Source organism: Uloborus diversus, chromosome 5, assembly GCF_026930045.1.
Source record: "Uloborus diversus isolate 005 chromosome 5, Udiv.v.3.1, whole genome shotgun sequence".
NCBI classification, from domain to species: Eukaryota; Metazoa; Arthropoda; class Arachnida; order Araneae; family Uloboridae; genus Uloborus; species Uloborus diversus.
This window is the reverse complement of record NC_072735.1, coordinates 59,404,923-59,907,657: the sequence shown is the minus strand read 5'-3', so window position 1 is coordinate 59,907,657 and position 502,735 is coordinate 59,404,923. Positions and strand designations below refer to the sequence as shown.

Sequence of the window (502,735 nt, the reverse complement as noted above, 5' to 3'; positions counted from 1 at the left end):
GCGTCCAGGAGATACCTACATACTTGAAATTCTGTACAAAATTACTTCAAGCTTCTGTGATTTGCACATGGGATTTTGTTTTTATGAAATTTGAAATTAGTTTTTTGTAATTAATTTTTTTATGCTCAAGTTTCACGTAAATTGTTTATTACAGGGATGAAAGATTCTAAACCCCTTAATATTCTATGTCGTTCAAAAGAGATTTTGTTTCTGCATCAAATAAAGCTTGTTCCAATTCTCTCAATTAATTAGAACAGCAGATATAAGGGTTTCTATTTTAGCAAAAAGTCCTAGACTGAACTCAATTTAAGCCCGAAGATATATTACTAGAGACCACGAATTTGAAAGTGACTTTTCAAACATACAAAACAACCGTTCTGCTATGTTCAGGAGGCCCTTAAACTGTGAAATTTGATACAAGTTAGTTTTCACCCTGGGGAAAGGGTGTTCTTTGAAGCTTTTTCTTGTGAAAATTTTGTTGTACATATTTCTTATGCATATACTTTTTGTCTCCGGATTGGAGTGGGATTTTAGTATTTTTATATGTTTTATGAGTGTTTACTAAAACTCTATTTTCTATAGAAAGGGGAGCGTGATTTTTATTTTGTTCTAATGGTACTGCATATTGTAACTGATTCTTCTTAACAGGCACTTTAAATCTTTGTGAACAAAATAAGATTGAGAAGCAATCTTGGGGGGTTGGTGAGCGACAGCTAGCAGGGAGCGGAGTCCCCTAAGTAAGAAAAGAAAGTAAAGTAAAGAAAAAAATTCATCTTGGATCAAATTAACGTTTTACAATCTACTGCTTTGAAGATTTTAAAAGAATATACAGTCAACTCTTCATAACTCGGAAGTCCTAAGGCACCAGCTAAAACCTTCGAGTAATTGGAAGTTCCTTTCCCAGCCGTCTCAAGAATGGTGCATAGTAGTTAGATTGTAACATTTATATCTTGGATAAAATTAAGTATTATTACGTACTATATGAGATGATGCTTAACGACATTAGGCGGACTAGGTGACCATGAATCCACAAAGAGTTACTGTTTGGTTTTGTGCGGTTTTTGGGCTACAGTGTTATCATTGGTCCGTGCTTTTTTTGAAAATAAAGTTGCTGAGGCTGTCAACGTTAAGCGCTGAAGAACAATGACAACCGATTTTTTTGGCCAGACAGTGGACACCATGATGATGATTGATTTGAGATAATGATTCTCTCTCATAGAGATGTTGTGAATTGGCCACAAAGGTTGTACAATTTGACCTAACTATACTTTTTCTTGTATAGTTTCCTGTAGTCATATGTCTATGCAAATAAGCAGCAATCTATTGATGCCCTTAAAGCCAGCACAACCAAGGTCATCGCTCAAATTCTGCCGGTTACATGCAGTAGAGTCATTGAAAGGTGGACCATTTAGATCCCTGTCACCATGAGATGCTGCGCTAGATAATTACTCAATGTTATATGCTATACAAAATGGCCTGTATGGACCTTTTAAACAAAGAAAGAACCTTGTTAATACCTCACACACAGCTTGTTTTATTCCACTTCAACATCTACCTGCCCTCATTGAAATACCCTATACAGAAAAATACCTTTACAGGGAAGATACTACAAAAAAGGAAGTTATTTTTTACTGCTTACTCTTTTTAAAAATCACATTAGCTTGTAAACACAATCTGACCTGTCACGTTTTCGGGATTTTTCATGTACTGCAGTAAGATCTTTGCAAAATCTACCTCCCAGAAAAAGTGTTTAAAAATGATCCCATTCGTCAGTCCTTCAATCTTCGTTATCATTGCTGTTTATGAAACCACAGCTCTTAAATAAGTTTTATCTATTGTTTCTGTCGTCAAAACATGATTGTTTGAGTAATCCAGAAAATAAAAGACTTCTTTTTTAATTTTTGACAAAACTTTTAGTCTCTCAATGGTTAGTCAGCAATGAAGTTATAGGTCTTCAGTCAAGGCAAAAATTGGCTCATCTGCGACTTTTCCCTCAAATTTGCAACACTATGCACATTTAGGAGCACTATTGCAAATCAATTATTCCATCACACAAGCTGATAGACAAAGCAATGGGTTAAAGGTGGAAAAAACTTTTTTTCTTGTTATGGCTGAATTTTTATGCCCAAAATGAAACTTTCATTAATACTTCGACTTAAAAGGAGTACATTTGAGATATAAAGAACTTTGTACTGAAAACACTAAATTACTTTGGGACTGAATAAAAACTTTGATCTAACGGAATATTTGAGCTATGAGTTATCGAGAGTCGACTTTAGATGGATCGCCCAATCAAAAAGTAATCAATGTAAATAAGATGTAAAGCTAGTTAATAGTCTTTGAGATGAAAGAAAATTAAAGTAAATTGTCCGAAGAAAAGTCCAAAGTTTTAAAAAATGCCTCTTACATAAGTGTTGGAAAGAATTAGTAGTTATTGTGTTCCAGCAAGCTAAGTACTGTACAAGGCTTGTACAGTGGCAAAGCTACGCTCGCCACTGTACAAGCCCAAACAGTCACACAAAAACACCACCCATGAAATGAGTCTTTACCACACAAATTCAAAAGGCAGAATAACCAAGGCGGAAAACGATTCAGGCAATCAGAGTGGAGGGGGCAAAGGCATGTCATACGAAACAGAGAACTTGGTTCAGCTTTGTGGCAGTGATAAAGCCTGAGGGCTGCTTGTGCCCTCCCTAAAACTGCTAAGTTGAATGTTTTTCAAAAATATTCCTCATCCCTGAAAACCAAGTTTTTTAAATAACTAAAAAAAAAACTGACAAGGTTGGGAGAAAATTTCTTTCAAAAAAAAAATTTTTTTTTAATAGTTTCCAACCATTGGTCTGCTAAATACGTCCCATCTCTTTTATTTATTTCATTTTTTCCTCTGTTCTTTTTTCCTACTTTGTTTCAAAATAAGTCTTAAGAAGGCTATGCCTCTAATGCCCCCTCCCACAGCCAAAACCATAACAGAACATAACAAATCTCGTTTCTAAGGTTTCAATTTCAAAAATTTCCTAGTTGAGAGCTCCTAAACACATTGCCCTTTTACAAAGTCAAAAGTCAATTAAGATTGCAATTTGGGAACTTCAGTTTTAAAAAATTTCAAAGTCCATAATGTTATCAAATATGATCTAGAATCGCATTTTTAGTTTTTCAATTTTAGAAAAAATTTGGGGCATGGACGCTCGAACCGCCTCTTTGTAATATTATCCAAGATCTTAAAAAATTGGGTTTTTAAAACAAAAATTTAGAAAAATTAAAGTTGGGGGCAGGGCTGTAGCCTGGGGCGACATTAGAGGGGCAATGCCCCCTTTTATTGAGGCTCTACTTTTAAAATTGGAAACAAAACAAGGAAAATTTCTGAGGAAAAAAAAGGGAAAATATCAACAAAGATTTACTAAAATTGTGTTTTATGAACTTCAGTGTCTAAACATCTCTGGAGGCCAGTACTGAACTCCATTCCTCCCCATGGTCAAAATGAACAGGAATTTCAACTTTCTTTTTCCATCTCTAAACTTAAAAAGTCTAGTTTTATCGTTTCACACGTTTTAGCTTGAAAACCAACCGTCTGTCCTTAAAGTGGGCAATATGCTCTGAAAAAATGTAAAGAATCTAAACTCTGGGGTAAGCACTGAGATAAAAAAAAAGCCTACAGTACCTTACCGAATCTGCTATCCTTCAAATTTCCGAGAAAAAATCCAGCAAAAGTATCCGGAAGTGATTCTACCAACAAAAATCGGCAAGGAATAATAGCAATTGAAACTTGTTTCTGTGCAAAAATTTTGACATATTAAGGATTTCAAAAAACAAATGGAACATGGAGGGGTTTTTTTTTTTTGGCATCAAAGGTTTTGAGATAAGGGGGTTTGAGATATCAAGGTTTGACTGTAGTCATGATAACAACAAATCTTGACTTGTAATTTTCTCTCCCATGTTATAAAATTTTCTCGACACATTGTATGGCCTGTGAGATTTGTCTTAATATGATGTGCTGAACTGTGTTAAAAAAGGTTGGGTGTTAGTTATATTTCATTTGAGGACAGCTTAAAAAAAACAAAAACATACTATACTATTAAAATCTATGCACATCTCTGTGTGTGTGTATGTGTCTAACTTTATTTCTTTCGCACTGTCAAGGTCTACCTGGTCAACACTGGTATCATTGGATACAGGTCATCCAGAGAAAGTCGTTCCGCCCTGTTTGACCACTTTAAATCTTACAGGACCAGAGATGTTAAGGGTCATTCCATAGTGACTAACGTAACATTCGCAGCTGTTTTTCAAACTCCTTTTACGTACAACGGGAGTAAAAATAAATGTGTTTTGGTTTAATATGCAGATTTAAAATGTACAAGATGAATATTTTTCATTTCTACTAAGAATTTGAAGCAAAATGAGTGCTGGCAGGTATTTTTTCACCAAAAAAGGCATCGTGACTAACGTAACATTTTTGCAACCCTGAGAAACAATGCTTATGTTACGAGACAAATTTTTCTGAAACTTACGCAGGCATTTAAAATTGGCCGATATATTTGTAAGAGGTAAACAATCTATTTTAAAAATGTACTACAGATTTGTTACAGATGAATCTTTTTTGTCCCTAAATGGTACTTCTCCGAAAAACTGTGTGTGACTAACATAACTTGACTAACGTAACCATCGAATAACAAGCAACGAATACATATAAAAAACTTTTTATAATTAATTTTCTTGCTCTTATATTACTTTTGCACTTCTTAGAAACCTTCTTTGTGTTGTATTATGGTTCTTTCTTTACTTTTTTTCTATATTAGTGTAAGAAATTGAATGGAAAGATTCAGTTCAATTAACTAGATTTGAATGTGTGAAAAAAAATTAACAAATAAAAAAAACTGCTTTTACAAACTGAATAACATCATTCTTCTAATTAACTAATTAAATCCTAAATATCTCTCTTGTAAAAATTAACTTTATGCAAGGTGATAGTTTCATCGAAATCTAGTATTCTGCCGATATACTAGTTATCGTTATGAGAAACTCCGTAGTACTTTTCAATGGCATACTATTTTTTAAGGTTTACTGATTCATCGAACGAATAGTGTTGTGCATCCTTTTGAATTTAAATGTAATATCGAAAAAAAAATATTCGAACGTTTTTGCAGAATGCATTTTAATTCCAGATATCACCGCAAATGTTTGAATTTCTAAATGATCATTCGTGCATTTTCTGAAATATATGGCAGCAGCGCTTATTGTCACTGTATCATGTAACATCTTCAAATGTTTTCCAACGAGCAGCCATTACTTCATTTTAATAATAGGTCAAGATGTATTTTCTAAAAATTAGAGACGTTCTCCTTTGTTGAGACTGTATTTCTATTATCTTAATTCTTAAGCTTCGATTCTTGTGTTGAATGCACATTCAGCAGAGTACTCATTTTGCTTTACTCACCTTTTTTCCTTTTTAAATAATTCTTTAAATTGGAAGTATCTTTATAAAGACCTTTAAAAAAGTATTTTTCTAAGTAAACAGAAGGTCTACAATGTAATATTACTGGTATTTTTCACCCTTTATATTTTCAATCAATATAGAATGCCTACATATTTAAAATTGTTCATGAAAATGTACATTAAACTAAATAAGTTTTAAATATTAGCAGTCATTTTTAAAATGTTACATTAGTCACATGCTAACTGTTACGTTAGTCACAGCTGAAATGTTACGTTAGTCACACTAATTATTTTATATCTACTGATACTAAAATAAATATTTTGCACTTTTAAAGTAGATATGACACAGATGTAAGAAAATAAAAAGTGCTGTTTGGTTCAATCATCTGGTTTAGTAAAAGCAGAAAATAGTTCATTTTCGTGACTAACGTAAATATTTTCAGTGAAATAACCAAACTAATTAAAATACTTATCTTATAATGTGTGCAAAAAGAACCATCAATTTTATTAGGCCAGCATCCAATCATTTAAAATAAACATAGTTCTTTTAAAAAATTGCAAAATTTTTTACATTACACAAGAAAACGTAGACGCATGTTTTTTGCACATGCTAAGCCTTTTCTACAACCTCGCACGTTTAGAGCCAGAAGAAAAACACCGAATGAAATTTTTGCATACTGTTACTGGATTTATGTACTAGAAAATATGCTGAATGAAATGATAGGTCACAATCAAGGCTTTGTGGTAAAAAAAAACTTCTGAGGTTGAGGTTGACATTTCTATGGAATGACCCTTAATTGATAAAAGTATCATTAAAGTCATATACTGTCCCTTGCCGCTGATGGCAAAAGTTGGTTAGTGAGTGAAACAAGCATGGACCAGAGCCCCCTAGTTATCATAAACCCTTGGTTGACATTTTAAATTTTGTATAAACAATAAATGATATAATTTATACCTTAAATACAAACTAGTTCTCTATTAAGCTTAGAATGCAAAAACGCCACATTCAGAACTGAAAGGCTTTTAACTATTTTCAGTAAGTTACCGCCCTATAGCTAGCGCTAAGGCAGAAATACATAAAATACACCGCCAGCTCAGTCATTCCATCCAGGATGGAATGACTGAACTGGCAGTGTATTTTATGCTTTTAACTAACTCGTAGAAAATTGATGTGTGTATGAATGAAACAATATCCAGCAAAGAAAATTTATTCGTTGCAAACTTTCTTAATTTTTAATTATTGAAGTAGCATATACAAACATGAATGTTAAACATAAATAAGACAATGACATAAAGAGGTATCAGTCACATAAACATAAATAAGGCACAACAACCCAGTACCTTGCAGTCTGCTTCATAACCGTGACTTACGAGAGGGGAAAAAACTCGGATCTTGTGACAAGTTAACAGTTCACTCAACACAACTCTCAATTTTGATGACGAAAGGAATAGATCCACTTGGCACTTCAGCAGTACAGAACAATCCAATCCTTTTTTTTTCAACGTCGAAGTGTTTTATTTTTAGGAATGTCTAGACATTCAGATTTGATCGGTTATTGTGATCTACTATTAAATTTATAACTCTAAGTTAGAAAGGAGGTAAAGCAAACAGATTTACAGAGAGTCGGTAGAAAATTATGGTCAAGGAAAATGTGTTATTAGCATTTATGTTTGCTACAGTGCATAGATTTCTAGTTTAGAAAATATGAATAACAGAATTTTTAACTTTTACTGTAGTACAATATTTATAGTTGGAAGGGAACAGTACACATACGCGCACACACACATTTTTAGTAAGATATATTCAGCTTTTCACTCCTTTATTATGTACAGAGAGAGAAAAAAATCTCTCAATACATGGACAGACACCTAAGTAGGTGACAAATTAAAAACTGCCCATGCACACACGCTAGATGCACAAGTATTGTAGAAACGTACTTTCACTCTTTGAAGATAAGGAGGGGGAAATGTTATTTGCAAGCTTTTAAAAGTTCTCACTTTGAACGGGATGGACTTGCATAGAAAATATATAAACTTCAAGATTAGAAAAGGACTATGCTACGAATTCAATGAGTAGAATGTCGAATTTTCCCTTGATCCAGCATGACCAGATGCAAGATTTCTACCAAAAAAACGTGCATATTTCTTTTTGGCGGTAAAAGCTAATAAATTATCTCAAAACACTTCATCTTCTGTAAAACCTTTTTACATGCATTGTTCTATGATATAATAACAATGCGTTATGTTTGGATGTTTGCATCAGTTCCTTTGCTAAACCTTCACCCCACGTATTACAAAAATTATGTGTTAGAAACTGATACTATGTACATTGTTACTTTCGCTTGCATATTCTTCCCAAAATATGAACCATTTTTCAGAAAAATGACCTAGTTTCAAATCCCACATTGGCAAATTGTAAGTTCTTTAAGTCAAGTGAACCTTGAAAAAAAAATATGATAAAATCAAAAGCTTTCGTTTCCAATAGATAGTTGATTATTGTCTCTCTTGTAAAAAATGCAGTTTTCTTTCCCTATATTTTTTTATATTGTTGCATAGCATTTATGTGTACAACTAAATAAAGTGATTACGGTGTTTATGGTATGAATTTACAGAAATCCTTTGAAAAACAATTTTTGTCTCCTGAAAAGTCCTTGATTTTTTTTCTCGCCAAAAAGTAAGAACCCTGCTTCAATGTATTCAACATAACTGACTGCAAAATTATATTAAATGTTTGGAAACAATTTGATTTTGCTAAATTTAAAGCATCAATAGTTGTATTTTCTCAAATCTTAACATTGATATTTTTACTGGCTTCTTCTTCATCAAAAAAAAAAATCTACTTTTGAATTAATTCATTATTTTTGTGCTTTAAAAAATGTTCCCAGTTTTCTAAAAATAGTATAAAAAATTTTGAAACAAAATGAATAAATTAGTTATTTGCTTTTCTTATTCTTTTATTTCTTCTTCTCAGTGCTTTGCGCAATTAGATAGGTGATATGGAATGAATATTCCTTCCACCCTGTTACATATAACATATCAACACAAACAAGAAGAGCACACTGAGCGAAGGACCCAACAGCCCTCTAGACACAACCACAGAAAATCCCCAACACAGCTTTTCTGTTTTACTTTTATTTTCCAGAACATTTGCATTTGTACTGTTGAACTTACTCATGGAATTACAGATACAACTGGAAACATTGTCGAAATGTTATATTATTATAAAACTGGTAGAAAAAGCATTCAATACTTCAAAAATATTTTACGTACATTTTTAGACCTCTTAAAAACGCAATGATTTATGAAAGTATTTATTATTTATTTTATTATATGTATAAATATGTAATAAGAGGGAGGGGAAAAAAAGAAAAAAAAATAATGGCCATGGACGGTGGCCATTTCAAAACCAGGACAATGAATATCAGCCGCTTCCTCAATTTTGAGCTGATTAAGAACCAATAATTTTCCAAAACCATACCTATCCTTCACAATTTAATTTACAAGGGCTATTTGTAAAAAAAATCGTCATAAATACGTAATGTAAATTAAAAGCTTGTTCTAAACAAAGGACTTTTCTTTTACTACAAACATTTTAAGAAGAATATACCACAACATTATTTTTTAATTTCTGATTAACATGCAGTCATCCAAACAAAATATTTATAATGCATTGCATATTGATGTAGAAATGATTTTTGGGAGTTAGCATCTGGTCATCCAAAGAACAATAGCATTTTTTCTAACACTCAACAGATGGTCAACTTAGTTTAATGAAAAATATCTCAGGAAGATATATTAATCTCATTTACAGGAATACTTAGAATTGTGATTTATATACACACAGATGTACACACAAAAGAGGTTTACACTTTCACCTAATACCTGAGGTGGTTAAGAGTGAAGACATCACTCAAAGAGTGCATGTTGGCAATTTATTGCAAAAACGATTTACCAATGTTGTGAATACACAGTTAAGGTATAAAAAGGACTTTATTAACCTGGACTTGCAACCTTTGGGTGAGAAACGTCGGCATTCAAGGGAGGCTATGAACTTTTCATTTAGATTTATCTGCATTATTCTTTCCAAACATAATTCGTAATAAGAATAAAATAAATATCTTAGTGCAGAAAAGTAAAAGATAACAATGCAGCATTGATGTGCTCAAAATTTGCAGGAAATTGTAGACACGTTTTTGGGGCTACAAGTTACAAAGAATTTTTTTTTAAATACAGTGGAAGTGAGCTTATGGTTCAAAAGGCTTTTGATGGAGGTCTTTTCATCCATAAGCTCATTTCTGTTGCATTAAAAAAAGGGGTTCTTGTAACCTCGAAACATGTGTCTGCAGTTTCCTGCAAATTTTATGAATAATAACATTGTATTACTATCTTTTATAAATCTTAATATTCATAGCCATCATTTATATTTATCAACCTACTAAATATACATCTCTAATTTAAATTTTGAATGTGACTGTTTCAATTGAAAAGGCCAAGAGCTAAATAAGAAATCAGGGGTCTAATTCCAAGTTTTCTTTAGGTCCCTTTTTTTTTACAAAAAACTATATCTGAATTTTGTGAAGGGTTCGTTTTTAAAGGAAGAATTTTTAAGAAGGTTTCTTTTAAAGAATTCAGAATTTTGCCGATGGTCTACAAAAAGGCACAATTTCCTTTTAAATGAACACCTGTAAATAATTTAGTGCTAGTAAATTCATATTTAATAATGAGTATATATATATATGTGTGTATGTACAGTAAAACCTGTCTACAACAATACTGTTGGGACCTAAAAAAATATTGTTTTCGACAGGTTATCGTTATAGATAGTTTGATTATTTATGCTGACATTTTGCTGGGACCAGGGAAAATATCACTTATAGACAGGTTTATTGTTATAAACAGTATTGTTATATACAGGTTTCTCTGTATTGGGTGAACATACGTCCTCATTTTTGAGGACACATCTGCATTTCCATATAGATTTTTTTTTAATTTTGGTTTTAGCCTGATTTTTGAAGGAAGCACATGTTTCAATTTTTCCACTGTGCTTTTTTAATAATTAGTTGTATGTAGCCACGTAATCACAAGAACTTAGTTAAAAATGAAAAGGTGTGAAGCAGAATCAACCTCCGTTAAAATATGTCAGGCAAATCTCAGTTATATTTGGGTGATACACAGTATGCATTTTCAGAGCAGTCAAGTAAGACAAAAACAAAGAATTAAAAATATTGTGTTATTATAACTATTAAAATTAACTTCGCTAGTTTTAATTATGTTAAATAATAAAGAACAAATCTCTTGTTTTCAACATTATGCTCATCATATTCCTGTTAAGAAAAAATATTCTTTTTCACTTTTTTTTAAATGGAAAACTTCTTGTCACTATCATGATTTTAGAATGTCTAAAAGCAGGGCTTTAAAAAAAAACCAGAATTTTTGAGTTAATTCTATATTTTTACTCTTTAGTCTTGTTATTCGCAACTACTCTGAAATTATCATGTATAACTCTATAGACATTAAATTCAGAATATATATTTACATTATTTTTAAATTTTTTTTTATGGATTAAAGAGTGTAACACATCATATATATCTACGATATAGTAACTCTGTCTTTATATATATATATACCTATACATAAACTTTAAGATATTTTTAAAATGTAAGCAACCTACAATAAAATATAGAAAAATGTTCCTATTCAACTTGCATCATGATGAAAAATTTATTATTTTCAGAATATTTATAATAATTAATTACAATGTTTAATTTTTTTTTTAAATTTTTTCCCTTCAAAATGATTTTTTGTCACCTCAGTAGGATAACAATAGGATATCTTACTATTTCTCTGATGCTGCAGTATTCCAGAGATTGGAAAAATGTTCTATTGTATAAGTACAAAGTATTGTATACTTCCTACAAAGAATTTGATTTACTTTTACTAATTTAAAATTAGATTCCTATGCGACAGATTAACCTATGACAAGTCCAGATTTATAGGGTCCTTTTTTACATGAGTTCAATAACAAATATATACCAATTATATTCTTGTTACATGGCCCATAAACAAGCCTGATTATTCTGAGTACTTGGAGCAATTTTATAGTTGGAATTAACACTAAAAACAATTAAATTTGCAACAATTAACTTCATTAGAGATCTGTAAACTTCATATTAAATTTTGCATTTCAAGTAACGATTTACTAAATTCTTAGCTGAAGTATATTGAATAATGTTGAAAGCAACATATATAATATATAGTAGGCAAGCTCATGAAAAAATAATTATTAGATTTTAAAAGGATTTCTCTCGAATAGTACTATTTGTATATAATTATTGGCATCAACACTTTCAAATATAACATATATTCAATGCATCTTTTTTTTCTTCTGCTCAATAGGTGAATGAATTTTTACAACTAAGCTATTTTACAAAACACTATCGTGATTTTTACTAATATATAGTAAGAATTAGATTCACAGGAAATAATTCTGTCTGATGGGAAATGTGATTAAAGTTTTCCTATATTCAATTCATTAAATTTTCTCAAGGAAAATGCATTTTAGAGGTAATATACAGATATATAGAAATCTCTCAATTGTTTGAAATCTCTCTTTAGTTTTTGCTAAACGTACACCTCGCAACTTTCCAGTCTGGCATTTTGTATCTATTCTTAAAAGCTACATCAAACTATTGTTAGAGAATAACATCAGGTAAACTAGATCGAGTGCTTTTCTCTAACTTATAAAGTGCAAAAAATATCTTGCAGCTTGTGCAAGGAGTGTTTGAGTGGCAAATTTCTTGCATCACAGCATTAGACTGCAAAAATGGCAAGATCATTATTTAACATTTTTATAAGTATAAAAAATACAACACTGCTCACCCCATGTGAAGCTATGGGAACATGGTAGGAAATATCAAGTTTTTTGCTAAAGCAAATTCTCATATGTTTATTATATATATGTGTGTATAATATACAGGATGGTTAAAACAAGACTTGATAGCCTAGTGTGCAGGCTTGCAAAATGGATTATAGCCATCATTGGCCACCGCTAATTGTTCCTTCGCTTGACAGTCGAGTCTTGTTTGAATCTTCCCGTGTCTCTGTATGATATACATACATATATATATATGTATGCATACGTACAATAACCAAATAATATTTGTGATAAAAACACATTCTGTTACACAGTTGAATCTCTTTTTTCATTTTCAACTTTTTTCTTTAAAAAATGACAATTTTCAAAGCTTTTTAGCACATTGCAAACCAATTTCTATGAAGCCTAAACTTGGCCATTTGTTACAGATTAAGTTGAGTATAGCAGATTTTAAGTAAAGACTTGGACCGTAATTTTTATTTGCAAGTATTAAACTATCCAGAAACTAAATTTGTGTGTAAAAACTTGTGAGATACTAATTACAATTACACTGTATTCTCATGTTTTTGAGTTATGAGGAACAACCCCTTTTCCAATTCAAAAAAGTTTTTGATGGTACACAATGATAGAAATTACAGTATAGGCCATTGTGACCACTACTTAGAGAGTAAAAATAGTGTGAAAAAACATGTTCTGAACTTAACGAAAAATTTCCTTAAAGAGCATGCATGATCTATTTAAAAAAAAGAGTATTAAATACAGAATATATATATGCAGTTGAACCTTGTTAACATGAACTCGCTTAGCACGAAATGAATGCAATTCCCCATCAAATAAAGCTACAAATTAGTGTTAAATCAATCGCTTAACACGAAGGAGATTTAGATGAAATCCCACATAAGACAAAGACAGTTTTAAGGTCTTGAAGAAAAGAGAAAATCCCCATACTTTTACATGAAATTACTTTCGAAAGTCGAAAAAAATTCCTCTCCTTGGGTAGGAAAATCGAGAAAACCACGTTGCTTCAAGAAAGTAGGAACTTTAGCTGTAGACTATGCTTACAGTAAAAAAGCTTGGATGAACATGAAATCTTCACTAAGTGGCTGACAAACCTAAACTTAAAATTTCATCATAAAAAAAAAAGTCCAATCCTGGACACCTGCTTTGCCCATGTAGAGGTTTAAAGTCAAGCGATAATGTGCTTTTTTACCCATCAACACTGCAGGGAAAATCCAGTCTTGCAATCAAGGAAAAATCAGATATTTGAAAATGCATTGTCATAGAGAAATGATCTGAAAATAGTCGTTGTCTGTTTCGAATCACTCGTGTTTCTTACTTAAACTATAAATTTTGATGCTTGGGTGTACATTTTTGTACAAATGTACTTTGGTTCCTATATTTTCTGAGACACAAAAAAAAAAAAAAAAGAAGAAGAAAAAAATAACTTGCCTGCTTGCACATAATGCCGTAAACTTCGAAATCGAATAACACAAAATTTGGTTAACACGAAATATTTGCTGCTGGGCCCAGAGCCTGTTGCTGGTCGTCACTTTTGTATTTGTATTTGTATTTTCATGTCCCTGACAAGTTCGCGTTAACGAGGTTTCACTGTATATACATAGAGATTTTGAGAATATTATCTATCATTTTGATATTTTCTTTCATGAATATTGTTTCCAATTTTTAAATTACTATTTGAACAAAATCACAAATCATCTAAATTTTCTGGAATTTTAGAAATGAAAATCACCTCTAAGCTGCTTGTGTAAAAAGCTCAAAATGTTTTTGCATTGAAAAAAGGATTACTTGTAATCCCAAAGCGAGCAAAATGTGTATGAAACATTTGCAATTTATGCATCACAAGAGAATCTGCTCATACTTAGTTTCAAGGTACTGAAGTGAAAAAATAAATAAATAAATAAAATAAAAATAAAGATCTGTATGATGAAAATGGCAATTTTGAGTTTCCATTCAGATTATCTAGACTCCACTTCTTCCCAATTTTCTTCTAATGGAAAGAAGTGGTACATATCTACTTAGCAAATTAGCTGATATAGGAATAGGAGGGAAAATTTTCATTTGAGTAAAATACTGGCTGACCAGAAGGAAACAAAGGGTAGTTGTAAGGGGAAGTTATTCTAAATGGAGTCAGGTTTTAAGCGGGGTTCCTCAGGGGTCAGTGTGTGTGTAGGTCCTGTTTTGTTCATTGTTTTTATGAACGATATTCATAAAAACATTTCTGGGAACATGAATTGTTTTGTTGATGATGGCAGAGTTATGGGGATTGTAGAAAATGAAGAACAAGCAAATCAGCTGCAAGAGAATATAGATCATATTACAAAGTGGCTGATAAATGGGGTATGGCTGTTAATGTTGGGGTATGGAAATAAGTGTACAAGTTATTATTTGCAAGGTTCAGTCCAGTGGCGTAGCTAGACCCGACTTTCGGGGGGGGGGTTACTTCTTATATATATATATATATATATATATATATATATATGTATGTATAATCGCTTGGAATTTTTTCCTTTTCTTCCTTTTTTTTTCTTTCTCTTCTCTTTCGGGGGGGGGGGGGGGGTTTGTCCCCAACCCCCCCCCTAGCTACGCCCCTGGTTCAGTCATTAGTAAGGCAGAAAAAGTTACTGATCTGGGCATCTTAAAAGTCAGGATTTAAAGTTTAGTCAACACAGTGCAGCATAGCTAGTAACAAAGCCAATAAGATGCTTGGGTTTATCAATAGATCTATTTCAAACAAATCTAAAGAAGTTCTTCTGCCCTTATATAGAAGTTTGGTAAGACCTCATTTGGAGTATGCTGTTCAGTTTTGGTCTCCTTATCTTAAGAAAGACATTAATGTATTGGAAAGGGTTCAGAGGCAAGCTACAAGGCTAATAAATGAACTTTCTCAATTAGACTACGATTCCAGGCTTAGAATGCTAAAAATGTGCAGTCTTGAGCAAAGAAAAGGCTAAGGGGACATGATTCAGTTGTTTAAATTTATTAAAATGAAAGATGTTACGGGCTAAAGTTTAGCACTGAAAACAGGACAAGGGGTTATTGTTTTAAGCTATTTAAATCTCAGGCTAACATGGATATTAGGAAAAATTATTATTTTAGCAGGGTAGTGGAACCTTGGAACAGCTTACCGGAAGAGTTGGTAATGAGCAAGGGACTAGATAGTTTTAAGAGGGCCATTGATCTTCACTGGGGATTGTAAATTGATTAGGACCAGCCTAGCTGGGCCCAGAGCCTGTTGCTGGTCATCACTTTTGTATTTGTATATGGCAGTTTACATGTAGGTTACATGTATGGCAGTTTACATGTTACATGCCTGCATGTTAGGTTTGTGTATTGTGAATGTCTCGCATCATGTCCTATTTGCAAATGATACAATATTCTGAGATTAAAAGTAAAACTAATAAAATCTTCCTTCTGATCAACTTATTTTAAAGAATCTAATTTACTAGTAGAAATTGATTTCTACCACAGTTTTTTTTTTTGAAGAAACTTAGCTTAATAAAAATATTTTTTTTTTTATAAATGGCACATATATTTTTTTACTTATGTACTTACAACTACGGTACAAGATTTTTTCTAAATGGCCTCAAAACAAGGGCAAAGCAAGGCAAAGTCAATTTAAATTGGAGACAGACTACCACTCAAGTGAACTCCCCCCCCCCCGGTAAGATTAAGTACAGGATATGATTAAATACAAATTAATTAGAACATAGATTTGCATATGTTATGAGCAAAACAGTAATACAAATTTTTGATTCGTGGAATCAGCCAGCTTCACAGTGAAAAAAAAAATTAGCACTGAAGAGCAACATATTCCCTCTCCTCCCATGTCAAATTGCAGTAAATGCATTAAAATCTCATAGAAATGCAATCTTATTTTTGAATCTGGCATGCTATTACATTCAATGAATAATTTAAAAAAAAAATCTGGTGTGCTTTGCATTTCTAATAAATGCAAGAGTTTTAAGTATTTTCCCTTAATGTAGTACCTATGTGTATATTTATTGTAGTTGAATCTTTTGTACTATTCCGGGTAGCTGAAAATGTGTCACAGATTCTTAAATAAGTCTGCCCGCTATTTCTTAGTTGGAGAAGAAAAACTGAACATTTTTAAATAGAAATACAATAAAATTTCAACAAATGAAAATGTGTACTGTATCTCTATTTCTAGTATATAATCCACAGGTAGCATGTACTTGTGGTTTTTAAATTAGCATCTCATTTTTAAACTGTGTGCTGATTTAAATTTTACAACTAATATAATGTCTGTTTATCTTGTTGGCTATTTTTTACTTTCTACTATATCTAATATATAGAAGAAAGTGTACAAATTTTCAAATTTTAACGGATTTGAACGTTTTGAGGTGTGCTGAGTCCATTTCGACCATTTTTGGAAAATGTGTCTGTCTGTGTTTGTGTCACCGTATGTGTGTGACCAGTTTTTTGTGGTCGCTCTACAGCAAATACTACCGCATGAAATCAAACAAAATTTGGTACACATATGTGCCCCTATGTGAACTTGTGCTCATTGGTTTTTGGCGCGAATTCCTCTGAGGGGGGTAGGGCAATGAGACGTTTCTTGAGTTATGCGTGCCTGCTATTCCCTAAGAACTAACTGGCGGAATCAAACAAAATTTAGTCCATATGTTAACCCTAACAGGTACAGGTGCTGATTTAATTTTGGTGTCCATAGCTCAAACAGGGGTTGAGCTATAGAACCTTTTTTTGTCGTCAATTGTGACTGCTGTATCTCAAGAAATAATGAACGAACCAAACAAAAATTTATCGACAAGTAGACCTTATAGGGTATAAGAGCTGATTCTATTTTGGCGTCAACAGCTGAAAAGGGGGTGGCACAATCGAACTTTCTTTTTTGTCTATTATGAGTGCCATATCTCAAGAAGTAATGCTACGTTCTGGATGAAATTTGGAATAAATGTGAATCCATATGTAAGCAGGCGTTGGTTCAAGTTTGGCCCCAATCGCTCCATTGGAGGCTGATTTTTTTTTTTTTTTTGTGTGAATAAAAATAGCTTTATAATTGCAACATTAAGAAAGATAAATTGTAATAGACTGTTGTCTGCGTATTTCGAGAGATTTTAATTGTTGGAAAAATGACCAGAAAATCACGATGATTTGACTTTTTAACTGTTGCCATCTTGTGTTTGTTAACAAATAAATGTTTGTGATTATTTTAAGCAAGGCTTTAAAAATAATATTCAATTTTCATCCTTTGCTTTGCTTTTGAGATAAATCGGGAATTGGGTTTGCTTCCTCGTCAAGCATGGGGAGGGATCAGAATTATAAGAAAGATATAGAAGAAAGTTTCATGATGGCCACAACATACTAGTTAAATTTGTATCACAGACAGCTGAAAAAAGATAGTATTGAGATGAAATAGAGAATCAGAGAAAAATGAAAATAAAACTGAGCTGGCTCAAAGTGTACTCTTCTAATTTAAACTCTGCTGGTCTGGTTTATGTTTTGCGATCTTAGAGCAATGGAACAGCATTAATTTCAAGCCCTGATAAGTTAAATACTTTGGTAGTATATAAGTTGAGTATTTCAGAAGTCTAATAGTATTTTATCAGTACTAGAATGTTCTTCAATAGTAAATCCGACTATTACCTTGATTTCAAAATCTTTGTTTTTATTTTTAACCCCCGACACACAAAGGAAGGGGGTTATAAGTTTGAAGTGTCTGTGTATCTGTCTGTGGCACTGTAGCGCCTAAATGGATTTTGAAAAGAAAATTGTTCAAAAGGAGAGTTGACTGAGAGTGTTCTTAGCTAAGTTAAGTCTTCGGATGGCATTAATTAACGAAGATATTAATTAAAAACCTCTAAAAGGTTTTTTTGCAAATTTTGCAGTGAAAATATAATTAAAAATTTTACTGCCACAGATTGGTACTAAATATTTCTCAGAAATATCCCAAACTATTGCCAGTTTAGCTTCTTACACCCATCAGTTGGGAAAAGTGAAAGAGTAACAACCATTCTAAAAGAATTAACTAAACTTAACCAGGGGTCAATCCAGGATATTTTTCTCGCTACCTATTTTTGTGAAAGTTTTTTTTTTTTATCAGCATTGTTTTTGTGAACTTTTAGAGGCATCCTAATTTTTGTAAAAGAGAAGTAGAACAAGTGAAATTTTAGTTTGAAAAGTGTTAATGTCATCTAGTATTATTTTTAACAGGTTTTGTTTTTTGGAGGGGGGGGGAGGAGCTAAAAACCTAAGAAGTACCAAAAATACCATTGTAATTTCAGCTTAATGGGCTATGTACTGCGTACAATATTGGAAATTATGAGAAAAACGGTTCCCCAAAACATGTTAAAAGATTGCGATAATATTGCATAAATACACTTTGGCGTGAAACATCTAAAAATTAGTTAAAATACCACAAAAAGGTTGCTATTTAAGCGATTGTTAATATAAACCTGCTTAGAATTTTATGTTATAAGTAAATTTTGTTTTAAGTTTTAGAAAAAAATTTTACATTTTAAAATGCGAATTTTTGTGAAATTTTTGATGTTTTTGTGAAGCTACCTGATTTGTGAAAGTACCTATTTCAAAAAAAAAAGATTTTTGTGAAGGTACCGAAAAACGGTATCAAAATCAGCCTATATTGGGCCCAGTTAACATGTATAATCATTGCCTCTAAAAGTAGCAATAAACATAAAACAAGCACATCTTGATTTTTTAGAACAGTTTTCATCAAGAAAAGTATTGCATGCAATAAAGAAACTGTTTACGTTTCAGTATATCTCCAAAAGTTGGGTACAAAATACATTGGATCCAATGTAATAATGGTTGAGGAATTTGAATGTATCTATTATAAGCAAGGTCCACCAACTCAAAAACATTTTTGCATTAAACTATGAAGTATTGCATCTCTGAGAGAAGTTCATGATCAGAAATTGGTTCTCAGTGGCATAAATAATAAAAAAAAATATATATAAAGAGATTCAACTATATAGATATCATTAAAAACTAAAAATAAATTTAAATTAAAAAAAATTAATCTACAAATTTCATTATTATTATAAATGAGTTTTTGTTTGTCAATACTGAATTAATTATTTGTTTTTATCATGCATTCATTTTAACTTTACATTTTTTTCCTTCATAATTTTGATTATTGTTCTAAAGCATCTGTAATTAAAATTTACAATTGAAAAGACAAGTCTGAACTGGTAATGTAAAATATAATAAAAGTGCTGTGTTCAAAAGAGCATTTATATTTTCATTTTAAAAAGAAAACTCATAAACGTAAACATTTAAACTAACTAATTAAGGGTACATTAAAATTCATTCACTTGAAGTCACAAACATTTGTTTAAAAATAGTTGTATGCATAAATAAATTATTGTAAATTCCAATAAAATATACATGGTAGAAAATTAAAAAAGATTTTAAAAGAAACATTTACAGAAATTTATGAATAATTTATTAAAAGATGATTAAGAAGGCCTAATGTGCTTATTGATATCCAGCATTTTTGTAGCATTTTACATTTTCCAGTCTCAAGAACAAAAATATATAAATATTATAATGCAGTGAATATGATTTCAGTTAAGAATGTACTTTGGCATTAACAGTTTGAAAAAAAAATTAAGAGTTTTCACTTAATGATTTAAAAATAAATAAAATAAATAACTACAAAGTTAGCACATCAAGATGAAGTTTGGCAAATTATTGATAGACGTAAAAAAATATGAACTTGCAAAATTGCCATCACAATGGTTAATAGCATCATTAACACTATAAAGCAACAAAACATTGTCAATAAAAAAAAAAATAAAAAAAAAAACAATCATTAAATTCACAATAATTTGCATCTAACTTTTATTCAGATTATTTTCTTTTATTTTGGTGCTCAAGCCTTTGAATGGTTCATAAGTTTTAAAAGGCACAAGACAATGCATAATTTAAAAACTGCGTTTACCAAACAACATTTATGCATCATTATTTTTCCATTAATACTTTCAGATAAATGTAATAGCATTTTTCAATTCAATTTTATTTTCAGTGATTTTAAGTTCTCAGATTTAAATTCTCTTAAGAAGGACAGAAGTACAAAGATATAAGTTATTTCATAAAGTTACAATACTAGCTAAATCTGAACATACTCAATGTGGCAGTGTATAGGAATGGGATTCGGAGATAAATATTCATTTGCCTGAGAATTGAGCAAAAAAGCTATACTCGGGTAAACTTTAAGCACAGTGGACAATTCATAAAAGTGATACATCCCTTTAGGTTTCGTTGTAGTGTAGTGCAACAATGAATCAACAAAGCTAGCATCTTCTTTCTAAAGAAAAATAGATACATTTGTGTGGCAATATAACATCCTTGATTAAATACTTTTAACTTCAGTTGTAAGCTAGGCATTCCTCTTTTCATAGTAGAAATTTTTTTTGACTTTTTTTTCACGAAATTAATAAAAATATAAGTAAAAAAAAAAGACAAAAAGTTTTTTTTTTTAGCTTTAACAAAAAAAAAAAAAAAAAAGCTAAGTATAATATAAAACTGAAAAATATAGCATAAAATTGGCCAAAACAAAAAATTAATAACTATCATCAACAAAAAACAAAAGTTTCATAACTATCATAAATTTTAAGACTGAAAAAATATTTTACTCTTCTTCAAAGATAAAAAACAAGAGAAGAACTAAAATGTCTCTTATTAGCTTTCCTTAAAAAGGTTTAAAAATTTAGACAAAAATGTTTTAAATTATTAAATATTTTTTAGTAGTCATGTTATTGTATAACCTTGTAATGAGTCTGCTGAGCTGAAAATTAAAAATTATAAAAAACTTCAAGCAGTAAAACTGCTTCCACTTTGAGGGAGAAGAAAATAAAAAGTAAAAATGAATGGAGCTTGAAACGATTCCTTTGTTCGTAGCCTTCAAATGATAAGGTTTTATGGAATTGAGAATTATATTTCAATCTTGTATCAATAGTTTGCCAATTTCAAAATTTGCAAAAGCTTCAGTATATTAACAATAAATTTCAACAACATATATATTATTTCAGATTTAAAAAAAAACAGTGACCCTTCGTTATATCACACATAGATTTACTAGTCATTTGGATACATCATGTTTTTTCCGGGAAGAAAAATTTTAGTTATATTTTTTCATACATAAATACAGTGAAAAATTTGCATACATCAAAATCACATTGCAAGTAGCACATTTTTGTTCATTGATTTCAAATGGATCACAACTTTTGATGAATAAAAGGTAGCAGGTAACTTTTGATAGGATTTTTGAATTCGAAAAAAACAAACTGTTCTTAGATCTTTTAAAATTGATAGGGAAATTAATAACAAGTAAGTCTAAAATTCTTTCTCGTAAGTCTCGACTTTAAAAATGAAGGTACTGTCAGCCCCGTTTAATCGGGTAACGGATAAACGAATACCTCGCTTACACAAATAAAATCGACCAGAACGGAATATTTCCGCCGGATAATCAAATAATATTGATCAGCTTTCGGGACTTTGCTAAGAAAAAGTTTGAATTTATTAGAAATAAATTTAATAAAACAATTATTGACGTAAAAATATAAAATAATAGTTTTTGCCGATAATGGGCGAGAAAAACAACATTCTTATTCCATCAAAACATTTCCACTATGCTATCAAATTTATTTTGTCTTTGCCACAAAAATAAAAACAAAACAATAGATAGTACAGTCGACAATTAATTTAGGTAATTCAAAAAAATATACACGCTTTAGAGGGTAATAAATTAATGAATATTAAAGATAAAATACTATAGATGAGGAGGGAAAAAAGGGAGTCAGAAAATGTGTTCCCAAAAGACTTTGAGCAAGCAATCCCCTATTATGGAATTTTTCAAAAAATAATGTACTGATAAAAAAGGGCTAAAACAAAGGTTTCATTACTCAAGTTGTAAGTTACTTTTTATGATTTTCATACCTTAAACTATTTTAATGTTTATTTAGCTCAATTGAAATTTTTTTTATCAATAACATTAATTATACCCCTTGTAGCTATTGATTTATTATTACTACGTCTTAAGACAAATGTTGTCTACCAGGAAAGGTAAATAAAATTTCCCTGCTTAATTAAATGCTCCCCTAATCGAATAATATTTCTTGAACCCGACAATATTTGATTAAGGGGGCGGACAGTATATTAATAGAATGAATAATTTACTTGTGTGCTATTCTCTTAAATGACCTTGGTGTCATTATGCTTTTTTGTTCTTGTAATGTGTGATACAACAAAGGGCTATGATGTTAATGCAATCAGCTTCCATGCAAGTGAATAGAAAGATACATTGGAAATTTGTTTGAAAATACACATGCATGATTTTTTTCTTAAAGCTTTCTCTAGCAAATTTAACAATTTTAAAATTAGTCTTCATTAACAGGAGAATAATGTAAATTTTTATATCAATTTACTAACAAAGCAAACCTTTATTCATCTATTTATTTTTCCAGAAGAGGAAAATTGTCCAAGAAATATACTTTGCATTTAATTAATTTTTTACAATATAGTTTCATTTACAACACATTTAATTATTTGAGTGATTCAACTGGATATATTTATTTATTCTATCATATAACACATTTCTAAAATTGTGTTCTTAAACTTAGATACCAATCTCGAGTAGGTTTTATAATTAATGTGTTAAGAACACTTCTATTTTTCATACAATAAAAGTAAAAAATAGTTGTTATATTCCAAAACAGGTTCCCATAATTTTGAGTATTTTTGAAGAAGGTGATGAAAAGCAGTTCTTTTAATCTAGCATTTTTTAAACTTCATAATCTTGCTTTTGTCAAATATCTTAACATTATCCAAAGGTTCACATCGTTTTCAATTGAAAAAGGGTTTCTTGTAACCTTGAAACACATGTCTGCAATGTTTGTAAATTTGTGAATTATAAAAGTTGTTGATTATGCATCTAATCATGGGTTTGTTGACAAGAATATAATAAAGCTGGAAAACATAATTGTTTGCGTAAAATAAAAAGTTGTTTGCTTTTTTAAGACCTATCAATGAGATCCATGCAATAAGTTGTAAAATTAAAATCATAACCCATTTCCAAAAAAAAAAAAAAACATTACCTTAGATATTTCAACTGTTAAGTGAAATAGACAAACATTTTGCACTAGATAAATGGCATTTTATGTATTCCATTACCTCAAGAGTAGAAATATATTTCAATAACAAGGAAGAACCACTTATACAATACAACAGGGAAATATCAGAGTACCTGCTAGAAGAAAATGGAGGCAATAAATATATACAACCCTTTTAATCTTTGCCTAATTATATTTAATTATTTTTCTGTCGCATGGAATTTACCTTTGCTCAGAGTTCGTTTACAGGTGAAAAGCTGCCGTTGTGAATTAAAAGTTTATAAACTCATCAACTCCTAATGCAATCAGGAAGTAAAAATTTAATTTTTGTCTTTTTTATTCAATATACTTCTCAGCTTCTTCAGAGTGTTCTTATATGACAACCCCGAATATATATATATTAATAGCATTAATATTAATAAATTTATTTTATCTCGCAATTTTTATCTTTAGATAAATTTTGCATACATTCATTACATTCTTGAGCATTTGCAAAAACTAACATTCTTCAAACATTTACTAGATGCTTGAAAGAAAACAGGAACATTTGAAGAGAAAGCTTAAAGACATATTATTTAGTTGTTTTAACAGCATGGAAGGATTTATTTCTTTAGGTATAGTTATTGTAAGTTTCTTATGCTAATAAAGAAACTTTCAAAAATGGCAAGAAACAAGAATATAGTTAACATTTTAAATCTCATCACATCTGAAATATACCGAGATTCTACAACAGAACGGCAGAATGGTGCTTTAGTATTAGGTATCATGATTGCAAAAAGCATTGAAAGGCTTCGTACGGCATTCTGGCAAACCCCAAAGAGAAACTTTTTGGGCTTGGTGATCTCGTTAATATTTTATTAGCTATTCACATTTACCAGAAATGAATACATCATATGATTGGCATAAAAACAAAATGAGACTAAACTCACTTCTCACTTTATAAACCAATCAAATTAAATATAGAAAAATAAATGCATTTCACAATTAAAAATCAACTGCAATACTATGCCCCTACAGGTATCATCCTCCTTTTTACATTTTGGCAAAAGTTGAACTCTTAAATAAAATATGATTCATCAAACAATAAAATACTACTTACCATGAACTATACTTGGATGGTTTGAATCTTAGTTTTTTTTTTTTTTTTTAGCTAAAAAATAGCAACAATATGTACAAAAGAAATTCATGTTTTGGCATATATGACTTTTTTAAGAGCAAGATGATAGAGTTTGATTAGGTAGCAATGAAGTGCACTACTGGATGGTTTTTCGACATTTGAAATGGATGTATTATCTAGGAAAATTGGTGGCAGTATAAAAACATATTTTAGACATATAAACTTTGCAGTGGGCAAACATTTTATGCAATTCAATAATACTGAATAAAAATTTAAAAACCACATTAATTTTCAAGAAAATTAGAGGCAACATAAACATTTTTTTCATAATACATGTATGCAGTTGAAATATTCTATTTAACAAGATCAAGATCAAGAGCAGTTTTTCAAAATTGTTGGTTGGGATTTTTTAAATATTTTTTTCTTTGAATTTATGAAAAAAGATAAGGATAAAAATAAGCAAATAAATAAAACTTAACTATAATTCATTAAAATTATTTTTACACTAGATTTAGGAAGAGGATACTTTTATATTTATTAATAGTTAATTTTTAAATCTGTAACAGTCTGCTAGGGAATTGAAAACTCTCATTCTGCTTCTGAGAACAACTACAGATTTAACTTAAAACTCTTCATAGTGTACAATATAATAGCTAGTTTAAACACTACACGTAAGTTTTTGTCGTAGCTTTTTATTCTATGATTATGTAAGGAATAAACTGAAACTCTTTAGTTTTTAGTAGCACTTAATTAAATTTGGGAAATATATTCAGGTTCTCCTAGCCGGCTTTAAACCATTCTCCTTTCAACAGAAAATATCCCAATAGGTGACAGAATGTAAAGTTCAATTTTTCTTTCTTTTCCTTTCGTTAAGTTCTCTAGGAAAAATAAATTTCTCTGCCTGATCATGCTCGTTGATAAACTATACCAGTTATACATTTGGATGGTCTTATGCCAGAGTAAACCATTATCAATCTTAAATTTAGGGAAATTTTCTCAATAGAGATTTAAATAAACAATGTATATAGATAGAAATATGAAAGATAATGACTATTGAAATTTTGTGCTATGAAATCAACTCAAGCTTGTTTCAAATATTTTATTCTTGATCTACAGGAACACATGTTGGCCTAAAAGGCATAGGTGATTATACAGATTGAGTCAGCTATAGTCAACTCGCATTCTTACTGTTTCATCATGATATGTGGGTTATGCTGTACCACTTTAGTAGTTGGAAATTCTTTTTCCGGAGAAACAATGCTTAAGTGGGGGCAATTTGTTCAATGCAAAGATGAAAGGGCCATTTACTATAATCAAGCTATTGAAAATCACAATCTGGAGGATTTCATCTCCAAAGTGAACAAGAGCTGGTCAGTAAAGATGAGTTCAAGCTATAGAATTCACAACAAGAATTCGATAGAAGGAATGACTCTCTGATCTTTCTGGGGACAGTATCAGAAACAATCCCCTTTGCTTTTCTTTTTGAAAAATTCAATGCAGTCCTCACGATAAGTACTTGATATCTGAATTCTAATCCTCTGATCCATAAAAATGAAACACAATGGGAACATACCTAAATGAAAATGGTGTACAATAAACTAGTAAACCCTATCAGAGTTATAGCCTGTAGCTCAAGTATAGCTGTTTCAAATACATTAATACTGGCAGTGACATCATGATGAAAATCATCAAAAAGATGCAACATGTATGCATTAAAAAAAAGGAATGATACAAAATCAGGACTGTTTACTACACAGATTATACAGTAAAACATAACTTATTTCTTAAAAGAACTCGGAAATTTTCGAATAAAAAGAAAAAAACTTTAAAAAATAATTTAAAAATAAACCATTTTGAAAAATTGAGGTGTAAATACTGCGTTTTAGCTCACTAAATACTAATTATTTTCTTTCCTATGATGGAAAAAGGCAGCATAACACATATGAGCAAGAACACAAAAAAAAGCAAAGTTTGTAATTTAAACCAAAAAATTGAACCAAGTAGAAATATCACATGAAATATATGCATCATGTCTCTGCCCACTCCTCTCCTCTTCCTCACAAAGAGAAATTTTTTATTTAATAGATCAGAAGTAATGTTACACAGTCCTAAATGAATTTAATTATAATACTAATATAGATTTGAATGTTCAAAGGGATTATATATATATTTTTTTTTATATTTGTCACTGGGAAAGTATGTTTATATAGTATTGCTCATATTAGTTAAGGGATTAGTAGGTGGTTTGCCAAATTTCGTCTATGATATCAGCATATCGGACAAAATCTCCCCTGCTTACTTTTTAAAAATTTTATTTTACTTGTTATTTTCATTTTAATGTACTCTTTCTTATAGTATGAAGTTTCAACTGTTTCTTCATTGTCTACATACATGTACTGTATTTAGTGCATTACATATCTCACTTGTAATGCCCCAATGAGCTTTATCTTGTACTCTTAGTATTTTTTAAGAGACTTCTAACTGTAATGAATCCAGTCTCATTGGGGGAAAAAAAAACTATTTCTAATTTCTTTTTGAATTATTTATATTTTTCTACATTTTAGTTTATTTTTTCACTTTACTCTAAGATCGTATATGCTTACACCCTTACGTGGTTTTATTTAGTTTATTACTGCATATTATTCTATTTGATACCTTAGTTTAACAATCAGCTAAATCATATTGTAAGTTGAGGAAGTACAAAACATGTGTATACCAGGTACTTGTTTAAGACAGCTTGTTTCAAAAACACATTTATGTTACCTCTAATTAGACATACTAGAGTATAAAAACAATATTAGAGGCTCTGTTGGTACTGAACACAGAAATGAGAACAAAATCTCAAATTGAAGCCGTGTTATCACAGCATTCTTAGCATGAAAGACCAAATGGGTTGATACTAGACGATATGATCAGAAATAGGTTTAGCTCTAAAAAAGCAACTATTTACCTAGGGCCTGATAATGGCAATCACAATTTGAAATAGATTTAACATTTATTTACACGTCATGGTCACAAAATGAGATCATGTGATGAGAAGATTTTTTTTAGTTCTGTGTTCAAGTGTTCCTGGCTAGAGCAAACCTAAACTCCTACATTTTGAAATGCTATAATAAGATTGGTTAACACCAATCATCATCATCGGAGTCGCTTCGCCTTAGTCCCACGTGACCTGTCCGTAATCCAAGCATGGGTGAATCTCGGTGTAACATTCTCTCTCTTTGGCCCGGTTTATAACCATTAGGAAGAGGTGATGGAAGTTGCCGTGATCCTCTAGCTATGCTGGCAGCGACTTCAAAGCTTAGAGGTTCATCATGTCCTAAATGCTGGTTATGGTACGATAGAGTGGGATACAAATACAGATCCCGTTCCCTCAGGCCAGGTGGTCTTCCCGGTAAGCTACCACTCTGCCGTTCCGTCCTTATTAAAGGTGGACACTGTGTTCCCAAGTATGTTGACGTCCTATCCCGCCATAGAGGTGGCATTTGAAGCTTTGGCAAGTGAGAGGGTGAAGGGTTCAAGCGGGGGAAATTCATGACGCTCAGCACCCCACGGTGTTGAGGCATGGGCGGGGAATGAATCTGAGATGGAAAATTAATCCTCTCCATGGAGTGAACGTCGAACCTCAGCCTGGATGGCTGGTTGGGGGTGGGGGGTAGACGTCTACCCCCAGGACGCCTCTGTAGTGGAAGGCTGTGGGCGGAGGATGGGCTTGGGCTGCGTGAGCGAAGCTCCTGTTGGGCGATGCCCATGCGATAGTGGTAGTCACTATGGGTGGGCGTGTGTTTCGGGCTTGGGCTGCGGGATCTTCTGTCAAGGCACGAAGAATGGTATTCGGGGCTGTTGTTCCGGCTCCATCTCGGAGGAGACCCAGCTTGCCAAGCTGACTTGTTCGGCCACTGATCAGGGGATCTCCCTCTAGTAGGCGAATCATGAGGATGGACTAAGTACTCATCCCCCCGAAGCTTAGCTATAATAGAGGAAGAATATGAAATACCTACAATACATTAGTATTACAAATCGTTCTGAAGTTTTTTGTTTATGCAGAAAACAACAAAATATTTTACTATCAGAAAAGAAAAGTACTAAAATACATAACATATAACAGAAAAGAGTCAAATTAAATTTCAAACAATTCAAAGTAGAATGTTTAATATACGGCCTCCCCCCCCCCCGGAAAAAAAAAGCACTACACAGTCTAGTTTTATTACTAACTATTTTGAAAAAAACATTTTAAACATTAAACAGCTTTAAATTTTAAGTAACTATCTTTGTACAAACTAAAAAGCGGATGAAATCCAATGAAGTAACACACAGATTTTAAATAAAAATTATTTGTATGGGGTTATAGATTTACAGGGAACTTGTCCCGATTTTTTAAAAATGTTTTCAATGTGTAAGGGTTAGTAGGACCTTGATAGATTGAATTACAGTTAGAAGAAACTCTCAGTTAACCAAAGTTGATTTTTAAGCAGGGTTTTCTATTCATCCTCCGTTTTTTATTTGAAAAGTTCCATTAACTAAAATTCATTTTTGATTACTTTTTCCCTCTTTAGTCTGTGTTGACCAAACATGCATTTCATTTTTTTCTTCATCTGAGATACCTCCATAACTGCATGAAATTCTAATCTGGAACAGTAGTACAGTTTTTTACTCTAGCAGTGTTTGCACTCAACTATCTGTAAACTGGGTCTCAGGGATCCATTAATGAAAAAGATTTGGATCCTACGGTAAAAAAAAACAAGAATTCGGTGGAGTCCCCTAAATTTTAAACAGAAAATTTTACAATTCAAATGAATAATATATCAGATGTAATATTTGTATACCTGGGGATAGGGTGGGGGGGGGGGGACGCACTGCATAATGATTTTAAAAAAAAATGAAATAAAATTAGCTGGATATTTTTTACCCTTATTTATTGTGATTATCATTGTAAAATTATTTTTAAATAATACAGCTATGTGACAAAACAGTACAAAATTAGTTATGTGGAAAACTAATTGGTCAGTTACAAAGAGATTATAACACTCAAAAGTGACTTTCAAGTAGGATTCTACCATGATATACCAAACAAGTGCCTCTGATTGATTAAGCAGAAAGCACCCCTTTAACCCTTTAATTTCCCGGTATCTAATTTAAGGGAAAATACCGGCTAAAACTATAAGACCTGACTACAAGAGGTCTTGAAAAAAAGCATTTGGCCTAGCCCCCCTGATATCTTAATCGGGCCCTGACTGGTTGTCACATTTGTATTAGTATTATTTTTGGACTTAAAAAAATAAGTAAGTACAAGTCTTTAAGTAATCCTTACCTCGTGTCCTTCCTCTTCGGGTTGTATCAACTTTGACCAGGTCTACTACGTCACTAACTGCGTCCGAGAATCCTATGTCATGCCTACGAGGAGAGGGGGACCTGCCAATGGGAGTGGGTGACCTTGCTCTTAACCTTGTTGGTGTTGGAGAGCGTCCTCGACCAGGAGATCTAGACCGTGAACGCCGAGCTAGGCCAAACCCATTTGGCCTCAAGTGATCAGCTCCATTCTGAACCATAAAAATATCAAATTAATATGAACTCAATTTAAAAAATGAAAACTGTAGCAGATGCTAAAGGATTATCCAACTAAATGTTAATTTAATAAAAATAACAACTAATATGAGGATTTTTTATAAATGTTAGAAGACTTTTGTGAAGTAAAATTTTTGGTACACTTTGATTACTGATATCAAAAATAAAGTTTTACTTTAATCTTTTAAAAATATAGTTGCATGCAAAAATTTTGTCTAGCAGCTTTCATTACCAACAGCATTATGGATAGGCATAAAAAATATCAACTCAGGAAAATTCGAATTAAAATGTTACTAGTGCAAAAAATCCGCTTGGCGTCGGATGCATCAGTTTTTCGGAATTTGTTGCCTGTGCCAGTGAAGCGGATAAGTACCAATTATTGCTATTATTTCTTCATAGTAACTTCAAAACAGTCTATTTTGAAAATTGGGAAGGTGCAGTTGTCCAATTTTTAGGGTCTCGCCATTTTCTGTGCATCTTGTATTTGTTATTAGATGTACTGTCCGACCATCACAAGAAAAGCCAAGGCCAAAATGTCTGTGCCTGTCTACTGCTATAGCAACTAGGAGCGTCTCATTTTTCCAAGGGAAGCTTAATGTTGGAAAAACCCGTACGACTGCAGAAAGGCGAGCAGACAAGTGGCAAAATGGTGTCAAAAAGAATTCCTGCTAACACTTGCAGAAAATGAACAAAGTCCATTTCTATGGCAGTAGATGGGCCCAGAATTGACGCTGGGATCTTTTCTCGTGAAAGCCAGACAGTAACAATGCCAAGCTCCAACGGTTAGAAAGAGAGCACCATCTGTTGTTTAACTAAGTAGCAATGATGGAAAGCAGCTTTATAACTACATCACATGATTGAAATTGCCAAATGCTTCAATTTTTCATTCTATTATATGTTAAATACTAGCAGAAATAAATATTTCAAGCTTGTGTGACGGCCTTGTGTGAGTACCTTAGATTTTTTGATGATCTACCATATGTAAGTGACAAATTCAAGAACTTCGACTGGCAATAATTCATAAACTATAGGTACAAATAGAATGAAATTCACAAATATAGCTAGTTATAGTATGTCCTCTAAGTTACAAAAAAAAAAAAAAAAAAAATCAGGTCTTTAGTTTTCCCTACAATGAAGTTTCAGGGGGGTCTGAAGTGCCCTGGTTGGTTTCGAGAAGAAGATGATTCCAGCTGCTCTTTTGTTTGACTCAGCTTGGCACCTTGTTTTGCACTCTTTTGTTTGACTCAGCTAATTTAACTTGGTTTGCTTTTGCTCGATTTGGCAGGGCACTGCCATGTCGAGCACAGATGATAGAGCACAGATCTTACTATTTAAATGCTCATTCTAAACTAGTTTTAATTAATGGATGGAGACATAACTCATTAAAAACTATAAGTGTAAGAACACTTTTGGGAGCCATTGTATAAATATAGTCCCACCCATTCATCAGAAAGTTGAAGGGACCAAATAAAAATTCTTATAAAAATTTAACTACAGAATAAAATGTGAAATGGAGTGAAAGCTGTTTCGTTATGGCCATTAATTCCAACAAACAATTTTGCAATGAACAGGTTCTTGACTGTATTAAACATTATTATTTTCAAAGCAAAATTGCAGTTTAAGAAATTTTTGAAGCATTTTAACACCGTGTGGGAATACTAGCTAAGACTGAAATAATTATTTACTATAAATGTCATTTTGGGTGGTTTGCAACCTACATCTGAAAAACTTATGCAGCATTGGAAGTTCTCACTAAAGACATACAAATTACATTTGAAATTTTAAGTGAACAAAATAAATATACCAAGACATTTCATTGCAAATAGGGATATTAAAAACAAGATTACAGTACAACCTTGATATCTCGAATCTCTTGGAATGGGGGCAAAATTCGAGATATCGAGTTTTTGAGTTATCAAGGTTAAAAAAAAATTACATTAGTAGTTCTTACAATTACACACACCTACGCTATATGCATTTATATATGTACTATAGGACCACTTTGATTTACGATCAATAAAGTAGTTTTCAATATTTTACTAGATTTGAAATTTTAAAATTGTCGAAAGAGCACAGGATGAGATTTTGAAATAACAATAATTTCAACTTGGTTTTTTCACCTAAAAATTTAAAAATTCTAATTTTATCTTCAACCAGTAGCTCCCCACATTCAAAAAGTTTTCAGCAGTCATTTTCTAGGAGTTAAAAAAGCAGAATGATGAGCGCATTTTACATTTTCGCTTGAAAACTGATGGACTTTCCTCAAAGTGGACAACATTTTCGAGAGAAATGCAAACATTCTAAACTCTGTTGAAAGCACAGCACCCCCTCATACCAACACTCCCCTATTATCTTGCCTAAATCTCCTATTCAAAAAATTTCCAAGAAAAGAGGAAAAACATCAAGCAATTGTCCCTGAAACTGGTTTTACTACAAAAATTGCCAAAGAAAAACGACTATCGAAACTTGCTTCTGAGCAAAAATTTCGACATATCAAGGGTTTTGAAAAATAAATTTCGAGATAACTATGGAAAACACATAGAAGTTTTTATAGAAAATGCAGGGGGAAATTTTTTGTTCGAGACATCAAGGGTTTTGAGATAAGAAGGTTTGATATATCAAGGTTTGACTATATCTGAAAAACGCCTCTTTATAATTTTGTTTAATGCAACTGTTTTTTCCTATTTATGAGGAAAGTTTCAATATCTGTCACTTACGTTTGTTCTATTTGGTGAACGTAGACTAATGGCAGATGGTCGCCTAGAATTACTTATACCAAGTAGCTCCATTCCAGTCTATAAATAAAAAACAGAAAACCATTAGTTTTAGTAGCAAAATATATTATAAATGTTAGTTGTTTGGCAGTTGCAGGAAGTATGTTTTTTTTAAAAAAAGAAATGTTTTAAAATGATAATTTTTATAAATTAAAATCCTATAAAGCCTTATTTTCAACATACTTAGTTGAACTTTAAATTATAATAATCAAGTCATGTTATGACACTATTCAACATCCTTAACATTCACATACCATTCTCATCATTCAACATCCTCTACAATACTTTATTTAGCTTATATAATTGATTATACACAGAAGATAAAAATATTGAAAATAAATATGTTTCTGAATCTTTTTATTTTGATTAATAGTGCATCAATTTCTATCAATCATTTAAATGATTTCCCAATGTAGTCTCATATTTTGCACAACTCAAATACTCAGAACAAAGCACCTGGAACAAGTGATGATAATAAATGTTATTAAATGCTTTTTTTTTTTTCTTTTTCATCATGACTTTTTTGAAACTAAATCACCTTAAACTAGAAAGTTAGCATGAAATAAAGTGAAAACACACACACAAACACACACGTTTTTGCACATTTAAACTTATTGCAACACAGAATAAATACTGTGAGAGGAAATTTTTTAAAGAAAAATTTAGTATAAAAGCAAACAGATAAAAATCAATGCATGTAAATTGTATAGCAAGTTTTTTTTTATATACAAATTTAATAGTTATGAGTAAATTATTTTGCCAAAAGAGATGTATGCTGAAAACTGCTGGTTCTCTGGTAAATGCAAGTTTTATGATATTTTTTAAAAACCGCTGAAACAAAATGAAGAAAAATTTACGAATTTGACTTTTCAAACATTAATATGCATGAATATAATATTTTTTTACACTGACTTGTTTTAAAATGCTTTTAAATCAGTAACTGAGCATCTTAATCAACCTTACAGTTTTATTTTTATAGCTTTGGGCTTGTATTATGCATTTTTCAATATTCTATACATGTGTTTGAGTGCTGGGAAATTTTATTCCAAACAAGTAAATTACAAAATAGCCAAAAATTATCTAGTATTAATTCTGAAGTTTGGCAATATGGAAGCATTAAAAATATATAAAAGTGATTATAACAACCATCACTTAACTCACACAAAATGAAAAGCAAAACAAATCAAAGATTTGAAAGGATTGCTTCAATTGTAGCTTTTCTTAACTAATAGAGTTTAATTCTTAAACTTCCAGTTTTATGAATGATTGTCGATCATGTTATTATTTTAAAACAGATTTAGTAAAACTAAATTGAGAGGGCACCAGTAACTCTCGATGATTGACATTTCGTACACATATAATGTAAATTTGTAAGAAACATGAACATAAGCTTGTATTAAGCACCAAGTACAATAATGTTCATTTAGACATATAATGATTTATAACATCAAAATTACCGGCACATAAGCACATAAAAATATTTGATTTCAGGAAATCTTGAAAATCAAAGAAAAATGAATGAAAACACTGCCCATTTCATAACATTCTATTTTTTATAAACTACTTCTAAGTTTGTTTATTGAAACAATCTCTGTAATAAAAATAAATTAAAAAAACATTTTTTTAGGCAAACAATAGAGTATTTAAAAAAAAATTATAAAGTGAATGAACGAACTATTGGTGCTTTAAAGAGAATTCTGAAAGCACTTTAGCAATATTTTTGGAATTAACAATTTAAAGAAATAAAATCACACAAAAGTGGATTTAATTACAAAATATTATGGATTACAGTAACATTCTTTTATCAACGAAGAATACAAGTAGAAATATTACAACTAAATTGCAAATTACATATTTATAAGACAAATAACATTCACTGTTGAAACTAAAAGTATTGAAAAATAAAATGTAATGCAAATTGTGTAACAAAGAAATGTTTATATTTATGATAGTTTTTAATATTAGAATACACCATTTGACTCCAACTTCTTAAAATAAAACACAATGATATTTAGTATTTAGCAACACATTTCATTTTCTTGTTCTGTAAGCTTGGTTCTATTTTCATGCATTTTTTTAGCATAAAAATTTCCTTGTGAGTAAACTTACACATTTAACTATCAGTTTTATTCACAAACCTCAAATTAATATCATAATCAAATCGTTTCTCAAATGCGATTATTTCAATAAGCATTACTTTGGTGTTAAATGAAATGCATTCTGTAAACAGCAAATAAGAAAAATAGCATTAATTTAGAAACAGGTAAACAAGAAATTAGGCCACTCATTTTGACCAATATTTATTTAATGTTCCACATTCTCTATACTTCTGATATTGTTAAACCAACAAAAGAATGATTAATACTTGATTACCTGCTTTTAAATTTGCTATACATTTATGATTTTTTATAGGGACTAAAAACAAATTCAGACATATCCACTAAGAATTCCTTGCTTTTTATGATTTCTCTTAGTCTTCAGACAGTGCAGTAGAATTCTTTTTTAAATGCATATTTATGTTTCAAAGAGAGTGCTCAAAAGTTATTTTGTTCTTCTGGAAGTATGCAGAAAGTCCTTTTTTTTGGGCATTAATTTTGAAAGCAATGACAGCTGTTCTCTTCACTTATAGTACAGTAAAAATAGGGGTCGGACCCAAACATCCAAAAAAAAAAAAAAAAAAAAGCTAAACCTGGTGCAAATTGTTTATTACCCTCCCAATAAGAACAGGTAAAAAGTCCCACCCCATTGTGCGTCGGGTTTTGGAATGGGAAGCATCTAAAAATTGCTTTTTTGGGCATTTTTCCAGAATTTTTAGAGTAAATTTAAAGTGAGAATATTATGTTATACTAAATTTAAAAGCATGAAATTAAAGGTGTTTGATCCCAAAGAGGGATGACATAACCCGTCAATGCTACAAAGCCCCCCTATCCCCGTAAAACGAAGCAGTACCCCCGAACCCCCCCCCTCCATACATTTCATATAGAAACATTATTTTATGCTACGTTAAAGTTATAAATCAAGTGTGTCCATCCTCCAAGAGCGATGGTGCATCTCCTCTCAAAGCTACAGCAACCCCCCCCCTCCGCCAAATAAAATAAACACCCCCCCCCCCCACTTTTATTTCAAGTCGAAGTATTATTTCATGCAAATCTAAAATGCATTAAATCAGGACTGTCCACCCCATAAGAACAGTAGCTCACCTCCAAAACGAAATTATATACTAAAATATTATCCTTCCCCCCCACCCCCTCTGATGGTGCACATTTGATTCAATGGCCCGAAAAATTACGCTGAACTATTTTTTGCTTTCAAATGATTTCTCCTAAGCTTGTAACAAAAAGTCTTCGTTATCAAAATATTTTTTGGAATCTAGATTCTCAGCAAAATCGTTATTGTTGCAGCTATGTCTAGCACAGTTTGTGCATATAGTTGCACACCTCAGTCCACTTTCAGACTTTTCAAACACTCACTATATCCAATGAACCCCTCAGAGCAAGCACAAGATTTGAGGTGCAGAAAGTCTTCTAGAGCTTGACTGTTGTAATAAGACGCAGATTATATTTCTGTGGTGCTTTCTTTGCACCCATCAAAAATGACACTAGCTTTCTCATACTTACAAGTGACCTATACACTGCATTACTGGCATATTTCCTTGAAGCTTACAGAACCAAAAATATGATCAAGCAGGTATTTTCCATCTATTGCATATGATGCAGTGAGAAGCAAAGGGATGTCAGTGGCAAAATTAAAAATTTGGAGATAACCAGTACAAATGGTTAGTGAACCTCTCCTCTATCTTGGGGCAGGAGATGGTACTAGTAGACGTGGTAGTTGCTTCTATACAGCATGATTTAGAAAAGAAAATCAATGAAAGCCTACCTAGGATGTTATCTTTAAACGTGTTTTATTCAAAACTTGAAAATGTCCACTTACATCCCTTTGCTTCTCACTGCCTCATATATGACACCAGCTGTTCGTTCTGTGATGGTAGATGAACCTTTTGCTTCAGATAATAGCACTTTAACGATACAGTATTTCTTTCCTTCTGAAACCAGATTCATCGAATACTGATGGAGGATCAGCGCATAACTCGTACCAGAAGTTTTTAGCAATTTGTTATTCCATCTTTACTGTTCATACCATTAAGTATAAAAGATGGTTTGGGCTTACACATCTTTACAGATAATAACTACTCTCATAACAGAAGCTGAAGACATAGCTGCTTACCTCCTTTACAAAGAAATGCCACAAAATTGTTTGCCATCAATATCCTTTGATGTTACTACACGAACGTTAAAGGTCTCATTGCAACTCACTTTATCATCAGCGAGCAATACTACTACCAACTTGAGAGGGAAGAAACTTCTGGGGGCTTTAGAAACAGATTGTAATTTCCAAATTGAGAGACAAAAAGGTGTAAATATTTAGCATTCTATTGTTGTATTGCTCATTGTTCTCAGCAAGACTTGTTCCATCGCTGAATCACTACAGGTTCTAGACCACCTGAATTTGTCACTGCATTAGATAGCTGGATAGCTGATGTTTTAGCTGATGTTTAATGTGATCAAATTTTTTTATCGCATAATGTACTCAAAAGTTTCAGATAGTGTTGCAAGTATATGTTCGCAAATTTAGCATAATTCGCATAACCAGCTGCGTAAAAGAGAGGTAGCTCGGTGTTTGCAAATGAGAACCCCCACCGACTTAGAGGGTGCAGAATTGCAGCATTGCCCATCTCACTATTCGCAATTTCGGTTTGTCCCCCCTTACGGTGATGGCAAAAGATTGTAGAAAAGTTGAAGTAAGTTAATCAAGAAGAAGTAGGGAAACTTTGGTCAATTTGGACTTTTTTTATGCTGCACAGGAATTTGGTTTTCCAGCGCTCTAAACAGTTTAATAACTCCAGTCACAAATAATTTGGTTACTGAGCTCGCTTAGATCTTTTAGAATTATTAGTCTGATATTACCATATCATTGTGTGACATTTTGTACTTCGGAAAAGTTTAAATCAGGGAAATTTTTTCGTGAACTTCACTGCAATAGTTGATTTTAGAATATAAATTCAGGGTCCTCCCCCTTCCCCCCCCAAAAAAAAATAGCAATGTCGCACCCCTCAAGTGTGACGGAGTACCCATCCAGAATAAAAGCCCTCAAAAAAGAAAGAAATAATCCTTGAAAAAACTGCCTTAAAAATTCAAATGACCCAAAGCTGCTCCATGGCCTCCCCCCAATCCCCGCCTCCGCCTGTCCACCCCTGCTAATTAGAATTTTTTCTCTGAGAGTTTATTATTTTACTATTATAGAGTGGTTTCTGCGAAGTTTGAGAATTTTTTTTAAGTAATAGAAATTATTTTTATTTAAATAGAAGATTATTTCATCCCCCCCCCTTTCCCCCCAAAACCCGACGCGCAAAGTGCTGGGACTTTTTACCTCTTCTTGCTGGAAGGGTCAGAAGTTTTTGGAAGTTTGGGTTTGGCCATTTTTTGGCCTAATTTTACTGTACTATTAGTCATATTGAATTATATGTAACATGATGGCTATTGAGAGAACAGCAACGAACGATAAATTTGGAAATACATGCCTGAATCATAAAGCTTTTCAAAATTTATAGCAAGAGCATAGATATTTTTTTAACCTTACTCCATGTATATTTATCAAAGATCACAGGTTCACATTAACACTTAATTATAAAGTTTGAAATATATATATATATATATATATATATATATATATATATATATATATATATATATATATATATATATATATATATATATATATATATATATATTTGTGACTCTTTGCAACAGCTAATTGGAAATACAAAACCCATATTATGAATATCTCTACATGTTTTTGAACACACAAAAAGATAACTGGAAATTTTTAAAAATGAATTTGGAAAATAATCTTAAAAGTCAACTATTTGTTTTTAGACATATTTGAGTTTTAAATTACAGTAATTTTCATTCCAGTTACCTTTTGAAATTATCAACATAAATTCCTTTTTGTAAAAAACATATAAATATTTTTTACACATAAAACTCACAATATTTTGATAAGACTTATTGATTGATGAAAATAAAGGGGAAAAGGCCAAAAAAATTAGTAACTGTTTGACATGTTAGATTCAAAACACAGGTCCAATATATTTAATGCAATAAAAAAAAAAAATCCATTTACTACTTTGGGACAAATGCAATGGTAGGGATACAGACACAGCAACACACGAGTCAAGCAATCACATAAACTTGGGCAAGCAGAAAACATAGGTATAGTGCAACACTGGGTATAATGGCTTTATTTTGTTCAATACTTTCAGTACAATAAATAGGTAGTGCACAACAAATGGTAACAGGTAAAGGACCCATGCAAAGGAATGCTGTGAATCCAGAACAATGCACACAGTAACATTGCATGTTTCATGCACCACACCTGTTGGGTGTTTCCAAAATGTTTCTTTCGATATTTGCTGCTACCCGCGACGTAAAAAACTAAAAGAACGTTGCCAAGTTCTGTCTTCTTCATGCATTTTATCTAAGCTGAAAAATGAAATAACATTATATGTTTGACTCTTCATAGAGTGACATTTGGAAAATAGTTTTAATGCAAAAAACATTTTAAAATGCACAAAGCATATAATTTGAGTATTTCATCAATAAAAAAGAATAAAGGTCATGATGATATATCATAAAGGATGAGAATTTTTGAATTTGGCCTAACAATGCTTTCTGCACCTATCTAACCTACACCTGACAATACTTTCAGATAAGTTTTTTTCTCTTTAATTGTATCTGTTCATATAGTCAATAGCTACAATTTTCAAAAAAAAAAAAAAATCTTAGTAATTGAGAAATTACACTGATAAATGAAGAAAAGCAGCAACTTTGTTTTCAAAAAGAGTTTGAAATAAAAATGTTTAAGGATTTTCATTTAAAAAAAAAAATTACATCTAATAATAATTACAATTTTTAAGTTGAGTTTTATTCTAATAATAAAATTTTTTTAAAAATAAAGGATATTTTCTAAATAGTTTTAATTAAAAAAAACCTGTACCGAAAAAGTTGTAGTGAAAGTTAAGGTGAGACAACAAAAAGACACTCAGGCATATTTAAATATCTACTAAGTAGAGCCCAGATTATATTTGAATGCATATGCAATTGCATACTATTACTTCTTCTGAAGATAATGTATACAAATATGTAAGAATTTCATCTTTTAAAAGTTAAATGTGCATTACTGATATCTTTTAAGTTTTTTGAATTATTTCCCTAAAATAAACTAAAATCATATTTTGTTATTTTGGAAAGTGAATAATTCGACAACCAATGGAAAGTTATTTCATGGGAATGGATACTGCCCTTTTCAATCGTTAATAAGCAAAGAATAAAGTTTTCTAAAAGAAGAGGGAGGTTGGGTGTGATCTTGTTTAGAAAATGTCTAACGGGTCTCATGACAGATTTTTTAGTTGCAAAATCACTATGATATTCTTTTATTCCGATTTCACCAAATATGATTCAAGTAGCTTTCTGTGCTTGCAAAAAGTTTGATTTCTTATCATAGAAAAGATTTCAGTACAGGTGGAAATGTTAAAAAAAAAAAAAAAAAAAGAAAGAAAAAAAAAAGAAAGTTTCAATTTTGTCCAATGATCTCTAGAAGATGAAAGGATACTTTTGTGAAAAGACAGAAAGCAATTTCTAACTGGAGAAAACTTTGAAAAGTAATTTATTGAAATGCAAAAATAGAAAGGCTAATCGTTTTTTTTTTCATTCAGATGGGACAACTTTTCACTATTTAAGCAAAAACAATAGAGTATGTTTAATAATTTTTAGTGCATATTTTAAGTGTTTCGTGCATATTTTCATTCATAGTTTTAAATTTTTTTAGTGTGTACTGGGCTCTACTAATAAGGAACCACAAAAATAATTAGTTTTCAAATCATAAATAGTATGTAACAGCTGCAATACTTGTTTTCTCTACTACTTTCAAAATTATTTTCAAATGTTATTAATTATTAAATTACTTGCATGACATTAATTATTGGATTTCCACTCAGATCTCTTTTTTTTTTGCTGAAAACTAGGCAATCCAAGTTAAAGTTATGGCACAAAGCACACTATTAACAAGTGGTACACCACTGATTTTGTCAAAAAATCTTTTTTAAATTTTTATGCTTAGCACTTACACAAAAGTACAAGATGAAAGTACTTTTTTAAGGCATTTAATTTTTTACTTATTAAAAGTAATTTTCTCCTGTTACGGTTGTGATATTTTCTGGATTGGCCCTATACAGGGGCGCCGACTAGCAAAAATCATTGGGGGGGCTGACCCAGTCATCACCGGGGGTTTAGGGGGTTATGTAATCCCATGGAGGTTCCCCCCCCAAATAAAGGTCGATTGTTGTGCCTTGAAAATGCCAATTTACATATTTTCTGGTGTGTATAATTTAAAAAACAAACAGTATACAGTATAACAGTTGACACTAACAAGACACAAGCTATTATACAGCTTGAGGATTTTGTATTTTCCAGGGAGGAGGTTTTATTTCATTTGAAAAAGATTAAAGCAACTAAAGCTCCGGGACCAGATAATATTTATCCAAAAATTTTAGTTGAATGTGCAGAGGAATTAGTGGATGTTATTTTGAATATTTTCAATGCTTCTTATAACTCGGGGACGGTGCCAGAGGACTGGAAGCTGGCTAACATAACGCCACTCTTCAAGAAGGGGTCTAAAGGTATTGCTGGGAATTATAGACCTGTAAGTTTGACTTCGGTGATTTGTAAGATTTCATGATGTTCTTAGAGACTAATAGTCTGTTGACTAGTTTGCAGTATGGTTTCAGGAAAGGTAAATCCTGTACTACTAATTTATTGCATTTCTACGACAAGGTTACCTCAGCTTTAGATAACAAAAAATGTGTGGATGTTGTTTATATTGAATTTCAAAAAGCTTTTGACAAGGTACCGCATGTTGCTCTTCTCAGCAAGTTAGCTGACATTGGAATAGGAGGAAAAACTTTACTTTGGGTTAGAAATTGGCTTACTGGTAGGAAGCAAAGAGTAGTTGTGAGAGGAAATCATTCTAATTGGAGTGATGTTTTAAGTGGGGTTCCTCAGGGATCAGTTTTAGGGCCTCTTTTGTTTATTATATTTATGAATGACATCAATGAAAATATTTCTGGAAGCATGAATTGTTTTGCTGACGATGTAAAAGTTATGGGGATTGTCGAAAATGAAGAACAAGTAAAACAGCTGCAAGAGGATTTAGATCATATTACTAAGTGGGCAGATAAATGGGGTATGGCAGTTAATGTAGGGAAATGTCAAGTGCTACACTTAGGTCATGGAAATAAGCGTATGAGATATCGTTTACAGGGTTCAGTCATAAATCAGGCAGATAATGTTATGGATCTGGGTGTCTTTATAAATCAGGACTTCAAGTTTAGTCAACAGTGCAGTATTGCTAGTAACAAAGCCAACAAAATGCTTGGGTTCATCAATAGATCTATTTCAAACAAATCTAAGAAAGTTCTTCTGCCTTTATATAGGAGTTTAGTAAGACCTCATTTGGAGTATGCTGTTCAGTTTTGGTCGCCTTATCTGAAGAAAGATATTTTTGTATTGGAAAGGGTTCAAAGAAGGGTAACTAAATTAGTAAGGGGACTCTCAGATTTAGATTATGATACCAGACTTAATAGGCTTAACATGTATAGCCTGGAGCAAAGGAGAGTCAGAGGGGACATGATTCAGTTATTTAAATTTATCAAAATGAAAGATGTAAATGGATTAAATTTTTGCGGGGAAAGCAGGACAAGGGGTCATTGTTTTAAGCTATTTAAATCTCAGGCTAACTTGGAAATCAGGAAAAACTACTACTTTAGCAGGGTTGTGGGCACTTGGAATAGCTTACCGGAAGAGGCGGTAATGAGCAAGGGAGTGGATAGCTTTAAGAGGGCCATTGATCTTCATTGGGGACTAATTAATTGACTAGGACCAGCCTAGCTGGGCCCAGTGCCTGTTGCTGGTCGTCACATTTGTATTTGTATTTGTATTTGTATGTGGCATGGAGTTTTCAAAGTAAAACAATCCAAAAATTGGTATACAAATTTTTCTGGTTCAACTAGATCATGTCACTTGTCTTAGTAAGAGACATTTTTTTGTTCTATTTTATGGGGAGTCATGCAGTGCCATAGCTAGGCATGGAAAAGGTAGGGCGCTTGACTTGCATTGAAGGGCACTGCCAGAGACGCCGACTTAAAAAATATCGGGGGAAAGGGGGCATGCCGCAGAAAATTTTCTAAATTTGAGATGAAAAATAGTGAGTTTTAAAGTTTTTTTAAAATCATATAATCAACATTAGAACCTTGAAAACTCGACAAGCCCGACACATATTTTTTGGCTTCGAAAAACGGAAGAAATAAATGCAAACACACACACAGTATTTTTGTAAAAAGGAAATTTAATTTACGCATGCTTTTTAAGACCAGTTGTTTTTACATTAGTGATATCGGCTAACATATTCAAGTGTAAACGCAGTCTCTCAATGTCTAGGTTATTTTTGAAAAACTCAGTTGATTTTTCAAAATGTTCTCTTCTCTTTCACCTCTGTTTAATAAAAGCAAGCACTCTTGTTCAACTGCAATGACCTGTGTGCGTCCAGTTGATGTAAATCGCCCAATAATGCAAAATTGCACCATTTTACAAACCTCAATGTATATTGCCTTGTAGTACAGTCAACTCCCGTCTTACGCGAGGGATGCATTCCAAGACCTCTCGCGTAGGTCGAATTTTCGCGTTGTGGAAAAGGGTATGTGTAAATTTTTTTATAAACGTACCCAATTATTTTAGGCACTTGTAAACACCCCCTCAAAGTGTTAAAAACCATCTCTTAACTAACTGTACATTACTGTCTCTGACATAAAGAACTGAATGTTTACTTGTATTTAAAAAAAAAACGTTTTATTCAACATAAAATACTGCTACGATGTACAAAATCAATGATTAATGGGAAAGAAAGAAAAACCGGTATACGGTAGACACAGTATATAGTAAGAAAAGCAAATGCATCTTTAGTTGTACTGTACAGTCGATCAATTAATGATATTCGTGCACAATACATGAGCAGTTTCCATTTTCATAAATTTTTGCAAGACACTACTCGGTGAATTTTTACGGATTTCCTTTTCTTGACTTGTAATTGTATGTACGAAAGAATCACTCATACCTAATTCTCGTGCTACCTTCAACGCATTTTTTAGTTGACCATCAGCTTTTCAAGAAGCTCTAGCTTTTCTTTAATTGTCATGAAACTTTCTCTTTTTATCTTCACAAACTTTAGAGGAAATAGCGCTCTTAGGTGTCATTGTATTTCATTAACTTTTGCATTTAAAATGAAAAGGGAACTTCTACTCTCAGCGATGCTAAAAGGATAAAGATCCATTCATGGAAAAAAAATTTTTAGTAGCCAATAACAAAGCTGATACGAACACACCATGATTCCCTTCCGAGAATTTTCGTGTTGCGGTGAGGAATTCGCGTTAGGTCTGAATAATGGAGAAAAAATCGTGTTATAGCTATTTCGCATAAGTAGCGCGAGTCAAATGTTTTCCTTTGGGATTTTGAGTGTGCGGTAAGCTGCCTTCATTGTTTTCATACTTCTTTGGTACACGTCGATTCCGATTAAGGGAAGGATCATCATTTTGTGAAGGTTTTCTTTTAAACACGATTCCCAAAAGTATTCAAAACTATCACGTCTCCCATTTTATATGCAAATCAAACTCTCATATATATTTTTCCAGATCAGCAACACTTAGGTGAGCGCGCCGCAGCGCTGCCCACCGGCAACAGACTTGACCCGTAAGTTCGCGCACTGGGACAAATTTTTACAGTACTCGCAGCACTGTAACACTATCATCATTCGCACCTGCTTACACAACCGTAATAATTATTTGTTTTAACTCATTACTGAATATATTTTACAAGGTAAACTATCTTCAAAACAAGGAAAATAAAAGATAACTTTATGAGTTTAGAAAGCATAATGCAACTTATAATTTTCTTGATTTATTGGGGGGGCTCTGCCCCCTCAAAAATATTTTTGAGGGGGCTCGGGCCCCCTCAAGCCCCATGGAGTCGGCGCCACTGGCCCTATAATGACATATTGTTTGTGCTATGTCACTAGGGAAAAATTTAAATCTATTGCTTGACCATTAGGTGGGCCGAAAAAACTTTTTTTGGAAATCTGTTTTTGGATAGTGCGGAAAAGTTGCTATATGGACCCGTTATTACCCATAAAAAATTTCGCTAAATTTGTTTAATATTTAGCCGGCGCTATTTGACTTTGAAAAACTGAAAAAAGGACAAAAATGCACTTTTTTCAAAAAAAAAAAAAAAAAAAAGGGGGGGGGGGGCAAAAATAAAAGTTTGAAGCTAGTTTCAACAAACATTAGAAGTATCTGTCAGTGCATTAGTTGAAATCCTCAAAGATTTTTATACAATTCGTAGAATATTTAGCTACGCTCCTTTAAGACTGAAACATTGGAAAAATGAAAAAAAAAAAAAAAAAAAAATTAAAAGTAGTTTTGAAATAAGTAAGTACTGAAATTTTATGCAATACGTTACCTAGAAAAAACAGTGAAAATTCAATCAATTTTATGCGACATTTGTACGCCAATTTTAAAAAATGCACACACTCAAATAAAAAATAGTTACATAAGATGCTAATTTTTTAATCTTTGGTTCCAGTAGTTTCTTCGGGATAATAAACGGCGCTCAACTACTTCTATTATTCCTAAGATTATTTTATAGCTATTTTATATATATTTGACAAATAGAGCCCTTGAGTATTAAAAAAATATGAATCCTCTGAAGTCCTTTAAACTGATTAATGAATTGAACGCAAGTATTCTTCTTTAAGAAATGCTGTAATTCTACACTTCCACAGCTGGGAGTTAAGCAATTAAAGGGGTCCTCTCTTGCATCCAATGTCCACAATGAGATGCCACTGAGGCATCTTATACTGGAATTTGACGGTTGAACAAAGTGGCCACATTCATATTCTGGAGCTATCAAACAACTTCTTAGAGATTGTAAAAAAATCCGGTGGTCAAATTTGATAAAATTGACTGCAATCTTCTGGTTTTGGACATGGGAGATATAAAAAATTTAAGTATTGAACAACAATATTTGAATAGAATCTGTCTTGCCGTAAAAGATGGTCAGTTGTCCTTCAAGCGTGGCTGACAGTAGCCCAGGGAAACTCAGTCAGTCGTGCGCGATGGCTGACAACTGCAAACCATTTGTTACGCTTGTATATAGGCACTCCAACTCCATCAGAAAATCTTACAATACTTGTAAAGTATGTAATGTTAGTTTATGCTCCAATGTGGTTTGAAATAAAAATAAAACCGAACTGCCAGTACGGCGCCAAACATTTTTGGAAAATGATTTCTCTTGGAAGGCAGTTTTCAGACAACGTTAAGGAGATAATTTTCAAAGTTCTCTCAAGTAATGCATATTTCGCTCATCCTGAACAGCTACTGTTGACAATGTTGTTTGACTCAAGAAAATACATTCGGGAATTAGCTGTTAGGCACATTCTGAACTCTAGAAATATGAAGAAGAAGAGCTCGGATGGTGTACGATTTTTTGAGCGTCCTAAACTTAATTTTGAAGCCGTTAATTATGTTGATTTAGTTGGTTCTGTTACAACACAGTTTGCCCAATCAACTCTTACAATGCATCTAAAAGACCAACAATGGAAAGAAATGTGCAAGGAACATTCTACAGAGTTTACTTTCGAGAAATTTCCCTGTCACACGCAAGCTGTGAAACGTTGTGTGAAACTAATAACCGAAGCTGCAATAAAAGTTCGTGGTGAAACTGCACGAGATGGATACATTCGTGCAAAACTTCATGCTAGGAAAGAACTTCCATCATTTGATAACAAGGGACAATATTATTCCAAAAAATAATATTCATTATACATGAGGTATTATAAATCAAATTTGAAGATTTCTTTTTTAAATTTTATCTATATATGTAATTCCAGAAAATGTATGATACATTTGCGTGATAATAATTACTATGATTAATAGTGCTATTTAATTAATAAGTCTATGATTTAATTTTGAAAAATAATTTTCACATTGGTTTTTAAAGAAATTCAATATTTTTTTCATTTTTCTCCAATTTTTGATGTTGGAAAGGAGCGGTTAAATGCTCATTAAAATCAATGAAACATTTTATGGGCTCGAACTGGCTTATTATATAACATTTTCGGTGCATTCCAGCAAAATATTTGGAATTTAGTTTTTTTAAAAAAATTTCGACAAAAATTTATTTTTCTCTTTTTTTACGGTTTTTCAATGTCAAATAGCGCCGGCTAGATATTTTTTAATATCCAAGAAATTTTTTGTGAGTGCTAACTAGCTCACTACACAACTTTTGCGCGCTATCCAAAAATTGATTTCGAAAAAAAAAAAACTTTCGGCTTATTTCGGCTATTGACCATTTTTATAATAGTTGGTTTGAAAAGCTTAAATTATGTCCAAAATAATCTTGCATGGGATAGAGAGCCTTCGCTGTATGCTTCCAGTAGTTTGTTTTTCAAATCTGCATGTAAAAAGCTATCTAAGCACTTGCAGCTTTAGAGCAAAAGTAGCAAAAAATGCAAGTTCCATTTAGAAAAACCTTGAAAATATGAGCCATTAATCAGGTGGTTTGATCCATTTAACAATTGTAATTGTCATACAAAAGGATCATTCAGTTCCATACAGTTCAATAAAAAAAAAAGATTCAATGAAAGAGCGATCTGAATAACAGGTTATCACTATGTTTAGTTATAAAATGTTGTTTTACCAAGATTAGAAGTATTGGAAATTATATAATTTCTTTTCATATTTTCACTTTGTAACTGTGTTTTACGAATACTGTTTTAAGAACTTTTTTCAAAATTAAAAAAATGCTTTGTAGGTTTGTAAGTTTTTAATAAAATCAAAATCTTATTTTGATTCACTTTTCTATAATTCAGTACAGAGAAGAGAATAGTACCTGTAATTTGACTGTAGAATCGATCCTCTTGGTGAACGTGAAAACTGACTCTTATCATCATCATAATATTCATCCACATTATAGCTGATGTGGCTGTTCCGAGAATTTGAATTACGCACGGCTCCCATTAGGCGACAAAGTAATGACGGCCTCTGAACATACGTAACATTGTTATGAAACAAGGCATTTTTACTTTCCACATTTTTAGGATAGAATGATTGAGTCAACATTTCATGCACTAATGTCCCATGCACTTTAATTTCACAGCAAATATGAGATTCACGAAATAAAATTTTAAACTAAATGTCATAACAAAATCAAACAGATTAACAGTTATATCAAGATTGCCTTATAATGTTACATGTGCAATGGTTAAGCATTTAAATAGCTGGGACCCACTTTCTGAAATTATTCTAAGTAATGAAATAAAAGCAAAGAAGCCAGTCTAAAGTAAATTCTTCAGTAATAAAGAAAAAGAAGAAAATACATAAACTGGATGAAAAGCCTTGTCTTAAAAAGTTTTCATAAGCAGCCTATTCAGCTTTTAAATATGATGCTTCTGTGGAACTAAAATTAGACAGTTATATACGACAATTAAAAGTCTAACAATAATTACCGACAAGTTTCAAATAAGTTTGTTTGATGCAAATACATTTTTCTGAAACCTAATTTAACAATGCTGCTTTGGGAAAAAAATAATTTGCTACCTCAAAAACTTGAACTGACTGATAAAAAAACAATATTCTATAAACCTGCTTCTTGATTGATGTAGCTTTCTATGTTGAATGAACTAAAAAATATCACTTTGTGTATTCTTAAAACTGAAATATTTCACACAAAACTAGCTAACAGAAAAATGTTGCAGCTATCAAAGTTGAACATGTGTAGCAGAATTATACAAGAGATCCTCAATTCACAAAATCTATCTATTCCGCCTTTTTTGAAGTCTGTCTGCATATAGATGTTCATACAAATCAAATTTTGAGGTTTGACAACAAATAAATAAGTATGATGAAATGACAATAATAATTTTGAAGCAAATCAGGTCATATCAAATGTTTTGAGGCATTCAATGACTAATAATGCAAAATATCCGAGTAAGAACAAAATAGAAAAATAGAATGAAGATTACAGAATCAGCATAATATATTTGAAACATATACACATTCATGTTTCAAACAGTTTTATTATTATTCATACATTATATTTATGTATTGTGTCATCATATTTAATATTCCATCATAATGTATCTCTGTAGTTTACATTCCAACATGAAATTCTCAAAATGAAGACTGACTGTAGTCTTTAAAAGACTTTTTGTTGTACATTATTTCCATAATAATTAAAAATATGAGGGTCAAAGAAAAAAATGAGAATGAATAAAATGGAGCAAAGATTGGAATGCGTATTAAATATAAATCATACACAAGTTTAACCTAGTAAGAACACCAGCATATTTTTGAAGCATTGAAATAATGATAAGAGTAAAATATGCAATAACGCAATTGTTATGAATGGTGAAAACATTATTAATTGGCAAAAACACAGCAAAATATCAATTGAGAAAACTGCAGGGAAAATAAGAAGGTAAACAACTTTTGTTAGAAGACTAAAAATATTCTATGCACAAATATAAATTTAAAAAAATGGGAATTGCTATTTTAGACTTCTACAAAAAATTTATTAAATATTCATGTTTCACGATATAAAACTGTTTCAAATTTCTGTACATTTAATTTTTGCAGAAAATAAAGTTCACTAGTAAAGATACATATTGATTTGTATTCAAAAACATTTATTTTAAACATTAGAAGCTTATATAAATACAAATATTACTACAGAAGGTGCATAAGAGAAAATAGTGACTTCACTAATTTATCTAATATGTGACTTCAATTGCAAAGTTATAAAAATATGGAACTTGCAAATGAGTTTAGAAACATGCTTAGAAAACCATGCAAAGTACACCACTTATTAGACAATGAAACAGGATACACAACACATAATCCAAAAGTCTTGAATAAAAATACTGCAGAAAATAAGGAGTAGCTGATTATCGCAACAAAAAATGTTTGATTTTAGGCATTTGACACCTCAAAAGTGAAACCTGTTAGTGACGTGGTTTCCTGTCCGCTACAAAAACCTCAAAATAAGTATAGAATCTTTTGATAAGATTTGAATGTGCTTACATTGGGAACATCTGACCTCATCATTTATAATACCCTCACATTATTATTGCAATATTTTGACGCATTTCAAATTTCTTCAAAGTAAAACAATGTGCTAAAAGCTCACTTTAAAGGAAAAAAATTGTTGGGGGAATCTGCAGGAAAATAAGTAGGATTTTTAGTATAAAATGAAACCATACAGTTTTGTAAGACACAAAAAAATATGCAACAAAACAGGATGTTTTGGCATGTTTTTAAAACATGCAGGACAACTTTTAGCCCAAGGGTTGGACAAGTAATTTTGGTTTGGGTCCGGATACTTTTCAACTTTTCATTGAGGCCCAGAAAAAAAATCTGGACCTCCATTTTATGCACTGAGCATCGAAAACTTAAATTTGTCACGCAATTACTTTCAAAATGCTAGAAAAAGTGATAAAAATGGAGCCTAAGACATAGTTGCTCCCATAAAAATATTTTAAAACAATTTATATATGCAATTTTTATAGTCAAAACACTTTTGGTGGTCCAGTTTTTGACCTTCCGTGGTTTGGATCTAGTCTGCCAGTTGCTGACTGCTGTTTTAGCTGTTTGTTATGAAATTATAAATATTCACCAACACCAAAATTTGAGTATTATTTCTTTAAAAATGTTATTGCAAGAATTTTCTTTGTGATAAAATACTTAAATGTTTTGAAAATAAAACATAATAAAGGTATTTATGTCAGTTAATCTGAATATTCAAAAAAATTAAAAAGTGAAAAAAAAAAAAAAAAAAAACCCATGAAGCAGATACTAAACCAAAATGAAATTCGCACCGAACAGATTAAGATGCAAAAAATTATACTTTGTTATAGTATCATTGGCTTTTGATTAAACATTTAATGTTACTTGTTTTCATGAATATTATAAAATCATAAACTATGGCTTGGGAAAAAAATGTGAAAAAACAAACTTTGGCAGATTACAATTTAGAGAATTGATCAAACAAGGCTTTAACCAGAGGGTCTTCGGGATTCAACCTCCCCAACTCAGGGGCATGCACAGAGGGGGGGGGGACACCTGTTGGCCCGGGCCCGAGCCTGAAGGGGGCCCAATATTTTTAAAACTAGGTGTGAAATATAGGTTTAAACAACATGAGGAGGGGAGGGGGCTCGGAACACACTTTACAAGATGCCATAACCATTTAACCAATGATGAAAATATGGCAATAATATTCAACATGATATGAAATTAAAATTTTAACTTAAAGTATTAGGCGTTCATCTTCTTCAAAACATTTATCGTGAAGTCTGTAAATATACAGGATATTTCACATCATACAATAAACGATGAATTCAATTAACTTGCAAAAAATGTGCAGGGCTGAAAAAAAAAAAAAAAAAAAAAAAAAAAAAAAGAAAAAGAAAGAAAGAAAAAAAGAATGATAATTATTTCTGACTATGCCTTTTAATGGTTCGTATAACAAATTATCAAATGTTCTCTCGTCTACTACGGTTTTATAGTAAAAAAAAATTGAGGTAATACAATATCTAACTATGTTAATCTATAATATTAAATATATGACATCTGAAGGGAGTAAAAAATTTTATGACTGTTGAAAATTGCAATTTCTCTTGTTAAAACCTTTTCTTAGTCACATAAGCGATGATGCATTCAGCATGAGATGAAGTAAAAGATGCAGCAAACTTTGAGAAAAACATGCTGATGTATAAAATGCAAAACTGATGAATTAAGTGCAAACTGCACCTTCATTATTGACCAATATTGGTTCACTACATCCTATGATGCAAAGCTACTCTAAAATAAGTGATATTAATACCTAAGTGATTAATAGAATTTTAAAGGGGATAAAACAATAGCTAGAATTAAGAAATAAATTTTACATGCACAGGGATTTATAACTACTATACGAATAAAAACTAAAACAAAATTACAAAAACCATACTCAGTGAAGATTAAAAAGTGATACATAAAAGAGAAAAGATAAAGTGAAATGAGAAAAAAATATAGTGAAGATTAAGATGTAAAGAAAAAAAAGGACAGAGAATGGCTACACTACCGGAGAATCAGGTGGAGGCGTAGGAGTCTTTTCCTGAAATAAATAAAAAATCTTTCAAAACTTCTGCAACAGTCTATGTAACCAAACAGTTTCCATTAGTAGATACTCTTCTCATTTTTATGTAGGAAAAAGTGTTTATCACCTATTCATTTCATTAATTATTTAAAGAAAAACACTATAAAGAAAATTGTGAGTATTTTAAAAAATAAACTGCAAGTAGATATTTGTTCCTCAGAACTAAAACAAAATTGAAAAAAGAATTTTATAAATACAGTGTTAACTGTATGGCTTTATCAAAATATGTGTACTTAAATTAGAATATGAATCATTTATTGGGAATACCTGCCTTGTACTACTTTATATTCAATGACATTTGAAGCATTAAAGACCATTTATAAAGAATACATATAAGTTCTTTTTTCATAAGACTTTGACTCAAGTTTTTAAATTTTTTACTGCCTCATGATTAAAATTCAATTCAATAACAATTATACTTCACAACACAAAAAATTTGGAAAGTCACAGTTTCTATAATAACAGTACTACTGAACAAAATAGGAAATAATTCGTATTATTAGATTTTTACAAGAAACCAATCCTAACACCATTAATTTAGATGGCATCAAGACACAATGTACAAAGGCAAGTCAGTAAATAGCTCCCAAATATAATAGGTATCATGTATAAAGTACCTCATGTACAAGATATGTATGTGTATATAGGCATCATGTTATATAAATCCCAAATTTTATTCTAGTAGGTATCAGCATCATTCAATTACAAGATGCTTATTTTTAATTCATGAGACAATGTTATACAAGATGAGCAGCTGCATTTGAAAATGGTGACTGCTTGAAGAAGTTATACTAGTCTCCTTATCTCAGGAAAGATATTTCTGTTTTGGAAAGAGTTCAAAGAAGGGTTACTAGTAAGGGGACTTTTAGATTTAGACTATTATAAGACTTAATAGGCTTAATATGTATAGCCAGGAGCAAAGGCGAGTCAGAGGGGACATGATTCAGTTGTTTACATTTATCAAAATGAAAGATGTTAACGGGTTAAATTTTTGCACAAAAAGCAGGATGAAGGGTCATTGTTTTAAGTTATTCAAATCTCAAGCTAACCTGGAAATTAGGAAAAATTACTTCTTTAATAGGGTTGTGAGCATTTGAAACGGCTTACCGGAAAAGGGGTGAATAGTTTTAAAAAGGCCATCAATCTTCATTAAGGACTTATAAAATGATTAGGACCAGCCTAGCTGGGCCCAGAGCCTGTTGCTGGTCGTCACATTTGTATTTGTAAAAACTGCAAAGTATTGTAGAAGTGATGGGCCTTGTGTGCAAAAGTATTCTGGCAGAAGAAATTGTCATAACATGTTTTAACAACAAGAAACATGAGAGAGAAAAGGTTGCCAGAGTGGAGAAAGACATTGAGAGATAGGATCAAATGGAGAGCCTGATTATATTACTAGCTTTCTCCAGGACCACCGAGAGCCAAGGCCCTAGAGGGCCCTTCACCCCCTATAAAAATTATAATACTCTGATTCCAAGCTCCACCATTAGTTTCAGAGAAGGCTGAGATGGTCTCTCGTCGCCCTGGCTTTTTCAACAAATGTCAATGTATGGCCAGCCAAGAGAAAACAAAGGGTCATCTCTGCTGCTCATGTTGTGCTTCTCCTGGGAATCTCTAGTTTCTAAATAAGATCTAAATTTCTAAAGTTGAATGTCGGAGGAAATTGCAATAAAATTCTAAACAGCCGATTTTAGTTGGAATTTTTCTAAAGGTGGTTTAGAAGTTACTGATGAAGATTGAAGTGTTCATCCCATCAAGAGTGTGTCAGAAGAAACAGTGCAGAAAGTTAAACTCAAGACTTAGTTCCAAGTAAATATCACCTGTCCAGTTTGCTGAAACTGCATCTAGGTGTTTTGCGACTGATGCATATCCTCTCCTCAGGGCAACAGTAAGATATCTAATCCCAGAAATAACAGTAAGATTTCTTACTGTTGCTCTGATCAGGGCCCGATTAAGATATTGAGGGGCCCTAGGCCAAATATTTTTTTAGTTGTCAAAAACTTTTATGGCAGTTATTGAAAAACCCATAAAGAGATGGGACAGTTCAGTTTATGAGTATAAAGTGATGTTTATGGGATAAATAAACATGTTTTCCAGGAATGTATCTTGCCTTCCCTTTAAAAAAAAAAAAAAAAAAAAAAAAAAAAAAAAAAAACCTTTTGCAACCTACTTACTGACTTACCAAAGTAAGTTATAACAAAATCAAAAATATTACTTTTTTTCACTTAAAGACAGGCAAAAGGAGTTTTATGACACATATAAAAACAGTATGATTGACAATTCAGTTTCTCCGGAGCCATAATATGATGTGTATTATGCCATAATACATTGAATAAAAGCTTTTGAAAATCAAATTAGATTATAAGTCTATGTAGGAAAATATTATTTTGAAACATGTTTTTGACTTTATGACTAATCCAGTATGTTGCACACATAGTATTGATTATTTCAGTTAACATTACAGCATACATGTAAAAAATAAAGTTTTTACTTAATATGTTTAGCAAATATGAATATTTTACATATTTATTATAACATACAAAATTTGCTTTTTCACAATAACAATATCATCAGTGAAAGTGAAGAAGCAGTTTTTATTTAAAAATATTTATACACAATGGTACACAAAAGAAAAACATTATCCCTAATTCTGATATTCTTTTAGCATGTACACTATATCTAAAATCCAAAAAAAAAAAAAAAAATCAACTTAATGCATTTTTAATCTGTATGTTTTAACTTCCTATACTTATTTTTTGTTTCTTTCTTTCTTTATATCATTCAAAAAGAAACAATAAAGGTACACTTTATCTAGAAAATGATAACAATACACTGTGAAATATTTAAGTAAAAACACTTTTAATCTACTTACTGTTGGCCTTTGTCCAGTATTCAGTTTTCCAAAACGTGATGTTCTCCAATTATCCAGTATCAGCAATGCACAATAAATTTTCCCAACTGTTATTTTAATTCCTTGTAAATCTATGGAAAGTAATTAAGCAATAAAATGAAATTTGTAAAAGTAAAATTGGGAGAACATAAAACTTCAGTTTGGGAAAGAATGATTTAATATTTTTTTTAAAAAGTTGCTTAAAAAAACTGTAGTATTATTTTTACAACATACTCATGCTTTAATATTTATTTTGTAGCTATACATATTACTTGAAAATATGAAATTATTTGAACATTGATGCATTTTTTAAATATTTAAAAGAGAAAATTAAATTAATTTTTTTAATTGCCTTATTTTTTTAATGAAGCAGTGTAAAATTGTGAAAATTCTTTAAAACTTTGGGTGGAACAAATTCTAAATACACTGGGAAGAAATAATACCTCACTTGAGTGTCTTTAATTGAATACTAACTTACAAATTTTTGAATGAAACTGTTTTGAAAATACCTTTCTAAAATCACCCTTCACAATTTATTTAGAGTAATAATACAGGGATGCCCATACACTCCAGCATCCTTAACTCTGAATTTCTCTCATCCTCAACTTTCTACCCCATCCCCTCCCCTAAAAATTTCAATAGGAAACTGTCTCCATGTGGACACTCATGAGAGCATATAGACAGTACATGGAAGGTAATTTTATCACTACTTTTTTTTTTTTGAAGGCTGTGGCTGTTTCATAACAATAATTATCAATTGGATCTTGTAGCTTTCCAGGTAAAGAAAAAGCAAAAGGCCATGTTTTTGTCAAATTCTTAAATTTTTTTACATGAAATGGTGGTTTTCTCTAGATTTTGATACCATTAGAATTCATTTGACTTATTCATACAAACTCTATTTTTTTACCATTTCTTGATAATACTTCGTATTCTAGAGAATAAATATTTGAGTTTTTCAGAGTACTCAAGTTAACTAGTAATTAAACATAATTCATTCAAATTCTGATAGAAAATTATAACAAATATTCAGAGATTTTTAATTAATAAGTATGGAACACAAGATTCTGAACTATATCAAGTTTGAAACACTTTAGCTTTTATCACTCTATAGGCTATTTGCACTGATCTAAAAGCTGGCTCAATGCAGGTTGATAGGAAAAAATTCCTGTGGAAGAAAATTTTCATCTTCTTAACAAGCAAAAGCTTGTTGAATAAGCTTGAAAGCGATTGGTCTTCCCTTATTTAACAATTTGAGCCAGATCATTGCATTTCCTTTGTAAACATGCTTTAAATTATTTTTAATTATTTCTATTTTAAATTATGCTGGAAATCAATAGATTTATAAAATATGTGCAGCCCAAATTTCCAACACGTCATATTCAATATTTGAATTGTACCACAACATTACCGTCTTCAGGGGGAAGCAGTTTATCAATAGCTTTCTTTGCTTGCAAAGGCCATAATTTTCGTATCGTTTCTTTCAGTTCTCTGTCAGCTTGATCCATTTCATCAACTTTTGGGGATAAAACAATTTCATTAATCCACCAATGTAAAATTTAAAAAAAAGCATTTATAATAAAATATAATTTTTACACAATATGGTGCAGATTGAAAGAAATATGTGCAAATATAAATCAAGCATAAAGCATCATCAAATAAAACCCAAAAAGACATGTTATGAATTATTGAAACTGCAAATCCACTACTATAAACATAAAATATATATTTTTATATTGTATTCTTACAAAACAAAAATAATAAATAAAACAATAATTCTAGACCTTAAAGTAAAAACTATAATGCTAAATTTAAATTATAAGGCTTTTGAAAAAATGTAGTGTGTATTTCAAAGCAAAAAAAAAAAAACAAAAAAAACCATACATTTATAAAATTAAAATTGATTTTCTTTTAAAAAAGGGTACGCATTTTCATAAAAATACATTATTAAAGCTTAATTATATACACATAAAACAAGATAAAAAGTATCTTACTTGGTCTTATTTTAATACTGAGATTCTCCCTTATCAAGGCAAATAAGGTTGTAGTAAAGTTAACTTTTAGATCTTGAGAAAGAGGCATATTCATTCTGATAAGTTTCTGGAAAATTGTGGAAAATACAAACAAATTATACAAAGGCTTTGAAAGGGGAGAAAAACTAATTTTTAAATATCTTGAAAGAAAAAAAAAAAAAAAAAAAAAACACATGCACACACACACGCACACAAGACTTCCATATAATGTGCTTCCTTGCACTGTTAGTTCATGTAACAAGGTCAAAAATTTGTGACTAAAATACAGACAGCACAATAAACTGTTTTATATAACATGTGAGATAAATTTTATGTTTTCATGGTTTCAGATTCTATGTTTAGGAAAGCAAAGACAGTTTGTACATGGTGATATCAAAATAAAAAGGTAAAGGAGATACCTTTACTGTCAGTATTTTAAAATAATAGGTAACAATTACTACAAATTTATTTTGCCACACCAAGTCAAAGCAAGTTCCAGTGCCTTTGCTTATGCATGACCAGTAAAGCCAATAAAGCCCAGTAACTTAGTGGTAGCACTTCCATGCTTCAGATCCAGGTTCAATTCCTGGGTTGGGCACAGTCGACTCAGCCTTTCATCCCAGCAGGTTGATAAAATGAGCACAAATTAGCTTTGGAACTAAACTCTGGAGGTTCTGCGTTCGGCTGACCACCCCACCGGAACACCTGCTTTGTGCCCCAGAGCCCCGGTCATAAAAACTAAAATGGGCACAGTAGGTCTCGTCATCCACTAGGCTGTTGCCCCACTAAGTTTAGTTAAGTAAAGCCAAGAGTTCAGAGGAGATAAACAATAAATACTCATTTGAAAATATAAAAGCAAAAATAAATTATTTTTCATTATATTAAAAAAATGATATTAATTCATCGTTAGAAGTATTGACAAAGCAGTTACAATCAATGCTGTATATCCGGGGAGGGGGGGGGAACAAATATTTGGTTTATTATTGTGAAAATAATACAAATTTAATGTTTATTAGTTCAAATCAACCTCAAAGAAAATTAAGTAAAATTCATTTCTACTTTTTGCATTGAAGGTGGTATAAGCAGTTCAAACTAAAAGCATTTCTGGCCCAACAAAATTTTGTCAACCAGGACATCTACCCCGAAAATGGTGTGTCCTTCCAAGCATTTTTATAGGAGGGATAATGCGAGTAGTTACCTTGCACAGAAATTAGAAGGCATTTTTTTTTTAATTTTAACAATACGACTACTGTACGTTTGAGTCAACTTTTTGTATAATACAAGTTCTTAAAAAGCACGATAGAAGGATTAATAGTTTTAATAAATTATAAATGCAGCAAAGAAAAAAATGTCAACAATATATTAATTGTTTCAACATAAACTGAAAAGTAGAAAATTTGAAGATAAGGTTCAACTTCCTTGCCTAATAACTTTTGAGGTCATCATCATATTTGAATCAAACAGTTTTTATGATTGCAAGGCTTCGAGGAAAACACCATAACTTCATGTTTAATTTTTTTATTGAAAAAAAAAATCTTTTGACGAAATTTTTTGCCCAATTTAAGCAGTCAAGTAGATTTAAAATTAGATCCAGAAGTGGAAAGATCTTTCGATGTAGAAAGTGTACAACGAGGGATTTTTTTAAAAATTTGTTTATTTATTTTTTTTTAATTCAAAGAATGTTTTTCACATTTATTGAATATGGGGAAAATAAAAATCATCTCCTTTTCAAAATTATGGGAGAAATCAATTTTTACTCTTAAAACTTCCAACATTTATTCCATTATCAGAAGCAGTTTCAAACAAGAATAACAGTTGAGCTAAGTAGAAGTACAAAACATGTGGTAAAAGCATAGAAAACACATAAAAACTAGAAGGCTTTTCAAATCCGTAGGAACTATAGTGAAGTGATCTCTGTGTTGACTATTTTTTGAAGGTTCTCAATTTTTTTCCCCAAATAATTTCAAGAGCTTTCCCAAGCTTCTAATTTGTAGTTTCAATATAATTCAGGATTTTTTTTTTTCAATTAGGGCATGAGAAGTATAAATCTGATTGCTTTATGAGATTAAAAAAAAAAAAAACTTTGAATTTGTAAATAAGAATATTTTGTACAAGGAAAACCATAAGAATAATTCAATCAAAATGTTGAATAAAGAATCACCTTATATGCTAAACGATAAGGACACTTGTTTCCGAACCCCAGCGGTGGATCCATGTTGCGCAACATATCATACATTTCTGTATAATGAATTTGACCTCTAGAATAACAAAACAAGCATAAGTTAGCAGTAGAATGAAACATGCAATGAAATGCATGGATTTTAAATTCAAAGGGTAAAGTTGTTTATCTCATTATACAGTAAAACCCCTCCTAACGGACACCTTTCAAACCCTGACACCCCTCTTGGTTCTAGGAAAAAACGTCCCCGGAAGAAAAGTCCCTGGAAGTAACGTCCCCCATGAAGAAATGTCCCCCATGAGAAAACGTCCCCCATGAAAAAACGTACCGTATAAACAAAATTTAGATGCTAAGTTTTTTTATCATTTTATGCAATTTATTAAAATAATAGGCTGAGGAGATTGAAGTTGCTTTGTACTCTATGAAGCTGGAATTGTTGCTTTTTAGTTTCTAAAACTTTGAACGCATTTTTTTCTCAAAACCACTTTTTCAAAGTCTGTGTTCACTCCCATTTAAAAAGAATTGACCGATTCATTTCAAATTTAGTTCACACATTCTGCATATAAAAAAAACCTCCCCTCAACGTTGAGTTTGAGATTTTTTTTATTGGTTTTTTACAAACAAAAAAGCGGAATTTTTCGTGAAAAATGGCATTTTTAACTTCAAATACCCGCCAAACATTTTAAAGCCAAACAAAAAAATATCTGAGAACGTGGGGAGGGGGGAGGATTAATTAATACTTTGACTAAATTCAAATAGAATTTGATTTCAGATAAATGTCAGCTGAGATACACAGTAAACACCGCAAATCATCTTTCTCCAACGGTGCTCTGGGAAAAGGTCTGTCACCGGCTTGTCTGCGGATATTTTTTGATCCAAAATTTATAAAATATTCTTAAAACCAGACATAATAATGCACAAAAAATAAGGTTTTAACAAATTTTATTTCCTACACGTTAATATTTTTACGTTACTTTTGTAAGAAGAAGAACTTTGAGCGAGGAATAAAAATTTGAACAATTCCTTGCTTTGGCTAGGACGTTTTTAAAAAGACTTTTTTGCTTTTTTTTAAAAATCTAGTTGTTAAAATACTCACAAATTAATCCGACATTAATTTTACAAGTCAATGTTATAAATCTGTACCTCAAAGCCCAACTAATGCAATTCACACAATTGCTACTTTACAGGAGATGGGAAAATCATTTGTCTGAAACATGCAAAGTGTAGGACGCACGCTCTTTTAACACTGGTAAGTAATTACAGAAGCTTAACGTTAGCATGTGACTGAGATTCTACATACAATGCATTAATAAACAGAAAACCACAATATTTGAACTTACAACGGTCTGGCTCTGAGATACAGAAATGATTAATTACATTTAGACTTCCTTGGTCATCTGTAATCAAATTTTACGGGAGGTGAAATAAACCGACCGGCACTGTCCAGAGCAAACCGGGACGTCTGGCAAGCCTATTTATACGTAATAATGTTTGTAACAAATAATTATTGTAGAAATCAAAGAAAGATAGCTAATGTGATTTTTAACATTTATTTCGACATTTTCAAAATTATTTTACTTAATTATTGATTTTTCAACTTATTATATATTTGTGGTAAACACGAGTCATACAAAATCAAATTTATTGAGTTCCAAAAAAGTGTCATTAGTACAATTAGCTACTGATAAAACATAAACTTAAATACAACTTTTTAGAATAAAAATTAAATAATGAACTTTCATAAAAGATTAACCGCAAATAGCATCACTACAGAGACAAGCCATATAAAATTAAAAATTAATAAAAAAATTCAGTCGGAACTGTAGAATCAAGAGGGAAAATTGAAAATCCATTTAAAAGCCTTATACTATTAAAAATCAATTTCAATTATTTTATTTGCTAACAAATAAAAACTGGCAAAAGATAAAAATTTTAAATCATTGCGTTTAATTCATAGACTAATAATAAGAATAGACCGAGCTATGGCAACCCTTTTGCTGCTCATAAACTAAACCATGTGACTGGTGGATATCCTAGCAACAGTGAGCGTTGATCGTCATGGACAATCAACGCCTGCGAGAAATAAAATAAATAGAATTGTTGAAACACGGAAGAATGATCTTTTATGGAGTCCGATTTGTAAATTTGTTATTCTAAGTTGTAAATATTTTGTTAATATAGTGAGTTTTTCGTTTAGATAGTATTGTGCATTTTCTTTATTCAATTTCAATAACTCTCTAAGCAATTAAAGATATAAGCGCCCAAAAAGAATCGGCAAACGATAAGATTTTTACCTACAATCTCAATTTAAGATACCGATTAGTACATTTTTGCGTTAACGCAAAACGTTTACGCCATTACGTTCACGCCAATGCTGACGTAGCAGTTCCAAATGAAATGAAAGTTACTGAAAACTGTAATCAAAAACTAAATTACTAATGTCAAAATAATGCTTAACTAAAAGAAAAACAGTTCAATCTCTGCACCTGGAAAAAAAATTATAATGAAAACACATTACGTCTTAAAATACATGTCGAGTGCCAAACTATAGATAATGTTGCCATCTAGCAACCATGCTGCCAAAGTTTTCACCAAGCCTCCCACCAGTCACATGATGTATCCATGAACCAATTTTTTAATCAGCAAGGCTGGGAAAGCTCGGTCTACTCTTACTATTAGTCTATGGTTTAATTTCCTTGTCGGCCAACAATGAATTCGGTGATCAATCGCGTGAATAAAGGCTTAGCCGTTATTAAAATCTGCTTTAAAAAATGTTGTAGGTCGAGTTCTATGTAACTTGGAAGTTCCAAACACATTCCATCAGACGCGGAAATTTTTTTTCTTTATTTTGGAATGAAATTAAAAATTTTTTAAATATGTTTTCCCTGAAAAAATCACGAAAAACCTTTTAGAGGTTTTAAATTAAAATCTTCGTTAGTTAATGTCATCCAAAGACGCAAATTAAGATCATGATGTTCTTAGAGACTAATAGTCTGTTGACTAGTTTGCAGTATGGTTTCAGGAAAGGTAAATCCTGTACTACTAATCTATTGCATTTCTATGACAAGGTTACCTCAGCTTTAGATAACAAAAAATGTGTGGATGTTGTTTATATTGATTTTCAAAAAGCTTTTGACAAGGTACCGCATGTTGCTCTTCTCAGCAAGTTAGCTGACATTGGAATAGGAGGAAAAACTTTACTTTGGGTAAGAAATTGGCTTACTGGTAGGAAGCAAAGAGTAGTTGTGAGAGGAAATCACTCTAATTGGAGTGATGTTTTAAGTGGGGTTCCTCAGGGATCAGTTTTAGGGCCTCTTTTGTTTATTATATTTATGAATGACATCAATGAAAATATTTCTGGAAGAATGAATTGTTTTGCTGACGATGTAAAAGTTATGGGGATTGTCGAAAATGAAGAACAAGTAAAACAGCTGCAAGAGGATTTAGATCATATTACTAAGTGGGCAGATAAATGGGGTATGGCAGTTAATGTAGGGAAATGTCAAGTGCTACACTTAGGTCATGGAAATAAGCGTATGAGATATCGTTTACAGGGTTCAGTCATAAATCAGGCAGAAAATGTTATGGATCTGGGTGTCTTTATAAATCAGGACTTCAAGTTTAGTCAACAGTGCAGTATTGCTAGTAACAAAGCCAACAAAATGCTTGGGTTCATCAATAGATCTATTTCAAACAAATCTAAGAAAGTTCTTCTGCCTTTATATAGGAGTTTAGTAAGACCTCATTTGGAGTATGCTGTGCAATTCTGGTCGCCTTATCCGAAGAAAGATATTTTTGTATTGGAAAGGGTTCAAAGAAGGGTAACTAAATTAGTAAGGGGACTCTCAGATTTAGATTATGATACCAGACTTAATAGGCTTAACATGTATAGCCTAGAGCAAAGGAGAGTCAGAGGGGACATGATTCAGTTATTTAAATTTATCAAAATGAAAGATGTAAATGGATTAAATTTTTGCGGGGAAAGCAGGACAAGGGGTCATTGTTTTAAGCTATTTAAATCTCAGGCTAACTTGGAAATCAGGAAAAACTACTACTTTAGCAGGGTCGTGGGCACTTGGAATAGCTTACCGGAAGAGGCGGTAATGAACAAGGGTGTGGATAGCTTTAAGAGGGCCATTGATCTTCATTGGGGACTAATTAATTGACCAGGACCAGCCTAGCTGGGCCCAGAGCCTGTTGCTGGTCGTCACATTTGTATTTGTATTTGTATTTGTATAACCTAGCTAAGAACAGTCTCGATCACTCTCCTTTCGAACATTTTTTTCTTTTCAAAATCGGTCCATCTGTTAAGGCCAGGGACTGATTTATGGCGGGGCATTCGGGGCCCGGGGCACCAAAGGAAAGGGGGCACCAAATTTCTGTCATCATTTTTTTTTTGGAGCAAAAAGACAGAAAAAACTCCAAAACAGTTTTATGATGGACAATGTGAAGAAGTCATATTAGACTCTAAACAAAGTTTCAAGGTTTCCTGTTTTTATGTAATCTGTGATAACTTCATTACAAAACTAAAATTCAGGACCTCAGCCTATGATGGCATATTAAAGAAATTTTCTTGCTTGTTTGAATGCGACAAGCAAAATATTCGAGAAAACGCAAAAGATCTTTAAAAACCTTAATCCTGTGATTTGGAGGAATCTTTTCCTGATAAATTTATTCATATTAGTTCAATCATCGGAAAAGAAAGTTTAATCACCGAAAAGTTAAAAAAAATCCATAAACTTGGTAAATGGATACTTTTGCCAATGTAGATACAGCCCTGAAATTGTTTTTGACTTTGCCAATCTCCGATTGCAGTGGAGATTGGCAAAGTCTATTGATCCTATTGAAGTGAACTAAGTGTCCTTTGCATAATAGTAAATTATCTTCATTAGCTCTATTATCAATAGAAGGAAGTTTGACCGCAAAACTTAGTTATAAGGACATTATAGATGATTTTATTACAAGAAAACAAAGGAACGCAGAAAGCACATTATGATTTACCTTAACCATCATAGTTTCTCCATCTGCAACTGTAAAAAAAATTTCTTGCCTGAAAATCAGGAATTTATTTTCGAGTTTTCTTTCTATCAGAATAATATCCAAAAATTACCTTCATATCTTTCTTTTTTTTAGGGGGGGGGGCACCATATTTGTCAGTGCCCCGGGGCACTCAAGTGTGTAAATCGGTTCCTGTTTAAAGCGCTAGAGTGCCACAGACAGATACACAAACACACAGACACGTCAAACTTATAACCCCCTTCCTTTATTTGTCGGGGGTTAAAAATGAAATCGATGCTTTTTTTCTCCTGTAAAAGTTTTCAAACTGTGCAATAGAGTAATACACCGACTTAGGTCAACCCGAATTACACGAACTTGGAGTTTCGTGGTTTCTTACTTTTTATCACATGGCCAAGACAGAATTTGTTCCACCAATGTTTTAGCGGCTTTCTTTAGCTTTAATAAACAAAAAATATTTTTTTTAAATATAGTCTCAAATAGCCACCAGTAAAATTTGCTTACCAGAGATTAAAAGTATATATGTAATACAAGGTGGAGTCCTGAACATCAAAAGCTACCAGTTTTTTAAATGTGATTAATATATATTTATTCTATTTGCTTGAACACTCGTGGTATTAATTCTTCCTGTAATCTATATCGAGAACATTCGTTTTCGTTTTGATGGTACAATGTAATGACTGTTTACATGCTAGTGTTCACGCACATTGATGCTTTAAATGACTATAAAACAGTGTTTAAACAAATACTGAACAAATTGCAATTCGTTAGTGGAAATGGTAAAACACTTTGCATCTCAATTTTGTTTATACGGTACGCATTTTCATCAGGGACGTTTTTTCCTAAGGGACGAATTTTCCTAGGGGACGTTTTTTCCGGGGATGTTTCATCCGGGGGACTTTATTTCCGGGGACGTTTTTTCCTGTCACCATCCATCTTATGCGGACAATTTTTAATTCCCCGGTTTCAAGGCAAATAACATTATTAAACCCCTGTCCTGCGGACAAAAAAATGTGTCCCGTTAGTGTCTGCATGAGTGGAATTTTATTGTATTTTTAAATAGAAATTGATTTATTTAAGCTTGCTTATAAGATTAACTAAATAAGAAACTTAAATATTTGAACATTTTTTGAGTAAATACTTTTATGCTGAAAAGTAAAATAAGAAATAACAACGCCAAAAAGCACATACGTTGTAAAGCTGCTGTAATCTGCAATTTGCATTTTGATGTTGTTACTTCTTATTTTACCCAATAGTATGTTGAATAGATATCCACATTCTATGAAATCATGGGTGTACACCATAGGCGTACACAAGGGGGTTACCAGGAGTACCGTGGTACCCACATTAGCACATAGAAATGAAAATTAATACGAAAGTGGCAAAAATTTTATATTTTTAGGTTCATTAATTTCTTGCCTCATGAGCTTTAAAAATTCTTTTTTACTCACAATATTTGAAAATTTTCCTTAAGCGAGCAAGTATGGGAGCCTTTCTAAGAGCAATTTCAACCTTCTGGTACAGTGGTAACCCCATTTCTGAAGTACTGCGCAAATCTATGGTGTACACTGTGCAATTGAAGTTTTGAATAAAAAGCGATAGGCCTTTCAATTTTTGCATTTAGTTATAAACACAATATACATAATTATAAACATTAAAACAAGTATTCACATAGAAAATGATATGCACATTAGTTACTTTTATTGTAATAAATCATAATAAGTTCATGAGTGGCGTACTTAGCATGGGTGACACACCGGGAGGTAATTTGTGGTGTCACCCCCCTCCTCCAAACGAAAAAAAAAAGTTTTAATACTTTGTGTAAACATGAAATTCATACAATTTTCAGAAACATCTGTATTTGTGTAAAACAAAATTTTAAGTGGGATAATGTAGAAAAGACAATGAAGGATTGTCTTGAGTTTTTGGGAAAATTTATTCCAGATAAGCATGGCGAAAAATATTGAATTTATACTATAAATGCAAGGAAAATAAAAAAATTCGACATACAATGGTTTTCGAAGTTATCAGGTTTGACTGTGATATATATGCACTCGCAAACTCGCATACAATCTGTACTTTATTCATAACAAAGAAAATTTCGACTTTATGGGAAAAATCCTTTTTTCAAAAATTTATATCATAATGCCTTTTTTTTTTTGTTTTTAAAAGATTTCCCATTTATATATCAAAACCAAATAGAATAAAATTTTAAATTCTAATTCAATGAGAAAAAGGAATTTTACAAGCACAACAACAATATTTATATGAATAATATGACTTGATACTACAAGTAATAAAACTGTTGCATAATGCTTACGTAGCACTAGGATCATATTCTGCCCACATTCTAATGAATTCATCTAAATGATGAGCCCCAAGAATAGAAGAATCTCGGGTTAAATAATCAAAATTATCCATAATTACAGCAACAAAAAGATTTAACATCTGTAAAATAAATTACTATTATTAGTATAGATTAATACTATTTTTCTGATTCAGAAAAATGTGAAAGAGGTTAAGCACAAAGGAATTGTAGTTTCAAGAATTTCAGCTAACTAAAAGATCATGTGATTAAAAAAAATAGATAAGAATAAATAATCTTGAGATCAAAATAATTAATATTTCATTTTTCAGCAACAAAATAATTCTTGAAAATTTTTATTCACTGTGTAGAAAAAATATGGGTTTGTTTATCAATTACTAGAGGCCCGTCCCCACCTAGTTTGGGTTAAAAAAAACTATCTATATTAAATAAATATCATAAAGGTACTATTTAATTTGAAAATTTATAGTCAGAAATATTTTTTTCTTTCACTTTTGTGAGGTTTGAAACAAATTGATTTACCTCATTTTCAGATCAAAAAAGACCAACATATTATTCCCGCTGAATAATACAATCTTACTGTATGTAACATTGCACTACGTATCATATAAATGTATGTTTGATGATGGTTATGGCATAAGAAATTTTCATTGGATATTGTAATCACTTAAATTGAAAAAGAAAATATACGGGGACTATGGGGATGCCAATTATGAGTTAATTGATACGCTGCTGGTGCTGTAAGAACAATACTTGAAATCATATTATTCCATAGTGAATTTCATTGGGGTTGAATTCCACTGAACAGAATAGACAAATTAAATTTGCGCAATAAAATTATCAGGATATCGCCTTTAATTTTAGAAGCATGAAGAGAAGTCCAGAGAAATACCCTATTAAAGCTGCCGCTAGAGGGCGCTAGAGTTGCGGGGGAGTGTTTTTGCTGCTCCTGAGATAAGTGATTTTTTACTGTAATTGTTTATTTTACTGCTTTAGTTTCAGTATTTTTATTGTATTTTATCATATAACTAGCATTCCCGTACCCGGCATTGCTCGGGTAATGGAATTAGCTGGGGTTAACAGTGCTTGGTGCACCTAGTTTCGAAAACCCCCTGTAATAATAATTACCTATCTTAATATATAAAAATATTCTGTGCGGACGTTTGTCACCATAAGGCTTTTAAACGGCTGGACCAATTTTGATCAAATTTTTTCTGTGCAAGCATGGTTTCGAAGCGCGATGGATCGAATCGGAAACGTTTTTGTTAATTAATTAATTAATTTAAACATTGGATGGTTATACCTCCCAAATGATTAATATTTATTTTAACCTATTGTTGAGCGAGAACTGAAATAAATATTTAACCTGTTGCCAAAGGACAATAAGAAAGTCAGTTCTGCTTTTTGTAATGAAATTTCCTACTGTGATATGTCAATTGAGAATAGATAAAACGTAGAGAGAGAATGAAGCCTTCCATTTCTTAAAAGCAACCATTTTAGGTCCCGTGATATATTTTAAAGTAAAGCACTGGAAGGTTCACGCAAAACGTGTGTTCTGTCGTCGTAGCTGAACCATGTGACTGGATCGGTGCTTTAGATTTTCCTAACCAAATGATCAGAAAGTACCGCCTGTACTTAGCAATATTTGTTTCTCGGCTGAAATCCATCTGAGTTTTGGCACCAATGTCAAGAATACGTTAAGGATTATCTAACTAATCAGTACATTATTAAAGGAAAAGATGATGAAATTCAGAGACGAAACAAATTTTATTTTCGTCCAGATAAATTACAACAGGGTAGTTCTGTACACACAAGATCAGTGCAGTGGGAGATCTTTATCTTTGGTGGAAAGAACAAATTAGGCAATATATGAAGTTTAAAAAGTTTTCGTTCAAAAGATCGGAGCGCTAATGGGTGGGAGTTGGCTTCGCTCACTGATCGGCCGGATTACAGTAACGTGGTGGCTTGGCGACTTTGGCTGTAAACAATAGAGTTGTGTGATCATTTGCTTACATTTTAAAGCTAATGTTAATGTAATTTATTGTATATTTTGTTTATTTGGCGAATTATTTCCAATTGCAAAGAGTTGCTTTTCGTTTTTAAAGAGTTTTTAGTCATTTTAGTTGAAGAGTGCGTTTATTTTACATCGGGAGGGGGGGGGGGGAGGGATGAGTGATTTTCATTTATTCAGAGAACTGTTTTTACCTTTATCATTTTTTTAAACGATATCTTTTTCATTGTTTTATTCTTTTTCATATGGGGGATGTTGCAACGGGATTTCCCGTTTGTTCTAGATGGGTAGTTAGTTTTTTACACTTAATATCTGAGGACGCTTTTTATCCTTTGGGTATGGCTGAAAGAACAAACCATCAAGTACGGGAGAAAAAATAGTTAATAAAACAACTGCTCAGTGGGCATTAGATAAATCAAGTTGTAATAAATATACGCATTTTGACACCAAGCAGCTTAAAACCTTTTCTTTTTACTTATTTTTTTCAACAAAACGGTTCAAACATTTGATAGTTTATTGAAATTTTTTTACTTTTCAATTTACAAAGTTTGAACAAAACAACGTCTGTCGGGTCCTCTAGTTACCTACATTTTTTCCTAATTTTGGGAGGATCCCGGGGCCCTTGGACTTCTTATATATATGCCCTTGTCCTTAACTGATCTTTAACTGTTATTAACGATCCTTTTAAAGTATTGATTATCTTTGCAAACACAGGCCATCCACATTTTATTGTTATACCTATGTTTAGGCAAGAACTTCTTTGTATACAACATTTTTAGTTTTTTTTCTGGTGCTAAAATTATTAAGCTGCTTGATGAACTGACTTTGGAGCAAGCTACATAACATTGGCCGTGTGAAAAAAAGTCTTCTCTTAAATCGATCCCTGCTACTTTTAATGTCTGTCCTTGTGACTTATTAATGGTTATTGCAAAGCAAACTTTAACAGGAAACTGCACTCTTCTAACTTCAAAAGGATAGTCCGCCTGTGATGATGTTCTTAAAAACTTTGTTTCTAGTTGTGAAAAAATGAAAGCAAAAGATAGAAACATTATTATTTGACTTGAGAAAAGCCTGGAAGAATCAGGTGAGAAGCAAAAACAATATCAAATTTATAGTTCGCTATCGACCAAAAGTTGAGATGAAAGTACTGAATAATGATTTGAATGGAGGAAAGCCTTCGAAAATAAGGGATTTGAATTTCAATGACAGGTTTTAATTTCGCAGAAATTTAAGGGTTTTAATTAATTTTTCCCAAACTAATTGAGATTTCGAAAAATCCTTTCTTAGTGGTTACTTTCGTAATCATGCGGACATGCCTGCCAAATTTGAGACTTGATGTTTTGTTAAGACAGTTGTTATCATTTGTTGGAATGGTTTGTGGATCATCAGTTTTGATGGATATCATGCTCTATGTAGCATTTTCTGGCATAAAGTGACCAACTACACTAAAAGTACTTATTCAAAAAGAAAATCTCGATTGGGATAAATCGTAAAACGCATCATAGTATGAAAGGATGTATTCCGTTAAAAACCGATTTCACCACAGCAAAACTGGCTCCAAGGGCAAAATATTTTAATTACTGACAAGAAAATTGTGTTGTGGAAACAAATGTGACAGATAGTTTTGATAAATTTTACATAATCTAATGACTTTAAGTAACATATTAAGGTTATGTATCTACTTAGCAGAGTTAACTGTGAAATATAAAGATGTAAAGACGAAGATATTATTAGCGAAACTTTATTCCAACCTACTAGATGATCGCCATTTTAAAACTTCAAAAACTACTTAGTGTTGCTAAACAATAATAAAGAAATGTATATAAATACAAATACAAATACAAAAGTGACGACCAGCAACAGGCTCTGGGCCCAGCTAGACTGGTCCTAGTCAATTTACAATCCCCAGTGAAGATCAATGGCCCTCTTAAAACTGTCTACTCCATTGCTCATTACCACCTCTTCCGGTAAGCTGTTCCAAGGTTCCACTACCCTGCTAAAATAATAATTTTTCCTAATATCCATGTTAGCCTGAGATTTAAATAGCTTAAAACAATGACCCCTTGTCCTGTTTTCAGTGCTAAACTTTAGCCCCGTAACATCTTTCGTTTTAATAAATTTAAACAACTGAATCATGTCCCCTCGGTCTCTTCTTTGCTCAAGACTGTACATTTTTAGCCTTCTAAGCCTGGAATCATACAACTTTAACACTTTCTCTTATTATTGTTTAGTGCTCCTGACTTTTATTTGGCAGTTCTTAATTCTAAATCAGTCCTACTTTGCTGCACAGATTTAGAATCCTAGGACCGTAAAGTGGCTTAGTAAAAAGGTCAGCTAACTGTAGTTCAGTAGGAACTCGCTTTACAGTAATTTCTTCACTCGTTACCATTTCTCTCACAAAGAAATGTCTTATCCGAATGTGTTTTGTTCTCTTATGGAATTCTTCTTGATTCTGAGATAATTTGACTGCTGCCTCGATATCCACTTTAAGTTCTGGTACCTGTTTTAAATTTGTTACTTCCTTGAACAATCTCTTAAGCCAAACTAATTCTCTGGCTGCTTCACTAGCTGCAACTATCTCCGCTTCTGTAGTGGAAATTGCTACAGTAGACTGCCTTTGACTGCACCATGATATTGCTCCACCAGCATAAATACAAACAACACCTGTTGTTGAACGCCCTGTTGTGGTGTCCCCTCCACAGCAGCATCACAATAGCTTTCTAGAATGCCTTTCTTGTATCCTGATTTGTAAACAAATCCTTTGTCTAAAGTTCCTTTCAAGTATCTGAATATTCTTTTGACTCTTTGCCAATCTTCTTTACTTGGTCTTTCTAAAGCTCTGGAAGCTACTCCTACTGCATAAGCTATGTCAGGTCGAGTTCCTGTCATGATATACATTAGTGCTCTTACGGCTTGTCTATAGGGAAATTTTGTCTCAGTACTCTCTACTTTTCCTGATTGAATACTGTCTTTGATAATTGGTGTAGACACGGGATTGCAAGCACTCATGCCGAATCTTTCAAGAACTTTCTTCGTGTAGGCTGTTTGAGATAATTTAATAGAATCATCTTCTTGACGATGAATCTCAAACCCTAAGTAGTATTCAGCAGGTTTTGTTGTCAAATTCTTTCTTCAGATCTCCAAGAAAATTTTCTAAGTGTTCTTTACTTGTTGACGCAACTAAACCATCATCAACATACAGAACTAATATAAGTAATTCCCTATTGCATCTTTTAATAAACAAGCATGGATCTGCTTCACTTCTTACAAAACCAATTTTACGCAAATATTCCCCAAAACATTGGTTCCAGTACCTTGGCGCTTGTTTCAGACCATAAAGACTTTTCTTTAAGTGGCATACTCTGTCAGTGCCTTCTTCATAGCCTTCAGGTTGACACATGAAAATATCTTCTTCTAACTTGCCATACAAAAAAGCTGTTGAGACATCAAATTGTACTAAACTCATATTTTCATTTGCTGCGATACTAAGTAAAATTCTTATGGTGCTTGTTCTTGCAACTGGAGCTGAAGGTCTCTTGAAAGTGAATTCCTTTCTGTTGAGCGTAGCCTTTTATAACTAACCTTGCTTTGTATTTATCAATACTAGCATCTGGGATTTCTTTTTATTCTGTAAACCCACTTGCATGGTATCGGTTTGACTCTTTTAGGTAATTTGCATAACTTCCATGTCTGATTATCTTTCAGAGAAGTCATTTCACTGTCCATGGCCTTTTTCCAGTTGTTCACTTCAGAACTTTCTATAGTTTCTCGATATGTTTCTGGATATTTTTCATCATAGACGAAGGATTCAATTTCCATGATGTATTCTTCAAATCGCTTTGGTTTCTTTATCTGAGAACGATCTCTTAGATTCATACCATGTGAAGACTTAAGTTCATCCTCTTCATCTGTACTTTCAACTTCGGTATCAGACATGTTAATACTTTCCTCTCTTAATTCTTCTTCCTTCTCTTCACATGTTTCTTGATCTGGTGGATGATTTATTGAATCTGAATTTTCCTGTAAGATTCTAATATGTTTTTCACTCTTTCATTTTCTCATGAAAAATCACATCTCTTGACAGGATTACTTTTCTTTCTTCTTCTATCCAAATTCTATAGCGTTCATCCCTATTATAGCCAATGAGAAAACCTTTAACTGCTTTCCGATCCATTTCCTTTCTTTTCTGTACTGGCACATGAGCATAACAAAGTGAACCGATTAGCGCATGTGTTTTATTCTTGGCCTTTTTCCAAACCATAATTCATGTGGACTAGCGGTTTCCACGGATGAAGTTCCAGTTCTGTTTAAAATGTATGCAGCTGTATTAACAAGCTCTGCCCATAAAAATGCTGGAAATTCGATTTCTTGGTTGGAATACTTGAGCGTTCTGGCCATTTCTACGATTATTCTGTTTTCTCTTTCGCTCGTTCCATTTTGTTCTGGTGTATATGGTGCTGTGAATCTCTGAATAATTCCTTTCATCTGAAGAAATTCTCGAACTTCTTGGTTGTCAAACTCACCACCATTGTCACTAAGGATTTCTCTAATTGAATGTCCCAAATTTTCTGCATGAGCTATGAACGATTTTAGAGAAAACACGACATCCCACTTATGTTTCAGAAAGAAAACATACCGGTACTTAGAATAATGATCTTTGAACACAAGAAAATATTTATACTTTCTGTGTGACTCTTCAAATGGTCCACAGATGTCAGTCGACACAAGTTCTCCAACTCTTGTAGTTTTGGGTTTAGGGCCAAACTTTAAACAATGCATTTTGCCGAATATGCAAGGCTCGCATGGCTCTTTATCAACATTCACTTTGATAGTAAATTCATTTTTGAGCATATTCCTAACATGACGCTCGTCTTGATGCCCCCATCTACTGTGATACAATTGCAGTAAGGAACTTTTACCGCTATACGTATCTGCAATTAGAACTTCTATTTCTTTATCTGGAAGAATTGGCTCTAGAGCAGCTCTGTAGAGAGTTCCACATATACTTCGAGTGCCATACAGTTTCACTTCATTGTTGATCTTCAACCAGCATTCAGTAGGAGTAGAAGTAAACTCACTATTCTGATTTCTATCCTGAGCAGCTAACACTGAAAACAAATTTCTGCTAATTCCAGGAACATACCAGACATCTTTCAACTCAATTACTTCTGTATTTCTTCCAACTGAAGCTTTGATTAGAATGCTTCCTTTCCATAAAGCTGTCAACACTTCTTTTCCTGCCGCTTTGATAGTATGGGTGCCCGAAGAAGGAAATGTCTCAAAATTCCTAAAATAAATAAATGTGTTCGTAACATGCCTTGTCGCTCCGTTATCTATCCAAAATGTGCTTGTTTCCCCTTCTGATAGGAAACTTTCTTCACAATAGATTTGGCCAATCATTGCCGTACTTGGCGATGAAATATTCACTTGATTATTACAGGACTTATTCTGGAAGCTCGAGCTTGGCTTAGGAGGTCGACCATCTGCAATCCATTTGGAACATGACTTGACCCAACTTGGCATCCAACGGCTTTACAATAATTACAAATATTTTTGTTGCTTAACTTGTTCTTGGCTTGAAATTTCTTCGCATGCGCTTTATTTTTAGACTTGGCGACAACAAGAGCTTCTGCAGCTCTTTCACTTCTTTCATTGTTGTCGGCAAAATTTCGCTCAAACGTACTTAGCTGAGCAGCCAAATCTTTAAAAGGTTTTTCTTCATCTTTTGCAAGAAGCATCCAACTTGATTTGAATGATTTGAAGTTACTTGGCAAAATATGTAGAATTTTGCATACCAGCAACATTTCTGGAAGTATATTTTCCCCTTTTGCTATGAGCCCGCTGTTCAACTCATTCCACAAACTACTTAATTGTGCAACATGGGTTGAAATGTTATTTCCAGAAATCCAACCAAACTTAAAAAATTCATTGCAGATTTTGAACAGTTGATCCTTTGATGAAGCTTCAAACAACGTCTTCAAAGCTTTCCAAGCTTCAAAAGCTGTCTCTTTGTCCATAATCTTTTGATAAACGGAATCTGTTACTGTACTTGCGATCATACTCTTGGCATAACTGTTGGCTTTTTGATATACATTGGCGCATTTTTCATACTTTTTGACTTCTGTAGCATCTGCTGTACTTGGAACTTCTTCTGGTTTCTTTAATTTCCCATCAATTACGTCCAATGCACCTTCGTGATAATCTAATATATCTCTCATCTTCCGTTTCCACATTGGAAAATCTGCTTCTCCAAAAAACGGCTTAACAGTTCTTGATAAATCCATCTTTGAACTATTTCTTTTTTGGATTTAACTAGTCTCCGCTTTTAATCTTTTAAAAACGCAATGAGCTTGCTGGCGCCCATAACCTGATAAATTTTACATAACCAAATGACTTTAAGTAACATATTAAGGTTATGTATCTACTTAGCAGAGTTAACTGTGAAATATAAAGATGAAAAGACGAAGATATTATTAGCGAAACTTTATTCCAACCTACTAGATGATCGCCATTTTAAAACTTCAAAAACTACTTAGTGTTGCCAAACAATAATAAAGAAATATATATAAACAATAATACAACTTTAACAAGTTTAAAGCAAAATGTTGATTTAATTACATTCAGAATCTTCTTTGTTTGGTACTTTAGTGTTATAAGAAGGTCAAGTGCTTAATATTTCGTTAACGTGAAGCTTTTCAAGCATATTTGGAAAAGTATTGAACCTTAGAAAAACACGAACTGACAAAAAATAATTCTTTTAAAGTTGAGCGAGGCTCGGTCGTCCAGGTACTACTGTCAAAAATAACATAAAAAGCAGGCAAAATTAATTTTTTCTTACATTGGCAAAACTTTTATCGTGAAATATATGAAACATTTAAAATTTGTACATATGATCAAATCTCCGAATAATTGTATAATATAATCTAATCTAAATTTGTACACTGTATCAAAGAATAGAACAAGTTGGCAGTTTTGTAATAGTTTTAAATACAGTTAAAATCTGTTAATGCGATCATCGTTAATACGAAATCACAGCTAAAATGAACACTTCGTTAATTAAATCTGGTTTACTATTTAATTACATTTAACAAGTCATGGATATTGCACAAAAATGAAAGTTTCAGTTAAGACAAACAAAACTTTTGATCTCTTCTTGGAAAAAAATTGCTATTGAGTGCTTCAGTTTCCTTTTTCAGCAACTTTGTGTCACTATAGAAAGCTCCCCACGTATTCCGTAATCCTGCGAGTAACTTTCAATCCTTTTCTTTTAGTCATTAAGTAGTGACAGCTATTCTACCTTTTCCAGGCTCAATCAGGACCGGCTCAATGGCCTAAGTTTCCGGGAGGTACTGAAGATTTTAAGGGAAAGTGAAACTGCTTTCAGCTCGGGCCTTATCCCCTAATTGCACGTTAAATCACCTGCCTCTTAATCTTGAACACACACTCCAAATTCATACTTATTTGCTCTCTAGGGGGTGGAAAATATTCTCGGCTGCATTGAGCTATTGTGGGTAGCCAAGGTCTCTGCTATTCTGAAAGAGCTAAAGCTCATTACACCTGTTTACATTTGGATGGATCAGTCTGCTTGGGGATAAAACCATCTATCTTTTCATTTCAGTATTACCATCTGATCCCCATTACCACTTTTCTTTGAACTGGTTCTTCAGTTATCGCTAAAAAAAATTTTACACAGTAAAAATTACTCTCTCACTATTTCCAGCCCTTCTATTTAGTCTCTTCTAGAACATAATAAAGTTATTTCATGATGTAAACAAGCTTAGCTTTTACTGGTTCATGCAAGAAAAATTTCGTAGTAGGTACCTATCCTGCTTGGCAGTTCAATATTTCTTATAAAATGAATGTTGCTTTATTTAGTAGCCCATTAAAAGCTAAAGATGGCAAGCTTAAAAGAAAAGCATTATCAATTCATGAAAAGATAGACATTGTCAATGAGTTGAAAAGCAATTCTGTTTTAAATTTACATAAGAATTTTTTATCTTTCCCCATAATATTTATTCACGGTTGTTACAAATAACGGTTAATACGAACAAATTCTTGAATTTTTGGTATTTAGTATTAACAGAGTTCAACTGTATTCTCATAGAAAGTATCAATAGAAAAATTCTATTATTTTTGATAAAGTGCCTGTTCACATTTGTACATAAATTTTTTTTATAACACTTAAAAATTCTTAGTTAAAAAGGATTATAAAGTATCATAGCTGAACATTAAAACAATAACATACATACCAAAAACGAACAAAAAAAGATGAAGCTCACAAAATAAGCATATGCTAAATTGCTTCCACATTCAAATGGACCTTTCTTTGAGCGTTCATCACACGGTGACCCTTTTATGCATGATAGCATAATGGCTTGCCAAGCTTCCCCTGTGGCACACCTACAAAAAGGATTTAACTGTCACATGTACAAAAGTGCAAAAGATATCAATGGAAACTAAGAGCAGATATGGCATTAAAATAAAATGTTGCAAAAAATTTTTTTGAAGAATTTTATTTTCTTATTTCCAAAAGGACAAGTTTTATAAAGAATTATTTTACAGTATAATACCATATCTGCACTCAAAGAAAAAAAAGTACATGCACTTAACTACTTCATGCAACTTGCAAAATATATCATGCATATTATACTTTAAAATGCAGAGGTTCATGCTTGTGCATTATGCAGGTAAATAATGGGTCAGCGCTTGCCGTTCCACACGAGGAAACAGGGTAAGATCAAAACTTCATTATTTCAAGTGCATAAAAATGCTCATCAGCATAAACTTTTAACTATAATGTGAGAAATAAATAAGAATTGCTTTAATTTTTGACAGATGTGACATGGCAGTTGTGACTGGTGAAAGTTTCAACTGCAGCAAATATATAATTCTGAAGGCAAACTTCACTTCTAACAGCCTCAGAATATTACAACACACAGTATAATTGCTTTATTAACTACAATCAAAACTTATTATTTGTTTAGGTTGAATAAATCAAAATATTCAAAAGCTTTTTCAGTTAACCAGACAGCAGTAACCCTTTGAGGCACCGTGGCTTTGTTTGAGACCGACAATTATTTTGTTCTATTTTTGTTTGTTGTAAGCCAGTTGAAGTTACTATGACAGTTGGCAGCAAATTAGAAAGAAAGTGGCTTCAAACAAGTCACTTTTTTTTTTAATGTGCCTCAAAGGGAATTCCCTGCATCAAAGGGAATCTATTATATACACAACACGCTCTAAAAAGATATTGTCTTATAAATTTGAATACCCAAAAGCAGCTGTAAAATTTTTAGAATTCATAGCACCTATAATAATTAAACTATTCAGGTAACCGCAGAATCATAAATGACACTAGAATTTTATTTTAAGTGACTCAATTACACTTTAAGTGAAAAAGACGTGTCACAAAAAAAAATACATAATTTTTGCTTATACTAAGGTTCTTCCATTCACAAGCAACTGTTCAGTTTTCAGCAAGTAACTTCATGGAAAAAGTTAGAAATATTAGAAACAGTTATAGATTTTATAAATTACATGTATTCAAATTACAGTCAATTCACGATAACTCAAAGTGCAATAACTGAAATCTTACCATAACTCAAAGTTTTTATCAAGTCCTGACCACTTTGTCTTTAATTCCATACTAATTATTCTCAATATCTCAAAGCGTCTTTTAACTCAAAGTTTTTTCAAAGATGACTGAAATTTATTTCGAAGGAACGAAAAAAAAAAAAAAGAAAAGAAAGAAACAAGCGACTATGAGAGAAAAATTAATTCACCTTCACTTGCAATTCCTGCACAATATACCTCTAGAGCAAGAAGAGCATCTGTTGACCCAATGTGTGATAAAGGAGTTACACGTGCGAAAATGAGTTAGCTTGTTTTCTTTTGCTGTACTGTACTGTTTACACTTTGACACGTTGCTGGACTACAAATTTGCTTTCAAGGTGTCAAGCCAACTGATTGTACCTTAATTCAAAGGCTGACCTAAGTTAAGATGCATTCATTCCCTTTCATTCTTTAGTTTGATCATTTGGTGATAAGTTCCTGAGAGACAGAGAGAGTTTTCTTTACAATTGAAGATGTCTAAGCAAGAACTCTGTCAATGATATTAAAAGAAAAAGAGAAACTTCTAAAGCGGTAGAGCCCATGAGTTCGAATTTGAAACAAATGAAAATGTGCACCTTTCCTGAAGTAGAATGAGCTCTATTCAAGTGGTTCCAGCACTATCGAAATCAAAACCATGCTTTTGATTTTTTTTCTCTTAATATTTTTGATTAAACTGTGCATATTGTGCTTAAAAACTTTTTTCTGTAATTTTGTCTGTTATATGTTCAGATTAAATATTCGATAATTTTTAATATTAAAATGTCGAAAACCGAAACTAGCGGTAAGTCGAACTTTCGATAAGTCGAAATTTTTCTTCGGTCCCTTTAGATTCAAGTTATTGCGAATTGACTGTAGTTTGAGAAAAAGCCACACACAAGACAAATATAATGTGCCCGAAAAAGTTCCCCACCTCTCTCATAATATTTTTTTAAAAGTTCCAAATAAGACTTAAATAAATTTGCAAGTAATACTTTAAACACCGAATTCTTTATTATTGTTACTATTAGGGTAAGACTAAAAGTAATTATTTTAAGCGTTTGGAAAGAGATTTTTCTCATTTTTCACTATTAATTGAGATAAGATTTTTCGTTTTAAATTGAACAGTCAAGAAATCTTTATATGCACAAAATTGAATGCACACAATTACACACACATAAACATTAATAGTGAATTTTCATTAACATTAGTGGTAATTGAATTTTTTAAATATATTAAGCATTTATTAAAAAAAATTCAAGTAAACTTGCATTAGAAAGGTTTTAATAACAAAATGAAAAAATATTAAAAGTGTCATTTCATGAAAATAAGCAAAAAGTTAATTTCTTCGTTTGAAAGTAGCAATTCTAATGCTAATTATGGGAATTAATAAAATGAAATGTTCTCTCAAAAACACTGGCACCTACCCACAGGAAGTAAATGAATAAATTAATAAGAAAGATTAAGAAAAAAAAATCTTAATACTTTTGTTTGAAATATAAATACTACTACATTTTTGTTTTGGGAAACACACTGGAGAATTAGCAGAGATAGGAGGGGTCTCACAACAGCCCTCAATTCTGCGTGCCAGCATGCTAATGACGAAAAATTTCCAAAAAAGGAAAAACTATTTTTATTTAAATAAAACTGATATTTCAGAACCTGATTCACACACACGTACATTAAACATAAAAAAAAAAAAAAAAAAAAAAAAAAAAAAATCAGGATGCAATGCTGTATGCTGTCTCTAAAAACTTGCAAGAACTGATGCCTTCCAATTTGTATTCCACACTTTTAGCTTAAAAAAAAAAATGTTTTACAAATGCTTTTGCTTTGTTTTCAAAAACTAACAGCGCTCCCTTGTTTCAAACAAAAATGGTTGATAAAAGAGCATCAGGCAAACTAAGCAAGAAGGCAGTGTTGATATTGCTCCATAACCAACTAAAGGCAGCCTGACCCATATCACATGACGAATTAATCGACAGAACAATTACAGCAAAAATTACGAACGCCAGATGCATGCACACAACATTTAAGAAAAGCAAATTCCTTTAAAAGACAAAAACCCATAAGAGATGGGTCAACACATGAAGCAGACATGCATTGAAGTATGCCTTTGATAAAAGTTAGAATATTATTTATGGATACGTGAAAGTTAAGCCCATGCATGCTTTATAAATATATATTTTTTGATATAGTGCAATTTGCTTAGTGGATACTTCCCTGACCTGGAGCATTGTACTACTGAATTAGTTTCAAAAGAAATTTAATTTGAGTAAAAGTGACTTGTTTATTTTTGACTAGCAGTGAAAAAAATCTATGAAAAATGACGCACTTTTGAAAATTGATGAAGTATTAAGGAAGTTAGGGCGTTCCCGCGAAAACAACCATTGAGAACTAATAAATGTAAATATTGTGATTTAATATGTTAACATAACGTTTTTTTTCTTTTTTATTATAATTTTAATGCAACAATACAACTGTAAGATAAATAAATACCTTTGTGCTGATCAGTAAAGTAAGACAAACAACGTTAGAAAAAGCACAAATTTGCCAACAACAGCAGACACGTGTTTCGGCGTTACAGGGAACGTCTTTTTCAATGCAAAAAATAATGAGCTTCGGATGTCTTTTCATCCATAAGCTCATTATTCTTTGCATTGAAAAAGGGGTTCCCTGTAATGCCGGAACACGTGTCTGCTGTTATTGGCAAATTTGTGCTTTTTCTAACGTTGTTTGTCTTACTTTAATACAACTGTAGTTTAGAATCCTGCTTCAATGAGTTATGATTATGCATTTATTTGAAATTTGGATCAGAATTCAGCCAAGAAAAATTAGTCATTCAAAAACAATTTTCAGGCCCATAGGAGGATTGATCCCATGACCTTCTTGTTATTAGCAGACCGATTTACCAACAGAGCTAATGGACTTCCATCTCGACATGCTATACACTAAGGCAATGCTTTAGATTGATGCCTCTGTTTTGTTCAAATACTATAAAAAGGTTATACTGCAATTTACTATAATAAAGTTAATATCTTGTATCTGGATTTTAATAACAATGGAACTGTAGTTCAGAATTCTGCAATAAGTTTAAATCATATATTCATGAGAATTTTGATCAGAATTCTGCTGAAGAAAATAACACATTAAAACGATATTTTTTAACCCGTGGGGAATCGACTCACGACTACCACATTATTAGTCTCTAGCCAACAGAGCTAATTGACCTCCTTAAGGATGTTAAGCACTAAAGCAATGTGTAATACAGAACACAATAAACCCACAAAACAACCAAAATGTGTATTGTCTCTTTTTTGCTGAAAGAGGTGAAAATAATCTTTAAAATGATACTCTACTTATACAGTTTGGTGAAGTATTGTAGAAGTTACTGCTTTCCCACAACAAAAAGACCTTTGAGAAATGATATAATGCTTAGGGTTAACTACTTCTACAAACATCCATTTAAAAAGCAGTTAACAACAAAACTGTTCAGAGTGTAAGCATACAATCTGTCAAAACCACATCACACTCAAAATCAAATTACCCTCAAGAAAATTAGCTAAAATAAATATTTCATATATGAATAAGTAGTTCGAAACAAAATATTAAGCCAAGTACTAGCAAAAACAACTAAAAACTGTAAAACTGTTCATTGCAGCCTCTATTTACATTGACAACTTCTCTCATTTTTGTCACCTTCTTACTAAATATATTGGGGGTTATAATATACTACATTTTTGGCAAACTAGAAGATTTTTTTTTACATATTTTAAATTGGTTATACCAGAACATAATTACTATAGCTCCCCTAAGTTAATTTTGTATAAAGTCATAACTTGACTATTCACTGACAGATCAAATATGCAGTTAAGTTAAATTACAATAATGTAGCTAAGAGCATGTTTTGAAATCAGGCATTCACATGCCCTAAAATCATACATTGGTATAGTCAGTGAAGGAAGACATTTAGCAATAACCCTCTCCTCCCCAAATGAAAACTTACTCAAGAATTGAATCTTAGAAATTAAATGAAAACTTAGATTATTAGATAAAAATTTGCATTTTGGACACACAATTTGAGGACATCCTGCTTTCATGTTTTAAAATGAAACACAAATGTAACAATTATACATCAAAAAATCAAAAGCCAATTAAACTAATGCTGATACAAAACAATTGGTGTAAAATTTCAAACCATAACTACTGGGTAACTATGAATTCTGAACATCTAGAAAGCAGTAAAGATTCAGAATAATTATTTATAAAATTTAAGCTAACAAAAAAATATTAAGCAAATGGTTGAATAACTCAGAGCATTTTTCTCCATATTTCAGCACTGAATACAAGAGGGACTTAAAGACTCTATGTGATTTAACATACAACAAATTTACGTTTTTTGTTTCTTAAGAGAATAATCTTAGAGCAGGAATTAGTAAATGGAGGGAGTAAGTCAATCATTGGCTTAGCAAAAGCTACGGCTAAGACCTCAAGTCATGTGACAAGGGCCAGCTCTAGTAGATCTGCTGCCTTAGGAAATATTTACAAGTGCCGCCCTCTTTCCTCTACTGAATAATAATAAAATAAAATAATAATATATTAATAAATAAAAAGAATAGTCAAGTGCTTAAAATTAAAGGGAGTTTCTAGTTAAATTCCAAACTGGGTTTTGCATATCCAAGCACTGGTGCACACATCTTTTTTAACATCAAAGTAGTGCATCTCATGGCACTGAAACATATATTAATATTTTCAAAAGACTTTTAAATGACGAAATTTGTCGCCTTTAAAATTAAACTGAATTTCTAGTTAAATTCCAAAATATGTTTTGCATATCCAAGCACTGGTACACACTCTAAATTATATATTTTTTAGTATTGAAACAGTGAATCTTATGGCGCTGAAACAGATATTCACACTTAAAAATGTTTCAACTTCGAAATTTGCTGCCCTAGGCAGCTGCCTCGATCGGCTACTCCAGAAGCCGGACCTGCCCGTAACTCTACAAAAACGAATGGTTGGCACGTTTTGCGTGAAACTAGCGAGAAAATCTAATTTCTTCCAATGCTTTGCTTCAAAATCTATCACGTGACTTGGGGTCTTAGCTTCATGAATGAAAATCTTCACTCCCTCCATTTTAACTCTTTTCAATGGGAATATAAAGAACATTAGTATGAGATTAATAAGCATACAACTTTTATAAATAAGACATTATTACTTTTCTAAACATAAAACTCACAAGAAAATTAAAGGAAATAAGTTCAGAAATAAGTCTTTCCTAAGCATTTAGTTGCTTTTATAGAATATCATCAATAATTTTCAAAATGGCTTTAAATACAGCAGAGTTCTGAGTTTCCGTGAAAGTCGTTCAAGTCTGGTATCATCAGCACATTTTGCATTTCATTTAATGATGCTACCAATGAATGAAATTAGATATCAATATTTTCTGAACTAAATCTAATAACCTGATATACATTATAGCGAATGATTAAGTAATGCTCCTGACGTCATCAACAATGAAACTCGTGCCACGGCATGATAATTTGATATTTTTTGGTAATGTTTGACATGCTGGGCAATCCTTTATTTTGACAAGGCTGAACTGGATCCGGTCACTTAACTGTTTTACTGGTAAGACTAAGGCCTCTATATAACTGAGTCGGCGCATCAGCTAAAGATTAGCCATTTTGGATCGGAGCATGTTTTGAGTAGTTGTCTTTTCTGGCGAGTTGTCACATTTGGTCAATGTTCACTGTGAGCAATAATTGGCGGAACATGAATTGTTTATTAAATAAAATATTAACTTTGCTGAAAGAAACTTTGCTGTGGTAACATTAGCAGTGCAATAATGAAAAAATCTGATCCAAAATGGCTAAACTTAAGCTGATGCGCCGGCCTATTTATATAGAGGCTCCAGGTAAGACTATCCTTTTAGGAGAGTGAAGAAACAAAAAAGTTGTCAACTATTAAGGCTACGAAATGTAGTTAAGGGTTAATCCACTGGAGTTAGGGTTACAATTTCAACTATCAAAATATCACCAAACAGGCAGTTGCTTCGTTAAATTGTAGAAGACTAGAAGCAATTTTCACCCATTATATCTTGACAGGCAACTGTCTAGTTTTAAATAGGAAGCTAAAGAATGGTTTTTGAAACAATCAAATGCTCCAGGTCATGGTCATTTCGGACAGATCAATTCTGAATAGACAATGTTGTGCAAATTGCAGTGCAGCTGCCAATGATGTTCCACACCAATTACAACATGAAAGAGTTCTGTGAGACATCAACTTGCCTGAAAAGTAGCATTAGTCCTTGAAAGAATGTACGGAAGTTATTATGGCGAGTAATTTGCTGTTCAGGGTTGAGAGCAATATTACCAAATACCTGGGTATGCAGAGGGAGAATTTGTTAAAGGCATCTTTTTTTGAATTCCCCAACAAAACAGAAAATAAATTACACTGTATAAAAGCACTTATTTTTCATAAGGAAGGGAAGGGATTTCGCACTGACCCACTAAAATTATAATTGTTTCATTCCAATCTACTTGAAAATTTCTAATAAAAGATTAAAACAGAAATGCAAGTAACAAGAATAATGAAATTCTACTAGTAATGCAATCTAATGGCTACTCTACGATAAGAAAAAAGTTTAATGCTAAATGATCTACACTAAAATAAATACTTTGTTGCCATGATTGGAATCTACTCAGAGTTTTAATGCTAAGAGTAAACATGCAAAATAGCTGTTAAAGCATGATTCTTTCCAAGCAAGTATTGATTGCAGGACAGTGTTTGGATTCAACTGAACACTGCACTACAAGTTTGACTAAACTAAAACAAACCATGCAAACATTTATGCATGATTAAATTAACTTAATATTTCAATTAATTTAAAATTTGACTATTATTTACTACAAGAATATAGTTCATTCAACTTTGAATTGAAAGCATCAAAGGTCTTAATGATAAAATACTCAACTTGGATAAAATACTCAACTTGAAGTATAAGTGTTTACTTTTTTTCCAGCATATTTTCTTAACAAGAGTTTTTACAAATATATACCCAGGACATTTTTAAAATCATTAAGTACTGGTGCATTAAATACTGTTTTAAAAGAATCTTTTGAAAAAAAATATTCATGGATAAGTAGTTAATTGGCATAATTTTAGTATTATTGAACTAAAAAGAAAAAAAAACTTTTTTTTAATAAATATATGTTCATATATGTATTTGTTTTATATATATTCTAGTGTTCAAGGGAAGAAGTTGAGGCTATTTTAGAATGGTTTAACTCAGAAAACGAAGCAAGAATGTATTTTCGTTTAGAATTTAGAATAATCAGCTCATGCTAAAAATAAATGCTTGTTTAAATTTATTAAAATGAAAGATGTTACGGGGCTGAAGTTTAGCACTGAAAACAGGACAAGGGGTCATTGTTTTAAGCTATTTAAATCTCAGGCTAACATAGATGTTAGGAAAAATTATTATTTTAGCAGGGTAGTGGAACCTTGGAAGTTTACCGGAAGAGGTGGTAATGAGCAAGGGAGTAGATAGATTTAAGAGGGCCATTGATCTTCACTGGGGATTGTAAATTGGCCAGGACCAGTCTAGCTGGGTCCAGAGCTTGTTGCTGGTCGTCACTTTTGTATTTGTATAACATTAATAACTCAACTTTTTGTTTTGTGTTTTAAATATATAAAATGTTTCTATAGTATTAACACATTGCAGGCAGAACACGAGAATCTTCAACATTTTCTCATTTTATCAAATTACAGTTCAGGAAAATAACCAGGTTTTGCATATTGGTAACTCATAAGAAAACATTACATTTTTGCGAACTTCTTACTTAATTCTAAAGATTTTTAGTCGTGACTGAATATTTTTAGAATATTTCTACCACTGTTTCATTACACAATGCATGTAAATGAAGGCAATTTAAGCTTGTTCTAGAAAGTTATGTATTTAACACAATCACTAATAGTTATCAAGGAAAATAGGTGGTTTTACTAATATCATGTTCAGTGTTTAATATTAAGCATGAAATGAAGACCTTTGATGATATGAGCTTTCTACAAGCATATTTAAAGTATTAAATAAATTGAAAGCAATTTTTGCTATTAGAACCAAAGTTATTTGAATTTTGTATACACCATTCATGCCAAATTAGAATATATTTACCTAAAAATCAACATTAAGAATTTAAGAAACAACGTATAATAAGGTCCGTTACAAGAATATTCGGAAAAGCAAACAGTTCAGCACTAAGTTTAAAATTAAAGCATTTTCAAACTAAACGAAAATTTATATTCTTTTTCTCTAAAAATTATTACAAATTATTTTTCAAGTGAACTATTGGAAACTACCGTTTTCATGGACATGATAGCAGTTACCAATTCATGACAACAAAGGTGGTTGGGTGTTTCAGCCGTAGCTGACTCACCTAAACAAGAGCATGAGGGACTGTATGAAGGTATGGAAGTTGTTGTGGCGATTCATTTCTGTATCTGGATCAAACTGGATATTTCCAAAAACCTGCGTGTTGGTTTGAAGGATAAGGGATGAAGACAGACAGCAACACAAGGGAGAATAGGTTAAGATAAGAACACACAACAGAACAGTAGATGGAAGAATTTGAAGCAGAAAGGTTGCAACAGAAAGAATTATTTAAGCTCACTAAATTGAATAAAATTTGGTTAATTGTCGATGATATTTTTACCAACAAGGAAAGAAAAAACAACTTTAACGTTTTCAATTACATTCATTAAAAAGAAAAAGAGGGTTATATTTGCAAAATTGACTAAAAACAAAGTTGAAATTTGAATTCATTATTTTATTCAACTTAGTGTGGCATTTGGAATTCATAAAAGGTAATGTTTCGAAGTTTTATTTACTTCTTGGGCAACAGAAAAAAAAAAGCTGAAAAGCAAATAAGTAATGACAGGGAACGAAATCAAGATAAAGGAAAATTAGAAAGTTTTCTGAAGGTGTGAATAATTTGTATCAGGTCTTGAACAAGATGATTTGATAAGAAATAGAGAAATTTTCTGAAGCCATTAAGTTAATGTAACAGTTTTAGGAAGAAAACATAATACTCAATAGATGAAGGCAGAAAGAAAAAGAAAACAAATGAAGATTTTAGGTAAATTTGAACTTCCAGAATATATACATGGTAGTTGATATGAACTTCTTGTTCATACGAACTACCTGAATTTAGAATTGCACAAAAACATGTTATAGAAAAACCCAAGATTCAGCATAACTAATATTTTATACAATTTGGAAGAAAAAAGTAGTAAAGGAAATCTTCTAGAATTTGAAATTTAGAGAACTAAAATTATAAACATGTAACCATTTTACAAAAAAATCATTCATCACAATTTAAATCGAAAAAAAAAAAAAAATCAACCCCTTTACTTATGTAACGATTTATCTTTCTAGGGGCATTCAAACATCAAGTTCAACATATTACAAGACAAAAATATTTGCAGCTAGAACCAATAAACCCTGATACATTTAATTAAAAAAAAGTATAGAAAATGAAAATTGACTTTACATTTTATTATCATAAATATGTTTTGAAAATAAATATGGAAAAGCGACAGCAGTTTTAAAGTAAAAAATAATGTAAGTAGTAGTATTTGGGACTACAGTAGAAAGTCAAAAATCTGAACATAAAAAATCCGAACACACTACCATGAAGAAAAACCCATTTTAAACTACTCATCAACTGCTAAGGAACAGATACATTTCATAAAATAAATAATAACATACAATAATTAAAGAAATGAAACTAAGTATCTATGTAATAGAGGAGAAGCATTATTGTTACCATCAAAAGGGTACAGATTTCTCCACATGAGAAATCAGATTAAGCAGGGCCGGATTTGGAAGTGTGGAGGCCCCAGGGCAACGAGAGGGTGGAGGCCCCTAATCAGGGTTCGAAAAGATCATCATATTTTCGAAAATATCGGATACTTTGATATATATCTGAATATTTTGATATATATGTATATATCCGATATTTTCAATCCGTGAAAGTTAGGATATTTTGTAAAAATTTTACTGTGGGGGGCCCCTTTATTTTGGAGGCCCCGGGGCAGTAGCCCCGCCTGCCCTCCCCTAAATCTGGCCCTGAGATTAAACGAAAAATAAAGGAAGTTCGACAGTGAAAATTTTTCATCACGAAAAAAAATAAAATGTTTTTTCCAGGTGAAGCGATGGAGACATCAGTCTTTCAATAAGGAAATTCAGACGAGCAGTGCATTTTGCATCAATTCAATTTTGCTAGTGGGAAGTCTGGTACTTTTTAAGAGGTTCATTCAATTTTCATTGTTTAATTACTATAAAATAGTTCTTCACAGAGTACATGCAGCACTGTAAATATTTTCCCTTTATATTCATTAAGCAATGAGAACTAACTTTCATTAAAGAATGTAATTACATACTGTAGCATTACGTAATGTATTTAAGGTTACGTACATACATATTTTATAAGCACCTTACTCGATTAAATATAATACTATTTTTCTAAACAATATTTTCTTACATGACATACACCTCCAGCTCAGTCAATTGCAGCTGAGGACTGAAGTTTTGTGCTGATTATCACTCATCAGCCCAGCATAGGAGTGACTGAGCTGGAGGTGGAAAACCTCTTAAGGAAGCAAAGACTGCCAAACAAACTGGTAGCTAATACAGAATTAGCACTGACCAGATGAGTGACCGAAGCAATGGTTTGGTTCAACTCGAAGATTGAAGGCAAGGCAGGTATATTCAGTAAGTATTACTGAAAATATTTTCTTAGTTATTTTTGAAAATCTGAACAATTTGAAAACCTAAGCTTGCTATAGTCCCAATTAGTTCGGATTTTTGACATTCTACTGTATGTATTGTAATGAAAAAAAAAAAACATTAAAATGCTTTGTTAAATATCAATACACAACAATTAACACAGTATATGAGGAACATGTTAGTTTCTAATATTATATTTGTTGTAATTTTCTGACAAATATTAATGCTGCTTAATGTCTTAAACATTTTTATTTAATTTTAAACATGAAAATTTCAACATTTATGCACAATTTTTAAATTGTAATTTATAGGAAAAATTAAACTTTAAATAATTTATAAGCAGGAATCAAATTTTGATACTGAAAAGAAAATAAATGTTGTGTATTTCTTCCAAGGACCCGCATTATATTATTGCAGTCATTAATTTAAAATGTAGAATCTGACTTATTAATTATAAAACAGTATTTAGAATTAGTAAACTGGTTCTTATTAAAATATTATAATTTACTAAAGCATTGGAACATAAGCTATTCCCAAATTTTAGTCATTTTAATACAGAATGTCCTTATGTTTACATAGTGAACTACAAAATGTTTACAAGATTAAGACACAAAGCCGCCCCAAGCTATTATAATATAAAAATTAAAAATGTAGCAGAGAATTTATGGTACATTATGTTTACAAACTTTAAAAAATATGATCAGTCGAAGTTATTTTCAATGTTTTATATGCACTGGACCAGTGGCGCACATGGCACTCCTTCCATGGCACTTGAGTTTTTTTAATTGACTATAATCCTATCAATGTAATATGTAAAATAATTCCAAGCAAAGGTAACAATAATTTCAGATTTAATCAATGAAAAAAATATAATTTATTTTCTCTCTTTCTTCCCGTACAAATCGGACTGTTTGTGAACATATTGTTCTAGAATGATGATTTTGCTTTGCTGTTTATATTTTTAACTATGAGACAATTAAATACATTCACTCTCGTGCTTTCTAGTATTTTAAATAAGTATTTGTTGATTTATAATAATTTATAATTTGTTAATAAATTTATTTTATTAACAAATGGTAAGTAATTATTCAATACCTGTATATATAAAGTAGTTTGTCCTGACTGACAATCAACGCACAGCCAAATCTACTAAGGCTAGAAAGCTGAAATTTGGAATATATGTTCATTTTATGACGTAAGCGCGTGATAAGAAAGGATTTTTTGAAATTTCGATTTAAAGGGGTGAAATGGGATGGGAATTTTCTGCACTCATATGCAAAATTCTCAAGAATGGGCTCGAGTTCAGGGTTCAACCAGGTATTAAAAAATTTGAAATTTTACGAGGGTTACGAATATTTCAGCTTCATCCACGTAGGATGCTAATTAATGGAGATATTAATTAAAAACTCAATTTTATGTCCACTTGAACATACGTCTATGCCAAAAAATGGTCCGATTTTTTCGGTTTTTGTATTGTTGGAAAGCTTGTAAAAAATAATCATTTCGAAAATATCCGCAAGGACTAGAACCGCGGACATCGAAAAATGACTTCAAAAAAAGTTATAAACGTTTGAAGTAAAAATTAACTTATTTCAAAAAGAAATTTCTTCCTCCATTTTTTGCGCGAGATTAATTTTAGCTTGAAGAAAAGCTGAGCAATATTATTTGTTGCCATTTCTTGCTTGAGCATCTAGAAGTAAAATTTCTTGTATTCAGTTTTTAATGCATTGAGGCTTTGTGTATAGCAGGTCATTTAAAATATATTTCCCTTTTGATTAGGTTTCCGCAAGTCGATGCTTTCATGTAGGATTTTAATGGATGTGTAGTTTTTTAAAAAATCTGGCTCTTACTGGTTTTGTTAAAGTCATTTTTAAATGTGAATGATATGTTTTCTTTAATGGTGATATTGAGGAATATTTCTCTTATTTGAAAGGGTGTTTTGTATGCTATTAGACCCATTTCAATGAATATTTTCAAAACTATTCCAGACAAGTATTTTAAAGAGCCGTCGACCTTTTTAAAAATCATTACCTTCATTTTTTCGGAGAAATGTTTTTTTTTTTCGTTTTAGGTACTTTAGGGCACATTATTGGCGATTAATCAGTCGGAGTTCGCTTCGCTCGCTAATTGGGTGGTTACTGTAGCGCGGTTGCTTGGCGAGTTTGGCAGTAAACAATAAAGTTGCAGGATTATTTTTCAGTTTAAAAGCTACTATGTAATTTTGATGTATTTTTTGTTTATTTGGCGAAATATTTAATTTGCAAATAATTATTTTTAGGTATTTAAAGGGTGTTTACTCATTTTAGTAAGGGAAGATTTTGATAATTGGGAATCTGGCGATCTTTCTTCATTGGCATCAATTTTTGACTCCAGCTCCTGCACGAGAGGTATTTTTCATTGCAAAGCCAAACAAAGAGAAAAGAAACATCTATTCACATAGGGTTACTAGAAATCAGCAGGGTTACCAAAATAAAATTATTTATGCCAAAAATAAGATGACCGCACCAGATTCCCAAACATCGAAGCATCCCCTTTAGTAAAATAAATTGATTATATTTTACATCAGAGGGGGGAGGGAGGATTCCTTTCAATCAAGGAATTTTGTTTTCTTTGATCAGATTGCTAATCAATCGGAGTTTGCTTCACTCGCTAATCGGCTGGGTTATGGCAGCGGGATCACTTGGCAAGTTTGGCGATAAACAATAAATTTGCGGAATATTTTACTTTTGAAACCTACCGTTAATGTAATTTGACGCCTTTTTTGCTTATTTGGTAAAACCTCTTTAATTGCAAATAAAAATACATCCACTTCACTGGCAAAAGGGCTGGGTACCGGTAGCGTGGTCACATGCGCGAGTTAGATAGTAACAATAGTTGGAGGATTATTTTAAGTTTTAAAGCAACTATAAATGTAATTCAATGTTTTGGCGAATTGCTTTGCATTCTAAAGAAACTTTTGATTTGTTTTCAGCCGAAAGATATATACGACTTCTTCTTTTTTAATCTGACGACGATTTTCGAATGTCCGGCGGGATTTCTTTTCTTTTTCCGTTAGATAGATGGGTTAGCTAATAAATCGGAGTTTGCTTCGCTTGCTAAGAGCCGAGTAATGGTAGCGTGGTCGCTTGCTGAGTTTAGTGACAAACAATACAGTTGCGGAATTATTTCGCATTTGAAAGATACTATTTGATGTCTTTTTTGGTTACTTATTGAAACATTTCAAATTGCAGATAAAAAAACTCTTCATTCGCCAAAGGACAGGGTTACAGTAAAGTGGTTGCTTGGTGCATTAAGCGATGAACTGAACAATTGGACGATTATTTTGAGTTTCAAAGCTACTGTAAATCTTTTGATATGTTTTGGCGAATAGTTTAGAATTCCAAAGAGACTTGAAAATTTTTTTTTTTTTTCAAAATGATCCTTTCACATCAGGGGGGGAGGAGGGGGGGGGGCGTGGATATTTTTATTCAACGGACTTCCCTTAAATTCTTGGCATAGGCATCGCCGTACGGGTACTGCTAGTATATATATATTTAATGATTTTTGTTCCCAACAATCGATAAAATCAAAAGAATATGTTTGGATGCTTGTTGGAGTAGTATATGAGAATGGTGGACCCCTTTGATCCTGGAACCCCCCTTTGAGAAATTCCTGTGTGCGCCACTGCACGGGACCGGCACCCCTAAGTACATTATAGAAGTAATATGAGATAAATGTAGGAGAGACGGGGGCTTGCTGTATGTGAGGAAATGCGAGATAATTTTCCTGTTCTTGATTTGAAAGCTCTTAGTTACATAATCAAGTCATGATAAAAAAATCATATATATTTACATAATTATATATTAAAAGTTAAGCAATCTGCACATACTTGCATTCCAATTATTGCATAAATAAAAAACAGCATGGCAATAAGCAAACAGACATATGGAAGAGCCTGTAATAAACCAAACTGTTTGTTAGTATCAAGGTTATGCAAAACTAATTGAGACAACATAAATACTGCATCTTGAAAAACATGTGATGGATGTATCATCACTAACAAATGCGCTAAAAATGAATACTCATTCAATGGCAAAATAATTGCATGCATACAAAAGAAAAAATGACAAACAAAAGAAATTTTTTTGAAGATAATTGTCATATTTCAATCATTATTTTTTTTGTTCAGTCCTTAAGAAAACAATTTGGAACTGAAAAGGTGAACTTTGAATAAAATTAGCATGAAAGATAAAATATAAAGGAAAACACACACACACACACACACACACACAATTTATTATTTATTATTTTGACTTTTTGTCTTATTTAATTAGCTGTTAGTTACAAAATATTTGGAATGGGGTATGCATTAAACTAAAGATAATTCCAAAAATTGTTTACTAAACATAAGTTCCATAACAAATATAAGTAAACCACATCAACCTCAATAGTAAAATTACACCTTTGAAACTTGTTTACATTAGGCTGCTCAATTGAATCAATAAATAATGCACATTAACATTTTTGAAGAAAGAGAGAGAAATAATATCCTCAATCAAAGAGAATCTCATTCATATATTCTATTTTTTTACAAGTAGCTGTTTATTTTTTGTATGCTCTGTAAAACTTTATAACAATCCTCTTCATCAAAAAGTATAAACAAGAAAAAATCGATAAATCCCATTTTAAATGCGAAAAATCATAACATTTTTTGAAAGTGATATAAACTTCTATAAAATATTATTCATTCACTGAACAGGGACAATGTGGAAATAGTTTACTATAAATTAACTGTAGAAATATGTGTAGTAGAAATCATCTGAAACACAAGGGTAAGTGATTAAGTAAGCCATCACAGATAGTAAAAAAAAAAAATTATCATGAGAATAACTTTGGAACAATTTTTTTCCACATAATCTCCTACAACGTTGATGTGCTTATTCCATTGCTTTATCAGAGCACCAATTCCAGTTGCATAAAATTCTTTGGGTTCTGTCTTATACAGAGTAAGACCTTATGTTAGACATTGTTGTCATCTATTCAAGATAACTCCAGTACTACAACATCCACCTTACAGCCCAGACTTAGCCTATCTTTCTGTTTGGTCAACTGAAATATTATGATGAAGGCAACAATTTGCAGATAATGACAATGTTCAATATGAGTACTTTGGATGAGAAAACCTAAAGAATTTTATGCAGATTGAATTGGGGGCTCTGATAAAATGATGGAATAGGTGCATCAATGTTGCAGGACATTATGGCTGTGGGGAAAAATAAAAACTGTTTCCAAGAGATTATCATTTTAAATTATATTTTATTAATATTTGTAACTTACTTAATGACTTTTCTTCATATTATTTTCTCTTATTTAAGAGCTAAGGTGGCTAATAATTCTGAATTTCGATAAAAACATTAAATACATGACATTTATGATGCCATTAGGTTGAAACATATAATAATAACGTTCTATTGTCATACAAATCTAGGCAAGTGAGGCGTTAATAAGACTCTTACAGGCCCCATTTCATTAACTTTACATTTTGATAAACTTTTTCAGTAACAACACATACTTTTTGAATAGTAATATATGAAATTGGAAAATTTTCAAAATCAGAAACCTGACTTCAATGCTCCTGCAAAAGTAACTCTGATACTACTAAAACAGTTTTAAAATCTTTGGTACATACTAAAACTGGTACAACAAAAACGAGTCATTATTCAATTACTGCCAACTGTATCTCACTCAACGTCATGCAGGACTATTTAAGGCAATGGTGCACAGCAAGTATTGCATGGAAATTAATAGCAAACATGTAGGTCTCTATACAGAATGAATCAATGATTATATACTAGCACTTCAGTACTTAAGGGTAACTTTGGACCATGCCCTGTGAACTTTGCTTTAATTCAAACCTATTAGTATGTTTGACTCTGAAAAAAACTTGAAGATCCAATGCCATATTTTCCCAGCAAGGTTATGAAATAAGTTTTCTACTCTATATTTTACACAAAAAAAAAAAAAAAGCTAGTAATATTGTACACAGCTGGTTGCACCATTCAATAATGTTGAAGTTACTGTTTGGAAGGTATTTTTGAAACTGTTGAAAACACTCTTGCAATGTTCCATGCAATACTATAAATGGTAAAAATCTTGTGATGCGATCAAGTAAAAAAGAAGAGTTTTTTAACATTTAGAAATTTCATTTTGCTGTATTAAAGTTGAACTACTTTTATTGAAAAAAGTAATTTTGTTTCCCATTTCTGTTGTAGCTTAAAGGTACCCTGAATAATTGGATAGTATTGAACTTTGATGCATTTAGGGAGAATTGACATTGGAAGTAAACAAAGGTTGCTGTTTGGTGCCAACATTTGCCACTGTCATGAATTACGGATTAGATTGGCAATTCCTCTCAGGAACATTTTGCTTATCTGATTGGCACTGATTTCGCCTTTCCATCGCTAATCAGACAACAGTACCGCCAAATGTTATGTTGCTTTGTTTATGTCCACTACCAGTTTTTGCTGAATTCATTATAGGTGTTCAAATAATAATTCACTTTAGGATCAAATAATAATGATGGATTTAATAATCATTATGTCTTAATTTTGGATAGCTACACAAAAATTTAGGAGTGTTTCTTCCGTTTTTTCAAACAAATACCACACAAATTAAAAAATATGAGTGCAGTAGTTTAAAGTAGAGAAACTGGAGCTCAAAGTTACCCATAAAACTTTTTATTGAACTATTAACAAACACAAGATTTATCTATAATGTGCATGACTGTTACTACAGTCATGCTCCAACACTCCTTCCTCCAGGAAATACAAATACAAAAGTGACGACCAGCAACAGGCTCTGGGCCCAGCTAGACTGGTCTTAGTCAATTTACAATCCCCAGTGAAGATCAATAGCCCTCTTAAAACTATCTACTCCCTTGCTCATTACCACTTCTTCCGGTAAACTGTTCCAAGGTTCCACTACCCTGCTAAAATAATAATTTTTACTAACATTCATGTTAGCCTGAGATTTAAATAGCTTAAAACAATGACCCCTTGTCCTGTTTTCAGTGCTAAACTTCAGCCCCGTAACATCTTTCATTTTAATAAATTTGAACAACTGAATCATGTCCCATCGGTCTCTTCTTTGCTCAAGACTGTACATTTTTAGCCTTCTAAGCCCTGGAATCATAGTCTAAGTGAGAAAGTCCATTTATTAGCCTTGTAGCTCGCCTTTGAACCCTTTCCAGTACAATAATGTCTTTCTTAAGATAAGGAGTTGGTTCCTTGTTTTTAATTTAGTGCTTATCTCGCCATTATGTGATTTTATCCTTTTCTTATTTTTCAAGGTTTATTATCAAGATATTATTTTATCTATTTTTTCTAAATTTATACTTTGTTTAAATGTTGTTAATGTTTACATATTTTTTACGACTTTATAGTTCAAACTAAAAGAAGTTTTATACCTTTTACTTTAAAATACGCTTACTTTTATCATTTCCTAACTTTACATTTGAATGAAAAATAAAGTCTTGAAATAAAGAATCGTTTGGCACAGTATAGCCCTCAAGGGCTCTTGTGCCATTAAAATCAAATAAATAAAAAACAAATAAAGTCACATGGCTACAGTATAACCTATCTACAACAATATTGTTAGGATCTAAAAAAATATTGCTATGGACAGGTTATCCCTATAGACAGTTTGACTATTAAATGCTGACATCTTGCTGGGACCAAGTAAAATATCGTTATAGACAGGTTTATTGTTATACACAGTATTGTTACAGATAGGTTTCAGTGTATAATGAATGGCAAAACAGCACCAGTTCACTAGTTGTGTATTGCATAGTTTTGTAGAAAAATGTAAATAAAATTAATAAATAAAAGCCATACATACCTTAAACGATTGTATAAAAGTCCAAAGCAAAATTCTTATGGTATAACCTTGTCTCAAAAGCTTGATTAGACGAGCAGCTCGAAACAATCTCAAAAATCCAACATTGAAAAAGTTGATCTGTGTTGAGAGAAGTGTCTGTATAGAAACATTAAAAAACACAAAAATTAATGAATCCCAAACCATATTCTCTTTAGTTGAAACATGGCAGTGCATCATGGAACAATATCTAAAAGCAGAAATAGAAGCAATATCAAAAATAGATAGATACATACTCTAAAAGTCTGAGTGCATAATCATGCAGCTACATGAGCTAAATGTTTCAAAAACTCTAGTTATCTACAATGCAAGATTTAAAATTCATGCTCAATACATTATAACCCATCTAAGTTTTAAAATTAAATTAAAATTCACTCAGTGACATTTACACTTAGTAGTTATTATAAGTAATTAATGCTCCAATTTATCACTTTTTTTCATTTGATGAATTAAGAATTAAAACTTCAATATTTTTTCATAAATATATTTTCTTCCAATTGATTAATTAGTATAACACATAAATCTAAGACATTAATGGCATCAAAAAAGTTTCAAATTATCTTTAACTTCAAATTCCCCAGGAGTATTTAATGGAGGTGTCAAAAGGTAAGGAAATTACTATCTTTGAATCAAAAGTAATAGCATCATAGAAAAAAGAGAACTTTGATATGGGAGGGGTGGGGGGGGGGGGGAGGGAGTAATTTCTTATCTACAACAAAACTTCATTAAGTAAACTATTTCGGGAAGAAAAATAACTTTAAAATATAAAATTGAACATTTTAACCAAAAGTAAGAATTAGTAAACAGAAACAAGCAGTTCAAAACATAGCTCAAAAAAATGCTTATTTTCTGCAACTATTCTAAACAAAATGCAGAACTACTATTTGCATCTAATTATTGTATAAACTATACATGAGTAACTTTCCAAAGTAGCACAAAAATATTTTTTTTCTACTTATGAAACACTACTTTGTATTAATAATAAAAATGCACCTGAAAACTTTGAAAAAAAATCATAAGCATTGCAAAAAGTTAAAAAGAGTGTATTTACATTCCGCTTAAAAAGTCAAAACAGTATTGTAAGATTTCTTTATGATTACATTAAATGGAAACATAAAAATGTCTTTTATGACATGAAATTGAGAATGTTTTATCATTGCAAATAATAAGATTCAAATGATGTCATAAGAGATATTGTACAGTATATTGAAGAGAAATAACATCTTAATGGTGAATTTATTTGTCTTGATTTCAAACGAAATAAAAAAGACAAAACTACTTTTTAACTGAAATGAAATGCATGAGAATGATTTCGTCTATAATATATGTTAATTACTTAGTGTATTTTCTGTATTGTACTTTTAAATATTGAAGTTATGTTTATCTGTATTAACATTGTTTTGCTCTAATTTGCAGTATTCAAGCTTATTGTTTCTGAAGTACAAAATGAGGCAAAAGTGCAGTGTTTTAAGCAATGAGTTATTATTGACATTATGCATATATATGTATATAAAATCTTTATAGCAAAGTTTTGAAGCAAACTTTAATCATTGCAGCGATCATGCCCTGCTAACTAGCTTGAAAGAAATATGCTAAGCAGCAAAGGCATAATAAAGCAGAAATGCTAGACATAAGTGACTTTTCAGCATGAAAACTGCCATGTTCTTACCTTTAAATTTAGTCACGGTTTAGATGATTTGGGTTTCATTCCTCAGACAATAACATTTTAACACAATAAAAAATAATAATAGGGGAAATACGATCTTGTTCTTTTCCTGAATCCAAGGTTTCTGCCCAAAATAATTAATGTATTTTTCTGAGATGCAGAAAGAAAATAATTCAGGCAAATCAAAATGCCTTAACTGTATTCATCAGTGATTTGAAAGTGAAATTTACAGAGTAAAGTCAATGACTAAGTAGAAACTCTTTAAAGCCCTTTTTCTATTCATTTAACAGTTAGGAACTATTATTAATGAAGATAGGATGTGTCACACATCAACAAGTGCAAACAAATGATGTATCTGATATCAAAGATGACATACTAACATCATTTAACCACAATGAAAGCTTTGCAAGCGCAACATAGCTAAAGAATAAAACATCAAGTAACATATTCAGATCGTAAAAGATATGTATGCATCATTGCTACACATACACAAGTACAGATTAGCCACTGATAGTAACAGTAGAACAACATTGAAAAGCCTTGCTAGCACAATGAATAAAGTCAAAATTAAATACATAAGCGGCAAAAAATGTGTTTTAAATAGTCATAATATAGTATAGGAAGAGAGAGTGGTAGAGCAATCTGCAAGGAAGAACAATAACAAAAGGAATAAATGATTAATGTCCTGAATAAAAGTGAAAGGTTATTGCAAATTAAGACATAAAACAACATTCATTTTTTTATTTATAATTCAGTGTTCCGCAAATGAATGTAATATACCCCATTTTTCATTCTGTCACAGTTTAAAGTTTTCCAGTCATTAGGATGTCATGAATACAATTAAAATATTGTGTTAAAGCCTATTAAAACATAGGATGTACTTTTTAACTAATCTAACTTCATACATATTAACTGATAACTTGTTTCAGGGAACTTTGCTCATCAGTTTTTTGTATGACGAGTCAAGAGGAGGATCATCATTTTAACCCAAGAGAGATCGCGCACCCAACAATAACGAAAGAGATTGTGCAGGATGACCGAGTCCAATCAGTTTTATCTAAAATTTTCTATAAATCATCATTTTCTATCTTTTTATAATCCATAATTTTAAGTTTGCACGCCATTATTCAGAGCACAAACAATACAAATAAATGCAAAGAGAGAGAGAGAGAGAGCTAGAGAACGCGTAACTACGCTGCTTGGAATAAGAAATTCCCCTTCCCCCCTTAGGAGGATACTGAAAGGGTAATTGATTACAGATAAATATTTACCCAGCGACAGGTGATAGGATAAGAGCACGGTGGCTGTGTGCCCGGTGCAATATCTCTCGGGTTTACAAGGGACTATGCCCAAATGGTTTTCAGATACCTGTTTAACATATGTTTAAAGCTACACATTTGTCTATGTATTTTTTTTTTTGAGTAAAATATGTATTTAATCTAAACCTTTTGCTTCCCTTCTCAGGATAGATAGAAATACCAAATCTGCCCCAGAGTATTACCACCAGAAAATTTTGAAAGCTTCTGAAACTATTGCGTCAACAAAAATGGTACTTCCCCCCCTCCCAACAGTTACTATAGGTAGTCCATGTGTGCATAGTATTTAATAGAAAGAAAGCAATTTTAATTTTTATGATGTTCATTAATAAAAAAAACTTGTTGGTAAAATAAGGAGATTCACATACATATTTTGCAGCCAACTTCTTAAACTAATCCCTTTAGCATAAGACATCATTAACATCAGTTTCTTGATACATTTAGTTCTCAATGCTTTTTATGCATTAATTCTTTTTTTTTTCATTAGGGTTAATTTTCGAATGTTTAATTACTATTAAATTAATTTCAAATTATATTTCTTTCCCTAAAGTTCACCAGAGTGCACATCTCATGAATGCAGTGTAAACAGAAACCAACACAGAGTGATTGTCTAGGATTTTATGGCAGAAAACTAAAACAGATAACATATTGTTCTTACCACAGACAGTTAAAGTTTGTAAGTCATCAGTTACTTAAAATCAAGCATATTGAAATATTCATTTTTAGTTAAAAATTGATCCTACAACAAGAATAACATTTTTTATAATTTATCGCAGTGGTAGATGACAATACATTAATGATCAATATTCAGCTTAGGTACAATTAAAAGTTTCATTGTTTACAACTATGCAAGTTTCACATCGCTTGCATAATGCACTGTGAGCTTTAAAAAATTGCAGGTATTTGGTCAGGGGATTTTTGACAGTCGATTGTATATAAATTTAATTTTATAAATCAGATGAAAACAGCATACTTAATATTGACATATCTTTTGAAATCAGGACACTAAAATAATTTAGCTAGGATGAAGCATATGCTGCAAGTGATCATAAATGTCAATTCAAAAAGCTAAGTGGCCAAAATTCATGGAAACAGAAGTTTAACATATTTATCATACATGGAAATCATCCTCTTATAATAAAAATTTCCACTGGAGCACTCTGAAGAGATTTCTGGTGTTAATGACAGTTCATCGGTCTGGTTATCAGTCAATAAGTAGCTGAAGATTATAACCCTAAGGCGTTACCAATGGGATTAGTAATCTGAAAATTTTCTATGGATGAAGAAGAATAAAATTCGAGGATTAATTTGGATTAGGGAACACAGAATCAGGTTAGGCCACTATAAATGTATGAAAACTGAAAAATATTATTTCATGTTCAAATTTTTTGAAACATTTTTCTATCCTAGATTAGTTGTAAAGTTAATAGATAAATAAATAATAAATAAATAAAAAGCAAATATGCACAACTAATGTCTTGAATTTCAATTTGGAATCCTAATGTTTCTTTTTCTGCATAAATAAAACTTAAAATTAAAACTTAGTAGAAAAACTCAGTAGTTAAGAAAACTTTCAGTAAAATCTGCAAAGATTTTTTAATGTAAGTGAACTCACTCGTAATAATAAAAAACTGATTAAACTTTTGCATATTCTTATAAAGAAGCAGAAGTTTAACATTTAAAATAAAGTATACAAGAACGAAAGACTTATTTTAACTAAGACTGTATGAAGTTATATTACAGAGCAACTTATCTTCTCTGCATCATATACATAATAGATATATAAAAATAATTAAATTTTCTATTTTAATCACTGAATCCATGTGGTTTAAAGCATTACTTACTCAAAAATGTTTTAATAGAAAGACTAAGAAAAAATACATTAATGAAAGCATTTAAGAAGTGAATTTATTCCTTTCATAAGCTGCAAAGATAGAACATCATACAACTTGATGCTTATACAATAAAAAACTTTTGAGCAAAGAAAAAAAATCATTGTTTGTCAGTTTCAAATCTAAAAATATTTAAAACACAAAGCATCTTCAACCTGCATGAAAAAGGCGATGCCCAGCAAGAAAAATTTCACAACCCTGGTAAATTTATATTAATGCAATCAAAATAATTGAAGTAAAATTAACAGTATTAGTCCATTATAACTAAATTCAAAAAGTTATAATGTTATTAATGTACATTAAAAAATATTTACACAACAATATATATATATATATATATATATATATATATATATATATATATATATATATATATATATATATATATATATATATATATATAAAACATTACTTACCCCTAATTCCATTACCATGACATCTATAACACTTCCAACTACAGTGATAAAATCAAATGTGTTCCATGGGTCTCTAAAAAAATTCTTTTAAGACAAAAGCATAAAATTAATAATAAAAGAATGATATCAGTAAAATGAAAAAAGGTCAATAAAATATAACTGTCAACTTGATTCAAAAAATTTAAAAAAGTGTTCTCATTAACCTTCTATGTAGGTTATGACAAATTTTAAGAGTTAAACAAAAAAAAAAGGGGGGGGGGGCAGTTATTTATCTAAAGAGCAGAAATTGTTAAGTTATTATTTCATTGTTGCCACTATTTTTTTTAATAATATGTGTAACACAACTTATATGAGCGCAAAAGAACTGTGTTTTCATACATAGAAGGTTAATAGAAAACATACAACATTGTATACTAAAATACAAATAGGAGAGCTTGAACGGAATAACTTTGCAAATGCATAAGATAAAATTATTTCAATGGTAAAATTAGGGGGGAAATCTAAAACATGTTTTTGAATGTACTGATCCAGAAAATAAAATTTCAAATATAAACTACAGTACTATTTTTTTGGGTTTATATTTTAAGAAAGAAAATTACCAAAATGCATTTCCAAAACGAATAATATTTAACTAAAATATGAGATAAAATTTCTTCAGAAATAAATTATTAGTATACTATTTTCATGAAAATTGAAAGTATACAGGCAGGGGAGCTCTGATGAGGATGAGAAATAAACCTTATACATCAAGTTTTGTCTGAGGATTCGGCAAACTTGGACACAGTACTACAATTCTACTATTTACTTATTAGTTTTTTTTAATGAATGATGCCTAATGTTCTTTTCATTAGATGCAGGTATGTATACCTACCCATATTTTATCATTTAGTAAAATTGCAAGTTTCATTCAATGAGAATTCAAGAATTTAAGTTCGGGGCACCCCAGCATAAAAGTAAGGAACTCCGGTGTGTTAATTTTCAAAACAACCTTCAACAAAGTATTTTATAAAGGACAGTATTTGATTCCTTTTTAAAGTTAAAATCTTAGCAAAAACATATCAAAAACATTTTTATAACAGAAAAATAACAGGATATAAGAAATTTTTGGATTTTTTAATTTTGAAATTTGGGGGACAAAATGCTAGCAATTGTATAACTTATGAAATTACAAATTAAATTATATTTTAATATACAGTATTACTCATACTAATAACAATTAATGTTCTTTATTAATTCTCATAATATTAATGAAATTTTGAAAAACATTTGCAAAAAATATTACCAGTGTTTCTAATTTGTTCTTTCTTATAAACTATAATTGGCATAATTCTGCTGCATGTGGTTAAACATATGAAAATTTGTAAAACATAATTCTGAATCACAAATTGCCAAAGTATAGTTCATTTTTATAGAGAAAGAAGAACATTTAAATTACTAAATTTTCATCGGAAGAATTCATTTTGTCTAAATTTGAAAGGAAAAATATACATTGGGACAACTTTATTGCTGCACAGCTTTTTTTTTTCTTCTTTCAAAATAAGTAAAAATAAAACTTAATCCTGATGCTGTATTTGATTACTACTCTAAATACTATGAACTAAACTACTCTGCTAAACATATGATTATTTTATATCCAATATACAATAAAGACAATCTCAGACTAATGACCACAATTGAAAATCTTATTTTTACTTGTTTTCTCATTTATTGCAGCATTTTCACTCCTGATGCAAGTAGTATTTAATTTTTACAATGATAATCCATACTTAAAACAGGATTTAGTTTTCCATTTCTAATAAAATATATTTTTTTAAATTTATTTATTAAATTTTGAAGTCACTTATAGTCTGGATTGCATTTGTTGTCTAGCATGCCTTATATGATTTAGCCAGCTTGTCAACTTTGGGAAATGGGAATCAATAAAACTTATATGTGAATGCTACTAATTTGAGAATTTATTAAGGATTTCAAAAATATTACAGAACGCTAAAAGAGTTAAATGATTTTTATTTGTTTCTCACATATCAATTTAAGAAAAATAAGTATATATATATATATATATATATAAAACAAAAAACAAAAACTAAAACATCCCAAATTTACTTTTTTAAAACACATTTTACTTTAAAAAAATTTCTTAAATTTAAGTTAAACACTGATGAAAATTAATAAAATTTCAGGAGTGGCATTGGTTTGAATTAACTTGGATACTAAAGGATTGAAGTTTTCGAGTGTGTGGAAATTTTTTACAACAAAACGTGAAATAAATGAAAGGTTAAAAACCATGGATAAACAAAATTAGCCATGTTCTAAGAGCAGAATCATACAGTACACAAAAATGAGAATTTCATAGAAACAGATGTAATTGGATTTTAAATTCAGGAAAAATAAGAGGTGAAGCATAAAATAAATTTGAAATGTGTAACTTTTAAGCCTAATCTGTACAAGTTGGCACGTATGGTTAAGTTACTTTTACTTTGGTGATTTGATATTTGAGCACTCTTCTTTTCCTATGATACTTTCTCACTGAAGTCTAGTCTCATTACTGAAGAAACTAAAGATATACTGAATTTTCGCTTAGCATTCAGTATGCTGCTTATTCGGCAGGCAAACTGATTATATTTGGTTCAACCAAATACTTTAATGTTTGACAATGGAATAGTAAACAAATTTAAATATTTGACAATTGGCAAACAAATATGTATCTTTTTATTCAATGAATGAAAGTTAAATCATAATACCATGGCACAAAATTAATTCAAAATATTACTTAATAATCTTATTGCATTCAAAGTAATTTTAATATGAGAAAAACACTCAGATGTTAAATTTAAAGTTTGTTGCTTTTCAACTTAAATCTTATGACACATTACATAACCTACTAATTCATTTAAATATAAAGCAGTAACCAGACCCCCCCCCCCCCCGCCTAATAATATTAAATGTTCATGAATATGCAAATAAACTCCTTTCTTTTAAAAATAAAATAATCAGCTAAAAAAATCACTATTTCACAAAAGGGAAAATGAAGGTCTTGAATATTAAATTTTGCAGTATTTTAATTCCTAAGTTGTACACTTAAAGTTTGTTGCTTTTCAACTTAAATCTTATGACACATTACATAACCTACTCATTCATTTAAATATAAAGCAGTAACCAGAACCCCCCCCCCCCCTCCCGCCTAATAGTATTAAACATTCATGAATATGCAAATAAACTCCTTTCATTTAAAAATAAAATGAGCAGCTAAAAAAATCACTATTTCACAAAAAGGAAAAGGAAGGTCTTGAATATTAAATTTTGCAGTATTTTAATTCCTAAGTTGTACACTAAAAGCAGTATAAAATATTGTTTAAAAACAAACAAGGGTTTTGCAATACATTTTAATAAAATTTTAAGCAACTTGGGTTTGCATTTCTATGTAATGTAAATGCTTCTTTTTTATAACATAACGTCATACCATAATTATCAGTTATCAAACTTAATATCGGGAAAGAAATTAACTATAAATTTATGAAGAAGTGCAGATAAACAGAAATGAAATTAGTTAATTAGAATACTATTTTGTTTTTGAAATGATTTATTTTCATTCATTTTAGATAAAAAATTATACTTAATGCAGATAAATTTAGGCGTTAAATGGAAATGCAGTCACATTTACAAAATACACAAAATAGGTAAACATTTTCTGTTTTAAATTGGCATAAAATAAAAATGAATACTAGGGTTCAAAAATTTTAATCAAATATTAGGTCTTAGGCAGGGGTCAAAGTGGTGAGTTCAACAATTTTAGGACACAATTTTGACGAAATTTTAGTACAGTTTTAGAACAACAAAATATCAAGTTTTGATAACTTAAATGTAATTTATAAGCTTGATTTTTGTATAAAATGATCAATGCTGCAATTTTGATTAAAATTGAAAGAATTTGTTAAATTATTAGTAATAATTATCAATATCTCACTCAAACTTACACCCATCAATTATTTCATACATACAGTCAAATCTTGTTATCACAATACAGGGCTTTGTATAAAATGAGGCAGTGAGAAACAAATGGATGTAAGTGATAAAGTTGAAAATTTAAAGATAGCCAGTACAAATAGTGAGTGAACTTCTCCTTTGTTTTGGGGAAATATATAGTACCAGTAACCCTGGTAGGTACTGCTGCACAGCATGATTTAGAAAAACTTTTCAATGAAAGCCTACTCAGAGACGGAACTCTAAACGGGTTTTACTCAAAACTTGAAAATGTCCACTTACATCCCTTTGCTTCTCACAGTCTCAAATGTCATCTTAGTGGAGTGGTGTCTCAACTGAAAATACTTTAAAACACACAATCAAAGAGCAAGATATAATGTAATAAGCAGATTCAAAAATATGAAATTCCAGTCCATGATGTAGGTGGGAGATGGCACCATAAAGATAATGGCTTTAGCTCTTGAACAGGAGAGTTTGTTTTGGACTTCGTCGTGCGAAGGAGGTTCGAACTGCTTTTACGTTTGAATTTCTATCCATATAAATACTTTCATTTACCATTTAAAAGAAAGATCTTAAACCATTAATTAAGAGGACAGAATTTAGTTTCATACTTAATCATCCTTCTCTTTCTTTCTCCCCCCCCCCCCCCACACATTTATTATCACACCAATTATAAGAAGTCCTTAAATACAAATGAGCATTTAATAAATATGTCTACAAGAAGATATTATATTTCAGATGATTGATCAGGTCATATTCTCTCTACTTTTATAATTGCACTTGAAGCAAAAGTAGCACATGAAAAAGAAAATTAAATGTATTCAATACCAGCGGTATGCATACGGCTTTGCTCGTAGTAGAAAATTAAAAGTTCATTTAGTTTTCCTGTATATTTGCAGTTAAAGTCTCTCTCTACTATACATTAAGAAATTTTTTCCCCCCCAAGATCTCTTCATATTTTTGGGAGATTTGAAAACTTAGCAATGTGACTACCAGTTGATTAGTTGCTATTATGACAACAACTGTAGTTTTAGCCTACTTTCCCAGTAAAAGTCAGAAAAAGAAGAAAAAAGCATGAAAGAAGGTTTAATGCATCTTAAAAATATCACGAAAAACAAAAAAAAAGTCAAAAATAAATAAAATAATTAAATAAATATCGAAAACATTAAAATTTGGAAAGTAGGGTATTGAGATGGGGGAAAATGTCTGTCGGTCTGTCTGTCTGTCAACCCCCCCCCCTCCAATAACTTTTGAATGAATAGTCCAATTTGAACAGACTATTTTTTGTTCGAAAGATCTTGGCGAGGACACCTCATTCCCATATTTCACTTTTTGATTTGAACTATTTTTTGTTCAATTTTGAACAGTTCAAAAAAACTTAACATTAGCACCTACGGGGAAATTCAAGGCGATTCTGAACTGTGAGGCGAATTTGCTTCAAACAAACTTTGTAGGAAAAAGTTTTTGGTGAAAAACTTGTATATAAACTATCTATTTGATTCGAACAATTTTCTGTTCAATTTTGAACAGTTCAAATCCCTTAACATTAGCGCCTACGGGGAAACTGAAAGTCAATGTAGATTCTGTACTTGAAAGAGGATTTACTTCAAACAAATTTTTTTGGAAATAGCTCTTGACGCCAAACTCCAGACTTCGATTCCAACAATTTAGGGGCACCTGAATCCGACAATTAATCAGAGTTCGACTCCCCGACTTCAACTCTGACTTCGTAGCTTTGGCAAAAATTTACACACGGAGGACAGATGAGTGACTCCGATTCTTGGATATTCGACTCCGACTCCTTTATCTCAAAATGAGATTGACTCCGACTCCGCAGCTATGGTTTTAACTCTGAAATAATTATTGTTGATAGGACTTGTTTTTATTTTCACGCTAAAGTTTTAATTTAGGTGTTCAGTTTTCGGTGAATAAACTCGAAGTCATTTATGTTTCGACATAAAGATATGCGCAGATGATTTTTTTTTTGTTTTTTGACAATGAAAATTATTTCTTTAAGTTGACATTTTATTGTTTTTATTTATTTTGGTAAGTGCATTAATTAACTTAAAAAAATATTTTTGGCAACAGGGGAAAAATAAACAATTTTTTTTTTTTTTTTTGATATGTATTTATTTTAATGAGCTTATGAATTTTAATTATTATTTTTTCGTTTTGAAAGCTGTTAAAGATTTTTTTAATGAAAAAATGTATTAGCTGCTTTGTTTAAAAGGTGCTGCTATTTTATTTGTTCGTTTTCATTTTTTTAAATTTTTTTATTATTTATTTTTTTTTTATGCATCTAATTTTTTTAGATGAGGGAGGAATATTTTATTCCAAGAAACCAGCTTAAAATATTTAAAAAATATGTTTGAAAAAATTTGTGATTTTAGCTATTTTTGAGAACATTGATCAGTACTAGAAAATAATATGGGAATACAGGAAAGTAGGCTCGTTTAGTTCTAGACAGAACTTCTTGTTTTAGATAAAAAAAATGTCAAAAAAGTCAAAAACATGGTTGCACATGCTGAAGTACGTAGTAAGCTAGTCACTGAATTTGGCGCATCATTTTTTGCTATGTAATGCAAAATAAGACATTTTTCTGTAATTAAACACTATAGAAAGAACATTGCAATAGCGATACTTTAATATTCACTGAACATAATTTCATAAAACTAAGAAAATAAAAGCAGATGACTTCTTCTTAACAGTTAAAGTATTTCAATTTAAATCCTTTTGAATTAAAGAAAAGGATTTGGATCCTTAAAATATGTACGTTTTTAAAAATGCTTAAAAAAAGTAATGAAACAATCAAAGGGAGTAAAAAATATTACTATGGTAACATACAAATTTAATTTCTGTTTCAAAAACAAATTCCATTTATCTTTAATTTTTGATTTTCTTCTTGAGCTTAAGCATTAGGAATCGTTTGCCTTTCTTCAAGTAAATCTTCGAAGTTTGGTTTTCTTAAAACGATTCCTACAGCTCTTCCAGTTGTTGTATAAACTTTGAACAAACTTTATCTTATGCAAAAAATTCCAAGCTTTCAAATGACATAAAACTTAAAATGTGCATAAAATATTTCCCTCTGCTATTATTAAATTTATGTGATAAATGAGCTTAAAATTGGAAGAAAAAAGAACAAAATCGAATTTTTAAAAAATCGCTTCTAGGTACACACCCCTCATGCTGCAAACTAATTTTGTGCCAAATTTCATGAAAATCAGCCATACCAACTAGGTGCCATGTTTGTCAGAGATCCAGACATCCTGAGAAATTTTCAACTTTATTGTAAGTAAAGATATAAAGGTCTTGAGAAGTCACTCTGTTATGTCAATATGGGTCTTTAACTAAAGGGGACAAAGGATTTGCAATTTGCAAAAGAAATAATGGAATTTTTTTTCCTGATGCATGTGAATGTTAGTTAGCTCTAGATGAGCATGATGAAGGGTGAGTTCCACAAAAAGAAAAAAAAAGTCACAAAAGATCTCATGATGTACATGAGAATTATGAATGTAAGTAGGGCTTATTTAGCTGCAACTTCTAAACTTCAAGATCTCTATTTATGCAAATAAAACCAATTATATCCTATCTAAAATGTAACTCAAGAAAAGTTATTAATATAGAGATGTTTTGAAATAACAAGGAGAAAATATGAAGAAATGCATTATTTTGAATATACAAGGGAAATATAAATGAATATATATAGAAATTTAAAAGGTAACACAAAAATAACATGATATTGTGAACATTAATAGCTAGACGGGTGGAAAAAAATCTTAAACAGAAAAGAATATTTTTAATAGTTCATAATGACATTAATTGATTCAAAACAACCCTTCTGTTGAACAAGAAATCTTTATCATTTTGACTAAAAAGAATATTTTCAAAAGTGATTTAAATTTGTTTAGCAGTGCAGCAATAAAATTATCTGAGTTGAGCATCAATGTTAAATGCAATGGGGATCCAAACGAAAAATGGCTTCTTCGGTAAATTTAAAAGTTCAGATTCTGCATTGAAATTTAAAAAAAAATATTTTGCATTGACTGCACCTAAGATTTAGCTGAAGAAGCAGACAGTTACAAAAAAGAATGACAGTTGCCACAAGTTAAATTTTATTAAAAGAAGTTTCAAACTTATTTAAAAAAAATTAAAAGTTTACACAATAAATTCAAAAAAGTAAAGTGGCAACTCTGATTATCTCATCTTTAAAAAAATGGTGAGTGTTAAAAATTACAGGAAATCTTCAAACCTTGCATCCAAAAGCCACAAGCTTCAGTATACATTCTAGCAGGAACATAGATGTGAAAACCTCGTTCAAGTAGCTTAAAATGTCTAGGTACAAAATGCTTGCGTTGTGGTACTACAGGCGCAGGAAGGGTGTGGGAAGAAAGAGAAAAATAATAAAATAGGGCAGCAGGAATAACAAAATTTGACAAAGTATCACATAGGTAGGGGTCAAGGTATTAACTGCAAACACATAAAACCAAGCAACTATGTGATTTTTGCAACCAAATCACCAACTGGAATGTATATAATTAGTATATACTTCAAACAATTATATAAAATTAAAAACAAAAACAAAATTTTCTAAATCAGATGATAGTTTTTCATATTTTAATACATTGAATTTTATAACTTTATATTTTAAAATTCATGTTTTCTACATATCAAGATTCCAAAAATGCAATATATTATCAAAGTAAGTAAACTCATGCATTACATTCTCACAAACTGAGATAACAGCTAAATTATTTCATGCCCTACACTTTTCTCCGTTACGTGAAGACAAAAGTGCTTGTTAATGCCAGTGCTTGCTCGGCTTTAGTGTGAGCAGAGATGCAGAGCATGCAACCAAATGCAACCAGGCAAGGACCAAACAGAAAACTACAGGAGGCATGTAAGCAAGATTTAATGCAAAATGGAACATTGTTTTCACTTAAAATTTTTCACAGGGCAAATTTTGAGTATGCATATTACAAAAACATTTAATGAAGAATGTCAGTACGAATTTTTTGCACTTTCCAGCAATTTGAAATCAATGAAGAGATTATTAATGTAGAAGAAAATTAAGCAGGTTTTTGGCTTCCACAAATGTGCTGCGCAGCGAAAAAAAAATCCTTCAAAATGCTGCTGACATCATTCTTACTGATACTTGCCTAAAATGATCCCCAGAAGCCAAATATGACCACAGTTTTCCCCATCATTTTCACGTTGTAAAAAAAAGAAAAAGAAAAATTAATTTGAATTTTGACAGCTTGAATTCAAATTATGTTTTTCGCAATCACAAATGTGTGTATATAGGCGTGTGTTTGTGTGTGGGGGAATGTGTTTGTGTGTAGGGGTATGTGTATGTGTGTGTAGGCATGTGTGTTTGTCTGTGTGCTGGCATAAGTGATAGTTGTGTATATGAATGTGTGTATGTGTGTATGGGGGGGGGGGTATGTGTATGTGGACATATGTGTTTGTGTCAGTGTGTAGGCATGAATGTGTGGGTAGTTGTGTGTATGTGTGTGTGCGTGCGTGTGTGTAGCTGCGTATGTATGCGCGTGTGTGTAGGACATGGATGCAACCTAGAGACGGCTTTCGCTATAGGAGCAGCATCGTGAGGAGCCGGTCGACGGTGACAGGGTGCAGAGGGTGGCGGTGGGAAAATAAAAAGATAGGACATCCAAACAGTCAAATGAGAACAATAAGCAATCGTGATTGCTCAAAAAAAAATTGAAAGCACTGCTTATCAATTATAGCATTAACGTAAATTTGTATTTCCGGGGATGCACGCCCTCCCATCCCCCAGTGTTTTTCACTATATTAAGAAGTGATAAACAATGGGGCAGTGCATATCTCCAGAAATAAAAATTCATACATTAATGCTGCATCATAGCATATCTAAGTTAATTTTTAATCTTAATTACATCTGTGAATTAAGTTGAATAATATGGGTAGGCTCTTTACTGAAGATCTGGAATGCACTGCAACATGCGGTGTTTCCAATTTTTTAAAATTCTTTTTTTACAACTTGAAATTTTTTTCGTACATGGGGCTCACAGGAGTGAGTCGGACACTGTGATTTTATGGCAAAAAATAAGCGGAAAAAATGTAAAACAATCCAATAAAAAAAGATCAGTTTTGAAGATTTTTTGAATATTTCAGGTGGGAATACCCCCATGAGTCTCCTAACTTGCTTTAAACATTCATGCTTTTGAACTTTGCACCACTCTAGCCCTTCAGAAGAATGCTAATGGTTAGTATAATGCTAACTCCTCCCCCTCCAATAAAAGCAATGGCTATCAAACGGTCGAAACCTGAAAAAAGTGAAGTATGGGGGGGGGGGGGCACCATTTCAAAAAAGTGGGACTTGATGGGGGGAAAACGGAGGTCATATTTGGATTTAGGGGGGCATTTTTCATAAGATTTAGTAAGAATGGTATCGAAAGCATGTTGAAGACTTATTTTTTGCACAGTAGTGTTATTAATTAAGGAAGTGTTTGGATGCATTCAGAAAAAAATTGTTACCGATAAAAAATGTATTCTCTATCAACATGTTTTTTTTTTTACAAGAGAGACAGTATAAAATTGAAAGAACATTTGAAGTCTTTTTTAAGGGTTTGGAAACAATATTACTAATTATGTCCAGTTTTATGCACTTACATTAGTTCAACCATTTGAAAAATACTGCAAACGTCTTAAATTTGTATGCAATATAAAATTTAAAGAGATTATGAAAATACTTAATAAGATGGAAAAAGGAATGAAACTTACATGCAAAAGTAGAGATATTTCAGATCTATATATATTGTAAGACTTACCATACGGATTGCTAAAAGTCTGAAGATCAAAATACAATTTTTAAAGAAAATAAAATTATAAATAATGTTCCAAGAACCCTTAAAAAAGATATTAGTATTTTTTACTAATGCTGTTGGAATTCTTACAGAAAAGTTGATAGGTATGTATTTGATTCCTCTGTATTAATGGTGTTTAAAATTTATTAAAACACGAGAGGATTACATTTTGGCACAAATGACTTAATCGAAAGTCTTTGTAGTATTATTTAAAAAGGTTTGCTGGAAAGGTTAAAAAATTTTTTAAATCATAGTGCATTACAAGCTAGTGAGTCAAGGTACAAGATAGAGCAATCACTGAAATTAATGATGCATAGATAGAGATTACACAGTTCTATATGCATTTGTAAATGCTGCTAAACAAGATGCCAGCAGCACATAAATAACTGTATCATTCATTTTCCAATATGCATATCACATGCAGCAAAATTGCGCTTTGATTACCTTCAAGTTGAGGATAGGGATTATGTGGAAGAGTAAAATACCACTGAAGATTATTATTAGTGGAATTTTTCTCAAGTTTACTTCTAGAACAGGAAACATAAGTAGAAGGAAAACTACTAAATATTTTAACTAACAAAGGGCCCATATTTTATGAACTAAATGGTCAAGTACGCTATAAACTACTTTATCCCTTTGAAATAACAGCTGTCAAAAGGCAAAAATATTCCTGGGATTCTTAAATTATGAAAGCATTTGAAATGCATGAACAAAGCCTTTTCCCATTTTAGACAAAAATCCAAACATTCTCTTCTCTGTTATGAATAGCAAAACAATAATAAATAAATTTAAAAAATAAAATAAAAACATATAGAAAGTACAAAATAATTTTGCAATTGCAACAACAACAAATGTAAATATCTATGTTTTCTGCAAAAAAAAAAAAAAATAAAAATAAAAAAATAAATAAATAAATAAATAAATAAATAAATAAAAAATAAAAAAAAATAAATAAATAAAAAAATAAATAAAAATAAAAAATATATATATAAATAAATAAATAAAAAATTAAACATTTCATACATTGTTGTCACTGAGCAAAAACTTATCATGTAACCACCCAGGCTTAGTAAAAAAGATTTAATTGTTAAATTACGGTGGGGCAAGGTACTTTAATAGTTAAAAAGCATATTACGATTTTTTAAATAACATATGCATTTAAATTAATATTTTTGTTTAAAAAAGTTAAGAAAATTAAAATAAGAATTTTAATGAACTGAAAATGTTATTTTCATTTGCTAAACTGTATCCTCATGATAAAAAATGTGGCTATTAGTTCAAAGGGTTAAAGAGTAAATCTAAGTATCCCCGCCTCTTACCCTGGCTCCATATGCCACGATCTTGAGCAAACATTCAAGGGAGAATAGTGAAGTGAAGGTCATATTCATATACTTCAAGGTATTCGTAAAGACACTGCTTTGACCGTCATGCTACAGTGAGTCACAAACAAAGATAAAAACATTTAAAGGGACAGAACTATTAATGCACAAACACCATTTTATCCACAGAGGGATTTCCTTCAAGTGAGCAGAGAAAACAAAAAGCATAAAATAAATCAAAGATAAATAGACTGCAAGAAAAATGTAAACTTTAAAATGATCTATACTATTATGAACAAAAACCAGTTGTAAATAAATTTATACAGTCAAAAGAAAAAGTAGAAACAAAAAATAAATAATACTTGTTGAAGAAATAACAATCCCCTTAGAAATCTGCAAGATATAAAGTTGGATTATGAGAGTTTCAGTAGATCCCTACATTTGAATTTATTTATCCAAACTGGCTTGCTATTTTGATGTTTCATCATGAGCAAAACGTATTTAGTTCCTCTGCAAAAGTTTTTAATAATGATTTTAACTCTGCAAATATTGAAGAAATATTATGCGATTTGAATATTTACATCTGTTCTTCAAAGCATAAAACTTTGCTTCATTTTAATTGACCTTAAAACTGCTTGATGAGATTAACTGGGACTCACTTAAAATAGCAATTTGGTCATTTTTTAATATACTAACACTTTTTTTATTAAAAATCAAACTACATTAACATATTTTTGAACTCAAAAATAATAATTATTAAAGAAATATATATTGCAGATGAAGAAGGTAAAGCATATGCAATTAAAGCTGCGTAGTTGAGAACAAGTGGACAACAGAAATTTCCATGCATTAATACTTATAAATTTCCTGGAATTTCAAATTCAACCTCCATATTTCTTAAGCTTACAACTTGTTCAGTGCCTTGGCTAGAAACAATGTATATTAAGCTTGGAATGACAATTTAAGTCAAAACGGTCATTTACTAGTCCAAAATTTTGAGTTGCTCTTTTAGACATGTTCCAGTTTTAGCAGGCCCTGACATCATGACAATTACAAATTTGTTCCATATGCTTGTGCTAGGAGATTTTTAACCAAATACGCAACAAGCACTTAGAAGCGGGTCGGGTCAAGGTTCTGTAGGTAACGCACCACCTGACCGGTAAGGCAAATCCCACACAGTAGGGATGGGCTGCTGAAGCCTGGTTAGGAAAAGGCGGGAATTGTGGCAAAGGGTCCAAGCAATTTCGTATTCAAATTTTCACTTAGTTGTTCAAGATTTTGCCCCAAAACTAATAAACTGTCCAAAAGTATTTATTATTATTATTGTTGTTAAAAAAATAAAGATAACTATAAAGAACTTTGTTATACTAACTGTAATAAGCAAAAGACTGATGAAGATGAAAATGTGCTAGATAGCTCACAAGTGCTTATTCACATTATATATGCGTTTCTTCTTTAGTATTTTTAGCTCAATTAAGCCTTTATGCTTTAATATTAACTAAACAGTCAAAATATTTTTAAAAATATATTAAATAATAATAATGAGATTGATATGATTTGGCTGGTGTTGATGAGCAATAAGGGCAAAAAACTACGTTTAGGGAACATTTATAGGCCACCCAACTTAAGCGAGGGTCAAGATGAACAGATGTTTAGTTTTATTAGTGACATTTCAAGCAAGGGGTCAGTCATCATAATGGGAGATTTTAATTTTCCAGGAATTGATTGGAATAATTTTTGCCATAGTAATAGCAGAGAAGAGGAAATTTTGAAAGTAATTGGTGATTGCTTCTTAGATCAAATTGTGACTCAGGGTACTCAACAAGACAGGATTTTGGATCTAGTTTTCTGCAACATGGAAGGTTCTGTTCTAGGGTTATTTGTAGGGGAACACATTGGAGATAGTGACCACAACAGTATTAGGTTTGGGATTAAATTTGATGTGCACATAGTAGAGAATTTCAAATTCGTGCCCAATTTCAGAAATACTGATTTTGTGGCACTCAGGCAGAGTTTGAAAGCAGTTTTTTTTCCCGGATTGGATAATAGCGATGTGAATCTTCAGTGAGCAGAGTTTAAGGAAAATCTAGCAAAAACGGTTACGGACCATGTTCCCTTTAGGAGAAAGAGTGTCAACACTAAAAACTTGGCCGATGTGGTTCTCCAGGGAAACTAAAGACACTCTAAATTACAAGCAAGCCGCTTTTCATAGGTTTAAAGAAACTGGTCACAGTGCAGATAGGCTCCAATATTGTAAGGCAAGGCGTAAATTTAAGTACACTCAAAATACCTCTGAAGAAGAAGCAGAAGACTTACTTGTGCTGTGAAGAAGCCCAAGTAAAACATGTCAGACCTAAACACTAGCCAGAAATATCCTGAGTAGAACATGACCTACAATCTCGAAATATAGCTACAACTTTGACTCCGGCCTTTTTTTATATTCTTATGCAAAAAATATAAAAAGCTTTCTTAACTTTAAAAGATATTGTCGATATTGAATTTACCTGCCTGGTGCTTCTGGAGACTATTTTTCATAACGAACTATTTACAGTTTTTAATGAAAAATAATTTGACAGGTAGAACATAGCCCAGTGGTATTAATAAGTGAATATTTATATTATTATGTAGTATAAAATCTATTTAAAATGCATGCACATTATTTTAATATATTTCAAAGCAAAACAAAGATACTTAAGGACAAAAACACTGCACAGCATTTAAAGAAAAAAAAGCATGCAAAAAATAAATATAAATATCAAATTACCTTAAATCTGAAATATTTATCAAATACAAAAAAATCAAAGATCTTTTAAATATATACTCTACTAATTACTGTGCAAAGTTAAAACTAATTTAAAACCTTCTAAATGTTTTGTAAGAACATAAGCCAGTGTAACAAAAATAATATCAGGTAATACAATCAAGGAATCCTAATTATTAAACACTATTTTTTGAATCACATGTACTCTAATACATATCTTAGCTAAAAAACAAAATGTACAAAAGAAAAAAAAAATCATTTTTCTTCCCTAAATTAAAGTTCCAGTAAATCTCATCATGTAGTTCGGTTTAGAGCAGTGCATTGAATAACCGTTTGGAGCAAGCATTTTTGCAATTTGATGGGCAAAAGAGTGAATTGACAAGTGAGCATAACATTGATTCAAACACTACAGCCATGCTTTTTTCAATGATGTTGTACGCATGCTACTTATGCACAAAACTAACAATTTCATGGCAATCAAATTCTCTATTTCACAGCCATTTCTATTTCCCTACATAAATAAAACAATGTAAATTGAAAAATTCTGAATTACTATAGTAAATATAATAAATAAATTTAAAAAACTTAAATTTGTCTATAATCAAAAATTTTTCAGAGAGAAAACATTTTATTAATTTTAAAGTTTCTGGACGAAATATGAAAGTATTCCCCCCCCCCCCCCTAGTGTTTCAGATGCAAAATAAAAAAGAAAAAATATGCAGCAAGCAAAAACTTATGGATGTCTCTGAAACTTTTTTCAGGATTACTAGTTTAGAATTTTCTTGCTACATTTTCAAAAGAGTTTTACTGACCAGACAACAAATATCAGTTGTTTGGTACAGTATTATTAGTGTTGTTATTATTATTATTATTATTACTATTTAAAAGATAAATGACTGTGGAGAATTTTTCTTTTATTGCGACTGTATGAAAGTTCTATAATGTCCAAGCATGCATTTATTTCTCTGATATAAAAGCTATTTATTCTCAAATATTTACTATTCAGTAAAAAACTAATGCATTACAAAAGTTTTTGAAAATAGACAGTCACATATTCTATAAGCATGCCAAAACAAGTTGCAACATATTTAGCAATGTCAAGAAAAAAGTAATTCTCATATATTATGATTATACAATTTTCAAGAAAAGCATACACATCATACATATGAACAGTCAATATTGAACAAATTTGATTTTCAAACTAAATACATAAGCCTTATATTGAAAATAGTAATAAATAAAACTAAAACGTTTCACTAAGTTGAAGACTAATCTATAAGAAAAAATCTCTTACTGTTACTACAATAGAACCTCGTTTACTCGGAATAACAGGGACCAAAGGCAATCCGGATAGTCGAAAATCCGGATAGTATGGGTAATAAACAAAGCAAATCCTTAAATTAGGAAACTTACAATTTATTACAAGAGAAAAACATATTTTGTAACAAAATTACATATAATTGTTTAGAAGATATGAAAAGAAATCAAAACAATTTTTCACGTAATTTCTAAACAAAGAATTAGTTCACTGTCTTATAGTTCAAACACCTGTGACGTTTGAATAAAGTATGGTCACAAAAACACTGTTTTAATAAATCAAAATAAAAAGCAAATGTTTAGGGTGCTTAGAGATACTTTCTTGTTGTCATAATTTAAAGTGATCTATGTTAACGTAAGATTCTTTTTAAAAGGCTACAAGGTGTATCCAGATAATTTGGGGAGCCGGATAAGCAAGACCTGGATGAACAAGGTTCTACTGTTCCACAAAAATTACAAATGAAAAAGTAAATTCACATATGCTGTTAAGCAGATATAGATTGGAATTATCAGTAACATGTGACACAAGCTGAAATAGAAAATAAAATGCTTTTATAAAAGCACTGCAATAAGGTTTTCCACATATTCAGACAGTCCAAGTTGCAAGCCCCCATCCAGAATAATGTTTAGATTTTTGAACTTTCTGAATTTGATAATAATTATCCAAGATATGATTTAAAAAAAAATCAAGCTGGGAAAACCTTAACCAATGAGCTTTTACTAAAACCCTACCCAATGAGCTTCTGCTTTCATCAGAGATGAAAAGCTATGAAATTAGTCAAAAAAAGCTTTTTATGTGTGATAACTGAGTCATCTTCCTGATATTTGTGATACTTTAAATTGTAATCATGCTGAAAATATTTACAGCATTTCCCCTGTATTTTACATATAAGCAAGATTTAATATGTTTTAAAGTTTAATATTTCAATATTGCTTGAACTTTCAGTGCTCACTCTTTTCGTCAATAAGGTTCATATTACTAGACATTAATCATATTTACGGTTTGTGCTAATCCACACCTATCATGCAGTAACTAAATAGTTAAAAGCTATGTACAAACGACAATTTAAAGCAGATATGTTTACAAGTCATAAAAACCCCCCTTTTTTAATTGTAAAGTCAGTTTGTTTCTGAGTAAAGGTCTAATGTTCACTACTTTTTAAACAGTCAAATTGTAGCGCAAAGAACTGTTGATATATTTTCATTAAGATATTCAATTGTTTAAAATATGTATGTGTTCATATATACTTCTAATTGTTTTTTTCCCACTATTGAGCATTTTACATTACTTTTAGCAAAACATAAAAGTGCTGTTTGATAATTATCTAAAACTACACAACACAATCTAAAAAATAGCTAGAAGTTTTCAAGTGAAATTCAATCGGCGAAACAACTGTTAACAGTATTCAGATTTAGTCTGAGCAAGTTATGGTAACCTTACTATAATGCAGACAAAGAGAATTTCACAACTCACACTAATAGACCAAATAATCATTAACACTTGAAATTTGTCATTTAAACTGATTTTAACAAAAGAAAAAAGCATAAATTAAAGTAAACCAATAAAATTAAGTAAAACTAGTGTATGGTAGCTGTCTGAAAAGAAAAGGATACAAATATTTTCTTGAACACGTATTGTATTCTCAATAAATAATGAAGAACAAAAAAAGAAATTTAAGATGTTGTTCCTATCCAAGTATTTACAATGTTTTTAGCACTTAGTAATTTTAGGAAATTTTTGATTTTGCTTATTGTTGCATCTTTATGAAAATTTAAAACTCTAGAAGCAGTACTTATGGTGGTGGTTATGGCTTGAATTATAGAACAACCTATATTTTATACATAATGTTTCCAAAGTTTATGCTTATATTTGAAATGATTTTTAAATAAAATTCACTTCTTATGCTTGAAATAAATTTTAAGTAGAAATGAAACTGTGTATGCAAATTATACTAATATTTTATTTTTTCTACACAAAACACTCTCTAAACTGTCAGTCTTAAAATCCGAAGCATGCGAAAGAATCAGTCTTGTTCATTTTTCTGATGTGTTGAGAGGTCAATTTTGGCAAAAAATTAATGAAATGCAGGGGAAAAAAAAAAAAAAAACACTTGGGAAAATGTGAAGGAAAAATGTATTGCACTATGCACCTCAATGATTCTAACAAATATGTGACTCAAATTTAAGCGTTTGCAGTTCTATGTGTAACTTGTACTTTCAGTGACCATCGAACGAATTTAGGGTCAGTTAGTCTATGGATTAAATTTGGAGTTTTAAAATATATTTCTTTGATTAACTTTCCTCATTTTTTGTATTTGTAAAAACACTCCCCCCCCCCCCCCCTCCACTACTAATAGCATTGAGAGTGTTATTCTTCGTAAGTTCCTTTAATGTTAATCGACTATTCAAACTACAAGTACTTCTTTTCCTTAAGTGATCCTACTTCACGAAAGATTCCACAATTAATTCATTTTGAACTTTAAAAATGTAACTACTATTCAACATAACATTCAAGTAATCTGTAAAAGAGTTGCATGCATTGAGCTGCTTTGGTTACACATTTTTTCTGCATTAATTAAAAAAATCCTATAAAACTACTACAGTATAAATGTAAAAACTATATTCAATAACCATAACCATATTATATTCCATATTATATTCAATAACCATAAACCATATTCAATATTAACTACAAAAAGAAAAGAAAATAAATTGTCAAACTACAGACAAGTCTCACTAATCTGAGCTCAGCCAGCAAATAGATAAGTTAGTAATGTATTTTTTTCTCCTTTTCTTGCAAGTGGTTAAAATTTTCTCACTTGCATATTGAGCAGGCAGTTCACTTTTTTTTAAATTTTTTTTTCTCCACTTGCCATTCTGGTTTGCGTTAGTTTACTTGGCTTCAAAGCGAAGTTATTTATAATACATTTTTAAAAAATCTGTACTGAAAAATATGTGTGCTTGTTATATTTTTCCTATATGATGTCCCTATTTTTTAGTTGTATGCAAAACTGAAATTTTCACATTGATTTTGTATATAGTCCACATAATCCGAGTTTTTTGCTTTGCCGAGTTTGTGTTGGCGATCAACTCATAGTATTGGGACTCTACTGTATTTTGGTAACAATAAATTAAAATGCACGGTAACACACTTAGAAGAAAAGTAAAATTTTACACTTCATTTTATCTATGTACATAAGTACTCAAAATAAATTATAAATTAATTAAAAGAAATGCTTTTTCAGGAAAAGAGTAGCAGTATTGTAAGAATAAGTATATTCTTGCCAAATAATCAACTCTCTTACCTTCATCATGAGCAAAAGAGTATTGCATACAATTAGTATCATGATGAAATATTCAAAAGGTGTTGACACTACCATCTTCCAAATGCGATACTTCACACCCTCTTTGTCAGGCGGCATATATCTCTCCAAAGGTTTTGCGTGTATGGCAAAATCAATGCAAGACTTCTATCATGGCAGAAAAACATTTGAAAATTCATTGCTGATGGATATTTTCACACACACACATAAATAGTTCTGTTTTTTTTAACTACAAATAAGGATTTTAATTTCACATCATGCATTTAAGAAACTAATTTATTAATCTTTTAAATTAATAGATTTCTTAATCTATGCACAAAATTCACAACAATCAAATTTTCTCTAAAAAAATCTAAGCTTTTTGAATGGCTATATACATTTAACTGACTATCTTTGGGCAACAAAATTTTTGTCAAAATCGATATATTCCTACTTAAAAACTTGTTCAGTATAATTAAGTGCAATAGAACAGAAATTTCAAAAGAAGAGTTGCATCCAACACGCAAAACAAACCTTTTGAAATTAAAGATACATGTTAAAACTAAGTACTACGTTTCCCACAGTTAAAATACAAAAGCAAAGTGTCAAGGCTGAAGTTCCTATTTGTTCCACCTCAGTCAGCCCAAAACAAGCTTTCTTTGAGTTTACCCAGAGCTGCCAACTGCTACGAAAAGATCATAGTTTCTACGAACTACAGCTTTAACCTACGACACTACGAAAATGGGCCCAAAACCTACGTTTTTTTTTTGTTATCACAGGAAATTTTTCAATCATTACAGATAATATTGTCTTTTTTGATAAAATTCTATGTGTCTGTTGAAAAGTAAGAAAGAGAAATTTACCACAATTAATGTTACAAAAAAAAAAAAAAACTAAATTTCCATTATTAGTACTTTTTCCAGACTAAAATGTTACTTGCCTTACAGTAAATTTTCACGTTCACTATTCATTGCGTCTGTTGCATTCATAATTAAATTTTCTGTTTTGCCCCCCCTCCCCACATGAAAATCTACTATTAATTAATTTTTTCAAAAGTTGGCAGCTATGAGTTTACCTAACATGTATTTCTTCATTGCTCAAAATAACATTCTGTACTGATCTAACTAACAAACCTTATTTTTTTTTCTTTTCCATTGATTCCTTAATTTTTTTGACACAGCTCACAGGGCTTTATTTTATGTGGCATATCAGAAAAAATGAGCTTCTTAGACAGTCAGCTGCTTTCCTCAACAAACCATGCAATGCAGGACTATTATAGCAGCATTCTCAGATTTCACATTATTTTATAGACGAGTTAACTAAAAACATGTATAAAGTTACACTGAGTGATAAGGTTTGCAGATTTTTTTTCCAACTTAATACATAAACACAAAGCAACTATCCCTAATAAGTGGACATGACAGTTGATGGTACATTTTCAACAGTACAACAATCAAAATGTGATGCAGAAAATGTCAACATAGCATTTTAATGCTTGGGTGTTATTAATAAATTGAGCTATCAAAAAAATTGAATAACTTCAGCCTTTCATACATAAACTTTAAAATAAATTGCAATATACATAAATATGATTCAAGTAAAAAGTTTAAATAATATCTCATAAAAACTAAATAGTTTTTGAAAATGTTTGTTCTAAAATTAACAGCATTAACTGACTCCTTTAGTACAAGTACATTAAATTAATTAATTTATTTTTTGACTAAACAACTATTTGTAAGTCATATCTATAAAAGCTCGTTATAGATTTTTTTTAAATACAAAAACTTAATTTACCTGATTCTTATCCAAATCACCTTCTTCCAATTCTTTCTCTCCTTGTTCTTGGAAGGTGATGATAATTAAGGCCACGAATATGTTAACAAAGAAAAATGGAAACACGATGAAAAACACAATATAAAATATAGCCATTTCTACGCGAAACCTAGGAAGAGGACCCTCATTTTCATATGTTGAATCCATGGAGTGTTGAAGCACCCTAAAAGCAAAATATATTACATTAAGTTGAGACTGAACTTGAAATTGCAAGAATATTTCCAAGTTATTTTAAAACTGAAAAATGCAATCATGTGTTTTAAATCAAAACACTTACGAAGGCCACCCTTCCCCAGTCTGTACAGCAAACAATGTTAGCATGGCTGCAGCTACATCATCGTAATGAAAATCTCGCTTAGCCCAAACACGCTTTTCAACCTCTGGTGGTTTATCACTACTACTGAATATAAAATATTCACCTCTAGAAAAGAAGAAAAAAATCAATAGCTACCTAAATGAAAAATACTTTATTTGATACAAAGGTAGGGAGTAACTTAGTCACTGAGCTTTAGGCACCTGGTAGATTTACTTAGCACAATACTGCAGTAAACAAAATTTAATGAGTTTTATGGAAATGTTGGAAAATGAATTTTGAAATCTTAAAGTCTTAGTTTTATAGAGGAACAAGGTTTTTATATTTTAGGGAATAAATGTTACAAGCTTTCCCAGGTTTCATTGTACTTTTCAAGATTAGTTTGTCAAACCTTTTAGCATTGTAATAATAATAATAATTTGCAAGAAGCAAGTACACTTTAAATTTTATTTTTATGTCTCAACCCTTCGAGGCATGGTAGCTTCACTTGAGGCCATCTACTTTGTTTTAAAAAAAATTTGTACTAAACTGCTGAAGCCACTGTGTCAGTTGATAGAAAAAAAAATTAAAAAATGGAGCCTTGAATGGTTAAGTATTATACTGAACTTGAAATCCAGAATGAATACACAGATAAAAAATATTTTCTTAATAGTGAATGCAAGAAGAAAATAAAATATGCAGCATATATTCCTGAAGAGCTTGAAACGCACATTTTCCATTTGTATCAAAATAGTTCTAGTCATTATCCATTATCTTCTAATTAAATCTATGCACCCTTGACAAAACAGAGTAACTTTTTGTTTAATGAAATTGTAAGGATTCCGGTCTGTATCAAAAAGCAGAGTGTCTTCAAGGCTCCACCCGACTGGCTAAATTAGGTGTAGTAGTGGATACAGGAGATACTGGAATGTACAGTAGTGTAGTGTAGTAGTACCTCAGATTTTAAAAGATTAGCAGGCCACTTAGAAAATTCAAGAAGGTAACATGCACTCTTACTGCAGCAAGTTCATTCCTGACACAGAAATATCTGAAGTCAATCAAGCAAAAATATACAGAAATAGATTTCTGTCTGTACCTTTGTAATTAAACATCTAAAAAAAAATTACAAAACTTTCATTGTTAAGAAAAGAGAAAAGAAGCTGAATATTTACTGGCATGTTTCTTCATTGAGCTTTGACTGATCTGTACAATAAAAAAATTTCCCGTTGAACAACTGAACAGCTATCACAGCAAAGATGAATTGAAACAGAATATAAACAATGAGGATATTGAAGACATTTTTTAATGAAGTTACAACACAATCAAACACAGCCTGTAAAATAAAATGAATATAACTGTCAATAATGAGTCAAATAATTTAAATTTCATCATCTATAGATTCTCATAATTAAATATAATTAAGTTTTATTATTTTAAATTATGTTTTACAACATGCACTGAAGGAAAACAAGTTATTTAGTACTAAGCATATAAATACATAAACATGTAAGGAATTCATTCTTCCTTATTTACTGAGCGAATTAGCAAAATTTAAAAGCTTTTAGGAACAAAACTAAGAGCTTAAGAGCAGTTTGATGCATAACATTTGTTGTAAATTAAAAATGATTTGAAAATTTGTAAAAACATTACAATATTAAGGGGCAAATCAAGTATTAATATAAATGTTTCATAAATAATTTTTTAAAACATTGTTTTGAAAATCCCATTAGATTCTTAGTTCAATGTACAGAGGATTACTTTATAATCCTAAGTTGTTGGAGCCAGACCATTTTTGAATTTGGCACTAACATCTTAAAATACCATTACATTATACAGTAACATATGATTACAAAACTAATATTATACATATAACACGTGATTACAGTTTATATTACAGAAACAGTCTAAACCTAGCCAACATAATTTGCATTGCTGTCCTCCCTCACAGATAGCCATAGGGCCATTACTGTTAGTTTCAGCTTAGCACTCGTGTTCTTTATTCTACCAAGTCTATACCAAGTCCTACTTTTTAAAAAGTTGTACTGTGTTCTAATTTGATTCTGGGAATGTAGTTAAATTGCTTTGAAACAGAAATACTTTGTACTCATTAAAAAAGCAGTTTTGAAAAATTAGATAATTGTGACATTATGTAACAACTGGCAGTTTGAGTTTGTAATGAGGAATTCAATGAACATCGCCAAATTTCAAAGAAATGTAGTTAAGTACTCATTAGTTCAGTAATATAGTCTAACTTTGAAAATTTTTGTTAATTTCCAGAAATGTTCATTATTTTACATAGCATCACTGTGGTTTTGGTGCAAACTTACCTTCTTTTTAACTTCAAAAAATATCTAATTTGATTTTAAATTCGGCGGGCTTTCAGATTACTAAATTTCCAATTCTTGAGACTTCCATGTGTTATCAAATCAAGTAACATATTATAATTATGCTTGAAGGAATTTGAAGTAGAATGTGAAGGAAAACGTTTTTTATCATGAGCCAGATACAAATATGATACAGTATAATTGTGTCAAAACTCCTTTTTTTAAATATTTCCTTTGTTTAAATATTACAAGGATTGAAAGAAGGTTCAATTTATGTTATAAAATTTAAAACAATTGAATTAATTTCATTGATAGAAAAGTTGACTAGACTGTGTGAAGAAATGAGAAGTTCTGTTCAATCACAAATGAAATCCACTTAGTTACCAAGGTTGTAAATGCATTCATTTGTACATTATACTGAACTATAGTAGCTGAAGTTCCTTAGAGGGATTAATTTCAGGATACATATTTAACTAACACAACATAAGTCACACTTCATACTTAAAACAATCACAGTATTTTTACAGAACACAGTTGAGCATGAGGGTGATCATACCACTTATCTACTTCATAGTACCAAATCTAATACACCTAGCGAGTGAGGGTGTAATGTAGCCAGCTTACATCGTATTCTCCAGCACCCTCTTGAAATGAAAATGGGAAGGTTGCAAATAGTTTTGTTACCAATTTAAATAAAATACAACACAAAAGGGTGTCTTTTTTAAATGGAAAATCAGCGTTTACTTCTATTTTTTTCTCTTTGCATTAAAAGACATTATCTACATTGACATTTCAGACAAGTACAAAATATACATTTATTTAAGTACAATTTAAATTTATGATAAACAGTGAAACAAACCTTTAGTTTAGGTACTCTCTTGATGGTCTTGAGCGGTCTGAGAACTCTAAGAACCCTCAGAGATTTAATGGTGCTAAGATTTTGACCAGTACTACTCCCACTAAACAAAAAAGTACAAAACAATATTTAATTTCACTACAAAATTTGCAGTTATTGAATTTACTATTCAATTCCAAATAAGAGATATTTTTAATCATAGCAATGTTTGAGTTTTACAAACATGTTGGTTCATAAGAATTTAACTAACTAAATTAAAAAAACAAATACAAGCATGATAAATACTTTTGTGCTTGAAAATTAAATGAATAATCTAAAAAAAAAAAAAAAAAACTACTTCCCTCAAAGGTACCTGTACTTCACTCTTAAACAAAAAAGCTGCACCACATATTTTTCTCAAAGCACTTCTGTTTCATCTAAGGGTAATTTATAACACAGCTATACAGATAGGGACTAGCTATGGTCCCCAAGCAGGAAAATTTCACAGCTATAAAAATGCAATTTTTAAGTTCTAACAACAGGAGTATTAGTTTTTTCCCTGCGCTAGAACTGCAATGCTACAGTTAAGCAACAATCGAAATTACATTAAAAAAAAACCCCTTAACTATGTCTATAAAATTAGTCATTTACCCTATTACAGTTATGATATGTCTTCAAATATACACTACAAAAATTTTAAAAAGAAAAAAAATGTAACTTTAAAAATAAAACACACAACTTTCAATTTTCACTTAAAAGATCATTATTAAACTTACACAAAGGCAAAGGCAACAAGAGCACAAATAACAACAATTGCATCCAGAATGTTCCATAAATCTCGGCAATAGGAACCTCGGTGAAGGACGACACCTTGATCTACAACCTATTAATAGAAATAGAAAATTTTACATGCAAAAAATAGAAAGTCAAAAACATTTGATAACAAAATTAATGTTCTGGATGGAAGTAATTTATTTTTTGATCATAAATATCAATGTAAGTATTAATTGTACAGAAGTCCCTTTTGATTTGTGTAACAGTTAGTCATATTTATTCTTTATAGTGATAGGGTTAAGGTTATAAAACCAAATACAGTAGAACCTCTCTTATCCGAACCTCTGTTAACCGAAACTCTCCGTTAACCGAAGTCGGTTTCAATTCTCTTTTTTTTTTCCTATTATTATCTAAAATTTTCTCTAAACGAACATCCATTTTTAAATTTTTTCTCCCCACATTTCTTTTGCATGTCAGTCGTTTTTTCCAAACTACGAGTGCAGATAAATAGTTTGGAATTCCTTCTCACTAGCTCAATTCTTGGTATGAGTATACTCTCCCCTACTTTCAAGCGTTCCTGTTCTAAACAAAAACACATGTCATTTCGAAATTTGGAAGGTCATACTGCCGAGGCCCAGATCAATCAAATGTTATTGCATCGTCTGATTGTAAGCAAGTGCAAAGAATCACCTCTTTTGTAATCTCAAGAGCAGAGAAGTTTTCTTTGCAGCAGAATTTGAAAAGGGGGAGGTCACTCTGTGTCACTTATCCTTTGTGAACCTATTCTAGGAAAAGGGAAAAGGAAAACCCGTTTGCTGTTCTCTGTCGCGTTGGGCTGGGCAGCTGGCCAGAATTCGAAATTTCCTGGAAATTTCGTGCTAATCTGTGGGTTCTCTTTTTCTGCTCCTACATTTTTGATCAGAATTTTCTTGAGTGCTATCAGTGAAGTTGGTAGTTTTGACCTGCCGGGGGATCTGATAGAACTAACGCATTGTTTTTCTTATTTTTGAAACTCATGTTTTCTTCTTTATGATGGCTTCCATTAAGAGAAAAAGAATCGTATTAACCATACAGGAAAAATATGATATTGTAACGAGACTAGAATCTGGTGAAGCTGTTACAAAACTTGCGAAAGAGTTTCACGTTGGTTTGTCAACGGTGAGCAAAATGAAAAGAAACTCGGAAAAAATTAAAAAGTGTTTTGCTGAGTTTGATATCACGAAAGGTGCCAAATTCCGAAAAACAATGAAATTAGCCGATCATACAGATTTAGATGCGACTTTGTACAAATGGTTTGTGCAGAAAAGATGTGAAGGAATACCCCTATCTGGACCAATGATTCAAGAAAAAGCTTTGTTTCTCAATTCGAAGCTTGGTGGTTCTGATGACTTCAAAGCCAGTAGTGGCTGGTTAGAGAAATTCAAAATTCGCCATGGTATAAGGCAACTCAATATCAAGGGGGAAAAATTGTCTGGAAATGTCGCAGCAGTTGATTCATTTGTTACAAAGATTGAAGATTTGATAAGAGATAAGAATTTATCCCCAGATCAAATTTACAACTGCGATGAAACCGGACTGTATTGGAAGGTCCCTCCTGAAAAAACTTTAGCTGCGGTAAATGAAACTTCTGCTCCCGGAAGGAAACGAATGAAAGATAGGGTCACTGGTTTAGCCTGCTCCAACGCATCGGGTTCCCACAAGCTTGAACTAGCTGTCGTTGGGAACAGTAAGAATCCGAGATGTTTTAAGAATGCAAACAGATCTGCTCTTCCTGTACACTATTTAAATCAAAAAAAATGCTTGGATGGATTCCAATTTGTTTTCCAAGTGGTTTTTTGATATTTTCGTGCCTGCAGTGAAATCTTGGCAAGAAAAAAAAACATTTGAATGGAGCGCTTCTGTTATTCGACAACTGTCCAGCTCATTCGGAACATAACTCTTTAAAATCTGGTAACATCCGGTGTTTATTTTTGCCCCCCAATACAACATCTCTGCTGCAGCCTATGGATCAGGGAGTCTTAGAATCTTTAAAACGACGTTACCGAAAGCAGTTTATCAGAAAATTACTTTTTGAAGGAGATTCTGAATCTGGTGCAGTTTCAATAGTTGAGTTTTGGAAAACTATCAACATCAAAGACTGCATTTATATGATCAGTGACGCGTGGGAATCTTTGCCGCAATCGACACTAAGACGAAGTTGGAGAAAACTTTTGCCGAATTTTTCAAGTGGTACAGATGAAAATGCTACTGACATTGCGAAAGATATTGTTACTGAGTTTTCAAGCGTTTTCAGCACAATGAAAGGCTTTGAAAATTGAGGTGATAGAGAAATTACAGATTGGTTGAATTGTGACATGGAAGATGCAGGCTTCCAGTTGCTCAATGATGAGGACTTAATAGCAGAAGTCCGGAATTCTCCAAAAGAAGATGATGATGATGATGAAGATGAGTGATTCTGGAGCAAATAAGATAAGTAACAATGATGCATTTGAGAGTTTTGCAAAAGGTCTTGCTTGGTTGGAACAACAGGAACAGTGTGATTCCTCTGAACTCATGATTTTAAGAAAACTTCGGGATAGAGCTGCACGGCAAAGGACGGCGAAATTGCACCAGATGAAACTTCCATTTAAACCATTGTAAATTTTATTCCAGAAATAAATTAATTTTCATTTATAATTTTAATTTCTTTAACAGTAAAAATAGCCATAACAGTTGAACGACGACTCTACATATTAAACTAGATGATTATAGATGAATTCTCGATTATCCGAAGTTTTCGATTATCCGAAGTAGGTTCGGTCCCAATTACTTCGGATAATCGAGGTTCTACTGTATTTCATCTGAAGCACAAATTTGTAAAGAAAACTTCATTCACACATATTTTGATAGAAGAAAAAAACTAATAACAAGGACAAACATCAACAAAGTTTTGCATGTTAATAAATATTTCTCTGCACACTAACCAATATCTTTGTTCAAATGAACAATGTTCATGTTCTTTACTTACAACAAGAAACATAAGCAGGATACTTTCACAAAAGTGTCAATGTAATCAATCGGCAGCATTCAATATAACTCTATTGTGCATTGAAATATTTAGTTGTGTTTGGCTTAAATGTGGAATTTGTGATGTATTTATCCTTTGAGATGGAGTGGGCATGTGTGTATTTGCACATAGCAGAGGCGAGGCATAATTTATTACGGCACAATACTTTTATTACACATTATTCACATCACGAACACACATACACAACTATATACATCACGAACAAGAACTAGAACTGAAACTTCACGCACAAAGATAACAGTTGCGGTTACCGCTAACCGGTTACATATCGATATATGACATCCCTTCCCCTTTACAAATCCAGTCTCTGTGGAGCTTTTCTAGACCTTGTGGATCTGCGCAGAGGAGGCGGATCTGCTGTTGACGACACAGGACTGGCTGCGGTGGTGTTGCCATCCGTAGCTGGTTCAGCCTGGTTGGTGTTGGCCGGCAAGACGACTGGTTCAGCTGGTGGCTCTGCTGAACTCCCATTTGTTGTAGCATCCGCTGCTGTTGTCGTAGTAGAACAGTGGGCCCTGGAAGCAAGATTTGGAGCCTTGCCGATTCGTTCCCATTCCTGGTTCTCCAGATTGCCACCGTCCCTCATTTGGTCAACGTGGCGCCGCCACAGTTGCCCATTGACGTTGATGGTATAGTGGAGTTGTCCGTCTTTACTGACTACTTTCCCGAACTTCCACCTTTTATCACCGTGACGGTAGTTGCGCACTGCCACGTTGTCCCCTATGTGAAAGACACGATCCGAGAACTGAAAGTTATCCTTCCTAATCCTGTCTTGGACCCTGGCGTGTAGATCCGGTTTCACCAGGTCGATGCGTGTCCGGATCTCACGCTTCATCAGCAGCATTGCCGGGCTGTGGAGGGTGGTCATGTTCGGAGCCTTCCTATACTGCATCAGGAAGGTGCTGAGCTTTTGCTGGATGGTGCCGGGGTACTCCTTCATGGCGCGAAGAGATTGCTTGACGGTAAACACATACCTTTCAGCTTGACCATTGCTGGAAGGCTTGAATGGAGCTGAAGGTCTGTGCTTAATCCCGTTCCGGCTCAGGAAGATCTTAAATTCATCGGACTTGAACTGAGGCCCGTTGTCACTAACTATCATCAGTGGAAGTCCAAACCTCGCGAAGCAGTCCCTAAGACACTCGATCGTCTTCAATGCTGTTGTATTCTTCATTGGATACGCTTCCAGCCATTTAGAATGTGCATCCACGATGATCAGATACATATAACCGAACAATGGCCCAGCAAAATCAACATGTAGCCTCTCCCAAGGTTTGCTTGGGTACTCCCAGTGGTGGACTTTGGCTTTTTGGGGATCTGTTTTAATTTGCGCGCAGTGGACACAATTCTTTACTGCTTCTTCTATATCCTTGTCTATGTTCTTCCAAAACACGAACGATCTTGCTATCGCTTTCATCTTTACAATCCCTAAATGCCCTTCGTGTAACTCCTGTAGCACCCGGCTCTGGAATTGTTTTGGAACCATGACTCTAGATCCGTACATGATGCAACCATCTTGGAGACTGTATTCCGCTTCCTTCCCCTTTAGACCCTCTCCACTTCGAAGTGCCTGCAACAGTGGTCTGCTTTCTTCATCTTCCTCTGTTCCTTTGGCTAATTCCCTGGCAGTGACTGGAAGTGTCTCAATCTGTTGCAGTTGGAAGAGCGTAACATCATCTCGGACTTCCAGTTCTTCTGACTGAGTCGGTAACCTTGAGAGAAAATCAGCATTCCCATGGTCCTTGGTGTTACGGTAGAAGATGTCGAATTGGAAGGATTGAAGAGTCAAAGCATAGTGAAGAAGTCGTGTTGCTGCCAAAATTGGTAGACCTTTCTTCGATCCAAAAATTGCAACTAATGGCTTGTGATCAGTTATAAGAATGAATCTTCGTCCCTTTAGGTATAGGTAGAATCTCTTAACTGCCCACACAATTGCAAGGGCTTCCTTATCAATTTGTGAATATTTTTTCTCTGCGTTGTTAAGAGTTCTTGATGCAAAAGCTATAGGTCTTTCTGTTCCGTCGGACATTTTGTGGGATAGCACCGCGCCTAACCCTACTGGACTCGCGTCGGTTGCCAATGTTACTGGAAGTGCAGGGTCATAGTGCACCAGAATTTGTGGGGAACAAATCACCTTTTTAATGTTATGGAATGACTGTTCACAGTCCTTCGACCAGATGAACTTTGTTTCTTTTTTCATTAAATTATTCAACGGATTAGCAATTGTGGCCAAATTTGGACAAAACTTTCCATAAAATTGTACTAACCCCAGAAAACTTTGAACTTCTTGCACATTTTTTGGTTTAGGGGCACTCACTATTGCACAGACTTTTTCATCTGTTTTATGCAAACCCTTGGAGTCAATCTTGTGACCCAAAAAATTAATCTCTTCCTCAAAAAATTTACTTTTCCTCAAATTTAGTTTTAATCCGTGCTCTTTGCATTTTTGAAAAAAAGTTTGCAGTGCCTCAAAATGTGCATCTTGAGTAGGTCCTGTTATACGAACATCGTCCATAAACACTTTAACCCCTGCCATTCCCTGGAACAGACCGTCAACATAGCGCTGCCAAATAGCTGGAGCCGCGTTTAGCCCATACATAAGCCTTTTGCATTTGTACAATCCTTTAGTTGTGTTAATTGTTAAGAGTTTTTGGCTATTTTCGTGAACCTTTAGTTGTAAATAAGCGTGTTTAAAATCTAATTTCGAGAATTCTTTTCCCCCATTTAGACAAGAAAATATCTCCTCCAACCTTGGTAAAGGGTGTTGTTGTACCATTATACTAGGATTAAGGGTTACCGAGTAGTCTGCACACAGACGTATTGATCCATCTGATTTTACGACTGGTACTACTGGCGTTGCCCATTCAGATGTTTCCACCTTTTCTATAATTCCTTCCCTTTCTAATCTGTCGATTTCTTGTTCAACACGATCTTTTAAGGCGAACGGAACAGGCCTTGATCGGCAAAATTTCGGTGTAACGTCTGATTTAAGTTCCAATTTTACCTCATAATTGTTTATTTCCCCTAATTTATCATCAAACAATTCTTTAAACTCATTAAGTAGTTTACTCAGATCATATTTCCCATGTGCACGAATTGATTTAATTGAATTCCAATTTATTTTGATTTTGAAAATCCATTCCCTACCTAAAATGGTGTCTAAGTCTTCCCTAACAATGTATAAATTTAATTTCAATTTTTGATTGTTATATTCAACATTTACATTTACTACTCCCATTGGTACAACTTCCCCCCCATTATACGTAGTGAAAACCAGGTTAGTCTTTTGCAAAGGCTTCTTAGAAATTTCCCTGAACTTCTTTATATTCATCACAGAAACCGCTCCACCAGTATCTAACTCCATCACTATAGGGCTGCCCTCAACTGTAATCGTCAGCATTATTGGAGGTCTTTTTCCAGCTGTGATGTATTTATCCTTTGAGATGGAGTGGGCATGTGTGTATTTGCACATAGCAGAGGCGAGGCATAATTTATTACGGCACAATACTTTTATTACACATTATTCACATCACGAACACACATACACAACTATATACATCACGAACAAGAACTAGAACTGAAACTTCACGCACAAAGATAACAGTTGCGGTTACCGCTAACCGGTTACATATCGATATATGACAGAATTTTTACTGCAAAATTTAAATCATTAACTTAGTATTTGCAGTCACAATAAAAATAATCACTTCAACAAATGTAGTAACTTACAATCATTGGTCATTTGTAAACTAAAAAAAAAAAAGAAAAATTGCAGGCTTTTTTTTTTTCTTTTCTTTTTTTTTTTTTAAAGCTGAAAGCATTTTTGCATTCACTTCCTTACCTCCTTGATGATTGCTACAATAGAGCTTGTTTAAAAGGGAAATTGAATAAATAAACTTAAATCCGGAAATAAGGGAAAACAATTATAACCCATTTCATGTTCCACCTTCTAAGAAATAGGTTGAAAATTTCCCTGCATAGGGACTTATTCGAAAGCGATATTTAGCCTCTAAGACTGAGAAGAAGCAAGATACTTGCAAAATACTTCCACAAGCTTTACAGTTATGGTGATATTTACAGCTGCATATTTTTGTAACTGGACAAATAGGCACAGACTAAAGAGACCTTTCTCTTGTATTCACTCGATGAACCTTTTGAACCAGGATGTTGAAGGGCACTCCTTGAGGTCAATCATTAATCCCCAGGAGGGATTGCCTAGAGTCCACTTTAGACCTGAACTTGGAATGCAAGTGAATAAAAACAAAGACTTGCCTGAATATCTACGCCAACTCGCTCTTGAGATCATCAACAAAATTCCAGCATCTGCTATTCAAATTTATACTGATGGCAAAACAGAAATGAACAAAATTTTTGTGGTAGTGGTGTCCTGATAAAGGCTCCTGATTTTACAAATAAAATTAGGATTAGGAACCCTGATTTCTGCTCTGTATTCAAATCGGAGCAAATTGCTATTGATGTAGCTCTTAAAGCCATCATTCCTGTAACTTCTTCTGCAGACATATGGATCTTATCAGATAGCCGCAGTGCCATCCAGCACTTAAGCAACTGGTCAGGAGTTGGCGATACAACCTCTGTCTCAATCCTTTTTTTTCTCTTAAAGAGCAACGGCACGAGATATTCTTTCAATGGATCCCATCTCACATTGATATATATGGTAATGAAATTGCAGATACTTTGGCCAAAGAAGGTGCCTCTGAAGTGCCAGTGACAAGTTGTACTTAGACCTTCACAGAGATCTGCTCCAAAATAAAAAACTCAAATCAGCACCTGTGGAAGATCCCTCCGACTCACTCATGGTATACTAGGCAGGCTCCGGATGGTGCTTTTAACATCAAGGTGGATAGAGCTACCCAGTCTGCTATTAGTAGACTTGCAAGTGGTCATATCAAGAGCCTTTCTTTTGATAAGGGGCAAAAATTATATTTGATTTGTCCTAAATGTAACTTACAACAGGCCTCTCCAGAACATTTGTTGAACTCTGCGGGCCTTATCAGAGAGGACATTTATTCTAGTCCTCTTCTGGTGTTTGACTTTTTGAAGGTTTTTGGAATCGTGGACCTGGTCTAGCCTAGCGACTAGATCAGGAGGAATAAGACAACAACAATTATGGCTATCACACATATCAAAAAGATAGATCCACATTAAATAACATACCTGCCATTTTGCAAGAAAGACAAGCAGTAGATTTTATTTCGAAAAACAAGAGGAAAACAAGTAGATTTTTAAATCAGAAAACAAGAGAAAAAAACAGAAGGATAAACATTTAAAAAAATACTTTAAAATTAACTTTTTTTAATTAAATGTTGTGTGGTTCAACCTTAAACTTGTAACATTTAAAAACTTGCACTCGAAATGATCACAGAATTTTGATTAAACATTTCAGAACTGGTGTTTCAATGAAAATAAACAATTTTAATACCAAGTATTTTAACAAAACTTAAATAATAAACAAAAATTGAAAAAAAAAAAAAAAAAAAACATAGATGCAAAAATATTGAGATCATCAACTGTATGAAATAAGTTTAAAATGAAATGAAAAATTATGGACACGCTATAATCGTGTCTATAATTTTTCATCCAATCGAGTCTATAATTTTTCATTAATTTTCAAACGTCAGAAAATTTTGGGAAAATTAAAAAAGAATGAATCTGATTTGGGGTGGTTTTTGCAAATTTTTATAATTTTTTCTCGAGTTTGATCTCAAGGGTTTTCAGGTTTGTAGCAGTTCTTAAAAATAATTTTAAACTGTTCAGCAAGTTTTGTCAAGTCAAAAAAAACTTTCAGGTATAAATAAAAAAAAACATTTTAGGGAAGAAAACTTAAGAAATTTGGCGGCTTGGCGATTGAAAGTTATAGTTTTACCCTATTATTTTGAGAAATTTATAAAATACCCTGATATATAATTCCCTGATTTTCAGAGGTTGTGTTAACATCCTCTAAATACAACATTTTATGGTCATTTGTCAGTGGGAAATATTTTTAAAAATATTCTGAAAACATTGCATCCTAATCAAACACATGGAAGCACTATACTTTATACGGCAATTTCTCTTTTTGAGCTCCGCTGCAGATACGACTTTTGCTCTTAGCACAGCAGTGTACTATTCAGCAAGCAAAGAAATGCAAGGAGAAATTTAAATACCATTAGAAAGTATGAAAACACAGGAACTTAAAATTCAAAAGAAAGGCAAAGCTTTGGGCTAAACGCTAGTCTAGTTCCAGACACATGAGAAAAGGGGAATTGAATAGAAAATATGCTTGGCATACATAACATGAAATACAAACTCTTAAAAAATACTGTTACCTTTAAAACCATCTCTATTGCAAAAAATCCAGTGAAAGCGTAATCGAAGTAATTCAAAATTGTATTACTAGGAGAGTCTTCATCAACTGGATCTTCTGCTGCTAGTGCTATACTACTTAAAGTGATGATGATCATGATGAACAAATCAAAATAACGAAGATTTACAATGTAATGAGCTAAAACACGGATCCTGAAAAGGAAAATGAAGATAAAAAAATTAATCAAACTTTGAAAAAACAATGTAAAAAAAAGCTTTAAAATTTTCAGGTACAGTCGCGTCCCGACTTACGCGACGGATGCGTTCCAAGACTCCTCGCATGAGTCAAAATTCCACGTTGTAGAAAAATGTATGTATGCAATTTTTTTAGAAACATACCAAATTCCTTTAGACACTGTTAAACACCCCTTAAACTGGTTTAAAACATTCCTCAACTACAGACTACAGTTTCTTACATAATGAACTGAACTTTTACTGCAGGGTTCATACTCATTTTTAAAAGTAAAAATTAAGGACTTTTTAAGGACTCTCTCAAAAAAAAGGACTTAGCGGGGAAATGATTAGATAGCTTTACGTATACCATTTAAAAGTTTTCCAGGGGGGGGGGGGGGCGAAGTACATGATACATATATATATATATACATGCACAAATGCATCACTGTTTCCAAAAAGCAGGAAGAGGCGTAATCGACTGGGATGTCCTATTATCAGTGAATAAAATTTTGAAATTTCACATCATAGGGATGAGAGTGATCAAAGAGCAAAAAGGAGGACCCCCCCCCACACACACACAAAAAAAGAGTTCTTAAAATCAAGCAGAAAAGAGATGAGTTCAAAATAGCCCTTTGAGTCCATGACATTCCAAAATTCAACAAAAAATGGCGAATTAACCAGTTTCAAACATAATACGAAAGTTTTTCCCTATTAATTATGCTTGAAATGATTGTGTAGTAATTAATACAATAGATGGCACATATTGTTCTTAAAACATAGCATTAAGTTATCAAATTTCAGTCATAAAAAAAAAAAAGATTAGGAAAATGGGGATAGCTGTAGAAAATTAGTTGTATATTAAAGCATTATTTTTTTAGCATACATGATTGGAGTGAGAGGCAAATTGAAGGAAAATAACTAAAATCTCTTTTCTTCAAGATATTTAAACTAGTGTTTTGTTATTATTGCTTTTGATCTGTTATTGTTACTAAAATCCTATTTTGAACAAATTTGTCATATCGTACTATTTCTCGCAAGTTAGTTTATTTCTATATAAAGTTAAATTTTGAAAGAGAGAAAGCAATTTCTAACTCCTGAGTCCTTGAATAAAGGGGTTGATGGAGCCAGAGTTCAATCTTAGCTGTATCACCCACTAATATCAATATTTTTCATATACATATATTTTGAAAGGGGGGGGGGAATACGTCTTTTACAAAAAAAAAAAAAATTGAATATATATATATATATATATACCGTATTTTCGGGAATAAGCGCCGCGGCGCATACAAGAAAAAAGCAAAAATAATGCCTGTGCGGCGCATATAATGGGTGCGGCGGGTACAGTGTGGTTTTTATTTTTTTCAAGTAAAGAAAAAAAAAATCTGAGTTTTTGTCAAAAAGTTGAAAATGCTACCAATAGATGGCACCACATCGATTCCTTTTATTTTGCGAAATCCTTTGCCTTTCGACCTAAGGCGACAAGGTCCAAACGGGGAGGGAGAGAAGGTGAGTCAGCGATTGCACGTGTTTCACTGAGGAGAGAAACGCAGAATCACGTGGGCGAGCAAGCACCATCGGAGCGAAGGGGGGACAGTGGGTCAGGGGAGGAGCATTGTTAGCAAAAGATCTATTACGGGAGGGGGGTAGCCGTTCCAGTTCTCTAAAGGGGATTTACCCTTGTCACAAAAGTGGGTTGCTCGGAGTGGTCAAGCGACCTAATTGGAAACTTGTTTCTCCGTCTCCTAGCTATAATTTTAGTCACTCACATCGTCGCTTCTTTTGCTGTCGTTCGTGCGTTTCTTGCTTATCTTTTTTTCACCGAGTTACTTTGAAATGGCTCCTAAACGACCGAGAAGCTATACTGCAGCCTTCAAGTTAGAAGTAGTTTCGAAGGCAGAATCAATAGGAAATCGTCCTGCGGCCAGAGAATTTGGAATCAAAGAGAGATGCGTTCGCCGTCGGAGGACAGAAAAGTCCACTATCGAAGCAATGCCGACGGCAAAACGTGCTAGACGGGGACGAGCAGCTCACTGGCCGAAGTTGGAGCAAGACTTCAAAAAGTGGATCTTGGAGCAGCGTTCAAAAGGACTCTCCGTTTCAACTGTTCGGGTCTGAATTCAGGCCCGGAACATCGCTGCGAATATGAGCATCGCCAATTTCAAAGGCAATGCGAATTGGTGCTTCCGCTTCATGAAGAGAAACAAATTGTCTGTCAGGTTCCGGACAACTGTGGGGCAAAGCCTTCCGGCCGATTGGGAGGAAAAGAAGCAGAAGTTGATGGGCTATAATTCTCCAGCATAAAGCAAGAAAGAGAATAGCCCAAGTTTTGCAAAGAATAATGATAATTCAAAGCTATTAAATTAGCAAAGTGTAATACGCGATTGGAGTAGTCAAACTATTAAATAGAAATTTATCTTCTGCTGCATGAAGAATCTTATATTAAGTGACGAAAAGTCATTCTTTAAAAATATCAACGATTTATTAAACAATTAACAATTGTAAAAGATAAAATGAGAAAATAATAAAGTAACTTGAAGAATCAATAACTCAAAGCCATACGCAAAATTAAAGTATAATCATGAACTTTGTAGACCTATTATATCTATTTCCTAATTCTATTAAGTATTACCGAATATTCCATTGAAGAGGTTTTCATGACCTCTATTCATAGATCTCTAATACTAACATTCCAATAATGCATCACGAACACTAAGTTCGGCGAGTTCTAGTAGAATCTATTAGATCACATCTAACTACCGATCAGAAAAACTAACTTCCTATTAATCCATTCCAAAAACTGTGAATGGCTATCTCGATGGCTGAAAAGCCAAGAGCCGAAAACCCCCAACTGCAACCTGCAAGTTGGCAAACTAAAACATCTATCGTAGATGCGAGGAGTGAAAAAGAGAAAGAGTCATATCACACGAGCGTATAAATACTGCTTTCCCAATTAGCATAACGCGTCATCTCAAGTTCGACACGTGCGGAAAAGACGTGTGCAAAAAAGCTTCTAGAATGGCTGAGAACGAGTGACGTCATCTGACCTTCAATTCGCCGGGAAACGAAAACAGATTCACTCATTGTTTACGTTTTCATCTGAAGTTGAAGTACGCGGGAAGAATCGCTTGTCAAAGCGAAAAGGATATTACAACGCGAACATGCTAACATGCATAGTAAGTTTACAATTAAATAGCTTTAATTTGTAAATGATGAGATACATATAATTAAATAATAACATTGTGCTTAGGATAAACTTAGTGTTTATCAGAAGTTTCTGGCCTACGTCGAAAGGCTGAAGATTGAAAAGAACTACCAGCCACTTGGGAACATGGATGAAGTCCCCTTGACATTCGACTGCCCGCCGACAAGAACAGTAACTTCTGCCGCCGAAAGGAGCGTCCCCATTACGACCACAGGAAACGAAAAGACTTCGTTTACCTGTGTTTTAGCATGTATGGCCAGCGGGGAGAAGTTAAAACCTATGCTTATCTTTAAGCGAAAAACGCTCCCCAAGGACACCTTCCCATCGACCCTTGTTATACGCTGCAACGAGAAGGGCTGGATGAATGAGCCTCTGATGCTGGACTGGCTCAACGAAGTTTGGCGCAAGAGAAAAGTCTCTTTCTTCCAGCCGAGTGGCATGCTAATTTTCGACTCCATGGCGGCGCACAAGACCGATGCTGTGAAGGAGGGTGCTCAGACATGTTCGGCTTCCCTAGCCGTCATCCCGGGTGGGCTGACAACGAAATTGCAGCCGTTGGATTTGGCTCCCAATCATGCCTTCAAGTGCCACATGAGGCAACAATGGGAGTCATGGAAGGCAAACGGTCTTCACAACTACACGAAGGGCGGCAACCTCAGGAAAGCGTCGTTTGGAGAAGTGGCCAAGAGGGTGGATGCAGTTTGGAATGCTGTGAAGCCTAGCACCATCATTTCCGGCTTTGCGCAGGCAGGAATAATTCCCCCAGCCCCTGATGTAGTGGAGGAAGATGGCGATTCCGACGATGGAGAAAATAGTCCGGAGTTAGATGAAGGCTTCTTGGGGCTGTTTGCGTCGGACAGCGAGGAGAGTGAATTTGACGGATTCTGAATCGCCGATCCGTAGTGGATGCGACCCACTAATCAAAGCGGGCCTATAGTGGATGCGACTCACTGATCAAAACGTACCTATAGTGGATGCGAGCCACTGATCAAAGCGTGCCTATAGTGGCGCCAACCACTTAAAAAAAACCTGGAGCGCTATGAGGAGAAGGGTCCGCGTTCCGCGCTCTGGATAACCAACCAATGTCTCCTCCCCAGGTATTTAGATTATATTAATAGTAAAAATTTCTATTGTTAGGTTAATTAAAAATATTTCTTTTATTTACATTTCATTCCAGCCTTTTTTTACTACTAACTGTGCTTTTAAGTTGTTTAATGGCGGGAGTGGCGCTTATACCGGGTGCGGCACTTACATTAAATTATTTTTTTGGGTAGAAAATATTATGATGCGGCGCATACACCGGGTGCGGCGCTTATTCCCGAAAATACGGTATATATATATAATTGATTATCCTTTTTCCTTGCATTGGACCTCATAATTTGGTTTAAAAAACTTCATAATATTAATTCAGGATTTAAAAAAAAAACTAAAGTTGCTTCATTTAATCTTGAAGTTCCAAAAAATTTTACAGGCTGCAAAGCCTAACCAAAACCATTAGAGATTCACCATAAATATATTGAAAGCTTTTTTAAATACATAAAAATAGAAACCATGACAAGTTTAAATACAATCAGAGAGTGTGGGAATAGGACCACATTTTTTCGATAGTCTTTTGCATTTTTTCTAAAATAAATTTTAAGAAATAAAAATATTATCAAAATAATGAAAAAATAAACAGATATAAAGTAGTATATGATAAAAAAAACCTTCCAACATTTAAAAAGATTGAAATATTTGCAGGATACAAAAAGATTGATCAAACAAGCCAAACAATTTTCGGCAAAGCACATGTTTAACGTGGTTGGCATGTCTGCAAAACATACGTTTTCGGCAGATATCGGGAAGGATAAAGATTTGAAGGGGTAAAAAAGAAAAAAAAAGAAGAAAAAGGGAATCAAACTTGATACAGTGTTTAAAACATTAAGGAAATTTTCAGAAAATTAAGGACTTTTTAAGGGTTTTTTAGGGACTTTAATTTTGCTTGATGAAATTAAGGGTTTCTTAAGGGTTTTTTAAGGAAGTACGAACCTTGTACTGTTTAAAAAAATGTTTTACTCAACATAAAATACTTTTACGATGCACAAAATTGAATGATCAATGGGAGAAAAAGACATAAAATAAAACAACACGGCACACACAGAATGTAGTAATAATAAAATGCTGCACTATAATAATACTGTGCAGTAGATACAGTAATAATATTCATGAGCTGAAAAATAAAGATGGTGATGATTTATGCTCCATGATCAGATTGTTATTCTCTTTTAATGCACCTTTAAATACAATTGCTTCGCCTTTTCTTTTTTACGTTTCCATTTATGGCAACAGCCTCTCTTCCGAATCTTTTTAATCCACAGTACATTAGCAGCTTCCATTTTTGTAATACATGTTTACTTTGCTTAGACACTACTCTGCAAGCTTCAATATTGAAACTAAGTTCTGAGCTTTTATGGACATCTTTGTGTTTTGACTTTTGATTGTATGTATGGAAGATTCACATGCTTTTGCTTGTGTTGTGCTACTGTTGACGTTTCATAGTTGTTCAAGCATATCGAGAATCTTAAGCTTTTTTTTTGGCAGAAACTTTCCTTTTTTTTCCCATCTTCAAAGTTTGGATGAAACAGCGCAATAAGGTACATTATATTTCATCAACTTTAATAATTAGAATGAAAAAAAAAAGAAAACGAAAGATGATGTGTGGCTATTTGATGCACTAACAACACGATACGTAGACTAGGTTGGTATGAGAACTTTCGCTGTCAGTGATGCTAAAGGGATATAATAACATTCATGAAATCAATATTTAGTAGCCAATAACGAAGCAAAATACTTCCTTCCAAAGAAACTCGTGTTGTCGATGAGGAATTCACGTCAGCTCTAAAATTCGTTACTCGTGAAAAATTCACGTTATAGCCCTTTCACGTAAGTCGAATCATGTTGTAGCAGGAGTCGACTGTATTCATTTAGGATATTTTTCTTCTCTTTATTTGGGGATTACTCTTGTGGCAGAATTATAACAGAATTAGAGGTGGGAACTGAGAAAAAATCAGAAATTCTAGGGGGGGGGGGGGGGGCATTTTTTTGAAGGGGTTTTTTTTACTTGGAAAAAAAAAAATTTAAATTTTGATATTTCTGGCACAAAATCATGCATTCAGAAATTTACAATATTTACATTCCAATGCGTTTTCTGTTTAAAAAGTTTTTCATGCTCAGTATCCCTCATGAAAACACTCACTTTGATAATGCAAGCTGTACGATAATTTAATTTCCCATTATACCAAAGTAATATTGAAAGTTTTTTTCACCAGAACTGTTAGGACAAAATTAGTACATCAATATTATTAATTGGTGGAAACGTTTAAGTGAAAATTTTAAAACATTGTCATTTAATGGGTGTGTGTGTGTCACACATATATATATCTTTATACATAAAGGGCTAATCTCTGTCCGGATGTCCGGGGTTAACTTCAAAACTACTGGAGGGATTTTAACCATTTTTTCACCATAGATAGCTACATAATCGGGGAACAACTTAGGCTATAATTTATCGCTAAAATACTTAGTCTAAAAACGTCGTGATTGAAAACAGTAAATGTCATGTAATTTCCACATCAAATGATTAAAGATTAAACCCATTTTTATTCATTAAACCCATTGTTTCGAAAATTCGTTGCCTAACAACAGCAATATTAAAAGTAATCATAATGTAAATTTTGAAGCAAGGCCTCTCTGGAGCAAGCATGACATTGCTTTCTAAGGAATTGCATCCTCATCTTTATACATAAAGGGCTACTTCTGTCCGGATGTCCGGGGTAAACTTCAAAACTACTGGACGGATTTTAACCATTTTTTCCACATAGATAGCTACATTATCAGGGAACAACTTAGGCTATAATTTGTTCCTTAGAAACTTAGTTTTAAAAAGTTATGGTGGAAAACAGTAAATTTCATGTAGTTTCCACATAAAATGATTAAATATAAAATCCATTGTTAGGAAAATTCGTTGCCTAACAACAGCAATATTAAAAGTAATCATAATGTAAATTTTGAATCAAGGCCTCTCTGGAGCAAGCATGACATTTATTGCTTTCTTAGGAATTGCATCCTCATCTTTATACATAAAGGGCTAATTCTGCCCGGATGTCCGGGGTAAACTTCAAAACTACTGGTCGGATTTTAACCATTTTTTCACCATAGATAGTTACATCACCATATATAGAGTAAAGAAATATATAGAGAGAGGCCCTGTTTATGGTAAAAAGGAAAAAAGGAGATGAAATTGAGGCCGGAATTGTGGGGTACAGCGGTGCAATGTTTAGTGGGGTTATGATAACGTGATCGCTTCGCGAGTATAATTTTCACCAACCTCGCAAAAAAGCCGTATAAAGTAGCTGGTGGATTGGTTTCCATTTTAATTCATGTATTAATGCAATTTCAAAAATTTGCTCCATAAACTTGCAACAATATCTAAGTTTAAATTAACAACCAATTGAGATTCAGTAATGGAATGTTTAAAATCAAAATGTATCATAAAGTACTTAGCAAGAAGCTAAGGATCTTTGGATACAGCGGTGCAACTTCCGGCTTCAATTTCTTAGTATAGCAGGGACTCTCTATGAAATTTCTTTACTCTATGTGATTAAACATAAAACCCATTGTTACAAAAATTTGTTGCCTAACAACAGCAATATTAAAAGTAATCATAATGAAAATTTTGAATCATGGCTTCTCCGGAGCAAACATGAGTTTAAAGTCATTTAAACATTTGGAAACTCTACTTTTCGCACCCTGAGGGTAGAGAGCTTTAGTTCAGAGTTAAAGCTTATAGTAGAGAGCTTTTTTTTTTCTTTTTGAGTATGTGTGTATTACTTAATTAAATGAAGCACGCACACGGTTTTTTTAGTGATCTTTGTTTTTGTTAGTTCATATTTTGGAAATTCTTCAAAATTTTAATATGCTTAAATTCGTGCTTTCGCTTCTAAATGAATATTCATTGGTTCTTTACACTTATTGCTATTTTACTTTTATGGGTAAGGAAAAAGCTCGATTTTTAATCATGCCAAAGCGGTATGTTTTGAGTTCTTTCAGTTAAAACAGAAAACGAAAGAAAGTAGCGATTGTTTCTTACAATTATTACTGACCCAGGCAACGCCGGGTACATTTGCTAGTATATATATAAATGCATGTAACTCAAAAATAAAATTTGAAGAACTTTTGGCTTAAATTCTTACAATTCACAAAAAAAAAAAAAAAAAAAAAAAAACTGTCAAAACAGTTCAAATTTTTAACAAAAACCACATCTCATTCAAAATTAAGGGTTGAATGATAAGTAGAATAATTTGGATACTTTTTGGTGTTTTGAACAAAGAAAGTTGTGTACATTTTTCTTTTTTTAAATATGTTTAAAAGCTTGGTGTGTCAGGGCTCAATGCAAGCTGATTTTACTACTGTTTTTTGGTACCTTCACAAAAATCTTATTTTAAAATCGGTATTTCACAAATTTCATCAAATTGTATTTATGCAATTTTTTAGATCAGTTTTGGGAGAAGATGATTTCCTGCATTATACACAGTACAAAGCCTATTGAGCTGAGATACAATGGTATTCCCCCCCCCCCAAAAAAAAAGTTAGGAATAATAGTAAATGACATTTGCACATTTCTAACTAATGTTTAACTCTTCTAATTTTCTTTAAAAAATTAAAATGTGGCTTTAAAATGTCGCAAAATCAATGCTGATAAATAAAACTTTCACAAAAATCGAATATTGATACAATACTTTCACAAAAATAGGCAGTGATAAAAAAATTCTGGATTTGCCCCTGTATGTGTTTCTGTTTTTTTAAATAATAATAACAATAATATGAATTGCATATATAATTTAAAATATTTAACATTTTTTATGTTTTCTAAGATAAGCAGTGATGTTCCCATTTATTTTTATTAGGGTATACTCCCAGTAATTCATTTCGCTAAATATGTGTATGCGATCATATACGTAATTTGTCACTATATGAAAATTTTTGAAGCTTAAGGGTATATGCTATATGTCTAAAAAATGTTGAGAGTATACGTCCTATATGGAGTATACCCTATGGAAACAACACTGAATATAAGTAGTTAACTACATTTTAATTCGAAAAAATCTCTTTTTTTTTAAAATCCAGTTTTTCCAAAAAACTGGGGGGGGGGGGACTTTTCTTCCATGGTTTCAAAATTTCTGAAAATTTTGCCTCTTTAGATCGAAGTCAAAAAGAAAGGGGAACAAAAACAATTTCATCATCCCTCACATAATTTTAAATCTTCCTAACAAGAACAGATTTTTTTCCCCACAAATGGCACGAATATTGCAACAGCGTAGGTTTTTTGAGTCTGCTTACGGATTTCTAAAGACATTTCCCTCTCTTTTCCTGGCTTCATACATTGTAGATTTGCATCGATTCTTTGAAAATTCTTTTTGATAATCAGAAGAAAATGGAATGTGTTTATTAAAAATGACATAATTTAAAGTGGGGAAAAAAAAAAATTAAACTCTGCTCTAAGAACTTGTATCCCTACTTACAAAAAGAGAGCATTGAGATAAATTGCAGGACTCCTTTTTGATTTAAAGAAGCTGAATTAAATAAACTGTTTAAGTCAATTTTCTTATTTAATACAAAAAAAAAAAAAAAAAAAAACTCTTAGCAAATTTCACAAAGAATTTATTAAGAAAGCTAACATACTAAAACAATAAAATACATGAAAACAAACTTACGGATTTGTGGGTGAAAGGATGAACATGGAAGAATAGGGCAAAATTGGTTTCGGTCCCGGTCTCGCTTCTCCTTCTTCTGAAAACATAATTTAATTTTAATCAAGTTACAACAAATGAAAAAAAGGCAGATTTTTGAACAAAAGCAATCACAACAGATATTGAAAAGAAATCTTCTATACGTAAAAACAATGCAGTAATAAACGTTCTTTACAATGCTTTGACTGAACGTAAATTATGTTTGCTTCAGGGGAGGGAAGGTTCAATCTAAGATGCTTTAAAAATAAACAAGGTACTGTATTACCCTGCATTAGCCGTCATGCCACAAAATTCGGGGGTCACCAGATTTTCAGTAACACTTACCTGGTCCTTTTTGGCATGTCGAAAAAATCAAGGTTAGGAGAAAAAAAATACTATAAATGATATATGTTCAGATTAAAAATGAATATAAGTTCTATACATATCTTATTAGTAGGGGTAAGTGGTGTACCTCGGACATATGTGTACCTTGGACCTAGGCTGATTATAGCTCTGCTTATTAAAATATTTGAATAGCAACATGTGTAGTTAAAGTATTTGCCACTAGACGTCTCATTGCATACCTTTCTGTTTTGTTGAAAGCTCATCTGATGGAAGTATTATTAAAAAAAGAAATATACCATTCAAAAGTAAGTTTTTCCAGATACTTTTAGGTATTTTTTATAATGAAACAAATATTGTTTATTCTGAAATGAAGGTCATTCATTATACAGTCATGTTCTAGCTATAACGCCATGTGATTAAAACAAAGTTAGGCCTAACTGTAACATGACGGTCAGCAGTTTTGTTTTTTATAACAAAGTAGTGTACCTCGAACCCAATACAAGAAGTGTACCTTGGACTGGTCCAAGGTACACTCTTATGCATAGTTATTTCAACTCCTAAAATTTCATGTTCTTCAGTTTGTTGGAATAGTTGGACGAGCATTCCCACAGGCCTTCATATTATCAAATATAATCAATGGCTTTAAGGTCACAGGCTTACATATACTGAATGAAAATATTTCTCAAGATTTTGATTTCCTCCTATCAAATGTCACTGATCTTTCAATGTAAAAGTAACAAGAAAATAACACACAAAATGATTTTACTGGTGTGTCAACGTCAGAAGCTAGTACTTCTTTGCCAAGCCTTGTCACTCCTGAAGAAATAAGGTCATATCCAAAGGAACTACCGAGAAAACAATTTCATAGGAGGAGACCTAAAAGAAAGTCTTGTATTTTGACTGACACACCCGAGAAAGAGAGTCTTGAAATAGAAAAGTAAAGCAAACTAAAACAGTAAAACTACAGACTTAAGAGGATCCAGACGGGACACTGCAGCATAATCCTATGCTATTTTTCTCGGAGAAGATTGGTTACGAACATTATGACAAAAAAGCCAACATTTAGGAGAAGATTGGCGTGGAAATTTTGGCGAAAGTCATGTTTAGGCTGTCGTAGAGGCAATACGTCGCCAATACGGAAGTGCTGCTCTTTTCGCTACGCTGTGTCGTCCGCGTCTTTGGAGGTGGTGAAAGTAATTAAGCCTCAAGCCGTTTTTCGGAAGGAGGGTCGCCAGCGGGGGTGTCGTCAAGCACAAGAGAGTAGCTGTTTGTAAAATAAGATTCCGAAAATATCTACTGTCTCATCTGTTCGCAAATGTGAAAAAGCTATAAACTAAAAGCCTTAGATGCTTAAAAATATTAATTTTTGAAATAAAACAGCGAATTCGGTTGCTATAATTTGCTATTAGTGCGTTATTTTTATTACAATGTGCTGCTTAAAGTTTGAAAAGCTGCAACTAATTTAACGCATTTCAAGTTTGACTTACAATGAGATTTTATCACAGATTGACATTATCATAAACTTATTACTTTTTTATTCTGAACAACAGGGGTGCCCACCGGGGGTTTGGGGGGGGGGATTATGGCGCGAATTCCGCCATGAAAATTTTTTTTTCGGGGGGGGGGGGGGGGGGGAGATTCCTACATTTATTTCTTCAAATAGATAAATTTAAAAAATCCCTGATTTTTTTTTATTTGAAATATTTACTTTTATTTTATTCAGTTTACATTTTATTTCATTTATTTAATCAGTTTGTGTGTGTGTGTATGTGGTCTGTCATTGGAACAGAACTTTTCTAGTAAAATAATAATAACTATTAAAAATAAATAAATAAATAAAAAACATTAATAAATAAATAAACTAAAAAAAAAAACGCTTAAAAATAAAAAAAACGGAAAGAGGGTTGGGAAATTTTGATAAATTTCGGAAATTTAGAGGTGTTTTGTTGTCAAAATGTTTTTTTTTTTTTTTTTTTTTTTGGAAAAATGGAAAATTTGAATATTTACAAATTAAAATGCAGTTAGCTCGTTTTCTTAGAAAACATCAAAAATATATGTGCCATTCATATTATTCTTCCTTTTTAACAGAAACATATGCCAAATGTTTCTGTTTAAAATATTATCACGTACCTTTCTTTGTTCAAAGCTTCAAAAATTACCCATTTTATTCTAATCACTAGCTGCGTGCCCGACGTTGCACGGGCTACTTAAAAAATGAAAAAGATGTCCAATTGATGTTTTTGTATTACTCTGACATCAGTTTCTAAAGCGCTAAGGAGTAAATAAATACGCGTAATGCAAGGTTTGAAAAACACCAGTAGAACATATTTTTGTCAAAAATCTCTTTAACGATAATCATAGTTATCAATGACACAAGTTATGAGTATTTTCAATTAGCACAAAAGATGAAAATATATGCATTATCAACTATAATCTGTGCTCACGTTAAAATGAATTACATCTGATAGACTATATCTGAACTATTTATGTACAATTACAATTAGCTTTTTACATAAAATGGCACACACTTTTTGATTGATTACATGAAACTAAAGCACCAAAACTAAACAACTACCAATAGGCATTAATTTAATACTAAGTCATCAGATTCGAATTAAGCTTTAGTTAAAATAATTAAAAACAATATTTTTGTTCAACTCTGTTTCACTTAAAGAAATCCAAACAATCTTAATTTAACATGTTCTTTTAACGATACAAACTGTATTTCAAAAATAGAAACAGGAAGGAAAAAGAGAGTTATTACAATTCGAAAACTCACCCATGTGACGGGAAAAGGTCCAACAAAATAAACATAATTAGTCACATCTCCTAAATGTACCAAAATATGAAGCCAGCGAATGATAAACTTACACTACAATCAATAAAGATAGCTAAAGGAACAACTTTCCTATGCTGAAAAAAGTTAAGAACGTTGAATGCAAAAATTAAAAAAAAGACAGACGATAAAATAAAGGCTATGTCCGAATAGTGCAACCAATTTTAAACTAATTTAAAATAAAAATTCTAGATGGAAACGTTGTTTTAAGATTTGGACAGCAGCCAAAAAATATCTTTTAAAAGAATTATTAGAATTTTACTTGCTCACCAATATGCAAAATGGCAACAGGAAAGAAATAAAAATTCCTGAATAACGTTATGTTAATTAACGTTTTAATTAATATCTCCGCTAATTAAAGTCTCACAATTACGAGATTGGTCCTATTGTTTTCTTTGGAAATTTTCGAATTGATCGGTACCTCATTTGACTCTCGATTCGCAGCGGTTCTCGAGAAGATAGATCTTCAGACAGACAGACGCGAACAGATTTTAATATTATAGTGGATAATTCATCCGTTAGTTTTGAATGAAATGTGAAATTATAAAAGCAAAGTTCTACATTCTACAGTACTAAGCATCGAGTCTGCTGCTGATTCATTTTAAGTGCAATTTATGAAGAGTTAATTGAAAGTGCCCATATAAAACAAGAAATCAATGAAACGGAATCTAAGGACTAAAATGTTCAGCGAATTTTTGCTGTTCGGAAGGACTTTATTAATTTCGTATTTTTCCCCCATTCTTCACTGTTTTTCTACTGCATGTACGAAACCTACAAATCAGCTTATCACAAACATTAAATTAAAAATTATATATTACCATAAAATCTGATTTCAAAGAATCAAAATAGAAAGATCTTGAGATAAAACCGTTCATTTCATATACTTATGCATTCGATATCGTGTTTGTACACTAATATCTTTGTCTTGTTAAATTATTTTTTTATTTCATTCATTTATTTATTTATTTTTTTTTCCAAATTAATTTTTTAGGTCGAGAAGTAGCGGGTAAAAAAGAAAAAGACAGTGTGAGAGAGATAAAATTGAATATTATAAGCAAAAGAGTTTAAAATTTCAAATACTCAAGACTCTTTTAAACCTATTGCTGATTGAATGCTAATCACAATCAACTGAAAGCACTACATCATAACTTACTCATTTTTAATCATTATTGAGCAGAAAAGAATCTGTTCAATAAATAAAAAATATTTTAATGCACACTTTCTCCTTCACGCAATAATTCTAACTTTAAAAGATAGAAGAGCAAAATAAAGAACATAAGAGAAGCAGAAGAAAATCATCTTGCCTGCCCCTGCACGTTGCTTTCTTCGCCACAAACGGGTAACTCAAATTGTAACTAACCAGAGAGGTTCCAAAGCTCTTTCTGTGGATCGCTATCCGATGTTTTCCGTTTTTCTCGGACACCCTACCAAGTTTGTAATAAGTAAAGAGTAAAATAAATCAGGTAATTTAATACTTTCATTTGAATGTTCCAAAACAGAGTGAATCAAATGGTTAAATTTTACTGAAAGCGTTCTAAGATTTAAGGAAAATGTCACGGGAATGAAGATTTTAGCAGTCTTAAAATATTGATTTTAAAACATTAAATAACGACAAAGAAAATCTTTATTATTGGCTAATTTTTATGATTGACTCAGTTCGATAGGCTTAACTCCATTAGAAACAATTTAAAGTGGTGGGATATTTTATTCATGCTCTAATTAATTTAAGCGTTACGAAATGCAAATCTGGTAAATTCACAGTCTTTAATAATGAAAATAAATGTAATGTTTTAATTGGAAGGGCAAATTTGTTGTTTTGACAATATTTTTCTGTTTGGTTTCGAATTTTTCATTATTAAGTAGTTGCATTAGCATTACCTCCAAAACTATTTAAAAACTTAAATGATGTTTTGTAATCTTTGTGTTCATTTTATACACATTTATTTAGCGATCAATAATTTAAATACTAATAACAGTATTAAGCAGAAGTACTGCATTAATAACAATGTCCACTTTTATTACAAAATTCAAAATGGTGGTGGGGTAAGGGGGGAGTCTTAACACTCTTTTATTTTGTACATTACTTCAAAATGTTTCTCGCTAAACGACCACAGTAATCGCCTCTGGAAATTTCAGTAGTCATCAACTTGAGTCAAGCAAATGTTTCATGTATGAACATGCTCTAAACATTTTAGTACTTAATTAAATTCCTAATTTATACCTTATTACATTTACTATAATTAGAAAAATTAACTTCTTACAAATCAAATGCAGTTTATTTTTCTTACAAAACATCAAAAATATTAAACATTCAAAAATATAATGCAATCCATATTATTCTTTCTGTTTCACAAAATCATATGCGAAATGTTTCTATCTGTTTAAAAAATTAGCACGTAGCTTTCTTTGTTCAACGTTTCGAAAATTACCCAAATTATTCTACTCATCATTCATCCGTTAGTTTTGAATGGAATGTGATTTCTGAAAAAGTTCAATTCATTTTTATTATTATTATGATTTCTTATATTTGGAAATTTTTAGACTTTCAACCCAACTGCCTAAGAAGTTGAAACGAAAAATTGAAAAAAAAAAAAGGAAAGAGAAACCTATGGGAAAGGGCCCTACAGACTTTGTTGTAGGGGGGCCCAAAACTTATATATCCGGACCTGGTTTCTTTTATGAAGTTTCTCTCAACGTAACTATAGGACTACAAGCAAATAATGGTGGAATAATTTCTCTTCAACTACATATTGAGCTAATAATCAAAATATTTGAGGAGAATCTCCTAAGATTGCTGTTCTAAATTTAGATTATTTTTTCATTGCGTATTTCTTACTTACAACATAAATGATTCCTTAGGCATTCCTTAGACAATGATTCCTTAGGCGAGAGAGATTCGTTATGTCATTTTAATTGAAGTAACTATTGGGCTACAAGAAAATAATGGTTAAAGAATTCTGGAACTACATATTGAGCCAATAATCAAAATTAATCTTATCTCAGTTCGTATTCATATGAATGTACTTTAAATAAAGTTTTAACATAAATCACTTTTGTGAGAATCAAGATTTTTGTTCAAAAGCATATGAGTAAAATCCTTTTATTATGGAGAATTATATACCAGGAATTTTTATGGTATACATTTGGATATGGCGTTAAGGAATACTACCGCTCAATTTATATAAAAGGAAAGTTCTTCATTCTACAATATTGGGCATAGGATCTGCTGCTAGATTCATTTCAATTGCAATTTTAATTAAAAGTGCCCATATACAACAAGAAATTAATGAAACGGACTCCAATGACTAAAATGTTCAGCGGCTATTTGCTGTTCGGAAGGAATTGTGACTTTAAATATATATATATATATATATATATATATATATATATTCATTCTTCACGTGTTTTTCAACTGCATGTACACAAAAATTCAAAAATTGAATTAAAAATTATAATTTACCATAAAAATAGTTTACGAAAACGAGATAAAAACAGCTTGGGATAAAAAAAATGTCCATTCGGGGGATGTGGAAACATTTTTGTTTGCAAACAACTCCTTGTTTCATGAAATTAATTTAGTTTTATTTATCTTAAATTAAATTTTTAGGTTGAGAAGTTAGGGAAGCAAAATAGTATATTATAAGCATAAGAGCCAATTAAACCGACAACTGCTTGAATATTGATCAGAACCAACTGAAAGCACAACATTGTAACTTGCTCATTTTCAATCATTATAGAAAAGAAAATTACACCTGCAATTGTGAATGAAGTACGGTAAATCGCAAACACCTGTCCGTCTGAATCAAGTTGGCTCCACAGAAACCACAGAGAGGGGTCATTTACTACGAGTGCTTTTCTTTTGCTCGCCCAAAAGGACCCCCCCCCCCCCCCCCATTCCCACATTGATGTCCAATCGGCCGATCGGCCGGTAATTCATAGGAAAATTTGCGAGTTGCTAGGGCAGAACTGCGATCCGTAGGAAATACGAAATAAAGTATCAAAAAACGAAAGCGCGAAAAAACAAACATCAAGATTTTTTTTTTCGGAAAAAAAAAAAAAAAGAATTACCCATGGCGTAGCCAGAAATTAATTGTTTGTTTGTGCCAGGGGAGAAATTGGAAAGTGAAATTTAAGTGTTTGGAATAAGTTTTAAGAAATCTCGTAAGAAATTTATAAAAATAATTAAACTCACTTGTTCCTGGCTGATAGTGTTACAAAACGTTTTATAAATAAGCTAGCCAGCTAGTTGCCAATACTAAAGTTTTTATATACTTTCAGGCAAATATATGCAAGATACAAGTAATAAAACCAACTGGCTGGCAAAATTTGAAAAAAAAAAAAAAAATGTTAAGAAATGTAGTCAAAAATAAGAAGAGCATTCCCGGAGTTGGAGTAGGACTGCTTTTTTTCATTAATTTATTTTTATTTTTATGCAACTGCTAATGGGAAGGAAAAGTTAAAGATAATTGTACTTGCAGCAGGAAAGAATTTCGATACTGTCTCAAATGTTTTAAAAAGTTGATGTGTAAAGAAGAAAATCATCACCTTTTGAGACCACCTAAATTTTTTTTTGTTTTTTGCAAAATGCGCAATTACTAGGGGACTTACCCTGCCTTCGGATAAATACCCCGCAAAAAAAATATTTACCTTCCCACCCTACATCACTAATTGCGTGTATTAAAAATAGTTTGAATAAAGTTTCATCATGAAGTACCGGGGAGCAAATGCAAATGAGCAAGGCAACAGAAAACAATATTTTGATTTTTTTTTTTTTTTTTTGCTTAGTTATCACTTAAACACCAATAAAATAAATAAATATTCTTAACTTCTCAGTTTATTCTTCCAAACATCCCTCATGCTTCCTTTTTTTTTTTTTTTTCATTTTGGATATGACTAACCTAGATTGCGAGCTTTAAATCCTGAATCATTGAATTGCTTATACTTCTCCAATTATGACATTGAAAAGAAAGAGTCTTTGGTTCACGATATGTTTCTTTCATAATTTCATCAAGTCTTTTAATAAAAAAAATACTATAAACTGTGTATCAGTTTTACCAATTATTTCATATTTAGATTATGAGAAAAAAAAATCCCGTTCACTTTTTGCATTTTTTTTTTTTTTTTGTAATATACCCAGTTTTTGGCTATTTACCCAGGCCTTGGGTAAATACCCGGGTAAATACCCCAAAAATATGTACCTACCCGCTGGGTATTTAGCCGATCCAGTTCACTACACATTTTATATTTTATTTCCTTTTTAATTTTTTAGTTACTATTGTAAACTTAGTTTTGGTAATTACTAAAATATTGCAAGTTGCAAATTTAAGGAATAAAATAAAATATTCATTTAAAAAAATTTCAACACACACACACAAGACAAAGCTGAATAAAAGTCAACTTTTGCTGTTCACCAGTAGTTGCATAGTTTTTACTGACTGTTTGCAGCTTCTTTTACTTTTGAAAACCATTTTGTAATTGAAATTACTTTTCAATTATGTTTATTGATTGAAAGATTATTATGTATCACGTCAGTTTGTTTGAGAAAAAACTTCTTTTTTTCATGTAAATTTTTACCTATTTATAAATTTTGTATGATTTGTTGGAATTCAAAATCTATTTTTTTTTGTAATTAGATTTTAAAATGTATGTCCTCGGCAACAAATTATTAAAGTTAAAACTCTGCAATTATTTCCTGTGTATCACTAGTCATTGTTGTATTAATCTTTTTCTTTAATTTATAGTAGTTTCTCAGCTCGTTATGTTTCGCTTTAATTTGAATTTTCACAAACACTAATGCAAAAAGTTGATCAGATGGTTGCAATTTAATTTCCCTAATTCAGATATTCTTGTGACATTTGCATTCCGTGAGTCGTTTTTTTTTTTTTTTTTTTGTTATTATATTATTTCTTTCAATTCATCTCATCAGAAACAAGCACTCGCTTTGTCATGACTATAAATAATAAAATACTGGAAAAAGTCATAGTTTCTGCGTCAGCTTTATGTTTTAGTTTTGGGAACGCTTCTTTTACAGGCATTAAAGTGAGCAGATGGGAGTCAAATTCATCAACTTAAAAGTTACAGCATGCATTGCACAACGGTTAAGTAAGGGCTAAGGGGGGGAGGTGAATGTGCTTTCACAACCATCCGATAAAAATGTTGAAAAATTAAATATGTTTATTTTTTGGACTATTTATGTATAATATTAGAAGAAAAGATAGAAGTGAAATATGCTTGTGAGTAAAAAGTCCATCAATTCCGCAAGTGTACTTTTCTTCCAAACGTAATTTAACTACACAGTTGGATTTCAACAAAACAAATGCCCGCTGCACACATCTGGCATCCATTCTTCAGAAAAAAAAGCCAGGAATAAAGAACGATCACAAACTATCTTGCTATCATTGATAGGACATCGGGGTGGTAATTAGTATCCCGTGGTGTCTGTGGTCATGTGTTCCCCTCAACAAATCTTGCGCCCCTCTTTTTTCTTGGAATTCCGAGTCAAAAGCTATAGCAACCCAAGCAACTTCTGAGCCAATTCCGAGAAACTCCAATTCAACATTGGCGCCAAACGCGTGCTCACTTTCCCTGTATATTAGCTTTTGTGTCACACCATCATTATTAGAAGTCGTTGTTTTCTCGGCAATACACTCACGCAGTGTCCAATCTTCTTACTTTTACTATCTTTGGTAAAACCCCCTACCAAGCCAGGTAAAAAAACTTTATTATTCCTCAGAGTCTGAACTTGAAAATATCAAAAGATTTATATGAGGATACCGATATTTCAAATCATCATTTTAATGAGCTGGAAGATCCACATAAAGTCAATATTTAGATTGGTGTTTTTGTATTGGTTAAATTGTCTGGCAAGAAAACTATCAAATGTTTTCATGCAGAGATTATTTCTACTGCTGATGATGGATATGAAGTGTAATATCTGAAAAAGGATCCAAACTGTCAGAAGTTCACCAGAGAAGATCCTACCCTTTATGAAGTTGACAAAAAGGATATCATATTCAAGCTACCACACCCAATATTAACTGGTGGATCTGAAAGGCGGCTCGAAAAGTTAACATTTGGAATTGACTTATCCGATTACAATCTTAGCTAGAAATAAGTGAAACTTAAAAAAATAATCTTTAGTATGGTTTTCAGATACTAGAGCGCCTTGTTATTTTATTAAAAAAGTAAACCGTAATAAGATAATAAGATCTAAATTTTTATTTATCTTTGAAACAAATAAAAAATGTGTTTCTAAAATTATGTGTGGTTTACTGATTGATAAATAGTGATGTTCTTACTGAAAATCACGTTTTCTTTACTTGTTAATCATTGGTCCAAGGTACACCATTCCAAGACCCAAGGTACTTCACCGGTGGTGTACCTCGGTACTAACTGCATTCTTCTGTTTTTTCTTAAAAATGTAACTGAAATAAGTTAAATAAATATTTAAGAAATTTATATGTTGTGTAAAAAATCATAAAGTTTTAACTAAAGGTATTTGTGTTTGGATTTGGTAAATAATCATGAAATTAAAAATGGAAAAGTGAAAATTGGTCCGAGGTACCCCATCTTCCCCTATTAATAAACATTTTAATTTTGTAAAAATATTTACTAACAATGTCATTTGTTATTTTAATACGAAAAATAGTGTTTAATAGTGAATAATTTTATACAAGTTAAATTAAAACTAAGTAAGCAAGCACTTAAGCAGTAATTTACTGCCCGCTAAAGAATTTGCCATAGCTATTCAATAACTAAAAAATAAACTTACCTCTCTAAAAGGAACCTAAAATAATTTATTTAAAAAAAATTATGAATGAACTGCAGTGACGATGATTGCTTCTGAATCGATTACTTTACTGGCATATAATTAAATTCATTCATAATGACCTACCATAAATAACCAGCACATATTATAGGCGATGCAGTTTTTTTTTTTTTTTTTGAAAAAAGGTTACTTTTGGGATTCAATTATTTTTTTCCTTACAGTGATTTGCTTTCTGATTGGAACTGAATGGGGTAATTTACTTTTGTTTGTTGCATAATAAATTTCGAGAAATCCGGCATGCCAGAAAATTCAAATTTCCCGGCATGAAGGTGAACCTCGCCTTTTTTCGGCATGCCGGTTAATGCGAAGTAATACGGTATAATACATCACACCACAGATTCTAGTTTTGGAGATGAACATTATTAGAAAGAGAGGTCAAAATGCAATATTCAGTGCCTAATTATAGAAGATTTGCTTATATGAACAATAAATGAAAATATACCTCCATCAGGGTTATTTTCTTTCTCTTCATCTCCCTCTGATTTATCAATTTTCTCATTGCTTCCTTTTTCACTGAAATTGAGAAAATAAGCAAGTGAACATGACTGGAATAAATAAGATAGAAAGTAATAGTTTTTCATGAGCAGTGTATCTCTGAGCTGGCTCTAACTCCTTGACCACAACAAATGATTTCTTGCAAGCAAAGGGCAGGGCTTCACTATCAGTTTGGTTACTGGCTACTAAATATTAGATTTGTGCATGAAAGCGGATGTTCCCATGCCATACCAGTCTAAACCTTGCTTTGTTAGTATGTTCAATGTTAGTATGTACGGGATGAGTGGGTACAGGGAGACAAGGAGAACAACGAGTAAACAAATTTATTTTCGGTTTGAATATTTCCAGACTGCTAAAATTTTTGGAAAGTCAAGTTGACATACTGTGTTCAAAAATACGATGTATTTTCTAGAACAGTATTTTTGAAAAGAAGTTGCTTTCAAATCTGGTGCATCAAAAAGTAACTATGTCATCATAATTTGACCCCATCAAAATAAATTATCTGCACTGTTTCTAAACTATTAGAAAAGCTTTAAAGACTGATATTTTAAATCTTATATTAGCCTATTATTTAACATTCTTTTAGCAGTAGAATGATTTTTTTTTTTTTGTCTGGAAAAGGCACCGAGTTTATGTATTTCAGTATGATGGAACAGTAAGACACCATTACTTTGTGAATCCATGCATGAGCATTTGTTGTGTTTAGTTGTAGTACAACTAAATACAACAAATAACTATAGGAGCATTGCTCCTATAGAATTTTTATACTAAAAGTGGAGTAATTATATATTGAATTTAATTTAATTACGACTATTCAATTGATGCAATAATAAATTAAGTTTGAAAGCCCTGCACAAAGAAAAAAAAAAAAGGAAGCTTGAATGGAATTATGACTATTATAGCTTAGAAATATGACAAATATTTCCATTTTTCACTAATTCAATTTAAATTTCCACACAGGATACAGTGAAAGCATTGCATCCTCATAAATTGCTACATCACAAATTGACACTTTTAACCAATTTTCCAATCCTGAATCATCTAAATCATTCTTTATCAGTCTCAAACACATATGTGGTAAATGTCACTACTGTGTGTCAATATTACATAAAACTTACCTTGCCTTACAGTAGCAATTATTTATGCTTTTCCAGGTAAATTTAGATTCTTTCAAAGTTTGCTAACTCGAAGAATATATGTCTCACTGCTCCCACTTACTGGGGGAAGAGTGAAACACATAAATAATTGCTTGATGGTTATTTTGATAATGAAAAAACGTTTTTATCTGGTTTACAGAAACAAGTTTCTAAATATTTGACCGCAAAATTGAAACATTTTGACAAACCGCCTGTATCTGAGGAACCCTGAATTCGGGAAAGAGTGGAAAAGTTCAGTGGGGGTTAAATGGCGAAATGATCTGTATGAGTGAAACTCTTCAGGGGTTGCAGCCGGATTCTATACGACGGCTATGAAGTCTTTTCGAGAAGTTTCAGAAAGTAGTTTTTCATTCATGAAATTAAATTAAGAGACGAGCCACATACTGACCAAGGGCAGTAGGTTCGGCACCCCTGACCTAAATAATAAGTTATTAATAGTAATTCAATAAATCAGCAATTGATCTAGGGCATTTATGAAGTTAAATAAAATGCCTTTTATTCTAAAGTTTTAGTTTAAATGGCAGCAGTAAGTTTCTTTGCGAAATTTTCAAAATATAGATTTGAGAAATTATCAATTTTTAGATATTGAGTTAAAAATACACTAACTCTCATTTGAAAAATGTGAAAGCATTTAAAATAATATTCATCAAGTGTTGAATTGATGGTGATGAAGAGAGGTGAGAACAGAAACAATATATCAAAAACAATTTAAACGAACAAAGAACTGAAGGGTTTGAAAAATATACTTACGGGTTAAAATTTTTCCCCTTTTCTGCATTGTTCATGGGAGATGGAGGGCAGATATTGACCTGAGGAGGATCACTTGACATTTGCAAATCTTTCAGTTCTTTGTCTAACTCTTCTTTAGCTCTCTATAATGAAAGACGTAATATAACGTAATGTACCGTAATACAACGTAAATAATGATGTTATCAGATTGAATTGCAGTTAAATATTTTAATTGAGCAAACAGCAACACAACCTTGTCCATAAAAATATGAAAAATGCCTAAATGGCAAACTCTCTTTCTCTTTCTTTTTAAGAAAATAGTCTGTGATAAATAGAATAATTTTTTTAGAGCATGAGAACGAACATCATCTTTTGTGATCAAAATAAATAAAATAATTTTTCATAAACACATCACTTTTTAAATAAGTGATGTAGACCACCTGCTGATAGTCTTTCAGCTACCGAGTGAGCAAATGCTAATTTTCTTATATAGCAAAATAAAAATACCTCTTTATCTTCTTCGGCTTCTTCCGCTTCTGCGGCTGTAAGTTCTTGTGCATTTGCTAAATTATCAACGGCGATAGCCAAGAACACATTCAGTAGAGTATCTTGATGAGTTAAGGAATATCATCCAAATATTACGTATACTCAGAATAATTTTAGCATGTAGATACAATACAAATTTTTTAAAAAAAAATGAACAATAAAAGAAACCATTATTTTTTATTACTTTAACTACATATTTCATTAAGAAGTTGACATTAAAATAGGAATGAAAACAGCCCAAAGTCAAAAAAGAGGAAAATTGCGCTGTTTAAAATTTGAATCCTTTTTTTTTAAATATTACACGTGAAACTATACATAGAAATTGATATTATGCTGTCTTATGACATTATATCAGTGTTGCCAACCTTGGAGAAACAATTTGAGGAACACCTGTGAAGATTTTGAGAAGCATTTTGTGTAGAGCAGCTGGGTACATTGTATAAAAATCAATAAAAAAAAAAACTGAAACCAATGTAAAACTGTTTGTGAGCTTTGATGGTCATTTTAAGCATTAGCATAAAAATAATCACTTTAAAATTAATAAAACAGCTTTAAACACTATGTTATGCTTAGAGAGTATATGCATCTTTAATTTCCTGTATTTACATGTATATCATAATAAAATAGCACAATATATTTAAAATATTAGAATTCAGTAAAATCTTCAAGAGCTATATGTCTGGTAAGTATTAAAACTAAATTTGACAAATGATGTTGGCTTGAATGGGCATGGCAGTCTTCAGGAAATATATATATATAAGAAGGGTTGAAAATAATAGTCTACAAAAAGGTATTAATGTCTAAGCAGTAGAATGGCATAGCAGATAAAAATGAGAGAGTGTTAAAGAAGCTGATGCAATCAGATTTCAAAAGCTACATCTAACTATTGCACCGTCACTCTCCAGCATTTCCCCACCAGCAGCAAGTTACTTCCTTCTTTCTACCCAAGAAAGAACGATTGCCTCAGCAAAAATCCTGATGGGAAGGTCGGGGAAGAAGGGAGGTGAAGGGGTATTTGTGCGAGCGCAAGCGTACAAGTTTTCAGCAAAAAATAAAATAAAATACAAGAAGGGTGTGGAATTATGGAAGTGGATGCGATCAGATTTCAAAAATGCGTAAACGCTAACGATTGCTAGATCATTCTCAAGCCTTTCCCTCTCCCCACTCAGGAAACTAAGTTCTTCTTCTCCTTCTACCTTAGAAAGAACACATGAGTCAGCAAAAATCATGGTGGGGGGTGGGGGCAGATCAATCACTTGAAGACCCTCGGCCAGGAAATGGAAAAAAAAAGGAAAATCGTGGGAAGGGCGAAGATTTTCATCCCTGGTACCGACGACGTAAACAATACTGAGCCATTATTGTTTAACACCGAGATTTCGCGGCATTGTGACGATATCATATGTACGCGACATTATAACGATTCTTGCTTTTGTATCATAAACGACATCGTATCCTCATCGTTTAGCCGACAGTTCTGATATCTCCCTTTTTCATTTCACGTCGTCTCACCGATGATGCGACCGATATATGCAGTCTTTGAAAATTGGTTTATAAAACCTAAAAACCGCGGAAATAAAAGAAAAATACAAAAAGCGGAAAATCACTGATCAGCGGAAGATTTTCATCCCTGATTAAAAAGAGAGTTTAAGTGTAAAACCTCGAAAAGTGATTTGAAGGAGACTTGTTCATTGCTACATTTAGGACATGGAAAATCTATTTACAGGATCCAGTCAGATTAATTAGTCACTAGTAAGGCAGAAAAAGTTATTACCTGGGTGTCTCAATAAATCAAGACTAGCCTTAGCAAGTAACAAAGCCAATAGATGCTTGGTTTTATCCTTAGATCTATTCTAAACAATTCAAAGAAGGTTCTTATGCCTTTATACAGGAGTCTGTTAATATCTCATTTGGAGTATGCTGTTCAGTTTTGGCCTCATCTCAAGAAAGATACTTCTTTATTAGAAAGGGTTTAAAGGAGGTCTTATAACCTAGTAATGGGCTTTTAATTATGATATCAGACAAAATATTTTATTTCCAATTCGAATCATGACAATGCAATTTCTTTTTTTAATTCGAGTTTCAGATAATTTAATTTTTTTTCTGTTATCTTTTGAGTTCAAATTATTAAGAGTCAGTTGTATTTTTTTTTTAGTATTTTTTTTTTCCTTTAACACACATTTCAAAGCCTTATGAAATCTCTTTGAACCAATTTCTTGTAACTTAAAGAAAAATGTATAATTTTAGACTGGAATTCTTGCTTTTATTTCAGAACATTTTTTAAATTTTTAAGGAATTTTCTTCCAATTTTTAAGACATTTAAAAAAAAAATTTTTTTTGGGTATTTTGCAGGATATTTATATCATAAAAACTTAGGCTCTAATAATAAAATAATATTCTATTCCAATTTATTCAATAAATTATCAACTTTATACTGTATATTGGGACGATTAGTAAAATTTATGGATGTAATTTATGAATAATTGAGAAAGTATTTTCTGCTCTTAAGGTTAATAATGGTTTGAAAGGATACAGTTACCAAACAGCACTAAAATTATAAAATATAAGCTGTACTTCATCCCACCATTCGCAATACCATTCTGCGACTCTATACCTTTGTACATGACATCATTCCAATCTTCACCTGTTAGAATCTATACAATAATAAAGAAAAACAATTACCAACAATTCAGTTTGGAGCTTAATTTTTATTACATTCCAAAAATAAAATAAGTAATTAATTTCAGCTTAATTATGTGCACAGAGAATTGCAACACAAGAAATTTTTCAAGAGACAATCTCTCATTTATTTTATGTTCTTTTAAAAATATAACTTAGATTTTCATGCATTTTTAAAAATCAAATAGAAGGAGAATATGTACCTGAAATACTGTAAGCAAGGCAATAGGAAATGTGTTAAAATTTGCTGGAGGTGTACCTTCAGGAAAATTGAACCTAAAATAATAAATCATTATTATAAAAAGGTAATTAGGTCATTGTAACTATAATTATCAGTTTTTGTTTTTTTCATCCATTTTAAATTAAAAAAAGAATTATGTGAGCACAACACAAACCATTTATACAAATCAATATTACAAAGAAGAATAACATAAGGGAATACTTACGCTCCTCCAAACAGTTGCATACCAAGAAGGGCAAATATAAGTATAAAAAGGAAGAGTAGAAACAATAAACTGATGATCGATCTCATACTGTTGAGCAATGATATAACTAAATTACGAAGGGATGACCAATACCTGTTTAAAATTGTGAAAGAAACTGATAAATACAATGATACAAAATATACTAAAGATTTTTTGAAATAATGAAGTGAAGAAGAACCTTTTATGAAAATGCAACATCATAAATAAACAATAATATAGTTATCACGAAAAAGGCTAGAAAATAGGAATTAAGATACAATTTACAACACATTTATACTAGGACGATTTTGTTTTTCATTAATCACAAATTGAATAACCACAATAATAAATGATAAAACATACAACTAGCAAGAAAAAAAAATTGGCTAATAACATAAATATACAAAAATAATTTAAAAATCATACTTTTTTTTCATCTCTATTAAGGTTTCAAGTCTTTAAAAGAAATCTATATAATGCTCAGTAATAAAATTAATTTTTTTCATTGTAACACAGGGATTCCCAAACTGAGTGCCGTAGAAGGGGCGAGTTGTGCTGCAAAGATTCCATGACATGGAATGTGTATCTGTTCGTATATATATCTATATGTATTAGCTGGACTAGGGTGCCATGAGAAAATTCTAACTCTTCAAAGGGTGCCGCAGATCAAAAAAGTTTGGGAACCCGTTACAATATACAGCATAGGCGGCTCGTATGCGGGGGTGGGGGGGGGGGGGGGTCACTACATTCAAAAACCCCAACCCCCTACTTTCAAAAGTAAAGAGGTCTTGCCCCCTCACTCTTCACAGAAAAAAACTAAAGGTCGATCGAAAAATGATTTTTATAGGGTGGACTGATTTATTTCACAAAAGTAAAACTAAAATTTCCAAATCAATCCACTTTTCTCATTTAATTTCATAAAAATGGAACTTTGAATCGGAAGGGGAAAGTCTATGGTGGTAACCCATCCCGATTTTTAAGGCATACTCTAAATTATTTAGAGATCATAGAATCAGTAATGTTGAAAGCCTTTAACAGAGCCCAATTTTACAAAAAAAAAAAAAAACCTCAGGGGCTATGCCTCCTAATGCCACACACTTCTTCTGACCTCCCACATTTTTGGTGCACCAGCCGCCTATGACATACAGACCGGAATGTAAAAAAAAATTTTAAAATGTAGATCTAAAGCATTACTTCAAATCAGTATTAAGGTAATAAAAATAAAACCCATTACTAACATTATTAATTAAAAAGTTTTAGTAGGCAACAATTAAAATCAAAACCTTAAGCTATTAAAAATACATGTAAATAAATAAAACCAATAAGATTGCTTACTTTGTGACTTTAAAAATTCTGAGCAACCTCAATGCTCTAAGAACAGAGAGACCAAAAGATCCCCCTCTAACACTGGACCATACAACTTCAAATATACTACCAGAGATAACCTAGGTGAGAGAATAATTTAAACAACAAAAAACAAGTTGTTCATAACAGCTGAGACCCTCACATTCTATTTGGAAAAGAAAATATAATCCACCACTTTTCAATGTTTTAAAACGAAATAAAATGAAGGGAAGGACAAACAATAAGTTTTTGAACCTAAATGTGCGATTTTTCTGCTATAATGTATAAAAGAATTCGCCTTCATGATTGCTTTTTTAAAATATTTTTTGTAAAGGTTTTGTGTTTGCGATTACGGTAGTTATTGATAACTAATGTACTTCGTTAATATCAGCAGAAATTTGGTTTATAGTCCATGCAGCCTTATTAGTCTTACATTTAATAGATTTCTAGATTTCGCGATCAACTTACTATCCAGAAAATTCATGAATCTGGTTTTCAGCATTTCCCACACTTTAGCAACATCACTTACATGAAACACCTTTAATTAGAGGCCATTCAATAAAATACTGCATTAGAATGCGACAATATTCATTTCCTTAGCTTTCAGTTAGAATAAAACAAGGAAATTTCAGACTTACGAATGTACTTTTTAATTCAAGAAAATGTTTTGGAAATTTTGCCCCGCATAAAGGATAACTATTTGAAGTAAGTGTTTGAAACATTTTCCTGAGTTTTTCGTGAGTAACATGGTGCTTATTAAGAAATCGTTCATTTTCTTTTTGGTATTTCAGAAAAAATGCTCAGTTTTTCAAAAATTGCCAAAATGGCGTATTTTAAAAAAATGGCGAGAAAAGTTGCTGGTTTTATGGTTTCCCGGTTTTTTGGTTCCTGAATAAAAGGTTCTGCACTGTATTAAATGTTAGACTGGGGGGAAGGGGGGGGGGGGAGAATTCGGTTTTAGGAAGGAATACCTAATAAGTAGTTAATATCTTCAGTATTAAAAGCAACGAAAATAATAAAATTCGTTAAGTTGTAAGACAAAAAATGTGCATTTGAATAATAAGGAGAAAACAAAAGCAATAAAATGACAGAAATCTTGAGGGATGAAAATTTGAAGAACTTTAATAAAGCTGATCTCCGATTATCATCTGTGAAAGCTAGAACATGCTTTTTTACAAAAGTGATGAAATACCAAATTATTTTTCGATTTACAAGTGTTTATTTTCTTGCAATATAATATGCTAATAAGGCTCATTAAGTTACATTTACGCACATTACTAAGTTATTTTGATTAACTAATTTCATAGAAAAATTTGTCAAAATCGAGGCTCTGGGAAATACAAAGTAGCAATTAACAGATCTAATATGAAATAACAAAAATCAATCACATCAAAATTTGAAATACTTTAATTTCAATAATTTTTATTGTTTTATTTTTAATCCCCTAATTTATTTAATCAAGTTGAGTTCAAAACAAGCACAATGGTAAGCACCAATGTAGACATGGGTGCCAACTTAAATTTTCTAGTACCGGAATGTCAATGAGAAATAACTGAACCCCTGAGATGACAACCAAACTGCTAAACCTGGTTCATTTTCAAAGGTTCAGGGTTAGGCTGATGAATAGGTCAATCATATAGGTTAACTCCATTTTGCAAAAAAGTATTTATTTAACTAAAGTGCTTTATCAGCATGCAATATTCAACAGTTTCTAATAAGCATATCTACAGTGGCTCCCAAAAGTGATAATACACTTTGAAATTTTTTAGTAAAACTAAAATAATGCGAAACTGAATTCGAATATGAAGTCCAATATTTTTTCACATCATTCCTATGTTATTCTAAATAAAACCCTTTTTGAAATGAGTCAAAAAACATAGAGACAGAAATAATACACCACAAAAGTCATCTTACACCCAAATATTTTCGAATAAATTCATGTTTAAATTTATCATATGCTGTTTTTTTTAAAAATATTTTTGCATTGTGTTGACCCTTAAAAATTATTTGGCTTTAATTTTTTGTTTATTTATTCCTTAATATTGTGCTTATTACTTTAAAATGGCGTAAAAAAAACCACAAATACCATTCAAAATTGATTTTTTTTTCCTCACAGAAGCATTAAATTGGTTTGAAATGTCTCTAAATTAGTTAATTTAGTCCATTCTATAGTAAAGTGCTTGATAAAATGCTTTTAATAAAAGAATCAAACCGAAAACAAAGTAAGAAAAGGACAACCGGCAAAGTTTACAAAGTGTGATCAGAGATTTACAGTTAAAATATTTATGAAAAATACACATTTGAGTGCTGTAAAAGTTTCTGCAGAGTTAAATGAAAAATTTTACATCTAATTTTCACCTAAAATTGTTCGCGAAGTTCTCTGATTAGCTGGATTAAATGGGACTTCTTCCCGCAGAAATTTTCTTAGCCGTGCGAAAAACAGAAAGCTTACGCTTTTTGTTGTAAAATCAATGATAAATAAGCTCAAAACGTTTTGGAATTACGCCTTACTTACAGATAAAAATAAATTCAACATTTTTGGTTAAATTGTTCTATAATTTTAAATAGAAGAAAATATTAGGAACTTAATCTTAAGAACTTAGTAGGACCAGTTAATCAGGACGGTGAAGGTGTTCTCGTGTGAGGATGCATATCAGGATCAGGACTTGGTAGTTTGGAATTTTTTGATGAAAAAATTAATCATGCTGTTCATTTAAATATTTTAAAAACCAATTTTAAACTCTTAGCGAAAAGTTTGGTTATTGGAAAGAATTTTGTTTTTTCTCAAGATAATGATAAGAAGCACAATACGGTTTTCAATGTTTGTGTCTAGTGCCTCAAAAATTGTTTTCAAGTTAAGAAAATACCCCTTCAATCTCCAGATTTGAAATTTTTGTAACATATTAAGAGATATCTGAAGGCTAGATTAGGAAAATACAGCTTTGAAACGGAAATAGAGCTAGAAACAGCAAGACTCGGAGTATGGTTGAACACTTACTCAGAAATTAAGCAAAAAACAGAAAGAAAAAAGAATGAAATCTATTCCCAGACGTTTAAAAGGTGTTGTTGATACTGCATGATATTTTACTAAATAATAACTTAGTAAAAAGTTCGATTATTCAATAATATATAGAGATTTTTTAAAGTGTACAAAGACTTTTGTGACATAAAATTTCCGGCTTTTTTGGCTTTCGATTTTTAAAAAAAATTTTGTGACATAAAATTTCCGGCTTTTTTTGGCATTCGATTTTTAAAAAATTTTTTGTGACATAAAATTTCCGGCTTTTTTTGGCTTTCGATTTTTAAAAAATTAAGTTTTAATACTTTTTAAAAATGTTTCATGTAGTTTTGTTGAAAATCAATTATAGATCTTATAACTAAATACCTATACCGAAATAATAATTTCAACCAATGGATAGGGCCTTATTTCATTTAAAGTCGTAGGTGTACGAACAACTTTTGGGAGGTACTGTATAACCATGCAAATAGAAGATGTATCGAGTGCACAGTTAATTCCGTTGATGAAACAATCTTCTTCATCAGTCTCCTTTATTTGTCTCCAAAATCAACAGATTTCATACGAAAATAGTTGCTATAAGAAAATCACAATAATTTTTGTTTGATTTCTGTAGGCTGTAAAAATCTGTTTTTTAGCACCAGGACTGAATATTTCACTTACAGACAGATGATGTTAAAAGCTTCTGCTTCTATTAGACTATTCCCTGAATTATTGGCCAAATGATTATTAAATAAATAAAAGAAAACTTAATACTTATATATAGCATAAAAAATAAAATTCAGAGAAAAATTAAATTGAAAGGAATTATATGAGGTATTCAAAAGCAAAGGGATACAAGTGACAAAATTAAAAATTTGGAGATAACCAGTACAAATGGTAGGTGAACCTCTCCTCTGTCTTGGGGCAAGAGATTGTACTAGTAGCCCTGGTAGGTGCTGCTGTACAGCATGACATAGAATCTATTTTAAATGAATGCCTATCTAGGATCTGACCTTTAAATGCATTTTACTCAAAACTAAAATAGTCTACTTGCATCCCTTTGCTTCTCACTGCCTCATATGTGATAAGAAAATGTTTTACTAAAAATGCAATATAGGAAAAATGATCTACAGTCAAGGGACTACAACTGGCAACACATTCTAGCATCAATAGACCCCCGAAAGCAGAAAGAGGTGGCATAAATTTAAATACATACATTTTATTTCATTACAGTCAAAACTGTCTATCTTGAATTTCACAGGACAGAAGAAAATATTCGAGATATGAAGGTTTCCAAATACAGAGGATTTGATAAAAAATATAAAAATAAGCATCTGGAACAAAGTCAACAACTAATCGATTGGTTTTGCATAGTTTTTTCAAACATTTAACAGCATGAAACGTTTTACTAATTTTAATGATTATGAGTAGCAAGTTAATGCATACCTTTTAGAACAAAAATTACGTTTCAAAGTTTGTCGTAAAATAACTTAAATTCTCCATCAAAATAATATAAAAAATAGAAGAGCAAAAAGCTAGCAGATTGTTCCTAATCTTATCACTAGAAAAAAGTGTTCTTAATGACTCAAAAGTAAAAAACTCAAGGAGCTTTTCCGCTGTACAACATAGCCCCCCCCCCCCCTCTCAGTTTCCAAATGGATACTATTTCCAAAAAACTTGCTTTATTTACATGTAGTGTCCCTTGCGCTACATGCCTCACAAGACATGAAGGGCTATATGGATGCTGATATGTAAAAAAGGAAAAAAAAACCCTTTTACTTTTAAGTTGTGCTATTGATAAAGAGAGCTAGCTGGGACCATATTCAAAAAGAAGACAGTGTAATCAGAATTTGAGATCTAGAGGTTTTGGGAGAAATTTATTCAAGATCAAGATGGGGAAAAACATTGACTTATACTATTATAAAAGCAGGGAAATTTTCAAGTTAAAGAGGTTTTTGAAAAAAAGAGGTTCAACTGTACAGTCGGACCTCCATATATCGAAGTAGCAAATTTCCGGAAAAAATTCGATATATAGAAGCAATCTTATTTTATCCTAAAAATCTCCTAAAACATTAAAATTAAAGCTAATTTTCATGTACGAAACCCAATTTCTAATTTATACGAGCATCAGATTAAATGAAAGTTAATAATTAAAAATATAACAGAAATTACATTTTTGTGCCTTCATAATTCTTCATTCTTTGGAAATTCAACTTGATCCGCAACAATAGGGGATTTTCGTCTTGACAATGTAATTGAGAGAAAAGTAAAAAATCAATCTACTTAAATTGAATGATTTTTACTGAAGCTAAAAAGACTAGGAATGATAATCAACAGACAAAAGGGATAACTTGAAACTGATTTTACAGTGTTACTGGTTACAACTATTATTTGAAATAAACATGAGGGAATTATGGAACTACAGAACGAAACAACGACCTATCTACACACCCCTCACCCCCACACACCCCCAGATTAATTACGAGTTTCCTTTAGTAAACATAATTTTCTCCCCAAACCTTCATTTTTCATGAGACAAACAGTCTAAAGTGGAAAAAAAATCTACGAATGTCTCGAAATTTTTTTCGATATATAGAGATTTTTTTCATATATAGAAACAATTTTTCTATGTAATGAACATAGAAATTTGCTGAGATTTCTATGTATAGAAAATTTCGATATGTGGAAGTTCGATATATGGAGGTTTGACTGCATTTTATTTTGACAAAAGCAGAAATAAAAAAGAGCATTTAACTCTTAAGCATAAATTTTTATACTTACAACACAGTCGAAACGATTAAAGGCAGATTCAAAATAAATGCGTGCTCCCAGGGCATAAACTTTTAAAAGCATTTCAGAAATGAAAAGACCCAAAAATACATATTCTGCATAGTCTGTAAAAGAAATTGAAGAAAACAAACTTTAAAAGTCAGAAAAACTCAGTAAAGAAACTTGTGAATGAAAAATATAAATAATTTTCAACATTTTTTTAAAACAATATGTTACAAATTTTGACATTGTTATGTTAGAATATACATCACTTCGTTTTTGTATTGTATTTAGATTTTTAAAAAAAGATAATCAAACTCTGAGATTCCTTCAAAAAAGAAAATAAATAAATAAAATATATATTATATTATATATATATATATGTGTGTGTGTGTAGTGGACGCTGGTTTATTGAATCAACTGCTTTAATGAAACAGATCGCCAAACACAGAATAATATCCAGCTTTATGGAATCATAATTGTGCAGAACAAACTTGATTCATATAAGCAGCGATCACTGTACATGTATATAATAAATACAAAAGGGTCAAATATGTTTAGAGCTCAAATATAATTAAAATAAAAAAAAACAATTTGAATAAAGAACAAGTTTCGAAAATACAATATATAGCTCTTTCAAGGCTACAAGGAGCATTTTAATCAGCGTAAAAAGCTCCGTAGTTGGGAAAACAAAACTCAAGGAATATCAAGAGTTGAAAACCTGAGCAAATACGAATGAGCGTAAAAAAAGAAAAACTAAAATACCAAACCTGAATGCATAGAAAAAGGTATCCCATGAGCATACTTTGTAATCATTTGCGCTACCTTCTGAATACTTTTTATTTTTAATCACAACAAAATTAGTGGTTGTCATTATAGATTAATGTCACAAACACACACAGGGTGGCGACAGGAACTGTGAAAAAAAAGTTCCCTGACTTTTCCCTGATTTCCCTGATTAAATTCACCAAATTTCCCTGATTTACATTACCAATGATAATGGTTTTCTTTCTTTACTCTACTTGAAATCCATTGTATGTTTGCATAAAATGCAGTATTTTAAACGTTTTAAGTTGTGTAAAGTTGTTGAACTAAAGATATATTTTTAAAAAATGCTACTTTTTTAGTAAAATGGTTGGAAAAAAAACATATCAAGTTAATTTTTTTTGGAAAAAAAAACTACAAAACAGTATATTAAATTTTTCTACATGAAAAGATAATAGAAAATTTAAAAAAGAAAAAAAAACTTTAGTTCCAGAAACCACGTAACATAAGAATTTTAAGAAATGATTAAAATCACTCTTAAAAACATATGTGTATGTATGATAGAACAAAAAAGTAATTGAAATTATTTCAAACTAAATTTTCAAACAGTATAATAATTGTTGCAATAGTAACAAGTAATAGTGAACGAATAGAAGTAATGTAGTTATTCTTATATAACTAATTGACATATTTATGCAAAACAGATGAAACCATTTGACATCCATTCATAGGGAGCTTTTCTCTAATCAAGAACATAGGTTTTAATGAATGAATACATCATTTTAACAATTAAAAATAAAGATATTTACTTAAGTACACAAATTAACTCTATTTCAAATGATTTCAGTATGTAACGAAAAAAAAACTTTGGTTGCTTTGTAACAAACAACTTTGAAATGCAAGAAAAAAAAGCAATTAGTTAATTTCAAAATTTATAAAACAAGAATACAACTTGGTTACAAAATAAAAGAATCATTTAAGTCTGAAGAAAACCTTTATAATCTGCAGCGACAACAAATAGTATAACGGCAAAAAACAAAGTTTTTTTAATTGAAAGTTCATTTTTGCAATTAAATTAAAAGCGCGAAGAAGTAATAACTTTTATCAGTATTAATTCAAAAACCAAGATTTTTCTTGAAATCGTGATTACAGTACGCTAATTACTTAGAAACAATGGAATAAAAGCAAAGAAGCTAAGGCATTAATGAAAGCTTCCTTTTTACCTCTACGGTTGTTTATTTTACGTAGCATTGAAAGTGTAAAAGGAAATTTCAAGCCTAGGTAAAATAAACAACCTAACAGACACAGAAACAATCTTAGAAAGATCATCCTGTGGTTAATAAGTAAGATTCAATACTTTGACGTTAAGGAAAAAAGTTGCACAAATATGTAGCAGTGTATAATCGCACCTCCTTAAATTTACTTTTTTTTTTGAACAGATAATTGGCAGAAAATGCTTAGGGAATCAGAGTACTTAATTTTGTAAAGCAAAAAAACAATTTTTTTTTCTTCATAAAATCAATTTTCCCTGATTTTTTGTAATTTTTTCGAAATTCCCTGATATTTCCCTGACTTTTCCCTGATTAATAAAGTTCCCTGACTTTTCCCTGATCTCCCTGATCTGTCGCCACCCTGACACAGTTTTAAGTTAGTACAAAGAGACTTACATAAAAAATCATCCAGCCATTGAGGTTGGTTGTAGTGTTCTACAGCTACACACACAGTATTCAAAAATACAAGGACAATAACAACCCAATAAAATGTTTGTGATTTGGATACATGGCGAATAGTGAACCTAAAGCAATAAAAGAAAAATAAGAATTAATAAAAATCAAAACTATCTATTATTAATTAGTACTAATGTGATTACAATTGAAGGGCTTGAGGCCAGGCCCGGATTACCCAATAGGCCACCCTAGGCCCTGGCCTAGGGGCGCACATCACGGTGGGAAAAAAAAATTAACAGATTGTTGGGGGGGGGGGGGGGGGGAATGTGGCGCGATAGTATATATGAAGAAACAAAATTCTAGTATAAAGATTGCAATCAGCCTGTTAGGCAGAAAAAAAAGCAATTAAAGGATAGGGAAGGGGCGTAATGAGTCGAGTTCCTTTTCTGGTCAAAGTTTCAAATGATGGGGTAAAATCACAGAATTTGATTAAGCAATAAATTAAATCTCTTGTAACGACAGAAAAACAGTCTAGAGAAATAATATTTAAGATGTTCAATGATGTTATAAGGGTGTTCGGGAATTCTTTCCGGAAATATTAGCAGAATTCAAACCCTAAATGGGAAATTGTGGAGTCTTTGGTGATATTAGAGGTAAGAAAGGTTCGGGGACCATCAAAATTTTCCAGAAGTCCTAAAAACAGAATTTTAGACAATCTTTAATTATGGGGCAGGCTGTTTTTCGAGGGTTTGAGCTGGGGCGCACTCCTAGAAGTTTTTTGACATCAAAGTTTTTAAGTAATTGTAGGCCATCTTTAAGGGAGATAAAAGAAGAGATGGGGTTCGGATACTTTATCAAAGTTTCAAAATCGCTGATCTATAGGCTAAGTTTGATGGCGTAAAATAAAGGGATAGAGTTCAGGATCTCTCTCCCTCCCCTTTTTATTTGTCAATGTCACTATCATTTTTATTTGATTAAATTATTGATAAAAATGTTCTGAAAAACTCTCCATAGTTTTTCTTTTCCAAAACTATTTCAGTGCTTTGGTTTTTCCACAAAGAAATTTTCAATTTCCAGCCTTATATTTTTTATTTGTTTGAAATACAAGTGTTTGCGACTCCCATCAAAAAAAAAAAAAAAAACTTTCAGCATTTAACTTATATGCTACTGTTAACACTTATCTCAGTTTTTTACACTTTATTTTGTTTTAAATGTTGCTATGAAATCTTCTGAATGTTGCTATGAAATTTTTGTTTAATTTCACCATTTATATTTAAACACTTAGAACTTAGTGGTGTGACTAGTCATGACATTTTTAAAATCTCGTCTTATTCTGTTTCAACTTTTTCTCTAATTAAAACGTATTTTGGTGGCACATATACTTTTCTCCACTTAACCTCAATTTTCTTGATCATATTTTTACGAAAAAAAAAAGGAAAAAAGATAGAAATTTAAAAATGCTGGCAGCCCCTATGAAATTTTGTTTATTTACCTATTAATTTTTTACTTGACTGACGCTTGTCATAGATTTGTACTATACACTGAATACTTTCTTTTCATTAAAAAATGTTCGAAACATTCCAGCATCCCTCAGCTAGGTAAATCATAATGCAGAACCTTGGATGTTCCTAAATAATATTCAAAAATTGCATTTACTTTCAAAATTTCGCCAAAAAGAGCCCTTTTTGACACTTTTCTTCTATTTGTTCACTTATTATTTCTATTCAATGTTCTTAAGATCGCAAAGGTTTCCTTTCTGCTTATTTTTTTCCCATCACTAAAATGAAATTGGTGGGCGCATTTCTGAAAAACAGGGAGGTGGGGGGGGGGTAGTAAACTTTTCTTGCCGACCGCCCATGTGACCCCCCCCCCCCCAATGTTATGCCTCTGATGTAAAATGAGGGTTATGAAATTTAATTTTTAAACACAAAATGCAATGAACAGACATAAAGAAGAAATCAAGAGGATATGAACACAAGAAATCGTAAGAAAGTTTCTGTTCCTATCCAACTGGTATTTTATTTATTTATTTATTTATTTTTTAATGATTAACCATGATTTTACAACAAAGCTGCCAAACACCCTTTTAATGCTGTGAAATACAAAAATTTCAAAGCTGAATAACTTGAAGGATCAATTAAAAATGCCAAAAAAGCAAATATGTATAAAATATATAACACAGAAATCAATATCAAACCTAAGTCTTTTTTCTGCTCGCCAAAACTTTTTACATTTCCCTCTATCTCTCATTGGCGTTTTCAAATAGGAAGACCTCGCAATGCCTGTGAAACAGAAAAAACAAGTATAAGGGAATTTTTTCTCTGTTCAGTCAAGTAAGCAAACCTAGGAAACTAAAATAATAAATTAGTCTGCAATTATCTATTCACAGAAAATTATCATAAAAACAAATACAGCAGGACAACAGAGAAAGGAAGTATTATTGCATGCATACGGGCTCAACATTATTAACATTTAATGTCTTTTGCATTATTCATATTTTCCAATTTTTTATAAAAAGTAATGAAAGATAAAACATCAATTAAAATGGAGTAGAACCAAGTTTACCAAGATTGAATTTGAATTTTTTTTTAAATGGCATGTTCACATGCTAAACATTAGTTTATTTTGATTTATGAATGATAAATTGTTTATGTGACCCAATTTCATTTCAACATAACTCATGTTTGAAAGTTTTTCTTTTTACTTCCTTTTACAAAAAAGGAAGTATTGTATTCGCGAAAAAATTTTCACTCAAAAATCGCCCTTAATTTCCATTTTGCTCACCCCCAAATGAATGTTGAGTTTTTTTTTCGATTCGACCACATGCGGAAAAGTGCCTAAGAATGTATAGACACGCGAAATATCCATTTTGACCATCACCGAGGTAATTACAACGACTTTTCTCGTGACGTCTGTATGTATGTGCGTATGTGTGTATGTGCGTATGTGCGTATGTATCTCGCATAACTCAAAAATGGTATGTCCTAGAAAGTTGAAATTTGGTACATAGACTCGTAGTGGGGTCTAGTTGTGCACCTCCCCTTTTGGTTGCTTTCGGATGTTCCTAAGGGGGTCTTTTGCACCTTTTTGGGGGGAAATCATTGTTAATATCAATGCAAACTTAAGTGGTGTTATAATTTGGTAAACACTTGGTGACGTATCGCCAAGCTTTTGGTCGCCAAGTTTTTTCGCCAACTTGGCGACGATTTTTTTTTTTTTTTTAAATAACTTGGTATTAACTTGGCCACCGATGGAAATATTTAGAGAGTTAATCATTGAATCACATTATTTTTATTTATTTTTGAAAGTACAGTAATTCATTTTCAAAATTATTTTTTGGCAACAGGGGAAAAACAAACGATTTCTTTTTTCTTACTTTTTTTTTTTTACTTAAGTATTATTTTCCCGAAAGAATTTTCACTCAAAAATCAACCTTAATTTCCATTTTGCTCACCCCCGAATGAATGTTGAGTTTTTTTTTTTTTTTTTTTTTCAAATCGACCACATGGATAAGTGCCTAAGAACGTATAGACACCCGAAATATTCATTTTGACGATTCCCGAGTTAGTTACAACGAATTTTTTCGTGACGTCTGTACGTACGTATGTATGTATGTGCGTATGTACGTATGTGCGGATGTGTGTATGTGCGTATGTATGTCGCATAACTCAAGAACGGTATGTCCTAGAAAGTTGAAATTTTGTACGTAGACTCCTAGTGGGATCTAGTTGTGCACCTCCCCTTTTGGTTGCATTCAGATGTTCTTAAGGGGGTCTTTTGCCCTCTTTTGGGGGAAATCATTGATAATTTTGATGTAAACTCAAGTGGTGTTATAATTTGGCGAACACTTGGCGATATATCGCCAGTCTTTTGATCGCCAAGTTTTGTCGCTAACTTGGTGACAAATTTGGCGATTTTTTTTAAGTTTTAAATCTGGTTTCAATTTGGCCACTGTAGGAAATATTTACAGAGTAAACTATTAAATCACATTAAAATTACCAATAATGGGAAAATGACATGAAATTGGAGTAAAAGGAAGTCATGTGATTCACACATCAGCTCGTTTTTCTTTCGAAAGCAATGTTCTGATTTTTTTAAACTGTTTCTTAATGCCATGTATACAGTTATACATAATGTTGTTACAAAACATGTTTTTTAAATCAAAATAAATTAATAATTCCTCCTATTTAAGCATCCATTTTGCTTAGTATTCATATCATTCAGATTTTCAATTCTCTGGATTGCCTTTGGTTCCAGTTGGTGGGGATAAACAAGATTGAATTATATATATTAGTTTTACAAAATTGAATAAATAAATAAGGAAATAAAAAAAATACATAAATGTATTTTTAAAAAAAGGGATTTATTAAATGAAAAAAAAAAGATAAATATGTTACATTTTGTTTCAAATTTAACATATTTATTTATTTTTGTGATCAAACACTATTTAATCTTATAAGTATTACTTATTTATCATATATTTCAAAAATACTCAGAAGAATCTTGGCACTAAGGAATACCTCATTTTGGATCTGAAAATATCATATTCTACAAAATCACTGAGGAATTTAAGAAAATTTTGGAGCACAATACAAGAAAATAAAGCTATAATGAGAAAAATGGGATCCCTTGCCAGATAGCTGAGTATTGAAAAAGAAAAAACAAAATATCACTTAACATCAAACTAAATGCCCTTTTTTTTAAAGTGAAGAGTAAAAAAAAATATCTAATGACATTTAACCGATTCAGCTGCTACAAAAATTAAAATCAAAACTATGATTAAAGTTCATAATAAAAAAGAGAGGTTTTTTTATTCCAAAGAAATAAATAGATTGACCTTTTCAAAAATAAAAATTTCTTATCCTAACCAGATTTAAATGAATGCATAATCACTAATGGAAAGATTGCTGAGATGCTTAAGAGCTACATCAAAGATAAAAATAGAGAAAACATGATTTTTATTTAAAAATATCATAAAAAATAAAATTAAGTTGCAAAATACTAATTCAGAATAATAATGTAGCTCCCTTCCTGTCACAGAGCATTTTAGTACCTAGCACTATGACAAAGTGATCACCTAACATCAGATGAGGTATTATCAGCTAAATATTATATTTAATGAAGAAGACATAATAAAAATAGCAACAAACTCATATGCATTAAGCCAGGAAAAATTTATACCTTAGTTCATGTTTTAACACTAATTAAAATTCAGACAAATCTATCCTTCAACACAAAAACTTTAGATTAAAACAATTTATATTGAAATAATTTACTTAATTGTGTCACATCAAGTAATTTAGGTTAACAAAGTAATGGAAATAAGGAACATTCACATTAAAGGCAGTTACCTGTAATTACGGGTAAACATTGTGCAGAAAAAGAGCAGTTAAAATATTTAAAAATAACATTTTAAGACTATCAACTTTTTCAAAGCAGTCCTTTGTCCCATCAGGTATGACAGGATCCATAAAATTAAAAATGAATTTATAGCTGGCAGAAAATTGGTGCTTTTATAGTTAAGGTGAAATATTTAAGAAACACCTTGCTGCAAAAATTATTATTGAATTTTTTTTTAAAAACAAACAGGTTATGACAAAACAACAAAACAAACAATAGATAATTAATATCACTTACGGCTGAATGTGCTTTTACAAAAATCAATATGAATAAAAATAACTCCCCGAGAAAATCAACAATCGTGCAAATGACATTAGTATACAAAGACTGATCACAAATGTGCACACCAATTTATACATACAAAAAGTGCAAAGCAAAAAGAATAAGAACAATAATTTAGTATGTATTAGGAAAACTTTTAATTCCGAAATCTGTGTATTCTCAACATTTGACGAAAAAACTTTAATAGTACTTAAATATTAAGAGCTTTATCCACACACAACAAACATGCAAAGAATGTACTTAGATGCTTGAAAACAAATGTTGCAGAAATATATCTGAAGTGGAAACAATCACACAATTCTTGTTTGGGAAATACAAGTATTTGTGGAAAATCATGCAATAAATGTTTATGTATTTGACACAAATTACATACAGAGAGAATAAAAAAAAATTTGATAGTACATTTTTTTGTGACATTTTTAAACGTAATGAATTTTGCAGTCTTTGGCGGGAGGGATAAAGCTAGTGCTGGTAAGCAAAAGTGCATTCAACAAATGAAAAACATATAAAATGAAATTATTTTGTGTGAAATCAAAGGGATCAAAGAGTTGAAATAATGACTATCTAATTTGATGAAAAATTAAACAAAAAAAAATAATTAATTTGACAAACTTACTACTAATTCTTTATCTTGTTTAGACAAAGAATTAAATAAGATCTTCAACCTCTTAGTTTTAAACTACTGATTATTTTTTGACATTAAAATATATTCTCTGAAAAGTAAAACCATTAATGCAAAATACATTACAGATATTCACAATGATTACTTAATCATATCACTAAAACTATTATGGATTTTAATTTTTGAAAACTCTTTGAAAAACACCTTTAGAGTATAAAAATCTAAGCTAGACAATGAATTAATTTCCGATAAAAATCCCGTCAATTTTAATTCCTATACCTTTGATCTTAAACTTTGTAGTAGTTGGTGCTGTGGGATTAAGTGCCACGTGGAGGGCAAAGCAGGTGAAGCACATGCAAGAAAAGAAAATGTTATTAGTGGTTCACACATAAATTATTACAACTCCGTTAAAAGAGAAAATAGATTTTAGTATACTATGACAGTAGAACATTCTGTATACTTGTGATGGTGAATAATTTTCAGTAAGTCAAGTTGTCTGAAATTCATTATTACATGCAAAACAAACAAAAAATCTTATGAAAACTGTAGATACTAAATTATTACTATGAGCAGAAACTTTCGGACAACACCATCCAGGGCCGGATTTGGAAGTGTGGAGGCCCCAATCAGGGTTCGAAAAGATCATCATATTTTCGAAAATATCCGATACTTTTATATGTATCCGAATATTTTGATATATATGTATGTTTCCGATATTTTCGATTAGCACTTTAATAGTAAATACATATTGAAGTTACTGCTATTTCTTTTTTTATATTATTATTATTATTATTTATAGGGGGGAAAAAACGTAAAATTTGCTGACCCGTGAAAGTTAGGATATTTTATAAAATTTTTATTGTGGGGGCCCCTTTGTTTTGGAGGCCCCAGGGCAGTAGCCCCGCCTGCCCTCCCCTAAATCCGGCCCTGATACCATCTTTTTAAAGAAGTTAATTCAAAATCTTAAAACAAGTAAAAATTATTTTCTTCATGCAAATTAGAGTATCACAAAATGTTTATATATATATGATGTAAAAAATTAGACTTTTTGAGCCATAAGCAAAATTATATTAACAGAAAACAATATATCTACTAATACATAGCTATTCTTTAAAAGTACATTCATAAAGCTTTTTCACAAAAACTGCAAAGGTAAATATACTAATACAGTAGTAACATTGAATGCTAAGAGTAATTCTAACTGTGGATGTATAAACGAACTAGTTATGTAGTAAGACAGCATTTGCTATAACACTAAATTACTGAAGTATTTATTCGTGCGAATAGGTAGAAGAAAGATTCATGATGATCATAACTACTAGGATATTTATTGTTGTTCTATTCTCAAATTTAAAAAACGTTAAACACAAAGAATTTTTTTTTACATTTAAAACTTATCAAACATAACTAAGTTCATTACAGTACCCCCCCCCCTTTTTTTTTATTCACCATCACTGATATTGCTAGGCATACTTAAATTTCCAAGTTCATTTTAAAGAACAAACAGAGAACAAAACGTGATTAACAAATGAATCAAAAATTGGATAAGTTATAGTTAAGCAAAAAAGGTTTGGCATTGTCTAGTAAAAACTGAACAATTATAAAGGCATTTAGTGTACTTAGGCAGACAAATAACACAACGAACCAACGGTACAAATTTCAAAAAATTGTTTCGTTTGAGTGAAAGAAAGCTCTTGTGACATTATGTAAAACACTTGATACATGGATATTTTTTATGAACACAAGCACATTTGTACTAAACTAGCTAAAATACCCCGCGTTGCCTGGGTTAGCAATAATTATGAGAGACAATCGTTACTTGCATTTGTTTTCTGTTTTAAGTGAAAGAATTTAAAACACACCTTTTTCACGTCATATAAAATCTAGCTTCTTCCTTACTCATAAAACTAAAATATCAGTAAGTAAAAAGAGCAAAATAGTATTCATTTAGAAACTAAAACACGACATTTAAGCATATATAAATTTGAAGATTTTTCAAAATATGAAATTAAACTTCACATGTTTAAAAAGATTTATCAGTTAATACTTATTTTTTTTTACATGGAGTCTTACCTTCTCTGTATGTCTATTGAAGTACGAACTGTTTAAAAAAATGTAGCTGCGTGCCCTAATCCCCTTCTACTTGCTTTAGTTATTGTAGAAAAATTTCAATTATTGTAGGTTCTTGGTGTGATTTAAAATGTTACCGAATTTGAGGGAATCGTTTTGGGATACCTTGGATAATGCTCCCCCTCCTTACTTTATAAAATGGTATGTTACTAATTTTTGTTAAAGAGATATTGTCACCAGATGCTGAGATACTTTTGGTCACCATAAAATGGCAGTAAACAATTTCATTTGAAATGTTTCCAAAATAAGTAGTAAAATTTGGCGATGGTTTGAATTTGTGCACAATGTCACATTAATGGAAGTTTTTGTGCTGTTTATGGATTTGTATAATTTAGTTGCTGGATTATTTTACAGTAAAAAAAGTTTTTAAAGATTCTTTGATTGGCAATATTGTGTTTACATGGTGAAAGCTGACAAACATTATTACGTAGTCTTTGGCTTCAAAAACCGCGACAGTTGAAAAAACTGCCAAAGGCATCCGCTACTGAAATCTTTCTGCATGAATTTTGGCGAGGTTTCTGCTGTTAGATGGGATAATGATTAAGTGTCCAATCAGCGCAAATAATAATAAAAAAAAAACATTAATTACACTAAAGTTCTGTTTAAATGGAAAATAATCAGCAAAATCTAGTTATTATTAGCCAATCTTGGGGGAAAAATGTTACTTTAAGATTTGACTTGAGAAAAGCCTCAAACAGTCAGACCAAACACAAAAATATTCATACAGCTATGAACTGGGAGTTGAGATGATACACTAAATAATGAATTGTACTGAGATATTACAGGGGGCGCGCCCTTACCCTTAGGGGGCGGCATCCCTGGATAATAAACATTACTTGCAACAAGTAAAAATTTAGAAAGTTTGGAGAAAATTTGGGAACATTTTGCTGCATTTTTTAGGGAAATAAGTCTTGAATGTAAGACTAGAGAAAGGGAATGTAATAAACCTGTTTCAAAAATTGTAATCATTTAGCTGAAGGAATGCTCCCAAAAATTCTAATCAGAGACTTGTGTTGCTTTGATGAAAATTCGGGAGATATTTACTTCATTAGGGCGTTCAGGAGAAGGCAAGGAAAATCACGAGTCTCCTGAACAAATCGAGAGGTGTTGGCAGCAATGATACAGGTTACTGTGATAAACAGGGGCATGAACGAGGGGGGTGGGGGTGGAGAAGATACATCTGTTGGCCCGGGCCCAAGATTTTTAAAATAAGGGATGAAATATATGTAGGGATGCAGGGGTAAACAATATGGGGGAACGGGCAAAAAAAGTTGTGACAGGCCCCAAAGCTTCTGTGTGCCCCTGGTGATTAACATAACTCTATACTAGGTCACATTGATCATTGTTGACTAAAAAAATATCTACTTTGCGGACAGATTCCTGTCATAAACTAAATTTAGTTAAAATCTGACATTGGTTATTCTTACTTCAAATTACAGATTTACATATTTAAATTAAACCACACAATCAATAGTACCATTGCCTACCCTGGTGAGGCTGGTATTAGACACATCAAAATTTAAAGAAATTTGTAGCATGAGTTCTTGTTTTTTCCTTGAATGTGAGGGGGGGGGGGAGAATGCTTCATTTCAATTGAGCATAAGTTTTTTTTACGTCAACCCTTATGTATAAAATACTTGGAAACATTTTAATTACTTTATGTATATACCAGAAGAATTAATAAGCATGCAAAACATTGCTCAGGAATGTTGCTTTTGGTTCAGAATTAAATGTTAAATACATATATAAAATATATTAGAAACAATCAAAATTGAAATAACAGGCAAAAATTTCATGCAAAATTTTGAATTTTACATGCAGTCATATACATTTCCCACAGTATAATGCTTACATGTAAAACTTCGAGAAAATACTCATGAAATCAATCACACCAACAACATGCAATACACTAGAATGAAATGGAAAAACATACATATTATCAAAAAATCACCGACTACAAAAGCTACCTTCATCATCACCTTCTTCCTCTTCTTCAGTGCTTCTACTGTGCATGTTTTTTAATTTTTTTCGTTTAGCTGCAGCTTTACGTCTTGCTATAATGTAAAAAAAAAGAAGTATAAATTTTTTTGTAATATAGTGAGTAAACATTTTATACTTATGTACTTTTGCATACTGTAAAATTTGTAAATATATTTAATAAATAATTTCCTGCTGAACCTTTCTCTGTGATCAAGGGCCACACCTCATGTTAAAATCATTTTCACGGACCAGAACACACACACACAAAAATTCTTTTTAAATAACATAAGAAAGTATAGAAAATTAATATTCTAAACCAATGATTGTAGATATCATTGCTTGATGCTTATTTTATTACATGCATCTCTATTCCAGAAATTAATTTTGGAATATTTGTTTCCAAATTTACGACATTTTCACTAATTGTGCTTTTGATTAGTAACATGAACTTGGGTTTATCAATAGATCTACTAGGATCAGCCTAGCTGGGCCCAGAGCCTGTTGCTGGTTGTCACATTTGTATTTGTAAAATGGACCACACAGATCAGTTTAGGGGCCGTAGGTTGGACACCATTGACCTAAACAAATAGGGGGCATAAAAGAATTTTTAGTTTTAACTTGCAAGTTTAAAAATCATAAACAGTAAAATAAGTTAGTGCATCAATATTTTTCCTTAAGACTGAGACATCATTTGGGCAAAATTACTGTAAAAATAGAAAATTTTTAATAAAAGTTTTTTAATCGCAACAAACGGGAAAGAAAAACTTCATCAGGCAATGAAAAAAATATGGATATTCCAGTTCCATTATCAATAATATAAAATCTCAAGACCAAACCACATAAAGGGGTTAAAAATAGCTTGAAACTGTTTTGAGGACTTAAATATCAAAAAAATGAATCCCAGACTCCTATTTGTGTCCAAATACTACTTATGACCCCTTTCCTTATGGAATTATGCTCCATAGATTTGTATGTTAAAGATTAATATAATCATTTTAAAAATGAGAAAGTCAACGTTTCAAAGCATGTTGCATGTAAAGCCATGCTTTTTACGTCCCGAATCCTTTTACAATGATATGAAATATTTAAAACATAAAATCTCTCTGCTAACTACATTTTTTTTTCATTCCCCAAAAACAAATTTAGAACATTAATAAAAACTTCTATTTCCAAACATATTACAATTCATTTGACAGAAAATGCTGTAATGCATAAGATCCCTTCCTTGAATGATATTTTCGAAACTCTGGGAAAAAAACTTAAATGTATAATTAATATTTAAATTAAAATCAACATTAAGTGCAAGATTAATTTTGAAATTTGAAACTAATAGTATATTTTGAAATAATGAGAAGAAAAATTTCTAAATTAACTTTTATTATGTCTAATTCAATCAAATACAACTACATTCACGTAATGAAAAAGTAGATGGAATTCTTCAACATACACTGAAAAAAAATATCAACAAATAATATATTTCTAACAGTACACTAGTTGTCAAATGAATTTGAATGGACTGCACAATTCACAATATACATTTTTGCCATAAGCCAGATAACATCTTACACTCTAATATTAAATTCTTATTAATAGATTGAATTAATCTGGAAAACAGATAACATATGTTGTCAATGGTAAGAAAACATAGCGATTAATTTTCAACCAATGCCCATAAAAATCAAAATGCATGAATAACAAATTTACACATGTTTGTTGATGGCAGATTTCTTCAATCATTTAATGTTCTGCAAGAAGCTATTAGGTCCCATCAAAAAAAGGACATGATTCAACAACTGGAAGGCATTTCTGATAATTGAGACCAAATGGGAGCTAAATATTAGTACAATTATTATGTTCTCACAATTATGCTATTTATTGAAACTTTTTACCTAATACTAAATACTTTAAATGGCATCTGGGAAAGTTGAAAAGAATTGCAATTTTTGTACTTTTCAAAATGTTGCTTGTTGCAATTCAAAATAAATAATTGCTCTAACAATTTATTTGTCATTGCATCTGAATTTCCGATTACTTTATTTATTATCCCCAAAATCACTTCAGTTGAAAGTTTAGTCTGCTCATGATTACAAAACCCAAATTGATTGTCAGAGACTTAATTAGTGCCTGAAAGGCATAATGTACAGTTGGCTCTCTGTTTAATAACTTTCAAGGGACCACAAAAAATGGTCTTTAAATAGAATGCTTTTAACACTGTAGTGAACCATCTGGGACCGTGAAAAGCAGTCGTTAAATACAGCGTCATTAAACAGAGAGCCAACTGTATTTGCTAAAAAGACGTTAATCACACACAGCGAAATGATTAGCTAAAAAATCCGTGCCGCAAAAAAGTGGCCGCTCGGAAAGGTTTTACTGTAACCAGTGTGAAAAAATTACTTTAAAAACATTTACTGAATAACCAAAATTTATTCACTATACAATTTATTAAATAAAATAAGCATTGATAGAAAACACTACAAATTAGGAAATTTTATATCAGTGCAAATGGAAACACACAACACAAATATTCAAGACAATGAATGTGCAAAGTTATAGTGATCGAGATTAAAACAACTCGTGACAAAAACCTTCATTTAGACATCAATTACTTATCTCGGACAAAACTTTTCGCTTCAAAGGAATTTTGAAACCACGTAATTTATTATTATTTGGTATAATAGCACCATATTTCAACAAGAATTCTGTTCCTGGTGCACTAGAAGTTGGAACATTTTCTTTAACAGCTACAACATTATTTTCCCCCTTGACTTGGCTTTTAACCTGAGACTTAATTAAGCCAAAATCTTTGTTTGGCTTAGTATCAAGCACAAGTGTTTTGTTTTTCATAGAACTCTTATTACTTTGGACAACCTTTATATTTGATTTAACCCTATCCTTCACTTTCATTGAAACAGAATCTACAGCATCAAGATGGCTGAAAGAACCATTAATATTTTCTTTAGTTGTGGCTTTAAGTAAGCAATTGCTAGCATTGTCATTTGATTTTAAAAGTCCTGTCGGTTTAACACCTTTAGCTAAAAGGCCTTTATTGAAAAGTTGTTTTGCGCTCTTGTTTTGAAGCATGTTATCATTATTAGCAGTTGGGCTTCTTGGAGAATTTGAAACACTTTTGCAACAAAGGTTAACATCAGCACCACTCTTATCCACCGCATGAAATTTTCCTCCAATAATAGATTTCACTAAACAATCAATGCTGTTGTCTTTTGACTTCGATACTTTCCCAGGAACTTCAGCACTATCTTTAGCCGAGTTGCCATTGATGCTAAATTGTCCAGGATGTTGGTTTTGGAGTACCTCCTTGTTTGTTGGTGAAAAATTGCTTCTAGAATTAAAAACAGCTCCAAGTTTAGGATAAAATGCAATACTAGAGGAATTTTGATTCATAACATTGAAGTTTCCCCCAACTGCTTTCAAGGGAACTACTGCATCATCTTTGGGTAAAGCAACAAATTTAATGTGATGTTTTTGGTCCTGGAGTTTTGTATTATTAATAGTCTGCAAATCTGAAGAACCATGGCAAACTTTTTCAGCTACTTGAAGCCCAGAGTTGACGGATGTATCACTGTCATAAACATCATTCCACCTGTCCACCTTTCCATTCATATCGGAACTTTCTGAAATAATTTTAGCATCATTCTTCTTACTCTCAGACAAATTAGGGGTAGAACCATCAACAGCTGCTTTAGTTTGTTTATCGAAATATGTATCAATTGTTTGTCTGAGAGACAATCTTTTTCGAACATTTTTTACAGCATAGCACAAATATTTTTTGCATTGTCCACTACTTGTAGCTTTACTAACGATCACTTTTGTGGAACGGAGTGGAGCAAAGGCGTTAGATTTCTCACACTTACTCGATTCAGGAACACTTTTGGACCATTTTCGTTTACTTCGCAACGCTACACTTGATTTCGAGCAAACATCCTGAGAAAAAAATTCTTCCATTTCTTCATCCTCCGAGTATTCTAATCCTAAAGTAGCATAGTACCAAGCATAATTTCTTTCGAGTACCTGATCACCCTTATTTTTCTTTGAAGTTGAAAGTTCATTTTCTCGAGATTCTTTTTTTGCAAATGTAAAAGCATAATATTCGGATAAATTATTATAAGTTTTTGAGTTTGGATAGGGTAAACTAATACGATTAGATGAGAGCGCTTTACGAGGACTAAATGATTCTGATGTGAAATCGAGATGCGGTGCGACAATAACCATAATGGTAAAAAAAATTCTCAATACAATGTAAATATTTCCTAATAAGAACAAAACTGCAAAATAAGTTGTCCCGCACAACACAGCTGACAAGCAACGATTCAACCAAAACGCGCGCGAGTCATCAAAAGACAAGCGGAAGTAGAAGTAGAAGTTCATAAACTCTGTAATGCAAAGGTTGCGTTCGACGAACCTCACCGGGTAAGTAACCAGTTACTAACCGCGGCGTTCTATTATCAACCGGTTACCGCTGCGGTTACAATTCTAAGCAGTTGATTGGTTGTTTGGAGCACGTGATCACTAGTTGTTACGTGATTAACTAACCGGTCACTCTCGGTCGTGCTCGTCGAACGCAACTAAAGTAAGACTTCGTTCGACGAGCTCAACCGGTCGCTAGCGGTTATCCGATCACGTGACAGCTACTGATCACGTGTTTTAATCAACCAATCAACAGCTTACAATGGTAACCGGTGATGTGATTGGTAGATGACAGAACGCTGCGGTTAGTAATCGGTTACTCATCGGTCGATCGGTGAGGTTAGTCGAACGCAAGCTAAGAAAAATCAACGTCAAAAAAGCACAAATTGCAGATTACAGCAGACACGTGTTTCGGCGTTACATGGAACGCCTTTTTCAATGTAAAAGTATTGAGCTCTTGGATGAAAAGACATCCAAAAAAAGCCAATGTAATGTGTCTGTTGCAATGAGCAACATTACAGTGGCGTATATATGTTTTTATTTTGCAGGGGGCCCATATAACCAAGATTAGCTCCCTCCCCCCTTTTTTGTAATTTCATTTTTGGAGGGGGGGGGGGGGGTAAGAGAGCCTTAATCTTCTCCTTTTTTTTCGAGGTGGGGCAACGACTTCATACTGTTACCCAGTGGCGCAGCCAAAAAAAAGTTTTAGGAGGGGCACTCTTAAAAAATTCTCGCTTCTGATTGGGGGAAAAGGGGAACCGGGGGTTCTCCCCCGCAAATTTTTTGGATTTTTAGTCCATAGAACGCAGCTTTAGACGGTCTCTGGTGATGCTAGGGAGTGGAAAAATTCGGGAAGGGGGGGGGGGGGCTTCAGCAAAATTTTTGGGAATTGAAATTTTAAACACGTCATTATAGGCTATATTTGTTTACGTTAGTGTAATGAAAGGAATGGGACTTTTTAAAGCTGCCCTCGACAGATTTTTTCTTAAAAATTGAAGGAAATCCATCACTCTCACCCAATTTTTCGAAATTGAAGTCCGATAAACACAGTTTCAGACTAACTTCGATGATGTAACGGGCACGGCGGTTCTGGGGCTCTCCCCAAAAACTATTTCGAAATTGAAGTCCAAAAAAACGAAGTTTTAAAGAGATATTCAGTGATACTAGGTGGAGTGATTTAAACGTTATCCGCCTTAATTTTTTCAAAATTGTAGTTTTTTTCATTTTCAGATTTCATGCGGGAGCAGTCAACCAGCTTCGCGCGACTGGTGACCATGTTTGGTAACACTAGAGGTTCGACCATTTTTCAAAATTGAAGCTCCATAAAAGCATTTTTAACGATTTTCGATGCTTTTGATTTCAGAAGGCAAGGGCGTTTGGTAATTATCCCCAAGAAACTTTTCGAGACTGAAACCTTGAAAACGAGGTATGAGAAGCTCTTTAATGGTTTTAGTGGGGGGGGGGGGGGTTGCGAAGTGCAGCATTTTGATAACTTTCTTATTTTTAGACCGACTAGGAAAAAGAAGAAAAAAATGGGGCAGGGGGGGGGGGGTAAAAGAAATATGAGGTGTTGAACGTAATTACCTGATCAATAGTCAGCGATTTTTTTTTTAAATTATTATTTTAAGGTTCCTTTCAAAAGCAATTCAGATTTTTTCCCCGACATTAGGCAATCTTTGGAAAGGAAGAGTTCGATAATTCTCACATAAAAGGTAAAACGCAATTTCAGGTTAACTTTTTGGAGACGTTAAGAGGTAAGGAGCGGTTTTAGGGATCTTCCTCCGAAAATTTTCAAAATTGAAATCTTAAAAGGCACAATTTCATACTATTTTTGGTAGTAACCTTAGTGAAAGGGTGTTGGTTCTGGAGCCCCCAGAAATGTTTTAAAATTGATGTCCGAAAAACGCCTAAATAAATGCGTTCTCAGGATATCAATTTCCATTATTACTGCAATCGAATAAATAAAACTTATTTTTTGCAGGAGCGAGAGTTAAAGAGAGAAACATTTTGAAGACCCTTCTTTTCAGACTGACTAGAAAGAAAAAATAAGGGGGGGGGGGTGAAAGAAAGAAAGGGGAACCTTAACCTAATTTACTAAGCAACAATAAGCTGCATCTGTTAAACATTTTAAATTTAAAAATTTCTTTTTTGAAGAATTGAGATTCCCCCCCCCCCCCTTCCCCCAACATTATTTGCTTTTCTTTCTGTTAAAATAACTTCGCTTTCCCAAGACACGTTCTTTTCTTGAGTAAGGGGTACGGACCCCTGACCCCTTCAAAACACCATGGCCTGGTGCCTTCTTCTAACGCTGTGTTTCCAAACTCTAACGACTAGCGGCACCCTTTGAAGAATTAGAATTTTCTCACGGCTTCCTAAGTTTTATATACAAATTATTGTTACCATATGGACCCTTCGCGGCACCTCTCACCTCTTCCTGCGGCACCCAGTTCGGAAATCACTGATCTAACGTATTATAATTATTATTAACACTGTAATATTTATTTATTTTTATTATTATTATTTTTTTTGCAACAAAAAGTTTGGAAATTATTTGTGAACAACTAAAACCAAAAATAACTACCTTCATTTCATTTTTTTTACAGATTTTGGAGGGGACCCGGGTCCCCTTAGCCCCCTCCTCAGCCTTGTAACATTATAGTGCCTAGAAAGAGTAGTGTGCCGACCGGCGCTTTTTTCCCCCGCGATTCTTGAAGACAAATTGTATGAAAACCACTAGAGAGCAGTGCAAGTCGAGATGCACGTTCAATTTCGCGGTGTTTACATTAGTAGACGCGGGATTTTGTTACAATTTAGTTCCGCGTTTCTCTTTCTTACCTTTATTTCGTGAATATTTCATGAAACAGCGTTTAAGGCTTTTAATGGAGGCATCAAAGTTGAACATTAGAAGAAATAAAGCTTCATCTTGTTTTCGTACCAGGGTGCAAAAGGGGATACAAAACATTCAAGGAAAAAAGTTACGCTTTTTTAAAGCTCCAGCAGATGAAGAAAAAACTAAAGCGGAATTCGTTAATTCCCAGCTGGGAATTAACGAATTCCACTTTAGTTTTTGATAAATATTGCTCATTTTATGCTCTGCATTTCGAAAAACATTTTATTGAAACGCATTTTAAGCATATTATAAATGGTGAGGGAAGTTTTGATTCCTCGGGAAAAACCTTTTTTGAAAGATGAGGCAATTCCGACAATTTCCCCAAATCTGCCAACATACTTTACTAAAAAATTACCAAAGGAAAGTTCCATCAGGAATTATGCAGTTAAAAAAAAATGTTCCCTGTTTGAAAAAAAATAAAACTTGATCTTTCCGCAGGTGAAACTGAAATAACCACGTATAAATCTATTATAAATGTAATTGTTCATATTAATTTGCCCTAAAGAATATTGGGTTTCTATGAAATTTAAAAGGTCTCCAAATATTGTAGTTTTTGTATACAGTAAAAATTATGTGGAAAATAATATTGACGATAAAAAAGATCATTACTGAAGTAGACACAAAAGACAAGGATGTTTTCAAAACAAAATTTTACACAATTGACTCTGAAAATTTGATACTTATATTTTAAGGCAAATGTATTACCAATCGAGATGGCTTTAGAGCGCAGTTTGTTGTTGTTTTTAATGCCACTTGGGGAGACTCAAGCCCCATTCATGTAGCCAGCATGAGTTTTAAAGCAGAAAGGAGCTACTCCTGAGTCAATGAGGCCCCTAAATGAGAAAGAGTCCGATTTGGGCACGGTATATGGTAGCACCACCTCTACGGCTTATGGGGTCTGGAGAATAGATTGGAAATCTTCAGCAATGCTACGCCTGGTTACTGTTAGCGACCGACTATAAGACTTTCGGACAAACGGAATCAACGAGCGCGTAAGCTATATTTTTTTTAAAAAAAAGCTTTTTTTTTCTTGAATTTCAGCCTTTTAAAATCCTGTACAAAATTGATAATTATTATTGTTATCATCCCTCGTTATCGAGATAAAAGGTATTTAAGTCTCCCGAAATTTTAAGAAAAGTGGCAAATTTAAACACTTGGCGAGGGATTGAAGGTACCAATTTCTCACAGACGATTTCTTCATCTGCATGGAGCAGGACATCCATATCTACAGAGCGTGAGAAAGATGTCTATCCTCATCGAAACTCGCTAAGTTTGGAACAACGAGACTCGCTTTTCTTAAAATTCCCATAGGCTTTAAAATCTCATATATCGACAACGGGAAAATAATTTTTGCGTCCAAAATCATGTATCACAATGTTCTTTTGACCGCTACTTATTTAGATTTTTTAATTGTAACACTGTCATGTTGTTTCCTGATTAAGGGGTAGGGGAGATTCAGAAGCTGCGCTTCTTTTTAAAAGAACATTTTAAAGCTATCATAAGCAATGTTAGACAAAGGAGAGGGACGAGGAGGTTCCCCATTTGTTTTTAGTTTTTAAGGAAACATGACTTTCGCTGTTTTAAGTATGAGATAAAAGATAAAAATACATAAATACTTTTTTTTTGACAGTGAAAACGGCAGATTCAATAACTACTTCTATTTCGATAATTATCGACAACAAAACCATTTGCTGACAGGTTCTAAAGAACGTTGTAAAAATAAGCAAACTAGAAGTTTGACGTTGATGAGTATTACCAAAAATTCAACAAATAATCAAGCCAGCTGTTTGCCAATTGCAGTTATTTGCAAATTAGTATGTAGTTATATATGTGATCGGAGCAAGTGGCCCTATTATTTTTTTTTAATGTAAGGAAAGTCCTTGAAAATGTAAAAAAAAAAAAAAAAAAAACAGGTCGGAGTCGGTAGTTTTTCAAGCGACTCCGACTGAGAAGCCCTGATAATTTTTAATTAGCTTCAAGAATTTAGTAGCAGTTTTATTTTGAAACTAGCGGTACCCGCACGACTTTGCCCGAAGGAGAAAATTAAAAGGTCATTTGATTAGCCTGTATATTTACAAATAATGGATGATGATTTTTCGCCCATTGGCTATGTTCATTCGCTCTTCTCATGTTACGATTCCACGTCATGATAATTTACTAATTTACTCGTCCATCTAATGATAATTTTGCTTTGGAAACTGTTCTTAAAATTGAAATAAACAAAGAACAATATCGAATTTTCGAAAAATCGCGTCGAGGTGCACACCCCCATGGTACAAACTAACTTTGTACTAAATTTCATGAAAATCGGCCGAACGGTATAGGCGCTGTGCGCGTCACAGAGATCCAGACAGAAATCCGGACAGAAATCCAGACCAGAGAGACTTTCAGCTTTATTATTAGTAGAGAAATAAGAGACGCGGGGGTTATTGAATACTTAGGGGCCATTCATTAATTATGTAAGGATGCTTTTAGCAATTTTTGACCCCCTCCCCCATCTTTTTCACCCCACCCCCTATTTTTACGTAAGATTCCATTTCGTTTTTCAAAATGATAAAATAACAATTCTTGGAATCGTTTACATCACTGGAATCGTTATTAAATTCACGTTATTAAATTAAATCTTTTGCGTAAAGAAATAGTTATTGAAAAGTTAGAATCTAAACTAAATGTTTTTTTCGACATTTTTTTTTTTTTTTTGATGTAATATTAATTACAAATAAAACATGCCATACACAATGCGACTCTTTTATTATATTTTACACTATAAATTCTTTGTAAAACAAATAAAAAAACATTTTTACCGTAACACGTTTTCTTACCTTCCAGACGCAAATGGAATATAATCTCTGCCAAATCACTTGACCGCGCAATTTCTAATGTGAAATACCAACTTGGAAAATATTACGTAAGAATGAATTTGACCCCCCCCCCCCCAAGTAAGGGTACGTAGAGGCTTTTCCAACCCCCCCTCGGGACCCTTACGTATTTAATGAATGGCCCCTTATAGTCTACTATTTTCATTGAAGATAAATTAGCATAAGGTAATTTTATATGCTTCAAAAAATAAATGAACACCCATGTAACAATTACCACTCATTACAGAATTTGTCTTTTGCACAGAAGTAAGTTCAATCCGAAAAACGGGGCTTTTTAAACTGCGAAATCAGCATGCAATCGCTGATTTAAAACGAGTCTGATTGAGGAGCATAACGTACTCCTCGAGCGCAGCGCCATCTGGCTTTTCCTCAGATCTGACCTCACTTTTCTCCCGTCAATCGGCACACTACTCTTTCTAGGCACTATAGTAGTCCTTGTATCGAACGGGAGTGCAGTCTGTCTTCATCTATCTTCAGTGATACATCTGCAATCACTTGACTGCAGGAATTAAATGTCAGTAGAGTTTTGCAGCACATGAAATTACCATTCTCCGGCGCCTTGTCCGTCCGAATTCGTATTTTTTTAAAATTTCTATTGTTCAACTTCTCAGCAATTTTCACACAATGATGAGTTTGTATACACCCTACATATCTTCATGATGTGTAAAATAAAATAATTGTGTATCGTAAAGACACACAATAGAAGTGAATCTTTGATTTTATCTTTTTTTTTTACATTCTGAACGGTGGCGCTGCCAGAAACATTTTCTAAGAAGTTTTTTTTTAATCAAAAATTGTTGCTTTCTTTCACATTCATTTATAATGCAAAAATATTCAACTTGCAACTCCAGAGCTCGAATACGCTATCTTGCGGTGATTAACAATATATTGTGGAAAAAGGTAAAACATTCCATTCCACGTGTTTTCTTTGGGGTAAATTACAGGCTTTAGACAGTTTGTGGTGTGATGCGATTTTAGAAGAAAAGAAAAGAAAGCTTCCTACAAACACGACAAAAAATTTCTCTCATTCACTAATCTTCAAAGCAAGTTATAAGCTAAGGTATTTGTTTGTTTTACCTTTTCATCCGCCATTAGACAGTTGCTGCAACGCCCCCTATAGTTTATTGGAGTTGCGAATAGGGTCTGGTGCTGATAGTAGTCAATGGGGTAAAGTAAGACCCCTACATATAGGAGCCGGCGCATCAGCTTAAGATCACGTGAATTGTTTATTAAATAAAGTATTATTTTCGGCAAATTTGCCAAAACCCGAAACTTTGCTGTGGTAACCTAAGCAGCAAAACAATGAATATCGAGCATTTATATGAAAAAATAAGGTGAAGTTTCGTGATGGTAAAATTATTCTATTTCTGAAATACACTTACACTAAAAAGAATAAAATAACAGAATTTTTTAAAAAATACTAAGCACTTTTCATAATGCACTCAAAAGGACAAAATTACTTTTCTGGGTCAGAAAGGACAATTTAAGAATTCCTGTAGTTTTCGAAAATTCTAAGAAAATGACACCACAAACGAAATCCCCAAAGAAAAGTGCGATTCTAGTCATTTCAAACCAAACTTTCCCAATAAGAAAAATATGCATGTTTACACACTCAAATTTATGATTGAAAGCTAGATATTGATAAGAAATTCTCTTCATGACTTGAGCGGATCAATCCAGCGGTTCCCAACCGGTGGTTCCGGGTCCGCGGGGGGGGGGGGGGGGGGGCAAGAGGTTTTTGTGGGGTTCACGAAAAAAATATTGTAATGGCGGAGTTTTAACATGTCTGTTTCTGATGAAGTTTCATGGTCAAGCGGTTTCAATTAAATTTTGCTCCTTTTTTGTTCATTTGGCTCTCACACATCATTTGATACTCTTAGCTTGAAAATATTTGCATACTTTCTGCATATTTTACATTTAAATAATTAAGTCTGTCATTGCAAAGTGCCGGTTTTAACGCTCCCATCATTGACAATGATTGGTGAAAGCCCTGAAGCCATGCTGAAAAAGATCTACTTATGAATACGCAATGTCCTCAGATGAAAGAATTTGAAAGCGTTCGTTTCCTCAGAAGCTTTTGATCGGAAAGATTAATTAAACTTGATGAAAACATTACATGGAGCATATATGAGCGTCTTAAAAATTTTAGTGTTTAAATTCTGAACCATTTGAGTCTGACGAAGAGCTATCGCTCTTCTCCTTGTCTTGAGTCAAAAATGCATGGAAGTGTCGGTGTGATCATGCTGTTGTTTGTTGCTATAATTTTCACACTACATTGACTGCAATTTACTTCGAGCTTTATTGTCGAAAAAGCGAAAGAATGGCTATTAGCAACCCAAAAATATAACAGGAAGTATCAGAAATTAATTACTATAGAAAATTTTCGTGGGTTGAAAGTTTCGCAGTGTGAGGTTTACGCAGAAAAAAAGAAGGAAAAAAAAAAAAAAAAAAAAAACAACGGAATTTAATGATGCAACTTAATTTGCGCTATATGTAAATAAGGTTTGTGTAGAAAATTTCTCTTGTAGTGAGTGAACTTAACAATATTTGTTTTCTCAAAAATTACCTTTTGTGTTAAAATTAGAGTTAATGCGTTTATTGAAAATAGAAGCTTCTATTATTTTTCAATATACGCAATTTACTCCGCATTACAGCATGATTACAAGAAACTTTTTCAGCAATCAAACGATTAATGTAAGCAGTAAATCTTTATCAAACAGCTAGGCTCGTAGTCCTTTTCAAGAAGACTTAAACCTAGATCTTTCTCATTTTACTGTAAGAAAAAAGCTCATTCAAGATCATTCTTTAATTGACTTCTGATTTAGTGATAATAGAGATAAATGTACCCTAGGGTCAGAAAAAATTTCAGCCAAACTTTTTTTTAAGCCTCTTTTTTCCGCAAATATCCCATTTTCATAATATTTTCAAAGTTGATTGAAGCTCAACACAGAATAATCACTGTGTTTATTTTTTGGTGAATTTATTTTGCATTCATTTTTTAGCGATTATTTTAGTTCGTAGCAATATTTGTAATTCTATATTTGGCAATTATGTTTTCGTTCTTGTTATAAACTATGCAGCAGCATCAAACTAAAAAAAAATCTCACAAATTTTATTGCCTTTGCGTGGTATGTTCGCACGTGCAACCCCTAGTACCCAAGGGGTTTGCCAACTTCTTTCGGAGTTTGGAAGGGGTTTGCAAGGTGGAAAAGGTTGGGAACCGCTGTAGTATTCTAATGCTTTTAGAATTTTCTTTACTTAAACATGTGATTGCATTGCAGCTTTAGTCTATTGTAATCAGCGGCCCCCAAACTTAAATTTTCGGAAGGGCGGAAATTCTCAATTTGCGGAACGGAACTTCAAATTTTTCCGAATGATGATAATTTTGCTGAATGGAATTCCAAATTTCGCCGAATGATGATAGTTTTATCGCATGAAACTACTAGGGAAGTTGCAACCTATTAAATGTTCATATTTTGACTATTGGATATTGTTAATTGACCCTCAAAACTAAAAAATTCACCATCGCCGAATTTTAAAACACCGTGGTTGATTTTTAATGAATTTTTAAAAATCCACGCGCAAAAGTGCGCTCTTCTGAAACGTCATGAGCCTACGTCACAGAGCGCGAATGGGCAGCCTTCCGCCGAAGATCCCTTGTTTTCGCTAGGGACATTTTGAGCGCGCTGATATTTATATTTTTTAGAAATTCAATAATCCTTTTGACCACACTATGGAGACCGGATTCGTTAGAGCACAATCTAAATAATCTTCCTCATGTAACATCAATGATGATATTCGAATATATCCGAGAGGATGAGAGGTTTAATATTCCAGAAACGCGAGGAGTTAAATGCGAGGAGATAAGCCTTTTACGTTTCGTCTTCGAAGTCGAATGCGTGACCTTCGGCTTCTCTCCTATCGGAAGAGCGCATGATGTCACTTCCTATGCCATTTGATGTCACAAGCGCTTGAGCTTTAAAAATTAATTAAAAAAACTACTTATCGTATCGCAAAATTTTTTTCACCTATGATGTTCATACATGTTACTCTATCATATAAAAATAAAATTGAAAAACCGAAAACTTCCCTATTACGTCGAATCGTCAGACAAAATTTGCTGAATAAGGACACAGAAAGCTAACGGTGTTTTCCCGTGACCAAAAGGAGTACAGTTTGACTTGATGGATACACACGTAGATATTTTTTTTATGTGATCTCCTCATTGTATATCATATTGAATCAGTGGCGCACATAGGAATTTTTCTAAGGAGAGTGGGGGGGGGGGGGGGCAGATCAAAGGTTCACCACTCTCATATTATACGAACATTCCTTGATTTTATCGAATGTTTGGAATAAAAAACATTAAATATATATTAGGGTGGGCCGAAATAAGCCGAAAAAAAAAAAATTCGAAATCAATTTTTGGATAGCGCGCAAAAGTTGCGTAGTGAGCTAGTTAGCACTCACAAAAAATTTCTTGGATATTAAAAAATATCTAGCCGGCGCTTTTTGACACTGAAAAACCGAAAAAAAAGAGAAAAATGAATTTTTGTCGAATTTTTTTTTAAAAAAACTCAATTCCAATTATTTTGCTGGAATGCTCTGAAAATGTTATACAATGAGCCAGTTTGAACCCATAAAATGTTTCATTGATTTTAATGAGCATTTAACCGCTCCTTTCCGACATCAAAAATAGGAGAAAAGTGAAAAAAATATTGAATTTCTTTAAAAACCAATGTGAAAATTATTTTTCAAAATTAAATCATAGACTAATTAATTAAATAACGCCATTAATCATAGTAATTATTATCACGCAATAGTATCATACATTTTCGAGAACTACATATATAGATAATAAAATTTAAAAAAAAGAAATCTTCAAATTTGATTTATAATACCTCATGCATAATGAATATTATTTTTTGGAATAATATTGTCCCTTGTTATCAAATGATGGAAGTTCTTTCCTAGCTTGAAGTTTAGCACGAATGTATCCATCTCGTGTAGTTTCACCACGAACTTTTATTGCAGCTTCGGTTATTAGTTTCACACAACGTTTCACAGCTTGCGTGTGGCAGGGAAATTTCTCGAAAGTAAACTCTGTAGAATGTTCTTTGCACATTTCTTTCCATTGTAGGTCTTTTATATGCATTGTAAGAGGTGGCTCTGTTACAACACAGTTTGCCCAATCAACTAAATCAACATAATCAACGGCTTCAAAATTGAGTTTAGGACGCTCAAAAAATCGTACACCATCCGAGCTCTTCGTCTTCTTATTTCTAGAGTTCAGAATGCGCCTGACAGCTAATTCCCGAATGTATTTTCTTGAGTCAAACAACATTGCCAACACTAGCTGTTCAGGATGAGCGAAATATGCATTACTTGAGAGAACTTTGAAAATTATCTCCTTAACGTTGTCTGGAAACTGCCTTGCAAGAGAAATAAATCATTTTCCAAAAATGTTGGGCGCGGTACTGGCAGTTCGGTTTCATTTTTATTTCAAACCACATTGGAGCATAAACTAAAATTACATACTTTACAAGCATTGTAAGGTTTTCTGATGGAGTTGGAGTGTCTATATACAAGCGTAACAAACGGTTTGTAGTTGTCAGCCATCGCGCATGACTGACTGAGTTTTCCTGGGCTACTGTCAGCCACGCTTGAAGGACAACTACCATCTTTTACGGCAAGACAGATTCTATACAAATATTGTTGTTCAGTACTTAAATTTTTTATATCTTCCATGTCCAAAACCAGAAGATTGCAGTCAATTTTATCAAATTTGACCACCGGATTTTTTTCACAATCTCTAAGAAGTTGTTCGATAGCTCCAGAATATGAATGTGGCCACTTTGTGCAACCGTCCAATTCCAGTATAAGATGCCTCAGTGGCAACTCATTGTGGACATTGGACACAAGAGAGGACCCCTTTAATTGCTTAATTCCCAGTTGTTGAGGTGTAGAATTACAGCATTTCTTGTCGGGGGGTTTTGTCTCTTAAGAGGGTTATAAAGTCGAGAGGAAGAAATGGCTTGAGAAAAAGAAGAATACTTGCGTTCAATTCATTAATCAGTTTAAAGGACTTCAGAGGATTCACATTTTTTTAATACTCAAGGACTCTATTTGTCAAATATATATAAAATAGTTATAAAATAATCTTAGGAATAATAGAAGTAGTTGAGCGCCGTTTATTATCCAGGAAAAACAATTGAAACCGAAGATTAAAAAATTAGCATCTTATGTAACTATTTTTTATTTGAGTGTGTGCATTTTTTAAAATTGGCGTACAAATGTCGCATAAAATTGATTGAATTTTCACTGTTTTTTCTAAGTAACGTATTGCGTAACATTTCAGTACTTACTTATTTCGAAACTACTTTTAATTTTTTTTTTTTCATTTTTCCAATGTTTCAGTCTTAAAGGAGCGTAGCTAAATATTCTACGAAATGTATAAAAGTCTTTGAGGATTTCAACTAATTCACTGATAGATACTTCTAATGTTTGCTGAAACTAGCTCCAAACTTTTATTTTCGACCCCCACCCCCTTTTTTTTTAAAAAAAGTGCATTTTTGTCCTTTTTTTCAGTTTTTTAAGGTCAAATAGCGCCGGCTAAATATTAAACAAATTTAGAGAAATTTTTTATGGGTAATAACGGGCCCATATAGCAACTTTTCCGCACTATCCAAAAACAGATTTCCAAAAAAAGTTTTTTCGGCCCACCCTAATATATATATATATATATATATATATATATATATATATATATATATATATATATATATATATATATATATATATATATATATATATATATATATGGAATGATTACCTAGCATTAGTCGATAAAATAAAAACTAATAACAAATACTTAATTAGACCAGGAAGCGAAAGAATGAATGTATTTACTTTTCTCACAATTTAAAAATAAAAACAGAGATTCAAAGTCATCATTATAGAACAATTTATGTTCACGTACAGTTCGATTTTAAATGGGAAGAAAGAAAGAAAATAAATTTTATCTTATCTTTCATTAAATCTGAAAATCTTATTACCTTTCTTTGGAATTATTTTACTTTCTACATACATATAGGATTATAGTCAATCAAAAGAACTCAATTGTGATGGTAGAGGTCGGGATCCCCTGAACCTCCCCTTGTGTGCCCCACTGAATTAAATGAATTTTCATTTTTCTAATGTTGTATTACCAGTATGATTTGGACGCATATTTGACTTTTAATTGATTTCATTTGAATTTCGGCCACTCAGAGTGACATTGAAATTAAAATTATTTATGATCACATAATTGCCCCAACATGAAGCGTGGCACAAATGAAGAAAATAAGTGTATACAAAATATTTTTTTCTCCAGATTTTTAAAATAGTACTCGTATGTATTTGTTTTAAATGAGGTCTGTAGTCACTTCTCATTAGATATGAGTATGTGTGCCCGCTCGTATTTTGTCAACCGGTAAATTTGAATTTCTGCTCTTCAAAATGTATTTAACTTCGAGGTGTCGCTAGTTACTAACACTGAATTAGCCACACTATGGATAACGTCCATTTATTAAATTACGCTTGGGTAAGGGTTGACTCGGTTTCTTGATAGTGATAGGGAGCTAATCTTTACTTTCCGCAGCATTTTTTATGGATCCTAGAGGAAGACCCGTCATTAGGGCGATCAGGGAGGCTCAATTGGCCCCTTTCTTATTTCAAAAACATGATGTAAATATACATTCTGCATTTATCTTGGTGTTTTCTCCCTATAAAATGCATTGAGTATATGCTCTTTGCAGCAACCCCCCCCCCCCAGAAAGCTTTGAAATGACGAGCTTGCCTGGAGGCAGTGGCAGATTGTGATTTTTCGAAGCCCCAGGCGCAGTCTAATTTGAAGACCCTTGTATTAGCCGTCCTAAATATGGGATGATTATTATGTACAATGCAGAAAATCGTTCTTATCACTTCTATACTATGAGCGCAAACATCAGGAGATAAGCGTCGTAGGATTTGTAATATGAAACTATTTGTAAACAGCCTTGTAATTTTTCAGTATTTTTACTAAATTCAGTATTTTTAAAGAGAGCAGAATGCTGTATGCAGAAAAAATGGTTCCAAAGTAATTCCGAAATACTGGGTAACGTTTTACAAAATTTAATTTCATAAAATTCAAATTTCCGAAATACTCGGAAAAAATTCTGTGAATTACAGTAAGAGGATTCCGAAATACTGAGAAACGATTCTGAAAATAACGGTAAGAGGTCTAAAATACTCAGAAACGTTTCTGAAAACTTCAGAAAGAGAATTCCGAAACACTCTCAGAAACGTTTGTGGAGATTACAGAAATAGGATTCCAAAACACACAGAAATGTTAAGAGACAAAAGATCAAATGAGCTTTGTGCTACAATGTAATTAAATTGAAAAACCAACGTAAATAAAGCACAAATAAACACGAAAATACAGCAAATAGCTATTTCAAGGCTACAATGGAGCCTTTTCATCAGTGCAAAAAAGCTCAACACACAACCAGAAAGTCGCGAGAGGACTGACGTCAACCACGTGGACACCGGTATTTAAACCAAATGGGCCTACCAATAGGAACTCACGATACAAGATGACAAACATCCAATCAGCGAACAACAAGTCATCCCCGTGGCGCGCAGCCAGTGGGAGTGACAACCAATCAGAAGCCATTAAACAAAAAGAGGGAGAAAAATGAACAACCCGAAAAAGCAATTATAAAAATTGCTTTCAAGTATCTATTTGGAAGCAATATATTTGGTTATTTGGAAGCAATTTTTATAATTATTTTTTTTTGGGTTGTTCGTTTTCTCTCCCTCTTTTTGTTTCCTGGCTTCTGATGGGTTGTCTCTCCCTTCTGGCTGCACGCCACGGGGATGATTTGTTGTTCTCTGATTGGTTGTTTGTCGTCTAGTATCGTGAACTCCTATTGGTTGCCCTATTTGGTATAAATACCGGTGCCTACGTGGTTGCTGTCAGTTCTCTCGCGACTTTCTGGTTGTGCGTTGAGCCTTTTTGCACCGATGAAGATGCTCCATTGTAGCCTTAAAATAGCTATTTGCTGTATTTTTGTGTTCATTTATGCTTTATTTACGTTGGTTTTTCAATTTAATTACACAGAAACGTGTTTGAAAATTCCATGAACCGCAACTGCCTCATATATTTAGAAAAGTTTCCGGATTTTTTTTTTTTAGTATGGCTGCCTTAAGTTTAATATGCATAACCCGTCTACACTAACACTTCAAGGTCCTCCGTAACTACACTACACATTGTTTAACCGTTTGGAAGGCCCCTAAATACTACGCTGTTTTTTTGATCAAGAGCATTAGCGGAGCCATTCCAGATCCAGCAGTCCCGAGAGATACTGATTTCGCATGGGAACATGGAGGACTTTGTGACCACAACAGATTTAAGGTGCTCAATTCACCATCAGCGTTCACGGAGGATCTTCGATTGGCAGTCATTGAACTCTCTGCTCTCCAGTTTCAAGTTCAAGATCTTACCGATCAGTTTACCACGGCCAATGTAGAAACTGACTGATTGCATGGTTCGAAACCGGCTTGCGTTATAGTACGTTACAGTGTATCTGGAGCTTGATATGAAAAATATACATTCCCTACGCACGTACAGACGTCACGAGAAAACCAGTGATGATTAATTAGAGGATGACCAAAACGGACATTTCAGTTGACCATACTTTCACAGGTATAAATGAATGTACGGACGAGCTACAGATCAAAAAATAAATAAATAAATAAAACATGCTCAACATTCAGTCGGGGGTGAGTAAAATAAAAATTTAGGCGAAACTTGATAAAATATCTTTTTCGAATTCAGCACTTCCCGCATTCGGCAAGGAAGAGAAAAAAGTTAGTGATATGCCATACCTTCCATAATATGCAGTTTTTCTTCTTCTGTTGTTCTTTCTTCATTCAATATAACTTCCTCTATAAAAAGAAAAAAACCGTGTTAGAAAGCATTCTATGTTCAGTCAAAAGAAACACTTAAAGAATTGCACTTGAGTAATTAATTAACTCCTAAATGAGTCATTCCACTTCAACTGACATGAATTCTCAAATCGTCCTTTATCTCCGAATTGGATGAAATTTTACAGAGGTGTAGAAATAAATGCCTTTTTGAAACTAACCTATATTACACACTTCCAGCTTCCAAGACCCAGATCCTTTTAAGATCTAGGGTTTTCCAAAAGAGTGCACTAAAATGGCGGATCAGCTTTGTGAAACGAATTGACCAAGATCGAAAATTTTTTTATCGCACTTAGGAGTTCGAAAATTTAGGTACTTATGTTTTTGGTTATTAACGCGTTTTAGTATTTTCTGAGTTTGAGCTCATTAGTTTTGAGTAGCACTATTGACGAAGCGCGGTGGGAATCCCTCCCCCCTGAATTTTAGGATTTCTTAGATTTTGAATAAAAATAATTTAAAAGCTCGCATTTGGTAACTCTATTGCTACAGTACTTGTTTTAATGTGTATCATTTGCAGAGCGTAAATATTGATTTGGTAAAAGATATTGGCCATCAAAATCCATCACATGAAAAATATCCCGATTTCAACGTGCTGCAGCTCAAGTTCATCACCTTGCATCTTTTTTTCTTTAGCGTACCATCGAAAGAAATGGTTTTTTTCTCACCAAAAAAATTTACTTTTCGATGATGTTCTTTTAGATAAGGATGAAAAAAAAAAGATGTTGAAATACTGCCTGTCGTTTACGAGAAAAGCTCGCTCTACAATGTGAAACGGTTGGCATGGAAACCAGTTCATAGTGATCTTAAAACTGTTATTAGAAAGAAATGGAATCCCACTGCAATTTGTCAAGAGTTTACCTATATGCGTACTACACAAAAACTAATGAGCCCAAACACACTAATGTACTAGAACATATACAGGGTGTTCCGTTTTAACCTGCAAAGACCTTTATTTTTCCAACCGTTGGTCCTAGATGCATACTTTCAATTGCAAAAATGTTCAAAATCAGATGCCAAAAAATGCAAAATTTAACTTTTTATACGGATCCCAGGTCCCCTAACTTATATTTAGGGAAATATTCTCCATTGAAAATAATTCCAACACAAAAAGTTTGAAATTAGCACGACCAGTATTCACCGAGATATGAAACGCAGCGTTTTGTGACTTACACCACTTTGCACTTGCTGTCAATAACACCTTTTGGGGGAAAATATAGCAGTTAAAAGAGTTTAAAATTATATGTGTACATAGAGTGTGGTTTTTCAAATTGTTCGAGGTTTTACCGTGCGTTTTTGTGTATCACGGGCATAACATTTGCATTTATTTTTGAATAGCAATGAAAAACATAAATACTTTTTTTTTTTACTTGGACAACCTGTTATTCTTCTGAAAGGGAGATAAGTTCCAATCTCATCTTCTGTATGGTCCCTGAAAACTTTAAACTGGAATATCTCCTTGAATTTCGGTCGCACAAATGTCAAGTTTTTTGTGTCAGTAATAGTTTTTAATAGAAATTATTTCTCTAAATATAAGTTAGGGGACCTGGGGCCAGTATAAAAAGTTAAATTTTGTATTTCTTGACTTATTTTTATATTTGCTTCAAACTTTCAATAACTCCGCATCTGATTTTGAAAATTTTTCCAATTGGAAGTATACATCTAGGACTAACGGTTGCGAAGATAAAGGTCTTGCAGGTTAAAACGGAACACCCTGTATAGCAAAAGTACTAAATGAACGATAAGCAAACTTCAACGTATTAATTAATTAGCATACTAATTTGCATCAGAACTAAACATCCGAAATCTAAATAATTTATTTTAGTCACTGGAAAAACCAAAGCATACTTTTTCATTGTTTCGTACATATTATGTAACTCTACAGTGGATTTTTGCAGTCACAATGTTGTAGACCTTTGATAAACGCTAAACACGTCTATTATCTGTTCCCAAACGTGCTAAATACCCCTTCTGTTGTTTTAAAGCAATTGTTAGAGGATCTTCGAAAAATAAATTCATCATTTATTGAATTATTTTCTCAAATCAATTTGGCCAGTCTGAAAAATTGAGACGGATGGACATTCCCCCCTATCCCAGGGGCGCCGATTTGCAAAAATTATTCGAGGGGCTGAACGTCACCGGTGATCCATGGGATATGTAACCCCACGGAACCCCCTCCCCCTTTTTTTCAAAAAAAAAAGTTCAGATTTTTGAATCTCGAAAATGCCAATTTACATATTTTCTGATTTATGCAAACAAACAATATGTGGCATGGCGTTTTCAATGTCAATCTAAGAATTGGTACACAGATTTTCTGGTTCAGTCAGATCATGTCACTTGTCTTCAGCGAGGGACATTTTTACAGTTCTATTTTCGGGAAGTCGTCGTGCAGTGCCCTGGCTAGGCATTAATATAAAGTAGGGCACTTGACTTGCATCCCAGTGGCGCCTACCCACAAAAAATATTGGTAGGATGGGGGACATACCGCAGGTGTAACCCCGGGAAATTTTCTAAATTGGAGGTGGAAAAAGTAAGTTGTACAGTTTTTTAAGCATTTTAGAGCAATATATTATCAACATTAGAATCCCGAAAACTCTACTCTCGCTAACTAGACACATGTTTTGGCTTTGTAAAACGAAAAAAAAAAAAAAAACACTTGTACGGTATTTTCGTAAAAAGTTAATTTAATTTATAGTACAATAATTTTGTTTTTAGACTATTATAGAACAGTGAATATATATATCTATAAAAAGAATGAAATTATATTTAAATAAATCTTAAACTATCATTAAAAAATAAATCATAAAATCTTGCTGTCGCACTTTGATTAATAAGTGAAATAGCTAATTTAAACTTGCTTTGAATAAGGCTCAGAGTTAATTAAATAAAAATAATATGCCAAAATTAATTTGTTTAATATTAGTTAATAATGTTTAAATAGTATGCAAATAGCCGGTTTTTATAGAGTCTTATACCCTAAAAATATTTAAGTGTTTGAAAGTAACTAATGCAGTACTATAGTAATACGGTAATAAAATAGTACTAATATTTCGAAATTTTTCTTAAATTATTGGGGGGGGGGGGGGTGCTCTCGAAAAAGTTTTTGAGGGGGCTCGGGCCCCCTCAAGCCCCATGGAGTCTGCGCCACTGCCCTATCCAATTCTAAGTTCCACATTAACTTTTATAAAATTTACGAGAAAAACATAAAAAACACACTTGAGTAAAATCTTGTTTCCTTAAGCACATGAATCAATTGAATCACTGATATAGTAGAGATGGGAAATTTGCAATTATTTAAGTTTATACGCATTTTCTTATAATCTGAGCTCCCGTTATACAACCCCCCTCCCCCTTGAGATTAAGGGTGCACCCCCGCCACCTAAATATTGCCAAGACCCCTTGCCCCCAAAACAAAAATCTCCTAAAGAAAGTGAAAAATACCCCTCAAAACAACCCCCTAAAAATTTTAATGGCGCGGTCTGAGCCATGACCCTTCCTAGGTGGACACCCCTATGTTATAATGCTATTTAGCCAATTTTATAATATGAAGGAAATAATACCTTTGTGATTAAAAATAAATGTAAACTAATACAGCGTTAAAAAGCACAAATGTGCAGGAACAGTGCAGATAAGAAATTCGGCGTGCAAGGAACGCATTTATCAATGAAAAATTTGAGCTCATGTTTGAATATGAATCTTATGAATGAGATACACACGATCCGAAAAAATATTCAAGTCCGGCCGTTCCAAAGGGTTTTGCTCCGATTTATCGGATCTATTCATCCATAAGCTCAAATTTTTGCATTGGTAAAGGCGTTCCTTGTAACGTAGAAACACGTGTCTGCAGTGATCCTGCACAGTTGTACTTTTTAACATTGTATCATTTTCGTTCAATTTTATAATGCTTCTTGAGAACAAAAAAAGGGTAGATACTGGGACACTTGGTGTTCCTCTTAAAGGGATAAAATTAAGCAAACAAAACATTAACTATTTTTAAATTTATGTCTTCGTTTAAACCATTTCTTTGAATTAAAAAAAAAAAAAAAACAGAATACTCCCCTAGAACTACTCCCGCAGCAAACCAAAAAGGTTGTTTTGTTTTTACAACCTCAATGATATAAATCAGCAAAAGTCAAAATAAATAATAATGTTTCTTCCCTCAATATATATTTTTATCATTAAACTGAAAAGGATATGATCAGTAAAAGGGGGAAAATACGCGAATTTATTCTGATTAGTAGATGCATCAGTTCGGGACCTCCGTAATCAACACAACGCTTAAAGCTGCCCCAAAGAATAAAGAAACAAATTTCCCTCATCGCTTAGCTCAGGGGTCGAATGGCGGCGGTGACACTTGTTCCAGGCTCACTCAGAGAGAAAAATCGCGGAGGCAACGATCAGTTGCGGTTTTTCAACAGTAGCAAATGAGTACAGTACATTAGTAAAAAAAAGGGGAAGATTGAACATCAGAAACTCTTCAAATCTTCAGATACAAAAGGCTTTAGAATCTCCAGAGGGGTCCTGTCTCATTCCCCGACACTCTTTTTTTTTCTTCGAATTTGTAGTCGGAGGAAATGGGAGGAAATGGCAACTCTCCGCCAAGCCAGTTCAACATTGGCGACGAATGTATGACATTTTTTCCCTGAATGTCGGCTTTTGTGTCAAACCACGTTTCCGTAAGTATTTTTTTTTTCTCGGCGAAGCTAAAAAACTGGTAGCGGAGTGGAGCTTTTTCTCCTATTATTTATATTCTTTGCTAACACAATCCACTTCAACACCCGACGGTTTCTTTTACTGAGCTTCTCTTTCCTTCCACTGTTTTGCTTTGTCAAGCTTGTCTTACCGCGATGGATGCATGCTATCATGACTTTAGATACTGTATCTCTAGAAACGCGAAAAGGTTGAGAGGTTTCAGTTACATTTGATCCAACTAGACGCGCTAAAAACAAGGCTTCTTTAAAAATTTGAGAGGTCCAACATTTCACGAGTTTGAAAAAAACCCTAGACTTCCAGAACTTCCGTTAAACTACCATACACTAACAGATCATATACATTGCTATTTAAATAAAAAAAATGATATCTAGTTTTATTCTTTATTATTTACGAAGCGCATTCAAAAATGCCACTTTTATACACAAGTGTTTCCATTATTTTGATAACTACCTGTATATATATTCACGAAAATAAAGCTATAGGGGATTTCGCGTTTTGAATATTTTGTAAATTTTACTATTAATAAAATCAAAATTTAGTTATAATATATGTATAAAGTTTAAATAATTCGTTGGTCTTAAATTTTTCCTATTACGACGGGCTCGTGAAAATTAAAGCCTCGTGAAAAAAAGTGCTTTTCAGTATTTAACATTGACCTTGGATAAACCACGTAAGTGGAGGAGGGCGGCAGATTTCAAACCTGCCTAGGGGCGGCATGAAGCTAAATTCGGCCCCATGAACTACCCCAAAAGAGGTTAACATTGTTAATGCCCTTGCTCAACTTATCAGTCGTACTATATTTCTTCCCAAAAAATAATCAAAGTTCGAAAAACATGGCACAAACCAGGTTGGGGGGTATTATGGAAGGGGTAATAGCGAAGAATAATTGGTTCTGAATCGAGTTACTTTAGTCGCAGTTTTGCAAAAGTATTCCTACTCAAATCCGTTCTGGTAACGCGTTCTTTTTTTCGTTAAACTCCTCCAAAAGAGGTAAACAGTGTGAAAGTCAAGACAGAGTGTTATCTGAGCCACACTAGACATCTTCCTATAATTTTCATGTATGGTATAGTGCGTCGACAACATTGTTGTTTTGTTTTAAGAACGTTTTACACTGAATTGTGAAGTTGATAGTAAAACGCTGAGAAGAAAAAATGTCACTCAAAATACTCCCCCCCCCCTCTGACTTGAGTTTTACTGACTCCAGAAAGGGGTTTAAAGTTCTGCTAACAGTGTACCACACAAAATAACAGCTCTCTTTGCGGGAAAAAGACGACACAGAAAATTTTGAGGTTTTTCTTTTTTAGTAAACAATGTATTTTATATTCTTTTTGCAACATTATAAAATACTTGAAATTGATTTTTTGTGTTTTATTTTATGTATCATGATTCCATAATTAATGAATATTATTTTTCGGAGTATCATTTTCATTAATTAAAAATTCGTTTTTTAAATACATACCAGCTTTGCATATCCATTCTACATATCCATTAAGCTCTCTTTCTAATTGTTGTTGCCTTCTTAGCTTAAGAAATTCTTGTCTATTTTCTACACGCTCTCTCTCTTTTGCAAATTCACTAAAAGAAAGACAATGGGTTATTTTTTCTTATAGTCAAAAATATATTAGTCATTAAATATTATTCATTACTCAAATATGGAACGTTCTTATTTCTGCAACCTAAAAATTGAGTGAAGTTTATTCTAAAGCTGTAAACCTTCTTTTTCACTTGTATAGGCCTACTTTTTTATTTTAATGTTTTATGCTTTTTTAAGTGCTTCTGTACATATCAAGATTGTTCCAACGAGTGCTTTGTCGCTCATGAACTGTTCTGTTCTACCCAATCATCACATCCGGTTAAACCCTCACCAGGGTTTGGTACGGTGGTGATTTCTCTGGTTTAAATAAATAAAACAAAACATTGGCCAAACACCATCCATGTCGCAACACAGCTGAATTCTGCACCACGTCCTCGCCTGCACATGTTTTGCGGCGGAGCCTCTTCGAATCCCCAAAACTCTGCACAACATCTGCAACAGCAGCAGCATAACACATCAGCTGTGTTACGACATGAATAGTGTTTTACCGATGTTTATGATTTTTAAGATTCCAAGTTAAATGTATATAATAATTATTCAACCATAACTAACAGTAAACTCCCGATTATGGGGGGCTGTCCCAAGTAGGATTCTTAGGAGTCATTCTTCTTTTAAAAATATTTTTACCAGACGGAACTATGTCGATAATTTTTGTCTTTTTAAATTTTACTAACTTTTTAACATTCATTGTCATGATTTAGATATTTTTAACTTGTCATTTTACAATTTTAAGTCGTTATGTTTTAATATTTTAAATGTATAGTTTATTTTAATTGATTTTTTTGTATTGTTGCCACTGTAACTGGATTCTTCCTGTAGTGTGCAATGCTTTAATAAATAAATAAATAAATATATAAATTATTGTCGGTCGGATTACCCGCGGGTCTTTTCACATTAAAAAAACACAACTTATGATTGTGTTATTGTTCGCTTTTATATTTCACATAGAATTTTTATATTCAATGTTAGTAGCAATGCTTTTAGTTATAATTCAAATGTATGTGTGAGTGTTATTAATATTAGTTAGCTATTGTTTCCGCTAAGTATAGTTTTTACCTATTATTCGAATTATCCGCGATTTTCGTTTATCCGCGGTTACTGTGCCACTCTATTCCGCGGACAATCGGAAGTTCACTGTATTGAAAATGAAGCGGGAGTACGTGCCTTTTCGGATTACTCTGCACGAAGGATATTTTTAATGTAGACTAATTCATTCAAATATAATGAAATCATATACGTTTGACAACGAAGTACATTGGGCACCGATAAATAACAGACTATTTATCGGTAGGAAAACGACGTCAAGTAACCAGGGATGCTCACATTTTTTGGAAGTTGAAAATTCTTAGCTTGCTGAATAAAACTCCTAATTTTGCCAAATGATAAAATACGAGTATGTATACATAAGTACATTTAATGACATTCGAGCAGTTTCAAATTGCAATATTGTAATTATGTTTTCAAATTTGCCGAATGAGGACTTTTCTTGTAAGGTCTCAGTGGCTTCCCGCATCCCCAAAGTTTTATCAAGCGTAGTTTTGCTTTTTGAGTTTCAAATAAAAATTTATCATCGCAGGAAAAAAAAGCAAACTATAAAAAAATAAATAATAATAATCAATTGAAATTAAAAAAAATACTTTAAATAGGAATGTCTTGCTAAACTTCAAAATGCCAAACATTCTTAATGCTTAAAATTAAAATTGTGCATATCTCTTCTTTTTTGCCATATTCCATTTCATCCTTAGAAAGATAGTTTTTTTATGGAATTGTTCACGTTTTCGGTCCTACAGTGCTTTCGTATATTTCATTCCTATAAAATGTCAAGGAGTATTTTCCCACGTTGAAAAAAACCGTAGCAATCTCACCATACATGAGTATAATGTGCATGTTAATGTTTCCAGAAACTTCTTTAAAATTATAAGTAGATTTCTTTTCTTATTTCCAGAATTAAATTTGATTAAAAATTCCGAACTACGCAATAGCTTGATTACAAACAAGAGCCGTACTATAACGTTAGTTATTTATTAAAAAAACAAGAATTGTTTTATTTACAAAAAGTCGATTAGAATTCGACTAACAATGCAACAGACTTATGACCTAGTTGGCGGGAAGCCAGCATTCTCATATCGGTCAAGGAGAATATTTCGATGGTTTGAAGCGTTTAAGAAATTGACCAGTTTGGGAAAGCATCCAAGATAGGCCGGGAAAACTTCATATTGATGCTAGTGATGTGTGAGCGATAAAGAATAATGGTGCTATGTGAGTAAAATGTAAAAAAAGTTCCCGTTCTTTCCGGGGGGAAAAATGAAACTGAAACGACTGCTTCAATGCAACTGAAATATTTTAATAAGTTTGGAAGGAGTCACGGTGAGGATTTTTATTTTTCTGAAAGCTATTATATTTTTGTGTGGATTTTAGAAATCAATGTTGTGGTTGTTTGAAATATGCTATTTTACAACTGGTAAATAATTTCGCCCCTGGGCTATTTCAGGGAAAAGCAGATATATAAGTTCCTGCGCGTGTGCAGCTCTATATTTCATTTCAAAACGTGTAATAAACACATTTTTTTTGCCTTAAACTCACCCATGTATGTGTTAATTTTGAAGCAAAAAGTCTTTGTTTCTAACATTGTTTTAAATATTACTTTTGAAAACAAAAGTAAGGTAAAACACCAGTAGTGGCCAGCGATTTAGTAGTGATGGCCATTTCAAGGTTTATATTTAAAACGAGCTGATGTGTGCATCACATGACTTCTTTTTACACCAATTTAATGTTATTCCCCAATTATTGGCAATTTTAATGTCAGTCAATTGTTAACTCTCCGTTAAATCATCAACAATGGCAAATTAAAACCATATTTAGAAAAAAAAAAAAAAAACTCGCCAAATTCGTTTGGAGATCAAAAGATTGGTGATATATCGCCAAGTGTCCGCCAAATTATAACACCACTTGAGTTTGCATCGAAATTAACAATGATTTCCCCCCAAAAAGGTGAAAAAGACCCCTTTAGAAACTCCCAAATGCAACCAAAAGGGGAAGTGCACAACTAGATCCCACTAGAAGTGTACGTACCAAATTTCAATTTTCTAGGACATACCGTTCTTGAGTTATACGACATAGATACGCATATACATACGTACATTTAGACGTCACTAGAAAACTCGTTGTAATTGACTCGGGAATCGTCAAAATGGATATTTCGGGCGTCTATGTGTTCGTAGGTATATATTCACGTGCGATCGGGTCACAAAAAAAAAAAAAAAAAAAAAAAAAAACCTCAACATTCATACGGGGGTGAGCAAAATGGAAATTAAGGTCGATTTTTTGGGTGAAATTTTCTCGCGAATACAATGCTTCCTTTTTTATAAAAGGAAGTAAAAATAGGATTCCAGGTCTCTCAATGGATTCAAAAGTGCATCAAATATGCAGGAGGTATTACCAAGTATTACCTCCTTTACGTTTAAATCCATTGGGAAACCTGGAATCCTATTTTTACTTCCTTTTACAAAAAAAAAGGAAGTATTGTATTCGCGAAAAAAATTTCACTCATAAATCGACCTTAATTTCCATTTTGCTCACCCCCGTATGAATATTGAGTTTTTTTTCGATCCGACCACACGTGCATATAGACCTACGAACATATAGACGCCCGAAATATCCATTTTGACGATTCCTCAGTTAATTACAACGAGTTTTCTCGTAACGTCTGTATGTACGTATGTATGTGCGTATGTGCGTATCTATGTCGCATTACTCAAGAACGGCATGTCCTAGAAAGTTGAAATTTGGTACGTAGACTTCTAGTGGGATCTAATTGTGCACCTCCCCTTTTGGTTGCATTCGGGAGTTTCTGAAGGGGTCTTTTGCACCTTTTTTGTGGGAAATCATTGTTAATTTCGATGCAAATTCAAGTAGTGTTATAATTTGGTGGACACTTGGCGATATATCACCAATCTTTTGGTCTTCAAACGAATTTGGCGAGTTTTTTTTTTTCTAAGTCTAGTTTTAATTTGGCCATTGTTGGTGATTTAACGGAGAGTTAACAATTGAATCACATTAAAATTGCCAATAATGGGGAAATAACATTAAATTGGTGTAAAAGGAAGTCATGTGATGCACACATCAACTCGTTTTAAATATAAACCTTGAAGTGGCCATCACTACAGAATCGCTGTCCACTACTGGTGTTTACCTTATTTATGCATAAAACTGGCACACTTTAGAATGAATAATTTAGCTTCAAGTTAAACGAACAAGAAGGATGTTTACTTCGTTGGGAGCAAAGAGAAAAGCTGCACTTAAAAGAGACAGATTTTTGCCGTTTCATTATAGCCGAAAATTCCTGAGTGCTAGTGTTCGTGAAAATTCATTGTAATTGTGCTAACTCAATGATTGAATCAGGAACTCCGTTTGGTCTAAAATCATGGTTTCGTATGTAATGCTGCAGTGGAAACGTAAAGCGCAGTTTCTACAAATTTTTCATTCTTTCCCTTTTTTGTCATCTATTGTACTTTAGTTTTATTGTACAAGCTTGTTTATTTGTTTTTCGCTGAAAATAAAGCACGGGGGGGGGGGGGGCTGAGGCAGGCAAATTCTAACATTTCTCTTTCGTCACACTCTAAAATCAATTTTCTTAAACGACGAAAAAATACTCATGAAAATATCTCAGAGTTGAAACGGCTCCGACTATGCGGTATTCAAATTTGAAACATTCAAATACTCAAATCAACATGTGTTCATTTTTGAGGTATTTGTGCTCATTTTCGAATACGTAATTATTTAAAAATTGAGTACTAATAGAGTTATGTACTCATTTTTAAGTATGAAATAATTAAGCTCACCATTTGAAAACATGGCTACTCATATTTGAAACAAAGATTTCAAGAAAATTTGAAAACATGAATAAATTCATTTTTGAAAACTTCATTTTTCTCAGTGTGGAATGGAATCCAAAACGCATTTCTTCCAGCATTTCAAAAATTCATTTCTGCAGATGATGCGCTTTATCTTACGGCGGCGGAATGCACCTTGAAATTCCACAACAAATAGTAATGAAAAAAAGAGAAAGTCTCTATTCGGAAAACATGCTGTGAAAGAAAACAAATGATCGGTAATTCTGGGTAACTGTGAGTCACGTCGGTTAACTTTGCGGAATACTATGGGGAATATTGCACAAAGCTCATAGCATGCTGAAGTTGATGTTTGGGAAATATTTGTGGAACTGTGGAAAGTGCTCTTCCGATATTGTAATATTCTGTGCAATGTTGTAAATGAGATATCTCGTGATGTCGTGCCGTACTAAGAGGGAGTTTTTTCACAATTAAAATTTTTATTTTGCAGCTTCTATCAAAATACAGTTGAACTCGGTTAATACGAAATGTTGAAAATCCACGAATTTATTCGAACTAGCTGTTATTCGTAACAACCGTGAATGAGTGATACTGTGAAAAAAACGAAGAAATGCTTACCTATACGGTATTTGGAAAATATTACTACTAATAAAAACATTGTAATCTATTAGTGCATTCAAAAATAAATAAATAAATAAATAAATAAATAAAAAACACTTATTTTTTTATAAATGAATATTTTTGGAAAATATTGAAAGAGGAAGATGATAATTAACAATACCGGAAAAGTTTGTAATTCAAAAGGAAGATGAACAGTTTTATCTCCGAGTAAATTGAAAAGTCCACAGGTAAACAAATGTACGAGCTTTGTGTTCTATGTAAAATATTTAATATTTTCTTCTCTTTACACAATGGGACTGCTCCTACCTAACAAAATGATGAATAATTTCTAAAAAAGAAAATTACAGCATTCAACCACGAACATTTCCAGTAAGGATGTCAGAAATTTTTGTTCTTCTTAGCCGAGACTTTCAATTTATTGTACGTATTATACGTGAAAATTTCTATGTAATTAGATAGCAAACCACACTTAACGAACAAATTGTTCGTTTTAGATGTGATTTCGTATTAAAAGTGATCGTATTAAAGAGACCAACTGCAACTTATTTTGCTTTCCATTTCTGCCGTGGCTCAAAGCTACCTTGATCGCAGGACTGCGAAGTTGGATGGAAAATGACCGACTCCGGCTCCAACTCTGGAAATTTTAAAACTTTGACACCGGCTCCAAATGCTTCACCCTTACAGCAAGAATCATAAATGGAGGGAGCAAGTCCAATCATTGTCTTAGCAAAAGCTTGGTCAACGATCTCAAGTCACGTGACTTAACAACGACGAATGGTTGACACGTTTTGCGTGAAACTAGCGAAAGAAACCTGATTTCTTCCAATGCTCCACTTTAAAATATATCACGTGATTTAGTGTCTTTGTTTCACGAATGAAAGTCTTTACTCCCTCCATTTTATCTCTTCCCGATATCTTTACCCCAATATCAATCTGACTCCGACAGCACTGTTTAAATGGCAGCATAGTTTTGAACCAAGCTAATAATTTCTTTTGAAGGGATTAAATTTATTATTATTTCTTACCTTTGGATAATTATATGTAATAGTTTAGGAGTGTTTCTTCCTTTTTATATCATCAAATAAATAAAACTATGAAAATATGAGTCGAGCAGTTTAAAATTGAGACAGTGTGGCTTTAAGTTTTCCTGAATAACTGTATAATGAAGGTTGAAACATACCCACTAAGGACACCAAGAACTAAATTGAGCATAAAAAAGGATCCAATGATGATAAGGGGCACGAAATATATCCAGTTATACGAACTCCCCATCGAATCATTTGTCTGCAAAAGAAAGAAACACAATTCTGATCATGTACGTAAATATCACAAACGCTAACTCGCATTCAACTGTCTAACAATAAAAATACAGGGTGCCCGAAAAGTTCTTGACACATTTAAAAAATTCATAGAAAACCAACAAATTGTCGTATGAATTTGCGGTTTGCACCATAATACTTTACAGGTTCAAGAATTTTTATGACATCGAAAAAAAAAAAAAAAAAAAAAAAAAAAAAAAAAAAAAAAAAAAAACTGAAAAGGGGAAAAAAAAAGAAGAAGAAAAAAGGCGCTTCGCAGCCATGGTATCAGTATAAGCTATGCTTGTAATTCTTCGTTTAGTAATTTTCATTCCTTTTTGCGTTTTCCCATGTAAACAAAAACGATTTAAAAGTTACTTTTAAAAGTTACTTGCTTTCTCGTTAAGCATGGAGAGGAATCAGAATTATAAGAAAGATATAGTAGAAAGCTTCGTGATGGCCACAACATACTGGTTTTTCCTGTGACTTTATAATCCTCTAAAAGTAGACTGCAGTTCAATAAGGCCATTATTGGCATTATTAGGACTTCAGTGTCCTAATTAAAGACACCAAAGGAGCGGGTGAAGAATATGATCTTGAGCTGCATATGCTGCTTATAGTATGTGCACGAACTGCGGGCATTAGTGAGAAAAGAACACAAAATAATGATTTATCATTGCCCTGAATGTGACGATTGATCTATCTTCATACCATTGAAGTAAATATGGAATTTTTGAGTTTATCAAATGGGGTTTAATACTTTAATATGATGCAAAAAAATCTCATTTTTTAAAATAGTTTAATGAGTCTTTTTAGCATTTTTCAGAGTTGGCCTTATTGGAGATCCACGTTCCTAATCGAGCCAATTCACCATTTTTTGGTAAACTCTATTTTAAGCTTAAATTTTCACATGGAATGATTTTTTTCTTATTTTTTTATGAGTCATTTGATAAATGTACAAAAAGTCAATTGAATCATGAATGAGGGAGATATTAGGTCCTGAATGTTAGGATAGCCTTATTTGGTGCATTCACCTAATAATAAATTAGTGCGTAGTTTCAATGTTTGGAGTTTTGTGACTTCTGTTATCGGGGTGCAATATTTGTCCTACTAAAACATACCAATGGGAAAGATATCACTCACCGATGGGAACAATGTCACATCCCTAACATTTTAAGGAGGAAAAAAACCGCAATAACAATTCTTTTGAAATCTGAATTGACTTATCTTTTATGCCACAATACTGGAACAAAGTTCGTCTACATAACTGGTACGTAGTGTCATATAAACAATACAATCAACAGTATTGGTAAAACTTCTCAATTTAAAAGAACAATTTTCAAACTCTAACTATATACGTAATAAAAGCTTAAAAAACCAACTAGTAAGTATGGCATTATAAACTTTGCGTAAATTGTAATCAGTCAAAAGTAGTTTAGTGCACAACTTTGATTTTTCTAATACTATTTTTTTTTTTTTAATATGTGCCTCTATTGTTGCCAGTGGGTGATATGTCTGACTGAATTTCTCCCCACCGTTAAAAATTTTATCTCTCAGACGAAAAAAAAAAAAAAAAAAACTATTGGTATAGTGAAAAGATTGAAAGTTGTCAAATATCTTTTATTCCAGAAATGCTAAAAAAAAAAAGGAAAATTTAGTCATCAAGGACTTATAACTAGAAAACGTCAAAAAAAGAAAATATTTGAATGAAAAAGCGTGACGCGAGAAAAGTGCGTAAAGTATGCGTGCAAAATAACACATTTTTATTTGTATTCAACAAGTAAATTTACATGAATAATGAGTCACTAACAAGAATAAATGAAACAACACCCAAACAACCCAGACATCGCACTTTTTGTAAAAGAATACAGAGCATGATAGTTAAAACTTTAACCACAGATTGAAGTTGTGGTCCATGAGATTTTTATCGGCTGCTTGCAAACTCACCCAATACAGCATTGCCGTCCAACCCTCCATGGTAATGCACTGGAAGACCGTCAACATGGCAAAAAAGATGTTATCGAAGCTGGTTATTCCGTAGTTGGGGCCGATCCAGCCTTCCTTGCATTCAGTGATTTCCGCGGGACAAATGCGGGAACCAGTAGGGGCAGTTTCTTCATTCCCTTTATAGCACGGGGTCTCCGCTTCACCTTCCTTGTAGATCTCCACTAGAAACAGAAGACAAATATCAAAAAGTAAGTCACATGTAATGTTATGATGATTTATTTTGATGATTTATCTCTATTATTTGGACTCAGAGAGCACTCTTTAAGTTAAGTTATGAAAAGAGACGTTCTTCGAGAATTAGAGGGTGGTATACAGCTACAGTAGGTGGCTCAAAAAAAAAAAAAAATTAGCTAGAGTCCAGGACACCCTCTATTTTTTTAGACTTACTAATAGTATTATGCTGTAAAAATTTTAGCTTATTACTCAAATTTTAAGCCCGTGCTCAATGACCCCTTAATTTAACATTGGCCGTAACATAGAAAATGGCACACATTTAGAAACACTTAATTTCTCCAGCTGTTTTTTTTATATAATTATTTTTTGCAATGTATATGCATTTTACTAGTATATATTATAACATGTATCATTGTTTTTTCAGTTCAATGTATTTTTTTAACACCCGCACCATTCTAATGAAGTTTGGGGGACGGGGTTGAGCACCCTCTTTCAGTTGAAATAAGAAGCTAAAATTCTTCCAGTGTACTGCTATCCAGAAGTCTAAAACCATTGAGAGGTGTCCTGTTATCTAGGAGGAACTTTTTTTTTTACATGAATTTTTGAACCACCCTAAGATACAGGTAACCATACCATAGTCGGAGGTAAAGCAGAATTGCAAGCAAGTACTTAACAGCTGGGTACCACATCTAAAGATCGCAAATTAACTCTCACACTGGATACATCAGTCTGATAGAGCCACAACCGAGTTGAAGATAAAAAACCACATAAGGAAGTTGAATATATTCACATCTAAAAAGTATTTGAGCACACCAGCGAGAAATCCGCAAATATAGTACGGCTCTACGTAGAAAAGTTAAGATGAAAGCTTGAGTTTATTGACTCCATTGTTACTATGTAACAAAGCTGATTCTTTTTATAACTTTTTTACCTTCAGCTCCATTATAGGTATTCCAGAATGACAAGACTAAAAAAAAAAAAAAAGAAAAACTGCAATCTCTAAATGTTGTAACGAGCTATTAAGTATTTACTTGTAAACGGTGGTGCTAGCTTATCAGAACACTTATTGCTGCTTCGTATACAAGGAACTTTCATACAATTTAGGGTTCTCACTAAAGTTTAGTTACATCATTTTCACTTGATGATTGCTTGAGAGACAAATAATTCTTGCACTTGGCAAGTATTGGTGCTACTACTTATGCATAATTTATGCTGGCTTTCAGCCTAGGATTTTACTTTTGAACTGTGAGAATGGCACGCAAAAGCGTGTTCCTTTTAAATACATAAAGAATTGATTTTTAATTAATAAAAAATACCTAACATGCAAGAGATTCTTAAATCACACCGTTTCTCAAAATACAAAAACAGTTTTCGGGAGGAACGATTTCCCGACAAGGCCGTATCCAGAAAAATTTTTCGGGAGGGGCCCAGATTCACACATTGCCTTAACACACACACACACACATATCTTTACATATAGACACACATACAAGCAAAAATATGTTTAACATAGATGTTTTTTGTCTCGATTTTTAATGATTCCACTGTTGGACTGTTGTTATTTTAATTCACCTTGTAGTGGTAAGGATAACAAGAGAGTGTCCCTTTAAGTCGGATGTTGAATATCCATAATTTCAGGGGATCCGGGGGGCTCTCCCCCGGGAATTTTTTCGTAAAATGGACATAAAAATATGCATTTTGATGCTTTATAAAGGGTAACTGAGACAACAAAAATATGAAGAAAAATAGGCAAAGTCTTTTAAAAGTTATGCATTCTTTTGCAAATCGAGATCAATCAAAAAAAAAAAAAATTGCTTGCTCGACAAATCGTTGGCATTAATCGACAGAGAGGAAAAGCGAGGGAGGAGAAAAGAGAAGCCCATTGTCACTTGCTCATATCGGCTTTTAGTGTAGTTTGTTTTTGATCACTTCTCCAACATCCCCCCCCCTCTTTTCATCAAATGCTCTAAAGCATAAAAATTGTATAAAATGGTTTAAAAGAAATGGTGTAGAGATTCAGAAAATAAGAACGAAAGAGTAATATTCTGGCCATTTCGACAATTTATACTTTATTTTCTTGATAAGAGAAAATTGAAAACCTTGTTAAGGAATTTCAAAAACTTGAATAATTTTCAAAGCCTCTAGAACAGCTAAAATTATTAAGAGCACTTTATTAGCACATTTCAAAGTTGATTGCACAGTAGAGTGGGTCAAAAAAAAAATATTTTTTTTTTTTTCGAAAAGTTGAGAGGCAGAGGATTAAAAGGTGCTAAATGGCCTCAAACTAACATGGGAGAAATTTTGTTCCATTCTGATAAGTGTTTTTGCCTTCGGATTGGGTTTGAAGTTTGGATTTCCTTCCCCAAATAGGATACGTTTCATGTAAGGTTGCAATAAAAATAAATGTTACTTCGTTTACAGAAATAAATGATCAAACGTTCAATTTGCACCTGGTTTAATTCACACCCGCCCTTTTAGTTGTTAGAATTGACTGAAATGTGTAAATTTGGTCAAACGCTCCCTGTCGTTCAACATAAATGAATAAGAGATGCTAAAAATCTACCTCATGAAATGCAGCAGTAGTCTTTTGAAATCCTATCCGAAAATAACTAAGAAAATAATCAGAATCATTTTATTTAGCTAGTAAATTGCTATTTGATCTTTCATCTTGCAAATGCAAAGATATTGACAATTACACTTGTCCGGAAAAAAGCATGGGAGAGGGAGAGAAATCGCAGCTTCAGCCTCAAGAAGAAAGTGAAGTCAGTTTTAGTATCATTACTTCATCGTATCTCTTCTATCGGATACGAACCGTGAGGATGAATTCAAGAAGCCTTTACAAGCTTCCAACTACAAACGCTTGTATCGATAAATTTACTACTACAAGCAATACAGTGGATTTTGACTTGCTTTCACGGGCACGTGTCAGACAGGGCTGGAGTAGCTATTGCTTCAGCAGTACTTTACCCCACCACTTCAGTAATTATTGAGAAAAACATGCTTCGTCGGAAGCACAAAATAGCACGAAAATCTGCCCTGGCAAGAGCTAAAGCCTAGCAAAATGTCTCATGTTCTATGGCTAACTCGTGCTGATCAAATTCTACGTTTTTGTGTTTCAGTGGAATCTCCTTCTAAAAATTAAATAATTCTTGCATTATAAGTCGTCAAAGTTTATGCTCCAATCTGGTTTGCTATCATTATCTTTTACGTGCAGATTGGCCGACAGTTGTTCAAAATCACTTTAACTAGATATTTATCCACTGAGTTGAAGTGCAAAATAGATCCCGTAATCCAAAGAAAATATTTTCGCATGTCCTAAAAAATTAATTTATTGCAATGCTGACAGACCTGGAACAGCACATCCGTGAATTGGCAGCCCGTTGAATTTTAGAAGCTCGTAATGTTCAGCAAAATAGACTCCCAAAAAGACAAATTTTTCCTTCTTGTTATTAAATTTGATGCAGAATCTCACATTGACCTCAATGACTGGGAAAATGTGTCTGCTCCACCAATACTGAAATCAATCTCTGAAGAAGATATTCAACTGTTTGTTTCAGTCAGAAAAGAACTATTTACAATGCCTGCCATGCCATACACACAGGCTATTGCAAGGCGGGGTGCCCACCATGGGGGTTCTTGGTGCAGACTGCGGCATTAAAATTTTTAAGGATGTTGATTTTCCAGATTTTTGACCTTTTTTTTGGGGGGGGGGGGCTCTCGTTCTCTTCTACAAATTATGATTTTTAATTTTTGAAACTACAATTAATTACCCACACCACACACACGCGTGCGTATAAACATACCAAATTTCTTTTGTATTTTTAAGTTTTCACTTCTGGTGGCAGTCCCATGACTGCCTATTTTTTTCCCACTATTATTTTAAAAATGCGTGTATTTTTTATAAGTTGTAATGCTATGCACAATTCTTGAAGTATTTCGGGGCCCTTTAGGATGAGTGGCCCAGGCCGAGGCGGCCAGTGCGGTAATCAGACCCTGCTCAGATGGAGGCACCTGAGCCCTCTTCAGTGTGAAACTGCATAAGGTTGCCGAGGGTTGTCAAAACCAAACGAAGACCTAAGGGATCTTTTACATTGAGCATTATCATACAACATGGACGCTTTTTGGCTGACAAATTTGTGCGCCTCGAAAATTCAGACTGGCCACTTGAAACGCGGGTCAGAACTCAGGTCCTCCTGCCAGCATAAATGTAACAGAAAATGAAAATCTGTACAATTTCAAATTATAAGTCAGCTTTATTTGCTGAATCCAGTGCAATTTTAAAAATAGATGAGTATTCATTAGAACATTTTGCACACACAATTCATAGAGCTAAATTCAACACTTCTAGATTTTAGTATGAAAAAATTTATGTGATAACGTTTGTATCACTAGAATCAGCTTCAGTAATCGCTGCTACAAGAGAAAGAGAACGAATTTTATGTATTTGAATATACATACGATGACTAAGTCATCAAAAAAAAAAAAAAAAAAAAAAAAGCCCAAATCTTTATTCTTTTATACATTAACGGACTGTTTTCAATTTTACGTGCTCCCGTATTTCTCGAAAAAAGAGAGGAGGGGCATAAGATCTTGTGGGATAATAGAACAATTCGGTTCATTGGAGTTCGAATAATCGACTTTGTGGTAACTACAGTTCTATCAGTATCTGCTTTGAAAATTCCCCCCTTTAAGAGAGCAAAAACGAGTTCAATTGATATGTATACATAAAGTCATCAAAAATAGACTTACCTAAGTCCGGCTGTATGTAACATGTTTTGTGTAAAGCACCACTGTAGAACTCAAGGCCGATGATGGCAAAGATCACGATGGCAAACAGCACCAAAAGGCCAATTTGTAACAGAGGCGCCATTGCTTTGATGATGGACTTGAGAACCACTTGCAAACCTGCGCACAAGAGAAGTCTTTACCAATTGTTTCAACTACATCAAAAGCATGGAATGTGCGTGGATAGCTTTGAATAGATTACTTTACTTTCGGAAAATTATACAAACGAAGAAAACAATTAACCAAGAAAGCGAGTTATTAATAGATCGGAAGTATTTCCAATTGAAGGGCCACGGGGAAGAATGATCATAGTCCACCATGCTCAAATTTCCCTCATTACGTTTTTGAGCTTGAAATCTCGAACCGTTTCCAAGTTAGCCTCATTCTTCCCTGTTAAAACTCACTCACTATGATGTTTCTTGCCTGAATAATATTTCTCTTGAATACTATCTGTAATAATCTACGTATTCCCATAGGTTAACCAGAGTTTTTTTTAGAAAAATGGACTTTGATCGTTTTTCCCCGTAGCCGTTCAATTCCTAGATTCAATTTATCGGCAAAAAGAATACACTGACACTTGTTTCGTATTCGAAATTGCATGAAATCATTTAAACAAAGAAAATGTAGAAATTTTTCGTAAAAGTAATATGATTTAACATCTGTGATTTGAATCGAACAACATGACTACATTGTAATGCTTTCGAAGATCAAAAATAACTATCTGTTAAATAAAAACAAACAAAAATGAGGAACTAGCTAAACAAAACAAGTAACTCATTCTAGCAGTGACCCATACTAACAGTGTTCGTAATTAATACTCTTATCAATTTTTCTCATTCTATGAACTAATTAGTAATGCCACTCTCTAATAGTTAAAATTTTTTGGAAGTTACACTAGAATGTAAACACTATTAAGGCATCACAAACACTAACAACAGAATCACAATAGTTTTAATTTTGATTTTATAAGGACACTTGTAGAAAATAAATTCTCGGCTTAGTTCATGATTCTAACATTTTTATCAAGCAGTTCATTATTCTTAAGATGATATTTCACCTCTTAAAATTTTTTGAATATTCTCCTTTAAATCAAACATTTCTTTGTTGCAATTTTTTCATGTACTATTCTTTCATACTACTATTTTTTCAATATTTTAAAATGGAACGGATCAATCTTAAGCAGTGCCACGGATGTATATTTTTTTAGAATCGAATTAATAAATAAAAGACTGAAAGCTCGATTTGTAAATTTGATAATTAATAAACCAACAGTATAACGTACATAAGAGACGTAATTTATGATTATATGGTACATAATAAATAAAAAGTATAATTACACTGGTGTGAGAAATTAAGAGAATTTTCAGATTTGGTCAACTAGTTCCAGAACTACTGGACCGATTTCAATGAAATTTGATATATACATACATTGGACCAATACAAACCAAATAGCTATCTGAAATTTAAAATACACACGCATTGTCACAAAAAACGCTCGTTATAGTCGGATGGTATAAAACAGCGGTTGCAAAATTGAACAAAAAAATTGGGTTAGTAGGAGATATGATCCTCTGTAACAGACATATAGGCCTCGCAGTGAGACTCCTTACTTGAAATGAAGCAGTTTATGGGATCCTGAGGAAATTTTTTCCACTCGTTCAACAACGCTATACTCAGGCTGTAGAGGGTCCCCGGAGGGGTATTGCGAGTTGCTATTGCCCTCCCGAGGGCGTCCCAGACATGCTCTATAGGATTGGAGTCCAGAGATCTGCTTGGCCAATCTATCCTGTGAATATCCTCCCGTTCAAGAAATTCGTCGACCAGAAGAACTCTATGTGGTCTTGTGTGAACATCCATTAAAATTAACCCAGGGTTAACAGCGCCCCTCAAGAAGTGAGCGTAGGGCTCCAAGACCACATCCCTATAGCTCACAACTGTGACAGAGCCTCTCTCAAAGACATGTAGTGGCGTGCAGCCATCCAACATGATGCCTGCCCTGACCGTCAAACCTCCTCATCCATAATGGTCGGTTTCGCGGTTATTGGAGGGCAGGTAGTGGCTCCCGGTCCAGCTTAACCGACTATTATTGTCCTACGTTCATTGGATAGAAGCAGGAACCCACTACCTACCCTCCAATATGCGCGAAATCGACCATTATGACGGTGGTGGTTTGACGGTCTGAACAGGCATAATGTTGGGTGGCCGCACGCCCCTCCATGTCTTTGAGAGAGGCTCTTTGACAGTTGCGAGGAATAGAGATGTGGTCATGGAGCCCTATGCTCATCTCTTGAGAGGTACTGTTAGTCCTGGGATAATTTTAACGGATGTTGACGTAAGGCTACATAGAGCTCTTCTTTTCAACGAATTTTTGGAAGTGGAGGATATTCCCGAGAGGGTTTAGCCAAGCAGATCTCTAGACGCCAATCCTATAGAGCATGTCTGGGACGCTCTCGGGAAAACAATAGCAACTGGAGATACCTCTCCGGGGACCATCCGTTGTCTGAGAACCGCGTTGTTGAACGAGTGGAAACAATTCCCCCGGGATCCCATAAACTACTTCATTTCAAGTATGGAGTCACACTGCAAGGTCTATAGGTTTGTTAGTTGAGGATTTTGTTCTTCAATTTTGCAACCACTGTTTCATACTATCTAACTCTAACAAGTGTTATTTATGATCATGCGTGTGTATTTTAAATCTTGAAGGGTTATTTGTTTTGCATTATTTCAATGTATGTACATACTAAATTTCATTAAAATCGGCCAAGTCGTTCTGGAGATAATTGACCATATCTGAAATTCTCTTAATTTCTAACACCAGTGTAAATACAGAAAAAACGTGGTAATATATTTTTAACTTAGCTAATACCCTTATATTTGATATTACCAGTCAAGAATTTTAAGATGATTAAGTGAAATGATTGTGCAATGTATCATGACGACATGAATTGAAAAAATTCTTTTACAATCATAAATTTAAAACAGGCAAATTAAACAAACATAATTAGATTTTGGAAAGTAAAATGCATCAAAGATAAGAAACTGGGAATCAAAGAACTAAAACAACAGAGAGATCATACAACGTATTGAGAAAAACATTGCAAATAAATTATTTTAAAAAGAAAGCTCTAAATTTAGGTTCGCAGCCAGAATTTGTTTTTACATAAATATAACTTAATGATCCTATGGTATGCATATTATAAAATAAAATTAAGTACTTTAAACGTCTTAGACTTTAGAATTTACTGCAAATACTATAAACATTAAAGTGATTTATTTTATGAAACTTAATTTTTCGTAGTAACATACTAGAAATATATCCTAGAATATTTCTAGCATGCTTTTTCTGAAAAGGATGATCGCTTAATATAGTGCGTATTTATTTTTAAAACAACAGATCCATTCTATTCATATGAACAAGTAAATTCCTAATTGTGTGGGAAGTGAGAGCTTTATATATAAAAAAACCGTAACAAAATCCGTTATCAAATCCGTAACGCACTGAAGAAACTTTTTAGTCATTGGGGTTTCTCCTAACTAGGGAGCTTCTGAATACAGATTCAATTGTAAAATTGTACATTAAGAGATTATTTTTCATTAACCTACAGACAATAAACTATCAATTTACAGTTTGTACAAGCATCTTCAATATTTTTATTCTTATACAAGAGGAAGTAATTACGCATAAATCACGTTTGTAAAATGTTTCCTTTACAGCTAAAAAAAAAAAAAAAAAAAAAAAAAAAAAATTGAATTTTTCAGACCGAAATTTTTGTTATGATAATATTAAATTTATATATGATTGTTTGCATATTATGTATGACTGAAATCATTTTTTCAATCATAGTAGTGAATTGACAAAGTCAATTTTATCCACAAGTCCTGTGATGTTGCCCAATTGAGCATCGAAAAGCTTTGCCCCACATTCTTCCAAAAGAAATTATAAAAAAACATTACTTCAATGAAGGACGCTAATGATTTTTTTTTTCATTTGGGATAGTACGCAAATACAGTTTTTAGTAATTCTTGAACTTTTCTGGCTACGACCTACATCCTGAACCAAATTTCAATCACACAAGTTCTACTTACTGGGTATACCAGACACCAGTTTGAGCGGCCGCAAAACACGTATTGCCCGTAACGTCCGTAGATCTACATCTAAATCTTCGGATACCAAAAAAGTTATGAACCTGAAAGATGCCAAATATCTAGCTACTACTAGGCAGTCTATAACATCCACATGCCATACAATTTCTTAAATATAAAATTGCATATATAAAGCCGCCATCTATTCTAAACTATAAATGAGCTTTCAGTAACTGTCGTGGTTGATAGTTAGTTTCCATGCAATGCCAATTAAATTACCAGATTCGAAATATTAAATTTATTCCTGTAATCCTCATATATATATAATAGCCTTTGATCGAGTAACTCTCCTGATGTCATCAACAACGAAACTCGTGCATGATAATTTGATAATATGTTTTGGTAAGGTTTAAAATGCTGGTTAAGACTTTTTTTTTGTCTAGGCTGAACAGGATCCGGTAACTTACCTGTTTTACTGGTAAGATTGTCATTTCAGGGGAATGAAGAAACGACAAATTGGTCAGCAATAAACGCTATCTACTGCAGTTTAGGGTTAACCCTTTTAGAGTTAGGGTTAACATTTCAACTATCAAAATATCACTAAACTGGCAATTGCTTCATTCAAATGTAGAAGCAACTTTGATCCGTAACACCTGTCCGGGCGATTTTCAAGTGTCTAAATATTGGGGGAGCCAGCGATTATATCTATTAACAGCGTTAAAATTAGTATTAAATTATTCTAATCGTCTTATTGCTGATGAGTGTTTCGCGAGGCATCTATTAAAACGTTTTTTGTGGCACATTGTTAAAACAAAAGTATTAGTTTACTAGGCCTGCGAGGTCCCAACCTTACATTACTACTACGCTAAATAAATGTTGAAGTTGTTTGAAATTGTTTAAAGTGAGTACCACGTTGTAAAATAAGAAATAACAACGTTAAATTGCCAAAAAAATGCATATAACTGCAGACACGTGTTTCATCAAAACAAGGAACGCTTTTTTCAATCCAAAAGATATGAGCTTATGGATGAAAAGACATCCGACAAATTCTTTCTAATTCTCTTTTATCACGCTAAAAATGAAGTAAAAATTACTGAAAGCTCACACTATTCTAATGAATCAAAACATCATAATAAGTAAGTTCTATAGGACTAAAATCTAAATGTACACTAAACATTCATATAATAAACTTGCAAAAATGTTTCTAATAGAAATTGACTAGTACACTACAATGACTACTATTGAGCAACAGGTCACAGCCACGGTACACATATTACGGACTAGTTTTCTATAAGTTCTAGTTCTTGGAGAAAGGATGTTTAGGCAAAAGAGTTCGGTAGTTCACCACTTACACAATCAGATATTCATGTTTAAATTCTAATCTAACTTACCATTCCATCATCGTACTTAGTTTGGCTAGGCCACAGGTGAACAGCGCTGTTTTTCAACCTATGCTACAACCCAAAACATAATAAAAGTTCAAAATTGTCAAAAAAAAGATCCATACAAAGTATGGACGAATGGCTAGTTCTGCTGAACTTAATTTTGAAAATAGAATTTATTTTAAAATACAGAACTTAATTCTTATGTTAGAGACACTGATTTTGAAATGTAATTGCAGAACATATTTCTAAATCCTATTTTAGTACCAAGCTTAAATTTTTATATTTAAGTTCACTAACCTGTTTTTGGTTGAGTTGTTTTATTTGTAAGCGACGTGTTATATAAGTACTCTTTGTTCCGCAGCTTTATTCTCCAAATTTTTACTTCTTAAATATAATAGTTAAAATTCTCATTAATTTTTATCTTCTCGCGAATGATGTAATTAAAACATTATGCCCGACGATTTTGAATAAAAATATAAAATATCTTTTGTATTCGCAGCTACGCCATTTAAATGTAACTAGTTTGATTGCTAATTCTCGCAAATGTAACTAAGATGCTATGCGTTTACTTAATATTTATGAATACATTTACTTCAATTTTTTTTTAATAAGTCATAATTTTAAGCTTTTATACCACTTAGTAGTTAAAACCTTTAAACGATTTTAAAGAAGGAATATACTTTGCTTTTATGTTTTTTGACTTAAGTCAACCATTTGAATCCTTTGTTATATTCAGCAAGCTAAATTAAAATTTCAAAACAGGATATTTTTTAAAAAGTTTATTCAATTAATAAAACATACACTAAAATTGAATATTTCAGTTATTGCTCTTTGTTTTTATTGAAATCTCTTGCAGTTTTGCTTCTAGTTATATGAATAGCAGAACTACTGGTTGATCTTTTCTTCATCTCGTTTTAGACGGTTAAAAAGACATTACTAACATTTTATGGTAAACTCAATGTCATAAATCTATAATAAAGTTACGATTCATACCATGTTGTATTCAACGTAATCAATGGTTACTTAATGGAGCAATTTTTTGTGTGTTAAAAAGAAGTGTTCATTTAATTTAGAAGTACAACTGAATTTTTAATTGCAAGCAGAATATTAAAATTTTATTTCAATGCATTATTCGCTTAGTTTCTATTATTTTGAAAACATTATGTACTCCCAGCATAATTGAAGGGAGTACTATGCGTTTTATGGGGAGGAAATAACATTTTATTTCTATCTACAACTTAGAAAGACAAGATGAATCGAATTTTATATTCCGTATTTTGTAATGTAATTGAGCGACAATTTACTTTGTAACAATCAAGTAAAACATTTTAATTGGCATCTCTGAATTTCTAAACTAGGAGCAAAATATTAATCTTATCCAAACCTTGATTTTATTTTCTCTTTTTGTAGGGATTTTATATCATAAAAAGTTTTCTTGAGAAAACAGCTTTGCAAAATATGAAGTATTTTAAGAGAAACAATTTAGTTCCAGAATTTTTTTAGACAATGAATTACAAATATAGTGACCTACAAAAATAAATGGTTAGTTTAAGAGTATTTTCTAAAATGAAAGTAAAAATGAAACTTTGTGTTAAATGAATAAGCATTAAAACTTTAAGTTTTCTACAGTTAAAAGTGGAAGTTTTGGTTAAAAAAATCAAACAAAAGCTGATAATTTTCAAAATTTTACGTAAAAAATTAAATAAGTTAAAAATGAAGTTTTTGTGCAAAAGAATTCACTTTTGAAAATAAATAATGCAAAACTAGGGAAATTTTCAGGCTAGAGTGAAAGAGTTCATCTTATACGTAAGTAAGGAAAATTGTTTTATTGTTTGTATTCAATACTGATCGGTACAAAAATGTTATTTACATCACATTGAAGATAACTCTCTAATAATAAAACACAACGCAATGCTTTGCTGTTTAATGGTAATCAAAAATACAATAAAATTATATTTGCGATGCATTAAAGCTGCAAAGTATATTACTTTGATGAATATACATGATTACAGAGTTTTAACAGATGAATACTATAGCTAATTTTTATTATCATGCCAAAATGTAGACTAAGTTACAAATGCAGTTACTGGAGGTAACAACGCAAATAAGAGTACAGCATTCCATCGTATATTCCATTCGTTCCAATCTTAACAAATGCGCCATTTCAGCGTTGTATACTCTCTACTGGAATGCTTTGACTTACTTGGCATTTTTGACACTAATTTTAATGGTCGTAAAACTTTAAACGAACGCAGCATTCTCAAGTCTGTGTCATCTGCTAATGTATTTATTATCCTAAAAATAAATTACTGAATGGTATTTCTACAAAGAATTACAAATTGTATTCTAGTAAATAGTAAAATTGAAAATGAAACCAACATAAATATATTATGTTTGTTTTAGTGCATATGAAATGAATAGTTCTGTTTAAACAATGAATGCACCATTGTTATTTGTTTGGCTTTATCTCATAGTTGTTCTTGTGAAATGCAGAGTGGGTTGTCAACCCCTTCAGTAGGAATTAAGAAATAGGGTAGGTGAGGGTAAAGCCCCGCGATTTTCAGTTTTTATGCCATCATGGTCAGTAAAAGGCATATTTTCCAATTTTTTCTAATTAGAGTCATTGCGTGGGTTGTTACCTATAATCTTTCCAAATTTTAGCTACGTCTGATTAGTAATAATTGAGAAAATTACAATTTAGGGGGAAAACAAAATTGCGGGGTTTTGCCCCCCAAAATGGGGTAAAACCCCGCAATGCGAATCTTTACCCCACTCAAGATGAATGTGAATGAAAAGGGTGACTGCTTGATAAAAACACTTGAAAAACCTCCTTGAACCATTGGTTTATTGTTTTCAGCAGTACCGAACTTAAATATCTCACATATTTAATCTTTTTTTTTTAAAACTTCGTCACGAAAATATTTTCTTCTCCACAAAAGGAGGATTAATTACCCGGGAAAAAAATGACAGCCGCATTTTAAAAAATAATTTAAATGGCTGAAGCTATAATTTAATTGAATATCTAGTACCCAGTGCTTTGAGTTAACAGTACACTAGGTTGAGTTTTCTAAAAATGTTATTGTGTCATGGATGGAACCGTGTAATGCTGAGGTTACGACAATTTATTTATACCGTCTTCATTTCCAATGACTCTTCCTATGTCTCAGTACATTTGCAGGCTTATAGGTGTTTGATGTAAAAAAAAAAAAAAAAAAAAAACCCTCTACATAACCTCCTCCTTCTTTTCATATTGAAGTTATCTTGGCATATTGTGAAGGGATAAGCTTCGCGTTATTCTATACAGTTTCACTCGAAATCTCGAAATTATAGGGAAATTTGTTTCTTCTTCGAAGTCCCAAGTTTTTGTTCCATTTTTCAGAGATATCTTCAATCGATATTTTTGAACCTAACTTTAATGTCTACCATACAGAACGAAGAGATGCCTGCAATTAAGGCACGTTCTTCATTAGGCTCGACATTTATCATGGTTCTGAATTGTTTTTCTTCTGAAGGTACTAAGAACAAAAAATTAAACGTACGTAAATGTTCAAAAAAAAAAAAAAAAAGAAGAAATTATTACATTAATGAAAGCACATTTGAATTGAAATGAAGATTTTACCTAACAAATCTTATCCAAATTAAAACTTTATGAGTAAATGTCCACCAACAATTAATTTTTTAAGATGAATAAGCTGCACAAAACACCATGCTAAACAAAGATATTAATAATATTTCAAAAAAGAGACAATTTTAAGCCGAGTGGAGAGAATCCTTGACCTTTTGGAGATGCGGGGTTTTACCCCAAAACAATTGCGGGGATTTTCCCCATTTTGTCACTTTCTGAAAAACGCCACATGTTGCTTTTAAGCAGCCATTAGAATAACTGTTTTCACGCGAAGGTGAAGCTTTAATGTACCAGTATTAACATGTAATTCATTGATTCTTCTTTTCAAATTCTACATTTTACAATGTTCAAATAATATATTGGAAAAGTTAGATCAAAGTAGTTAAAAACACTACTCTTTTTAAGTATTAGAATAACTGTTTTCACGCGAAAGTGAAGTTTTAATGTATCAGTATTAACGTGTAATTCATTGATTTTTCTTTTCAAATTCTACATTTTACAATGTTCAAATAATGTATTAGAAAAGTTAGATCAAAGTAGTAAAAAACAGACTTATCCCCCTTTCTCGTCTCTGGAGTGCCTAGTCAGGACAAAATTTCATTGATCAATAGGTTTCCATAGGCCAAACCCACCACCTAGAGGTAAATTTCTTACTCTGAGGTGATCAAGTTAAAATGTCGGTGCGGGTTTTTACCCCACGCGGGGCTTTACCCCCACCTACCCTAGTTGAGCGATTTCTTATTATTTGGCAGACAGAGTCTATGGCAAAGACTCTTAAAAAGAAAATTTCAAGATTTTAGGTGAAAAATTAAAAAAATTATGATGTGTACAATGTACCGGACATAAATTTTGAAATGAATATTTCAGCTAGAAAAAGTGGGAATCATCATCAAACTTCATTGTAAAATGTTCTATAAACAATCGTGTAAGCATTTGAAATAATGAATAAAAAATGATATACAGGGTGGTTATAAAATAACGTGAGGTGTTCATAGCCCTCTAGCAAGTGAAGTATTGGACAAAACATTGCCAAATTTCATGGGCATGCACAGCAGACCATGGGATTTCGATTTCTACTATAAAAATAGTACTAAAAATCACCGCCAAGGGGAATTTTGGCGCTGCAAAAGTGTATTACTTGAGAATACTGAAGAATTAAATGTTAAAAAATGCAGCACACGTTAAGTTTTTTCTTCAAATGTTTGTTGTTTACAAATGAGGTTCAAAAAAACCAACATGGAATTTCAATTTGTAACAAAAGAAGAATAATACCACATGTCGTCACGAAGAAAGTTCGGCACGGCACCAAAGATTTCTTTCTTGGATAACATTCATATTGGACGGTGCACCACTCCACGTTAGACTTTAGGTCTGAATGTATTGGAAAGGGTTCAAAGAAGGGTAACTAGACTAGTAAGGGGACTTTCAGATTTAGTTGTGATACCAGACTTAATAGGCTTAATATGTATAGTCTGGAGCAAAAGGAAAGTCAGAGCGGACATAATTCAGTTATTTAAATTTATCAAAATGAAAGATGTTAATGGATTAAATTTTTGCACCGAAAGCAGGACGAGGGTTGGTTTTAAGCTATTTAAATCTCAGGTTAACTTGTAAATCAGGAAAAACTACAACTTCAGTAGGGTCGTGTGCACTTGGAACAGCTTACCGGAAGAGGCGGAAATATGCTAGGGGGTGGATAGCTTTAAGAGGGCCATTGATCTTCATTGAGGATTAATTAATTGACTAGGACCAGCCTAGCTGAGCCCAGAGCCTGTTGCTGGTCGTCACATTTGTATTCGTATTTTTATATTTGTGTTTGTACAGCGGCAACATTTCTTTGATAGCATTATTAGTCATACATTTCCTACAGTATGCCCACCGGGTCGCCCAAACTTTCACCTTGTGACATTTGGTCATGGAGAGTAATCACGATGCGGTGTACCTACGACATATTCTCGATATCTCAACTTTAAAAACTCGGAAATACTTTACAGGTAGGAGATTTTAATCCCCCTCCCCCTTCGGATGTGTGGAAAATATTGTGCATTGTATGCAGAACCTGGAAAATTTTGATGTTGGTCATATTAAACCTCATTTGTACGTAAAAATCATATTTTGTGAATTAAATAAACGCATGTTTTGTCAGTTGACATTTAATCCTTCAATATTCACAGTAATACACCTTTTTAACGCCAAAACTTCTCTTGGTGGCGAGTTTTCGTACTACATTTTTTTTATTTCAGAAATCAAAATCCCATGGTCTACTGTGTACGCCCATGAAATTTGGCAATATTTCGTCCAATACTTCACTTGCTAGAAGGCTCTGAACACCTCACGTTATTTTATAACCACCCTGTATTTGAAATAAAGGGGCAGTTACCAATCACAAAATGAGAAATTCTTGCAGAGATAATAATAAGCAGAATGTAAACAGTTATCACAAAAAATAATAAGTAATTTTATCAGTCTAATGATTAGCAGCTGTTCAAAGTTCATGTCCGGTATTCTGGACACCTCAGGTCTAAAGGTCTGAAGGAGTTAAAAGGTATTTGGTCGAATCCCATGTTAAATTGCACCTGTATTCTGCGTGACAGACATAATGTTGAATGAGTCTTTACAGCTAGAAGAGGAAATTGCGAGGAATAGACGGATATGTGGTGGCAAAAATTGGCATTATGTTTGCCCAGTGTCTCCCGAGTTTTGCCGACATTTTATTTTTACCTCCCTGTTTTTAAGTTTTAGTCATACCTTTAAATCTATGAAAGGGGGAGGAAATTTGAAATGTCGGCAAAACTGTGGATGAACCGTTTGCCCAAGGCCGTTGCAGAAGTAGGTCCACCTGTTGATTTTTCTTTGCTGGCATTTTATCATATCGCTCATAGGTAAGAATAGTGGTTCATCTTAAAACTTTGAAAAGCGTAAAAACTATTGCTTAAAAATATGTTTAATGCCCTTGCTACAATTTGGGCACAAAGCTTGTTTACATAGCTGGTGTGTGGTGGAATATAAACGGAACACTCAATTGTGGCACATCATTAAAATTTTACAATCGAAAAGAAAGATTTTGAACATTAACTATACAGTGGCAATTTTGATTTCGAAAACCAATCTGTCGACATCACAGATCTTTTGATCATATAGTAATATTTGAAAAGAAATCAGTTTAAGGAACAGTACCAATGAGCTGCTTAATTTTTTTACGCTTTTTTTTTTTGAGATGTGCCACGGTTGTTGATAGTGAGCGATATGCACACGCATTGGTGCAGATACGAATATTATCTGTGACTCAATATCTCTCGCAAACTTCACAGGAGTTGCAACAGTTAAACCTTAAAAATAATAATAATAAAAAAAACAAAAACAAAAATCACACACTCTTCGGATATAAATGTCCAAGCATAATTACGTCGGCCCATTTATATTTGCTTCAGAATTTAGTTTGGGTAATCACAAAGAGGTTGTAATAAATGTCTCGAGGCAGTGAGCTAGATTTTGAGCATTTTTATGTTCTTGAAAAGTGATGCCAATACAATATTTGCATCTGAATAGTCATGCATTCTGCCAACATCAGAGATTGCAATGCCCAAAAAAGAAAGCGATTAAATATCAGCTTCAAGATTTTGTTTTATTTTTATTTTTTCAAAATGCATATTCTGTTTACGACAATCGGAAAATCACAATTTCAATCAGGATGGTTTGCCAAATCTTTTTTGGCAACAGATGCCATTACTTTTTTTTGAGCCTTTTACATAATATAATATTTTTTGATTCATTTTCGCTGGATATTGTCCAGAAAACATGAAAAGATAACTGACGATGTTAACGCTAGGAAGTCCGAACAATGAAGCCAAAGCACAGAAAAGTAACTATGTATGATGTAAGTTAAGAAATAGTTGAACTGTAGCTGTTTAGAAGAAAACAGTAATTAATCAATGCATAGTTGACAAATAATGTTAAGGCTCATATGCATGTTCGTTAAGCTCTAATTAAAAAAAAACATATTTAAAATTTCAATTCATCCACACCCACTTTTTGAGAGTGATGACACTTACTGCGTTCTAAGAAACTACAAGTTCTTTTTTGAGGATGAATTGCAACCACTAAGGTTTAGATAGGGATCGAATCATATTTTGAGTAAAACAAGCTAAGGTATTACAAAGCACTTAATTCGTCATAAATGAGCACGTTGAATGCATCATGAAAGTGTCACAACAAGAAATTTGATGAATCTTTATAGATGATTGTTTACACGACAGAACTTGTTAAATGCTATGGTGTATGGAATCATGTGATGGCATTAATGGTTCTCATCTTAGTCGGCAAAATGGCCTTGATGATACTCTTAGGAACTATACGGAATTGTAAGGCAACAATAGGACATAAATCGCCTTGATACAAAGCATTTGTACAAACAGGAGTTGACTGATGCGTCTTGATAGTTCTATGGAGACCTGGGGAGCGCATTTTCTGGAGGCTTCGTGAGATTCGACAACTTGTCTTTTACTTTCATCTCTAAGTATACATTATATCAAGTAGTTATTAAACTGCGCTCCGTGGAACTCTAGGATTTCACACAGCATTGTCTGGAGACATTGCGAGACTGAACCACTTGTCTTTCACTTTCACCTCTGAGCATACATTCTATCAGTAGTCTTTAAACTGTGTTCCGTAGAATTCCAGGGTTCCACAGTGTGCAATTTCAAGGGACTTCGCGAGATTCTACCTTTTGTCTTTCGCTTTCATCCCTGTGCATTATTTATACATAGTTTTCAATCTGTGTTTCGTGGAGCTCAATGGCTTTACTGCGCTTTCTCTGAGGTCTTCACCAGTAAAAAATTAAAGTGAAATCACCAAGTACTGACACCAGTTTATTAGTATTCATTAGGTTAAGAAAGAATATTAAATGTGACTTCAGATCAACTTATATATAGAGCATGAATACAAAAGCTTGTGTAAAATAATTCCAAGCATACCTCAGTCACCGACTATAATGCAAGGGTTGGTAACACCCGAAATAAGAGTTTACTTTAATGTTCTGCTAAATTTAGAACAGAAAATTCAGAACTTTTCTTATTTTACTACTCACATATTAACTAACTACTGCTATATGGGGTGACTTCATAACTACCGGGTGACATTGAGACAAGATGACTATAAATGACTAGCTGAACCACTAGTAGCACCACTTTTGTGCTTTCTACGGGGATAGGAACAATCGTGTGCCTAATACAATCTATCGAATACTCGCAACAAGAACAAAAAAGCTCAATATTTAAAGTAGTCAAAAAGTTCCCTTGTCACAATCTCACCACAGTAGTCGCAAAGTTTACTCCGCTTACAGTACCTATAAAGTATTGATCTGCTTAAAAGACTAGTTCAATGCATAGCTTTCTAAGAATGGGATTGAGTTCTCTGAAAAATCTTAATGATCAAAGGATTACATGAGCAGAAAAACACCACTGAGTTGCACGAATATAGTTGTAAATTAGACAGAAAAGTGTCATAAAAGTAAACTTACCCCGTTACTACTACAACAAAATCCATGATGTTCCAGATGTTACGTAGATATGCCCCCTTATGAAGTACAAAGCCTAACGCTAAGATCTTTACTGAAGATTCTACACAAAATATCGCTAAGAAGTATGTTTCTGTAAGTTCCTGGAGAAAAAAGAAAAAAAAAAATAGATTGTTATTAGAAATTACCTTATGTGGAAAATTTTCACATTAAAACAACGATAACATAATATTTCATAACTAAACGTTCCAATGCAATGTTTCTATACAAGAGGAAAAAATGGGCAAAACCGCAACTTAAGCTTCAAAGCTTAAAGTCTTTTAATTTCACTTCAAAGTGAAATTAAAAGACATTTTATTTCTAGGAAAGAAATAAATCAGCATACTTCCTTAAATACGTTTGGAAGGCAATATTTGGAGTTTGGAAGTGCTGATGTACATAGTTATTTTATTATTGATTTTTTGGTCAACCTTTGTAGAATGGCGATTTTGCCCCATAAGTGGGATAAAACCGGACAATGGGTGGGGTAAAATCAGACACCATATAAAGCCAAGGGAAAGAAAGGCTATCTAAAAAAATTTCAACGAAACGTGAAACAAAGAAGAAAAGATACATACTACACACACAAATTATTAAAAAAAAAAATCATGCTTTTATGACCAGATTAGAAAAGATATTACAATCAAAAGTCGCAAACTCTATCTTTCTTCTCCTTTCATCTTCATTTCCTTTCCTTATGCTTCAATTTCTAGTTACCCTAATCTTACGCAATTGTGCTTTATAAATATATAGATAATAACCTAAAACAATGAAGTTAATATTTGATATAAATTTAAAACTCTCATTTTGAATTAAGACTCTTTGAATTTGAACTCTTATTTTCATTTTAGTTGTTTAAATACAACTGTTTATAACTTGGAAGTCATCTAAAGTTAAAAAAATATCCGTTTTGATGTTGTTAATATGCAAATTCAAGCTTATTAATTTTCATATCTTTTATGAAAAGGAGGGGGGGGGGGCAAAACCTCAAGTAGCGAAACAAATTTGGCTATTTTTAAAAGCTATAATGCGAAGTGTGCTGTTTCATTTCGAAGCTAAAATTGACTAATAAGCACAGTGGATTCATAAATTTACCTACTTCATACAAGAGTATTATTCTCCTATTTTAAAATGGGATCTTTATCACTTTAAAATCAGACAAAAAAAGACGAAAATGTTCAAATATTTTCCCACCTCAACCAATTAGCCAACTGACACTAAATACAGCTTCAACTGCTTTTTGTTAGAAGTTACTTTGATAGTTGATTTTGTTTTCACTAGATAGTAGCACGTGTTACACAAAATCGAGAGGCATAAGTTTGACCCACTTGTACGGTTTTTCTCTACCTACTAACATCTATTCTGTGCTATTGGTATTCACGAGTCTTTCGTTTGCATTTACAGCATGCGTTCCATTTGCCTGTTTTTAAAGTTGGAACATCTATAATAATTAAAGGAAAGTTATCATTTGTTTTACCTGTTCATGTTGAGAAAGAATTTTACGCTAGGAAAAAAATAAATTATAAAAAAAATAAAAAAATGATAAAATCATGGTACAATTTTTTGCCATATTTTTGACATAATACTATTATTTTGAGGCTTAGAATCCAAATTTTTGCTTTTGAAGGTTGCCAACATTGAAGTGTGCACTCTGCACTTGGGGTCAAAAGGGTTAAGGAACGTTATTTTAGAAAATGGATTGGATTATTCGTAACTCCAATTTTAGCGACAATCCAAAGAAAGATCAGAGAAATGATTTAACCAAGTCTCTTTCTTCATAATCCCCTCTTATGTTCCTCAGAAACATTTATATATATTGAGAAAAAAAAAAGTGATCACAATGTATCAGTTTTTCCCCATTATTGAATATATTGTGAAACAGGTATTTTGAACTGAATAAGTTAACATTCTATTGCTGCTGAAAGAGTTGCCGTTATTTTGTTCTCAGAATCCTTAAAATATTACAGCAGAGGTATGCGTGTTATCATGGCTGCTGATTCCACATTCTTCTCTTAACAATGTTGCAGTTTATGTTGAGCTAAGATTCAAACTACATTTAAGAATGTTAATAGCATTTTTAAGACAGTTTCGTATTTTTGAAGTCTCTTACAGTTTAAAATTCAACCAAGCAAAATCCCAAAAATCGAATACATTGAAATGGTTGCTAACAATGTGTCTTACTGTGAAAGCTACCTTATTTCCAAAAGCATCAAAACTTCAGAATCGAAATAGCTCAGTATTCTCAGTTACATTTGTTTTATAAACGATGCGTTGACTGCAGAAGAAATAATTAATTTCTATTACGATGTATTCTATGCGATGTAGAGGCAGTCGTTAAAACTAAATTTGAGAGTACTATGGTAATAATTTATGTTTTCATTTAATTTCTCAGCCTGAACGACTGTATCATTTTTGCTGAAAGAAAGTACAGCATACTTAATTAAAAATACAAAACAAAACAAAACAGAAATTTGACAGAAAGTGTACTTACTAATTTCTGTGCTAGTGGCGCCCTATCGTCTTTTGGTAGATGCTCCTCCAAGGCCAGGACTACACAGTTGGCAATGATAGTCAGCAATACTGCATACTCGAATGGAGTGATTCAAAGTTAAGGAAATACAATAAAAAATACTGCTCCATAGAACATACAAGGATCATAATGCACATATCTTATAAATGATCATTTATCTAAGTTTTATCAAAGATGAAAGTGAAGAATTCTCTTCATCCAAAAGGAAACTAATCCAAGTTTTGGCCTTTGATGAAAACTTTAGTAAATAACTTAAACTTACTAAATCTTGCGCTTCAGATAAAGGTAGAGACTAATCAGTATGAATTAGTGAATAAAAAATTAAGCAGTAAAATATTTAGTTTTTACTTTGTTTATTTTAACGACTACATAGCTGTAAAGTTCTAGGGGAAAATTTCGCTCCATATAGGAGCCAGTGGTGGATTTACGATTTCGAAAATGTCGCATCTGCGAGGAACCACAACGACATAGGAACTCGGAAGAGGACCCAAAAATGAACTTAACAAATTGTGTTATTAAATTTACTTCAATTATAATTAGTGGCATTGCATGTATTAGTGCGCCCAACATCCGCCGCGCCGTTGGCATATAGCGTTTTTGGGAGGTAGGGGAGAAAATGCAAACAACAGCGATTTTAAATGAATACTTTTTGAAAACTCCAATAGTAAATAATAGTAAGAAAAATGCTTTTCCATGTCGTTTGACAAAACTTGGTCACTACTAATGAAAAATATGTTTGATAAAAACGCTTATTTTCAGAATAATTGACCAAAGGGTTGGTTCCCCAAAACATATTGCAACGGGAGCCAACATTACTGAATAAAAACGTAGGTGGTTAAATAAAAATAATTGCTAAACAAAATATAAGTGGTTTTATAAAATTATTTCTTTTCCATCTTTAGCTCAATTAATAGAAAAAATGAAACAGCATTTATACCATAATAGCTGCGTTGCTCGGCTTTGCACAGTCTACCTCGAAAATAAAAGTTATGTCAAGTAACGCGTGTTTAACTATCAGGTTTGAAAAAAAAAAAAAAGTAAAATTTTGCGACAGATTGCGGAAAAATAACCAAAAATTAAACATTTTAAATCCCCCGATTACAAGAAAAGCCTTTAAAACAAAAGCCAGAATTTTATTTGCTCATATTCGAGAAAAAAATGGCAACAGATCTTTCATTTAATGATTTTCTTCACGCTACAAATTTTAATAAAAGCAATGTTATGGAAAGTTGGGATGAAGCACTGAATAATAATTTGAATGGAGGAAAGCCTCCAAAAAATAGGGATTTCATGTCGAAATCCAAGTGTCATAATTAATATAGCTTTTAATTGATATCTCCGCTAATTATTATCAGAGGATTATGTTAAATAGCCAAACATAAAGACGGGAAGATTACGAATCCATCGATAGCTGGTTCTATGGTCAGTTCACTGTCGTTCGGGAGAAGTAACTTGGACATACAGACATAGGTACATACGCTCAGTTTTTAATTATATAAGATTAGAAAGCTCGAAAATACTATTTACATACGTTTTCATAAGAAATTAAATTTTTAATGTTTTAGGTCTATTTTAAATTCTTTGAACGTAAAGTATACAGTAAACTGTTACTTTATGAAAGGTAAATTGGGAAGGATAACCATTGTTTTGACTGCACAACTGGGACGAGTACAAAGTAAAATTTTAAATTTCATTGTAATTTGATTTCCATTGTGCAATTTTTATTGCAATTTCACGTTTTATCAAGCTGGATATCATATAGTTTGCTAGAAAAGGTGTTCAATTAACTTAAACAGACCAAAATTAAAATTTGAATTTCACACAAAAAATTAATGCTTAATATTGCATAAAAAACGTTGGACAAAGAATTTTAAGTATATTTAAATTTTTTGTTTAATCATCAAAAAGCATCATTCGCTAAAAGCAGCTGAAAGAGCATAAATTTGAGGGAGACAAAACTCAATAGGAACTTTTTTTCGCAATTGAATAAATTACTGAACTACACAAGTAAAAATATAATACAGTCGATTTCGGTTAATAGGATCAAATCAGTCATTGAAAATTTCCGATGAAATTTAAATTACTTATTTTGCAACTAAATTGAAGATATTTGAAATTTCACTGAAATTTTGATCTCTGCCGCCATTAAAGGTATTCTCGTTAACCATTTTTTTCCTGTAAATGTTTAAATTAATTTAATTGAAAATTGCAAGGAACCATCGTTACTTTTTATTGCACTTACTATCAAGTTCGCTGACCCATTTAAAACTTGCTTCAAGTGGGGGATTTTAATTTTTTTTCCAATTTGTTCTCATGTTCCTTGGTCCCGTTAAACGGATTTTAGGTCCTAATAATCGAATAATATTAGGCTTGTGTAATGATATTTGTTTTGGTTCTTTAAAATTTGGTCCAAATAAGCGGCTGGTCCGATTAACCGCTGGTCCCATTAAGCGGATTCCACTGTAGTTGATACGTACTGTTCGCCTCTGAGAAGTTGAGCTGTGGCTTTGAGCAAGTCCATTTCTTTCAAGGGACAGCAAACAGTAAAAAGAGGAATTTTCCGCTCAGAGTTGGGCTACCATTAAGACTTTTGACCTTCAGCCGTTTTTCCTCACCCCTATTTCAGCAAATGGAATCATTTAATCTGTCGGTCAACGGAGCTCAACTTGCCAGAGGTGGACAGTATCTTTTATTCAATGAGATATTAGTTTGTTTATGTAGTGCGTTGCACTTCCCGAGAAAACGATAAAGCGTAGAAACATTTCGTATACAGATGAAGTTTTTGTCGACGATGCGCAACCTCGTCACTTGACTTTTGATAAATTAACTAGAAAAAAGCTATTTAATACTTTTGTTATTTTTAGCTCTTTTCATCCTAAATTAACTGCCAGCTTTTCAGAACATTGTTGCAATTACCAAAACGTTACTTTACCTGATTATTCAGTTTTAAATATCTAAAAATATTATTTCCCTCCACAATTCAGTTTTAGTTAGAAATAATAGCACATTGTTTTAAGTTGTTCTACATAGAGGAATAAATATAGAAAGATATTTATAAACACGATGAGGCAATTATTATATTTTAGAAAGAATTTTCCTTAAGTTACTATTCATATTGATAGATATAGATAGATAGAAAGAAAATAAAAATATTGTTTGATATGAATAGGTAGATAAATCAAAAATAAAAATATTGATAGTTGATAAATAAATATAACGATATAGATGAATAGATCAATTGATAAGTTTAAATGTACTATATGTATAGAGAGAAAGAGAGAAAAAGAGAGATGTACAAGCAGATTGGCACTTATAGAGATTGATATAGAAAACGTTTTTTTTTTGAAGTTATTCATATTCATAAAGATTGGTGTAGAGTGATAAATATAGTCAGAGATACATATAATCTATATAAAGGAATAGAGATATATAGAGACATAGATAGATAAATATAGCCAATATAGATGCAAAGATAGATGGATTAAGTATTTAGGTGTATGAAGACATAAGTATTGATTAAAATAATAAATATTGATTAAAATTTATACCAACAGCAAATTCATTTAAGCAGCAGCAGAAGGCGGTATTTTTGAGGTGCGAATTGCGTGAAAGAAAAACCATTTAGCTGTCGAAAGCAGCGACTAGAATCTTTACTAATAATAAAGCTGAAAGTCTGGATCTCTGTGACGCGCATCGCGCCTAGACCGTTTGGCCGATTTTCATGAAATTTGGCACAAAAGCATAGAGGTGTGCACCTTGAAGCGATTTTTCGAAAATTCGATTTTGTTCTTTTTATATTCCAATTTTAAGAACATTTTATCGAGAAAACTACCATAACATTGACGAGCAAATTACCAAAATATATCGGCGAGAAATTCATCATCCATTATTTGTAAATATACAGGCGAATCAAATCACCTTTTAATTTTCTATTACGGGCAAAGCCGTGCGGGTACCACTAGTATAACGTAAAAATAATGTGTGATTGTACGCATTTATTTGTGATATTTTTTCTAACCTAGGTTTGCTCTTGTCTATTCTCTTTCTTAGATTATCTATATTTTTAGTACGACAAATTTGCTAACTGACCATTCGAAAGAAACTCTCTAGTGCGTCATATTGCATGACTTCTTGAAAGCTCCAATAGTCTAAGACCTCATTTGAGCTAAAAATAGATCTAAAATACAAATGCTTTGTTGTGTGACAAGCAGCTCTTCTCTCAGAAGTATTGAAAAAAAAAGGGGGGGGGGGAATATTGTCTTGTTTCAAGAGGGAAATCGGAAAATAATGATCCATGAAAAAGTCCCCGTTTTTGCGATCAAAATAAATAATTCATAGCACATATCTAGAAATGCGGCCAATACTTTTATATATAATAGGCCATTATTAAGATCATTATCGATGCAAGGGTTTGGAAAGTGAATTTTCTATAGCTTGTATTTCATGAGTGTCTTTAATGTAATTTCAGAAGCGTACTCAAGAAATTATCTTAAATGCATAAAACTAACTACATTTACTCCCTAGAACTTTCAATCTCATTCTTTACTTTTAAGTACTTTGTACGAGGAACAGAAAGTATTGTAGACGCAAAAAAAGTCACTAAAATTTCTGCCTAGACTTTCCTTTTACTCTCCTCGTAATGAATGTTGAGTAGTTTTTTCGACCGTCTGCTACCGCATATACACTCATGAATGTCTAAACAACCAAAATATCTATTTTGACTATCTTGGAGTTATTTCTCACGAAATTTCTTGCCACGACAGTATGTGTGAATGTATGTACATTCGTGCGTTATCTTGCATAACTCGTTAAAGGTAAGCCGTAGTAGGTTGAAATTTCATTTGTTGAGTCTATATGGGATCTGATTGCGCACCTCCCTATTTTGTTACATTCCCAACCTCAGTAGAGGGTCTATACACGTTTGTTGTGGCAAATCAATTTTAATTTCAATGAAGATTGAAATAATTTCATAAATTAGCTGCCACTTAATAAGATATCAGTAAGCGTTTTGTGGCCATTTTTTTTGTCCAAACGTGGCAATGTATCCGCAAGTTGGCGCTGAAAACAACTAAAAAAGAATCCTGAATTTGGTGTCAGTTTGCCGATATTTAGAGAGATTCACATTGAATCAACGTTAAATTGTCGATATTTATAAAATAAATCTAAAGTTTATGAAATTATGAAAGTTATGTGATGTTTCTATGTTTGTTATACTGAAAAAGTGTATGAAAAAAAAAAGTCTAGTAAACTCATTCACTTTTTAATATGTTGAAATTTGACTTGCAATGAATAATGTTTGAATAATGTTTTTCTCTACAATTGAAAGCAAACGAACAGTGAACAGAAGAAATAAAGTAATAAGTTAAACATTTATGAAATTCATTTCCTCATATTCAATAACTTGAGCATTTCTGTGCTGTGAAATAAATATCACTGTACTAATATTATTCTAAGAGTAAAAGAATAAAAGGAGACGTCTACAACAAGTGAAATGTGTTAATTGAACAATGTCGACGCGAGGTAAGCAAACACTTCTCCGATTAAGATTTCTTTTGATCATTAGCTTTTGAAATTCCTTTATAATAAAATAATTTTCATTGCTTATCTGAATCATGGCAGCTGAACTTGGGAATACTTGCTTGAGTTTTGCAATTAAGACTACATAAATGTTACTAAAGTATTTCGAAATTAAAATAAGTAGCAAAATAAATTCTATGAAAATACAGTATAGTCTCATTTTAATTCAAGTAGAATCAAATAGCTTGACGGATATATATATAAAAGCGTTGCGCATCTTAATAAGAGCAATGGTGAACCCCCAAACTAGCGACCATTATTGTCACATTTTAATTCAAGTAGAATGAAAGTAAGAGCTCTCAAGGACGAGAACACCTCCAGGACTGCAGAGAGCCAAGGCGGGCCACTTTTCAGTTGTGTCACCGGGCCCCTCCCGTCCCCCCCCAGAAAAAGAAGAAAAAGAAAAGAAAAGGGGGAAAAGAAGAAAAAAAGGGGAAAGAAGGGAAAAGGGGAGGGGTAGAGAATAAAACGAAAACTGCTTACTAAAAAGCAATTAACTTTATTTGAAGTGCCCCAGCAGTAAATAAAAAAAAGAGTAAATTTTGCTTAATCTTTGCGTTTTTTTCTTATTCGGAGTCCCCTCCCTTTTCCTTTATTCCTTCATTGTTTTATTTCTTTCTTCTTTTCTTTCTTTTTTTCTTTTCTTTTTTTCTTTTTTTTTGCGTCATTGTCACCGGCCTCGCTCCTCCCCAAGGTCCAGGCCCCTATTTTCTGACTAGGCTGAAGTTTCTGACTAGGTGTTCTGGCGTCACGCCTGAACACTCTCTCCCAAAAAAGAAGAAAAATACCATTAAAAACACCCCCTTAAAGGTTTCAAAGGCGCAGTCTGCGAAAAAATTCCCTGCTCCCCACCGCCATTCATAGGTGCCCCAGTATATAATGCCGATAATAAATCTTATTTCATTCTTTTTACTATAGCCTCTTTTTGTTAAGACTCAGTGGACCGTTGTACAGAGGTTTTAAAAGTTAGATTTAACATTTTATTTAAAAAACAAAAATTCAATGTTGCTACCAAGCACATTCTAAAACCCAAAATTATAAACTACCCGGAAAATAAAACGTGATTTTCCCTCCTCTTAAATACCACACGGTCAAATGCAAATATAGAGTGAAAGTTCTTGTCATCGTCCTAATATTCTGACATCATCGAATCTCCTTTCGATGTATAAAAATGAGAATCAATAAAAAGCGCCGCTACATTTATTACTACTTCTTTTTTGTTCACCAGATGGCGCAGCAGATGGTCATTTTTAATGAGGGAACTGGGAACCGTTTTAGCCCATCAGAGAGACGCTGGAGAGCGTAATTATGCAATTTCAAAGCATTAAAAATTCATAATTATGTGAAAACAGCTTCTCAAAACTGAGTTTTAACCAATTATCTAAGGAGATATCTGATAAAAAAAAGATGCCAGATTAAACTAAGTTATCTCTTGAATTTATTTTTTCGTATGGCATGTTTCGGAAAACAAAATGTTACCTTTAAAAAGAAATTAGAATCATTAAAAATGATTTACGATAAAAGTTAAAAACACATTTTTGAAATCAAAAATTACTTAACTAAAAGTCTCAAATTATGTCAATAAATTTGATTAAAAAAGTTTTGTTTTAACTTTTTCTGGAATTGGGTGCAAGCTTTTAAATTTTTGCTGCTTGGTTATAAAGTTGCATTTTTTTCCTATTATAAGATTTAAATGACTTTCAGATTGCTATTTGCATTCTATTCCTTTTTGTATCTGTGAATTTATACGCACCTTGATATTAGAATGAAAAATGAGTCATCAAAGAGTAGTCTCTGAAGAGTTTTTCTTTTTACTTTCAATGGGGTGCTTCCATTAGTCAAAAGTACAATTTTTAGTCACTGAAGTTGATAGAATAAGGGGAGAAAAAAACATAGAGCGAGGAAATCTTTTATTTTCAAAACGTTTGATTTTTAATTATATTTTTAATGTCCGACTTTTTAAACAAGACGTGGTCTTTATGACGTCACAAATGATGAACTTTGGTGCGAACTTCTCTGGCACACTGAATGCTTTCGCTTGCTGTCTACCGCGTTTCCAGGTTATGATAATTCAGAAGCGAATTTAATATTGCGCTAATGGCATCAGTGAATGGCAGTTCATCACTTGTGATGTCATGTGCAGAGGTGTAATAAATGAAACTGAATCAGCGCAGCGATTAAAATGCTTGTTAAGAAATCGTAAACTTTGTCAAATTGTTTTAAAAATGATAATGCTATGTTTTTTAGCATTGCTCTTTCAGAAAAAAAAATACTTTTAAAATTTCGGAAACGACCCCATTATAATAAAGTTTTAAGAAAATAACGTAATTCAATAGTACAGCCTGCATTGTAGCGGTTTGAAACTTAAAATATTTCTTTAGTGACTTATATTTTCGGAATACTCTTGTTTATTCGTACAACTTATTAGTAGATATATGGTGTTCTCAGTAACATACAGTTTTTTTTTTGTTTTTTAAACCAGTTATCAATAATTTCTCTGTAGAGCTTTTTCAAACCACTACGCTTGAAGAATTAAACAAATTGAATGTTAAAATAGTAGCATCTACTGTCCAATCACGGATTGTATGGAATTTTCAAACGTCCAGATGAGACGAATCTATCTGAATGAGGGGGAAAAGTAAAAATTTGATGCGTGTATTCCGCCCATTCGAATGAGACTCTGCTTCTGCAAAAGCTGAAATCGCTAAAAATAATAGATTTGTCCATTTCCGGCTGTAAAACGGATGTTTGTCTTTTCATACAATCCGTGGTCAGGCAGTAGTTTGAAAGGTTTTAGTAAGATAACATCACAAGATGTTGACACTTCACTAGTAGTTGACTTATAAAGAAAAATTAAACTATCAAGAGAAACAAAGGTGCGAAAAGATCAGCGAAGAATACGATGAAAAGTAAGTATTGTAAATTAAAACAACATTTTATACCTTTCTAAATTTTTTACAGTTTGTAATTTCTTCTGTTAACCATTGTTCTTTGTAAATGTCAACTATTAGTGCAGTGTCAACTTCTGGTGATTTTACCTCAATGTCCACTATGTTAAGTGAAGAATCTGAAACGAACTTTAAGAACATTGGATTAATTTTATTTCATTGAATTGATTTATTAAAAGTCATTTTATAGCGATTCAAATTAAGGAGCATAAACGTTACTAGGAAATAAAATTAGTAATAGAATAAAAATTCGGAATCATACAAATTAATGAGGACAAGAAAAGAAAAATGGGATAAAGCAAACATCGATAATAGTGAGAGTGATTTTAAGTTTTTTCATCATGTTTACCACAGACATGACAAAATTCGTTCTTACAACGAAATATAAGTATAAAGTAAATACGCATTAACTATAAAAACAGTTTATCGTTAAAAGTTTTAGAAGTTCTAGGTTTAGAGTCAAAAAAAGTTTTTGATTAGATGTTAAAAAAAAATCTGAGAAACAAAGCAATTTAAAATGTTAAAAAAAAAAAAAAAAAAAAAAGAGAGTTGCATTAGTAAACTTTATTATTGTCATAATAATAATAATAATAATAATTATTATTATTATTATTTAGTAATAATATTAATAATAACAATAATATAATAATCTTACTACTATTATATATGCGAAAGTTTGTCTGTATGGATGCATGGATGTTTGTTACTCTTTCACGCAAAAACTACTGAATGGATTTTGATACTTGCACTTATTAACATTGTATGTCCATCGAAAGCTTTGATTTTTCTGCTGAAGATGGCACCTGTTCGAAATTTCTAAGTAGAATAAAAACGAGTTATGAGCTTTTTTGTTCCATGTTCAAAGGCTTTTCTTAACTCATTACAATATTTAGTGTATCATCTCAACTCCCTGTCGATAACGACTATTGTTGTTGACTATCTTTGCTTTTCGTGACTGTTCAAGGCTTTTCTCAAGTCAAATCTTGAAGTAAGATTTTTACACAAGATTGGCAAATAATACATGGATTTGGCTGATTTTTTTCCATTTTAATGCAACTTTGAGGAAATTAATGGTTTTTTTATTTATTTGTATTGACTGGGTATTTAATCGATCAGCTGGAATCTAGCCAAACGTTTTTTGTGGAATCATTTCAATAGCTAAGGCATTTGGCATTTTTTTCAACTGTCGCTGTTTTTGAAGCTAAAGACTACGCAATTCTGTTTCTCGGTTTTCACCATGTAACCAAATATCGCCATTTCTTTAATATTTCTTTCTTTAAATTTGTTAACAAGTAAAATAATTTGCCAACTAATTCGCAAGTTCATAAACAGCGCAAAAACTTCCATTGCTTTGTCTTTGCACACAATTTCAAACAATTGCCAAATTTTTACTGTTTATTGGAAACATTTCGGGTAGCATCATTGTTGACCCTATTTTGGGACGATTTATACGGTAAGAAGTTACACATTATACAATAATTTAGATTGCCGGTGTAGCGCTGTATATTATGTATTTGATGGAGATCGGGATTATAAGGGAACTGTTTCACTTTACTTAAGAATAGTTGACCTCACTCGAATTGGATTTTTTGGGAATTACCCAAACTGACTTCTTTACAACTCCTGAACGTTTTCGTGATTTATTTATTGCGATTTTTGGGTTTCTTCTCAGTTTTGCCAACATTTCATTTACTCCTTTTCCCCCTAATTTTCAGTTTTAATCATACCTTTTGATACATTTAAGGGGGCAGGCAATTCGAAATGTCGGCGAAACTAGAGACAAACAATGTTTCGGTAACTATTTGACCTCTGCCTGTAATGACCGTTAACTTGAATCAATTGAAAAAAAAAAATTTTTGAAAAAAAAAAAAAAAATAGAACCGACTTCAAAATTGCTCTAAAAAGTGAAAAATAATTTTATTCTTTAAACACCATTGATAATACTTTTAAACATAATTTTTGAAGTTGGCGCAAAAACGATCGATAAAATCATTCACAGCCATAACTCAACTACAAGTATAAATTTTACCAGGTCTAGTTTCTTCACTACCACATGCATTACGCATTGATGACAGCATATTATTTGAGTAACGATATAACTGTTTCGTTCCTAACTTTGGATGATTTTTTGATAAAAATATGAACGAAGCATGGTTACAATGGATTTTACTTTTTGTTTTTGCGCCAACTTCAAAAATTATGTTTAAAAGTATTATCGATGGTGTTTAAAGAATAAAATTATTTTTCACTTTTTAGAGCAATTTTGAAGTCGGTTCTATTTTTTTTTTCAAAAATTTTTTATTTCATTCTTTTTAGTGTAAATGTAGATATTTCAGTAAAGGTAAGAAGTTACCTAGTAAGAAGTTTGGCTCTATATCACTGTATTGCTTTAGAAAAGCCTTTATTCAAAATCATCATTACAATTACTATTAATGTTACTGTTATATGGCACCAAACTTTTATAACAATGAGTTTCATATTGCCGCGTAGATGAAGATAGCGAAGACAATGTGAAAGCCAAATGAAGCGAATACTCGTTAGTCTCAACTCGAGATCTTTATTCAGAACCACGAATGAACGTTACATCTCCTTATGAACTTGAGAAAGTGCTGGAACTTTTCAGACTTGGAAAGATACAGAAATTAATAGAACATTCGAGAAAATACGGGAAACAGTAGAAACAAAATTTTAGTAAAACTCACTTTATCCTAGTCGGGATTTGAACCCGGGTCGCTCGTGTGGGAGGCGAGAATTCTACCACTGAGCCACCGTTATCCACGAATGAACAGTGCGAACTTCGCTACAATATCATTTTAATTGCATAAAATTTACTGTTTTTTGCCCATAACTTTTTTTTCTAAAGAACAAATATGGTCAAACAAAGTAATGGAACCTAAGTTGAGCCATCCCCTATCCATTAAAAAAAGAATCATCAAAATCGGTTCACTAGGTGAGACGCTATGAGTGGACAAACAAACAAAAAAAAAACATACATACGGTATGAACTGATAACCGCCTCCTTTTTGAAGTCGGTTAAAAAACTACATCAACGTGAGCGAAGCCGCGGGAAAAAGCTAGTAATAAAAAAAAATAAAAATAATTATATAACAGTAATAATAATAATAATGATTTAGTGATAATAATAATAATATAAAATAATAGTAATAATTTAATAATAATAATAATAATAAAAATAATGTAATAATAATAATAATACGGTGATAGATGGTGAATAATGATAACAATAAAATAATAATGAAGCATGCCAATCATCATTTTGTGAAGCAATAAAATCGTCTGCAGTTCTACCGCTCATTTAATAACCGACTTCACTTTGATTCAATGAACTAATCGCAAACGTTCCCCAATGTTAAGTCTACAGGAAAGTTTTCATTCTTTAGCAATAGCTATTTTTATGTTTATCAAAACTAAAGTTTAAATGCATATTCAGAAGTTCTACAACTTTCTCAATCCTCAGTTATGAAAAAATATTCGTATTGCTGCTGACTTTTGAGGCTTGAATTTCCCCCATAGGTGCTAATGATAAAATATTTAAATTGTTTGAAAATAGCAGTTGAAATCATTAAAAAAAAAAAAAACCAGTCAAAATATTCAACGTCAAAAGTTCTTTCAAATAATGTTTGTTCCAAGAATGTCCCCCTTTTGGGTGTAAATTAGTTTTTCTGAACTGTTCCAAATTGAGTAAAAAATTGCTAAAATCAAAAAATGAAATATGGCAATGAGATGTTCCGGTCAAGATCTTTCAATAAAAAAAAAAAAAAAAAAAAAAAAAAGAATTTTAATAAAATGAGAACGTTACATTGAGAAAATGTTAAACATAACAAGAAAGTTAACACAAATTTCAAATTTGCAAAGCTCTGCAGACATGTGTTCCGGGGGTACTGGGAACCTCTTTTTCAATTTGAAAAGATGTGAACTTATGGATGTAAAGAAACCTGTCTTTAAGCTTTTGTTCAGCGAAGTATTCTGTCGTGTACTGGTAAACGGCAGTATCTACAGAAGTTAGTTTTCGAGATATTTGAAGCAACGCGTTTCGGATTCAATACCAACAATAGGGAAATGTTGGAATTAGACGTATTTTTTGTGTCCTTTTTTCAGCGGAAACCAAATAAGCGAGCTTGGACAATAAAGATAACGTAAAATAGATATAACAAAAATGCAAAAGAATGAAAAATGAAAAATTTGCAGCTATTGCCCTTTATCTGAAAACGGCAGTATTGTAGCTGCGAGTGAAGCGAAATTAAATTTAAAAAAAATTGCGTAAATATCGGAGAACGTTTCTTAAAATTACGTGATCAAAACGAACTGGTTCTGTAATAGGGGTCATTGGACGTTTTAATTCGTTGAACAATAATTTCAGTCATTCTACTTGACCCTGAAGCTTTAAGTAAATTTATCTTTGGCAAAAAAAATAATAGCAAGACATTGGTGTTACAATTTAAAGCATGCGAAAAATTTCTTTTGTTCCCAAATTTTGAGAAAATTTCGCTTAAAAATAAAATTTAAAAGAAGGACAAAGTCCAGTTTTTAAACAAACCGCTGTGGGACGCTCACCTCCATGGTCCTAATGAATTTTGTGCTAATTTCCATAAATCTAATGATGCTTAAATGGCATAAAATATAAAGTATTAAATATAATTGGGACGGAATGCACAAAAGACGTAACAAGAAAAAGAGGAAGAGTGATAAAACGTACCCAAAAGACAAAAAAATCTTTCCTTCCCCGTTCTAATCGCAATACATCGTCGACACCATCTTAAACTAACGAATGTGAAAATTGGCACTCTTAAAATTGTCAGGGCAAAAACAATTTTTTTCCCACCTGACGTCTTCAGTTGTTTTCAATATTTAAATTTTTATAGATCACTTTAAGTGTGAAACTATCGTTTGAAGTAGTTATAAAGTAGATAGATCTTTTTGAGTACTACGGCAAACATCGAATTTGCAAAACGCGATTCGCCTTTTTTACATTCGTTAGTTTTGTATCTCAGTGCCAGACGAACTTAAGTCATACTATGGTAATTTTACAGGAGAGAGGAAAAACGTTTTTCTCGCGCATGCAAAGGATAGCACCCGTGCTCTTTTAACCCTATGGTTAACGATTAAAATGGATATTTTTTTTTAAGAATGACGTTCACATGGCTCGATGCGGAATATTCTTCTACTAATTAACGGAAAATCGCAATTTTTGGACTTACGTCAGTCTGGCTCTGAGAGTTTAGCAAGGTGCCGACGATATAATCCTCATATATATAATAGTCAATGATCGAGTAACGCTCCTGACGTCCTCAACAATGAAACTCGCGCCACGGCATGATAATTTGACAATATGTTTTGGTAAGGTTTAACATGCAGGGAAATTGTATATTGTGACAAGGCTGAACTGGATCCGGTAACTTAACTGTTATACTGGTAAGACTGTGTCATTTCAGGGGAATGAAGAAACGAAAAAGTGGTCAACAATGAACGCTATCTACTGGAGTTTAGGGTTAATCGACTACAGTTCGGGTTAAAATTTCAATTCTCCAAATATCACATTGCTTCGTTCAAACGTAAAAGAGTTGAAATAATTTTCAGCCGTCATACCTGGACGGGCGACTTTCTACTTGATTTAAATAAATATGAATTAGGGAGCAGAGCCGGGGCAGGTCAGAGTAATTAATTTAAAAGAAAGAAAAAAAAAGGGGGAGAGTGAAAAGTAAAAAAAAATGTCTGACAGCTTTGACATTTCACGGAACTCCAAGTATGGAAATAAAATAGCAAAATAGACAACTTATAGGGGGAAAAAAGTAAATAAATTTCGAAAAAAAAAAAAAAAGCTGATAACAAATTGCTTTTGTCGAAGTCTAAATTCGAAAGACGTGTAATATGCAGAAAATGCATTTTGATGGCTGAAACTTCATTCAAAAATGCTTTGTTTCTCGAGTAATTTCCACTCGTCATAACTTGACGGGCGATTTTCTAATAAGATTGATAATTTTGAACTTAGATAAGTGAAGCTTTTGAAAATGAGGGGGAAGTCTCCCCTCCCCCTCACACCCCTGTACGAGCCACCTATGAGCAGCATGATGAAATTTGAAATCAATTTCCTCCTTGAAAGACGGCATTTCCCTCTATTTTCCTAATACGAGTATCCTGGTGCTTACAGGAAATACCATTTGCAACGCTGCATTAGTGCAGGCTTGGCTTTCCGTTCACGATCATACCATTTGATGTACTCTTACTCATATAAACACGAAGCTCGAACATCGATTGGATGGGCGGATTAGATTAATCTTCACTTCATTCCCAGACTTTGCTCAGATCATTTAACCATCTCGTTCCAAACCAATCAAGGAGAAGGTATTTTGCTCAATCAACCCTCGAAGAACAAGCTATGCTCAATTTGCTTATCTTTTATGATCCCCATAACAAGTATGATGCCGTCGTTGTGAATTTCTGAAACGACGAATTAACTGAATACCTCCTTGGAATAAGATTCTGAAGGATTTCATGACTGAATGCTTTTGATTTTGTACTACAGTAGTTTCTTTAAATACTGTAAAAGCACTTATTTCCTCAAGCCGAAATTTTCTCGGAAATGAAGATACCGGGGATTTTATGAGCTGAAAATCTGACGAATCTCATATGAAGAGAAATGAAAGTTGAAAAAAAAATAACATTTCGCGAGGCTTAAATTTTCACAATTGCGAAGGGTTTGCAAAATCGTGAAAATAAAGTCTCGCAAAAATAAGTGCTTATAGTACCAAAAGATCCGACGCATCAGCTTAAGTTTAGCCATTTTGGATCGGATTTTTCATTGTTGCACTGTTAGGGTTACCAGAGAAAATTTTGGATTTCGCCAAATTTGCCGAAAATAATATTTTATTTAATAAACTATTCACGTGTGTGCCGCTAATAATTGCTCACAGTGAACAATCACCAAACGCGATAACTCGCCAGAAAGACAACCACTCAAACACGCGCTCCGATTCAAAATGGCTAATCTTAAGCTGATGCGTCGGCTCGTATATATAGGGGCCTTAATTTACTATATTTTTTCTGCAGTGCCGTCATTCAGGGAAACTTCGAGTCACTTCGGTTAGCTTTATGCTACTTCAAATTTTTTGTATATATTACTTAAAAAAAAAAAAAAAATGAGAAAGAAGCAACTTGAAAGTCCAACCCTGCACTCACTTGATAAGGTTATGAAATAAGTTTTTAACTCTTTATTTCTGTACCTCGGAGTCAGACAGACGTAAGTACAAAATTGCGATTTTCCGTCTGTTAGTGCATTGTATATAAAAGCCTATTCCACATCGAGCCATGTAAACGTAATTCTTAAAAAAAAAAATCCTTTTAATTTTTTTGCCTGGGTTAAAAGATTGCGCGTCCCATTCTTTGCATGCACCACAAAAATGTTTTTCTTCTCTCCTGTAAAATTACTCTAGTGCGTCTTACATCCCTCTGACTCTGATTCTACGAATTTAACCAAGGGAAAAATTTGGCACTATTGAACACAACATTCAATAATACTGAAGTTACTGTTTGGAAACTATTTTGATATTGATGACTGCGTTCTTTTTACATAGTAAAATTTTAAAAGGATGTTGTAAATAATAGAAATCTTGTAATACTGTGCAGTAAAAAAATGGAGTTTAAAAACCTTAAGGAACTTTGATTTTCTACACTAAAATTGCACTACGTTTATTTAAACAATTTATTTTGTATCCCATTTCAGACGATACTCAACGTGCCATTAAATGGCATGATAGCTTTGAACCGGGCTAGTTTTATTTTAAATTGATTTAATAATCATTATCTCTAAATTTTGAAAGAAAAAAAACAATTAAACAATTACTTAGGTGTGCGGAACGGCCCCTGAGCGATTTTTCAGAAAAATAGGAGTGCTTTCAATTGAAATTAAATCCATAATTTATTAAGCAAATAGAGAAAAAGGTACTGGCTCAAGAGTTTTGGGTTAATTTCATTAAAAAAAAAGAGAGATAGAGAGGTGGGGATAGTGGGAGGGAGGAAAAAAACACAGTTGAATAGGGATTGCATGAAAAGAAAAAGATACGTTTAAAAATATTTTAAACTAAGAAAGTTAAGGTTAACTTCAGAAAAAAGTTTACTCTATTGGTCACGGTAAAAAAATGTCATTTTGCGAAATCAAACATCCCATTAAACGTAACGAAATTCTTCCAATTACGAAACAGCGTTTATCCTCAGTGTCAATACCGCCCCCCCTTTTTTTTTCAATGTTTTCCGAGAGTCTTCAATGAGTACTAATAGCTACATTGTTGTGATAATTGTAAATGGCTAGTAATTCTTCAAAACCGACCTTTACTTATTGAGCAATATGGAAGATTGCTTGTCGACTCACTTTGACCTCAGACGTCGTAAGGAGCAAATTATTTTCTTTTTAAATAGTCCGGCTAGTTACATGACCCTTTTTTTGAATTTCTACTCGAAATGTATCACATAAACTTAATTTTCATTCAAATTTAATCGACTATTCATCCCTACCTTTTGACATAAAAAATTGAAAAATCTGCCAAAAGCTTTTAGTTAAGCAACTAACTCTGCACAAAAAAATACGTTAGATCGGCACTTTTGTCTTTAATATGTTTTCACTATAAAATCATCCAAAGAAAACTAAACAAAATAATATAATTAACCGTAACTTAAGAACTATTAAATTTCGATTAATCGATACAATTAGGAATTAAAAAAAAATCAATTTGTTCTGTAGTTACATAATGATTTATTATTATATATTTATTTATCTAACAAAACATTTAAATTTTGAGTCAGCTACAAAAAAGTTTTTTCCAATTTGTACATTGATATAGGAACGATTGTTATTGCTGTATTTTCTCATTTTTAATAATATTGCCGTTTAATTTGCAAAACACTTCAGTGCCCTTTGCTTATTTTGAATTTTCTTTTCGTTTCTTTTAATTTTTATTTTCACATCTCCGCAGTTAGGAAGTTTTAAATAATTTATCGCAAGTGTCAGAACTAGTTCTGACATAACAGTAACACAGGTATACTTTAATTTAAACATTCAAACAATTAAATATAAACAGGAAAAAAAAAGAATGTCTTCCATAAATGCGAAAGAAATTTGAAACTACTAAGCGATAGAAAAGATTTGATAAATATCGTTTTAATCAGAAATGAGTAATTTTATACCGAAGTATTATTTACTTAAGAGCCAATTTTTATAAGAACCGGGCAGAAATGGGGTGTTCGGATATACACCATTTTTGATTTTGCTCAAATTTTTATGGTGGATTCTTTTAAAGATTTTAGAAGACACTTATTATTTCTTTTCCTCCAAACACATTTTTGGGGACCAGTAAAAATTCGTGAAGTGGAGCCCAACGTAAAGGTTTTTCCAAATCAGCGTTTTTCAAAAACGATTATTTCTGTGTAGTAAGCATCAGCCAAAAAAATTCTTGTGTTGACAATATGACATTTACTGCCTAAATTGAAATATATCGTAAATTTTATGGCTGACCTTCTGTAGAGCCTTTCAGGGGTTGCCAAACTTTGTCGAAATAAATGAGAAAGTGCCATGTTTGAGGCCCTCTTGTTCCCTGTATTCAGGCTCAGCCATGGCTTTTGTACGTAATTTGTGTAATAATTTATATAAAGTATTCAATGCCCTCATTAGTTGCATGACTCACCCTCTGCGCTGCCAAAAAAAAGGCACTTTTTGCAACGAAAAATGCTGAAAAGTTCAGTTTTCATAAGATTTTATCTCAGTGTACTGAGGGTCAGTGTAGAACTGGATGCCTTCATTTCAAACTAGAGAATTTTTTTCTGTTTTCACAAACAAGTGACAGAACTATGGGCAAATTCTTTTTAAGAACGCAATACGCATTTCAAAACAGTAAAATGAATTATTCAGTTTTCAATTCAGTCAAGATATCCGGGTTTAAACTTTCCTCAAGGGATTTCCAGATACTATTTAAAAAACTAGTATGATCAAAAACTTTCCATGAAAGAGTTATAAACGTAAAACTAGTCAGTTAGGCAACCATATCCTTGTTTCATAATGTCATAATATTGCTTTTATCATAAGTAATAAAATATGACTTAGTAGTTGTTTGCTATCATGGTAGTTTAGTGCAGAGAAAATAATTTTTGTCACTATTGCAAATGACAATTATGCTATTGTACAGCCTAAATTAATGGCAACGATCAATAATGTACATCACAAACCAAAAATGCTATGTTAATTAAAATATTTAAAAGTATGCCTAAAATACCTTCAAAAATTTGTTATAAATAACTTACGTTTTTACCGCAATAATAACCTTTTTTTTTTCACTTTGCTTCCAGTAAGCATAATCAGTCTATTTGAAAGTCTGTAATTCTTTTGGTAAGTTTTGATCATAATAGTTTTTTTAAATAGTATCTGGAAGTCCCTGAAGGAAAGTTAAAACTCAGATATGTTGATTGAATTGAAAACTAAATAGTTCATTTTACTGTTTTTAAATACGTATTGTGTACTTAAAAGTATTTGCCCATAGTTATGTCACTTGACTGTGAAAATACTCATACTCTAGTTTGAAATGCAGGCAGTAAGTTTCATACTGACCCTCAGTGCACTGAGATATAAGCTTCTAAAAAGTACACTTTTTATTATATTTTGATGACAAAACTGCTATTTTTTCGCAACAGTGAGCATTAACCATGCATTTTATGAGCATATTTAATAATTTATATATATATCTACACAAATTGCTCGCAAAAGCTATGGTTGAACCTCAGTGCAGGGAACCAGGAAGCCCCAAACATGGCACATTTTCACTTTCTTCGGCACAGTTTAGCCACCCCTGCCAGGGTCCACTGAAGGTCAGCCATAAAATTTAAGATATATTTCATTTGAGGCACTAAATATCATGTTGTAACCACAAAGATTACTTCTGCTGATGATCAATGCGCAGAAATAATTGAATATTAAAAAATGTCGATTTGAGAAAAACAATAAGTTGGGACTAACTTTCAGAATTTTTGTGGGTAACAAAAAAAATTTTTGGAAGAAAAGAAAAAATATGTTTCTTCTAAAATCACTCGAAGAAACCACTGTAAAGTTTTTAGAGAAATAAAAAATGACATGTATTTGACATGCCTGACTGTTATAAAAACTGGTCTTAAATATGTGTTAAGGAATGATTCTACACTGAGGAACTAGTCTACCTGTACTTTATAATGACTGTAGTATGAGATGAAGAAAATAACGATAACACTTTCATTGTTATCATTTTTTTCTGTATGCTTTATATATATCAAGAATTAGTGTTACATACAAAGTTAAATTGGGAAATGTATATACATAGTATCAACCATCCGTAACATATATAAATAGAGTAAAGTTATTTTTCTAACCTTACTGATACAAAAACATGCAGAAAAAATACTACAATTTTCAAGTAACAGATGAAAAACTCTATGAAAATATTTCATTCAAAAATAACCATAATAGATGACAACTCTCTTCGTGTGAGTTTCTGATTGGAAGAAAGATTTTGTCGTGCCAATCTTTGGAAATTCTCATGGCAATGTTATAAAATTATTGATTATTTTTGTCATGGAGACGTTTGTGAACTTAACAACATTTTCCAATGAAGGTATTCTTATTGTTGTAACATATTTGAGATTAATGTAAACACAGAAACAAGTCAAATGTACATTCATAGGCGTTGATTGTAAAAGTTTTACATTCTTTATTTTTTGAAGCACTTTATGCAGTTGTTAAAACAACTTTACTTGACTTTAAAAAGTCAATAAGTGATTCTGTGCTAGATATGGCAAATGCAACTATTTGATGCAATTTTCAATTTTTTACTTTGTGATGTTGAGGATTTTAAGGGTCTTTAATATTTTCACCCGTATTGTAGCTTTGAGTTATATTCAAATTTTTGGGAGAGCCATAAAATATTTGAAAACGTATCACACCATTTACTAAATTGAGAAGAACTACGATTTGGTTCTAAATTGAATTTTAAAACGCGGAGAAATAATAAGAATTGTAAAAATTTCAATGGAGTGTAACTTTGGAACTTTTGGTAGAATGAGCAAAAGAAGTATCCTCATATATAATAGCAAATGATCGAATTACCCGTGAATTTTAACAATGAAACTCGCGCCATGGCATGATAATTTGATAATATGTTTTGGTCATGTTTAACATGCAGTAAAAGTCTATATTGTGACAAGTCTGAACTGGATCCGGTAACTTAACTGTTATACTGGTAAGACTGTGTCAATTCAGGGGAATGAAGAAACGAAAAAGTGGTCAACGATGAATGCTATCTACTGGAGTTTAGGGTTAATCCACTACAGTTAGGGTTAAAATTTCAATTCTCGAAATATCACATTGCTTCGTTCAAACGTAGAAGAGTTGAAATAATTTTCACCCGTCATACCTGGACGGGCGACTTTCTACTTGATTTAAATAAATACGAATTAGGGAGCACAGCCGGGGCAGGTCAGAGTAATTAATTTAAAAGAAAGAAAAAAAAAGGGGAGAGTGGAAAGTAATAAAAATGTCTGACAGCCTTTGACATTTCACGGAACTCCAAGTATGGAAATAAAATAGCAAAATAAACAACTTATAGGGGAAAAAAGTAAATAAATTTCGAAAAAAAAGCTGAAAATAAATTACTTTTGTTGAAGTCTAAATTCGAAAGACGTGATATGCAGAAAATGCATTTTGATACCTGGAACTTCATTCAAAAAGGCTTTCTTTCTCGAGTAGATTGTTTTCTATCCTTGACATTCCAAGAGGTAACCTTATACTTTATCAGTTCTTATGCCAACATTATGGTTTTGACTTTCAAAACTATGATGAACATTTACTTTTTGCTTGTAAAGTGTTTCAACTTTAGAAAGATAAGCTCTATGGAAAACATAAAGCTATGTTTTTTACTTCCAACCGCGTTGCTTCAACTGTGCAGTTGGCTTTTCATTCATTACATAATTTGACAAAAAAGATAGGAGAGAAAGAGATACCATCGCAGTTGGTTTTATCATACGTATAAAATGAAAACATATCCCAATTTTAAAAACAATAATAATAATAATAAACTGATAGTATACACGTAATGCCTTTTGATGTATTCTTGACCTAAGTTGCAAATGTAATAAACATTAACAACCTACAACAATATTAAAATAACATGCACACTTTTATTTAGCAAAATTTAATAAATAAATGAATTAATTCATTAAAACAAGTAAAATAAATAAATAAATGAAATAACATAAATTATTGATTCCTTTTTTTAACACGCACAGTTGTATCAGTCCATAGATATTACTAAAATGCTTTGAATGTTTCTATTACTATCAGCATTCACACTGTTTTAAGATACATTATTAGTAGCTACTTTTGAACCCTAACTATAGTTAAAAAATTATTTGCAATTTTAATACTTCCAAAATAAAGTAAAATTAATTGTTGGATATAATTCATCGACAGAAGCTTTCTACGTATTAATTGGCTATCATTAAATTTCAGTAAATCTACATAAATTAATAAAACAAAAACACCAGACGATGACTTAAAATAGAATGGTGAAGTATTTGACTAAGATATATAAATTTTTAAACTGATCATTTTTTTCGAGAGCTAGGGGAGGGTGACCCAAAGCGGGTATTTAGCCCAAAGCGGGCAGGCCATCGTATGCCCCCCCTGTTGTGTAAGCTACGATGCATATGTATGTCGCGTTTACATGAACACCCCCAAGTTTTAGTCAGTCCCAGCGAAGCAGCAGTGAAGCGGCATGACCCAAAAAGGCTTAAAATAAAAGAAATGATACATTTCTAAAAAAAAAATGAAGTTTTGTAACTTGTGATTACTTGAAGACCAGTTTTTTTTAATTGCCAATAATGTTACGCTATTCTGACACCATCCACCTACAAACTACGATAGTCATTTCGTTTGTTTCTTTTTAAATTTAAGGTTATAATTATTGAAATAAAAAACGTACTTTCGGGCATAGTGGATATAGGATTTGATCATATATTTATTTATAATTTCTTGAGTCGTATGCTGACTTAGATTTTCTATTTCAATAGAATAAGCATAACTATAAAAAGTTATTTTTTAGGATGGCAATTAATTAGGTAATTAATTTAATACGTTATTTCTATATGTTTTATAAACAAATGTGCTGACTTTAAACTGGATAAGTACAACTTTATGTATATGTTTTTTATAATGGCATGCAGCTAATCAATTATTTTAGTCATTCATAACATCATATTTGATTGGCAAATGTACCAAATCACAATTAGTTAAGCTTACCCGCTTTAGGCTCCCTGGTAGGGCAAAGCGGGTTTTTCATGTGTTTGTAATGTTTGATTAAAATTAAATATTGGGTTTGAAATAATAAAAAAATCACTTTTTATTTTGAAGTTCAAGAACCCTTCTCGGAAATAAAACCAAAAATGTTGGAATAAAAATCCAAAAACTACAATTTTCGAGCGTTCTTCGAAAACCTACTCACTTTGGACCACTCTCCCCTATTTACATTTCAGGAAAAAGATGGATTAATTTTCTATTTTTTTTAATGGTATTTGAGATAAATTAACACATTGCTTTTCTGTAAATAATTGGTTATGTTAGACGGTTACAACCTTTCACTTTTAAGAAAGACACGAACTATTTTAGTTTTCTTACATTATTCTCCTTCAGCGCGAAAACTAACGGGGAGATGTCCTAATTTTTCAATGACCTTAAAAAATATTCAAAACTTATTTCTTATTACATTGCTTCCTCTTGCCCTGAATTTCAATTGAAAACATTTCATTTTCCCCATTCACATTAAGTGTATGCTAAGCAGTAGTTCTCAACCTTTCTGGATTTCTGCTCCTGTCTGAACCCTGATGCTAGGTCAGCCCCCTCCCCGCACACCCATACACACATCCATACGTGATTAATAAAGATTGTACAATCTAAATTTGAAACTGAGACTAGTTAGAATCTCTGATTCTGGTGATTAAGAAAATTATATATTAGTCTATACATTAAGATTAGCATTACTACACATAATTTTATTCTGAACGTATTCTTATTATAACACAGGAATTCTAAAAATCAAAGAACACGAGTTAGTTTGAGGTTTTATAGGATATAGCTGATGTCGGCATGTAATATCAGTCACTTTCACAACATCAAAGGGAGGGCTGTCATTATTTGACCCTGAAAATTTCTTGAATATTATGTTGTAACCTTACAGCAGGAATTAGTAACTGAACGGGGCAAGTCCAATCATTGGGTAAGGAAAAGCTGAGGCAAAGACCCCCAAGTCACGTGATTCAACTACGACGATTGGCAGACAAGTTTTGCATGAAATTAATGAAAGAAATCAGATTCCATTCAATACTTTACACAAAATTATATCATGTGACTTAGGATCTTTTCTTCAAGAGTAAAAGGCTCTCTCTATTTTTTTTTCTCTTCAATGGTTATAGCTGGTACAAAATCCAACTCAGGGCAAGGCTGAAAGTACAGATTCAGAGTTATACATATGAAAACTGCAATAGAAGCCTCAATAAAGGCCATATCGTCGCCTCAAAGCAACAGTAGGATATCTTAGTGTTATTGGGATTAGATGTCTTACTGCTGCTCTGAGTCGACGATGTGCCGAAAATATTTACATCTGACCTCCAAATTGAGTCAATTGCACTTAGTTTCAGTTCTTCATTTAATTTTTTGTTTTCATTCCTCCTTTATTTTTTTTATGATTCCTTTTTGGGAGTACTCCCCTCCCCCCAGGGTTTGAAGCCCCTTGTGGTGTGGAACAGGGCTGCGGAGTCTGAGGAAAAAATGACAAACTCCATCTCCGAGAATCTTAGGGCCTTCGACCTCAACCCCTTTACTCCAAGATCAGTCCGACTCCGACAGATTTGCGAACGTTTTGAGAAAATGACCGTCTCGGTCAGTTGAAATTTCAAATCCTGTACTCCCGACTCCGACTCCTTAATCCCAAAATCTGTCCGACTCCGCAAGCACTGACAGAGTTGTGAACTTTATGAGTAAATATGACTGACTCGGACTGTTGAAATTTCAAATCCTGTACTCCCAACTCCGACTTCTTTATCTCAAGATCTGTTCAACTCCGACTCTGACTCGCACGCACTGACAGAGTTGCGATTTTCGGGAGAAAATTACAGACTCGGACTGTTGAAATTTCAAATCTTGTACTCCCGACTCCGACTCCTTTATCCCAAAATCTTTCCGACTCCGACGTGTGATATGTAGCAACCTGATTTAGAACGCTACTCCATTGCAGGAAGTGAATGAAAAGACAGAGAATAACGCCCACGCAATGTAAATTTTCCCAAAAAGTGGAAATAAGAATTCCCAGAATGTGACGTACAAAAATATTCCCGTTTTCCCTCTTTTCTTACTCCAGCCGTAATGATCGGAAATCAGGCCCATTCTTTCAGACATTCTCAGTCGGAATGACGTCACTTAACCATCGATCACGTGAACGCTAGTTCGTGGTAACCATAGTAACGACGAGCAGAAGATCCAGAAATTTTCATCCAGTCATCGAGCTAGGAGTTTTGGCGCCAACCAATACAACTACATCTAAGTCACTAGAATATATGAGATGAGAAAAATCGTGTCTGGTAACGTAGAAATAACACCAACTTCGTCCAGACAGTTACGACCGGAAATTCCTTTATTTGTTTACTCGACTTTGTATATTATTTTGGAGCATTTATTAGTGCGATTACAGTATTTTCCTCCTGCGCGAAAAGATTCACGGAGCTCTATTCTGTTCGGAAGGCAATAAAAAGATCAAACTCGGGATTTTCATTCCGATTACGCTATTTCAACCATGAACTTTCATTGGAAAAAGTAAAATAAAAAGTTTCTTTTGTTGAAATCCTCTTAAAAAATGTAGCATCATCAAAATAATTTTGTTTCACTTCCTGTGCATTGACGACGGAAAAGGTTGTTAAGAAGTAACTGCATAAAATATCAATTGTGTTTACTTGTGTATGTATTAAAAATGTCACATTTCATATTCAATTGAGTAAATCCCTGATTGATCTAGGTTTAAATTGATATTTTGTTTTGTATTGTAATTCAAAATTATTACATAGCAATGCACAGTTTGATCGTATAGAGCATTTTAGACTTAATTGGTTACAAACAGGAAGAAGAAATGCAATAGATAATTGGGTTATAAACAGGAAGAAGAGATGTGACAAATGCTTTATAACAGGGAATCACTGGTCTAATGGACGGTACGCGGAAACAACTGTCAGGTTCTTTTTTATGCACAGTGAAATCCCGTTATAATGAATATCAATACAATGAAATATCCGTTTCAACGAAATACATTTTCCATCCCGATTTAATTTCCATTACATTGCTTGAATTCGAACGAAGTTCTTATTTGAAAGAACAAAATTTGAGGTCCCTTGATATTCATTTTAACGGGATTTCACTGTATATATATCCGCCTTAATTAATTTCTCCTATTCAAATTAATAATAGTAATGGTAAAAAATAAAGAAAAAAGTAAATACAAATACTGCCGCACTAAGCGCAAAAGTCGACCGAGTTCAAAATGAGAAATAGGCGCTTAGTTTTGCACCTTCATGTATTAAGAATTTTTTTTTTTAAAAATTTCTTATTCACAAATAGCCGTAAAACATTGTATTTAGGTGAAATATGTGACAAAATACTACTTGGTGACCGTAACTCAATTTTGATAAAAAGTATAGATACGACTTTTGTGCTTAGCACGTCAGAATACATGAATGATAATGACAATTATTTAACATTTTATACCATATTTTTTACGATAATTCTCCCTCCCCCCGATTACTTTTGTAAATTTTCAGTGATTTTTCTCAAACATTTCTGTTTACTTAGTTTTATTACATTGGAATACTATTGTAAGTAAATAACAATAAAAATCTTAGAACCATCTTATGTAACAGTTTCATTTTAAGCAGCAAAGTTAAAGAAAAAAGTAAACCTTATTTGTCTGCAAAATTTCCTCCAAAAATTTCACCGGTCCGCGGGTTAAAAAATATTGCGAAACGCTTTACCAGAAGATAACTGTTGCAAAAAGCCTATCAGGGATCTGAAAAGCCGCATTACCAGATGTTCGACAGTTATCCAAACAGTTGCACTATTTGTCTTTACTGCAAGAAGAGTGCAATTGCAAGAAAACTACATTTACAAAATTCACGGTTCATCATGGCATAAAACGATAGCGTAGATAAGGTCTAGGGATTGCAATACCGGTATACCAAATACCGGTATTTCGAGCAATTTTGTAAATTCGTAATACCGGTATTTGCTGATGTAAAATACCAGTATTTTCGGTATTAGCTGAAAATAATAGTTTAAATTAAAGAATTTTCAATTTAACTTTTCAAAAATCTACTTATATTTTAAATGTACATTACTTTTTCCGTGATACAGGACTATCATATCAAGCTATTAATGTAAAAATTTGGCTTCAAAAGCACAGAATCAATAGAACATCAATAAAAAAAGTAGCGGGAAGATTGCAAAATGATATTTTTCTTTTTACATAGTCAGATGAATCGAATTTTTGTGCGTTTTTGTACACCATGTTTTATTTTTTCTATTTCCCTGATCACTCACTTTCCCTTAAGGGAAAGTTAATTTCGAGTGTAATTTCGAATGCATTTGCTCTATGAATAATTTATTCCAACCATCAATTGCAGTAATACTTCGTGATATTTTCGTTAGATATTTGTCTTAACTGCACTGAATATTGGCAAAAAAAAAAAAAAAAAAAAAAAAAAAAACTTTTTTCTTGTTAGTAAAACAAATGGTAGTTTGTTGTCCCGTATTGTTTTGTTGTCATGTCTCGCTTTGTACTTGGCAAGATAATATTTAGAAATTATATAGTGCCTTGAAAATTTGCATAGAGGTTAAGCATTGAACCTAAGCATTTGAAACATATTTTCAGATATTTGCATCATTATAATTGTAAAGAATTTTAAAAAGAAAGCGAAAACGAATATGAAAAACTAACATGATCAAATTTAGTCAAGCTTATCGTAAATTTCAAACCAAAGGGCTAATGATAAAAATCAAAGCGCTCCTGCACAAGAGAAAGTGCTGTTAATATTGGAAAAGTGTCGTATCTCGGAAAAAAATACAACTAGCTATAAATCTTTAAAAACTTATAATAATAGGACACAAAATACAAGAAATACACACACACTGAAGGATTTTTCCAAAAATAACGCGCAAGAGACCGAATTAGTTGAAGACAATTAGAAGAGGTGTATCGCGCGTTGTCAATAGTACCGACCACCGACCTGCTTGAATTCAGAAATAGTATTTTTAACTGTAGGAAAAACGAGCACTAAATGAGTTGCAGGTTTAGAGACAATTCATTAGATGCATTATGTTTTTTACTATTATTGATTTTTTATTCTGAGATTTGTTCTTTTATTTTATATGTGTTCCCAATACGTTTTCATAAACAATGCAATTTTTGTATAACATTATGAAATAACAGTATTATAAAATGATGTACAACAGCAAAACGATATGCTTTCAAGAATTTTTTGAGAAATTTCAAATACCGGTATTAATGCCGGTATTCCGGTATCACCTTTTAAATATACCTGATACCGGTATTGAATTTTTGATCCGGTATTGCAATCTTAAAGGATCTTAGTTCACGGAAAAATAAAGATTGTTTCAGTAGAAAATTAAATAAGAAAATATCCAAATGATTTTTTTCTTCATATAAGAAGTAAAAAGCCGAATACGGTTAGAACGAGCCCTGATTAAACGAAAACTCAAGATTTATTAACGAAGAAGTAAGAGATTCTTGTTTGGTACAGTGTTAGCCTATGTGATCGGGATCGGTTATTACGAGCCCTGATTAAACAAACTCTAAATATTTATTTACGAAGAAGTTAGAGATTTTTGCTTGGTACAGTGTAAGTCCATGTGATCCGATTTAGTTATAACGAGCCCTGATTAAACGAACACTCAAGATTTATTGACGAAAAAGTTAGAGATTCTTGTTTGGCAAACGTTAGTCTAAATGATCGCAACTAGCTTTTAACGAGCAAAGTCCAGTTATAGCAAGTAACATTTTTGCTATTTATAAAATTTCTATTGACTTCCACCTCTCCAACTAAAATGTTAAGTTAAACATACTCGAAGGGATACTTTTATTGAAAAATTATTAGGAAAACATTATATTAACATTCATTATCGATGACGACCCAAGTATTCATTGGACTTTTCCTAAAGGGGATAAATCAATCAGGAGGAAGATGAGGGAATTAACAACTTGAAAATGTGAAAAGATTAGGGACGCAATTTAAAATTATGTGTCAGGTCAAAGTTATCACTTTCGAGATGCCTGCTCCCGAGGATAACGTAGAGGAGTTTCAGTTGAAGCAAACGAAAAAAAAAAAAAGAAAAGAAATAAAATAAAAACAGTGATGATGATGACGAGTGCAAAGAATTTCAAGAAGAACAAGATATTCTCGATACGGCATAGATTGAGATTTTGTTGAAGGATGTTTTTACGAACAATAAATTTTACAATAGTTTTGTTTGCGATTGAGAATCATAATCTAGTTCTCGCAGCACCAAGAGTTCGTTACTAGATTTTGAATTTTAGTTGAAATAAGTTCAGATTGGAAAAGAACGTCTCAGTCTTAGATACCTTATATAAAGGGATGGTAACAACCAAGGGCAGTTAAAAGATTCGCAGATCGAGAGGCTTCAAAATGCTTCTGTATTGATATAAACGTTTTAACTAATAGTACTTTGAAACTTGAAGAGTCATTTTACCATATGTATACTTCTATAGCGAAACAAAGTTCTTGGTTCCTTGTTTTGTTCATTTTTTTTACTGACGTTCCAAATCAGAAGTTCTTTAAGTTCATTTTGTTGCGCACTGGCTTAACGGAAATACACAATGCAGTAATTACGCAACATTTAAGCTTTTTATTTTATCTTAAAGAATGTAATCAGAGTGACTATGATAATTACTGAAATAATTAATAATGACGCATCATAAACTATGTTCTCTCCCATCCCCCAAAGCGAAAAAAAAAAAAAACTCATGGTAAATATTATGATAACAAAATAAATCTTTTGTTTAAAAATAGCTTGCTGGCTATTTTTAACTCCTTAAAATGAATCCATGAAAAAAGTTGAAGCAAAGCATTAAAAAAGACTGGGTAACTAACTCTTTGATCAGTATTCGACATGAGCCAAAGCTAGCGTAATATTGATTCATGCATATTTAGACTTTTTAATAAATGTCTTTGTTTAACACTACCTAGCACTATTTTCTTTTGGTTTTGCTTATCTTCTAGTACTGATGATTGTTGAGCATGCATATTAACAGCTAAAAAAACCCACATGGGATCCTCTATTAAACCTAAAGTTGAAGAATTTTACTATAAAAAAGAGCAACATTGCTTCATGAAATAACATCTTTAAGTCTCCTAAAGAACCGAGATAAAACTAAAAAGACAGATACTGCTTAGGTCTACTTCACGTCTTTTCTTCCAAAAAAGCTTTACTTATTATTTTTTATCAGACACTAAGCAATCCCTTGTTTCTTTTTAATCCGGATTAGGGCAATCAGGTTTTCTCTTTTCCCTTTTATTTCATTTCTATGACTTCAGGCAGGATTTCGCATTTTCTTGCTTTATAGGCTCTGAGGATAATCTAACTAAAATAAAAAATCGAGAAAAAAGCAACTGAAACTTATCTAAAATGGTCCCAGCCCCAGCTAGGGCGTGACAGTTATAAACAAATATTCGGTTATAACTAGAACTATTTTACTGAAGGAAATGTCGACAAGCAGCAGTGGCTGATTTGATTTACCCGTTTATAGCTACTATTCTTTTACAAAATAAAACTAAGAATGAGAAAAAGGGTCTGTCACGGTGACGGACGTTACAATTTGACTCTATTTTTAATTTATAAATTCAGCACTGTCTTGAAATTAAATTTTTTTCCTTCTGAAGTTGATCTAAAATATCATGATATGGTACATCACTGCCCCCACACTTGTTTTCAGACATGTGGAAAATTGTTTTGTATGAAATTAAGGGGAACAGAAAAAAACGTGACTGATGTTATGAAGAGACACATTGAGTAAAATGACTTATATATAATTTAAAATTCTCTTCAAACTTATAACGTCTATAAATCTAAACAGACTTCTTCCCCTTAAAATAGAGATTTTATACTTGATGAAAACACTTTGTTTTATTGAAATAACTTAAAAACTAAAAGTATAAAAGTTATTTAACACCCGTGACTGATGATACAAAGATTTTGTGACTGATGTTACATTTACAATAAATTGCTGTAATTATAAATTATTTCTCCTTGAAAATAAAATTAGCATTTAAAATTGTAAAATTGTATTTAAAATACTAGAAAAGAAGTTAAATTGTTATATTTTTGATGTATTTCATGAAATAAAAAGTCCTGTTGCCTTTACTACATCTAGTGCGCTAAATATTTTATTCTTTTCTCATGTGAATAATAAATTTCAGCCACACTGACAGGCTATTTCCAATATTTTACTGCTTGAATCTTGACAGTTACTAAATACTCCTAATTTTCAATTTCATTGCATGTAACTTCTCGTGATACCATTGTTTGTCATATTCTTCAAGAACCCGTTCTCCAGGTGCAGTCAACAATTTTGGAACATGTTCTGCTGGAAGCGATTCCCTCCTTTACTGTAAAAAAAAGGTTGTTGCTTAACACCTGCTATAGCTTCTGAATTTAAAAAAAAAGTATTACTCAAATATTATAACTCTTTATAACATGACTGTGCAATCGGATGGTGATAGCTTTGAAATTTGCATGAAGCTGTGATATTTAGAAATATTTCTGTATCAATGATGTAGCACTTTTATTCAAATGTAATACATGAAGATCTAGGAGTATCTGTTTATCAAATTTCATGCCAGAAAATTGTTCACAGCAGCAGTTTTCTTTTGTGAAAATATGACAAAGATCGCTTTGAATGACTAACAGATTTTACCAAGGTTTCATTATTTTAAAGAGGGGCAACGAACCTGGGGCTTCAATACCTGAAATTTGTTCTATACTTGTTCTACTTCTTCACCTAATTTCTCTTTTTAATTGTATTCTAAACTAACTTTGGCAGTTATAGTAGTTTTTTTTTAAATTATTTCATTTATTTTTTTAAAATTCGCTCTTTTCATCTTCTATTTTGTTTTAGTTTTTGTAATTTTCATGTTTTCCTACCAATTAACTCAAACCCATTATCTTTCCCTGCGTTTGAGATACATTTGAAATAATTAAGGAGCCATCAATTTCATACCCTCCGTTACCTTTTTGACTTTAGACGCACACATGCGTCTAGGGTAAGTAATATTAAAAGCGTTCATGTTTTTATTTGTTTTTTATACATTATCCTATTTAAAATTTCGTAAAAACATAACTGCAGTTGTTTCTGAAAATTGTATGAATGTCACGTTTACATTGAATATCAAAAACTTTTCCTCCCTAGATTACGTTTGTGTGTGGGGGGGGGGGGAGGTGACACCACAAATTACAGCCCCGGGTGTCACCCATGCTAGGTACGCCTGTGACTAAGGTAAAATTGTGTTCCGTCCTCATCAGTAATAACAACCTGAGCTCGACATATTATAATCAATGGTCTCTCTGCTTCTTCCACCGAAATGTATGCAAAGTAACAGAGGCATCAGCATAATCGTCGTTTGTGAGGCCATTGAAGCAAAAACAAAGCTCCTGCGATGGAAATAGTGTTATATCTGTGCACGTCCAAAAAGAAGCTGCTGAAGTGGAATAGAGAGAAGGAATAAGAAGAAAAGACAAAAAATGAAAAGAAAGGCACAGTGAAAATGGTAAGGGAGAGAAGGAGGGAGGAAAAAAATATATTTCACTGGCAAACAAAAGTTGAAATCGAATTCAGGGAAAAGTGAGGAATACTACTGCAGTTCTACTTTTCCCTCTTCGGAAACATACCCACTTATAGGAAGTATTCAGGACCGTAAAACAGTAACGATATTTTACGGAATATTCAACACAGTGTTTTTGAATAGTTTTAACTAGTGGTACCCGCACGACTTTGCCCGTAGTTGAAAATTAAAAGGTCATTCTGTTCGTCTATATATTTACAAATAATGGATGATGAATTTCTCGCCAATTGGCTATGTTCATTCGCTCTCCCATTCCACGTCATGATAATTTCGTAATTTACTTGTCTATCTTATGATAATTTTGCTACGGAAAATTTTCTTAAAATTGAAATAGAAAAAGAATAAAATCAAATTTTCGAAAAATCGATTCGAGGTGCACACCCCCATGCTACAAGCTAATTTTGTGCCAAATTTCATGAAAATCGGCCAAACGGTCTAGGCGCTATGCGCGTCACAGACATCCTACAGACATCCAGACAGAGAGACTTTCCGCTTTATTATTAGTAAAGAAGAAGCTTTCCTACGTAGCGCTATTTTTCAAAAGAATTTTTTTCTTTTTTTTTAAAAATCATGTAAGATAGTGCTAAAATAAAATAACTAAACGACTTTTAATCTACTTTAATATAAATAAAACACAAACTCCAAATTTGCATATTTGGAGTAAACTCGGAAACTACTAGCCCGATTTCGTTGAAATTTTCAGTTTATCTAAGTTACTGTTGGAAAGGTTTATAGATCGTTTCGAAAAAAATTCGATGAATAAGTCTTTTTTTATTCCAAATTTAGTTTTTTGACCCAAAAACGAATCTTTCTACTAGAAATAATAACCGCATCGTTTCGATTTTGGTTTTATTTGAAAGAGCAGAAAAAAATAAATTTTTAGAACTAGAACATTTTCTACCTACGGTAAAAAGAACGAAGACGATTAATTAACGAGGAAAAAAGTAGTTAGTAAGTAAGTAACTTTTAAGTAGGATAAAATTAGTCTCATTTTCGACATTTGCATCGTTGTTCTTTCGTTGAAGTGAGAAATGTTTCTAGCAACGGGGGGGGGGGGGAATTTGAGGCTTACCTTAAGCAAGCCATAAGATTCTAAGCGATAAAGCTCGAGAATAAAATAAAACTAAAGATTAATGGAATTTATTTTCGCAACGGAAATTAACTTCTTGTTTTGTTACCATGGTTACGTCTCTATTTTTTAGGCCCTTTATTTTGTTTAACTTCTACCTTTTTTCTTTTACATAGTAAAGTAGGTATTAAAATTGCAAAAAAAAACACCCCAAAATTTCGACCTAAATTTCCATTTTACGCTTCTCGAAATGAATGTTGAGTTGTGAGTTGGATTTTCGGCCCATCCGCACTTGCGCACATGTACCTAAGAACGTATGGACAGTAGAAAAGAGCATGTTGATGATCTCCGAATAAATTATCAAGCGTTTTCTTGTAACATCTGTATGTGCATGCGTATGTACGTACATACTTACGCCTTCAGCACCTTCGTACACCGTCTTCGGCAATGTACTTTGGTACTTCAGAGGGACAGAATGGGGTTGTTTCCTTCAGTCAAAAGTGCTACTTTTAGCCACTGAAATTGATAGAATAAGCAAAAAATAATATCATGAAGCAAAAAAAAAAAACTTTAATTTTCCCAACACTTAATTTTTAATTAATTTTTGCAACTGTCCGATTTTGAAAATTAGGCGTGGTCTTTATGATGTCACAAATGACGCACTTTGGCTCATCTGTATACCGCATTTCCGCGTTATGATACTCAAGAAGCAATCTAAATATTGAGCTCCAGGCTTGCTATCAACCATATCGTTGTCAGTACACGTGAGTAAAGAAGCGAATTAAACAATGTGCTCTCTGAATAGCATTTCATCATTTGTGATGTCATCGGCAGAAGCGTAAACAATAAAAAGATTTTGAAAAAAAAAAAAAAATAGAACCGACTTCAAAATTGCTCTAAAAAGTGAAAAATAATTTTATTCTTTAAACACTATCGATAATACTTTTAAACATAATTTTTGAAGTTGGCGCAAAAACAAAACGTAAAATCCAGTGTAACCATGCTTCGTTCATATTTTTTTTCAGAAAAGCATCCAAAGTTACGAACGAAACATTTATATCGCTATTCAAATATGCTGTCATCAATGCATAATATATGTGATAGTGAAGAAACTGGTCCAGGTTAAATTTATAGTTGTATTTGAGTTATGGCTGTGAATGATTTTATCTATCGTTTTTGCGCCAACTTCAAAAATTATGTTTAAAAGCATTATCGACGGTGTTTAAAGAATAAAATTATTTTTCACTTTTTAGAGCAATTTTGAAGTCGGTTCTATTTTTTTTTCAAAATTTTTTTATTTCATTCTTTTTAGTGTAAATGTAGGTATTTCGGAAATAATAAGTTACCATCACGAAATTTCACATTTTTTTCTTAAAAATGCTCCATACTAGAAAAAAAAAAAAAAAAACTATTGACACGCGTTAAACTTCAAGCGATTGGCACTAAAAACTTATCTTTGTTCCTCTCTGGAAATCAGGCGTAGTTAATTTAATTATAACCATTTAAGTATTACGTTTTTCCTAACTAATTTACATTCCACAGCATCTAAGTTGCTCATGATGCAATCCTGTATTTTCTTACTTAGCCCCGATCATCTCTTATCGGCATAGATGATAACGATAAAAATACTACAGAGTAGTTGAGTCAAACCTAATGGTAGCATTGTGAAGGCTAAGCAGATCCTAATCACTGCATCACCTCGCTTCCAGTTAGGTGGACCTACTATGGAGCAATCCTACTATGGAGCAATCCTATGGAGGACTCCTACTATGGAGCAATAGCACTGAAGAAAGGAAGATTTTGATAATTCACATAGGGTTACTATAAATCAGCAGGGTTACTAAAATAAAATTATTTACGCCAAAAATGAGACGACAGCGCCAGATTCCCCATTATCGAAATATCCCTTGAACAAATTTGATGCTTACTTCAGAGAAGCCTTCATTCAAAATTATCATTACAATTACTATTACTGTTATGGGGCACCAAAGTTTTATAACAATGCGTTTCCTATTGTCACGTAGATGAAGATAGCGAAGACAATGTGAAAGCCAAATGAAGCGAATACTCATTAGTCTCAACTCGAGATCTTTATTCAGAACCACGAATAAACGTTACATCTCCTTATATACAACTTGAGAAAGTGCTGGAACTTTCCAGACTTGCAAAGATACAGAAATTAATAGAAGATTCGAGAAAATACGGGAAACAGTAAAAACGAAATTTTAGTAAAATTCACTTTGTCCTAGTCGGGATTTGAACCCGGGTCGCTCGTATGGGAGGCGAGAATTCTACCACTGAGCCACCGTTATCCACGGATGAAAAGTGCGAATTTCGCTACAAAATCATTTACTAGGGAAATTGCATAAAATTTACTGTTTTTTGCCCATAACTTTTTTTCTAAAGAACAAATATGGTCAAACAAAGTAATGGGACCTAAGTTGAGTCCCTCCCCTATCCATTAAAAAAGAATCATTAAAATCGGTTCACTAGGTGAGACGCTATGAGTGGACAAAAAAAAAACATACATACGGTATGAATTGATAACCGCCTCCTTTTTGAAGTCGGTTAATAAAAGCGCACTCATTAAAGTATTTTTTTTTAAATATTAAACTTAGTCAAATTACTTAAAAAACGGTCAGACATTTTTTAAGCAGGCATTTCAGAAAAAAATACTTTTAAAATTTCGGAAACTACCCTATTGTACACCAACCCGCTGTAGGCGGTTTGGGCGAGTCACCGTAGGAACCACCACACTAGTGTGGTGATGCCGTAGGTGGCGAGAAGTGAGTTGTCTAAAATTAACTAAACAATTTTAAGGTTGAATATAAGCAAGCATATAATTGAACTTAGAGCTCTCAAAATTTTTCAAATAACATGTTTTTGAGGATTTCCTCCATTCAAGTAATCAATTTAAAATCTTTTTTTTTTTTAAATTGGAGTTGAAAGTAAACATCTGGGTTACATATGTTTCCAAGCAACCCAAATGCAACTGGGTTAAGGTACCTCGCTTGTCGAGACTGGCGATGCATAATAAAAATGTGGAATCGTTTGACATTTTAATTCAAGTTTTAATGTAATTTAATTGCTTTTCGAAACGTATTTCGAACGTTATTTGAAATTTTAATGGAACATTAATTTTTATGATCTAATTTATTTGGCAAGATTTCTACATTTTAGGTTGACCTTTTAGAATGACTTCGGTGCCAACAATTTTTGAAAAATCTCCACTACCACTTAAAAGCAACTCTGCCTAACATATCTTTACGTCCCTAAATAGTCCAAGCACAATGAGTGTTAAATTTCAAACTGAATAATAGAGTATTATTTTCAAAATGCAACTGAAGTGTACAAATTTTGTCATGATTTTCAATTTTGAGGTGTTGTATAATGTAAAGAATATTAGTATTGGCCAAATACATTTTTTTTCTGAGATTATAATTGCGATAGACTAAAAAAATACTACTGTTGCAATCTGTCCCCCCAAAGAGATGTTTTGGCAAATATCCGGTTTATAAGCAGATAGACCCATCTATTAATTTGAAGGGATTCCAGTTTGCGGAATGTCATAGATATATCTAATGTAATAAAATATGTGATTAAAAGTGTTCTCTATTTATCCTGTTTTAGATAGGATTCTTGTTTTAGTTTGTTATTCAGATTAAATTGTCTTAGCTGGCTGCTTACTAATTCCATTAAAAGTGTGGTAAGACTGTAATGGGGTCATGGTGAAATTTCAAAACTCCTGGTGCCACAGCCTATTATTCCAAAAGTTCTACATTAAAATTTGAAAATAAAGCCAAATAAATAAAATTAGTCTCAAAAAATTCTAAGAGTTCCATTAAAATTTTTTAATGTTCCCTAAAATAAAAGAAACACATTAAATTGCATTAAAAGTTGCATTCAAATGTAAAATATTCCGCGAACTTCAATATTTAACGCTTATCTTTTCTACCGACCACGCCACCGTAGCACAACCGATCTGCACTTAAAGCGAGCTTCGATCGTGAAGTCATCCGAAGAAGCTCCGGGGGTTGGCGGGTGACAGCGAGCAGGGGACTCTGCCTCCTAGTTAAAAAAACCTTTTGGACAAAATGTGAGCGAATTTGCTTTTGTGAATATAACACTATCTCTATTTTGAGAAGGAAGTTACCCATTATGTTACCCGTTAAACACCATATGAACCACTATTTAATGTGAAAGCAGTGAAATTAGTATTTTTAAGTTGTATCAACTGAATGAAAAATCTCATTGACAAATTAAAGGAGCAATAACCTGCAAAACCTTAACACGTTGAAAAAGTCGGTTTACTTTATCAGGCAAGGAAAAAAAAAAACATCGTGCGTCAATATAAAACTCGTCCAGTAGCCATTTTGCATATCGGGAGAGGGAAATCTATTTTTCCCTACGGGAAAAAATCACTTGTCACAGTTTCATCGTAGTTTTCAGTTGCCTTGGCAACCTTTTCGCGATGGAAAGAAAAAGCAATGTCTACACAGATAAAAATCGAAAAAGCTTTGAACGAAAGAGTAAAAACACTTGCTTAAAGTACGGAAAAGAGCATCCTTGGAAGGGAAATTTTATGGATTAGAAGAAGAAAAATAAATGTTTGAATATATCATTCAGATATAAGACGTAAAGTTTTTTTAAAGATGGGTATTACTAGCGAAAAGGGATGGGATATCAATAGAGCGAGCTGCATTGCTGGTAAAACTTAAGGAATGTAGAAGGGGAAAAGAGTTACAACGAAGATTTAATCTTCCTTACGTATACGCACTGCATTTTGAAATTGTTTCTCTCTGTTTTTAAAATAGGCATAAAATCCGAACAGAATTTTTGATTTATGAAGAAATGAATCGAGGTGAAGTTTTTGTCGGTATTATGTTTTCGTTGTTAGTTGTATGTATACTCATTGCTTCATTTCAATCGCTGAAGGCTCTTTTTAAATTCTTGCAAATTTCATTCTAAAATTGTGATTTATCTTTGACCAACAATGTCATGAGATTGAATGCAGTCATTTACAACAAGTGCTTTGAAAAATGTTTTTAATAGTTGCACCTTTGACTACTGAATTAATCTTGCACTCCATTATTTTATTTAATACTTTCAGAAAATTAAAACTTATTAGCCGCATATTCTGGACGGAAACAAATCTCTGCGAGTCTTGATCTCGAAACTGCACTACGGGTTATAAAGGACCAGGTCGTTTCGACTAAATCTCTGAATGGCGGAATAAAGTAGTAACGCGTCCACCATCTCGGGACTAAACCAGGGCTGTCCAACTGGTGGCCCGCCAACACATATTGTGCAGCCCGCATCGATGTTGACATACATTGATGTGTTTCATTGTTTTATAACTAATAATTCAACTATTACTTTTTATTGTATCAGAGGTAAGAGGTTATTGTTTAACTTTTTCAAACTGCGGCCCGCCAGATGATCAGTGACCGGAATTCTGGCCCGTGGGCTCTTTGCAGTTGGACAGCTTTAGACTAAACGATGCTTTCTTCTTTTGTCTGCTATGGCGAAGTAGCGTGTTTTGCTCCTTAACTGTGGTTTCGTATTAACTCCATGTTATGCACAATCAAGAAGCACCACAATCAAGAAGAAAAACAAGCTAGTAAGCTACTTCTCTTTTTCTCGGAGTTAGAAGTACTGTTTTTTACAACAGAAATTAAAAGCTGTTTAAAACTGCGTGCATTTACTTCGGAGCAGAGTTGGCAAAATTTCAATTGCATGAACAATTAAAGATTAACAATTGATTAATTGATAAACTTTACCACAACAACTAACAATTGATCAATTGTAATTGTGGAAAATCACAATTAACGATTAATTAATTGTTAATTGTAGTTTACTACAGTTAACAATTAATTGTTAATTGTAGTTTGCTCCAATTAACAATTGTCAATTGTTTTGTGAATTTTAATTAAAACTAAATCTTTAAAAAAATACTGGTTTTGTATAATATACTGTGCAGGCGACAGGTCTACCTGGGACGTGAACGCTGGACGGGTACCATATTATTATCTCTTTAAATACACATGTTAGCAACTAATAAAAGATCAATGCTCAACAGTAACTTTATTAGGAGTAATAAATTATTTACTGCAGCGTATGACTTTTCCCAAAAAATCTTATGGCTCCAGCAAAATTTTTTCAGAAAAGGTATATTTCAATTAAAAATTCAAAAACATTTTTTTTCCTATTTTTTACTAATAAAAGTTTAAATGACATCTGAGAGAAATTTTAGAAATGTATCTTAATTATGTACATGATTTAAATTTTTTTTTTAAACAGAGCGATCTCTGAGATCTCACGCCCCCTGTTATGTCTTTCTTTCTCACCTCCCCTGTTATGGGTTAAACTAAAACAATGATTTACACAAACTTAAAACACTTAATTAAAACACAAATATTTACGTGTGGAAAAAAGCTTGCCTTGACGAGACTAGTTTACGCGACGAGCAAGCAATCTCAGCACTGAACGAAAATACAAAATTGAATAATACTTTTGACTCTGTACCCTGCACTGTACTATTGATACATAAAGTTATTGTTAGTTTTAATTGTTTCATAAAACAATTTCAAAATTTAATTGCAATTATTTTAATTGTGAGAAACGATTAACGTACATTAATCCAATTAAATTAATTGCAAAACGCAATTAATAGTTTTATTGCAATTAATCTAATTGCAATTACATTTTTGATCAATTAACAAGGCAATTCAAAAAATAATTGATTAATCCCCAACACTGCTTCGGAGTTACAAGTTCATTTTTGACATCGGAAATCAAACATTTAAAAAAAAATGCGTGCATGTAGTTCGGAGTTACAATGCCTTCTTTTCACAACAGAACTCGCATGATTTTTAAAAATTGTATACATATAGTTCAGAGTTACAAGTTTCACAACGGAAATCACATATTTTTTAAAGTTTTTAAAATTTTTGTTACTTTGCAAAGTATTTCTAAATTCTTCATTAACGAATTTTTTTATCGATCCCTACTCTTGTTGTACTACTAAATTTTCTATAGTGTTCACGAAGGGCGTCTTCAATAAACTGGAGATAACAAAAGTCGAATTAAATTTAAGTTCATAAAGAAATCAAGAAGAAAACAAATAGATCTGGAGGATGCACTGTTTTAGGGAGAAGCAATGAATAATTGTAACCCAAGTTGTTTACGAAATTTCAAATATTTCATATCTTAATGTATAAAAATCTTCTGTGCGAACGTTTGTCACCGTAAGACTTTTAAAAGGCTGAACCGATTTTGATCGAATTTTTTGCGTGTAGTTAAGTTGTAGCAAGCATGGTTTCGACGAGTGATGGATCGAATCGGAAATGTTTTTGTTGATTAATTAATTAACTTAAATATTGGATGGTTATATCTCCCAAATGATTAACATTTATTTTAACCTATTGTTGAGCAAGAACTGAAATAAATATTTAACCCGTTGCCAAATAACAATAAGAAAGCCAACTCTGCTTTTTATAATGAAATTTCCTACTGGGATATGCCAATTGAGAGTAGATAAAACGTAGAGAGAGAAAGTTAAGCCTTCATTTACCTCTCTCTTGAAAGCAACGATTTTAGATCCCGTGGTATATTTTGAAGTAAAGTACTGGAAGTTCACGCAAAACGTGTGTTCTGTCGTCGTAGTTGAACCATGTGACCGGATCGGTGCTTTAAGTTTTCCTAACCGAATGATCAGAAAGTACCTTATCTAGCAACATTTGTTTCTCGGCGGAAATCCTTCTGAGTTTTTGCACCAATGTCTACTTTAAAAATACTTTAAGGATTATCTAACTATCAGTACATTATTAAGGGAAAAGATGATGGAATTTAAAGACAAAACAAATTTCATTTTCGTCCAGATAAATTACAACAGGGTAATTCTGTACACAAAAGATCAGTGCAGTGGGAGATCTTTATCTTTGGTGGAGAGAACAAATTAGATAATATATGAAGGTTAAAAAGTTTTGGTTCAAAAGATCGGACCGCTGATCGGTCGGAGTTAGCTTCGCTCACTGATCGGCTGGATTACAGTAACGTGGTGGCTTGGCGACTTTGGCTATAAACAATAGAGTTGCGTGATCATTTGTTTACATTTTAAAACTACTGTTAATGTAATTTATTGTATTTTTTGTTTATTTGGCGAAATAGTTCAAATCGGAAGGAATTGTTTTTCGTTTTTAAAGAGTTTTCAGTCATTTTAGTTGAAGAATGTGTTTATTTTACATCGGGAGGGGGGGGGGAGGGATGAGTGATTTTCGCTTATTCAGAGAACTGCTTTTACCTTGATCATTTTTTAAACGATATCCTTTCGATTCTTTTATTCTTTTTCATATGGGGGATGTTGCAGCGGGATTTCCCGTTTGTTCTAGATGAGTAGTTAGTTTTTTACACTTAATATCTGTGGACGCTTTTTATCCTTTGAGTATGGCTGAAGGAACAAACCATCAAGTACGGGACGAAAAATAGTTAATAAAACAACTGCTCAGTGGGCATTAGATAAATCCAGTTGTAATAAATATACGCATTCTGACACCAAGCAGCTTAAAACATTTTCTTTTTACTTATTTTTTTCAACAAAACGGTTCAAACACTTGATAGTTTACTGAATTTTTTTTAACTTTTCAATTAACAAAGTTTGGACAGAACAACGTCTGTCGGGTCCTCTAGTCATTAATAAACTATTATTTTTAGTTTAAGGCAGTTAATTTTTTTGTGTCATTGCCTACTTTTATTGTTTAACTGAATTTCCTGCTTTATTCACGAATGGTATCTTTAATGAACAGGCGATATCTAATTTCGAAGTTTATGGATAAATAAACGTCAAAGAAAATACGTATCAATCAGCAGGAATAGAGAAACAATGAATGAGCGGTATCTAAATTATTAACAAAATTTTAAACATTTTGAAGTCTTTCATAAGCAATAAATTTTTTAAAATCTAAGACAGATAATTTTTTTAAATATATTTTTATTGCACTGTTAAATTCCCTACTTTGTTCACGAATGAAATCTTCAATGAACGAAAGATAACAAAATTCAAAGTAAATTTAAGTTCACGAAGAAATAAACGTCATGGGGAGCACGAATCGATCAGGAGAAATAGAAAAACAATGAAGGAGCAGTAAAAATAAATAATTTAAAAAAAAAATTTGAAATCCGTCATAAGCAATATTCTTTTTAAAAATTAGACAGTTAATTTTTTTGTCAATGTACTTTAATTGCACTGCTTAATTCCTCACTTTATTCACGAATGACACATCTAATGAAAGGACAATAACTAAATTCGAAGTAAATCTAAGTTCATGAAGAAATAAACGTGAAGGAGAACACGAGTCGATCAGAAGCAATGGAGAAACAATGAATGAGCGATACATAGATAATTAATTTTTTTATAAATATTTTAAAATCTTTCATAAGCAATATTCTTTTTAAATCTACGACAGTTAATTTTTTTATTGTACTTTTATTGCACTGCTAGATTCCCTACTTTATTCACGAATGCCATCACCAATGAACGGATGATAATTAAATTCGAAGTAAAGCTTAGTTCACGGAGAAATAAACGTCAAAGAGAACACGAGTTGATCAGGAGCAATAGAGAAACAATGAATGAGCGATAACTAGATAGTTAATGTTTTTTTAATATTTTAAAATCCTTCATACGCAAGATTCTTTTTGAATCTACGACAGTTATTTTTTCTTTCAGTGTTCTTTTATTGAACTGCAAAATTCCTTACTCTTTTCACGAGCGACATCTCTAATGAACGGACGATAACAAAATTCGAAGTAAATTTAAGTTCATGGAGAAATAAACGTCAAACAGAACACAAGTCGATCAGGAGCAATAGAAAAACAATGAATGAGCGGTACCTAGATAATTAAAAAATATATATTTTAAAATTCCTCATAAGCAATATTTTTTTTAAATGTACGGCAGCTACCTTTTTTTTTTTGTCAATGTACTTTTATGGAAACTGCTAAATTTCCTACTTTATTCACGAATGACATCTCCAATGAACGGACGATAGCTAAATTCGAAGTAAATTTAAGTTCATGAAGAAATAAACGTCAAGAAGAACACGAATCGATCCGGAGGAAGCACTGTTTTCGCGGGAGAAACAATGAACGATCGGAACCCGGGGCTGCGAAAAAGCACATTTCTTTCAGCGAAAATGAGATAAAACCAATCGTAAAGCGAGCTTGGTTGTTACTATTCAGTAACTCATACAGACGCTTTTCCAAAGTTGATAGCCCATACCATGAATTTTTACAACGCTCGCGGAAGGATTTATTGCCGAAGACGATTGATGGTTTTCGATAATGGTAAGAGCATCAGGAAAAGGAGCTTGGGTGAGTAACTTCCGTAATAGCGCCACCCTTCACGTGTATACGTGTCAAACCGCTGCTTGACTCTGATTTTTTTTCTTTTGCTGTATATCTGTGTTTAGTTGTTACGATGTATTTATTTTTTTCTTTTCTTCTGAAGGAGAAACTGCAAGGATTAGGAATTAGTGATTTGATAAAATTAGTTCAACGGAACTTCGTTACTATAGGTTTAATTGGAAGATTAATTGTTTGTGTTTCGTAAAAGAATATTATATCAAAATAAGGATAGTTTGAATCAATTTTTCAGCAATAAGAGTTGGCTGAATGGTTAGATTTAAAGGTAAAAGAAAAATAATCTTTCCAGTTTTTGTGATGTTTACAAATGTGTGTATAAAAATAAGCTGATGGTTATTGTGCTCTAGCATAAATACCGAATTTTTATTTTAGCAGTTTGAAGTAATAATTCAGAGAAATGTTGGAATTTGACGGTTTTTTCGTGCTTTATTTTTAACGGAAACCAAATAAGCAAGCTTGTACAATAAAGCTAAAGAATAAAGCTGCCGTGAATAGGTAAAGGGCAGTAACTACAGAATTTTCATTTTTATTTATTTTTACTTCCTTTTACAAAAAAGGAAGTATTGTATTCGCAAAAAAAATTTCACTCAAAATTCGGCCTTAATTTCCATTTTGCTCACCCCCAATTAATGTTGAGTCTTTTTTTCAACCCGACCACACGTGGATAAATGCCCAAGAACGTATAAACACTCGAAATATCGATTGTGACATTCCCCGAGTTAAATACAACGACTTTTCTCGTGATGTCCGTATGTGCTAATGTGCGTATGTGCGTATGTATGTCGCATAACTCAAGAACGGTATGCCTTAGAAAGTTGAAATTTGGTACTAGTGGAGTCTAGTTGTGCACTTCCCCTTTCGGTTGCGTTCGGGTGTCTAAAGGGGTCTTTTGCCCTTTTTGGGGGGAAATCATTGTTAATTTCGATGTATACTCAAGTGGTGTTATAATTTGGCGGACACTTGGCAATATATCGCCAGTCTTTTGGTCGCCATGTTTTATTGATTGGCGACAAATTTGGCGGTTTTTTTAAAAAAAATTTGGTTTCAATTTGGCCATTGGTGGTGATATTTAGAGAGTAAACTATTGAATCACATTAAAATTGCCAATAATGGGAAAATGACATTAAAATTGGAGTAAAAGGAGGTCATGTGATGCACACCTCAGCTCGTTTTATTTTTGTTATCTATCGTATGTTAGCTTTATTGTACAAGCTTGCTTATTTGGTTTCAGCTGAAAAAAAAAATGCGAAAAAAACCCTCTTACTCCAACATTTTCCTATTGTTAGCATTGAATCCAACAACATTTCTTCAAATATCTCGAAAACTCACTTCTGCAGATTCTCCGTTTACCTGCCCAAGATCACAAAAAAAAAAAAAAAAAAAAAAAAAAAAAAAAAAAAAGAAAAGAAAAGAGAGAGAAGAAAAACGAAAAATTTGCAAATAAATTTGCAGCTACTACACTTTATCTTCCCACGGCAAAACTAATAACAAGTAGAGAATTCATTGAGATAAAACAGAAGCTTTCCAACTGCTTAATGAATTAAATTAGTGAGTAATAATGCAATTGATGAAGCATTAAAAATAATATTAAAGAGCATATCGAATATAAAGGGTTGAAAAAAAAATTATTTAGACATTATTGTGAGATAAGTACGGCTCGGCAAAGTTTTTTTCAGCAAGATTTAGTGCCGATGAAAAATTAATATCGTGCTAAGAAAATTATAACGAAAGCTGAACAAAAGAATTTTAGAGAAAAACTTAGACGGAAAGAGAGGTATAGGTGCTGAATTTTCTATGGTAAATTTTCACCCTTACTAACCACTACTCCTGAACTATAATTCTTACAAAGCTCTAATAAATAGTTTTATTCTGCTGTCTGCTCATTAGGGTTACAGCGGAACCTCAAAAATCCAAACCCCATCTATCCGAAGTTCCGGATAATCAGAACAGCCAATGAAGTGACGGTCTAAAATGAGATTTGAGAAAAGAAAAAAATCGATAACTACGATCCAAAAGCTTAGTTAGTTTTTAATGAAAGCTAATTTTAAGAAACGCTTGAATACACTGATAAAAGAGCTCTACGTACCTTATTACGTAGAACTTAATTCGGTAATCATTCGTTGACGTAGCGAACTTAATCGGCATGTTGACGCGATGCAAAAATATTTGAGATTGACAAAAATACTTGCGGTACTGGGAAAAATATTTGTAATAAGAATTTACCCCGCAGAATTTTTAGTTCCTTGCTATAACCAGTTGTACATCTCACCGATACGAATAAATATTAGCAATAGTACACTTGCTTCGTACTTTCTTATGCCGTTATACTGTACGCAGTACATCAACAAGTCGTCGGAAGTACCATAACGCAACCTTCAGACACGCTATGTATGCAGTCGTCTATGATTATAAAAGTATCACCGACGCGGGATTTTGTGTACGAAAATTGATCTTTTGAGCATGTCGCACATGTTCAATGTCTTCCAACGATATTCTTGCTACTATAACGTAGATGACGCACTAAAGCCCTCATGCCTTATCAGAAGTAAAATTGCTTTACTTTCAACTTGAAACGATGACTTTCAGATCACTATCAAGCTAATAACAAGGACATTCCGCTTAATCCGAACTTATCGGAATCCAAACAGGCCTCAGCTCCAATTAGTTTTGATTTCTGAGGTTCCACTGAATTCTAAAATTAATAATAATAATAGTTGTTGATCTGTGAACTATTCGGAAAGCAATTAAAAAAAATTCTATGTGCACCTCGATGTTCATAAAATATTTGCATAAGACGATTAAGGGAACATTTATATTGCTCTCAAAAAACTGTTGAAGCTGAAAAGAACGTTTAATTGATTCCGAAATCGGAAAGCAAACGGGGAGGAGAAAAAAAACAAGTTTTACTAACTGAAAGGACTTTTTCCTCGCCTCTTTATTTTCTTCCCTTTGAGGCGTTACTTAAAATAGAATTCATCCTTCCAAAGTCGATAAAATCGGTTACATCCGACCATATATCTCGGATCGGATCAAAAGAGTCGGAGAGATGTCAAAATGAGAATCGTAGCGGAACTCTCAAAAGACAAAAATATAGATCGATTTTATAAGTATTACTTCTCCGATGATCGACGGTCAATAATATAGACTTAGTTGTAAGATAATAGGAAGTTCATTTTGAGCGCGATGATTTTTAAGAGAGCGGTATTAGTGGCATTGGTAATTCATTAAATAATCCCTATGTTTCTAGTAGTTGGTTGATTGATAAAAGTATTAGTCCTATATCTAGTTGGAGTTTGAAAATGATTGCCACTTTTAATGACAGGCTGTCTTTTACCCAAGAATTGGTTTAAAAAAAAAAAAAGGTTCAACGAGTAGTTAAACAGTTATTTTTAAAAAATAACGTAATATATAGTTTTTTATGGGAAAAAATGGGGAAAGAAAGAGTAAATTGATTCTACTGTAGTGAAATCCCGTTACAGCTTCAAGGGATCGCAAGTTTTATCCGTTGTAACGGCAATTTCGTTGTAATAGAATTCATGCAATGTAATGGAAATTAAATTGGGCTGAAAATTAGTTCCGTTGAAACGGATGTTTCGTTTGATTGGCATTCGTTGCAATGGAAATTTCACTATATTAAAAAATATTACTTCAAAATATAAACATTATTTAAATACTTTTGTTGGTACAATTATTATTATTTTTTTTTACTAGATGGTTTTGGAGCAAAAAGTACCTGCAAAAGTTTTTTAAAAAACGATGACTTGACTACTTGCAGCAAATATTACATGATTCTTCCGTTTTTTTTCTTTTTTTCTATTAAAAAAGGATCTCGAATGCAGTCAACGTAACTAAAATTATACTTCCAAAATTTAAACATTATTTCAATACTTTGTTGATGGACAAAAACTTTTCACTAGATGGTTTTAATTAAAAAACATATCTTCAAAGTGAAAAATAACACTTAATTACTCAATAGAAAATATTATGTGATTTTTACTTTTTTTTTTTGGTAAAAAATGAGTACGAATATAGTTATTGTAACGAAAATGATATACTTCAAAAATATAATTACTGTCTCAATAATTTTGTTGATGGAGAAAAACTTTTCACTAGATGGTTTTAATTTAAAAAAAAATTGCTTCATAAATTAAAAAAATCATTTGACTATTCACAAGTATTATATAATTTTTACTTTCGTTTTTTTTTTTGGTAAAAAAAAAGCACGATTGTAGCCATGGTAACTAAAATGATAATTCCAAAACACAAACATTATTTCAATACTTTTGTTGACGGCCAAAACTTTTTCACTAGATGGTTTTGATTGAAAAAAAAAAGAAAGAAAGAAAAAAAGAAAAAAAACCGACAAAAATTAAAAAATCTTGACTACTCACAGAAAATATTATATGATTTTTTACTTTTTTTTTTGGTAAAAAAGGAGCACGAATGTAGTTATTGTAATTAAAAGTCTGCATCCAAAATATAAACATTATTTCAAAACTTTTGTTGACAGATAAAAACTTTTCACTAGATGGTTCTGATTAAAAAGAAAAAAAGAAAAACAAAGCTGCAAAAATAAAAAAAAATATATTTAACTTCTCCCGGAAAATGATATATGATTATTATTATCATTATTTATTTATTTACTTATTTTTGGTAAAAAAGGAGCATGAATGTAGTACATTGTGACTAAAATTTTAATTCCAAAATATAAACGCTATCTCAATACTTTTGTTGATGAGCAAAACCTTTTCACTAGATGATTTTAATTCAAAAATAAATAAATAAATAAATAAAAAAAATAAAATAAAAATAATGAATAAATAAATAAATAAATAAAAATTAGCTGCAAAAATTTGAAAAAAAAAAAAAAATTTATCTTGAATACTTGCAGAAAATGTTATATAATTTTTACTTTCTTTTTTTTTTGAAGGAAAAAAAAAAGTAAAAAAAAAAAGAGGCCCGAATGTAGTCATAGATATTTGTAGCAATATTCCAATATATCCTTTCAACTGAATGTAGTGAGTTATTACTATTCCTATCATTTTTTTCTTAAATATTCCTTTTTTGGAAAAGTGGAGGGTGAGTGTTTCGGGCACTTGCTATCTGGAAAAGAGGGATTCAACAAAAAGAAGACTCCAAGAAAAAATAAAATAAAAACGGAGTGTAAGTGTAAGTAAGTAATTCGAGAAAGCCCGCCAGGCTTTCCAACCATAAATTTTATTGCTTCCTTAAAGTTACCTGAGGCATGTTTCTCCTTTCTGTATAAAGATGTATGTTATCAAGTTCTCAAAACCCGAACAAGGTGAAAAGAAATATTTTCGAGCTTCACTTTTCTCTGAAGTTTCAAGCAGAGCAACGTACTTCTGAATTTCTCAAAAGATTAACAGAATGATGAAGTTAATTTAGTACAGTGACTATATTATATTTTGAAGGAAATTAATATGTAACAGAACTGACAAAAATGTTAATGGGGTGGTTTCCTTTAGTCAGAAGTACTACTTTTAGTCATTGAAATGGACAGAACGAGCAAATAAAAAAAAAAAAAAAAAATTACATAGACTCAGAAATACTTTTATTTTCCCAACGGTTTTTTTTAAAGTAATTTTTTAAAATGTCCGATTTTTAAAACAAGGCGTGGTCTTTATGACGTCACAAATGATGCAATTTGGCGCATCTTTCTACGACGTTTCCACGTTATGATAATCAAGCAGCGAATTAAAATTGCGCTCTACGCTTGCTATCAACCAAATCGTTGCCAATACACGTGAGTAAAGATGCGAATTAAATATTTTGTTCTGTGAATGGCAACATGGAATGGCATTTCATCATATGTGATGTCACACGACAATAAAAGCGCACCGATTTAAGTAATTTTTTAAAAATATTAAACTTAAATAAATTATTTAAAAAATTGTCAGATCCTATGTTTTTAAGCATGCTCTTTCAGAAAAAAATACTTTTAAAATTCTGGAAACGACCCCATTCCAGGAAAAATATTTAGGCGACAGACAAATTATTTCTCATTTTATCGATAAAGTGAATATAACATGGCATTTTGAAGATTTTGGTTATGGCAATAGTGCATTTAGAACTTATTTGGTGGATTATATTAAATAGTAGTACAATTTTTAATGGTGTTTCATGGTCTAATTTATTTATTTTGGAAATTTTTCATATTATAATGCACCTTTTGGAATGGTTTTAGCACGCAAATTTAGCACAGTAAACATTAAATAAAAACGTTGAGTGTGTTTTGAAATCGGTAGCTAAGTATATTTTTCACAGCAGTGAGAAGTCTGAACTCGTGAAACTTGTAGCAATCCAGGAAACATGTTCGAAAGAAATACATAATTTATCTTTTTCGCAAAATTTTCATATTTTATTACATTTTTTTTGGAATGACTTTGGCATCAAAATTTAACACACTAAACACCAAAATAAAAACGTGAAACTGGTCGCTAAGCATATTTTCACAACAGTAAGATGTCTGAACTCGAGCAGCTTGCAGCAGTTGAAGAAATTTTTTTACAAAAAATACTTCCTTTTTACAGGAAACTGGTGGAAACTCGCGAAATCTTGGAAAGCTAGCTGGAAATAATTTGTAACATATCGGAATTTATTTACAGTGTAATTTAACAAATTGAGGGGGGGGGGGGGAGTAGGAGGCAGAACATTGTTTGCACTAAAATAGGAGGGAGGGAGGGGGGCGCCGGTGCATAAAGTTTTGCATCCATTGTCTTGAAGTAAATTTGAAGTTACTTAGAATTTATTCAACTCTAGAACTTGTAACACTTTTACAGCAGAAATAGAGCGTTTCGCCCTCGGAAAGTAAAAGTTATAGTGCGTTAATAAGCGCATGTCCGCCTACCATAAAGGACATTTCTTCTCCCCCCTTTTCTGGTGTCAAAAGAACTTCCGCTTAATTTTTCATTAGAAAGCTTCTTTATTCTAGTCGTTGAGTCATTTTTTGAGTACGAAGCTTTTATACACTACAGTATTCTTTCTTTACTGCCTTCTCCCATTAAGCACTTTTTTCATTCTTCTCCGTCTTATGTTTTTCAGTTACCAGCAATTAAGGAAGAGACACAAAATGGGTGTTTCTACTAATTTTCAACTTTTAGTTATTTCCAATGGCTTTAGTTATAAGTTTCTTCATTAACAAAGATCAAAAATAAGTTTATTTTGAATTACTTGCGCGGTTTTCATTTTAACTGGCTTATGGTCTCTACAATGTTTGTGGTGTTTAGGGGGGTCTATAAAAGTGATGATTTTTGCTAAATTTCAATCCATTTTTCAAGTTTCTTACTCATACTACGTGTTTATGAAAAGAGTTGTAACGAATCGCAATCTTTTAAAATATATATCACAACATGTTAAATAATCGTAAAACAAATCTTTTGTTTAAGAAAAGTGTGAAGCCGTAATTTTCAAGAAAAGATACTATTGAAAACTGTTTCATCAGAAAAAAAAAAGAAAAAAAAGATCCATTTCTTTAAATGCGAACAAAATGAAATGAAAACTATATTTTAATTGAATTCGTTTAAATATCACTGGCAAATTAAGTTCTTAAGTTAGATATCATTTAAAAAATAACCATTCATCATTACCGGATCTAAGCGTTTAACGTTAAGAAATAATTCAAAAATACGCAGAAATAATCCCAGGAACAAAAAAGATTCAAGCCGAAAAAGTTAAAAAAAAAAAAAAAAATAAGAAAGATTTAGAAAAATAATGGGATGAAATTAATAAACAATATTAACTACGAGTAACAACCCATTGAACACGGAACATGAAGAAGGCAAGTTTCGAAGAACATTGATACCTTCTACGAACTACACGGTGTCAATTCAAACGGTTTTGGAGTAATTCCTTTGAAAAAGATCCATCATTTTTTAAAAACTATTTCTAATTATGTTATTGATTGATAAAATCGAAAGTTATGATAAAAGGCAAATTTGTTCTGTGCTTTTAAAAGATATTCATTATTATTTCATATTTTCCCATTTGAAACGGTATCTTGTCTTGCAGGCTGAAACACCACGGTTTAAAAAAAAAGAAACATGGAACCAATTAATTGCGTTCTTTTAGAGTTACCTGTAATTAATTTATTGAATCTTTGAAACAAAATTGGGAGATTTATATGTTTTGTTAATAAAGTGTTACTTTTGTTCTTACATTAAAATGAACATTCATAATCCGCTAATATTCTTTTGCTGAAAATACACCCAACAGCTTCTCAATCAAAAGGAAGTTTCAATCAATATCATAAAGACACTGGATGCGAAAAGAATCATAACAAGCAACTGGAGCAAAAATCAAAGCAGAATTATGAAACATGCGGAAGAAAACGAATATGCCCCCAGAGATCCAATTTTTATTAAACCGCAGCGCCAAAAGATGTAACAACGCTGCGAACAGAAAACATTTTTCTTCGCAGGAATGAAAGAATTTCCCAAGATCTGGTATTAAGTGAGGTGTCCGATGTTATGCGTGTTTATTTCTGTCGATACACGGGTGAACGAGCAGTTGATGAAGTTGACAAGGGGCTATGAAGAATAAGAAGAAACAGAAAAAATGGTTCAAGAAAAACACTGGTAACGTTTTCATGAGTTATCTCAGGTAAGGCAAATAGAAAGTATTTTGGAGTTTAGAGTTTTCATAATACGTAATTTTTTTTATATACATATATAGAATATGTCAGATAAGACACATATTTTAGAGTGTTACAGTGTCAATTTTTCGAAATGTTACACATATGCGATCTTTCAGTTTTTGCAATGTTGTTGGCAATGGTGGTGTATAAACAGTCCTTGACGAAACCTCATAAAAAAACCATATGGGGTTAGGTTTGGGGATCTGGCTGGCCAACACATAAAGCAAAAAAAAAAAAAAAAAAAGTTCAAGAAAAAACACTGATAACGCTTTCATAAGTTGTTTGTGTCAGGTAAGGCAAATCGATCAGTTTTACACGGATCATAATGAGGTTTTATGATGCTGTTTTGAAAAATATTAATTTGAAAGGGAGAAAGAAAATGAACTGGAAATTCGTTCATTACACGTTGTTCAGCAAGCGAGCAGTTTTTATGAAATTTGTATTCAATTTGGGGTTATCGTAATACGTAATTTTTGCATATATATTTATGCATTCATGTACAATACATGCGGTCTGGATACATATACAGATTTATATATCTATACAGATAGTAAAATAAGTTTATGCGTTGGTATGGTTTTTTTAGCGCTGTTCATAAGAAAACGGCAAGGACATTAAAAAAAAAAAAGAAAGAAAGAAATAAAAGTGCTCTCTGTAACTTTCATTGCTAATTTGTGTATCTATGTACAGGGTTAGCATAAAAGAATATTCCGGCTTTAAAAAAATATGTTTCATAAACTATTACACTTAGCACTATCAATGACACATACAAATAAACTGTGTTGTAGGTAATGATGGTGTGTAAACACTGTCTTTGACGAAACCTCATAAAAAAATCACATGGGGTTAGGTTTGGGAATCTGGCTGGCTAACGCATAAAGGGTACATCATCATGACCTGCACGGCCAATCCAGCGTTGCGAAACGTCACTGGCGCAGCGAAGTGGGGGGCTTTGGGGGTGAAAACACCTCCCAGAGGTCTTGGTTTTAACATTGTTTCCAATCTTAATTCAGTAGTAATACACGTGTACGGACTGTTGTGACCAAAAAACCCCCTCCAGAAAGAATTTCTAGCTGCGATAGTGCGGAACATGCACGTTTGATCAGTCACGTATGTTCCAAAAAAAAAAAAAAAAAAAAACTTTCACTGCTTATCGTTATTTTTATTTATTATTTATAGTGGCAAGTGTAATAGTTTATGAGATATACATTTTTAAAACCTAGATTCTTTCATGCCAACCCTGTATATTATGTTTCAAATGTGTTTTTTGTGACAATGCTATAATTTCTTTAATACCTGATGAAACTACACAAGTAAGGCATCGTTTTAAAAAATTATTTTCACCACATTCGGCAAAAAATGAAGAGAAAATGCACATTTTGGTGTTGTTGTCAAAAAAAAAAAAAAGATTTACTCTGCTATTTATCACGGATTGCTTCAATGCATAAGCCTTTTAAAACTGTGACACAATGGCGCAGCATATTAGAGCGGCTTGCTAATAATGCAAGAGCTGTGAGTTTGAATCCCTATGGGCCGAAAATTATCGTTTTATGATCTATTTTCTTCAGCAAAACTCAAACCAAAATTAAAATTCACACGAAATCTAAACTTATTGTTTAATTCTGAGCTACAGTTCTGCTGCTGTTAAAATTAGGACATTGATTTTAATACGGTCAATGGAAGTTTAACTTTTTATAAATATTTTAACAAGGTAGGGGGGGGGGGCAATTTCAAAGTTTTTTTTTTGTTGTTTTATGTGTACAGCATTCTGAGATGGAGAAGCAGTAGCTCAGTTGATAAGAGCGTCCTGTTAATAACTCGAAACTCACGAGATTGATCCTTCCATGGAACAGAAAATGTAGTTTTTTGAATAACTAATCTTCCTTAGCTGAACCCTGATCGAAACTTTCATGCATATATGAGGTAGTAAAAAGCAAAGGAATGTAAGCGACAAAATTAAAAATTTGATGATAACCAGTAAAAATATTAAGTAAACCTCTCTTTTGACTTAGGGAAAGAGATAGTACTAGTAGCTCTGGTAGGTGCTGCCATACAGCATGATTTAGAAAAAAAATTTCAATGAAACCCTACCTAGGAACATATCTTTAAGCGCGTTTTACTCAAAACTTGCAATTGTCCACTTACATCCCTTTGCTTCTCAGTGCCTCATATAATCTTAAGTCACTGGGAGCAGGATTTCAAACCATAGTTACGTTGTTGCACTGAAATCTGGAAAGAAAACATTTATTTTAACACTAGTGGCACCCGCACGGCTTTGCGAGTAGTAGAAAATCAAAAGGTCATTTGGTTCGCCTGTATATTAAAAAATAATGGATAATGAAGTTCTCGCCAATTGGCTATGTTAAATGGATCTCCCATGTTACGGATCCACGTTATGATGATTTCGTAATTTACTATTCCATGTTGTGATAATTTGCTCGTAAATTTTTTTCTTAAAATTGGTATAGAAAAAGAACAAAATCGAATTTTCGAAAAATCGCTTCGAGGAGCACACCCCCATGCTACAAACTAACTTTGTGCCAAATTTCATAAAAATCGACCGAACGGTCTAGGCGCTATGCGCGTCACAGAGATCCTGACAGACAGAGATCCGGACAGAGGGACATTCAGCTTTATTATTAGTAAAGATAAAGATGGTAAATAGCAATATCATTTTAGTTATTTTTCAAAGGCGTTTTTCGTGTCTACACTGTAACTTCCTTAATACTTCATCAAAAATCGTAAAAGTAAGACATCATTTTAGAGATTTTTTTTTTGCTGATAACGATGAAACAAAGATATTTTTGCTATTATTAAAAAAAAGAAAGAAGAAAAAAAAACAAAAAATACTTAAGAAAACCGGACTTCTGAATTTTTTTTCCGTTGAGCGCCAATGCTTCGCACCGGTCAGCTAGTTATTTTAAAAGTCTTATCAATTAAAAAAAGAAAGCGAAATTATAATTTAAATTATAAGATTTAAATTTTTATTTACACAATCAGCACCGTGCAATAATACGATATTCCAATAAATCGCTAAACCGAAAGGGTTTTTGTTGTTTTGTCTTCTCTCAAATGATCTGACCAAACTGATTGTTCTTCATCCAATCAAAAATCTCAAAAACATCTTAAAAGCAATAAAACGGCCCTTGAAGCTGCATCTTTTAAAAGCCTCAAACATTTTTAAGTACACAAATGAGAGGTGTGAAATTGGCGTTATTAGAGACACTTTGGTAAGTTTTTTTAAAAACCCTTTTGATAAGTAAAAAATTTAATGCACTCACTCAAAAATACGTGAAGAGCCGTTTAACGGTTTCTGTTGAGTTGGAGCTGAGCTTTTAGAAGAGTAGCGAGGTTGAATGAAGGGGAGTTGCGTAACTTTTGTTCATTTTTACGTTTAAAAAATCAAAATAAAAATAATGAAAGCTAAAAATAAACAATGCTACATCTCTACATAGTACTAGCAAAAATACCCGGCGTTGCCTGTGTCAGTAATAATTATGAGAAACAATCGTTACTTGCCCTTGTTTTCTGTTTTAAGCGAAAGAATTTAAAACAAACCTTTTTGACGTGATTAAAAATCGAGCTTCTTCCTTACTCATTAAACTAAAATAGCAATAAGTATAAAGAACAAAATAGTATTCAATCAGAAACGAAAGCACGACATTTAAGCATATACAAATTTGTAGAATTTCCGAAATATGAAATTAAACTTCATATGTTTAAAAAGATTTATCTGTTAGTACTTTTTTTTAAATCTAAAACCTTCCCTGTATGGCTATTGATGTACGAACTGTTTAAAAAAATGTAGCCGCCCGTGTTCTCCTTACACTTGCTTTAGTTATTTTGGGAAATTTAAATTTTTGTGGGCACTTGGTGCAGTTTAAAATCTTACCAAATTTGCGAGAATCATTTTGGGACTCTTTCGATAATACTCCCCCTCCTCACTAATTTTTATTATAGAAATATTGTTGCCAGATGCTGAGATACTTTTGGTCAAAAAAAAATGGCGCTAAACGGTTTCATCCGAAATATTTCCAAAATAAGTAGTAAAATTTGGCGATTGTTTGAAATCGTGCAAAAAGAAAAATTAATGGAAGTTTTTGTGCGGTTTATGGATTTGCCTAATTTAGTTGTTGAATTATTTTACACAGTTTTTTTTAAGTATCTTTGATTGGCGATATTTTGTTTATATGTTGAAAGCTGAGAAACATTATTACGTAGTCTTTGGGCTCAAAAACAGCGACAGTGGAAAAAACTGCCAAATGCATCAGCTACTGAAATCTTTCTGAAAAAATTCTGGCGATATTTCTGCTGGTTGGTTGGATATAGTGAGCAAGTGTCCAATCAGCATAAATAATAATAATAAACCATTAATTACATAAGTTCCGTTTAAAAGTAAAATGATCAGCCAAATCCATTTAATTTTAGCCAATCTTGTGGAAAAACGTTACTTTAAGATTTGACTTGAGAAAAGCCTCAAAAAGTCAGACGAAACGCAAAAATATTCAACCATACAAATATTTTTGGGAGTTGAGATGACATACTAAATAATGACTTGGGTTGATGAAAGCCTTCGAACAGGGAACAAAAAAGCTCATAACTCGTTTTTTATACAACTTAGAAACTTTGAACAGATGCTATCTTCAGCAGAAAAATTGGCGCTTTCGATGGACATATAATGTTAATATGTGCACGTTTTTTTCCCACCCCCATATTGGGGCACTTATGAGAAAATTGGGACTAAAATTGGAATAAAAAGGGAACTATCAATCGAATTTTTTTCGAACTGGTCTATAAACCTTCCCAGTACCAAACTAAACAAACGGTGAAAGTTTCCGCCAAATCTGCCGGGTAGTTTCTGAAATCTTAGGGAACAAATTTACCAAACTCCAATTTTATATATATAGATAAAATGAAGTGTCCAAAAAGCGTCTGTGTGTTTGAACTCGCAAAACTCGAGAACTATTCGGCCAATTTCGCTGAAATTTTCACAATTTGTTCCTTTAAGTCCTGAGAAAGTTTGCAGACCAGTTCGAAAACAATTCGATGAATAGTTCTTTTTTTATTCCAATTTAGGTCCAATTTTCACATAAATTCCCGAATATGGGGGTGAAAAATTACTCGCAATTAGTAATATTATATATCGTTGGAAAGGGAAAAATTTTCCGCGTTCTACGCAATTCGTTCCAACGCTCTAACTTAATTGCGGCGGGAGTTATTTACGTTTTTAGCTCGAATTTGTTTAGGCTTAGCTTAAATTTAGGCACTACTTTCTTCATTAAAGTTATCAATAAAAAGTGAAGGAATTGTCCTACAGTTTTCTTTTTGACACCATTGAAAAGAGCTACCTTTTTTACTCCAGATCTAACTCGACCTATGGTCGGAAGTTTAACCTTCTATCTCCATTAGAAAAAAAGCTACAAGCGAATTAAATGAAGTTCAAAAATCTGTTCTCTATTCACATTCTCTATTAACCATTTTATTTTGCGTTTCCACGGTAACGCTTTTTGAATCCATTATTTCCATCTTTCTCATTTTCAATTCTGAAACTTATTTTATTTTGTGTTTCCATGGTTACGATTTTTAAATCCACCTTTCTCATTTTATTTTAATTTCTTAAAAGTATTTTAATATCTGTCGTCATTGTTTGGAGGGAAAATTTTGCATGATGATTTTTTTTCTTTTATTTATTCCTGATTGTTGAATATGCGTCACTTGACACAATTTTTGTTTTCAAAATAGACCGGGCAAAGCTGGGCATTGCAGCTAGTGAATTATAACTAATTACTGCTACTATGGCAAAAAGCCGTGAGGCTTAAAATTTCTCCCCATTCTTATGCCTTACGTACCTGATACATTATGCTGCGAAAATATTTCGTTTAACACAAATTCTTTAAATTCAAAGACTTCTTTTTCGATTATGTAGGTGTCAAAATGTATGAAGAAATACAAGTTATAAATCTGAGAAGGAAAAAAAGAAAAAAAAAAACCCCAATTTCAAATCTAATCAGTAAAAACAAAATAATATCAATAAAATTCTCTTCCATGAAAAGAGATTTTAATTGGTGTCAAACAGAAAATTATATACAGTAAAACCTGTCTACAACGATACTGTTGGGACTTAAAAAAATATCGTAATAGACAGGTTATCGTTATAGACAGTATCGTTATACACAGGTTTAACTGTATCGTTGCCTCAGAGCAACAGTAAGACATCTAATCCCAGGAATAACACTAAAATATCCTATTGTTGCTCTGAAGCGACGAAACAACACTCACCAGCGACAATACTGACACAGCTGAAAAGTTTGAAAAGAAAAAAAAAAAAGAAAGAAAAACCGAAAAACTATAATAAGTATTGATGCCCACAAAACTACCTCAAAGGAAGTTTACGTATCTGGTGGCCAGGAGAATTTAAATGACATAATTCAAAGTGGCAAATTATTATTACTTCATACTTTAGAAGAAAATGTTTCATGCCTTGACTGTACACTATTGGTTTAGAATGCAAAATCTAACTATTAAGCAGGACCGTCATTTCAAAAATTTTCGCGGGGGGAGGGAGGGGTTCAAGGGCATATACTCAATGCATGTTGTATCGAAAAATAGAAATCACGGCAGTATATATGGACATACAGGTTTAGCGTAAAATAATATCCTGATTTTAAAAATTTATATTTCACAAACTATTGCACTTACACTATAAATGATATAGAAATATAAAGATAAACCGTGAAAGTTTTTTTTTAACGCACGTAACTACTTAAACGTGCATGTTCCGCACTAGCGCAGCCAGAAATTCCTTCTGGAGAGATTCTTTTTTGTTCACAAGTCCTTTCACATGTATTAACTACTGTATTAGGATTGCCAACAATGTTTAAAGGAAGATCTCTGTGGGTGTCCCCCCTCCCACTGCGCTTCGCCACTGACGTTCCGCAATTAGCTGTGCAGTGGATGATAATTTACCCTTTATCCGTTAGCCAGCCATATCCCCAAACCAAACCACAAAAGATTTTTTTTACGAGGCTTCGTCAAAGACTGTTTCTACACCACCATTGCATACAACATTGCAAGTCAAAAACAACCTTTCGCCAAAAAACCTAATCAAACCAACCAACATTGCAAGAACTGAAGGATTGCATATGTGTAGCATTACGAAAAATTGACAGTGAAACCCTCCAAAATGTATGTTATAGATATGTGTCGCGTAACGAAAGGAGCCCATATTGAACATTTGTTAGTGAAAAAAACTTTCATATTTTATCTTTATTTTTAAGTATCATTTATAGTGCTAAGTGTAATAGAGTGTGAAATAAAATGTTTAAACCTTGATATTCCTTTATGCTAATCCTGTACATTTATTTCTCAAAACCGGGAGCGGATCATCTCCCCCCCCGTCTGACTTCCTAAATGACGGGCAGACTAATAAGCATAACATTATAATCTTTTGCGCGAGCGATAAATAATAATAAATCGGTTAAAACCTATACTGCGTAAAAATCTCGATTTCTTCTAATGTGTTTTTTTTTTTTTTTTTTTTTTTTTTTTAAATGAGATGTGTCACTATTCTGCTGGTGAGGTAAAGATCAGCAATCTCAAAGGTTTTTTTTTTTTTCATTTTCGTTATTATTACGTTTGATTTATTGTGCAAGATTGCTTATTTGGTTTCTGGAAAAAAAAAAAAAGCGTCCAATTCCAACATTACCCTTTTGTTAATATTGAACTTAAAATACGTTTTTTCAAATATCCCGAAAACGTATTTCTGCAGATGTTGCCGTTTACTTGCCTTAGCGATATTGTCGTCGATATTATCCGCCTGGATTGCCTCATATAGTAATTACGTAATCGATGTCACGTGACTACAAACAGCCAATCGGAAACGATTGTTCGACGGACATAATAAAAACATAGAAACATAGAGTTTATATACGAGTATGGTATCGATATACGAGTATGATATACGAGTATATGTACGAGAATGGTTTTATATACGGGTATGTAATGTGCGGAGCCCAAATGTCTCCCATTTTTGGTAATCTGCATCCCAAAGGCGCAAATATTTCGGAAATAAGTATGAAATCTTTGTAAAGTTGTTGTGTGTGGGTAGATATTTGAGCAAAAAACATTTTAACGGCATCAGCATGTTAGACACGCAATTAAATAATAGCTAAAAAAGGAAATTAGTCATTTACTAAAGAGATGTTCTTATTATCGCCTACATTGAAAATGTTGAAAAAACCAAAAATTTGTAAAACATATAGTGGACGTTTTTTCTAAAAACACAGTTCTGTCTTAAGCAACTGATACTTTTTACTTCTTTACAATCCTTTTTTTCTAGTTTTCAGTATTCCTAGAAAAAATATAAAGACAATTACAAATGTTTTAGCCGTTTGAATTACCTCTTTTAAAGGGGGAAAAGCACATTTTAAAGGGATAGGCACTAATGATTTTTAAAGTTAAATTTTCAAAGCAATATTAGAGCGAAATAGATTAAGGTAAAATTATTCCACTACGCTTGAAGCATGGTACTATATCGACTTATTTATCTCTCTCTTTTTTCCTTTTTTTTTGGTTAAGAGTCGTCTAGAGATGTATGGATGTTCCCGGAAAAATTTTTCGCGCCCATACCGACACCAATCAATGCGCCATGGCAGGAGTCCAAGCTCCGCCATCTTGAGAACGAATGGAATTCTGGGGGATTTTGGGGTTCCTAATGACGGCAGGTATTGGACGGGGACTACTGCCGAGATTTCCAAACTGGGACTGCAGAGGACTGCCAAAATTCGAAATAAATTAGTTGCGACATTATTAGGAGCTGAATTTAATTGCAAAAAAGAAAGAAAAAAAATTGAACTTTATCCAGAAGGCTACAGATGGAAATAAATAACTCTTTACTCCTTTTTTATTACCAATTAGGTATAGTTTTTTTTATTCTCCTGTACTTATTTTTAGCTCTTGATACAAATAAATAAATAAATAAGTAAAATATTAATATTTGTTATCATTTTGAAAAAAGAGCAATGAATATTTAAAAAATAGTATCAACCATGTATGAATATGACATTAATTGTTTAAATCAAGTTCTTAAAATTTTGTTTTTATCAACGACTGAGAATTCTTTTTTATACGGAGTATCATGTCTCAGTAACATGAAAAAATATAATTCTTAAGTTATTTGTAATCAATAATTTATAAAATAAACTTCTGCATGGGAGGCATCTTTTGTAATGTTCAAAATGCATGAATTTCTTTTCACATAAATTATTTTATGTTTACATTTTAACTTTTTTATTTTTTGTAAACGTTCTACGTAGTATTATCACCGGTTAATACGAATGAATTTAGTCCTTCGTAGTAACAACTTTTTTTTATAGAACATAAAAAAACCGTTTTTTATGGAACCGAAAACCGATATTAAACCGAAAAGTTTTTCAAAAACAGGCTTTTTTTCTGACTTACTTCGTTCATTTTTCATAAAACTAACCAATTTCTTAGTCTTGAACTATTCAGAAATATATTTTCTAGTTCCTTGAACGTTAGAAGGGTGAAATAACAAGAATAGGTTATAACACAACCAAAAGAAAAATTGAACTTTCGATTAAAACAAGTTTTAGGAGAAAAATAATATAAAAAGTGTCAAATAAAGGGATCCGAGTCAAAAATGTTCTCTTAGTTTTACTGACAGTTATGTTCTGAGTTGCATACCTGTCCACTAGGAGACAGCACAAAACGTATTTTAACTGTCATAATGTCATCGTTGTCGTGTATTTAACACAATAGAATAAAGTTGAACGCATTCTGTGCAACTACCGATGTTCATTTTTATGCGTTGTTAAAATCGGGTTGTAAGCCGGTTGGTTCTAAGCCGGTAAAAATCGTTAAAAATTTCGTATGTTGAAAGTCTTGAAGTAACTCGGTATTGTATTAATATTCTAAATTTTGTGAGGTTATGCTGACTCCAAGATATTTTTGATTCCTGTTAACCGTTGAGGGGATTTAAAATTTTGAGAAATTTGTTAAGCATTCAAGATTGAAAAGTGAGAACGTAGAAAAGCTACATCTAAAAATGTTTTCGTAAAAAACCTAAGCATTTTAAGAAAGAGTTGTTCAAAACATGATTTGTTGATGTATTCCGTGTTTATTTAAGAAAAATATAATTACGTAGTTGTACAATAATTATAAAAATAGTCTTGCAATCTAAGACTAACATTTTTTTCTCCAGTTGCGAAAAGAAAATCAGAGGCACATTTTACGAACTGGTTGAAGCCTCTATCTACATTGAATTTAACTGAAAAACGCAAACAAGAAGGGAAACTTCTCAAGTCAATTTTGTCCAGTGCTTGTTTTACCCGCCAAACTGAAGATTAGAACACACTTTCCATGTTTAAATTTTTACAAGATTTAGTCTTTTACTGTAATAGTAAAAGTATAATTTGGAGCAAACTGATGAAGAACTTTCAAATTCCTCGTTTTGGGGATTTCTTAAACCAAAATTTGTTAAGATTTTATTATTTTTCTTTCTCTTTAAACTTGAAATTATGAATAGTTTCTTGAAAGGTTTTTTCACTTTTAAATATCCATGCTTTTTAATTACAGTGATTATTTTGAGGCTTCTCCATGACAGCTATTTTAAGGAATAAAAATAGAAGAGAGAGAGAGAGAAAGCAAGCAAGTGAGTGTGTGTGTGTGTGAGAGAGAGAAGGGGAGAGAGGACAAGAGAGAGAGGGGGCGGGAACAAGAGAGAGCGAACCCGAGAGAGAGAGAGAGATAACCAGAGAGAGAGAGAGAGAGAGAGCGCTAAAGGGCTGTCGGTAAATGATTTCACATTGTTAAAAAATATTTTTGACTCTTCTTCTCCCCCCCCCCCAGTAAAAACTTACATTTTACCTTACCATTTCTCCCTACTGTCAGAAATAACGCTATTTTTGTTTAACATATTGCTATAAAAATGTGTCTTGTCACATTTTTTGTTACCCCTTTCCTCCCTCTTGTAGCAAAGTGTCACACTTTTATGAACCCCGTTCCCTGAATGCATGGACAGCCCCTAAGGTTTTGTATACTTGCTGGAGTTATTTTAGTTTTATGAAATAATTGGTAACTCTTGCGTCCTGGAAAACAATTCCAGCTGTGTCTGAAAAAAAATATGTGGGCTTATGATCCTTTTGATCAGCTTTCATTGCGTATGGAAGGTTACTCTGCGACATCTGAAAAGTTTGGATAACGTTCTTTTTAAAAGATCAAAACTTTTTAAGTGACACATTAAAAGATATGGCACGGAGATCAACTAAGTGTGTGACTAGTATTTACTCCCGCATTACAGGTTATCCGCTGGCTTTATACTAATATGCGAGGGGTAGAAAAAAGACAGGTAATGGCCGTAACAATGGCTTTCAAGTAACTAATCAAAGCTAGAAAGAATGTTTAGGTCATATGGCTGCAAGTGATTGATCTTTCTCCGGTAATTTTCTTTGCCCCAAAATGCATTTTGTTTCCATAAGAATGCTCAAAACCAAATTGGGACAAAAAGTATGAATATCTTACGTTATACTGTTGGACATAGTTTAAAAATTCATCTAATACACTATTAGATACATTTAGAGCAAATTACTTCACTTTAAGTTTGCGTCTGCTTTCCAAACAACATGTATTTTAATAACACGTTCAAAAACAATTTGCGTGTCTGTAAGAAATTACAATTAACAACTTTTATCTTATTCTGTTGTTGAAAAATAAAGGGTAGTATCTGCGGAAATGAGCTTTTGAGGTATTTGAAGAAACGCGTTAGGATTCCATCCTAACAATAGGGAAATGATGGAATTTAATGTTTTTTTCCCGAGCTTATTTTTCAGCGGTAACCACATCAGCATGCTTGTACTGTAAAATTGTACAACAGACAAAAAAAAAAAAAAGCAGATACTGCCTTTTAACTTTCCACGACAGGGGTGAAAGAAAAGTATCAATCTATTTTCGATTGTTATTTAACTCAATACCAATATCCTGTAAAAGAAACGAACTGAAGAAAATTGTACTATTTAAAATAAAGTTAGCTGTATTAAATATATTTTTTCTAAACAGGTATTTGCGGATAATAAAACAATTTAGTGATACATTTTTCAAATAAATAAATGAAAACAAAAGTGGCTTCCATTAACTAGGCATGTTTTGTAGAAAGTGTCTGACGAGCACCGTTCTAGCCGGCCTATTGAAAATCTGACTTCCTCACTTTAAACGTGAATTGTTGCTTACGATTAAGAGATGCTACTACACCTATATGCTTTAGAAGAAGGTGACGTCAGCCATGAGAGAGAACTGTCGTGAATCTTAGGGGAGGGGTATGTAATTCTCCATAAAGATACTGCAAGTCCTCTCGTTGCTCAATTAGCCCTTGAAACCATTGATGATATAGGCTGAGAGGTACTGCCTCATCGACCTTGTTGCTCCGATTTAGCATCCTATGATTTTCATTTGGTTCATCCACTGAAGAAGGCATTAAATCGGAAGAAGTTCCAGGATAGCAAGGATACAAGTTTGGGGGAAATTGGCTCCGATACCAAGACAAAGAATTTTTTACAACCGGTAGAAAAAAAACTAGCAACCGGTTGGGACTGGTGTATAAATGTTGATAGGGAAAAGTAGGAAAAGTCTTATTCAGTAGCAATTAACGGTTTTCTACCCAGATCAGTTTGTCTCTTTTGAATGAGGTCGTTTCCGAAATGTTAAAAGTATTTTTTTTCCTGAAAAAGCATGCTTAATAACACAGGAGTTAATCAATTTTTAAACAATTTGACAAAGTTTAGTATTTTTTAACAATTATTTTAAACGGTACAATTTCATTGTTTACGCTTCTGCACATGACATCACAAATGATGAAATGCCATTCACTGATGCCATTAGCGAAGAGCGCAAGATTTAATTTACTTCTTCACTCATATGTAATGGCAATGATATGGTTGACAGCAAGCGTAGAGCGCAATATTTAATTCGCTTCTGAAATCTCATGACATGGAAACGCGGTAGACAGCAAGCGCAAACATTCAGCGCGCCAGTGAAGAGGCGTCAAAGTACATAATTTGTGACGTCATAAAGACCACTCCTTAATTTCAAAATCGAATATTAAAAAAAAATAAATCAACCGTTGGGAAATGAAAGTTTTTTTCCCACTTCACGTTATTACTTCCTTTTACAAAAAAAGTATTGTATTCGCGAAAAAATTTTAACTCAAAAATCGGCCTTAATTTCCATTTTTCTCATCCCCGAATGAATGTTGAGTTTTTTTTTCGATACGACCACACTTGGATATATGCCTAGGAACCTACAGACACCCGAAACATCCATTTTGACGACCCCCGAGTTAATTACAACGAATTTTCTCGTGACGTCTGTATGTACGTATGTATGTGCGTATGTGTGTATGTGTGTATGTATCTCGCATAACTCAAAAACGGTATGTTCTAGAAAGTTGAAATTAGGTACGAAGACTCCTAATGGGGCCTAGTTGTGCACCTTCCATTTTGGTTGCATTCGGATGTTCCTAAGGGGGTCTTTTGCTCCTTTTTGGAGGGGAAATCATTGTTAATTTCGATTTAAACTCAAGTGGTGTTATAATTTGTCGGATTCTTGACGATATATCGCCAGTCCTAAGGTCACCAAGTTTTGTCGCCAAATTTGGCGATGTTTTTTTTTTTTTTTATTTTAAATTTGGTTTCAATTTGGCCACTGTTGGTGATATTTAGAGAGTAAACAATTGAATCACATTAAAATTGCCAATAATGGGAAAATGACATTAAATTGGAGTAAAAGGAAGTCATGTGATGCACACATCAGCTCGTTTTTTTGCTTATTCTATCAACTTCAGTGACTAAAAGTAGTACTTTGACCGATGGAAACAGCCCCATTACCGTCGTAGGAATAATTAAAACCAATGGGTCTGTAATAACCCTGTAAATCAGGGGATTCCAACCTTTTTTTTACTCAGGGGGCCACTTTATCAATATTTAGAGGTCAAGCGGGTCAACAATATTTTAGTTCAGATGGTGCAGTTAGAGCCAACCCCATCCCCCTCATACACGATTTTTTTTTTAAAAATTATGCTCTCAAAGGTTATTTTTGAGATGTCATGGATGTGGTCTCATTTTAAAATACTTAAAAAAATTAAATTCTTTCAGTTTGTAAGCTTACTGTGGGTCAGCTGAAATCTGTTCGCTACCCGATGTAGCCCACGGGTCGTAGGTTGGGGACCTCTGCTGTAATCCAACAGATTAGGAGGGAGAACATTAAACAAATTGAATATGCAATGTATTTTTTTCATTATCGGACTCTACTTTTTCATCCTGGAGTAATATATCTCACCGATCTGTTTGTTATTATGAAATATTTCTCAGATTAAGATAAAATGCTATTAGCGCGTGTGTGTATATGTGTGTGCATAAGGCTACAGCTCAGGAATGTATCATTAAAAAATCATTGAACATTAACATGTCAAATAAATTATTCGAGCCTATTTATAGCGCCTGAAATATAAAACGAAACATCTTTAAATGCTTTAAATTTAGACGTGCCGATAAGAAAACTACAGAATTGTTCTGACTTATCTTTCTTAAGATGCTGTCTCGCGTCAAAAGGTTTAGAATTTTATTACAATGAAACAAAACATCAGTAATATAATGTAGATAACAGAAGAAAAAAAAGATTCTCTGACGTCAAAAACGGAGTGCACATTTGCGTTTGTTCCTGTGACCTTTTCTAATGCTTGAAAATAAATTCATACGCCGTTACTTTTACAGATCGATAACTTTTAAAGCAGTCTCAGGCACACAAGTCCGCTATTATTTAAATCTTAACTCTTCGAGAGATGATCTGTAAGTTTATGTAAGGACTGAAAAATCTAAAAATACTTTTGCGTTTCCCTACTTTTTTTTTGTGGTTTTCTTTGTGTTTGATGAACAGTAGTGTATAAAATTATTTATAGTTTATTAAATCTTTAGACAGAAGGTGATGTTTTTATCATAAGTAAAAGATTTTATAATTTTACATCGCAAGACAGTTTTACTTGTCTGAGACTTTTTTATTTTAAATATTATAGAACTTTTACTTTAAAAAAATGTTTACTTTTATCATTAGTGTATACAAGCGTCCCTCGTATAACACGATTAAATCGTTCCGTGTAGTATAGAAACCGTATTATACGAGACGTTTTTTGACAAAAACTTTTTAACTTATTTTTTTACACTAATAAACCGTGTACATAGTAAAAACCATATCAATTTGTATCGTGTTGTACCAAAACCATATTGTGTGTTATATCAAAACCGTGTTATACGTGGCTTAGAAATAATAGGAATCAAGGGATGTGTACAGTGTTACATCGAAACCAAGTTTCATAAAAGAAAAAAATATTAGAGAAAAGAAAAAATATTAGAGATATTATCAAAAATTAACAGAATGTATTAAACAAAAATGAAATTCAATCTTTTTTAAACATAATTTTCGTATTATATCAAAACCGTGTAGTATTAAATTCAAGTTTGGTAATGCGTAATATCGTAACCGTGTAATAATAATCGCATAGTTGGTACCGTGTAATATTGAAACCGTGTTGTACAAGTACCGTGTAATACAAGGTACGCCTGCATATATATTCAGAGCAACATGAAAAAAAAAGGTTTTTTAACTCAATATATTTAAGAATCTTAAAAGTTGTGCATTAATTGCGGATGGCATTTAAATGACAGACTAAAATAATTAATTGGCTACAAAAAAACGATAAAATACAAATACCTATTACAAGCAAATTGTAGATGCCACAGCGAAAATATACAGTAACTCCTCGTTACATTGCGCTACGTTATATCACTCATTTGGATATATATTTCGCAAAAATGTTGCTTCGTAGGAAAAAAAGTTTAAGCTGCAACTTTCGATTCATATTCCATTATATAACAGTAGAAATATTTTAAACTTGTTTTTTTATGCTAAAAGAACAGTTAGAAAGTTAATTTTCTTTTGTTATTATTAAGAAAACTACAAACAAAAACCAACTTTCATAAAAAAAATATGAAAAAAAAAAGTTTTTTTGCTCATAAAAACCTTTAAAATTTTTTTGAACTAATTACTTAAATCTAGAAAATCATCAAAAATCCTTAGTTCTTGAAAAAATTCAAAATACCGTAAAACACAAATCTATGAGTAAAATAAGTCAACGTGTAAAATAGTACAAATAAAAGCATTAAAAAGAGTTAAAAACTCAGAAAACATGTTTTGACTTTTAAGAATAAGAATTCATCAGTGCATAATAACAGATTTTTTTTAAAAAATACCAAGCACTTTTCATACCGCACTCAAAAAGCAAAATAACTTTTCTGGGTCAGAAAGGACAATTTAAGAATTCCTGAAGTTTTCGAAAATTCCAAGAAAATGACACCACAAACAAAGAAAAGTGCGGCTCAAGTCATGAAGAGAATTTCTTATCATTATCTAGCTTTCAATCATAACTTTGAGTATTGAAACATGCATATTTTTCTTATTGGGAAAGTTTGGTTTGCAATGACTAGAAGCGCACTTTTCTTCATTTGTGGTGTCATTTTCTTGGAATTTTTGAAAACTACAGGAATTCTTAAATTGTCCTTTCTGACCGAGAAAATTCTGCATTACGAAAGTGCTTGGTATTTTTAAAAAAATTCTTTTATTTTATTCTTTTTAGTGTAAATGAATTTCAGAAATAGAATAATTTTACCTTCACGAAACTTCACCTTAGTTTTTCATATAAATTCTCGGTACTAAAAGGGAAAAAACCTATATACGTGTCTAAAATTTTAAGCAGTTGGCACTAAAATTTAATCCTTGTTGTTTTCTAGGATTTATGCTTGCTAATTTCATACTTGCTTCAGAGAAGCTTTCATTCAAAATTTTCATTATGCTTGCTTTTAGCATTACTGTTGCAAGGCAACAAAATTTGTAACAATGGGTTTTATATTTAAACTTTTAATAGGAAAATTACATGAAATTTGCTGTTTTCCATCCTAACTGAAATAATAATTTTATTTTAGAATTTTAATTTTTCAGCGCTAAATTAAGCAAATCATTTAGTGAAATTGGAGTCTGTATGTGGTCTAGTTGCAGAGATATAAGGAAAACTAGGCCTCATATTTCTCCGTAACAATTAGGCCAAGTATAATAAAAGTGCTTAATAAAAAGAAAGAATGTTCCACGAAGTTCAGACTTCGTGGAACATTCTTTCCACGAAGACTTCCTTCTACTCCATTCTTCGTTTTTATGAACTGATGAAGAGGCTCGTTTTTAATAGCCTCGAAACAGCTGTTTTATGAGTTTTTAATTATTTTAAATATTGTTATTTGTACTTTTATACACGTGAATTATTTTACTCATTTCTTAGTACAAAGTTTTTCGACTGCTTTTTTACATACACCAATCTAGGCATGCTTAAGTTTGGTCTTGAATTGAAATTGTTAACTTTATAACCAAATGACTTTATAATTACTACTATTCATTTGCCGTTTTGGTGACGATTAAAAAATTTGACCCACCCACCAATTACAGAGCTACGTTAAAGTATACGCTACGTTTTAATCCTTTTTCAAATTTCCATATTTTCAGTCAATATACATCATCATCAGAGTCGCTTATATTAGCTTTTTCCTAAATTACTTAGCAGGTTTAACACTTGTTTGTAGTTAGTTACTCCTCAGATCCTGGAAATAAAAGAGGATTAGTTACTCCTTAGATCCTGGAAATAAAAGAGGATTAGTTACTCCTCAGATCCTAGAAATAAAAGAGGAATAGTTAATCCTCAGATTCTGGAAATAAAAGAGGAATCAACCTTAGCGCCCTTAGAGCGATTAACTCCAAAAAACAAATAAAGGTCTATTTCCACTCAGGTCCAGCAGCATTTTATTTTTTATTTGAATTCTCGAGTTACTGAATGAGGTATTGTTGTTCAAGTTAATGAGAAAATAAATTTCTTCTCACCCTCACTGAATCGATTTGCGCAAAATTAATTTAGCATCAGTTTCCTCAGAGTACCTGTATACTTTTTGTCTGAATCTGCATTGCTTCCTCAGACACAATAATTACTTTTAAAGAGATAAAGTTCAACTGCTGTACCTCCATTGGGGCGATTGGCGTCATAAAACCACTAACCCCACTTTTTGTAGCAGCGCGCATATGTACCGAATTTCGATTGTTTCTGTGCATTTCATTTTGAGTTAGAGTGACCACGAAAAATTGTCCACATCCATACAGACATATGGACCGACATACCTTCTCCAGAACGAATTCAGCACACTCCAAATCGTGTACTGTTTGACCCAATTTTTATTTTTTGATATTTTAAAAATTATTTATTTATTTTTGTCTTTTTTTTGTTTTAAACAATATTTTAAAGACATATTATGCTTTCTTTCAAGCTCCTTCTCTTCTTTCTTTTATTTTCACGCAAAAGTACGCTAAAAAGTAAGGTAATTCACCAGTAATTGATCACAAGTCAGTAACTGACCACAGGAGCTCAAAATGGAAAAATCGAGAAAAAATATATAGGAAAACCCTAATAATATATTTACGGAAACCCTAATCTGGCAGTATCGTGAAGGCTACGCGGATCTTAACCACATTATTATGACGCTGCCATGTTAGGTTTGCCTCAACTATAGATACACAACTCCGGTAAAAGCAACAACCACTAGCCATTATTGAAAACAGAAAAATTGTCGAATTTCGAAAGTAAACGAGCAAAAGTTGCTACTCAAAAAATATTCCTCCCGCACTCGTTGATTGTAATTTGCATTTTCTTTTTTTGAAATTTTTACAGTAAACCTTTTTCTAATTTTAATATCACTCAGGATTTTCTTTTTTGATAGTTTTTTCAGTCGCTTGACTTCTTATTGGGTAGTTTCGTTTGCGCATGGAACCGGTTTCCCGTCCTGTGTTTAGTTAATACTACATCTAGGGTTTAGCTACAGATGAGATGGAAAGGCGAGCATCCGGTTAATACCTAGGCAGAAATTGACACATCTATTAACTTGCAGGGTTCAGTGTGCTCAGTGGTAGTGCCTTATCGTTCCACACCGGAGACAAGGGTACGATTCCCGGGTTGGGCACGGTCGACTCAGCTGTTCATCCCTTCAGTGGGTGGATAAAGTGAGTACCAAGCGTGCTTGGGAACTAAACCTTGGGGGTTCCGCGTTCGGTTGACCACCTAATTGGAACATCTGCCTTGCACCCCAGAGCCCAAGGTCTCTCAAACTGGGATGGGCACAGCTGGCCTTGACTCCTATAAGCTGTATTTAGAGGAATGTCAGTTTTGTCGTTAAGCAAAGTCACATTGAAGTGAGTGTAATATGCACATCATTTTTTTCCCTCTCAGTCAGATTGAATCATCTAAATTGGTCACTTGGCAATTCCATAAAAACGTCACTAGACATTATCATAGACGCCAAATTCGAACAAATTTAATACTTTCTTCCATATTTTAGACACAGAAAATAAAAATTAAACAAGAAATGAATATGAAGACTTTTCCATCATTTTTCAAAGAAGGATACAAAATATAAAAGCAAAACTAATCTTTACTAAAAGTAAATCTGAAAGTCTGGATCTCTGTCTGTTACGCGCGTGGCGCCTAGACCATTTGGCCGATTTTCATGAAATTTGGCACAAAATTAGCTTGTAGCATAAGAGTGCGCATCTCAAAGCGATTTCTCTAAAATTCGATTTTGTTCTTTTTCTATTCCAATTTTAAGAATATTTTACCGAGAAAATTATCATAGCGTAGACTAGCAAATTATCAAAATGTGGACGAGCAAACTACCATATGCCACCTTAGGCGAGCAAATTAACATAGCAATTTGGGAAGAAATTCATCATCCACTATTTGTAAATATACAGGCGAACCACCTTGTAATTTTCTACTATGGGCAAAGTCGTACGGGTACCATTAGTTCAAAATAAATGGAGTTCATAGAGATCGGAAATATGTTTTTAAATCTGCCTTATATCCTACACGGTAACTTTTCAATGCAAATGTTGATTAAATTACATAACATGAAACTGAAAAGACAAAGAGAATGCTGAACTACTAGAACTTAATTAATTACGTATGTGTCTTTGTGTTTGCTGAGAAAAAAAATCAATTTGAATTTTGTCATTTTGAATTCAAATTATGCTTCTCGCAATCACGAGTGTGTATGTGTATGTAGACTTCTGTGTTTGTGTGTGGAGGGTATGTGTGTTTGTGTGTAGGGGTATGTGTATGTGTGTGTAGGCATGTGTGTTTGTGTTGTGTGCAGGTATGAGTGTGTGAGTAGTTGTGTGTATGAGTGATTGTGTGCGTGGGGGCGGGGTATGTGTGTGTAGGCATATGTGTTTGTGTCTGTGTGCAGGCATGAATGTGTGTATGTGTTTGTGTATGTGTGTGTAGGTATATGTGTGTATGTGGTGGTGGTGTGTGTGTGTGTACTTGTGTATGTATGCGTATAAGTGTAGGATATTGACGCAACTTGGAGGCGGTTTTCGCTAGAGGAGCAGCATCGTGAGGAGCCGGTCGACGGTGGTGCTGCAGAGGGTGCTCGCGGGAAAATAAAATGATAGCACGCCAAAAACAGTCAAATGAAAGCAATAAGCAATCGTGATTGCTCAAAAAAACCCTTAATTTCAAGTGGTAATGTTCTAATTTCGTTAAAACTGTTTTTCTGCTACCTCAGTCTAACTGCAAGAAAACCATCAAACAGGTTAAAACAAAATTTTGCGTTTTTAAAAAGTACTTTATTTTTTGCTTTGACATGTTTAGCAGTTAGAGACAAAAATTAAAATAAATAAATAAATAACAAAAAAGAAATATAAAAACAATAGTAACTGAAAAAATATAAAAACAATAGTAACTGAAAAATTATAAAAACAATAATAATTCAAAAAAAAAAAAAAAAAGTAACCAAAATAAGAAACTAAAAATTAGTAGCTGCGCTTTGGCAGGATTTTAGGTACAGGGTAGACCGATCAGTGAATGAAGACTTAGCGCAATTTCATTTCGCAGCATTTGGCACATGGCAGTCAAAAAATTTCTATTAATAAAAATTGACTAAAATCCTTTGTGATTTAAAAGCAAGAGAAACAACGTAAAACAGGGCCTGATTTCTGAATAGGCCAACTAGGCCTTGGCCTAGGGACCCCGCTCTTTAGGGGCCCCCAAATGGCTAAAGTTGCTTTTGCTAATGGCTTAAATTGCTTTACTTAACGGTAAAAGTGGTAATAATTGATTAAAGGGGTCCCTGAAAAAGGATTTGGAATAGGGCCCCTCGACATCTTAATCAGGTCCTGCGTAAAAAGGCACACACTTTAAGGGAAAAACTCCAAACACATGTTTCGTGGTTTCAAGTGGTTTCAAGGAACAATCGCAATTATGACAATGCAAAAAAGTGAGTCAAAAAACGCATATTTTATCTGACTTATTATAATGAGTACTTTAAAAATAATCTGCCCTTATTCTAATGGGGATTTTTAGAGACTGTAGTATTTGTTTTGATGGATATTTGTGCAGAACTGATGTAAGGGACTTGCTTCATTCTTAGTCTAATTAAGATTTCTACGGAGGATGCACTCTAAATAAAAAAGAAAAAAACAGGAACATTCCTGGGAAAATAATGGACAGCTAGTATGCCTAATTTCTTCCAGTAACATATCGTCGCCTCATAACAAAGTAGGATATCTTGGTGTTATTCCTGGGATTAGTTATCTTTTGTGTTGCTTTGCGGCGACGGTAGATGGCAAAAGACAGAAAAGTTTCTCGCTGAAAGTAGGCAACCTTCTTGAAATTAACCCGGAAACTTCCTAAAGAAATCAGAAACCTTCCCAATAAAGGCCAGTCACATTCCTTCCAAGAAAACTTAAACATGTTTATGAAGGTAGTTTGGCATCTTAATGGTTTCCTAAGAAGGCTCTTTGAGCATTTTAGCAAATATTTCCGAAGCTAAGGGTGAAATGCAAGCTAGTACCAAACGAGCTAATTTTCGGAGTTTCTTGGAAAAAATTTTACGAAAAGTTTTTTCAATTTTAGTTATGGCGCGCTTTTTTTTTCTTATGTGTCAACACCTTTACTTTTCGCTTGTTTCAGCCTTGTTTTGAGAGTATCAATTTGGAATAGCTAAGCTAAGGTAAAGACCGTACAGAGAATAGGTTTATCTCCACATGTATAGTGAAATTTTTTTAGCAAATCAGCAAGAGGTTTCAGCAGAAACATAGTATGGTTACATAACGAAGAAGGAAGGAAAAAGAATACGATTTGTACGCGTTTCGGAACGTGGATGCGACCGAACGGTCCCCCTCACCAACATGTACAAATCTTTTTTTAAATACAAGAAACCTTTTCAGAAAGTTGATACTTCATATTATGATGCATAACAATTCATTACATTTGAGTATATGAAAATTAAAATCCAAAGGTTAAAATTACAGGAAAAAAGTAAATAAATGTGCGTAAAAATGTCAACCCTTGCAAATGGATGATGGACGGATTCCGTGATTTGTTTAAAAAAAAGTTTTCAAAGCGTGAGATGGATTTGCAAAAGTAAAACTTCCTGCTGTAAAATCTGTACCTCAGAGCTAGAGCGACGCAAGTCCAAAAATTGAAGCAGGTTGCAGCAATAAAGGAATAACTTAATTTTTTGATTGCTGGGAAATGTCCTGGTGTTAACTCCGTGTTGCCTCAAGAGAATGAAGCAGCTAACTCATTCTAGCAAATAACTTGAGAATGGGGTGGTTTCTTTCAGTCAAAAGTACTACTTTTAGTCATTGAAATAGATAAAATAAGCAAAAAAAAAAAAAGGACCCAGGAAGCACTTTCATTTTTCCAACAGTTTTTTTAAATTAATTTTTTTAACTGTCCGATTTTCTACACAAGGCGTGGTCTTGATGACGTCACAAATGATGCTCTTTGGCGTATCTTTGTACCACGTTTCCACGTTATGATAATCAAGAAGCGAATTAAAATTGCACTCTACGCTTGCTATCAACCATATCGTTGCCAATACACGTGAGTAAAGATGCGAATTAAATATTTTGCTCTGTGAATGGCATTTTATCATTTGTGATGTCATCGGCAGAAGAGGTAAACAATGAAAGCGTTCCGCTTAAAAGAATTTTTTACAAATATTAAACGCAAACAAATTTATCAAAAAAAAAGTCGGATCGTATCTTTTTAAGCATGCTGTTTCAGAAAAAAATACTTTTAAAATTTTGGAAACGAACCCATTATCAACCGGAGATAACTCCTTGTTTAACCAAAGGACTGAAAAATGGAGTTAACTCTTTGTTGCTGCAAACCCTTCAATTGCGATTTTCTGTTTATTAGTACATTGTATGTAGATTGTAGAAGTCTATTCTACATTGAGCCATGCAAACGTAAAAAAAAAAAAAAATAGATAAAAATCCTTCTCAATTTTTTTTTACCAGGGTTCAAAGAGCTCGCGTCCCATCCTTTGCAGATAAAGATTTTCCTCTCTATTGTAAAAGTATCATAACGTGACTTACGTCCGCCGTTCTGACTCTGAGGTACAAAAATTTCAGAGACAAAATAACTAGAAAATGTTGTGTTTGACGTGTTCATTGATTAGGTCGCTGCCGTTTTTACATTTTCAACCCGCCAAAACATCAAACCGAAGTAGAACCATAAAATTTCTTACTGTATTTTCTTAACAACTACACATATCAACAAAATGTCTTTAATGTTGTGACAAAGTTCTAATTAAGAATAATTTTTGCAGCTTTTTAAAAATGAATTAATTCTTGAGAGTTCATTCACTGATGGTCAGACTTCAGTATAAAGCTAAAAACTCCGCCGCATGATTGCTTCTGTATTCTCTAATAAAGATCAACCTTAAATGCGGACTTCTCCCTGTTGGGATAAAATATTTCTAGCTACCAGAGTGAAGGTAGATTCAGATTCTTTATGAGGTATTTCGACTTTCAACTCTTTGGTAGTCATTCCAGATTTACGACGATCAAACAAGGGCAAACTTGCAGTTTCCAGATGCTGTAACTTTGCAAGTACGAGTATTTCACGCGGTTCGATATTTGATTGCAGTTCTGCCTTTCCTCCGATTATATTTTCTAAATACTTTAGGAACATTCCTGGGAAATCAAGAAGGTACCAGGTTATTATTATAAATATAAATAGTTTTTTCCTTTTTTGGAATTTTCGTGGTTTATTCTAGAAATGTGATCGGCTTTTGTGTGTGTTGGGAAAGTTTACGAACTCTTCAGAAATATTTTCAGTTAATTTCAGGACGGTTGCTCACTTTAAGCTGAAAACATTCCTGTTTTCTCCAGATATGTTACTGGCAAAAATTAAGCACACGAGCTGCCCATTATTTTCCGGGGACACTCTTAATTCTTTACAGTGCAATTGGCAGACCAATAAATAATATTACGAAGCTAGTAAATAATGAAGCAAAGTATCAAAATGATTAGTCATACTCGAATTTTAACTTCTATTTTACCACATAAAAAAAGGAAGGAAGTAGCGCAGCTTTTATTTATAATTTCATTTTTGCTGTCATATTGAAAAAACTTTGGATTATTTTTTTTAGCTTTATAAAAAGCTAAATAAAGTATTGAATGGTGAAAAACGCCCGTGTTCTATAAGTATTCGAATGAATTTCAAAAAATCTCATGTTGCTTCTAAATATTTGCTTAGAAATATCATTTCAAATGCCTTTATAAAGAGCATTTTTATCGAACTATTTCCTTTGGACTTATATTTGAAACGTAGAACAAATTGCTTAACTTATTTCAAAGCTATATAACAGCTGCAAATTAGAAATGCTCACTTAAATTAAGAAGACGATATGAAATCTAACGTTTTGAAACATTTTTTAACAAATTCTTGATTACGATGTTGAAAAATATGTTTTACAACCTTCCACTGAAGCGCAAAATTTTTAATCTGAGTCATATAGTGTAAACACAGTATTAAATGACATACATTTCCATATTAACTTAAAATAAACTAAAACTCGAGTTCTTAATAACAAACGAATGTTTTTACTTGAAAATATCATAGATCTTAAATGTAAAAAAAAAAACTAACTTTAAAAAATTTGGAAAACGTTATAAATCTTTTTACTTTTTTTGTTTCGATAAGTAATTTTAATAATATTGTCTATAATTAAAACATTCTTTTCTCGGCTATGTCAAAATAAATAAAAACTGAGAACCTTTTCGAAACAAGCAATTAAATAGATTCTTACAATTTTGATACACCACAAATAATTATTCCAAAAAATCAGCGTTTATTCCAATGAATCACTTTATTTTAAATATATTAAATTATGTGAATGATAAAGGTGACAGATGCAAATATTTATAATAGATTAATTATCAATGATTGCCCGTTAATTTCAAGAGGCGTCGCAAACACCGCTTGTAAACAATGAAAGCGAATAAAAATATATCAGTCGACACTAAATACAGTAGAGTCTCGAAAATCCGAGTCTCGTAAGTTCGAGGTTCCGCTTAATCCGACGTGCTTCATTTATATTTTAAGTTGAATTTTTTAGTTGCTAAAAATGATTTTCATTACAATCTAAAAATAAAAATATTTCGCTACTGTAAACTTATTTAATTACATACAGTAAATATTAATAAAAAGGCGTTGAGAGGTTGGTGTTAATAACGCTCTCTAAATGGAACGAAAGATTCATCGACCACCAAATATGGATTAAGAGATAACTCAGAGAAAATAAATTAATACGTTAATATTTACATTGGTTTTCCCTAGAGCTGCTATATAGACAGACCGACGCATTAGCTTAAGTTTAGCTATTTTGGACGGATTTTTCATTGTTGCACTTCTAGAGCTACCACAGCAAAGTTTTGGATTTCGCCAAATTTGCCGAAAATTCACGTGCCGCTAATAATTACTCACAGTGAACAATCACTAAACGCGATAACTCGCCAGAAAAGACAACCACTCAAACACGCGCTCCGAACCAAAATGGCTAATCTTAAGCTGATGCGTCGGTTCGTATTTATAGGGGCCTTAATTTGCCCCAAAGCACGTGTAAACATACATTTTGGACGATAGCAGTCAAAAAAGTAGGTTTACAACTTGACGCCGTACTAAATGTATAAACAAAATTTAAACCTTACGCAACTAACCGCTTTTGTGTTAGGCCGGATACATACATTACACCGGATACATACATTACAAATACGCGAAAGAACATAGATACAGACGTTAAGACAAAACTCGTCGAAATTGATTCCAGTATAGTCAAAATACATATTTGGTTGCCTGCAAATTTGCGCGCATAAAATACGGACCGATATCGTGAAAAAGAAATCAAAATTCGTTTTCAGGTAATTAAAAATGAAATTATGCTGAAATTTGTGAGTGAGAACAAAAATTCTTTTTCGTTACTTAAGGAAGTAAAAAGGTGGACCTTTTCATGTCGTCCGTACAGTGTAAATTTTTAGTGTGAAAGAATTTTCTGGATAATCCGAGTTTTCAGTAATTCGAGGTGAGGTGACCCCAAGTACCTCGGGGTTTTCGAGACTCTACTGCACAACGACAAACAGCAGCTTCGGAAAAATTGCGTCCCCACTTTTCGCCGATACGAAATTTCTTTCCCCCAGTGTTTCACAATATACCTTTTGATATACTTAAGGAGGGAGGAAATTTTAAATGTCGGGGTAAAGTAGGGTAAACCGGAAAAACACTGCTCTATATCTAATGCTCAACAACAAATAGATAACAACATTTTGATAAATCATAAGAAAATTGCGCAAAAAATCAGCGTTTAATTCAATTTATTAATGTAATTTAAGCGTACTCAATCAATTAGATGACGAATGTAAAGAAGTAATTATTTAAGAATTTTAACTGCAAATATGTTTCGAGAAATACCGCAAAAAATTGCTAGTAAACAAAGAGGGCGGATGAAAATATATCAGCCGACACTAAGTACAACGACAAACAGCAGCTTTGGAAAAACAATTCTCCATCTCTAACACTTAACAACACATAATTACATTTTAATAAATCATAGGAAAAAACATCGTTTATTTTATTTTAATTTATTTAATCTAATTTAAGCGTACCCAATCAATTAGATGGCGGACGTAAAGAAGTAATTATTTAAGAATTTTAACTGCAAATAAGTTTCGAGAAATACCGCAAAAAATCGCTAGTAAACAAAGAGGCCGGATGAAAATATATCAGTTGACACTAAGTACAACGACAAACAGCAGCTTTGAAAAACACTGCTCTATCTCTAACGCTTAAAAACACATGATTACATTTTAATAAGTCATAGGAAAAAAAAACAGCGTTTTTTAAAATTTATTTAATTTAATTTAAGCGTGCCCAATCAATTAGATGACGAACGTAAAGAAGTAATTATTTAAGAATTTAAACTGCAAATATGTTTCAAGAAATGCCGCAAAAAATCGCTAGTAAACAAAGAGGCCGGATGAAAATATATCAGGTGACACTAAGTACAACGCCCAACAGAAGCTCTGGAAAAACACAGCGTTATATTAAAAGTCTGACCATGAAATTTTTAATAAAAGAATTATTAGCGAATGATTGCTAACAATAAAAGAACGAATTCCGTCCAAACTTCCGCAGCAAATGAATAAGAACGAAAAGCGAGCGCAAATATCTGGGACGGTCTGTTTGCCCTCTGACCTACAAAGCAGTGAAAACCCCTTCGCAGGCGTCGTCTGGATCCGATGGAACTGTGGGATCGAGGGGGCGGCGAGTTGTCATGGCAACCGGATGTTGCGGATGCTCCGTTTTACGGGAAACGCGGTGCAGATAGGATGATGGGAGCTATTAAAGAGTAAACTCTAATCAAATTTAACGGAAGAAAGTGGGGAAGGATTATTTGAGCTTTAGGAGGGTATTCTTATGCGTAAATGTGTCTTGAAATCCTTCTTAGCTAAAAATTAACTCTAGTGTTTGCATTGCGCAGCTTTTAATGACATAAATTGCATCTCAGTCAGAACGCATGCATCAGTTTTGCTGTAATTAAAATGCATTTTCGACATTCATCGTTTCCTTTCATACGTCGCCTCCTTTAAAATCACCTCTAAAATTCCCCCTTTACGTAGACGACATATATTTGATGTATAAAACCATACTAATTATCTTTTGCGAGTATTCTTGAATAAGTTGTTCCATAATGAAAGAGTCGATTCATTAGCATACCTTTGCTAAAAAGTCACTTTCTATTCGTATCTAAATTTCCTTTCGTTACGGAATAACACAAATATTTTTATTTAACATTCTGTTACACGATTCATTGATATGGGACGAAATAAGGGGGAAAGGGGGGGGAGGAGGTCGATGAAATGGGGATACTTTTTTACTTTTAATGACAAAGTGAAAGTATACTTCAGTATGAGCTGACACATCTTGTTCTGTATTTAAAATAATTATTCAAAATTAATCATTTTGTCTCAAATGCCACTGCTTATAAAATTCCCTATTAAATTCTCAGCTTGCGTTGATAATACTACCGTGGGCAGGTAAAGGACAGTAATTGAGAATTTTTCATTTTTTTTTTCATCTATTGTTCGTTAGTTTTACTGCACAAGATTGTTTTTATACTGAAAAAAAAGGCGCGAGAAAAGTGTAATTAAAACATTTCCCCCATTGTCTGGAGATATTGCCATTTACCGCCCACGGCAGAATATATATTTGATGTTTAAAAACATTACCAAAAATCGTAAATGAAAATCTTTAGATACGTTATTTTAATAATAAGAGAGTCGATTCATGCTTATATACCTTTTGATGCGTAGCAACTTTCTATTTTTGTTCGAACCATTTGTTAAATGAAATAACACAAACACTTAAATACTGTTTAAGGCTTTCACGGCCGGCGTCAATATGAGGAGATAACATTTCCGGGCTTATTGGCCGTGGTCTAATAGGGAAGTTTTCGATTTTTCAATTTTATTTTTATATGATAGAGTAACATGTATGAACATCATAGGTGAAAAAAATTTTTGCGATACGATAAGTAGTTTTTTTTTTATTAATTTTTAAAGTTCAAGCGCCTGTGACGTCAGATGGCATATTAAGTGACGTCATCCCCTCTTCTGATAGGGGAGAAGCGAAGGTCACGCATTCGACTTCGAAGACGAAACGTAAAAGGCTTATCTCCTCGCATTTAACTCCTCGCGTTTCTGGAACATTAAACCTCACATCCTCTCGGAAATATTCGAATATCCTCATTGATGTTACATGAGGAAGATTATTTAGATTGTGCTTTAACGAATCCGGTCTCCATAGTGTGTTCAAAAGGCTTATTGAATTTCTAAAAAATAAAAATATCAGCGCGCTCAAAATGTCCCTAGCGAAAACAAGGGATCTTCGGCGGAAGACTGCCCATTCGCGCCCTGTGACGTAGGCTCGTGACGTTTCAGAAGCGCGCACTTTTGCGCGTGGATTTTTAAAAATTCATTAAAAATCAACCATGGTGTTTTAAAATTCGGCGATGGTGAATTTTTTAGTTTTGAGGGTCAATTAACAATATCCAACAGCCAAAATATGAACATATAATAGGTTGCAACTTTCCTATTGGAGTAGAAATTCCAGACGTTTCGGCTTGCTTTGCTGCAGTCATCATCAGTGGTTTGAGTTTGGTGAGACTGATTCCTCGCTTCAGTGGCTCCGGTATTTAAGCAAACTGCTGCTGGGCTGCTGGTTCTGATTGGGAGGCGTTCTCAAGCCGCTGGTGAATTAAGGTTCCTGATTGGATGAGATTGAAGCCGCTGAGTGATCCTGGTACCTGATTGGATGGGATTCACAAGCCGTAGTGGCTACCGGTTTTTGATTGGATGGGACCACAGTATGTTTTAGACTGTTGTGGCGAGCGGATCTAAGGGCAGGGTGCCATTTTTTTAGTAAATTGAAATTCTCCTCTTTTCTGTTGAAATTAAAGGGGTGTTTAGATAAAATTAGATAAAAAGGGGGGTAAGATATAAAGGGGTGTTTGAAAATTTCTATAGCTTCGCGATGAAGACGGGCAAAGTAATGAGATGTTGTAGCCAAGATTTCTGTGTCCTTAAATTTGATGTTGTGGACTCCTTCTTGTTGGCTGTGTTCGGCTACGGTTGACTTATCATAGTTTCCTAAACGGCAATGACGAACATGCTCAGAAAGGCGTATCTTGATGCTGCGCTTCGTAGTTCCGACATAAACTAATCCACAGGAGCACGGATTTTTACGCTACGAACAACGGGATGGAGTTGCCATGGGCAACCCCTTAAGCCCTGTCATCGCTAATTTCTACAAGGAGTTCTTCGAACAGAAAGACCTTGCCTCTGCCACAAAGAAGCCCGAGGGTTGGTTCCGATACGTTGATGACACTTTTGCGTTGTGGAGCCATGGAGAAGAAGACCTGCAGTTGTTTCTTCTACATCTGAATAGCATTCATCCCAGCATTCAGTTCACCATGAAGAAGGAGAGGAATAATCAGCTGCCTTTCCTCGACGTTCTTGTGACGAAAAAGGAAGACGGGACGCTCGGCCACCAAGTGTACCGCAAGCCCACACACACAGACCGTTACCTTCATAAGAACTCAAACCACAACCCGAGACAAAAAATGACTGTCATCAATACCCTTATGCACCGAGCAGAAAGAATCTGCGAAACGACACATTTGAAGGAGGAACTGAAACACCTTGAGCTGGCATTTCAAGCCAATGGATTCCCTAGAGGACAAATTAGAAGAGCCTTTCATACCCGGAGGTCCCAAAATAACGAACAGAAGTGTACCCCATCTGAACCATTAGGGAAAGTGTTCTTACCTTACCTACACAAAGTTACTGACCGAATTGGAAAACTCCTTGAAAAACAAAACATCAAGACCATTTTCAAGCCCATCACTCAACTTAGGAACTGTTATCGCCCTGTGAAAGACCCCCGTGACCCTTTCTCCACATCTGGAGTTTACAAAATTCCGTGCTCCTGTGGATCAGTTTATGTCGGAACTACGAAGCGCAGCATCAAGACACGCCTTTCTGAGCATGTTCGTCATTGCCGTTTAGGAAACTATGATAAGTCTGCCGTAGCCGAACACAGCAAACAAGAAGGAGTCCACAACATCAAATTTAAAGACACAGAAATCTTGGCTACAACATCTCATTACTTTGCCCGTCTTCATCGCGAAGCTATAGAAATTTTCAAACACCCCTTTAATTTCAACAGAAAAGAGGAGAATTTCAATTTACCAAAAACATGGCACCCTGGTTCGCCACAACAGTCTAAAACATACTGTGATCCCATCCAATCAGAAACCGGTAGCCACCACGGCTTGTGAATCCCATCCAATCAGGTACCATGATCACCCAGCGGCTTGAATCTCATCCAATCAGGAACCTTATTTCACCTGCGGCTTGAGAACGCCTCCCAATCAGGACCAGCAGCCCAGTAGCAGTTTGCTTAAATACCGGAGCCACCGAAGCCAGGAATCAGTCTCACCAAACTCAAACCACTGATGATGGCTGCAGCAAAGCAAGCCGAAACGTCTGGAATTTCTACTCCACGGCCGATAAGCCCGGAAATGTTATCTCCCCATAACACAAACACTTTCATTTACAACGATTTCCATTCTTCTATACTTAGGGCAAACTTAACCTGGTACGTCCTACTGCTGTAATTAGGATCTGCGTAGGCTTCTCAATACTACCAGGTAAAATTTAAGCCAACTATAGAATTTTCTAAGAACTTTATATTATAAATTGTTCCACTTCAATAATGGGGAAAAATGATAATTTGAGATCAATTGTGTTAGCATGTTTCACAATTTAAATTTTTTGTAAGAAAGATGTAACTAAAATTGTTTTAATAAACCCTAAAACACACACATAAAAAAAAACGACTCGCCAACAACAAGTTGAGATAATAAAACGACATTTTACATACGTGAGGGCAATGCTGATGTAAGAGAGTGATCACAACATGAAAGTAAATTTAATTTATTACTGGAAAAATCGAATAAAAAGTGATTTAGAACCCTGTTGAGTCACCTCTAGGCATTGTGTCATCTTCCACACTATTTTCTATTTCTATGTCATTTTCCTATTATTGGAACGTACGGGGCGATGCAGGCAAGCTTTAAAGCATAATTTTTCTTACGATGTTCTACGCCCTCCTGTACCACAGTTACGGTAAAGGCATCACTAATTCGATCCAATCAGTAGGCTGTCCAATTTACCATCTCAAGCGATCCCAGATATGTTCGTTCTGTGACATCTAGAGGAATCAAGAAGAATAAAGAAGGTTATTATGGGAAAGAGGAAGTGTCCTGATGCCTTTGCTATTTGTGAACGAACATTCTCCTGGTTAAAAAAAAGGCTCCTGGTAGAGCCGCCATGAGCGCCAAGACATGGGTTTGAAGCATGGTCCAAATGTACTGTTAGGCTATCATGGTAAGGTGGATCAATGCTCGGAGTGTACATATTTTGTACCCCATAGCGCCCCACAACGTCACCCAAGTAATGGGTGCGGTGTACAGCTGAAAAGAAATTGCACTATTCAGTCGTTCACAACAGGGACTTCATAAGCGTGAACAGTTGTCATCACTGCCCAAATTGAATCTCGTGAAATGGCTACAGACGATTTGGATCCAATCGGCTACAGTCCTATCCCGACGAGCACGACACTACTCCAAATGAAGACGACAGTGTGATAACCCTAATCCTGCCTTTGTTTTCAGCGTCATACCACACCTGCAGGTTGAGTGATAACATAGGGTGAGATGGCATATGATAGGGGATAGTGGCTCAAAGCGGGAAGGTTTTCGAAGAACGCTCGAAAATTGTAATTTTTGGATTTTTATCACAAGAATTCCAGTTTTATTTCCTAGCAGGGTTCTTGAACTTCAAAATGAAAAGAGATTTTTGTATTACTTATCACAATATTTATTAATTATCAAACTTTACAAACATTTGAAAAATTTGCTTTGCCTTACAAGGGAGCCCAAAGCGGGTAAGCTTAACCAATTGTAATTTGGTACATTTGCCAATCAAATATGAAGTTAAAAAATGATTAAAATAATTGACTAGCTAACTGCCATTGCATTAAAAAGTATAAATGTTGTACTTTTCCAATCTAAAGTCAGTACATTTGTTTGTAAAACATAAAGAAATAACTGATTAAAATAGTAGACTAATTAATTGCCCTCCCAAAAAATAACTTTTTAAAATTATAATTATCCTACTGAAATAGAAAATCGAAGTCAGCACACGAGTCAAAAAATTATAAATAAATATATGATTGAATCCTATACCCGCTTTGCCCAAAGGCGCGTTTTTTATTTCAATAATTATAATTTTAAATTTAAATAAAAATAATTGAAAAATAATTAATTTGAATTTTGGCATCTTGAATTCAAATTATGTTTTTCGCAATCACGAGTTTGTGTTTGTTGGCGTGTGTGTTTGTGTGTGGGGGGTATGTGTGTTCGTGTGTACGGGGTATGTGTATGTGTGTGTAGGCATGTGTGTTTGTGTCTGTATGTTGACATAAGTGTGTGGGTAGTTGTGTGTATGAATGTGTGTGTGGGAAGGGGGGCCGGGTAATTTTTACGTGTGTGTAGGCATATGTGTTTGTATCTGTGTGCAGGCATGAATGTGTGGGTAGTTGTGTGTGTATGTTTTTGTGTATGTGTAGATGTCTGTATATATGTGTGTATGTGTGTGAAGGTGTATGTGTGTTTGTGTGAGTATGTAGTTGTGTATGTATAAGCATGTGTGTAGGACATGGATGCAACCTGGAGACGGCTTACGGCGATGGTGCGGAGGCTGCTGGTGGGAAAATAAAATGATAGCACGCCAAAAACAGTCAAATGAAAGCAATAAGCAATCTTGATTGCTCAAAAAGAAACAAGCGAAATGACTATCGTAGTTTGTAGGTGGATGGTGTCAGAATAGCGTAATATTATTGACAATCAAAAAAAAAAAAAAAAAAAAAAAGCTGGTCTTCGACTAATCACAAGTTACGAAACTTCATTTTTGTAAAAAGAATGTATAATTTTTTAAAATTTTAACCCTGATTGAGCCACGCCGCTTCACTGCTGCTTCGCTGAGACTGATTAAAAATCGTGGTGTTCATGTAAATACGACATACGTATGCATCGCCGCTTACACATCATGGGGGGAGGCATACGAAGCCTGCGTTAATGGCATACTTCGGACACATTTGTTGGCACCAACGGCGGTACTTCCGGGAGTAATTTTTTTAGCAAAACAATGCTCTGTCACACACAACGGGGCGTCAGAGGACCTCCTCGTTCACATTATCACCTTCTTTAGCCTGCTCCATCTCTTGATTTATTCCAGATTGAGCATAACTGGGATCACTTGGGACGATAAGTTGGACTGCCAACAACTTTGATCGAATTAGTACTTGGTTTACACTCACTGTGGTAAGAGATGACGTAGGACATCGCACGAGACTGCCATGCCTCAATCCTTGCTTGTATCACCTCCTACATTAACGCTACAAGTGACTCAACAGGGTATTACAACCTTAATTCATTTGGGATGTTTTCAATCATAAATGATCGTTTTGCTTTCGATGGATTTTTATTTAACTTAAGCACTTTTTAAAGAACTCATGGATACACTTTAACTAAAGGTTACTTGTAACATATTTTAAAGCTACTTTGAGTGACTTACACCTCTGTTATTCTACATTTACGATAAATTTACTGAAAGTGAAATACACGATAGGACTGTTCTGAGCGAGTGATGCTTTCCAAGGTAGAAAATTCTGGCTGCTGGTTCCATCAGCGGCATCAAAACTAATTTACACCACTGTCACTCACCTCAACGATAGTTTCGGTAAGTGGACGGTTTTCCCGCGCTGCTATTGAGTAATATACAGAGTGGCTATAATTAAAGCTATGATTGCAAAACGCTCTAATTTAGAAACTGCTGGCCAGAATGACATTATGTTTCACCAGAACAGCCGTGAGGCCATAGGAATTTGTTTGGCGAAAGAGAAAAAAAAGGCTCAAACTTTTTAGGTCGCTGTCAGGATGTTGCGGAAATGCGCTAATTACTAAGATATGGCATGCGTGCAAGAGACATAGCTGTGATAAAAAAACATTGTAAAACATATCGCCTGCTCTTAAAACATGCTGCTTTACACATCCAACTATGTAGTAGCAGAACAAGGTGGACGATATATTGAACAATTTGTGCATCATCATAAAGTGTTTGTTTCATTAAGCTCCGCTTTTTTTCCTACCGCAATCATTGTTTTCTCTGCATGACGTAAATTTGTCGACTGAATCATAACTATTTCACAAACTCTTAGAATATGTTCCTTCCTTTCGGCTAACAACATTTTCGTGTTAACGGATCCCTTTAGTAGGATTTTTCCCATCGACCTTCCCTTACAGTGCCATCTATCGGCGCATTTTGAATTTATTATTTCCTTCGTTAAAAAAATTCGCGTGATCTCTTGACTGTTCTGGTGACATATCAAGTCATTCTGCAGTCCAGTATTTGTTATTTATAGTGATTTAAAAAGGTGACTTTAATTAAATCACTTTGCATTTTGGTATTTTTTTCACAATTACTACAATTAAGAGAGGAACCAAAGATGAACTCAAATTCTTGCTTACCCCAATTTTGAAAAATTTTGCGATGTGGCTCTATTATTATAGCCAATCTATCTATGCGATTGAACGTGCTACCTTTTAAAAGCATGTATGTTCTATCAAATTATAAATATGAGTACTGTCTGACCATAGATTGTATGGTTTACAGGCGGAAGGTTGGACTGTCTACGAGTATTTTTTTTAAATAATGAGTCCGAAAAGCAGTCTACCAAAATCAAATGTATGTTACTTTTAAGTTTCTACACTTACAGTTCTACAAGCTGTAAATGTTCTTCCACAATTGTTACTCCACAATTGTTAAATCTTCTTAACAAAAAACTACAATTGTCGTTAGTAAAATATTTTATTTTTTTTCCTTTCGCTAAAGAGATAACAATTTTCTTTCAATCTTACAGTTCTCTTCGAAAAACAACATAATAAGCTCAATTTAGAAAACACGTCGCTTAGACAAAGTTAGAGGGGAAAAAGACTTGAAAGTCAATAATTGGTTCAGTGTTCCTTGTTTTTGGATTATGCAGTAATAATACTAAGTTGCTTTTCTTTCTTTAATTAATAAAGACTTTGGATGAAAATTTAATTCCAATCCAATTATATTAGTGTCAAAGTAATTATTTAAAATTAAAATAAAAATAATGAATTTAATTTTGCGGCCAGTGAATCAGTTATTACTGCATATACATAACTTGTTTTTTTTTTTTTATTTGAACCTAGTTTCCACATAAAATAAACTTCTATAACCAACTATTTCCTTCAGAGATTTTGAAATAGAATATTTTTTATGCTTTAACTCATTTTTTTAACTTCATTTTTCCTCACAGGCGGCGTAATTCAGTTCAGATTTTTCAAAAATGTTGATTTACAATTAATTATGATAGTAACAAAAAATGTCTTGTCCAGGGGAAAAATATAGTTAAGTTGTTACCTAAGTGGGCAAAATTAGAGCTCTTAAAAAATAAGTTAAGTTCTTAAAAAATAAATAAAATAAATAAAAAAAAAACTTTCCTTGGTAAAGTAGAATACACCTCATTGCCATAGTGGCAGATTGGCATTTTTTTAGTAGGGAGTTTCTCTTGCGAACAAAATAGAGTATATTCCTTGTTTAACAGATTGGCAAAATAAAGATGTTTAACTTTCCGAAATTTCTTCTGCACAAGATAGCTACATATTCATCCAACTTGTGCCTGATTCATCTCCTTATTTTAAGTATAAGTTTCTTTTGTGTTTTTATTTTATGCATACTGTTTTGTAAATGTATATTTAAGCCAACCAACAATGTATAAATATTTCATTTATATACTCATCTCACCAACAAACGTATGTTTCGATGGTAGATCGCAACAATATAACGAAGTCGATCTTAACGTCAAGTTATTTGACCCTCCCTGGAAAATATTATTGGTCCGACAGAAGCTATGACAACGTTTAATACTATTCGTGGAAGAGCAGGTTATGAAAGCTGTGGTTGCTAAGCGTTATTTTGACCAATTAAAATATTTTTAGATTTTATGCGCATAAATGTCGAGTATGTCACGGGAAATAGTGAAGCATTTTATTATGCATAGCATACAACTTCTATTATTGTCTATCAAAATAATAATTAATTTGATTTTTTTTTAACTTCAATTAAAAATTAAAAAATAGTAATCTTAGATTCAACTTCGTTTTTTCCTCTGCGGGTTATTATAATCACGTAATTTTACTTACAGTTATTGTTGAAGGACATATTATTTTTCAGCCTCAAGATTTGCTGCTTTAAATTTTCGGGGGTAACTTTTACCTCTGTTCTTATTTTAAAATCGTAACATTAGTTAAATACTATTGGTTACTAAGTTGATGAATTTCAATTGATTATTATAATTTACTCAAATACGTAGTATAGTTTTTTCATCAACTTTATTGGTAATTCTCTCATGTTTGTAAGTATGTTACGCTTATGAAGTAGCAATAAAGGCTTTTGTGTGAGTTTATATAACCGTTAAGTAAGCAGATAATAAATTGCAATATAATTACATCTTGTAGATAAAAGTCCCATTTGTTATTATTATGGTTTAAACCATTAGATTGTTGCAGTTAAAATTTGAGAAACGAGTTTCTTTCCCTTAGTTTTCCGTGTTTACACGTGTTTAAATATTTTTAAAACTATGTAATGCGCAAAAATCTTATTGAAATAAGCCTGAGGATAAACAAAAGGACATTAGTTGCGTTCTAAGTATGAAACTAATAACTATTATACTATATATATTTAGCTTATTATATTTATTATTTATGTTAAAGGTTATGACTCTAGAACTGAATATTTCTGGCATATATATCTAATATAGGAGTTTTTTCTGTACCATCCCTCCCCACGTGAAAAAAATAATGAGCAGTAATATTGCTACTTAACATACATAATTGAAAAAAATGTTACAAGTTATTCAATCACCTAAGGGACCAATAGCAAAATAAGAAGCGAAATTCATTTTTATCATCCTGTATCGTAGAAAGCTAGAAATGAGATGAAAGTTTTGTGAATTAGTTTTACTTGCCGTGTGCAATTATTCTGTGGATTTTCGTAAAAGTATTACTCATATTGACGAAGTTTTATAGGTTTTTTTTTCTCAAAAATAATAACTCATTTACAAGTTTATAACAGGTGGAGTTTTCCGTGTTAAATAGCGTCGATTGCAAAATCTATTATAATTATTTTTTTTTGTTTTTATACATACTTAACCTGGAATGAAATATTGAACTCCATTCAAACTAAAAAATCATATTTTCGTTTCGTTTACGAACGAATATATGTTTTGCCTACTTGAAGCAATCAGTTTCTGAAAACCTATACACAATGCCACACTAACTACAAAAGAAACTACACGATCTAAAATTACAAAAGTTGTACTTATCAGTCTGCGTGCTACGTGTAATCCATAGAGACAAGTGAAAAAGGATATGGCCACTCTATGATGAAGCGGGTGCACCGTCGGATGACATTGGTCTCGCTGAAGAGGAAGAGCGAGGAGGGCCCTTTCCCGTGGGGGGTCACATGCCCCCTTTTCTTGGCCATGGTGGGGGGCAAGGGCCTCAGCCGTTCATGCTCATAGAGAGGCGGTGGGCGGACCGGGCTTGGCTGGGCGGTGGCAGGGGCGGCGGGGCTCTTGCTGGGGGCGTCCTCCTCGCCCGCACTGCTCAACGCTGTCAACCTGTCGAAAAAAGAAATCAAATCAAATGCTGCTTCAGGAAATAAACTAGTACAGCGACACTAAGGTAGTTCAAAAATATATGCAAAAAAGAAAAAAAAAAGTTTCTCCTAAATACCAAGACAACCCTCAATATTTTTAGATTTATGGATAGCAATATACTGGAAGAATTTTAGCTTCCTATTTCAACTGAAAGAGGGTGCTCAACTCCCTCCCACAAACTTCAATAGTATAGGGAGGGGGGTTAAAAATACTTCGAACTGAAAAAACACAGCTACATATTATAATATACACTAGAAATATGCATATACATTACAATAAAACAATTATTAAAAAAAAAAAAAACAGCTGGGAAAAATAAATATTTCTCAATTTTTGGCATTTTTTATGATACGGCTAATGTTAAATTAAGGGATCATTGAGCACCGTCTTAAATTTTGAGTAAGAAGCTAAAATATTTACTGCATAATACTATTAGTGAGTGCAAAAAAAAAAAAAAAAAAAAAAAAAAGAGGGGGGGGGGTGTTCTGCACTCGAGCTGAAAAAATGTTTTTTTGAACCACAGTAAGCGACACTTGTGTAAGTTGTCCACTTGGGTGCAGTACTTTAGTGGTCAAGTTAGACCATTGATGGACTTATGGAAGGTGATTAAAAAAAAGTGTTTTTTTTATGCCTCACAAAAGCGGTCAAATTGGACATGTAGTCAACTTACAAGTGTGGCTAACTTTACAGGTTTTACTATATGCACTGAAATCTCGCTACAACGAACACCAATACTACGAAATATCCATTTCAACGGAATACATTTTTAGTCCCAGTTTAATTTCCTTTACATTGATTGAATTTCACTGTACCAAAATTCTCGTTACAATGAACACATTTTACGGTCTCTTGAAGTTCATTATAACGGGATTTCACTGCTTTAATTTTTACACAGCAATGCTATTTATATTATTACGCAATGGGGTGGTTTCCTTCTGTTAAAAGTACTACTTTTAGTCATTGAAATGGATAGAATGAGCGAAAAAAATAACATGGACCCAGAAAATACTTTCATATTCCCAACAGTTTTTTTAAATTAATTTTTTAAAATATCCGATTTTTCAAACAAGGCGTGGTGTTTATGACGTCACAAATGATGCATTCTAGCGCATCTTTCTACCACGGTTCCACGTTATGATAGTCAAGCAGTGAATTAAAATTCCGCTCTACGCTTGCTATCAACCATATCGTTGCCAATACACGTGAGTAAAGATGCGAATTAAATATTTTTTCTGTGAATGGCAACATTGAATGGCATTTCATCATTTGTGATGTCACACGGCAAAAGTATAAACAATAAAAGCGCACCGATTTAAGTAATTTTTTAAAAATATTAAACTTAAATAAATTATTTAAACAATGGTCAGATCCTATGTTTTTAAGCATGCTCTTTTAGAAAAAAGTACTTTTAAAATTTTGGAAACGACCCCATTTCTTTATCTTCTCCGAACCTGAAGTTGCGAAACCAATTACAAATCCTTTCTCTCGTTTTTCACACATGCATTGTAATATCATAAACCATATTTCAAATACGTACAGTTGATTCTCTATTTAACGACTTTCAAAGTAACACAAAAAAGTCCTTTAATAGACTACGCGCTCAAACAGAGTTTTTCAAAAACTACAGTGGAAGTTCCGGGACTGTGGAAAGTCGCCTTTAAATAGTGAAAGTCGTTAACTAGAGCATCGTAAAACAGAGAATCAGTTGCATAAGGAATTTATATTTCAGGGGCTATTGTTTAATACTCACGAGAAGTAGAACTTTGATCCCATAGTTAAATACATTAACTTATTTTCAGAAGAAAGTTTGGATGTTAAATCAATTAAGAATTTCATGAAACAATCTAATCTGCATCTATTTTTTATATCCCTTGAAAGCTTCATGTTTTTCCTTATTAGAAGTAATATCATTATCGCATCCCACCCTTCATAAAAAAACGGTTTAGATATTATGAAGCAAAGAAAATAGATTCACGTATGTGAACCTCAGGACAGAAGAAGTTCATAACAAACAAATATAGCTGCCGTGTGCAGGTAAACGGCAGTATCTTCAGAAATGAGTTTTCGAGATATTTGAAGAAATGTGTGGTGGATACAATGCTAACGATAGGAAAATGTTGAAAGTAGACGTTTTTTTCGCGCCTTTTTTTCTGTGGAAACCAAATAAGCGGTCTTGTACAATAAAGATGACGTACAATAAATGCAAAAAATGCAAAAAAAGAAAAAATGAAAAATTTGCAGTTACTGCCCTTTACCTGCACACAGCAGTAGAAGGGTTAGTAGGCCTAGAAGGGAAACATTAGATCACGAAAGTTCTTTCTCTATAGTACTCAGTAAACATAATTCTATTAATGTTCATAAAACGCTACTTGAAAATAATACCGTCACTTTAATGTAAAATAAATCTAGCCATTCAGAGGCATAGGTGGTATAGCACACGGGCCCTGGTTCTATACGTACTGGCTCGAATCCCAGGAAGAAATAAATCTAGTAATGTTTATATAACGCAACTACAGGTACACCTCGTATAACACGGTTAATTCGTACCGTATAGTATCAAAACCGAGTTATATGAGACATTTTTTTAATAAATATTTAATTACATCCTCGGAAAAAAATAATTTTTAAAACAAAGGAAAATTAATTCAAAAAAGAGAGAAGGTAAATTAATTTGCTCTGTAAAGTAAATTAATTTATAAAAGAAAGGAAACTAATTTACTACAGAAACCAAAATATGTACTTTTCCATTACCTTTGTAAGAAAGTTTCCAACACATCATCTTTATCTTTTGAACGAAATTACTTGTCACTTTTCTATCACACTTTCTTAAGAAATTAATCAATGAAACAAAGGCAAATTGATTTACAAAAGAAAGGAATTCAATTTACAAAAGAAACGAAATTTACAACAGGAACCAAAATACAGACTTGTCCTTTATCCTTGGAAGGAAACTTCTTACACATTTTCTATATCTCGAGTCCAAAATTATTTGCCACCTTTCTCAACATCCTCCAAAGAGGTTAATTAAAAAACCGTGAAAAACGGGAAACGCGGCAAAGTGAAAAGGGGAAATATTTACTCTGCTTTTAGCGCCACCTATCTGGTAGTATTTTAACAATGTAGTGCCATATGTAATATCTTAAAGTCAGGAAAAAGTATCACCGAAGATTGAAACATTTGATAATACAGACAATTAAAAAAAAGTTATACTCATATTGTAATATTTTTTTAAGTCAAAAATTATTTTTGTTGCTATAAATGATAAAGTTCCTGTTATATATTAACGTTTTAAATATCAATTGAAACCTTCTAATGTTTGGTGCAGAATTAGTTCAGTTAATATTAAGCTTATTTTTATTTTAAATAATAGTTTCAATTAGTCAAGCACATTCCGGACAAAGTGAAAAAGTTCATTTCGTTTGCTCACTCAATCATTTACTAAATTATTTACATTTTGATATATTGATTAATTCATTTACATTCCTTCATTTAGTAATTCACTTATATTTATTCATTTATTCACTTATTTTCTTATTCGTTCCTTTTTTACTCACTCATTTATTTTTCTACTTAGAATAGTTAATTTTTTTTTAATTATTCGTTTAATGTTTCAATATCATTTATTTCAGCGTTTTGTTTACTGATTCATTTGATCAAAAATATTTTTTTTTATAATCAAGTGGAAAGTATTTCATTAGAAAAATATTTTATTTTTCTTTTTATCCCATGAAAAAAAAGGGAAAACTTTTTACGTTTTTTTTTTTTTTTTGAACTCTCAAATTTACTGCCAAAAATAAGAAAATACTGTTTCAATGCAAGTTTTATTATAAAATACAATTCCTTCTTTATGTACTGTAATTTTCAAAACAAATTTCCAATTTGTTCACTTTAAAAAAGCTCATTCATCTTAATTATTTCACTTTGCCCCTTGTTCCCCTACAACAGAAAAGGAATAAGTTTGAAAAATAAGCGAAAATATGTACTTTTCCCTTAGAACAAAATTTCAAACACTTTTCTTGATTCCTCATCCAAAGTTATGCGCTTATTTTCCGCATTCCCGAAAGAAATCAATTCATAATACGAAGATAAACTGGTTTACAAAAGAAAGGAAATTAATTTACCAAATAAAATAAATTAATTCAAAAAAAGAACAAAATTACGTAGATGAATTAAAAAAAATAAAAATAATAAAAAAAATAAACGAGATTGTTTTACAAAAGTAAAAAAAAAGGAGCTTTTTCCTTATTCTTAGCAGGAAATTTCTTAAAAATACCCTTATCTTTTGTGCAAAATTACTTGTCATTTTTTTTCTCATAACCTGGAGGAATTAATTTATAAAATAAAGCGAAATTAAAATACATAAGAAACGAAAATAGTTTTCTGTAGAAACGAAGTTAATTTATAAAAGCAACGAAATTCTTTAATAAACGAAACGGATTTAATTTCTGGAAGAAACGAAGTTAATTTACAAAAAAGTAATGCGATAAATATTCAAAAGGAGCAAAATTAATTTACGGAAGAAACGAAATTCATTTACGGGAGAAAAAAATCATTTACGGCAGAAACCAAATTCTTTTCGAAAAGAAACTAAATCAATTTAAGTTTTCTAGTAAGTAATATTTAATTGCTGGAAGTGAATCTGCCAAAGACAGATTAATTTTCAAAAGAAGCGAAATTAATTTACAAGATTAACGAAATTAATCTATAAAAGGATCCAAATTTAGCACGCAGACGAAACGAAGTTAATTTACAAAGGGTAATGAAACAAATTTTAAAAGAAACGGAATTTATACACAGAATCAAGGAAATTCTTTAAAAAAAAAACGAAATTCATTAACTAAAGAAATGAAATTCTTTTAGAAAAGAAACTTAAATAAAGTTCTATGGAAAGTAATGCTTAAATGCGTCCTGCATTTAAGCATTACTTTCCATAGAACTTTATTTGTCAAAGTTCTATGGAAGTTTCAAGTTAAACGTTACAAATTTGTCAACTTGTCATTTTCAAAAGAAATGAAATTAGTTTTCAAGAGCAGCGAAATAAATTTATTTATATAAACAAAGAAAAAAAAACGAATTTAACTTGCGGAAGAAACGAAGTTAATTTACAATAATTAACGCAATAAGAAACGAAATTCATTTACGGAAGAAATGAAATTCATTCACAAAAGAAACGAAATTCATTTACGAAAAAACAAAATTCTTTCAGCAAAGATACCAAATTAGTTAGTTTCAAGCTAGTAACGTTTAATTGCGGGACGTTATCTGTCAAAAACAGATTCGAAGATTTTTAGAATTTATATTACGACAAAACAATTGAGCTAGCTCAATTATTTAGCAGTAGTTCCATTGAAAAATCTTTTCTTTAATCACCAGGATCATTTAATGCTTTGCTACTGAAAAAACGTCGGTAACGAAGGATAATTGGTTTGGCTTAAGGAGTCATTGTATTCTATTATATAGCGTGAAATAAGAGTTAGCGAAGCTCATTCCCATATCCCCCATAGTGATAAACTGAAACAGAAATTTTCAAGCGATTCGACGATAAATATAGAAGCATTTTCTTGTGGAGCAGCGTAAGATAAATTTGAGTGATACGAACAGCTCATTTTTCATAATTTAATATTTAAGTGTTTTTTCGGTACAGTGTTTAAGGTGTATGCGCATACTTCAAATCAACCGAAATATTGATTTTTCTTATTGTTTCAAAATATTCAAAGATATTAAGATTTGGTCAATATTTAAACTATTTTTCGAGTTACCAGGATCTTTTCTGAAGTGCTGAAAACATGTTTCCCAAATTTTAAACTTAGTTTTTCAATAATAGTCTTTTGAATGTATGTTGCTTTCTTTAAAACATTATTACAAACAGTGAAGTATAATAAGGATCTATAATAATTATTTTAATTCCGTTATATACAACCTGTATAGTAAAGTGGATGTTCTCTGCCCCAATCACAGCTATTAGTTGAAAACTAAATTTTTAGTTAATGTTAAACGGCAAAATTTCGGAGAAAATCTTGATTTTTTGTCTTTCTGTAGTTGAAAAAAAATAAGTTGAAAAAAATCCTATTTTCTCTAGCATCTTTATAGAGGCGGAAAACATGAAAAATATTATTAGGAATGTTTTTTGACAAAAACTATGTCTAGACAAATTAAATTTTAAGTTATCTTGTTTCAAAAAATGTGCTTATTAGCTCATATCTTAATTAGTAAATTACTAATTAATGTTTTCTTAAAATTTTACTTAACTGAAAAGGTTTTAATCACACATCAGTAACCTACCATTAAAAAACAAGATTTTTAAAGTGAAACATAAAAAATGTCAAGTGTATACTTACACCTTAAAATGAATGTGATAATTAATTCATTGTCTATAATTTGTTCGAGTTTTTAAACGGAATGATTTGGGGAGACATAGTGCAGAACAATTGATTTACAAGTGTTTTAGTCAATGAAAAACATTAACAAAAGACTGTAATTCCTGTACAAAATGTGTAGGTACCTACAGTTTAATATTATTTATAATCTAAGACTATTCCAGGCGACAAAGGCATCTAATTAGCCTTTATAACTGCAGAATAGTTCACATTTGATACAGGGTTATTAAATTATTAAAACTTAATTTAACGCCCTGCACTATAAAAGAAATCTCATAACAAAAAAATCCTTTACAGCCTTACTGTAACTTTTACCAATTAAAAGAACGAATGACTCCTTTTGGTATGCACTTTTTTTTCAGTTTCAGATTTACTTACACATTTTCTATAACTAAATGAACTAACTTTCTTTAACTAACTATCTTCTAATTTAAAAAAAACTGACATTTAAAAGATGAAATATAGGTTCATCAAATGCAACGTCTTTTGCGCTTAGATCTTCGTCTCTAAAGAATGTAGCAATCTTTCACTACATAAAAAAAGAAGTATTGGAATTTGACCAACGGTTGATGAAGCGTAAATGTACGTACGCTGAAAGACATTTAAAATTTCTTTTATTTATGTCTCTAACTAATGAAATAGGGCGAAAAAATTATGTGCAAGAAATATAAGCTATTTGTTTTTAAATTATCAGGCAAAATTTTTAATAGACAAAATGCGTGCATCAATCAATTTTAAGCAAAATGAAATTTATTTGAAAATGCTAAGAAAAATGGCATTGTAAAGAGGTTTGCAAAATGTGGAAGCTAACAGAGCATATGAAGAAAACTTGTGTGTTTAGTGCACTAAAATTTAAAAAAAGAGAAATATTGGTTTTCTTTTTCAAACAGTGCTTTTTCAGAGAATGCTAAAACCAATTATAATTTTAAAAACAAAGCTTGCGAGTAAAGTACTTACAGTATATTCTTAAACGCAATCCCATAGCCCCGATCAATCTAACACTTAAACAGAATATCTGAGGAAAAACCACGTGAGAAAAAAAATCCCTCAACTATGCTCGGTAGCCACGCAATTACGGGCCTTCGCCCACGCTTTGATGTTTCCGAGAGCATTCTTCGATCTGTTTGCCAGCGACCGCTAGATGGCAGGAGAGTCAGGTCACGAAATTCTACTTAATGTGGGCTTTTCCCCAAACATTTTGTTATTGTCTACTGTTTCACTGTCGCTCAATTTTTGTTGGATATGTTAGCTTGAAAATTGCAATTAATTCCACGTAATTCAGTTTTAGGGAAACCCAGTAACTAAATGCAGTCGCTTTTGCATGCGTTTCTTAAATTGTATTGCTGTTGCTTTGTTCGATTTTTCACCCGCTGTCCTAGATTTTCGGTCAAGCGGTGAAAGGAAATTTATGCTTTTTGTAATGGAAATAATAATAAAAAAATATTTATGTATAATGACAGGTCAGTGATGAGTTCTAGTAAGACATTTTTTTAGATTTTGAGTTTAATCTTATGTTGAATTGAAAATTAAATCATCATGTTTTTTATCTTAAAAATATATGTAACTGTTTTTCCTACTATCGTTTGTTCACTTGGTTTATTGAGGCTAAACCAACCACCAAATATGGGGAGACGTAGATTCAGAGTTTGAATAATTTGAGATCGCTTCGCTCTCTCCAGAAACCTCTTTTAGTTTGACTTGAATCTCCAAAATTCTTATGTGCCACCGGAATTACAAGTTCATAATTCTTTAAAATTTTAACTGATATGGTTATGCTTGAAGATTACCTTTTAAAATATATCCAAATTTATTATTTTTTTTACGTCTGACACAAAGTTTGTGCTCAGTGCTATAAGTTCAGAGAAAATATATTGGAGAAAGTAAAGAAGCAAATATAGGGCTCTTTTCGTTTACAACTTCTTTAATTAAAAAAGAGTTCAGCACTAAAGTTGAGAAAAAAGAAAAAAACTTTTCCTTGATTTGAGTATTTAAGAATTTCAAACTTATCATGCATAATCAGATGGCCAATTATTTCAAGTTATACGTCATGCCAAGTAGTTCGAGGTTCATTTTGCAAAAAAAAGTCGATGGGAAAAAAATGGATTTAGTGTTATATGCCAATACAACAATGGACTCAGAAGGAATAATAGAAACTGCGATTCATTTTTAATTTTTTTCACTTCGTTTTGCATAGTAAAGAAAGAATTTTGATTCCGAAAAAAATTTCACTCAAATTTCGTACTAAGTGAACATCTTACTCAACCTCGAAGGAATGATAAGCAGTTTTTTTCGCCCGTCCGACTACCGAAACATCCATTTTGATGATCATCGAGTTAATTGCTTCAAATTTTCTCATGACATCGGTATATACTCATGCGCGTATCAGTTGATGTGTAAATGTATGTATCTCGCATTACTCAAAAGCGGTAAGTCGCTGAAGTTTGAAGTTTTGTATGCAGACCCTGGGTGGAGTCTAGTTGGTTGCATTCGAATGTTTCAAAAGATATCTTTTTCTCGTTTTTCAGGCAAATCGGTGTAAACTTCAATGCAGATTTAAGTGATGTTACAACTTGGCGACCACTTGGCGATTTATTGTCAACCTTTTGGATGCCAACTTTTTTTTTTTTTTTGCATCGGTTAGCGACAAATTACAGGTGAACTTATTTAAAGTGATGTTCACTGCAAGGTACTATTATATTGTACTTTTGTTCTTTCTACACATTCCCTGGCGTTTTTATGCAATTTTAGATCACACATGCTAATAAATACATCACCTTTCTTCAAAATTGGGAGTACAATTCTCGGTACTTTTCCATTGCAGGTACGTTACTTGACTCGGCGACTTTTTTTCTTTCTCTTCCTCAGCGCAAATAGAAAAATAACTCATACGTCCTCGCTATGTTTGCTCCTCTTTTTCTGATTTAACGTTTATTGGGACTCTTGATGTTAATTAATGACTCCACACACATATTTAGCAGTTGGCTTACCATTTGGGTTTTAATTACTTTTTTTTAGTTGGCGGATTAGTTGAATCAAACGCTTGTTGTTATTTAATGGTTTATTCGTTACTTACCGGCTAGTTTTACTTTTTTAACGGATTAAAATGTTGGATTTTTTGCTGATTTTCCCCCCATTTTAAAGCAATCTTTAATCTTGTTCAAAGGCATGTTTCGTTTGAAAGTTCATTCAAAAGAAGAGAAAGAGTAATTTGAGTAATCCAATTTCGTTAAATCTTGCGAATAAATTAAAAATTTTATGAATGTAAGACTGTAAAAAACAAAGAGATGTACCTGCCAAGATTAAACGAGCTGATGTGTGCCTCACATGACTTCCTTTTACTCCATTTTAATGTCATTTTCCCATTATTGGCAATTTTAATGTGATTCAATAGTTTAATCTCTAAATATTAAAAACGATGGCCAAATTAAAACCAGATAAAAAAAAATCGCCAAATTTTCCGCCAAGTTGGCGACAAAACTTGGCGACCAAAAGACTGGCGATATATCGCCAAGTGTCCGCCAAATTGTAACACCACTTAAGTTTGCATTGATATTAACAATGATTTCCCCCCAAAAAGGTGCAAAAGACCCCCTTAGGAACATCCGAAAGCAACCAAAAGGGGAGGTGCACAACTAGACCCCACTACGAGTCTATGTACCAAATTTCAACTTTCTAGGACATACCATTTTTGAGTTATGCGAGATACATACGCACATACGCACATACGCACATACACACATACGCACATACATACAGACGTCACGAGAAAAGTCGTTGTAATTACCTCGGTGATGGTCAAAATGGATATTTCGCGTGTCTATACATTCTTAGGCACTTTTCCGCATGTGGTCGAATCGAAAAAAAAAAACTCAACATTCATTTGGGGGTGAGCAAAATGGAAATTAAGGGCGATTTTTGAGTGAAAATTTTTTCGCGAATACAATACTTCCTTTTTTGTAAAAGGAAGTAAAAATTGGAGCTAACTAGTACAGATGGCAAGCGAACCTCTGCTCTGTTTTGCGGCAAAAAATGTTTCTAGCATCCCTATCAGGTGCTGCTACGCAGCATGATTTAGAAAAACTTATTAATTAAAGGCTACCTAGAACCTGACCGTTAAACGCGTTTTGTTCAAAACTTTAAAACGTTCATTTGCATCCCTTTGCTTCTTACTGCTTCAAGTGTTATATGCTGTCCTGATACACATTTAACACATATCAAGTATGGATGCGCAAATCAATCTTCAGTACCGATCAATAGACTAAAATCAGTCCCTTTGCCGATTACTTTATTTTTATTTGGGCAAAGTTTTCCGATTATTAGGCTGAAAAAATGCTTTCCAAAAAAAAAAAAAAAAAAAGTGTTCAAGCAAATCTTAAACAAGAAACTATGATGAATTCAATACTTTTGTTAAAAATAACTAAATGTAATTCTCTGCAAACATTACTATAACATGTAATAAAAATGTACAGAGTAAAAAAAAAAAAGCATATAAAGTGCGTAAAATTGAATGAAATATTAAAGGATCATTTCCAAAGTTTATGTCGTGATACCCTCAGCTCAGCTCTTGATGCCACAATATATATCTTTTTGTTTCAGTTACTTTGTTTCTTTTAACTATAAATATGATTGCATCATACACTTCACAACTTACTCTTTTAATTACTAATTTCTGATTCAGCAAAAAATTAATTGATATTAAATATCATTTGGTTTTATAAGAAAATGTGCGCATAATTTATTATTATGCTTCTTAGCAAACTGATGGTTGAAGTAATATTATTTTTTTTATTGATTTTTTATATTTTAAATAAATATACACATATTTATTCAAAATAGTTACAACTTCTTTCATGCGTCGATACTTTCCTCCTTTGGCATAGTGCTTTTAGATACTTTGAAATTTTTATGAAAAATAAGTCTTGGATTTAATGGTTAGTAATAGTTAGAAAATAAATTTAAATTAAAAGAGCTCCTAAATTAACTTGCTGACCACAGATTACCCCCTAATGCATTAAAATTTTCATGTCTAGTTAACAAAATGCAAATTTATTAACAATAATATGAAAATGACATTTTGGAATTATTTTGAGATGGTTAGGAAAGTGGAGAAAAATAAATCGTCTCTCTGAAATAAACTATTAACTATTTCAACAGTCGAAAGCATAAGAGAAAACATGTGATGGAGAAATTGATAGTATTTAAAATAATCATTATGATCAATAATCGGCTCCGCTGATTATCAACAGCCGATTAATCGGTAATGGGTCAATTTTCATACCGACACATCCCTAATATCAAGTAGCTATTTAATGTTTCTCAGTATAGGAAAGGACAATTTTTATTATTTTATCTTTGGAGCAAAAAGTATGAAAAAGTTCATTACATTAAACTTATCAAAGAACCTATTTTAAAACTTTTGATTCTTATAAATATATTCTGCGAACATTGCATTTTACTCTTATAAACAAAGAATATTAATTGCAATATTTTCCATTTGATGAAACATAATCGCAGTAATGATCATTGGTGCTTGCTTGAGATTTTTTATTTCAAATGATTATAATCGAAAATATTTATTTTAAAAAAATATCGATCATTAATGGTGAAAAACTCAAAAGGAAAGCTAACTTTCCAATTGTATTCCGTTTTCTGTTTCATTAATTCGAATACCCTGCAATGAATAGGCTTGATCACAGTTCCACTTAAAACGAGAGAAAGCAGTTTAAGCGTATGTAGCCACTACACTAAACTGTCGTATCTACGACTAAATGGGCCCAGAAAAGAGCTCAGTGCTTTAAACACAAACCAGTATCAGAGCAAATCATGATCTAGCACTCCCGGATGTATTGCTTCGGGAATGGAAAATTAGATATGTGACTACGACAGATTTAACGTGCACCAGTCACCGTTAACACACATGGAGGATCTTCAACTGACAGGTTTTTAACCCTCGACTCTCCAGTTAGTCCAACCTAACGTCTTTCCACTCAGGTCATTTGGCAATACCATGTATGATCAATGTTGTCTTCTTAATATCAATCATTTTAACAACCATGCAAAGCATTATTTATACGTTATGTATCAGAAGGAATGTATCAAAAACTTTTCTTTTAATTCTCAGCTTTCTTTCACCATCTAATGTTACAGAAAAGCTTTGCTAATAATAAAGCTGAAAGTCTGTCTCCGGATATCTGTGTCTCTGGATGTCTGTGTCTCTGGATGTCTGTTACTTGCATAGCGCTTAGACCGTTCGACCGATGTTCATGAAATTTGACACAGAATTAGTTCGTAGCATAAGGGGGAGCACCTTGAAGCGATTTTTTTGAAAATTCAATTTTGTTCTTTTTCTACTCTAATTTTAAGAACATTTTACCGAGCAAATTATCATAACATGGACGAGTAAATTACCATAACGTGGACGAGCAAATTAAAATATCAAATTGGCAAGAATTTCATCATCCATTATTTGTAAATATACGGGCGAACCAAGTGACTTTTCATTTTCTACTACGGGCAAAGCCGCACGGGAACCGCTAGTGTGAAAAAAAGCAAATGGTGATTCATTCTTTTCTGATAAATCTTTTGAGTCAATGCCAGTTTCATTTATTAAATAATAACGACCTCAACAACCAAACACAAAACATGAAACCGCAAAGCCTTCTTTTTACTTTTAACGAAGCAGCACCGTACTTCAATTCTTAAAGCTGCCGCACGTGGGAGTATAAATACTTTACTCACTATGTGAGTGGAATATCGATCTTTTTCGCCATTCTAGGAAAGAAAATGTTCAAAGCGATAATGCAGCACTGTTCCTCCCAGAGATCCAAGAGCGTAGATGGTTCTTGAAGATTGTTCACTGACAATTATCTTGGCGAATGCCAGAATGACACTAAAGGTTTAACTCACTTAAGTGCGTTAGTTCATTTGAAAAATGATTTCCAATAATCAAAACTGTCACTGAGAAAGTGACGCCAAAGGAATGCTGTAACTTACAAAGAGAGGAACATGGAATAGTTTGGATATTGAGAGATTTATTGCAAAACGGAAGGCAAACAAATGACTGCATATGGCAGTTTATTTTAGTTAGCTTATTGAGAACATCAAAAGTAAAGAACGGTTGTCATTTTACGAACTATAACGGTGGTAAAAAGTACTGAATACACACACTTTTCTTTTGTCTAATTTTCGTGCTTGACGCGATTCTTACGTCGTCTTGTAATTAAGACGCCTCCATCTGCAAAACTATAGTTTCAAATAAAAATATTAAACAGCAATTCTAGTTGAGAAACGCGTTCAGTTGGGCATTCCTGAATTACCAGGGAACCACGCAAATAGCATAATAATGAAAAAAGTTTAACTACATTGGTTAGAGACGCCTATTGAGATTTTTTTTTTAATGCAAAAAATATTTGCTCTAGTAACTCCATTATCAAGGTATAAGATTTTTAAAGTCTGTCGAATTTTAAGAAAAGCATTGAATTTAAAGATTTGGTGAGAAGTTGAAAGTACCACGCGGTTTTACAGTCTGCGTATGGCAGCACATCCATCTGCAAAACGTGTGATAGATGTTTTCCATTACTCATCGAAATTTGCTAAACTTGGCGACTTTTCTTAGAATTTTAGCAAGCTTTAAGACTTTATTTTTTTGATAACGGGGACACAAGGGCAAATATTTTATGCATCCAGAAACATATTTTACAATATTCTTTCAATTGCTACTTTTTTTCATTATTACTGTCGTGGGACTTCCTGTTTAAGAACTCAAAAGATAAACTAAGTTAAATTACTCAGCCTACGTGTTTAAGTAACCTCTTTTCCAGCGAAATTATGTCCAAACCTTTCTCTAATTTTATTGGAAGCAAATCAGCATCTTACACAATTGAATGCATTTCAAAATATTTTGCAGCGTGAATGTTTTTAAATTCCTAAACGACATAAATTGGTCTGTGTTTCAGAATGTTTATAATATTAGCTAGAAAGACGCAATCGTTCTTTGCTTTCTAACAATTAATACGCTTTCATCCTCAAAGGACATTTCAAATAAAAGTATCATATATAAATATATTATTTCTCACACACAAATGTTATTGTGTGGGAAAGCCATAACTTCCCGAATACGTCATCAAACTTCGTAAGAAATGTACCATTTTCAATTATTTTGCCACTGCTTTCGGAGAAAAATAAACAAACAGTTCACATTTTGGAAAAAAATGGATGAATTCAGTCTGTTAAATGGCAAATTTCAACTTGCATTGCTAAAAGGGAGTGTCGGCTATCTCAGTCGGTAGAGTGTCCAGCATTGAACCGAACTGTCAAGGGATCGAGTCCCTATTCTGGCGGTCTACCTTAATATCCTTTATAAAACAAGCATTTTGCGTATAACAAAAAATACATTAAAATTAATTCAAGATGCATGTTCCTTTTTTTTACACTAAGCACTTTGTGTGTAGCACTTGAAACTGCTGTGCGTAATGGACGTATGACGTATGAAGATTATGACTTTTTAAGTAATTATTTCAATTAGTTTGTGAGTTATTGAGTTCGGTAATTTTCCACCCGCCAAATGTTAATTTTTACATGTGGTGTTTTTACGCGGTATGTTTACAGGTGGGCCATAAATTTTGAGTTCAAACGTTTTGCTGGGGTCACCAAGTTAAACTATACATTCTCAACTAAGCTAGAAGAGAAACAGATTCAAAGGGTATTGCATAATTACTTAGAACCTTGAAAGATTAATTGATTGAAATTACTTTGCCTGCTCGCTTACCTACTCTCTTTTCTAGCAAAATTTGGGTTTACACATTCCCCAATTCTAATGGTGGCAAATCAGCACTTTATATAGTCCAATATATTTCAATACTTCTAGCAGCTTTAATATGTTTCAATACCTAAACGATGTAAATACTTCAGCCTTTAGAATTAATGTAATAATAGCTAAGAAAGAAGGTTGTCCCCTACTTTTCACCAACACGGAATTTCCTTTCCGGCTAATTTTCTCATTCACTTCTAGTTTTTGAGTTATTTAGGGACTTTATGTCGGTGACACGAGTGTAACTAGGGAAAAATGAAGAAATGAAATTTTGCGTCGTCAAAACGGTCAAAAATATTTTCTCTGATTTTTACTCACGTGAGTCTCTCCTTTAATTGTTTTCATCCTTTTAACGACCAAAAAATCATATTTTTAGACAGAGAAGTAAATACAGGTATAATGAAGAATTTAACTATGTGCATCTTTAATTGTCTTTTTAGTATTACGAGAGATTTATAAGAAATCGGCGCCATGGTTGCCAGATTTTGAAACCGAAAAATATACTAAGCCTCCTCTGAAAAACTGCTACTAAATACTACATTTACAAAATTCTGGGCCCTCTTCTGGAAACAGATAAAATTAAAGATATCTGTACTCTGGAAAGTAATTAACGACTTTGTTTTCATATTTATATTATATACGACTGTAAAATCATCACATATGTTAATAAATATCTTTCTTATTTATTTACAAGAAAATCGCACATCAAGATATTACGGGTGAAAATTGATTCTACATTTGAACGAAGCCATTGCCTGTTTAGTGATATTTTGATAGTTAATATTTTAACCCTAACTCCAGTCGATAGCGTTCATTGTTGACCACTTTTCAGTTTCTTTATTCCCGTGAAATGACTGTCTCACCAGTAAAACAGTTCAGTTACCGGATAGAGTTCAGCCTTGTCACCATAAAACCTTTCCCCGCATTTTAAACATTACCAAAACATATCAAACTATCATGCCGTGTCGTGGCGAGAGTTTCATTGTTGATGACACCAGGAGCGTTACTCGATCGTTGGATATTACATACATGAGGATTCATTTCTTTTTTCATTTTCGAAAAAATAGTGTCGGCGAACCGGTACAGTAACTCAATACAGTTTTCACTTATTTGGTGAATTTCTCAGCGAGAGGGGGAAGGAAAATTTAGTGTTGGCGAAACCTCCATTTGAAAAGTGATAGTTACAAATAAAAATATTAAACAGTAATCCTAGAAGGGAAACAGATCCAGAAAGGTGCACACACACATTGCTGCATTACTTCGGGTCTCAAAAGTAGCGCTTTCTTTAGGTGTTTAAGTAAGCCCTTTTCCAGTCAAAAGCTATTCAGGGATCGATAAAATCCATGGCAAGCATCAATTGAGCTGTACTCTTGCGGATTATGGGTCACTTAATATCGAAGTAGAGAGGAAGCGGGGAATAACACTGAGATCAAATTTATGGCTAAGAAGATGGTATGAGGCATCTCTTCCCTTCTTTTTCTAAGCTAGAGTTTTGAGGGACGACAATTTGCAAATTTGTTTTTATGAACGTCGTGAACCTGCGATATAAATACCGTATTACCCCGCATTAACCGGCATAACGCAAAATTCTGGGATCACCAGATTTTCAATAACACTTGCCTGGTCTTTCCGGCATGCCGAAAAAATCGAGGTTAGGAAACGAAAATAATACTATAAAAAAACATCATGTTCAGCTTAAAAAATAATATAACTTCTATACATACCTTATTAAATATTAATAAACAGTTTAATTTTGTAAAAATATTAGTTAACAATGTCATTTGTCATTTTAACAAGAAAAATATTATTCAATAACGAATAATTTAAAAAAATTAAACTAAAACTAAGCAGATATTTAAGCAGCAAGTTACCGCCCCCTAAACCAGTGCTAAAGAATTTACCATAGCTGTTCAATAAATAAAAATTAAACTTACCTTTCTAAAAGGAAACAATAATAATTTATTTATAAAAAATATCAATGAGAATCGCAGTAACAATGATTTGCTTTCTCATTGGAACTGAATGAGGAAATTAATTTTTGTTTTGTTGCAAAAAAAAAAAAAAAAAAAACCCCTCGAATTATCCGGTATGCTGATTAACCTCGCTTTGCTCCGGCATGCCATCTAATGCAATAAAGGTAATACAGAAGTTCAGCACAGAAATCATGTCGGAACTGCAGTGCCGGATCTAAGGGGGAGTATGCCAAGGTCCTTGTCCCAGGCGGAAACTTCTAGGGGGCAACCAGTTCATCCTGTGTTTTTTCCCTTGAAACTCAATACAAAAACTTGAAAGAAGATGACTAAGGGCGGCAGTTTTAATATTGATCTCGGCTAGGAAACATCTAATAATTAGCATTGCGGTACTGTGTCAGGTTCCTCTTCTGTTGATTTAGTTGATCTTAGGAAGCAACTGCGATGAATTTTGATCATACGTGCGCAGCTAAACCATACTGTGGACTAATCGTGCTAATTATGTGTTGGATTAAAAGATCAGTTGGAAAAAGAAAACCATACAGTGTGCTTAACTTTCAAAAAGTTAAATACAAACCAGGCATTTAACTTTTCAAAAGGAAGAAAGAGAACATTAAAATTAATCTTTATCTTTACTAATAATAAAGCTGAAAATCTGTGTCTCTGGATCTTTGAATGTCTGGATCTCTGTTACGCGCATAGCGCCTAGACGGTTCGGCCGATTCTCATGAAATTTAGCACAGAATTAGTTCGTAGCATAGAGGAGAGCTCCTAAAAGCGATTTTTCGAAAATTCGATTTTGTTCTTTTTCTATTCGAATTTTAATCTCATTTTATCGAGGAAATTACCATAACATGGACGAGCTAATAACCATAACAGGGGCGAGAAAATTAACATGGTATATTAGAGAGAAATTCTTCATCCATTATTTGTAAATATACAGACAAACCAAATGACCTTTTAATTTTCTACTTCGGGCAACGCCGTGCTCGTTTAGTTAGTATTTAAATAAATCAGTTACAAAATAAATAACAGCACTGCTTGAAATCCGTGCTGCAATCTTGTCTGACAAAATTTTTAACGCGTGGATAGTCAAATCAATTTCTTTATTGGTTATATTGTGCTAAATGGCGTTAGAGACTATAATGCATCAACTTTATTTTTAGCCTCACGATACATATAGATTGTCTACAAAGAATAGATACACAATCAGCATGTAAAACAAATGAATAGTTTTACGATAAAGCACTAGATTAAAAAATCTTTGCGCGCCTAGATCCTTCATTCCTTTTTTTTCAAAGCGTCGAAGGAAAATTGCACATTTCAAAAATAATGGATATTGTAGCAAATAATTGATTTCTTAAATTTAGGGGCTCAATTTCCTAATTTTACCTCCTAAGGAGCGATATCCCTGAGCACTGAATTTTTGTACGTTAATAATGACTATCATTTCATTTTATTTTTTTTTCTCTAAAAAAGACAAATTGACTTTTAAAACATTTCCTCAACAGCGTATTAATTTTTTATCGTCTGACGTAAAGATCTGCTGCCTTTAGATTAAGAAAGAACTTAATTCTTTATGCTTAGTATAGCTCGCATTTTACAAATCAAGATATTTGTGTCAACCTATCGGTCACTGATCCTAAATTAAGTTTTATTTCCCGTCAAGCATCGGTATCACATTGATTCTTTTGTTTTACAAAAATGGTAAGGATTTCCATAGTAACGTCAACAAGCGCGATAGAACTGGGTGCGGAATTCTTCTTTCAAGATCACTTTTACTCTTTTAAATTATTATGTGTGAATCTGTATCTGTTTTCTAATAAATTTCAAAGGAGATTTTCAATGTCTGCATCAGTGTGATGTAAATAACGTATCGTTTACAATTTTTAAATTAATGTCTGTTTAAAATTTTCAGTAAGAAAACAATTTCTCTGCAACTATTGCTTTGTTTCATTCATGAATGAGAAAAACTTTCTGCGATATTGTAAATCATTTTAAGTCATATTATGAACATAGTTCAAAGAAACTTTATTAGCATAGTTCAAAACAAGAAGAAAAAAAAATTATTTTAAAAAAGAAAAATATATTTTTATAAAGTGTGCTTTAAAAAATATTTTTTCACATGAAGAGAAAAAGCGTAAAACGCGTAATTTCACTATTAAATCTAATGGCGATGGGCGTGAACGAATCACATTAACAATAAGTTAGATACATTTGAATACAGATCATCTGGAAAAGGTGGAAATTCTCTGGTCAAAAAAAATCACGGGTTATATTCAATTAACACATGCACAAACAATCTAAATACAAATATTAAATGCAAAAAAAAAAAAAAAAAAAAAAAATCAAATTTATGCAATTTTGTTTGATATAAGGACGAACAGATGGCGTCAATTTTCTGCTCGTGTAAGACTCTTGAGATTTGAAATTGGCCTAGGATTTTCGCTAAATTAGAAACGCTAATAACTCCTGTTCTAATAAACTGAGAAACATGAAACAATCTTTACCTTCAGAAGAAACAAGCTCCTTCGAACGATATAAAATGTTAAGGGGTGATGTAATTTCTTCGCCCTTTGCGAGCAATTTATGTAAAATTTTGACTCTCAAAATTAATTTAAAAATAAACACAAAATTATTTTAATTCATTCAAAAAAAAAAAAAAAATGTTTTGATGTCGACTTCTGGACACATTGCGTGCAAACAAACATACATTATCTGCTTTAAATGTAGAGGTCTACTAAACCACGTTTGGTCACTCTCAATCTTATGGGCTGTCTCCTAATATTTCAATGTTAATATTCCCTATAATATACTGTTACTAAAAAACGTTCGTAACTGTTTTCACTTCCACAGGTCATTGATTTTTTTTCAATCTCTGTCACGTACACCCATTTGCTTATTGGTGCGATAAAATTATATAAAATATCATACGCAATGCGAAAAGCGTTTATTGTTATACCTAAAGAAGAAAATGTGTGATAAGATAAAAACATATAAATTTGTAGATAATAATAATAATAATAATAATAAAACTTGTTTGGAGCCCACACTAAATCCCTTTACGGAATTTAAATGATCGATGTTTTTGATAACGCAACAGAATTGGTGCGTGTATTCATATACTAACATAAGAAACGATACTTCTTGAAATGTATTTTTAGACATTTTGCTACACAAAGAGTATGGTAAAAACGGAATTGTACTTTCAAATTTCAAGATAAGTGGTGTTTTTATTATCGTCTGTGATCTCTAAAATTGCAAAAAAAAAATTCAGATTCCTTTTCCAAGTATCTGCAATTTTAACATGGTTAAATGGAGGTCTCGTCAAGTTTTGCCGCAAACAACGCCAAATGAGAACTAAATTCGAAAATTCATTTTTTTTACAAATTTTTTGTAACTTGGCATTGTATTATCAAGGTGCGACATATCGCGTAATAGTTGCCAAATTATAACATCACTTTAGTCTATATAAAATTTGCCCCCGAAAGGTGCGAAAAACCCCTTTTCGAACATTCGAGTGCAACAAAAAGGGGAAGCGCCTAACTAAACCCCACTGAAAGTCTACATACAAAATTTGAACCTTCTACGGCATAATGTTCTTGAGTTATGCGAGATAAATACATACATACATACACAAATACAGATACGAGAAAAATTGGTATTAACTCGGGGATCGTGAAAAAGATCATTTCAACTGTCCACGCATTTTTAGATCCATATATTCCGGTACGGGTGAGCAGAAAAAACAACTCCACATTCATTTGGAAGTGAGGAAAATGGAAATTTAGGCCGAAATTTTAGGGAATTTTTTTTCGCGATTACAATTCGCAATTTCAGAGCTCGAATACGCTACCTTGCGGTGATTAACAATACTAAAGAAAAAGGTAAAACATTCCGTTCCACATGTTTTCTTTGGAGAAAATTACAGGCTTCAGAGAGTTTGTGGTGTAAAGTAATTTCAGAGGAATAAAAGAAAAAATTTCCCACAAACACGATGAAATATTACTGTCATTCATTAAGCTTTAAAGCAAGTTATAAGTTACGGCATCTGTTTGTTTTACCTTTTTCATCCGCCATTAGACAGTGGCTGCAGCGCCCCCTATAGTTAGTTTATTGGAGTTGCGAATACTTCCTATTCTATGTAAAAAAAAGTAAAAAACAGCAAATTTTTTAGCTTTAGTTCAGCCTTAGATATTATTGCACGAAACAAGTTTCCTCATTACAGCAAGAAATTCAGATTACTCAATTGCTGTCATTTTTTTCAAATTTTGGGAATAAAAAGCTGTCCTTGGTAATTCCACAGAGTACTGATTCTTCACAAATGAGGAAAAGAGAGAAGAAAGAGAAACGAAAAAGGCAGATAGAAAAGCCAATCAAAAAAGTTCCCAGCAAAAAAAAAGTGAAACAAATGCCGAGTATCACAGAAGTTCCGCCAGCAGCAAATCCGGATTGTGCTGCTGAGGTTGTACCGCATCCTGAGATTAGAAGGCAAGTCCTGAGAGTCATCCATAAGAGACGGTCAAAGAAAATGAAAAACTGTTGGAATATGTTTGAAGGGATTTTGCCATGGATGGGGGCTGGAATTGCTGTTACAGTTGTCATTTTGCTGTGCTTTCAAAGTAGTTTATTGTAGCATCCTAGCGATTGTTTAATTTATTGCTAAAACCAGAAACGAGATTTTTTTTCCAGTTCTTGAATTGAATTATGAATTTTATGAGGAGATTTTCGGTAATGTAATGCGATTTCGTAATTTGCTAAAATTTCAGTCACTCGTTCGAAGGTTTTTCGCATAAAAGGAATAGTTCAACTGTGCAATGTAATTTTCTTTAAATAAAATTGAAAAATAGTGCTTAGATCCTCTAGGCAAGGTTAGATAAATCACACCTTCAAAGTTACAACCTTGTTTCACATTTCAGAAAATTTTGAAGCGAAATAATTGCCACAACGTGAAACACTTGCCGCATTTTCAAATGTTTTGCCAAGCTGGTCAATCAACTTGTTAAACATTGGAAGAAACAAAGCAGGAAATTTAAAATTACATCCTTATATTTTAAACAAAACAAGACATCACGTAAGATTAAAAGCTTCGTTTGAAAAGTAATAACCTGCCAAACAATTTTATTAAGCAATTAAAATGTAAACTATTCTGCCAAATAAATATAAAAGTGTTTAAAAACAAAAGAAAAAAGTTTCCTTAATGTGTAAAATTACAGCTTAAAAAGCAAGTATGAGGGAAGATTTCGATAATTGGGAATCTGGCGATCCTTCTTCATTGGCGTCAATTTTTGGCTCCATCGCCTGCGCGAGAGATATTTTTCGTTGCAAATGTAAACAAAGAGGTGGGAAACATCTCTTCTCATAGGGTTACTATAAATCAGCAGGGTTACCAAAATAAAAAGGTTTACGCCAAAAATAAGACGACCGCGCCAGATTCCCAATTATCGAAATATCCCCAAGTATGACAGCAGCAATTTCAGCAACGAGAAATGTTTTCGTCAATTCGGCATGCTCCACGTCATCATAATAATGCCCCCGATTTTAGATAAAATAAGACAAAATATTATGAATGTTTAGATAACTGATATTCTTAGGATTTTTTTCAACTGTCACCAAATTTTTTGACGCCAAAGATTAGGTGCTTATGTATATATTCTGTTGATATTACCAGATGAAACGAATATTATACATAATCGGAATCTGAGCCAAATTTTCGATCATGGAACTATCTTTTTACAAATAATAACAGAACTGTAAAGTAAGACAAAAACAACGTTAGAAGAAGCACAAATTTGCAAATTACAGCAAACACGTGTTTCAGCGTTACAGGGAACTCCCTTTTGTCGGATGTCTTTTCATCCATAAGCTCATTATTTTTCGCATTGAAAAAGGCGTTCCCTGTAACGCCGAAACACGTGTCTGCTGTAATTTGCAAATTTGTGCTTCTTCTAACGTTGTTTTTGTCTTACTTTACTGTTCAGCACAAAGGTATTTATTTATCTTAATAACAGAGCTACCTACAATCAATAAATCATATCATAATGATTGGAAATATCCCCGTTCGAGTACTATCTCTAGAGTTTACACTATAATGCCGAATTGGCGAAAACAAATTCCTGTTGTTTATATATTGTTAACATTTTTGCTCTTCATATTTTAATTTGACATTTTAATGGAAACTTTTCATATTAGTTAACGACATGCGTTTTTTAAAAAAATATTTGGTAGATTTTTTTTAATATTTCGTCAAATTCTTATTTATCTTAATCGTTTTCATTTTGGTGTAAATTTTAGTCTTTTTTAATGACTTGGTCTGTTTTCTATTAATTAATTTTGAAATTTCTAAATTAAAATTTTAATTTTCTACAACATTAATTTCGGCAACGTATAACAAGCAGAAAAGTGCTTTGTTTCGACTAGTTTGGAGACAACTGTTGAAACTGAGCCAAGTGTTACACATTATTATAATTCTCGCAGAGCTGTATTTCTACGCACCTAACTAGCTTTAAGCTCAATCGTTACATTAGGGTTTTGCTGTATAGTCTTTCAAAAAGACTGGTGAAATTTTTGCTAACAAAATCTGTCCTGATTTTGGTCAATATCAGTCCAAGTTACCATACGGTAGTTGTATCGAGTTTTTACAGCAATCCAAGAGTTCTGTTAAAGGGAATCTTTCGATAATTGAGACATTGGCACGCTCGTCAACGTATGCGAAGGTAAAGCATTCCTAACGCAGTCACTGGAGCGCAGGCACTGGACTCGCAAATCCTTCTTACCAGGAAACATCACGATCAAGGAAATTCAAAAAAATTCCAAATTGGTGACATTTGAAAGAGCATTGGAAAACATGTTTATGGCACTGAAACTACGTGCCCTCGTGACCACGTTATCGAAATATGATGTCTTAAAAATTGCCGAAATTTTTAGTAATGTCGCCAAATTTAGCGAGTTTTGTTCAGAAATGGAAGGTACGGCGCGAATTCAACATCTGCATCTGACAAGACATTTCACTTCCATATTTGGTCACCACCAAAGCGCGTGAGAAATATCGCATTAATTCTTTACTCGGGGTGACTACCATGGCGCGGGGTTTCGTGGCACAGATTGCGGCATTAAAATTTTTAGGGGCTTGTGTTCCGGGATATTAACGTGCAACTGTATAGGGGAAAACGCCACAGCCCGAAATATTTGTTTTATTTTATTGTAAAAACAATGGAATTTTTTGTTATTCTTAAGACTGTCTAAAAAACTGATGTTTAAAACTTTTATGCTTCTGCGGGTGAAATATTTCCACTGAAAGAGTTTATTCGATGATGAAACTGTTTTGAAAAAAATATGATAACCGTAGAGAAACGGTAAACACACTTTAAAGTCTTTTTTTTTTTTTTGAAAAGTCGTAAATCTTAGTCTTCAACAGTATCTAAAAATACGAAGAAAACGACATTTTTAAAGATTTCAAACCATGTTCTCAAATTAAAAAAAAACGATTTCTGTCAGTTATTTCCAGTGTGTTTTTCGTTATGTGTATCGTTTTCAAGTTATGTGTAAACCCTCTAACAAGTCAAATAAAAAAAAAACTGTATTGATTTTTATTTTGCTCGTATTTGAATTCTCTTTTAACGTGAAACATAATTGGTAAAAGTGACTTCAGTATTTTTAAAAATGACTAAATAACATGCAATATGATGTGCATTTACGTTATAGCGACTTTCAGTTGCAGTGACAGACTTTTTCGAACTACAGGGGTTGTTGTAATGAACGTCGACTATAAAATTTTTGATAAGAATCTGTTATGAAGTAATTTCCGACATCGTTAGTTTTGCTGTGCAAATTTTTGACATTTACTATCCGTTGTTTTCTTTTTTTTAGTTATTATTTTTTTCGATTTTAAATTAAACATTTTCGCTAGCAATGGTCAGACAATAAAACTTCATGAATGATAATAACTTTTGAAAAAATAAATAAGAGCTGGGATACTACAATCCATGATCATGTTCTTTCAACATCAAAAACTATCCATTTTATTTTCAATATATAAGCTTTAATAAGCATGTTTTTTTTACTTATTCATATTAATTCTCGTACATAATTATTAATTACTTACAACACATTTCATTACAAGAGTACAAACTTAAATTAGTTAAGTAAAATACACTTGAAATGCACTTAAATTCTGAAATGCATTATTATCACGATTACAAAGTTAAATCCTACGTTCAATTTCGTTATAAAGTTGTAGCTCCTCTGGATAAAGCTCACTAGTTTCCATTTCACAGGCTTCATAGTTACTTTTTAATTTTACCCACACAAGTAAAGGGTTAATTCGAAACATCGTTTACGCGCTTTGCAGATGACCAGAAATGGAAATGAGAGTCTTGCTAGACGCAAGGCGATGAAATCACGTGATATTTTCCATTTCTTGCCAAGTCTTTAAATTTGGCGAATTTTCGTAAGATTTCGACAGACTTTGACCCCCCATATCTCAAAAACAAAAAGACGAGGGCACGCAATATTTGGCTCAAATTTTTTTCTAAAGACACTCTTTCGAATGCGACCATTTTAAACTTTTTTCATGATTACTGAACTCGTGATGTTTCCTGGTTAGCCGTAACTCGCGCAGGCACTGGAGCCAAAAATTGATGCCAATGAAGAAATATCGCCAAATCCCCAATTATCGAAATCCTCCCCCATGATCTGTCATAATACCTGCGTTTTTCTTCCGATTTTTAATTGCTGTCAAGAACAATTAAAAATAATAGTAATCATAAATTTAAAATACTTCCGTATTTTGATTGTTGTCATAAACAATGAAAAAAATAATTGTAAATCAATTTAAAAAATCAGTTTCAAAGCTGAACCTAAGCAAGCATATATTTTTCCCCATACTTAAACAAAATTGCTTTTAAATTTGACCATACAAACCAGTAATACTGAAAACAGATTAATGAAAAAAGATTATTATCGCTTTATGCACAATGCATTTGTAATAAAATGAAGTTGTTTTCCTTAATAAGGATAGGTTACGAGAAGATTTCAAAAAGTTTCAATCCAAATAAATTTTAAAGCCAAAAAACTTTAAAATAAAATATAAAAAATGTTTTTTAATTTCCAAGACTATTTCTATACGCTTGGATCGCACTACAAAGTATGAAATAAAGTAAATAAGTTAAAACACTAAAAAATTGCAGTTGATCTCAATATCTTTATATTTAAAGCAATTCTAGATCAGCAAAAAAAAAAAAAATAATAATAATAATAAAAATAAATAAATAAAATAAAAAAATTGAAAGAGGAAGAAATAGAGGTATAGTAAAAATTATTCGTAAAAAGTTGCATACTGTGTATTTATTTTTCTCTCAATTTTTAATTTAAATTTTATTTGCTGCTTTAGAATTACCCTAAATATAACGATGTTAAGATCAACTTGAATTTTGCAGTATTTAATTCAAGAAATTATATACTTATTTCATTTCATTCTTTTTAGGGCGAACCAATCTTATAAAAAGTCTTTAGAATTTAAAAAAAAAAAAAAACATTTGTTATATTTAATGATTATTTTCATGTTCGTTCTTATGTCCTTGTTTTCGTCTTGTCTTTGTTCTGTTAGTAACATTTTTTATGTTACTTAAAATTGCTTCTGAGTTATTCTTTTGACTCGTTATTCAAAATTAAAAACTTCATTCATGCGTTTTTTTTCGGCATATTTTTCAAAATTCTTGTAGTTTTATGTCCTTTTGCTCCTTAATTATACTCCATTTTCAGTCACCTTTTTGCCCAGTTTAACAAACGTTTGGCGCAATATAGCCAACCAACCATGTCTCCAGGTCCAGGGTCTCCACCAAGTGTTTTGCTCCTACCGGTTTTGGTGGACGGTCGTGCTCACACAAGAGCCAAGTCCAAAATCATAGGGACATCATCTTAGGCCAAGTGAGAGTAATAAGCAATTCTTCGATTCGCTTAATAATGCGCCGAATAAACAAAGTAATCTTTACTAATAATAAAGCTGAAAGTCTCTCTGTCCGGAGGATGTCTGGATGTCTGTAGGATGTCTGTAGGATGTCTGTGACGCGCATAGCGCCTAAACCGTTCGGCCGATTTTCATGAAATTTGGCACAAAGTTAGTATGTAGCATGGGGGTGTGCACCTCGAAGCGATTTTTCGAAAATTCGATGTGGTTCTTTTTTTATTCCAATTTTAAGAAAAAAAAACTATCATAAATTACGAAATTATCATAACGTGGAACCGTAACATGGGCACAAGCCAATTGGCGAGATACGAAATTATCATAACGTGGAACTGTAACGACGGTACAAGCCAATTGGCGAGAACATTCACCATGCAATATTTGTAAATATACAGGCGAACCAAAAGACCTTTAATTTTTTCTATTACGGGCGAAGCCGTGCGGGTGCCACTAGTTCATTAATAAACCTTAAAATTCCATTAAAATGTAACATTTTTCGTCAGCTAAAGTAAACAATATTAAAAGTTCCATTTTTTATAGGCAATCCCACTTGGCATCCACTTTACTTTAACGCAGTCATACGTTTGCAGTCCAGATAGTTGTGCGTGAAGATTTCAGCACCTGAAATTCATGACATTCTTTTAAAATGTCGCCAAGTTTTTGTCGTAAAGTCCATAGTTGGGGGCAAGACGTAACCTGGCAGCGTTTGCAATGCTGTAATTTGGTTGCGCGTAGTCTTCATAATGCTTCTAGGTTAGATTTACCTCAATTATAGGCGCAAATATATCTCTGCATATTCATTTATTCTGACTACATTCATCATGAATATGGCCAGAATGAAACGGCCACTGTTCAAATGGGCGACCGTGACAAAACAGCAATTAGTCAAATACCCCTCAAAATATTTCGAAAGGCCTTTGGCAAGCTTTGCAAGATTCGTGACTGACGGAATTATAAGTCATATGTACCAAAAATATTATCTTCAGCAAATAGGGTTTAGGGCTTATTTTGATAGCTTAGATTTTGGTGAGGGTGTTAAATTTTGAGCGATTGCCATTTCATTTTCACGATGTCAGCAAGAGTGAAAAGCATTAGCGTATCGTCTTTGGCATCTAGTCAAAAGTTTCATTAGCATCTAGTCAAAAACCTGGTGACAATTGAAAAAAGTTGCCAAGAATCTCAGTTATCGATTTTCCCCATATTTTCTTGTTTCTCCTCAAAAAATGTAACTGTTTACAGAGCATTGAACCAACTGGGCTTGTGGGGAGCTTTCATAAATTGGAACATACATACGTTTTCAAGATTTTGTATTATACTACTCCATGGAAATATTCATTTTGACAATATTTGATACGCAAAGCACTTATCTGCGTATCATATATTGCGAAACGGACTATTGCTCAAATTAAAAATTCAATTTTTAATTTTCCAAAACAGAAAAAAATACCAAACAAGCGCATATATTTAAGTCCATTGCAATACACAGAAGAGATAGATACTTTTATAAAAATTGAAGAAAGGAGTACCTGAATAAAAATACTAAAACACGAAGTGCTTTTAAAATATATTATTGCGTGAAACTTTTGTTCCAAAAAGCAGGCACTAAAAATTGATGTAAGCTCATATTAATACAAAATCCAAATTCGCTTGCTTTTGAAGAAAAACTACTTGCTTTTTTCATTGAAATAAATGACAAAAAATATTTAAAGATAATGAATTTAAAGATAGCTAATAAAATTTAGCTTATTCCAAAAAAAACTCATGGTCTTAAGGTTTAGGCTATCAAGGGAACTGGAAACAACGTAAATGTAAAGAACCTCAGTGAGTAAGACATTTATCTTTAAGAGAGCAAAGTTCCCTTCCCACAACCTAATCTATTTTTTTTTCATGTTTCGTGTACTATGTTTTTATGGATTACAGAACAATTCTAAAAATACTGTACAAATCTGTTTTTCGCGGAAGTAGTTTTTCTTACCTTAAAAACTGTAGTTTTTCTCGTTTAGTTAAGGTATATACGTATATAGTATATAGAACTTTTTTAAATCTGATGATCGACATAGCTGTCTCCGTTCCCAATTTAATAACTAAAATCAATCAATTAATAAAATATTAAATAACAAAGCCGTGCTAGTCTGCAATATATTAAAAAAACTTCCAATCTATAAAATAATTAAACTATTTGACGAATGTAAAAAGATTGAAGTCTGAAACAGAGCACGCAATTTTTTTAAAACATGTTTAATGCTTGTATGTTTCCACCATAGTAGGATTTTAACTATATAACTTAAAATTTATAAACTTCTGTTAAACATGAATGTGGCATGCTTTAAATTTCATAAGCATTATTCTCATCATTTAAATCAAAATTTTGCAGCTAAATTTGAGGAATTGCTTCGCAACACAGCTTGTGCAGCAGCTGCATCCCTCATATGAAAGGAATGAAGAAATTCGCTGCTATTATGAGAAATTTTGAGGATTTATGGTTTTTCCTGACTTTTCGCTGATTAATTTAGGTCATTTTCATTTCTCCTGACGGTCTCAAGTTTTCCAGATAAGTTGAAACCCTGAAAAATTATTAAGAAGCTTTAATTTAATTATTTTTTTATTTATAACATATATGTGTTCTCTGCACTGTGTTGAAAATTGATCCAAATATATTTTATTCTATTTTATATAAAAAAGTTGCACTTAAATGAAAGGAAACAACTTTATTGTAAAAAGGTCTATCCCCCCCCCTCTCTGTTTTTCTGGCTCGATATTTCCTTTCGCCATTTTCCCCTAGTTCTGGTTGTTTAACCGACTTGAGATCTCTAAGAATCTCAAAAGGTAAGATTTGAGAAAAAGAGGTGAGACAGAAATTTTCTGCTAGCGAAACAGCGGGGACACCTTATCAGAGAAATGAATAATAAAATAAAATAATAGTTTAAAAAACTTTAAAAAAAAAACACGCTTTCGTAGCAAAATGAACTAAAAAGTGAAAAATAATCTTAGGATGATAGTAGTTGACCAATCACTTAATTTTAATGTAATAAAAAAAAAAACCGTGGGGTGTATGTGAACTATTTACATTTATGATTGTATTACATTTATGATGTATTTATTACAAAAATGCTACACTATTTACATTTTTGCATGGACAACAAATGGAAGAAATTCAAGACAACTTATAAGAAGCCCCCCACGCTTTCTTGTATTGAATTAAAATTAAGTGATTGGTCAACTACTATCATCCAAAGATAATTTTTTCACGTTTTAGTTCATTTTGCTACGAAAGTGTGTTTTTTTTTCAGTTTTTTAAACTATTATTTTATTTTGTTCTTTTTAGTTTAACTTGTTTTACGAAAACATATATTCATTTCAACATTGTTCAAAATCTTATATTCATGAAATTTGCCCAAAAAAAAAGCGACTAAACGTCTCGGGTGGCATTCGAAATGTGGTCTCTCGAACTCCAAAAAGAGCAACGGTACCCTTTAAAGTGCTGAGCTCTAAAAACATTCAACTTCGCTTATAAATTGCCTGTGGAGTAATTGTCTAATCCATCTCAGTTATCGATGTATGTTTGCGAAAATCATATCTACATTACTTTGAAAATTTGAAATGCATTTGAATAAAAGTTTTGTTCAACAATGGTCTGATCAGCAATGAATTTCCAATTGAAGGCTCACCTAAATTTTGGCATGAAATTAGTTAAAAACAATTATATTTCACGTTCTAATTACCTTGGAACATTGGAACAAATTTTGTCTGATGCAGAAAAATTAAAGGTTTTTGTAGATATTTTAAAATAATTTTTGCGAGCATTTTTTAATGTATTTTTTTTTTTTTTTAATTTTTCCTTTTTCACACTGTTGGATTTATGCCAAAATATTGATTAAAATTGGAGGAAACTAACAATTAAAAGAGTTAATTAATTAATTTGATTATAGAATATTGCATTGTCATCGGGTCTGAGGTAGCGCGCCAAATTTCAAAAGAAGCCGATCGCAGGAAGTGGGCGAAATTTGAGCTGCAAGATTCCGTTACAAGATACATACATGCATACATACATACATACATACAGGTGAAGCTAATAAAAGCGTGTTAATAATAAAAAAGTGTTAGTTGTTACGCTAAAGTTTAATTTAGTCATGACATGAATAATTTTGATCACTCAACATCGAAACCATTTTTTAATCTTATACTGCATTCGCAATCTTCAGCGTACATTACCCCGAAATGTGTCCTCATTTTTACAAGAAAATAATGGAAACAGAACGCAGAAGTATCTGAACAAGCAGATGCCATGGGCCTACATTAGTAATGCAGACGAGATCCTAATGCATTATTAACAATGGCTTCTCCACGCATACATGTCCATAAAAGTATAGCGCTCTCACGTGATGGAAAGTAGAGGGGAGCTAAACCAGGAATGGTATCATTAGTGGAATTGCACAGACTCTGCTGCGTTATCACTTGTGTGTTGCATCTGAAGTCAATATTCGTATTGTTTGATTACGGGATAAATGAACTCTGGTGAGGACGCAAGCGAAGCAATATGGAGATAGCGAAAAAGCACGGAATATGGAGTCTGTTTTTTTCACTTAAAACCAGGGCTGCGGAGTCGAAGTCGGTCTGATTTTGTGGTAAAGGAGTCAGAGTCGGGAGTTGTAGGTTAAAAATTCCAAGAGTTGGAGTCGGAGCGAAAATTGGTAATTTTCTCTCAATGTGCAAAACTCTACCAGTGCTTGCGGAGTATTAGTCGGATTGATTTTCAGGTAAAGGAGTCGGGCCGAGTCGAATGTTCTAAAATGGAGTCGTTTCCGAAATTTTAAAAGCATTTTTTTCTGAAAGAGCATGCTTAAGAATAGAAGATTTGGCCATTTTTAAAATAATTTGACAAAGATTAATATTAAAAAAACATTTCAATTTGTGCACTTATTTAATTTTATTTTTTACGCTTCTGCACATGTCATCACAAGTGATGACATGAGATTCACCAATGCCATTAGTGCAGACTGCAATATATTATTCGCTTCTTTACTCACATGTACTGGCAATGAAATGGTTGATAGCAAGCGTAGAGCACAATATTTAATTCATTTCTGAATTATCATAAGCCGGAAACGCGGTAGATAGCAAGCGTAAGCATTCAGCGCTCCAAAGTTCATCACTTGCGACGTCATAAAAACCTCGCCTTACTTGAAAAATTGAGCATTTAAAAAAATTGATTAAAAATGAAACGTTGGGAAAATAAAAGATTTTCCTCGCTCCATGTTTTTTTTTTTTTTTTTTGCTCATTCTATCAACTTCAGTGACTAAAAGTAGTGCTTTTGACTAATGGAAACAACCCCTCCCGTAGTCAGAGCCGGAGTCGGTCATTTTCCCTCCGTCACCGCAACTTTGCTTACAACTAGCATATGTTCCAAAAAACAATAATAACACTGAGCGTTAAATGAAATTCTGGATTCTGCGATTAGGATCACTGGAGTATAAAAGCGCAATCAAAATATTTTATTAAATTTATTTATTTTTTTAATCGGGAAAAGGTTTGTCTTAACGGGATGTTCCCTATTATGTAGAGCAACGAAAGCAACACTACAAAACAACTATCTTCGCTAAATTAATACTTTGTGCTGAAAAGGGAAATAAGAAATAACATCGTCAAAGAGCACAAATTGCAGATTACGCAGACACGTGTTTTGGCGTTGCAAGGAACGCCTGTTTCAATGCAAAAGAAATGAGCTTATGGATGAAATATTTTGCATTGAAAAAGACGTTCCTTGAAACGCAGAAACACGTGTCTGCAGTAATCTACAACTTGTGTTTTTTAGCGTTGTTATTTCTTATTTAACTATCTTTGTTTAAAAGTGCAGTCTATATGAGCGTCTTTGGCGCAGTTATGACACCGAGTTCACCCCTCGGTCATTTGACACTCGCCATGTGCAGTCACCCAAATAACATCGTTTTCGTGGTAACGTTCACTTCCTCCTTTGACGAAGAAAACGAAAACTTACTTCGCCCCATATTGCGTATTTTTCTCGGTATCGTGTCCTACTTGTGCACTCTTCTTCAACTTGACCTTATATGCTTGAAATCGAATTAAAATTGAAAAAGCTCAATTCTAACGTTAGTACAAAATGAATTTCACATTTTAACTCATAATAAGATCAGGGCAACCCGATCACTGTAGCACTATAAACATTTTTTGGAACTATGAAACAAGCAGACGCCTCAGTAACCTCTGCAACTGCAGCTCAGAACTGCAGCTCAGTTTCTGGTCAGAACTCACAGCATGAACTTTTAGTCAACTAGTTCCGATATTATTCGTTGATGCAAGCATTGAAAAAAAAAAGTATACGTACTCCATAATAGGTACGTCATATGGGGTGACTTTACTAGTCCAACAGTTAGTAAGTTAAGTGACTAAAAGTTAAATAGTTTATTTTTGAGAACGTAATCAGAACGTTGTTTTAAGAGCAAAGAGACCACTAAAAGTTTTTTACTAAAACTTATATCATTTCAACTGCTCTATTTTAAGCGATCACATCTTCTTTCACTGATATAGTATCATTAATTTTGAATGTATTCCACAGAAAACTACTTAAAATTTCAAGAAATTAACTTACCCCGTAATTAAAATTAGCGATTTTGTCCATTAGTTTACTTTTTCTTTCTGCAAAAATTTGATTTCTCAACTCCTCAAATATTTAAAAAAAAATTTAAAAACAAGCATGAAGTCATTAAATAAAAAATCACAAGAAACATATAAATTTTCATAAAATGTGAAATATGTATTAAAAAAAAACCTTTTATTTTAAGTAAGCAAATATATAAATTTACATTTTCCTTCTTTCAGTGTAGAACCGTGGTAGTAATCCAAACGGCAGACGAATGTTTGGCTAAAAGGTAAACCAGGAATTATACCTTAACGAGCAGAAGCTTTCGACTTTACCGACAGATTTTAAATTTTAACTATTTTTAAAACATTTTTGATCAAACATATTGAAAAATACAAAATTAGAAGGAAAAAAAAGGGAACTTCTTCCGCGTTTTATTTTATTTTTCTTTAAATAAAACCACATTACACTTTGTTCTCAAATTAAAGTGTTTATTTATTCATGACCAGTGGTACCCGCGCGGCTTTGCCCATAGTAGAAAATTAAAAGGTCATTTGGTTCGCCTCTATACTTACAAATATTGGACGATGATTTTCTCCCCAATTTGCTATATTCATTCGCTTGCCCATGTTACGGTTCCACGTTATGATAATTTCGTAATTTATCATAACGAGGAACCGTATACCACGTTGTGATAATTGGCTCGGTAAAATTTTCTTAAAATTGGAATAGAAAAAGAACAAAATCGAATTTTTCAAAAATCGCTTCAAGGTTCACACCCTCATGCTACAAACTAACTTTGTGCCAAATTTCATGAAAATAAGCCTAACTATCTAGGCGCTATGCGCGTCACAGAGATCCAAACTTTCAGCTTTATTATTAGCAAAGATTAATTTTACTCATATTTCATCAGCGTTCAAAGTAAGAAAGTGATAAGTGTGAGTCAATAAGAAGAAAGTTGAGCACTATCGAAGCCAGAAATACTTTTTTTTTTGGATGAAAATACTTTCTGGAGGGTTTTTTTCTGATGAAAAATACCTCCAGGAGGTTTTTTTTAAAAATCATAAATAACTTCTGGAGGGATTTTTTGATGAAAAATACCTCCTGGAAGCCTTTTTATGATCAAACATACCTTTTAAAGGGGTTTTTTGATCAAAAATACCTTCTGAAGGTTTAAAAAAAAAACATCATAACAGCCTTTTCATATGCATAAACTACTGTAATAGAATTTTCATTTATATTAAAACCAATGTTTCTGGGGGATGTTTTCACCCCCGAAACCCCCTCTTCGCTGCGCCACTGAGTCGCAGTAAATAAGTAAGAAAATATTTTCTGCTGTAGGGTTAAACTTATTTCACTTTCTCATTATATGATCATAAAATACCGTTTAAATTGTTATTTAATACCATTCATTTTACATTCTAGACCCAGTAAAATATTTTTATATTTTAAAAACATAACAGTATTCCGGTTGTATCAATGACTAATAAAGTAATTATCCAAATAACTACTAAGACAATATCTTTTTAACATTTAGAAAAAAATGTGTTGTTGAAAACAATAATATTTGAGAAAACTAAAAAGCACTGAAATAGGAGAAATAAATATCTGTCGTGACAATGCAGAAACCATTTGGTACATTTTGATAATTATTTGCGTGACATTTTTGCAGAAAACAAGCAAAAATACACCGGAAAATTTTCGAAGTACGTAAAATACTATCACGCACTTCCAATATCTGCATGAAAACGAAACGTAAACATTGTAAGTATATTAAGAATAAAGCCATCGGAATTATGCTAAGTTAAAGCTAATTACTAGATAAGAATATGTTATAGAAGTAACATATATGTATAAGAAAATTTTTTACGGAATTTTTAGGCTTTTTCTCTAGTTAAAAACCATTGTAAGGCTTATTTCCTTACATGTCATGAAGAATAGCTAGTGCTCGTGATATAAAATAAAATGAAACTTTGAAAACTCCAAAATAATTGTATTTACAATTGTGACCTATATCAGCTTTTTAAATGTGTCCTATGATCATAGCAGTGGTAAAAATTTTGAATAAATTTCGCGAACAAGCGATGATTTTGTTACAGCAAAATTTTTACAAGGTATTAAAGAAATATTGCTTAAAAATTTAATATAATTTTTACTTACACTGAAGAGTGCAAAACGTCCAGACCACTTATTGAATAATGTCTTATCTCTTGCCTTCAAAACAGTAGCATTTTTTAAAAAAAAATTATCCTTTGATCAAGGCACTGGTAAAGAAATCACGAATAAACTTTGCAAACCAGTGAAAATTTTGTTACAGCAAAATTTTTACAAGGTATGAAAGAAATGTTTGAATCCTCGCCTTGGCGTGGATGCTTCAAGCTACACGACTGCAGATAAGTTGCACCAAATGTCCAAACAGTGGTCATTCAAAGAAAGAACAATAGTTGTTGATACATCCTTTTGTGGCGTTTATCGATATCACTAAGATTACGACATAAACCGTATAGCATAGAAAAGCTGATAGAAATCATTTAAAAAAACGTTTGACAACCGTAAGAAAGATTTGATTAAAAATTAATCATTGGTTTTGACGCCAAATAATTCGAGATTTTTGCTGTTATAATGAAGCTAGACGAATTACGCTGAAACATTTCATCGTAAGAGTAAAGGCTTTCACGGCCGGTGTCAATAATGTTGTAATATTCCGGGCTGTTGCACCGTGGTCTGAGTGTTGTTACTCCAAACGTTTCGGCCGCATCTGCGGCGGCCATCTTCAGTGTTAGCGTTGTCAAAGCTTCCAGAGAAGCGACTTCCTAGCAACCGATGGAGATATCGAAGTGTTGTCACTATTTTTGTGGGAAGAACTAGATTGGCCCCAGCCAACCCCAGCAGCCAATTCCAAACAAGAATGAAGAGAACTCAAGTTTCAGCCAACCAGAAACAAGGACGAACGTTCATAAGCCAATCCTGACCTAAACGAAAGAAGAGCTAGCTCTTCCCACATAAATAGTGAACACACGTCGATATCTGCATTAGTTTCTAGGAAGTCGCTTCCCTGGAAGCTTCGACCACGCAAACACTGAAGATGACCGCCACAGATGCGGCCGAAATGTTTAGAGTAACAACAGTCAGACTGCGACACAACAGCCCGGAATCTTACAACATTATAAACATTTCATTCTTTAAGAAAAGTTTCTATTGTTGCCTCTTGTTTATAAGAAGCATATTGAATCAAACAAATCTAAATTTATTCATAAAATCATTAAACAATTTAATCTGAGAACAGCAAGTACTAAGTTCGGAGTATCTTAGAAAAATCAGGCCCATGTTGAACAACTTAGCATTTTACCACAATCATTATTTTTTAATTTTTTTTAAATTTATCACATTTCAGTCCATAAATACGAAACCAAAAAAATTGAAAACGGCGTAAATATGTCGTTATTTTCATTTTGGTGTAAGATATTGAAGACCAATTTTAAAAAGAATTTATCTAAAATTAAAACGTCAACCAAACTATTATATATATATATATATATATAAGTATAATAATAATAAAGCCTTAACCGAAGGAGATATCATACCATTTGCAAGCATAGTTGAAATAAGCCAATCTTAAAGTTGTGGAAAATTGATGATTTCATTGCTTCGGGGGTCAGTAGTAAGTTGATTTTAAAGAATTATTTATTTTTGCTGTCAAGTACAGAAGAAAATCATTTTGTTATTTAGAATTGTTTTGCCTTCTCAATCGTTTGTTTTTTATTGTACTTGGGAAAGAATTAATTTTATACTGCCGTGTGCAGGTAAACGGCAGTGTCTACAAAAGTGAGTTTTTGAGATATTTGAAGAAACGCGTCTTTTGATTTCTCACAAACGAAATACAATTTTAATTCAAAAATTAAAATTGAAAAGCATCTAACTAATTATAGAGCAATGATCTTTTGTTTCATTTAAAAAAATCACTTTTTTATGTCTTGCTTAAGTTTTTTAAATTATGGCTAAGCAATACAGATTTACCGAGAATTATGTTTATTAAGCACCATAAATACTATTAGGTTCGTATACGAGTTTGCAATGCTCTTTTTTTTTTTATTCACACAGAAAATTTTTTGTAGAGTTTTACCTAATCATTTTAACTTTCTAGAGTTATGACTGCACTCCAAGAAAACAATTCAGTTTCGAGCGACTTTTCAAACATTTACGAAAAAAAAAAATGTTTAAATTCAAATAATAATAAAAGTTCCGTATCGTGTTTTGGCATTATAAGATTTTGTGGTTAAACTTTTGGCATTAAGAAAAACACCTGATTTTTATTTGTAAAGATTTTGGTTCATCAATTAATTAAAAGGACAGTAATGATGTCAATCTTACAACGTCACTCATAATTGCCCTAAACGTCCAATCTACAAGGCTAATACTTGCGACTAATACTTGTTCTTTATACGCAAATAACTTCTGATGAAAACGCAAACAAAAACTAGGATGTTGATTGAGCGATGGTTTTCAAATTTCTGTATGTTGAACGTAATTCTGGTAAAAGAAGCATCAATACATTTGAAGCTTTAAAATTAAACATTTCTGACAAATATTCAAAAAGCAACTAAAGATTTTTACTAAAATGATTCAGAAACAATGTTTCCCTCTCTGTCCCGATATGTTATCCACAACGAATGCCGAGCTTCAAAAGCTTTCGTAGAATTACCAATTAGTATACATATTTCCCCATGCACTTTAAAAAATGAAAAGCTTTTGCTGCTTCAGCCCTCAACAAAAGAAAGACAGCAACTACTACGACATCATCAACAAACCGAGTCACGAGTCTTGGAGTAGATAGATGAGACAGCTCTTATAGGAAGGAAATTATTCGAAACCCTCCACCTTCCCTGTATACATAAACCGGGAGTGTTTCAGAAAGTTCTACTCAACAAAGACCCCCACGTATGCAAATTTTAAGGATATTAATGATGCTCTCGGTAAACTAGGTATTTTCAGTCTTATTTACGACACGGAGTATTGTTGGAATCTAGGGCATATTTCCAAAACGCGTTATACTTTGACGCGCTAGGTGGAAAGCTTTTAGATTAATGCTATTAAAGGGTACTCTATATTTCATAACAGATAAATGAGCCTTTCGGGTTTTCAATTGCATATACGAGATTTCAGCTGAGTGCTATGTTCCAAGGCATTAAGGGATTAATATTACGCAGCTATTAGCACATCGTGAGCACTAGCACCGACTCCATGGGGCTTCGTCCCCCCAATATATTGTGTGAATGTGGGTTTTTCTGGGGAGTGGTATGTGCTTTATTTGCGGAGAAGTTTCTTTTTGCTTAAGAAGTGTAAATTATTAAGGGGTTTGCTTCCTTTAGTCAAAAGTATTACTTTTAGTCACTGAAATGGGTAGAATGAGTAAGAAAAATAACAGGGACCCAGAAAATACTTTCATTTTTCCAACAGTTAATTTTTAATTAATTTTTTTAAATGTCCGATTTTGAAAACAAGACGTGGTCTTTATGACTTCACAAATGATGCACTTTGCTGTATCTTTCTACTACGTTTCCACGTTATGATTATCAAGCAGCGAATTAAAATTGCACTCTACGCTTGCTATCAACCAGATCATTGCCAATACATGTGAGTAAAGATGTGAATTAAATATTTTTCACCGTGAATGGCAACACTGAATGGCATTTCATCATTTGTGATGTAACACGACAGAAACGTAAACAATGAAAGCGCACCGATTTAAGTAATTTTTTTAAAATATTAAACTTGTACAATTTTTTTAAAAAATGGTCAGATCCTATATTTTTAAAAATTCTCTTTCAGAAAAAAATACTTTTAAAATTTTGGAAACGACCCCATTGTGCTTTTTTGGAATTTGTAGACCTATTTTCATTTTCAAATGCCAAGGTGCAGACCTTAAAAGATTCTCTCGTACGCCTAGACTTTCCGGATCTAAGATTACTGTTAGGACCGATACGTCAAATAAGAGGGGGAGCATTGGTGAGCTTTAAAAATTGGTTTTAGGTTTACAGCTGGAAGGAATAGATGCCCACTGCACGGCTAGCCACACACACAAAAAGAAAAAAAAAACAGTAAAAATGTCCTTTAAGGTAACTGATATGGTCTAATTAAAGCCAAAAACTTGAATATGAATTTTTTTATTCTTTTACCTTGAAAACCCCCAAGTCGGGGAAGTGACGCATGAACGTGCAAAATAAATTGCATTAATATGGCACGCAGCTACAAAACATTTTTATCAGTGCATTAAAAGTGCCTTATTAGGATTACTTTTACATTCCAGAGAACATGTATTAGTAAAAGAGGATTCCTCATTTTCAATGAAACCTGTGTATGCAATTCATTATCCAAGTTCATTCCAATGTTGCTTTTCGCACATTTAATTTTCAAAGCAGAAATAAATGTGCAACTTATAAAATAGTTATCAGTATGCAGTTAACAGTAAATGAATTTTTTACCTGCGGGAAGATTTATGGAACAAACCTACAAACAGACTCTTGCAAAACTCAAACATATTATGCGTTCCTTAAGCGATTAAGCCATTTCGTCCAGGGGAGCATAAGTTTTCTACAACTGTAAGCGACAACTGGCAAAAAGCATGTGAAATAAAACTACGAACTGAACTCTTTTTATACAACGTGGACACCAAGTTTAGAGCAATTACCGAGATTTCTAGAAGATCTATTTTATAAATGATCAGGAAAAAGGTCCTTGTCTCTTCCGATCAATAACAAGTTTGACAAACGCTAGCGTGACATGAATGATTTTTCTGTATTTCTTAGAATGACGTCAGTCCTTATATATATTTTTTATGAATCTTCTATGCAGCTGTAGGTTCTTCTTCCTTTGGATGTGTCAAAAATATTTTGTTTGATATTAAAAACTTTACTTTTAGGTATTAAAGTTGTTTCGAACATGGTTGCGGAGTCATAGTCGGAGTCGTGGAACTAAACTGATTTTGGGGTAAAGGATTCGGAGTGTTTAAAATTCCAGGAGTCTGAGTCGAAGTTTATCCTTTTCCCTCCGAATCCGCAGCTTTTTCATGGCTATGGGTTGGAGTCAGATAGAGTCATATGCTTTAAAATTCAAGGAGTTTGAGTCGGAGTCGATAATTTTTCCTTCGATTTCGAAGCAATGGTTTTAAAACCAAATGTTTAAGAATGGTGAAAATCAGAGAAACATTGAACAAATATTTGGCTTAACACGTAAGGGGTGGGTCGAATATGCTAAGCGTTACTCGGTTTCCGAGAATTTTGATGGAGAATTAAGCTTTACGTATGTTTTTAAAGAGTCATAATTTAATTGAACCAACACCATTTCTTTTAATGTTTTACGGAGTTATTTATTGACACGTTAAATACACGATAGATAAACAGGAGGGGAATCTGGGGAAAAAGTGAAATGGTGAAATGTTGACTCTTGTTTTAGGGTCACCTATCAGATACTGTTTCAGTTATGTAGTAACACATGTAGTCTAATACAGTAAGGAAAAAGTTCTCTCTGAAGATCAAAGTAGATGATAAATTTGAGCAATTTTCAGTGATTGATGCCCATATTGTAATATTTTGTTGCAAGTCAAAAACTATATTTGTTATAATCAAATGATTCTTGTTATTAACATTTTAAATATTTATTGAAACCTAAATTCGTTGGTATATTTTTTTACATCATAAATGACTTTTTGTTTTAAATGCTTTGTACAACTTTCCATGGGCATGCGTGGTAAAGTGGATGGGGTTAAGTAAAATAGTTCATTTCGTTTACTTATTCAATCGCAGAGTAAATCACTTATTAATTCATTTATTATCAATTCATTCTTAATCCTTCATTTAATAACTTTTCTATTGATTCCTTCGCCTATTTTCTTACTCATTCACTATTTTATTCAGTCATTTATTCTTTATCATCAATTAATTATATTTTTTATTGTTTAATTATCTATTCATTTATTAATTCATTCATTTAGTCATTAACTTGATCAAAAATACTTTCATTAATCAAACAGAAAATAGGCCATTAAAAAATATTTTATTTCTGGTGTGTCTGGAAAAATTCAGAAAAACAACTTCGCGCTGTGTAACTTATTTCGTTGCTTAACTAAACGAGGATAAGAACAGCCTTATTTACTTATTTAAATTTCTAGAATCATCACCATGGTAATCACCTGGTGAAGTTATAAGGGCGGTCCGCTGTGTTTCGCTTTACAACCATCACTGAGTTCCATGATTAAAATTTTCTTGATTTTCGCTTTTTAATGAGTAAATATCTAGAACCCAACCCCTAGTCTCTAAGAAAACACCATTTGTTTTAGTGCTCTGCAACAGAGTTATAAAATGAGCCAAAAGAGGTGTTAAAGCCTTTTCAGATGCATGCAACACAAAACATCTCAAACTGATTGTAAATAAATTATGCTCTCCGCCAACATAGGAAGCGAAAAAACAATACACATTCCATCACAATATCTCAACTGTTCTATCTCACTTTTTTTGCTGTTGCCACAAAAAAAAAAAAAAAAAAAAAAATGAAACGATAGCGCAGACGATTAAAAATATTAATAAATAAAACAATACAAATAATTAAATACATTGCAGACGATAATAAATAGCAAAATTAAATGTAAAATATTGCAGACAATAAATTTAAAAAAGCCGTGTCCACCGGTTTAAAAAGAAAGAAAATGATACATGTTACAAAGAATAAAAGGTGACAAAAACTGAACTTGAAGAAACGTTTGAAGCAAATATTCTTTTTATGTCCAAAACTCTCCTTGCTGGGAAAGATTATGGCTGCGCTAGGGATTGTAGCAAAAGTTTTCAGTGTTAGAAAATTCCTCTCCTTTCAAAAATTTTGACATCAACTATGTAAACCTTTTGCCACTAGACTCCACTGTTAATTGTGGCAAAATAGAAGTTTGAACCGTTGAAAAATTCGTTTCCTACCATAAATTTTTATTTCGATTATACAAGTCATCGATTACTAGACTCGACTGTTTATTCGAATCCCATGGGTAACTGAGTTTCATGATTCATAATGATGTTTTCCTTCAGCGAACGTACTGCTTTCAATTCATCGGAGGTCAAGTACCTTTTAAACATAAATCCATCTGCTCTTACTTACTGAAATATTTATTCTTGTCTACCTTGAACTCAAAGTTTCCCAAATGAGATCTCGTGAGGAAATGAAATCGGAGAAAAATCATCTTTTGGTTAATTTATATAGAGTTTAGGATGTCATTACGATGAAAATAGCTACCTAGAGTAGTTGTGGTCCTGAAGAGGCACGTATGAGTCTCAGTTTTGAGAAAACCAATTTTCTCATTGAGTATTTATAATTAGGTGTAATTAGTAGATTGAAAATAATACATATTTAACAAGTACTGGGAAACGTAACTGTAAACGCATCTTTTTCTTTCATTTATATTAGTGAAAAAAAATCAGAATTTAAATTAATTTAAATTAATTAAATTTAAATTAATAAAAAATCATAACTTAAATTAATTAAATTTAAATTAATTTGTTATTTTTGGTAAAAATAACAAAAATATTTCTTACACATGTTTCAGGGACACATTAAACTGTTTCTCGATGCGTAAACATTTTGAGCTTCTGGATGATGCATTTTCGAAAAAGTTTCAATTGTTGGAAAGTGAGGATGACTATAAATCTATATTTATGTTAAAAACTGAATTTATATCAACAAAAACTGAAATTAGAAAAAAATTCCGGAAATTTTTTCTAAACAACTTTTAAAACTTTAAGAAAAAGCTTCAATTGTTTTAAAGTGAGGACGACTACCAATGAATTTTTACATTAAAAACCGAATTTGTGTCAACAAAAGCTGAAATTAACATCAAAGGATAAATGATTTTAAAATCGATGTTAATGCCGTTTCAAAAAAACTAACTAAATAAAATAAAATAACATTAATTAAATTTAAAAAATAATAAAAAGAAATAATAATAATAATAAAATAAGCATTATATCTCAACTGAAAAAAAAACATATTGTATGAACTTCTTATGCATGGGATAAACAAGTGAGTCTAAGAAAATCGATGTATGGTTTTTTACTGTGCTTTATGCGCACAAAATTAAATTTCGGTTGAGATGCAGGGAAGACGTTAAGAAATTCAAAGTTGAAATGCTGATCTAATCTTTTCATTCTGATGTCAGTGACATACTCAAAATCAATTCCTCAGCTTGGATCTTCCATTTAAAAAAAAAAAAAGAAAGAAAGAAAATCTACATATGGTTATAGATAACTATTCATACAAAACATTTCTTTAAAATTATTTTTGCATAACTGTTTGTATACTTCAGGTGTTTTTTTTTTCCATTTTCGGAAAAACGTACAGTTATATTATTAATATATTAGTGGGCTACCCAACTCATAAAAAAATGTAAATAAAAAAAATCTTGAATGACTACCTGGAAATAAAGTTGTAAAATATAGTACATTTAGAGTTTGTATAAAATGCATGTCGATAATATCAATTCATACTACTGGTTAGCAATAGCTATTAGGTATGCACTATGCTACATTAATAATAGTTTTAAATAGTGAAATACTCATCAGTACAAAAAAAATAACACTTTATAGTAATTTTCGAAACATTAAAAATTTATGAAAAAAAATGAAATCCATCACTGTTATTTTACTAAAATATGGAGATCGTATGCAGGTGGAAAAGCGCTTTAAGAAACTTAATAACCAAAATTTTTTTAACGAAAGTTTACTTCGTTTTTTATGCAGCAATTTTACCCTTAAACCATAATGCTTTGGGGTCATTCTCTAGAAAAAGTAACTTTTAACCGCAAATATTTTTTAAATTCGAAACCTTTTGTTTTCTTCTTTTTTTTTTCATTCTTACATGAACGTGTTACCTACTAGAAGTAACTATAAACAATGGCCCAGTTAAGTTCTATTAATTTTACTCATAAATGAATTTAAAAAAAAATGCCGTGTTCATGGAAAAAAAAAACAAATAAAAATTTGCTCACCAAGCAACCACTTCACTTTGAAAAGCTTCCCGCCAAACAAGATAAACAATTTAAAAGATCTATCCATATTTCTGAGGAGTTGAAGGTGGGAGGAGGTTTTAATGGAAGTAGCTGTGATGAAAAAGGAGAAGAGGGAGGATGATAGTTTGTCAGATACTTGGCGGGCAAACTAGATATCATAACTTTTTATGGCTGAAGGTTTTTGGGTTTAGGATGCAGGTTTTCTTTTTTGTGCGGAAAAGTTAAAGGTTTTCTTGGCGGGGAAATTTTTAAAACAAGGTTGTTTTTGATGAGATTTATTTTTACATCAGAAATAATGACATTGGTAAGGTCTGTAACGGAGGTGAGGAATTTTCCATTAATATAGGCCTAATAGATACATTTTTCAGGGAAAATATTTTTTTCTTCGTTGCTTCAATCTACACTTGTTAAGCATATGAAAACCTGTTCACTTCTTTTTTTTTTACATTAATATACATTTCTCTGAAATTCAAGTTCAAGGAGGTGAGAAGTCAGAATAAATACACTAAGTTTTTAAAGCAAAATCTGTCTTCTTGTTTTTCGACAGAAATCTCACAACTTCAACTGTGGCTGAAAATAAACAAGGGGCTCCCTTGTATCATGGAAAGTAAAATTTGATGTCATTACTGCCACGTGTTAATGATGAATGTCATTTTGTGTTTAAGTAACGGAGATGAGAATTTATTGTGTGGCACGACTCCTTGTCTTACTAAAACGAACTAAAACAAATATGAAATATACTTAAACAGTTAGTATTTGCGATACTTGTGAAAGAAATAATGAATAATTAAGTATATACTTTCAATTAAACAAGTTATTAAGCAACATAAGCAGTCACAAAAGTTGTGTGACATGCCACGGAGGTGAGAATTCACATGTTGTGAACCAAAAATATTCTGAAATAAAAATTATTATTAAAAAATGTTGACAGGTTTAAATAGATATATTTTTGACAAAATTAAAAATCATTGTTAAATGAACTGTTCCTTAACATTTTTACTGCAAAAGGCGTGTGACAGAAAAGTTACATTTTTTGAAGAATGAACCTTTGAGGTTTGGTGTGACAAATAATTTTTTATAGAAATTCCATTAAATGTTCAAATACATAAGCAATATTAATTCCTGCCATTTTTCTTGCGTATGTTATTGACATCAAACATTACGCGTAGATTTATATATAGAAATGTTTTTGACAATAAGGTCATTCTTTACCTGACGTAAGTATATCTCTCAATTTTTCTACATCTCCATCACTCAATTTGTTTTCCAACATTTGAGGAAAAACTATTTGTTTAAGATAAATAAATAATAGTGCTATTAAACGTCTTAACAAATGATTTTGATATTTTTTCTCGATTTGAAATATCAAGAATGGGATGTACTAAATTTACTTTCGAAGAAAAAAAAATGACTTTGTATTAAAAATAATTTTGCATAAGATTCCAACAAAATAAAACAATGAATCTTCTAATTTTTCTCTTTCAAATTCTTTTATATCTAATAAACACAGAAAAAGTTATTGATTTGTGAAAAACACCAGTTTTCAATTTTTGATACTTGTTTTAGCATAAACAGAACGCATTTTGACTAATTTCGAAAGTCAGTGTCTGTTTGTGTGAGGAACACTCTTTTGTGAGCACTTTTTCTCACAGCGTAGTGAAACAAAACTACTAGTTAGAATGCATTCCAATGAGCATTAGTTTTTGATTAAGGAAGTGCTCGTTCGCATTTTTTTTTTTTTTTTTTTGCTCGTTTAGCAAAAAACTTAAGGTTTGGAAGAGAAACTAATACACCGATCAACTCCTGTGAGAACTAATATTAATTGGTTTTGGGGAAATCAAAGGTTTTTCTCCAGAAGTGCCAAGATATCTTTAAAAAAAAAAAAGAAAAAAAGAAGAAGCATGTTACGGTTAAAGCAAAAGATGGACTACAGATTGACCCTAATAATGAACTGATAAGGATTAGTTTTTGATTAAGTTAGTTCCTAGGGGAGGACTTGTTAGTGAAAATTATCCTGGTGTGTCTAAGGCACCTAAAAATTATAGACAAATTCAACCAAAAAATGGAATATAGATGAACTTCGACGAGAAGTGGAAATTAAATTTATAGTCCCAATTGCTAAATGAGTGTTACCCCATTTTCAGAAATTTCACGCATTAAGAATGACGGCAGTATTTAAGGGTATAGACACAGTGGTTCCCTACCTTTTTTCCCTTGCGAACTCCTTCAAAAATTTCAAAACATTTGGCGAACCCCGAGTATAGAAAGTAATGAGTAGCAAGAAAAAGGGAAACGCACGCACACAATAAATGTGGGAGAATGTTTTGTCGGATTTTGCTCCATAGTTCATAACAAGAACGAAAATATAATTGTAAAATATAAAGTACAAACATTGCTACAAACTAAAATTAATGTAAAATAAATTTAACATGTTCAGAGCTTTGTGATTATTCATTGTTAATCCTTAGTCAATTTTGAAAAAACTCATAAAATGGAATAGTTCTAAAACAAAGAAGCTAAAAGTTATCGGGAAGCTTCAGTCTTTCATTAGATTAAGCATTAAATTTGCTTCTGTACATATCTCTGTATGTTTCTAAAACCTTTTATCATATAAACGTTGTCCGAAAGTATAATAAAATTTGAAATTGGTTTTTCTGACACAGCAGTACTAATAATCTGTAAAATTTATTCAGAGATCAATTAAAGAATAATCTTTGCTATACCTTTTAGAGAACTGTATCAGATTGACAAAACGACATTTCTTCTTTCTGTAAAATTACAAATGTATCTAAATGTGAGACTTCTTGAAAGGGACTACGAGTCCAGTTGTTTAATAAGGATGTAGTGTGTAGTTCAATTGTTTCAAAGCTGTAGAAATTTTTTTGTCTGGTGCGTGCTATAAGTACGGAATAAATGCGGCATTATTTGTAAGATAACCAAAGCATTCACATGCTTCTAAGTGAATAAATTGTATTCAAGAGTCGAACATTTTACGGTATGGCTTCAATTCTATCATGTTTAATAATAACTGTGATTCTTTTTCTTTCTAATGGCAGATTTAATTCTTTAAATGCATGAAAATGTTAGCATGTATACTAACATTTTCATCCCAATCGTATCGATTGTGCAAGAAAAATGAATAAATGATGAATTAAACCCCGCTTGAACACAAGGCTTCATCTAAACCAAGTGCGTTAAAATTCCGCCATTGCAATATTATTTTCGCGAACCCCCGGTTGGGAACCGCTGGTGTAGACGAAGCTTGGTATGCTGATGGAAACCGATAGGAATTAGTGCTGGTTCTTTTTCCGTTTTTTTTTTTTCTATTTGACTACCACCATACCAAGGGAGATGGTAAAATTGAGCAATTTTCTCATTACGCTTTATTGTTCTATGTCAAAAAATTATTCACGGAACTCTTCAAGAGTTCGTGTATGAATGGTTCGTGTAAGAGCTGGTAATAATTAAACTTTGGTGCAAATTGATTCCTAAGATAACTGTGCACAGTATAAGTTTTCACATAAAATATGACCTGCTACTCTTTAACCTAAAAATGCAAGGATTCATTCTTATTTCTGATATCGTGATCGATATTGATCGATATCGATACCGTTATCGGAATCATTCAACAGTGAACTGTTTAATTAAAAAAAAGTCTTTTGGATGCATTTAAAATTATCCGTTTTCCAGGTGAATTCGCAACTCCAATAAACTATAGGGGGCGCTGCAGCCACTGTCTAATGGCAGATGAAAAAGATAAAACAAACAAATGCCGTAACTTATAACTTGCTTTGACGCTTAGTGAATGGCAGTCATTTTTCATGGTGTTTGTGGGAAGCTTTTTTTTTCTATTTTTCTGAAATTACATTACACCACAAACTGTCTGAAGTCTGTAATATAACCCAAAGAAAACACGTGGAATGGAATGTTTTACCCTTTTCTTTACTATTGTTAATCACCACAAGGTAGCGTATTTCAGCTCTGGAGTTGCGAATTGTCTTTCATTTAAAGAGTAAAATGTTAAGTGTGTGCTGAACAGAAAAGTGTTGTTATGAGGTATGTGTCAATTTTTTTCTAAACTACACTTTGAATATTTTTCTCAAAATTGCATTGTTTTTGCTGATTTATGATAAAAACTCATATTTTTCATAATTTAATGCTTCACCAACGCTCCTGAGCTTTCTATATATTGAGTAAACTTCCAGGTATTTGATCTTGTTTTCCAATTGCCTACACAGATAATGTACAGGAAAAATGTTTTCGAATCCGTTCTCAAAACATGCAACAAAACTATGATTATGTGACAATTTTAACCTCAAGTATTTTCAAGTTTTAGGGAGTTACATAACTTTAAAAGTCACCAGTAAATGTAATTATAACTTCGTTATGAATCATTCCCATTAGTTCAACAACATAAATAATTACGAAGTCTCTTAATACAATAATAATTTTAAGAGAATGTTCCAACCTGGATTCAGCTGAAAGTAGAAAAAGCAGAGAACCATTACACCAAATTAAATGCAAATTCACAGCAAGGAAATAACAATACACATACGCTAGGCAGTGGAAAATAATTATTAATTCGTGCGATTTCAGCGTTACTATACTTCCTCTGTTTGGAAATGGAAGCAGAAACTCCATCGCTGCGTAATTAATGATTGGAATTGAGCATTTACCAATGCTGCTACATACTGAATTTCCCAGGTAATTATGCTTAAAATTAAAAAGGGTAAATATTTTCTCGGAATGCAGCAGCAATTGTGCAAATAGAAATTGGTTGTGCTTTAGCCGTTTTTGAAGTAAAATTCAGACGTGCTTGCCGGAATAGAAATAAAATATCTTTTTGCGTATATTTATGACTGTTGCTTGGCGAAGTTTTTGTCAAGTACCTGTAGAATATTGATGACTTCAGAAATAGAAACATGCAGGCTGTCTATTTTGCACCTGCCTCAGGTTAGATGACCTTTTTAAGATAGATTTTGTTCCATGTTTTCTTTTGATTAAATCAGAAAAACTGCAATACATATAGGGGGAGTCGGGGCACTTTGGTCCTATTTTCTATTTTTATTTTTTATCTCATGAAACCATTTGATGAGGAGTTTGATTTTCTTCCACAAGTTTCATTTAATATCTCTTACTATCTTAGATTTTCATTTGTTGAAAATTTTATGCTCATTACCGTCTAAGCACGGATTGTATGGAAAGGCTAATATCCGGTTTACAGACGGAAATATTCGCGTCTATTACCTTTTAGGGATAGTAGTATTTCTCACAGATGTGCGCGTTTGTTCCTTAATTTTTTCTACTCAGTTTTTTTAAAAATGGTAATTTATTCACTGCAATAACTTTTAAATCAAATCTATATTTGATCCATATTCTCACTCAAAAACTAATAGATTTATTTAATAATTTATATTTAATAAACATAATTTGGTGCTTACAATTTTGCTTTTAAATTTACGAACGAAATGAGAACATTTTATTTTCTTTTTGTTGTTTCCATAGAAACTCATTGTGTTTCCATTCATTTTCACTTCAGTAAAGACAATAAATAAATAAGGCCCTGGTGAAATTATGAAAAGCGTGCATCAAAATACCATCGCTATTTTTCCATCTCCCCTGCTGGATTCATTTAGATGGAATCGCCTTCACTTGGCCGATTACCAAATTACATACAATCCGCTGTCAAACAGTAACTTGTTTCAGATTTAACAGACTTTCGTGAAGTAGACAAACGCGCGCTGGGCTCAGAGCTTGTTGGTCCGCATTACGAAAACATTTATTGTTGTAATTTTAATGATGAATATTGTCCAATATTGTATACTTAACTTATTTTCTTTTGTGTTTGGAATGAAGAAACGTAGAGTTTATAGATTAGTATAAAACATTAAACTAAACCAACTAGTGTCAGAACCATCAACATTTTCTCAAGAATCAGCATGATTCCGGTCGTCATCAGTTTCACAGCTACCATTACTACATTATTTATTTTTTTGATGCTAGAAAAAAGTGTTTGTGTGGTCATTTAAATGTGACCCAACGTAATTTCCAATTATCTACCGATTGAGATTCAGTAATGCAATGTTTCGAATCAAAATGTATCCCAAGATCTTTAGCGAAAAGAAGCTACGGATATTGGGATATATCGGTGTGACTTCGGGATTCATTTTTCTTAGTAGAGCTTGTTTTCTGTAGCTTACTCAATACATATTTCAAATATTGCAAAAGTTATGACTCACCCTATTGGAACAGAATTGCCGATTCAAAATTAAGGAAAGCCAAAATAATATATTAAATTAGTATAACGTGGACTGTGAACCTTACTCTATGGTCATCATGCATTTATTTGCAAAGGTGAACTGCTTTAGGCTTAGTGACAGTACAAAAAAGGGAATTTTGGCCTCACATTACTTTACTCTTAGGGATCAAAACCATAATCGTGAACACTGACTTGCTTAAAATGATCACAAGAGAAAGAGAGAGAAATTGCTGGAGTATCTTAAAGGTGGGAAAATCGTAAATGATCTGTCACAGGCCTACGAAAATTCGGTTCATGAAAAAGTGGTTGTACGGCAATGAGTGAGATGAATATTATTTGGTGGGCTGAATTTAAATATGACATACCCTTTTTTCAATCACGCAAAGATTTTTCACAAAAATCAGCTTGAATATTAGAGAAAAAAAAAGCTATTTTGCATATTCTTGAATAAAGAACATCTTTTCAAAGTATCTCTACGTTTATTATTTTCAAACTAATTTATTCATCAATCTATTGAAAAAAACCGTGCTATTTTAAATATATTACTTTGATGGTGCGGTAGAATATTATTCATCCGGACTAATGGGGAATCCAGGATGTCCGAATTTAAGAAAGTAGGGATTAAACAAAATAAAATATATAAATACCAAGGTATGTACTGCCGTGCGCATGTAAACGGCAGTATCTTCAGAAATGAGGTTTTGAGATATTTGAAGAAACGTGTTTTGGATTCAACGCTAAGAATTGGGAAAAGTCGGAATTAGACGGTTTTTTTTTTTGCGCTTTTTTTAAAGCGGTAACCAAATAAGCAAGCTTGTACAGTAAAACTAACTTACAATAGATGACAAAAAATCAAAAAAAAAAAAAAAAAAAAAAAAAATTGCAATTACTGCCCTTTACTGGCCCACTGCATCATAAGCAAACGACCGTGCGCAATGGGGTCGTTTCCAAAATTTTAAAAGTATTTTTTCGGAAAGAGCATGCTTAAAAACATAGAATCTGACCATTTTTTAAAATAATTTCATTAAGTTTAATATTAAAAAAAAAAAACTTAAATCGGTGCTTTTTCATCGTTTAACGCTTCTGCCGATGACATGACAAATGATGAAATGACATTTAGTGTTGCTATTCACGGTTCAAAATATTTAATTCGCATCTTTACTCAAGCGTATTGGCAACGATATGGTTGGTAGCAAGCGTAGAGCGATATTTTAATTCGCTGCTTGATTATCATAACGTGGAAACGTATTAGAAAGATGCGGCAAAGTGTATCATTTGTGACGTCATCAAGACCACGCCTTGTTTGAAAAATCAGACATTTAAAAAAATTAATTAAAAAAAAAAAAAACTGTTGGGAAAATGAAAGCATTTTCAGGGTACTTGTTTTTTTTTTTTTTTTTTTTTTTCTCTTTCTATCCATTTCAGTTACTAAAAGTAGTACTTTCGACTGAAGGAAACCACCCCATTGAAACTGTATTTTGATTTCAAGAGAAGGAAACATAAAACTGTGTAAGAGAAAATTACAAAAATAAAAATATATAGCCTACCCAAATACAATATTGCGCTGACTCGCCTTTTATTTATACAGTATGTGCTTCTAAATGACTGTCGGGATTACGTGAAATAAGATTTAAAAGCCCGGACTAACCAGGACTCACTGCATCTAGAACAAATACCATTGTTTAATATAGCCTAGAATGATGAGTATCTTTAATGTTCAATTTTCGTTTTTAAAAACGAAAAGACTTTTATGCCTTTTGACCATTTTCTGAAATCTTCTGCACAAGGGTATCACTGCATGTCTTAAACTGGGCACCAACGTTTACAGTGAAGTATGCATTGTGCTCTTTTCACATAATCTATTACATTTATAATTACAAAGTTTTTGAATGGGGGTTGTTTCCTTCAGTAAAAAGTACTACTTTTAGTCACTGAAATTGGTAGAATAAGGAGAAAAAAAATAACATGGAGCGAGAAAAAACTTTAAATTTCTCAACGCTTAATTTTATAATTTTTTTAAATGTCCAATTTTAAAAATAAGGCGTGGTTTTTATGACGTAACAAATGATGTACTTTGTCGTATCTGTCTACCGCGTTTTCACGTTATAATAATCAAGCAGTGAATTAAACACATGTGAAGAAAGAAGCGAATTAAGTATTTTGCTCTGTGAATGGCATCAGTGAATGGCATTTCATTATTTGTGACGTCATCCGGAGAAGTGCAAACAATGAAAGCGCAACGATATTTTTTTTATCAAATATTAAACTTAGTCAAATTAGTAAAAAAATGGTCAGATCCTATGTTTTTAAGCATGCTCTTTTCGAAAAAAATACTTTTGAAATTTCGGAAATGACCCCATTATGTAGTTTTGTGCGTTGTTTTCATTCGTTAAAAAATATTAATAAGCAAAAACTTCAAATTTTAAGAAGTTTAAAAATGCAGTCATCTAAATTTTAAAACAGTAAAGGCGAGTAGAAATGAGTTCAGTCAGGTAAAATATCAATAGCAACATTTTAAATTACTTTAGAGTGTCAAAAGCAACACAAATAGAAAATAGCGACGAAAGGAACACGTAACTTAAAAGTTTTGCACTAAAAAAAAAAAAAAAAAACAAGGAATTACCAATTTTATTCAGCTCTTATTGAAGAAAATTTTGTATCAATTTTTAACATGTGTTCAAAATTGTTGTAGTTCATATTTAAACGTTCTGTTTTACTCTCGAAAAAAATATTTAAAAAATAAGACTTTTATTTAGTTTGTTATCTCAATTTTTAGTAAATGCTTGTGAAGTTAAAGCAAGGAATTGTTTCTCAATGATCACAATATTGATATTGTTACAGTTAATAGTAACTCAAATAAGAATTATTGTTAAAGAAAAATGACTAATTTTAACAAGTTTAACTTAATCATCTAAATTTTAAAACAGTAAGAGTGAGTAAAAATGAATTCAACCAGGTAAATTTTCAGTTGTAGCATTTTAAATCATATCAATATTAGAAACGGTACAAGCAGAAAATAGCGGCATTAAACATATGATATTTATATCAGGTAAGTTTAGAGAGGTAAAGGTTTTTTAAAAAGGGTTACAAAGTTAAAAGTTATACAAACATGCGGACGCACACATACGTATACATACATAATAAAATACCGCAAAAAGTTTTTTTTTTTTTTTTGCAAATGCAAAAACTGACTGAAAGTTTTCCATACAAAGAATAATTTTACTCTGATAAAAAAAAAAGCTTGCACATCAACGTCTTTATTTTCCAAGACAACAGTTTAAATTCAAAATATTGTCAAAATAATCTAAAATGTGCAAATAGCGTATGAACTTTTAGTAACATTTGCGAATTCGCCAACGCGCTACTGAAACTAGCACATGCTCTTATTAGTTTGTAAATCTATTTATAGCATGAAATTGCACACCCGCCGGCTAAAATTGGGTCCAAATGCTAAGGGCGTTTCTAAAAATACACAGACTTGGGTTACAGTTAATAATTAAGCAGCGTGGACGTGGAAAATGTATTGCACATTTTGGTAGAAATATTGATTCTCTAAAAATACCAGGACTACTTAATCTTTTCGTTTAGAGTTATGAGCATATACACCATTCAGTTAAGCAGCATTTTCACATTTTCTCTCCAATTAGTCATGTCGCTCTGCTAGTTTTAGAAGAAACAATGAAGTGAGATTGTATTATAGTATTTTTTTTTTCTCAAAATGCAGTGTTTTTTTTTTTTTTTTAATGTTAAATTTTTGTGGTGGCGAAATAAAAAGTAAAACATTTTTTCTTTAAACATCTTTGTTTTATACTTTAAAATACAGAAAAATATGAAAAAGTAGTATTTTGTTATAAAAAAGTAGCAGGTTGAATAATTTATTGCTGCGTCACAAATTAATTTTCTTCATATGAAAACTTTTGCACTGATTGTTGACACCAAAGGTTTTATGATTTTGTTTTAACATTTTTCAGAGATTTCAGAGTGCAATTCTCCCTCAGTCAGAAACATTTACTTTCCAAGCATTCCCCCCCTAAATCAGCACCAAATTATTTTTCAAAATCCAGAGTTCTCACACTCTTAAGCCACGCCCCATTATACAGGGACTATCACTTGCATACAAGAAAAATCACTTTCCTTCCTAATGAAATCATAAATTCTTTACCTAAGAGATAGTTTAATGCCTCCACTGATGATAGAGTCCATGAAAAATTGGGCGTGGCTTTACAGTGTGCGAGCCATAGATTTTTGAAACTAATTTGTTACTGATTTAAGGAAAGAAGGAATGATACATAAGTAAATGTTGTTCATTTATAGCATAGCACACTGAATTACCTGAAAAATATTTACATACTATCACACAGTCATCAATGTTTGGTTTAAAAGTATTCAAATGTACCTTCTAATTTGGAACAAATTTCTCCTCTTAATGTAACGACTAATTTGGAACGGAGAGAGTAAAACTGAAGGAGAGAAGGAGAGAATGCTTGGTTTAAAAATGTTGTTGATTTATAGCATAGCACTCTGAATTCCCTGAAAAATGTTTAAATTATATTATACAATCATCTGTTTTAATATTTGGTTCAAAAGTATTCAAACACAGCTGCTGATTTAAAAAAAACTATCTTCTTAATATAGCGACTAATTTGGAACGGAGGGAGTAAAACTTAAGGAGAGAAGGAGGGAATACTTCGTTAGGAAATGTTGCTGATTTATAGCATAACACCCTGAATTCCCTTAAAAGCATTTAAATAATATCATACAATCATTAGTTTCAGTATTTGGTTCAAAAGTATTCAAATACAGCTGTTAATTTAGAACAAAACATTCTTCTTATTACAGCGACTGATTTGGAACGGAGGAAGTAAAAATTTGAGGAGACAACAAGGGGGTTGATTTATAGAATAGCATCCTGAATTCATTGTGAAATGTTTAAATAATATCATACAATCATCAGTTTCAATATTTAGTTAAAAAAATTCAAATGTTGTTATTCGCTTCATGTAGCGATAAATTTAGGACCAAGAAAGTATAAATTTAGTTGAAACAACAATTATTAATATGTTGAATACTTTAAAAGTAAATTAAGGGAGTGAAATAATCCACTTTTAAACCTACTCTTCACAAAATGCAATTTAATACATCACGTGATTTAAAAAACTAAAGAACTGAAGAGATTTTGCCACGCTATGCTTTTTAAAACTTTCTTCATTAATTACCCTGAAGTTGGGCAGTCCCTGAGTTACATGTCAAATGATTAAATGTTAATGATTTGAATGAACAAAGAGTACGATACAATGGAGGATATAAAAAAACAGCATTTTTAGAGCATGCCCGGCATTTCTGAGGCATTGACTAAGGTGCATACTATCACAATATTCCACGAAACGATGACCGAAAGAATTTCTTTCATTCAATTAAATTGCTTGGAACAAAAAAAAAAAAAAAAAAGTCTTACGCCTCTTACAAATTCAACTTTTTAAAAATACGTTACTTATTTTCAATTACTCAAAGTTTAAATTTCTCAGGTTTCACCATTGTTTTTAAAAAGCAACCGAAGTTAAAACGTTTTCTATGAATATTTTTCTTAACATTGTAAGAGCTATTTAAAGATTAAAGTCTTGTTTTTTTAATTTGAAATTCAAAAAGAGAAAGTTAAAGCATTAGTAGATTTTATTGCTGAAATAATTTTACTTTGGTAATTATTCTTCATTATTACCATGTTCAAATTTTGAAATCTTCCTAAGTAGTTATATTTATCTTAACACTCACCAAAAGAACTAATATTATATTTTAAAAACATTTTAGCTGCATATAAATTGCTTCTTATAAGTTTAATGTTTTTAAAATGATACTATAGCTGTTTCAAAGTTTAAACGTTTAAGGTTAAGGAATTCCCTTGCTCGATTTTGACAGCATAATTCACATTTGGAACATTTAAAACCTTAACTATTCAGTTTTGACAAATGATTGACAAAAATAAACAGGTTAAAATAACATATTCAGATGTGGTAATGATGAATTTCATAATTTAAGTATCTGAAAACAAGATTTCTCAAAACAAACTAACGTTCCTTCTTACTTAAACAGCTCCATTAAAGGGATATTCTAAATCTGTTTGGTATTTAACAGCACGAATTAGGTCCTTCTAACTCCATTATGTCCGCAGACGTCTTAACGAGTGGGATATTTCGTGAAGCGCCATTGGCCTACTTTTCTCTGAGTCTTATTTCTTATTTATTTGATAATTAATGATGAATTCTATCACCCTGACGAGTGTAGGTAGTAGATGCACTTCCTTTCTTTTGCACACCGAACGGTACAACGTCAGAAGATCAAACACGACAATCGATGTTATATTTCTGGGATACATGACTTCAAAAACGCTTTAGAATATTTGGAATATGTAATAGTTTTAAAGGGATGGTGACCACGTTGGTACAATGCACATGTAAAAAGCAATCAAATTCTAGATTCGGATTAAGAGCGAGTTCGGAGCTCGTACTCCTTGATGAATAGAAACAGTACTTAAATGTTTTTTAGGCATTATTGTTGCTCGTGAAGTCAAAAGTTAAAAGTACAAAATGCAACATTAAAATTAAAATAGTTTTCGAAAAATAAAATTTTTTGTTGTAGGTATTAATTTCATAAATCTGGGTTGGAAAGCATTAGAAAAGGTTAAAATCGGAATAAAATCTAGTTTTTTACAGCAAAATGATTTAAATAGAAAACTTATTCCAGACGGAACGATTAGACATTTTCTTAGTTATTAAAAAAACATTAGATACCTTCCTATGTACCGCAAAGTATCACACAGGATCAAAAAAGTAACACACAAGTAGTCAACAAAAATTAAAAAATCAAAGAGACACCATTAAGTATCAAAAAAAAAAAAAAAAAAACACACACACAAACAAAGATCAATACATTGCATAATTGTAAAATCTCGAACTACGATTGTTACATTGATTATTAAAGCGTGTGAATAATTATACAAAACAAAATTATTTTTTATCGTCGCTTCAAGACTACAATGATTTTCTTTATCAATGCATATTTATTAAGCTTAAATATTTCTGCCTGAAGCTTAAAAATTTCACTATCTTAAGTATAAACTTTTGAAAAATTATTGACCATCACAAGTTTTCTAAAAAGAATAATATGTAACACGAATGTAAAAGATTTTTTTCTTCTTTTTTCCTGGATTAGTTCAGAACTAAATATATTTCTAAGTTCTAAAAAATACACTAAATGATAGAGATTGAAATATGCAAAGAAGAATTAGAAATTCAACTCTAGCTAGTATTCTTGTAAACAAGAACCACTAAAATTGTAATTCAAATCCAATATGCAATGGATTCTTTCTAGAAACTCTTAAGAATACATAGCATTATGTATCAAAAATATTATTATTATTCAATAAAATGTATCTGTAACTTGAATGTTCTAAAGAATGCTCTTTAGCATTTTCGAAATTGAAAGTGAAATTAACTTTTATAGTTATTGAAAGATTCCGGTAAATATAAAGCTTTAGAGCTTTATGAATAGATTTTTTAAAAGTTTATTTGCAAAGGAATACACCATAGAGTAACAGCATTAGCTCAAATAAAAGTGCAATATGTTTGCAATCAATTAACATTAATCATAACTCAAAATATTGTATACATTTTGTAGCAAAAATTAGTAAAATAAAATAAAATTAAAATAAAGACAATTACCAGTTCTTTCAGATCAATACGAAAGTGATGTTTAAAGGATCTATCGTCCTAATTTTATTTTCCCTCTACTTATTACTTATGTTATTCAATTAGGTTTTTTTTTTATCTGCTTTTAAATATTAACTTTATTTGCTCAAACTGAAGACTTAGCTAATTCTTTCCCCATTTTCTTATGCTTATTTTGTTTAATTTTACATAATTTAACCATTTTGAGTTTTTTAAAGCTGCAATGAAATATACTTTTGTTTTGTAATTATATTTCATATTCTACTACATAGTTTCTAGTTTATATACAAAGGTTATAATTAAAGGCAAATATAAAAATCATACATAACCAATGTTAGATTTCTTAGGTTTTTTTTTAAATTTAATAATGTTGTACATTTTTCAAACCAATAAAGGGGGGAAAGAATATGAGTTTTTTACTTACAAAAGAAAATATTTGACAATCTTAAAACTTAAATCTTTGACATTAATTTTTACTATACCCTCTCTTTGATCTTCGCTCTATAAAACTTTAAATAACATCACGCATCTGATATTAAAAGAGATCAAGATTATTTAAATATATGTATGCATGGTTCAGTGATATTTTATATATTTTCTATCTGAAAAATACTACATTGAAATAATTATTTAACGGAAGATGTTTGTTTGTAACAAGTATATTATATATGGCACAAAATAATTGTAGCATGAAAAAGTAATAAAGCACTAAAGAGAAATAAGTAGTATTATCTTAGAGACATTCGTCATTGATGTTATCGGCTTAGTTTAATCTTTCTTTGAAGAGTTTATAAGCTTACATCATTGACAACAGGCTTAACAAAAAACAAGAGTTGCATTATCCAACGATTTAGTAGATAATTGTTGTCCAGCATGCCTTTTCAGCATAATTAGAATTGGAAGAAAATTTATTTTCTTTGCAAACATATTTAAATTGTATAAATAATTTAAAGTGTTTTGTAGTAAAATTAGTTTTTCAATTAATAAAACTTGATAATGTCATGTTTCATATTAAAAACAATTATTGTTATTAACGAAAATTGTATGTTTAAATTACACGACAAAAATATGAATTTAGTGGTTCAAAATTAGATGTAAAATGTGAAAATTATACATTCTATTAATTAATAGTAAATTTTTGATACATATGTTCTAAATTCTTAAGAGTTTCTGAAAATAATCTTTGCTCTTAAGAAGAGGAAAAGCTGGATTTTAAGTCAGAAGTATTTTAAGAAACAAAATTCAAATTCTTAATAATTATAAATTAAAAAATAATAATTTCAAGCATTTTTAAGACTAAATAGAAATTTAGTGGGATCAAAAATAAAATTAAAAAAAAATAGTCAGGTAGGTTTTCCTAATTGTCTGTAAAATTTAAACTTGTTAATGTACATATAAATTCAAAGAAACCCAATTTTAATTAAAAAAAGCACTTCATTTAAATATATCGTTAAGTTAAACTTATAAAAGGAGCATCCTTTACATGAATGTTATCTAAAAATAAGATAAGTAGGTCATAAAAAAACTACTTTTCCACTTTTAAATGCGCTTTTTTTAAAGAAAGTAAAATAAAATTTAGCGGAAAAAACAACAACAGAAATGTTACAATAAATAAATAAAATAATAGACACTAGTTTCGCATCAATAAAAATAAATAAATAAATAAATATTAATTGAAAAGAAAAATAAAATAATTTTATAGTCTAACTAAAAAATAGATTAAAAAAAATTGAATAAATGTAAAAAACAATAGAAAAAGCGAAACTAAAACATTTAAGAAGTAAATCAAAAAATAAATATTATGTGTGTGTTTGAAATCCCCAACCTCGGGGACATAAGCAAAACTATTCACACGTTTTAAACACCATATTTATACATTTAAGAATCATAACAAAGGTTTTAAATTAACAATGAGGAATGATAAAAAATTTTAACCTTTGGAGTCTTAAAATCAAGAAATAAGAAATACCCTTCAAAACTAGTTTTTTAAAAATAATTTTTATATATTGTGGAAAAAAGAATTCCACTTCCTTTCGTTGTAGCTATTAAACACATCAAAACGTCTATACATTAACATGCGAAAACTTTAATAAGTATTACATGTTTTCCAACGAAACGAAGCTCAAAAAACAGAACTTCAAAACTTATAACTGTAGAATGTAAAAGTTTAGAATAAATATTTAAATGTTGCTGTGAAAAATTAACTTTTAAATTAAAAATGCTAAAGACATTTAATATCGCTTGAAAAATTATATAAACGAAGCTTTTTCAGGTAAAATATACTGTTTACGCATCACAAACTTAAAAAAACAATTGAATACATCTCTAAAAGCACATTTTTAATAAATGAATTAACAAAGGAACCAGAGAACTTGAAAAAAAATAATAAAAGAAAAGAAAAAAGAAAAGAAAAAGAAAAAGGAGACATGAGAAGCATTTCAAGAGCGAAACTTTGTACTACCAACACCATAAACATCTTGAATTATGTACATTTGTTACAACTGATTATTTAGTATATTTGAAGAAACGATAAAATGTTAACATTTTATTTTACCTCCCTCCTTTAAATGTGTTCTTTCAAAAGGGAAAAGTAAAACTAATAAAAGAAACAAAAAAAAAAAAAAAAAAAACTCCTGCAATAGCAGAACGCAAAATTGAGAGTTTATATTGAATGCTGGAAATACTTTTTTTTTCTTTTATTTAAAATGTTAATCACACTTAAAACTGCAATATATATTTAACATTCAAAATTGCTTGAAAAATAAGAGAAAAAATACTCTTCGTTAATTGTATCGTTTAGTGCATCGTTAGCATAAAAAAAATGTTGAACATTTTCAGATTTTTTTTTCAAATACAAAAGAATGACAAAAGAAAATTTAGAAAAAAGAAAAATAAAGCAGCGTTAGAGTAAAACTTTCTATTACCAACACAATAAATATTTGGAAATATTTATCGATTTTGTTGCAGTTTATTATCAAAATATTTAACGAAACGCCAAAAATTTCAATTTTTGCCTTACCTCCTTTCAGCGGTCAAACTTCCTTTCCATAGTAGAAGGACGAAGATCTATACATTTCTCTATATTCCTGCAACTCTCTCAACTGAATATACAACATCACTTTGCATCATCCCGGACGGTCCGGGAGTTAAAAAAAGCAGGATAGCCACTACCTTTGGACCTAGATACTACTCAGGACAGCGATCAACAACATTTCAGGTACGGTTTGATAAAGACGGTTTCGTTAGATGGCTATCGTTAGATGGCTGTTTAATTTTTTTTATCTTTTAGTTGCTGAGATTCTGGGACGGTGTGTAGCTCTTTTTATTTTTCTCGGATTTTTTTTTTCTACTTGTTTTTCTTTTTCCTTGGGTTTTAAGTTGCTGGAAGGGGGATATAATTGTCCTACTTTAAACGGCAGTGTAGAGTAGTAGTTTCTCTTGATTCACCCGCTCAACTTCCCTAGCTACACTAGCTGGCTTGAAACCGCTGCAGACAGCGGGAGAGCTTTCTGCATCCAAATCGTGAATCGATATGAGCGGTGGAGAGGTTTTTAGGTAATCAAAAATTCTGTACGGGACCGTTTCGGGAGCAGCTTTAATTCAGCTATGCAGACGAGCTAGGGAATTTAGCTATGATTACGGCTAAAAATATCCGAAAAATTAAGAATTTTCGTTGGAATATTTCTGTTGGGGCAGAATATTTTTCAGCCGAAAATATTTGATTCGAAATTTTGTTTTGGGTTGAATTCCGGTATGGGAGCGTTGGTCCTGCCATCTAGTATCGTGTCGTGAAAGCATTTTCTTTGGAACTGACTCTAGGTCAGATTATATGGAACAGTGTAACTGAGCATAATAGGTCAAAGTTAAATAAATGTTGCAGTACAGCGACTTCGTTTCAGAACTGCTTGTTTTCAGAATCTTACAGATATGTACGATTAGTTTCGAAGAAAAAAAAACATGACAACGCGAAAGCTACATGTACACTTCTAATAAACAGAATAGCGTACAAAGAGCGTACAGAATAACGTACACGTTAGACATAAATCAATCAATATTGGGTTAAACTGATAAAAAGGAAAACAAATATGGTTAATGAAGTTAAAAATTAGCAATCTAGAATGAATAACAACATAATACAATGTATATGGGGACTAACTGTTTAGAGATATATGAATTGACTCAATTATTTTGCGATTTCTTTTTTCTCCCGCATAAAACGCATTTATATACGATCTAATATTGTGGGTGCAGTAGAGCATATACGAACAAGAAAAAATATTCAATCAAAAAAGAAAAACTAGCCTCGAATATTAGCTAAAAACTGTGGTTTCCGACTTTTTTTTTCACCCGAAGGCCGCTCCTCATTTAAAAAAAAAAAAATCGCAGGTAAGAACAAATATGAAATTTATTGAACATATGTAAGATTTTTCAAATGAATAACAAAGGGAAAAACGTAAAAAGGAAGTACATTAAAGTTTTGAAAATTGCTGTTATTACTACAATTTTACTTATTCATACGAATTTTCTAAATGTTTTTAGAAATCAGTTCCTGGCATTTTGGCTCTAAACTTGCAACACTGTGTGACAATATTTTGCTATTTTACAATAACATTGAGAAAAATAGTTGATTTACTTCAATTTGGGCATGCTAAACATTAATATATAAACAAAATTCTTGTAACACGTACCATTTTAAAGTTATTGACATATTTAATTTCCATAAATGGCTGAAAACTGAAATTTTTGAATTTAATCTAAACATGTTTATCTACTTATATTTTGAGTCTTAACGCAAATATAGAAATAATATACACTAATACATACATTATGAGGAGAAATAGCACAAGTTTTATCATTGAGTAGAAAAAAAGCCACATGTTATGAAAAAAATGATAAAAAATTATTTTTTCCTCTTGACACAGAAACCAACAGTAATCTCCCGGTAATTTTGTATTCCATTTTCCTTGGTAGCGTTTTTCTATACATTTAATATCTTGATAGAAGTGTTCAACTTGCTCATTACTCACCATTGCAAGATTAGGAGGGAAAAAATCAAAGTGAGGGTGCAAGAAATGCATCTATCTTCAATGACATTCAGCACCCCATCGTTTCAAATTTTTGCAACACGTTTTTCACTTAAAATTTGGCATTCTCAGTTTTATTTTGACTGAGCTCATTTAGAGACAACCAAGCCACTAATACTTTTTAGGTGAGATTTTCATCAAGGTCATAGTTCTCCATAAGCGTTTTTATTTGTCGGCCGACAAAAATGCCTTCTTTTAATTTATCATCACTCAATTCGAAAAAAATACCTTTCAAATACAAAAATCCTTTGCCATTTTCATCCATAGGTTTCTCAAAATTTTTCGTCAAACCGAGTTTTATATGTAAGGGTGGAAGACTTCCTGCGGAATAAGAGGTAAATTGAAAAAAAAAAAAAAAAAAAAAAAAAATTGCCACTTCGGAAACTTACAAAAATTCTGATCGAAATAAAATATTCTATTAAACAATAATTTTTGCAGATATATTTTTCACAATATATACTAATAGGCTGTTTTATAATTCTAATTATTGAAATGTATGTGAAATCAAATTCTTTTATCATATTACTATAGCAGTACCCGCACAGCGATGCCCGTGCTAAAAATGTAATGGAAGTCCGTTGAATAAAAAAAATTGACACCCCTCCCTCTCTGATGTGAAATGATAACTTTTTTTTTTTGTAAAAATGCGTACTCAGCTTTTCAAAAAAAAAAAAAAAAAAATCTGTAAAAGTTTCTTTAAAATTAAAAACTTTTCGTCAAATCATAAACAAAAAAAGACATCAAATAATATCTTTCAAATGTAAATATAGTTCCGCAACTCTATTGTTTATCGCCAAACTCGCCCAGCAACCACGCTATCATAATCCGTCCGTCTAACGACAAAAAAAAAAAAAAAAAAAAAAAAAACCATCCAGTTTAACATTCAAAAATTATTGTCTGGAGAAAAGAAGAAAATGTCGTACATTTCACTCGAATAAAAACAAATCAAAAGTTTCTTTTCTTTCAAAACAAATCGCCAAAACAATTAATTACATTTACGCTTGCTTTAAAACAATAATCCTAGACTGAACTGCTCAACGCCGAACGCGCCAAGCGACTACGCTACCGGAACGCAGCCCTTTTGCGAGTGAAGCGGATGTTTTTTCTTTGGCAATAATAAATGTTTCGCCAAAAAAAAAAAGATAAAATCACATTAACAGTAGCATTAAAATCTTTATATATTAAGAGCTGCGTGGCCCGGCTTTGCCCGGTCTACCTTGAGAATAAAAATTGTGTCAAGTGACAAGAAGAAGAAGGAAAAAAAAACACCATGCAAAATTACCCTTCCAAACAATGACGACAGTTATTAAAATACTTTTAAGAAATTAAAACGCGAAAGATGGATTTTAAAAGCGTAACAATGGAAACACGAAATAAAATAAGTTTAAGAAATTAAATGCAAAATAACAAAAGAAACAATGGATTCAGAAAGCGTAACCGTGGAAACGCGAAAATAAAATGGTTGACAACCTGAATCAAATCGACATTTTTCGATTTTCATTTAAAAACGCTTGTAACTTTTTTCCTTTGAAGGTAGAAGCTAAGTGCTTCGACCATAGGTCGAGTAAGACCTGGAGTAAAAAATGTCGCTTTTTCCAATGGTGTCAAAAAGAAAACTTTGGAACAATTCCTTCACTTTTTATTGATAGATTTAATGAAGAAAGTAGTGCCTAAATTTCAGCTAAGCCAAAAAAAGTTCGATCTAAAAACGCAAATTACTCCCGCCGTAATTAAGTTAGAGCATTGAAACAAATTGTTTAGAAAGCGGAAAATTCTTCCCTTTTCAACGAAACATAATATTAATATCTGCAAGCAATTTTTCACTCCCATATTCGGGAATGTATGTGAAATTTGGGCCTAAATTGAAAAAAAAAAAAAAAAACTAACAATTTATCGATTTTTTTTTCGAATTATAACCTATGTCACTCAGTAAGAAAGCACCTTTCATGTAGTGAAAGAATTTTTCAAATAGGTGCAGTGGTTCCGGAGATTACCTCGAATATAAACACGAAAATTCGCCCTCTCTCTTTATCATATTAGTATAGATAAGCGGGGGTGCATGAAAACATTTTAGAGACTATAACTAAGAAACGTGACGTATTAGACACCCATATCATTTGGAAATTCTGGTTACAATTAAATTAGTAACTCGAAACACGTGATAGTTTGTCGTATTCATGTTGGAAAAATCGTGTCACACAGTGTTATCAATCTGTCTGAAGATGATCAGTTGTTTTGGAAGGTTCCAGAAGATAAAAACGGGCAACATGCATCAATTTCACGATTCGCAGGTTGCGCAGTAGCTAGAAACACTGTCGAACAAGTTACCTGCCTAAAAATAAAATCATGTTTATCCATATCGTGTGTATCAAATCGTAATGTGTATATAATCCTGTGTATCAAATCTGTTCATCCGGTTTCAGAACATAGTTTCGAGTCGTAGCATTGAATATAGAATCGCACCACATTGATCAGCTTCGCGGGTCTGCAGACTGCAGGTTGGGCACTACTGGATAAGAACATGATACATCAAATCACCGTTCAAAAACAACTACATCATGCCACACAGATGAGCTAAACGGGCTTCATATGACCCTCGTGTCTTAGGATGAAATCTTAAAGCCGTAAATCTTAGTTTAAGTAGTGACACGTCTGCCATTTTGAGGTTGAACATCACTTTCTTTCCATGTCTACTATGATGAAGTAGCGTGCTTTGCTTGTTGATTGTGGTTTCTTATCAACTCTATGTTAATCCACAAGCAAGAGGCACCCCAATTAAGAAGCAAAACAGGAAGTTCAGGAGTTCTCAAACTGGGTGGCACGGCATCTTGGGGTATCATAGGAAGAGACGAGGGTTGCTGCGAAGTGTCCATGGTTTCAAAAAAAAATTAAGGTGGGTGTGCAAACTTAGGTCAATTTCACTAAGAAGGTCATCTCCTCATTGATGTAACATAGTAAAAATTTGCTGGATCGTGACTTCATTGTCATCAGAAACATTAATGTATGATAAACTGTTATCAACAAGCAGTTTCTAACTACCAGGCAACAGAAACAAACAGAAACCAGGTGACAAAAGTTATTACAGAAGAGTGATGTCGAAACTACCTGACCTTATCTTACAGAAAGTTTCGTTTCTTCATCGATCACTGTAGGTTACTGGTATGAAAAAAGATCTTTAAGCCTGATTTATGTTCCTAGCAAGGCTAAACCATCTTTCTTTGTGAAAACTGCTGAAAAACATTGTTAAATCTCAAATTTTGATTTGTTAAATTTTTTTCTCAGTTGTTATGAGTCATCTGGTGACCGTGGAAAAGCTAAAACCAATTCAATCATAAATGAGCGTTATATATATATATATTAGGCTATGAACCATAAGGTGGTCTCATGTTGCACACTTACTTTATGAAATAGAGATGGACTAGGGTGCCGTGAGAAAATTCTAATTCTTCAAAGAATGCCGCGAGTAGAAAAGGTCTGAGAATCCCTGGGTTATTTCAACAAAGCAAACAAAGGAAGAAAGCGGCATGTTGCCCCAAGATGGCGGACGTGTCACTACCATTGAGCTATAAATGGTCAACTACTTAAGTTTCGATTTAAGCTTCTTGACAAACCTAGTTTAGAACACTCCTCTTGATTAACACATATACACAAGTTCAACTTATAACCATTCTCTTTTTTGGATTGGGAGTTAAAAATGGAGTACAACTCTTAAAAGTTCATTAATTTTAAGAATGAAATAACATTATATTTAATGAAAACGAAGTAAAAAAGCTTTAAGTAAAGAAACAAAAGTTTTAATTTGACACACACACGAGTATTTTTTTTTTAATGGGTTTGCATATTAGCTGTTATAATCTCTATAACCAAATGTATACTTAACGGAATTGAACATACCTCAGTATCATCACTCTGAAGTGTCAGAGTTTAAATGATTAGGTACATAAAAGTCTAAGTCGCGTAAAAAAATAGGATATTTTTTCTTGTAGCGATGGTAATATTGGTTTGTTGTCAAACTAAAACAGGTAATCTTGCGATTAGCATAACTTGACTTTTTAAAATTCTAAATGTGGATGGTTAATTTGATGTGATTATTTATGTTCAAGAAAAACATAAAAAGCTTACTACAAAATACTTTCACAATTTTTTACACTAAACAAAGCAGGGATATGGAATGAATCAAAAGAATATTAGCTAGGCATTAAAAAAGCTGAGAGATTAGTTTAGGATGAAAAAAAATGGTAGTAAATTGCTTCGGACTGATGTGAGCACTCCCATCTGAAACCGGCCCTGGTTGCAGAATTTCTCTGCTGAGACGGTATGTTGGAAATACACTCTGTCGCAAAAAAATATATGCACCCAGAAAAATTGAGCTATACTCACAAAACTTGGCAGGCGTGTAGTGTATAAGGAGATAAGAAGATCATTAAAAATTCAGAATAAAAGATAATTTTATTAAGCAGTTACAGCATGCAAAAGATTACAAATCAGTAAGTAGTAAAGCTACCTCTGACAGCTATACAAGCCGAAACACGACGTGGCATTGAATCAATTAGGTCATTTATTACTCTCTGAGGAAGATCATGCCATAATCTTTGCAACCACGTCATTAATTCCCCTGTATTCCGGGAGGGCTGCAGTTGCCTTTCCAGTATGTCCCAGACATGCTCTATTGGCGAAAGGTCTGGTGACCTGGCAGGCCATGGGAGTACTTCATATCCCTAAAGACAATGTTCAGACAGTCGCGCAGTATGTGAACGAGCGTTGTCCTGCTGATAAATGGCACCTGGGCAACTTGATAGCATAGGCAGAAAAATCGACGTTAAAATGCTGTCCACGTATCTGCGAGTTGTCAAAGTGCCTTGGAGACCAACTAGATGTAAGCGTGTTTCCCAAGAAATCGCTCCCCACACTCACACCTTGTGAAATGACTGTATGCCGCTCGACAACAAATGCTGGATCGGAGCGTTGGCCGGTGCGCCTCCACACACGTGTACGGTGATCATCAGCACTGAGACTGAATCGGGATTCATCACTGAAGATCACATGCCTCCAGTCTGTTACACTCCAAGCTGCCCGAGGTCGGCAAAAATCCATTCGACACTTCCTGTGACTTAGATCATACATACATAGACAAGCTATCCTGTTGAGTGCTATTGTGTGTTCTGAAGCAGGAGTGCAGGCGACAAGTTTTATTACCCAGGGAGAAGATGAAAGGATTTTGCCGTCGTAGACCACGTGGGGAGGTTATTCGGGCACAGGGCTGATTCGGACAGTTAGACGGGAAAATTGAGTTTTCAATCTAGTGCTTTTTCCTGCTCTTGTCTCTTCTTGCCCTTTAGTCTCGAAATTTGTTGCACTTAATTTTATTAGTATTTTTTCCCCTTAATTATCACAAGTGTTGAATAATTTTAGAGGTGATAATTGTATTTAAAAGTTGAAAGAAAAAAACTGGATGTTAGAATCAATTCTAATACAATAATGCCTATCTAAGCAAAAAAAAAAGAAAGAAAGAAGAAGCAGACGTTTGTATACATAAATTAATTTCAATTTGAAAAAAAATACTTTTGTCCCGACAAATTATTTATATCAAAAACCTTTTTTCCCTAGTTCTAAACGTAAAATATTAAAACTTATTTCGTTCAACAACCACTTTTACACACGGTAAAAGCCTTTGCGCTTTGAATGCATTTGACTAACATCAGCTATTCTTTTACTTGTAAACTCTACGTGTTTTGACGTTTTTTCCTATACATTTATTTAACTTATTTATGCTTAAAATCAATTAATATGTTAATGTTTCTTTGTATTTAGCGATGTTTTTACGATACATTTAACCCTTTTTTCATTAATTTTCTTTTTTTCTTTTTTTTAACGGGGGAAAATAGGCCAAAAAATAAGTTTATAAAATACATAATACATTTAACATAATGTTTAGAAATTCAATATTTTATTCGTTTCAAGAAGGCATGAAATAATTAATGAATTCAAAATAAAACTATCTTGCATTGCAAAAAGAAAGATTGAAAAAAAAAAAGCAATTTACATTTGTTTTAAAGAACTGAACTGCAATTTAATTTGTTTCGAAAACTTCGTTGAATAATTTTAGAGGTCCAATGGTATTTGAAAGTTAAAAGAACAATACTGGAAATTATATGATCAATTCAGACATACAATAATGTCTAGCTAAGCAAAAAAAAAAAAAAAAAAAAAAGACCGGGTGATGTATATATTAATAAATTATAATTTGGAAATACTACTTCAGTTCAGACAAATTATCTATCTCAAAACATTTTTTTCTCCTGCCCAAAACTTATTTCGTTTTAATAACCACTTTTACACACAAAATCATTTGTGCTTTGAATGCACTTGGCTAAAATCAGCCATTCTGTAACTTGTTAAGTCTATCAAAAACTGCATTTTGGTTTTGATTAAGAATTTTTGTTTTGGAATACAAAATACAAAAAAATATATTCAGAATTTCTAAAATTTTCTGTATTTTTCTGCGCTTGATATCTTTTGAAAAAAAAAAGAGAGAAAGAAAGAAAGAAAAGAAAGAAGAAAAATATCTTGGCTGAAGAGTAAAAATATAAACAAGGTAAAAAAAAAACGTAAGTACGAAAAAAATACAGTACATGTTTTGAAATACTTTTTTCCATACATTTATTTAGTTTCTTTTTGAAAATGTTCTTTATACTTAAAAAAAATAATAATAACCGGGGGGGGGGGCAAAAAAATAGTTTATGATACATTATACAATTAACCTGAATTGATTTTACAAATTTAATATGTTATTCATTTCAAGATGGCATGAAATAATAAATGAATTTAAAATAAAACCAGCTTGCATTAAGAAACAGCGAAAAAAAAGGCAATTTCCATTTGTTGTAAGGAACTTAAATGCAATTTACCGTGTTGCGAAAGCGGGTATGAAATACTAACTCTCTTTCTAAATGAGCGCAACCATTAAGACCGTTTTTAAATCGTCATAAATCAGCAATTTACAACAGAAGTAGAAAAAAAATTGTCCATAAACCATAAAACCATACACTTGCGGATGATAGAAAATAATTGTTCCAAAACATTTTCGTCATAAAGTAAAAAATTAAAATTGAGGACTCTTCAAATTCCTACGAGTATTAGCACAGCAATACGATCCGCTCTTCAACGGATAACCTCTCCACGCGGTTTCCCATCACTTTTCCCCCAAAGAATCCTGCCTCAACAACCACTTGGCTTATCTAGGTCCTAAATGATCTAAGGCCTGTGATGTGGGGTCAGTGGCAAGTTCTTAATGGACGTCGGCTCCTTAAGCCAACTTTGGCCAGTCGTCTCCTAATGGTTTCCCTTGATACCGCCGGCATGCCTGGAAGGAGGTAAGTGGCGTTGAATCGATGCTAGCGACGTTGTCGGTTCCGACGTGGTCGCTCTTCTGATTGCGCGATCCTCGCGTTCATTTGTGTTCCTGGGACGACCTGACCCTCCGCGACGGTACACTCTCCCTTCCATGATCCACTGTTATCAATACCGAGCAACTATCATATCACTCCGACAGAGGTGGTGGCCGATACTCCTGTTTGACCAACCTGCTTCTATGAGGCCTATTATACAGCCCCTATCAAACTCCGTCAGCTGTTTGTACTGCCGCCGGTTACGTCTTAGAAGCATCTTAAGTTACAATACAGTCTACTGCAGTCAACAGATTCGATTGAATAACCCTACGGCACAAATACTCATGCTTTTAAACTCTCCTACCTGTGCAACTCACATGCTCATAGCGTGCTTAGCCTTGCTTCATTGGGCCTGAAATTTTAATCATTTGCATATCGGCTACCAAACTGCATTTGCACTGAGTTTCATGATTGTGGCTCTAATTCTTCTAAGTGCATATATTTTTTTGCGACAGAATGTATTTGACGTCATACTTAATCGGAATGCTGCTGATTTAATTCTAGAATAGGACTCTAAAAAGAGTCAAAGATCGGTCAGTAGATATTTTTTTTGTTTCCAGTGGGGCTGTGTAAGAGGCCATTTGGTCATAACCAGATCTAGTGCGCTCAGCCACCAAGCATCAGTCCTTCATGTGCCACCATTAAGGGGCTGATGCATGATACAAGTAGTTTTTGACACTCAGTTTCCATCAGATAGTGGCACCTGGACTCTCTTTGACGCGAAATTGCACTAGGAATTTAATTTTACCGAGGGAGTTCTAAGCTAAACGAATACCCAAGGGATCTCCCATCTACCATCTCCAAAATCATTCCAGCATTTTTTTTCTAAAATCCATGGCTTAATCAGTGGCGCACTTTATAGTACAAAATCTCCCCCCCCCCATACAGATCACCCCTTGTTCTGAAAAACAGGAAAAAACACTGCCATATACGTGTACTACGTACACGCCCACTTATGTAATCTCATGACATAACTGTAACTAAATTACATGTATCTAAACACATCAATGTAACTAGCGTAATCCAATCAATGCCACATTTTGTTTTGCTCGAAAATGCCTAATTTTAAACGGGAATAGCCAAACGTGCTGCGTTTTCCTCACAAAATCTGCAGAAGTTCACCTGCAGAAATTTTGAAGAATTCTGCAGATATTTTAAAAATTTGGAATTACCTTCAAAAATACTGCAGTTTTCAAGCAGAAATCTGCAGTTTTCCTGCTAAAAATTGGCGATCCTTGATCTCCCGCCAAACTGCCCGGTCCCTTACCCGCCCTGGCAGACCAAGCGATAAATGCTTGGCTATGTATGTACATTCATTCCATACAGAAAATTTTAACGTACCTTGTTCTATATTGTTTAATGATAGTTTTTTCCTTTTACTTTTTTCTCCGATTTTACTGTGTACATTTTTCAACTTGAAAATTTTTAAACATTTTTTCTTGTAGGGTCATTCATTCCATGCGAAATCAGCAAAATTCGCAAAAAAGTGGTGGCCTCATGGTAACAGATTTTTATGAAATTTGGTATACAGCTTCCTTTTATGCCTATATAAAAATATCTAAAATATTTTTGCTTAAAATTTTTTGTTTAAATAGTTACATGCGATTGAAAATTGGTCAAATTGAACAGCATTCTCATAAATGCTAAATGTTGCACTTTTGAAGGCTTGTATCTTGTCAACTATTTAATGAAAACATAAAAGTTATCTGTTTTTGCAATGTATGAAGTAGGGTAATTAATCTGATATGAGTAAAATTTTCAAAGTTATTATAGTTAACTTTTAACCGAGTTTCAAAAACTGAAAATTTTTCAATTTTTTCATAATTAAGCATTTTATTTTTTAATCTCAATCTTTAAGGATTGCATTAGCTTTGATGAAATTAATACCCAATAATGTGATAAGTATCATGAGAAGAAATACCTTACTTTTGAAGTTGTATTTTAACTCATTTGTCTTCAAAATCAGTTTTAAACTTAGTGACATTTTGTAAAATGATAATTTTCCCCTTCACGTACACACAAAAATTCAAATGAGGGAAAATTCAGACAACTTTAAAAATTTCAAGAATATAGAGCTGTGTTTCTACTATTTGCTTGAAGAAACTCGAAATTGGTTTTTGATTTCCAAACGTAAAATAAATATCAGAAAAATAGCATTTTCTTTCTGTTTTATGGGTCAATCCATACAGGTTCGACGGATGGTTGCGCTCGACCATTTTTAATTTTTTTGAAATTCATATCCCTAAAAGCTGCATATGAAAGATGTTTAAAACCTCTTTTATTTTTTCTCTCAACTTTGATTTTTTGGAGGTCATCAAAAGTGATTTTCGTAGTCAAAAATGGGACTTTTAGACCTTTGCATTTTGGCCAAAATCTATTTGAATTACATTTATGACAGTTAATTTAACGCTTTGAGGTTAAAGTGCATAAGTTGATAGTCTTACATGCTGAGTTACGTAGCTGTACGTTAATAATTAAAATAATGGCAACAGGTTAGTTCCAGACCAAATGTAAAAATTTTACTCATTTCAAAGGGGGATAACTCACGTAGGGGACGGAAACACAAAATGAAATACGGCAAAAACTAATCACTGGAACCATGCTAAAAAGAGTATGTAACTGTTGCTGTGTGTTTGTGTACCCTTTATTGATTACAGCCCCTCAAATTTCGGAAAAATGACAAAAATGACATTTTTAGACCCCTATAAACCAAAAGGGGATTGAATTAAAAATAAAATTTCCTGGCAAATTGAATATTCCATTCAAGTACTATACATGTTATACATATTGTTTTTTTTTTATTTTGTTTGTAGAAAAGATACAGGTCTTTGAAATTAAGCAATTTCGCTAGTCAATTCACACTCTAAAACAGAAATAAAAAGTGTAAAAACTTCATGGCACCTTCTTAAATTACGTATATTGTGCCCTATATAATACATTATACTGAAAAAACATATTATAATTTTCAAAATAATTATTTTAATTTGATAACTTTTATACTGTGTGGAGCCTGTATGGATTGACCCTTATGTGAAATAACGAGAATTCAAAGAACGTGATAAACGACTAAATGATACAAAAGCAAGTAAAATTGACATTTATTTCAATTTAAAAATATGTACATTTCAGCATGTACTTCATAAACATGATTTTGAGAAAATGAAACACAAAAAAAATGGTTAGTTTTGCTAAACTTACAAAATAAAAAGAAATAACTAATAAAATTTTACCTTAGTTCAAGTTAGTGTAGTAACAAAAATACGCTGATACCAATAATTAAAATTTAGTAGCATCTAAAAGATACTTCGATATATTATGTAAAAAAAAAATTGAGCAAATTTAGAGCATTCCCTCATTTTCAAAAAAGCATCTGAAATAGAGGAAAAAATGAAATTTTTGGAAATTTTCGATTTTTTTAAGTACAATTTCGTCATTAAGAAATTCATAAACAGTTACTAAATTAGAGCAGATAGTTACTTATAGATGGTTTTTCAATCTGAATCATTTTTACTGTTATTTTTTCATTAAAAGAGCTAGAAGAGTGATATAAAATCTGAAGTAAATTGGCAAAATTTCAACCTTTGTTAATATCTCAGATTCAAAAAAAGATCCGAGTAAATTTTACTTTGCTCTTTCTCAATAGAGATTTGTTTATAGAATGCGAAAATATTTATTTTTTAAGTGTACGTTTATAACTTATGGAGTTATTGAGTCACAAACTGGCAGCATTGAACTCTGAAAATTTAGGCTTAGCGTAAGCATCAACTTCTAATTTCAATAACAAAGCAACAAACAGTTTTTAAACTTTCATACTTTGCATTTCCTCATAGATATGCATGGTTTACCTAAAAAAAAAATTTTTCATTGAAATCTGTGAGATGTCAGCCACAGCTGATTTGCTCATTTCGCATGGAATGACCCTGTATTCAAAAAAAAAAAAAAAAAAAAGATTTTTTGAAGAAAATTATAAATTTTACCCGTCGTGCGGGACATCTAAATATTTTTTGTTTCGGATAAATTTTTTATGTAAGATGTGGGTCAGTAGGGGCATTTTTTTTTAATCAACTTGACAAATATAATTTCGAAAAAAAGTTTTTTTCAGTACACCCTAATGCATAAACGTCGTCATATTTTTACTCATCATCCTCATAGTCCAAAATAAACCCATGTTTCGAAAATATGTGGTTTATGAAGGATATAGCAATATCCCATCAGTTAGATAGAGACTTGTGAAGTCCTGGAAGGTCCATGGTCACTAGAAGGAACCCAGAGACTGAAGTGGGAATTGCTTGGCGCCCTTATCTCCAGATATCTATTCCTGCGGTTCATTTTGTACAGCGTACTAAAGAAAAAGCTTGCAAAACTTATCTCAAAACATAACTCATTGAAAGCATAATAGTCTAAAAACACTTTAGCGAGCTTTTCAGAATTTTTCTATTCGTCTGGACCACATTAAATCCATTGATGGCAAGCATATCAAACGCGTCACGAGCTAAATCCGAGTATTTATATGTATTTTAAACATTTTAATATTGTTTTAACGCATTCTTTTTCTTTTTTTTTTAAATTTAAATCTCTATTTCATACTAGCAGCGTTTTCCGGCGTTGCAAGGTCTACCCGGAAAATAAAAATTGTGTCAAGTGACGCATCTTCAACAATCAAGCTTAAATAAAATAAAATAAAAAAAACTAGCTTGGAATTTCCCGTAAACATGTATAAAAGAAGTTTTATGACGCAAAATTTAAACCAAAACCTAATTAACTATTTTTTTTTTAATTTTAAAAATTCAGTCATTGTTGTTAATAGACGTAAACATATAGCTTCATGGATTAGCAGTTTTTTTCTTGAATCCTTCCTCCCTCCTCCTACAGTTAAGTGAAAACGTCCCTATGTGAAATCCTGAGCATCAAACGATCTTTGTGCCAAATTTGGCAAAGATTCGACGTAAACTGAAATTGCACAAGCCCCCCTCCCCTCCGTGCGAATTCTTTTGCATCGCAGGAGCTTAATGGAAATTTTGGTAAAGATTCGACGTAAACTGGATTTGCATAAGGAACACCCCCCTCCACATTTTGTTATATGTAGATCGTTCAATCATTGTTATTATATGTTATATGTTTTGTAATAACACAGGGTGTTTATAAAATCTTGCGCTGATAAAGAAAATTAATCTAAAAAAAAAAAACTTATGACAGACATAATTCTTTTTTTTATTATTTTCTCAAGAAGTTTTTTCACATTGTTTGTACTTTTCGCATATCTGGGAAGATTTAGACGATTTTCAACTTCGCGATAGGCACTAGCCTAGCCCTAAATTACCTTCTTGAGAGTGAGGGCTTGGTCATAATAGTCCTTATATGGATATAAACTGTCATATAAGAATGAACAGTATGTGTTAAATCCAAAAGTTCTGTGAAGTAGAACATCAAAACTCCCCTCGTGGCGCTCCTATGAGGTTGTTCTAACATAAACGACGTTTTCAGTTTTCGATGTTATTGCCATCTACATACTTTTAGCTAACATTGAACTAATGAGGAAAATATGTGGTGATATGAAGATCCAAATAAAAAAAAATCATGTATAAATTTAAGTTTGTTATTTTTTTTAGTAATATTTTTTTATCAGTAAATGATCTTACAGCAGAAGAAATGCAAGTGTCTATAAAATTGAGTTTTACACCAATAAAGATAACAGTTAATTAGCTTATAAACAATTATTTCGTCGTAAAATACATATAAGAAAACGAAAAACACCCCCTGATGACTACATTTGAGTAAATTTGCATTGGAAATCTGTTACAAAATTGTGAGGGCAGTTTAGTTTTTTGAATTTATTTCTTCTTTTTGCGAATAGTATCAATTTTTTAAAAATTAATATTGCACTCTGACCACAATAGATTTATTTGTCTTGTTGTCAATGGGTACGATGATGAAAGAAAGGGTTAGAAAAGATAAGGTCAAAAACTTGGAACTAATCACATTAAGTTGGACAGTTTCCATTCTTAAATGATACCCAGACAAATAAATCAAAATAATGACAATAAATATAAGCAAAATAACACAATAGATTGGAAACATTAGGGTTGATCTTGATAGCAGGGGTTTTGCCGCACTGCCTCTACTAAACCGTAGATGTACTTTCACTGTCTTCACAGTGAAAAGGAAAATAAACAACATCTAGGCGACATTTTCTGCTGACAGGCTCTGCAAATATTTTCATGTGTTTTGAAAGAAATTATAATTATTTAGTTTCATATTGTTAAAAAGCCGTTTTAAAATGTTTCAATTTCTAAATCTTAAGAATTATTATTTGCATTTTACCCATTAATTAGGAGTAAGTAAAATAAATATTTGGTTAAATCATAACATAAATGCACTCATTTGACGAATGTCTTTAAATTTTCCTCTACTTTATTTTTAGGAAGAGAAATGGCTATGTAGAGGAAGAAACTAATCTATGTATATATAAATGAATGTTTGTCTGTATGTCATCCATGAACTCAAAAATTACCCGGCAGATTTAGTCTGAAACTTTCACCGTTTGTTATTTTTGGTACTGGGAATGTTTATAGACCAGTTCGAAAAAAATCCGATCGATAGTTCCTTTTTTATTCCAATTTAAGTCACAATCCATTGGATAAGTACGAATAAAATTATCGGCTGCAGAAATTAATTCGCGTGAAAGATCTCATTGATAAGAAGTTAGCTGTTGACATTTTTCTTGAGTTTGAACAAATAAATTCTTTCTTTATTGTTTGATGGCTTTTCATGCAACGGGGGGATTTAAAACTTTTTCTATCTGATATTTTTAGCGATTGATTGATCTTACAAACTGCGTGAGTACAAAATTTGTGTGTAGTCACGGCTTCACTTGATACCTGGACCGATTATTATGAAAATTGCTATATATATGTATTTTTCCACAGAGAACGTGCATAATATGCTCATTGAAGCCACTCGCCACCAGGTGGCACTGCAGAGTAGCAACTTCTGCCCCGTTCAACCGATTGTCATGAAAATCATTATAATGATGTATTTTTTTTTTTTTTTTTTTTTTTTTTTTTTGTTGGCGTAGCAACGCGCGTCGGGTACAGCTAGTTCTAAATAAAATTGAAGTGAAGAAGAACAAGAAATATCTGCATCTTACCAGCAAGTAAAAAATTAAATTATTTTTCTTACCCTTTTTTTGTGCATGATGGTAAAAATAGACGCTGATAAAAGATACGACATTTCACTCATGAACTGACATGCATACGTAAAGAAAGGTCGAAAAAAAAAAGCGAAAAGCTAAAGCATGAAGATTAATTTTTAGAATTTTGAACAAATATAAGCAAATAACAAACTTGTGTAATGCGTCTATTAACAATTTTTGTCATCCGATTCGTTTTTTGATAGCTTGAAGCAGATATGATTGAAAGCACTTCAATTAACTATTTACATCGGATAGTAAATTAAAATAAATAAATTATTTTTAAATAAAAAAAGAACCGACTCAAAACAACAAAGAGGAACTAAAAAGTAAAAAAATAATTGGTCATACCTGCATACGATTTCCTACCCAAACGTATAAATCAAATTTATTTTACAATTCCTTTAAAAAAAATCAACACTCAATTATAAAATAAACACTGATTTTAATTACAATACGATGAATTTTTTTAATACCAAACTAATTATATACGATCTCTTATATAACTTTTAATAACCATTTGAAGTCGGGGCCTCCTATAAACTACTACCTAACGTAATTGACAACCCACCAAATCCTGAGTCAAACACTAACAAAACGGGAAATCTTTAAAACTAAACCGATTCAGTTACATTAGGTAGTAGTTTATAGGAGGCCCCGACTTCAAATGGTTATTAAAAATAAAGAGATCGTATATAATTAGTTAGGTATTAAAATAATTCATCGTATAGTAGTTAAGACTTTATTTTATAATTGGGTGTTTAGTTGATTTTTGTACTTTAATTGTAAAATAAATTTGATTTATACGTTTGGGTAAGAAATTGTATGTAAGTGTGACCAATTCTTTTTTACTTTTTAGTTCCTGTTTGTTTTTTGAAATCGGTCCTTTTTTATTTGAAATTAATTAATTTTTTCTTTTTAGTGGTGTAAATATAAAATAAATATGTAGGGTAGAGTTTATGGCACACTCTTTTCGTACGCCTCGAGTGAGAAAGCGTCTAGCACAGGAGTCTGAAAGCAGCTAAGATGAGCAAAATAGAGAAAGAAATAGAGCACAGTGTCTCGGAGACTTCCAAAGACTGTGAAGAAAGGTTTTTTCAAATGCGCAATTATTTTTAAAGAAACTTGCCTTCACCATCAGTTACACTTTATCAAAGTATGCTTTGCGAAAAAAAAATCAAGAGTCACTAAAAAACAACTCTTTAAATTTGACTATAAAATTTGAAGAGTTTTCTTGATTTTTCAAGAATCCCATCTTCAGATACTGACTTGATGACCATGGGATCGTCTGGGAAGTATATACCTTTTTAAACGAAAAAAAAAAAAGGATTTTCCAAATTGGTCTATGCGTGTTTGAGTTTACAGGGGACATACATAAAAAGATTCTGACGAATTGAGAACATCTTTTTTGAAGTCGATTAAAAAATGAAAAAATCTTAATGGGCAGAACATTTTATACAATGGCACTAAAATCTAACCTTTTCTCCTCTCCAGGATTTATTTGTGAGCTAATTTAGTTAGAACCATTTAAATGTCAATGGTTTTCCTAACTATTTTATATTTCACTATAATAAGTATCACGTAACTCGTGAAAAAAGTCACATTTCTCTTTACTTGGCCCCGTTATAGATCAACACCGCACTAGAAACAGAGTATATACTGTGATATTGTACTTATTAAGATCAAAATACTACTAGAGCAATCATACTAAATGAATTTCACGTTTGCTTCAGAGGAGTCTTTTTTTCAAAATTTGAGATATGAGTAGTAATGATTAATGCAGAGGAAATATTTACGGGGGTTGGAATACTCCCCCAAAGCAAGAGCCCCCTAAAAGAAAAAATGCCCCTCAAAACCCCTCCCCCGCCCTTAAAGGGGCACCCTTGGTTAATATTAATGTTTTATGGTACTTTAGCAGTGAGTAAAGAACGTACCTTTGTTTTATGGCATTTTGTTCAACAATGGATTTTATATTTAATCGTTTAATATTGAAATTAAATGAGGTTTATTGTTTAAGGTTATAACTTTTTCTAAAGAACAAATATGGTGAAGCAAAGGTTTGGGACCTAAGTTAGATCACTCTTATCCATTAAACAAAAAACCATAAAATCGTTTCACTGAGACGCTATGAATTTACAAACAACAAAGCACGAGTAAGAAATTGGAAGAGTTCCCTCGATTTCCTCATACCCGGACTTGAAGACCATTAGACGACCGGGAGAAGTATACCGTTTCAAACAGAAAAATAATTTTGCTAATCGGTCCAGGCGTCTTCTAGTAATCAGGGAGCATAGTGCATATGAAAATTCCAACAAAGTCTGTTAATTAGTATTGCCATTACTGTAAATTAAATTAACGGTTTCATGAAATATTAAATGCAGAATACTTGTCCAACTTCAGAAATCAGACACCAGTTACGGTATATTTATAAGGAGTATAAATTTAATCGTCGGACGGGGGGGGGGGGATTTCTGTGTTCGATTCCCCCAGAATTGAACACTAAATATAATGACTAAATTAAGTTATTTATTCGCAAAATTTTTTTATATTAAATTAATTAATTCAACTATTTCCGTAGCAAAATGCGATAACTTTACTGATTAGCTACATGAGTAATAAATACATTAGTAAGACTATAATTAAAATTGACAGGCGGCGCCAAGAAAATCAAACATCACGATGCGTGAGAATTAAATATTGTTCAACACAAGAATCATCCGTCGAAAAAATGCACCGTTCACGCCAAAACCACGTGACCTGTGACATAACGTGCAGCTGACGAAAGCTGGTATACGCAGCCACAACGCATGAAAAATGTAAAGTTTCTTAGATTTTTCCGGGACCCCTCATCAGATACAGACAAAATTAACATGGGACTTTCTGGAAAATATACCCTTCCAAACAAAAACAGAATTTTTCAAATAGGTCCAGTATTCTTGGAGTAATACGAAAACATACATAAAAAGCCGCAGGACAAAATCATAACTACAGTTTTAGAAAAAAAATGCTCATTTATGACCTTTAACTTTATCTGATTTAAAAAAGTGCACGATAAAAATGTTTTGACAAACGCTTTTCATAAAATAATGCTAACGCTTTTTTGCTACCAACAACGAAATATTTTTCAAGCATTCTGGATAAAATTTAACAAAATAAGGTTTTTTGAAAATATTGATTGTCGTCAGCACTATTACAAAAAGGGTGAAATATTTTTTCTAAATTTAGTATTTGTTGGACTAAAATTAATCCAAATCCAAAATAAAAATATATATTCTTAAAACACGAAGGTATATTTTCGACTGTGCTAGTGTAAAAAGAAAATATGATTCATGCAAAGATTCTAGGGGAGTTAATGTTTATTTATAAATACTGTTTTAAATGTGAACATCTAAATCCCTCGCATGGTAGTGTGGTAACTTCCAGTACCACGATTGTTAATTCCTCTCATTTGCAGCACTCCCGCCTACAATCTTGATCAGTTACCTCATTCTGCGTCGCGACTCCACCCCACTTCGATCCGTACAATGCATCGGCTTTGCCTCTACTTCACTCGAAGTGGCGGCGCTCCAGTTCCATCGAGTTGTGTTGTCTCTTACGGGCAATGGGGAGTTTTTCTCCCGTTTGGCAACGTTTTTTTTATGCTACGGGGTCGCGTCGTGGAAGGGAGTCAGATCGGCATGGCGTGGGGATTGTGAAGCATTCTTTTTTAGTTCGTATTATCTTTGAGTTTGACCCGCTACTTTTGGTGGCGAATGGGTGCGTGCCGTCGGCATCGACTCGAAAATCGGGACCCTATCTCCTTCGTAAAATGTGATATTGATAAGTATAATCTCCTTTCTTTAAATTGGTATTAATTATGTACATAATGTTCGCGGCGATTGCTGCACATCCATATACATAGTGGCTGATGAATCTGATTGAGCTAACATGTATATTAAGGTCATGAGTGATATTATTTCTTGTGTTATAAAGATGAGATTAAAGAAAAAGAGGAAAGTAAATAAAAAATAAATAGTTTATCTGAACTGATTTATTATTATTTTGGAATGTATTCTACACCGTTCATACCTAGTATTTTTGAACCTGGGTGTCCCACCACACCTATGACGGAAGAACCACTGTTCGATGCAACTATATAAAAATGATTCGAGTCTAATATTTTATGTGCGTACAAAATAATGTCTTAAACAAAATATTTCAGCTCCCGAAGAATGTATTGGAATTGCAGAAGGTGTTGGGCTATCACCATTTCTTCCCGGCCTGCGGAATCACGATACCGGGCTCTCTCCAAATGATGCCCATCAGATAAGCATGAATTATCTTAGTACCTTTAACATCTAAAGATATTTATTTTGGCACTATACTTTAACACACACATAACGTTCTCACATTTTTTTAAAATTACCACAGTTGGTGCCGGCCAATACTGCCCCGGCGGTAAAGCCGAATACTTGAATGAACGGTTAAATTGTGCATTAATATGTATTTATATTTTTAAAATGAAGTGCTTTTGATGTGTTATTGACATGATGTGTTTACATCCAAAATTTTATTTGATGATCTCAAATATGCATTACTTAATACATTGAATTAACTAATGATTAAATGAAGTTAAATGCATTCTATGTGCTATCACACCTGTTGCAAATCAACATGGCTGTGATCATGAAGATCTTTGATTATAATACAAGTATGTCACACATTTTATTGTATTTACATGTACAGAAGTTTGAAATATTTAGTCTTGAAGATTGTTGATTTTAATATAAGAATGCCAACACTCCATTGTGTTACAAGATATACGAGTTTGAAAATATATGCATATTAGTCTTTGATGGTAAACAATATGATTTTGAGATGTTTCACATTCCTTACCCTGACAATAGAATACTTGCACATCAGTTCAATGAGCATCAGATTTGATCTTTGAAATTTTTTTTTCGACTTATTATTGTGACACAATTTATTTGTTTTCATCATTATGCCCCCCAAACGCATTCAAAGAGCTGTCAACGCACTCGCTATGTATGCCGGCCAGTCCTCGACTGCTTCTAGCACTAGCTCAGCTCCTTTCATGGTCCACATTGACCCATTTGAGGGTGATCCCTCCCAGTTAGAATTCTTCTGCGAGACAGTTGACGACATCATCAACGTAAATAATTGGTCAGGAGACAGGGCAATTATATTTTTAAAAAGTAAACTAAAAAATGCTGCTCTCCAATTCTTTTTGGAATCTCCATCACTCAGAAAAACAAAGGATCACACTGTGATTTTAGCTGCTCTAAAGGATTTTTTTAAGCATGAAGCAAGGGTTACCATGGCGGATTTCCACCAATTGGCAATGAAGCCAAACGAATCCATGAAAAATTTAGCTCACAGAATTAGCCGTGTTACGTCAATGGTATTCAGCTTACCCCAAGGCGAGGCTCTCAACAAAATTAAATTACAGAAGTTACTCGAATTGGTTCCCCCTGACATACGAATTAAGCTCTTAGAAGCTAAGATTGAAAGTTTCGATGAAGCGGTCGCTCGTGCCAATGATCTGCAAGAACTTTTTATTCAAGCATCCTTGCTCTCCCAAAATGCCGCCCAATCGGCACAGATACAAAAGCTCTCGGAACAGGTTAACCTCCTCCAGGAGCAACTTAAATCTCGACAACAGAGTAGCTCTTCTTCTCATGTCATGTCCACAAATGTTATCACAGGTGGGTCAAGGGAAAGTTCTACATCAAAAGACAACAGGTCAAATTCTAGGTTCCACAATGACCGTCGCAGAGGCGACAAAAATTTCCAACCATATTCCAAGAGAACCAACATCAGGGAAAATTCAAAGGGAAATTTTCCCAGGGTCTGCTCCTACTGTAAAAAGACAGGACATGTCATAGATCAATGCTTCAAGCTAAGGAACAGACAAGGGGGCAATAATCAATCTAGAAATTCTAATCAATTTTTTAGCTCAAGAAACCAAGAGTTCTCTCGCCAGGAAATGCTAGATCAAAACAACTCGCAACACTCAATTCATCATTTGTCCTTTGCTAATAATTCTACCCAGTCTTCGTCTAACAATTTGAAATCATGTGCATTAACCGCACCTAGGATTTTTCCACCGAACATACATGCACCGCCTCCCACCAGATATAATCCAGAGGCAACTATTTTCATCCCGCAAGATATTCGCACTGTCAAGGATCCATTTTTTCATCCACCTGTGACATGCCCAACTGATGGCATGGGATCTTTGGTTATACAACCCAATGTAGGGGAGCCACAACTTGCTTCTGAGTCTCTGAACAAAAAGAAGTCAAGTGCTGCAATCAAAATCACCACTCATTCAGGTACTCAAACGTCTCCTGCTAAGGCTAAGAGACCCTCCTGCATCACTCAAGGTACTTCACATGACACACCATGTACAAGTTCAGATCATACTCATAAATGTTTTGATAGTGGTGTCATTTCTCCTCCTGTGGGGAAAGAAAAGAATTTCATTGCAAATGCGGGCATTGGCCAGTCTGGCTCAGCCTCTTCCTTACCACTCGTTCGTGTTGATATCTCTGGCACACAGCTCAATTTTCTCTTGGACACTGGGTCAACTATTTCATTAGTCGCTGCGGACATTTTTGAAAACATGAAGCATAACATTCCCTACAAGAACATAGCCAGAAACGTTTCCATTTCAACTCTAAATTCTACCGTAAACTTTCGCCAATGTGTAGAACTCTCTTTTAAAATGCAACAGCAGTTCTTCAAAAACACCTTCTTTATAATTGACCTGTGTGCAGATTCTACTTTTCATGGCATATTGGGAATGGATTTCCTGACCAAAAATAATGTTCAAATGTTTCCCTCTCAAAAGTCCATCACAATACAGAATCAAAGCATCCCCATCTTTTTCTTTAATGATCTTCATCAAAGTCACTCTACTACTTCCTGTCAGCCAAGAGGCAATGTTCACAAGTGTCATGATGCTTCCAATGTGGAATGCCCCTTAGGGTCACATAAAAACATACCAAAGGGGAATCATCAATGTTGTGGGGAAATTATCAGTCATTCAGTTAATGTTATGTTATCAAGAAAGACATTCTTAGAACCCAATTCGTTTGTATATGCAGAAGTTCATACACAACCCAAGAAATTTGATGAAGAAGTCAACCTGCTTTTTACCCCTATTTTGAAAAATACTAACGTGGATTCTGATCTAAGCATTGTTCGCCCCAACTCCATATGTGATGCTGCTGAATCAACTACCCCTGCCAAGAAAACGAACACATTTTATGTTCTTCTTAAAAATTCTTCCTCACAGAAAATTCATTTAAACAAAAACACCACAGTGGGGACTGTAGAACCTGTTGAGGATATTGAGGAAATAAAACAAGGTAATGAACAACACTCAATGAATTTTATTCAGGCATCCCAAGAAATTATCAATCTTAGAAAGGAAGAGTTCAATATTCAGGACTTTAATTTGTCACATCTCTCCCCTGAACATGCTCAAGAAATGTCAGCACTGTTGAGTGATAATTTTAAATGTTTTTCTACATCACTCAAGGCTTTGGGACACACGGATAGAGTCCCCGTTAACTTCAACTTCCTCCACAATTACCCTATTCGCACATTGCCTTTCCCACTCCCACAGTCTATGATAGAAGAGGCGCGTAACCAAATCGATCAACTCCAGGAAGCAGGAATAATAGTCAGAGAAAATTCAGAGTGGGCTTCCCCAATGCTCCTGGTCAAGAAACGCAGTGACGGTGTGACCGCACCCAAATACAGGCTTGCGCTTGATTTACGTATGGTCAACGCTTTAATTTGCCATGCTAGCTACCCACTTCCGAAGATCCAAACAATCATTAATGCAATTTCCCAATACCGCTATTTTTCATCTCTTGATCTACAAAGTGCATACCACCAAGTTCACCTTCCTGAGGAGTATAGAGACCGTTTTGCTTTCGTCACTCCTTTTGGAACCTTTAAATATCAACGTCTTTGCTTCGGGGTCCGCACCGCAAGCTCTATTTTCCAAAATCTGGTAGATTGCGTCCTAGAGGAAGTAAATGAGCCTGGAATTTTCGCATATCAAGATGATTTTGTCCTGTGTGCTGACTCCTTCACCGATATGACAAGAAAACTGTCCAAATTATTCTCCGTCTTAACCAAGTTTAACCTGACTCTCTCTGCGAAGAAGTGCGAGCTATATAAATCCTCAATCAACTATCTTGGATTCGAAATTTCTGCAAAAAAAGATCCATCCCATTCAAGCAAATATCTCCAAAATTGTCTCCTTTCCACCCCCTACTACCAAGCGACAACTTAAAAGATTCCTAGGACTGTGTGCCTTTTACCGAAACCTAATCCACCATTACTCAAACCTGGTGCACCCCCTAAATTGTCTCACCCACCCAAAGTCTTCCTTCATATGGACTAAACAGTGTAATGATGCATTCATGAAACTTCAAGATACTTTTTTTAAGAAACCTTTCCTAATTCAGCCTGACTGGGGCAAAGAATTCTATCTTAACACGGATGCAAGCTTAGTTGCAATTGCAGGGGTACTAATGCAAAAAGAGGAAGACGTCTTAAAACCTGTCTCATACTTTTCCAAGACTCTCTCTGAGAGTGAGAAGAGGTATCCTGCAATCAAGGTCGAACTTATGGCCATTGTAAAATCAATACACGCATTTAAATTCATCCTGTACAACCGTGCTTTGTATATCTTGTCCGACAGTGCCCCGCTCAAGGTTTACTCAAAAACAACATCACCTGCATCCCTCACAACTCGCTGGTTGCTCAGCTTGAGCGAATACCAATACAGATTCGTCCACCTGCCGGGGAGGGAAAATCGCTTAGCGGACTTTATTTCAAGGACACCATGCAATCAGACAAGTGTCGCTGACAACCAAAATATCCTGACCGATCCCGAGATAACTCCCGTTGTTGACCTGACGCCAGAAGATGAAGTCATGCTACCAGAAATTGTTGAAATCTCACCAGAGCAAGCAGGAATATCCAGCTCCAGTCTCCCTCAATTTATTCCCAATCCCACAGAATGCAACCTTATCCAATCACATCCTCCTAGCATAATTAAGGATATAGAAACAGTCCTTACCTTGGTTCAAGACACCACAGGAGATGCTGAATTAGAAATTACTGAAACTGGGGTATTAAAAGAATTGCTCCACGACACCAAGCTCTCTCGAATCTACAATGACATACTAAACCGGACTAACTTAGAGAAATGGAAACACTACTGCATACACCCAGAACGAAAAATTTTGTTGTTTTCCAAGAAACCCTGTACGGATCCTACTAATGCAGATTTTAAAATTGTTGTCCCCAACACGTTAAAAGCCAAGGCACTTGCAATCGCCCATCTCACCCACCTCGGTGTTTCGAAGACTTATCAAATTTTGTCAAACAAGTTCTATTGGGAGAACATGTCGGTTGATGTCATCAATTACATAGCGAGCTGTCACATATGTATCAAATCTAAACATCACAAGATTCCGCAGGCACCTTTCCAAACTCCTGAAACGCCTAACGCTCCAGGGAAATTAATTTCGATGGATTTGCTTGGCCCATTTTCAAACGGGAAATCAATTTTAACCGTCATAGATGCCTTCTCTCGCCACATCGAACTCTACATTCTTGAAAACACCTCTGCCACATGCGTTGTCAAGAAGCTTTTCCAATATGTGACAACATTTGGCAGACCAGAGATGGTGCTTGCAGACCTCGGACCACAGTTCACTGCAGAAGTCTTCAACGCCTTTAAAGACTTGTTTCGTATACAGTTGAGGCACACATGTTCGGGCAATCCCAAAGCCAACTGTTTGAGCGAAAGGATCAATTCCTCGATCAAATCTTCAGTCAACGCCCTTATGGCTCAGAACAAGTCTTTTGAATATGCTATAGCAGTCCACAAAGCAATCTACAATGCCACCATGCACTCGACCACTGAAACTCCACCTAATGTCCTTCACTTTGGGAGGAACTTATCCTTACTCACAGACACCATCGACGTAAACATAGACTTTTCACTCAATGCAGCATTCGAGCTGCACAAAATACTTGACGAGCTCAAGATTATTTACGACAGGGCGTACCAGAACACACTGGTGAAGCGAAGAAGACAGAACGCACGCCAAGCCCCTAAGGCAAAGCTTCGCACATTCCAGAAAGGAGACCTGGTGTATCTGAAATCAAAAGACAAATTTAAACCATCATACGGCGGACCCTACTGCATCTTAAAAATGATTTCTAATGTCGTGGCTGTAATCCAGAAATCCAACATCCCAAACAGCCACAAATTTAAGGTACACATTGATAGAATCTTGCTGGTCCCTCCTCGGGCACCCCATCTATCCAATATCAATGAAACCAACGGCAACCCATCAATAACTGCCCCTGCAGCCTCCACTCCTCCTCCTCCTTACAATCCAGTGAATTCTGCCTCTAATCTCCCTCTCTCCTCTGCAGAAAATGACAATAGCCCGAGCCCTATCCAAGTTTCTGCTCCTTCAGCAGCTAGATACAATTTGCGTCCCCGTGCCTCCAAGCAGCCCATCTAGTCCTCCTGCCGCAACGCCCCTGTGTCATGTGCCGGCTTCGACCTGCGGGATGATTTGGAGCTCACCGTAAGTCTGCAACAGTGACCCATCGAACCACCTGCCCTGCTCCTCATCTGAGTCTTGATGTTCTGTTCCGGAATTGATCACCCTGGATCCAATCATCTAGGCTTCCTACCTGGACGAGGCCTGTCCTATGCTGTGGTTACCCAGTGATGGTGAGACACCCCTGCGACCCCATATGCTCCAATGTGCCCGTATGTCAGCTGCATGTTTTTTTCCCGTTCCGTGCCATGAGGATTTGTGTGCTCAAGCTATCCTAGGCTTCTGTTTGATCGTCTGGTACACCTGCTCCTGTGCTCAACAGCCACACTACTTGTTGGATTTCAACCATACAAAAATCCTGTGGACTTTTCCTGGTACTCTTAATATGCCATAATATATATCTTTTCTGTCTGCACTCCAAATGTATTTATGTGCCCAGGTCAAAGTTATCTTTCTTTTTTTGCAACAGTCAATATTTTTTATGTGAATGCCTTAGCAACATTTCGTAAGATTTGTATTATTTATTGTGCATTTAAATCTTTTAGCATTCCTATTCCTGCTTGGGATCCCTAGCATTCCGTCCTCTGTGCGACCTAATGTCTCTGCAGCGCTAATGTCTTTTCCCTCCTGCATGCATTTGGTATTTTTTATATTTTCAATATTTGTTTTTTAAGGATCCATATTGTTTTGTGCAACTGGTTTTAGTACATATATGTTTGTTGCATATTCTGGTTTTACCTGACACATTTTTATGAGTACTCAATTGTAATGTTTCTTATGTATGTACTTCTCATATGTTTTTACAAATTGTGGCTGGCCACCACATGTACGAAATGATTTTTTTTTAATTCTACTTGTTGTTTTGCATACATGTATTGTTGGACGTGTAAATTGTACATAATTGAATTGTTATATGTATATACATTTTTTTTTTCCAGGAACAATTTGTTAAAATGGTATTTTAATTGTCAATTGGTATTCCTGTAGCTTAAGACAGAATGAAGTGTAGTATGTGCTATTTAATCGTGAGAAAAATTTACGACAGTATTTTTGTGTTATGTATACCAATGAAGGGTGTCACATGTATCATAATATAAGTCGTTTTCTGTGTGTCATTTTGGTTTTCAGTGCTTGCTATATTCCCCAATACCTATGTACACATGACGCATGCAATGTATTCCCACACGATTTTCTTTGTCATGTATATATTGTTTTCATTTCTTCCGCATTCTGGTTGTATTCACGTTTTGACCATGAGACTCTGGCACTTTCGTCTCTTTTGTATGCCGACAACTTCTGCCCTGGGTTCTAGTGCTACCACCTCCTTGGCTCACTATTGTACATCCTCGACAATGCTCCGTTCCACACTTCTGTGTCTTCCCACTTGGAGTTCCTTTTTTTTTTATCCTTTCGAAGGGGAGGATGTGGTAACTTCCAGTACCACGATTGTTAATTCCTCTCATTTGCAGCACTCCCGCCTACAATCTTGATCAGTTACCTCATTCTGCGTCGCGACTCCACCCCACTTCGATCCGTACAATGCATCGGCTTTGCCTCTACTTCACTCGAAGTGGCGGCGCTCCAGTTCCATCGAGTTGTGTTGTCTCTTACGGGCAATGGGGAGTTTTTCTCCCGTTTGGCAACGTTTTTTTTATGCTACGGGGTCGCGTCGTGGAAGGGAGTCAGATCGGCATGGCGTGGGGATTGTGAAGCATTCTTTTTTAGTTCGTATTATCTTTGAGTTTGACCCGCTACTTTTGGTGGCGAATGGGTGCGTGCCGTCGGCATCGACTCGAAAATCGGGACCCTATCTCCTTCGTAAAATGTGATATTGATAAGTATAATCTCCTTTCTTTAAATTGGTATTAATTATGTACATAATGTTCGCGGCGATTGCTGCACATCCATATACATAGTGGCTGATGAATCTGATTGAGCTAACATGTATATTAAGGTCATGAGTGATATTATTTCTTGTGTTATAAAGATGAGATTAAAGAAAAAGAGGAAAGTAAATAAAAAATAAATAGTTTATCTGAACTGATTTATTATTATTTTGGAATGTATTCTACACCGTTCATACCTAGTATTTTTGAACCTGGGTGTCCCACCACACCTATGACGGAAGAACCACTGTTCGATGCAACTATATAAAAATGATTCGAGTCTAATATTTTATGTGCGTACAAAATAATGTCTTAAACAAAATATTTCAGCTCCCGAAGAATGTATTGGAATTGCAGAAGGTGTTGGGCTATCACCATTTCTTCCCGGCCTGCGGAATCACGATACCGGGCTCTCTCCAAATGATGCCCATCAGATAAGCATGAATTATCTTAGTACCTTTAACATCTAAAGATATTTATTTTGGCACTATACTTTAACACACACATAACGTTCTCACATTTTTTTAAAATTACCACAGGTAGCGCCCCTTCTGTATAATTTACATTTAGAGCGCACATTTACTGCTTCATTACTGCGTCGTAGTTTTGCCTCAGCATTAATATTTTTGCAAAAAAAAAAAAAAATTGTTTTACATCGTTCAGTACCGTTCTTAAGTGAATTTCTACTTTTTCATTCATGCAAATAAAATTTAAAGGAAAAAAAAAAGATTTATAAGCATCTTTTCTTATATGAACTCGTATTAAAGGTTTGTAGTTTCTTTAAATTGTATGTATTAAATAACAAGCACTAAATAATAAAAGTATGTAATAAATATGAAAAGGAATAACACTTAAGAGCTGTTTTGATTTTTTACTGTATATCAAACAAATTCAAAACGAAAAAAAAATCAACTTAAGAAGCAGAATTAAAATTAAAAAAAAAGGTTATTCTTCCTTGGGTAATCCACTTAAAACAGAAAATTAGACAAGAAATGTATTAAAGCTGAGTAAGTGATAAACATCTATACGTGCATTTTAAATATAAGGATGAAAAACTTTCCTTCTGAGATTCGCAAGGAGATGGCGCCACCAAAACAATCCGAACTTTATTTCGTACATACGTTTTCATTTTTGCAGCATTGTTGTTGAATTTATTCTTAAAAACAATTTGCTAAAAGAAATACAAGCCCTTGTCAGAAAGATCCTTTTTTTGCTTAATGATGCAAATTTTTCCGTGTTTTCTCGAATTAAAAAAAAAAAAAACAAACAAACTTTTACGATTGAAAAAAGCTTTGTTCATTTTGTTAGTAAGAGCTGGAATTCGATAAATAAGAAAAAAAAAAGAATCAAAATCTGATGCCTTTTTTACTAAACGTTGTTTTGATAGTTCTTATTCTTTTTTTTTTTCTATTGCAAGACGACCGATAAATAGAGTTGATGTTGCTATACGTAAAGAGATGGCGCCACATGAAATTGGAGATTTTTAAAACGTAACTTCAAATTTTCCTTATTCATTTATTTTTCGAAGACTTAAAAGTATGTATTCCTATAAAAATTATTGTGCGGAAAAAATATTCTTTGAGAGTGCTTTGGTACCAATAACAATTTTAGCTCATTTGTTTCATTTTTTTATGTTCAAATTCCGATTGTTTTTTCTCTAATACGAGTGTGTATTTTTTATGTCCATAAATTATTAAAAATTTACGGACGTAAATACGTAAAATATTAATAAATTATCAATATTTAACAGTAATATTAGACATTGCTGCTGGTGGACAGGTTAAGAGACACTACGTGTCACTAGTCTTTCAAAATAGTTTTGACCAAGGAAAAAACTTTCGACGAAGAACATTTAAAATTTCAGGATAGTTGACAACGAAAAATTTATTCAATGATCAACTGTAATTAAGTATATAAATACTTTTGATTAGTATCGAAGTAGGATGGATTAAATCGATATTTTGGCAACTTGAAGCTGTATTTGGTCAGCATTTAAAAATCCTTCGGATTTGTTTCAAAGAACAGAGCTAATTTTCTTTAGGTATTAACTCGGCGTTTCGATATTTTGCATTTCTTCTATATTTAACACGTAGAAAAAAGTAATGGATTCGTGAAAATTTTCAAATTTTGACGCATTTACATTGTGAACTGGATTGAATTCATTTTGACCATTTATGAAAAGTCGGTCTGTTTATCTGTGCGATTATCTGTATGCGTGTTTGTAAAGAGCTGAATGATAAAAACACTTGCACGCTTTTTCTACTTCCACCCAAGAAGTGCAACGTTTGAAATTCCAGTCAAAACAGTTCTACAGTAGTATACTAGGCACGCAAGCAGTAACTAAAAGAACTCGAAACAAAACAACGGATAAGTTCTCCTTATTTTCTGGAAAAGAATTACTTCTAATCTGTAGGAATGAACAAAATCGAAATGTTTCAACCATACAATACTGGTAAAAAGAATTGGTTTTAAAAGTTTAAGTACATTAAAAAAAAATTTAAAGTAAGTTCTAAAAAATGCTACTTTATCAATTAAGCTGATTTTTTAAAATAAATCTGATAGAGAAATTTAAGAAGACAATCCAAAGTTTGACTGCATGGAATTCCGAAAGAAGTATTGCAAAATCTCACGGATCCCGCGCTTTTAAGAACTGCTATGCGCCAAAGTCAAAGGCTGTTCAAAAACATATTAAATTTGTTCGATTACACTCATGTCTCATCTTTTCGACATAGAAAGCTTAAAATTGTTTTTTATGTCATTTTAATGCGCAGAATCCATATGGATTACATTTTTTAACAAACGTAACTTTTTTTCTATGCCAATTATTACAAAATAGTGCCTGTAGGTGTTTGTGTGTGTGTGTGTGTGTGGGCGTTCATGTGTGTGTGTGGGCATGTGTTTGTGTCTGTGTGCAGGCATGTGTGTGTAGGACATGGACGCCACCGCCCAGCAAAAGTGGATTCCGGGGGACAGTGCTCAGGATCAGCCGCGCTACCGCCGGTGGACGGTGGTGCTGCAGGCCTGGTCCAAGCTGAAAAAGGAACCGGAACATCAAGGACGGTCAAGTGAGAACAATAAGCAACCGTGATTGCTCAAAAAAAAAGTCTGTTGTTTTAAAGGCTTAAAAATAAATAAAAAATGTTTAAAAAATAAATAATTAAATAATTAAAAATAAAAACAAAGAATTATGAAAGGAACAAAGAGGGAATGGCAACAAAACAGAGCAATGTTTTTATCAGCAAAAATTCTTTGAAACTTTATTTTTCATTTTTTTGCTCTTGAACCTCAATTTAAGTCATGCTTCACACAAAACTTTGAAAAATACAAACTTGGGACTCTGTTTGCTATGAACACTTATTCAAACTGCTCGAAATCCCCCCCCTTGAGGAAAATTTTGAACAAAACTTATCCTACGCCAAAAATACATGCTTTTGAAATGAATTTCATGTAAAGAAAACGCTTCGACATGAGTTGAAGCATTCATTCCCTAACAGGTCAAACTCATTTTGTGCCAAACTTCATGAAAGTGTGCCTAACCGATCTTAAAAAAGTTGTAAATTAACATTATAACTTTCGTTCTACTTTATTATAAGTGAAGACTAGTTGCTTGCGGCGACGACCATCGGTTTAACTTTTTTTTTTTTTGCTGTTAGTTGAATATGCTGTAGGTGCTCCATGGAGTTACCCGCAAGAAAACTTAGAACGCAGTCGCTGTCCGCAACTTCCCAAAATAATTTAAAATCAGTATAAAATCAGTCGAAATTCCGCTGTAGATTCCTCTTGTTCTAAAATTTGTTTGCAATAACTAGTAATTCGATGTGGTAACCAGCATAAGAAGTGAATCTAAAAATTCACTATTTTCAAATTTCTACTCAAACAAATTTCTACTCATCAGAACTATAGGTAAAAGTACTATAACACATAATTTAGAGATCTGGATTTTTCAGAGAAAAAATAATTTTTGGTTGGATTCTATACAGAGAATATTTTTTTAAAAAAAGAGAGAGAGATAAAATTTTATAAAAAGTAAAAATTAATGAATATCGATGAAAAATATATAATAATTCTTTTCATGAGTTGAACATTTCCTTTAACCTTCCAAGCGGCGGCCATTTTTTTCTAGAATTTCTGATTCGTGTCACCACCGAAATACCAGGTGAACCCATAAAGAGTCAGTCTTTTCTCAAACGAATTTTACCCCCCTCGTAATCCGCAGTGGGTGGGGAGTTCCTTCTGCTTCATTAGGGACGCGTGACACTGAGCGACAGCCTACCTGCTCATCAAAGCTAGTACAAAAGAGAATCTGTGGAATGTAGTTTCCTGCCTAGTTGCAACTTAAAACCTGTTAGTTCAACAAAAAAGGGGACATAATATGGATCGTATTTGAAAGCATAAGGATAATTCGTTTTTCTTCTAAATTAGAAAGTATATCTCCTAAATAATGAGACAAGGGTTTTGACGCAACATTTTATTGAACTGATCGTTCATATATTTATGTATTGAGAACAAATTCAAACATGACTTTAATTTCTGTCCATTAGGTTTATTTATACGATATAAGTGACTTTTTTTTAACTTTAATATCTTTAACTAGACTTAAACTGGCTTAAATTAAAAACATTTGATGACTAACTTCTCTGAAATACCTCAAACAATTGACAAAAGAATAATATTCAATAGTTATTTTTAATAAATCAAGGTTTTTTTTTTTTTTTTTTTTTTTTTTTTTGTTCCATTTAGAAAGTTTCCAATTTTCGACTGTTTTGAGTAACTTTTTGTCTAATAGTCTCTTTGAAAAGATCAGAAATGTCTTTTTATACTGTCCTGTCCTGGATAATACTCTTATCTTAATACCGGCACTCTTTTAACTTTATTCCATACACTTCACTAGTATCTTCAAAATGATCAGAAAATTGGTCTAAAAAATTGTGTGAGGAACCACACTACATACTCACATAATATGTAATGTCTCGGCAGCTTTGTTATGAGCTAGCGCGATTAATTTTTAAGGCCTTCAAATGCCTTTTTACACCATACGTTTTTAAAAACTTAATTTTGACAACAAAAAATAAATAAAATGTAAAAAAGGGTACGTAACCTTATATATATATATATATATATATATATATATATATATATATATATATAGTCTTAATATATAAGCTTAATTCAAACGTTGTGAAACTTCGTTTTTTTTACGCAGCTAGAAGTTTTTAGAAAAATATTCATGTTAGTTTTCAATCGTAAACAAGCTAAATTGCAGAAAACAAAAACCATCACATTATAAACAAAATGTTTTCATTCGGGCGATAAGTGAAATAATATTGCGATAAGTGATGTTAAAAATGAAAAAATAGTAATAAGAGCAGCAGGCACGTGTTTCGGCATTCTAAAGAGCCTATTCTTTAATCAAGTAAACAGAGCCAGAGACCGAATAATGCGTATGAAAATTTTAGTGCTTTATAATCAAACATCGGTTCAATGACATATAAAGGATAATTGTTTGATTTTGTTTTCTAAGTATGGTTTCTTCCAAGCATGCCTTCTTTCTACACATAGAATGTCTTCATTCAATACTTTAGTTAGACCATTTCAAATTTAAATGAATGCTTCTGCTACAATGAAATGGATGCTTGGGGAAAGTTGTTCCCTATCAAATTATTGTAAGCAAATCAATAAGTGACAGAGCAGGTCCTTGCGATTCTTTTAAATGCACCAGAATACAGGAAAAAATTGACAGGAAACGGGGCATTGTGATCAGTTCAATAGAAAATGTGCATGTGGTTCAGGCTTACAACTTGAGTGCTGATAAGTTACTATTGATGGATTAGGTTCTATGCATCTACTTTTGTCATGGGTTGTAGAAACATTCAACTGATAACAAACTATGCATTCGGGTAACTATAAGTAGGAGAGGAGGCAAGATTTAATTTCGTTCACCGATTATCAGCGTTGACTAAGTTTCTTTCTGCCTATTCTTCTGTGATATGTTTCGATATTTTTTCAAAAAAAAAAAAAAAGTCTTTTTCAAGATTAAGTGCTTCTTAATTGCACTTTATTAGTGGAATACACTGCTAATAATATTCCACTCTGCTGGTTTGAGCAAACAACTCTGCTGCTATCGAAATTCGTGATTACGAAAAATGTCTCGTGAATTCAAGACACCAAAATTCAAATGAATGTTGGATGCTGTGTGGTTTTGAATATTTTATTATTAACGTCGCTCATTCTTTACTGCATATAAATAATTTATTTCTTGATGCTAATAATAATATGGTGCAACATTTTACGATTCAATAGTGTTCTTTTCATGAATAAATGGAAATTCGAAAAACATAGATTGAAATGTTTATAAAAGTATAATTTCTCAAACGCAGAATTTTTCAAACGCCCTCACTTCAATCATTGATTAGGAAAATATTACTTTATCAGAAACCAGTTTTAGTTCATTTTTAGCTCTCTTTTTTTTTTTTTTTTGTCTTTAAAATTGATACTTGACATGTAAAGTAATATACGCCTCTTGTAAACATTTCGATTTTTAAGTCAGTAACATTTTAAATTTTTTTCTAAACATCATTTTTTTCACGTCTGACCCATGCTGTTGAAAAAAAAAATAAACTGACTCGCATCGAAAAGAAATGATTAGTCTTTAGGTACCAATTAGGTCCAGAAATCATTCTAAAATGATTAAGAAAAATTCCATCGAATCTTTAACTATATGATGTTTTCAATATATGCATAAGATATGTATCTTTCGTATATTTAAGGCCTTTGTTTTTAATCTGCTTAAATTTCCAGTTTTAGTTTTTCATTATTATTAATATTGTTATTATTTCAGAACTACTAGTTATAGAATTAGATTCTAATTATAGACTGAAAATGTAAGTTGTTTATCGCAAAATGATACATAGCCAAGCCCAGTTACCCCCAAAACTTCGGTTAAAGAAATAAACTGAGAGAATATTATATGTGACGGAAGAGTTGTACCTGACACCTAAGATTGTATAATTGTGTATGTATATATATTCCTCTCCCCTCCCCCACCCCCTTTAATACACATTCAAGTTTTATGATGCCTATTTTCCTAATTGAATAACGTTTTATTTAAACACACTTGCGTATGTTTCAAATAAAATAACAAAATAACGTTAAAAATACTTAAAAGAGTCATTCATTGTAGTGATATTTTGATAGAAGCTACATTGGGTCCCATCAACGCCAGACAGCAACACGCCTCCCATTCAAATTGAAGGAGAGTCTACCACACCTCCTATTACACGGTAGAGTGACTTAAGGGGGAAGCGAAAAATGCCGCTACGAATATATTCGTAGCTTGCCGTTTTCAGTACGAAAATGTTTCCGAACATATTCGTAGCCTGCCGCTTTTAATATAAAAATAATTCCGAATATATTCGGGCTCGCCGCCAGGAGGGTTAAGCTGAAAAGGGATCAAAAAATCTTCAGGACATGAAGAGCTGTCCCTATAGAAATTCTAAGTCGTTTTAAAAAGTTTTTTGACATTGAAGGCAATACTATACGATTTTATTAAGTTCTACTGTTTCTAAAAATATTTAAATATCATTCGTTGTACAGTTTGCAAAATGAGCATTTTCATGTAAAATTCGGTTAAAATTCTTAATGAATGTTCTTTCTGGAAACGGATTACAAAACAGTATGTAGTTGAATTAACACGGCTTGCTCTTGTACGAAAAATAAATCAAGCTACTTTTAATATTACAAAGCCTGCTCCAAATGATGAGCATACAAGGAAAAAAAAACCTTTGATCCACCAGCTGTTGATGGTGCTAATAAAATGACTTAATGAGTCAGCTTAAATATTTTCTGTAAAAAATAAAATGCGAAATCAATAAAAGTAGCAGTATTTAATGAATGCTAATTGATTTTATGTTGGAGCCATTAAGTGTAAGCGAAAATTTAAGCGTTAAGTTTTTTAAGTTACACCCATTAGTTAAACAATACTAGTTTTATCAGTCTGAGAGTGGATGGAGCAAAAGGATTGTTAAGTAACACAAGAACGTGCTTGTGCCAACGAAAATTACTACTGAATTTTACTTTGTGCAGGCCCGCGAAGTGCTCCTGCTCTTAAATACATTTTGATAATTTCTCTTATTGCGCAAGTATCTAATTCGTATCTCAAGAAATAAAGAAAATCAGTATTTTTGGTGGAAAGTCTAAAGCAGTGGTGCCCAACCTTATTCTACAAGAAGGTCACACCTCTTTTTAAAATGATTCTAGCAGGCAAGAACACACGTAAAAGTTCAAAATAGTCAAAAGATTTCTAAATAACAATGGAGAAATATGGAAAAGAGGACAGTAAACTAAAAACCAATAATTGCTGTTATCATTGTTATGTTTTTTTTTTAATTAAAGGCATCTGCTTTTCTAGAATCATATTTCTGAACATTCGGCTCAAAACTGGTAATATTGCCATAAACCGCGTATTTCAATTTGTGACATTAAACTAAACAACGGGCCACAAGGATCAGCTTCGCAGGCTGTTTGTGGCCCGCGGGTTATAGGATGGACCCCACTGGTCTAAAGAAAAGGTGTGTATTATATATCATCATTATTTGAGAAATTTTTGTCCGTATTCTATAATTTTTGTGCTAGTAACTCACACGGTCTTTTGATTTTCAGACACCATGGCAAAAATATAATCACTTTTGAAACGTAAATATGTTTCTTTTGATAGTTAGATCACTATTTTTATGTGGTGTTGTAAAGGTGAAATATGGTTGATTTTTTACTCTTGAATGTTTCCGGGAGCACGTGAAGAAAAATTCTAAAGATTCAACGAAACAGTCCTTGTTTGAGATACAGAGAGATCCTTAGTTCAAATTTCCATGAGTAAGTGACATATTTAGGCCAAAAACACTTTTCAAGTGAAAATATTTTAACAAAAGGTTAGGGAAACAAGAAAGCAGTTTTTCAAAACAAATTTTTTGTCAAGCTTCAAATTTTAATGAAATGGTATAATAACACGAATGTTCAACAATCTTTTGCCTTCTAGTGCGTAAATTTGTTATTCCAGATCATAAAAATCAGAAAGATTTAGAAGAAAATGTCCGGAGATGGTAGTTTGACAACTTTTCAAGTTTTCAATCCCATCAGATAAAAGGAAATCAAAGGGTGCGACGTCGAGAGTGTAGATTCCAGCAATTATCAACATAAAGCCAAGATACTGAAGCACGGTTTATGTAAGACCACAACCGTGTTGAACAGTGGCTCAAGATGAACCCTGGGGGAAAATGAGTTACTGAGAGTTTTATCATTTACTATACTTTCTCGGCATTGAGCAATTTCATTTCCCTTAACTCTGGCAACAAAATTGGAAAACTGGTTGACACCTAAACGCCATCTTTAACCTTTTTTTTTAGAACCAATTGATTTTTATCAATTCGAGATTGAAATATGCACACAAGAAGGCTAAAAGGTTGAAGAAAACTAGAGTAATTACATTAATGATTAAAAATAAAAACTTTTTAAAATTACTTTTTAGAAAAAAAAAAAAAAAAAAAAAACTGACTAAATAGTAGTTTGAAACATCTCAGCAATGATTTAGAATCCAAATCGTTTCCAGAAGTAGCATCTTTTTATCAAAACTAGAACTAATTTCAAATCCGGTTGTAACACTAGCTGATTTGAGAAACGATGAAGTTGAGGGGTTGGTGTGACACTTTTTCAGAATTACGCGGCGAATATTTTCTCAACGTTCTCCTATTCTATATGCACAAATAAAACAATCAAGCTTACAGGTCCTCCAGGGCGGTAACTTTCCAGCAAAGAAAGTCAGCAGGGAAGTTCGCTTCCTCTGGAACAGTAGGGTAGACCGCGCTAGGGTAGAGTAAATTTTGAGTTCAACGTTTTGAAGCTTATTGTGAATTAATAATACTTAGTTAAAAAAAAAAAAACAATATAAAAAAATTGCAGAATTGTATCCTTTTTTGAGAATTGTATCCTTTTTCGAGAATTGTATTTTTATGAACTCAAATGTTACTAAACTGTTTTGCACGTTAAAATAAATCCAAACTTGGCGACGAGGAAAGTTTACGCGTTGAACGTCGGAGCACCTTTTTACGCACGTTCTTAATGTATCTTACTGCTAAACGTTCCCTGATGCTTTTTTCGCTTCGAACTCTCTCAAACCTTTTTAGTATTTTCAGGCTATTCAACTCCGAAAATCACCATTTAATTTTTAATTGAGTTACAAACTCGTATCTTATAGCTTACAATCATGTAGTGCTATCTTCATGCCCGTTTAGCTTTTACTTTATACCCAATTCAGTTTGTAATCAAGTTTGCTTTATTTTAACGATGGTAAGACATCATGTTCAAAACACTAACAGAACCACGTTAGGTGTCAAAATAAATATGCGTAAACGTGCCCCGTGTCCGGGGCTTGTTTGCGCAACCGACTTGGACTCAAAAATATTTTTTTTTAACTGTTAAAAACAGAAACTGAGCAATAACTAACTGTACCAATTTTGACTCATTAACTGCTTCATAAAACCGCAATGTCTAGAATTTCCTAAGTTAAGACATAAAATTTAGGAAATTCATTGGAACAACTCCGCGTAAACGTGCACCGGTCTACCCTAGAGCTTACTGAGTGTCCTTAGTCCTCAAATACACCAATTAACGAAGTTTCGTTGAAAGACCGGCACAAATTTCTGGCTAGCATATAAATAAATCTATATTTTTAATAATTAAGGAGAAATGGACGCGTGGAATCCTGCATGCCGTTAGATACTTCTTAAATGCGTAATTTTTCAAAATACATTTTCCATTTTTTAGAAATTTTTAGCAATTTTCCTGTACCTATTAAATACAAAGCATATTACTTTCCAAGTTATGGAAAATTGATTCCAAGCTATGGAATGTTTTCTTCTGAAATCTGCAGTTACAATAACAAAAGATAAATCTCACATGCGAAGGGGAACCAAATACATTGTAATAGTTACTTAGTAGAAGCAGTGAAGCATTTTAAATACTTTTACCAGCCGTAAAGAGAAGGATTACAAAGATTCTAACTGGAATATTGACGATCTGTAACTTTGGTTCTAAGAAAATCTCGCTAAATATCAGCAAGCGAAGAGTGGAGTCGGCAATGTTTAGACCAAATAAACGTTAAAACAATTGACAAGAAAAATTAAAAAAAAAAGGAGCAGATGATGAAATAGATCAAAAGTGTTTCGGTTGCCTATACGTTCGTACACATGGATGTACCAAAGTAATCTTACTAAAATTCATTCAGGGACAATTAAAATGGAAATGAAGTTTAAAATGTAAGTTGAATTTTATTTTTCATAAATACACTATTTTTTTGCACGGGCAGTAATAAATTATGTAATTTTCTTGAACTGATAGACACCAAAAAGCAAAGTAAGAACAAAAAAAAATTTACCCTAAAATGTTCTTATCTCGTGTTTTACCTTATAAAATAAATTGTTTCTAGCAAAGTTTAAAATCCTTATTCAAATAAGATCTAATTATATTAATTTAAATTACGGATACATTTAACAAATTAATCAACAAATGACCCATTCTTCGTTAAATGTTTAAACATTTTGTGAAACTACAATTTGTTTCAAATTACAATCGAGTTTACTTAATTAAAATAGCATTAATTATCGAGATTAGTTCAAATTGAATCGCGTGAAATGATTAGAATTTGCTTTTGAGAAGTTGGATGTTATCTGGTAAAGTCAATTTCAAGGTAGGAATACAATTACAAATAATTATGTTGACACAAATTAACAATGAACGAGACAAAAGCAACGACTATACTTTTTTAATTCGACTCAATAGAAGCGTACGACAAAATCTCAATAAACTGTTATTTCTTACAAACTATTCTCAATGTGAGGGAAAATAATGGGGCATAAAAATATCGTTAATTTATTTAAACTTATTATTTAAATCGAAAAAAAGTTTTCATATTGTTACAAATTCTGTAAATAGTAATTACTTTTTGTGATTAATTTGTCATAATCTAGCTAAGTTTGGCGTTTATTAAATTATCTTACATCTAAAATTATTGTAGTAACGTAACCTGTAAATAGTTCTTGTAATGAATATACAGCCCCGTACATTCGGCGAAGTATACGGTCACCTCATTTCTGAATGATAAAATTTGTGAATGGAAAAAAATAAAACAACGATCTACGATTTTCGGGAATCTTGTGGAATATTTGAGAGTTCTCTTCGATGTCTATAAATAGCGTCCCGCGTGATAAAAAGGGAGTCTCGACGGAACCGTTGGGCTGAGAGCATTTATTTTGCTCTGTGTATTAGCTCTGTTTATTGCGAGGCATTTCGCTGTTTTGTTTTGCGTATTTGAATGTAAATACGTGTGTAACCGTTGAGTTTACGGTGTTGATTGATATTTGCTTAATTGCTGATGATTAATTTAGCAGTTGTTACCGATCTTTCCTGTACATAGTGTAAATAAATCTCTTGTGTGTTCTCAAGAACTAAGTCTTCATTTCAAAAAAGTGGAAGTCGCACCGGATCTGTAACAATATACTACTGGTCTTTCGAACATACACGGAGAGAAATAAATTGTTTTATATCGTCGCCTCAGAGCAACAGTAGGACATCACATCTCAGCAATAACAGTAAGATATTCTACAGTTGATTTGAGACCACAATTCGTTCATTTTTCATCAAATTTGCAAAATTTTTAGTTCAAAGCTCATTTTAATTCTTTTGCATGCTACAAGTTATCTGAAAGTTTGGTAAGCCAGGACGTAAAACTCTGCGTGTTATAAGCCCCCCCCCCCTAAAAAAAGATATTTTTGAAAAAATAATGCTTTTTTTTTCGTGAATAGAAGTGATATTTTCCCAAAATTCTATACAATCACTGTAAATGTATAGTACTGTACATAGGCTAAAGTTCACCAAAGTAAGGTTTAAACCTTACAAGAACTCAAAGCTGCAATCCGTCAAGAAACCGCTGTAATATTCCCCTGAAATGCTTAGAAAGGTAATGAGGAACTTCAAGGAGAGACTTGAAAACACACAGGATATGGGCATAGACGTCACGAAGATTTAATATTCAAAACGAAATGATTCAGGGCACGTAACATAACTGGTAAGCATTACTGTTTAAGAGTATCAAAAAATTGCAGTATATACTTTTCATTTTTTTTTTAAATTCACAGTTAAAATGTTCAAGTTATTTCTTCTGCACACTGTACGTGCATAAGAAACTCTGTCGGAATAGTAAATCGCAGCAATTAAGCAGCCATAATACATAAATTTAAAACGCCGCAATGACACATATTTTAGTAGACAAGATAACACATAAGATTCAAGCATTCATAAAAAAGATAGTACGAGAAACTAATTTGTTGACGGCCATAACACACTAGTTTTTACTATCATCATCATTATTTTATGATTTTGTTGCTGTTTTTGTTTTTGAAGGTTTTTTACTTCCTTTTACAAAAAAGGAAGTATTGTATTCGAGAAAAAATTTACACTCAAAAATCGGCCTTAATTTCCATTTTTCTCACCCCCAATGAATGTTGAGTTTTTTTATAGATCCGACCACACGTAAATATATATACCTAGGAACCTACAAACACCCAAAATATCCATTTTGACGACCCCCGAGTTAATTACAACGAATTTTCTCGTGACGTCTGTATGTACGTTAGGGTGTCCCGAAATTTTTTTTTTCCGTTTTTCTTAATGCAAGACCTCTCAAAATTTGCGAAATCGATCGTAAATTACAAAAATAATTTAAAAAATAGAATAAAACTATATCTTCAGGGCTCTACCGATCGTCAAAGTTTTGAAAAATTGTCATTTTTATGGCAACTGAAAAAGAAGTACTGTGAATAAAGTTATAAATTTACTGTGAAATAAAAGCTCGACAGCTGAAATAAAAAGATCGTGATTCGTAATATCAACACGAACAGAAAAAAAAAACATATGGTGCATCCCATATAGGCATTTACAGTAGTATGGTGATTACTACTGTAAATGCCTATATGGGAATAACCCCTATTTCCGCAGTAGAATCGTCCACGAAGCTTGGCGCCACGTCTCGATTTGCATGCAACAATATGTTACTGACGACTTCTACTTTGTTTGGTTTCAACTTGCTAATTCCTTTTACTTGTTTCGAGGGCTTTCTTGGCTTGACTCACGGGTGTTTTCTTCGTAGCCAAAGTAATTTTAATGCTATAAAAGTACAGTTGCAATTGTTAGTGTTATATGCCGATTCTGTTAGTTTTAAGTAATGAGTTCGAGACGTAGTGAGACTACATGTGCTATACTGGGACCTTACAAGGAACTTGATGATCGGCAGCTACGTACTGTAAAAGACGTCATAAAATTTATTTTATTTGTCAGGAGCGAATAGAAATGTATGCATAATGGAAAGGACCCTTCCAGTTCAGATATATATACAATTGTTTCTGAAAAAATCAACAGTATTTGGACCAAAGCTTCAATTCCAATCGTAACTAAGGAACGAGTAATTCAATTATTAAAATTATATTTCGAAAAGTACGTCAATTTGAAACGATACCCCAGAAGCAAACGAAGTGATAGTTTTGAAAATAAACTGGAGTGCTTTTTAGAGTCATCTGAGAAGCTCTTCGACGTTGCGGCTTGTAAGTGCCCTGTATTTGAGTCTTGTTCGTGTTTAAAACCTAAAAAGTTCCCATCAATGAGAGAAGTTTCTTGTTGGATCAAAGAAATGACAGGAAAATGGTGATAAGAGGTGTCGATAAGAAAGAAACAGCTAGATTAATGAAACAACAGCAGAGAAAACTTGAAAGGGCAGCAAAAAGTCTTCTACTGAAAATAACGATTCTGTCTCAGCAAATTTTGATGACGATTCGATGCGTGAATTTTCTCCAGAAACGTATCCCATAACAGAGATGAATACGGCCTCTACAGGGACACCATCAACTTCAACGACAAATAGGAATACACTGATCTTGCCAACAGTTGCTAAGGTCTGTGATATATACGGTTTGTCGACGCGATCTGCTGCTGCTGTTGCTTCTGCAGTTTTAGCTGATGTCGGCTTGGTTTCAAAAGAAGATTTAACTCTAGTTGTTGATAAAAACAAAATCCACAGAGCTGTAGCTAACGCTCGGAAAGAAGCTTCCAAAGATATTGGAAGTATTGTTATAAAAAGCATTTACTTTTATGGACGTAAAGACAAGACTTTGATAAATGAGAAAATAGGAGCTCGTTACCATCGCAAAGAAATTTTATAAGAGCACATCTCAATTTTAGCAGAACCCGGATCAATTTATTTGGGACACACAACGCCAAGTCGTGGCACTGCAAAGGCAATTCTAACTTCGATTACAGCTGTATTAGAAGGTCAATGCTTGAATTCAGAAGACGTGATTTGCGTTGGATGTGACGGAACTGCAATAAACACCGGTTGGAAGTGTGGCGTGATTCAATATTTAGAGGAGTATTTGGAAAGACCATTGCAATGGTGTGTGTGTATGCTTCATGCCAACGAATTACCCCTTCGTCATTTATTCTTGACCTTAGATGGTTGCACTTTAGGTCCTAAAGAATATTCCGGACCTATTGGAAAACAGTTAGCTGGTTGTGAAAATAAAATGACATTGTCTTTTTGCGCGGTGGATGGTAATTTGCCTAATTTGCCGAAAAATGTGGTTGATGAACTAAGCACGGATCAAAAATATCTTTATGAGATTTGTCAAGCTGTATCAACTGGTTTCTGTAGTCCTGAGCTGGCAAAACGCCAACCTGGAAAAATGGCGCACTCGAGATATCTTACTTCTGCTAATCGTATACTCAGACTTTATGTAAGTACTCTTAATCCAACAGAAAATTTGCAATTACTTGTTAACTACGTGGTTAAAGTGTACGCTCCAGTTTGGTTCTTAATCAAGCAAAAGTCATCTTTTAAGGAAGCAGCCAAACATCTTTTTCAAATGATTGTGTACTCTCGATTTTTACCCGAAAACTTGAAATCTGTTGTGTATTCTGTTATCGAAAGAAATGCTTTTTTTGCGCACCCAGAAAACCTGCTGGTCAGTATGTTGTTTGATGATAGGGAGCACATTCGGGAGTTAGCATTACGAAGAATAAAAAAAGGTAGGGAGGCTGAAAATAGCACTAAACGCAGAATATTTAAAACACCAAAAATTAACTTCTCTGCTAAAGATTATACGGAAATAATTGTTTGGCAAGAGTGTCAGGTTACAGCACCACCGGTTCTTCGACATATTTCGACGAGAACCTTCAAATTATGGCAAAAGATAATAGCTTGGAAATCGTTGACTTTCCTTGCCACTCACAATCTGTGGAAAGATGCGTTAAACTAATAACACAGGCTTCACAAAGTGTTACTAACGCTACTTCTAGAGATGGCTTCGTTAGAACCAGGTTGCAATCTCGCGCAGAAATGCCAAATTTTGGACACAAAAATAAGTTTAAATTCTAAACTTTTGTCATTATTTATAAACTGTAGTTTGTTTATTTTGTTTTCTTGTGCTTTTTTTCATTAGTTTCTTAAATAAAATGCTTTCTAAACTTTATTTTTGTATTTTTTAAATCATATCGTTTAGGTCTGTCAAAAATGTAAAATATGCAAAACTTCAAAGAGCGGTAGAGCCCTCAAGATGACACACAATTCCATTTTTTTTACCTTTTTCGTGATCTGTGAAAAATTTCGCAAATTTTGACACCTCTTGTGATAGTGTAGCTCAAAATTTTTTTTTTTCTCATATATGGACGGGACACCCTAATGTACGTATGTATGTGCGTATGTGTGTATGTATCTCGCATAACTCAAAAACTGTCCTAGAAAGTTGAAATTCGGTACGTAGACTCCTAGTGGGGCCTAGTTGTTCACCTTCCCTTTTGGTTGCATTCGGATGTTTCTAAGGGGGTCTTTTGCTCCTTTTGGGGGGGGGGAATCATTGTTAATTTCGATGTAAACTCAAGTGGTGTTATAATATGTCGGACACTTGACGATATATCACCAGTCTTTTGGTCGCCAAGTTTTTTTCGCCAACTTGGCGAAAAATTCGGCGATTTTTATTTTAATTTTAAATTTGGCTTCAATTTGGCCACTGTTGGTGATAATTAGAGAGCAAACAATTGAATCACATTAAAATTGCCAATAATGGCTAAATGACATTAAATTTGAGTAAAAGGAAGTCGTGTCACACATCAGCTCGTTTTTTTTTTTTCTTTTACGAAAAGAAAGGGCTGAAAGCGAGGAAGAACTCTGGAAAGATATGTAGTTATAGCTACAATTTATGTAACAAACCTATAGTTTTAGTGCGGGAAAACGAAAAGATTGATCTCAAATGTCTTTCTAAACTATACTGCAACCATACCTATGATAACAAACATTATTAAAACTTTTATCACCCTCAAATCTAATAACAAATACAACCAAATCACGATTACGGCGCTTAAATCTTGACAAAAGATTCAAACACATTTTTATGCTTCAAAATCTTCCAATCCTGAAATGAATTTACACAAATGCGCCTATCCCATTCATTTGTTTAGTACATTACTCCAAGTGAAATATCATAAAATAAGTTGATGAAGAGTTATGATCGTTATTGCTAATAAAGTGAGTCATTTCAGGGTGAATCTTCTGAACTCAGAGGCTCATCTGAAATAAAAGTGTCCTAAATTCGGATTCATTTTATCCCTGACTCGCTGCTGTATTCTGATGCTAATGAATCAGTTTTCTAATACATCTATTTATTCGAAAATAATGCGAATGTCAGAAATGCTAAGCTTATTTCGTTTCTTTGAAAAATCTAGTTTGCGTGAACGGATGCGAGGAGAATACTTCATTACAACAGCTGTTTATATAACTTGAAATAGCATCTCCTTTTGTCGAGTAAAAGAGTGTGTTGTAATAACGCAGTTGAAATCGACTTATACTTTTCTCGTTTTAAAAGGTTTCAGATTATCCTTTAACTGGTCTCCAAAACTTGGAAAAATACATCGATAGTCTTCAAACTGATTTGTTGCCAACAGACATTTTTCACGCTATTCAATAGGCAATTTCTGCAAGATAACGTTTTCATTTAAAGTCACAGGAGACATTTTGTGTCAAAAACCTTTACCCGTTATCAACTGGCCTGGTGATCATTTAACTCACTCCGTATGATGCCTGATGACAAAAGAGGCCTGATGAAAATAACTCAAATGCTTAGCAATATTTTCTGCAATTAAAAAAATACAATGATTAAATTTATTAATAACTTTTATTCTTTGGATGGGAATGCGAGCATTTTGTTCTGATCATATGGCGTATTGAAATCTGTTTCTTCCTAGCGGAAGATTTAAATTTTTGGGAACCAAACTAGATTGTGAAGCAGACTTCTATGTGATGATAAGCGGTTGCAGTTAGGAAGCAGAGCCCCGAAATTTATTTATATAAATACAACTGAAACATCATATAAAGGACATACACATAAAAATCTAAAATCCATGCATTTAAACATCACAAAATGTTTGAATGAAAAGTGCTATTCTTCTGCGGTGAAATCCAACCTCACTAGTCAAATGTTAATATACGTTGTGAAAGTCAAAATAATACTTTTTGGACAAAAAGATTTCATAGAAAATACTGTTTTCCTACATTGTTTTCTAAAACCATGCTTGGTATTTCAGATCAATTTTATTTAACACACCTACGTTTGGTTAAATTTACAACATCTTTTAGAGCATTCATCCACTTTTACTGGCAAGTTTAGACTTAATCATTTCGTTCTTAGCCTACTTTCCGAGTGAAAATCAGAGAAAGAAGAAAAAGCATAAAATAAGGCTTAATGCATCTTAAAAATTCGCAGAAAAAGTCAAAAAGAAATAAATATCGACAAATTAAAAATTGGAAAGTAGGGTTTTGAGATGGGGAAAATGTGCCTGTTTCCCCCAATAACTTTTGAGTGAATAGTCCGATTCGAACAAACTTTTTTTTTTGTTCGAAAGATCTCGGCAAAGACACCTCATCTCTCATTCACTTTTTGATTTGAACAATTTTCGTTTAATTTTGAACAGTTCGAAAAAACTTAACATTAGCGCCTACGGGGAAAGTCAAGGCAAACATAAATCCCAAACTTAAAGGTGAGCTTGCTTCTAACTAACTTTGTAGGGAAAAGTTTTAAAAAAAGAGCCTCATGAATAGAAAATATCCTTTTGATTTGAACAACTTTCTGTTCGATTTTGAACAGTTCAAATCCTTTTCTATTTATACCTACGGAGAAACTAAAAGTTAATATAAATCTCGAACTTAACGGTAGATTTACTTTAAACCACGGAAGCTTCAAACAATTTCGCTGGAAATAACTCTTCATGACCAACTCCCAACTCCAATTTCTAGAATTTTAGGACAGTCAAGTCCGAATCCGACTCCTGCACACGAAAATTAGTCGAACACTGACTCCACGACTCCGACTCTGTAGCTTTGACGAAGAGTTAGACACGGAGGGGAATTTAATGGAAAAAAAAATATATTAGCCACTTTGTTTAAAACGTGCTACTACTTTATTTGTTCGTTTATTTATTTTTTACGCATCTATTTCTTCAGATGAGTGACGCATATTTTATCTCTAGAAATCAGGTTAAAATGTTTAGAAGTTCTGTTTAAAATAATTTTCGATTTTAGCTAAATTTGAGAGTATTGATCAGATACTGGATAGTCGATATTGGTATACAGGAAAGTAGGCTCGGCTTAGTTCTGCACGGAACTTCTTCTGAACTATAACTTTAAATTTAGGTTTTTCAATAATGAAAATATTGTAAATGCGCACTAAATATATTTAATAAGAAGTACAGTTTAAGAAAATTATACCCCTTTCACTCCCAGTTCTTTTGCGCTCTTCCGAAACTAAAGTTTGTTTCGTTATTTATTTTTTTGTTAAAACTCAATAAATAAATAAATAAATTCCTTTTTGCTGAAAATAAACAGCGTTTTAAATATTTGTAAAAGAAAATGCCGGCAAGTACTTCAAGGACCTCTATTTAATTTTTTTTAAAAAAGTGTGAATTTAGGGATGTAAAGTCATCCAGTAAAACCATCCAGGAATTTTAAAAATTCCTCAAACTTATGCAAATGCATTGGCGGATTATACAAATTTGCTTTTCATTATTATTTTTTTGTATTCTGTTTGATACATACCTATATTAGCGATAATACGCTGGTCCACGAAATACCTCACATCAAATCTTAACAATTGATATCATTTACACTTCCACGCACCAACACATTCTAATTGGAAAATACGTTCAATAACCTTCATGATTGCATCAAGTTTTGATATCTCATATGCCGTCACATTATGTTTTCCATTGACTAATAAAGCATTCTGAGTATTATTTAGCGACATTGCAAATACTAATTTGTCACGTGTTTATGCACAGTTCATTGCATATATTAGAGTGAGTCACTCACAATAGTTGTTATGATGTGATGTTTCATGTTCTAAACATAGGTTTGCAACGTATCTGAACTGTTTTCAATAATTGCGTTCACCTTGTTTTATACTAGGATTGCTTTAACAAAAATGAGTCATTCATTTGATTTCTAAATAACTTTTAGCAATAAGCTGAAGAGTTGAGTTTCTTACACTCCAAAAGAAATGTATTTAAGCATTCAAACGTTTGATAACGTTTACCTATATTTTATTCGTATGTACAGGTAGTTATCAAAATGATGGAAACCCCTGTGAATAAAAGTGACATTTTTGAATGTGCTTCGTACGTAATACAAAATCGTAAAACATATCTGTTTTTTTTATAAATAGCAATGTACATATTCTGGTAGTATATGGTGGATTAACTGAAGTTCTGGATGTCTTGGATTTTTTTCAAGCGCGTGAAATATAGGACCTCTCAAATTTTAAAAGAGGCCAAATTGTTGGAGCGCTTCTAGCTGAAGCAAGTGTAACTGAAACATCTCAACTTTTTGGTGTTTTTTAGAGGTACAGTATTTAAAGTCATGGCAGCATACACACAGCGTTGTAAGACAAGCTCGGCAAAGAAAAATAGTGGACGGAAAGAGAAGCTTAGTAAAAGAAACCGACAATATACAAACAATATCAACAAAAATGACCAGAGAACTTAATCACCATCTGGATTCACCAGCGTGAGTGATTAGAGTCAGAAGGCACCTTTATCAACAGAACATTTATGGCAGAGTAGCGATTCCCAACACACTTGTCACAAAGGTTTCCATTATTTTGATAACTACCTGTATATATGCATATCACATAGGGTGCTGTTTCTGTCGTAATTAGATAAGTAGTACAAAAACCAATTGTAAAGTAGGCTACATTCACTTGCAGAAATTTGTAGAATACGAGAAAAATACAATGTTGTTGATACGTATGCCCCACTCCCCGCTTAGAATACAAAACTAGAAGAAGAAAAAATAAAACCCTCACCGCTGAAGGGTTAAATGCTGTTACTAGTGTTTTTCAGTTTTTGTAAAATATGGGAACTTCAGCACTGCTTCAGTAATTCTTTTTCTCAGTTCCTTAAATTGCTTGTTTCTTTTCATTCAAATTATGATTTTGTGCACCACAGAGGAGATCCTAATCTTTTCCATTTTTTATCCTACTTTCCCAGTAAAAGTCAGAAAAAGAAGAAAAAAACATGAAAAAAACTTTTTAACAAAAAAATTGAACCGCCGAAAAAACTGAAAAGCAAAAAATAATAAACCATTTTAATTAAACCTTAATAACTAAGTTCCTAAACTGATGTAAGTATACCTAAGTATATATTTTTGTAATAATTTAGAGTTTTTAATTAACCTTAATAACTCAGTTCTTAAATTAATGTAAGTATACCTAAGTAGTTTTGAGTCGGTGCCAAACAAGCAAATTAATTATTTTTGTAAAGCGTGAGGCGCAGCGGTGGCGTATGGCGACACGCCCCTTCGCCGGAAAATGCCGAGCGTTCACGAAGTTAAACCCGAACGTCGTCGAGTGGTCTCGAAGAAGCACGTGTCGAGTATTTGGCTGCTACTGAGCTTTTGCCTCATATACAACAGTCAAAATGTTTATATCATTGTTCATCATACTGAAGAAGGATTTCTCATCTTGTTAAAAGCTCAAATAAATGGTTTTGTGGGTCATAGTATTATTCAGCGTAAGTATGGCATAACAACTGTAGCCGTTAATTGCATACATGATCCTGAAGGTTTTTCTCAATGGTTGTTTGCCTCTCTCGTGCGAGGTCCCAAAGGTTTCAAAGCTCCAACGAGAGGTACTTTTTGTTGTATACGATCTACTAGTATTCATGATTTAATGATGGCGTGTGGAGGGAGCATTTTTTGAAACATTTATGTTTATCGCCGGACATTTCACATTACATTGCTAATTTTATTTGGTTATTTCTTTAAATTTAGGTAATTTAGGGATCTTTGTTTATTTATTGTTTGGCACCGACTCAAAACTACTTAGGTATACTTACATTAATTTAAGAACTGAGTTATTAAGGTTAATTAAAAACTCTAAATTATTACAAAAATATATACTTAGGTATACTTACATCAGTTTAGGAACTTAGTTATTAAGGTTTAATTAAAATGGTTTATTATTTTTTGCTTTTCAGTTTTTTCGGCGGTTCAATTTTTTTGTTAAAAAGTTTTTATTTTATAGTTTTTTGTGGCTATAAGCTACTAATGTGGCTATAATCTGTATGCTTATATTTTTGATTACTTTTAAAATAGCTACCTACCTTACTTTAGCTATTAACATTATATATATATATATATATATATATATATATATATATATATATATATATATATATATATATATATATATATATATATATATATATATATATATATATAATCGTATTTTAACAATTATCTGTTGTGTTACATAAATAATTTTAAAAAAGCAGGCTTTATATACTAACATAGGTAGGCCTACAAAAAATGCTGCTCGGATGAGGAAAACATGTTTAGAAGAATCTATTAATGAGAAAGAAAAAAGGTTGGAAACAAACAGAAAGAGAATTACATTAACACGTTCACAGGAGAGTTTAGGTCAGCGCGAGGAAAGACTATCCAGAATGAGAAGCTACAATAATGATAGGTTATTGCAAGAAAGTGATAAGCAGCGCGCTCGTCGTTTAGATATGATAAGAGAGCGACTTTCAAATGAGAGTGAAGAGCAACGCGCTCATCGTTTAGATCTGATAAGAGAGCGACTTTCAAATGAGAGTGAAGAGCAACGCGCTCATCGTTTAGATCTGATAAGAGAGCGACTTTCAAATGAGAGTGAAGAGCAACGCGCTCATCGTTTAGATCTGATAAGAGAGCGAGTTTCAAATGAAATTGAGGACGAACGTATGTTGCGTTTGGATGCTGCTCGTAACCGTTCAGCAATGGTGGTACTTCACGAATCTTCCGAGGAGAGAACAAATCGTCTGAGCGCCATGCGGCAAGCAGCTCGCGATCGAAGAAACCAGTGCAACGCAGAAAACTTTAAGAAATGAATTAATGTTTATGCTGACTTGTCGTGTTCAATATGCAAAAAAAATTTGTATCCTCAGCAACGTAGGAAATTGCAAACTAAAAATTTAGGCTCTATTTTGCCTAACGAACTGGTAGCTTTAGGTAATATAATTACTTGTTCACGATGCTCAAACAATATTAAAAAACATAAAACTCCACGTCAGGCCTATTGGAACAAAATGTCGGTAGCTGCAATACCTACAGAAATTGATGAGTTATCGGAAATTGAGAAACGTTTTATTTGCAGAGTAGTGCCATTTCTTAAAATAATAAAAGTTCAAAATCGTTTGAGCCAAGACTGGTGCAAAGGGCAGGCAATCCTTTTTGCTCAGGATGTGGTCGAGCTGGCGGAACAACTTCCGCTTGAACCTAATCAAACTGGATTAGTGCTCGTAGTAGAAAGTCGTGAAAATTTAGAACATTCTAGGGAGTTTCAAATTGATATAGGTAAATTTCAAGTGGCATTGCAGTGGCTCCTAAAGAATAATGCACTGTATAAAGATGTTCGTGTGCATTTTCCTACTGTGATCGATATTTCTACGATAACACAAATTGCTGACGAATTTGCATTTTGTCATCTATTGTACGTTAGCTTTGTTGTACAAACTAACTTATTTGGTTTCCGCTGAAAAAAATATATAACTCCAACATTTTCTTATTGTTAGTACTACTGAATCCAACACACATTTATTCAAATATCTCGAAAACTCATTTCTGCAGATACTGCCGCTTACCTGCCCACGGCAGTACACACGAGAGACATATAGGTCTGAAGCTCATTCATTGTGAGCTTTTTTTTTTTTTTTTTTGTAATACCCAACTCAGAATCAAAAAATCTTGGAGTAAACAACTAATCACCCCCTCTCCCCCCCTAGGGTAGGAATTTTTCCCTCAAATTTATAGGGGAATTACTTCAGGCTATACCCTTTCTAATAAAAAAAGAATATTCAAAATCGGACTATTCTGTAAAAAGTTATGTGTGGTCATACATTAAAAATATATATATATATATATATACGTGTCAACTTGAGAACCTCCTCCGTTTTTTCGTCGGTTAAAAATAGTATGTCACCATCACTAAACTTCGCCCTATTTTTTCATACAAATCCTGAATATAAAAAATGTTTGACGACTGGCACTGAAAACTAACCCTAATCACAAGTACCAGAGATTGAGAGGTCTACACTGCCGTGTGCAGGTAAAGGGCTATAACTGCAATTTTATCTTTTTTTTTTTTTTTTTTGCATTTTGTCATCATTGTTTTTACGTTAGCTTTGTTGTACAAATTAACTTATTTGGTTTCCGCTAAAAAAAATATAATTCCACATTTCTTAGTTGATAGTACTGAATCCAGCGCGCAATTCTTCAAATATCTCGAAAACTCATTTCTGCAGATACTGTCGTTTACCTGCTCAAGAGAGTACACACGAGAGACATACAAGTCTGCATCTCATTCATCGTGAGGTTTTTTTTTTTTTTTGTTATACCCAAAACAGCATCAAAAATTCTTAGAGTGAACTACTAATCGCCCCCCTTTCCCCACCCTTAGGGAAGGATTTTTTCCCTCAAATTTATATAGGAACAACTTCAGGCTATACCCTTTCCAATAAAAAAAAGAATATTCTAAATCGGACTATTCTGTAAAAAGTTATGTGTGGTCATATATAAAGAAATCTGTGAGTGAACAACAAATCTCCCCCTTTTCCCACCCTTAGGGTAGGAATTTTTTCTCCAAATTTATATAAGACCAACTTCAGGGTATAACCTTTCCAATAAAAAAAGAATTATCAAAATCGGACTATTTTGTAAAAAGTTATGTGTGGTCATACATTAAAAATCTGTGAGTGAACAAAAAATCAACCCCCTTTTCCCACCCTTAGGGTAGGAATTTTTTTTCAAAATTTTTATGGGACCACCTTCGGGGTATACCCTTTCCAATAAAAAAAGAATTATCAAAATCAGATTGTTCTGTAAAAAGTTATGCGTGGTCATACATTAAAAAAAATATATATATATATATATATATATATACGTGTCGAATTGAGAACCTCCTCCGTTTTTTCGTCGGTTAAAAAGGCTTAATGCATCTTAAAAATATCGCGGAAAACAAAAAAAAAGTCAAAAATAATTCAAATAATTAAATAAATATCGAAAAATTAAAAATTGGAAAGTAGGGTATTGAGATGGGGAAAAAGTCTGTCTGTCCGTCTGTCGGTCTGTCTGTCCCCCCCTAATAACTTTTGAATGAACAATCCGATTCGAACAAACTTATTTTTGTTCGAAATATCTCAGCGAGGACACCTCATTCCTTTACGGGGAAATTCAAGGCAATTCCGAACTGTAAAGCGAATTTGCTTCAAACAAACTTTGAAGGAAAAAGCTTTTGATGAATGTATATAAAATATCTTTTTGATTTGAACAATTTTCCGTTCAACTTTGAACAGTTCAAATCCCTTAACAATAGCGCCTACGGGGAAACTGAAAGTCAATGCAGATTCCGTACTTGAAGGCGGATTTACTTCAAACAAATTTTGTTGGAAATAATTTTTGACGCCAAACTCCAGACTTCGACTCCGAGAATTTATGGGCACTTGACTCCGACTCCTGTGTCCAACAATTAATCGGACTCCGACTCTGACTTCGTAGCTTTGGCAAAAATTTATACACGGAGGACAAATGACTGACTCCGATTCTTAAATGTTCGACTCCGACTCCTTTATCTCAAAATGAGATTGACTTTGACTCCGACTCCGCAGCTATGGTTTTAACTGTGAAATAATTATTGTTGATATGACTTGTTTTTATTTTTACGCTAAAGTTTAAATTTAGGTGCTCAGTATTTGGCGAATAAACTCGAAGTCATTTATGTTTCTACCTAAAGATATGCGCAGACGATTTTATTTTTTTGACAATGAAAATTATTCCTTTAAGTTGACATTTTAAGGTTTTTTTTTGGTAAATGCATTAATTCATTTAAAAAAATGTTTTTGACAACAGGGGAAAAAGAAACGATTTTTTTTTGGATATGATGTATTTATATTAATGAGCTTATTATTATTAATTATTATTTTTTCGTTTTGAAAGTTGTTAAAAATTTCTTTTAATGGAAAAAAGTGTATTAGCTGCTTTGTTTAAAAGTTGCTGCTATTTTATTTGTTCGTTTTTTTTACGCATCTATTTTTTTTAAATCAGTGAGGAATATTTTAATCCTAGAAATCAGCTTAAAGTATTTTTAAAATGTGTTTGAAAAAATTTGCGATTTTAGCTATTTTTGAGAATATTGATCAGGTACTAGAAAGTAGTATGGGTATACGGGAAAGTAGGCTCGTCTAGTTCTAGACAGAACTTCTTGTTTTTAAACCTACTAAGTGTGTGAAATAATTATATCAGGTCATATTGAAACCAAAACACGTGTTTCGAGGTTGCAATGAAGCCTTTTTCTTCGGATTTCTTTTCATTCGTAAACTTATTTTTTACATTGAAACATAGGGGTTACACAGGGGTTCGCAGTAACAAAGAAACGTATTTTCAATTCTAATCGCTATTTTCGCATTTTTAACGCTGTTAATTTGCTTGTAACGTACCCACAAAAGTAAGTATCTTACATGCACTTTATCTTTGCATCTGTGATTGCATCTGATGTATCAAATCTGAAATACATAAAGCAAATAAAATCGACATAAACCACAAAACGCTTATCACATAAAGTAATCATCTGATTCAATGCGAACTGCAGAAGTACCCCGAAGTTCATGGCTTGTTAATAAATTTACATAGTACCAATATTTATCATTTTTGAACAAAAAGTTAAAGCAAAGTTTATTTTTACCAATAAACATCTAATAAATATTGTTAAAACTTAAGAATCTAAATTCTTGAATCACATGCACAGAAGCCTTGTTTAATCATTTATTTGGATACTTCTAGTTTGAACTCAGAGCAAATAATTCTTCCCTTATCTGTTGTTATGGTAGGCCTTCTATATTTGCTTTCATTTCAGTGAATGCAAGGATTAATGTATTTACTTTGCTTAAGAGAAATTTTCCACCATAACAATTTGTCTTCATTGTTTAACAAGGAATAAAATTTGTTGAAATTACATTGCAACCAATGAAATACCACGAAGAAGATTAAGAAAACAAACCCGTCGACAAGCAACAAAATGAAAACAGTTTGTGCTGAAAATAAACACAATTTGCTTTTCGTATAAAAATTCGCAATTTCCTTTTACCTTAATTGGTCCCTGAAGTCCTAATATGCTTTACATTTTACGTCAGGGCTTGTTCGATTTTCTTGAGAGATCAACAAAAAGGCATTCTGGCATTACACGTGAATGCGTGGTCATAAAGTATTTTTAGAACACTAAAATGAAGTAAAATAGTTTTATTTCATTCATTTACAATTCATAGTCAAATACGTCACAGCATTTTGTTCAGTTCATCCAGAGATGCGGAGTCAAAGCGAAAATGACCGACTCGAGGAATTTCAAATCTTTGACTCCGGCTCTGACCCCGATTCCGTTACGCAAAAATCAGTGTGTTTCAGACTCCACAAGAATTGACTGAATGGAATAGAATTTCATAAAAACTTGATTTTCTCAAATACTGATTTTTTTTTTAAACAGTTGTATCACCTCTATTCCTGAGGCGTGATAAGATAGTTACGGCTGTATAATAACAACTGCATGTTTATAAATTAAAAGAACATAACGGTCAAAGAAATTGCAAAATTCGGTCTGCGGCGGTTCTGCGTCCAGGAGACCCCATAGCACCTACAACCTTGAAATTTTGTATAAAATTTCTTCGAGCCCCATAGGTTTGTACCTGGGGTTTATTTTTTGACTGTCGAAAATCGTTTTTTTGTAATTAATTATTTAAACTAAAATTTCACCAAAATGTGCTAAATTGTGATAAATGTAGCCATGCTATTGTAGCCTTGAAATAGCAATTTGCATTCATTTTCTTGAAAAATTGCTTACTCCTTTTTTTCATTTTTGGAGCTAGAGGCTATAATTTACCGCCATTAGTTGCCAATAATACAAATAAAAATTAATTTTCAATCGCACATACGATTCTATAATATGCAACATAGGTATTATATAAATTGCATTTTCAAAAATTAATTATAATTTTTTTAAAAATTGGAATTAAATTGATTTTGATGGAAAATGACTCGATGTTACAACTTTTAAATGTAATTAAAATTTGTTAGTTTTTACGATTTCACATGCTAGCCTTGAAAACCTGTTGCTTGTGTCACTTTTCAAACTTCCATTTATTTACTTACTAGTGGTACCCGCACGGCTTTGCCCGTAATAGAAAATTAAAAAGTCTTTTGGTTCGCCTGTATATTTACAAATAATGCATGGTGAATTTTCTCGCCAATGGGCTTGTGCCCATGTTACGGTTCCACGTCATCAAAATTTCGTAATTTATTCGTCCTTCTTATGATAATTTTGTTCTTAAAATTGGAATAGAAAAAGAACCACATCGAATTTTCGAAAAATTGCTTCGAGGTGCACACCCCCATGCTACAAACTAACTTTGTGCCAAATTTCATGAAAATCGACCGAACGAACTAGGCGCTGTGCGCGTCACAGAGATCCTGACACTCAGAGATTCTGAAAGACAGAGAGACTTTCAGCTTTTTATTAGTAAAGATATATTCAATTTACTGCTCAAAAGTCAATAAATCATTCGTCTGCTCAAAATATTTTTTATCACGCTTCGCTTTGAGCAAAAATGTCACAACTTTTGAAAGATGTTACATTTTTTTCATTCTCATATCACTCCTATGATTTTCGACGCTAGTAACAGTATAATATTGATAACTCGGAAGGGAAGTTTTTCAAAAAGGTCAATGCTCTTTGAATGATTCAATCAAGAAATCAAATCTGGGTTACGAAAGGGATCCAAAGTTGAACTTTTATAAATACAAGACTAGGAAAAAAAATTAGATTATCTATCTTTCTTACCGAATAAAAGAGAAAATGATTTAATACTCACGCATCTTTACATCATATGAATAACGTTTCATGCTACTCCGCTCACTAGAGAATTTAATGAATGTAAAAAAATGATAATGGAAAATAAATAAACGTCGAATTCGGATCACTGCGCTCGGAATGATCGTATTCAGTTACTCGATTCTGTTGAGGCTTTTTGATGAAAAAAAACTTTTCTTTTCAAATCCTTCAACATCGACCAATTTACAAAAGAAAGTAATTCATGAGCTAAAAATAACGGTTTCTGCACTTTGCTTCATTGAAATTCAATGCCTCATTGAGACGGCATTTGTAAAATTTTTGATATGTCTGTATTACATTTGCTATAATAAACTAACTGTTGTAATGCAAAAAAATGTACTTTTTAATGATTGTTAGTTAACTAATTTTACCGTTAACTTACGAGATTATGAAGAAATCAACAGGTTTAATATAAATGCATTTTAGTTAAGTTTTAAGAAAACTGCGTAAATCGGTAATGTGCACGTCTCCAAATAAAATCAATTTTTGGAATTTATCTAAGAAACTTTCATGGTGTGCTGCAAAATTTTTCAAAAAATAAATAAATTAATTAATTAGTTGATTAAACTAAAAAGATAAAAAAAAAAAGAAAAACTGCTTCATTGCAAATATGCATAATCTGAGAGATTTTAATGCCTTCACAAGCGTATTTCACGCATTAAAAACCGAAAGTACGCCCCGAAAATTGGGTAGAGCGCGTTTTCACACTTTGTATTTGAAATAGAAATTTATCATCTCGAAAAATGGGTGAAAAAATGCAATTTAAATTTAAAAGATATTATTACGTTTCTTTAAATTTAAAATTTCAAATACTTTACTGGTCAAAAATCAAATTAGTACGCATCTTTCTTCCCCTGCCATTTTTAATTTCACTTTTAAAAGTTAGTTTCTTAATGGAATGGATCACTATTATGTTCTTTAAGGGGACACTGGACCTTGAAAACAAACTTTTTTAATTATTGATGGATTTGTATGAAATTTTAACCATATACTTTAAACACTAGTACAAGCTTAATTATAAAATTTCACTAAAAAATTTTAATTAGAAGACCAATTATTTAAAAAAAATGTAAATAACCTTAACGATAACTAACAAAACTTTGAAAAGTCCCTTGCGAAATTATTTTGATTTCACAACACTGAAACTTATTTTAAATCATTCTCTATACTATAATAAATAAAACAAAACTCACAAAATTTCCCTCATACTCAAATAAATTCAAAAAATAAAAATTTCAAAAATGCACAAAAATTTGACAAAAATTTCTTTCTTTTGAACGTCCAGTGTCCCCTTAATGTTTTCGAGTTTCACTCTTCCAAAATAGATTTAGCTCCCCTAAAATGCCGAGGATCATTTCTCATCTTTAAAAAAAGTCCAGCAATATTTCTGCATGCAGTATCTGTTTTGCACTGAACTAAGTATTTTATTTTAGTCAAACACATATTATAACAAAGTTTATCCCTCAAAAATCTTAAGCAATAAAATTTGGAGGAACCGTTCGAAGTCTTTTGAAAGCTACTGCGAGAAAAATCGTACATTCAGGCAATCAGAAGCATTTACAACGAAGTAGCAGCATCATTATTTTTTACTTCGTATCCCTTAGTTAGAAAACCAACTACGAAGGCGAAATCCTTTTGAGCTGTTCCGATATTCAACACTTCTACAAGTATTAAGCAGTAAGCTATCGTCTCAAAGGCAAAACTACATGCCGAAATCCTACTTATCCCATCCAGAGACAAACAGGAAGATCAAGTAAATTTACCTCACCAGCGAGAGTCCGCAGACATGGTATTTTATCTACCAGTTTGTTGGAACTCTCAGTTTCAATGCGATGATGTCTGCCTCCAGCTCGTATATTCCTTATTTCAGACAGATGAGTCCATAACAAACGACGAAACTGAAGTCTCTGGATTGGATAATCGCTGTAGTTATACAAGTATTCGTTCTCCATTTTGACACAAAAAATATGATCTTGCATTAATGAAAAAACTATTTCTGAATGTCTCTAATATTTACAACATTCAAAATTTCTTCAATAAACACGTGCTACCTTAATAGCCACAAGCTCAAACTTTAGTTCTGAAAACCATCTTAGTAATTTCATGTGTTATAGAGAAGTTGAGCAATATGTGCAAACTGAAAAGTTTAACATTAAAACAATCGCCTGCAAAATCGTCCTCAAAAACTCGCTGCTTAAAAGAGGGAGGCTTTTTGTGTTTGTTACACATATGCAAATGGGTGACACAAAGGGTTAACGTTACTTACAATTTTTGTAGCAGAACCAGTGAGTCAAAGTTCTTAAGAAAGTCTGCAGATTATTTTAGCTAGGGGGGGGGGGGACAAACCTAAATTTTTTATAGAAAAAATATTAAATATCAATAAAAATTCTGTTCAGTATTTTCCTGGATATAATCCAAAGGTATCATTCATTTATTTGCAGTTATTAAGCTTAGCATTTTATTTGTAGTAAAAAATTTTGGAGAAACGTTTCTGGTTAATTAAACAAAAATTACAAATTTTGCTTCGTCTGCTTCAAAACATTTATGCTTGAGAAAACATTCTAGAAAAATTTTGGCGAAAAGAGAACCTAATATCAAGAGAAATACTGATGGAAAATGAATGTATAGTGTTGACGTGAAAGTCCGAAATCTGGTAAATGTCGACATAAGATGGTTAATATCGACATTCATATACCAAAGACATCAGTTAAGAAATAAATATTTCCGGTGAAAGTCGAAATTCTCCAATTTCGGTATTTTATGGTGAAATATATTTTGATTTAAGTAATTTATGGCTTTGTCTAAAGTCCTTATAATGTACAAATACTGTTAAATTTAAAACGATGTGAACAAAAGTTTAACGTCTACAGTCAGAAAATTGAAAAATAATTCCTTTGTAAAAAGCTGCATTTTTAATTTTAAATATTTTAATTCATTTTATCCCACTGTCTCATTTAAGGAACAGCTGAAGGTTTAGTTAAATTAAAAAAAAATTATTTTCAAATTTAAAAAATATGAATAAATTGGGATGAAACGAGTTAATTGCTTTCAACTTTGAACTTTGATCCACTCATACAACGTTATTAAATTGTTAGAGCTAAAGGTGTCATAATAAAATAAATAAGGAATAATCAAAATGAAACAAATTTGCACACAATTTTTAGTAAAATGCCTGTTTTTACTATATGTTCCTTATGCAAAAAGTCTTTCAAAATCACTCCCGTATAAATAATTTAGAGTAAAAAAAACTTCCCTTGAAAAAGTGAAAAGATTCTGAACTTCTCAAAACGAATAATTTTCTGAAACGATTCCTTTACAGCAGCACTTTTGTCCCAGACGTCTCATCTGACTTCTTGTAAATAAATGGAAATGCAGCAAATTTTGCTGTTTCTTGAGTTAAAAGGTTCAAGTTTAAACATTTACTAACTCCCTCGGGATGTGGAGCTTTACCGTATTGTTTATCGTTGGATGAGAATAAAAGATCAGAGTGAGAAAAATGTTTCGCGGTTTTCTAAAGAGAATTATTTAATTAAAATTGCTTATTCTGAAATTCTCTCAAGATTTTCCACTTAAAGAGGCATATTTTGTTTTTATTGCATCGCTATATTAGAAGTCAAGCAATTATATGGAAATTTAAAGCATCGCAAGCGGTTCTTTAATAAAAAGAGTTAAAGGTAAAGTTAAAATGGTGTAAAATAATTAGTGAAATTAAATTTGTAAGGAGAAGAAAATCAAGACAGGCATTTAAGGTACTAGAAGAAAATGTACTACAGTAAACTCCCGATTATCGGCAGCCGGATTATCCGCTGACCTTTTCTTTCTTTTCGGGCATTGATTGTGTTTTTCTCCTGATTGTGATGTCTTCCGCTTATATATATATATATATATATATATATATATTTTTTTTTTCAATGTTAGTAGATGCAATGCAGCAATGTTTTCAGCTATAGTTTAAATGCATGTGTGAGTATTATTCATATTTTTATTTCACGAAGTTTATTTCAAAATGATTGTGCTTTTTTTATTTTTTTTTTGTACAAAAAAATGATTTTTCTATTTTTTTTTTCTTTTCTTGTTTTCATGGTCAAAAGGGCGCGGCTATATATTTTTGTTAATGTTCAAGAAACTTTTTGTCGGTTCTAGCTAGTTTATTACGTAACTTATGCCCGCTATCCAAAAATGAATTTCGAAAAAAAAAAATTATTTTGGTTGATTTCGGCCCACCCTATTATATACACTAATAGAGTTTTTTACCTATTAGTTGATTATCCGCTGTTTTCGCTTATCCACGGTTTCTGTGCCACCCACTTACACGGATAATGGGAGTTTACTGTAGTTAGTTAGCATAACGTCTTGGGTTTATTGGGTAACAAGTCACTACGAGTGGATTCCAGGTTACATATAAGCAACCTTTACTTTGTTAGATACCATGTAAAAATTTGAAGACTGCTGACCATAGAAAAACGTTGCTTATCTACTTTAGTGATTGTTTCGCATGTTCTAACTATTATTTCACTTCAAAACAAAATTTACTAGACATTATTTAAAAGGAGGCATTAAAAAAATTCAAACGTGAACTCAGAGCTTCTGAGGAACGAAATTTGCTCACATACGTTGAATGAGGAAAAAACATGGCTGACGCATTTCTGTCGGCTAGTCAATCAGGAATCCCAAAATTATTACAAGATCTCTAGCTGAGTAAAGGTTGTTTATATGCTTCTGGGTTTCTTCCAATGTATGCTTTGATATAAAAGGAGCTAAGATAGTTAGTGAACATGCTGCCTATAATATTTCTCTATCTCCTCTGTGATAGTTTTCTTGGTATTCTCCTATTTAATACAAAATTAAAGGTAAGCCACCATTTAGATTTTTTTTTGCTGAATTGTAGACTTCTCGCAAGATGATCAGTGCCAAAAACGTAGTACACATAGTTTCGTGAAGCGCAGCACACCACACTGCCTACATTTATTGCAAACCTTGCAAAGAGGAGGAATTTTTTAAAATGAATCTTTTGACTACTCAATCAGTGTCAATAAATATTCACATTATTTTGGTTCAGTACGAAAACGACTAATACAAGTATCTTGTATACTGTCAGCAATATATATATATATATATATATATATATATATATATATATATATATATATATATATATATATTTGACTAGCTATAAGCTTTAAATATCTATTTTTAAAGTAAATGCTTTTTCTGCTAATTGTGTTTTTATTACCGAAACCAACAACAGTTGGTTTATTCACTTATCTTTTGTTACTACTGTTCCTTTCTTGTTATTATTACTAGTAGGAAATAGTACCGAAAGAATTCCCTTCACGTACTAATATACAAAAATTATTGTTATTATTATTACCCGACTGCGCGTGCGCGATGCAAAGGAGAGTAATGTGTTTATCAATCTATGTATGTATGTCCGTTTCTATGTGGCGTTCTAGGGGCTAAACGCCTTGGTCAATTTTGGTAATTCTTACGTCAATAGATTAGTACCTTGGGAGTGTCACTAAACATATGACAGTAATCAAAATTCACCATATCAACTACCAGTTGACAAAATATGGCAGTTCGGAATCGGCGCACGTTTGGTGTTGCATGCTACCTGCATGCGACAAATGCAGGTAGTTTTCGCTGCCTGAATTTTTTTGTTTACTAAGTCTACTAATTTGGATCTTAGTGACCGAGTGGTCTAAGCGATTGCTTCTCCCACTTGAGGCAGTGGGTCAAGACACCCTCACTCCGGATATATTTTCCCTTCTTTCTGATGTGAATTCTTTCATGTGTTCTTTATTTGTGTTCTGTACTGTAATAAAAAGTATATTATGCGTAACGACGTCATAGCCAAAAGGAAGAAAGTCTACTAATTTGATTTTCATCTCTAACATGTTGCATTTGTTTTTGCCTTGATTCAAGGGACTGAGTTTCGCGACGTGTACTTTCTCTACAGGCGTTTTTAGTTTTGCGAGAAAGATATTTGACTTACAGGGGGGGGGGGGGATCTTTCCGATTTCGCGTCATCATGAGTTATACAGGCTGTTCATACAGCTGTGCTGTGGTTGAATTAAGTTCGCGCATTTTTGCCGAAGGCCAAGCACATGTAGCTTTAAGCGGAGTTAGATCCCTAGAGGGACTAATTATCAGTAGTTTAGACCACCGCAAGTTACTTAATAAACTTCACGATACAAAAAAACTCTCTCAATGAAATGACATGATTGCGAAATGTACCGTATCATAATCATAATAACTAAGTCAATGAAAAGTAACTAAAAAGTGTCAAATAAAAATTATTAAATAAAAACAAAAAACCCGACTGCGTAAAAACCAAAAAAACTAAAAAGAAAAATGTATAAGCACATAAGTTTAGAATGTTATTAAGTACTACTGAATAACTACACCGTTGAAATAGTTTTATGACCGTATACACAGAAAAGACAATTCATAAATTCAAAAGCAGAATAGAAGGATTAACAGTCAGGGCGCATTCAAATTTTACGGGTTTCTTTGAATCAGAAAGGAATGGGCCTCAACTGTTGATCCTTCAATTCTGCTTTTGAATTTATGATTTGTCTTTTCTGTGTACGGTCACATAAAACTATTTCAACGGTGTAGTTATTCAGTAGTACTTAATAACAGTCTAAACTTATGGGCTTATACATTTTTCTTTTTAGTTTTTTTGGTTTTTACGCAGTCGGGTTTTTTGATTTTATTGATTAATTTTTTATTTCTATTATTATTATTAATTTTATTAATATTTTGAATAACGGCAAAGAAAAATACTAAATTAAAATTGTAAAGTATTCAAAAAAGTTGAGAATTTATAATCAAAATCATGTTTTTATCTAACTTCGAACTACGTTTTACTGTCACGAATTCATTTATTAACCTGTGTCAAAATATTTTGTCATCCAGACTTGGTTGACCAGTTTAAGCATTCTACTCATTCGTGGAAGTAGAAAAAAGTATATTTCATTATTATATGTGAATACCCTTAGCAATAAAGTCTCTTTTGGTTGTCACGTTTTGTTGGAGTGATTAAATCTGATCGGAGTTTATTTAAATACCATCTTTTAATCCGGAACTAATAGCATATTAAAAGCATATGTCCGTTTCACCGGGTTTATTACCTATTGATTCTTTATCACAGGGTTTTTATAGCACATCCAAATATGGTAGTACTTTCTTCATTATTCAAGTAAATAGAATCTCAAAAACTGAGCTATAGTTATATTTCTCATATTCTATCGGTATTCTCCTCTGGTACTATAGATACTCATTTTTTTTTCTTTCTGTAGAGCCAGTTAAGATTATGCAATGTACACAAAATTATGTTTTGTTTCTGTAGTCTTTATCATCGTTTTGAAAATATTTACTTGAATATTTCGTCCATGAAAAATTTGAATCGGAAAAACAAAGTGAGAAGTTTTGTGTACACGCAGAACTGGGTTTGTTGCCACAAAAATAAAGCAAAACGGAATGTTGAAAAAAAAATCAGAGCACGGTTTTTAACTTGGTTTACTGACTGGAACTTCATTGATCTGACACGTAGGAAAATAGCTCGTTAAAAGAAGTGTCAGAACTGCAATATATGCAAAAACGGTTGAAATTATCCGCAAATTTTAAAATAGTGTGAGTTCAGAAAAAATAGTCTCGCATTTTTCTTTCTTTTACTTTCTTTACTTTCTTGCTTTCTGCGAAATTTTGTGTTTGTGAAATACTGATTCTTCGTCGATCACAAAATGAAAAATCACCGATGAATGAGCTTAAAAATGAGAAACAACAATGCAGTCAGTCAATTGATAATTAAAATCGAATATTAAATCTTATTACAAGCGTTTTCTTGAAAAAAGTTGGAAAAAAATCCTTTTAAATATGTATATTTTACGTTGAATGGCAAAAAATACAGTAGAGTCTCATTAAACCGGACGAATAGGGGATCTAGGTAGTCCGAATAAATAAAAGTACGGATTAAAAAAAATAATCTTTAATGGGAGCAAAGTATATAAAAAATTGCTGAACACAGTGAAAAATGTAATGTATTTTGAATTCAAGAAAATGAAATATAAAACAGCATAAGAGAAAATTACAATAATACAAAACATGACCGGCAAAAATATATCATTACGCTAACTCGCCTTTTATTTTTACAGTATAATACATCTAAATGGCTTTCTGGTTTAATCAAAATGTTGTTTAATATGGTTTTAGTGAGGGTTTACTGTATTTATAATTTTGCTTTAAGAATGTCAGTCAGTTACCTGTGAATCACCTCCCCCTTACAACCCCATCAAAATTATGATATTAGAACTTTTAAAAACATTTTTGTATATTCTTAAAATGTCGAAAAACATTGAAAAAAAAAGATTTCTTTGTGGTTTAATAGAAAGAACTTACACATTGAATTGAATTTTTATCATATTGCATGTGGTGCGAATCAATTCTCAAAGTTGTGAATCTTGTTTACTGTATCCGCTTTTATTTACGCTTCATTCTTTCGCTTTTGCTTATTGAATCCCCATATCTACAATAAACTTCAGATATTTTAACATAAATGTGTTTGGTCTGCAAAAGTAGCACAACACCAGAGGAAATTTTATATCCATTGTCACCCTAATGCTCAAATCTCATTTCCAACGGGTCTTCTGGTTCTTATGCCCAAAAGATGTTTTTCCAATTCTAATCCGATATATTATCTGAAAGGATATTACTCTTTCTGGAAATTCCTCCGAGGAAGGATGAAACATGACACAAAAATCAGATTTCTTTGGAGACTGGATTAGTCTGCAGTTTGAAGGCTTTTTTTTCACTTTTCTGGTCTCTTAAAGAAATGTACTTCCTAAATATCATTGCTTCGTTTTATGTCGTAGTACAAAACTGCTTACCATTACATTTTATTTCAAAATGAAGCTACTGTCGAGTCTTAATGGAATTGCAAATTTTCCACGAAACATCATTTTAAAAGCTGGATAATCTTTTATTCGGACTGAAAACGATAAATTATAATACATAGTTTGGCACATTGAAAGTTTGTTATTGCGGGGTATTAATTTAACCAATATTTATGCAAGTGGGCTCGACAGTAACATGCAAAGATCTAGATGCCTTTAAACGGAGCCTCCGTGCATCAAAGTGTTTAAAAAATATATTTTCTTAGATCAATTGCCATTTCAACAGAAAGTTCAGTCCAAAACTAATCGAGCTTACTTTCCCGTATACCAACATCAGTTATCTAATTCCAAATCGCCTCTTGGTTCTTATGTCCAAAATATATCTTTCTAATTCTAATCCAATATATTATCTGAAAGGATATTACTCTTTCTGGAAATTCCTTCGAGGAAGGATGAAGCATGACACAACAATCAAATTTCTTTGGAGACTGGATTAGTCTGCAGTTTGTAGGCTTTTTTTTTTTCACTTTTCTGATCTCTTACAAACTGTACTTCCTAAATATTATTGCTTCGTTTAGAGTCGTACTCCAAACCAGTTTACCATTGCATTTTATTTCAAAATAAAGCTACTGTTAATGGAATAGCAAATTTTCCACGAAACATTATTTTAAAAAGCTGGATGTTCCATTATCCGAAATGAAAACAAATAATTATAATTGTTTGGCATATTGAAAATTTGCTACATTATTTGGGGTATTCCTTTAACCGATATTCACACTATAGTGGTAGCGACATCACAAGGTAGTGGTAGGGGGTACCAAAAGAATAGGGACCGGGAAAAGGTGTCCATAATGGAAAAATATGTGAATTCATCTAATTTTCGGTATTTCTATTATTAAAAAAATAGAGTACCATGGCATGATTTTGACTTGCTTCAAATTAATTTTAAGATATGATCAATTTATTAAAATTATTCTTTTAAGGATTTATTCGTATCACGTTCTTGATTTAAACACTGTTAAATATAGCTGTACTATGATAAAGAATTTTTTTTTTTCTTATTAAATGTGGCGATTTCAATAAATGCAAACCAAAAATCAATTAAAAATTTTCTTTTAATTCGTCACTATAAAAGCAGATTTAGAACATAAAAGAATGGAGAGATCCATTTAAACAAATTTATAAAGAAATTCTATCAAGTTTTACAGATAACAATAAGAATACAAATTAGTATCGGTTCTGTTAAATTTTCAATGGAAGAAACTTCACTAGAATTGCAAAACTTCTTCAAAACATTTGTAAACTGCAACCGAAAGCTTTTACAGAAAGTTAAAAAGCGTTTTAAAATTCATGAGTTCTGTGATTTAGTTAATAGATTGCGCAAATAAAACTTTAAGCTTCGACACCCAAAGTTCAAACAACGATTCAAAGTTAAAAGTTCAGACGCTGCTTGAAAAACTAATTAAGAAATTTCAAACAACGACTAGTTTTCCAAACTGAAAGTTTATTTTGCAATGAATATTTTAGTACTCTCACATAACTCAGGTATGTTTGGAAAAAAGCACATTTGCTAGCTTAAAATCTAAAGTTGTTTCGAAAGTTAGGCATTAGGACATTTTTGACACTGTGTAAAAGAAGTTGCTTGGAGTCGCCTAGGGCGACACTATATAAAAACTTATAAAAAATATTCAAAGTGCGCTAGACATTTACAAAAGCCATTCATGTCACGCATGCGTAGTTGCCTATTTACTGAAAGGCTGATAAGAATAAGTTTACAAATTCATGTAGTTACGCAGGGAGCTCTGTAGATCTGAGGTACAAGCTTGGCTTCGAATGCCGGAGATGGTGGTTTCAATTCCCACCGGTTTTATATGAGATTTCCTCTCTTTGTGACGGAAATCTTCCTTGTGTAATCGTATATGTAATCGTCCAACCTTTCGAGGCTATGGCACCCCTCATCTTCATAGTGATTATTAACTATGAACACGAGAACAACAGCAACATGCAGTTGTTCTGATGATTGCATATCACTAACTTTGACATAGATTTGTGTTTATAAGAAATGTGATTATATTTTTATTTAAAAACTACTAATTTGAAGTTTTAAAGTTTTTTTTTTAATTCTGGCTTAATCTCTAAAAGAAGGCAGAGGGGAGAAGGAAACAAATATTAGTGCGCTTATTAATGTTCGTATGATGTGCAGTTCCATGTAAAAACTAAACAAGGTAAGAATAATACAAATACGACACAATATTTTTGTCTTATTTTTTAAAAATTCGAACTATTTGTTGCACTTCAAATTTTGGAAATCTTCCTTCTACCCTCTCCGGGTATGAACGTACTTTCCTACTAATTTAGCAAAGATCTGACTATTTAAAGACTGGGGAAACACAAACGTCCACACACGCACACACAAACTCTGCAATTCTTCCATAGGTGGCGTATAGCTTGCTCTGTAACTGATGTGTATAATTCTGTTGAAGAGCGAAGACCTTATCGAGTACCCCTCAAAGAGATCCCCAAGTCAGCTTGGTTTGATGCTTTGAGCTGATGATTTTCTTTCCAAAAAACTTAATGTGGGCAATTCCACGTGTAACTGACTGACATTTCTAGAGCAGAGCTGTGTATTTTTCAACATTCAACGCAAAGTATACGTTGTGCAAACGATCTTTTCTCCTGGATTATTGTATTGTTTAAGCAGAATTTAATGGTGTAATTGATATCTTGAAATACATTTTGGATGATTAAAAAAATAATTATCAAAAGCATAGTAACTGACTAACATGCTACTCTTTAAAATGTCAATAAGTGTTTTACATTTTTTTAAAAAAATCAGCCCAAATGAATTTCAAGAATTCAATTAAACCATTAAATTTAACTTAAAAAATACATCAATCCAAGAGAAAAAAAACCGTTTGCACAACGTATATTACGCGTTTAACACTACAAAAACTTACTGTTTTGCTCTAAAAATGTCAATCAGTTACCTGTGGAATAACCCATGTACAGCAATTTAGGGTAATTTTGATCATTAACTTGTAACAGTTTTATTACTCTACTCATATTTAATATGCTTATTGCATCTATTGACTAAAAAACTGAAAAAAAACCTTCTAAAATATTATATTGTGTATTCCAAAATATTATAGAGTATTATCTTGCCTCTTAGAATAGCTTTAAAAACCGTGAGAAGTATCATGCAAAATTAATTGATTCATTAAAAATAGTAGAACTTTTAATCTTAAAAAGATTCTAATAGCTTAAAACTCCCTATTTTTATAGAATAACATCTCTCACAACTTTTCTATACATTATTCTATTGAATAGAATAATACATAGGATTTTTCCTGTTTTGTGAGCATTCCGGAGTAGCTTTCCAATAGAAACTTCGATTATTTGTACTGTGTAGCCATCTTTTTGCATTGCTCTTAATTTTTATTTATTTATATTTTTAAACTCAAAAAAAAAAAAAAAAAAAAAAAAAAAGTGAAATAGGTGAATGTTTATTATTATATCTCAAAGTTCTTCCACAGAACTGTACTGATTTAAATATTTCACTTTGAATCTTTCAAAAATGAGCTATTTCTTGGCTTGAGTATTTATTGTCGAATAAAATTGGATCATTCCACAATTTTTGGCTGCAAAATATTCCATACGTAAGGCTGTATCTCAAAACTTTAATTTTTTTCAACGCTAAAAATACAAATGAGCGTTTAAAATAATGGAAAATTTTGTTTTTTAATTTTTAGAGTGAAAAAAAATATTTCGAGATTTTGCGTTGAGTAAACCTCGTTAGGTTAGGTTAGGTAACATTTCACAGTCAAATAGTTTTGAATGACCTTGTTGCAAAATAATTTACGCTTACTATCATGTGAAATATTTTTCAAGCATTAATCGCTAATATAAATAGTGCGAACAAAGTTTCAAACCATGTAATATAGTTATTAGTTCTTGTAATTAGAGAAAGGTAACACCTAGATTGCTTTTAAACTTCAAAACAGAGCGATAATTAAGTACCAACAAATTTGAAGTATTGGAAGAATGCGTGACACCAAGTCTCATGTGGATCATGAATGTAATTCGAGGAATAATACTTTTAATTATTGAAATATTTTGCTCCTTCAGTTATTTGCTTACTTAAACCATCGAAATTGAGCTACGCATTGTCATTAGTTTAATGAATCATAGTTGAACACACTTAACGTTTCATAAGTACTAGAAAACACGTAAAATATGGATAACATGGACGAGATAGTAAGTTTTAAATATCTTTAGAGCAACAAATTAAATGTCTTTTCACCCTCATTTCTCTTGCATTAAAAAACAGGTTCCATATAACTCTGAAACATGCGTGTACCTTTTTTGTTCTTGCTATTTTGACATTTTAAGTTAAATAGAAACACTTTTAATATTTTCAAGTTTCATAAAAGGTTAAAAGTTCTATTCTTTTTGACTTTAGAACTGGTAGTAGACGTCGGCGCCATTAATATTCCATAATACCAACGTTACGTACTTGGAAATGTCACTATGTGAATTGTGGTGGGGATGTGATACTGATTGCTAGCCACAGACGTGTGACAACAGTTTCATTGTGTGTTGTGGAAGAGTACATTTTTAAAGGTGGTCTTTTTACACTCCTATCAGACAATCGCAGGGAAGTGAACGTTTAAATGCTGAACGCTTTGGCGACTTCTGGGTGGACGCTCTCAAGCCGCCATGGTGAGGCGTAATTTTCAGTGCAGGACCAGAGGCTCTAAAATTTAATACTCAAACCCGAGTAGTTCTCTATCTGGAAAAAGACCAAGTCGATCATAGTGGAAGTGAGAGGAAAATGTTCGCTGAGTTTCAACCACAAAGACATCACTACAAATATATTCCTCAACATTCTACGACGATGCTTACCGCTCCAATCTGTCGCAAAGTGGCAAGTAGTATACTACTATCAATCGATACCACCCCCTTCATCATATCCCCACCACAGCTGACACAGCACCCTTTAAAAATATGGGAGGCTGATATGCCGGACCCTGTATTTGTTGGTACAATACGAAAGTACTAAGGCAGTGCATAGTTATCCAAAACTAGGAAATAATAATTATTACATGCATTTGAAATTAACTATTAGTCCGCTTTAAACTAATCCGGTCATTTAAGATAAATTTGAGCCATGTCAAAAATGGGATGCAAAATAGATTATTTCAATAAACACATAGCAACTTTAAAGGAGAAAAATGCTATTTCTACAATTTAAAAAAATCCCTGCTTGTACTTCACAGTGCCACAAAATTTTATCACTGTATAAAGTATTACAATCCATCATCACAAGATATCTGTCACTTATATTGTTACATGGAACATTACAGTCCAACTACACGATTAGAAGATCAATTTCAACAATTTTGTGAAATGAAAAGTGTAACTTCATAACTTTGTCAGGAGAGGGTGCAACACTGGAAAAAAGTTAACTGATATGGCAGAAAGTTACTCTAAATAATTGTGATTTTTAAACTAATACCCTAAATAATAGTCACCCTCAATAATTGTGTAACTTTTATTTTATAAAAACAGAAAGTGAATATTATATTCTGAGAATTAAAAGAATGTTTTAAATTTATTAAAACTAGCGTTGACCAATGCATTTTCAAATCATAGCTCGAAATTATAATGTTTATATCCATTCATTCATTAAGAAAAATATGCAAATAATCTAGAGAGATAACATGAATACCAATCTTTGAAGTGAAAACACCCTATAGAAAAGAGCTAATTACTACGCCATGACGAAGTATTATGAGTTAGTTATAAGCAAAGGGATGTAAGTGGATTTTTTTTAAGTTGTGAGTAAAATGCTGACAAAGTTCAAAACAAAGTAAATTTTCATTGAAACGTTTTTCTAAATCATGCAGTAAAGAAGCAACTACCAGGACTACTACTGCAGTCTATTTCCCCAAAACAGATGAAATTTTCTAGCACCGATTGTTCTAGTTATTTCCGAATTTTTAATCCAGACACTTACATTCCTTTGCTTCGAAGTGCTTCACATTGTTCAGTGCCCCACTTCTCTTCTTCCAGCGACACGCTATTAAAAAGCGCGTAATGATTACTTCATTTTCAGCACATATCCGACAAGCAGACGATCTCAGAATTTCTTAATTGGCCATGTAAGAGCGACATATTTTGAAACTTAATAAGCATTAAAAACCACAGAATTAATTGAAGGAAAAAAAAAAGTGGGTAACGGAAAAAAAAAGTTGAATTATTTTTGGCTTTTATTTAATGCACTTTCAAATTCGCAACTCCAGAGCTTGAATACGCTACCTTGCGGTGATTAACAATACTAAAGAAAAGGGTAAAACATTCCATTCCACTTGTTTTCTTTGGGGTAAACTACCGGCTTCAGACTCTTTATTATGTAATGTAATTTCAGAAGAATAGAAAAGAAAGCTTCCCACAAACACGATGAAAAATTACTGTCATTCACTAAGCATCAAAGCAAGTTATAAGTTACGGCATTTGTTTGTTTTACCTTTTTCATCCGCCATTAGAGAGTGGCTGCAGCGCCCCCTATAGTTAATTGGAGTTACGAATTATGAAGACTTAAGATTACTTCAGCTTCCACAACAAGCAAGTAAATGACCGTTCTTGCAAGAAATAACCCCGAAATCATTTCTTTAAAAGCACTTCAACTTCCATTCTTCTTTCATTATTTTCAAAGATTTCTGCAGATTCGAAACATATTTTATTGCATATTGACTGTAGTGAGTGGTTGGAAGATGCTACCATGTTCCTCTGCATTTAGGATTACTTCAAGAGGAAATGTTTTGTCTGTTGTATTTTGTGGATACAAGGTTTGATGCTTACTTTCAAGTCGTTTCCATGGAAACGTGACATATTTCCGAAAGAAGGAGCAGAAGTCTTTTTGAGGCATTTGGCCTTTATTATACGAGATTAACTGTGCATTAGGGAGTACACAGTTTGATTTTTATGTCCACAAATAAGGCATTTTAAGTATGCAGAGATCTTAAAATATTTCAATAAAAATCGACTTTTAATATTTAAATACAGGGTTAGCATAAAAGAATATCCGGTTGTAAAAATTTATATCTCGTACACTGTTACACTGAGCACTATAAATGATGGGGTTGGTTGGGGTAAATGGTAGGGTCAGGTGGGGTAAAATGGGTATAAAATAGCTTACTTTTGGGTTTTGACTCAAATATTTTTGTCAAAATACTTTGTTTCTTTTTTTTTTAGTTTTATGTATACATTACATATGTTGAGAGTAGAATTAAATGATTTTCACACATAATTTGATACAAATTTATTTTTGAGAAGAGTGTTTATCATTATATGTTTTCTATACCCACTTTACCCCACGCAGGTGAAAATGGGTAGCCTGTGGGGTAAAATGGGTATTGAAGTCTAAGAAGTGATAAAAAGCATACTATTTGTTCAATGCAGTGTGATAATATAGACTTAAGAGTCAGTTAACAAAATTTAACTATTTAATTTAAAAAAAAATAGTGCAAACAGTCAATTTGACGAAATATTAATAAGGTTTCTTTCAATGCATGATATCCATACTTGTATTTCTTTCAAAAAAGTAATGACCTCTATTGCTAAATTCATTAATTTTTTTTTTATTATTTGATGTTTTTCAATGAAATCCATATCGTCTACATCAGGGAAAAAAAAATCTCAGATTTTTTAAAAATATTTCATCTCATAATATTTCCCTCAACAGCCATATATTTGCCAATAAATTATTTCTTGCTTGTTTCCTCTATGCATAATATTTATACCCAGGCACCTGTGGTTAAACTTTGCTTCATAAGCATATTTTTAGCAGTTTTTATTCCAGATACTCCCTCTGAATGGAAACTTTCTTTTTCTACTATTTTTTATTTTCTTGTTTTTTAGTTCATTATTTTTTTCACTCTCAACTCTTAGCCTTTCTAAAACATCTTTGTCAATATTTCCTGTATTTAGCAGCATATATTTAAGTTGTTTTAAATAACTCATGCAGGTAGTTGTCAAATCTGAAGCTCTTGTTGAAATTGCAGACAATATTGCACTTTTCAAATCTTTATAAGGTGACGAAATCGTACTTTGTGACGTATATTTTTTTGGATTGAAACGAGGATGAGTTCTGAGAATTTAAAGGTGCATTAGAGAAATTGGTAGCATCTGATTGCAATCAAATACAAATGTGACGACCAGCAACAGGCTGTGCTATTCTGAGGAAATTGTGATTTTGTGCGCAAGTGCACACAAACTCCACAATAAGTATACCGTGAGCTTCTTATTATTTGTTATGATGGAGCGAAGTTTATTTTATAAAGTCATCGCATTGCATAGTTTTATGTTTAAATCATTTTCAATTAACCACAAATGAATTTATCTCTACATAGTACAAAATGAAGTCTCCAAAAAGCGTCTGTTTGTTTGAACTCGCAAAACTCGAGAACTACCCGGCCGTTTTTGCTGAAATTTTCAGTTTGTTCCTTTAAGTCCTGAGAAGGTTTGCAGACCAGTTCGAAAACAGTTTGATGAATAGTTTTTTTTATTCCAATTTAGGCCCAATTTTCACATAAATTCCCGAATATGGGGGTGAAAAATTACTTTCACATATTAATATTACATATCGTTCGAAAGGGTAGAATTTTTCGCGTTCTACGCTATTTGTTTCAATGCTCTAACTTTATTACAGCGGGAGTTATTTGCGTTTTTAGCTCGAATATTTTTAGGCTTAGCTGAAATTTAGGTACTACTTTCTTCATTAAATAAATCAATAAAAAGTGAAGGAGTTGTCCCACAGCTTTCTTTTTGACGCCATTGGAAAAAACGACCTTTTTTTATTCCAGAATTAACTCGACCTACGGTCGAAAAAATAAGCTTTTATCTCGAAAGGAAAAAAAGTTACAAGCCTTTTTAAATCAAGTTTCAGAAATCTCGATTCCATTCAAATTGTGAACCATTTTCTTTCGCATTTTAATTCCTTAAACTTATTTTATTTTGTGTTTCCATAGTTACGCATTTTAAATCCATCTTTCTGGATTTAATTTCTTAAAAGTATTTTAATATCTGTCTTCATTGTTTAGAAAGGAAATCATGATGTTTTTTTTACTTATTTTTTACACCTGATTGTTGAATATACGTCACTTGACACAATTTTTATTTTCAAGGTGGACCGGGCAAAGCCGGGCAACGCAGCTAGTATTCATTAAAAGGGAAATATGCTGTATCATTTAAAACAACTTGCTGGAATGATAAGCCTAACCATATACCCATTTTACCCCATTTTCAAAATATGAGGTTAAAAATAGAAAAAAATCTTTTTTTTTTCTTCCCTGTAAATTGAAGCAGCAACAATAATGTCTAGCTAAAGATATTATGACACAGTAATAAAATTTTTTTAAAAACTATGAGTTGGATTTAGAAGTTTAAGCTGACAACATGCGGTTTGAATTTATCTACTTCAATTTAAAGTGTTACCTCCCACTAAAAATAATCGATTGAAAAAATATATTTTGTGAAATAGAATTCAGAACAGCCAAGTATAATGTCAACTCAAAAAAAAAAAAATGCAAATTTAACTTAAAATAATTTGTTTTTGAAACTATATATTTTGATTACCCATTTTACCCCACTACCCATTTTACCCCACCTGACCCTACCCCTTTTATAACGGTACCTTTTAGAAGCCTTATACAGTAGTTCTGAAAAAAAAAATATATTGACTTATTTTATCTTGGACATTATTAATAAACCAAAATTCATCATTATTTTCTGAAATAATGCTTTAAATATTCTTAACCATTATGTTTTTTAAAAAATGAAAAATTATGTCCAACTTACCTTATAAGAAGGGATAAGTAGGTCACCCCAATTTATTCGAATTTAAGTAAAGTTCATCTAAAAAGAGGGGTAGGGGGTACATTTTTAGTATGAATTATCTTTTTACAAATGCATCCATTTATGAGATATTTACTGTCATTTAAATCTCTATGGCGTAAACTTATAAAACAAAAAAATCAAATAATTACATCTGTGAAATTTATTGATAAGCTTTTAAGCATTTATTTTTCTGTGTGCTAATAAGCGTAATACGGTTGATTAAGATCAATTTTGGTAAATAAGCCAAAATTATTAGTTGAAAACAAAATGGAGACCCTAAAGGGCAGCGCCTTTTTGAAGTTAACTAAGGAGAACCATTATCACTTAATCATACGCATACATTTCTCATAATGCATCCTCAGTAATAATTCTAACATCATCTGCATCAGACCAATAAACAAGACCAAGAAGTGCCGCTATTTCTATTCCTACTTGCAAATTCATCAGTATTTTTTTCCTTCGCATCCTCAACTTCCAACATTAGAGTTACGTAATACTTTATAGTTTTTTTTTGAAGCAAGTTTCAGAATTATACAGCCACCCGCTTTAGCAGTTTTGCTTGCTGAATTATCAATTCCTATTAGGTCTATATAGTTATCGTGTATTTCATTAATAGAACATTTTCCCCATAAATGATTTTCATTTTAAAATTGTCACTATTACTGGGAGATCCACTTATCCCATAGTGAGGAGACCCAATTACTCCTTACAGTGAAAATGTACGGGGTAAGTGGGACCCCTTTTCTTAAACACTTATTAACAATAATTTCTGCAAAAAATCCTATTCCAGAATGCACTTGAGGTTTAAACTATACATGACAGTTTAATGAATATTAAAATATTTTTAAAAAAATTACAGAGGAATATTTCTTTGAAATATGTTGCTTAAACTCCCTAAAAAACAATTTTCAGCTTTTTTTTTTATATAAGTTCTACGACCTATCAAAAAGTTCCACAAAGCCCAAATATGTGAAAAAACAATCACTGTGAAGGAATGTGACATTATCAGTGCAAAAAATTATTAAAGTCATATGCATATTTTAGTTTTAAGGGAATGACCCACTTACCTCAGTGACCCAATTCCCCCAACCAATCCTACATAAAAATAAAGGTAAACATTCACAAGTTTTTTTCACTCACAATAACTCGATGTGTGAGCCTTTCGTAACACATCATACATTTAACCTGTATTCTAGCTCGTTTCGTACATTTTTTAGTGTTTCAATGTTAATTTTTCGTAATGCGACACATATGAGATCTTTCAGTTCTTGCAATGCTGCAGCCACTGTTGGTGCATAAACAGTCTTTGACGACCCTTAGTAATGGCTATCTCCAAATTTTAATTTATTTTCATTAATTTAATCAACAAATTTTCATTTTAAAACATAATTGGGAGGTTTCATTTCAAAGTGTTATTTATGAAATTAGAAAAAACACTTCATACAGATGTAAACTAATGCAAACTAGGTTTTGATTTCAATCACAAGGGAGCTTCTAAATTTTTTTTTTAAAGACTTTACATGAATGTGACATAGAAAAACTTTCGTTATGGCCACGGCTTACTAGTTAAGCCTGTCGTCTTCTGTGTTGTTTCATACGTTTTTTGTTAAAATAATAAATTTTCGATAATAGAAAAACAAAAAAGCCTGAAGCACTATTTTAACTTCAAAGTACCGAAAATGCACACAGGGGTATACAACCTCGGTAGGAAGTATGGTTTACTTTAGTAGACACATTTTCTACATATACATAAATTTGAACAATGCGGAAATAAATTTTAAAGCGTATAATTATGCGTAATATATTTTTTAATGTCCTATCAAGATACGACATAAAAGTATGTATTATCATGCTATCTTATATCTTTAAACGAGCAATTCTTGTGGGTATATATATATTTCTTATCTCGGAAACGGCTCTAACGATTTGGATGAAATTTTGGATTTAATTGTATTTTGCATTCTAAGTTCATCTACATCAGTGTTTTTTTCTGTAAAAACGCGATTTTTTACAAAAAACAGTTTTTTAATATAAAGTCAAATTGAGTTAAGCCTTGAAGTAAACTGTGAGTTGACGCATCAGGCAGACGATTTGCAACCATAACAATGAAAATTTGTCTCTTCTCACATTAAAATTTTATACTTGCTTAGGGTTGCCAGGCTTGGCTGATATTGGCCACTTTGGCTAATTTCAAACACACTTGGCTGAAAATAAATTCAAAAGCATTACGTAAGAGTCGATGTAAGACTTTTTTTTTCTTTTTTAAGTGAAACTATTGCTTGACCATCCTATTTTATTTTATTTTATTTATTTACTTTCTTTTTACACTTCAAATAGTTTAACATGTTTTTTAAATCACGCATCTAAATTTTATTTCGAAGAAGTGTATGTCTTGAGATTGTTTATGTTTTGTTAAGACAGTTTTATCATTTGTTAGAATGGTTTGTGGATCATCAGTTTTGATGGATATCATGCTGCATGTAGCATTTTCTGGCGTAAAAACTAAAAGTACTAATTCAAAAAGAAAATCTCGGTTGGGATAAAATCGTGAAACGCATCATAGTATGAAAGGAAGTATTCGGTTAAAAACCGATTTCACCATAGCAAAACTAAGGTCAAAATATTTTAATTACTGACAAGAAAATTGTACAGTGGAAACAAACGTAACAGATAGTTTAAAGCAAAATGTTGATTTAATTACATTCAGAATCTTCTTTGTTTGGTACTTTAGTGTTATAAGAAGGTCGAGTACATAATATTTCGTTAACGTTTTCAAGCATATTTGGAAAAGTATTGAACCTTAAAAAAACACAATTTGACAAAAAATAATTCTTTTAAAGCCAAGCGAGGCTCGGTCGTCCAGGTACTACATTTAAAAAGAAGTACAAGTATCTAAAAGTTGACTTTTTCAAAAACCTTTATTTTATATTTGAATCGTGATGTGGTATTATATAACAAAGGCAGATACAATAATTTTGATTTTCTGTTTGTCTAACTCATGTTTTATACTTATTACCTGAAGGTTTAATGTCCTGAGAATGAAATGTTACTTTACGACATTAGTATAATAAATAAATAATTAATATTATGCATTAATTTTCCTACTCGGAGTTTTTTAGCAGAAATCATAGCAGTAATTAGTAAAAAATCCACATTTTTTCCTCTTTCATCTTCCCATTTTTCATTTTTAGTAAGGATATGTTTTTCCTGCCTGAAAGGAATTTGAGAAAAAAATTAAATTTATTTTTCTTCTCTTCTAAGAGCATGACTTCTTCTTCAATAACAAGAGTCCGCGATGATTAAAAAGAGAAAAATAAAAGCACAGAAGTTCATTTGAATAAGCAAGTAAGATGAAATTTTTTTCTCTTCTCATTTTGTGTAATTTTCGTTTTATTTATTTAATTATTCTATTTTTTAAAATTTTATACGGTTTTTCAAAATAGCGTATCGTGCAAATTTCATTTAAATTGCTACCTTTATAAAAAGAAAACGCATATTTAAGCTTTGATTTAAAAAAAAAAAAAACATGATAAAAAAATCTTGCGTAAACCATGGTTTAAAAAAATACTTAAATTAATTAGTAAGTACATACAGGATTAAAATCACAAAAAAAAAAAAAAAAAAAAAAAGACGGTATACTGCGGCATTTTTCTCTTTTGAACTCGTAAACTACATAAATTAGACTACATTCTATAACAATTACATTCTTTTATACTAACACACTACGCTAGAACAATTAAGAAACAAAATTTACTGAAAATGAGATCGGGATGTTTTGAGAGGTCTCTACTGCAATAAATATTATTGCACTTTTGCCTGTTGGTAATAAACTGCATTTTGATATTTCTTTATCATCAATTAGGCTTGTAGTTGTGTCTGATGCTCCGTGGAGCACCCAAAGTGATGGATAACGAAGGCGTTAATCCGTTTTTCGAGACTAATATAAACGGCTTCCGTTTGACTGAGCCCCATTTAGGTGGAAGTCCGCATTTTGCTCAAACACGTAAGACAGATAGCACAATTCAGATTTATTACAAGACACAGAAATCGGAAGAACATCCAGGGCAGTAATCGGTGCGAATCGAACCCGCTACCCACACCTCTCTGTTTGCAATCACTTGCTGAGCAATACCTCTCGGCCACCAAGGCCCCTCAGTTTGGCTTTCATACAACGATGAAATTTCGATCCAGTGAATTTTTGCCATTCTACAATGAAAAATAAGGATTAGCTTTTTTAGTCTGCATAGTCTTATTTCACGAACCAACCTTACAAAACTTAAAGCTGTTGTTTGAAATTCCTTGATTAAAAAAAAACACATAAGCATTAATTTCACTCCCAGAACAATGGGATGATTAAATAAGTCGCTTATCTACCCGTATTTTACTCGAAGGGAGTTGCTACGCTGTTTTTCTTTATTTAAAACACTCAAATCGAGAGCTTTTAAGCGACACCGAATTGATGTTTCTATCTAGATTTCGAGAACCTCAGTTTAAATCTTAATGGGACAGGAATGTATATTAAAATGTGCGCACCATTTTACTTTTAAACGAGATTTTTTCCCAAAACGTCAATTTTAAAAACTCCTGTTTCTTTTCCAGAAAACTACTTCACATATTCCTTTGAAATTTTCACCACATTGCATTTATACGTTCATAATTATACTGAAGTGAAAGCGTTGCTTTAGGAATCGCACTTTTCTCTAAACAGCTAGTTTTATCGACAAAAACGGTCTTTTTTCATTTAAAAAGTAATTGCTGATAAATTTTGAAATAAATAGAGTTGAATTAAAATTTCAATTCAGGAAAGTCATAGATATCTCTTGAAAACACTGGAATTCGTAAGTTTCTATTATTAAAAGTTTTTGAGAAAAAGGTATATAAAGGTTAGTAATTTAACATTACAGGTATGCAGGGTACCAAATACCCTTAAACGTATTGAAAAATCATATTCATAAGAAATCCATAAAATGTTCAATTTTTTCCATTATTTTCAAATTTAATTTGTACCACAAATCTTCTCCGCGACTACCGTTTTTATTAGAGAATGTAATGAATTAACTGTGCACAAAAATTTTATTTCACCCTTTAACGAGTGAATTGAAGATGGGAAGAACATTTTCGCCATGAATTTCACAGGACATTTTATTCAATTTCTGTTGTTGCAATATAATTATCTCAGAAACTGTATTATCGAAGCAATTAGCAGAGCAACAGATTTCACTTAGAAGCAGGAGAAACTCAAATTGAATCACACATCTAATTCGGCTTCTAACAAACTCAATGGAATTCCTTTTAGCAGTGTTGGAACACAAGATATATTTGCTTTGACATTCAATTATTAGCGTTACCCATCATAAAATGTTTTTCGAGGTTTTAGAAAAGTTTCCTATCTGCAGATTGAAGCTGTGTTTTTTCTAATGTTATATCTTTTTCAAATCAGAGGAAATAACTTTAACTAATTCAATCATGTTTTTGTGATACTGAAACGATTTTGACTCTCTTACATACAGTGAAATCCCAATTTCATGTTTCTCAAGGGACTGGGTAAAAAAAACGTAAAATGTGAGAACACGTAAAATACGGGAAAAATATAGAAATCAAAAATTAAATAGAAATCATTAAAGGTAATATAGATGACTCTATTAAAAGCAATAATATGTATATTTTACGAAAATAACATTTTTAAAGATATTACTCTAGATTATTTTAACACATTTAGTTGCGAATCCGATTGTTTAGATTGAAAATAGTCATTTATAATGGATTGGTTTTTGGTCAGTGAGTTCAAAGTAAATGCAGCATCTTCTGGGATTGAAATACTTTGCAAGTTTTTTTCCTGGTCACAATGAGAAAGAAAACAACCTGTCACTATTTGTGGACCCTTTAATGCAATATTGAAATAAGGAACGGGTTGTGTTTTCCAGTTCTTCTTGTTCATTTTCATTGTTGGACAAAAAGTTCATAAGGTCGGCTACGCATGGATTAGTAGCATTTTTGTTTTCTTAGATTAACTTTCAACAGAGTGTATTAGCTTTAGAAAGGACGAAAGAGAACATCGATCTCTTTAGATTTTTTTTTTTTTTTTTTTGGTTTTACTTCCCAGGGAAAACGCAAAATGGTGAAATTCTTAAACAACAAACTTTCCATCCGGGTTAAGTTAACATTATTAGTATGTGGAAAAACTATCTGATTAAAAAAAAAAAACGTGAAATGCGGGATGTTGCTGCGGGGGAGGGGGGGGGGGGAGATGCAACACATAAGACTTCGTACTAACAGTTGGCAAGAAGATGCTCACTGTTTTCATTGCCAAATACCTAATCAGCCCTTCAAACTATTGCATTGTGATTCCAGTAAATGATCATAATAGAAAAAAAATGTTTCCATTAAAAAATGAGATCAATTATTGTTGCTTAGGAGAACAAAACTAATCGAAGCTAGTTCGAATTCCAGTAGAAAGAATAAGGGGAGAAAATTTCAAGTGTTCTCTTTCGACACTTGTAATCTAAGCAAAATATTTGAACTGATATTTCATTCTAATTTATGCTCATATACAATACATTGTCCCCTTTACCTTTGCCAGTAATCCCGAAAAGTTCTTACAAGTTTAAGCTTGCTAATTCTGATATTTAACGAACTTTTCGCGAAAAATGTCTAATTAATAAATCAAGATGTCAAATCGAGGAAACTTTACTACTCACACTATGAAAATTAAAAATATATTTGCATAAAACTAAGTATTTTCAAAAAATATGAAGCTAAAGTAAATAAAATAAGATGATTAACAGCTAAATATGGAAATTTATTATCATCTTCAGACAGTAAAAACTGCATTGAAAAATATGTCTTTAAAACGATGGAGTAGAAAGTGATGTTGAAAGAGGAATATAAATTGGTTTAAAAAAAAATGCTTTAAAGTGTTCATCTGGTTCCGAGAAGATTTTATTCAGGAAATTAAAATTTAGTTTTCCTCATACAAGTTAATATAAATTCAAATGGTTTTCTAATGAAGGTTAATGAAAAGATGCTAAGAAATGTTTCTCTGGTTTTTGCCAAAGCCGAAAATAAATAAAATCTCTTTTTAGTTTGTAATACAGTATACTGTTCTTCATATAAAAAGATGTACTTTTTTGTGTATTAGTGGGGAAAAATAACTAATCTATTAATAGTTTTCTCTTTAACACACACCAGTTTCCCAAACATCAACACATTTTGAGCATTTTTTTTAGCGAACTTTTAGTGGCCGCTTAGAAAATCTTTCTTATTGGAACTAATAACATATCACATAAACCACTTGCGTTACGCAATGTGCCTTTCTTCCTCCATTGCTCATTTAACTCTGTTTATAAAAATATTTGTTAAATCTATGAATAGAGATCGAATAGCTTTGTTGCATCTAAAGAACAAATTCAAAAATGTAATCGAGGCAAAGGTAAACGAAGGGGTTTATGAAAATATTTGTTAAAACTCTGGATAAAGAAGGAATGGCATCTCAGGAACAAATTCAAATTGAGTAAAAGTAAATGAAAGAGATTATAAATTAAAAAAAAAAAAAAAACTCTAGATAGAGGAGGACTGGCTTTCTTGCATCTCAGCAACAAATTCAAACATGTAAGTGAGGTAAAGGTTAACGAAAGAGCTTATGAAAATATTTGTTAAAGTTCTGGATAGAGAAGGAATGGCTTTCTTGCACATCAGGAATCAATTCAAAAATGCAAGTCAGGCAAAGGTAAAAGAAATGCTTTTTATTAGTCCAAAAATTAAAAGTCTTTCCTAATTTAGAGTTTAAAAATGAACTGCAAAAATCAGAAAAGGAAGCCAGAGGCTATCATTCAAATCAGTGTGCAACTTCTTACACGAGACGTGGGTCCCCTACAAAAACGGTACGTGATGGACCAATGTTGTTTTTATATATGAATCAAGCGCGTTTGTTTGTACATAATCCCATGTAGTTTAATTTAAAGGACGGAAAAAAAGTTCAAATTTGTTATAGAGTGCCCCTGTTATGAACTCTACAATAGCTGAAACTTTATTATATATCAAATCGACGTCCAGCAATTATGTTAAAAATTTTTTTTGAACATATTAGTATGCTATGCTTGTTATAGCTCTTTTTAATATTAATAAAACTTCTCAATAATCACACACACAAACATTAAATCTATGTATAGAGTAGTTAGATTTCAAGTGGGTTGCTTCAAAACTTTTTAACACAAAGAAAATTGTCCTCATAGAAAACGAATGAATTAAGAAATAATTTTCACTGAACAATGAGAGAATCTTTATTCTTTATATTATATTCTTTATTGTTTATATTAATAGGCAAGCCATTTTCTTTCGGTACCGACTTTTCCTCTGTTAGTGAACCGATTTTCTTCATTCTTTTTTTTGTTCGGTAGCTATTGACGAGTTTTAGTGTCACCAATAAAATTTTTTGAAATCGAACGCTAATTGAAGGAGATATTAATAAAAAACGCATTTTTGTCCTAAATTGCTCTTTCTACGCGAACGGTCGGTCCAATTTTTTCGAATTTGATATGGTTGGAAAAGTCTTTAAAAAATACTCCCAACGAAGATATTGTCAATGCTCCCAATGTCGAATAACCTAAATCCACTAGAAAAAAGTTATAAGCGCTTTTTAGTTAGCGAAACTCAAAAATTTATATTTTATCTCTTCTCCATAAACTGAGTTTTGCGATATCATTTCATGCGAGAATATTTCGATCATTGGGAAATTGGCGATCTTTATCCATTGACGTCAATTTTTTTTGCACCAATGACAGCGCGAGAAATGTTTTCCCTTCGCACACGTAAACAAAGTGTAGAGAAATATATATTTGCTAAGGGTTATCACAAGGGAACATATGTTATCGAAATGAAATTATTCACGCCAAGAATTTGACGACCATGCCAATTTCACAATCGTCAAAATATCCCCTTTCATTCATTTATCTTGAGATTAACATACAAAAAGCTTTGATTGTATTTTTTTTTTGGCGTAAAAGCGTTATTAAAGGCTACACCACATACAGAGAGTAAAATCGAAACAAATTATTACTGTTTGGTATTGTGAGTCCATGCAAGAATTATATGTTCCCAGATGTGCACTAAACAAATGTATAAGAGTAAAAATAAAACTGTTAGAAACAGGGAAATTCATATGTAAGTTTTCTCAAACATTCAGTAATGAATATGGTCGAATTTCAACCGCTGGGCGAACCCTAATAATATTTATTTGAGGATTGTTTCCTTTTGCAGAAGATTCAAATTGAAAAAAAAAATAAATTTATTCAAGAAATATTTATAGAACTAGATAATTCATAGTAAATTTATTTATTACAGAAAAAACATATCAATGCTGCTTATTTACTTTCTTTAAAAGCGAAAAAAAAATATATTGCTAACTTTACCGCCATAATTGCTATTTTTACTTCAATTTTATCTGTTAATTGAATTAAAAAAAAAAAAACGATTTTTATTGACTTGATATATCTATTTTGTGGGTTATTTATCCTATAATGAATCTTTCAATATTGTTTTTTTAGAAGGCAGATTGCTTTAATTGAACTTTTCGTTTTCTTAATTTCTCGTTTTATATTCGGCGTTTTATTTTGATTTTTACTAAGAAATTTAAATCTTGTTTCTAAGCTTTTTTTTTCAAAAGGTTATTAAAAAGACAAAATTATACGTCTTGTCGCCGAAGAAGTGTCGATAAAATTTGAACCAAACCCGGTGGCATTTAATAAAACAAAAAGAAAGAAAAGTCGAGATTAAACATGCGTCAAATATAACGAAGAAGGGCCTTAGCTTCAGGCATTTTAAAGTACAAAATTTATTCAAACCCGATGCATAATGTAAATTTTTCCATGTTTTTATTTCTCAATTAATTAAGCTGAAAAATACCTCATCAGCAGGACTTTTTTTCCTGAAATATATTTCATGATTAATAAAATAAGCAGATACAATACGTTTTAAATTTCAAACGATCGAAAAAAAGAACAGTTTTAAATTATCAGAAAACGAATCATAAAATCTCATGCGTTGTTAAATAGTTGAAATTTCTCATTTTTATATGTTTACCAATTCACAGTATGTGAACAGAAGCTTTTGCAAGTGAAATGTCGAGAATTTAAATAGCAAAAATAAATTGCCGATCGCGCAAGTTCATTGTTCACAGAACAATTAAAGATTCTCTTGGTCCATATTGCGAAAAAAAAAAAAAAAATCCCAAGAGCTAAGATCCACGACGTAATGAAAACCCTCTACTCTGTAGCTAAATTCACTTTTTTCATAAAGAAACAAAAATTAATTTCCGCATCAGATGCAGAAAATAGCTTATGTGTTTTTAAAGAGCATTATCAATTTTTACTTCAGCTATACACTTCTTTTCAGAAATATTAATTATCTTGTGTTGGGAGTGGGTGGATGCAGTATCAATTGTCTAAGAGTAATTAGGAATGGGTTGAGTAATTAATTTTATGAAGAAAGTCCCTATCTATTTTTCTACTTGTAGTTTTTTTTTTTTGATGATATGGTAAATATTGGCATAGGTAATACTTGAATTTTTTTTTACAGCTCTTGACTTTACTTGAGTAATTAGCATTTTCGTGGCATTATGTTTTCATTGAATTAAATTTAGAAAATTGTTCTACTTGAAAAAAAGATTTTAAAATAATTTGATACACGTTTTTTAAATCTAAAAAAGAAAAAAAAACTTAGCTGATAATTTGTTGCAAATATTTTATACATATAAAATATTGTTCTAAATATTTTGAAAAATATTGTTGGAAATATTCAATGTTATAGATATAAAGATGAAAATTAAATTTTGACACTAAATGCTGTTGGTTGATTCGTTCCGTGTTTTTTTTTTATCTTCATTAGTTTCACTAATTAAAAAAAAATAAAGTCACAATTGCAATAAACTGTGAAGTTTAACAGCGCAGTACAACTCCAACTATCCGAATTATTTGCAACCAGACTTCATTCGGATAATCAAAACTCAGGATAATTAGATTTTTCAAAAAAAAAAAAGGGACCATTTTAATTGTATTACTGTAAAGATGCTGAAAATAAGAGAAAAACTTATTTTAATGAAAAAGACCTTTTAAATAATCAAATGAAAAACAATACTTTTACGCTAAAAGCGTACTGAAAAGAGTACTCTCTCTCTCTCTCTATTGCTTCGCATCGTGTGCTATTATAGTGTTATGTTCTTTCATAAACTCTACAGGGTCTGGTGGGGGAGTTGGTCAATGGGGTAAAGTGGTCATAAATAAAATAATGAACTATACATTCGAAATAAATGAAAAAATGAGTGTGCATTTTTTAAAAATTTAAATTTTAACAATTAGGAACTATATTCTGAACTCAAATTTTTATTACTGGCAGCATTTTAGTTTGTGAAAAAATTCGTTTTGTGTATACATGAAACGTTTTAAAATCTGATCACCTCTTTTAACTTCTCTGTAAAATTTTGTAGCAGATTGGTTGTACAGGCAGCTTCCTGGAAGTTTCAAAATCACATCAGCATAAACAGTTAAGTTAGATTCATTTTATATAATGTAGTAGAACAACTTAAGTAAGATGGGGTAAAGTGGTCATAGTTTAAGCTTAACGTATATCTTTCATATAAAAACATTCCATCTTCATATACACGGCAGATATGTTAAATATTAAGTTTACTAAACATTTACTGTTTTTAAGGTCAACTGAAATAATACAACATACTTTAAATTTGATGTAGAAATCAATTGAATAAATTAAGATTGTAATTCTATAATATATGAAAAAAACAGACTTTTTCTGGAACCCCAGTTTTAAATTTATTCTAGTAGAAGAATTTATGCTACCCTCTTCCCCTCCCCCAAAAAAATCATATGTTAAATATCAGTAAAAAGTAGAAACATAGAACTACAAGTGTTTCGCAAACATTGAACAAATAGATAAAGCTTGATCATTTTTTTCCCTTTTGTTTTTTAGTTAAATAATATTTTTTCAGAACTCTATTTGTGTGTAATATTTTCTTATTATGTAATTTAGGTAGCTTAGACATTATTCCGACACTATCTTTAATATTTTCCTAAAGAAATAAAACATTGCAAATTATCACACCTTTCCTGATGATATTGATGAAATGTAGGAGTGAAATATGATTAAAATTCTCGGGGAACCAACTTTTGACCATAGTTGACCATCAAAAATTTGTACTTTTTTAAAATAAAGTTCATTTAAGAACTAGGTGTGTTGAGCATTAAAAAATAACGGTCATTTATGATGGTTTCAGATATATATATATTTTTTTATTTATGACCACTTTACCCCACCCCAGGTCATTAACACGAATGAAAAAAAATGCCATTACGCTATTTAAATAAATTTTTTCTTCCGAAAATTCAGTACAGCGTGTTCTTTATTAATCTAATGTAAAATAACAACAAAAAGTTTAAAAAGAAATTCCGTATTTATTTTTTACCTAAGTCAAAAAATCTGTATTTTATGACATCTTTACCCACTATACCTCTTTACCCACTATAACTCATAATGATATATCATTTATGTATATAAGGCTGAATAGCTATGTTGATAACCACAGAGAGAATTCCTGATAGCAGAATCGCTTGCAATAAAATTGGACACCATACAAAACAGCTGAAAAGATTTTAAGTAAGTTTTAATACTAAATTAATCAGTTCCTTGTGTGTGAATACAGTATTTTCTTTTCAATTAAAATGAATACACCGGGAGTCGCAATGATTTTTTAATTCTTCGGCTGTCTTAGCTATCTGTTCGTAAGGCATATTATCAAAAAAAAAAAAAAACATTTAAGTCACTTTTTCAGTTAGACACCACAATAGTCCTCAAACCTTTCTATGCTTTTACTTGTGAAGTTCTTACATTTATTTCTTTATAAAAATAAAGACGCATTAAGAACGCCGAAATCTAAGACGGTGCTTTGCGGGGGTCTAAGAGGATCGTATAAGATAAGGACATCGCATTTTGTATTTAATACAATCCTCATTTCCAGCAATTCTCTCCGAATAAAATGAATTTAATTTTTAAAAAAAATATTTTCAATCAATCAATAACTTTTGCCATCCATCTGAGATAATGAAAACCACAAGCTAAAAGAAATGTAAATTTGTTTGCTTCATGTACGCCTAAAAATATAACTAACCGCAGCAGCACTTCGTAGTTGTTCCTTATATGCCAAATAACAACTTGCTGTTACGGAAAATATAGCTCTCCCTCTATGTGTTTATAGATATTATTCACAACGAACTGATTGTCGATTCCAAAAGCATGTTTAAAAGCATATGATTTACCCAAGCTGATTGAAAATGTTTAAATAATTTTGGTTAGAGTCCAGACGAAGTAATAATGCGAGCTTCAAAAGTAGATATTTTAATCAATTCTTAACTTTGGTGTCTTTATTGTAGAGAAAACTTTATGAAATTAACCTTTTTCTCCGGTTTTTGTTTGAACATAATGAGAGAACTTTTTTTTTTTTATTTTAGTACCTGGCGTTGTGGCATGACAAAATAAAGCTTTTACTGTGCCTAAAAGTTCATTTTTAGCACGTAAGTTGCAAACAGCTGCTGTAATGTTATTTCTACCGCCAGAAGGCAATTGAGGAACAACATCTGAAGTGTCTGAATCCAAGACTGAATTTCATTTGTCTCATGGCATAAAAATCAGTTTCATCATTTGTTTGGAGAAAGGTAATTTTTTCCCTAATATTTGGTTTAATTCGTTTAAAATCAGATGTAAGCGATTGCAAAGTTGACTTTATTGTGTCATTTTTAATGGACCACAGGCAAATTGCTTCATTGGAAAACTGAAAAGTAAAACTGCTGACGTCACATATATTGCACCACCTACCGCGAAACATTTGCACAAGCAGGTTATTTAAAACTTAGTGTATATTTGACACTATTTAGTTAAGTATGGTACCTTAAATCCCTCTTTATGTTATCGATTAAATTTGAAGAAAAACATAAAATTATAATAAAAAAAAATGGCTACAAATCTCCGACCTCTGTGGTGCCGCTCAAAATTATGAGAATAACACTAGCTGGATCATACATATATGTGTACATACAGTGTGCTCTCCTATCCCTTATATTCCCAAACCTATATTTTCGCAACCGTTAGTCCTGGATGCATGCTTCCAATTGCAAGAATAGTCAAAATCAGATGCAGTTAAGATATTGAAAGTTTGAAACAAAAATAAAAATGAGTCAAAAAATGCAAAATTTAACTTTTAATATGGGCCCTAGGTCCCCTAACTTATATTTAGGGAAATAATCTCCATTGAAAATTATTATTATGACAAAAAAACTGAACAATTGTGCGACCAAAACTTAAGGAGTATAAACAGTGAAGTCCCGTCATTAGTTCAGTCAATTTATTTCGTTGAAATATGTATTTCGTTGCATTACTATTTGCAATAATAGTCCAGTCATTTTGGCCAAAAAAATGGGTCAACCTCGGAATGCGAGTTAAGAAGCTGTAAATTCGTATATTCCTTTATTTTGACATTCTAAATGCTGTCTCAAAAGTCTCATAAAATCTCGTTTCCACGTCTTTAGATATTAAATATAATATATTTTATATATTTATATAAGGTCAAAGGTCATAAAAATCAGTTTTTTGCAAATATCTCGCTTCTTATAGGTTTAATGTTATAAACACATATTTAAAATGTTGTAGAGCATAACATTCTCTACAATTTTTGTACAATACATTTTTTTTTGTACTATTAACCGATTTTGAGACAGAGGCCGAAGAGCGCGCAGCGCTAACTCATTTTCAGCATAATTCAAGGTCAACCGTTAGTCCCATAAATGGAGACGTACCGAGTAGCACTTTGGCCGAGTAGCCGAGTACCGAGTACTCGGCCTTTCACTACTCGGCCGAGTACCGAGTTACCGAGTACTCGGCCTTTCACTACTCGGCAGAGTTAACAAGTACCAATTATGTGTTAAGAAGAACCACCGACACACAAGTGATGAATTTTGAACTTATTGGAATAGACCTCCTTGTCCATATAATAGTTTTTAAAACTAAATTCCTGCTAAAATTTAATTACGCATTATATAAACAATTTTGTTTGTGTTAAAAATTTTACAAAAAAAATTATTTTTAAAATTAAAAATAAATAAATAAAAGGTATGATTAATCAAGTTGGAATTAAAACAAATTACAGTAAAATCCCTCTAGTGTGGACACTAACAGGACAATTTTTTTGTCCTCAATAGAGAGGTGTCCGCAGGACAGGGGTGTAATAATGTTGCTTGCATTGGAACTGAGGAATTAAAAATTGTCCGCATAAGAGGGGTGTCCGTTAGGAGGGGTTTCTTTGTATACCAATCAATTATAGTTCTAGTCCGCCAAACATAAATAATTTTTAAAAGCAGATAAAACAAATGTGCAGGAACACTGCACGCACGTGTTTTTGCCCACGCCCCTCTCCTCCCCCGTTACAAGGAACGTCTTTTTCAGTGCATAACATGTGAGCTAAAGAATGTAAAGAAATTCGACAAAAAATCATACTTTTGTCGGATGACTTTAAATCCACGAGCTTCCATTTTGTGCATTGAAAAAGGAATTCCTTGTAACGCCAAAAGAAGTGTCTGCAGTGTTCCTGCACTGTGCTTTTAACATTGTTTTATTTTATTTTATTTTTTAAACAAAGGTATTTTTATATTTTTTATAACTAATTTTTGTTTGTAGCAAAAATTCATTTTTAATATAAAAATTCCATATTTTCTATACTTACCTTTTTTGCAAAATTTTTAATAAATAAGTTTTATTAACTTTGCGGACATTAAAATAAAGATTTATTCATATATGAATAATTGATATGAAGCATTACAAACTTCATTATTCTCAAAAATTTAAATTTGACTTATAAATTTTAATTGTAAATGATTGCAGAATATAATGCTTGCTCTTTTTTATACATTTTAGCATCTGACTAGGACAATATTCAATTTTTTGCAACTACTCGGTATTGGCCGAGTATCTGATCAGAATTTGGCCGAGTACCGAGTACTCGGCAAATTGGCCGAGTAGGCCGAGTACCGAGTAGTTACCGAGTACTCGGTACGTCTCTACCCATAAACAATACGCCGTTTAAAGTCTGAAAACCTTCAAATATTTTATAATTATGGATGATTTACATTTTGTATTATTTATTACATCACACTTATTATTTTTCATTAATCAAATATATATTTGTTTAATGACATTTACCTATCCGTGTAATTAAAAAATTATTTTTCATTTTGTTTGCAATACAATTGTTTTTTTACATTTTACCGTTTTTGAGATAGAGAGCAGAGAGTGTAATCACGTCGTTTGGAGCAAGGATAATACTTTTTCGATTATTTTAGATAAATACGTAAGATATTTGCAAACGCATTGTGGTTCAAGCATTGTTGTTGTATTTGACGGTTACTCGGACTATAATAAAAACATAAAATCCATGGAACAGCTAAGAAGGTCTGCTGCTCTTTCAAAATCATATGAAGTGTTTCGACGAAAAAATGATCGTACCAACTAATCAAGAGAATTTTTTAAGGAAAAAAATATCAATGTGCTTATTGAGAAATTAGAAGCTGTTGATATTACTACAAAACAGGCCAGAGACGATGAAGATGTTCTTATCATTGAAACAGCTTTTGAAGAATCAAAACGCCAAAAGACCGCCGTCATAATAGGGGAGGATATAGATTAACTCATCATTTTAATTGGGCATACTCAGTCACATCAACAATTAGTTTTCTTTTAAAAAGTTGGCAAGGAAATGTTAAGACTCAAATATACTCCTCGAAAAGTTTTTAAGAATATCCTTGCTTAAAAAAAACATATTTTATTTCAGCACGTATTTAGTGGCTGTGACACAACGTCTGCGCTGTTTAAAAACGTGAGAAAAAAAAAACTTTTGCTAGAATACTAGAGAAACTTGTAAAAAACTCCCAATTTGGGTCAACTAGCTCAAGTATTCTAACAAGAAAACTGCCCTGTACAAGCATTATATGAAAATTTAGTACGCATCTTGTTGGCAATATGAAATGGTAATGCTCCAAAATCAGAGGGCAATATCGATCACTTTCGTTACACACAATGTGTCAAGTCCACAAAGCTCAATAAACCTGTGCAGTTATCCAACCTTCCACCAACAAGTGCAGCGGTTTATCAACATATCAATCGTGTATATTATTAAATGCAAACTTGGTTAGGGAACGATTTAGAATCCCAGAAATGGGGCTGGATACTGCAGAATGAATTCATGAAAGTGATTAAGACAATATTACAACCAGCTCCAAATGAATTACCTAATACAATATTTTGCATCTGCAAGAATGGTTGTGGTTCACGCAGTGGATGCAAGAAATCAGGATTCCAATGTTCTTCAGCTTGTGGTCATTGTAATCGGCTAATGGACAAGTATGCTTCAATGCTTCTCCGTATCAGAGCAATCTCAATGAAGATAGTACCTTTGATCCCGAAATTCTTGAAGATCTGGAGACAAATTTCGTTGACAAGGAAACTAATGACAATGAATCAGAAATTTTCCAGCCACCAGAAGACGACCATGAAGAAGAAGAAAATTAAGACTCATATTAGTCTTATTGTTAAAGTTTTTGTGAACCCTCCCCGTTCCCCTATTTGTTATTTCAATTGTAATACATTTTTAAAACAGTATTAAAAATATATATATAATAAAAACTTACTTCCATAAATTTTTTCCTACTTGAAGTGTAACTAGTATATGTCAGAATATTAGTAAAATGTAATGAGAATATTTTACCTAACAATTTTTAATTACATGAATAGGCAAGGGTTATTAAACAAATATATATTTGATTAATGAAAAATAATAAATGTGATGTAACAAGTAATATACAAAATGTAAATCATCCACAATTAAAAATTTTTTAAAGGTATACAGACTTTAAACGGCGTATTTTTTATGTGGACTAAAGGTTGACCTTGAATTATGCTGAAAATAAATGAGCGCTGCGCGCTTTTCGGCCTCCATCTCAAAGTCAGTTAATGGTACAAAAAAAAAAAATGTTTTGCGCAAAAATTGTACAGAGTTTTATGCTGTATAATATTTAAAATATATGTTTATAACATTAGATCTGTAGGAAACGAGATATTTTCAAAAAGACTGATTTTTATGACCTTTGACCTTTGAAACTAAAGACGCGGACATGAGATTTTATGAGAATTTTGAGACAGCATTTAGAATGTCAAAATAAAGGTATATACGAATTTACAGCTTCTTATCTCGCATTCCGAGGTTGACCCATTTTTTTGGCCAAAATGACTGGACTATTATTGCGAATAGTAATGCAACGAAATAGATATTTCAACGAAATAAATTTTCAGTCCCGTTTTAATTTCCATCACGTTGACTGAATTCCACTACACGAAATTTCCCTTACAAGGAACTAAACTTGCGTTCCCTAGAAGTTCATTGTAACGGGAATTTATTGTATATGTATTTGCTTTTTTATGTAATTATTGCAAAGTTCACAATTCCTCCGATATCAAATTCATACTACACGAGAATTGTCCGGCCATGTTTATATAGCATAGAGATTTGCCACCACTCATCTTGCATTGAATTAGGTCTCCTCCTGAACAAGATCTGTTTTGCATAATTGGGATTTTAGACCTCTTCAGAACAAGTGAGAATTGAATGTCAAATGCGTACTCAATGAAATTACTAGCCTGTCCATGCCGCATTTATGGAACCAATTGAACTCGGTAAATCACATTAAATATAATAAGATGAAATCTGATGAATTAATTGTTTTTCAGATTGTTTTCGTTGTAAAATGGGAGTGTTTAAGTGTTTTAATCCATCGTAAAAAACAGGAAGAAAGAATAAATAAAAAAGGAACAAAAACGTTCAATTATAAGAATCCGCTGTAATCGCAGTAAGAAATACAAACGTCATGTGATGCGTTTAATCGTTTTATTAAACAAAAAACTGTACCTTTCATAGCCAGAGTTCAATGTGTGTACCATTTGTTGACATGGAGTGAACTGGAGTACCGTTTTGATGTGGTTCGAGCAACAACGGTGCACACATTGAACTCTATAGTAAAAAAAGGTACTGAATTTCCGTTGAACAAAATGATTAAACACCTAATATGACGTTTGTTCTTCTTACTGTGATGGTGGATTCGCCTATAATTGCACTTTTTTCTTTTTTTCCTTTTTCATTTTTTACGATGTCATAAAAAAATTCTTGAACCTATAAAGCATTAAGTCGCAAACCGTATGTGGATCGGCTAAATAAATACCCAGTGGGCAGGTCAATGCGAGGGTCAGTCAAAAATTTAGTTGCACTGATCAAGAAAACAGAAAGAGGACAGAAATTTTACAATAACTTTATTGGTATTTTAAAGTTCCATTCAAAAAAAAAAAAAACTTTTTTTTCAACGTATTTAATCATTTTTCGAGGCATGGTACAAGTTTTTCTATGACTTTTGCAAAGAGATCCGACTAATGTCCGATAACCATTGTCGGGTTGCAGCTTTCACTCCGCTATGCGAATGGTAGCGCCTCTTTGAAAGTTCTTGCTTCATGGGACCAAAAACATGATAGTCAGGGAGTGAAAGGTTTAAGCGGCTAAGGAGAGTGATCCCACACTTCCCTAATAAACTTGGTCTTCCCTCGCGCTCAGCGTCTTCAATATCTGTAGGTCCATTCTCAAAATGTTGCACCATTTCGCGAAAGCTTAACGTGACATTGCATTTTCACCATACACTTCAAGCAACTGCCCATGAATTTCAGTGCAGTTGCAACTTTTTGCCCACAAAAAACGAATTACTGCGTGCATTTCCAATTTAGACGCTACTTCCAGTTGGCGAGACATGTTTGTGACTTATAATCAGAAAACCTGAACTTGCCTAGTATAAACCGCTACGTCACACGATAAAGGTAGGGGGAAAGAGGGGCACATGTGAACATGTTATGTTTGACTAGAATGACGTCAAGCAAAAAATTCTCAAGTTATGGCAGTACCAATCCTACTTCTTGACCAAATTTTTAGAGCAATGAGCCAATTTATGTTCCCGTGGTGACAGTTTCTTTGTTTTAGCAGATGCCGATGTGATTTTATCATTCTCTTCTTCACGTAAAAACATATTTAAGGCTAATTAAAAGGTTAAAACTAATTATTGCAAACCATAATATGAACATTCAAATAAATTTATGACAATGTTTAAATATTTTAATTAAATTAAGAATATTTTAGTTTTTAAATCTATTTATAAGGTAGATGACGGGGCACTTGTGAACACAACATGTAGGGGCGCATGTGAACAGTTCCCATTTCCTCTAAATTTATTGTCATTATCATTACGTTATTATTAATGAATAATTTATTTATTTTATTTTATTTTTTAAATTCTTTTTTTACTTAAAAGTTGATCAACAATTTAATGCTATATAACATTTGCATGGAAAAAAAGACAAAATATTTTCCTTTAACTGAAAACTGAAGTTTAAAATAATTTTAAAAATCATCATCATATTATGTATGAAGTTTAAGCGCACTATATAACAAGAATAAACTTGACTTAATAAAATATTTTTTGTAGTGTTTAGTTATTAGTTTTTTTTCTTGTCGATCCAGTGATTAGAACATGTTACGGAACTTTAAAATTTGACAGTTAGCTGAGTTATATAGTTCGGAAAAAATATTTTCTTATTGACATTTACTGTACAGTTTAACCGGACACAGAACGGGTTACAAGCCCTTAAATTTAACTAGTATATACGTATATGTTTTATAGTGAAGTGTTTTTTGTTTTTTTTTTTGTTTTTTTTTGAAATGTGATGCTTGTCCTGAATTTTTCAATCGTGTTAATACGTGTCCCAGGCTTGTACATTTGTGTCTTCAATTTTTCACATGTGCCACCATATAGGGGCATATGTGAACAATTGAAGACATTTTTTTGAAAATTCCATAAAGTAAAAAAATAATTTTTTCAAAAAATCTGAAAAAATTCCAAGGCACAAAGAAAAGACTGTTCAATCATGGGGACTTTGATAATATTTTTTGAGAAATTAAGAAATGAAAAAAACTGTTCACTTGTGTACCCTTTTCTCCTACATGTCTGTTGTTGCCACACAGTGTCATCAAAATAGTCTCAGACGGAACATATTTATGAGGTAGCGTAACTAACTTTCTGACGGATCTATGTATTTTTGGGGGTATTTACCCAAGGCCTGGGTAAATTCAGAGAGCATGAGTATACTAGTATGGTGGAGAAGTTTTTGAGGAAGTGTTAAAGTTGTTTAGCACATTTTACTTGCACCAGTTATATCTATTGCAGAAAAGAAAAAAGAACTTTCAGCGTTTTCAGTTAGATTCACAATAAAAAGGTTTTAAAAAACTTGACAGAGTAGCTAAGCTTAAATATCTATCGTATAATTGAAAGCAGCTACATTAAGAAAGGGGAGACAAAATAAAAAGAATAAGAGCTAGAAATGAATGAAAGAGCTATTACACAAAAAAATGAGCAATTATTTATAAGTGAAGAAATTTCTTGTCTGATAATAGATAACTTGTGTAACTCAGCTGAAAATTAAAGTCCGAATTTGAACTGTTTGATATTTAATGATTGAGTGATATACAAGAAATTTCATACACATTTAAAAACAGTGAATTAAAGAAGAAAAAAATACGTTATTTTTACGGACTTTATTCCAGATTTTTCATTCCAGAAGTTCAAGTTTATGGTTATAACATTTCAAATTCAAAAATTCAAAGTCAAAAGCCTCAGAAAATCTAGAAATTAGATCATTTTAATATTATGTATAACAATTACGAATTTTTCAGAATTTGTTAAAATATATTTCATGCATTTCTAATTTATGTATGCAACAAAATTCATTAGTTCATAATGGTGGATCCTCCTTTTTAAGTAACAAGTATGGAAACTGATGAAATAGAGTATCAAAATAAATAGGTTTCGTTGACATTCACTCTTGTAACGCTTTACGTTTTTTTTCGAATTGTTGCTTAAAAATGGGATTTTGCTTTCTAAAGAACTTAACGTTCCTTAAAAGGTGACAATAATGAAAATAAAGCATTTACTTTACTAAAGAAACTATGTGAATTTACTCAATATTTGTTCTGAACTTTTTAAAGACTCTGAGGAATTGCAAGAGAAGCAAAATATCATTAAAAATTCTTTTTTCTGTAAACAGAATTTGAAAATGATTTGTGATTAAAGAAACTATACAAAACATTATTTTTTCTCTAGCCATTGGATAAAAATGAATTTTCAGTTACAAAAAAACATTTTACAATATTTCCATGAAAATATTTTAGATTGCAAGATTACGCGCAGTTTGGAAAAGGCTTTTGTTTACTTTTGTATTTCATTTCAAAACTCATTTTCTGCGTAATAGAATCCAATTATAAAAGAAAGTTGGGAATAAAATTTGTGTCGAATGATTTTCCGAAAAAGACATCAAAAAATTCTTTTCGACAACTTCTCTCTCCCCCCCCCCCCCCTCTTTTACGACGCTGCACTCTATTTCATTTTTCTGTTGGTCCTAGCTTTTAGCACTGTGGAGAGCCCCATTACACCTAAATGAAAAGGTAAATTGATTTCTACGCACTTCCCTTATCTGAGAAAGCAAAGAGTGGCGCTTAAGCTTGCGCAGCAGCGGAATAAAAGAGTTCTCTTTTGTACTTGTTCCAAAGGGGGGCATACATCGGTTGCTATGGTGACAAGAAACACCTGGTTGGCACTTTTGCTTTGTAGATTGTTCTATCAAATGGCAATTTTCCCCAATATGCCCCGTCTTCAAAGTTCATATTTGCATCCCTTAAGTCTTGCGAAGTTCAGGTTCTGGATTCAACCGTAAGACTTTCAATCTAGCTCGACAAAAGAAGCGTGGAAAGGAGACGACGGAAATCACACCTTAAATACAGCAATATTTTTGGAAATCACGTAACAGATATGAACCGAATGCAACTTCAATATATTATGGTTGGGAAAAAATATCTTGTGCGTTAGAAATTCGCTTCTCATTTATACACTGCTCAAAATTCAGAAAAAAATTCCAGTAACTATTACGTTAAAACGGAGTGTCTGCAGCAAAGAAAAATTTGACTCTAAATTGTACTGGAAAAAGTAAGCGATTGCAACGCCAATTTGTACACCACTTGATTTATGGTGCGAAGCATATAATTCTCCATCCCCGTTCAATTCCCGGGCCCACTTAGTATGGTGGATAACGAAGCGGTCTCGAATCACGACTGCGCACATTGTTTCAAAACGGCAAAAAAGCGGAAAAAATTCAATAACTTTGAATATTCTCAAAAAATGCTTTGGAAAATTGTTAAAATTGTTGCATGGTAATATTTATCTTCATGCTTGCTGATCTTATTCACTGTGAAACACCGATTTTACGTCCCTCGAATCTACGTTTTCCCCACATTTTACGTTTTTTATCATCAGGTCCCAGTTTTTCCATACACTAATAATATTATTTTAACCCGGATGGAAAGTTTGTTATTTATGAATTTCCCGCATTTTACGTTTTCCCTCGGCAGTTAAAAAAAAAGAGAAAACATGTTTTAAAATTAAGAAAAGTGTTTCCAACTGTGCATTTTTAAACATAATCCATTCTGTTGAAAGTTAATCCATGAAAACAGAAACGCTTCTACTCCATCCGTAGCTGACCTTATGGACTTTTCGGCTGCCAATAAAGATGAACAAGAAGAAGAGGAAACACAACTCGTCCCTTCTTTCAATACTACATTTAAGAGCTTAATAATAGTGAAAGACCATTTTCTTTATCATAAAGAGCAGGAAAAACTTTGCAAAGTGTTCCAATCCTGGAAGATGCTGTATTTACTGCTTATTGAACGAATGAATTAAAACTGAAATATAAGGCATACGTCCGAAAAAAGTAAAAACATAATTGTTCAACTATCTCGGCTTATTTTTGTAAAAACGATTTTTTTTTTTTCAAAAAATTCTTATGGAGTAAGTTACTACAACTCAAGGGCTAAGTAATTATGGCATGAAATATTTTTTATCTTAAAACTCAAAAATGGCTATTTTTTCCGCCCTTGAACCACTGTGCGGCGCAGGTTCTGACGCAACTGAGTGCAATTTGCTCTTTTTACTTACTACAACTAGCCACAGCGTTCTTGTTTTTTTTTCTACCGTAAAAGTTTACAGTATAATAGGATTTTACAATAAAAGTTACTGCCAACAGGGATGCCAGTAACTTTTATCGTAAAATTTCAGAATTTTTTTTTTAACAGAACATTGTAGGCTGTCTTCATAATCAAAAGTAAGCGAACTGAAAATCGAATGGTCATAGATGAAACAAAAAGCTTCTTTAAACAAGGAATGTTCTATGTTTATAACTTCATCTTTTTTTTTAATGGCAAGTCTAAACCAATGCAGAAAGTTTAATCCTTCAATGTACAGGTGATGCATGCTGTAAAAGGATTAATTTTCACATTCGGGAAAATGAAGGTATCGGTGTTTTCGTGAGCTAAAGATTCACGTTTTTTTTACGAACAAAATCGAGAGTTGATTTATATAATACAAGCGGTACCCGCACGGCTTTGCCAGTAGTAGAAAAAATAAAAGGCCATATGCTTTGCCTGTATATTTAAAAATAGTGGATGATGAATTTCTCCCTATTTGCCATGTTAATTTGTTCGACAATATTACGGTAATTTTCTCGTCCACATTATGGTAATTTACTCGTCCATGTTATAATAATTTGCTCGGTAAAAGTTTTTTAAAATTGGAATAGAAAAAGAACAAAATTGAATTTTCGAAAAATCGCTTCGAGGTGCACACCCTTAAGCTACAAACTAATTTTGCATCAAATTTCACGAAAAATCGGCCGAACGGTTTAGGCGCTATGCGCGACACAGATATCCAGACTGAGATCCGGACAGATGTCTCGACAGAGATCCAGGTACCTATCTAGACAAACTCTGAGCTTTAATATTAGTAAAGATAACGTTAAAATATTTCGCGAAGCTTAAAATTTCGCAATTGTGACGGACTAATAAAAACTGCAAAAATTAAAACCTCGTGAAAATAAGTGCTTTTACATTAAATGTATCTTTCTTGGTTAAAACTGAATTTTGCATTAATGAAATTACAAGTAATTTACTGGGGAAAATAACAGTAACACACAAATATGAATTCATTACGATAAAAATCAACTCAGAATACGATCTGTTTTGTAATGTCTGTAATGACACTACAAAACAGAGCCAAGATATTGGCTCTGTTTTTTCAACTTTGTTTTCTTAATTTATACTTTGTTTAAATGTTTTTAATGTTAACATGTTTTTCACGACATTTTATTTTAAACTACTTGAGGTTTTATTCCTTTCACTTCAAAATACGTTTGCTTTTACCATTTCCGGACTTTATAGTTATATAATGCAAAATAAAGAATCGTTTGGCGCAGTATAGCACTGAAGGGCTACTGTGCCATTATAACCAAATAAACCAACCAACCATTAAAACCTGGTATGATTCATTAAGCCATACCCAGCATTGAAATGCCAATGAAGGAAGGAAATTTTCCTCAAAATGTCGTTAACATGCAAGGTTGATCGAAAAATGCCCAGACCATTAAATGTTTTCATACGAAGTAAGAAAATACTATGTCGAAATAAGATTTTAAGCCTTTTATTAAGAATGTTTTTTTTTATTTTTGCATAAAACATTTCCAGGGGTCGTGGGAGTTTCAGCAGAACATATGCCTTTTTCAATTTTAGTGGGACACACATGTCTAAGTGGTACCAAAACAGCGATTTAAAATACAATGCAAAGATAAGATTTTTAAAAATTAGTAATACCCCATAGACTTATTTACCTCGAGATATATCGTTCACCGGGGCTTCATTAGTGATTCGTCTCAAATCGTGATAAAACGTAATATTCATTAAAATCTAGAGGGTCAAAAACTTGAAAAAGAGAAAAAAAAGGTGACATCATTTACAGATAGCTCTTAAGCTCATTTTATGTTAATTCTCCTCCTTTTTCTCGTACTCGAAATCATGCACAAAAGAATATTTGCATATAATTTTGCAAATAAAATGCTGAAGCAGATAATGAAGGCTTCTAAAAATAATACTGATAAAGTAAAAATAGAACGGTATGATCCGTCACTGCCATGCGTATGAACATCATGGGCGAATTTACGAAGGAAATACAATGTATAGCTGAGTCATGGAGAGATGGTGGATGAACTGGATATATAGAAGCATAGCACTTCGTTTTGTGGTAGATACGATCAGCGAGAACGCACAAACGAGCAGTAAAACTGATGACGCATTCTCGTTGGCAGCACCTATTACGAAACGAAATAGCCCGTTTCTGCTTCCAGTTCACCAGCCATCTCTCCGTGGCACAACTATACTTGCTTGATTCCGAATTACTTAAGTTGTTCGAGTTGTTAACATCGCAAGCTGAAGTTGACAAATACTACCTTTGAAATAAGGGGCTGTCCATAAATGATGTCACACTTTTGAACATTTTTACTCCCTCTCCCCCCTCCTCGTCAAAAAGTACCAAACTTCATCATGCCCCTCCCCTCCCTTTGTCACACCTCACGCTATTTTTTATTAACCAATTCTTTTTAAAAAATGTGTGATGATTTCTTGTTACTCCCACTCCCCTCTTGTCACAAACTCACGATTTCATGAACCCACTCCCTCCTCATGACGTGACATCATTTGCGGAAAACCCCTACCCCACTTTTCAAATGCTAAAGAGTAGATCTAAATTGTATCTGCAATGATGCATTTTTTTCCCACAGCAAATGTAATTTTCTTCTCGTGATTTGAAAATACCTATGATGAGCCATCTTTTCTGTCAATTTATACGTGGCCACTGCGCTGCTACAGAAATCTCTTTTGTTCACTTTCGAATTTCTAAGACATTCGGTTATCTTCAGATTACTACTTCCAAATTGTACTTTACTGTAGTTGGTACTCAATCAACTAGAACACGTGACATAAAATATTCGCTTCTAAAGAAAAATTAATTGCAAGAAACTTAATAAAATATTTAATACTTGCAGTCAACCACTTCCTTACTTCCTTTTCAGCAGAAAATAATTCGTAGCAGTGTCAAATTACGCAGTTAAATCAATAGTTCGGAGAAGGTAACATGACATTCGCAATAATTCTGAAATTTTCAGGAATTCTAACGATTCTTTGTAATGGTTAATGCTATACAGTGTGTTTTGATTCTAATGCAATACAGTTGGTTCACTTCCTAAACCTTTCCTATGTATTTACTTTGAATAAATTTTCTAAAAATATTCCTCATAAGTGTGATGTAAAAATATTTACTTAAATACGAAATCTAAGTTAAATGTTAGCAAATTAGTTCAATAAAATTATTTTTATAACAAGCTCAATATGGGCAAACAATCGTCAGCGTCTATATCGAATGATTATGCGTATTGTAAGAGGTCTCTTAAATATTTGCTTGGCCTTGAATGGGATAAAGGGCAGTAAATGCAAATTTTTCATTTTTGCCATTTTTGTCAACTATTGTATGTTATCGTTATGGTACATGCTTGGTTATTTGGTTTCCGTCAAAAAAAAAAAAAAAAAAAAAAAAAAAAAAAACCGTCTAATTCCAACCTTTCCCTACTGTTAGAATTGAATCCAAACGCGTTTATTCAAATTTCGCGAAGACTCATTTTTGCAGATACTGGCTATTACCTGCCCACGGCAATATAGCAGCAGCTACCACGGTTTTTAGCACCTTATTTTGCCTTGAAACTCTCTTTTCATTTGTAATAGTTGTCTCCAAAATTTCTAATATTTACACTTAAATCCTTTCGCATTTCCTTGACTAATTTTTAAAGCATAAAACATGTGCGTGCAAGGCTATGCATATTTTCATTTGTAATTCTTGACAAGAACACTACATTTTAATTTTTTCTTTGGATTATTTGACCCATTTTCCATCTAATTTTAAACCGTTGGAAAAAAATTTGTCATTAGTATCTAAAGGGATATAAAGGACGAACATTCTACAAACAAGCTTTCTAAAAAAGCACTTTTAATGAGAAACTTGAGCCAAATTTTTTTTCCTTTGGCTACTTAAACGATAGTTTATTTTTTTATTTATTTTTGAACAGTACGAATTTTTGAAACACAATCGCTCACAAGAAGTTCAAGCCCTTTTATCTGAGAAACCGTTATTTAAAAAACATTCGACTGACAGGAATTCTGTTAAGCTCTCCAAATGACCACCCACGTGATTGTTTTCTCATAAGCTTTCATGGCAACAGCTGATAAGTAATCATATGAGCTTTCATGTTGACAGCTATAAGTAACTCTATTAGTTCAGTTTTTCAGTTAATTTCTGGTCTGTGTTCTCACCCTCAAATTCAAGCTGACTTAAAAAAAATAAGATGAAGAAAATAGAAATACCGAATATATGAATAAATTAATGAATAAATAAATAAACTATCAAATAACTAAATATTTTTGTACATTTTTTTAGAAAACTTTTAATTTGCAACATAATTCTTATCGTACTTCAGGGCTCAGTTCAGTTTATTAGCTCATTTCCGGTCTGTGTTTTAATCCTCAAATAAAAGCTGACTTATAAAAATAAATAAGAAAATAAAAATAGTAAATAAATAAATAAATGAATGAGTAACTAACTTTTCAAACAGCGAAATGTTTTTGCAAATGTTTTACAGAAAACTTAATTTGCAACATTATTTCTTACCGTACTTCGGCGCCATCTGAGAATCTGTCTAAACTTTAAAAATAAACTTGCTCTAAGCTTTCTCTCTCTGTACTTTCACATTTTATAAGAAAAATTCTGTTTGACTACGAAACATCTTTAAATTTCATGCCTGGAAAGGAAACGTCTTGTAATCTGAATCTTTTGCATCCACTTTTGATGATAAATATTCCAGGTTGACTTTGTGCAATAAATATGACAACACAGTTAAGAGTTTTATCTTCTAATAAAGTACGAAGAATGCCAGGAGTGGCACAAAGATCAGGAAATGAGGAAAAAATGTAGTAAGAGGATTGTTGAACATCTTACGCTGTTTATTGTTAAGCTTCTTAAAATTTAAAACTGGAATGAATGCTTCAGTATTTGAAAAAGAGTTTCCTTTTGTACAATCACGGGATAAATTAGATGCAAAGAAGATGTTTACATTTTTAATGCGTATAAATGTCTTAGAACACCGACAGAGATCAATTTATTATTTATCTCTTTTTCAAAAGAAAGTAAATAAATGCCTCACAGGAAATAATACAAGCTTTTAGTAAAATCTACTCATAGTAACGTTACAAATGAAAATGTGAAATTTTTAAAGTTAAAGACGCTTGTACTTTGTATTTCTAATTGTACCTTTTGTCATACAAAGTTTTAATAAGTTTCATTGCTGATGCTGTACAATGGAAGAAAATTAATCACATTACAGGGTTGCCAACTGCTCCGCAAAACAGCGAAACTCCGCAGCTACACCAAAAACTTATTTTGCTCCACATTTCCCGACCGAGAGTTTTCAAGCATGACGTCGTGTTTAAAGCTGATTTTTTATGCTAGTGCTTAAAATGATTTTTTTTAGATTAAAAACAGTTTTAATAAGTGGTTTTATTTTTTTAATTGCCTTTTTGCAAAATATTGAGCTGCTCTACAATATTTAAAAATGCTCCTCAAAATCACCACATATGCTCCTCAAATTGTTTCTCCAATGTTGGCAACTATGAGCTTAAACGTTTAAAGTCTCTTCTTCTCCTTTTTCTGCTTTGAACTTTTGATCGCTCACGAAAAAATGTGTTCTTAGAAATTTAAAATGAGCATCAGTATTTATAGATGAGTGTTAAAATAATAAAAACAGCCATGAAAAAGATATGGGTAAATCAAACACCAAACTAAAATCCGTGATATTTACATTTCCTTTAATGATATTAATCTTAATTTTCTTGAAAAGTTAAGTTACTATCATGGCGAATGAATTTATCAACAAATTG

The 502,735-nt window shown here is 32.4% G+C and overlaps 1 protein-coding gene across 1 annotated transcript; it reads right to left on the bottom strand.

Moving 5' to 3' along the window:
* Window positions 1-27,675: 27,675 nt before the first annotated feature.
* LOC129221997 (voltage-dependent calcium channel type A subunit alpha-1-like) lies at window positions 27,676-395,748 on the bottom strand. Its single transcript, XM_054856408.1, is given in 49 exon segments — window positions 27,676-28,523; window positions 29,865-30,093; window positions 32,836-32,913; window positions 39,328-39,372; window positions 39,374-39,434; window positions 47,946-48,097; window positions 52,173-52,205; window positions 55,117-55,226; window positions 56,543-56,647; window positions 57,126-57,231; window positions 59,305-59,401; window positions 66,659-66,786; window positions 76,925-77,075; window positions 86,699-86,790; window positions 92,918-92,983; window positions 96,925-97,059; window positions 102,251-102,334; window positions 110,481-110,591; window positions 114,393-114,503; window positions 121,776-121,940; window positions 123,567-123,768; window positions 123,883-124,026; window positions 125,070-125,230; window positions 127,081-127,180; window positions 127,833-127,939; window positions 137,221-137,410; window positions 147,386-147,461; window positions 158,852-158,922; window positions 160,812-160,933; window positions 161,298-161,398; window positions 163,867-163,987; window positions 164,216-164,288; window positions 164,459-164,590; window positions 165,812-165,921; window positions 171,600-171,712; window positions 174,020-174,147; window positions 176,217-176,301; window positions 180,603-180,632; window positions 184,421-184,507; window positions 204,534-204,593; window positions 210,802-210,917; window positions 217,588-217,691; window positions 219,653-219,873; window positions 224,636-224,791; window positions 228,758-228,858; window positions 239,283-239,422; window positions 241,810-241,919; window positions 333,097-333,344; window positions 395,146-395,748. Coding segments are annotated over 48 exon segments (6,180 nt in total). The 5' UTR covers window positions 333,209-333,344; window positions 395,146-395,748.
* Window positions 395,749-502,735: the final 106,987 nt, after the last annotated feature.